Consider the following 576716-nt stretch of genomic DNA (forward strand, 5'->3'; position numbering starts at 1 on the left):
TCAACTCGGAATCAACTGCGGCTAAGTCTCAACTCGGAATCTACTGCGGCTACGTCTCAACTCGGAATCTACAGCGGCTGCGACTCAACTCGGAATCTACTGCGGCTACATCTCAACTCGGAATCAACTGCGGCTACGTCTCAACTCGGAATCTACTGCGCCTACGTCATAACTCAGAATCTACTGCGGCTACGACTCAACTCAGAATCCACTGCGCCTACGTCTTAACTCGGAATCTACTGCGCCTACATCTCAACTCAGAATCTACTGCGCCTACGGCTCAACTCGGAATCTACAGCGGCTACGTCTTAACTTGGAATCTACTGTGGCTACGTCTTAACTCGGAATCTACTGCGGCTACGTCTCAACTCGGAATCTACTGCGGCTACAGCTTAACTAGGAATCTACTGCGGCTACTTCTCAACTCGGAATCTACTGCGGCTACGTCTCAACTCAGAATCTACTGCGCCTATGTCTTTACTCGGAATCTACTGCGGCTACTTCTCAACTTGGAATCTACTGCGGCTACGATTCAACACGGAATCTACTGCGGCTACGTCTCAACTCGGAATCTACTGTGGCTAGGTCTCAACTCGGAATCTACTGCGGCTACGTCTCAATCCGGAATCTACTGCGCCTACGTCTCAACTCAGATTCTTCTGCGCCTACGTCTCAACTCGGAATCTACTGCGCCTACTTCTTTACTCATGTCACGGGTTACTTAGATTTACCTATGCCCGTGACAGGGGAAGCCACCCCACGCCCCCCCCCCGGGGCCCGGAAAGGAGGGGGAAAAGGGGAGTGGGATAAAACAGTGACAATCTAAGGAGGAAAAACTTATTTTACTAAATATGATATCGAAATACAAGATAACACAATATAATATAATTAAGGCTAACAAAATCGAACGAAACAGAGAGAGAGAGTCTCCGAAAACCGAGAGGCCTACTGTGAACTCTAGGCGACACGGCTGGAACGCTTCCCACTCTCCGAGAAGTTCGAGAGAAGAAGGAGGGCACTCCAGCCTGGGAACGAGATTATATAGAGTCCTGGTCCTGTGACTTATTGTTACTCCTGTTGTTCTCTGGGATATGTAGTCTTCTTCTGTGGACTGCACATTCAACAGAAGTATCCATACTTGACATGATGTTATGATGTGGAATACTGATAGCAAAATTACAAAATTACAAAACCATGACAACTCAGAATCTACTGCGGCTACGACTCAACTTGGAATCTACTGCACCTACAGCTAAACTCAGAATCTACTGTGGCTATGTCTCAACTCAGAATCTACTGCGGCTACGTCTTAACTCGGAATCTACTGCGGCTAAGTCTCAACTCGGAAACTACTGCGGCTACGTCTCAACTCGGAATCTACTGCGGCTACGTCTGAACTCAGAATCTACAGCGCCTACGTCTCAACTCGGAATCTACTGCGGCTACGTCGCAACTCGGAATCTACTGCGGCTACGTCTCAACTCAGAATCTACTGCGGCTACGTCTTAACTCGGAATCTACTGCGACTAAGTCTCAACTCGGAAACTACTGCGGCTACGTCTCAACTCGGAATCTACTGCGGCTACGTCTCAACTCAGAATCTACATCGGCTGCGTCTCAACTCGGAATCTACTGCGGCTACGTCGCAACTCGGAATCTACTGCGGCTACGTCTCAACTCGGAACCTACTGCGGCTACGTCTTAACACGGAACCTACTGCGGCTACGTCTCAACTCGGAATCTACTGCGGCTACGTCTCAACTCGGAATCTACAGCGGCTACGTCTCAACTCGGAATCTACATCGGCTGCGACTCAACTCGGAATCTACTGTGGCTACGTCTCAACTCGGAATCTACTGCGGCTACGACTCAACTCGGAATCTACTGCGGCTACGTCTCAACTCAGAATCTACTGCGCCTACGGATCAACTCGGAATCTACTGCGGCTACGTCTTAACTCGGAATCTACTGCGGCTACGTCTCAACTCGGAATCTACTGCGGCTACGTCTCAACTCGGAATCAACTGCGGCTAAGTCTCAACTCGGAATCTACTGCGGCTACGTCTCAACTCGGAATCTACAGCGGCTGCGACTCAACTCGGAATCAACTGCGGCTAAGTCTCAACTCGGAATCTACTGCGGCTACGTCTCAACTCGGAATCTACAGCGGCTGCGACTCAACTCGGAATCTACTGCGGCTACATCTCAACTCGGAATAAACTGCGGCTACGTCTCAACTCGGAATCTACTGCGCCTACGTCTCAACTCGGAATCTACTGCGCCTACGTCATAACTCAGAATCTACTGCGGCTACGACTAAACTCAGAATCCACTGCGCCTACGTCTTAACTCGGAATCTACTGCGCCTACATCTCAACTCAGAATCTACTGCGCCTACGGCTCAACTCGGAATCTACAGCGGCTACGTCTTAACTTGGAATCTACTGTGGCTACGTCTTAACTCGGAATCTACTGCGGCTACGTCTCAACTCGGAATCAACTGCGGCTACGTCTTAACTAGGAATCTACTGCGGCTACTTCTCATCTCGGAATCTACTGCGGCTACGATTCAACTTGGAATCTACTGCGGCTACGTCTCAACTCGGAATCTACTGCGGCTACGTCTCAACTCAGAATCTACTGCGCCTATGTCTTAACTCGGAATCTACTGCGGCTACTTCTCAACTCGGAATCTACTGTGGCTAGGTCTCAACTCGGAATCTACTGCGGCTACGTCTCAATCCGGAATCTACTGCGCCTACGTCTCAACTCAGATTCTACTGCGCCTATGTCTTAACTCGGAATCTACTGCGGCTACTTCTCAACTCGGAATCTACTGCGGCTAAGATTCAACACGGAATCTACTGCGCCTACGTCTCAACTCGGAATCTACTGCGGCTACGTCTCAACTCAGAATCTACTGCGGCTACGTCTTAACTCGGAATCTACTGCGGCTACTACTCAACTCAGAATCTACTGCGGCTACGTCTCAACTCGGAATCTACTGCGGCTAAGTCTAAACTCAGAATCTACTGCGGCTACGTCTCAACTCGGAATTTACTGCGCCTACGTCTCAACTTAGAATCTACTGCGCCTGCGGCTAAACTCAGAATCTACTGTGGCTATGTCTCAACTCAGAATCTACTGCGGCTACGTCTTAACTCGGAATCTACTGCGGCTAAGTCTCAACTCGGAAACTACTGCGGCTACGTCTCAACTCGGAATCTACTGCGGCTACGTCTTAACTCGGAATCTACAGCGCCTACGTCTCAACTCGGAATCTACTGCGGCTACGTCGCAACTCGGAATCTACTGCGGCTACGTCTCAACTCGGAACCTACTGCGGCAACGTCTTAACACGGAACCTACTGCGGCTACGTCTCAACTCGGAATCTACTGCGGCTACGTCTCAACTCGGAATCTACAGCGGCTACGTCTCAACTCGGAATCTACATCGGCTGCGACTCAACTCGGAATCTACTGCGGCTACATCTCAACTCGGAATCAACTGCGGCTACGTCTCAACTCGGAATCTACTGCGGCTACGACTCAATCCGGAATCTACTGCGCCTACGTCTCAACTCAGAATCTACTGCGCCTACGGCTCAACTCGGAATCTACTGCGGCTACGTCTTAACTCGGAATCTACTGCGGCTACGTCTTAACTCGGAATCTACTGCGGCTACGCCTCAACTCGGAATCTACTGCGCCTATGTCTTAACTCTGAATCTACTGCGGCTACTTCTCAACTCGGAATCTACTGCGGCTAAGATTCAACACGGAATCTACTGCGCCTACGTCTCAACTCGGAATCTACTGCGGCTACGTCTCAACTCAGAATCTACTGCGGCAACGTCTGAACTCAGAATCTATTGCGCCTACGGCTCAACTCGGAATCTACTGCGGCTACGACTCAACTCAGAATCTACTGCGCCTATGTCTTAACTCTGAATCTACTGCGGCTACTTCTCAACTCGGAATCTACTGCGGCTAAGATTCAACTCGGAATCTACTGCGGCTACGTCTTAACTCAGAATCTACTGCGGCTACTTCTCAACTCAGAATCTACTGCGGCTACGATTCAACAAGGAATCTACAGCGGCTACGTCTCAACTCGGATTCTACTGCGGCTACGTCTCAACTCGGAACAAACTGCGTCTATGTCTTAACTAGGAACCTACAGCGGCTACGTCTCAACTCGGAATCCACTGCGCCTACGTCTTAACTCGGAATCTACTGCGCCTACGTCTCAACTCAGAATCTATTGCGCCTACGGCTCAACTCGGAATCTACTGCGGCTACGACTCAACTCAGAATCTACTGCGGCTACGTCTTAACTCGGAGTCTACTGCGGCTACGTCTCAACTCGGAATCTACTGCGCCTACGTCTCAACTCGGAATCTATTGCGGCTACGTCTCAACTCGGAATCTACTGCGGCTACGTCTCAACTCAGAATCTACTGCGGCTACGTCTCAACTCGGAATCTACTGCGCCTACGTCTCAACTCAGAATCTACTGCACCTACGTCTCAACTCGGAATCTACTGCGGCTACGACTCAACTCATAATCCACTGCGCCTACGTCTTAAATCGGAATCTACTGCGGCAACGTCTCAACTCGGAATCTACTGCGGCTACGTCTCAACTCAAAATCTACTGCGGCTACGTCTCAACTCGGAATCTACTGCGGCTGCGACTCATCTCGGAATCTATTGCGCCTACGTCTCAACTCAGAATCTACTGCGGCTACGTCTTAACTCGGAATCTACTGCGGCTACGTCTTATCTCGGAATCTACTGCGCCTACGTCTCAACTCGGCAAACTACTGCGGGTACGTCTCAACTCAGAATCTACTGCGGCTACGTCTCAACTCGGAATCCACTGCGGCTACGACTCAACTCGGAATCTACTGCGCCTACGTCTTAACTCAGAATCCACTGCGGCTACGTCTTAACTCGGAATCTACTGCGGCTACGTCTTATCTCGGAATATACTGCGCCTACGTCTCAACTCGGAATCTATTGCAGCTACGTCTCAACTCGGAATCTACTGCGGCTACGTTTCTACTCAGAATCTACTGCGGCTACGTCTCAACACGGAATCTACTGCGCCTAGGTCTCAATTCAGAATCTACTGCGCCTACGGCTCAACTCGGAGTCAACTGTGGCTACGACTCAACTCAGAATCTACTGCGGCTACGTCTTCACTCGGAATCTACTGCGGCTACGACTCAACTCGGAATCTACTGCGCCTACATCTCAACTCGGAATCTACTGCGGCTACGTCTCAACTCGGAATCTACTGCGGCTACGTGTCAACTCGGAATCTACTGCGCCTACGTCTCAACTCAGAATCTACTGCGCCTATGTCTCAACTCGGAATCTACTGCGGCTACTTCATAACTCGGAATCTACTGCGGCTACGATTCAACACGGAATCTACTGCGGCTACGTCTCAACTCGGAATCTACTGCGGCTAAGTCTCATCTCGGAACATACTGCGCCGATGTCTTAACTCGGAACCTACTGCGGCTACGTCTCAACTCGGAATCTACTGCGGCTACGTCTCAACTCAGAATCTACTGCGGCTACGTCTTAACTCGGAATCTACTGCGGCAACGTGTTAACTCGGAATCTACTGCGGCAACGTCTTAACTCGGAATCTACTGCGGCTAAGTCTCAACTCAGAATCTACTGCGCCTACGTCTCAACTCGGAATCTACTGCGGCTGCGACTCAACTCGGAATCTACTGCGGCTACTTCTCATCTCGGAATCTACTGCAGCTACGTCTCAACTCGGAATCTACTGCGCCTACTTCTTTACTCAGAATCTACTGCGGCTACGACTCAACTTGGAATCTACTGAGCCTACGTCTTAACTCGGAATCTACTGCGGCTACTACTCAACTCAGAATCTACTGCGGCTACGTCTCAACTCAGAATCTACTGCGGCTACGTTTTAACTCGGAATCTACTGCGGCTACGATTCAACACGGAATCTACTGCGGCTACGATTCAACACGGAATCTACTGCGGCTACGTCTCAACTCGGAATCTACTGTGGCTACGGCTCAACTCGGAATCAACTGCGGCTAAGTCTCAACTCGGAATCTACTGCGGCTACGTCTCAACTCGGAATCTACAGCGGCTGCGACTCAACTCGGAATCTACTGCGGCTACATCTCAACTCGGAATCAACTGCGGCTACGTCTCAACTCGGAATCTACTGCGCCTACGTCATAACTCAGAATCTACTGCGGCTACGACTCAACTCAGAATCCACTGCGCCTACGTCTTAACTCGGAATCTACTGCGCCTACATCTCAACTCAGAATCTACTGCGCCTACGGCTCAACTCGGAATCTACAGCGGCTACGTCTTAACTTGGAATCTACTGTGGCTACGTCTTAACTCGGAATCTACTGCGGCTACGTCTCAACTCGGAATCTACTGCGGCTACAGCTTAACTAGGAATATACTGCGGCTACTTCTCAACTCGGAATCTACTGCGGCTACGATTCAACTTGGAATCTACTGCGGCTACGTCTCAACTCGGAATCTACTGCGGCTACGTCTCAACTCAGAATCTACTGCGCCTATGTCTTAACTCGGAATCTACTGCGGCTACTTCTCAACTCGGAATCTACTGCGGCTACGATTCAACACGGAATCTACTGCGGCTACGTCTCAACTCGGAATCTACTGTGGCTAGGTCTCAACTCGGAATCTACTGCGGCTACGTCTCAATCCGGAATCTACTGCGCCTACGTCTCAACTCAGATTCTTCTGCGCCTACGTCTCAACTCGGAATCTACTGCGCCTACTTCTTTACTCAGAATCTACTGCGGCTACGACTCAACTTGGAATCTACTGCACCTACAGCTAAACTCAGAATCTACTGTGGCTATGTCTCAACTCAGAATCTACTGCGGCTACGTCTTAACTCGGAATCTACTGCGGCTAAGTCTCAACTCGGAAACTACTGCGGCTACGTCTCAACTCGGAATCTACTGCGGCTACGTCTGAACTCAGAATCTACAGCGCCTACGTCTCAACTCGGAATCTACTGCGGCTACGTCGCAACTCGGAATCTACTGCGGCTACGTCTCAACTCAGAATCTACTGCGGCTACGTCTTAACTCGGAATCTACTGCGACTAAGTCTCAACTCGGAAACTACTGCGGCTACGTCTCAACTCGGAATCTACTGCGGCTACGTCTCAACTCAGAATCTACATCGGCTGCGTCTCAACTCGGAATCTACTGCGGCTACGTCGCAACTCGGAATCTACTGCGGCTACGTCTCAACTCGGAACCTACTGCGGCTACGTCTTAACACGGAACCTACTGCGGCTACGTCTCAACTCGGAATCTACTGCGGCTACGTCTCAAATCGGAATCTACAGCGGCTACGTCTCAACTCGGAATCTACATCGGCTGCGACTCAACTCGGAATCTACTGTGGCTACGTCTCAACTCGGAATCTACTGCGGCTACGACTCAACTCGGAATCTACTGCGGCTACGTCTCAACTCAGAATCTACTGCGCCTACGGATCAACTCGGAATCTACTGCGGCTACGTCTTAACTCGGAATCTACTGCGGCTACGTCTCAACTTGGAATCTACTGCGGCTACGTCTCAACTCGGAATCAACTGCGGCTAAGTCTCAACTCGGAATCTACTGCGGCTACGTCTCAACTCGGAATCTACAGCGGCTGCGACTCAACTCGGAAACTACTGCGGCTAAGTCTCAACTCGGAATCTACTGCGGCTACGTCTCAACTCGGAATCTACAGCGGCTGCGACTCAACTCGGAATCTACTGCGGCTACATCTCAACTCGGAATAAACTGCGGCTACGTCTCAACTCGGAATCTACTGCGCCTACGTCTCAACTCGGAATCTACTGCGCCTACGTCATAACTCAGAATCTACTGCGGCTACGACTAAACTCAGAATCCACTGCGCCTACGTCTTAACTCGGAATCTACTGCGCCTACATCTCAACTCAGAATCTACTGCGCCTACGGCTCAACTCGGAATCTACAGCGGCTACGTCTTAACTTGGAATCTACTGTGGCTACGTCTTAACTCGGAATCTACTGCGGCTACGTCTCAACTCGGAATCAACTGCGGCTACGTCTTAACTAGGAATCTACTGCGGCTACTTCTCATCTCGGAATCTACTGCGGCTACGATTCAACTTGGAATCTACTGCGGCTACGTCTCAACTCGGAATCTACTGCGGCTACGTCTCAACTCAGAATCTACTGCGCCTACGTCTCAACTCGGAATCTACAGCGGCTGCGAGTCAACTCGGAATCTACTGCGGCTACATCTCAACTCGGAATCAACTGCGGCTACGTCTCAACTCGGAATCTACTGCGCCTACGTCATAACTCAGAATCTACTGCGGCTACGACTCAACTCAGAATCTACTGCGGCTACGTCTTGACTCGGAATCTACTGCGGCTACGATTCAACACGGAATCTACTGCGGCTACGTCTCAACTCGGAATCTACTGCGGCTACGTCTCAACTCGGAATCTACTGCGCCTATGTCTTAACTCTGAATCAACTGCGGCTACTTCTCAACTCGGAATCTACTGCGGCTAAGATTCAACACGGAATCTACTGCGCCTACGTCTCAACTCGGAATCTACTGCGGCTACGTCTTAACTAGGAATCTACTGCGGCTACTTCTCAACTCGGAATCTACTGCGCCTATGTCTTAACTCGGAATCTACTGCGGCTACGTCTCAACTCGGAATCAACTGCGGCTACGTCTCAACTCGGAATCTACAGCGGCTACGTCTCAACTCGGAATCTACATCGGCTGCGACTCAACTCGGAATCTACTGCGGCTACATCTCAACTCGGAATCTACAGCGGCTACGTCTCAACTCGGAATCTACTGCGGCTACGACTCAACTAGGAATCTACTGCGGCTACGTCTCACCTAAGAATCTACTGCGCCTACGGCTCAACTCGGAATCTACTGCGCCTACATCTCAACTCAGAATCTACTGCGGCTACGTCTCAACTCAGAATCTACTGCGGCTACGTCTTAACTCGGAATCTACTGCGCCTACGTCATAACTCAGAATCTACTGCGGCTACGACTCAACTCAGAATCCACTGCGCCTACGTCTTAACTCGGAACCTACTGCGCCTACATCTCAACTCAGAATCTACTGCGCCTACGGCTCAACTCGGAATCTACAGCGGCTACGTCTTAACTTGGAATCTACTGTGGCTACGTCTTAACTCGGAATCTACTGCGGCTACGTCTCAACTCGGAATCTACTGCGGCTACAGCTTAACATGGAATCTACTGCGGCTGCTTCTCAACTCGGAATCTACTGCGGCTACGATTCAACTTGGAATCTACTGCGGCTACGTCTCAACTCGGAATCTACTGCGGCTACGTCTCAACTCAGAATCTACTGCGCCTATGTCTTAACTCGGAATCTACTGCGGCTACTTCTCAACTCGGAATCTACTGCGGCTACGATTCAACACGGAATCTACTGCGGCTACGTCTCAACTCGGAATCTACTGTGGCTAGGTCTCAACTCGGAATCTACTGCGGCTACGTCTCAATCCGGAATCTACTGCGCCTACGTCTCAACTCAGATTCTTCTGCGCCTACGTCTCAACTCGGAATCTACTGCGCCTACGTCATAACTCAGAATCTACTGCGGCTACGACTCAACTCAGAATCTACTGCGGCTACGTCTTGACTCGGAATCTACTGCGGCTACGATTCAACACGGAATCTACTGCGGCTACGTCTCAACTCGGAATCTACTGCGGCTACGATTCAACACGGAATCTACTGCGGCTACGTCTCAACTCGGAATCTACTGTGGCTAGGTCTCAACTCGGAATCTACTGCGGCTACGTCTCAATCCGGAATCTACTGCGCCTACGTCTCAACTCAGATTCTTCTGCGCCTACGTCTCAACTCGGAATCTACTGCGCCTACGTCTTAACTCAGAATCTACTGCGGCTACGACTCAACTTGGAATCTACTGAGCCTACGTCTTAACTCGGAATCTACTGCGGCTATGTCTTAACTCGGAACCTACTGCGGCTACGTCTCAACTCGTAATCTACTGCGGCTACGTCTCAACTCAGAATCTACTGCGGCTATGTCTCAACTCGGAATCTACAGCGGCTGCGACTCAACTCGGAATCTACTGCGGCTACGACTCAACTCGGAATCTACTGCGGCTAAGTCTCAACTCGGAATCTACTGCGGCTACGTCTCAACTCGGAATCTATTGTGGCTACGTCTCATCTAAGAACCTACTGCGCCTATGTCTTAACTCGGAATCTACTGCGGCTACGTCTCAACTCGGAATCTACTGCGGCTACGACTCAACTCGGAATCTACTGCGGCTACGTCTCAACTCAGAATCTACTGCGCCTACGGCTCAACTCGGAATCTACTGCGGCTACGTCTTAACTCGGAATCTACTGCGGCTACGTCTTAACTCGGAATCTACTGCGGCTACGTCTCAACTCGGAATCTACTGCGCCTATGTCTTAACTCTGAATCAACTGCGGCTACTTCTCAACTCGGAATCTACTGCGGCTAAGATTCAACACGGAATCTACTGCGCCTACGTCTCAACTCGGAATCTACTGCGGCTACGTCTCAACTCAGAATCTACTGCGGCAACGTCTGAACTCGGAATCTACTGCGCCTATGTCTTAACTCGGAATCTACTGCGGCTACGTCTCAACTCGGAATCAACTGCGGCTACGTCTCAACTCGGAATCTACAGCGGCTACGTCTCAACTCGGAATCTACATCGGCTGCGACTCAACTCGGAATCTACTGCGGCTACATCTCAACTCGGAATCTACAGCGGCTACGTCTCAACTCGGAATCTACTGCGGCTACGACTCAACTAGGAATCTACTGCGGCTACGTCTCACCTCAGAATCTACTGCGCCTACGGCTCAACTCGGAATCTACTGCGCCTACATCTCAACTCGGAATCTACTGCGGCTACGTCTCAACTCAGAATCTACTGCGGCTACGTCTTAACTCGGAATCTACTGCGCCTACGTCATAACTCAGAATCTACTGCGGCTACGACTCAACTCAGAATCCACTGCGCCTACGTCTTAACTCGGAATCTACTGCGCCTACATCTCAACTCAGAATCTACTGCGCCTACGGCTCAACTCGGAATCTACAGCGGCTACGTCTTAACTTGGAATCTACTGTGGCTACGTCTTAACTCGGAATCTACTGCGGCTACGTCTCAACTCGGAATCTACTGCGGCTACAGCTTAACATGGAATCTACTGCGGCTGCTTCTCAACTCGGAATCTACTGCGGCTACGATTCAACTTGGAATCTACTGCGGCTACGTCTCAACTCGGAATCTACTGCGGCTACGTCTCAACTCAGAATCTACTGCGCCTATGTCTTAACTCGGAATCTACTGCGGCTACTTCTCAACTCGGAATCTACTGCGGCTACGATTCAACACGGAATCTACTGCGGCTACGTCTCAGCTCGGAATCTACTGTGGCTAGGTCTCAACTCGGAATCTACTGCGGCTACGTCTCAATCCGGAATCTACTGCGCCTACGTCTCAACTCAGATTCTTCTGCGCCTACGTCTCAACTCGGAATCTACTGCGCCTACTTCTTTACTCAGAATCTACTGCGGCTACGACTCAACTTGGAATCTACTGCGCCTACGGCTAAACTCAGAAACTACTGTGGCTATGTCTCAACTCAGAATCTACTGCGGCTACGTCTTAACTCGGAATCTACTGCGGCTAAGTCTCAACTCGGAAACTACTGCGGCTACGTCTCAACTCGGAATCTACTGCGGCTACGTCTTAACTCAGAATCTACAGTGCCTACGTCTCAAATCGGAATCTACTGCGGCTACGTCGCAACTCGGAATCTACTGCGGCTACGTCTCAACTCAGAATCTACTGCGGCTACGTCTTAACTCGGAATCTACTGCGGCTAAGTCTCAACTCGGAAACTACTGCGGCTACGTCTCAACTCGGAATCTAATGCGGCTAAGTCTCAACTCAGAATCTACATCGGCTGCGACTCAACTCGGAATCTACTGCGGCTACGTCGCAACTCGGAATCTACTGCGGCTACGTCTCAACTCGGAACCTACTGCGGCTACGTCTTAACACGGAACCTACTGCGGCTACGTCTCAACTCGGAATCTACTGCGGCTACGTCTCAACTCGGAATCTACAGCGGCTACGTCTCAACTCGGAATCTACATCGGCTGCGACTCAACTCGGAATCTACTGTGGCTACGTCTCAACTCGGAATCTACTGCGGCTACGACTCAACTCGGAATCTACTGCGGCTACGTCTCAACTCAGAATCTACTGCGCCTACGGATCAACTCGGAATCTACTGCGGCTACGTCTTAACTCGGAATCTACTGCGGCTACGTCTCAACTTGGAATCTACTGCGGCTACGTCTCAACTCGGAATCAACTGCGGCTAAGTCTCAACTCGGAATCTACTGCGGCTACGTCTCAACTCGGAATCTACAGCGGCTGCGACTCAACTCGGAAACTACTGCGGCTAAGTCTCAACTCGGAATCTACTGCGGCTACGTCTCAACTCGGAATCTACAGCGGCTGCGACTCAACTCGGAATCTACTGCGGCTACATCTCAACTCGGAATAAACTGCGGCTACGTCTCAACTCGGAATCTACTGCGCCTACGTCTCAACTCGGAATCTACTGCGCCTACGTCATAACTCAGAATCTACTGCGGCTACGACTAAACTCAGAATCCACTGCGCCTACGTCTTAACTCGGAATCTACTGCGCCTACATCTCAACTCAGAATCTACTGCGCCTACGGCTCAACTCGGAATCTACAGCGGCTACGTCTTAACTTGGAATCTACTGTGGCTACGTCTTAACTCGGAATCTACTGCGGCTACGTCTCAACTCGGAATCAACTGCGGCTACGTCTTAACTAGGAATCTACTGCGGCTACGTCTCAACTCGGAATCAACTGCGGCTAAGTCTCAACTCGGAATCTACTGCGGCTACGTCTCAACTCGGAATCTACAGCGGCTGCGACTCAACTCGGAAACTACTGCGGCTAAGTCTCAACTCGGAATCTACTGCGGCTACGTCTCAACTCGGAATCTACAGCGGCTGCGACTCAACTCGGAATCTACTGCGGCTACATCTCAACTCGGAATAAACTGCGGCTACGTCTCAACTCGGAATCTACTGCGCCTACGTCTCAACTCGGAATCTACTGCGCCTACGTCATAACTCAGAATCTACTGCGGCTACGACTAAACTCAGAATCCACTGCGCCTACGTCTTAACTCGGAATCTACTGCGCCTACATCTCAACTCAGAATCTACTGCGCCTACGGCTCAACTCGGAATCTACAGCGGCTACGTCTTAACTTGGAATCTACTGTGGCTACGTCTTAACTCGGAATCTACTGCGGCTACGTCTCAACTCGGAATCAACTGCGGCTACGTCTTAACTAGGAATCTACTGCGGCTACTTCTCATCTCGGAATCTACTGCGGCTACGATTCAACTTGGAATCTACTGCGGCTACGTCTCAACTCGGAATCTACTGCGGCTACGTCTCAACTCAGAATCTACTGCGCCTACGTCTCAACTCGGAATCTACAGCGGCTGCGAGTCAACTCGGAATCTACTGCGGCTACATCTCAACTCGGAATCAACTGCGGCTACGTCTCAACTCGGAATCTACTGCGCCTACGTCATAACTCAGAATCTACTGCGGCTACGACTCAACTCAGAATCTACTGCGGCTACGTCTTGACTCGGAATCTACTGCGGCTACGATTCAACACGGAATCTACTGCGGCTACGTCTCAACTCGGAATCTACTGCGGCTACGATTCAACACGGAATCTACTGCGGCTACGTCTCAACTCGGAATCTACTGTGGCTAGGTCTCAACTCGGAATCTACTGCGGCTACGTCTCAATCCGGAATCTACTGCGCCTACGTCTCAACTCAGATTCTTCTGCGCCTACGTCTCAACTCGGAATCTACTGCGCCTACTTCTTTACTCAGAATCTACTGCGGCTACGACTCAACTTGGAATCTACTGAGCCTACGTCTTAACTCGGAATCTACTGCGGCTACGTCTCAACTCGTAATCTACTGCGGCTACGTCTCAACTCAGAATCTACTGCGGCTATGTCTCAACTCGGAATCTACAGCGGCTGCGACTCAACTCGAAATCTACTGCGGCTACGACTCAACTCGGAATCTACTGCGGCTAAGTCTCAACTCGGAATCTACTGCGGCTACGTCTCAACTCGGAATCTACTGTGGCTACGTCTCATCTAAGAACCTACTGCGCCTATGTCTTAACTCGGAATCTACTGCGGCTACGTCTTAACTCGGAATCTACTGCGGCTACGACTCAACTCGGAATCTACTGCGGCTACGTCTCAACTCAGAATCTACTGCGCCTACGGCTCAACTCGGAATCTACTGCGGCTACGTCTTAACTCGGAATCTACTGCGGCTACGTCTTAACTCGGAATCTACTGCGGCTACGTCTCAACTCGGAATCTACTGCGCCTATGTCTTAACTCTGAATCAACTGCGGCTACTTCTCAACTCGGAATCTACTGCGGCTAAGATTCAACACGGAATCTACTGCGCCTACGTCTCAACTCGGAATCTACTGCGGCTACGTCTCAACTCAGAATCTACTGCGGCAACGTCTGAACTCGGAATCTACTGCGCCTATGTCTTAACTCGGAATCTACTGCGGCTACGTCTCAACTCGGAATCAACTGCGGCTACGTCTCAACTCGGAATCTACAGCGGCTACGTCTCAACTCGGAATCTACATCGGCTGCGACTCAACTCGGAATCTACTGCGGCTACATCTCAACTCGGAATCTACAGCGGCTACGTCTCAACTCGGAATCTACTGCGGCTACGACTCAACTAGGAATCTACTGCGGCTACGTCTCACCTCAGAATCTACTGCGCCTACGGCTCAACTCGGAATCTACTGCGCCTACATCTCAACTCAGAATCTACTGCGGCTACGTCTCAACTCAGAATCTACTGCGGCTACGTCTTAACTCGGAATCTACTGCGCCTACGTCATAACTCAGAATCTACTGCGGCTACGACTCAACTCAGAATCCACTGCGCCTACGTCTTAACTCGGAATCTACTGCGCCTACATCTCAACTCAGAATCTACTGCGCCTACGGCTCAACTCGGAATCTACAGCGGCTACGTCTTAACTTGGAATCTACTGTGGCTACGTCTTAACTCGGAATCTACTGCGGCTACGTCTCAACTCGGAATCTACTGCGGCTACAGCTTAACATGGAATCTACTGCGGCTGCTTCTCAACTCGGAATCTACTGCGGCTACGATTCAACTTGGAATCTACTGCGGCTACGTCTCAACTCGGAATCTACTGCGGCTACGTCTCAACTCAGAATCTACTGCGCCTATGTCTTAACTCGGAATCTACTGCGGCTACTTCTCAACTCGGAATCTACTGCGGCTACGATTCAACACGGAATCTACTGCGGCTACGTCTCAACTCGGAATCTACTGTGGCTAGGTCTCAACTCGGAATCTACTGCGGCTACGTCTCAATCCGGAATCTACTGCGCCTACGTCTCAACTCAGATTCTTCTGCGCCTACGTCTAAACTCGGAATCTACTGCGCCTACGTCATAACTCAGAATCTACTGCGGCTACGACTCAACTCAGAATCTACTGCGGCTACGTCTTGACTCGGAATCTACTGCGGCTACGATTCAACACGGAATCTACTGCGGCTACGTCTCAACTCGGAATCTACTGCGGCTACGATTCAACACGGAATCTACTGCGGCTACGTCTCAACTCGGAATCTACTGTGGCTAGGTCTCAACTCGGAATCTACTGCGGCTACGTCTCAATCCGGAATCTACTGCGCCTACGTCTCAACTCAGATTCTTCTGCGCCTACGTCTCAACTCGGAATCTACTGCGCCTACTTCTTTACTCAGAATCTACTGCGGCTACGACTCAACTTGGAATCTACTGAGCCTACGTCTTAACTCGGAATCTACTGCGGCTATGTCTTAACTCGGAACCTACTGCGGCTACGTCTCAACTCGTAATCTACTGCGGCTACGTCTCAACTCAGAATCTACTGCGGCTATGTCTCAACTCGGAATCTACAGCGGCTGCGACTCAACTCGGAATCTACTGCGGCTACGACTCAACTCGGAATCTACTGCGGCTAAGTCTCAACTCGGAATCTACTGCGGCTACGTCTCAACTCGGAATCTACTGTGGCTACGTCTCATCTAAGAACCTACTGCGCCTATGTCTTAACTCGGAATCTACTGCGGCTACGTCTCAACTCGGAATCTACTGCGGCTACGACTCAACTCGGAATCTACTGCGGCTACGTCTCAACTCAGAATCTACTGCGCCTACGGCTCAACTCGGAATCTACTGCGGCTACGTCTTAACTCGGAATCTACTGCGGCTACGTCTTAACTCGGAATCTACTGCGGCTACGTCTCAACTCGGAATCTACTGCGCCTATGTCTTAACTCTGAATCAACTGCGGCTACTTCTCAACTCGGAATCTACTGCGGCTAAGATTCAACACGGAATCTACTGCGCCTACGTCTCAACTCGGAATCTACTGCGGCTACGTCTCAACTCAGAATCTACTGCGGCAACGTCTGAACTCGGAATCTACTGCGCCTATGTCTTAACTCGGAATCTACTGCGGCTACGTCTCAACTCGGAATCAACTGCGGCTACGTCTCAACTCGGAATCTACAGCGGCTACGTCTCAACTCGGAATCTACATCGGCTGCGACTCAACTCGGAATCTACTGCGGCTACATCTCAACTCGGAATCTACAGCGGCTACGTCTCAACTCGGAATCTACTGCGGCTACGACTCAACTAGGAATCTACTGCGGCTACGTCTCACCTCAGAATCTACTGCGCCTACGGCTCAACTCGGAATCTACTGCGCCTACATCTCAACTCAGAATCTACTGCGGCTACGTCTCAACTCAGAATCTACTGCGGCTACGTCTTAACTCGGAATCTACTGCGCCTACGTCATAACTCAGAATCTACTGCGGCTACGACTCAACTCAGAATCCACTGCGCCTACGTCTTAACTCGGAATCTACTGCGCCTACATCTCAACTCAGAATCTACTGCGCCTACGGCTCAACTCGGAATCTACAGCGGCTACGTCTTAACTTGGAATCTACTGTGGCTACGTCTTAACTCGGAATCTACTGCGGCTACGTCTCAACTCGGAATCTACTGCGGCTACAGCTTAACATGGAATCTACTGCGGCTGCTTCTCAACTCGGAATCTACTGCGGCTACGATTCAACTTGGAATCTACTGCGGCTACGTCTCAACTCGGAATCTACTGCGGCTACGTCTCAACTCAGAATCTACTGCGCCTATGTCTTAACTCGGAATCTACTGCGGCTACTTCTCAACTCGGAATCTACTGCGGCTACGATTCAACACGGAATCTACTGCGGCTACGTCTCAACTCGGAATCTACTGTGGCTAGGTCTCAACTCGGAATCTACTGCGGCTACGTCTCAATCCGGAATCTACTGCGCCTACGTCTCAACTCAGATTCTTCTGCGCCTACGTCTCAACTCGGAATCTACTGCGCCTACTTCTTTACTCAGAATCTACTGCGGCTACGACTCAACTTGGAATCTACTGCGCCTACGGCTAAACTCAGAAACTACTGTGGCTATGTCTCAACTCAGAATCTACTGCGGCTACGTCTTAACTCGGAATCTACTGCGGCTAAGTCTCAACTCGGAAACTACTGCGGCTACGTCTCAACTCGGAATCTACTGCGGCTACGTCTTAACTCAGAATCTACAGTGCCTACGTCTCAAATCGGAATCTACTGCGGCTACGTCGCAACTCGGAATCTACTGCGGCTACGTCTCAACTCAGAATCTACTGCGGCTACGTCTTAACTCGGAATCTACTGCGGCTAAGTCTCAACTCGGAAACTACTGCGGCTACGTCTCAACTCGGAATCTAATGCGGCTAAGTCTCAACTCAGAATCTACATCGGCTGCGACTCAACTCGGAATCTACTGCGGCTACGTCGCCACTCGGAATCTACTGCGGCTACGTCTCAACTCAGAACCTACTGCGGCTACGTCTTAACACGGAACCTACTGCGGCTACGTCTCAACTCGGAATCTACTGCGGCTACGTCTCAACTCGGAATCTACATCGGCTGCGACTCAACTCGGAATCTACTGCGGCTACATCTCAACTCGGAATCTACTGCGGCTATGACTCAACTCGGAATCTACTGCGGCTACGTCTCAACTCAGAATCTACTGCGGCTACGTCACAATTCGGAATCTACGGCGGCTACGTCTCAACTCGGAATCTACTGCGGCTACATCTTAACTCGGAATCTACTGCGGCTACGTCTCAACTCGGAATCTACTGCGCCTATGTCTTAACTCGGAATCTACTGCGGCTACGTCTCAACTCGGAATCAACTGCGGCTAAGTCTCAACTCGGAATCTACTGCGGCTACGTCTCAACTCGGAATCTACAGCGGCTGCGACTCAACTCGGAATCTACTGCGGCTACATCTCAACTCGGAATCAACTGCGGCTACGTCTCAAGTCGGAATCTACTGCGCCTACGTCTCAACTCGGAATCTACTGCGCCTACGTCATAACTCAGAATCTACTGCGGCTACGACTCAACTCAGAATCCACTGCGCCTACGTCTTAACTCGGAATCTACTGCGCCTACATCTCAACTCAGAATCTACTGCGCCTACGGCTCAACTCGGAATCTACAGCGACTACGTCTTAACTTGGAATCTACTGTGGCTACGTCTTAACTCGGAATCTACTGCGGCTACGTCTCAACTCGGAATCTACTGCGGCTACGTCTTAACTAGGAATCTACTGCGGCTACGATTCAACTTGGAATCTACTGCGGCTACGTCTCAACTCGGAATCTACTGCGGCTACGTCTCAACTCAGAATCTACTGCGCCTATGTCTTAACTCGGAATCTACTGCGGCTACTTCTCAACTCGGAATCTACTGCGGCTACGATTCAACACGGAATCTACTGCGCCTACGTCTCAACTCGGAATCTACTGTGGCTAGGTCTCAACTCGGAATCTACTGCGGCTACGTCTCAATCCGGAATCTACTGCGCCTACGTCTCAACTCAGATTCTTCTGCGCCTATGTCTTAACTCGGAATCTACTGCGGCTACTTCTCAACTCGGAATCTACTGCGGCTACGATTCAACACGGAATCTACTGCGGCTACGTCTCAACTCGGAATCTACTGTGGCTAGGTCTCAGCTCGGAATCAACTGCGGCTACGTCTCAATCCGGAATCTACTGCGCCTACGTCTCAACTCAGATTCTTCTGCGCCTACATCTCAACTCGGAATCTACTGCGCCTACTTCTTTACTCAGAATCTACTGCGGCTACGTCTCAACTCGGAATCTACTGCGCCTATGTCTTAACTCGGAATCTACTGCGGCTACGTCTCAACTCGGAATCTACTGCGGCTACGTCTCAACTCGGAATCAATTGCGGCTAAGTCTCAACTCGGAATCTACTGCGGCTACGTCTCAACTCGGAATCTACAGCGGCTGCGACTCAACTCGGAATCTACTGCGGCTACATCTCAACTCGGAAACAACTGCGGCTACGTCTCAACTCGGAATCTACTGCGCCTACGTCTCAACTCGGAACCTACTGCGCCTACGTCATAACTCAGAATCTACTGCGGCTACGACTCAACTCAGAATCCACTGCGCCTACGTCGTAACTCGGAATCTACTGCGCCTACATCTCAACTCAGAATCTACTGCGCCTACGGCTCAACTCGGAATCTACAGCGGCTACGTCTTAACTAGGAATCTACTGCGGCTACTTCTCAACTCGGAATATACTGCGGCTACGATTCAACTTGGAATCTACTGCGGCTACGTCTCAACTCGGAATCTACTGCGGCTACGTCTTAACTAGGAATCTACTGCGGCTACTTCTCAACTCGGAATCTACTGCGGCTACGATTCAACTTGGAATCTACTGCGGCTACGTCTCAACTCGGAATCTACTGCGGCTACGTCTCAACACAGAATCTACTGCGCCTATGTCTTAACTCGGAATCTACTGCGGCTACTTCTCAACTCGGAATCTACTGCGGCTACGATTCAACACGGAATCTACTGCGGCTACGTCTCAACTCGGAATCTACTGTGGCTAGGTCTCAACTCGGAATCTACTGCGGCTACGTCTCAATCCGGAATCTACTGCGCCTACGTCTCAACTCAGATTCTTCTGCGCCTACGTCTCAACTCGGAATCTACTGCGCCTACTTCTTTACTCAGAATCTACTGCGGCTACAACTCAACTTGGAATCTACTGCGCCTACGTCTTAACTCGGAATCTACTGCGGTTACTACTCAACTCAGAATCTACTGCGGCTACGTCTCAACTCGGAATCTACTGCGGCTACGTCTCAACTCAGAATCTACTGCGGCTAAGTCTAAACTCAGAATCTACTGCGGCTACGTCTCAACTCGGAATTTACTGCGCCTACGTCTCAACTTAGAATCTACTGCGCCTGCGGCTAAACTCAGAATCTACTGTGGCTATGTCTCAACTCAGAATCTACTGCGGCTACGTCTTAACTCGGAATCTACTGCGGCTAAGTCTCAACTCGGAAACTACTGCGGCTACGTCTCAACTCGGAATCTACTGCGGCTACGTCTTAAATCGGAATCTACAGCGCCTACGTCTCAACTCGGAATCTACTGCGGCTACGTCGCAACTCGGAATCTACTGCGGCTACGTCTCAACTCGGAACCTACTGCGGCAACGTCTTAACACGGAACCTACTGCGGCTACGTCTCAACTCGGAATCTACTGCGGCTACGTCTCAACTCGGAATCTACAGCGGCTACGTCTCAACTCGGAATCTACATCGGCTGCGACTCAACTCGGAATCTACTGCGGCTACATCTCAACTCGGAATCAACTGCGGCTACGTCTCAACTCGGAATCTACTGCGGCTACGACTCAATCCGGAATCTACTGCGCCTACGTCTCAACTCAGAATCTACTGCGCCTACGGCTCAACTCGGAATCTACTGCGGCTACGTCTTAACTCGGAATCTACTGCGGCTACGTCTTAACTCGGAATCTACTGCGGCTACGCCTCAACTCGGAATCTACTGCGCCTATGTCTTAACTCTGAATCTACTGCGGCTACTTCTCAACTCGGAATCTACTGCGGCTAAGATTCATCACGGAATCTACTGCGCCTACGTCTCAACTCGGAATCTACTGCGGCTACGTCTCAACTCAGAATCTACTGCGGCAACGTCTGAACTCAGAATCTATTGCGCCTACGGCTCAACTCGGAATCTACTGCGGCTACGACTCAACTCAGAATCTACTGCGCCTATGTCTTAACTCTGAATCTACTGCGGCTACTTCTCAACTCGGAATCTACTGCGGCTAAGATTCAACTCGGAATCTACTGCGGCTACGTCTTAACTCAGAATCTACTGCGGCTACTTCTCAACTCAGAATCTACTGCGGCTACGATTCAACAAGGAATCTACAGCGGCTACGTCTCAACTCGGATTCTACTGCGGCTACGTCTCAACTCGGAACAAACTGCGTCTATGTCTTAACTAGGAACCTACAGCGGCTACGTCTCAACTCGGAATCCACTGCGCCTACGTCTTAACTCGGAATCTACTGCGCCTACGTCTCAACTCAGAATCTATTGCGCCTACGGCTCAACTCGGAATCTACTGCGGCTACGACTCAACTCAGAATCTACTGCGGCTACGTCTTAACTCGGAGTCTACTGCGGCTACGTCTCAACTCGGAATCTACTGCGCCTACGTCTCAACTCGGAATCTACTGCGCCTACATCTCAATACAGAATCTTCTGCGGCTACCTCTCAACTCGGAATCTACTGCGGCTAAGTCTCAACTCGGAATCTACTGCGGCTACGTTTCAAGTCGGAATCTAGAGCGGCTGCGACTCAACTCGGAATCTACTGCGGCTACATCTCAACTCGGAATGTACTGCGGCTACGTCTCAACTCGGAATCTATTAAGGCTACGATTCAACACGGAATCTATTGCGGCTACATCTCAACTCGGAATCTAGTGTGCCTACGTCTTAACTCGGAACCTACTGCGCCTATGTCTTAACTCGGAACCTACTGCGGCTACGTCTCAACTCAGAATCTACTGCGCCTACGTCTTAACTCGGAATCTACTGCGCCTACGTCTCAACTCGGAATCTACTACGGCTGCGACTCAACTCGGAAACTACTGCGGCTACATCTCAACTCGGAATCTACTGCGGCTACGTCTCAACTCGGAATCTACTGCGCCTACTTCTTATCTCGGAATATACTGCGGCTATGACTCAACTTGGAATCTACTGCGCCTACATCTTTACTCGTAATCTACTGCGGCTACTACTCAACTCAGAATATACTGCGGCTACGTCTCAATTCGGAATCTACTGCGGCTACATCTCAACTCGGAATCTACTGTACCTACCTCTCAACTCAGAATCAATTGCGCCTACGTCTCAAATCGGAATCTACTGCGGCTACATCTCAACTCGGAATCTACTGCGCCTACGTCTCAACTCGGAATCTACTGCGGCTACGTCTCAACTCAGAATCTACTGTGCCAATGTCTTAACTCGGAATCTACTGCGGCTACTTCTCAACTCGGAATCTACTGCGGCTACGATTCAACACGGAATCTACTGCGGCTACGTCTCAACTCGGAATCTACTGCGGCTAGGTCTCACTCGGAATCTACTGCGGCTACGTCTCAATCCGGAATCTACTGCGCCTACGTCTCAACTCAGAATCTTCTGCGCCTACGTCTTAACTCGGAATCTACTGCGGGTACGTCTCAACTCGGAATCTACTGCGGGTACATCTCAACTCGGAATCCACTGCGCCTATGTCTTAACTCGGAATCTACTGCGGCTACTAATCAACTCGGAACCTATTACTGCTACCATTCAACACGGAATCTACTGCAGCTACGTCTCAACTCGGAATCTACTGCGGCTACGTCTCAACTCGGAACCTACTCCGCCTATGTCTTAACTCGGAACCTACTGCGGCTGCGACTCAACTCGGAATCTACTGCGGCTGCATCTCAACTCGGAATCTACTGCAGCTACGTCTCAATTCGGAATCTACTGCGCCTACTTCTTTACTCAGAATCTACTGCGGCTACGACTCAACTTGGAATCTACTGCGGCTACGTCTCAACTCAGAATCTACTGCGGCTACGTCTCAACTCAGAATCTACTGCGCCTACGACTCAACTCGGAATCTACTGCGCCTATGTCATAACTCAGAATCTACTGCGGCTACGACTCAACACGGAATCCACTGCGCCTGCGTCTCAACTCGGAATCTACTGCGCCTACATCTCAACTCAGAATCTACTGCGCCTACGGCTCAACTCAGAATCTACTGCGGCTACAACTCAACACGGAATCTACAGCGGCTGCGACTCAACTCGGAATCTACTGCGGCTACATCTCAACTCGGAATCTACTGCGGCTACGTCTCAACTCGGATTCTACTGCGGCTACGACTCAACTCGGAATCTACTGCTGCTACTTCTCAACTCAGAATCTACTGCGGCTACGACTCAACTCGGAATCTACTGCGCATACGTCATAACTCAGAATCTACTGCGGCTACGACTCAACTCAGAATCCACTTTGCCTACGTCTTAACTCGGAATCTACTGCGCCTACATCTTAACTCAGAATCTACTGCGACTACGGCTCAACTCAGAATCTACAGCGCCTACGTCTCAACTCGGAGTCTACTGCGCCTATGTCTTAACTTGGAATCTACTGCGGCTACTTCTCAACTCGGAATCTACTGCGGCTACTATTCAACACGGAATCTACTGCGGCTACTTCTCAACTCGGAATCTACTGCGGCTACGATTCAACACGGAATCTACTGCGGCTACGTCTCAACTCGGAATCTACTGCGCCTACGTCTCAACTCAGAATCTACTGCGCCTACGGCTCAACTCGGAATCTACTGCGGCTACGTCTCAATCCGGAATCTACTGCGCCTACGTCTCAACTCGGAATCTACTGCCGCTAAGTCTCAACTCGGAATCTACTGCGGCTACTTCTCAACTCGGAATGTATTACGGCTACGATTCAAAACGGAATCTACTGCGGCTACGTCTCAACTCGGAATCTACTGCGGCTACGTCTCAACTCGGAACCTACTGCACCTATGTCTTAACTCGGAACCTACTGCGGCTACGTCTCAACTCAGAATCTACTGCGGCTACGTCTTAACTCGGAATCTACTGCGCCTACGTCTCAACTCGGAATCTACTGCGGCTGCGACTCAACTCGGAATCTACTGCGGCTACTTCTCATCTCGGAATCTACTGCAGCTACGTCTCAACTCGGAATCTACTGCGCCTACTTCTTTACTCAGAATCTACTGCGGCTACGACTCAACTTGGAATCTACTGAGCCTACGTCTTAACTCGGAATCTACTGCGGCTACTACTCAACTCAGAATCTACTGCGGCTACGTCTCAACTCGGAATCTACTGCTGCTACGTCTCAACTCGGAATCTACTGCGCCTACGTCTCAGCTCAGAATCTACTGCGCCTACGTCTCAACTCGGAATGTACTGCGGCTAAGTCTCAACTCGGAATCTACTGCGGCTACGTCTCAACTCGGAATCTACTGCGGCTACGTCTCAACTCAGAATCTACTGCGCCTATCTCTTAACTCGGAATCTACTGCGGCAACTTCTCAACTCGGAATCTACTGCGGCTACGATTCAACACGGAATCTACTGCGGCTACGTCACAACTCGGAATCTACTGCGGCTACGTCTCAACTTGGAAACTACTGCGCCTATGTCTTAACTCGGAACCTACTGCGGCTACGTCTCAACTCGGAATCTACTGCGGCTACGTCTCAATTCGGAATCTACTGCGGCTACGTCTCAACTCAGAATCTACATCGGCTGCGACTCAACTCGGAATCTACTGCGGCTACGTCTCAACTCGGAATCTACTGCGGCTACGTCTCAACTCGGAATCTACTGCGGCTACGACTCAACTCGGAATCTACTGCGGCTACGTCTCAACTCAGAATCTACTGCGGCAACGACTCAACACGGAATCTACTGCGCCTGCGTCTTAACACAGAATCTACTGCGGCTACGACTCAACTCGGAATCCACTGCGCTTACGTCTTAACTCTGAATCTACTGCGGCTACTACTCAACTCAGAATCTACTGCGGCTACGACTCAACTCGGAATCTACTGCGGCTACGACTCAACTCGGAATCTACTGTGCCTACGTCTTAACTCGGAATCTACTGCGGCTACGTCTTAACTCAGAATCTACTGCGCCTACGTCACAACTAGGAATCTATTGCGGCTACGTCTCAACTCAGAACCTACTGCGGCTACGTCTCAACTCGGAATCTACTGCACCTGCGTCTCAACTCAGAATCTACTCCGGCTACGTCTTAACTCGGAATCTACTGCGGCTACGTCTCAACTCAGAATCTACTGCGCCTATGTCTTAACTCGGAATCTACTGCGCCTACTTCTCAACTCGGAATCTACTGCGCCTACTTCTTTACTCAGAATCTACTGCGGCTATGACTCAACTTGGAATCTACTGCGCCTACGTCTTAACTCGGAATCTACTGCGGCTACGACTCAACTCAGAATCTACTGCCGCTACGACTCAACTCGGAATCCACTGCGGCTACGACTCAACTCGGAATCTACTGCGCCTACGTCTTAACTCAGAATCTACTGCGGCTACGTCTTATCTCGGAATCTACTGCGCCTACGTCTCAACTCGGAATCTATTGCGGCTACGTCTCAACTCGGAATCTACTGCGGCTACGTCTCAACTCAGAATCTACTGCGGCTACGTCTCAACTCGGAATCTACTGCGCCTACGTCTCAACTCAGAATCTACTGCACCTACGTCTCAACTCGGAATCTACTGCGGCTACGACTCAACTCATAATCCACTGCGCCTACGTCTTAACTCGGAATCTACTGCGGCAACGTCTCAACTCGGAATCTACTGCGGCTACGTCTCAACTCAAAATCTACTGCGGCTACGTCTCAACTCGGAATCTACTGCGGCTGCGACTCATCTCGGAACCTATTGCGCCTACGTCTCAACTCAGAATCTACTGCGGCTACGTCTTAACTCGGAATCTACTGCGGCTACGTCTTATCTCGGAATCTACTGCGCCTACGTCTCAACTCGGCAAACTACTGCGGGTACGTCTCAACTCAGAATCTACTGCGGCTACGTCTCAACTCGGAATCCACTGCGGCTACGACTCAACTCGGAATCTACTGCGCCTACGTCTTAACTCAGAATCCACTGCGGCTACGTCTTAACTCGGAATCTACTGCGGCTACGTCTTATCTCGGAATATACTGCGCCTACGTCTCAACTCGGAATCTATTGCAGCTACGTCTCAACTCGGAATCTACTGCGGCTACGTTTCTACTCAGAATCTACTGCGGCTACGTCTCAACACGGAATCTACTGCGCCTAGGTCTCAACTCAGAATCTTCTGCGCCTACGGCTCAACTCGGAATCAACTGTGGCTACGACTCAACTCAGAATCTACTGCGGCTACGTCTTCACTCGGAATCTACTGCGGCTACGACTCAACTCGGAATCTACTGCGCCTACGTCTAAACTCGGAATCTACTGCGGCTACGTCTCAACTCGGAAACTACTGCGGCTACGTGTCAACTCGGAATCTACTGCGCCTACGTCTCAACTCAGAATCTACTGCGCCTATGTCTCAACTCGGAATCTACTGCGGCTACTTCATAACTCGGAATCTACTGCGGCTACGATTCAACACGGAATCTACTGCGGCTACGTCTCAACTCGGAATCTACTGCGGCTAAGTCTCATCTCGGAACATACTGCGCCGATGTCTTAACTCGGAACCTACTGCGGCTACGTCTCAACTCGGAATCTACTGCTGCTACGTCTCAACTCGGAATCTACTGCGCCTACGTCTCAGCTCAGAATCTACTGCGCCTACGTCTCAACTCGGAATGTACTGCGGCTACGTCTCAACTCGGAATCTACTGCGGCTACGTCTCAACTCAGAATCTACTGCGCCTATCTTATAACTCGGAATCTACTGCGGCAACTTCTCAACTCGGAATCTACTGCGGCTACGTCTCAACTCGGAATCTACTGCCGCTAAGTCTCAACTCGGAATCTACTGCGGCTACGTCTCAACTTGGAAACTACTGCGCCTATGTCTTAACTCGGAACCTACTGCGGCTACGTCTCAACTCGGAATCTACTGCGGCTACGTCTCAATTCGGAATCTACTGCGGCTACGTCTCAACTCAGAATCTACATCGGCTGCGACTCAACTCGGAATCTACTGCGGCTACGTCTCAACTCGGAATCTACTGCGGCTACGTCTCAACTCGGAATCTACTGCGGCTACGACTCAACTCGGAATCTACTGCGGCTACGTCTAAACTCAGAATCTACTGCGGCAACGACTCAACACGGAATCTACTGCGCCTGCGTCTTAACACAGAATCTACTGCGGCTACGACTCAACTCGGAATCCACTGCGCTTACGTCTTAACTCTGAATCTACTGCGGCTACTACTCAACTCAGAATCTACTGCGGCTACGACTCAACTCGGAATCTACTGCGGCTACGACTCAATTCGGAATCTACTGTGCCTACGTCTTAACTCGGAATCTACTGCGGCTACGTCTTAACTCAGAATCTACTGCGGCTACGTCTTAACTCGGAATCTACTGCGGCTACGTCTCAACTCAGAATCTACTGCGCCTATGTCTTAACTCGGAATCTACTGCGCCTACTTCTCAACTCGGAATCTACTGCGCCTACTTCTTTACTCAGAATCTACTGCGGCTACGACTCAACTTGGAATCTACTGCGCCTACGTCTTAACTCGGAATCTACTGCGGCTACGACTCAACTCAGAATCTACTGCCGCTACATCTCAACTCGGAATCCACTGCGGCTACGACTCAACTCGGAATCTACTGCGCCTACGTCTTAACTCAGAATCTACTGCGGCTACGTCTTAATTCAGAATCTACTGCGCCTACGTCTCAACTCGGAATCTATTGCGGCTACGTCTCAACTCGGAATCTACTGCGGCTACGTCTCAACTCAGAATCTACTGCGGCTACGTCTCAACTCGGAATCTACTGCGCCTACGTCTCAACTCAGAATCTACTGCACCTACGTCTCAACTCGGAATCTACTGCGGCTACGACTCAACTCAGAATCCACTGCGGCTACGTCTTAACTCGGAATCTACTGCGGCTACGTCTCAACTCGGAATCTACTGCGGCTACGTCTCAACTCAAAATCTACTGCGGCTACGTCTCAACTCGGAATCTACTGCGGCTGCGACTCATCTCGGAATCTATTGCGCCTGCGTCTCAACTCAGAATCTACTGCGGCTACGTCTTAACTCGGAATCTACTGCGGCTACGTCTCAACTCGGAATCTACTGCGGCTGCGACTCATCTCGGAATCTATTGCGCCTGCGTCTCAACTCAGAATCTACTGCGGCTACGTCTCAACTCGGAATCTACTGCACCTACGTCTCAACTCAGAATCTACTGCGGCTACGTCTCAACTCGGAATCTACTGCACATACGTCTCAACTCAGAATCTACTGCGGCTACGTCTTAACTCGGAATCTACGGCGGCTACGTCTTAACTCGGAATCTACTGCGCCTACGTCTCAACTCAGAATCTACTGCGGCTACAACTCATGGGCTACATCTCAACTCAGAATCTACATAGGTTACGACTCAACTCGGAATCTACTGCGCCTACTTCTTTACTCAGAATCTACTGCGGCTACGACTCAACTTGGAATCTACTGCGCCTACGTCTTAACTCGCAATCTACTGCGGCTACTACTCAACTCAGAATCTACTGAGGCTACGTCTCAACTCGGAATCCACTGCGGCTACGACTCAACGCGGAATCTACTGCGGCTAAGTCTCAACTCAGAATCTACTGCGGCTAAGTCTCAACTCGGAATCTACTGCGCCTACGTCTTAACTCAGAATCTACTGCGGCTACGTCTCAACTCGGAATCTACAGCGGCTACGTCTCAACTCGGAATCTACTGCGGCCACATCTCAACTCGGAATCCACTGCGGCTACGTCTCAACACTGAATCTACTGCGGCGATTCTCAACTCGGAATCTACTGCGGCTACGTCTCAACTCGGAGTCCACTGCGGCTACGTCTCAACTCAGAATCTACTGCGGCTACGTCTCAACTCGGAATCTACTGCGGCTACGTCTCAACTCGGAGTCCACTGCGGCTACGTCTCAACTCGGAATCTACTGCGGCTACGTCTCAACTCGGAATCCACTGCGGCTACGTCTCAACTCGGAATCTACTGCGGCGACGTCTCAACTCGGAATCCACTGCGGCTAAGTCTCAACTCGGAATCTACTGCGGCTACGGCTCAACTCGGAATCTACTGCGGCGACGGCTCAACTCGGAATCTACTGCGGCTAATTCTCAACTCGGAATCTACTGCGGCTACGTCTCAACTCGGAGTCCACTGCGGCTACGTCTCAACTCGGAATCCACTGCGGCTACGTCTCAACTCGGAACCCACTGCGGCTACGTCTCAACTCGGAATCTACTGCGGCTACGTCTCAACTCGGAGTCCACTGCGGCTACGTCTCAACTCGGAATCTACTGCGGCGACGTCTCAACTCGGAATCTACTGCGGCTACGTCTCAACTCGGAATCTACTGCGGCTACGTCTCAACTCGGAATCCACTGCGGCGACGTCTCAACTCGGAATCCACTGCGGCTAAGTCTCAACTCGGAATCCACTGAGGCTACGTCTCAACTCGGAATCCACTGCGGCGACGTCTCAACTCGGAATCCACTGCGGCTACGTCTCAACTTGGAGTCCAGTGCGGCTACGTCTCAACTCGGAATCTACTGCGGCTACGTCTCAACTCGGAATCTACTGCGGCTACGTCTCAACTCGGAGTCCACTGCGGCTACGTCTCAACTCGGAATCTACTGCGGCGACGTCTCAACTCGGAATCTACTGCGGCGACGTCTCAACTCGGAATCTACTGCGGCTACGTCTCAACTTGGAGTCCACTGCGGCTACGTCTCAACTCGGAATCTACTGCGGCTACGTCTCAACTCGGAATCCACTGCGGCTACGTCTCAACTCGGAATCAACTGCGGCGACGTCTCTACTCGGAATCTACTGCGGCTACGTCTCAACTCGGAGTCCACTGCGGCTACGTCTCAACTCGGAATCTACTGCGGCTACGTCTCAACTCGGAATCCACTGCGGCTACGTCTCAACACTGAATCTACTGCGGCGACGTCTCAACTCGGAATCTACTGCGGCGACGTCTCAACTCGGAGTCCACTGCGGCTACGTCTCAACTCGGAATCTACTGCGGCTACGTCTCAACTCGGAATCCACTGCGGCTACGTCTCAACTCGGAATCTACTGCGGCCACGTCTCAACTCGGAATCCACTGCGGCTACGTCTCAACACTGAATCTACTGCGGCGATTCTCAACTCGGAATCTACTGCGGCTACGTCTCAACTCGGAGTCCACTGCGGCTACGTCTCAACTCAGAATCTACTGCGGCTACGTCTCAACTCGGAATCTACTGCGGCTACGTCTCAACTCGGAGTCCACTGCGGCTACGTCTCAACTCGGAATCTACTGCGGCTACGTCTCAACTCGGAATCCACTGCGGCTACGTCTCAACTCGGAATCTACTGCGGCGACGTCTCAACTCGGAATCCACTGCGGCTAAGTCTCAACTCGGAATCTACTGCGGCTACGGCTCAACTCGGAATCTACTGCGGCGACGTCTCAACTCGGAATCTACTGCGGCTAATTCTCAACTCGGAATCTACTGCGGCTACGTCTCAACTCGGAGTCCACTGCGGCTACGTCTCAACTCGGAATCCACTGCGGCTACGTCTCAACTCGGAACCCACTGCGGCTACGTCTCAACTCGGAATCTACTGCGGCTACGTCTCAACTCGGAGTCCACTGCGGCTACGTCTCAACTCGGAATCTACTGCGGCGACGTCTCAACTCGGAATCTACTGCGGCTACGTCTCAACTCGGAATCCACTGCGGCTACGTCTCAACTCGGAATCCACTGCGGCGACGTCTCAACTCGGAATCCACTGCGGCTACGTCTCAACTCGGAATCCACTGCGGCGACGTCTCAACTCGGAATCCACTGCGGCGACGTCTCAACTCGGAATCTACTGCGGCTACGTCTCAACTCGGAGTCCACTGCGGCTACGTCTCAACTCGGAATCTACTGCGGCTACGTCTCAACTCGGAATCCACTGCGGCTACGTCTCAACTCGGAATCAACTGCGGCGACGTCTCAACTCGGAATCTACTGCGGCTACGTCTCAACTCGGAGTCCACTGCGGCTACGTCTCAACTCGGAATATACTGCGGCTACGTCTCAACTCGGAATCCACTGCGGCTACGTCTCAACACTAAATCTACTGCGGCGACGTCTCAACTCGGAATCTACTGCGGCTACGTCTCAACTCGGAATCTACTGCGGCTACGTCTCAACTCGGAGTCCACTGCGGCTACGTCTCAACTCGGAATCTACTGCGGCGACGTCTCAACTCGGAATCTGCTGCGGCGACGTCTCAACTCGGAATCTACTGCGGCTACGTCTCAACTCGGAGTCCACTGCGGCTACGTCTCAACACTGAATCTACTGCGGCGACGTCTCAACTCGGAATCTAATGCGGCTACGTCTCAACTCGGAGTCCACTGCGGCTACGTCTCAACTCGGAATCTACTGCGGCTACGTCTCAACTCGGAATCCACTGCGGCTACGTCTCAACTCGGAATCTACTGCGGCGACGTCTCAACTCGGAATCTACTGCGGCTACGTCTCAACTCGGAATCCACTGCGGCTACGTCTCAACTCAGAATCCACTGCGGCGACGTCTCAACACTGAATCGACTGCGGCGACGTCTCAACTCGGAATCTACTGCGGCGACGTCTCAACTCGGAATCTACTGCGGCTACGTCTCAACTTGGAGTCCACTGCGGCTACGTCTCAACTCGGAATCTACTGCGGCGACGTCTCAACTCGGAATCTACTGCGGCTACGTCTCAACTCGGAATCCACTGCGGCTACGTCTCAACTCAGAATCCACTGCGGCGACGTCTCAACTCGGAATCCACTGCGGCTACGTCTCAACTCGGAATCTACTGCGGCTACGTCTCAACTCGGAGTCCACTGCGGCTACGTCTCAACTCGGAATCTACTGCGGCTACGTCTCAACTCGGAATCTACTGCGGCTACGTCTCAGCTCGGAGTCCACTGAGGCTACGTCTCAACACTGAATCGACTGCGGCGACGTCTCAACTCGGAATCTACTGCGGCGACGTCTCAACTCGGAATCTACTGCGGCTACGTCTCAACTTGGAGTCCAATGCGGCTACGTCTCAACTCGGAATCTACTGCGGCTACGTCTCAACTCGGAATCCACTGCGGCTACGTCTCAACTCGGAATCAACTGCGGCGACGTCTCTACTCGGAATCTACTGCGGCTACGTCTCAACTCGGAGTCCACTGCGGCTACGTCTCAACTCGGAATCTACTGCGGCTACGTCTCAACTCGGAATCCACTGCGGCTACGTCTCAACACTGAATCTACTGCGGCGACGTCTCAACTCGGAATCTACTGCGGCGACGTCTCAACTCGGAGTCCACTGCGGCTACGTCTCAACTCGGAATCTACTGCGGCTACGTCTCAACTCGGAATCCACTGCGGCTACGTCTCAACTCGGAATCTACTGCGGCCACGTCTCAACTCGGAATCCACTGCGGCTACGTCTTAACACTGAATCTACTGCGGCGATTCTCAACTCGGAATCTACTGCGGCTACGTCTCAACTCGGAGTCCACTGCGGCTACGTCTCAACTCAGAATCTACTGCGGCTACGTCTCAACTCGGAATCTACTGCGGCTACGTCTCAACTCGGAGTCCACTGCGGCTACGTCTCAACTCGGAATCTACTGCGGCTACGTCTCAACTCGGAATCCACTGCGGCTACGTCTCAACTCGGAATCTACTGCGGCGACGTCTCAACTCGGAATCCACTGCGGCTAAGTCTCAACTCGGAATCTACTGCGGCTACGGCTCAACTCGGAATCTACTGCGGCGACGGCTCAACTCGGAATCTACTGCGGCTAATTCTCAACTCGGAATCTACTGCGGCTACGTCTCAACTCGGAGTCCACTGCGGCTACGTCTCAACTCGGAATCCACTGCGGCTACGTCTCAACTCGGAACCCACTGCGGCTACGTCTCAACTCGGAATCTACTGCGGCTACGTCTCAACTCGGAGTCCACTGCGGATACGTCTCAACTCGGAATCTACTGCGGCGACGTCTCAACTCGGAATCTACTGCGGCTACGTCTCAACTCGGAATCTACTGCGGCTACGTCTCAACTCGGAATCCACTGCGGCGACGTCTCAACTCGGAATCCACTGCGGCTACGTCTCAACTCGGAATCCACTGAGGCTACGTCTCAACTCGGAATCCACTGCGGCGACGTCTCAACTCGGAATCCACTGCGGCTACGTCTCAACTTGGAGTCCACTGCGGCTACGTCTCAACTCGGAATCTACTGCGGCGACGTCTCAACTCGGAATCTACTGCGGCTACGTCTCAACTCGGAATCTACTGCGGCTACGTCTCAACTCGGAATCTACTGCGGCTACGTCTCAACTCGGAGTCCACTGCGGCTACGTCTCAACTCGGAATCTACTGCGGCGACGTCTCAACTCGGAATCTACTGCGGCGACGTCTCAACTCGGAATCTACTGCGGCTACGTCTCAACTTGGAGTCCAATGCGGCTACGTCTCAACTCGGAATCTACTGCGGCTACGTCTCAACACGGAATCCACTGCGGCTACGTCTCAACTCGGAATCAACTGCGGCGACGTCTCTACTCGGAATCTACTGCGGCTACGTCTCAACTCGGAGTCCACTGCGGCTACGTCTCAACTCGGAATCTACTGCGGCTACGTCTCAACTCGGAATCCACTGCGGCTACGTCTCAACACTGAATCTACTGCGGCGACGTCTCAACTCGGAATCTACTGCGGCGACGTCTCAACTCGGAGTCCACTGCGGCTACGTCTCAACTCGGAATCTACTGCGGCTACGTCTCAACTCGGAATCCACTGCGGCTACGTCTCAACTCGGAATCTACTGCGGCCACGTCTCAACTCGGAATCCACTGCGGCTACGTCTCAACACTGAATCTACTGCGGCGATTCTCAACTCGGAATCTACTGCGGCTACGTCTCAACTCGGAGTCCACTGCGGCTACGTCTCAACTCAGAATCTACTGCGGCTACGTCTCAACTCGGAATCTACTGCGGCTACGTCTCAACTCGGAGTCCACTGCGGCTACGTCTCAACTCGGAATCTACTGCGGCTACGTCTCAACTCGGAATCCACTGCGGCTACGTCTCAACTCGGAATCTACTGCGGCGACGTCTCAACTCGGAATCCACTGCGGCTAAGTCTCAACTCGGAATCTACTGCGGCTACGGCTCAACTCGGAATCTACTGCGGCGACGGCTCAACTCGGAATCTACTGCGGCTAATTCTCAACTCGGAATCTACTGCGGCTACGTCTCAACTCGGAGTCCACTGCGGCTACGTCTCAACTCGGAATCCACTGCGGCTACGTCTCAACTCGGAACCCACTGCGGCTACGTCTCAACTCGGAATCTACTGCGGCTACGTCTCAACTCGGAGTCCACTGCGGCTACGTCTCAACTCGGAATCTACTGCGGCGACGTCTCAACTCGGAATCTACTGCGGCTACGTCTCAACTCGGAATCTACTGCAGCTACGTCTCAACTCGGAATCCACTGCGGCGACGTCTCAACTCGGAATCCACTGCGGCTACGTCTCAACTCGGAATCCACTGAGGCTACGTCTCAACTCGGAATCCACTGCGGCGACGTCTCAACTCGGAATCCACTGCGGCTACGTCTCAACTTGGAGTCCAGTGCGGCTACGTCTCAACTCGGAATCTACTGCGGCTACGTCTCAACTCGGAATCTACTGCGGCTACGTCTCAACTCGGAGTCCACTGCGGCTACGTCTCAACTCGGAATCTACTGCGGCGACGTCTCAACTCGGAATCTACTGCGGCGACGTCTCAACTCGGAATCTACTGCGGCTACGTCTCAACTTGGAGTCCACTGCGGCTACGTCTCAACTCGGAATCTACTGCGGCTACGTCTCAACTCGGAATCCACTGCGGCTACGTCTCAACTCGGAATCAACTGCGGCGACGTCTCTACTCGGAATCTACTGCGGCTACGTCTCAACTCGGAGTCCACTGCGGCTACGTCTCAACTCGGAATCTACTGCGGCTACGTCTCAACTCGGAATCCACTGCGGCTACGTCTCAACACTGAATCTACTGCGGCGACGTCTCAACTCGGAATCTACTGCGGCGACGTCTCAACTCGGAGTCCACTGCGGCTACGTCTCAACTCGGAATCTACTGCGGCTACGTCTCAACTCGGAATCCACTGCGGCTACGTCTCAACTCGGAATCTACTGCGGCCACGTCTCAACTCGGAATCCACTGCGGCTACGTCTCAACACTGAATCTACTGCGGCGATTCTCAACTCGGAATCTACTGCGGCTACGTCTCAACTCGGAGTCCACTGCGGCTACGTCTCAACTCAGAATCTACTGCGGCTACGTCTCAACTCGGAATCTACTGCGGCTACGTCTCAACTCGGAGTCCACTGCGGCTACGTCTCAACTCGGAATCTACTGCGGCTACGTCTCAACTCGGAATCCACTGCGGCTACGTCTCAACTCGGAATCTACTGCGGCGACGTCTCAACTCGGAATCCACTGCGGCTAAGTCTCAACTCGGAATCTACTGCGGCTACGGCTCAACTCGGAATCTACTGCGGCGACGTCTCAACTCGGAATCTACTGCGGCTAATTCTCAACTCGGAATCTACTGCGGCTACGTCTCAACTCGGAGTCCACTGCGGCTACGTCTCAACTCGGAATCCACTGCGGCTACGTCTCAACTCGGAACCCACTGCGGCTACGTCTCAACTCGGAATCTACTGCGGCTACGTCTCAACTCGGAGTCCACTGCGGCTACGTCTCAACTCGGAATCTACTGCGGCGACGTCTCAACTCGGAATCTACTGCGGCTACGTCTCAACTCGGAATCCACTGCGGCTACGTCTCAACTCGGAATCCACTGCGGCGACGTCTCAACTCGGAATCCACTGCGGCTACGTCTCAACTCGGAATCCACTGCGGCTACGTCTCAACTCGGAATCCACTGCGGCGACGTCTCAACTCGGAATCTACTGCGGCTACGTCTCAACTCGGAGTCCACTGCGGCTACGTCTCAACTCGGAATCTACTGCGGCTACGTCTCAACTCGGAATCCACTGCGGCTACGTCTCAACTCGGAATCAACTGCGGCGACGTCTCAACTCGGAATCTACTGCGGCTACGTCTCAACTCGGAGTCCACTGCGGCTACGTCTCAACTCGGAATATACTGCGGCTACGTCTCAACTCGGAATCCACTGCGGCTACGTCTCAACACTAAATCTACTGCGGCGACGTCTCAACTCGGAATCTACTGCGGCTACGTCTCAACTCGGAGTCCACTGCGGCTACGTCTCAACACTGAATCTACTGCGGCTACGTCTCAACTCGGAACCCACTGCGGCTACGTCTCAACTCGGAGTCCACTGCGGCTACGTCTCAACTCGGAATCTACTGCGGCTACGTCTCAACTCGGAGTCCACTGCGGCTACGTCTCAACTCTGAATCCACTGCGGCTACGTCTCAACTCGGAACCCACTGCGGCTACGTCTCAACTCGGAACCCACTGCGGCTACGTCTCAACTCGGAGTCCACTGCGGCTACGTCTCAACTCGGAATCTACTGCGGCGACGTCTCAACTCGGAATCTACTGCGGCTACCTCTCAACTCGGAATCCACTGCGGCTACGTCTCAACTCGGAATCCACTGCGGCGACGTCTCAACTCGGAATCCACTGCGGCTACGTCTCAACTCGGAATCTACTGCGGCTACGTCTCAACTCGGAGTCCACTGCAGCTACGTCTCAACTCGGAATCTACTGCGGCTACGTCTCAACTCGGAATCTACTGCGGCTACGTCTCAACTCGGAATCTACTGCGGCGACGTCTCAACTCGGAATCCACTGCGGCTAAGTCTCAACTCGGAATCTACTGCGGCTACGGCTCAACTCCGAATCTACTGCGGCGACGTCTCAACTCGGAATCCACTGCGGCTACGTCTCAACACTGAATCTACTGCGGCGACGTCTCAACTCGGAATCTACTGCGGCGACGTCTCAACTCGGAATCTACTGCGGCTACGTCTCAACTCGGAGTCCACTGCGGCTACGTCTCAACTCGGAATCTACTGCGGCTACGTCTCAACTCGGAATCCACTGCGGCTACGTCTCAACTCGGAATCTACTGCGGCGACGTCTCAACTCGGAATCCACTGCGGCTACGTCTCAACTCGGAATCTACTGCGGCTACGTCTCAACTCGGAATCCACTGCGGCTACGTCTCAACTCGGAATCTACTGCGGCGACGTCTCAACTCGGAATCTACTGCGGCGACGTCTCAACTCGGAATCTATTGCGGCTACGTCTCAACTCGGAATCTACTGCGGCGACGTTTCAACTCGAAATCCACTGCGGCTACGTCTCAACTCGGAATCTACTGCGGCGACGTCTCAACTCGGAATCTGCTGCGGCGACGTCTCAACTCGGAATCTACTGCGGCTACGTCTCAACTCGGAGTCCACTGCGGCTACGTCTCAACACTGAATCTACTGCGGCGACGTCTCAACTCGGAATCTAATGCGGCTACGTCTCAACTCGGAGTCCACTGCGGCTACGTCTCAACTCGGAATCTACTGCGGCTACGTCTCAACTCGGAATCCACTGCGGCTACGTCTCAACTCGGAATCTACTGCGGCGACGTCTCAACTCGGAATCTACTGCGGCTACGTCTCAACTCGGAATCCACTGCGGCTACGTCTCAACTCAGAATCCACTGCGGCGACGTCTCAACACTGAATCGACTGCGGCGACGTCTCAACTCGGAATCTACTGCGGCGACGTCTCAACTCGGAATCTACTGCGGCTACGTCTCAACTTGGAGTCCACTGCGGCTACGTCTCAACTCGGAATCTACTGCGGCGACGTCTCAACTCGGAATCTACTGCGGCTACGTCTCAACTCGGAATCCACTGCGGCGACGTCTCAACTCAGAATCCACTGCGGCGACGTCTCAACTCGGAATCCACTGCGGCTACGTCTCAACTCGGAATCTACTGCGGCTACGTCTCAACTCGGAGTCCACTGCGGCTACGTCTCAACTCGGAATCTACTGCGGCTACGTCTCAACTCGGAATCTACTGCGGCTACGTCTCAGCTCGGAGTCCACTGCGGCTACGTCTCAACACTGAATCGACTGCGGCGACGTCTCAACTCGGAATCTACTGCGGCGACGTCTCAACTCGGAATCTACTGCGGCTACGTCTCTACTTGGAGTCCACTGCGGCTACGTCTCAACTCGGAATCTACTGCGGCTACGTCTCAACTCGGAATCTACTGCGGCTACGTCTCTACTTGGAGTCCACTGCGGCTACGTCTCAACTCGGAATCTACTGCGGCTACGTCTCAACTCGGAATCTACTGCGGCTACGTCTCAACTCGGAGTCCACTGCGGCTACGTCTCAACTCAGAATCCACTGCGGCGACGTCTCAACTCGGAATCCACTGCGGCTACGTCTCAACTCGGAATCTACTGCGGCTACGTCTCAACTCGGAGTCCACTGCGGCTACGTCTCAACTCGGAATCTACTGCGGCTACGTCTCAACTCGGAATCTACTGCGGCTACGTCTCAGCTCGGAGTCCACTGCGGCTACGTCTCAACACTGAATCGACTGCGGCGACGTCTCAACTCGGAATCTACTGCGGCGACGTCTCAACTCGGAATCTACTGCGGCTACGTCTCTACTTGGAGTCCACTGCGGCTACGTCTCAACTCGGAATCTACTGCGGCTACGTCTCAACTCGGAATCTACTGCGGCTACGTCTCAACTCGGAGTCCACTGCGGCTACGTCTCAACACTGAATCGACTGCGGCGACGTCTCAACTCGGAATCTACTGCGGCGACGTCTCAACTCGGAATCTACTGCGGCTACGTCTCAACTTGGAGTCCACTGCGGCTACGTCTCAACTCGGAATCTACTGCGGCTACTTCTCAACTCGGAATCTACTGCGGCTACGTCTCAACTCGGAATCTACTGCGGCTACGTCTCAACTCGGAATCCACTGCGGCTACGTCTCAACTCGGAATCTACTGCGGCTACGTCTCAACTCGGAATCTACTGCGGCTACGTCTCAGCTCGGAGTCCACTGCGGCTACGTCTCAACACTGAATCGACTGCGGCAACGTCTCAACTCGGAATCTACTGCGGCGACGTCTCAACTCGGAATCTACTGCGGCTACGTCTCAACTTGGAGTCCACTGCGGCTACGTCTCAACTCGAAATCTACTGCGGCTACGTCTCAACTCGGAATCTACTGCGGCTACGTCTCAACTCGGAGTCCACTGCGGCTACGTCTCAACTCGGAATCTACTGCGGCGACGTCTCAACTCGGAATCTACTGCGGCGACGTCTCAACTCGGAATCTACTGCGGCTACGTCTCAACTTGGAGTCCAATGCGGCTACGTCTCAACTCGGAATCTACTGCGGCTACGTCTCAACTCGGAATCCACTGCGGCTACGTCTCAACTCGGAATCAACTGCGGCGACGTCTCTACTCGGAATCTACTGCGGCTACGTCTCAACTCGGAGTCCACTGCGGCTACGTCTCAACTCGGAATCTACTGCGGCTACGTCTCAACTCGGAATCCACTGCGGCTACGTCTCAACACTGAATCTACTGCGGCGACGTCTCAACTCGGAATCTACTGCGGCGACGTCTCAACTCGGAGTCCACTGCGGCTACGTCTCAACTCGGAATCTACTGCGGCTACGTCTCAACTCGGAATCCACTGCGGCTACGTCTCAACTCGGAATCTACTGCGGCCACGTCTCAACTCGGAATCCACTGCGGCTACGTCTCAACACTGAATCTACTGTGGCGATTCTCAACTCGGAATCTACTGCGGCTACGTCTCAACTCGGAGTCCACTGCGGCTACGTCTCAACTCAGAATCTACTGCGGCTACGTCTCAACTCGGAATCTACTGCGGCTACGTCTCAACTCGGAGTCCACTGCGGCTACGTCTCAACTCGGAATCTACTGCGGCTACGTCTCAACTCGGAATCCACTGCGGCTACGTCTCAACTCGGAATCTACTGCGGCGACGTCTCAACTCGGAATCCACTGCGGCTAAGTCTCAACTCGGAATCTACTGCGGCTACGGCTCAACTCGGAATCTACTGCGGCGACGGCTCAACTCGGAATCTACTGCGGCTAATTCTCAACTCGGAATCTACTGCGGCTACGTCTCAACTCGGAGTCCACTGCGGCTACGTCTCAACTCGGAATCCACTGCGGCTACGTCTCAACTCGGAACCCACTGCGGCTACGTCTCAACTCGGAATCTACTGCGGCTACGTCTCAACTCGGAGTCCACTGCGGCTACGTCTCAACTCGGAATCTACTGCGGCGACGTCTCAACTCGGAATCTACTGCGGCTACGTCTCAACTCGGAATCTACTGCGGCTACGTCTCAACTCGGAATCCACTGCGGCGACGTCTCAACTCGGAATCCACTGCGGCTACGTCTCAACTCGGAATCCACTGAGGCTACGTCTCAACTCGGAATCCACTGCGGCGACGTCTCAACTCGGAATCCACTGCGGCTACGTCTCAACTTGGAGTCCACTGCGGCTACGTCTCAACTCGGAATCTACTGCGGCGACGTCTCAACTCGGAATCTACTGCGGCGACGTCTCAACTCGGAATCTACTGCGGCTACGTCTCAACTCGGAATCTACTGCGGCTACGTCTCAACTCGGAGTCCACTGCGGCTACGTCTCAACTCGGAATCTACTGCGGCGACGTCTCAACTCGGAATCTACTGCGGCGACGTCTCAACTCGGAATCTACTGCGGCTACGTCTCAACTTGGAGTCCAATGCGGCTACGTCTCAACTCGGAATCTACTGCGGCTACGTCTCAACTCGGAATCCACTGCGGCTACGTCTCAACTCGGAATCAACTGCGGCGACGTCTCTACTCGGAATCTACTGCGGCTACGTCTCAACTCGGAGTCCACTGCGGCTACGTCTCAACTCGGAATCTACTGCGGCTACGTCTCAACTCGGAATCCACTGCGGCTACGTCTCAACACTGAATCTACTGCGGCGACGTCTCAACTCGGAATCTACTGCGGCGACGTCTCAACTCGGAGTCCACTGCGGCTACGTCTCAACTCGGAATCTACTGCGGCTACGTCTCAACTCGGAATCCACTGCGGCTACGTCTCAACTCGGAATCTACTGCGGCCACGTCTCAACTCGGAATCCACTGCGGCTACGTCTCAACACTGAATCTACTGCGGCGATTCTCAACTCGGAATCTACTGCGGCTACGTCTCAACTCGGAGTCCACTGCGGCTACGTCTCAACTCAGAATCTACTGCGGCTACGTCTCAACTCGGAATCTACTGCGGCTACGTCTCAACTCGGAGTCCACTGCGGCTACGTCTCAACTCGGAATCTACTGCGGCTACGTCTCAACTCGGAATCCACTGCGGCTACGTCTCAACTCGGAATCTACTGCGGCGACGTCTCAACTCGGAATCCACTGCGGCTAAGTCTCAACTCGGAATCTACTGCGGCTACGGCTCAACTCGGAATCTACTGCGGCGACGGCTCAACTCGGAATCTACTGCGGCTAATTCTCAACTCGGAATCTACTGCGGCTACGTCTCAACTCGGAGTCCACTGCGGCTACGTCTCAACTCGGAATCCACTGCGGCTACGTCTCAACTCGGAACCCACTGCGGCTACGTCTCAACTCGGAATCTACTGCGGCTACATCTCAACTCGGAGTCCACTGCGGCTACGTCTCAACTCGGAATCTACTGCGGCGACGTCTCAACTCGGAATCTACTGCGGCTACGTCTCAACTCGGAATCTACTGCGGCTACGTCTCAACTCGGAATCCACTGCGGCGACGTCTCAACTCGGAATCCACTGCGGCTACGTCTCAACTCGGAATCCACTGAGGCTACGTCTCAACTCGGAATCCACTGCGGCGACGTCTCAACTCGGAATCCACTGCGGCTACGTCTCAACTTGGAGTCCACTGCGGCTACGTCTCAACTCGGAATCTACTGCGGCTACGTCTCAACTCGGAATCTACTGCGGCTACGTCTCCACTCGGAGTCCACTGCGGCTACGTCTCAACTCGGAATCTACTGCGGCGACGTCTCAACTCGGAATCTACTGCGGCGACGTCTCAACTCGGAATCTACTGCGGCTACGTCTCAACTTGGAGTCCACTGCGGCTACGTCTCAACTCGGAATCTACTGCGGCTACGTCTCAACTCGGAATCCACTGCGGCTACGTCTCAACTCGGAATCAACTGCGGCGACGTCTCTACTCGGAATCTACTGCGGCTACGTCTCAACTCGGAGTCCACTGCGGCTACGTCTCAACTCGGAATCTACTGCGGCTACGTCTCAACTCGGAATCCACTGCGGCTACGTCTCAACACTGAATCTACTGCGGCGACGTCTCAACTCGGAATCTACTGCGGCGACGTCTCAACTCGGAGTCCACTGCGGCTACGTCTCAACTCGGAATCTACTGCGGCTACGTCTCAACTCGGAATCCACTGCGGCTACGTCTCAACTCGGAATCTACTGCGGCCACGTCTCAACTCGGAATCCACTGCGGCTACGTCTCAACACTGAATCTACTGCGGCGATTCTCAACTCGGAATCTACTGCGGCTACGTCTCAACTCGGAGTCCACTGCGGCTACGTCTCAACTCAGAATCTACTGCGGCTACGTCTCAACTCGGAATCTACTGCGGCTACGTCTCAACTCGGAGTCCACTGCGGCTACGTCTCAACTCGGAATCTACTGCGGCTACGTCTCAACTCGGAATCCACTGCGGCTACGTCTCAACTCGGAATCTACTGCGGCGACGTCTCAACTCGGAATCCACTGCGGCTAAGTCTCAACTCGGAATCCACTGCGGCTACGGCTCAACTCGGAATCTACTGCGGCGACGTCTCAACTCGGAATCTACTGCGGCTAATTCTCAACTCGGAATCTACTGCGGCTACGTCTCAACTCGGAGTCCACTGCGGCTACGTCTCAACTCGGAATCCACTGCGGCTACGTCTCAACTCGGAACCCACTGCGGCTACGTCTCAACTCGGAATCTACTGCGGCTACGTCTCAACTCGGAGTCCACTGCGGCTACGTCTCAACTCGGAATCTACTGCAGCTACGTCTCAACTCGGAAACTACTACGGCTACGTGTCAACTCGGAATCTACTGCGCCTACGTCTCAACTCAGAATCTACTGCGCCTACGTCTCAACTAGGAATCTACTGCGGCTACATCTCAACTCGGAATCTACTGCGGCTACGTCTCAACTCGGAATCTACTGCGGCTACGACTCAACTCGGAATCTACTGCGGCTACGTCTCAACTCGGAATCTACAGCGGCTACGTCTCAACTCGGAATCTACTGCGGCTACGACTCAACTCGGAATCTACTGCGGCTACGTCTCAACTCGGAATCTACTGCGGCTACGTCTCAACTCAGAATCTACTGCGGCTATGTCTCAACTCGGAATCTACTGCGGCTACGACTCAACACGGAATCTACTGCACCTACGTCTTAACACAGAATCTACTGCGGCTACGACTCAACTCGGAATCCACTGCGCCTACGTCTTAACTCTGAATCTAGTGCGGCTACTACTCAACTCAGAATCTACTGCAGCTACGACTCTACTCGGAATCTACTGCGGCTACGACTCAACTCGGAAACTACTGCGCCTACGTCTTAACTCAGAATCTTCTGCGGCTACGTCTTAACTCGGAATCTACTGCGGCTACGTCTTAACTCGGAATCTACTGCGCCTACGTCACAACTAGGAATCTACTGCGGCTACGTCTCAACTCGGAATCTACTGCGGCTACGTCTCAACTCAGAACCTACTGCGCCTATGTCTTAACTCGGAACCTACTGCGGCTACGTCTCAACTCAGAATCTACTGCTCCTACGTCTTAACTCGGAATCTACTGCGCCTACGTCTCAACTCGGAATCAACTGTGGCTGCGACTTAACTCGGAATCTAATGCGGCTACATCTCAACTCGGAATCTACAGCGGCTACGTCTCTACTCGGAATCTACTGCGACTACTTTTTTACTCAGAATCTACTGCGGCTACGACTCAACTCGGAATCTACTGCGCCTACGTCTTAACTCAGAATCTACTGCGGCTACTACTCAACTCAGAATCTACTGTGGCTACGTCTCAACTCGGAATCTACTGCGCCTACGTCTCATCTCGGAATATACTGCGCCTACGTCTCAACTCGGAATCAACTGCGGCTAAGTCTCAACTCGGAATCTACTGCGGCTACTTCTCAACTCGGAATCTACTGCAGCTACGTCTCAACTCGGAATCTACTGCGGCTACGATTCAACACGGAATCTACTGCGGCTACGTCTCAACTCGGAATCTACTGCGGCTACGTCTCAACTCGGAAACTATTGCGCCTATGTCTTAACTCGGAACCTACTGCGGCTACGTCTCAACTCGGAATCTACAGAGGCTGCGACTCAAATCAGAATCTACTGCGGCTACGACTCAACTCGGAATCTACTGCGCCTACGTCTTAACACAGGATCTACTGCGGCTACGACACAACTCGGAATCCACTGCGCCTACGTCTTAACTCTGAATCTAGTGCGGCTACTACTCAACTCAGAATCTACTGCGGCTACGACTCAACTCGGAATCTACTACGGCTACGACTCAACTCGGAATCTACTGCCCCTACGTCTTAACTCAGAATCTACTGCCGCTACGTCTTAACTCGGAATCTACAGCGGCTACGTCTTAACTCGGAATCTACTGCGCCTACGTCACAACTAGGAATCTATTGCAGCTACGTCTCAACTCAGAATCTACTGCGGCTAAGACTCAACTCGGAATCTACTGCGCCTACGTCTCAACTCCGAATCTACTGCGGCTACGTCTCAACTCGGAATCTACAGCGGCTACGTCTTAACTCGGAATCTACTGCGCCTACGTCACAACTAGGAATCTATTGCGGCTACGTCTCAACTCAGAATCTACTGCGGCTACGACTCAACTCGGAATCTACTGCGCCTACGTCTCATCTCCGAATCTACTGCGGCTACGTCTCAACTCGGAATCTACTGCGGCTACGTCTCAACTCAGAATCTACTGCGGCTACGTCTCAACTCGGAATCTACTGCGCCTACGTCTCAACTCAGAATCTACTGCGCTAACGGCTCAACTCGGAATCTACTGTGGCTACGACTCAACTCAGAATCTACTGCGGCTACGTCTTAACTCGGAATCTACTGCGGCTACGTCTCAACTCGGAATCTACTGCGGCTACATCTCAACTCGGAATCTACTGCAGCTACATCTCAACTCGGAATCTACTGCGGCTACCTCTTATCTCGAAATCTACTGCACCTACGTCTCAACTCAGAATCTAATGCGCCTACGTCTCAACTCGGAATCTACTGCGGCTACATCTCAACTCGGAATCTACTGCGGCTACGTCACAACTCGGAATCTACTGCGGCTACGACTCAACTCGGAATCTACTGCGGCTACGTCTCAACTCAGAATCTACTGCGGCTACGACTCAACTCGGAATCTACTTCGCCTAAGTCTTAACTCAGAATCTACTGCGGCTACGACAAAACTCTGAATCCACTGCGCCTACGTTTTAACTCGGAATCTACTGCGCCTACATCTCAACTCAGAATCTACTGTGCCTACGGCTCAACTCGGAAACTACTGCGGCTACGTCTTAACTCGGAATCTACTGCGGCTACGTCTTAACTCGGAATCTACTGCGGCTACGTCTCAACTCGGAATCTACTGCGCCTATGTCTTAACTCGGAATCTACTGCGGCTACTTCTCAACTCGGAATCTACTGCGGCTACGATTCAACACGGAATCTACTGCGGCTACGTCTCAACTCGGAATCTACTGCGGCTACGTCTTATCTCGGAATCTACTGCGGCTACGTCTCAACTCGGAATCTACAGCGGCTACGTCTCAACTCGGAATCTACTGCGGCTACGACTCAACTCGGAATCTACTGCGGCTACGTCTCAACTCGGAATCTACTGCGGCTACGTCTCAACTCAGAATCTACTGCGGCTACGTCTCAACTCGGAATCTACTGCGGCTACGACTCAACACGGAATCTACTGAACCTACGTCTTAACACAGAATCTACTGCGGCTACGACTCAACTCGGAATCCACTGCGCCTACGTCTTAACTCTGAATCTAGTGCGGCTACTACTCAACTCAGAATCTACTGCAGCTACGACTCTACTCGGAATCTACTGCGGCTACGACTCAACTCGGAAACTACTGCGCCTACGTCTTAACTCAGAATCTTCTGCGGCTACGTCTTAACTCGGAATCTACTGCGGCTACGTCTTAACTCGGAATCTACTGCGCCTACGTCACAACTAGGAATCTACTGCGGCTACGTCTCAACTCGGAATCTACTGCGGCTACGTCTCAACTCAGAACCTACTGCGCCTATGTCTTAACTCGGAACCTACTGCGGCTACGTCTCAACTCAGAATCTACTGCTCCTACGTCTTAACTCGGAATCTACTGCGCCTACGTCTCAACTCGGAATCAACTGCGGCTGCGACTTAACTCGGAATCTAATGCGGCTACATCTCAACTCGGAATCTACAGCGGCTACGTCTCTACTCGGAATCTACTGCGACTACTTTTTTACTCAGAATCTACTGCGGCTACGACTCAACTCGGAATCTACTGCGCCTACGTCTTAACTCAGAATCTACTGCGGCTACTACTCAACTCAGAATCTACTGTGGCTACGTCTAAACTCGGAATCTACTGCGCCTACGTCTCATCTCGGAATATACTGCGCCTACGTCTCAACTCGGAATCAACTGCGGCTAAGTCTCAACTCGGAATCTACTGCGGCTACTTCTCAACTCGGAATCTACTGCAGCTACGTCTCAACTCGGAATCTACTGCGGCTACGATTCAACACGGAATCTACTGCGGCTACGTCTCAACTCGGAATCTACTGCGGCTACGTCTCAACTCGGAAACTATTGCGCCTATGTCTTAACTCGGAACCTACTGCGGCTACGTCTCAACTCGGAATCTACAGAGGCTGCGACTCAAATCAGAATCTACTGCGGCTACGACTCAACTCGGAATCTACTGCGCCTACGTCTTAACACAGGATCTACTGCGGCTACGACACAACTCGGAATCCACTGCGCCTACGTCTTAACTCTGAATCTAGTGCGGCTACTACTCAACTCAGAATCTACTGCGGCTACGACTCAACTCGGAATCTACTACGGCTACGACTCAACTCGGAATCTACTGCCCCTACGTCTTAACTCAGAATCTACTGCCGCTACGTCTTAACTCGGAATCTACAGCGGCTACGTCTTAACTCGGAATCTACTGCGCCTACGTCACAACTAGGAATCTATTGCAGCTACGTCTCAACTCAGAATCTACTGCGGCTAAGACTCAACTCGGAATCTACTGCGCCTACGTCTCAACTCCGAATCTACTGCGGCTACGTCTCAACTCGGAATCTACAGCGGCTACGTCTTAACTCGGAATCTACTGCGCCTACGTCACAACTAGGAATCTACTGCGGCTACGTCTCAACTCAGAATCTACTGCGGCTACGTCTCAACTCGGAATCTACTGCGGCTACGTCTCAACTCAGAATCTACTGCGGCTACGTCTCAACTCGGAATCTACTGCGCCTACGTCTCAACTCAGAATCTACTGCGCTAACGGCTCAACTCGGAATCTACTGTGGCTACGACTCAACTCAGAATCTACTGCGGCTACGTCTTAACTCGGAATCTACTGCGGCTACGTCTCAACTCGGAATCTACTGCAGCTACATCTCAACTCGGAATCTACTGCAGCTACGTCTCAACTCGGAATCTACTGCGGCTACCTCTTATCTCGAAATCTACTGCATCTACGTCTCAACTCAGAATCTAATGCGCCTACGTCTCAACTCGGAATCTACTGCGGCTACATCTCAACTCGGAATCTACTGCGGCTACGTCACAACTCGGAATCTACTGCGGCTACGACTCAACTCGGAATCTACTGCGGCTACGTCTCAACTCAGAATCTACTGCGGCTACGACTCAACTCGGAATCTACTTCGCCTAAGTCTTAACTCAGAATCTACTGCGGCTACGACAAAACTCTGAATCCACTGCTCCTACGTTTTAACTCGGAATCTACTGCGCCTACATCTCAACTCAGAATCTACTGTGCCTACGGCTCAACTCGGAATCTACTGCGGCTACGTCTTAACTCGGAATCTACTGCGGCTACGTCTTAACTCGGAATCTACTGCGGCTACGTCTCAACTCGGAATCTACTGCGCCTATGTCTTAACTCGGAATCTACTGCGGCTACTTCTCAACTCGGAATCTACTGCGGCTACGATTCAACACGGAATCTACTGCGGCTACGTCTCAACTCGGAATCTACTGCGGCTACGTCTTATCTCGGAATCTACTGCGCCTATGTCTTAACTCGGAATCTACTGCGGCTACTTCTCAACTCAGAATCTACTGCGCCTCCGTCTTAACTCGGAATCTACTGCGGCTACTTCTTTACTCAGAATCTACTGCGGCTACGTCTCAACTCGGAATCTACTGCGCCTACGTCTCAACTCGGAATCTACTGCGCCTACGTCTCAACTCGGAATCTACTGCGGCTTAGTCTCAACTTGGAATCTACTGCAGCTACGTCTCAACTCGGAATCTACTGCGGCTACGTCTCAACTGAGAATCTACTGCGCCTATGTCTTAACTCGGAATCTACTACGGCTAATTCTCAACTCGGAATCTACTGCGGCTACGATTCAACACGGAATCTACTGCAGCTACGTCTCAACTCGGAATCTACTGCGGCTACGTGTCAACTCGGAATCTACTGCGCCTACGTCTCAACTCAGAATCTACTGCGCCTACGTCTCAACTAGGAATCTACTGCGGCTACATCTCAACTCGGAATCTACTGCGGCTACGTCTCAACTCGGAATCTACTGCGGCTACGACTCAACTCGGAATCTACTGCGGCTACGTCTCAACTCGGAATCTACTGCGGCTACGACTCAACTCGGAATCTACTGCGGCTACGTCTCAACTCGGAATCTACTGCGGCTACGTCTCAACTCAGAATCTACTGCGGCTATGTCTCAACTCGGAATCTACTGCGGCTACGACTCAACACGGAATCTACTGCACCTACGTCTTAACACAGAATCTACTGCGGCTACGACTCAACTCGGAATCCACTGCGCCTACGTCTTAACTCTGAATCTACTGCGGCTACTACTCAACTCAGAATCTACTGCAGCTACGACTCTACTCGGAATCTACTGCGGCTACGACTCAACTCGGAATCTACTGCGCCTACGTCTTAACTCAGAATCTTCTGCGGCTACGTCTTAACTCGGAATCTACTGCGGCTACGTCTTAACTCGGAATCTACTGCGCCTACGTCACAACTAGGAATCTACTGCGGCTACGTCTCAACTCGGAATCTACTGCGGCTACGTCTCAACTCAGAACCTACTGCGCCTATGTCTTAACTCGGAACCTACTGCGGCTACGTCTCAACTCAGAATCTACTACTCCTACGTCTTAACTCGGAATCTACTGCGCCTACGTCTCAACTCGGAATCAACTGCGGCTGCGACTCAACACAGAATCTAATGCGGCTACATCTCAACTCGGAATCTACAGCGGCTACGTCTCTACTCGGAATCTACTGCGACTACTTTTTTACTCAGAATCTACTGCGGCTACGACTCAACTCGGAATCTACTGCGCCTACGTCTTAACTCAGAATCTACTGCGGCTACTACTCAACTCAGAATCTACTGTGGCTACGTCTCAACTCGGAATCTACTGCGCCTATGTCTCATCTCTGAATCTACTGCGCCCACGTCTCAACTCGGAATCAACTGCGGCTAAGTCTCAACTCGGAATCTACTGCGGCTACGTCTCAACTCGGAATCTACTGCAGCTACGTCTCAACTCGGAATCTACTGCGGCTACGATTCAACACGGAATCTACTGCGGCTACGTCTCAACTCGGAATCTACTGCGGCTACGTCTCAACTCGGAAACTATTGCGCCTATGTCTTAAGTCGGAACCTACTGCGGCTACGTCTCAACTCGGAATCTACAGAGGCTGCGACTCAAATCAGAATCTACTTCGCCTAAGTCTTAACTCAGAATCTACTGCGGCTACGACTCAACTCTGAATCCACTGCGCCTACGTTTTAACTCGGAATCTACTGCGCCTACATCTCAACTCAGAATCTACTGCGCCTACGGCTCAACTCGGAATCTACTGCGGCTACGTCTTAACTCGGAATCTACTGCGGCTACGTCTCAACTCGGAATCTACTGCGCCTATGTCTTAACTCGGAATCTACTGCGGCTACTTCTCAACTCGGAATCTACTGCGGCTACGATTCAACACGGAATCTACTGCGGCTACGTCTCAACTCGGAATCTACTGCGGCTACGTCTCAACTCAGAATCTACTGCGCCTATGTCTTAACTCGGAATCTACTGCGGCTACTTCTCAACTCAGAATCTACTGCGCCTCCGTCTTAACTCGGAATCTACTGCGGCTACTTCTTTACTCAGAATCTTCTGCGGCTACGTCTCAACTCGGAATCTACTGCGCCTACGTCTCAACTCGGAATCTACTGCGCCTACGTCTCAACTCGGAATCTACTGCGGCTAAGTCTCAACTTGGAATCTACTGCGGCTACGTCTCAACTCGGAATCTACTGCGGCTACGTCTCAACTGAGAATCTACTGCGCCTATGTCTTAACTCGGAATCTACTACGGCTAATTCTCAACTCGGAATCTACTGCGGCTACGATTCAACACGGAATCTACTGCGGCTACGTCTCAACTCGGAATCTACTGCGGCTACGTCTCAACTCGGAATCTACTGCGCCTATGTCTTAACTCGGAACCTACTGCGGCTACGTCTCAACTCGGAATCTACTGCGGCTATGTCTCAACTCAGAATCTACTGCGGCTACGACTTAACACGGAATCTACTGCACCTACGTCTTAACACAGAATCTACTCCGGCTACGACTCAACTCGGAATCCACTGCGCCTACGTCTTAACTCTGAATCTAGTGCGCCTACTACTCAACTCAGAATCTACTGCAGCTACGTCTTAACTCGGAATCTACTGCGGCTACGACTCAACTCGGAATCTACGGCGCCTACTACTCAACTCAGAATCTACTGCAGCTACGTCTTAACTCGGAATCTACTGCGGCTACGACTCAACTCGGAATCTACGGCGCCTACGTCTTAACTCAGAATCTTCTGCGGCTACGTCTTAACTCGGGATCTACTGCGGCTACGTCTTAACTCGGAATCTACTGCGCCACGTCACAACTAGGAATCTATTGCGGCTACGTCTCAACTCAGAATCTACTGCGGCTACGTCTCAACTCGGAATCTACTGCACCTACGTCTCAACTCAGAATCTACTGCGGCTACGTCTTAACTCGGAATCTACGGCGGCTACGTCTTAACTCGGAATCTACTGCGCCTACGTCTCAACTCGGAATCTACTGCGGCTACGTCTCAACTCAGAATCTACTGCGGCTACAACTCATGGGCTACGTCTCAACTCAGAATCTACTGCGGCTAAGACTCAACTCGGAATCTACTGCGGCTACGACTCAACTCGGAATCTACTGCGGCTACGACTCAACTTGGAATCTACTGCGCCTACGTCTCAACTCGCAATCTACTGCGGCTACTACTCGACTCAGAATCTACTGAGGCTACGTCTCAACTCGGAATCCACTGCGGCTACGACTCAACGCGGAATCTACTGCGGCTAAGTCTCAACTCAGAATCTACTGCGGCTAAGTCTCAACTCGGAATCTACTGCGCCTACGTCTTAACTCAGAATCTACTGCGCCTACGGCTCACCTCGGAATCTACTGTGGCTACGACTCAACTCAGAATGTACTGCGGCTACGTCTTAAATTGGAATCTACTGCGGCTACGTCTTAACTCGGAATCTACTGCACCTACGTCTCAACTCGGAATCTACTGCAGCTACGTCTCAACTCGGAATCTACTGCGGCTTCGTGTCAACTCGGAATCTACTGCGCCTACGTCTCAACTCAGAATCTACTGCGCCTACGTCTCAACTAGGAATCTACTGCGGCTACATCTCAACTCGGAATCTACTGCGGCTACGTCTCAACACGGAAACTATTGCGCCTATGTCTTAACTCGGAATCTACTGCGGCTACGACTCAACTCGGAATCTACGGCGCCTACTACTCAACTCAGAATCTACTGCAGCTACGTCTTAACTCGGAATCTACTGCGGCTACGACTCAACTCGGAATCTACGGCGCCTACGTCTTAACTCAGAATCTTCTGCGGCTACGTCTTAACTCGGGATCTACTGCGGCTACGTCTTAACTCGGAATCTACTGCGCCACGTCACAACTAGGAATCTATTGCGGCTACGTCTCAACTCAGAATCTACTGCGGCTACGTCTCAACTCGGAATCTACTGCACCTACGTCTCAACTCAGAATCTACTGCGGCTACGTCTTAACTCGGAATCTACGGCGGCTACGTCTTAACTCGGAATCTACTGTGCCTACGTCTCAACTCGGAATCTACTGCGGCTACGTCTCAACTCAGAATCTACTGCGGCTACAACTCATGGGCTACGTCTCAACTCAGAATCTACTGCGGCTAAGACTCAACTCGGAATCTACTGCGGCTACGACTCAACTCGGAATCTACTGCGGCTACGACTCAACTTGGAATCTACTGCGCCTACGTCTCAACTCGCAATCTACTGCGGCTACTACTCAACTCAGAATCTACTGAGGCTACGTCTCAACTCGGAATCCACTGCGGCTACGACTCAACGCGGAATCTACTGCGGCTAAGTCTCAACTCAGAATCTACTGCGGCTAAGTCTCAACTCGGAATCTACTGCGCCTACGTCTTAACTCAGAATCTACTGCGCCTACGGCTCAACTCGGAATCTACTGTGGCTACGACTCAACTCAGAATGTACTGCGGCTACGTCTTAAATTGGAATCTACTGCGGCTACGTCTTAACTCGGAATCTACTGCACCTACGTCTCAACTCGGAATCTACTGCAGCTACGTCTCAACTCGGAATCTACTGCGGCTTCGTGTCAACTCGGAATCTACTGCGCCTACGTCTCAACTCAGAATCTACTGCGCCTACGTCTCAACTAGGAATCTACTGCGGCTACATCTCAACTCGGAATCTACTGCGGCTACGTCTCAACACGGAAACTATTGCGCCTATGTCTTAACTCGGAATCTACTGCGGCTACGACTCAACTCGGAATCCACTGCGCCTACGTCTTAACTCTGAATCTAGTGCGGCTACTACTCAACTCAGAATCTACTGCAGCTACGACTCTACTCGGAATCTACTGCGGCTACGTCTCAACTCGGAATCTACTGCGCCTACGTCTTAACTCAGAATCTTCTGCGGCTACGTCTTAACTCGGAATCTACTGCGGCTAATTCTTAACTCGGAATCTACTGCGCCTACGTCACAACTAGGAATCTATTGCGGCTACGTCTCAACTCAGAATCTACTGCGGCTACGTCTCAACTCGGAATCTACTGCGGCTACGTCTCAACTCAGAATCTACTGCGGCTACAACTCATGGGCTACGTCTCAACTCAGAATCTACTGCGGCTACGACTCAACTCGGAATCTACTGCGCCTACTTCTTTACTCAGAATCTACTGCGGCTACGACTCAACTTGGAATCTACTGCGCCTACGTCTTAACTCGCAATCTACTGCGGCTACTACTCAACTCAGAATCTACTGAGGCTACGTCTCAACTCGGAATCCACTGCGGCTACGACTCAACGCGGAATCTACTGCAGCTAAGTCTCAGCTCAGAATCTACTGCGGCTACGTCTCAACTCGGAATCTACTGCGCCTACGTCTCAACTCGGAATCTACTGCGCCTACGGCTACACTCGGAATCTACTGTGACTACGACTCAACTCAGAATGTACTGCGGCTACGTCTTAAATTGGAATCTACTGCGGCTACGTCTTAACTTGGAATCTACTGCACCTACGTCTCAACTCGGAATCTGCTGCAGCTACGTCTCAACTCGGAATCTACTGCGGCTACGTGTCAACTCGGAATCTACTGCGCCTACGTCTCAACTCAGAATCTACTGCGCCTACGTCTCAACTAGGAATCTACTGCGGCTACATCTCAACTCGGAATCTACTGCGGCTACGTCTCAACTCGGAATCTACTGCGGCTACGACTCAACTCGGAATCTACTGCGGCTACGTCTCAACTCGGAATCTACTGCGGCTACGATTCAACACGGAATCTACTGCGGCTACGTCTCAACTCGGAATCTACTGCCGCTACGTCTCAACTCAGAATCTACTGCGCCTATGTCTTAACTCGGAATCTACTGCGGCTACATCTCAACTCGGAATCTACTGCGGCTACGATTCAACACGGAATCTACTGCGGCTACGTATCAACTTGGAATCTACTGCGGCTACGTCTCAACGCGGAATCTACTGTGGCTACGTCTCATCTCGGAATCTACTGCGCCTACGTCTTAACTCGGAATCTACTGCGCCTACATCTCAACTCGGAATCTACTGCGGCTAAGTCTCAACTCGGAATCTACTGCCCCTACATCTCAACTCGGAATCTACTGCGGCTACGTCTCAACTCAGAATCTACTGCGCCTATGTCTTAAATCGGAATCTTCTGCGGCTACTTCTCAACTCGGAATCTGCTACTGCTACGATTCAACACGGAATCTACTGCGGCTACGTCTCAACTCGGAATCTACTGCGGCTACGTCTCAACTCGGAACCTACTGCGCCTATGTCTTAACTCGGAACCTACTGCGGCTACGACTCAACTTGGAATCTACTGCGCCTACATCTTAACTCAGAATCTACTGCGGCTACTTCTTTACTCAGAATCTACTGCGGCTACGTCTCAACTCGGAATCCACTGCGCCTACGTCTTAACTCTGAATCTAGTGCGGCTACTACTCAACTCAGAATCTACTGCAGCTACGACTCTACTCGGAATCTACTGCGGCTACGTCTCAACTCGGAATCTACTGCGCCTACGTCTTAACTCAGAATCTTCTGCGGCTACGTCTTAACTCGGAATCTACTGCGGCTACTTCTTAACTCGGAATCTACTGCGCCTACGTCACAACTAGGAATCTATTGCGGCTACGTCTCAACTCAGAATCTACTGCGGCTACGTCTCAACTCGGAATCTACTGCGGCTACGTCTCAACTCAGAATCTACTGCGGCTACAACTCATGGGCTACGTCTCAACTCAGAATCTACTGCGGCTACGACTCAACTCGGAATCTACTGCGCCTACTTCTTTACTCAGAATCTACTGCGGCTACGACTCAACTTGGAATCTACTGCGCCTACGTCTTAACTCGCAATCTACTGCGGCTACTACTCAACTCAGAATCTACTGAGGCTACGTCTCAACTCGGAATCCACTGCGGCTACGACTCAACGCGGAATCTACTGCAGCTAAGTCTCAGCTCAGAATCTACTGCGGCTACGTCTCAACTCGGAATCTACTGCGCCTACGTCTCAACTCGGAATCTACTGCGCCTACGGCTACACTCGGAATTTACTGTGACTACGACTCAACTCAGAATGTACTGCGGCTACGTCTTAAATTGGAATCTACTGCGGCTACGTCTTAACTTGGAATCTACTGCACCTACGTCTCAACTCGGAATCTGCTGCAGCTACGTCTCAACTCGGAATCTACTGCGGCTACGTGTCAACTCGGAATCTACTGCGCCTACGTCTCAACTCAGAATCTACTGCGCCTACGTCTCAACTAGGAATCTACTGCGGCTACATCTCAACTCGGAATCTACTGCGGCTACGTCTCAACTCGGAATCTACTGCGGCTACGACTCAACTCGGAATCTACTGCGGCTACGTCTCAACTCGGAATCTACTGCGGCTACGATTCAACACGGAATCTACTGCGGCTACGTCTCAACTCGGAATCTACTGCCGCTACGTCTCAACTCAGAATCTACTGCGCCTATGTCTTAACTCGGAATCTACTGCGGCTACATCTCAACTCGGAATCTACTGCGGCTACGATTCAACACGGAATCTACTGCGGCTACGTATCAACTTGGAATCTACTGCGGCTACGTCTCAACGCGGAATCTACTGTGGCTACGTCTCATCTCGGAATCTACTGCGCCTACGTCTTAACTCGGAATCTACTGCGCCTACATCTCAACTCGGAATCTACTGCGGCTAAGTCTCAACTCGGAATCTACTGCCCCTACATCTCAACTCGGAATCTACTGCGGCTACGTCTCAACTCAGAATCTACTGCGCCTATGTCTTAACTCGGAATCTTCTGCGGCTACTTCTCAACTCGGAATCTGCTACTGCTACGATTCAACACGGAATCTACTGCGGCTACGTCTCAACTCGGAATCTACTGCGGCTACGTCTCAACTCGGAACCTACTGCGCCTATGTCTTAACTCGGAACCTACTGCGGCTACGACTCAACTTGGAATCTACTGCGCCTACATCTTAACTCAGAATCTACTGCGGCTACTTCTTTACTCAGAATCTACTGCGGCTACGTCTCAACTCGGAATCTACTGCGGCTACTTCTCAACTCGGAATCAACTGCGGCTACGATTCAACACGGAATCTATTGCGGCTACGTCTCAACTCGGAATCTACTGCGGCTACGTCTCAACTCGGAATCTACAGCAGCTGCGACTCAACTCATAATCTACTGCGGCTACGTCTCATCTCAGAATCTACCTCGGCTACGTCTCAACTCGGAATCTACTGCGACTACGACTCAACTAGGAATCTACTGCGGCTACGTCTCAACTCAGTATCTACTGCGGCTAAGACTCAACAAGGAATCTACTGCGCCTACGTCTTAACACAGAATCTACTGCGGCTACGACTCAACTCGGAATCCACTGCGCCTACGTCTTAACTCTGAATCTAGTGCGGCTACTAACCAACTCAGAATCTACTGCGGCTACGACTCTACTCAGAATCTACTGCGGCTACGACTCAACTCGGAATCTACTGCGCCTACGTCTTAACTCAGAATCTAATGCGGCTACGTCTTAACTCGGAATCTACTGCGGCTACGTCTTAACTCGGAATCTACTGCGCCTACGTCACAACTAGGAATCTATTGCGGCTACGTCTCAACTCAGAATCTACTGCGGCTACGTCTCAACTCGGAATCTACTGCACCTACGTCTTAACTCGGAATCTACTGCGGCTACGTCTTATCTCGGAATCTACTGCGGCTACGTCTCAACTCGGAATCTACTGCAGCTACGTCTCAACTCGGAATCTACTGCGGCTACGTTTCAACTCGGAATCTACTGCGCCTACGTCTCAACTCAGAATCTACTGCGCCTACGTCTCAACTAGGAATCTACTGCGGCTACATCTCAACTCCGAATCTACTGCGGCTACGTCTCAACTCGGAATCTACTGCGGCTACGACTCAACTCGGAATCTACTGCGGCTACGTCTCAACTCAGAATCTACTGCGGCTAAGTCTCAACTCGGAATCTTCTGCGGCTACGTCTTAACTCGGAATCTACTGCGGCTACGTCTTAACTCGGAATCTACTGCGGCTACTTCTCAACTTGGAATCTACTGCGCCTATGTCTTAACTCGGAATCTACTGCGGCTACTTCTCAACTCGGAAACTACTGCGGCTACGATTAAACACGGAATCTACTGCGGCTACGTCTCAACTCGGAATCTGCTGCGGCTACGTCTCAACTCGGAATCTACTGCGGCTACGTCTCAACTCAGAATGTACTGAGCCTATGTCTTAACTCGGAATCTGCTGCGGCTACTTCACAACTCGGAATATACTGCAGCTACGATTCAACACGGAATCAACTGCGGCTACGTCTCAACTCGGAATCTACTGCGGCTACGTCTCAACGCGGAATCTACTACGGCTAGGTCTCATCTCGGAATCTACTGCGCCTACGTCTTAACTCGGAATCTACTGCGCCTACGTCTCAACTCGGAATCTACTGCAGCTAAGTCTCAACTCGGAATCTACTGCCCCTACATCTCAACTCGGAATCTACTGCGTCTACGTCTCAACTCACAATCTACTGCGCCTATGTCTTAACTCGGAATCTACTGCGGCTACTTCTCAACTCGGAATCTACTACGGCTACGATTCAACACGGAATCTACTGCGGCTACGTCTCAACTCGGAATCTACTGTGGCTACGTCTCAACTCGGAACCTACTGCGCCTATGTCTTAACTCGGAACCTACTGCGGCTCCGACTCAACTTGGAATCTACTGTGCCTACGTCTTAACTCGGAATCTACTGCGGCTACTTCTTTACTCAGAATCTACTGCGGCTACGTCTCAACTCGGAATCTACTGCGGCTACGTCTCAACTCGGAATCTACTGCGCCTACGTTTTAACTCGGAATCTACTGCACCTACGTCTCAACTCGGAATCTACTGCGGCTAAGTCTCAACTCGGAATCTACTGCGGCTACGTCTCAACTCGGAATCTACTGCGGCTACGTCTCAACTCAGAATCTACTGCGGCTATGTCTTAACTCGGAACCTACTGCGGCTACTTCTCAACTCGGAAACTACTGCGCCTATGTCTTAACTCGGAACCTACTGCGGCTACGACTCAACTCGGAATCTACTGCGGCTACGACTCAACTCTGAATCCACTGCGCCTACGTTTTAACTCGGAATTCACTGCGCCTACATCTCAACTCAAAATCTACTGCGCATACGGCTCAATTCGGAATCTACTGCGGCTACGTCTTAACACGGAATCTACTGCGGCTACGTCTTAACTCGGAATCTACTGCGGCTACGTCTCAACTCGGAATCTACTGCGCCTATGTCTTAACTCGGAATCTACCTCGGCTACTTCTCAACTCGGAATCTACTGCGGCTACGATTCAACATGGAATCTACTGCGGCTACGTCTCAACTCGGAATCTACTGCGGCTAAGTCTCAACTCAGAATCTACTGCGCCTATGTCTTAACTCGGAATCTACTGCGGCTACTTCTCAACTCGGAATCTACTGCGGCTACGATTCAACACGGAATCTACTGCGGCGATGTCTCAACTCGGAATCTACTGCGGCTACTTCTCAACTCGGAATCTACTGCGGCTACGTCTCAACGCGGAATCTACTGCGGCTACGACTCATCTCGGAATCTATTGCGCCTACGTCTTAACTCGGAATCTACTGCGCCTACGTCTCAACTCGGAATCTACTGCGGCTAAGTCTCAACTCGGAATCTACTGCCCCTACATCTCAACTCGGAATCTACTGCGGCTACATCTCAATTCAGAATCTACTGCGCCTATGTCTTAACTCGGAATCTTCTGCGGCTACTTCTCAACTCGGAATCTACTACGGCTACGATTCAACAAGGAATCTACTGCGGCTACGTCTCAACTCGGAATCTACTGCGGCTACGTCTCAACTCGGAACCTACTGCGCCTATGTCTTAACTCGGAACCTACTGCGGCTACGACTCAACTTGGAATCTACTGCGCCTACATCTTAACTCGGAATCTACTGCGGCTACTTCTTTACTCAGAATCTACTGCGGCTACGTCTCAACTCGGAATCTACTGCGGCTGCGTCTCAACTCGGAATCTACTGCGCCTACGTCTCAACTCAGAATCTACTGCACCTACGTCTCAACTCGGAATCTACTGCGGCTAAGTCTCAACTCGGAATCTACTGCGGCTACGACTCAACACGGAATCTACTGCGCCTACGTCTTAACACAGAATCTACTGCGGCTACGACTCTACTCAGAATCTACTGCGGCTACGACTCAACTCGGAATCCACTGCGCCTACGTCTTAACTCAGAATCTACTGCGGCTACGTCTTAACTCGGAATCTACTGCGGCTACGTCTTAACTCGGAATCTACTGCGCCTACGTCACAACTAGGAATCTATTGCGGCTACGTCTCAACTTAGAATCTACTGCGGCTACGACTCAACTCGGAATCTACTGCACCTACGTCGCAACTCAGAATCTACTGCGGCTACGTCTTAACTCGGAATCTACTGCGGCTACGTCTTAACTCGGAATCTACTGCGCCTACGTCTCAACTCGGAATCTACTGCGGCTACGTCTCAACTCAGAATCTACTGCGGCTACAACTCATGGGCTACGTCTCAACTCGGAATCTACTGCGCCTATGTCTTAACTCGGAATCTACTGCGCCTACTTCTTTACTCAGAATCTACTGCGGCTACGACTCAACTCGGAATCTACTGCGCCTACGTCTTAACTCAGAATCTACTGCTGCTACGTCTTAACTCAGAATCTACTGCGGCTACGTCTCAACTCGGAATCCACTGCGGCTACGACTCAACTCAGAATCTACTGCGCCTACGTCTTAACTCAGAATCTACTGCGGCTACGTCTTAACTCGGAATCTACTGCGGCTACGTCTTATCTCGGAATCTACTGCGCCTACGTCTCAACTCTGAATCTATTGCGGCTGCGTCTCAACTCGGAATCTACTGCGGCTACGTCTCAACTCAGAATCTACTTCGCCTACGGCTCAACTCGGAATCTACTGCGCCTACGTCTCAACTCAGAATCTACTGCGCCTACGGCTCAACTCGGAATCTACTGTGGCTACGACTCAACTCAGAATCTACTGCGGCTACGTCTTAAATCGGAATCTACTGCGGCTACGTCTTAACTCGGAATCTACTGCGGCTACGTCTTAATTCGGAATCTACTGCGCCTAAGTCTCAACTCGGAATCTACTGCGCCTAAGTCTCAACTCGGAATCTACTGCGCCTACGTCTCAACTCAGAATCTACTGCGCCTACGTCTCAACTAGGAATCTACTGCGGCTACGTCTCAACTCAGAATCTACTGCGGCTACGACTCAACTCGGAATCTACTGCGGCTACGTCTCAACTCAGAATCTACTGCGGCTACGACTCAACTCGGAATCTACTTCGCCTAAGTCTTAACTCAGAATCTACTGCGGCTACGACTCAACTCTGAATCCACTGCGCCTACGTTTTAACTCGGAATCTACTGCGCCTAGATCTCAACTCAGAATCTACTGCGCCTACGGCTCAACTCGGAATCTACTGCGGCTACGTCTTAACTCAGAATCTACTGCGGCTACGTCTTAACTCGGAATCTACTGCGGCTACGTCTCAACTCGGAATCTACTGCGCCTATGTCTTAACTCGGAATCTACTGCGGCTACTTCTCAACTCGGAAACTACTGCGGCTACGATTCGACACGGAATCTACTGCGGCTACGTCTCAACTCGGAATCTACTGCGGCTACGTCTCAACTCAGAATCTACTGCGCCTATGTCTTAACTCGGAATCTACTGCGGCTACTTCTCAACTTAGAATCTACTGCGGCTACGACTCAACTCGGAATCTACTTCGCCTAAGTCTTAACTCAGAATCTACTGCGGCTACGTCTTAAATCGGAATCTACTGCGGCTACGTCTTAACTCGGAATCTACTGCGGCTACGTCTTAATTCGGAATCTACTGCGCCTAAGTCTCAACTCGGAATCTACTGCGCCTAAGTCTCAACTCGGAATCTACTGCGCCTACGTCTCAACTCAGAATCTACTGCGCCTACGTCTCAACTAGGAATCTACTGCGGCTACGTCTCAACTCAGAATCTACTGCGGCTACGACTCAACTCGGAATCTACTGTGGCTACGTCTCAACTCAGAATCTACTGCGGCTACGACTCAACTCGGAATCTACTTCGCCTAAGTCTTAACTCAGAATCTACTGCGGCTACGACTCAACTCTGAATCCACTGCGCCTACGTTTTAACTCGGAATCTACTGCGCCTAGATCTCAACTCAGAATCTACTGCGCCTACGGCTCAACTCGGAATCTACTGCGGCTACGTCTTAACTCAGAATCTACTGCGGCTACGTCTTAACTCGGAATCTACTGCGGCTACGTCTCAACTCGGAATCTACTGCGCCTATGTCTTAACTCGGAATCTACTGCGGCTACTTCTCAACTCGGAAACTACTGCGGCTACGATTCGACACGGAATCTACTGCGGCTACGTCTCAACTCGGAATCTACTGCGGCTACGTCTCAACTCAGAATCTACTGCGCCTATGTCTTAACTCGGAATCTACTGCGGCTACTTCTCAACTTAGAATCTACTGCGGCTACGACTCAACTCGGAATCTACTTCGCCTAAGTCTTAACTCAGAATCTACTGCGGCTACGACTCATCTCTGAATCCACTGCGCCTACGTTTTAACTCGGAATCTACTGCGCCTACATCTCAACTCAGAATCTACTGCGCCTACGGCTCAACTCGGAATCTACTGCGGCTACGTCTTAACTCAGAATCTACTGCGGCTACGTCTTAACTCGGAATCTACTGCGGCTACGTCTCAACTCGGAATCTACTGCGCCTATGTCTTAACTCAGAATCTACTGCGGCTACTTCTCAACTCGGAAACTACTGCGGCTACGATTCGACACGGAATCTACTGCGGCTACGTCTCAACTCGGAATCTACTGCGCCTATGTCTTAACTCGGAATCTACTGCGGCTACTTCACAACTCGGAATATACTGCAGCTACGATTCTACACGGAATCTACTGCGGCTACGTATCATCTCGGAATCTACTGCGCCTACGACTGAACTCGGAATCTACTGCGCCTACGTCTCAACTCGGAATCTAGTGCAGCTAAGTCTCAACTCGGAATCTACTGCCCCTACATCTCAACTCGGAATCTACTGCGGCTACGTCTCAACTCAGAATCTACTGCGCCTATGTATAACTCGGAATCTTCTGCGGCTACTTCTCAACTCGGAATCTACTACGGCTACGATTCAACACGGAACCTACTGCGCCTACGTCTTAACTCGGAATCTACTGCGGCTACTTCTATACTCAGAATCTACTGCGGTTAAGTCTCAACTCGGAATCTACTGCGGCTACGTCTCAACTCGGAATCTACTGCGGCTACGTCTCAACTCGGAATCTACTGCGGCTACATCTCAAATCGGAATCTACTGCGGCTGCGTCTCAACTCGGAATCTACTGCGGCTACGTCTCAACTCGGAAACTACTGCGCCTATGTCTTAACACGGAACCTACTGCGGCTACGTCTCAACTCGGAATCCACTGCGGCTACGTCTCAACTCGGAATCTACTGCGGCTACGTCTCAACTCGGAATCTACAGCAGCTGCGACTCAACTCGGAATCTACTGCGGCTACATCTCAAATCGAAAACAACAGCGGCTACGTCTCAACTCGGAATCTACTGCGGCTACGACTCAACTCGGAATCTACTGCGGCTACGTCTCAACACAGAATCTACTGCGGCTACGACTCAACTCGGAATCCACTGCGCCTACGTCTTAACTCTGAATCTAGTGCGGCTACTACTCAACTCAGAATCAACTGCGGCTACGACTCTACTCGGAATCTACTGCGGCTACGACTCAACTCGGAATCTACTGCGCCTATGACTTAACTCAGAATCTTCTGCGGCTACGTCTTAACTCGGAATCTACTGCGGCTACGTCTTAACTCGGAATCTACTGCGCCTACGTCACAACTCGGAATCTACTGCGGCTACGTCTCAACTCGGAATCTACTGCGGCTACGTCTCAACTCGGAATCTACAGCGGCTGCGACTCAACTCGGAGTCTACTGCGGCTACATCTCAACACGGAATCTACTGCGGCTATGTCTCAACTCGGAATCTATTGCGGCTGCGACTCAACTCGGAATCTACTGCGGCTACGTCTCAACTAGGAATCTACTGCTCCTACGTCTCAACTCAGAATCTACTGCACCTACATCTCAACTCGGAATCTACTGCTCCTACGTCTCAACTCGGAATCTACTGCGGCTACGTCTCAACTCGGAACCTACTGCGGCTACGTCTCAACTCAGAATCTACTGCGCCTATGTCTTAACTCGGAATCTACTGCGGCTACGCCTCAACTCGGAATCTATTGCGGCTACAACTCAACTCAGAATCCACTGCGCTTACGTCTTAACTCGGAATCTACTGCGGCTACTACTCAACTCAGAATCTACTGCGGCTACGTCTTAACTCGGAATCTACTGCGGCTACGTCTCAACTCGGAATGTACTGCGGCTACGTCTCAACTCGGAATCTCCTGCGGCTACGTCTCAACTCAGAATCTACTGCGCCTACGTCTCAACTCGGAATCTACTGCGGCTAAGTCTCAACTGGGAATCTACTGCGGATACGTCTCAACTCAGAATCTACTGCACCTATGTCTTAACTCGGAATCTACTGCGGCTACTTCTCAACTCAGAATCTACTGCGGCTACGACTCAACTCGGAATCTACCGCGGCTACGTCTCAACTCGGAATCTACTGCGGCTACGTCTCAACTCGGAATCTACTGCGGCTACGTCTTAACTCGGAATCTACTGCGGCTACGTCTCAACTCAGAATCTACTGCACCTACGTCTCAACTCGGAATCTACTAAGCCTACGTCTTAACACAGAATCTACTGCGGCTACGACTCAACTCGGAATCCACTGCGCCTACGTCTTAACACTGAATCTAGTGCGGCTACTACTCAACTCAGAATCTACTGCGGCTACGACTCTACTCGGAATCTATTGCGGCTACAACTCAACTCGGAATCCACTGCGCTTACGTCTTAACTCGGAATCTACTGCGGCTACTACTCAACTCAGAATCTACTGCGGCTACGTCTTAACTCGGAATTTACTGCGGCTAGGTCTCAACTCGGAATCTACTGCGGCTACGTCTCAACTCGGAATCTACTGCGGCTACGTCTCAACTCAGAATCTAAAGCGCCTACGTCTCAACTCGGAATCTACTGCGGCTAAGTATCAACTCGGAATCTACTGCGGATACGTCTCAACTCAGAATCTACTGCACCTATGTCTTAACTCGGAATCTACTGCGGCTACTTCTCAACTCAGCATCTACTGCGGCTACGACTCAACTCGGAATCTACCGCGGCTACGTCTCAACTCGGAATCTACTGCGGCTACGTCTCAACTCGGAATCTACTGCGGCTACGTCTTAACTCGGAATCTACTGCGGCTACGTCTCAACTCAGAATCTACTGCGGCTACGACTCAACTCGGAATCTACTGCGGCTACGTCTCAACACAGAATCTACTGCGGCTACGACTCAACTCGGAATCCACTGCGCCTACGTCTTAACTCTGAATCTAGTGCGGCTACTACTCAACTCAGAATCTACTGCGGCTACGACTCTACTCGGAATCTACTGCGGCTACGACTCAACTCGGAATCTACTGCGCCTACGTCTTAACTCAGAATCTTCTGCTCCTACGTCTTAACTCGGAATCTACTGCGGCTACGTCTTGACTCGGAATCTACTGCGCCTACGTCACAACTAGGAATCTATTGCGGCTACGTCTCAACTCAGAATCTACTGCGGCTACGTCTCAACTCGGAATCTACTGCACCTACGTCTCAACTCAGAATCTACTGCGGCTACGTCTTAACTCGGAATCTACTGCACCTACGTCTTAACTCGGAATCTACTGCGCCTACGTCTCAACTCGGAATCTACTGCGGCTACGTCTCAACTCAGAATCTACTGCGGCTACGACTCAACTCGGAATCTACTGCGGCTACGTCTTAACTCAGAATCTACTGCGGCTACGTCTTAACTCGGAATCTACTGCGGCTACGTCTCAACTCGGAATCTACTGCGCCTATGTCTTAACTCAGAATCTACTGCGGCTACTTCTCAACTCGGAAACTACTGCGGCTACGATTCGACACGGAATCTACTGCGGCTACGTCTCAACTCGGAATCTACTGCGCCTATGTCTTAACTCGGAATCTACTGCGGCTACTTCACAACTCGGAATATACTGCAGCTACGATTCTACACGGAATCTACTGCGGCTACGTATCATCTCGGAATCTACTGCGCCTACGACTGAACTCGGAATCTACTGCGCCTACGTCTCAACTCGGAATCTAGTGCAGCTAAGTCTCAACTCGGAATCTACTGCCCCTATATCTCAACTCGGAATCTACTGCGGCTACGTCTCAACTCAGAATCTACTGCGCCTATGTATAACTCGGAATCTTCTGCGGCTACTTCTCAACTCGGAATCTACTACGGCTACGATTCAACACGGAACCTACTGCGCCTACGTCTTAACTCGGAATCTACTGCGGCTACTTCTATACTCAGAATCTACTGCGGTTAAGTCTCAACTCGGAATCTACTGCGGCTACGTCTCAACTCGGAATCTACTGCGGCTACGTCTCAACTCGGAATCTACTGCGGCTACATCTCAAATCGGAATCTACTGCGGCTGCGTCTCAACTCGGAATCTACTGCGGCTACGTCTCAACTCGGAAACTACTGCGCCTATGTCTTAACACGGAACCTACTGCGGCTACGTCTCAACTCGGAATCCACTGCGGCTACGTCTCAACTCGGAATCTACTGCGGCTACGTCTCAACTCGGAATCTACAGCAGCTGCGACTCAACTCGGAATCTACTGCGGCTACATCTCAAATCAAAAACAACAGCGGCTACGTCTCAACTCGGAATCTACTGCGGCTACGTCTCAACACAGAATCTACTGCGGCTACGACTCAACTCGGAATCCACTGCGCCTACGTCTTAACTCTGAATCTAGTGCGGCTACTACTCAACTCAGAATCTACTGCGGCTACGACTCTACTCGGAATCTACTGCGGCTACGACTCAACTCGGAATCTACTGCGCCTATGTCTTAACTCAGAATCTTCTGCGGCTACGTCTTAACTCGGAATCTACTGCGGCTACGTCTTAACTCGGAATCTACTGCGCCTACGTCACAACTCGGAATCTACTGCGGCTACGTCTCAACTCGGAATCTACTGCGGCTACGTCTCAACTCGGAATCTACAGCGGCTGCGACTCAACTCGGAGACTACTGCAGCTACATCTCAACACGGAATCTACTGCGGCTATGTCTCAACTCGGAATCTATTGCGGCTACGACTCAACTCGGAATCTACTGCGGCTACGTCTCAACTAGGAATCTACTGCTCCTACGTCTCAACTCAGAATCTACTGCACCTACATCTCAACTCGGAATCTACTGCTCCTACGTCTCAACTCGGAATCTACTGCGGCTACGTCTCAACTCGGAATCTACTGCGGCTACGTCTCAACTCAGAATCTACTGCGCCTATGTCTTAACTCGGAATCTACTGCGGCTACGACTCAACTCGGAATCTATTGCGGCTACAACTCAACTCAGAATCCACTGAGCTTACGTCTTAACTCGGAATCTACTGCGGCTACTACTCAACTCAGAATCTACTGCGGCTACGTCTTAACTCGGAATCTACTGCGGCTACGTCTCAACTCGGAATCTACTGCGGCTACGTCTCAACTCAGAATCTACTGCGCCTACGTCTCAACTCGGAATCTACTGCGGCTAAGTCTCAACTGGGAATCTACTGCGGATACGTCTCAACTCAGAATCTACTGCACCTATGTCTTAACTCGGAATCTACTGCGGCTACTTCTCAACTCAGAATCTACTGCGGCTACGACTCAACTCGGAATCTACCGCGGCTACGTCTCAACTCGGAATCTACTGCGGCTACGTCTCAACTCGGAATCTACTGCGGCTACGTCTTAACTCGGAATCTACTGCGGCTACGTCTCAACTCAGAATCTACTGCACCTACGTCTCAACTCGGAATCTACTAAGCCTACGTCTTAACACAGAATCTACTTCGGCTACGACTCAACTCGGAATCCACTGCGCCTACGTCTTAACACTGAATCTAGTGCGGCTACTACTCAACTCAGAATCTACTGCGGCTACGACTCTACTCGGAATCTATTGCGGCTACAACTCAACTCGGAATCCACTGCGCTTACGTCTTAACTCGGAATCTACTGCGGCTACTACTCAACTCAGAATCTACTGCGGCTACGTCTTAACTCGGAATTTACTGCGGCTAGGTCTCAACTCGGAATCTACTGCGGCTACGTCTCAACTCGGAATCTACTGCGGCTACGTCTCAACTCAGAATCTAAAGCGCCTACGTCTCAACTCGGAATCTACTGCGGCTAAGTATCAACTCGGAATCTACTGCGGATACGTCTCAACTCAGAATCTACTGCACCTATGTCTTAACTCGGAATCTACTGCGGCTACTTCTCAACTCGGAATCTACTGCGGCTACGACTCAACTCGGAATCTACCGCGGCTTCGTCTCAACTCGGAATCTACTGCGGCTACGTCTCAACTCGGAATCTACTGCGGCTACGTCTTAACTCGGAATCTACTGCGGCTACGTCTCAACTCAGAATCTACTGCGGCTACGTCTCAACTCGGAATCTACAGCGGCTGCGACTCAACTCGGAGTCTACTGCGGCTACATCTCAACACGGAATCTACTGCGGCTATGTCTCAACACGGAATCTATTGCGGCTACGACTCAACTCGGAATCTACTGCGGCTACGTCTCAACTAGGAATCTACTGCTCCTACGTCTCAACTCAGAATCTACTGCACCTACATCTCAACTCGGAATCTACTGCTCCTACGTCTCAACTCGGAATCTACTGCGGCTACGTCTCAACTCGGAATCTACTGCGGCTACGTCTCAACTCAGAATCTACTGCGCCTATGTCTTAACTCGGAATCTACTGCGGCTACGACTCAACTCGGAATCTATTGCGGCTACAACTCAACTCGGAATCCACTGCGCTTACGTCTTAACTCGGAATCTACTGCGGCTACTACTCAACTCAGAATCTACTGCGGCTACGTCTTAACTCGGAATCTACTGCGGCTACGTCTCAACTCGGAATCTACAGCGGCTACGTCTCAACTCGGAATCTACTGCGGCTACGTCTCAACTCAGAATCTACTGCGCCTACGTCTCAACTCGGAATCTACTGCGGCTAAGTCTCAACTGGGAATCTACTGCGGATACGTCTCAACTCAGAATCTACTGCACCTATGTCTTAACTCGGAATCTACTGCGGCTACTACTCAACTCAGAATCTACTGCGGCTACGACTCAACTCGGAATCTACCGCGGCTACGTCTCAACTCGGAATCTACTGCGGCTACGTCTCAACTCGGAATCTACTGCGGCTACGTCTTAACTCGGAATCTACTGCGGCTACGTCTCAACTCAGAATCTACTGCACCTACGTCTCAACTCGGAATCTACTAAGCCTACGTCTTAACACAGAATCTACTGCGGCTACGACTCAACTCGGAATCCACTGCGCCTACGTCTTAACACTGAATCTAGTGCGGCTACTACTCAACTCAGAATCTACTGCGGCTACGACTCTACTCGGAATCTATTGCGGCTACAACTCAACTCGGAATCCACTGCGCTTACGTCTTAACTCGGAATCTACTGCGGCTACTACTCAACTCAGAATCTACTGCGGCTACGTCTTAACTCGGAATCTACTGCGGCTACGACTCAACTCGGAATCTACTGCGGCTAAGTCTCAACTCGCAATCTACTGCGGCTACGTCTCAACTCGGAATCTACTGCGCCTACGTCTCAACTCAGAATCTACAGCGGCTACGACTCAACTCAGAATCTACTGCGGCTACGTCTTAACTCGGAATCTACTGCGGCTACGTCTCAACTCAGAATCTACTGCGGCTACTTCACAACTCGGAATATACTGCAGCTACGATTCAACACGGAATCTACTGCGGCTACGTCTCAACTCCGAATCTACTGCGGCTACGTCTCAACGCGGAATCTACTGCAGCTACGTCTCATCTCGGAATCTACTGCGCCTACATCTCATCTCGGCATCTAATGCGCCTACGTCTCAACTCGGAATCTACTGCGGCTACGTCTCAACTCGGAATCTACTGCAGCTACGTCTCAACTCGGAATCTACTGCGGCTACTTCTCAACTCGGAATCTACTGCGGATACGATTCAACACGGAATCTACTGCGGAGACGTCTCAACTCTGAATCTACTGCGGCTACGTCTCAACTCGGAAACTACTGTGCCTATGTCTTAACTCGGAACCTACTGCGGCTACGTCTCAACTCGGAATCTACTGCGCCTACGATTCAACACGGAATCTACTGCGGCTACGTCTCAACTCTGAATCTACAGCGGCTGCGACTCAAATCGGAATCTACTGCGGCTACGACTCAACTCGGAATCAACTGCGGCTACGTCTCAACTCAGAATCTACTGCGGCTAAGACTCAACTTCGGAATCTACTGCGCCTACGTCTCAACTCAGAATCTACTGCGGCTACGACACAACTCGGAATCCACTGCGCCTACGTCTTTACTCTGAATCTAGTGCGGCTACTACTCAACTCAGAATCTACTGCGGCTACGACTCAACTCGGAATCTACTACGGCTACGACTCAACTCGGAATCTACTGCGCCTATGTCTTAACTCAGAATCTACTGCGGCTATGTCTTAACTCGGAATCTACTGCGGCTACGTCTTAACTCGGAATCTACTGCGCCTACGTCACAACTAGGAATCTATTGCGGCTACGTCTCAACTCGGAATCAACTGCGGCTATGTCTCAACTCGGAATCTACTGCACCTACGTCTCAACTCCGAATCTACTGCGGCTACGTCTTAACTCGGAATCAACTGCGGCTACGTCTTAATCGGAATCTACTGCGCCTACGTCTCAACTCGGAATATACTGCGGCTACGTCTCAACTCAGAATCTACTGCGGCTACAAGTCATGGGCTACGTCTCAACTCAGAATCTACTGCGGCTACGACTCAACTCGGTATCTACTGCGCCTAGTTCTTTACTCAGAATCTACTGCGGCTACGACTCAACTTGGAATCTACTGCGCCTACGTCTTAACTCGCAATCTACTGGGGCTACTACTCAACTCAGAATCTACTGAGGCTACGTCTCAACTTGGAATCCACTGCGGCTACGACTCAACTCAGAATCTACTGCGGCTACGTCTTAACTCGGAATATACTGCGGCTACGTCTTAACTCGGAATCTACTGCGGCTACGTCTTATCTCGGAATCTACTGCGGCTACGTCTCAACTCAGAATCTACTGCGGCTACGTCTCAACTCCGAATCTACTGCGCCTACGTCTCAACTCAGAATCTACTGCGCTAACGGCTCAACCCGGAATCTACTGTGGCTACGACTCAACTCAGAATCTACTGTGGCTACGTCTTAACTCGGAATCTACTGCGGCTACGTCTCAACTCGGAATCTACTACGCCTACGTCTCAACTCAGAATCTACTGCAGCTACGTCTCAACTCGGAATCTACTGCGGCTACGTGTCAACTCGGAATCAACTGCGCCTACGTCTCAACTCAGAATCTACTGCGCCTACGTCTCAACTCGGAATCTAATGCGGCAACATCTCAACTCGGAATCTACTGCGGCTACGTCACAACTCGGAATCTACTGCGGCTACGACTCAACTCGGACTCTACTGCGGCTACGTCTCTACTCAGAATCTACTGCGGCTACGACTCAACTCGGAATCTACTTCGCCTAAGTCTTAACTCAGAATCTACTGCGGCTACGACTCAACTCGGAATCCACTGCGCCTACGTTTTAACTCGGAATCTACTGTGCCTACATCTCAACTCAGAATCTACTGCGCCTACGGCTCAACTCGGAATCTACTGCGGCTACGTCTTAACTCGGAATCTACTGCGGCTACGTCTTAACTCGGAATCTACTGCAGCTACGTCTCAACTCGGAATCTACTGCGCCTATGTCTTAACTCGGAATCTACTGCGGCTACTTCTCAACTCGGAATCTACTGCGGCTACGATTCAACGCGGAATCTACTGCGGCTAAGTCTCAACTCGGAATCTACTGCGGCTACGTCTCAACTCCGAATCTACTGCGCCTATGTCTTAACTCGGAATCTACTGCGGCTACTTCTCAATTCGGAATAGACTGCGGCTACGATTCAACACGGAATCTACTGCGGCTACGTCTCAACTCGGAATCTACTGCGGCTACGTCTCAACGCGGAATCTACTGCGGCTACGTCTCATCTCGGAATCTACTGCGCCTACGTCTTAACTCGGAATCTACTGCGCCTACGTCTCAACTCGGAATCTACTGCGGCTAAGTCTCAACTCGGAATCTACTGCCCCTAGATCTCAACTAGGAATCTACTGCGGCTACGTCTCAACTCAGAATCTACTGCACCTATGTCTTAACTCGGAAACTTCTGCGGCTACTTCTCAACTCGGAATCTACTACGGCTACGATTCAACACGGAATCTACTGCGGCTACGTCTCAACTCGGAATCTACTGCGGCTACGTCTCAACTCGGAACCTACTGCGCCTATATCTTACATCGGAACCTACTGCGGCTACGACTCAACTTGGAATCTACTGCGCCTACGTCTTAACTCGGAATCTACTTCGGCTACTTCTTTACTCAGAATCTACTGCGGCTACGTCTCAACTCGGAATCTACTGCGGCTACGTCTCAACTCGGAATCTATTGCGGCTATGTCTCAACTCGGAATCTACTGCGCCTACGTCTCAACTCGGAATCTACTGCGGCTAAGTCTCAACTTGGAATCTACTGCGGCTACGTCTCAACTCGGAATCTATAGCGGCTACGTCTCAACTCAGAATCTACTGCGCCTATGTCTTAACTCGGAACCGACTGCGGCTAATTCTCAACTCGGAATCTACTGCGGCTACGACTCAACTCGGAATCTACTGCGGCTATGTCTCAACTCAGAATCTACTGCGGCTACGACTCAACACGGAATGTACTGCACCTACGTCTTAACACAGAATCTACTGCGGCTACGACTCTACTCGGAATCCACTGCGCCTACGTCTTAACTCTGAATCTAGTGCGGCTACTACACAACTCAGAATCTACTGGAGCTACGACTCTACTCGGAATCTACTGCGGCTACGACTCAACTCGGAATCTACTGCGCCTTTGTCATAACTCAGAATCTTCTGCGGCTACGTCTTAACTCGGAATCTACTGCGGCTACGTCTTAACTCGGAATCTACTGCGCTTACGTCACAACTAGGAATCTATTGCGGCTACGTCTCAACTCAGAATCTACTGCAGCTACGTCTCAACTCGGAATCTACTGCACCTACATCTCAACTCAGAATCTACTGCGGCTACGTCTTAACTCGGAATCTACTGCGGCTACGTCTTAACTCGGAATCTACTGCGCCTACGTCTCAACTCGGAATCTACTGCGGCTACGTCTCAACTCAGAATCTACTGCGGCTACAACTCATGGGCTACGTCTCAACTCAGAATCTACTGCGGCTACGACTCAACTCGGAATCTACTGCGCCTACTTCTTTACTCAGAATCTACTGCGGCTACGACTAAACTCGGAATCTACTGCTTCTACGTCTTAACTCGGAATCTACTGCGCCTATGTCTCAACTCGGAATCTACTGCGGCTGCGACTCAACTCGGAATCTACTGCGGCTACATCTCAACTCGGAATCTACTGCGGCTACGTCTCTACTCGGAATCTACTGCGACTACTTTTTTACTCAGAATCTACTGCGGCTACTACTCAACTCAGAATCTACTGCGGCTACGTCTCAACTCGGAATCTACTGCGCCTACGTCTCATCTCGGAATCTACTGCGCCTACGTCTAAACTCGGAATCTACTGCGGCTAAGTCTCAACTTGGAATCTACTGCGGCTACGTCTCAACTCGGAATCTACTGCGGCTACGTCTCAACTCGGAATCTACTGCGGCTACTTCTCAACTCAGAATCTACTGCGTCTACGATTCAACACGGAATCTACTGCGGCTACGTCTCAACTCGGAATCTACTGCGGCTACGTCTCAACTCGGAAACTACTGCGCCTATGTCTTAACTCGGAACCTACTGCGGCTACGTCTCAACTCGGAATCTACTGCGGCTACGTCTCAACTCGGAATCTACTGCTGCTACGTCTCAACTCGGAATCTACAGCGGCTGCGACTCAAATCGGAATCTACTGCGGCTACGACTCAACTCGGAATCTACTGCAGCTACGTCTCAACTCAGAATCAACTGCGGCTACGACTCAAAACGGAATCTACTGCGCCTACGTCTTAACACAGAATCTACTGCGGCTACGACACAACTCGGAATCCACTGCGCCTACGTCTTAACTCTGAATCTAGTGCGGCTACTACTCAACTCAGAATCTACTGCGGCTACGACTCAACTTGGAATCTACTACGGCTACGACTCAACTCGGAATCTACTGCGCCTACGTCTTAACTCAGAATCTACTGCGGCTACGTCTTAACTCGGAATCTACAGCGGCTACGTCTTAAATCGGAATCTACTGCTCCTACGTCACAACTAGGAATCTATTGCGGCTACGTCTCAACTCAGAATCTACTGGGGCTACGTCTCAACTCGGAATATACTGCGCCTACGTCTCAACTCCGAATCTACTGCGGCTACGTCTTAACTCGGAATCTACTGCGGCTACGTCTTAACTCGGAATCTACTGCGCCTACGTCTCAACTCGGAATATACTGCGGCTACGTCTCAACTCAGAATCTACTGCGGCTACAACTCATGGGCTACGTCTCAACTCAGAATCTACTGCGGCTACGACTCAACTCGGTATCTACTGCGCCTACTTCTTTACTCAGAATCTACTGCGGCTACGACTCAACTTGGAATCTACTGCGCCTACGTTATAACTAGCAATCTACTGGGGCTACTACTCAACTCAGAATCTACTGCGGCTACGTCTCAACTCGGAATCCACTGCGGCTACAACTCAACTCAGAATCTACTGCGCCTACGTCTTAACTCAGAATCTACTGCGGCTACGTCTTAGCTCGGAATCTACTGCGGCTACGTCTTATCTCGGAATCTACTGCGCCTACGTCTCAACTCGGAATCTACTGCGGCTACGTATCAACTCGGAATCTACTGCGGCTACGTCTCAACTCGGAATCTACTGCGCCTTCGTCTCAACTCAGAATCTACTGCGCTAACGGCTCAACTCGGAATCTACTGTGGCTACGACTCAACTCAGAATCTACTGCGGCTACGTCTTAACTCGGAATCTACTGCAGCTACGTCTCAACTCGGAATCTACTGCGCCTACGTCTCAACTCGGAATCTACTGCAGCTATGTCTCAACTCGGAATCTACTGTGGCTACGTGTCAACTCGGAATCTACTGCGGCTAAGTCTCAACTCAGAATCTACTGCGCCTAAGTCTCAACTCAGAATCTACTGCGGCTACATCTAAACTCGGAATCTACTGCGGCTACGTCACAACTCAGAATCAACTGCGGCTACTTCTCAACTCGGAATCTACTGCTGCTACATCTCAACTCGGAATCTACTGCGGCTATGTCTCAACTCGGAATCTACTGCGGCTACGTCTTAACTCGGAATCTACTGTGGCTACTTCTTTACTCAGAATCTACTGCGGCTACGACTCAACTCGGAATCTACTGCGCCTACGTCTTAACTCAGAATCTACTGCGGCTACGACTCAACTCGGAATCCACTGCGCCTACGTCTTAACTCGGAATCTACTGCGCCTATGTCTCAACTCAGAATCTACTGCGGCTACGTCTCAACTCGGAATCTACTGCGGCTACGACTCAACTCGGAATCTACTGCGGCTAAGTCTCAACTCGGAATCTACTGCGGCTACGTCACAACTCGGAATCTACTGTGGCTACGTCTCATCTCAGAATCTACTGCGCCTATGTCTTAACTCGGAATCTACTGCGGCTACTTCACAACTCGGAATCTACTGCGGCTACGAATCAACACGGAATCTACTGCGGCTACGTCTCAACTCGGAATCTACTGCGGCTACGTCTCAACTCAGAACCTACTGCGCCTATGTCTTAACTCAGAACCTACTGCGGCTACGTCTCAACTCAGAATCTACTGCTCCTACGTCTTAACTCGGAATCTACTGCGCCTACGTCTCAACTCGGAATCTATTGCGGCTATGTCTCAACTCGGAATCTACTGCGCCTACGTCTCAACTCGGAATCTACTGCGGCTAAGTCTCAACTTGGAATCTACTGCGGCTACGTCTCAACTCGGAATCTATAGCGGCTACGTCTCAACTCAGAATCTACTGCGCATATGTCTTAACTCGGAACCTACTGCGGCTAATTCTCAACTCGGAATCTACTGCGGCTACGACTCAACTCGGAATCTACTGCGGCTATGTCTCAACTCAGAATCTACTGCAGCTACGACTCAACACGGAATCTACTGCACCTACGTCTTAACACAGAATCTACTGCGGCTACGACTCTACTCGGAATCCACTGCGCCTACGTCTTAACTCTGAATCTAGTGCGGCTACTACACAACTCAGAATCTACTGGAGCTACGACTCTACTCGGAATCTACTGCGGCTACGACTCAACTCGGAATATACTGCGCCTAGGTCTTAACTCAGAATCTTCTGCGGCTACGTCTTAACTCGGAATCTACTGCGGCTACGTCTTAACTCGGAATCTACTGCGCTTACGTCACAACTAGGAATCTATTGCGGCTACGTCTCAACTCAGAATCTACTGCGGCTACGTCTCCACTCGGAATCTACTGCACCTACGTCTCAACTCAGAATCTACTGCGGCTACGTCTTAACTCAGAATCTACTGCGGCTACGTCTCAACTCGGAATCTACTGCACATACGTCTCAACTCAGAATCTACTGCGGCTACGTCTTAACTCGGAATCTACTGCGGCTACGTCTTAACTCGGAATCTACTGCGCCTACGTCTCAACACGGAATCTACTGCGGCTATGTCTCAACTCGGAATCTACTGCGGCTACGTCTTAACTCGGAATCTACTGTGGCTACTTCTTTACTCAGAATCTACTGCGGCTACGACTCAACTCGGAATCTACTGCGCCTACGTCTTAACTCAGAATCTACTGCGGCTACTACTCAACTCGGAATCCACTGCGCCTACGTCTTAACTCGGAATCTACTGCGCCTATGTCTCAACTCAGAATCTACTGCGGCTACGTCTCAACTCGGAATCTACTGCGGCTACGACTCAACTCGGAATCTACTGCGGCTAAGTCTCAACTCGGAATCTACTGCGGCTACGTCTCAACTCGGAATCTACTGCGGCTACGTCTTAACTCGGAATCTACTGCAGCTACGTCTCAACTCGGAATCTACTGCGGCTACGATTCAACGCGGAATCTACTGCGGCTACGTCTCAACTCGGAATCTACTGCGGCTACGTCTCAACTCCGAATCTACTGCGCCTATGTCTTAACTCGGAATCTACTGCGGCTACTTCTCAATTCGGAATAGACTGCGGCTACGATTCAACACGGAATCTACTGCGGCTACGTCTCAACTCGGAATCTACTGCGGCTACGTCTCAACGCGGAATCTACTGCGGCTACGTCTCATCTCGGAATCTACTGCGCCTACGTCTTAACTCGGAATCTACTGCGCCTACGTCTCAACTCGGAATCTACTGCGGCTAAGTCTCAACTCGGAATCTACTGCCCCTAGGTCTCAACTAGGAATCTACTGCGGCTACGTCTCAACTCAGAATCTACTGCACCTATGTCTTAACTCGGAAACTTCTGCGGCTACTTCTCAACTCGGAATCTACTACGGCTACGATTCAACACGGAATCTACTGCGGCTACGTCTCAACTCGGAATCTACTGCGGCTACGTCTCAACTCGGAACCTACTGCGCCTATATCTTAACTCGGAACCTACTGCGGCTACGACTCAACTTGGAATCTACTGCGCCTACGTCTTAACTCGGAATCTACTTCGGCTACTTCTTTACTCAGAATCTACTGCGGCTACGTCTCAACTCGGAATCTACTGCGGCTACGTCTCAACTCGGAATCTATTGCGGCTATGTCTCAACTCGGAATCTACTGCGCCTACGTCTCAACTCGGAATCTACTGCGGCTAAGTCTCAACTTGGAATCTACTGCGGCTACATCTCAACTCGGAATCTATAGCGGCTACGTCTCAACTCAGAATCTACTGCGCCTATGTCTTAACTCGGAACCGACTGCGGCTAATTCTCAACTCGGAATCTACTGCGGCTACGACTCAACTCGGAATCTACTGCGGCTATGTCTCAACTCAGAATCTACTGCGGCTACGACTCAACACGGAATGTACTGCACCTACGTCTTAACACAGAATCTACTGCGGCTACGACTCTACTCGGAATCCACTGCGCCTACGTCTTAACTCTGAATCTAGTGCGGCTACTACAGAACTCAGAATCTACTGGAGCTACGACTCTACTCGGAATCTACTGCGGCTACGACTCAACTCGGAATCTACTGCGCCTACGTCTTAACTCAGAATCTTCTGCGGCTACGTCTTAACTCGGAATCTACTGCGGCTACGTCTTAACTCGGAATCTACTGCGCTTACGTCACAACTAGGAATCTATTGCGGCTACGTCTCAACTCGGAATCTACTGCAGCTACGTCTCAACTCGGAATCTACTGCACCTACGTCTCAACTCAGAATCTACTGCGGCTACGTCTTAACTCGGAATCTACTGCGGCTACGTCTTAACTCGGAATCTACTGCGCCTACGTCTCAACTCGGAATCTACTGCGGCTACGTCTCAACTCAGAATCTACTGCGGCTACAACTCATGGGCTACGTCTCAACTCAGAATCTACTGCGGCTACGACTCAACTCGGAATCTACTGCGCCTACTTCTTTACTCAGAATCTACTGCGGCTACGACTAAACTCGGAATCTACTGCTCCTACGTCTTAACTCGGAATCTACTGCGCCTATGTCTCAACTCGGAATCTACTGCGGCTGCGACTCAACTCGGAATCTACTGCGGCTACATCTCAACTCGGAATCTACTGCGGCTACGTCTCTACTCGGAATCTACTGCGACTACTTTTTTACTCAGAATCTACTGCGGCTACTACTCAACTCAGAATCTACTGCGGCTACGTCTCAACTCGGAATCTACTGCGCCTACGTCTCATCTCGGAATCTACTGCGCCTACGTCTAAACTCGGAATCTACTGCGGCTAAGTCTCAACTCGGAATCTACTGCGGCTACGTCTCAACTCGGAATCTACTGCGGCTACTTCTCAACTCGGAATCTACTGCGTCTACGATTCAACACGGAATCTACTGCGGCTACGTCTCAACTCGGAATCTACTGCGGCTACGTCTCAACTCGGAAACTACTGCGCCTATGTCTTAACTCGGAACCTACTGCGGCTACGTCTCAACTCGGAATCTACTGCGGCTACGTCTCAACTCGGAATCTACTGCTGCTACGTCTCAACTCGGAATCTACAGCGGCTGCGACTCAAATCGGAATCTACTGCGGCTACGACTCAACTCGGAATCTACTGCAGCTACGTCTCAACTCAGAATCAACTGCGGCTACGACTCAACACGGAATCTACTGCGCCTACGTCTTAACACAGAATCTACTGCGGCTACGACACAACTCGGAATCCACTGCGCCTACGTCTTAACTCTGAATCTAGTGCGGCTACTACTCAACTCAGAATCTACTGCGGCTACGACTCAACTTGGAATCTACTACGGCTACGACTCAACTCGGAATCTACTGCGCCTACGTCTTAACTCAGAATCTACTGCGGCTACGTCTTAACTCGGAATCTACAGCGGCTACGTCTTAAATCGGAATCTACTGCTCCTACGTCACAACTAGGAATCTATTGCGGCTACGTCTCAACTCAGAATCTACTGGGGCTACGTCTCAACTCGGAATATACTGCGCCTACGTCTCAACTCAGAATCTACTGCGGCTACGTCTTAACTCGGAATCTACTGCGGCTACGTCTTAACTCGGAATCTACTGCGCCTAAGTCTCAACTCGGAATATACTGCGGCTACGTCTCAACTCAGAATCTACTGCGGCTACAACTCATGGGCTACGTCTCAACTCAGAATCTACTGCGGCTACGACTCAACTCGGTATCTACTGCGCCTACTTCTTTACTCAGAATCTACTGCGGCTACGACTCAACTTGGAATCTACTGCGCCTACGTTATAACTAGCAATCTACTGGGGCTACTACTCAACTCAGAATCTACTGCGGCTACGTCTCAACTCGGAATCCACTGCGGCTACAACTCAACTCAGAATCTACTGCGCCTACGTCTTAACTCAGAATCTACTGCGGCTACGTCTTAGCTCGGAATCTACTGCGGCTACGTCTTATCTCGGAATCTACTGCGCCTACGTCTCAACTCGGAATCTACTGCGGCTACGTATCAACTCGGAATCTACTGCGGCTACGTCTCAACTCGGAATCTACTGCGCCTACGTCTCAACTCAGAATCTACTGCGCTAACGGCTCAACTCGGAATCTACTGTGGCTACGACTCAACTCAGAATCTACTGCGGCTACGTCTTAACTCGGAATCTACTGCGCCTAAGTCTCAACTCAGAATCTACTGCGGCTACATCTCAACTCGGAATCTACTGCGGCTACGTCACAACTCAGAATCAACTGCGGCTACTTCTCAACTCGGAATCTACTGCTGCTACATCTCAACTCGGAATCTACTGCGGCTATGTCTCAACTCGGAATCTACTGCGGCTACGTCTTAACTCGGAATCTACTGTGGCTACTTCTTTACTCAGAATCTACTGCGGCTACGACTCAACTCGGAATCTACTGCGCCTACGTCTTAACTCAGAATCTACTGCGGCTACGACTCAACTCGGAATCCACTGCGCCTACGTCTTAACTCGGAATCTACTGCGGCTATGTCTCAACTCGGAATCTACTGCGCCTATGTCTCAACTCAGAATCTACTGCGGCTACGTCTCAACTCGGAATCTACTGCGGCTACGACTCAACTCGGAATCTACTGCGGCTAAGTCTCAACTCGGAATCTACTGCGGCTACGTCTCAACTCGGAATCTACTGTGGCTACGTCTCATCTCAGAATCTACTGCGCCTATGTCTTAACTCGGAATCTACTGCGGCTACTTCACAACTCGGAATCTACTGCGGCTACGAATCAACACGGAATCTACTGCGGCTACGTCTCAACTCGGAATCTACTGCGGCTACGTCTCAACTCAGAACCTACTGCGCCTATGTCTTAACTCAGAACCTACTGCGGCTACGTCTCAACTCAGAATCTACTGCTCCTACGTCTTAACTCGGAATCTACTGCGCCTACGTCTCAACTCGGAATCTATTGCGGCTATGTCTCAACTCAGAATCTACTGCGCCTACGTCTCAACTCGGAATCTACTGCGGCTAAGTCTCAACTTGGAATCTACTGCGGCTACGTCTCAACTCGGAATCTATAGCGGCTACGTCTCAACTCAGAATCTACTGCGCATATGTCTTAACTCGGAACCTACTGCGGCTAATTCTCAACTCGGAATCTACTGCGGCTACGACTCAACTCGGAATCTACTGCGGCTACGACTCAACTCGGAATCTACTGCGGCTATGTCTCAACTCAGAATCTACTGCGGCTACGACTCAACACGGAATCTACTGCACCTACGTCTTAACACAGAATCTACTGCGGCTACGACTCTACTCGGAATCCACTGCGCCTACGTCTTAACTCTGAATCTAGTGCGGCTACTACACAACTCAGAATCTACTGGAGCTACGACTCTACTCGGAATCTACTGCGGCTACGACTCAACTCGGAATCTACTGCGCCTACGTCTTAACTCAGAATCTTCTGCGGCTACGTCTTAACTCGGAATCTACTGCGGCTACGTCTTAACTCGGAATCTACTGCGCTTACGTCACAACTAGGAATCTATTGCGGCTACGTCTCAACTCAGAATCTACTGCGGCTACGTCTCAACTCGGAATCTACTGCACCTACGTCTCAACTCAGAATCTACTGCGGCTACGTCTTAACTCGGAATCTACTGCGGCTACGTCTTAACTCGGAATCTACTGCACCTACGTCTCAACTCGGAATCTACTGCGGCTACGTCTCAACTCGGAATCTACTGCGGCTACAACTCATGGGCTACGTCTCAACTCAGAATCTACTGCGGCTACGACTCAACTCGGAATCTACTGCACCTACTTCTTTACTCAGAATCTACTGCGGCTACGACTCAACTGGGAATCTACTGCTCCTACCTCTTAACTCGGAATCTACTGCGCCTTTGTCTCAACTCGGAATCTACTGCGGCTGCGACTCAACTTGGAATCTACTGCGGCTACATCTCAACTCGGAATCTACTGCGGCTACGTCTCTACTCGGAATCTACTGCGACTACTTTTTTACTCAGAATCTACTGCGGCTACTACTCAACTCAGAATCTACTGCGGCTACGTCTCAACTCGGAATCTACTGCGCCTACGTCTCATCTCGGAATCTACTGCGCCTACGTCTAAACTCGGAATCTACTGCGGCTAAGTCTCAACTCGGAATCTACTGCGGCTACGTCTCAACTCGGAATCTACTGCGGCTACGTCTCAACTCGGAATCTACTGCGGCTACTTCTCAACTCAGAATCTACTGCATCTACGATTCAACACGGAATCTACTGCGGCTACGTCTCAACTCGGAATCTACTGCGGCTACGTCTCAACTCGGAATCTACTGCTGCTACGTCTCAACTCGGAATCTACAGCGGCTGCGACTCAAATCGGAATCTACTGCGGCTACGACTCAACTCGGAATCTACTGCAGCTACGTCTCAACTCAGAATCAACTGCGGCTACGACTCAGCACGGAATCTACTGCGCCTACGTCTTAACACAGAATCTACTGCGGCTACGACACAACTCGGAATCCACTGCGCCTACGTCTTAACTCTGAATCTAGTGCGACTACTACTCAACTCAGAATCTACTGCGGCTACGACTCAACTTGGAATCTACTACGGCTACGACTCAACTCGGAATCTACTGCGCCTACGTCTTAACTCAGAATCTACTGCGGCTACGTCTTAACTCGGAATCTACAGCGGCTACGTCTTAAATCGGAATCTACTGCTCCTACGTCACAACTAGGAATCTATTGCGGCTACGTCTCAACTCAGAATCTACTGGGGCTACGTCTCAACTCGGAATATACTGCGCCTACGTCTCAACTCCGAATCTACTGCGGCTACGTCTTAGCTCGGAATCTACTGCGGCTACGTCTTATCTCGGAATCTACTGCGCCTACGTCTCAACTCGGAATCTACTGCGGCTACGTATCAACTCGGAATCTACTGCGGCTACGTCTCAACTCGGAATCTACTGCGCCTACGTCTCAACTCAGAATCTACTGCGCTAACGGCTCAACTCGGAATCTACTGTGGCTACGACTCAACTCAGAATCTACTGCGGCTACGTCTTAACTCGGAATCTACTGCGGCTACGTCTCAACTCGGAATCTACTGCGCCTACGTCTCAACTCGGAATCTACTGCAGCTATGTCTCAACTCGGAATCTACTGTGGCTACGTGTCAACTCGGAATCTACTGCGGCTAAGTCTCAACTCAGAATCTACTGCGCCTAAGTCTCAACTCAGAATCTACTGCGGCTACATCTCAACTCGGAATCTACTGCGGCTACGTCACAACTCAGAATCAACTGCGGCTACTTCTCAACTCGGAATCTACTGCGGCTACGTCTCAACTCGGAATCTACTGCGGCTATGTCTCAACTCGGAATCTACTGCGGCTACGTCTTAACTCGGAATCTACTGTGGCTACTTCTTTACTCAGAATCTACTGCGGCTACGACTCAACTCGGAATCTACTGCGCCTACGTCTTAACTCAGAATCTACTGCGGCTACGACTCAACTCGGAATCCACTGCGCCTACGTCTTAACTCGGAATCTACTGCGCCTATGTCTCAACTCAGAATCTACTGCGGCTACGTCTCAACTCAAAATCTACTGCGGCTACGACTCAACTCGGAATCTACTGCGGCTAAGTCTCAACTCAGAATCAACTGCGGCTACTTCTCAACTCGGAATCTACTGTGGCTACGTCTCATCTCAGAATCTACTGCGCCTATGTCTTAACTCGGAATCTACTGCGGCTACTTCACAACTCGGAATCTACTGCGGCTACGAATCAACACGGAATCTACTGCGGCTACGTCTCAACTCGGAATCTACTGCGGCTACGTCTCAACTCAGAACCTACTGCGCCTATGTCTTAACTCAGAACCTACTGCGGCTACGTCTCAACTCAGAATCTACTGCTCCTACGTCTTAACTCGGAATCTACTGCGCCTACGTCTCAACTCGGAATCTATTGCGGCTATGTCTCAACTCGGAATCTACTGCGCCTACGTCTCAACTCGGAATCTACTGCGGCTAAGTCTCAACTTGGAATCTACTGCGGCTACGTCTCAACTCGGAATCTATAGCGGCTACGTCTCAATTCAGAATCTACTGCGCATATGTCTTAACTCGGAACCTACTGCGGCTAATTCTCAACTCGGAATCTACTGCGGCTACGACTCAACTCGGAATCTACTGCGGCTATGTCTCAACTCAGAATCTACTGCGGCTACGACTCAACACGGAATCTACTGCACCTACGTCTTAACACAGAATCTACTGCGGCTACGACTCTACTCGGAATCCACTGCGCCTACGTCTTAACTCTGAATCTAGTGCGGCTACTACACAACTCAGAATCTACTGGAGCTACGACTCTACTCGGAATCTACTGCGGCTACGACTCAACTCGGAATCTACTGCGCCTACGTCTTAACTCAGAATCTTCTGCGGCTACGTCTTAACTCGGAATCTACTGCGGCTGCGTCTTAACTCGGAATCTACTGCGCTTACGTCACAACTAGGAATCTATTGCGGCTACGTCTCAACTCAGAATCTACTGCGGCTACGTCTCAACTCGGAATCTACTGCACCTACGTCTCAACTCAGAATCTACTGCGGCTACGTCTTAACTCGGAATCTACTGCGGCTACGTCTTAACTCGGAATCTACTGCGCCTACGTCTCAACTCGGAATCTACTGCGGCTACGTCTCAACTCGGAATCTACTGCGGCTACAACTCATGGGCTACGTCTCAACTCAGAATCTACTGCGGCTACGACTCAACTCGGAATCTACTGCGCCTACTTCTTTACTCAGAATCTACTGCGGCTACGACTAAACTCGGAATCTACTGCTCCTACGTCTTAACTCGGAATCTACTGCGCCTATGTCTCAACTCGGAATCTACTGCGGCTGCGACTCAACTCGGAATCTACTGCGGCTACATCTCAACTCGGAATCTACTGCGGCTACGTCTCTACTCGGAATCTACTGCGACTACTTTTTTACTCAGAATCTACTGCGGCTACTACTCAACTCAGAATCTACTGCGGCTACGTCTCAACTCGGAATCTACTGCGCCTACGTCTCATCTCGAAATCTACTGCGCCTACGTCTAAACTCGGAATCTACTGCGGCTAAGTGTCAACTCGGAATCTACTGCGGCTACGTCTCAACTCGGAATCTACTGCGGCTACGTCTCAACTCGGAATCTACTGCGGCTACTTCTCAACTCAGAATCTACTGCGTCTACGATTCAACACGGAATCTACTGCGGCTACGTCTCAACTCGGAATCTACTGCGGCTACGTCTCAACTCGGAAACTACTGCGCCTATGTCTTAACTCGGAACCTACTGCGGCTACTTCTCAACTCGGAATCTACTGCGGCTACGTCTCAACTCGGAATCTACTGCGGCTATGTCTCAACTCGGAATCTACTGCGGCTACGTCTTAACTCGGAATCTACTGTGGCTACTTCTTTACTCAGAATCTACTGCGGCTACTACTCAACTCGGAATCTACTGCGCCTACGTCTTAACTCAGAATCTACTGCGGCTACGACTCAACTCGGAATCCACTGCGCCTACGTCTTAACTCGGAATCTACTGCGCCTATGTCTCAACTCAGAATCTACTGCGGCTACGTCTCAACTCAAAATCTACTGCGGCTACGACTCAACTCGGAATCTACTGCGGCTAAGTCTCAACTCAGAATCAACTGCGGCTACTTCTCAACTCGGAATCTACTGTGGCTACGTCTCATCTCAGAATCTACTGCGCCTATGTCTTAACTCGGAATCTACTGCGGCTACTTCACAACTCGGAATCTACTGCGGCTACGAATCAACACGGAATCTACTGCGGCTACGTCTCAACTCGGAATCTACTGCGGCTACGTCTCAACTCAGAACCTACTGCGCCTATGTCTTAACTCAGAACCTACTGCGGCTACGTCTCAACTCAGAATCTACTGCTCCTACGTCTTAACTCGGAATCTACTGCGCCTACGTCTCAACTCGGAATCTATTGCGGCTATGTCTCAACTCGGAATCTACTGCGCCTACGTCTCAACTCGGAATCTACTGCGGCTAAGTCTCAACTTGGAATCTACTGCGGCTACGTCTCAACTCGGAATCTATAGCGGCTACGTCTCAATTCAGAATCTACTGCGCATATGTCTTAACTCGGAACCTACTGCGGCTAATTCTCAACTCGGAATCTACTGCGGCTACGTCTCAACTCAGAATCTACTGCTGCTACGTCTCAACTCGGAATCTACAGCGGCTGCGACTCAAATCGGAATCTACTGCGGCTACGACTCAACTCGGAATCTACTGCAGCTACGTCTCAACTCAGAATCAACTGCGGCTACGACTCAACACGGAATCTACTGCGCCTACGTCTTAACACAGAATCTACTGCGGCTACGACACAACTCGGAATCCACTGCGCCTACGTCTTAACTCTGAATCTAGTGCGACTACTACTCAACTCAGAATCTACTGCGGCTACGACTCAACTTGGAATCTACTACGGCTACGACTCAACTCGGAATCTACTGCGCCTACGTCTTAACTCAGAATCTACTGCGGCTACGTCTTAACTCGGAATCTACAGCGGCTACGTCTTAAATCGGAATCTACTGCTCCTACGTCACAACTAGGAATCTATTGCGGCTACGTCTCAACTCAGAATCTACTGGGGCTACGTCTCAACTCGGAATATACTGCGCCTACGTCTCAACTCCGAATCTACTGCGGCTACGTCTTAACTCGGAATCTACTGCGGCTACGTCTTAACTCGGAATCTACTGCGCCTACGTCTCAACTCGGAATATACTGCGGCTACGTCTCAACTCAGAATCTACTGCGGCTACAACTCATGGGCTACGTCTCAACTCAGAATCTACTGCGGCTACGACTCAACTCGGTATCTACTGCGCCTACTTCTTTACTCAGAATCTACTGCGGCTACGACTCAACTTGGAATCTACTGCGCCTACGTCTTAACTCGCAATCTACTGGGGCTACTACTCAACTCAGAATCTACTGCGGCTACGTCTCAACTCGGAATCCACTGCGGCTACAACTCAACTCAGAATCTACTGCGCCTACGTCTTAACTCAGAATCTACTGCGGCTACGTCTTAGCTCGGAATCTACTGCGGCTACGTCTTATCTCGGAATCTACTGCGCCTGCGTCTCAACTCGGAATCTACTGCGGCTACGTATCAACTCGGAATCTACTGCGGCTACGTCTCAACTCGGAATCTACTGCGCCTACGTCTCAACTCAGAATCTACTGCGCTAACGGCTCAACTCGGAATCTACTGTGGCTACGACTCAACTCAGAATCTACTGCGGCTACGTCTTAACTCGGAATCTACTGCGGCTACGTCTCAACTCGGAATCTACTGCGCCTACGTCTCAACTCGGAATCTACTGCAGCTATGTCTCAACTCGGAATCTACTGTGGCTATGTGTCAACTCGGAATCTACTGCGGCTAAGTCTCAACTCGGAATCTACTGCGCCTACGTCTCAACTCAGAATCTACTGCGGCTACATCTCAACTCGGAATCTACTGCGGCTACGTCACAACTCAGAATCAACTGCGGCTACTTCTCAACTCGGAATCTACTGCGGCTACATCTCAACTCGGAATCTACTGCGGCTACGTCACAACTCGGAATGTACTGCGGCTACGACTCAACTCGGAATCTACTGCGGCTACGTCTCAACTCAGAATCTACTGCGCCTATGTCTGAACTCGGAATCTACTGCGGCTACTTCTCAACTCGGAATCAACTACGGCTAAGATTCAACACGGAATCTTCTGCGGCTACATCTCAACTCGGAATCTACTGCGGCTACGTCTCAACTCGGAACCTACTACGCCTATGTCTTAACTCGGAACCTACTGCGGCTATGTCTCAACTTGGAATCTACTGCGGCTACGTCTTAACTCGGAATCTACTGTGGCTACTTCTTTACTCAGAATCTACTGCGGCTACGACTCAACTCGGAATCTACTGCGCCTACGTCTTAACTCAGAATCTACTGCGGCTACGACTCAACTCGGAATCCACTGCGCCTACGTCTTAACTCGGAATCTACTGCGCCTACGTCTGAACTCAGAATCTACTGCGGCTACGTCTCAACTCGGAATCTACTGCGGCTACGACTCAACTCGGAATCTACTGCGGCTAAGTCTCAACTCGGAATCTACTGCGGCTACGTCTCAACTCGGAATCTACTATGGCTACGTCTCATCTCAGAATCTACTGCGCCTATGTCTTAACTCGGAATCTACTGCGGCTACTTCACAACTCGGAATCTACTGCGGCTACGAATCAACACGGAATCTACTGCGGCTACGTCTCAACTCGGAATCTACTGCGGCTACGTCTCAACTCAGAACCTACTGCGCCTATGTCTTAACTCAGAACCTACTGCGGCTACGTCTCAACTCAGAATCTACTGCTCCTACGTCTTAACTCGGAATCAACTGCGGCTGCGACTCAACTCGGAATCTACTGCGGCTACATCTCAACTCGGAATCTACTGCGGCTACGTCTCAACTCGGAACCTACTACGCCTATGTCTTAACTCGGAACCTACTGCGGCTATGTCTCAACTTGGAATCTACTGCGGCTACGTCTTAACTCGGAATCTACTGTGGCTACTTCTTTACTCAGAATCTACTGCGGCTACGACTCAACTCGGAATCTACTGCGCCTACGTCTTAACTCAGAATCTACTGCGGCTACGACTCAACTCGGAATCCACTGCGCCTACGTCTTAACTCGGAATCTACTGCGCCTACGTCTGAACTCAGAATCTACTGCGGCTATGTCTCAACTCGGAATCTACTGCGGCTACGACTCAACTCGGAATCTACTGCGGCTAAGTCTCAACTCGGAATCTACTGCGGCTACGTCTCAACTCGGAATCTACTATGGCTACGTCTCATCTCAGAATCTACTGCGCCTATGTCTTAACTCGGAATCTACTGCGGCTACTTCACAACTCGGAATCTACTGCGGCTACGAATCAACACGGAATCTACTGCGGCTACGTCTCAACTCGGAATCTACTGCGGCTACGTCTCAACTCAGAACCTACTGCGCCTATGTCTTAACTCAGAACCTACTGCGGCTACGTCTCAACTCAGAATCTACTGCTCCTACGTCTTAACTCGGAATCTACTGCGCCTACGTCTCAACTCGGAATCAACTGCGGCTGCGACTCAACTCGGAATCTACTGCGGCTACATCTCAACTCGGAATCTACAGCGGCTACGTCTCTACTCGGAATCTACTGCGACTACTTTTTTACTCAGAATCTACTGCGGCTACGACTCAACTCGGAATCTACTGCTCCTACGTCTCAACTCAGAATCTACTGCGGCTACTACTCAACTCAGAATCTACTGCGGCTACGTCTCAACTCGGTATCTACTGCGCCTACGTCTCATCTCGGAATCTACTGCGCCTACGTCTCAACTCTGAATCAACTGCGGCTAAGTCTCAACTCGGAATCTACTGCGGCTACGTCTCAACTCGGAATCTACTGCAGCTACGTCTCAACTCGGAATCTACTGCGGCTACGATTCAACACGGAATCTACTGCGGCTACGTCTCAACTCGGAATCTACTGCGGCTACGTCTCAACTCGGAAACTATTGCGCCTATGTCTTAACTCGGAACCTACTGCGGCTACGTCTCAACTCGGAATCTACAGCGGCTGCGACTCAAATCGGAATCTACTGCGGCTACGACTCAACACGGAATCTACTGCGCCTACGTATTAACACAGAATCTACTGCGGCTACGACACAACTCGGAATCCACTGCGCCTACGTCTTAACTCTGAATCTAGTGCGGCTACTACTCAACTCAGAATCTACTGTGGCTACGACTCAACTCGGAATCTACTACGGCTACGACTCAACTCGGAATCTACTGCGCCTACGTCTTAACTCAGAATCTACTGCGGCTACGTCTTAACTCGGAATCTACTGCGCCTACGTCACAACTAGGAATCTATTGCGGCTACGTCTCAACTCAGAATCTACTGCGGCTACGACTCAACTCGGAATCTACTGCGCCTACGTCTCAACTCCGAATCTATTGCGGCTACGTCTCAACTCGGAATCTACTGCGGCTACGTCTCAACTCAGAATCTACTGCGGCTACGTCTCAACTCGGAATCTACTGCGCCTACGTCTCAACTCAGAATCTACTGCGCTAACGGCACAATTCGGAATCTACTGTGGGTACGACTCAACTCAGAATCTACTGCGGCTACGTCTTAACTCGGAATCTACTGCGCCTATGTCTCAACTCGGAATCTACTGCGCCTACGTCTCATCTCGGAATCTACTGCAGCTACGTCTCAACTCGGAATCTACTGCGGATACGTCTTATCTCGAAATCTACTGCGCCAACGTCTCAACTCAGAATCTACTGCGCCTACGTCTCAACTCGGAATCTACTGCGGCTACATCTCAACTCGGAATCTACTGCGGCTATGTCACAACTCGGAATCTCCTGCGGCTACGACTCAACTCGGAATCTACTGCGGCTACGTCTCAACTCAGAATCAACTGCGGCTACGACTCAACTCGGAATCTACTTCGCCTAAGTCTCAACTCAGAATCTACTGCGGCTACGACTCAACTCTGAATCCACTGCGCCTACGTTTTAACTCGGAATCTACTGCGCCTACATCTCAACTCAGAATCTACTGCGCCTACGGCTCAACTCGGAATCTACTGCGTCTACGTCTTAACTCGGAATCTACTGCGGCTACGTCTTAACTCGGAATCTACTGCGGCAACGTCTCAACTCGGAATCTACTGCGCCTATGTCTTAACTCGGAATCTACTGCGGCTACTTCTCAACTCGGAATCTTCTGCGGCTACGATTCAACACGGAATCTACTGCGGCTACGTCTCAACTCGGAATCTACTGCGGCTACGTCTCAACTCAGAATCTACTGCGCCTATGTCTTAACTCCGAATCTACTGCGGCTACTTCTCAACTCGGAATCTACTGCGGCTACGATTCAACACGGAATCTACTGCGGCTACGTCTCAACTCGGAATCTACTGCGGCTACGTCTCAACGCGGAATCTACTGCGGCTACGTCTCATCTCGGAATCTACTGCGCCTACGTCTTAACTCGGAATCTACTGCGCCTACGTCTCAACTCGGAATCTACTGCGGCTACGTCTCAACTCGGAATCTACTGCGGCTACGTCTCAACTCAGAATTTACTGCGCCTATGTCTTAACTCGGAATCTACTGCGGCTACTTCTCAACTCGGAATCTACTACGGCTACGATTCAACACGGAATCTACTGCGGCTACGTCACAACTCAGAATCTACTGCGCCAACGTCTCAACTCAGAATCTACTGCGCCTACGTCTCAACTCGGAATCTACTGCGGCTACATCTCAACTCGGAATCTACTGCGGCTATGTCACAACTCGGAATCTCCTGCGGCTACGACTCAACTCGGAATCTACTGCGGCTACGTCTCAACTCAGAATCAACTGCGGCTACGACTCAACTCGGAATCTACTTCGCCTAAGTCTCAACTCAGAATCTACTGCGGCTACGACTCAACTCTGAATCCACTGCGCCTACGTTTTAACTCGGAATCTACTGCGCCTACATCTCAACTCAGAATCTACTGCGCCTACGGCTCAACTCGGAATCTACTGCGTCTACGTCTTAACTCGGAATCTACTGCGGCTACGTCTTAACTCGGAATCTACTGCGGCAACGTCTCAACTCGGAATCTACTGCGCCTATGTCTTAACTCGGAATCTACTGCGGCTACTTCTCAACTCGGAATCTTCTGCGGCTACGATTCAACACGGAATCTACTGCGGCTACGTCTCAACTCGGAATCTACTGCGGCTACGTCTCAACTCAGAATCTACTGCGCCTATGTCTTAACTCCGAATCTACTGCGGCTACTTCTCAACTCGGAATCTACTGCGGCTACGATTCAACACGGAATCTACTGCGGCTACGTCTCAACTCGGAATCTACTGCGGCTACGTCTCAACGCGGAATCTACTGCGGCTACGTCTCATCTCGGAATCTACTGCGCCTACGTCTTAACTCGGAATCTACTGCGCCTACGTCTCAACTCGGAATCTACTGCGGCTACGTCTCAACTCGGAATCTACTGCGGCTACGTCTCAACTCAGAATTTACTGCGCCTATGTCTTAACTCGGAATCTACTGCGGCTACTTCTCAACTCGGAATCTACTACGGCTACGATTCAACACGGAATCTACTGCGGCTACGTCACAACTCAGAATCTACTGCGGCTACGTCTCAACTCGGAACCTACTGCGCCTATGTCTTAACTCGGAACCTACTGCGGCTACGACTCAACTTGGAATCTACTGCGCCTACGTCTTAACTCGGAATCTACTGCGGCTACGTCTCAACTCGGAATCTACTGTGGCTACGTCTCAACACAGAATCTACTGCGCCTATGTCTTAACTCGGAATCAACTACGGCTAATTCTCAACTCGGAATCTACTGCGTCTACAATTCAACACGGAATCTACTGCAGCTACGTCTCAACTCGGAATCTACTGCGGCTACGTCTCAACTCGGAAACTACTGCGCCTATGTCTTAACTCGGAACCTACTGCGGCTACGTCTCAACTCGGAATCTACTGCGGCTACGTCTCAACTCGGAATCTACAGCAGTTCGATTCAACTCGGTATCTACTGCGGCTACATCTCAAATCGGAATCTACTGCGGCTACGTCTCAACTCGGAATCTACAGCGGCTACGTCTCATCTCGGAATCTACTGCGCCTACGTCTTAACTCGGAATCTACTGCGCCTACGTCTCAACTCGGAATCTACAGCGGCTGCGATTCAACTCGGAATCTACTGCGGCTACATCTCAACTCGGAATCTACTGCGGCTACGTCTCAAAGCGGAATCTACTGCGGCTACGTCTCATCTAGGAATCTACTGCGCCTACGTCTTAACTCGGAATCTACTGCGCCTACGTCTCAACTCGGAATCTACTGCGGCTAAGTCTCAACTCGGAATCTACTGCGGCTACGTCTCAACTCGGAATCTACTGCGGCTACGTCTCAACTCGGAATCTTCTGTGCCTACGTCTCAACTCGGAATCTACTGCGCCTACGTCTCAATTCGGAATCTACTGCGGCTACGTCTCAACTCGGAATCTACTGCGGCTACGTCTCAACTCAGAATCTACTGCGCCTATGTCTTAACTCGGAATCTACTACGGCTAATTCTCAACTCGGAATCTACTGCGGCTACGATTCAACACGGAATCTACTGCAGCTACGTCTCAACTCGGAATCTACTGCGGCTACGTCTCAACTCGGAAACTACTGCGCCTATGTCTTAACTCGGAACCTACTGCGGCTACGTCTCAACTCGGAATCCACTGCGGCTACGTCTCAACTCGGAATCTACTGCGGCTACGTCTCAACTCGGAATCTACAGCAGCTGCGACTCAACTCGGAATCTACTGCGGCTACATCTCAAATCGGAAACTACTGCGGCTACCTCTCAACTCGGAATCTACTGCGGCTACGACTCAACTCGGAATCTACTGCGGCTACGTCTCAACACAGAATCTACTGCGGCTACGACTCAACTCGGAATCTACTGCGGCTACGTCTCAACACGGAATCTACTGCGGCTACGTCTCAACTCGGAATCTACTGCGGCTACGTCTCAACTCGGAACCTACTGCGCCTATGTCTTAACTCGGAACCTACTGCGGCTACGACTCCACTTGTAATCTACTGCGCCGACGTCTTAACTCGGAATCTACTGCGGCTACTTCTGTACTCAGAATCTACTGCGGCTACGTCTCAACTCGGAATCTACTGCGGCTACGTCTCAACTCGGAATCTACTGTGCCTACGTCTCAACTCGGAATCTACTGCGCCTACGTCTCAACTCGGAATCTACTGCGGCTACGTCTCAATTCGGAATCTACAGCAGCTGCGATTCAACTCGGAATCTACTGCGGCTACATCTCAAATCGGAATCTACTGCGGCTACGACTCAACTCGGAATCTACTGCGGCTATGTCTCAACTCAGAATCTACAGCGGCTACGACTCAACACGGAATCTACTGCACCTACGTCTCAACTCGGAATCTACTGCGCCTACGTCTCAACTCGGAATATACTGCAGCTATGTCTCAACTCGGAATCTACTGTGGCTATGTGTCAACTCGGAATCTACTGCGGCTAAGTCTCAACTCGGAATCTACTGCGCCTACGTCTCAACTCAGAATCTACTGCGGCTACATCTCAACTCGGAATCTACTGCGGCTACGTCACAACTCAGAATCAACTGCGGCTACTTCTCAACTCGGAATCTACTGCGGCTACATCTCAACTCGGAATCTACTGCGGCTACGTCACAACTCGGAATGTACTGCGGCTACGACTCAACTCGGAATCTACTGCGGCTACGTCTCAACTCAGAATCTACTGCGCCTATGTCTGAACTCGGAATCTACTGCGGCTACTTCTCAACTCGGAATCAACTACGGCTAAGATTCAACACGGAATCTTCTGCGGCTACATCACAACTCGGAATCTACTGCGGCTACGTCTCAACTCGGAACCTACTACGCCTATGTCTTAACTCGGAACCTACTGCGGCTATGTCTCAACTTGGAATCTACTGCGGCTACGTCTTAACTCGGAATCTACTGTGGCTACTTCTTTACTCAGAATCTACTGCGGCTACGACTCAACTCGGAATCTACTGCGCCTACGTCTTAACTCAGAATCTACTGCGGCTACGACTCAACTCGGAATCCACTGCGCCTACGTCTTAACTCGGAATCTACTGCGCCTACGTCTGAACTCAGAATCTACTGCGGCTACGTCTCAACTCGGAATCTACTGCGGCTACGACTCAACTCGGAATCTACTGCGGCTAAGTCTCAACTCGGAATCTACTGCGGCTACGTCTCAACTCGGAATCTACTATGGCTACGTCTCATCTCAGAATCTACTGCGCCTATGTCTTAACTCGGAATCTACTGCGGCTACTTCACAACTCGGAATCTACTGCGGCTACGAATCAACACGGAATCTACTGCGGCTACGTCTCAACTCGGAATCTACTGCGGCTACGTCTCAACTCAGAACCTACTGCGCCTATGTCTTAACTCAGAACCTACTGCGGCTACGTCTCAACTCAGAATCTACTGCTCCTACGTCTTAACTCGGAATCTACTGCGCCTACGTCTCAACTCGGAATCAACTGCGGCTGCGACTCAACTCGGAATCTACTGCGGCTACATCTCAACTCGGAATCTACAGCGGCTACGTCTCTACTCGGAATCTACTGCGACTACTTTTTTACTCAGAATCTACTGCGGCTACGACTCAACTCGGAATCTACTGCTCCTACGTCTCAACTCAGAATCTACTGCGGCTACTACTCAACTCAGAATCTACTGCGGCTACGTCTCAACTCGGTATCTACTGCGCCTACGTCTCATCTCGGAATCTACTGCGCCTACGTCTCAACTCTGAATCAACTGCGGCTAAGTCTCAACTCGGAATCTACTGCGGCTACGTCTCAACTCGGAATCTACTGCAGCTACGTCTCAACTCGGAATCTACTGCGGCTACGATTCAACACGGAATCTACTGCGGCTACGTCTCAACTCGGAATATACTGCGGCTACGTCTCAACTCGGAAACTATTGCGCCTATGTCTTAACTCGGAACCTACTGCGGCTACGTCTCAACTCGGAATCTACAGCGGCTGCGACTCAAATCGGAATCTACTGCGGCTACGACTCAACACGGAATCTACTGCGCCTACGTATTAACACAGAATCTACTGCGGCTACGACACAACTCGGAATCCACTGCGCCTACGTCTTAACTCTGAATCTAGTGCGGCTACTACTCAACTCAGAATCTACTGTGGCTACGACTCAACTCGGAATCTACTACGGCTACGACTCAACTCGGAATCTACTGCGCCTACGTCTTAACTCAGAATCTACTGCGGCTACGTCTTAACTCGGAATCTACAGCGGCTACGTCTTAACTCGGAATCTACTGCGCCTACGTCACAACTAGGAATCTATTGCGGCTACGTCTCAACTCAGAATCTACTGCGGCTACGACTCAACTCGGAATCTACTGCGCCTACGTCTCAACTCCGAATCTATTGCGGCTACGTCTCAACTCGGAATCTACTGCGGCTACGTCTCAACTCAGAATCTACTGCGGCTACGTCTCAACTCGGAATCTACTGCGCCTACGTCTCAACTCAGAATCTACTGCGCTAACGGCACAATTCGAAATCTACTGTGGGTACGACTCAACTCAGAATCTACTGCGGCTACGTCTTAACTCGGAATCTACTGCGCCTATGTCTCAACTCGGAATCTACTGCGCCTACGTCTCATCTCGGAATCTACTGCAGCTACGTCTCAACTCGAAATCTACTGCGGATACGTCTTATCTCGAAATCTACTGCGCCAACGTCTCAACTCAGAATCTACTGCGCCTACGTCTCAACTCGGAATCTACTGCGGCTACATCTCAACTCGGAATCTACTGCGGCTATGTCACAACTCGGAATCTCCTGCGGCTACGACTCAACTCGGAATCTACTGCGGCTACGTCTCAACTCAGAATCAACTGCGGCTACGACTCAACTCGGAATCTACTTCGCCTAAGTCTCAACTCAGAATCTACTGCGGCTACGACTCAACTCTGAATCCACTGCGCCTACGTTTTAACTCGGAATCTACTGCGCCTACATCTCAACTCAGAATCTACTGCGCCTACGGCTCAACTCGGAATCTACTGCGTCTACGTCTTAACTCGGAATCTACTGCGGCTACGTCTTAACTCGGAATCTACTGCGGCAACGTCTCAACTCGGAATCTACTGCGCCTATGTCTTAACTCGGAATCTACTGCGGCTACTTCTCAACTCGGAATCTTCTGCGGCTACGATTCAACACGGAATCTACTGCGGCTACGTCTCAACTCGGAATCTACTGCGGCTACGTCTCAACTCAGAATCTACTGCGCCTATGTCTTAACTCCGAATCTACTGCGGCTACTTCTCAACTCGGAATCTACTGCGGCTACGATTCAACACGGAATCTACTGCGGCTACGTCTCAACTCGGAATCTACTGCGGCTACGTCTCAACGCGGAATCTACTGCGGCTACGTCTCATCTCGGAATCTACTGCGCCTACGTCTTAACTCGGAATCTACTGCGCCTACGTCTCAACTCGGAATCTACTGCGGCTACGTCTCAACTCGGAATCTACTGCGGCTACGTCTCAACTCAGAATTTACTGCGCCTATGTCTTAACTCGGAATCTACTGCGGCTACTTCTCAACTCGGAATCTACTACGGCTACAATTCAACACGGAATCTACTGCGGCTACGTCACAACTCATAATCTACTGCGGCTACGTCTCAACTCGGAACCTACTGCGCCTATGTCTTAACTCGGAACCTACTGCGGCTACGACTCAACTTGGAATCTACTGCGCCTACGTCTTAACTCGGAATCTACTGCGGCTACGTCTCAACTCGGAATCTACTGTGGCTACGTCTCAACACAGAATCTACTGCGCCTATGTCTTAACTCGGAATCTACTACGGCTAATTCTCAACTCGGAATCTACTGCGTCTACAATTCAACACGGAATCTACTGCAGCTACGTCTCAACTCGGAATCTACTGCGGCTACGTCTCAACTCGGAAACTACTGCGCCTATGTCTTAACTCGGAACCTACTGCGGCTACGTCTCAACTCGGAATCTACTGCGGCTACGTCTCAACTCGGAATCTACAGCAGTTCGATTCAACTCGGTATCTACTGCGGCTACATCTCAAATCGGAATCTACTGCGGCTACGTCTCAACTCGGAATCTACAGCGGCTACGTCTCATCTCGGAATCTACTGCGCCTACGTCTTAACTCGGAATCTACTGCGCCTACGTCTCAACTCGGAATCTACAGCGGCTGCGATTCAACTCGGAATCTACTGCGGCTACATCTCAACTCGGAATCTACTGCGGCTACGTCTCAAAGCGGAATCTACTGCGGCTACGTCTCATCTAGGAATCTACTGCGCCTACGTCTTAACTCGGAATCTACTGCGCCTACGTCTCAACTCGGAATCTACTGCGGCTAAGTCTCAACTCGGAATCTACTGCGGCTACGTCTCAACTCGGAATCTACTGCGGCTACGTCTCAACTCGGAATCTTCTGTGCCTACGTCTCAACTCGGAATCTACTGCGCCTACGTCTCAATTCGGAATCTACTGCGGCTACGTCTCAACTCGGAATCTACTGCGGCTACGTCTCAACTCAGAATCTACTGCGCCTATGTCTTAACTCGGAATCTACTACGGCTAATTCTCAACTCGGAATCTACTGCGGCTACGATTCAACACGGAATCTACTGCAGCTACGTCTCAACTCGGAATCTACTGCGGCTACGTCTCAACTCGGAAACTACTGCGCCTATGTCTTAACTCGGAACCTACTGCGGCTACGTCTCAACTCGGAATCCACTGCGGCTACGTCTCAACTCGGAATCTACTGCGGCTACGTCTCAACTCGGAATCTACAGCAGCTGCGACTCAACTCGGAATCTACTGCGGCTACATCTCAAATCGGAAACTACTGCGGCTACCTCTCAACTCGGAATCTACTGCGGCTACGACTCAACTCGGAATCTACTGCGGCTACGTCTCAACACAGAATCTACTGCGGCTACGACTCAACTCGGAATCTACTGCGGCTACGTCTCAACACGGAATCTACTGCGGCTACGTCTCAACTCGGAATCTACTGCGGCTACGTCTCAACTCGGAACCTACTGCGCCTATGTCTTAACTCGGAACCTACTGCGGCTACGACTCCACTTGTAATCTACTGCGCCTACGTCTTAACTCGGAATCTATTGCGGCTACTTCTGTACTCAGAATCTACTGCGGCTACGTCTCAACTCGGAATCTACTGCGGCTACGTCTCAACTCGGAATCTACTGTGCCTACGTCTCAACTCGGAATCTACTGCGCCTACGTCTCAACTCGGAATCTACTGCGGCTACGTCTCAATTCGGAATCTACAGCAGCTGCGATTCAACTCGGAATCTACTGCGGCTACATCTCAAATCGGAATCTACTGCGGCTACGACTCAACTCGGAATCTACTGCGGCTATGTCTCAACTCAGAATCTACAGCGGCTACGACTCAACACGGAATCTACTGCACCTACGTCTTAACACAGAATCTACTGTGGCTACGACTCAACTCAGAATGTACTGCGCCTACGTCTTAACTCAGAATCTTCTGCGGCTACGTCTTAACTCGGAATCTACTGCAGCTACGTCTTAACTCGGAATCTACTGCGCCTACGATTCAACACGGAATCTACTGCGGCTACGTCTCAACTCGGAATCTACTGCGGCTACGTCTCAACTCAGAATCTACTGCGCCTATGTCTTAACTCGGAATCTACTGCGGCTACGACTCAACACGGAATCTACTGCACCTACGTCTTAACACAGAATCTACTGTGGCTACGACTCAACTCAGAATGTACTGCGCCTACGTCTTAACTCAGAATCTTCTGCGGCTACGTCTTAACTCGGAATCTACTGCGCCTACGATTCAACACGGAATCTACTGCGGCTACGTCTCAACTCGGAATCTACTGCGGCTACGTCTCAACTCAGAATCTACTGCGCCTATGTCTTAACTCGGAATCTACTGCGGCTACTTCTCAACTCGGAATCTACTGCGGCTACGATTCAACACGGAATCTACTGCGGCTACGTCTCAACTCGGAATCTACTGCGGCTACGTCTCAACGCGGAATCTACTGCGGCTACGTCTTATCTCGAAATCTACTGCGCCAACGTCTCAACTCAGAATCAACTGCGCCTACGTCTCAACTCGGAATCTACTGCGGCTACATCTCAACTCGGAATCTACTGCGGCTACGTCTCAACTCTGAATCAACTGCGGCTACGACTCAACTCGGAATCTACTTCGCCTAAGTCTTAACTCAGAATCTACTGCGGCTACGACTCAACTCTGAATCCACTGCGCCTACGTTTTAACTCGGAATCTACTGCGCCTACATCTCAACTCAGAATCTACTGCGCCTACGGCTCAACTCGGAATCTACTGCGTCTACGTCTTAACTCGGAATCTACTGCGGCTACGTCTTAACTCGGAATCTACTGCGGCAACGTCTCAACTCGGAATCTACTGCGCCTATGTCTTAACTCGGAATCTACTGCGGCTACTTCTCAACTCGGAATCTTCTGCGGCTACGATTCAACACGGAATCTACTGCGGCTACGTCTCAACTCGGAATCTACTGCGGCTACGTCTCAACTCAGAATCTACTGCGCCTATGTCTTAACAAGGAATCTACTGCGGCTACTTCTCAACTCGGAATCTACTGCGGCTACGATTCTACACGGAATCTACTGCGGCTACGTCTCAACTCGGAATCTACTGCGGCTACGTCTCAACGCGGAATCTACTGCGGCTACGTCTCATCTCGGAATCTACTGCGCCTACGTCTTAACTCGGAATCTACTGCGCCTACGTCTCAACTCGGAATCTACTGCGGCTACGTCTCAACTCGGAATCTACTGCGGCTACGTCTCAACTCAGAATTTACTGCGCCTATGTCTTAACTCGGAATCTACTGCGGCTACTTCTCAACTCGGAATCTACTACGGCTACGATTCAACACGGAATCTACTGCGGCTACGTCTCAACTCAGAATCTACTGCGGCTACGACTCAACTCGGAATCTACTGCTCCTACGTCTCAACTCAGAATCTACTGCGGCTACTACTCAACTCAGAATCTACTGCGGCTACGTCTCAACTCGGTATCTACTGCGCCTACGTCACATCTCGGAATCTACTGCGCCTACGTCTCAACTCTGAATCAACTGCGGCTAAGTCTCAACTCGGAATCTACTGCGGCTACGTCTCAACTCGGAATCTACTGCAGCTACGTCTCAACTCGGAATCTACTGCGGCTACGATTCAACACGGAATCTACTGCGGCTACGTCTCAACTCGGAATCTACTGCGGCTACGTCTCAACTCGGAAACTATTGCGCCTATGTCTTAACTCGGAACCTACTGCGGCTACGTCTCAACTCGGAATCTACAGCGGCTGCGACTCAAATCGGAATCTACTGCGGCTACGACTCAACACGGAATCTACTGCGCCTACGTATTAACACAGAATCTACTGCGGCTACGACACAACTCGGAATCCACTGCGCCTACGTCTTAACTCTGAATCTAGTGCGGCTACTACTCAACTCAGAATCTACTGTGGCTACGACTCAACTCGGAATCTACTACGGCTACGACTCAACTCGGAATCTACTGCGCCTACGTCTTAACTCAGAATCTACTGCGGCTACTTCTTAACTCGGAATCTACAGCGGCTACGTCTTAACTCGGAATCTACTGCGCCTACGTCACAACTAGGAATCTATTGCGGCTACGTCTCAACTCAGAATCTACTGCGGCTACGACTCAACTCGGAATCTACTGCGCCTACGTCTCAACTCCGAATCTATTGCGGCTACGTCTCAACTCGGAATCTACTGAGGCTACGTCTCAACTCAGAATCTACTGCGGCTACGTCTCAACTCGGAATCTACTGCGCCTACGTCTCAACTCAGAATCTACTGCGCTAAAGGCTCAATTCGGAATCTACTGTGGGTACGACTCAACTCAGAATCTACTGCGGCTACGTCTTAACTCGGAATCTACTGCGCCTATGTCTCAACTCGGAATCTACTGCGCCTACGTCTCATCTCGGAATCTACTGCAGCTACGTCTCAACTCGGAATCTACTGCGGATACGTCTTATCTCGAAATCTACTGCGCCAACGTCTCAACTATGAATCTACTGCGCCTACGTCTCAACTCGGAATCTACTGCGGCTACATCTCAACTCGGAATCTACTGCGGCTATGTCACAACTCGGAATCTCCTGCGGCTACGACTCAACTCGGAATCTACTGCGGCTACGTCTCAACTCAGAATCAACTGCGGCTACGACTCAACTCGGAATCTACTTCGCCTAAGTCTCAACTCAGAATCTACTGCGGCTACGACTCAACTCTGAATCCACTGCGCCTACGTTTTAACTCGGAATCTACTGCGCCTACATCTCAACTCAGAATCTACTGCGCCTACGGCTCAACTCGGAATCTACTGCGTCTACGTCTTAACTCGGAATCTACTGCGGCTACGTCTTAACTCGGAATCTACTGCGGCAATGTCTCAACTCGGAATCTACTGCGCCTATGTCTTAACTCGGAATCTACTGCGGCTACTTCTCAACTCGGAATCTTCTGCGGCTACGATTCAACACGGAATCTACTGCGGCTACGTCTCAACTCGGAATCTACTGCGGCTACGTCTCAACTCAGAATCTACTGCGCCTATGTCTTAACTCCGAATCTACTGCGGCTACTTCTCAACTCGGAATCTACTGCGGCTACGATTCAACACGGAATCTACTGCGGCTACGTCTCAACTCGGAATCTACTGCGGCTACGTCTCAACGCGGAATCTACTGCGGCTACGTCTCATCTCGGAATCTACTGCGCCTACGTCTTAACTCGGAATCTACTGCGCCTACGTCTCAACTCGGAATCTACTGCGGCTACGTCTCAACTCGGAATCTACTGCGGCTACGTCTCAACTCAGAATTTACTGCGCCTATGTCTTAACTCGGAATCTACTGCGGCTACTTCTCAACTCGGAATCTACTACGGCTACGATTCAACACGGAATCTACTGCGGCTACGTCACAACTCAGAATCTACTGCGGCTACGTCTCAACTCGGAACCTACTGCGCCTATGTCTTAACTCGGAACCTACTGCGGCTACGACTCAACTTGGAATCTACTGCGCCTACGTCTTAACTCGGAATCTACTGCGGCTACGTCTCAACTCGGAATCTACTGTGGCTACGTCTCAACACAGAATCTACTGCGCCTATGTCTTAACTCGGAATCTACTACGGCTAATTCTCAACTCGGAATCTACTGCGTCTACGATTCAACACGGAATCTACTGCAGCTACGTCTCAACTCGGAATCTACTGCGGCTACGTCTCAACTCGGAAACTACTGCGCCTATGTCTTAACTCGGAACCTACTGCGGCTACGTCTCAACTCGGAATCTACTGCGGCTACGTCTCATCTCGGAATCTACTGCGCCTACGTCTCAACTCGGAATCTACAGCGGCTGCGATTCAACTTGGAATCTACTGCGGCTACATCTCAACTCGGAATCTACTGCGGCTACGTCTCAAAGCGGAATCTACTGCGGCTACGTCTCATCTAGGAATCTACTGCGCCTACGTCTTAACTCGGAATCTACTGCGCCTACGTCTCAACTCGGAATCTACTGCGGCTACGACTCAACTCGGAATCTACTGCGGCTACGTCTCAACACGGAATCTACTGCGGCTACGTCTCAACTCGGAATCTACTGCGGCTACGTCTCAACTCGGAATCTTCTGTGCCTACGTCTCAACTCGGAATCTACTGCGCCTACGTCTCAACTCGGAATCTACTGCGGCTACGTCTCAACTCGGAATCTACTGCGGCTACGTCTCAACTCAGAATCTACTGCGCCTATGTCTTAACTCGGAATCTACTACGGCTAATTCTCAACTCGGAATCTACTGCGGCTACGATTCAACACGGAATCTACTGCAGCTACGTCTCAACTCGGAATCTACTGCGGCTACGTCTCAACTCGGAAACTACTGAGCCTATGTCTTAACTCGGAACCTACTGCGGCTACGTCTCAACTCGGAATCCACTGCGGCTACGTCTCAACTCGGAATCTACTGCGGCTACGTCTCAACTCGGAATCTACAGCAGCTGCGACTCAACTCGGAATCTACTGCGGCTACATCTCAAATCGGAAACTACTGCGGCTACGTCTCAACTCGGAATCTACTGCGGCTACGACTCAACTCGGAATCTACTGCGGCTACGTCTCAACACAGAATCTACTGCGGCTACGACTCAACTCGGAATCTACTGCGGCTACGTCTCAACACGGAATCTACTGCGGCTACGTCTCAACTCGGAATCTACTGCGGCTACGTCTCAACTCGGAACCTACTGCGCCTATGTCTTAACTCGGAACCTACTGCGGCTACGACTCCACTTGTAATCTACTGCGCCTACGTCTTAACTCGGAATCTACTGCGGCTACTTCTGTACTCAGAATCTACTGCGGCTACGTCTCAACTCGGAATCTACTGCGGCTACGTCTCAACTCGGAATCTACTGTGCCTACGTCTCAACTCGGAATCTACTGCGCCTACGTCTCAACTCGGAATCTACTGCGGCTACGTCTCAATTCGGAATCTACAGCAGCTGCGATTCAACTCGGAATCTACTGCGGCTACATCTCAAATCGGAATCTACTGCGGCTACGTCTCAACTCAGAATCTACTGCGGCTACGACTCAACTCGGAATCTACTGCGGCTATGTCTCAACTCAGAATCTACAGCGGCTACGACTCAACACGGAATCTACTGCACCTACGTCTTAACACAGAATCTACTGTGGCTACGACTCAACTCAGAATGTACTGCGCCTACGTCTTAACTCAGAATCTTCTGCGGCTACGTCTTAACTCGGAATCTACTGCGGCTACGTCTTAACTCGGAATCTACTGCGCCTACGATTCAACACGGAATCTACTGCGGCTACGTCTCAACTCGGAATCTACTGCGGCTACGTCTCAACTCAGAATCTACTGCGCCTATGTCTTAACTCGGAATCTACTGCGGCTACTTCTCAACTCGGAATCTACTGCGGCTACGATTCAACACGGAATCTACTGCAGCTACGTCTCAACTCGGAATCTACTGCGGCTACGTCTCAACGCGGAATCTACTGCGGCTACGTCTTATCTCGAAATCTACTGCGCCAACGTCTCAACTCAGAATCAACTGCGCCTACGTCTCAACTCGGAATCTACTGCGGCTACATCTCAACTCGGAATCTACTGCGGCTACGTCTCAACTCTGAATCAACTGCGGCTACGACTCAACTCGGAATCTACTTCGCCTAAGTCTTAACTCAGAATCTACTGCGGCTACGACTCAACTCTGAATCCACTGCGCCTACGTTTTAACTCGGAATCTACTGCGCCTACGTCTCAACTCAGAATCTACTTCGCCTACGGCTCAACTCGGAATCTACTGCGTCTACGTCTTAACTCGGAATCTACTGCGGCTACGTCTTAACTCGGAATCTACTGCGGCAACGTCTCAACTCGGAATCTACTGCGCCTATGTCTTAACTCGGAATCTACTGCGGCTACTTCTCAACTCGGAATCTTCTGCGGCTACGATTCAACACGGAATCTACTGCGGCTACGTCTCAACTCGGAATCTACTGCGGCTACGTCTCAACTCGGAATCTACTGCGCCTTTGTCTTAACAAGGAATCTACTGCGGCTACTACTCAACTCGGAATCTACTGCGGCTACGATTCAACACGGAATCTACTGCGGCTACGTCTCAACTCGGAATCTACTGCGGCTACGTCTCAACGCGGAATCTACTGCGGCTACGTCTCATCTCGGAATCTACTGCGCCTACGTCTTAACTCGGAATCTACTGCGCCTACGTCTCAACTCGGAATCTACTGCGGCTACGTCTCAACTCGGAATCTACTGCGGCTACGTCTCAACTCAGAATTTACTGCGCCTATGTCTTAACTCGGAATCTACTGCGGCTACTTCTCAACTCGGAATCTACTACGGCTACGATTCAACACGGAATCTACTGCGGCTACGTCTCAACTCAGAATCTACTGCGGCTACGTCTCAACTCGGAACCTACTGCGCCTATGTCTTAACTCGGAACCTACTGCGGCTACGACTCAACTTGGAATCTACTGCGCCTACGTCTTAACTCGGAATCTACTGCGGCTACGTCTCAACTCGGAATCTACTGTGGCTACGTCTCAACACAGAATCTACTGCGCCTATGTCTTAACTCGGAATCTACTACGGCTAATTCTCAACTCGGAATCTACTGCGTCTACGATTCAACACGGAATCTAGTGCAGCTACGTCTCAACTCGGAATCTACTGCGGCTACGTCTCAACTCGGAAACTACTGCGCCTATGTCTTAACTCGGAACCTACTGCGGCTACGTCTCAACTCGGAATCTACTGCGGCTACGTCTCAACTCGGAATCTACAGCAGCTGCGATTCAACTCGGTATCTACTGCGGCTACATCTCAAATCGGAATCTACTGCGGCTACGTCTCAACTCGGAATCTACAGCGGCTACGTCTCATCTCGGAATCTACTGCGCCTACGTCTTAACTCGGAATCTACTGCGCCTACGTCTCAACTCGGAATCTACAGCGGCTGCGATTCAACTCGGAATCTACTGCGGCTACATCTCAACTCGGAATCTACTGCGGCTACGTCTCAAAGCGGAATCTACTGCGGCTACGTCTCATCTAGGAATCTACTGCGCCTACGTCTTAACTCGGAATCTACTGCGCCTACGTCTCAACTCGGAATCTACTGCGGCTAAGTCTCAACTCGGAATCTACTGCGGCTACGTCTCAACTCGGAATCTACTGCGGCTACGTCTCAACTAAGAATTTACTGCGGCTATGTCTTAACTCGGAATCTACTGCGGCTACTTCTCAACTCGGAATCTACTACGGCTACGATTCAACACGGAATCTACTGCGGCTACGTCTCAACTCGGAATCTACTGCGGCTACGTCTCAACTCGGAACCTACTGCGCCTATGTCTTAACTCGGAACCTACTGCGGCTACGACTCAACTTGTAATCTACTGCGCCTACGTCTTAACTCGGAATCTACTGCGGCTACTTCTTTACTCAGAATCTACTGCGGCTACGTCTCAACTCGGAATCTACTGCGGCTACGTCTCAACTCGGAATCTTCTGTGCCTACGTCTCAACTCGGAATCTACTGCGCCTACGTCTCAACTCGGAATCTACTGCGGCTACGTCTCAACTCGGAATCTACTGCGGCTACGTCTCAACTCAGAATCTACTGCGCCTATGTCTTCACTCGGAATCTACTACGGCTAATTCTCAACTCGGAATCTACTGCGGCTACGATTCAACGCGGAATCTACTGCAGCTACGTCTCAACTCGGAATCTACTGCGGCTACGTCTCAACTCGGAAACTACTGCGCCTATGTCTTAACTCGGAACCTACTGCGGCTACGTCTCAACTCGGAATCCACTGCGGCTACGTCTCAACTCGGAATCTACTGCGGCTACGTCTCAACTCGGAATCTACAGCAGCTGCGACTCAACTCGGAATCTACTGCGGCTACATCTAAAATCGGAAACTACTGCGGCTACGTCTCAACTCGGAATCTACTGCGGCTACGACTCAACTCGGAATCTACTGCGGCTACGTCTCAACACAGAATCTACTGCGGCTACGACTCAACTCGGAATCCACTGCGGCTACGTCTCAACACGGAATCTACTGCGGCTACGTCTCAACTCAAAATCTACTGCGGCTACGTCTCAACTCGGAACCTACTGCGCCTATGTCTTAACTCGGAACCTACTGCGGCTACGACTCCACTTGTAATCTACTGCGCCTACGTCTTAACTCGGAATCTACTGCGGCTACTTCTTTACTCAGAATCTACTGCGGCTACGTCTCAACTCGGAATCTACTGCGGCTACGTCTCAACTCGGAATCTACTGTGCCTACGTCTCAACTCGGAATCTACTGCGCCTACGTCTCAACTCGGAATCTACTGCGCCTACGATTCAACACGGCTTCTACTGCGGCTACGTCTCAACTCGGAATCTACTGCGGCTACGACTCAACTCGGAATCTACTGCGGCTACGTCTCAATTCGGAATCTACAGCAGCTGCGATTCAACTCGGAATCTACTGCGGCTACATCTCAAATCGGAATCTACTGCGGCTACGTCTCAACTCAGAATCTACTGCGGCTACGACTCAACTCGGAATCTACTGCGGCTATGTCTCAACTCAGAATCTACAGCGGCTACGACTCAACACGGAATCTACTGCACCTACGTCTTAACACAGAATCTACTGTGGCTACGACTCAACTCAGAATGTACTGCGCCTACGTCTTAACTCAGAATCTTCTGCGGCTACGTCTTAACTCGGAATCTACTGCGGCTACGTCTTAACTCGGAATCTACTGCGCCTACGATTCAACACGGAATCTACTGCGGCTACGTCTCAACTCGGAATCTACTGCGGCTACGTCTCAACTCAGTATCTACTGCGCCTATGTCTTAACTCGGAATCTACTGCGGCTACTTCTCAACTCGGAATCTACTGCGGCTACGATTCAACACGGAATCTACTGCGGCTACGTCTCAACTCGGAATCTACTGCGGCTACGTCTCAACGCGGAATCTACTGCGGCTACGTCTTATCTCGAAATCTACTGCGCCAACGTCTCAACTCAGAATCAACTGCGCCTACGTCTCAACTCGGAATCTACTGCGGCTACATCTCAACTCGGAATCTACTGCGGCTACGTCTCAACTCTGAATCAACTGCGGCTACGACTCAACTCGGAATCTACTTCGCCTAAGTCTTAACTCAGAATCTACTGCGGCTACGACTCAACTCTGAATCCACTGCTCCTACGTTTTAACTCGGAATCTACTGCGCCTACATCTCAACTCAGAATCTACTGCGCCTACGGCTCAACTCGGAATCTACTGCGGCTACGATTCAACACGGAATCTACTGCGGCTACGTCTCAACTCGGAATCTACTGCGGCTACGTCTCAACGCGGAATCTACTGCGGCTACGTCTCATCTCGGAATCTACTGCGGCTACGTCTCAACTCGGAATCTACTGCGGCTACGTCTCAACTCAGAATCTACTGCGCCTATGTCTTAACTCGGAATCTACTGCGGCTACTTCTCAACTCGGAATCTACTACGGCTACGATTCAACACGGAATCTACTGCGGCTACGTCTCAACTCGGAATCTACTGCGGCTACGTCTCAACTCGGAACCTACTGCGCCTATGTCTTAACTCGGAACCTACTGCGGCTACGACTCAACTTGGAATCTACTGCGCCTACGTCTTAACTCGGAATCTACTGCGGCTACTTGTTTACTCAGAATCTACTGCGGCTACGTCTCAACTCGGAATCTACTGCGGCTACGTCTCAACTCGGAATCTACTGCGGCTACGTCTCAACTCAGAATCTACTGCGCCTATGTCTTAACTCGGAATCTATTACGGCTAATTCTCAACTCGGAATCTACTGCGGCTACGATTCAACACGGAATCTACTGCAGCTACGTCTCATCTCGGAATCTACTGCGCCTACGTCTCAACTCTGAATCAACTGCGGCTAAGTCTCAACTCGGAACCTACTGCGGCTACGTCTCAACTCGGAATCTACTGCGGCTACGTCTCAACTCGGAATATACAGCAGCTGCGATTCAACTCGGAATCTACTGCGGCTACATCTCAAATCGGAATCTACTGCGGCTACGTCTCAACTCGGAATCTACAGCGGCTACGTCTCTTCTCGGAATCTACTTCGCCTACGTCTTAACTCGGAATCTACTGCGCCTACGTCTCAACTCGGAATCTACAGCAGCTGCGATTCAACTCGGAATCTACTGCGGCTACATCACAACTCGGAATCTACTGCGGCTACGTCTCAACGCGGAATCTACTGCGGCTACGTCTCATCTCGGAATCTACTGCGCCTACGTCTTAACTCGGAATCTACTGCGCCTACGTCTCAACTCGGAATCTACTGCGGCTAAGTCTCAACTCGGAATCTACTGCGGCTACGATTCAACACGGAATCTACTGCGGCTACGTCTCAACTCGGAATCTACTGCGGCTACGTCTCAACTCGGAAACTATTGCGCCTATGTCTTAACTCGGAACCTACTGCGGCTACGTCTCAACTCGGAATCTACAGCGGCTACGTCTCAACTCAGAATCTACTGCGGCTACGACTCAACTCGGAATCTACTGCGGCAACGTCTCAACTCAGTATCTACTGCGGCTACGACTCAACACGGAATCTACTGCGCCTACGTATTAACACAGAATCTACTGCAGCTACGACACAACTCGGAATCCACTGCGCCTACGTCTTAACTCTGAATCTAGTGCGGCTACTACTCAACTCAGAATCTAGTGTGGCTACGACTCAACTCGGAATCTACTGCGGCTACGTCTCAACTCAGAATCTACTGCGGCTACGTCTCAACTCGGAATCTACTGCGCCTACGACTCAACTCAGAATCTACTGCGCTAACGGCTCAATTCGGAATCTACTGTGGGTACGACTCAACTCAGAATCTACTGCGGCTACGTCTTAACTCGGAATCAACTGCGGCTACGTCTCAACTCGAAATCTACTGCGGCTACATCTCAACTCGGAATCTACTGCGGCTATGTCACAACTCGGAATCTCCTGCGGCTACGACTCAACTCGGAATCTACTGCGGCTACGTCTCAACTCAGAATCAACTGCGGCTACGACTCAACTCGGAATCTACTTCGCCTAAGTCTCAACTCAGAATCTACTGCGGCTACGACTCAACTCTGAATCCACTGCGCCTACGTTTTAACTCGGAATCTACTGCGCCTACATCTCAACTCAGAATCTACTGCGCCTACGGCTCAACTCGGAATCTACTGCGTCTACGTCTTAACTCGGAATCTACTGCGGCTACGTCTTAACTCGGAATCTACTGCGGCAACGTCTCAACTCGGAATCTACTGCGCCTATGTCTTAACTCGGAATCTACTGCGGCTACTTCTCAACTCGGAATCTTCTGCGGCTACGATTCAACACGGAATCTACTGCGGCTACGTCTCAACTCGGAATCTACTGCGGCTACGTCTCAACTCAGAATCTACTGCGCCTATGTCTTAACTCGGAATCTACTGCGGCTACTTCTCAACTCGGAATCTACTGCGGCTACGATTCAACACGGAATCTACTGCGGCTACGTCTCAACTCGGAATCTACTGCGGCTACGTCTCAACGCGGAATCTACTGCGGCTACGTCTCATCTCGGAATCTACTGCGCCTACGTCTTAACTCGGAATCTACTGCGCCTACGTCTCAACTCGGAATCTACTGCGGCTACGTCTCAACTCGGAATCTACTGCGGCTACGTCTCAACTCAGAATTTACTGCGCCTATGTCTTAACTCGGAATCTACTGCGGCTACTTCTCAACTCGGAATCTACTACGGCTACGATTCAACACGGAATCTACTGCGGCTACGTCTCAACTCAGAATCTACTGCGGCTACGTCTCAACTCGGAACCTACTGCGCCTATGTCTTAACTCGGAACCTACTGCGGCTACGACTCAACTTGGAATCTACTGCGCCTACGTCTTAACTCGGAATCTACTGCGGCTACGTCTCAACTCGGAATCTACTGTGGCTACGTCTCAACACAGAATCTACTGCGCCTATGTCTTAACTCGGAATCTACTACGGCTAATTCTCAACTCGGAATCTACTGCGTCTACGATTCAACACGGAATCTACTGCAGCTACGTCTCAACTCGGAATCTACTGCGGCTACGTCTCAACTCGGAAACTACTGCGCCTATGTCTTAACTCGGAACCTACTGCGGCTACGTCTCAACTCGGAATCTACTGCGGCTACGTCTCAACTCGGAATCTACAGCAGCTGCAATTCAACTCGGTATCTACTGCGGCTACATCTCAAATCGGAATCTACTGCGGCTACGTCTCAACTCGGAATCTACAGCGGCTACGTCTCATCTCGGAATCTACTGCGCCTACGTCTTAACTCGGAATCTACTGCGCCTACGTCTCAACTCGGAATCTACAGCGGCTGCGATTCAACTCGGAATCTACTGCGGCTACATCTCAACTCGGAATCTACTGCGGCTACGTCTCAAAGCGGAATCTACTGCGGCTACGTCTCATCTCGGAATCTACTGTGCCTACGTCTTAACTCGGAATCTACTGCGCCTACGTCTCAACTCGGAATCTACTGCGGCTAAGTCTCAACTCGGAATCTACTGCGGCTACGTCTCAACTCGGAATCTACTGCGGCTACGTCTCAACTAAGAATCTACTGCGCCTATGTCTTAACTCGGAATCTACTGCGGCTACTTCTCAACTCGGAATCTACTACGGCTACGATTCAACACGGAATCTACTGCGGCTACGTCTCAACTCGGAATCTACTGCGGCTACGTCTCAACTCGGAACCTACTGCGCCTATGTCTTAACTCGGAACCTACTGCGGCTACGACTCAACTTGTAATCTACTGCGCCTACGTCTTAACTCGGAATCTACTGCGGCTACTTCTTTACTCAGAATCTACTGCGGCTACGTCTCAACTCGGAATCTACTGCGGCTACGTCTCAACTCGGAATCTTCTGTGCCTACGTCTCAACTCGGAATCTACTGCGCCTACGTCTCAACTCGGAATCTACTGCGGCTACGTCTCAACTCGGAATCTACTGCGGCTACGTCTCAACTCAGAATCTACTGCGCCTATGTCTCAACTCGGAATCTACTGCGCCTACGTCTCAACTCAGAATCTACTGCGCTAACGGCTCAATTCGGAATCTACTGTGGGTACGACTCAACTCAGAATCTACTGCGGCTACGTCTCAACTCGGAAACTACTGCGCCTATGTCTTAACTCGGAACCTACTGCGGCTACGTCTCAACTCGGAATCCACTGCGGCTACGTCTCAACTCGGAATCTACTGCGGCTACGTCTCAACTCGGAATATACAGCAGCTGCGATTCAACTCGGAATCTACTGCGGCTACATCTCAAATCGGAATCTACTGCGGCTACGTCTCAACTCGGAATCTACAGCGGCTACGTCTCTTCTCGGAATCTACTTCGCCTACGTCTTAACTCGGAATCTACTGCGCCTACGTCTCAACTCGGAATCTACAGCAGCTGCGATTCAACTCGGAATCTACTGCGGCTACATCACAACTCGGAATCTACTGCGGCTACGTCTCAACGCGGAATCTACTGCGGCTACGTCTCATCTCGGAATCTACTGCGCCTACGTCTTAACTCGGAATCTACTGCGCCTACGTCTCAACTCGGAATCTACTGCGGCTAAGTCTCAACTCGGAATCTACTGCGGCTACGATTCAACACGGAATCTACTGCGGCTACGTCTCAACTCGGAATCTACTGCGGCTACGTCTCAACTCGGAAACTATTGCGCCTATGTCTTAACTCGGAACCTAATGCGGCTACGTCTCAACTCGGAATCTACAGCGGCTACGTCTCAACTCAGAATCTACTGCGGCTACGACTCAACTCGGAATCTACTGCGGCAACGTCTCAAATCAGTATCTACTGCGGCTACGACTCAACACGGAATCTACTGCGCCTACGTATTAACACAGAATCTACTGCGGCTACGACACAACTCGGAATCCACTGCCCCTACGTCTTAACTCTGAATCTAGTGCGGCTACTACTCAACTCAGAATCTACTGTGGCTACGACTCAACTCGGAATCTACTACGGCTACGACTCAACTCGGAATCTACTGCGCCTACGTCTTAACTCAGAATCTACTGCGGCTACGTCTTAACTCGGAATCTACAGCGGCTACGTCTTAACTCGGAATCTACTGCGCCTACGTCACAACTAGGAATCTATTGCGGCTACGTCTCAACTCAGAATCTACTGCGGCTACGACTCAACTCGGAATCTACTGCGCCTACGTCTCAACTCCGAATCTATTGCGGCTACGTCTCAACTCGGAATCTACTGCGGCTACGTCTCAACTCAGAATCTACTGCGGCTACGTCTCAACTCGGAATCTACTGCGCCTACGTCTCAACTCAGAATCTACTGCGCTAACGGCTCAATTCGGAATCTACTGTGGGTACGACTCAACTCAGAATCTACTGCGGCTACGTCTTAACTCGGAATCTACTGCGGCTACGTCTCAACTCGGAATCTACTGCGCCTACGTCTCATCTCGGAATCTACTGCAGCTACGTCTCAACTCGGAATCTACTGCGGCTACGTCTTATCTCGAAATCTACTGCGCCTACGTCTCAACTCGGAATCTACTGCGGCTACATCTCAACTCGGAATCTACTGCGGCTATGTCACAACTCGGAATCTCCTGCGGCTACGACTCAACTCGGAATCTACTGCGGCTACGTCTCAACTCAGAATCAACTGCGGCTACGACTCAACTCGGAATCTACTTCGCCTAAGTCTCAACTCAGAATCTACTGCGGCTACGACTCAACTCTGAATCCACTGCGCCTACGTTTTAACTCGGAATCTACTGCGCCTACATCTCAACTCAGAATCTACTGCGCCTACGGCTCAACTCGGAATCTACTGCGTCTACGTCTTAACTCGGAATCTACTGCGGCTACGTCTTAACTCGGAATCTACTGCGGCAACGTCTCAACTCGGAATCTACTGCGCCTATGTCTTAACTCGGAATCTACTGCGGCTACTTCTCAACTCGGAATCTTCTGCGGCTACGATTCAACACGGAATCTACTGCGGCTACGTCTCAACTCGGAATCTACTGCGGCTACGTCTCAACTCAGAATCTACTGCGCCTATGTCTTAACTCGGAATCTACTGCGGCTACTTCTCAACTCGGAATCTACTGCGGCTACGATTCAACACGGAATCTACTGCGGCTACGTCTCAACTCGGAATCTACTGCGGCTACGTCTCAACGCGGAATCTACTGCGGCTACGTCTCATCTCGGAATCTACTGCGCCTACGTCTTAACTCGGAATCTACTGCGCCTACGTCTCAACTCGGAATCTACTGCGGCTACGTCTCAACTCGGAATCTACTGCGGCTACGTCTCAACTCAGAATTTACTGCGCCTATGTCTTAACTCGGAATCTACTGCGGCTACTTCTCAACTCGGAATCTACTACGGCTACGATTCAACACGGAATCTACTGCGGCTACGTCTCAACTCAGAATCTACTGCGGCTACGTCTCAACTCGGAACCTACTGCGCCTATGTCTTAACTCGGAACCTACTGCGGCTACGACTCAACTTGGAATCTACTGCGCCTACGTCTTAACTCGGAATCTACTGCGGCTACGTCTCAACTCGGAATCTACTGTGGCTACGTCTCAACACAGAATCTACTGCGTCTATGTCTTAACTTGGAATCTACTACGGCTAATTCTCAACTCGGAATCTACTGCGTCTACGATTCAACACGGAATCTACTGCAGCTACGTCTCAACTCGGAATCTACTGCGGCTACGTCTCAACTCGGAAACTACTGCGCCTATGTCTTAACTCGGAACCTACTGCGGCTACGTCTCAACTCGGAATCTACTGCGGCTACGTCTCAACTCGGAATCTACAGCAGCTGCGATTCAACTCGGTATCTACTGCGGCTACATCTCAAATCGGAATCTACTGCGGCTACGTCTCAACTCGGAATCTACAGCGGCTACGTCTCATCTCGGAATCTACTGCGCCTACGTCTTAACTCGGAATCTACTGCGCCTACGTCTCAACTCGGAATCTACTGCGGCTAAGTCTCAACTCGGAATCTACTGCGGCTACGTCTCAACTCGGAATCTACTGCGGCTACGTCTCAACTAAGAATCTACTGCGCCTATGTCTTAACTCGGAATCTACTGCGGCTACTTCTCAACTCGGAATCTACTACGGCTACGATTCAACACGGAATCTACTGCGGCTACGTCTCAACTCGGAATCTACTGCGGCTACGTCTCAACTCGGAACCTACTGCGCCTATGTCTTAACTCGGAACCTACTGCGGCTACGACTCAACTTGTAATCTACTGCGCCTACGTCTTAACTCGGAATCTACTGCGGCTACTTCTTTACTCAGAATCTACTGCACCTACGTCTCAACTCGGAATCTACTGCGGGTACGTCTCAACTCGGAATCTTCTGTGCCTACGTCTCAACTCGGAATCTACTGCGCCTACGTCTCAACTCGGAATCTACTGCGGCTACGTCTCAACTCGGAATCTACTGCAGCTACGTCTCAACTCAGAATCTACTGCGCCTATGTCTTAACTCGGAATCTACTACGGCTAATTCTCAACTCGGAATCTACTGCGGCTACGATTCAACACGGAATCTACTGCAGCTACGTCTCAACTCGGAATCTACTGCGGCTACGTCTCAACTCGGAACCTACTGCGCCTATGTCTTAACTCGGAACCTACTGCGGCTACGTCTCAACTCGGAATCCACTGCGGCTACGTCTCAACTCGGAATCTACTGCGGCTACGTCTCAACTCGGAATTCACAGCAGCTGCGACTCAACTCGGAATCTACTGCGGCTACATCTCAAATCGGAAACTACTGCGACAACGTCTCAACTCGGAATCTACTGCGGCTACGACTCAACTCGGAATCTACTGCGGCTACGTCTCAACACAGAATCTACTGCGGCTACGACTCAACTCGGAATCTACTGCGGCTACGTCTCAACACGGAATCTACTGCGGCTACGTCTCAACTCGGAATCTACTGCGGCTACGTCTCAACTCGGAACCTACTGCGCCTATGTCTTAACTCGGAACCTACTGCGGCTACGACTCCACTTGTAATCTACTGCGCCTACGTCTTAACTCGGAATCTACTGCGGCTACTTCTTTACTCAGAATCTACTGCGGCTACGTCTCAACTCGGAATCTACTGCGGCTACGTCTCAACTCGGAATCTACTGTGCCTACGTCTCAACTCGGAATCTACTGCGCCTACGTCTCAACTCGGAATCTACTGCGGCTACGTCTCAATTCGGAATCTACAGCAGCTGCGATTCAACTCGGAATCTACTGCGGCTACATCTCAAATCGGAATCTACTGCGGCTACGTCTCAACTCAGAATCTACTGCGGCTACGACTCAACTCGGAATCTACTGCGGCTATGTCTCAACTCAGAATCTACAGCGGCTACGACTCAACACGGAATCTACTGCACCTACGTCTTAACACAGAATCTACTGTGGCTACGACTCAACTCAGAATGTACTGCGCCTACGTCTTAACTCAGAATCTTCTGCGGCTACGTCTTAACTCGGAATCTACTGCGGCTACGTCTTAACTCGGAATCTACTGCGCCTACGTCACAACTAGGAATCTACTGCAGCTACGTCTCAACTCGGAATCTACTGCGGCTACGTCTCAACTCAGAATCTACTGCGCCTATGTCTTAACTCGGAATCTACTGCGGCTACTTCTCAACTCGGAATCTACTGCGGCTACGATTCAACACGGAATCTACTGCGGCTACGTCTCAACTCGGAATCTACTGCGGCTACGTCTCAACGCGGAATCTACTGCGGCTACGTCTCATCTCGGAATCTACTACGCCTACGTCTTAACTCGGAATCTACTGCGCCTACGTCTCAACTCGGAATCTACTGCAGCTACGTCTCAACTCGGAATCTACTGCGGCTACGTCTCAACTCAGAACCTACTGCGCCTATGTCTTAACTCGGAACCTACTGCGGCTACGTCTCAACTCAGAATCTACTGCTCCTACGTCTTAACTCGGAATCTACTGCGCCTACGTCTCAACTCGGAATCAACTGCGGCTGCGACTCAACTCGGAATCTACTGCGTCTACATCTAAACTCGGAATCTACAGCGGCTACGTCTCTACTCGGAATCTACAGCGACTACTTTTTTACTCAGAATCTACTGCGGCTACGACTCAACTCGGAATCTACTGCGCCTACGTCTTAACTCAGAATGTACTGCGGCTACTACTCAACTCGGAATCAACTGCGGCTACGTCACAACTCGGAATCTACTGCGCCTACGTCTCATCTCGGAATCTACTGCGCCTACGTCTCAACTCGGAATCAACTGCGGCTAAGTTTCAACTCGGAATCTACTGCGACTACGTCTCAACTCGGAATATACTGCAGCTACGTCTCAACTCGGAATCTACTGCGGCTACGATTCAAAACGGAATCTTCTGCGCCTATGTCTTAACTCGGTACCTACTGCGGCTACGTCTCAACTCGGAATCTACAGCGGCTGCGACTCAAATCGGAATCTACTGCGGCTACGACTCAACTCGGAATCTACTGCGGCTACGTCTCAACTCACAATCTACTGCGGCTACGACTCAACACGGAATCTACGGCGCCTACGTCTTAACACAGAATCTACTGCGGCTACGACACAACTCGGAATCCACTGCCCCTACGTCTTAACTCTGAATCTAGAGCGGCTACTACTCAACTCAGAATCTACTGCGGCTACGACTCAACTCGGAATCTACTACGGCTACGACTCAACTCGAAATCTACTGCGCCTACGTCTTAACTCAGAATCTACTGCGGCTACGTCTTAACTCGGAATCTACAGCGGCTACGTCTTAACTCAGAATCTACTGCGCCTACGTCACAACTAGGAATCTATTGCGGCTACGTCTCAACTCAGAATCTACTGCGACTACGACTCAACTCGGAATCTACTGCGCCTACGTCTCAACTCCGAATCTACTGCGGCTACGTCTCAACTCGGAATCTACTGTGGCTACGTCTCAACTCAGAATCTACTGCGGCTACGTCTCAACTCGGAATCTACTGCGCCTACGTCTCAACTCAGAATCTACTGCGCTAACGGCTCAACTCGGAATCTACTGTGGCTACGACTCAACTCAGAATCTGCTGCGGCTACGTCTTAACTCGGAATCTACTGCGGCTACGTCTCAACTCGGAATCTACTGCGCCTACGTCTCAACTCGGAATCTACTGCAGCTACGTCTCAACTCGGAATCTACTGCGGCTACGTCTTATCTCGAAATCCATAGTGCCTACGTCTCAACTCAGAATCTACTGCGCCTACGTCTCAACTCGGAATCTACTGCGGCTACATCTCAACTCGGAATCTACTGCGGCTACGTCACAACTCGGAATCTACTGCGGCTACGACTCAACTCGGAATCTACAGCGGCTACGTCTCAACTCACAATCTACTGCGGCTACGACTCAACACGGAATCTGCTTCGCCTAAGTCTTAAGTCAGAATCTACTGCGGCTACGACTCAACTCTGAATCCACTGCGCCTACGTTTTAACTCGGAATCTACTGCGCCTACATCTCAACTCAGAATCTACTGCGCCTAAGACTCAACTCGGAATCTACTGCGGCTACGTCTTAACTCGGAATCTACTGCGGCTACGTCTTAACTCGGAATCTACTGCGGCAACGTCTCAACTCGGAATCTACTGCGCCTATGTCTTAACTCGGAATCTACTGCGGCTACGATTCAACACGGAATCTACTGCGGCTACGTCTCAACTCGGAATCTACTGCGGCTACGTCTCAACTCAGAATCTACTGCGCCTATGTCTTAACTCGGAATCTACTGCGGCTACTTCTCAACTCGGAATCTACTGCGGCTACGATTCAACACGGAATCTACTGCGGCTACGTCTCAAATCGGAATCTACTGCGTCTACGATTCAACACGGAATCTACTGCAGCTACGTCTCAACTCGGAATCTACTGCGGCTACGTCTCAACTCGGAAACTACTGCGCCTATGTCTTAACTCGGAACCTACTGCGGCTACGTCTCAACTCGGAATCTACTGCGGCTACGTCTCAACTCGGAATCTACAGCAGCTGCGATTCAACTCGGTATCTACTGCGGCTACTTCTCAAATCGGAATCTACTGCGGCTACGTCTCAACTCGGAATCTACAGCGGCTACGTCTCATCTCGGAATCTACTGCGCCTACGTCTTAACTCGGAATCTACTGCGCCTACGTCTCAACTCGGAATCTACAGCGGCTGCGATTCAACTCGGAATCTACTGCGGCTACATCTCAACTCGGAATCTACTGCGGCTACGTCTCAAAGCGGAATCTACTGCGGCTACGTCTCATCTCGGAATCTACTGCGCCTACGTCTTAACTCGGAATCTACTGCGCCTACGTCTCAACTCGGAATCTACTGCGGCTAAGTCTCAACTCGGAATCTACTGCGGCTACGTCTCAACTCGGAATCTACTGCGGCTACGTCTCAACTAAGAATCTACTGCGCCTATGTCTTAACTCGGAATCTACTGCGGCTACTTCTCAACTCGGAATCTACTACGGCTACGATTCAACACGGAATCTACTGCGGCTACGTCTCAACTCGGAATCTACTGCGGCTACGTCTCAACTCGGAACCTACTGCGCCTATGTCTTAACTCGGAACCTACTGCGGCTACGACTCAACTTGTAATCTACTGCGCCTACGTCTTAACTCGGAATCTACTGCGGCTACTTCTTTACTCAGAATCTACTGCGGCTACGTCTCAACTCGGAATCTACTGCGGCTACGTCTCAACTCGGAATCTTCTGTGCCTACGTCTCAACTCGGAATCTACTGCGCCTACGTCTCAACTCGGAATCTACTGCGGCTACGTCTCAACTCGGAATCTACTGCGGCTACGTCTCAACTCAGAATCTACTGCGCCTATGTCTTAACTCGGAATCTACTACGGCTAATTCTCAACTAGGAATCTACTGCGGCTACGATTCAACACGGAATCTACTGCAGCTACGTCTCAACTCGGAATCTACTGCGGCTACGTCTCAACTCGGAAACTACTGCGCCTATGTCTTAACTCGGAACCTACTGCGGCTACGTCTCAACTCGGAATCCACTGCGGCTACGTCTCAACTAAGAATCTACTGCGCCTATGTCTTAACTCGGAATCTACTGCGGCTACGTCTCAACTCGGAATCTACAGCAGCTGCGATTCAACTCGGTATCTACTGCGGCTACTTCTCAAATCGGAATCTACTGCGGCTACGTCTCAACTCGGAATCTACAGCGGCTACGTCTCATCTCGGAATCTACTGCGCCTACGTCTTAACTCGGAATCTACTGCGCCTACGTCTCAACTCGGAATCTACAGCGGCTGCGATTCAACTCGGAATCTACTGCGGCTACATCTCAACTCGGAATCTACTGCGGCTACGTCTCAAAGCGGAATCTACTGCGGCTACGTCTCATCTCGGAATCTACTGCGCCTACGTCTTAACTCGGAATCTACTGCGCCTACGTCTCAACTCGGAATCTACTGCGGCTAAGTCTCAACTCGGAATCTACTGCGGCTACGTCTCAACTCGGAATCTACTGCGGCTACGTCTCAACTAAGAATCTACTGCGCCTATGTCTTAACTCGGAATCTACTGCGGCTACTTCTCAACTCGGAATCTACTACGGCTACGATTCAACACGGAATCTACTGCGGCTACGTCTCAACTCGGAATCTACTGCGGCTACGTCTCAACTCGGAACCTACTGCGCCTATGTCTTAACTCGGAACCTACTGCGGCTACGACTCAACTTGTAATCTACTGCGCCTACGTCTTAACTCGGAATCTACTGCGGCTACTTCTTTACTCAGAATCTACTGCGGCTACGTCTCAACTCGGAATCTACTGCGGCTACGTCTCAACTCGGAATCTTCTGTGCCTACGTCTCAACTCGGAATCTACTGCGCCTACGTCTCAACTCGGAATCTACTGCGGCTACGTCTCAACTCGGAATCTACTGCGGCTACGTCTCAACTCAGAATCTACTGCGCCTATGTCTTAACTCGGAATCTACTACGGCTAATTCTCAACTAGGAATCTACTGCGGCTACGATTCAACACGGAATCTACTGCAGCTACGTCTCAACTCGGAATCTACTGCGGCTACGTCTCAACTCGGAAACTACTGCGCCTATGTCTTAACTCGGAACCTACTGCGGCTACGTCTCAACTCGGAATCCACTGCGGCTACGTCTCAACTAAGAATCTACTGCGCCTATGTCTTAACTCGGAATCTACTGCGGCTACTTCTCAACTCGGAATCTACTACGGCTACGATTCAACACGGAATCTACTGCGGCTACGTCTCAACTCGGAATCTACTGCGGCTACGACTCAACTCGGAATCTACTGCGGCTACGTCTCAACACAGAATCTACTGCGGCTACGACTCAACTCGGAATCTACTGCGGCTACGTATCAACACGGAATCTACTGCGGCTACGTCTCAACTCGGAATCTACTGCGGCTACGTCTCAACTCGGAACCTACTGCGCCTATGTCTTAACTCGGAACCTACTGCGGCTACGACTCCACTTGTAATCTACTGCGCCTACGTCTTAACTCGGAATCTACTGCGGCTACTTCTTTACTCAGAATCTACTGCGGCTACGTCTCAACTCGGAATCTACTGCGGCTACGTCTCAACTCGGAATCTACTGTGCCTACGTCTCAACTCGGAATCTACTGCGCCTACGTCTCAACTCGGAATCTACTGCGGCTACGTCTCAATTCGGAATCTACAGCAGCTGCGATTCAACTCGGAATCTACTGCGGCTACATCTCAAATCGGAATCTACTGCGGCTACGTCTCAACTCAGAATCTACTGCGGCTACGACTCAACTCGGAATCTACTGCGGCTATGTCTCAACTCAGAATCTACAGCGGCTACGACTCAACACGGAATCTACTGCACCTACGTCTTAACACAGAATCTACTGTGGCTACGACTCAACTCAGAATGTACTGCGCCTACGTCTTAACTCAGAATCTTCTGCGGCTACGTCTTAACTCGGAATCTACTGCGGCTACGTCTTAACTCGGAATCTACTGCGCCTACGTCACAACTAGGAATCTACTGCAGCTACGTCTCAACTCGGAATCTACTGCGGCTACGTCTCAACTCAGAATCTACTGCGCCTATGTCTTAACTCGGAATCTACTGCGGCTACTTCTCAACTCGGAATCTACTGCGGCTACGATTCAACACGGAATCTACTGCGGCTACGTCTCAACTCGGAATCTACTGCGGCTACGTCTCAACGCGGAATCTACTGCGGCTACGTCTCATCTCGGAATCTACTGCGCCTACGTCTTAACTCGGAATCTACTGCGCCTACGTCTCAACTCGGAATCTACTGCAGCTACGTCTCAACTCGGAATCTACTGCGGCTACGTCTCAACTCAGAACCTACTGCGCCTATGTCTTAACTCGGAACCTACTGCGGCTACGTCTCAACTCAGAATCTACTGCTCCTACGTCTTAACTCGGAATCTACTGCGCCTACGTCTCAACTCGGAATCAACTGCGGCTGCGACTCAACTCGGAATCTACTGCGGCTACATCTAAACTCGGAATCTACAGCGGCTACGTCTCTACTCGGAATCTACAGCGACTACTTTTTTACTCAGAATCTACTGCGGCTACGACTCAACTCGGAATCTACTGCGCCTACGTCTTAACTCAGAATGTACTGCGGCTACTACTCAACTCGGAATCAACTGCGGCTACGTCACAACTCGGAATCTACTGCGCCTACGTCTCATCTCGGAATCTACTGCGCCTACGTCTCAACTCGGAATCAACTGCGGCTAAGTTTCAACTCGGAATCTACTGCGACTACGTCTCAACTCGGAATATACTGCAGCTACGTCTCAACTCGGAATCTACTGCGGCTACGATTCAACACGGAATCTACTGCGCCTATGTCTTAACTCGGTACCTACTGCGGCTACGTCTCAACTCGGAATCTACAGCGGCTGCGACTCAAATCGGAATCTACTGCGGCTACGACTCAACTCGGAATCTACTGCGGCTACGTCTCAACTCACAATCTACTGCGACTACGACTCAACACGGAATCTACTGCGCCTACGTCTTAACACAGAATCTACTGCGGCTACGACACAACTCGGAATCCACTGCCCCTACGTCTTAACTCTGAATCTAGAGCGGCTACTACTCAACTCAGAATCTACTGCGGCTACGACTCAACTCGGAATCTACTACGGCTACGACTCAACTCGAAATCTACTGCGCCTACGTCTTAACTCAGAATCTACTGCGGCTACGTCTTAACTCGGAATCTACAGCGGCTACGTCTTAACTCAGAATCTACTGCGCCTACGTCACAACTAGGAATCTATTGCAGCTACGTCTCAACTCAGAATCTACTGCGACTACGACTCAACTCGGAATCTACTGCGCCTACGTCTCAACTCCGAATCTACTGCGGCTACGTCTCAACTCGGAATCTACTGTGGCTACGTCTCAACTCAGAATCTACTGCGGCTACGTCTCAACTCGGAATCTACTGCGCCTACGTCTCAACTCAGAATCTACTGCGCTAACGGCTCAACTCAGAATCTACTGTGGCTACGACTCAACTCAGAATCTGCTGCGGCTACGTCTTAACTCGGAATCTACTGCGGCTACGTCTCAACTCGGAATCTACTGCGCCTACGTCTCAACTCGGAATCTACTGCAGCTACGTCTCAACTCGGAATCTACTGCGGCTACGTCTTATCTCGAAATCCATAGTGCCTACGTCTCAACTCAGAATCTACTGCGCCTACGTCTCAACTCGGAATCTACTGCGGCTACATCTCAACTCGGAATCTACTGCGGCTACGTCACAACTCGGAATCTACTGCGGCTACGACTCAACTCAGAATCTACTGCGGCTACGTCTCAACTCAGAATCTACTGCGGCTACGACTCAACACGGAATCTACTTCGCCTAAGTCTTAAGTCAGAATCTACTGCGGCTACGACTCAACTCTGAATCCACTGCAGCTACGTTTTAACTCGGAATCTACTGCGCCTACATCTCAACTCAGAATCTACTGCGCCTAAGACTCAACTCGGAATCTACTGCGGCTACGTCTTAACTCGGAATCTACTGCGGCTACGTCTTAACTCGGAATCTACTGCGGCAACGTCTCAACTCGGAATCTACTGCGCCTATGTCTTAACTCGGAATCTACTGCGGCTACGATTCAACACGGAATCTACTGCGGCTACGTCTCAACTCGGAATCTACTGCGGCTACGTCTCAACTCAGAATCTACTGCGCCTATGTCTTAACTCGGAATCTACTGCGGCTACTTCTCAACTCGGAATCTACTGCGGCTACAATTCAACACGGAATCTACTGCGGCTACGTCTCAAATCGGAATCTACTGCGTCTACGATTCAACACGGAATCTACTGCAGCTACGTCTCAACTCGGAATCTACTGCGGCTACGTCTCAACTCGGAAACTACTGCGCCTATGTCTTAACTCGGAACCTACTGCGGCTACGTCTCAACTCGGAATCTACTGCGGCTACGTCTCAACTCGGAATCTACAGCAGCTGCGATTCAACTCGGTATCTACTGCGGCTACATCTCAAATCGGAATCTACTGCGGCTACGTCTCAACTCGGAATCTACAGCGGCTACGTCTCATCTCGGAATCTACTGCGCCTACGTCTTAACTCGGAATCTACTGCGCCTACGTCTCAACTCGGAATCTACAGCGGCTGCGATTCAACTCGGAATCTACTGCGGCTACATCTCAACTCGGAATCTACTGCGGCTACGTCTCAAAGCGGAATCTACTGCGGCTACGTCTCATCTCGGAATCTACTGCGCCTACGTCTTAACTCGGAATCTACTGCGCCTACGTCTCAACTCGGAATCTACTGCGGCTAAGTCTCAACTCGGAATCTACTGCGGCTACGTCTCAACTCGGAATCTACTGCGGCTACGTCTCAACTAAGAATCTACTGCGCCTATGTCTTAACTCGGAATCTACTGCGGCTACTTCTCAACTCGGAATCTACTACGGCTACGATTCAACACGGAATCTACTGCGGCTACGTCTCAACTCGGAATCTACTGCGGCTACGTCTCAACTCGGAACCTACTGCGCCTATGTCTTAACTCGGAACCTACTGCGGCTACGACTCAACTTGTAATCTACTGCGCCTAAGTCTTAACTCGGAATCTACTGCGGCTACTTCTTTACTCAGAATCTACTGCGGCTACGTCTCAACTCGGAATCTACTGCGGCTACGTCTCAACTCGGAATCTTCTGTGCCTACGTCTCAACTCGGAATCTACTGCGCCTACGTCTCAACTCGGAATCTACTGCGGCTACGTCTCAACTCGGAATCTACTGCGGCTACGTCTCAACTCAGAATCTACTGCGCCTATGTCTTAACTCGGAATCTACTACGGCTAATTCTCAACTCGGAATCTACTGCGGCTACGATTCAACACGGAATCTACTGCAGCTACGTCTCAACTCGGAATCTACTGCGGCTACGTCTCAACTCGGAAACTACTGCGCCTATGTCTTAACTCGGAACCTACTGCGGCTACGTCTCAACTCGGAATCCACTGCGGCTACGTCTCAACTCGGAATCTACTGCGGCTACGTCTCAACTCGGAATCTACAGCAGCTGCGACTCAACTCGGAATCTACTGCGGCTACATCTCAAATCGGAAACTACTGCGACTACGTCTCAACTCGGAATCTACTGCGGCTACGACTCAACTCGGAATCTACTGCGGCTACGTCTCAACACAGAATCAACTGCGGCTACGACTCAACTCGGAATCTACTGCGGCTACGTCTCAACACGGAATCTACTGCGGCTACGTCTCAACTCGGAATCTACTGCGGCTACGTCTCAACTCGGAACCTACTGCGCCTATGTCTTAACTCGGAACCTACTGCGGCTACGACTCCACTTGTAATCTACTGCGCCTACGTCTTAACTCGGAATCTACTGCGGCTACTTCTTTACTCAGAATCTACTGCGGCTACGTCTCAACTCGGAATCTACTGCGGCTACGTCTCAACTCGGAATCTACTGTGCCTACGTCTCAACTCGGAATCTACTGCGCCTACGTCTCAACTCGGAATCTACTGCGGCTACGTCTCAATTCGGAATCTACAGCAGCTGCGATTCAACTCGGAATCTACTGCGGCTACATCTCAAATCGGAATCTACTGCGGCTACGTCTCAACTCAGAATCTACTGCGGCTACGACTCAACTCGGAATCTACTGCGGCTATGTCTCAACTCAGAATCTACAGCGGCTACGACTCAACACGGAATCTACTGCACCTACGTCTTAACACAGAATCTACTGTGGCTACGACTCAACTCAGAATGTACTGCGCCTACGTCTTAACTCAGAATCTTCTGCGGCTACGTCTTAACTCGGAATCTACTGCGGCTACGTCTTAACTCGGAATCTACTGCGCCTACGTCACAACTAGGAATCTACTGCAGCTACGTCTCAACTCGGAATCTACTGCGGCTACGTCTCAACTCAGAATCTACTGCGCCTATGTCTTAACTCGGAATCTACTGCGGCTACTTCTCAACTCGGAATCTACTGCGGCTACGATTCAACACGGAATCTACTGCGGCTACGTCTCAACTCGGACTCTACTGCGGCTACGTCTCAACGCGGAATCTACTGCGGCTACGTCTCATCTCGGAATCTACTACGCCTACATCTTAACTCGGAATCTACTGCGCCTACGTCTCAACTCGGAATCTACTGCAGCTACGTCTCAACTCGGAATCTACTGCGGCTACGTCTCAACTCAGAACCTACTGCGCCTATGTCATAACTCGGAACCTACTGCGGCTACGTCTCAACTCAGAATCTACTGCTCCTACGTCTTAACTCGGAATCTACTGCGCCTACGTCTCAACTCGGAATCAACTGCGGCTGCGACTCAACTCGGAATCTACTGCGGCTACATCTAAACTCGGAATCTACAGCGGCTACGTCTCTACTCGGAATCTACAGCGACTACTTTTTTACTCAGAATCTACTGCGGCTACGACTCAACTCGGAATCTTCTGCGCCTACGTCTTAACTCAGAATGTACTGCGGCTACTACTCAACTCGGAATCAACTGCGGCTACGTCACAACTCGGAATCTACTGCGCCTACGTCTCATCTCGGAATCTACTGCGCCTACGTCTCAACTCGGAATCAACTGCGGCTAAGTTTCAACTCGGAATCTACTGCGACTACATCTCAACTCGGAATATACTGCAGCTACGTCTCAACTCGGAATCTACTGCGGTTACGATTCAACACGGAATCTACTGCGCCTATGTCTTAACTCGGTACCTACTGCGGCTACGTCTCAACTCGGAATCTACAGCGGCTGCGACTCAAATCGGAATCTACTGCGGCTACGACTCAACTCGGAATCTACTGCGGCTACGTCTCAACTCACAATCTACTGCGGCTACGACTCAACACGGAATATACTGCGCCTACGTCTTAACACAGAATCTACTGCGGCTACGACACAACACGGAATCCACTGCCCCTACGTCTTAACTCTGAATCTAGAGCGGCTACTACTCAACTCAGAATCTACTGCGGCTCCGACTCAACTCGGAATCTACTACGGCTACGACTCAACTCGAAATCTACTGCGCCTACGTCTTAACTCAGAATCTACTGCGGCTACGTCTTAACTCGGAATCTACAGCGGCTACGTCTTAACTAAGAATCTACTGCGCCTACGTCACAACTAGGAATCTATTGCGGCTACGTCTCAACTCAGAATCTACTGCGACTACGTCTCAACTCGGAATCTACTGTGGCTACGTCTCAACTCAGAATCTACTGCGGCTACGTCTCAACTCGGAATCTACTGCGCCTACGTCTCAACTCAGAATCTACTGCGCTAACGGCTCAACTCGGAATCTACTGTGGCTACGACTCAACTCAGAATCTGCTGCGGCTACGTCTTAACTCGGAATCTACTGCGGCTACGTCTCAACTCGGAATCTACTGCGCCTACGTCTCAACTCGGAATCTACTGCAGCTACGTCTCAACTCGGAATCTACTGCGGCTACGTCTTATCTCGAAATCCATAGTGCCTACGTCTCAACTCAGAATCTACTGCGCCTACGTCTCAACTCGGAATCTACTGCGGCTACATCTCAACTCGGAATCTACTGCGGCTACGTCACAACTCGGAATCTACTGCGGCTACGACTCAACTCGGAATCTACTGCGGCTACGTCTCAACTCAGAATCTACTGCGGCTACGACTCAACACGGAATCTACTTCGCCTAAGTCTTAAGTCAGAATCTACTGCGGCTATGACTCAACTCTGAATCCACTGCGCCTACGTTTTAACTCGGAATCTACTGCGCCTACATCTCAACTCAGAATCTACTGCGCCTAAGACTCAACTCGGAATCTACTGCGGCTACGTCTTAACTCGGAATCTACTGCGGCTACGTCTTAACTCGGAATCTACTGCGGCAACGTCTCAACTCGGAATCTACTGCGCCTATGTCTTAACTCGGAATCTACTGCGGCTACTTCTCAACTCGGAATCTACTGCGGCTACGATTCAACACGGAATCTACTGCGGCTATGTCTCAACTCGGAATCTACTGCGGCTGCGTCTCAACTCAGAATCTACTGCGCCTATGTCTTAACTCGGAATCTACTGCGGCTACTTCTCAACTCGGAATCTACTGCGGCTACGATTCAACACGGAATCTACTGCGGCTACGTCTCAACTCGGAATCTACTGCGGCTACGTCTCAACTCGGAATCTACTGCGGCTACATCTCAACTCAGAATCTACTGCGCCTATGTCTTAACTCGGTATCTACTGCGGCTACTTCTCAACTCGGAATCTACTGCGCCTACGTCTCATCTCGGAATCTACTGCGCCTACGTCTCAACTCGGAATCAACTGCGGCTAAGTCTCAACTCGGAATCTACTGCGGCTACGTCTCAACTCGGAACCTACTGCAGCTACGTCTCAACTCGGAATCTACTGCGGCTACGATTCAACACGGAATCTACTGCGGCTACGTCTCAACTCGGAATCTACTGCGGCTACGTCTCAACTCGGAAACTATTGCGCATATGTCTTAACTCGGAACCTACTGCGGCTACGTCTCAACTCGGAATCTACAGCGGCTGCGACTCAAATCGGAATCTACTGCGGCTACGACTCAACTCGGAATCTACTGCGGCTACGTCTCAACTCAGAATCTACTGCGGCTACGACTCAACACGGAATCTACTGCGCCTACGTCTTAACACAGAATCTACTGCGGCTACGACACAACTCGGAATCCACTGCGCCTACGTCTTAACTCTGAATCTAGTGCGGCTACTACTCAACTCAGAATCTACTGCGGCTACGACTCAACTCGGAATCTACTACGGCTACGACTCAACTCGGAATCTACTGCGCCTACGTCTTAACTCAGAATCTACTGCGGCTACGTCTTAACTCGGAATCTACAGCGGCTACGTCTTAACTCAGAATCTACTGCGCCTACGTCACAACTAGGAATCTATTGCGGCTATGTCTCAACTCAGAATCTACTGCGGCTACGACTCAACTCGGAATCTACTGCGCCTACGTCTCAACTCCGAATCTACTGCGGCTACGTCTCAACTCGGAATCTACTGCGGCTACGTCTCAACTCAGAATCTACTGCGGCTACGTCTCAACTCAGAATCTACTGCGCCTACGTCTCTTCTCAGAATCTACTGCGCTAACGGCTCAACTCGGAATCTACTGTGGCTACGACTCAACTCAGAATCTACTGCGGCTACGTCTTAACTCGGAATCTACTGCGCCTACGTCTCAACTCGGAATCTACTGCAGCTACGTCTCAACTCGGAATCTACTGCGGCTACGTCTTATCTCGAAATCTACTGTGCCTACGTCTCAACTCAGAATCTACTGCGCCTACGTCTCAACTCGGAATCAACTGCGGCTGCGACTCAACTCGGAATCAACTGCGGCTGCGACTCAACTCGGAATCTACTGCGGCTACATCTAAACTCGGAATCTACAGCGGCTACGTCTCTACTCGGAATCTACAGCGACTACTTTTTTACTCAGAATCTACTGCGGCTACGACTCAACTCGGAATCTACTGCGCCTACGTCTTAACTCAGAATGTACTGCGGCTACTACTCAACTCGGAATCAACTGCGGCTACGTCACAACTCGGAATCTACTGCGCCTACGTCTCATCTCGGAATCTACTGCGCCTACGTCTCAACTCGGAATCAACTGCGGATAAGTTTCAACTCGGAATCTACTGCGACTACGTCTCAACTCGGAATATACTGCAGCTACGTCTCAACTCGGAATCTACTGCGGCTACGATTCAACACGGAATCTACTGCGCCTATGTCTTAACTCGGTACCTACTGCGGCTACGTCTCAACTCGGAATCTACAGCGGCTGCGACTCAAATCGGAATCTACTGCGGCTACGACTCAACTCGGAATCTACTGCGGCTACGTCTCAACTCACAATCTACTGCGACTACGACTCAACACGGAATCTACTGCGCCTACGTCTTAACACAGAATCTACTGCGGCTACGACACAACTCGGAATCCACTGCCCCTACGTCTTAACTCTGAATCTAGAGCGGCTACTACTCAACTCAGAATCTACTGCGGCTACGACTCAACTCGGAATCTACTACGGCTACGACTCAACTCGAAATCTACTGCGCCTACGTCTTAACTCAGAATCTACTGCGGCTACGTCTTAACTCGGAATCTACAGCGGCTACGTCTTAACTCAGAATCTACTGCGCCTACGTCACAACTAGGAATCTATTGCAGCTACGTCTCAACTCAGAATCTACTGCGACTACGACTCAACTCGGAATCTACTGCGCCTACGTCTCAACTCCGAATCTACTGCGGCTACGTCTCAACTCGGAATCTACTGTGGCTACGTCTCAACTCAGAATCTACTGCGGCTACGTCTCAACTCGGAATCTACTGCGCCTATGTCTCAACTCAGAATCTACTGCGCTAACGGCTCAACTCAGAATCTACTGTGGCTACGACTCAACTCAGAATCTGCTGCGGCTACGTCTTAACTCGGAATCTACTGCGGCTACGTCTCAACTCGGAATCTACTGCGCCTACGTCTCAACTCGGAATCTACTGCAGCTACGTCTCAACTCGGAATCTACTGCGGCTACGTCTTATCTCGAAATCCATAGTGCCTACGTCTCAACTCAGAATCTACTGCGCCTACGTCTCAACTCGGAATCTACTGCGGCTACATCTCAACTCGGAATCTACTGCGGCTACGTCACAACTCGGAATCTACTGCGGCTACGACTCAACTCAGAATCTACTGCGGCTACGTCTCAACTCAGAATCTACTGCGGCTACGACTCAACACGGAATCTACTTCGCCTAAGTCTTAAGTCAGAATCTACTGCGGCTACGACTCAACTCTGAATCCACTGCGCCTACGTTTTAACTCGGAATCTACTGCGCCTACATCTCAACTCAGAATCTACTGCGCCTAAGACTCAACTCGGAATCTACTGCGGCTACGTCTTAACTCGGAATCTACTGCGGCTACGTCTTAACTCGGAATCTACTGCGGCAACGTCTCAACTCGGAATCTACTGCGCCTATGTCTTAACTCGGAATCTACTGCGGCTACGATTCAACACGGAATCTACTGCGGCTACGTCTCAACTCGGAATCTACTGCGGCTACGTCTCAACTCAGAATCTACTGCGCCTATGTCTTAACTCGGAATCTACTGCGGCTACTTCTCAACTCGGAATCTACTGCGGCTACAATTCAACACGGAATCTACTGCGGCTACGTCTCAAATCGGAATCTACTGCGTCTACGATTCAACACGGAATCTACTGCAGCTACGTCTCAACTCGGAATCTACTGCGGCTACGTCTCAACTCGGAAACTACTGCGCCTATGTCTTAACTCGGAACCTACTGCGGCTACGTCTCAACTCGGAATCTACTGCGGCTACGTCTCAACTCGGAATCTACAGCAGCTGCGATTCAACTCGGTATCTACTGCGGCTACATCTCAAATCGGAATCTACTGCGGCTACGTCTCAACTCGGAATCTACAGCGGCTACGTCTCATCTCGGAATCTACTGCGCCTACGTCTTAACTCGGAATCTACTGCGCCTACGTCTCAACTCGGAATCTACAGCGGCTGCGATTCAACTCGGAATCTACTGCGGCTACATCTCAACTCGGAATCTACTGCGGCTACGTCTCAAAGCGGAATCTACTGCGGCTACGTCTCATCTCGGAATCTACTGCGCCTACGTCTTAACTCGGAATCTACTGCGCCTACGTCTCAACTCGGAATCTACTGCGGCTAAGTCTCAACTCGGAATCTACTGCGGCTACGTCTCAACTCGGAATCTACTGCGGCTACGTCTCAACTAAGAATCTACTGCGCCTATGTCTTAACTCGGAATCTACTGCGGCTACTTCTCAACTCGGAATCTACTACGGCTACGATTCAACACGGAATCTACTGCGGCTACGTCTCAACTCGGAATCTACTGCGGCTACGTCTCAACTCGGAACCTACTGCGCCTATGTCTTAACTCGGAACCTACTGCAGCTACGACTCAACTTGTAATCTACTGCGCCTAAGTCTTAACTCGGAATCTACTGCGGCTACTTCTTTACTCAGAATCTACTGCGGCTACGTCTCAACTCGGAATCTACTGCGGCTACGTCTCAACTCGGAATCTTCTGTGCCTACGTCTCAACTCGGAATCTACTGCGCCTACGTCTCAACTCGGAATCTACTGCGGCTACGTCTCAACTCGGAATCTACTGCGGCTACGTCTCAACTCAGAATCTACTGCGCCTATGTCTTAACTCGGAATCTACTACGGCTAATTCTCAACTCGGAATCTACTGCGGCTACGATTCAACACGGAATCTACTGCAGCTACGTCTCAACTCGGAATCTACTGCGGCTACGTCTCAACTCGGAAACTACTGCGCCTATGTCTTAACTCGGAACCTACTGCGGCTACGTCTCAACTCGGAATCCACTGCGGCTACGTCTCAACTCGGAATCTACTGCGGCTACGTCTCAACTCGGAATCTACAGCAGCTGCGACTCAACTCGGAATCTACTGCGGCTACATCTCAAATCGGAAACTACTGCGACTACGTCTCAACTCGGAATCTACTGCGGCTACGACTCAACTCGGAATCTACTGCGGCTACGTCTCAACACAGAATCTACTGCGGCTACGACTCAACTCGGAATCTACTGCGGCTACGTCTCAACACGGAATCTACTGCGGCTACGTCTCAACTCGGAATCTACTGCGGCTACGTCTCAACTCGGAACCTACTGCGCCTATGTCTTAACTCGGAACCTACTGCGGCTACGACTCCACTTGTAATCTACTGCGCCTACGTCTTAACTCGGAATCTACTGCGGCTACTTCTTTACTCAGAATCTACTGCGGCTACGTCTCAACTCGGAATCTACTGCGGCTACGTCTCAACTCGGAATCTACTGTGCCTACGTCTCAACTCGGAATCTACTGCGCCTACGTCTCAACTCGGAATCTACTGCGGCTACGTCTCAATTCGGAATCTACAGCAGCTGCGATTCAACTCGGAATCTACTGCGGCTACATCTCAAATCGGAATCTACTGCGGCTACGTCTCAACTCAGAATCTACTGCGGCTACGACTCAACTCGGAATCTACTGCGGCTATGTCTCAACTCAGAATCTACAGCGGCTACGACTCAACACGGAATCTACTGCACCTACGTCTTAACACAGAATCTACTGTGGCTACGACTCAACTCAGAATGTACTGCGCCTACGTCTTAACTCAGAATCTTCTGCGGCTACGTCTTAACTCGGAATCTACTGCGGCTACGTCTTAACTCGGAATCTACTGCGCCTACGTCACAACTAGGAATCTACTGCAGCTACGTCTCAACTCGGAATCTACTGCGGCTACGTCTCAACTCAGAATCTACTGCGCCTATGTCTTAACTCGGAATCTACTGCGGCTACTTCTCAACTCGGAATCTACTGCGGCTACGATTCAACACGGAATCTACTGCGGCTACGTCTCAACTCGGACTCTACTGCGGCTACGTCTCAACGCGGAATCTACTGCGGCTACGTCTCATCTCGGAATCTACTACGCCTACATCTTAACTCGGAATCTACTGCGCCTACGTCTCAACTCGGAATCTACTGCAGCTACGTCTCAACTCGGAATCTACTGCGGCTACGTCTCAACTCAGAACCTACTGCGCCTATGTCATAACTCGGAACCTACTGCGGCTACGTCTCAACTCAGAATCTACTGCTCCTACGTCTTAACTCGGAATCTACTGCGCCTACGTCTCAACTCGGAATCAACTGCGGCTGCGACTCAACTCGGAATCTACTGCGGCTACATCTAAACTCGGAATCTACAGCGGCTACGTCTCTACTCGGAATCTACAGCGACTACTTTTTTACTCAGAATCTACTGCGGCTACGACTCAACTCGGAATCTTCTGCGCCTACGTCTTAACTCAGAATGTACTGCGGCTACTACTCAACTCGGAATCAACTGCGGCTACGTCACAACTCGGAATCTACTGCGCCTACGTCTCATCTCGGAATCTACTGCGCCTACGTCTCAACTCGGAATCAACTGCGGCTAAGTTTCAACTCGGAATCTACTGCGACTACATCTCAACTCGGAATATACTGCAGCTACGTCTCAACTCGGAATCTACTGCGGTTACGATTCAACACGGAATCTACTGCGCCTATGTCTTAACTCGGTACCTACTGCGGCTACGTCTCAACTCGGAATCTACAGCGGCTGCGACTCAAATCGGAATCTACTGCGGCTACGACTCAACTCGGAATCTACTGCGGCTACGTCTCAACTCACAATCTACTGCGGCTACGACTCAACACGGAATATACTGCGCCTACGTCTTAACACAGAATCTACTGCGGCTACGACACAACACGGAATCCACTGCCCCTACGTCTTAACTCTGAATCTAGAGCGGCTACTACTCAACTCAGAATCTACTGCGGCTCCGACTCAACTCGGAATCTACTACGGCTACGACTCAACTCGAAATCTACTGCGCCTACGTCTTAACTCAGAATCTACTGCGGCTACGTCTTAACTCGGAATCTACAGCGGCTACGTCTTAACTAAGAATCTACTGCGCCTACGTCACAACTAGGAATCTATTGCGGCTACGTCTCAACTCAGAATCTACTGCGACTACGTCTCAACTCGGAATCTACTGTGGCTACGTCTCAACTCAGAATCTACTGCGGCTACGTCTCAACTCGGAATCTACTGCGCCTACGTCTCAACTCAGAATCTACTGCGCTAACGGCTCAACTCGGAATCTACTGTGGCTACGACTCAACTCAGAATCTGCTGCGGCTACGTCTTAACTCGGAATCTACTGCGGCTACGTCTCAACTCGGAATCTACTGCGCCTACGTCTCAACTCGGAATCTACTGCAGCTACGTCTCAACTCGGAATCTACTGCGGCTACGTCTTATCTCGAAATCCATAGTGCCTACGTCTCAACTCAGAATCTACTGCGCCTACGTCTCAACTCGGAATCTACTGCGGCTACATCTCAACTCGGAATCTACTGCGGCTACGTCACAACTCGGAATCTACTGCGGCTACGACTCAACTCGGAATCTACTGCGGCTACGTCTCAACTCAGAATCTACTGCGGCTACGACTCAACACGGAATCTACTTCGCCTAAGTCTTAAGTCAGAATCTACTGCGGCTATGACTCAACTCTGAATCCACTGCGCCTACGTTTTAACTCGGAATCTACTGCGCCTACATCTCAACTCAGAATCTACTGCGCCTAAGACTCAACTCGGAATCTACTGCGGCTACGTCTTAACTCGGAATCTACTGCGGCTACGTCTTAACTCGGAATCTACTGCGGCAACGTCTCAACTCGGAATCTACTGCGCCTATGTCTTAACTCGGAATCTACTGCGGCTACTTCTCAACTCGGAATCTACTGCGGCTACGATTCAACACGGAATCTACTGCGGCTATGTCTCAACTCGGAATCTACTGCGGCTGCGTCTCAACTCAGAATCTACTGCGCCTATGTCTTAACTCGGAATCTACTGCGGCTACTTCTCAACTCGGAATCTACTGCGGCTACGATTCAACACGGAATCTACTGCGGCTACGTCTCAACTCGGAATCTACTGCGGCTACGTCTCAACTCGGAATCTACTGCGGCTACATCTCAACTCAGAATCTACTGCGCCTATGTCTTAACTCGGTATCTACTGCGGCTACTTCTCAACTCGGAATCTACTGCGCCTACGTCTCATCTCGGAATCTACTGCGCCTACGTCTCAACTCGGAATCAACTGCGGCTAAGTCTCAACTCGGAATCTACTGCGGCTACGTCTCAACTCGGAACCTACTGCAGCTACGTCTCAACTCGGAATCTACTGCGGCTACGATTCAACACGGAATCTACTGCGGCTACGTCTCAACTCGGAATCTACTGCGGCTACGTCTCAACTCGGAGACTATTGCGCATATGTCTTAACTCGGAACCTACTGCGGCTACGTCTCAACTCGGAATCTACAGCGGCTGCGACTCAAATCGGAATCTACTGCGGCTACGACTCAACTCGGAATCTACTGCGGCTACGTCTCAACTCAGAATCTACTGCGGCTACGACTCAACACGGAATCTACTGCGCCTACGTCTTAACACAGAATCTACTGCGGCTACGACACAACTCGGAATCCACTGCGCCTACGTCTTAACTCTGAATCTAGTGCGGCTACTACTCAACTCAGAATCTACTGCGGCTACGACTCAACTCGGAATCTACTACGGCTACGACTCAACTCGGAATCTACTGCGCCTACGTCTTAACTCAGAATCTACTGCGGCTACGTCTTAACTCGGAATCTACAGCGGCTACGTCTTAACTCAGAATCTACTGCGCCTACGTCACAACTAGGAATCTATTGCGGCTATGTCTCAACTCAGAATCTACTGCGGCTACGACTCAACTCGGAATCTACTGCGCCTACGTCTCAACTCCGAATCTACTGCGGCTACGTCTCAACTCGGAATCTACTGCGGCTACGTCTCAACTCAGAATCTACTGCGGCTACGTCTCAACTCAGAATCTACTGCGCCTACGTCTCTTCTCAGAATCTACTGCGCTAACGGCTCAACTCGGAATCTACTGTGGCTACGACTCAACTCAGAATCTACTGCGGCTACGTCTTAACTCGGAATCTACTGCGCCTACGTCTCAACTCGGAATCTACTGCAGCTACGTCTCAACTCGGAATCTACTGCGGCTACGTCTTATCTCGAAATCTACTGTGCCTACGTCTCAACTCAGAATCTACTGCGCCTACGTCTCAACTCGGAATCAACTGCGGCTGCGACTCAACTCGGAATCAACTGCGGCTGCGACTCAACTCGGAATCTACTGCGGCTACATCTAAACTCGGAATCTACAGCGGCTACGTCTCTACTCGGAATCTACAGCGACTACTTTTTTACTCAGAATCTACTGCGGCTACGACTCAACTCGGAATCTACTGCGCCTACGTCTTAACTCAGAATGTACTGCGGCTACTACTCAACTCGGAATCAACTGCGGCTACGTCACAACTCGGAATCTACTGCGCCTACGTCTCATCTCGGAATCTACTGCGCCTACGTCTCAACTCGGAATCAACTGCGGATAAGTTTCAACTCGGAATCTACTGCGACTACGTCTCAACTCGGAATATACTGCAGCTACGTCTCAACTCGGAATCTACTGCGGCTACGATTCAACACGGAATCTACTGCGCCTATGTCTTAACTCGGTACCTACTGCGGCTACGTCTCAACTCGGAATCTACAGCGGCTGCGACTCAAATCGGAATCTACTGCGGCTACGACTCAACTCGGAATCTACTGCGGCTACGTCTCAACTCAGAATCTACTGCGGCTACGACTCAACACGGAATCTACTGCGCCTACGTCTTAACACTGAATCTACTGCGGCTACGACACAACTCGGAATCCACTGCCCCTACGTCTTAACTCTGAATCTAGAGCGGCTACTACTCAACTCAGAATCTACTGCGGCTACGACTCAACTCGGAATCTACTACGGCTACGACTCAACTCGAAATCTACTGCGCCTACGTCTTAACTCAGAATCTACTGCGGCTACGTCTTAACTCGGAATCTACAGCGGCTACGTCTTAACTCAGAATCTACTGCGCCTACGTCACAACTAGGAATCTATTGCGGCTACGTCTCAACTCAGAATCTACTGCGACTACGACTCAACTCGGAATCTACTGTGCCTACGTCTCAACTCCGAATCTACTGCAGCTACGTCTCAACTCGGAATCTACTGTGGCTACGTCTCAACTCAGAATCTACTGCGGCTACGTCTCAACTCGGAATCTACTGCGCCTACGTCTCAACTCAGAATCTACTGCGCTAACTGCTCAACTCGGAATCTACTGTGGCTACGACTCAACTCAGAATCTGCTGCGGCTACGTCTTAACTCGGAATCTACTGCGGCTACGTCTCAACTCGGAATCTACTGCACCTACGTCTCAACTCGGAATCTACTGCAGCTACGTCTCAACTCGGAATCTACTGCGGCTACGTCTTATCTCGAAATCCATAGTGCCTACGTCTCAACTCAGAATCTACTGCGCCTACGTCTCAACTCGGAATCTACTGCGGCTACATCTCAACTCGGAATCTACTGCGGCTACGTCACAACTCGGAATCTACTGCGGCTACGACTCAACTCGGAATCTACTGCGGCTACGTCTCAACTCAGAATCTACTGCGGCTACGACTCAACACGGAATCTACTTCGCCTAAGTCTTAACTCAGAATCTACTGCGGCTACGACTCAACTCTGAATCCACTGCGCCTACGTTTTAACTCGGAATCTACTGCGCCTACATCTCAACTCAGAATCTACTGCGCCTAAGACTCAACTCGGAATCTACTGCGGCTACGTCACAACTAGGAATCTACTGCGGCTATGTCTTAACTCGGAATCTACTGCGGCAACGTCTCAACTCGGAATCTACTGCGCCTATGTCTTAACTCGGAATCTACTGCGGCTACTTCTCAACTCGGAATCTACTGCGGCTACGATTCAACACGGAATCTACTGCGGCTACGTCTCAACTCGGAATCTACTGCGGCTACGTCTCAACTCAGAATCTACTGCGTCTATGTCTTAACTCGGAATCTACTGCGGCTACTTCTCAACTCGGAATCTACTGCGGCTACGATTCAACACGGAATCTACTGCGGCTACGTCTCAACTCGGAATCTACTGCGGCTACGTCTCAACGCGGAATCTACTGCGGCTACGTCTCATCTCGGAATCTACTGCGCCTACGTCTTAACTCGGAATCTACTGCACCTACGTCTCAAATCGGAATCTACTGCGGCTAAGTCTCAACTCGGAATCTACTGCGGCTACGTCTCAACTCGGAATCTACTGCGGCTACATCTCAACTCAGAATCTACTGCGCCTATGTCTTAACTCGGAATCTACTGCGGCTACTTCTCAACTCGGAATCTACTGCGCCTACGTCTCATCTCGGAATCTACTGCGCCTACGTCTCAACTCGGAATCAACTGCGGCTAAGTCTCAACTCGGAATCTACTGCGGCTACGTCTCAACTCGGAATCTACTGCAGCTACGTCTCAACTCGGAATCTACTGCGGCTACGATTCAACACGGAATCTACTGCGGCTACGTCTCAACTCGGAATCTACTGCGGCTACGTCTCAACTCGGAAACTATTGCGCCTATGTCTTAACTCGGAACCTACTGCGGCTACGTCTCAACTCGGAATCTACAGCGGCTGCGACTCAAATCGGAATCTACTGCGGCTACGACTCAACTCGGAATCTACTGCGGCTACGTCTCAACTCAGAATCTACTGCGGCTACGACTCAACACGGAATCTACTGCGCCTACGTCTTAACACAGAATCTACTGCGGCTACGACACAACTCGGAATCCACTGCGCCTACGTCTTAACTCTGAATCTAGTGCGGCTACTACTCAACTCAGAATCTACTGCGGCTACGACTCAACTCGGAATCTACTACGGCTACGACTCAACTCGGAATCTACTGCGCCTACGTCTTTACTCAGAATCTACTGCGGCTACGTCTTAACGCGGAATCTACAGCGGCTACGTCTTAACTCAGAATCTACTGCGCCTACGTCACAACTAGGAATCTATTGCGGCTATGTCTCAACTCAGAATCTACTGCGGCTACGACTCAACTCGGAATCTACTGCGCCTACGTCTCAACTCCGAATCTACTGCGGCTACGTCTCAACTCGGAATCTACTGCGGCTACGTCTCAACTCAGAATCTACTGCGGCTACGTCTCAACTCAGAATCTACTGCGCCTACGTCTCTTCTCAGAATCTACTGCGCTAACGGCTCAACTCGGAATCTACTGTGGCTACGACTCAACTCAGAATCTACTGCGGCTACGTCTTAACTCGGAATCTACTGCGGCTACGTCTCAACTCGGAATCTACTGCGCCTACGTCTCAACTCGGAATCTACTGCAGCTACGTCTCAACTCGGAATCTACTGCGGCTACGTCTTATCTCGAAATCTACTGTGCCTACGTCTCAACTCAGAATCTACTGCGCCTACGTCTCAACTCGGAATCTACTGCGGCTACATGTCAACTCGGAATCTACTGCGGCTACGTCACAACTCGGAATCTACTGCGGCTACGACTCAACTCGGAATCTACTGCGGCTACGTCTCAACTCAGAATCTACTGCGGCTACGACTCAACTCGGAATCTACTTCGCCTAATTCTTAACTCAGAATCTACTGCGGCTACGACTCAACTCTGAATCCACTGCGCCTACGTTTTAACTCGGAATCTACTGCGCCTACATCTCAACTCAGAATCTACTGCGCCTAAGACTCAACTCGGAATCTACTGCGGCTACGTCTTAACTCGGAATCTACTGCGGCTACGTCTTAACTCGGAATCTACTGCGGCAACGTCTCAACTCGGAATCTACTGCGCCTATGTCTTAACTCGGAATCTACTGCGGCTACTTCTCAACTCGGAATCTACTGCGGCTACGATTCAACACGGAATCTACTGCGGCTATGTCTCAACTCGGAATCTACTGCGGCTGCGTCTCAACTCAGAATCTACTGCGCCTATGTCTTAACTCGGAATCTACTGCGGCTACTTCTCAACTCGGAATCTACTGCGGCTACGATTCAACACGGAATCTACTGCGGCTACGTCTCAACTCGGAATCTACTGCGGCTACGTCTCAACGCGGAATCTACTGCGGCTACGTCTCATCTCGGAATCTACTGCGCCTACGTCTTAACTCGGAATCTACTGCGCCTACGTCTCAAATCGGAATCTACTGCGGCTAAGTCTCAACTCGGAATCTACTGCGGCTACGTCTCAACTCGGAATCTACTGCGGCTACATCTCAACTCAGAATCTACTGCGCCTATGTCTCAACTCGGTATCTACTGCGGCTACTTCTCAACTCGGAATCTACTGCGCCTACGTCTCATCTCGGAATCTACTGCGCCTACGTCTCAACTCGGAATCAACTGCGGCTAAGTCTCAACTCGGAATCTACTGCGGCTACGTCTCAACTCGGAATCTACTGCAGCTACGTCTCAACTCGGAATCTACTGCGGCTACGATTCAACACGGAATCTACTGCGGCTACGTCTCAACTCGGAATCTACTGCGGCTACGTCTCAACTCGGAAACTATTGCGCATATGTCTTAACTCGGAACCTACTGCGGCTACGTCTCAACTCGGAATCTACAGCGGCTGCGACTCAAATCGGAATCTAGTGCGGCTACGACTCAACTCGGAATCTACTGCGGCTACGTCTCAACTCAGAATCTACTGCGTCTACGACTCAACACGGAATCTACTGCGCCTACGTCTTAACACAGAATCTACTGCGGCTACGACACAACTCGGAATCCACTGCGCCTACGTCTTAACTCTGAATCTAGTGCGGCTACTACTCAACTCAGAATCTACTGCGGCTACGACTCAACTCGGAATCTACTACGGCTACGACTCAACTCGGAATCTACTGCGCCTACGTCTTAACTCAGAATCTACTGCGGCTACGTCTTAACTCGGAATCTACAGCGGCTACGTCTTAACTCAGAATCTACTGCGCCTACGTCACAACTAGGAATCTATTGCGGCTATGTCTCAACTCAGAATCTACTGCGGCTACGACTCAACTCGGAATCTACTGCGCCTACGTCTCAACTCCGAATCTACTGCGGCTACGTCTCAACTCGGAATCTACTGCGGCTACGTCTCAACTCAGAATCTACTGCGGCTACGTCTCAACTCAGAATCTACTGCGCCTACGTCTCTTCTCAGAATCTACTGCGCTAACGGCTCAACTCGGAATCTACTGTGGCTACGACTCAACTCAGAATCTACTGCGGCTACGTCTTAACTCGGAATCTACTGCGCCTACGTCTCAACTCGGAATCTACTGCAGCTACGTCTCAACTCGGAATCTACTGCGGCTACGTCTTATCTCGAAATCTACTGTGCCTACGTCTCAACTCAGAATCTACTGCGCCTACGTCTCAACTCGGAATCAACTGCGGCTGCGACTCAACTCGGAATCTACTGCGGCTACATCTAAACTCGGAATCTACAGCGGCTACGTCTCTACTCGGAATCTACAGCGACTACTTTTTTACTCAGAATCTACTGCGGCTACGACTCAACTCGGAATCTACTGCGCCTACGTCTTAACTCAGAATGTACTGCGGCTACTACTCAACTCGGAATCAACTGCGGCTACGTCACAACTCGGAATCTACTGCGCCTACGTCTCATCTCGGAATCTACTGCGCCTACGTCTCAACTCGGAATCAACTGCGGCTAAGTTTCAACTCGGAATCTACTGCGACTACGTCTCAACTCGGAATATACTGCAGCTACGTCTCAACTCGGAATCTACTGCGGCTACGATTCAACACGGAATCTACTGCGCCTATGTCTTAACTCGGTACCTACTGCGGCTACGTCTCAACTCGGAATCTACAGCGGCTGCGACTCAAATCGGAATCTACTGCGGCTACGACTCAACTCGGAATCTACTGCGGCTACGTCTCAACTCAGAATCTACTGCGGCTACGACTCAACACGGAATCTACTGCGCCTACGTCTTAACACAGAATCTACTGCGGCTACGACACAACTCGGAATCCACTGCCCCTACGTCTTAACTCTGAATCTAGAGCGGCTACTACTCAACTCAGAATCTACTGCGGCTACGACTCAACTCGGAATCTACTACGGCTACGACTCAACTCGAAATCTACTGCGCCTACGTCTTAACTCAGAATCTACTGCGGCTACGTCTTAACTCGGAATCTACAGCGGCTACGTCTTAACTCAGAATCTACTGCGCCTACGTCACAACTAGGAATCTATTGCGGCTACGTCTCAACTCAGAATCTACTGCGACTACGACTCAACTCGGAATCTACTGCGCCTACGTCTCAACTCCGAATCTACTGCAGCTACGTCTCAACTCGGAATCTACTGTGGCTACGTCTCAACTCAGAATCTACTGCGGCTACGTCTCAACTCGGAATCTACTGCGCCTACGTCTCAACTCAGAATCTACTGCGCTAACGGCTCAACTCGGAATCTACTGTGGCTACGACTCAACTCAGAATCTGCTGCGGCTACGTCTTAACTCGGAATCTACTGCGGCTACGTCTCAACTCGGAATCTACTGCACCTACGTCTCAACTCGGAATCTACTGCAGCTACGTCTCAACTCGGAATCTACTGCGGCTACGTCTTATCTCGAAATCCATAGTGCCTACGTCTCAACTCAGAATCTACTGCGCCTACGTCTCAACTCGGAATCTACTGCGGCTACATCTCAACTCGGAATCTACTGCGGCTACGTCACAACTCGGAATCTACTGCGGCTACGACTCAACTCGGAATCTACTGCGGCTACGTCTCAACTCAGAATCTACTGCGGCTACGACTCAACACGGAATCTACTTCGCCTAAGTCTTAACTCAGAATCTACTGCGGCTACGACTCAACTCTGAATCCACTGCGCCTACGTTTTAACTCGGAATCTACTGTGCCTACATCTCAACTCAGAATCTACTGCGCCTAAGACTCAACTCGGAATCTACTGCGGCTACGTCTTAACTCGGAATCTACTGCGGCTATGTCTTAACTCGGAATCTACTGCGGCAACGTCTCAACTCGGAATCTACTGCGCCTATGTCTTAACTCGGAATCTACTGCGGCTACTTCTCAACTCGGAATCTACTGCGGCTACGATTCAACACGGAATCTACTGCGGCTACGTCTCAACTCGGAATCTACTGCGGCTACGTCTCAACTCAGAATCTACTGCGTCTATGTCTTAACTCGGAATCTACTGCGGCTACTTCTCAACTCGGAATCTACTGCGGCTACGATTCAACACGGAATCTACTGCGGCTACGTCTCAACTCGGAATCTACTGCGGCTACGTCTCAACGCGGAATCTACTGCGGCTACGTCTCATCTCGGAATCTACTGCGCCTACGTCTTAACTCGGAATCTACTGCGCCTACGTCTCAAATCGGAATCTACTGCGGCTAAGTCTCAACTCGGAATCTACTGCGGCTACGTCTCAACTCGGAATCTACTGCGGCTACATCTCAACTCAGAATCTACTGCGCCTATGTCTTAACTCGGAATCTACTGCGGCTACTTCTCAACTCGGAATCTACTGCGCCTACGTCTCATCTCGGAATCTACTGCGCCTACGTCTCAACTAGGAATCAACTGCGGCTAAGTCTCAACTCGGAATCTACTGCGGCTACGTCTCAACTCGGAATCTACTGCAGCTACGTCTCAACTCGGAATCTACTGCGGCTACGATTCAACACGGAATCTACTGCGGCTACGTCTCAACTCGGAATCTACTGCGGCTACGTCTCAACTCGGAAACTATTGCGCCTATGTCTTAACTCGGAACCTACTGCGGCTACGTCTCAACTCGGAATCTACAGCGGCTGCGACTCAAATCGGAATCTACTGCGGCTACGACTCAACTCGGAATCTACTGCGGCTACGTCTCAACTCAGAATCTACTGCGGCTACGACTCAACACGGAATCTACTGCGCCTACGTCTTAACACAGAATCTACTGCGGCTACGACACAACTCGGAATCCACTGCGCCTACGTCTTAACTCTGAATCTAGTGCGGCTACTACTCAACTCAGAATCTACTGCGGCTACGACTCAACTCGGAATCTACTACGGCTACGACTCAACTCGGAATCTACTGCGCCTACGTCTTAACTCAGAATCTACTGCGGCTACGTCTTAACGCGGAATCTACAGCGGCTACGTCTTAACTCAGAATCTACTGCGCCTACGTCACAACTAGGAATCTATTGCGGCTATGTCTCAACTCAGAATCTACTGCGGCTACGACTCAACTCGGAATCTACTGCGCCTACGTCTCAACTCCGAATCTACTGCGGCTACGTCTCAACTCGGAATCTACTGCGGCTACGTCTCAACTCAGAATCTACTGCGGCTACGTCTCAACTCAGAATCTACTGCGCCTACGTCTCTTCTTAGAATCTACTGCGCTAACGGCTCAACTCGGAATCTACTGTGGCTACGACTCAACTCAGAATCTACTGCGGCTACGTCTTAACTCGGAATCTACTGCGGCTACGTCTCAACTCGGAATCTACTGCGCCTACGTCTCAACTCGGAATCTACTGCAGCTACGTCTCAACTCGGAATCTACTGCGGCTACGTCTTATCTCGAAATCTACTGTGCCTACTTCTCAACTCAGAATCTACTGCGCCTACGTCTCAACTCGGAATCTACTGCGGCTACATGTCAACTCGGAATCTACTGCGGCTACGTCACAACTCGGAATCTACTGCGGCTACGACTCAACTCGGAATCTACTGCGGCTACGTCTCAACTCAGAATCTACTGCGGCTACGACTCAACTCGGAATCTACTTCGCCTAAGTCTTAACTCAGAATCTACTGCGGCTACGACTCAACTCTGAATCCACTGCGCCTACGTTTTAACTCGGAATCTACTGTGCCTACATCTCAACTCAGAATCTACTGCGCCTACGGCTAAACTCGGAATCTACTGCGGCTACGTCCTAACTCGGAATCTACTGCGGCTACGTCTTAACTCGGAATCTACTGCGGCTACGTCTCAACTCGGAATCTACTGCGGCTACGTCTTAACTCGGAATCTACTGCGGCTACTTCTCAACTCGGAATCTACTGCGGCTACGATTCAACACGGAATCTACTGCGGCTACGTCTCAACTCGGAATCTACTGCGGCTACGTCTCAACTCAGAATCTACTGCGCCTATGTCTTAACTCGGAATCTACTGCGGCTACTTCTCAACTCGGAATCTACTGCGGCTACGATTCAACACGGAATCTACTGCGGCTACGTCTCAACTCGGAATCTACTGCGGCTACGTCTCAACGCGGAATCTACTGCGGCTACGTCTCATCTCGGAATCTACTGCGCCTACGTATTAACTCGGAATCTACTGCGCCTACGTCTCAACTCGGAATCTACTGCGGCTAAGTCTCAACTCGGAATCTACTGCGGCTACGTCTCAACTCGGAATCTACTGCGCCTACGTCTCAACTCAGAATCTACTGCGCCTATGTCTTCACTCGGAATCTACTGCGGCTACTTCTCAACTCGGAATCTACTGCGCCTACGTCTCATCTCGGAATCTACTGCGCCTACGTTTCAACTCGGAATCAACTGCGGCTAAGTCTCAACTCGGAATCTACTGCGGCTACGTCTCAACTCGGAATCTACTGCAGCTACGACTCAACTCGGAATCTACTGCGGCTACGATTCAACACGGAATCTACTGCGGCTACGTCTCAACTCGGAATCTACTGCGGCTACGTCTCAACTCGGAAACTATTGCGCCTATGTCTTAACTCGGAACCTACTGCGGCTACGTCTCAACTCGGAATCTACAGCGGCTGCGACTCAAATCGGAATCTACTGCGGCTACGACTCAACTCGGAATCTACTGCGGCTACGTCTCAACTCAGAATCTACTGCGGCTACGAGTCAACACGGAATCTACTGCGCCTACGTCTTAACACAGAATCTACTGCGGCTACGACACAACTCGGAATCCACTGCGCCTACGTCTTAACTCTGAATCTAGTGCGGCTACTACTCAACTCAGAATCTACTGCGGCTACGAATCAACTCGGACTCTACTACGGCTACGACTCAACTCGGAATTTACTGCGCCTACGTCTCAACTCGGAATCTACTGCAGCTACGTCTCAACTCGGAATCTACTGCGGCTACGTCTTATCTCGAAATCTACTGTGCCTACGTCTCAACTCAGAATCTACTGCGCCTACGTCTCAACTCAGAATCTACTGCGCTAACGGCTCAACTCGGAATCTACTGTGGCTACGACTCAACTCAGAATCTACTGCGGCTACGTCTTAACTCGGAATCTACTGCGGCTACGTCTCAACTCGGAATCTACTGCGCCTACGTCTCAACTCGGAATCTACTGCAGCTACGTCTCAACTCGGAATCTACTGCGGCTACGTCTTATCTCGAAATCTACTGTGCCTACGTCTCAACTCAGAATCTACTGCGCCTACGTCTAAACTCGGAATCTACTGCGGCTACGTCTCAACTCGGAATCTACTGCGGCTACGTCTCAACGCGGAATCTACTGCGGCTAAGTCTCATCTCGGAATCTACTGCGCCTACGACTTAACTCGGAATCTACTGCGCCTACGTCTCAACTCGGAATCTACTGCGGCTAAGTCTCAACTCGGAATCTGCTGCGGCTACGTCTCAACTCGGAATCTACTGCGGCTACGTCTCAACTCAGAATCTACTGCGCCTATGTCTTAACTCGGAATCTACTGCGGCTACTTCTCAACTCGGAATCTACTGCGCCTACGTCTCATCTCGGAATCTACTGCGCCTACGTCTCAACTCGGAATCAACTGCAGCTAAGTCTCAACTCGGAATCTACTGCGGCTACGTCTCAACTCGGAATCTACTGCAGCTACGTCTCAACTCGGAATCTACTGCGGCTACGATTCAACACGGAATCTACTGCGGCTACGTCTCAACTCGGAATCTACTGCGGCTACGTCTCAACTCAGAAACTATTGCACCTATGTCTTAACTCGGAACCTACTGCGGCTACGTCTCAACTCGGAACCTACAGCGGCTGCGACTCAAATCGGAATCTACTGCGGCTACGACTCAACTCGGAATCTACTGCGGCAACATCTCAACTCAGAATCTACTGCGGCTACGACTCAACACGGAATCTACTGCGCCTACGTCTTAACACAGAATCTACTGCGGCTACGACACAACTCGGAATCCACTGCGCCTACGTCTTAACTCTGAATCTAGTGCAGCTACTACTCAACTCAGAATCCACTGCGGCTACGACTCAACTCGGAATCTACTACGGCTACGACTCAACTCAGAATCTACTGCGCCTACGTCTTAACTCAGAATCTACTGCGGCTACGTCTTAACTCGGAATCTACAGCGGCTACGTCTTAACTCGGAATCTACTGCGCCTACGTCACAACTAGGAATCTATTGCGGCTACGTCTCAACTCAGAATCTACTGCGGCTACGACTCAACTCGGAATCTACTGCGCCTACGTCTCAACTCCGAATCCACTGCGGCTACGTCTCAACCCGGAATCTACTGCGGCTACGTCTCAATTCAGAATCTACTGCGGCTACGTCTCAACTCGGAATCTACTGCGCCTACGTCTCAACTCAGAATCTACTGCGCTAACGGCTCAACTCGGAATCTACTGTGGCTACGACTCAACTCAGAATCTACTGCGGCTACGTGTTAACTCGGAATCTACTGCGGCTACGTCTCAACTCGGAATCTACTGCGCCTACGTCTCAACTCGGAATCTACTGCAGCTACGTCTCAACTCGGAATCTACTGCGGCTACGTCTTATCTCGAAATCTACTGTGCCTACGTCTCAACTCAGAATCTACTGCGCCTACGTCTCAACTCTTAATCTACTGCGGCTACATCTCAACTCGGAATCTACTGCGGCTACGTCACAACTCGGAATCTACTGCGGCTACGACTCAACTTGGAATCTACTGCGCCTACGTCTCAACTCAGAATCTACTGCGGCTACGACTCAACTAGGAATCTACTTCGCCTAAGTCTTAACTCAGAATCTACTGCGGCTACGACTCAACTCGGAATCTACTGCGGCTACGTCTTAACTCGGAATCTACTGCGGCTACGTCTTAACTCGGAATCTACTGCGGCTACGTCTCAACTCGGAATCTACTGCGCCTATGTCTTAACTCGGAATCTACTGCGGCTACTTCTCAACTCGGAATCTACTGCGGCTACGATTCAACACGGAATCTACTGCTGCTACGTCTCAACTCGGAATCTACTGCGACTACGTCTCAACTCAGAATGTACTGCGCCTATGTCTAAACTCGGAATCTACTGCGCCTACTTCTCAACTCGGAATCTACTGCGGCTACGATTCAACACGGAATCTACTGCGGCTACGTCTCAACTCGGAATCTACTGCGCCTACGTCTTAACTCGGAATCTACTGCGCCTACGTCTCAACTCGGAATCTACTGCGGCTAAGTCTCAACTCGGAATCTACTGCGGCTACGTCTCAACTCGGAATCTACTGCGGCTACGTCTCAACTCAGAATCTACTGCGCCTATGTCTTAACTCGGAATCTACTGCGGCTACTTCTCAACTCGGAATCTACTACGGCTACGATTCAACACGGAATCTACTGCGGCTACTTCTCAACTCGGAATCTACTGCGGCTACATCTCAACTCGGAACCTACTGCGCCTATGTCTTAACTCGGAACCTACTGCGGCTAATTCTCAACTCAGAATCTACTGCGCCTACGTCTTAACTCGGAATCTACTGCGGCTACTTCTTTACTCAGAATCTACTGCGGCTACGTCTCAACTCGGAATCTACTGCGGCTACGTCTCAACTCGGAATCTACTGCGCCTACGTCTCAACTCGGAATCCACTGCGGCTACGTCTCAACTCGGAATCTACTGCGGCTACGTCTCAACTCAGAATCTACTGCGCCTATGTCTTAAATCGGAATCTACTACGGCTAATTCTCAACTCGGAATCTACTGCGGCTACGATTCAACACGGAATCTACTGCGGCTACGTCTCAACTCGGAACCTACTGCGGCTACGTCTCAACTCGGAATCTACTGCGGCTACGTCTCAACTCGGAATCTACAGCAGCTGCGATTCAACTCGGAATCTACTGCGGCTACATCTCAAATCGGAATCTACTGCGGCTACGTCTCAACTCGGAATCTACTGCGGCTACGAGTCAACACGGAATCTACTGCGCCTACGTCTTAACACAGAATCTACTGCGGCTACGACACAACTCGGAATCCACTGCGCCTACGTCTTAACTCTGAATCTAGTGCGGATACTACTCAACTCAGAATCTACTGCAGCTACGAATCTACTCGGAATCTTCTGCGGCTACGACTCAACTCGGAATCTACTGCGCCTACGTCTTAACTCAGAATCTTCTGCGGCTACGCCTTAACTCGGAATCTACTGCGGCTACGTCTTAACTCGGAATCTACTGCGCCTACGTCACAACTAGGAATCTATTGCGGCTACGACTCAACTAGGAATCTACTTAGCCTAAGTCTTAACTCAGAATCTACTGCGGCTACGACTCAACTCGGAATCTACTGCGGCTACGTCTTAACTCGGAATCTACTGCGGCTACGTCTTAACTCGGAATCTACTGCGGCTACGTCTTAACTCGGAATCTACTGCGGCTACGTCTCAACTCGGAATCTACTGCGCCTATGTCTTAACTCGGAATCTACTGCGGCTACTTCTCAACTCGGAATCTACTGCGGCTACGATTCAACACGGAATCTACTGCTGCTACGTCTCAACTCGGAATCTACTGCGGCTACGTCTCAACTCAGAATGTACTGCGCCTATGTCTAAACTCGGAATCTACTGCGGCTACTTCTCAACTCGGAATCTACTGCGGCTACGATTCAACACGGAATCTACTGCGGCTACGTCTCAACTCAAAATCTACTGCGGCTACGTCTCAACGCGGAATCTACTGCGGCTACGTCTCAACTCGGAATCTACTGCGCCTACGTCTTAACTCGGAATCTACTGCGCCTACGTCTCAACTCGGAATCTACTGCGGCTAAGTCTCATCTCCGAATCTACTGCGGCTACGTCTCAACTCGGAATCTACTGCGGCTACGTCTCAACTCAGAATCTACTGCACCTATGTCTTAACTCGGAATCTACTGCGGCTACTTCTCAACTCGGAATCTACTACGGCTACGATTCAACACGGAATCTACTGCGGCTACTTCTCAACTCGGAATCTACTGCGGCTACATCTCAACTCGGAACCTACTGCGCCTATGTCTTAACTCGGAACCTACTGCGGCTACGACTCAACTTGGAATCTACTGCGCCTACGTCTTAACTCGGAATCTACTGCGGCTACTTCTTTACTCAGAATCTACTGCGGCTACGTCTCAACTCGGAATCTACTGCGGCTACGTCTCAACTCGGAATCTACTGCGCCTACGTCTCAACTCGGAATCCACTGCGGCTACGTCTCAACTCGGAATCTACTGCGGCTACGTCTCAACTCAGAATCTACTGCGCCTATGTCTTAAATCGTAATCTACTACGGCTAATTCTCAACTCGGAATCTACTCCGGCTACGATTCAACACGGAATCTACTGCGGCTACGTCTCAACTCGGAACCTACAGCGGCTACGTCTCAACTCGGAATCTACTGCGGCTACGTCTCAACTCGGAATCTACAGCAGCTGCGATTCAACTCGGAATCTACTGCGGCTACATCTCAAATCGGAATCTACTGCGGCTATGTCTCAACTCGGAATCTACTGCGGCTACGAGACAACACGGAATCTACTGCGCCTACGTCTTAACACAGAATCTACTGCGGCTACGACACAACTCGGAATCCACTGCGCCTACGTCTTAACTCTGAATCTAGTGCGGCTACTACTCAACTCAGAATCTACTGCGGCTACGACTCTACTCGGAATCTACTACGGCTACGACTCAACTCGGAATTTACTGCGCCTACGTCTCAACTCAGAATCTACTGCGGCTACGTCTTAACTCGGAATCTACAGCGGCTACGTCTTAACTCAGAATCTACTGCGGCTACGTCACAACTAGGAATCTATTGCGGCTACGTCTCAACTCAGAATCTACTGCGGCTACGACTCAACTCGGAATCTACTGCGCCTACGTCTCAACTCAGAATCTACTGCGCTAACGGCTCAACTCGGAATCTACTGTGGCTACGACTCAACTCAGAATCTACTGCGGCTACGTCTTAACTCGGAATCTACTGCGGCTACGTCTCAACTCAGAATCTACTGCGCCTACATCTCAACTCGGAATCTACTGCAGCTACGTCTCAACTCGGAATCTACTGCGGCTACGTCTTATCTCGAAATCTACTGTGCCTACGTCTCAACTCAGAATCTACTGCGCCTACGTCTAAACTCGGAATCTACTGCGGCTACGTCTCAACTCGGAATCTACTGCGGCTACGTCTCAACGCGGAATCTACTGCGGCAACGTCTCATCTCGGAATCTACTGCGCCTACGTCTTATCTCGGAATCTACTGCGCCTACGTCTCAACTCGGAATCTACTGCGGCTAAGTCTCAACTCGGAATCTGCTGCGGCTACGTCTCAACTCGGAATATACTGCGGCTACGTCTCAACTCAGAATCTACTGCGCCTATGTCTTAACTCGGAATCTACTGCGGCTACTTCTCAACTCAGAATCTACTGCGCATACGTCTCATCTCGGAATCTACTGCGCCTACGTCTCAACTCGGAATCAACTGCTGCTAAGTCTCAACTCGGAATCTACTGCGGCTACGATTCAACACGGAATCTACTGCGGCTACGTCTCAACTCGGAATCTACTGCGGCTACGTCTCAACTCATTAACTATTGCACCTATGTCTTAACTCGGAACCTACTGCGGCTACGTCTCAACTCGGAATCTACAGCGGCTGCGACTCATATCGGAATCTACTGCGGCTACGACTCAACTCGGAATCCACTGCGGCTACATCTCAACTCAGAATCTACTGCGGCTACGACTCAACACGGAATCTACTGCGCCTACGTCTTAACACAGAATCTACTGCGGCTACGACACAACTCGGAATCCACTGCGCCTACGTCTTAACTCTGAATCTAGTGCAGCTACTACTCAACTCAGAATCCACTGCGGCTACGACTCAACTCGGAATCTACTACGGCTACGACTCAACTTGGAATCTACTGCGCCTACGTCTTAACTCAGAATCTACTGCGGCTACGTCTTAACTCGGAATCTACAGCGGCTACGTCTTAACTCGGAATCTACTGCGCCTACGTCACAACTAGGAATCTATTGCGGCTACGTCTCAACTCAGAATCTACTGCGGCTACGACTCAACTCGGAATCTACTGCGCCTACGTCTCAACTCCGAATCTACTGCGGCTACGTCTCAACTCGGAATCTCCTGCGGCTACGTCTCAATTCAGAATCTACTGCGGCAACGTCTCAACTCGGAATCTACTGCGCCTACGTCTCAACTCCGAATCTACTGCGGCTACGTCTCAACTCGGAATCTACTGCGGCTACGTCTCAACTCAGAATCTACTGCGGCTACGTCTCAACTCGGAATCTACTGCGCCTACGTCTCAACTCAGAATCTACTGCGCTAACGGCTCAACTCGGAATCTACTGTGGCTACGACTCAACTCAGAATCTACTGCGGCTACGTCTTAACTCGGAATCTACTGCGGCTACGTCTCAACTCGGAATCTACTGCGCCTACGTCTCAACTCGGAATCTACTGCAGCTACGTCTCAACTCGGAATCTACTGCGGCTACGTCTTATCTCGAAATCTACTGTGCCTACGTCTCAACTCAGAATCTACTGCGCCTACGTCTCAACTCTTAATCTACTGCGGCTACATCTCAACTCGGAATCTACTGCGGCTACGTCACAACTCGGAATCTACTGCGGCTACGACTCAACTTGGAATCTACTGCGCCTACGTCTCAACTCAGAATCTACTGCGGCTACGACTCAACTAGGAATCTACTTCGCCTAAGTCTTAACTCAGAATCTACTGCGGCTACGACTCAACTCGGAATCTACTGCGGCTACGTCTTAACTCGGAATCTACTGCGGCTACGTCTTAACTCGGAATCTACTGCGGCTACGTCTTAACTCGGAATCTACTGCGGCTACGTCTCAACTCGGAATCTACTGCGCCTATGTCTTAACTCGGAATCTACTGCGGCTACTTCTCAACTCGGAATCTACTGCGGCTACGATTCAACACGGAATCTACTGCTGCTACGTCTCAACTCGGAATCTACTGCGGCTACGTCTCAACTCAGAATGTACTGCGCCTATGTCTAAACTCGGAATCTACTGCGCCTACTTCTCAACTCGGAATCTACTGCGGCTACGATTCAACACGGAATCTACTGCGGCTACGTCTCAACTCGGAATCTACTGCGCCTACGTCTTAACTCGGAATCTACTGCGCCTACGTCTCAACTCGGAATCTACTGCGGCTAAGTCTCAACTCGGAATCTACTGCGGCTACGTCTCAACTCGGAATCTACTGCGGCTACGTCTCAACTCAGAATCTACTGCGCCTATGTCTTAACTCGGAATCTACTGCGGCTACTTCTCAACTCGGAATCTACTACGGCTACGATTCAACACGGAATCTACTGCGGCTACTTCTCAACTCGGAATCTACTGCGGCTACATCTCAACTCGGAACCTACTGCGCCTATGTCTTAACTCGGAACCTACTGCGGCTAATTCTCAACTCAGAATCTACTGCGCTTACGTCTTAACTCGGAATCTACTGCGGCTACTACTCAACTCAGAATCTACTGCGGCTACGTCTTAACTCGGAATCTACTGCGGCTACGTCTCAACTCGGAATCTACTGCGGCTACGTCTTAACTCGGAATCTACTGCGGCTACGTCTCAACTCGGAATCTACTGCGGCTACGTCTTAACTCGGAATCTACTGCGGCTACGTCTTAACTCGGAATCTACTGCGGCTACGTCTCAACTCGGAATCTACTGCGCCTATGTCTTAACTCGGAATCTACTGCGGCTACTTCTCAACTCGGAATCTACTGCGGCTACGATTCAACACGGAATCTACTGCTGCTACGTCTCAACTCGGAATCTACTGCGGCTACGTCACAACTCGGAATCTACTGCGGCTACGACTCAACTTGGAATCTACTGCGCCTACGTCTCAACTCAGAATCTACTGCGGCTACGACTCAACTAGGAATCTACTTCGCCTAAGTCTTAACTCAGAATCTACTGCGGCTACGACTCAACTCGGAATCTACTGCGGCTACGTCTTAACTCGGAATCTACTGCGGCTACGTCTTAACTCGGAATCTACTGCGGCTACGTCTTAACTCGGAATCTACTGCGGCTACGTCTCAACTCGGAATCTACTGCGCCTATGTCTTAACTCGGTGTCACGGTTTGAACTAAAAATCCACCTGCGTCCGTGACAGGGGGCCGTGGGCCCCGGAGGGGCCCTGGGCCGAAAGGAAAAAGTTAATTAGGAAAAGAAAACAGCGGCAACGATCTAAGGAGGCACACTTATTTACTAAATACTATATCGAAATACCGGATAACACAATATAATACAATATAATTGAAAATTGAAAATTGGGCTAACGAATCAAGCAAAATAGGAGAGAGAATGAGTCCCGTAACCGAGAGGCCTACTGTGAAATTTAGGCGAGACGGTGAAGGCTCCCACACACTCCCCTGAACGCCAGAACTCGAAAGACGTCAGTCTGTTCTGCGACAGAGTTAATATAGAGTCCAGGTCCCGTGACCCATCGTGTTGTTCCCTGGGAGATGTAGTCTTCTTCTGTAAGTTGCAGATTCAGTAAAATTATTCATGCTTTATATGATGTTATGATGTGGAATACTGATAGCAAAAATTACAAAATTATTAAACCATGACATTCCACCCCTTATTCTACATCATTACATTATGTTTATACATACATACACACTCATATGTATAATTGTGAATAATCAGCAACCTTATTTTCCTCAACAATTTATATTTATTCCATACAAATCCCTAAGTTGAGAACAAAACTCTATAACCTAACCTACTATTTATTAATTTTGAGAAAATGGCAAAACTGCCAGAAAAGGAAAACACGTCAGCGGTAGAGGGGAAAGGCAGCGCTAGTAGGGCGTCCCCCACATCAAGGTGCACTCATCCTTTCCCAGCCACCACAGCAGCTTTCCTTTTGACTTATACTTCTTTCCATGTGTGCTCTACACATGCATGGCCAGTGCAGGATATAGAGTCCAGATGGAAAACTTGCTTACAGAATGCCTAATTAAGGTATATAGAGAAAAGTATTTCCTTAACATTAATCCACTCTATCTTAAGTCCTATACCTAATTGAACTATTCTGTACCTACTAATTGAAATATTTTCTGAGACTCTACCTATATATCTACAGGAAAAATCATTGGCTGCACTCCCCCAACATCAAATTCCCTTGTGGTACACATTGGACATTCCCATTTTTGTCCATCACCCACCACGTGCACCCAGGTCCCTGGGCAAAGACAGTACCCCGGAGAGGTTTGCCCTTTCCAGACGCTGGAAGGACCCAAACTGTTTTTCCCAACACACTTTTTATGTGTACTACAGGAACCTTATCTCCCTCCACGGTACGTAGGGAGCTGGATTGGTTAGGACCATTACGATTACTAGATCCTCGAGTGTTGACCAACCAGGTGGCTTCTGCTAAATGGTTCTCCCAGTTTTTGTACGTTCCACCACCCATTGCTTTCAACATAGTTTTCAACAACCCATTGAATCGTTCAATCTTACCAGAAGCTGGTGCATGATAGGGAATATGGTAAATCCACTCAATGCCATGATTTTTGGCCCAAGTGGTTACAAGAGAATTTTTGAAATGAGTCCCATTATCTGATTCAATTCTTTCTGGAGTGCCATGCCGCCACAGGATTTGCTTTTCCAACCCTAATATGGTGCTTCGGGCGGTAGCATGGGGTACTGCGTATGTTTCAAGCCACCCAGTGGTTGCTTCCACCATGGTGAGTACATAACGCTTACCATTGCGAGATCGTGGCAAGGTGATATAATCAACCTGCCATGCCTCTCCATATTTATACTTTTGCCATCGCCCTTCCCCCCAAAAAGGTTTCATCCTCTTGGCTTGTTTAATTATGGCGCATGTTTCACAGTCATGAATAACTTGAGCAATAGCGTCCATAGTTAAGTCCACCCCTCGGTCTCTGGCCCACTTGTATGTCGCATCCCTTCCTTGATGACCTGAAGTCTCGTGGGCCCACCGAGCTAGGAATAATTCACCCTTGTTCTGCCAATCCAAGTCTATTTGAGCCACCTCAATTTTGGCAGCTTGATCAACCTGATGGTTATTTTTATGTTCTTCAGTAGCCCTACTTTTAGGCACATGAGCATCTACATGGCGCACCTTTACAACAATGTTCCTTATTCGGGCAGCAATGTCTTTCCACAGTTCAGCAGCCCAAACAGGTTTACCCTTTCGTTGCCAATTATCATCTTCCCACTGTTGCAACCACCCCCATAAGGCATTTGCCACCATCCATGAATCAGTATAAAGATGAAGCATTGGCCATTTCTCCCGTTCAGCCACATCTAAAGCCAGCTGAACAGCCTTTACCTCTGCGAATTGACTTGATTCTCCTTTACCTTCAGTGGCCTCTGCAACTTGTCGTGTGGGGCTCCATACAGCAGCTTTCCATCTGCGATGCTTCCCTACAATACGACATGATCCATCTGTGAATAGGGCAAATTTCTTTTCGTTTTCTGGTAGCTCATTGTATGGTGGTGCCTCTTTAGCACGTGATACCTCTTCTGTAGGTGGTTTTTCAATTTTTTTACTCTCAGGCCAGTCCATGATCACTTCTAGAATTCCAGGACGGCTGAGTTTTCCCATTCGAGCTCGTTGAGTAATTAATGAAATCCACTTACTCCAAGTGGCATCAGTAGCATGATGGGTGGAGGGGACCTGTCCTTTAAACATCCAGTTTATTACTGGCAAGCGAGGTGCTAGAAGAAGCTGAACCTCTGTTCCAACTACTTCAGAAGCAGCCCGAACCCCCTCATACACGGCTAAGATCTCCTTCTCAGTCGGAGTGTAGCGCTCCTCAGACCCTTTATATGCTCGACTCCAGAATCCTAGGGGTCGGCCTCGGGTCTCTCCTGAGGCTCTTTGCCACAAACTCCAAGTGGGACCTTTCTCTCCAGCAGCAGTGTAGAGGATGTTCTTCACATCCTGTCCCGTCCGTACTGGCCCCAAGGCCACGGCACGGGCTATTTCTTGTTTTACCTGCTCAAAAGCCTGCTGCTGCTCAGGACCCCATGAGAAATTATTCTTCTTCCGTGTTACCTGATAGAGAGGGCTCATTATGTGGCTGTAGTTTGGGACATGCATTCTCCAAAAGCCCACTACTCCCAGAAAAGATTGGGTCTCTGTTTTGTTGGTGGGCGGAGACATAGCAGTGATTTTGTCAATCACATCTGCTGGGATGTGACGACGTCCATCTTGCCATTTTATACCTAAGAACTGGATTTCCTGGGCAGGTCCCTTCACCTTGCTGCTCTTAATGGCAAAACCAGCTTGCAAAAGAATTTGGATTATCTGTTTTCCTTTCTGGAAAACCTCTGCTGCTGTATGGCCCCACACTACAATATCATCAATATACTGCAAGTGCTCAGGAGCATTACCCTGTTCCAAAACAGCTTGGATCAATCCATGGCAAATTGTTGGGCTGTGCTTCCACCCCTGGGGTAAACGGTTCCAGGTATACTGAATACCTCTCCAGGTAAAAGCAAACTGTGGCCTACATTTTGCAGCCAATGGGATGGAAAAGAAGGCATTAGCAATGTCAATGGTGGCATACCACCTAGCTTCTTTTGACTCCAATTCATACTGGAGTTCTAGCATGTCTGGTACAGCAGCACTTAATGGAGGTGTGACTTCATTCAGGCCACGGTAATCTACCGTCAGCCTCCATTCCCCACTGGTTTTACGCACTGGCCATATGGGGCTGTTAAAAGGCGAGTGAGTTTTGCTAATCACTCCCTGATTTTCTAATTGGCGAATTAGCTTGTGAATGGGGAGCAATGAGTCCCTATTGGTGCGGTACTGCCGTCTGTGAACCACTTTGGTGGCAATTGGTACCACTTGGTCTTTTACCTGGAGCAACCCCACAGCAGAAGGATCATCTGACAGACCAGGTAAAGTTGACAGCTGCTTAACACCGTTTGTGTTAACAGCAGCTATCCCAAAGGCCCATCGATACCCCTTGGGATCCTTAAAATGTCCCATCCTAAGGTAATCGATTCCCAGTATACATGGAGCCTCTGGACCAGTCACAATAGGGTGTTTTTGCCAGTTTTTACCAGTGAGGCTTATTTCGGCCTCCAACATAGTCAATTCTTGAGAACCCCCAGTCACTCCATGGATATATATTGGTTGTGTCCCTTGGTGACTTGAGGGCATTAGGGTGCACTGTGCACCAGTGTCCACCAAGGCTTTATATTTCTGTGGTTGAGATGTGCCAGGCCACTTAATCCACACAGTCCAGTATACTCTGTTGTCCCTTTCCCCCCCCTGGCTGGGGGCAGGGCCCCTCTATTGTTTACCTCGGTGGCTTGCAGCAACTGGAACTTTCCCCCTTTTGGAAGAGTTCGCCTTGGTGGTTGTTTTGTACTGTAATTCTTTCACTCGTGCCTGAAGTGCAGAAGTGGATGAATTATACCACCTCTTTATATCCTCCCCATGATTACTCAAGAAATACAACAAAGCAAAACGTATGGTCTTATCGTTGTCATTTGCTTGAATATGAGGACCTCTCTTTTTTATGGTTGAGATTTTCGATGATACGGGTCGAGAGGAACTCATGTTGTTTAGCTTTTTCAATAGGCAATCGTGGGAATCCTGGTCCCCATCATCTGGTACCACCATGGATCCATCTACATCAGGCATGTTAGTCAACATGTCAATAATTTCATTTTGTGTTCCCTCCATTCTGTTTAACCTTTCAGCTATTTTGACAATGGCTGAAGTATAACGATTAACTTCTGTAGTGCTTATAAATAATTCAAGCTCCTGAAGTTTAGCAATTAGTTCATTAACAAGGGGTTTCCTTTCCCCTTGGCCATATACTAATGCAAGTGCACTGGCATGCTTTTCTGGAGCAGCCCTCGTAAAGTCACGCCACATTTGTCGTGGTACACGGACTATCTCAGGATCATGTAATTGGTTCGGGTCATTGCGGTTGAAGTGGGAGCTGTATAGCATTTCCACCAGAGCACTTTCTCTCAAAGTTTGGATGCCTTTCTCTATATCAGTCCATTTCCTTTTCTCAGGCTCCAAGTCCCGTTTAAAGGGGAATCTATCTCTTACCGCTATCAACATCCGCTTCCAGAGGGTGTAGGACTGATCTTGGCATGTGCCAATACCTCTGTCCACACGTGCATCTCTGGAAATGCTACCCAGTTGGCGAGCTTCATTGCCATCAAGCCACACACTGCTGGCACCATTGTCCCAGCATCGAAGTAACCAAGTGACCATATGTTCTTTTGGTTGACGTGTGTAATCCTTTCTTAGATCCCGAATTTCACTCAGTTTTAAAGATCTATCAATAATGGTCGTAATACTTTGCTCACCTTTTGCTCTATCAAGAGTCCCAGGTGTTGATGGTGGTAACTGTGTTGATGAGGCTGCCCCATCTATAAGTTTGGACTCGAGAAATTCTCGTAAAGAAAATCTAACTTTTGGCTCCTCTTCATCTGACTCTGACTCTTGTATTATTTCCTCTAGGTAACCCTCCTTCTTTTTCCTCTCTCCTAACTTCCTCTGCTCCTCATACTTCTTCTGTTCCTCTATCATCTTCTTATACCCCTCTAACATCCTCTGCTCCTCCAACTTCTTCTGGTCTTCTGACTCCCCCTGCTCTCCTGAGTCCCCCTGCTCTCCTGAGTCCCCCTGCTCTCCTGAGTCCTGCTCTCCTAACTCCCTCCGCTCTTCTAACTCCTTCTGCATTTTCTCTAACTGAGTTGAAAATTGTTTTACTTTTCGCCCTCTTACAGGGGCAACCAACATTGTATCTGGTGCCCCTGGTAGTTGGTCAAGGTGTGGTACATACGGTTCAGACTTGGGGATGTTCCCCTTGGACTGGAGGGTGCATAGCTTGGATCGGAGGAGATCGCGCTCGAACTCCAGGGTGTCGAACTCAGCCCTGAGGGCGTTGTACTTGGACTGAATTGTGTCGAACCCGGACTCGAGCGCGTCGTGTTTGAACTGGAGAGCGTTGTGCTCGGACTGGAGAGTGTCGTGCTCGGACCGGAGAGCGTTGTGCTCGGACTGGAGAGTGTCGTGCTCGGACCGGAGAGCGTTGTGCTCGAACTGGAGGGTGCCGTGCCCGGACTGGAGAGCGTTGTGCTCGGACTGAAGAGTGTTGAGTTTGGATTGCAGGGATTCTTTCTCATACCAATATGTGTCTCGTTGATGTAGGAGGTCTTCTCTCTCAGCTCTGAGACTCTCTTTCTCATACCAGAATGAGTCTCGTTGTTGTAGGAGGTTATTTCTCTCATCAAGGAGACTCTCATTCTCAGCCCTGAGACTCCCTCTCTCAGCATCAAAAACTTCCCTCTCAGAAATGGTATTAAATAAGGCCCGATACGCATTAGCTAGGCCCCAAGTCATTTGTGCCTCCTGAGATCTGCCTGAGCCACAACATTCCTGTCTCAAATATGCGGTCAAACTCTTGGGATTCTTTAAGTGTTCAGGAGTAAAGCTCCATGACACTAAAGATGTCTGTCTTCTAAAAGTCTCTCCAAAGTCTCTCCACACTCCCTGCCACTCAGTATTCTCTAATTCTAGGGAAGACTTCCTCCTGAGGTTATAAATCCAGATACTGAGTGAGATCACTACAATAACCAACAGTAAATTCAGGGAGATTAATAAGATTGACAGTGTGGTCCACTGGGACAACTGGTCAGTCGAAGACTGCTTAAAGGATGCAAAGAAAAAAGGAAGAGCACGCTCAAAAACCACCATTTCCGTACTATTAGTTGCATTAGTTGCATTAGTTGCATTAGTTGCTCCCTCTGGAGCTGCATGCAGATACCAAGTAAGCGTTGATAACCATGCTTTCAAATCATTATACATGTTTACAATTCCATAGGAAAAAGTGGCTAGCTTAAACATGCTCCAATATGTTTGGAGCATCACAAAAGAGGAACTAATGAAATGCAGTCCCTGGTAGAACAAACTTACTAGAGGGAACATTTTTTTTTCTTTCTTTTTCCTTCAATAGAGAGAAAAAAACTAAAAGAAAACAAAGCTCAGCAGTGTTTATAAAATATACCGGAGTATTGGCAGTCCGCCTGGACTTTCAAGGTCAAGCTCGCAGGCGCAGAATCGCAAACCTAAGATAGCTCCTGTTAAAAGCTAAAAGAGCAACAGAAGAAAACACAGAAAAACAGCAACTCAAATTGCCCGCATTCTCCACCAAAATCTGTCACGGTTTGAACTAAAAATCCACCTGCGTCCGTGACAGGGGGCCGTGGGCCCCGGAGGGGCCCTGGGCCGAAAGGAAAAAGTTAATTAGGAAAAGAAAACAGCGGCAACGATCTAAGGAGGCACACTTATTTACTAAATACTATATCGAAATACCGGATAACACAATATAATACAATATAATTGAAAATTGAAAATTGGGCTAACGAATCAAGCAAAATAGGAGAGAGAATGAGTCCCGTAACCGAGAGGCCTACTGTGAAATTTAGGCGAGACGGTGAAGGCTCCCACACACTCCCCTGAACGCCAGAACTCGAAAGACGTCAGTCTGTTCTGCGACAGAGTTAATATAGAGTCCAGGTCCCGTGACCCATCGTGTTGTTCCCTGGGAGATGTAGTCTTCTTCTGTAAGTTGCAGATTCAGTAAAATTATTCATGCTTTATATGATGTTATGATGTGGAATACTGATAGCAAAAATTACAAAATTATTAAACCATGACACTCGGAATCTACTGCGGCTACTTCTCAACTCGGAATCTACTGCGGCTACGATTCAACACGGAATCTACTGCTGCTACGTCTCAACTCGGAATCTACTGCGGCTACGTCTCAACTCAGAATGTACTGCGCCTATGTCTAAACTCGGAATCTACTGCGCCTACTTCTCAACTCGGAATCTACTGCGGCTACGATTCAACACGGAATCTACTGCGGCTACGTCTCAACTCGGAATCTACTGCGCCTACGTCTTAACTCGGAATCTACTGCGCCTACGTCTCAACTCGGAATCTACTGCGGCTAAGTCTCAACTCGGAATCTACTGCGGCTACGTCTCAACTCGGAATCTACTGCGGCTACGTCTCAACTCAGAATCTACTGCGCCTATGTCTTAACTCGGAATCTACTGCGGCTACTTCTCAACTCGGAATCTACTACGGCTACGATTCAACACGGAATCTACTGCGGCTACTTCTCAACTCGGAATCTACTGCGGCTACATCTCAACTCGGAACCTACTGCGCCTATGTCTTAACTCGGAACCTACTGCGGCTAATTCTCAACTCAGAATCTACTGCGCCTACGTCTTAACTCGGAATCTACTGCGGCTACTTCTTTACTCAGAATCTACTGCGGCTACGTCTCAACTCGGAATCTACTGCGGCTACGTCTTAACTCGGAATCTACTGCGGCTACGTCTCAACTCGGAATCTACTGCGGCTACGTCTTAACTCGGAATCTACTGCGGCTACGTCTTAACTCGGAATCTACTGCGGCTACGTCTCAACTCGGAATCTACTGCGCCTATGTCTTAACTCGGAATCTACTGCGGCTACTTCTCAACTCGGAATCTACTGCGGCTACGATTCAACACGGAATCTACTGCTGCTACGTCTCAACTCGGAATCTACTGCGGCTACGTCTCAACTCAGAATGTACTGCGCCTATGTCTAAACTCGGAATCTACTGCGGCTACTTTTCAACTCGGAATCTACTGCGGCTACGATTCAACACGGAATCTACTGCGGCTACGTCTCAACTCAAAATCTACTGCGGCTACGTCTCAACGCGGAATCTACTGCGGCTACGTCTCAACTCGGAATCTACTGCGCCTACGTCTTAACTCGGAATCTACTGCGCCTACGTCTCAACTCGGAATCTACTGCGGCTAAGTCTCATCTCCGAATCTACTGCGGCTACGTCTCAACTCGGAATCTACTGCGGCTACGTCTCAACTCAGAATCTACTGCACCTATGTCTTAACTCGGAATCTACTGCGGCTACTTCTCAACTCGGAATCTACTACGGCTACGATTCAACACGGAATCTACTGCGGCTACTTCTCAACTCGGAATCTACTGCGGCTACATCTCAACTCGGAACCTACTGCGCCTATGTCTTAACTCGGAACCTACTGCGGCTACGACTCAACTTGGAATCTACTGCGCCTACGTCTTAACTCGGAATCTACTGCGGCTACTTCTTTACTCAGAATCTACTGCGGCTACGTCTCAACTCGGAATCTACTGCGGCTACGTCTCAACTCGGAATCTACTGCGCCTACGTCTCAACTCGGAATCCACTGCGGCTACGTCTCAACTCGGAATCTACTGCGGCTACGTCTCAACTCAGAATCTACTGCGCCTATGTCTTAAATCGTAATCTACTACGGCTAATTCTCAACTCGGAATCTACTCCGGCTACGATTCAACACGGAATCTACTGCGGCTACGTCTCAACTCGGAACCTACAGCGGCTACGTCTCAACTCGGAATCTACTGCGGCTACGTCTCAACTCGGAATCTACAGCAGCTGCGATTCAACTCGGAATCTACTGCGGCTACATCTCAAATCGGAATCTACTGCGGCTATGTCTCAACTCGGAATCTACTGCGGCTACGAGACAACACGGAATCTACTGCGCCTACGTCTTAACACAGAATCTACTGCGGCTACGACACAACTCGGAATCCACTGCGCCTACGTCTTAACTCTGAATCTAGTGCGGCTACTACTCAACTCAGAATCTACTGCGGCTACGACTCTACTCGGAATCTACTACGGCTACGACTCAACTCGGAATTTACTGCGCCTACGTCTCAACTCAGAATCTACTGCGGCTACGTCTTAACTCGGAATCTACAGCGGCTACGTCTTAACTCAGAATCTACTGCGGCTACGTCACAACTAGGAATCTATTGCGGCTACGTCTCAACTCAGAATCTACTGCGGCTACGACTCAACTCGGAATCTACTGCGCCTACGTCTCAACTCAGAATCTACTGCGCTAACGGCTCAACTCGGAATCTACTGTGGCTACGACTCAACTCAGAATCTACTGCGGCTACGTCTTAACTCGGAATCTACTGCGGCTACGTCTCAACTCAGAATCTACTGCGCCTACATCTCAACTCGGAATCTACTGCAGCTACGTCTCAACTCGGAATCTACTGCGGCTACGTCTTATCTCGAAATCTACTGTGCCTACGTCTCAACTCAGAATCTACTGCGCCTACGTCTAAACTCGGAATCTACTGCGGCTACGTCTCAACTCGGAATCTACTGCGGCTACGTCTCAACGCGGAATCTACTGCGGCAACGTCTCATCTCGGAATCTACTGCGCCTACGTCTTATCTCGGAATCTACTGCGCCTACGTCTCAACTCGGAATCTACTGCGGCTAAGTCTCAACTCGGAATCTGCTGCGGCTACGTCTCAACTCGGAATATACTGCGGCAACGTCTCAACTCAGAATCTACTGCGCCTATGTCTTAACTCGGAATCTACTGCGGCTACTTCTCAACTCAGAATCTACTGCGCCTACGTCTCATCTCGGAATCTACTGCGCCTACGTCTCAACTCGGAATCAACTGCTGCTAAGTCTCAACTCGGAATCTACTGCGGCTACGATTCAACACGGAATCTACTGCGGCTACGTCTCAACTCGGAATCTACTGCGGCTACGTCTCAACTCATTAACTATTGCACCTATGTCTTAACTCGGAACCTACTGCGGCTACGTCTCAACTCGGAATCTACAGCGGCTGCGACTCATATCGGAATCTACTGCGGCTACGACTCAACTCGGAATCCACTGCGGCTACATCTCAACTCAGAATCTAATGCGGCTACGACTCAACACGGAATCTACTGCGCCTACGTCTTAACACAGAATCTACTGCGGCTACGACACAACTCGGAATCCACTGCGCCTACGTCTTAACTCTGAATCTAGTGCAGCTACTACTGAACTCATAATCCATTGCGGCTACGACTCAACTCGGAATCTACTACGGCTACGACTCAACTCGGAATCTACTGCGCCTACGTCTTAACTCAGAATCTACTGCGGCTACGTCTTAACTCGGAATCTACAGCGGCTACGTCTTAACTCGGAATCTACTGCGCCTACGTCACAACTAGGAATCTATTGCGGCTACGTCTCAACTCAGAATCTACTGCGGCTACGACTCAACTCGGAATCTACTGCGCCTACGTCTCAACTCCGAATCTACTGCGGCTACGTCTCAACTCGGAATCTACTGCGGCTACGTCTCAACTCAGAATCTACTGCGGCTACGTCTCAACTCGGAATCTACTGCGCCTACGTCTCAACTCAGAATCTACTGCGCTAACGGCTCAACTCGGAATCTACTGTGGCTACGACTCAACTCAGAATCTACTGCGGCTACGTCTTAACTCGGAATCTACTGCGGCTACGTCTCAACTCGGAATCTACTGCGCCTACGTCTCAACTCGGAATCTACTGCAGCTACGTCTCAACTCGGAATCTACTGCGGCTACGTCTTATCTCGAAATCTACTGTGCCTACGTCTCAACTCAGAATCTACTGCGCCTACGTCTCAACTCTTAATCTACTGCGGCTACATCTCAACTCGGAATCTACTGCGGCTACGTCACAACTCGGAATCTACTGCGGCTACATCTCAACTCGGAACCTACTGCGCCTATGTCTTAACTCGGAACCTACTGCGGCTACGACTCAACTTGGAATCTACTGCGCCTACGTCTTAACTCGGAATCTACTGCGGCTACTTCTTTACTCAGAATCTACTGCGGCTACGTCTCAACTCGGAATCTACTGCGGCTACGTCTCAACTCGGAATCTACTGCGCCTACGTCTCAACTCGGAATCCACTGCGGCTACGTCTCAACTCGGAATCTACTGCGGCTACGTCTCAACTCAGAATCTACTGCGCCTATGTCTTAAATCGTAATCTACTACGGCTAATTCTCAACTCGGAATCTACTCCGGCTACGATTCAACACGGAATCTACTGCGGCTACGTCTCAACTCGGAACCTACAGCGGCTACGTCTCAACTCGGAATCTACTGCGGCTACGTCTCAACTCGGAATCTACAGCAGCTGCGATTCAACTCGGAATCTACTGCGGCTACATCTCAAATCGGAATCTACTGCGGCTATGTCTCAACTCGGAATCTACTGCGGCTACGAGACAACACGGAATCTACTGCGCCTACGTCTTAACACAGAATCTACTGCGGCTACGACACAACTCGGAATCCACTGCGCCTACGTCTTAACTCTGAATCTAGTGCGGCTACTACTCAACTCAGAATCTACTGCGGCTACGACTCTACTCGGAATCTACTACGGCTACGACTCAACTCGGAATTTACTGCGCCTACGTCTCAACTCAGAATCTACTGCGGCTACGTCTTAACTCGGAATCTACAGCGGCTACGTCTTAACTCAGAATCTACTGCGGCTACGTCACAACTAGGAATCTATTGCGGCTACGTCTCAACTCAGAATCTACTGCGGCTACGTCTCAACTCGGAATCTACTGCGCCTACGTCTCAACTCAGAATCTACTGCGCTAACGGCTCAACTCGGAATCTACTGTGGCTACGACTCAACTCAGAATCTACTGCGGCTACGTCTTAACTCGGAATCTACTGCGGCTACGTCTCAACTCAGAATCTACTGCGCCTACATCTCAACTCGGAATCTACTGCAGCTACGTCTCAACTCGGAATCTACTGCGGCTACGTCTTATCTCGAAATCTACTGTGCCTACGTCTCAACTCAGAATCTACTGCGCCTACATCTCAACTCGGAATCTACTGCGGCTACGTCTCAACGCGGAATCTACTGCGGCTACGTCTCATCTCGGAATCTACTGCGCCTACGTCTTATCTCGGAATCTACTGCGCCTACGTCTCAACTCGGAATCTACTGCGGCTAAGTCTCAACTCGGAATCTGCTGCGGCTACGTCTCAACTCGGAATCTACTGCGGCAACGTCTCAACTCAGAATCTACTGCGCCTATGTCTTAATACGGAATCTACTGCGGCTACTTCTCAACTCAGAATCTACTGCGCCTACGTCTCATCTCGGAATCTACTGCGCCTACGTCTCAACTCGGAATCAACTGCTGCTAAGTCTCAACTCGGAATCTACTGCGGCTACGATTCAACACGGAATCTACTGCGGCTACGTCTCAACTCGGAATCTACTGCGGCTACGTCTCAACTCATTAACTATTGCACCTATGTCTTAACTCGGAACCTACTGCGGCTACGTCTCAACTCGGAATCTACAGCGGCTGCGACTCATATCGGAATCAACTGCGGCTACGACTCAACTCGGAATCCACTGCGGCTACATCTCAACTCAGAATCTAATGCGGCTACGACTCAACACGGAATCTACTGCGCCTACGTCTTAACACAGAATCTACTGCGGCTACGACACAACTCGGAATCCACTGCGCCTACGTCTTAACTCTGAATCTAGTGCAGCTACTACTGAACTCAGAATCCAATGCGGCTACGACTCAACTCGGAATCTACTACGGCTACGACTCAACTCGGAATCTACTGCGCCTACGTCTTAACTCAGAATCTACTGCGGCTACGTCTTAACTCGGAATCTACAGCGGCTACGTCTTAACTCGGAATCTACTGCGCCTACGTCACAACTAGGAATCTATTGCGGCTACGTCTCAACTCAGAATCTACTGCGGCTACGACTCAACTCGGAATCTACTGCGCCTACGTCTCAACTCCGAATCTACTGCGGCTACGTCTCAACTCGGAATCTACTGCGCCTACGTCTCAACTCAGAATCTACTGCGCTAACGGCTCAACTCGGATTCTACTGTGGCTACGACTCAACTCAGAATCTACTGCGGCTACGTCTTAACTCGGAATCTACTGCGGCTACGTCTCAACTCGGAATCTACTGCGCCTACGTCTCAACTCGGAATCTACTGCAGCTACGTCTCAACTCGGAATCTACTGCGGCTACGTCTTATCTCGAAATCTACTGTGCCTACGTCTCAACTCAGAATCTACTGCGCCTACGTCTCAACTCTTAATCTACTGCGGCTACATCTCAACTCGGAATCTATGCGGCTACGTCACAACTCGGAATCTACTGCGGCTACGACTCAACTCGGAATCTACTGCGCCTACGTCTCAACTCAGAATCTACTGCGGCTACGACTCAACTCGGAATTTACTTCGCCTAAGTCTTAACTCAGAATCTACTGCGGCTACGACTCAACTCGGAATCTACTGCGGCTACGTCTTAACTCGGAATCTACTGCGGCTACGTCTTAACTCGGAATCTACTGCGGCTACGTCTCAACTCGGAATCTACTGCGCCTATGTCTTAACTCGGAATCTACTGCGGCTACTTCTCAACTCGGAATCTACTGCGGCTACGATTCAACACGGAATCTACTGCGGCTACGTCTCAACTCGGAATCTACTGCGGCTACGTCTCAACTCAGAATGTACTGCGCCTATGTCTAAACTCGGAATCTACTGCGGCTACTTCTCAACTCGGAATCTACTGCGGCTACGATTCAACACGGAATCTACTGCGGCTACGTCTCAACTCAAAATCTACTGCGGCTACGTCTCAACGCGGAATCTACTGCGGCTACGTCTCATCTCGGAATCTACTGCGCCTACGTCTTAACTCGGAATCTACTGCGCCTACGTCTCAACTCGGAATCTACTGCGGCTAAGTCTTAACTCGGAATCTACTGCGGCTACGTCTCAACTCGGAATCTACTGCGGCTACGTCTCAACTCAGAATCTACTGCGCCTATGTCTTAACTCGGAATCTACTGCGGCTACTTCTCAACTCGGAATCTACTACGGCTACGATTCAACACGGAATCTACTGCGGCTACTTCTCAACTCGGAATCTACTGCGGCTACATCTCAACTCGGAACCTACTGCGCCTATGTCTTAACTCGGAACCTACTGCGGCTACGACTCAACTTGGAATCTACTGCGCCTACGTCTTAACTCAGAATCTACTGCGGCTACTTCTTTACTCAGAATCTACTGCGGCTACGTCTCAACTCGGAATCTACTGCGGCTACGTCTCAACTCGGAATCTACTGCGCCTACGTCTCAACTCGGAATCCACTGCGGCTACGACTCAACTCGGAATCTACTGCGGCTACGTCTCAACTCAGAATCTACTGCGCCTATGTCTTAAATCGGAATCTACTACGGCTAATTCTCAACTCGGAATCTACTGCGGCTACGATTCAACACGGAATCTACTGCGGCTACGTCTCAACTCGGAACCTACTGCGGCTACGTCTCAACTCGGAATCTACTGCGGCTACGTCTCAACTCGGAATCTACAGCAGCTGCGATTCAACTCGGAATCTACTACGGCTACATCTCAAATCGGAATCTACTGCGGCTACGTCTCAACTCGGAATCTACTGCGGCTACAACTCAACTCGGAATCTACTGCGGCTATGTCTCAACTCAGAATCTACTGCGGCTACGACTCAACACGGAATCTACTGCACCTACGTCTTAACACAGAATCTACTGCGGCTACGACTCAACTCGGAATCCACTGCACCTACGTCTTAACTCTGAATCTAGTGCGGCTTCTACTCAACTCAGAATCTACTGCAGCTACGAATCTACTCGGAATCTACTGCGGCTACGACTCAACTCGGAATCCACTGCGCCTACGTCTTAACTCAGAATCTTCTGCGGCTACGCCTTAACTCGGAATCTACTGCGGCTACGTCTTAACTCGGAATCTACTGCACCTACGTCTCAACTCGGAATCTACTGCAGCTACGTCTCAACTCGGAATCTACTGCTGCTACGTGTCAACTCGGAATCTACTGCGCCTACGTCTCAACTCGGAATCTACTGCGCCTATGTCTTAACTCGGAATCTACTGCGGCTACTTCTCAACTCGGAATCTACTGCGGCTACGATTCAACACGGAATCTACTGCTGCTACGTCTCAACTCGGAATCTACTGCGGCTACGTCTCAACTCAGAATGTACTGCGCCTATGTCTAAACTCGGAATCTACTGCGGCTACTTCTCAACTCGGAATCTACTGCGGCTACGATTCAACACGGAATCTACTGCGGCTACGTCTCAACTCAAAATCTACTGCGGCTACGTCTCAACGCGGAATCTACTGCGGCTACGTCTCAACTCGGAATCTACTGCGCCTACGTCTTAACTCGGAATCTACTGCGCCTACGTCTCAACTCGGAATCAACTGCGGCTGCGACTCAACTCGGAATCTACTGCGGCTACATCTCAACTCGGAATCTACAGCGGCTACGTCTCTACTCGGAATCTACTGCGCCTACGTCTCAACTCGGAATCAACTGCGGCTAAGTCTCAACTCGGAATCTACTGCGGCTACGTCTCAACTCGGAATCTACTGCAGCTACGTCTCAACTCGGAATCTACTGCGGCTACGATTCAACACGGAATCTACTGCGGCTACGTCTCAACTCGGAATCTACTGCGGCTACGTCTCAACTCGGAAACTATTGCGCCTATGTCTTAACTCGGAACCTACTGCGGCTACGTCTCAACTCGGAATCTACAGCGGCTGCGACTCAAATCGGAATCTACTGCGGCTACGACTCAACTCGGAATCTACTGCGGCTACGTCTCAACTCAGAATCTACTGCGGCTACGACTCAACACGGAATCTACTGCGCCTACGTCTTAACACAGAATCTACTGCGGCTACGACACAACTCGGAATCCACTGCGCCTACGTCTTAACTCTGAATCTACTGCGGCGACTACTCAACTCAGAATCTACTGCGGCTACGACTCAACTCGGAATCTACTACGGCTACGACTCTACTCGGAATCTACTGCGCCTACGTCTTAACTCAGAATCTACTGCGGCTACGTCTTAACTCGGAATCTACAGCGGCTACGTCTTAACTCGGAATCTACTGCGCCTACGTCACAACTAGGAATCTATTGCGGCTACGTCTCAACCCAGAATCTACTGCGGCTACGACTCAACTCGGAATCTACTGCGCCTACGTCTCAACTCGGAATCTACTGCGGCTACGTCTCAACTCGGAATCTACAGCGGCTACGTCTTAACTCGGAATCTACTGCGCCTACGTCACAACTAGGAATCTATTGCGGCTACGTCTCAACTCAGAATCTACTGCGGCTACGTCTCAACTCGGAATCTACTGCGGCTACGTCTCAACTCAGAATCTACTGCGGCTACGTCTCAACTCGGAATCTACTGCGCCTACATCTCAACTCAGAATCTACTGCGCTAACGGCTCAACTCGGCATCTACTGTGGCTACAACTCAACTCAGAATCTACTGCGGCTACGTCTTAACTCGGAATCTACTGCGGCTACGTCTCAACTCGGAATCTACTGCGCCTACGACTCAACTCGGAATCTACTGCGGCTACGTCTCAACTCGGAATCTACTGCGGCTACATCTCAACTCGGAATCTACTGCGGCTACGTCTCAACTCGGAATCTACTGCGGATACGTCTCAACTCAGAATCTACTGCGGCTACGTCTCAATTCAGAATCTAATGCGGCTACGACTCAACTCGGAATCTACTTCGCCTAAGTCTTAACTCAGAATCTACTGCGGCTACGTCTTAACTCGGAATCTACTGCGGCTACGTCTCAACTCGGAATCTACTGCGCCTACGTCTCAACTCGGAATCTACTGCAGCTACGTCTCAACTCGGAATCTACTGCGGCTACGTCTTATCTCGAAATCTACTGTGCCTACGTCTCAACTCAGAATCTACTGCGCCTACGTCTCAACTCTTAATCTACTGCGGCTACATCTCAACTCGGAATCTACTGCGGCTACGTCACAACTCGGAATCTACTGCGGCTACATCTCAACTCGGAACCTACTGCGCCTATGTCTTAACTCGGAACCTACTGCGGCTACGACTCAACTTGGAATCTACTGCGCCTACGTCTTAACTCGGAATCTACTGCGGCTACTTCTTTACTCAGAATCTACTGCGGCTACGTCTCAACTCGGAATCTACTGCGGCTACGTCTCAACTCGGAATCTACTGCGCCTACGTCTCAACTCGGAATCCACTGCGGCTACGTCTCAACTCGGAATCTACTGCGGCTACGTCTCAACTCAGAATCTACTGCGCCTATGTCTTAAATCGTAATCTACTACGGCTAATTCTCAACTCGGAATCTACTCCGGCTACGATTCAACACGGAATCTACTGCGGCTACGTCTCAACTCGGAACCTACAGCGGCTACGTCTCAACTCGGAATCTACTGCGGCTACGTCTCAACTCGGAATCTACAGCAGCTGCGATTCAACTCGGAATCTACTGCGGCTACATCTCAAATCGGAATCTACTGCGGCTATGTCTCAACTCGGAATCTACTGCGGCTACGAGACAACACGGAATCTACTGCGCCTACGTCTTAACACAGAATCTACTGCGGCTACGACACAACTCGGAATCCACTGCGCCTACGTCTTAACTCTGAATCTAGTGCGGCTACTACTCAACTCAGAATCTACTGCGGCTACGACTCTACTCGGAATCTACTACGGCTACGACTCAACTCGGAATTTACTGCGCCTACGTCTCAACTCAGAATCTACTGCGGCTACGTCTTAACTCGGAATCTACAGCGGCTACGTCTTAACTCAGAATCTACTGCGGCTACGTCACAACTAGGAATCTATTGCGGCTACGTCTCAACTCAGAATCTACTGCGGCTACGTCTCAACTCGGAATCTACTGCGCCTACGTCTCAACTCAGAATCTACTGCGCTAACGGCTCAACTCGGAATCTACTGTGGCTACGACTCAACTCAGAATCTACTGCGGCTACGTCTTAACTCGGAATCTACTGCGGCTACGTCTCAACTCAGAATCTACTGCGCCTACATCTCAACTCGGAATCTACTGCAGCTACGTCTCAACTCGGAATCTACTGCGGCTACGTCTTATCTCGAAATCTACTGTGCCTACGTCTCAACTCAGAATCTACTGCGCCTACATCTCAACTCGGAATCTACTGCGGCTACGTCTCAACGCGGAATCTACTGCGGCTACGTCTCATCTCGGAATCTACTGCGCCTACGTCTTATCTCGGAATCTACTGCGCCTACGTCTCAACTCGGAATCTACTGCGGCTAAGTCTCAACTCGGAATCTGCTGCGGCTACGTCTCAACTCGGAATCTACTGCGGCAACGTCTCAACTCAGAATCTACTGCGCCTATGTCTTAATACGGAATCTACTGCGGCTACTTCTCAACTCAGAATCTACTGCGCCTACGTCTCATCTCGGAATCTACTGCGCCTACGTCTCAACTCGGAATCAACTGCTGCTAAGTCTCAACTCGGAATCTACTGCGGCTACGATTCAACACGGAATCTACTGCGGCTACGTCTCAACTCGGAATCTACTGCGGCTACGTCTCAACTCATTAACTATTGCACCTATGTCTTAACTCGGAACCTACTGCGGCTACGTCTCAACTCGGAATCTACAGCGGCTGCGACTCATATCGGAATCAACTGCGGCTACGACTCAACTCGGAATCCACTGCGGCTACATCTCAACTCAGAATCTAATGCGGCTACGACTCAACACGGAATCTACTGCGCCTACGTCTTAACACAGAATCTACTGCGGCTACGACACAACTCGGAATCCACTGCGCCTACGTCTTAACTCTGAATCTAGTGCAGCTACTACTGAACTCAGAATCCAATGCGGCTACGACTCAACTCGGAATCTACTACGGCTACGACTCAACTCGGAATCTACTGCGCCTACGTCTTAACTCAGAATCTACTGCGGCTACGTCTTAACTCGGAATCTACAGCGGCTACGTCTTAACTCGGAATCTACTGCGCCTACGTCACAACTAGGAATCTATTGCGGCTACGTCTCAACTCAGAATCTACTGCGGCTACGACTCAACTCGGAATCTACTGCGCCTACGTCTCAACTCCGAATCTACTGCGGCTACGTCTCAACTCGGAATCTACTGCGCCTACGTCTCAACTCAGAATCTACTGCGCTAACGGCTCAACTCGGAATCTACTGTGGCTACGACTCAACTCAGAATCTACTGCGGCTACGTCTTAACTCGGAATCTACTGCGGCTACGTCTCAACTCGGAATCTACTGCGCCTACGTCTCAACTCGGAATCTACTGCAGCTACGTCTCAACTCGGAATCTACTGCGGCTACGTCTTATCTCGAAATCTACTGTGCCTACGTCTCAACTCAGAATCTACTGCGCCTACGTCTCAACTCTTAATCTACTGCGGCTACATCTCAACTCGGAATCTATGCGGCTACGTCACAACTCGGAATCTACTGCGGCTACGACTCAACTCGGAATCTACTGCGCCTACGTCTCAACTCAGAATCTACTGCGGCTACGACTCAACTCGGAATTTACTTCGCCTAAGTCTTAACTCAGAATCTACTGCGGCTACGACTCAACTCGGAATCTACTGCGGCTACGTCTTAACTCGGAATCTACTGCGGCTACGTCTTAACTCGGAATCTACTGCGGCTACGTCTCAACTCGGAATCTACTGCGCCTATGTCTTAACTCGGAATCTACTGCGGCTACTTCTCAACTCGGAATCTACTGCGGCTACGATTCAACACGGAATCTACTGCGGCTACGTCTCAACTCGGAATCTACTGCGGCTACGTCTCAACTCAGAATGTACTGCGCCTATGTCTAAACTCGGAATCTACTGCGGCTACTTCTCAACTCGGAATCTACTGCGGCTACGATTCAACACGGAATCTACTGCGGCTACGTCTCAACTCAAAATCTACTGCGGCTACGTCTCAACGCGGAATCTACTGCGGCTACGTCTCATCTCGGAATCTACTGCGCCTACGTCTTAACTCGGAATCTACTGCGCCTACGTCTCAACTCGGAATCTACTGCGGCTAAGTCTTAACTCGGAATCTACTGCGGCTACGTCTCAACTCGGAATCTACTGCGGCTACGTCTCAACTCAGAATCTACTGCGCCTATGTCTTAACTCGGAATCTACTGCGGCTACTTCTCAACTCGGAATCTACTACGGCTACGATTCAACACGGAATCTACTGCGGCTACTTCTCAACTCGGAATCTACTGCGGCTACATCTCAACTCGGAACCTACTGCGCCTATGTCTTAACTCGGAACCTACTGCGGCTACGACTCAACTTGGAATCTACTGCGCCTACGTCTTAACTCAGAATCTACTGCGGCTACTTCTTTACTCAGAATCTACTGCGGCTACGTCTCAACTCGGAATCTACTGCGGCTACGTCTCAACTCGGAATCTACTGCGCCTACGTCTCAACTCGGAATCCACTGCGGCTACGACTCAACTCGGAATCTACTGCGGCTACGTCTCAACTCAGAATCTACTGCGCCTATGTCTTAAATCGGAATCTACTACGGCTAATTCTCAACTCGGAATCTACTGCGGCTACGATTCAACACGGAATCTACTGCGGCTACGTCTCAACTCGGAACCTACTGCGGCTACGTCTCAACTCGGAATCTACTGCGGCTACGTCTCAACTCGGAATCTACAGCAGCTGCGATTCAACTCGGAATCTACTACGGCTACATCTCAAATCGGAATCTACTGCGGCTACGTCTCAACTCGGAATCTACTGCGGCTACAACTCAACTCGGAATCTACTGCGGCTATGTCTCAACTCAGAATCTACTGCGGCTACGACTCAACACGGAATCTACTGCACCTACGTCTTAACACAGAATCTACTGCGGCTACGACTCAACTCGGAATCCACTGCACCTACGTCTTAACTCTGAATCTAGTGCGGCTTCTACTCAACTCAGAATCTACTGCAGCTACGAATCTACTCGGAATCTACTGCGGCTACGACTCAACTCGGAATCCACTGCGCCTACGTCTTAACTCAGAATCTTCTGCGGCTACGCCTTAACTCGGAATCTACTGCGGCTACGTCTTAACTCGGAATCTACTGCACCTACGTCTCAACTCGGAATCTACTGCAGCTACGTCTCAACTCGGAATCTACTGCTGCTACGTGTCAACTCGGAATCTACTGCGCCTACGTCTCAACTCGGAATCTACTGCGCCTATGTCTTAACTCGGAATCTACTGCGGCTACTTCTCAACTCGGAATCTACTGCGGCTACGATTCAACACGGAATCTACTGCTGCTACGTCTCAACTCGGAATCTACTGCGGCTACGTCTCAACTCAGAATGTACTGCGCCTATGTCTAAACTCGGAATCTACTGCGGCTACTTCTCAACTCGGAATCTACTGCGGCTACGATTCAACACGGAATCTACTGCGGCTACGTCTCAACTCAAAATCTACTGCGGCTACGTCTCAACGCGGAATCTACTGCGGCTACGTCTCAACTCGGAATCTACTGCGCCTACGTCTTAACTCGGAATCTACTGCGCCTACGTCTCAACTCGGAATCAACTGCGGCTGCGACTCAACTCGGAATCTACTGCGGCTACATCTCAACTCGGAATCTACAGCGGCTACGTCTCTACTCGGAATCTACTGCGCCTACGTCTCAACTCGGAATCAACTGCGGCTAAGTCTCAACTCGGAATCTACTGCGGCTACGTCTCAACTCTGAATCTACTGCAGCTACGTCTCAACTCGGAATCTACTGCGGCTACGATTCAACACGGAATCTACTGCGGCTACGTCTCAACTCGGAATCTACAGCGGCTGCGACTCAAATCGGAATCTACTGCGGCTACGACTCAACTCGGAATCTACTGCGGCTACGTCTCAACTCAGAATCTACTGCGGCTACGACTCAACACGGAATCTACTGCGCCTACGTCTTAACACAGAATCTACTGCGGCTACGACACAACTCGGAATCCACTGCGCCTACGTCTTAACTCTGAATCTACTGCGGCGACTACTCAACTCAGAATCTACTGCGGCTACGACTCAACTCGGAATCTACTACGGCTACGACTCTACTCGGAATCTACTGCGCCTACGTCTTAACTCAGAATCTACTGCGGCTACGTCTTAACTCGGAATCTACAGCGGCTACGTCTTAACTCGGAATCTACTGCGCCTACGTCACAACTAGGAATCTATTGCGGCTACGTCTCAACCCAGAATCTACTGCGGCTACGACTCAACTCGGAATCTACTGCGCCTACGTCTCAACTCGGAATCTACTGCGGCTACGTCTCAACTCGGAATCTACAGCGGCTACGGCTTAACTCGGAATCTACTGCGCCTACGTCACAACTAGGAATCTATTGCGGCTACGTCTCAACTCAGAATCTACTGCGGCTACGTCTCAACTCGGAATCTACTGCGGCTACGTCTCAACTCAGAATCTACTGCGGCTACGTCTCAACTCGGAATCTACTGCGCCTACATCTCAACTCAGAATCTACTGCGCTAACGGCTCAACTCGGCATCTACTGTGGCTACAATTCAACTCAGAATCTACTGCGGCTACGTCTTAACTCGGAATCTACTGCGGCTACGTCTCAACTCGGAATCTACTGCGCCTACGACTCAACTCGGAATCTACTGCGGCTACGTCTCAACTCGGAATCTACTGCGGCTACATCTCAACTCGGAATCTACTGCGGCTACGTCTCAACTCGGAATCTACTGCGGATACGTCTCAACTCAGAATCTACTGCGGCTACGTCTCAATTCAGAATCTAATGCGGCTACGACTCAACTCGGAATCTACTTCGCCTAAGTCTTAACTCAGAATCTACTGCGGCTACGACTCAACTCTGAATCCACTGCGCCTACGTTTTAACTCGGAATCTACTGCGCCTACATCTCAACTCAGAATCTACTGCGGCTACGTCTCAACTCAGAATCTACTGCGCCTACGTCTCAACTCGGAATCTACTGTGGCTAAGTCTCACCTCGGAATCTACTGCGGATACATCTCAACTCAGAATCTACTGCGCCTATCTCTTAACTCGGGATCTACTGCGGCTACTTCTCAACTCGGAATCTACTGCGGCTACGATTCAACACGGAATCTACTGCGGCTACGTCTCAACTCGGAATCTACTGCGGCTACGTCTCAACTCAGAATCTACTGCGCCTATGTCTTAACTCGGAATCTACTGCGGCTACTTCTCAACTCAGAATCTACTGCGCCTACGTCTTAACTCGGAATCTACTGCGGCTACTTCTTTACTCAGAGTCTACTGCGGCTACGTCTCAACTCGGAATCTACTGCGCCTACGTCTCAACTCGGAATCTACTGCGCCTACGTCTCAACTCGGAATCTACTGCGGCTAAGTCTCAACTTGGAATCTACTGCGGCTACGTCTCAACTCGGAATCTACTGCGGCTACGTCTCAACTCAGAATCTACTGCGCCTATGTCTTAACTCGGAATCTACTACGGCTAATTCTCAACTCGGAATCTACTGCGGCTACGATTCAACACGGAATCTACTGCGGCTACGTCTCAACTCGGAATCTACTGCGGCTACGTCTCAACTCGGAAACTACTGCGCCTATGTCTTAACTCGGAACCTACTGCGGCTACGTCTCAACTCGGAATCTACTGCGGCTACGTCTCAACTCGGAATCTACAGCAGCTGCGATTCAACTCGGAATCTACTGCGGCTACATCTCAAATCGGAATCTACTGCGGCTACGTCTCAACTCGGAAACTACTGCGGCTACGACTCAACTCGGAATCTTCTGCGGCTATGTCTCAACTCAGAATCTACTGCGGCTACTTCTCAACTCGGAATCTACTACGGCTACGATTCAACACGGAATCTACTGCGGCTACTTCTCAACTCTGAATCTACTGCGGCTACATCTCAACTCGGAACCTACTGCGCCTATGTCTTAACTCGTAACCTACTGCGGCTACGACTCAACTTGGAATCTACTGCGCCTACGTCTTAACTCGGAATCTACTGCGGCTACTTCTTTACTCAGAATCTACTGCGGCTACGTCTCAACTCGGAATCTACTGCGGCTACGTCTCAACTCGGAATCTACTGCGCCTACGTCTCAACTCGGAATCCACTGCAGCTACGTCTCAACACGGAATCTACTGCGGCTACGTCTCAACTCAGAATCTACTGCGCCTATGTCTTAAATCGGAATCTACTGCGGCTAATTCTCAACTCGGAATCTACTGCGGCTACGATTCAACACGGAATCTACTGCGGCTACGTCTCAACTCGGACCTACTGCGGCTACGTCTCAACTCGGAATCTACTGCGGCTACGTCTCAACTCGGAATCTACAGCAGCTGCGATTCAACTCGGAATCTACTGCGGCTACATCTCAAATCGGAATCTACTGCGGCTACGTCTCAACTCGGAATCTACTGCGGCTACGACTCAACTCGGAATCTACTGCGGCTATGTCTCTACTCAGAATCTACTGCGGCTACGACTCAACACGGAATCTACTGCACCTACGTCTTAACACAGAATCTACTGCGGCTACGACTCAACTCGGAATCCACTGCACCTACGTCTTAACTCTGAATCTAGTGCGGCTACTACTCAACTCAGAATCTACTGCAGCTACGAATCTACTCGGAATCTACTGCGGCTACGACTCAACTCGGAATCTACTGCGCCTACGTCTTAACTCAGAATCTTCTGCGGCTACGTCTTAACTCGGAATCTACTGCGGCTACGTCTTAACTCGGAATCTACTGCGCCTACGTCACAACTAGGAATCTATTGCGGCTACGTCTCAACTCAGAATCTACTGCGGCTACGTCTCAACTCGGAATCTACTGCACCTACGTCTCAACTCAGAATCTACTGCGGCTACGTCTTAACTCGGAATCTACGGCGGCTACGTCTTAACTCGGAATCTACTGCGCCTACGTCTCAACTCGGAATCTACTGCGGCTACGTCTCAACTCAGAATCTACTGCGGCTACGTCTCAACTCGGAATCTACTGCGCCTACGTCTTAACTCACAATCTACTGCGCCTACGGCTCAACTCGGAATCTACTGTGGCTACGACTCAACTCAGAATGTACTGCGGCTACGTCTTAAATTGGAATCTACTGCGGCTACAACTCATGGGCTACGTCTCAACTCAGAATCTACTGCGGCTACGACTCAACTCGGAATCTACTGTGCCTACTTCTTTACTCAGGATCTACTGCGGCTACGACTCAACTTGGAATCTACTGCGCCTACGTCTTAACTCGCAATCTACTGCGGCTACTACTCAACTCAGAATCTACTGAGGCTACGTCTCAACTCGGAATCCACTGCGGCTACGACTCAACGCGGAATCTACTGCGGCTACGTCTCAACTCAGAATCTACTGCGGCTACGTCTCAACTCGGAATCTACTGCGCCTACGTCTTAACTCACAATCTACTGCGCCTACGGCACAACTCGGAATCTACTGTGGCTACGACTCAACTCAGAATGTTCTGCGGCTACGTCTTAAATTGGAATCTACTGCGGCTACGTCTTAACTCGGAATCTACTGCACCTACGTCTCAACTCGGAATCTACTGCAGCTACGTCTCAACTCGGAATCTACTGCGGCTACGTGTCAACTCGGAATCTACTGCGCCTACGTCTCAACTCAGAATCTACTGCGCCTACGTCTCAACTAGGAATCTACTGCGGCTACATCTCAACTCGGAATCTACTGCGGCTACGTCTCAACACGGAATCTACTGCGGCTACGACTCAACTCGGAATCTACTGCGGCTACGTCTCAACTCAGAATCTACTGCGGCTACGACTCAACTCGGAATCTACTGCGGCTACGTCTTAACAGAGAATCTACTGCGGCTACGTCTCAACTCGGAATCTACTGCGGCTATGTCTCAACTCAGAATCTACTGCGGCTACGACTCAACACGGAATCTACTGCACCTACGTTCTAACACAGAATCTACTGCGGCTACGACTCAACTCGGAATCCACTGCGCCTACGTCTTAACTCTGAATCTAGTGCGGCTACTACTCAACTCAGAATCTACTGCAGCTACGACTCTACTCGGAATCTACTGCGGCTACGACTCAACTCGGAATCTACTGCGCCTACGTCTTAACTCAGAATCTTCTGCGGCTACGTCTTAACTCGGAATCTACTGCGGCTATGTCTTAACTCGGAATCTACTGCGCCTACGTCACAACTAGGAATCTACTGCGGCTACGTCTCAACTCGGAATCTACTGCGGCTACGTCTCAACTCAGAACCTACTGCGCCTATGTCTTAACTCGGAACCTACTGCGGCTACGTCTCAACTCAGAATCTACTGCTCCTACGTCTTAACTCGGAATCTACTGCGCCTACGTCTCAACTCGGAATCAACTGCGGCTGCGACTCAACTCGGAATCTACTGCGGCTACATCTCAACTCGGAATCTACAGCGGCTACGTCTCTACTCGGAATCTACTGCGCCTACGTCTCAACTCGGAATCAACTGCGGCTAAGTCTCAACTCGGAATCTACTGTGGCTACGTCTCAACTCGGAATCTACTGCAGCTACGTCTCAACTCGGAATCTACTGCAGCTACGTCTCAACTCGGAATCTACTGTGGCTACAATTCAACACGGAATCTACTGCGGCTACGTCTCAACTCGGAATCTACTGCGGCTACGTCTCAACTCGGAAACTATTGCGCCTATGTCGTAACTCGGAACCTACTGCGGCTACGTCTCAACTCGGAATCTACAGCGGCTGCGACTCAAATCGGAATCTACTGCGGCTACGACTCAACTCGGAATCTACTGCGGCTACGTCTCAACTCAGAATCTACTGCGGCTACGACTCAACACGGAATCTACTGCGCCTACGTCTTAACACAGAATCTACTGCGGCTACGACACAACTCGGAATCCACTGCGCCTACGTCTTAACTCTGAATCTACTGCGGCTACTACTCAACTCAGAATCTACTGCGGCTACTACTCAACTCGGAATCTACTACGGCTACGACTCAACTCGGAATCTACTGCGCCTACGTCTTAACTCAGAATCTACTGCGGCTACGTCTTAACTCGGAATCTACAGCGGCTACGTCTTAACTCGGAATCTACTGCGCCTACGTCACAACTAGGAATCTATTGCGGCTACGTCTCAACTCAGAATCTACTGCGGCTACGACTCAACTCGGAATCTACTGCGCCTACGTCTCAACTCCGAATCTACTGCGGCTACGTCTCAACTCGGAATCTACAGCGGCTACGTCTTAACTCGGAATCTACTGCGCCTACGTCACAACTAGGAATCTATTGCGGCTACGTCTCAACTCAGAATCTACTGCGGCTACGTCTCAACTCGGAATCTACTGCGGCTACGTCTCAACTCAGAATCTACTGCGGCTACGTCTCAACTCGGAATCTACTGCGCCTACGTCTCAACTCAGAATCTACTGCGCTAACGGCTCAACTCGGCATCTACTGTGGCTACAACTCAACTCAGAATCTACTGCGGCTACGTCTTAACTCGGAATCTACTGCGGCTACGTCTCAACTCGGAATCTACTGCGCCTACGTCTCAACTCGGAATCTACTGCAGCTACGTCTCAACTCGGAATCTACTGCGGCTACCTCTTATCTCGAAATCTACTGCGCCTACGTCTCAACTCAGAATCTACTGCGCCTACGTCTCAACTCGGAATCTACTGCGGCTACATCTCAACTCGGAATCTACTGCGGCTACGTCTCAACTCGGAATCTACTGCGGATACGTCTCAACTCAGAATCTACTGCGGCTACGTCTCAACTCAGTATCTACTGCGGCTACGACTCAACTCGGAATCTACTGCGGCTACGTCTCAACTCGGAAACTACTGCGCCTATGTCTTAACTCGGAACCTACTGCGGCTACGTCTCAACTCGGAATATACTGCGGCTACGTCTCAACTCGGAATCTACAGCAGCTGCGATTCAACTCGGAATCTACTGCGGCTACATCTCAAATCGGAATCTACTGCGGCTACGTCTCAACTCGGAAACTACTGCGGCTACGACTCAACTCGGAATCTTCTGCGGCTATGTCTCAACTCAGAATCTACTGCGGCTACTTCTCAACTCGGAATCTACTACGGCTACGATTCAACACGGAATCTACTGCGGCTACTTCTCAACTCTGAATCTACTGCGGCTACGTCTCAACTCAGAATCTACTGCGCCTATGTCTTAACTCGGAATCTACTGCGGCTACTTCTCAACTCAGAATCTACTGCGCCTACGTCTTAACTCGGAATCTACTGCGGCTACTTCTTTACTCATAGTCTACTGCGGCTACGTCTCAACTCGGAATCTACTGCGCCTACGTCTCAACTCGGAATCTACTGCGCCTACGTCTCAACTCGGAATCTACTGCGGCTAAGTCTCAACTTGGAATCTACTGCGGCTACGTCTCAACTCGGAATCTACTGCGGCTACGTCTCAACTCAGAATCTACTGCGCCTATGTCTTAACTCGGAACCTACTACGGCTAATTCTCAACTCGGAATCTACTGCGGCTACGATTCAACACGGAATCTACTGCGGCTACGTCTCAACTCGGAATCTACTGCGGCTACGTCTCAACTCGGAAACTACTGCGCCTATGTCTTAACTCGGAACCTACTGCGGCTACGTCTCAACTCGGAATCTACTGCGGCTACGTCTCAACTCGGAATCTACAGCAGCTGCGATTCAACTCGGAATCTACTGCGGCTACATCTCAAATCGGAATCTACTGCGATCACGTCTCAACTCGGAAACTACTGCGGCTACGACTCAACTCGGAATCTACTGCGGCTACGTGTCAACTCGGAATCTACTGCGCCTACGTCTCAACTCAGAATCTACTGCGCCTACGTCTCAACTAGGAATCTACTGCGGCTACATCTCAACTCGGAATCTACTGCGGCTACGTCTCAACACGGAATCTACTGCGGCTACGACTCAACTCGGAATCTACTGCGGCTACGTCTCAACTCAGAATCTACTGCGGCTACGACTCAACTCGGAATCTACTGCGGCTACGTCTTAACTCGGAATCTACTGTGGCTACGTCTCAACTCGGAATCTACTGCGGCTATGTCTCAACTCAGAATCTACTGCGGCTACGACTCAACACTGAATCTACTGCACCTACGTTCTAACACAGAATCTACTGCGGCTACGACTCAACTCGGAATCCACTGCGCCTACGTCTTAACTCTGAATCTAGTGCGGCTACTACTCAACTCAGAATCTACTGCAGCTACGACTCTACTCGGAATCTACTGCGGCTACGACTCAACTCGGAATCTACTGCGGCTACGTCTCAACACGGAATCTACTGCGGCTACGACTCAACTCGGAATCTACTGCGCCTACGTCTCAACTCGGAATCTACTGCAGCTACGTCTCAACTCGGAATCTACTGCGGCTACCTCTTATCTCGAAATCTACTGCGCCTACATCTCAACTCAGAATCTACTGCGCCTACGTCTCAACTCGGAATCTACTGCGGCTACATCTCAACTCGGAATCTACTGCGGCTACGTCTCAACTCGGAATCTACTGCGGATACGTCTCAACTCAGAATCTACTGCGGCTACGTCTCAACTCAGTATCTACTGCGGCTACGACTCAACTCGGAATCTACTTCGCCTAAGTCTTATCTCAGAATCTACTGCGGCTACGACTCAACTCTGAATCCACTGCGCCTACGTTTTAACTCGGAATCTTCTGCGCCTATATCTCAACTCGGAATCTACTGCGGCTACGTCTCAACTCAGAATCTACTGCAGCTACGTCTCAACTCGGAATCTACTGTGGCTAAGTCTCACCTCGGAATCTACTGCGGATACGTCTCAACTCAGAATCTACTGCGCCTATGTCTTATCTCGGGATCTACTGCGGCTACTTCTCAACTCGGAATCTACTGCGGCTACGATTCAACACGGAATCTACTGCGGCTACGTCTCAACTAGGAATCTACTGCGGCTACGTCTCAACTCAGAATCTACTGCGCCTATGTCTTAACTCGGAATCTACTGCGGCTACTTCTCAACTCAGAATCTACTGCGCCTACGTCTTAACTCGGAATCTACTGCGGCTACTTCTTTACTCATAGTCTACTGCGGCTACGTCTCAACTCGGAATCTACTGCGCCTACGTCTCAACTCGGAATCTACTGCGCCTACGTCTCAACTCGGAATCTACTGCGGCTAAGTCTCAACTTGGAATCTACTGCGGCTACGTCTCAACTCGGAATCTACTGCGGCTACGTCTCAACTCAGAATCTACTGCGCCTATGTCTTAACTCGGAACCTACTACGGCTAATTCTCAACTCGGAATCTACTGCGGCTACGATTCAACACGGAATCTACTGCGGCTACGTCTCAACTCGGAATCTACTGCGGCTACGTCTCAACTCGGAAACTACTGCGCCTATGTCTTAACTCGGAACCTACTGCGGCTACGTCTCAACTCGGAATCTACTGCGGCTACGTCTCAACTCGGAATCTACAGCAGCTGCGATTCAACTCGGAATCTACTGCGGCTACATCTCAAATCGGAATCTACTGCGATCACGTCTCAACTCGGAAACTACTGCGGCTACGACTCAACTCGGAATCTACTGCGGCTACGTGTCAACTCGGAATCTACTGCGCCTACGTCTCAACTCAGAATCTACTGCGCCTACGTCTCAACTAGGAATCTACTGCGGCTACATCTCAACTCGGAATCTACTGCGGCTACGTCTCAACACGGAATCTACTGCGGCTACGACTCAACTCGGAATCTACTGCGGCTACGTCTCAACTCAGAATCTACTGCGGCTACGACTCAACTCGGAATCTACTGCGGCTACGTCTTAACACAGAATCTACTGCGGCTACGTCTCAACTCGGAATCTACTGCGGCTATGTCTCAACTCAGAATCTACTGCGGCTACGACTCAACACTGAATCTACTGCACCTACGTTCTAACACAGAATCTACTGCGGCTACGACTCAACTCGGAATCCACTGCGCCTGTGTCTTAACTCTGAATCTAGTGCGGCTACTACTCAACTCAGAATCTACTGCAGCTACGACTCTACTCGGAATCTACTGCGGCTACGACTCAACTCGGAATCTACAGCGCCTACGTCTTAACTCAGAATCTTCTGCGGCTACGTCTTAACTCGGAATCTACTGCGGCTATGTCTTAACTCGGAATCTACTGCGCCTACGTCACAACTAGGAATCTACTGCGGCTACGTCTCAACTCGGAATCTACTGCGGCTACGTCTCAACTCAGAACCTACTGCGCCTATGTCTTAACTCGGAACCTACTGCGGCTACGTCTCAACTCAGAATCTACTGCTCCTACGTCTTAACTCGGAATCTACTGCGCCTACGTCTCAACTCGGAATCAACTGCGGCTGCGACTCAACTCGGAATCTACTGCGGCTACATCTCAACTCGGAATCTACAGCGGCTACGTCTCTACTCGGAATCTACTGCGCCTACGTCTCAACTCGGAATCAACTGCGGCTAAGTCTCAACTCGGAATCTACTGTGGCTACGTCTCAACTCGGAATCTACTGCAGCTACGTCTCAACTCGGAATCTACTGCAGCTACGTCTCAACTCGGAATCTACTGTGGCTACAATTCAACACGGAATCTACTGCGGCTACGTCTCAACTCGGAATCTACTGCAGCTACGTCTCAACTCGGAAACTATTGCGCCTATGTCTTAACTCGGAACCTACTGCGGCTACGTCTCAACTCGGAATCTACTGCAGCTACGTCTCAACTCGGAATCTACTGCAGCTACGTCTCAACTCGGAATCTACTGTGGCTACAATTCAACACGGAATCTACTGCGGCTACGTCTCAACTCGGAATCTACTGCGGCTACGTCTCAACTCGGAAACTATTGCGCCTATGTCTTAACTCGGAACCTACTGCGGCTACGTCTCAACTCGGAATCTACAGCGGCTACGTCTCAACTCGGAATCTACTGCGGCTACGTCTCAACTCGGAAACTACTGCGCCTATGTCTTAACTCGGAACCTACTGCGGCTACGTCTCAACTCGGAATCTACTGCGGCTACGTCTCAACTCGGAATCTACAGCAGCTGCGATTCAACTCGGAATCTACTGCGGCTACATCTCAAATCGGAATCTACTGCGATCACGTCTCAACTCGGAAACTACTGCGGCTACGACTCAACTCGGAATCTACTGCGGCTACGTGTCAACTCGGAATCTACTGCGCCTACGTCTCAACTCAGAATCTACTGCGCCTACGTCTCAACTAGGAATCTACTGCGGCTACATCTCAACTCGGAATCTACTGCGGCTACGTCTCAACACGGAATCTACTGCGGCTACGACTCAACTCGGAATCTACTGCGGCTACGTCTCAACTCAGAATCTACTGCGGCTACGACTCAACTCGGAATCTACTGCGGCTACGTCTTAACACAGAATCTACTGCGGCTACGTCTCAACTCGGAATCTACTGCGGCTATGTCTCAACTCAGAATCTACTGCGGCTACGACTCAACACTGAATCTACTGCACCTACGTTCTAACACAGAATCTACTGCGGCTACGACTCAACTCGGAATCCACTGCGCCTACGTCTTAACTCTGAATCTAGTGCGGCTACTACTCAACTCAGAATCTACTGCAGCTACGACTCTACTCGGAATCTACTGCGGCTACGACTCAACTCGGAATCTACTGCGCCTACGTCTTAACTCAGAATCTTCTGCGGCTACGTCTTAACTCGGAATCTACTGCGGCTATGTCTTAACTCGGAATCTACTGCGCCTACGTCACAACTAGGAATCTACTGCGGCTACGTCTCAACTCGGAATCTACTGCGGCTACGTCTCAACTCAGAACCTACTGCGCCTATGTCTTAACTCGGAACCTACTGCGGCTACGTCTCAACTCAGAATCTACTGCTCCTACGTCTTAACTCGGAATCTACTGCGCCTACGTCTCAACTCGGAATCAACTGCGGCTGCGACTCAACTCGGAATCTACTGCGGCTACATCTCAACTCGGAATCTACAGCGGCTACGTCTCTACTCGGAATCTACTGCGCCTACGTCTCAACTCGGAATCAACTGCGGCTAAGTCTCAACTCGGAATCTACTGTGGCTACGTCTCAACTCGGAATCTACTGCAGCTACGTCTCAACTCGGAATCTACTGCAGCTACGTCTCAACTCGGAATCTACTGTGGCTACAATTCAACACGGAATCCACTGCGGCTACGTCTCAACTCGGAATCTACTGCAGCTACGTCTCAACTCGGAAACTATTGCGCCTATGTCTTAACTCGGAACCTACTGCGGCTACGTCTCAACTCGGAATCTACTGCAGCTACGTCTCAACTCGGAATCTACTGCAGCTACGTCTCAACTCGGAATCTACTGTGGCTACAATTCAACACGGAATCTACTGCGGCTACGTCTCAACTCGGAATCTACTGCGGCTACGTCTCAACTCGGAAACTATTGCGCCTATGTCTTAACTCGGAACCTACTGCGGCTACGTCTCAACTCGGAATCTACAGCGGCTGCGACTCAAATCGGAATCTACTGCGGCTACGACTCAACTCGGAATCTACTGCGGCTACGTCTCAACTCAGAATCTACTGCGGCTACGACTCAACACGGAATCTACTGCGCCTACGTCTTAACACAGAATCTACTGCGGCTACGACACAACTCGGAATCCACTGCGCCTACGTCTTAACTCTGAATCTACTGCGGCTACTACTCAACTCAGAATCTACTGCGGCTACTACTCAACTCGGAATCTACTACGGCTACGACTCAACTCGGAATCTACTGCGCCTACGTCTTAACTCAGAATCTACTGCGGCTACGTCTTAACTCGGAATCTACAGCGGCTACGTCTTAACTCGGAATCTACTGCGCCTACGTCACAACTAGGAATCTATTGCGGCTACGTCTCAACTCAGAATCTACTGCGGCTACGACTCAACTCAGAATCTACTGCGCCTACGTCTCAACTCCGAATCTACTGCGGCTACGTCTCAACTCGGAATCTACAGCGGCTACGTCTTAACTCGGAATCTACTGCGCCTACGTCACAACTAGGAATCTATTGCGGCTACGTCTCAACTCAGAATCTACTGCGGCTACGTCTCAACTCGGAATCTACTGCGGCTACGTCTCAACTCAGAATCTACTGCGGCTACGTCTCAACTCGGAATCTACTGCGCCTACGTCTCAACTCAGAATCTACTGCGCTAACGGCTCAACTCGGCATCTACTGTGGCTACAACTCAACTCAGAATCTACTGCGGCTACGTCTTAACTCGGAATCTACTGCGGCTACGTCTCAACTCGGAATCTACTGCGCCTACGTCTCAACTCGGAATCTACTGCAGCTACGTCTCAACTCGGAATCTACTGCGGCTACCTCTTATCTCGAAATCTACTGCGCCTACGTCTCAACTCAGAATCTACTGCGCCTACGTCTCAACTCGGAATCTACTGCGGCTACATCTCAACTCGGAATCTACTGCGGCTACGTCTCAACTCGGAATCTACTGCGGATACGTCTCAACTCAGAATCTACTGCGGCTACGTCTCAACTCAGAATCTACTGCGGCTACGACTCAACTCGGAATCTACTTCGCCTAAGTCTTAACTCAGAATCTACTGCGGCTACGACTCAACTCTGAATCCACTGCGCCTACGTTTTAACTCGGAATCTACTGCGCCTATATCTCAACTCAGAATCTACTGCGGCTACGTCTCAACTCAGAATCTACTGCGCCTACGTCTCAACTCGGAATCTACTGTGGCTAAGTCTCACCTCGGAATCTACTGCGGATACGTCTCAACTCAGAATCTACTGCGCCTATGTCTTAACTCGGGATCTACTGCGGCTACTTCTCAACTCGGAATCTACTGCGGCTACGATTCAACACGGAATCTACTGCGGCTACGTCTCAACTAGGAATCTACTGCGGCTACGTCTCAACTCAGAATCTACTGCGCCTATGTCTTAACTCGGAATCTACTGCGGCTACTTCTCAACTCAGAATCTACTGCGCCTACGTCTTAACTCGGAATCTACTGCGGCTACTTCTTTACTCATAGTCTACTGCGGCTACGTCTCAACTCGGAATCTACTGCGCCTACGTCTCAACTCGGAATCTACTGCGCCTACGTCTCAACTCGGAATCTACTGCGGCTAAGTCTCAACTTGGAATCTACTGCGGCTACGTCTCAACTCGGAATCTACTGCGGCTACGTCTCAACTCAGAATCTACTGCGCCTATGTCTTAACTCGGAACCTACTACGGCTAATTCTCAACTCGGAATCTACTGCGGCTACGATTCAACACGGAATCTACTGCGGCTACGTCTCAACTCGGAATCTACTGCGGCTACGTCTCAACTCGGAAACTACTGCGCCTATGTCTTAACTCGGAACCTACTGCGGCTACGTCTCAACTCGGAATCTACTGCGGCTACGTCTCAACTCGGAATCTACAGCAGCTGCGATTCAACTCGGAATCTACTGCGGCTACATCTCAAATCGGAATCTACTGCGATCACGTCTCAACTCGGAAACTACTGCGGCTACGACTCAACTCGGAATCTACTGCGGCTACGTGTCAACTCGGAATCTACTGCGCCTACGTCTCAACTCAGAATCTACTGCGCCTACGTCTCAACTAGGAATCTACTGCGGCTACATCTCAACTCGGAATCTACTGCGGCTACGTCTCAACACGGAATCTACTGCGGCTACGACTCAACTCGGAATCTACTGCGGCTACGTCTCAACTCAGAATCTACTGCGGCTACGACTCAACTCGGAATCTACTGCGGCTACGTCTTAACACAGAATCTACTGCGGCTACGTCTCAACTCGGAATCTACTGCGGCTATGTCTCAACTCAGAATCTACTGCGGCTACGACTCAACACTGAATCTACTGCACCTACGTTCTAACACAGAATCTACTGCGGCTACGACTCAACTCGGAATCCACTGCGCCTACGTCTTAACTCTGAATCTAGTGCGGCTACTACTCAACTCAGAATCTACTGCAGCTACGACTCTACTCGGAATCTACTGCGGCTACGACTCAACTCGGAATCTACTGCGCCTACGTCTTAACTCAGAATCTTCTGCGGCTACGTCTTAACTCGGAATCTACTGCGGCTATGTCTTAACTCGGAATCTACTGCGCCTACGTCACAACTAGGAATCTACTGCGGCTACGTCTCAACTCGGAATCTACTGCGGCTACGTCTCAACTCAGAACCTACTGCGCCTATGTCTTAACTCGGAACCTACTGCGGCTACGTCTCAACTCAGAATCTACTGCTCCTACGTCTTAACTCGGAATCTACTGCGCCTACGTCTCAACTTGGAATCAACTGCGGCTGCGACTCAACTCGGAATCTACTGCGGCTACATCTCAACTCGGAATCTACAGCGGCTACGTCTCTACTCGGAATCTACTGCGCCTGCGTCTCAACTCGGAATCAACTGCGGCTAAGTCTCAACTCGGAATCTACTGTGGCTACGTCTCAACTCGGAATCTACTGCAGCTACGTCTCAACTCGGAATCTACTGTGGCTACAATTCAACACGGAATCTACTGCGGCTACGTCTCAACTCGGAATCTACTGCGGCTACGTCTCAACTCGGAAACTATTGCGCCTATGTCTTAACTCGGAACCTACTGCGGCTACGTCTCAACTCGGAATCTACTGCAGCTACGTCTCAACTCGGAATCTACTGCAGCTACGTCTCAACTCGGAATCTACTGTGGCTGCAATTCAACACGGAATCTACTGCGGCTACGTCTCAACTCGGAATCTACTGCGGCTACGTCTCAACTCGGAAACTATTGCGCCTATGTCTTAACTCGGAACCTACTGCGGCTACGTCTCAACTCGGAATCTACAGCGGCTGCGACTCAAATCGGAATCTACTGCGGCTACGACTCAACTCGGAATCTACTGCGGCTACGTCTCAACTCAGAATCTACTGCGGCTACGACTCAACACGGAATCTACTGCGCCTACGTCTTAACACAGAATCTACTGCGGCTACGACACAACTCGGAATCCACTGCGCCTACGTCTTAACTCTGAATCTACTGCGGCGACTACTCAACTCAGAATCTACTGCGGCTACGACTCAACTCGGAATCTACTACGGCTACGACTCTACTCGAAATCTACTGCGCCTACGTCTTAACTCAGAATCTACTGCGGCTACGTCTTAACTCGGAATCTACAGCGGCTACGTCTTAACTCGGAATCTACTGCGCCTACGTCACAACTAGGAATCTATTGCGGCTACGTCTCAACCCAGAATCTACTGCGGCTACGACTCAACTCGGAATCTACTGCGCCTACGTCTCAACTCGGAATCTACTGCGGCTACGTCTCAACTCGGAATCTACAGCGGCTACGTCTTAACTCGGAATCTACTGCGCCTACGTCACAACAAGGAATCTATTGCGGCTACGTCTCAACTCAGAATCTACTGCGGCTACGTCTCAACTCGGAATCTACTGCGGCTACGTCTCAACTCAGAATCTACTGCGGCTACGTCTCAACTCGGAATCTACTGCGCCTACATCTCAACTCAGAATCTACTGCGCTAACGGCTCAACTCGGCATCTACTGTGGCTACAACTCAACTCAGAATCTACTGCGGATACGTCTTAACTCGGAATCTACTGCGGCTACGTCTCAACTCGGAATCTACTGCGCCTACGTCTCAACTCGGAATCTACTGCGGCTACGTCTCAACTCGGAATCTACTGCGGCTACATCTCAACTCGGAATCTACTGCGGCTACGTCTCAACTCGGAATCTACTGCGGATACGTCTCAACTCAGAATCTACTGCGGCTACGTCTCAATTCAGAATCTAATGCGGCTACGACTCAACTCGGAATCTACTTCGCCTAAGTCTTAACTCAGAATCTACTGCGGCTACGACTCAACTCTGAATCCACTGCGCCTACGTTTTAACTCGGAATCTACTGCGCCTACATCTCAACTCAGAATCTACTGCGGCTACGACTCAACTCGGAATCTACTGCGCCTACGTCTCAACTCGGAATCTACTGCGGCTACGTCTCAACTCGGAATCTACAGCGGCTACGTCTTAACTCGGAATCTACTGCGCCTACGTCACAACAAGGAATCTATTGCGGCTACGTCTCAACTCAGAATCTACTGCGGCTACGTCTCAACTCGGAATCTACTGCGGCTACGTCTCAACTCAGAATCTACTGCGGCTACGTCTCAACTCAGAATCTACTGCGCCTACGTCTCAACTCAGAATCTACTGCGCCTATGTCTTAACTCGGAATCTACTGCGGCTACTTCTCAACTCAGAATCTACTGCGCCTACGTCTTAACTCGGAATCTACTGCGTCTACTTCTTTACTCAGAGTCTACTGCGGCTACGTCTCAACTCGGAATCTACTGCGCCTACGTCTCAACTCGGAATCTACTGCGCCTACGTCTCAACTCGGAATCTACTGCGGCTAAGTCTCAACTTGGAATCTACTGCGGCTACGTCTCAACTCGGAATCTACTGCGGCTACGTCTCAACTCAGAATCTACTGCGCCTATGTCTTAACTCGGAATCTACTACGGCTAATTCTCAACTCGGAATCTACTGCGGCTACGATTCAACACGGAATCTACTGCGGCTACGTCTCAACTCGGAATCTACTGCGGCTACGTCTCAACTCGGAAACTACTGCGCCTATGTCTTAACTCGGAACCTACTGCGGCTACGTCTCAACTCGGAATATACTGCGGCTACGTCTCAACTCGGAATCTACAGCAGCTGCGATTCAACTCGGAATCTACTGCGGCTACATCTCAAATCGGAATCTACTGCGGCTACGTCTCAACTCGGAAACTACTGCGGCTACGACTCAACTCGGAATCTTCTGCGGCTATGTCTCAACTCAGAATCTACTGCGGCTACTTCTCAACTCGGAATCTACTACGGCTACGATTCAACACGGAATCTACTGCGGCTACTTCTCAACTCTGAATCTACTGCGGCTACATCTCAACTCGGAACCTACTGCGCCTATGTCTTAACTCGTAACCTACTGCGGCTACGACTCAACTTGGAATCTACTGCGCCTACGTCTTAACTCGGAATCTACTGCGGCTACTTCTTTACTCAGAATCTACTGCGGCTACGTCTCAACTCGGAATCTACTGCGGCTACGTCTCAACTCGGAATCTACTGCGCCTACGTCTCAACTCGGAATCCACTGCAGCTACGTCTCAACACGGAATCTACTGCGGCTACGTCTCAACTCAGAATCTACTGCGCCTATGTCTTAAATCGGAATCTACTGCGGCTAATTCTCAACTCGGAATCTACTGCGGCTACGATTCAACACGGAATCTACTGCGGCTACGTCTCAACTCGGACCTACTGCGGCTACGTCTCAACTCGGAATCTACTGCGGCTACGTCTCAACTCGGAATCTACAGCAGCTGCGATTCAACTCGGAATCTACTGCGGCTACATCTCAAATCGGAATCTACTGCGGCTACGTCTCAACTCGGAATCTACTGCGGCTACGACTCAACTCGGAATCTACTGCGGCTATGTCTCAACTCAGAATCTACTGCGGCTACGACTCAACACGGAATCTACTGCACCTACGTCTTAACACAGAATCTACTGCGGCTACGACTCAACTCGGAATCCACTGCACCTACGTCTTAACTCTGAATCTAGTGCGGCTACTACTCAACTCAGAATCTACTGCAGCTACGAATCTACTCGGAATCTACTGCGGCTACGACTCAACTCGGAATCTACTGCGCCTACGTCTTAACTCAGAATCTTCTGCGGCTACGTCTTAACTCGGAATCTACTGCGGCTACGTCTTAACTCGGAATCTACTGCGCCTACGTCACAACTAGGAATCTATTGCGGCTACGTCTCAACTCAGAATCTACTGCGGCTACGTCTCAACTCGGAATCTACTGCACCTACGTCTCAATTCAGAATCTACTGCGGCTACGTCTTAACTCGGAATCTACGGCGGCTACGTCTTAACTCGGAATCTACTGCGCCTACGTCTCAACTCGGAATCTACTGCGGCTACGTCTCAACTCAGAATCTACTGCGCCTACGTCTTAACTCGGAATCTACTGCGGCTACTTCTTTACTCAGAGTCTACTGCGGCTACGTCTCAACTCGGAATCTACTGCGCCTACGTCTCAACTCGGAATCTACTGCGCCTACGTCTCAACTCGGAATCTACTGCGGCTAAGTCTCAACTTGGAATCTACTGCGGCTACGTCTCAACTCGGAATCTACTGCGGCTACGTCTCAACTCAGAATCTACTGCGCCTATGTCTTAACTCGGAATCTACTACGGCTAATTCTCAACTCGGAATCTACTGCGGCTACGATTCAACACGGAATCTACTGCGGCTACGTCTCAACTCGGAATCTACTGCGGCTACGTCTCAACTCGGAAACTACTGCGCCTATGTCTTAACTCGGAACCTACTGCGGCTACGTCTCAACTCGGAATCTACTGCGGCTACGTCTCAACTCGGAATCTACAGCAGCTGCGATTCAACTCGGAATCTACTGCGGCTACATCTCAAATCGGAATCTACTGCGGCTACGTCTCAACTCGGAAACTACTGCAGCTACGACTCAACTCGGAATCTTCTGCGGCTATGTCTCAACTCAGAATCTACTGCGGCTACTTCTCAACTCGGAATCTACTACGGCTACGATTCAACACGGAATCTACTGCGGCTACTTCTCAACTCTGAATCTACTGCGGCTACATCTCAACTCGGAACCTACTGCGCCTATGTCTTAACTCGTAACCTACTGCGGCTACGACTCAACTTGGAATCTACTGCGCCTACGTCTTAACTCGGAATCTACTGCGGCTACTTCTTTACTCAGAATCTACTGCGGCTACGTCTCAACTCGGAATCTACTGCGGCTACGTCTCAACTCGGAATCTACTGCGCCTACGTCTCAACTCGGAATCCACTGCAGCTACGTCTCAACACGGAATCTACTGCGGCTACGTCTCAACTCAGAATCTACTGCGCCTATGTCTTAAATCGGAATCTACTGCGGCTAATTCTCAACTCGGAATCTACTGCGGCTACGATTCAACACGGAATCTACTGCGGCTACGTCTCAACTCGGACCTACTGCGGCTACGTCTCAACTCGGAATCTACTGCGGCTACGTCTCAACTCGGAATCTACAGCAGCTGCGATTCAACTCGGAATCTACTGCGGCTACATCTCAAATCGGAATCTACTGCGGCTACGTCTCAACTCGGAATCTACTGCGGCTACGACTCAACTCGGAATCTACTGCGGCTATGTCTCAACTCAGAATCTACTGCGGCTACGACTCAACACGGAATCTACTGCACCTACGTCTTAACACAGAATCTACTGCGGCTACGACTCAACTCGGAATCCACTGCACCTACGTCTTAACTCTGAATCTAGTGCGGCTACTACTCAACTCAGAATCTACTGCAGCTACGAATCTACTCGGAATCTACTGCGGCTACGACTCAACTCGGAATCTACTGCGCCTACGTCTTAACTCAGAATCTTCTGCGGCTACGTCTTAACTCGGAATCTACTGCGGCTACGTCTTAACTCGGAATCTACTGCGCCTACGTCACAACTAGGAATCTATTGCGGCTACGTCTCAACTCAGAATCTACTGCGGCTACGTCTCAACTCGGAATCTACTGCACCTACGTCTCAACTCAGAATCTACTGCGGCTACGTCTTAACTCGGAATCTACTGCTCCTACGTCTTAACTCGGAATCTACTGCGCCTACGTCTCAACTCGGAATCTACTGCGGCTACGTCTCAACTCAGAATCTACTGCGGCTACGTCTCAACTCGGAATCTACTGCGCCTACGTCTTAACTCACAATCTACTGCGCCTACGGCTCAACTCGGAATCTACTGTGGCTACGACTCAACTCAGAATGTACTGCGGCTACGTCTTAAATTGGAATCTACTGCGGCTACAACTCATGGGCTACGTCTCAACTCAGAATCTACTGCGGCTACGACTCAACTCGGAATCTACTGTGCCTACTTCTTTACTCAGGATCTACTGCGGCTACGACTCAACTTGGAATCTACTGCGCCTACGTCTTAACTCGCAATCTACTGCGGCTACTACTCAACTCAGAATCTACTGAGGCTACGTCTCAACTCGGAATCCACTGCGGCTACGACTCAACGCGGAATCTACTGCGGCTACGTCTCAACTCAGAATCTACTGCGGCTACGTCTCAACTCGGAATCTACTGCGCCTACGTCTTAACTCACAATCTACTGCGCCTACGGCTCAACTCGGAATCTACTGTGGCTACGACTCAACTCAGAATGTACTGCGGCTACGTCTTAAATTGGAATCTACTGCGGCTACGTCTTAACTCGGAATCTACTGCACCTACGTCTCAACTCGGAATCTACTGCAGCTACGTCTCAACTCGGAATCTACTGCGGCTACGTGTCAACTCGGAATCTACTGCGCCAACGTCTCAACTCAGAATCTACTGCGCCTACGTCTCAACTAGGAATCTACTGCGGCTACATCTCAACTCGGAATCTACTGCGGCTACGTCTCAACACGGAATCTACTGCGGCTACGACTCAACTCGGAATCTACTGCGGCTACGTCTCAACTCAGAATCTACTGCGGCTACGACTCAACTCGGAATCTACTGCGGCTACGTCTTAACAGAGAATCTACTGCGGCTACGTCTCAACTCGGAATCTACTGCGGCTATGTCTCAACTCAGAATCTACTGCGGCTACGACTCAACACGGAATCTACTGCACCTACGTTCTAACACAGAATCTACTGCGGCTACGACTCAACTCGGAATCCACTGTGCCTACGTCTTAACTCTGAATCTAGTGCGGCTACTACTCAACTCAGAATCTACTGCAGCTACGACTCTACTCGGAATCTACTGCGGCTACGACTCAACTCGGAATCTACTGCGCCTACGTCTTAACTCAGAATCTTCTGCGGCTACGTCTTAACTCGGAATCTACTGCGGCTATGTCTTAACTCGGAATCTACTGCGCCTACGTCACAACTAGGAATCTACTGCGGCTACGTCTCAACTCGGAATCTACTGCGGCTACGTCTCAACTCAGAACCTACTGCGCCTATGTCTTAACTCGGAACCTACTGCGGCTACGTCTCAACTCAGAATCTACTGCTCCTACGTCTTAACTCGGAATCTACTGCGCCTACGTCTCAACTCGGAATCAACTGCGGCTGCGACTCAACTCGGAATCTACTGCTGCTACATCTCAACTAGGAATCTACAGCGGCTACGTCTCTACTCGGAATCTACTGCGCCTACGTCTCAACTCGGAATCAACTGCGGCTAAGTCTCAACTCGGAATCTACTGTGGCTACGTCTCAACTCGGAATCTACTGCAGCTACGTCTCAACTCGGAATCTACTGCAGCTACGTCTCAACTCGGAATCTACTGTGGCTACAATTCAACACGGAATCTACTGCGGCTACGTCTCAACTCGGAATCTACTGCGGCTACGTCTCAACTCGGAAACTATTGCGCCTATGTCATAACTCGGAACCTACTGCGGCTACGTCTCAACTCGGAATCTACAGCGGCTGCGACTCAAATCGGAATCTACTGCGGCTACGACTCAACTCGGAATCTACTGCGGCTACGTCTCAACTCAGAATCTACTGCGGCTACGACTCAACACGGAATCTACTGCGCCTACGTCTTAACACAGAATCTACTGCGGCTACGACACAACTCGGAATCCACTGCGCCTACGTCTTAACTCTGAATCTAGTGCGGCTACTACTCAACTCAGAATCTACTGCGGCTACTACTCAACTCGGAATCTACTACGGCTACGACTCAACTCGGAATCTACTGCGCCTACGTCTTAACTCAGAATCTACTGCGGCTACGTCTTAACTCGGAATCTACAGCGGCTACGTCTTAACTCGGAATCTACTGCGCCTACGTCACAACTAGGAATCTATTGCGGCTACGTCTCAACTCAGAATCTACTGCGGCTACGACTCAACTCGGAATCTACTGCGCCTACGTCTCAACTCCGAATCTACTGCGGCTACGTCTCAACTCGGAATCTACAGCGGCTACGTCTTAACTCGGAATCTACTGCGCCTACGTCACAACTAGGAATCTATTGCGGCTACGTCTCAACTCAGAATCTACTGCGGCTACGTCTCAACTCGGAATCTACTGCGGCTACGTCTCAACTCAGAATCTACTGCGGCTACGTCTCAACTCGGAATCTACTGCGCCTACGTCTCAACTCAGAATCTACTGCGCTAACGGCTCAACTCGGCATCTACTGTGGCTACAACTCAACTCAGAATCTACTGCGGCTACGTCTTAACTCGGAATCTACTGCGGCTACGTCTCAACTCGGAATCTACTGCGCCTACGTCTCAACTCGGAATCTACTGCAGCTACGTCTCAACTCGGAATCTACTGCGGCTACCTCTTATCTCGAAATCTACTGCGCCTACGTCTCAACTCAGAATCTACTACGCCTACGTCTCAACTCGGAATCTACTGCGGCTACATCTCAACTCGGAATCTACTGCGGCTACGTCTCAACTCGGAATCTACTGCGGATACGTCTCAACTCAGAATCTACTGCGGCTACGTCTCAACTCAGTATCTACTGCGGCTACGACTCAACTCGGAATCTACTTCGCCTAAGTCTTAACTCAGAATCTACTGCGGCTACGACTCAACTCTGAATCCACTGCGCCTACGTTTTAACTCGGAATCTTCTGCGCCTATATCTCAACTCGGAATCTACTGCGGCTACGTCTCAACTCAGAATCTACTGCAGCTACGTCTCAACTCGGAATCTACTGTGGCTAAGTCTCACCTCGGAATCTACTGCGGATACGTCTCAACTCAGAATCTACTGCGCCTATGTCTTATCTCGGGATCTACTGCGGCTACTTCTCAACTCGGAATCTACTGCGGCTACGATTCAACACGGAATCTACTGCGGCTACGTCTCAACTAGGAATCTACTGCGGCTACGTCTCAACTCAGAATCTACTGCGCCTATGTCTTAACTCGGAATCTACTGCGGCTACTTCTCAACTCAGAATCTACTGCGCCTACGTCTTAACTCGGAATCTACTGCGGCTACTTCTTTACTCATAGTCTACTGCGGCTACGTCTCAACTCGGAATCTACTGCGCCTACGTCTCAACTCGGAATCTACTGCGCCTACGTCTCAACTCGGAATCTACTGCGGCTAAGTCTCAACTTGGAATCTACTGCGGCTACGTCTCAACTCGGAATCTACTGCGGCTACGTCTCAACTCAGAATCTACTGCGCCTATGTCTTAACTCGGAACCTACTACGGCTAATTCTCAACTCGGAATCTACTGCGGCTACGATTCAACACGGAATCTACTGCGGCTACGTCTCAACTCGGAATCTACTGCGGCTACGTCTCAACTCGGAAACTACTGCGCCTATGTCTTAACTCGGAACCTACTGCGGCTACGTCTCAACTCGGAATCTACTGCGGCTACGTCTCAACTCGGAATCTACAGCAGCTGCGATTCAACTCGGAATCTACTGCGGCTACATCTCAAATCGGAATCTACTGCGATCACGTCTCAACTCGGAAACTACTGCGGCTACGACTCAACTCGGAATCTACTGCGGCTACGTGTCAACTCGGAATCTACTGCGCCTACGTCTCAACTCAGAATCTACTGCGCCTACGTCTCAACTAGGAATCTACTGCGGCTACATCTCAACTCGGAATCTACTGCGGCTACGTCTCAACACGGAATCTACTGCGGCTACGACTCAACTCGGAATCTACTGCGGCTACGTCTCAACTCAGAATCTACTGCGGCTACGACTCAACTCGGAATCTACTGCGGCTACGTCTTAACACAGAATCTACTGCGGCTACGTCTCAACTCGGAATCTACTGCGGCTATGTCTCAACTCAGAATCTACTGCGGCTACGACTCAACACTGAATCTACTGCACCTACGTTCTAACACAGAATCTACTGCGGCTACGACTCAACTCGGAATCCACTGCGCCTACGTCTTAACTCTGAATCTAGTGCGGCTACTACTCAACTCAGAATCTACTGCAGCTACGACTCTACTCGGAATCTACTGCGGCTACGACTCAACTCGGAATCTACTGCGCCTACGTCTTAACTCAGAATCTTCTGCGGCTACGTCTTAACTCGGAATCTACTGCGGCTATGTCTTAACTCGGAATCTACTGCGCCTACGTCACAACTAGGAATCTACTGCGGCTACGTCTCAACTCGGAATCTACTGCGGCTACGTCTCAACTCAGAACCTACTGCGCCTATGTCTTAACTCGGAACCTACTGCGGCTACGTCTCAACTCAGAATCTACTGCTCCTACGTCTTAACTCGGAATCTACTGCGCCTACGTCTCAACTCGGAATCAACTGCGGCTGCGACTCAACTCGGAATCTACTGCGGCTACATCTCAACTCGGAATCTACAGCGGCTACGTCTCTACTCGGAATCTACTGCGCCTACGTCTCAACTCGGAATCAACTGCGGCTAAGTCTCAACTCGGAATCTACTGTGGCTACGTCTCAACTCGGAATCTACTGCAGCTACGTCTCAACTCGGAATCTACTGCAGCTACGTCTCAACTCGGAATCTACTGTGGCTACAATTCAACACGGAATCTACTGCGGCTACGTCTCAACTCGGAATCTACTGCGGCTACGTCTCAACTCGGAAACTATTGCGCCTATGTCTTAACTCGGAACCTACTGCGGCTACGTCTCAACTCGGAATCTACTGCAGCTACGTCTCAACTCGGAATCTACTGCAGCTACGTCTCAACTCGGAATCTACTGTGTCTGCAATTCAACACGGAATCTACTGCGGCTACGTCTCAACTCGGAATCTACTGCGGCTAAGTCTCAACTCGGAAACTATTGCGCCTATGTCTTAACTCGGAACCTACTGCGGCTACGTCTCAACTCGGAATCTACAGCGGCTGCGACTCAAATCGGAATCTACTGCGGCTACGACTCAACTCGGAATCTACTGCGGCTACGTCTCAACTCAGAATCTACTGCGGCTACGACTCAACACGGAATCTACTGCGCCTACGTCTTAACACAGAATCTACTGCGGCTACGACACAACTCGGAATCCACTGCGCCTACGTCTTAACTCTGAATCTACTGCGGCTACTACTCAACTCAGAATCTACTGCGGCTACTACTCAACTCGGAATCTACTACGGCTACGACTCAACTCGGAATCTACTGCGCCTACGTCTTAACTCAGAATCTACTGCGGCTACGTCTTAACTCGGAATCTACAGCGGCTACGTCTTAACTCGGAATCTACTGCGCCTACGTCACAACTAGGAATCTATTGCGGCTACGTCTCAACTCAGAATCTACTGCGGCTACGACTCAACTCAGAATCTACTGCGCCTACGTCTCAACTCCGAATCTACTGCGGCTACGTCTCAACTCGGAATCTACAGCGGCTACGTCTTAACTCGGAATCTACTGCGCCTACGTCACAACTAGGAATCTATTGCGGCTACGTCTCAACTCAGAATCTACTGCGGCTACGTCTCAACTCGGAATCTACTGCGGCTACGTCTCAACTCAGAATCTACTGCGGCTACGTCTCAACTCGGAATCTACTGCGCCTACGTCTCAACTCAGAATCTACTGCGCTAACGGCTCAACTCGGCATCTACTGTGGCTACAACTCAACTCAGAATCTACTGCGGCTACGTCTTAACTCGGAATCTACTGCGGCTACGTCTCAACTCGGAATCTACTGCGCCTACGTCTCAACTCGGAATCTACTGCAGCTACGTCTCAACTCGGAATCTACTGTGGCTACGTCTCAACTCGGAATCTACTGTGGCTACCTCTTATCTCGAAATCTACTGCGCCTACGTCTCAACTCAGAATCTACTGCGCCTACGTCTCAACTCGGAATCTACTGCGGCTACATCTCAACTCGGAATCTACTGCGGCTACGTCTCAACTCGGAATCTACTGCGGATACGTCTCAACTCAGAATCTACTGCGGCTACGTCTCAACTCAGAATCTACTGCGGCTACGACTCAACTCGGAATCTACTTCGCCTAAGTCTTAACTCAGAATCTACTGCGGCTACGACTCAACTCTGAATCCACTGCGCCTACGTTTTAACTCGGAATCTACTGCGCCTATATCTCAACTCAGAATCTACTGCTGCTACGTCTCAACTCAGAATCTACTGCGCCTACGTCTCAACTCGGAATCTACTGTGGCTAAGTCTCACCTCGGAATCTACTGCGGATACGTCTCAACTCAGAATCTACTGCGCCTATGTCTTAACTCGGGATCTACTGCGGCTACTTCTCAACTCGGAATCTACTGCGGCTACGATTCAACACGGAATCTACTGCGGCTACGTCTCAACTAGGAATCTACTGCGGCTACGTCTCAACTCAGAATCTACTGCGCCTATGTCTTAACTCGGAATCTACTGCGGCTACTTCTCAACTCAGAATCTACTGCGCCTACGTCTTAACTCGGAATCTACTGCGGCTACTTCTTTACTCAGAGTCTACTGCGGCTACGTCTCAACTCGGAATCTACTGCGCCTACGTCTCAACTCGGAATCTACTGCGCCTACGTCTCAACTCGGAATCTACTGCGGCTAAGTCTCAACTTGGAATCTACTGCGGCTACGTCTCAACTCGGAATCTACTGCGGCTACGTCTCAACTCAGAATCTACTGCGCCTATGTCTTAACTCGGAACCTACTACGGCTAATTCTCAACTCGGAATCTACTGCGGCTACGATTCAACACGGAATCTACTGCGGCTACGTCTCAACTCGGAATCTACTGCGGCTACGTCTCAACTCGGAAACTACTGCGCCTATGTCTTAACTCGGAACCTACTGCGGCTACGTCTCAACTCGGAATCTACTGTGGCTACGTCTCAACTCGGAATCTACAGCAGCTGCGATTCAACTCGGAATCTACTGCGGCTACATCTCAAATCGGAATCTACTGCGATCACGTCTCAACTCGGAAACTACTGCGGCTACGACTCAACTCGGAATCTACTGCGGCTATGTCTCAACTCAGAATCTACTGCGGCTACGACTCAACACGGAATCTACTGCACCCAGGTCTTAACACAGAATCTACTGCGGCTACGACACAACTCGGAATCCACTGTGCCTACGTCTTAACTCTGAATCTAGTGCGGCTACTACTCAACTCAGAATCTACTGCAGCTACGACTCTACTCGGAATCTACTGCGGCTACGACTCAACTCGGAATCTACTGCGCCTACGTCTTAACTCAGAATCTTCTGCGGCTACGTCTTAACTCGGAATCTACTGCGGCTACGTCTTTACTCGGAATCTACTGCGCCTACATCACAACTAGGAATCTATTGCGGCTACGTCTCAACTCAGAATCTACTGCGGCTACGTCTCAACTCGGAATCTACTGCGGCTACGTCTCAACTCGGAATCTACTGCGGCTACGACTCAACTCGGAATCTACTGCGGCTATGTCTCAACTCAGAATCTACTGCGGCTACGACTCAACTCGGAATCTACTTCGCCTAAGTCTTAACTCAGAATCTACTGCGGCTACGACTCAACTCTGAATCCACTGCGCCTACGTTTTAACTCGGAATCTACTGCGCCTACATCTCAACTCAGAATCTACTGCGCCTACGGCTCAACTCGGAATCTACTGCGGCGACGTCTTAACTCGGAATCTACTGCGGCTACGTCTCAACTTGGAAACTACTGCGCCGATGTCTTAACTCGGAATCTACTGCGGCTACTTCTCAACTCGGAATCTACTGCGGCTACGATTCAACACGGAATCTACTGCGGCTACGTCTCAACTCGGAAACTACTGCGGCTACGTCTCAACTCAGAATCTACTGCGCCTATGTCTTAACTCGGAATCTACTGCGGCTACTTCTCAACTCGGAATCTACTGCGGCTACGATTCAACACGGAATCTACTGCGGCTACTTCTCAACTCGGAATCTACTGCGGCTACGTCTCAACGCGGAATCTACTGCGGCTACGTCTCATCTCGGAATCTACTGCGCCTACGTCTTAACTCGGAATCTACTGCGCCTACATCTCAACTCGGAATCTACTGCGGCTAAGTCTCAACTCGGAATCTACTGCCCCTACATCTCAACTCGGAATCTACTGCGGCTACGTCTGAACTCAGAATCTACTGCGCCTATGTCTTATCTCGGAATCTTTTGCGGCTACTTCTCAACTCGGAATCTACTACTGCTACGATTCAACACGGAATCTACTGCGGCTACGTCTCAACTCGGAATCTACTGCGGCTACGTCTCAACTCGGAACCTACTGCGCCTATGTCTTAACTCGGAACCTACTGCGGCTACGACTCAACTTGGAATCTACTGCGCCTACGTCTTAACTCGGAATCTACTGCGGCTACTTCTTTACTCAGAATCTACTGCGGCTACGTCTCAACTCGGAATCTACTGCGGCTACGTCTCAACTCGTAATCTACTGCGGCTACATCTCAACTCGGAATCTACTGCGCCTGCGTCTCAACTCAGAATCTACTGCGCCTATGTCTTAACTCAGAATCTACTGCGGCTACTTCCCAACTCGGAATCTACTGCGGGTACGATTCAACACGGAATCTACTGCGGCTACGTCTCAACTCGGAATCTACTGCGCCTATGTCTTAACTCGGAATCTACTGCCGCTACGTCTCAACTCGGAATCTACTGCGGCTACGTCTCAACTCAGAATCTACTGCGCCTATGTCTCAACTCGGAATCTACTGCGGCTACTTCTCAACTCGGAATCTACAGCGGCTACGATTCAACATGGAATCTACTGCGGCTACGTCTCAACTCGGAATCTACTGCGGCTACGTCTCAACTCGGAAACTACTGCGCCTATGTCTTAACTCGGAACCTACTGCGGCTACGTCTCAACTCGGAATCTACTGCGGCTACGTCTCAACTCGGAATCTACAGCAGCTGCGACTCAACTCATAATCTACTGCGGCTACATCTCATCTCAGAATCTACTGCGGCTACGTCTCAACTCGGAATCTACTGCGGCTACGACTCAACTCGGAATCTACTGCGGCTACGTCTCAACTCAGAATCTACTGCGGCTAAGACTCAACACGGAATCTACTGCGCCTACGTCTTAACTCTCAATCTAGTGCGGCTACTACTCAACTCAGAATCTACTGCGGCTACGAATCTACTCAGAATCTACTGCGGCTACGACTCAACTCGGAATCTACTGCGCCTACGTCTCAACTCAGAATCTACAGCGGCTACGTCTCAACTCGGAATCTACTGCGGCTACGTCTCAAATTGGGAATCTACTGTGGCTACGACTCAACTCGGAATCTACTGCGGCTATGTCTCAACTCAGAATCTACTGCGGCTACGACTCAACTCGGAATCTACTTCGCCTAAGTCTTAACTCAGAATCTACTGCGGCTACGACTCAACTCTGAATCCACTGCGCCTACGTTTTAACTCGGAATCTACTGCGCCTACATCTCAACTCAGAATCTACTGCGCCTACGGCTCAACTCGGAATCTACTGCGGCGACGTCTTAACTCGGAATCTACTGCGGCTACGTCTCAACTTGGAAACTACTGCGCCGATGTCTTAACTCGGAATCTACTGCGGCTACTTCTCAACTCGGAATCTACTGCGGCTACGATTCAACACGGAATCTACTGCGGCTACGTCTCAACTCGGAAACTACTGCGGCTACGTCTCAACTCAGAATCTACTGCGCCTATGTCTTAACTCGGAATCTACTGCGGCTACTTCTCAACTCGGAATCTACTGCGGCTACGATTCAACACGGAATCTACTGCGGCTACTTCTCAACTCGGAATCTACTGCGGCTACGTCTCAACGCGGAATCTACTGCGGCTACGTCTCATCTCGGAATCTACTGCGCCTACGTCTTAACTCGGAATCTACTGCGCCTACATCTCAACTCGGAATCTACTGCGGCTAAGTCTCAACTCGGAATCTACTGCCCCTACATCTCAACTCGGAATCTACTGCGGCTACGTCTGAACTCAGAATCTACTGCGCCTATGTCTTATCTCGGAATCTTTTGCGGCTACTTCTCAACTCGGAATCTACTACTGCTACGATTCAACACGGAATCTACTGCGGCTACGTCTCAACTCGGAATCTACTGCGGCTACGTCTCAACTCGGAACCTACTGCGCCTATGTCTTAACTCGGAACCTACTGCGGCTACGACTCAACTTGGAATCTACTGCGCCTACGTCTTAACTCGGAATCTACTGCGGCTACTTCTTTACTCAGAATCTACTGCGGCTACGTCTCAACTCGGAATCTACTGCGGCTACGTCTCAACTCGTAATCTACTGCGGCTACATCTCAACTCGGAATCTACTGCGCCTGCGTCTCAACTCAGAATCTACTGCGCCTATGTCTTAACTCAGAATCTACTGCGGCTACTTCCCAACTCGGAATCTACTGCGGGTACGATTCAACACGGAATCTACTGCGGCTACGTCTCAACTCGGAATCTACTGCGCCTATGTCTTAACTCGGAATCTACTGCCGCTACGTCTCAACTCGGAATCTACTGCGGCTACGTCTCAACTCAGAATCTACTGCGCCTATGTCTCAACTCGGAATCTACTGCGGCTACTTCTCAACTCGGAATCTACAGCGGCTACGATTCAACATGGAATCTACTGCGGCTACGTCTCAACTCGGAATCTACTGCGGCTACGTCTCAACTCGGAAACTACTGCGCCTATGTCTTAACTCGGAACCTACTGCGGCTACGTCTCAACTCGGAATCTACTGCGGCTACGTCTCAACTCGGAATCTACAGCAGCTGCGACTCAACTCATAATCTACTGCGGCTACATCTCATCTCAGAATCTACTGCGGCTACGTCTCAACTCGGAATCTACTGCGGCTACGACTCAACTCGGAATCTACTGCGGCTACGTCTCAACTCAGAATCTACTGCGGCTAAGACTCAACACGGAATCTACTGCGCCTACGTCTTAACTCTCAATCTAGTGCGGCTACTACTCAACTCAGAATCTACTGCGGCTACGAATCTACTCAGAATCTACTGCGGCTACGACTCAACTCGGAATCTACTGCGCCTACGTCTCAACTCAGAATCTACAGCGGCTACGTCTCAACTCGGAATCTACTGCGGCTACGTCTCAAATTGGGAATCTACTGTGGCTACGACTAAACTCGGAATCTACTGCGGCTATGTCTCAACTCAGAATCTACTGCGGCTACGACTCAACTCGGAATCTACTTCGCCTAAGTCTTAACTCAGAATCTACTGCGGCTACGACTCAACTCTGAATCCACTGCGCCTACGTTTTAACTCGGAATCTACTGCGCCTACATCTCAACTCAGAATCTACTGCGCCTACGGCTCAACTCGGAATCTACTGCGGCGACGTCTTAACTCGGAATCTACTGCGGCTACGTCTTAACTCGGAATCTACTGCGGCTACGTCTCAACTTGGAATCTACTGCGCCTATGTCTTAACTCGGAATCTACAGCGGCTACTTCTCAACTCGGAATCTACTGCGGCTACGATTCAACACGGAATCTACTGCGGCTACGTCTCAACTCGGAAACTACTGCGGCTACGTCTCAACTCAGAATCTACTGCGCCTATGTCTTAACTCGGAATCTACTGCGGCTACTTCTCAACTCGGAATCTACTGCGGCTACGATTCAACACGGAATCTACTGCGGCTACTTCTCAACTCGGAATCTACTGCGGCTACGTCTCAACGCGGAATCTACTGCGGCTACGTCTCATCTCGGAATCTACTGCGCCTACGTCTTAACTCGGAATCTACTGCGCCTACATCTCAACTCGGAATCTACTGCGGCTAAGTCTCAACTCGGAATCTACTGCCCCTACATCTCAACTCGGAATCTACTGCGGCTACGTCTGAACTCAGAATCTACTGCGCCTATGTCTTATCTCGGAATCTTTTGCGGCTACTTCTCAACTCGGAATCTACTACTGCTATGATTCAACACGGAATCTACTGCGGCTACGTCTCAACTCGGAATCTACTGCGGCTACGTCTCAACTCGGAACCTACTGCGCCTATGTCTTAACTCGGAACCTACTGCGGCTACGACTCAACTTGAATCTACTGCGCCTACGTCTTAACTCGGAATCTACTGCGGCTACTACTTTACTCAGAATCTACTGCGGCTACGTCTCAACTCGGAATCTACTGCGGCTACATCTCAACTCGGAATCTACTGCGCCTGCGTCTCAACTCAGAATCTACTGCGCCTATGTCTTAACTCAGAATCTACTGCGGCTACTTCCCAACTCGGAATCTACTGCGGCTACGATTCAACACGGAATCTACTGCGGCTACGTCTCAACTCGGAATCTACTGCGGCTACGTCTCAACTCGGAATCTACAGCAGCTGCGACTCAACTCATAATCTACTGCGGCTACGTCTCATCTCAGAATCTACTGCGGCTACGTCTCAACTCGGAATCTACTGCAGCTACGACTCAACTCGGAATCTACTGCGGCTACGTCTCAACTCAGAATCTACTGCGGCTAAGACTCAACACGGAATCTACTGCGCCTACGTCTTAACACAGAATCTACTGCGGCTACGACTTAACTCGGAATCCACTGCGCCTACGTCTTAACTCTCAATCTAATGCGGCTACTACTCAACTCAGAATCTACTGCGGCTACGACTCTACTCAGAATCTACTGCGGCTACGACTCAACTCGGAATCTACTGCGCCTACGTCTTAACTCAGAATCTACTGCGGCTACGTCTTAACTCGGAATCTACTGCGGCTACGTCTTAACTCGGAATCTACTGCGCCTACGTCACAACTAGGAATCTATTGCGGCTACGTCTCAACTCAGAATCTACTGCGGCTACGACTCAACTCGGAATCTACTGCACCTACGTCTTAACTCGGAATCTACTGCGGCTACGTCTTATCTCGGAATCTACTGCGCCTACGTCTTAACTCGGAATCTACTGCGCCTACGTCTCAACTCGGAATCTACTGCGGCTACGTCTCAACTCAGAATCTACTGCGGCTAAGTCTCAACTCGGAATCTACTGCGCCTACGTCTCAACTCAGAATCTACTGCGCCTACGGCTCAACTTGAAAACTACTGTGGCTACGACTCAACTCAGAATCTACTGCGGCTACGTCTTAAATCGGAATCTACTGCGGCTACGTCTTAACTCGGAATCTACTGCGCCTACGTCTCAACTCGGAATCTACTGCAGCTACGTCTCAACTCGGAATCTACTGCGGCTACGTGTCAACTCGGAATCTACTGCGCCTACGTCTCAACTCAGAATCTACTGCGCCTACGTCTCAACTAGGAATCTACTGCGGCTACATCTCAACTCGGAATCTAATGCGGCTACGTCTCAACTCGGAATCTACTGCGGCTACGACTCAACTCGGAATCTACTGCGGCTACGTCTCAACTCAGAATCTACTGCGGCTACGACTCAACTCTGAATCCACTGCGCCTACGTTTTAACTCGGAATCTACTGCGCCTACATCTCAACTCAGAATCTACTGCGCCTACGGCTCAACCCGGAATCTTCTGCGGCTACGTTATAACTCGCAATCTACTGCGGCTACGTCTTAACTCGGAATCTACTGCTGCTACTTCTCAACTCGGAATCTACTGCGCCTATGTCTTCACTCGGAATCTGCTGCGGCTACTTCACAACTCGGAATATACTGCAGCTACGATTCAACACGGAATCTACTGCGGCTACGTCTCAACTCGGAGTCTAATGCGGCTACGTCTCAACTCGGAAACTACTGCGGCTACGATTCAACACGGAATCTACTGCGGCTACGTCTCAACTCGGAATCTACTGCGGCTACGTCTCAACTCGGAATCTACTGCGGCTACGTCTCAACTCGGAACCTACTGCGCCTATGTCTTAACTCGGAACCTACTGCGGCTACGACTCAACTTGGAATCTACTGCGCCTACGTCTTAACTCGGAATCTACTGCGGCTACTACTTTACTCAGAATCTACTGCGGCTACGTCTCAACTCGGAATCTACTGCGGCTACATCTCAACTCGGAATCTACTGCGCCTGCGTCTCAACTCAGAATCTACTGCGCCTATGTCTTAACTCAGAATCTACTGCGGCTACTTCCCAACTCGGAATCTACTGCGGCTACGATTCAACACGGAATCTACTGCGGCTACGTCTCAACTCGGAATCTACTGCGGCTACGTCTCAACTCGGAATCTACAGCAGCTGCGACTCAACTCATAATCTACTGCGGCTACGTCTCATCTCAGAATCTACTGCGGCTACGTCTCAACTCGGAATCTACTGCAGCTACGACTCAACTCGGAATCTACTGCGGCTACGTCTCAACTCAGAATCTACTGCGGCTAAGACTCAACACGGAATCTACTGCGCCTACGTCTTAACACAGAATCTACTGCGGCTACGACTCAACTCGGAATCCACTGCGCCTACGTCTTAACTCTCAATCTAGTGCGGCTACTACTCAACTCAGAATCTGCTGCGGCTACGACTCTACTCAGAATCTACTGCGGCTACGACTCAACTCGGAATCTACTGCGCCTACGTCTTAACTCAGAATCTACTGCGGCTACGTCTCAACTCAGAATCTACTGCGGCTACGTCTCAACTCGGAATCTACTGCGGCTACGTCTTAACTCGGAGTCTACTGCGCCTACGTCACAACTAGGAATCTATTGCGGCTACGTCTCAACTCAGAATCTACTGCGGCTACGACTCAACTCGGAATCTACTGCACCTACGTCTTAACTCGGAATCTACTGCGGCTACGTCTTATCTCGGAATCTACTGCGCCTACGTCTTAACTCGGAATCTACTGCGCCTACGTCTCAACTCGGAATCTACTGCGGCTACGTCTCAACTCAGAATCTACTGCGGCTACGTCTCAACTCGGAATCTACTGCGCCTACGTCTCAACTCAGAATCTACTGCGCCTACGGCTCAACTTGGAAACTACTGTGGCTACGACTCAACTCAGAATCTACTGCGGCTACGTCTTAAATCGGAATCTACTGCGGCTACGTCTTAACTCGGAATCTACTGCGCCTACGTCTCAACTCGGAATCTACTGCAGCTACGTCTCAACTCGGAATCTACTGCGGCTACGACTCAACTTGGAATCTACTGCGCCTACGTCTTAACTCGGAATCTACTGCGGCTACTACTTTACTCAGAATCTACTGCGGCTACGTCTCAACTCGGAATCTACTGCGGCTACATCTCAACTCGGAATCTACTGCGCCTGCGTCTCAACTCAGAATCTACTGCGCCTATGTCTTAACTCAGAATCTACTGCGGCTACTTCCCAACTCGGAATCTACTGCGGCTACGATTCAACACGGAATCTACTGCGGCTACGTCTCAACTCGGAATCTACTGCGGCTACGTCTCAACTCGGAATCTACAGCAGCTGCGACTCAACTCATAATCTACTGCGGCTACGTCTCATCTCAGAATCTACTGCGGCTACGTCTCAACTCGGAATCTACTGCAGCTACGACTCAACTCGGAATCTACTGCGGCTACGTCTCAACTCAGAATCTACTGCGGCTAAGACTCAACACGGAATCTACTGCGCCTACGTCTTAACACAGAATCTACTGCGGCTACGACTCAACTCGGAATCCACTGCGCCTACGTCTTAACTCTCAATCTAGTGCGGCTACTACTCAACTCAGAATCTACTGCGGCTACGACTCTACTCAGAATCTACTGCGGCTACGACTCAACTCGGAATCTACTGCGCCTACGTCTTAACTCAGAATCTACTGCGGCTACGTCTTAACTCGGAATCTACTGCGGCTACGTCTTAACTCGGAATCTACTGCGCCTACGTCACAACTAGGAATCTATTGCGGCTACGTCTCAACTCAGAATCTACTGCGGCTACGACTCAACTCGGAATCTACTGCACCTACGTCTTAACTCGGAATCTACTGCGGCTACGTCTTATCTCGGAATCTACTGCGCCTACGTCTTAACTCGGAATCTACTGCGCCTACGTCTCAACTCGGAATCTACTGCGGCTACGTCTCAACTCAGAATCTACTGCGGCTACGTCTCAACTCGGAATCTACTGCGCCTACGTCTCAACTCAGAATCTACTGCGCCTACGGCTCAACTTGGAAACTACTGTGGCTACGACTCAACTCAGAATCTACTGCGGCTACGTTTTAAATCGGAATCTACTGCGGCTACGTCTTAACTCGGAATCTACTGCGCCTACGTCTCAACTCGGAATCTACTGCAGCTACGTCTCAACTCGGAATCTACTGCGCCTACGTCTCAACTCAGAATCTACTGCGCCTACGTCTCAACTAGGAATCTACTGCGGCTACATCTCAACTCGGAATCTAATGCGGCTACGTCTCAACTCGGAATCTACTGCGGCTACGACTCAACTCGGAATCTACTGCGGCTACGTCTCAACTCAGAATCTACTGCGGCTACGACTCAACTCTGAATCCACTGCGCCTACGTTTTAACTCGGAATCTACTGCGCCTACATCTCAACTCAGAATCTACTGCGCCTACGGCTCAACTCGGAATCTTCTGCGGCTACGTCTTAACTCGCAATCTACTGCGGCTACGTCTTAACTCGGAATCTACTGCTGCTACTTCTCAACTCGGAATCTACTGCGCCTATGTCTTAACTCGGAATCTGCTGCGGCTACTTCACAACTCGGAATATACTGCAGCTACGATTCAACACGGAATCTACTGCGGCTACGTCTCAACTCGGAGTCTAATGCGGCTACGTCTCAACTCGGAAACTACTGCGGCTACGATTCAACACGGAATCTACTGCGGCTACGTCTCAACTCGGAATCTACTGCGGCTACGTCTCAACTCAGAATCTACTGCGCCTATGTCTTAACTCGGAATCTGCTGCGGCTACTTCACAACTCGGAATATACTGCAGCTACGATTCAACACGGAATCTACTGCGGCTACGTCTCAACTCGGAATCTACTGCGGCTACGTCTCAACACGGAATCTACTACGGCTACGTCTCATCTCGGGATCTACTGCGCCTACGTCTTAACTCGGAATCTACTGCGCCTACGTCACAACTCGGAATCTACTGCAGCTAAGTCTCAACTCGGAATCTACTGCGGCTACATCTCAACTCGGAATCTACTGCACCTACGTCTTAACTCGGAATCTACTGCGGCTACGTCTTATCTCGGAATCTACTGCGCCTACGTCTTAACTCGGAATCTACTGCGCCTACGTCTCAACTCGGAATCTACTGCGGCTACGTCTCAACTCAGAATCTACTGCGGCTACGTCTCAACTCGGAATCTACTGCGCCTACGTCTCAACTCAGAATCTACTGCGCCTACGGCTCAACTTGGAAACTACTGTGGCTACGACTCAACTCAGAATCTACTGCGGCTACGTCTTAAATCGGAATCTACTGCGGCTACGTCTTAACTCGGAATCTACTGCGCCTACGTCTCAACTCGGAATCTACTGCAGCTACGTCTCAACTCGGAATCTACTGCGGCTACGTGTCAACTCGGAATCTACTGCGTCTACGTCTCAACTCAGAATCTACTGCGCCTACGTCTCAACTAGGAATCTACTGAGGATACATCTCAACTCGGAAACTACTGCGGCTACGTCTCAACTCGGAATCTACTGCGGCTACGACAACTCGGAATCTACTGCGGCTACGTCTCAACTCAGAATCTACTGCGGCTACGACTCAACTCTGAATCCACTGCGCCTACGTTTTAACTCGGAATCTACTGCGCCTACATCTCAACTCAGAATCTACTGCGCCTACGGCTCAACTCGGAATCTTCTGCGGCTACGTCTTAACTCGGAATCTACTGCGGCTACGTCTTAACTCGGAATCTACTGCTGCTACTTCTCAACTCGGAATCTACAGCGCCTATGTCTTAACTCGGAATCTACTGCGGCTACTTCTCAACTCGGAAACTACTGCGGCTACGATTCAACACGGAATCTACTGCGGCTACGTCTCAACTCTGAATCTACTGCGGCTACGTCTCAACTCAGAATCTACTGCGCCTATGTCTTAACTCGGAATCTACCGCGGCTACGACTCAACTCGGAATCTACTGCGGCTACGTCTCAACGCGGAATCTACTACGGCTACGTCTCAACTCGGAATCTACTGCGCCTACGTCTTAACTCGGAATCTACTGCGCCTACATCTCAACTCGGAATCTACTGCGGCTACGTCTCAACTCGGAATCTACTGCCCCTACATCTCAACTCGGAATCTACTGCGGCTACGTCTCAACTCAGAATCTACTGCGCCTACATCTCAACACGGAATCTACTGCAGCTATGTCTCAACTCGGAATCTACTGCCCCTACATCTCAACTCGGAATCTACTGCGGCTACGTCTCAAGTCAGAATCTACTGCGCCTATGTCTTAACTCGGAATGTTCTGCGGCTACTTCTCAACTCGGAATCTACTACGGCTACGATTCAACACGGAATCTACTGCGGCTACGTCTCAACTCGGAATCTACTGCGGCTACGTCTCAACTCGGAACCTACTGCGCCTATGTCTTAACTCAGAACCTACTGCGGCTACGACTCAACTTGGAATCTACTGTGCCTACGTCTTAACTCGGAATCTACTGCGGCTACTTCTTTACTCAGAATCTACTGCGGCTACGTCTCAACTCGGAATCTACTGCGGCTACGTCTCAACTCGGAATCTACTGCGCCTACGTCTCAACTCAGAATCTACTGCACCTACGTCTCAACTCGGAATCTACTGCGGCTAAGTCTCAACTCGGAATCTACTGCGGCTACGTCTCAACTCGGAATCTACTGCGCCTACGTCTCAACTCAGAATCTACTGCGCTAACGGCTCAACTCGGAATCTACTGTGGCTACAACTCAACTCAGAATCTACTGCGGCTAAGTCTTAACTCGGAATCTACTGCGGCTACGTCTCAACTTGGAATCTACTGCGCCTACGTCTCAACTCGGAATCTACTGCAGCTACGTCTCAACTCGGAATCTACTGCGGCTACCTCTTATCTCGAAATCTACTGCGCCTACGTCTCAACTCAGAATCTACTGCGCCTACGTCTCAACTCGGAATCTACTGCGGCTACATCTCAACTCGGAATCTACTGCGACTATGTCTCAACTCGGAATCTACTGCACCTACGTCTCAACTCAGAATCTACTGCGGCTACGTCTCAACTCAGAATCTACTGCGCCTACATCTCAACACGGAATCTACTGCAGCTATGTCTCAACTCGGAATCTACTGCCCCTACATCTCAACTCGGAATCTACTGCGGCTACGTCTCAAGTCAGAATCTACTGCGCCTATGTCTTAACTCGGAATGTTCTGCGGCTACTTCTCAACTCGGAATCTACTACGGCTACGATTCAACACGGAATCTACTGCGGCTACGTCTCAACTCGGAATCTACTGCGGCTACGTCTCAACTCGGAACCTACTGCGCCTATGTCTTAACTCAGAACCTACTGCGGCTACGACTCAACTTGGAATCTACTGTGCCTACGTCTTAACTCGGAATCTACTGCGGCTACTTCTTTACTCAGAATCTACTGCGGCTACGTCTCAACTCGGAATCTACTGCGGCTACGTCTCAACTCGGAATCTACTGCACCTACGTCTCAACTCAGAATCTACTGCACCTACGTCTCAACTCGGAATCTACTGCGGCTAAGTCTCAACTCGGAATCTACTGCGGCTACGTCTCAACTCGGAATCTACTGCGCCTACGTCTCAACTCAGAATCTACTGCGCTAACGGCTCAACTCGGAATCTACTGTGGCTACAACTCAACTCAGAATCTACTGCGGCTAAGTCTTAACTCGGAATCTACTGCGGCTACGTCTCAACTTGGAATCTACTGCGCCTACGTCTCAACTCGGAATCTACTGCAGCTACGTCTCAACTCGGAATCTACTGCGGCTACCTCTTATCTCGAAATCTACTGCGCCTACGTCTCAACTCAGAATCTACTGCGCCTACGTCTCAACTCGGAATCTACTGCGGCTACATCTCAACTCGGAATCTACTGCGACTATGTCTCAACTCGGAATCTACTGCACCTATGTCTCAACTCAGAATCTACTGCGGCTACGTCTCAACTCGGAATCTACTGCACCTACGTCTCAACTCAGAATCTACTGCGGCTACGTCTTAACTCGGAATCTACGGCAGCTACTTCTTAACTCGGAATCTACTGCGCCTACGTCTCAACTCGGAATCTACTGCGGCTACGTCTCAACTCAGAATCTACTGCGGCTACAACTCATGGGCTACGTCTCAACTCAGAACCTACTGCGGCTACGACTCAACTCGGAATCTACTGCGCCTACTTCTTTACTCAGAATCTACTGCGGCTACGTCTCAACTCGGAATCTACTGCGGCTACGTCTCAACGCGGAATCTACTACGGCTACGTCTCTTCTCGGAATCTACTGCGCCTACGTCTTAACTCGGAATCTACTGCGCCTACATCTCAACTCGGAATCTACTGCGGCTACGTCTCAACTCGGAATCTACTGCCCCTAAATCTCAACTCGGAATCTACTGCCCCTACATCTCAACTCGGAATCTACTGCGGCTACGTCTCAACTCAGAATCTACTGCGCCTACATCTCAACACGGAATCTACTGCAGCTAAGTCTCAACTCGGAATCTACTGCCCCTACATCTCAACTCGGAATCTACTGCGGCTACGTCTCAACTCAGAATCTACTGCGCCTATGTCTTAACTCGGAATGTTCTGCGGCTACTTCTCAACTCGGAATCTACTACGGCTACGATTCAACACGGAATCTACTGCGGCTACGTCTCAACTCGGAATCTACTGCGGCTACGTCTCAACTCGGAACCTACTGCACCTATGTCTTAACTCGGAACCTACTGCGGCTACGACTCAACTTGGAATCTACTGTGCCTACGTCTTAACTCCGAATCTACTGCGGCTACTTCTTTACTCAGAATCTACTGCGGCTACGTCTCAACTCGGAATCTACTGCGGCTACGTCTCAACTCGGAATCTACTGCGCCTACGTCTCAACTCAGAATCTACTGCACCTACGTCTCAACTCGGAATCTACTGCGGCTAAGTCTCAACTCGGAATCTACTGCGGCTACGTCTCAACTCGGAATCTACTGCGCCTACGTCTCAACTCAGAATCTACTGCGCTAACGGCTCAACTCGGAATCTACTGTGGCTACAACTCAACTCAGAATCTACTGCGGCTAAGTCTTAACTCGGAATCTACTGCGGCTACGTCTCAACTTGGAATCTACTGCGCCTACGTCTCAACTCGGAATCTACTGCAGCTACGTCTCAACTCGGAATCTACTGCGGCTACCTCTTATCTCGAAATCTACTGCGCCTACGTCTCAACTCAGAATCTACTGCGCCTACGTCTCAACTCGGAATCTACTGCGGCTACATCTCAACTCGGAATCTACTGCGACTACGTCTCAACTCGGAATCTACTGCACCTACGTCTCAACTCAGAATCTACTGCGGCTACGTCTCAACTCGGAATCTACTGCACCTACGTCTCAACTCAGAATCTACTGCGGCTACGTCTTAACTCGTAATCTACGACGGCTACGTCTTAACTCGGAATCTACTGCGCCTACGTCTCAACTCGGAATCTACTGCGGCTACGTCTCAACTCAGAATCTACTGCGGCTACAACTCATGGGCTACGTCTCAACTCAGAATCTACTGCGGCTACGACTCAACTCGGAATCTACTGCGCCTACTTCTTTACTCAGAATCTACTGCGGCTACGACTCAACTTGGAATCTACTGCGCCTACGTCTTAACTCGCAATCTACTGCGGCTACTACTCAACTCAGAATCTACTGAGGCTACGTCTCAACTCGGAATCCACTGCGGCTACGACTCAACGCGGAATCTACTGCTGCTAAGTCTCAACTCAGAATCTTCTGCGGCTACGTCTCAACTCGGAATCTACTGCGCCTACGTCTTAACTCAGAATCTACTGCGCCTACGGCTCAACTCGGAATCTACTGTGGCTACGACTCAACTCAGAATGTACTGCGGCTACGTCTTAAATTGGAATCTACTGCCGCTACATCTTAACTCGGAATCTACTGCACCTACGTCTCAACTCGGAATCTACTGCAGCTACGTCTCAACTCGGAATCTACTGCGGCTCCGTGTCAACTCGGAATCTACTGCGCCTACGTTTCAACTCAGAATCTACTGCGCCTACGTCTCAACTCGGAATCTACTGCGCCTACGTCTCAACTCAGAATCTACAGCGGCTACGTCTCAACTCGGAATCTACTGCGGCTACGTCTCAACTCGGAATCTACTGCGGCTACGACTCAACTCGGAATCTACTGCGGCTATGTCTCAACTCAGAATCTACTGCGGCTACGACTCAACTCGGAATCTACTTCGCCTAAGTCTTAACTCAGAATCTACTGCGGCTACGACTCAACTCTGAATCCACTGCGCCTACGTTTTAACTCGGAATCTACTGCGCCTACATCTCAACTCAGAATCTACTGCGCCTACGGCTCAACTCGGAATCTACTGCGGCGACGTCTTAACTCGGAATCTACTGCGGCTACGTCTTAACTCGGAATCTACTGCGGCTACGTCTCAACTTGGAATCTACTGCGCCGATGTCTTAACTCGGAATCTACTGCGGCTACTTCTCAACTAGGAATCTACTGCGGCTACATCTCAACTCGGAATCTACTGCGGCTACGTCTCAACTCAGAATCTACTGCGGCTACGACTCAACTCTGAATCCACTGCGCCTACGTTTTAACTCGGAATCTACTGCGCCTACATCTCAACTCAGAATCTACTGCGCCTACGGCTCAACTCGGAATCTTCTGCGGCTACGTCTTAACTCGGAATCTACTGCGGCTACGTCTTAACTCGGAATCTACTGCTGCTACTTCTCAACTCGGAATCTACTGCGCCTATGTCTTAACTCGGAATCTACTGCGGCTACTTCTCAACTCGGAATCTACTGCGGCTACGATTCAACACGGAATCTACTGCGGCTACGTCTCAACTCGGAATCTACTGCGGCTACGTCTCAACTCAGAATCTACTGCGCCTATGTCTTAACTCGGAATCTGCTGCGGCTACTTGACAACTCGGAATATACTGCAGCTACGATTCAACACGGAATCTACTGCGGCTACGTCTCAACTCGGAATCTACTGCGGCTACGTCTCAACGCGGAATCTACTACGGCTACGTCTCAACTCGGAATCTACAGCGGCTACATCTCAACTCGGAAACTACTACAGCTACGTCTCAGCTCAGAATCTACTGCGGCTACGACTCAACTCGGAATCTACTGCACCTACGTCTTAACTCGGAATCTACTGCGGCTACGTCTTATCTCGTAATCTACTGCGCCTACGTCTTAACTCGGAATCTACTGCGCCTACGTCTCAACTCGGAATCTACTGCGGCTACGTCTCAACTCAGAATCTACTGCGGCTACGTCTCAACTCGGAATCTACTGCGCCTACGTCTCAACTCAGAATCTACTGCGCCTACGGCTCAACTTGGAAACTACTGTGGCTACGACTCAACTCAGAATCTACTGCGGCTACGTCTTAAATCGGAATCTACTGCGGCTACGTCTTAACTCGGAATCTACTGCGCCTACGTCTCAACTCGGAATCTACTGCAGCTACGTCTCAACTCGGAATCTACTGCGGCTACGTGTCAACTCGGAATCTACTGCGCCTACGTCTCAACTCAGAATCTACTGCGCCTACGTCTCAACTAGGAATCTACTGCGGCTACATCTCAACTCGGAATCTACTGCGGCTACGTCTCAACTCGGAATCTACTGCGGCTACGACTCAACTCGGAATCTACTGCGGCTACGTCTCAACTCAGAATCTACTGCGGCTACGACTCAACTCTGAATCCACTGCGCCTACGTTTTAACTCGGAATCTACTGCGCCTACATCTCAACTCAGAATCTACTGCGCCTACGGCTCAACTCGGAATCTTCTGCGGCTACGTCTTAACTCGGAATCTACTGCTGCTACTTCTCAACTCGGAATCTACTGCGCCTATGTCTTAACTCGGAATCTACTGCGGCTACTTCTCAACTCGGAAACTACTGCGGCTACGATTCAACACGGAATCTACTGCGGCTACGTCTCAAACTCGGAATCTACTGCGGCTACGTCTCAACTCAGAATCTACTGCGCCTATGTCTTAACTCGGAATCTGCTGCTGCTACTTCACAACTCGGAATATACTGCAGCTACGATTCAACACGGAATCTACTGCGGCTACGTCTCAACTCGGAATCTACTGCGGCTACGTCTCAACGCGGAATCTACTACGGCTACGTCTCATCTCGGAATCTACTGCGCCTACGTCTTAACTCGGAATCTACTGCGCCTACGTCACAACTCGGAATCTACTGCAGCTAAGTCTCAACTCGGAATCTACTGCGGCTACATCTCAACTCGGAAACTACTGCGGCTACGTCCCAACTCAGAATCTACTGCGGCTACGACTCAACTCGGAATCTACTGCACCTACGTCTTAACTCGGAATCTACTGCGGCTACGTCTTATCTCGGAATCTACAGCGCCTACGTCTTAACTCGGAATCTACTGCGCCTACGTCTCAACTCGGAATCTACTGCGGCTACGTCTCAACTCAGAATCTACTGCGGCTACGTCTCAACTCGGAATCTACTGCGCCTACGTCTCAACTCAGAATCTACTGCGCCTACGGCTCAACTTGGAAACTACTGTGGCTACGACTCAACTCAGAATCTACTGCGGCTACGTCTTAAATCGGAATCTACTGCGGCTACGTCTTAACTCGGAATCTACTGCGCCTACGTCTCAACTCGGAATCTACTGCAGCTACGTCTCAACTCGGAATCTACTGCGGCTACGTGTCAACTCGGAATCTACTGCGCCTACGTCTCAACTCAGAATCTACTGCGCCTACGTCTCAACTAGGAATCTACTGAGGCTACATCTCAACTCGGAAACTACTGCGGCTACGTCTCAACTCGGAATCTACTGCGGCTACGACAACTCGGAATCTACTGCGGCTACGTCTCAACTCAGAATCTACTGCGGCTACGACTCAACTCTGAATCCACTGCGCCTAAGTTTTAACTCGGAATCTACTGCGCCTACATCTCAACTCAGAATCTACTGCGCCCACGGCTCAACTCGGAATCTTCTGCGGCTACGTCTTAACTCGGAATCTACTGCTGCTACTTCTCAACTCGGAATCTACTGCGCCTATGTCTTAACTCGGAATCTACTGCGGCTACTTCTCAACTCGGAAACTACTGCGGCTACGATTCAACACGGAATCTACTGCGGCTACGTCTCAACTCGGAATCTACTGCGGCTACGTCTCAACTCAGAATCTACTGCGCCTATGTCTTAACTCGGAATCTGCTGCGGCTACTTCACAACTCGGAATATACTGCAGCTGCGATTCAACACGGAATCTACTGCGGCTACGTCTCAACTCGGAATCTACTGCGGCTACGTCTCAACTCAGAATCTACTGCGGCTACGTCTCATCTCGGAATCTACTGCGCCTACGTCTTAACTCGGAATCTACTGCGCCTACATCTCAACTCGGAATCTACTGCGGCTACGTCTCAACTCGGAATCTACTGCCCCTACATCTCAACTCGGAATCTACTGCGGCTACGTCTCAACTCAGAATCTACTGTGCCTACATCTCAACACGGAATCTACTGCAGCTAAGTCTCAACTCGGAATCTACTGCCCCTACATCTCAACTCGGAATCTACTGCGGCTACGTCTCAACTCAGAATCTACTGCGCCTATGTCTTAACTCGGAATGTTCTGCGGCTACTTCTCAACTCGGAATCTACTACGGCTACGATTCAACACGGAATCTACTGCGGCTACGTCTCAACTCGGAATCTACTGCGGCTACGTCTCAACTCGGAACCTACTGCGCCTATGTCTTAACTCGGAACCTACTGCGGCTACGACTCAACTTGGAATCTACTGTGCCTACGTCTTAACTCGGAAGCTACTGCGGCTACTTCTTTACTCAGAATCTACTGCGGCTACGTCTCAACTCGGAATCTACTGCGGCTACGACTCAACTCGGAATCTACTTCGCCTAAGTCTTAACTCAGAATCTACTGCGGCTACGACTCAACTCTGAATCCACTGCGCCTACGTTTTAACTCGGAATCTACTGCGCCTACATCTCAACTCAGAATCTACTGCGCCTACGGCTCAACTCGGAATCTACTGCGGCGACGTCTTAACTCGGAATCTACTGCGGCTACGTCTTAACTCGGAATCTACTGCGGCTACGTCTCAACTTGGAATCTACTGCGCCGATGTCTTAACTCGGAATCTACTGCGGCTACTTCTCAACTAGGAATCTACTGCGGCTACATCTCAACTCGGAATCTACTGCGGCTACGTCTCAACTCAGAATCTACTGCGGCTACGACTCAACTCTGAATCCACTGCGCCTACGTTTTAACTCGGAATCTACTGCGCCTACATCTCAACTCAGAATCTACTGCGCCTACGGCTCAACTCGGAATCTTCTGCGGCTACGTCTTAACTCGGAATCTACTGCGGCTACGTCTTAACTCGGAATCTACTGCTGCTACTTCTCAACTCGGAATCTACTGCGCCTATGTCTTAACTCGGAATCTACTGCGGCTACTTCTCAACTCGGAATCTACTGCGGCTACGATTCAACACGGAATCTACTGCGGCTACGTCTCAACTCGGAATCTACTGCGGCTACGTCTCAACTCAGAATCTACTGCGCCTATGTCTTAACTCGGAATCTGCTGCGGCTACTTGACAACTCGGAATATACTGCAGCTACGATTCAACACGGAATCTACTGCGGCTACGTCTCAACTCGGAATCTACTGCGGCTACGTCTCAACGCGGAATCTACTACGGCTACGTCTCAACTCGGAATCTACAGCGGCTACATCTCAACTCGGAAACTACTACAGCTACGTCTCAGCTCAGAATCTACTGCGGCTACGACTCAACTCGGAATCTACTGCACCTACGTCTTAACTCGGAATCTACTGCGGCTACGTCTTATCTCGTAATCTACTGCGCCTACGTCTTAACTCGGAATCTACTGCGCCTACGTCTCAACTCGGAATCTACTGCGGCTACGTCTCAACTCAGAATCTACTGCGGCTACGTCTCAACTCGGAATCTACTGCGCCTACGTCTCAACTCAGAATCTACTGCGCCTACGGCTCAACTTGGAAACTACTGTGGCTACGACTCAACTCAGAATCTACTGCGGCTACGTCTTAAATCGGAATCTACTGCGGCTACGTCTTAACTCGGAATCTACTGCGCCTACGTCTCAACTCGGAATCTACTGCAGCTACGTCTCAACTCGGAATCTACTGCGGCTACGTGTCAACTCGGAATCTACTGCGCCTACGTCTCAACTCAGAATCTACTGCGCCTACGTCTCAACTAGGAATCTACTGCGGCTACATCTCAACTCGGAATCTACTGCGGCTACGTCTCAACTCGGAATCTACTGCGGCTACGACTCAACTCGGAATCTACTGCGGCTACGTCTCAACTCAGAATCTACTGCGGCTACGACTCAACTCTGAATCCACTGCGCCTACGTTTTAACTCGGAATCTACTGCGCCTACATCTCAACTCAGAATCTACTGCGCCTACGGCTCAACTCGGAATCTTCTGCGGCTACGTCTTAACTCGGAATCTACTGCTGCTACTTCTCAACTCGGAATCTACTGCGCCTATGTCTTAACTCGGAATCTACTGCGGCTACTTCTCAACTCGGAAACTACTGCGGCTACGATTCAACACGGAATCTACTGCGGCTACGTCTCAAACTCGGAATCTACTGCGGCTACGTCTCAACTCAGAATCTACTGCGCCTATGTCTTAACTCGGAATCTGCTGCTGCTACTTCACAACTCGGAATATACTGCAGCTACGATTCAACACGGAATCTACTGCGGCTACGTCTCAACTCGGAATCTACTGCGGCTACGTCTCAACGCGGAATCTACTACGGCTACGTCTCATCTCGGAATCTACTGCGCCTACGTCTTAACTCGGAATCTACTGCGCCTACGTCACAACTCGGAATCTACTGCAGCTAAGTCTCAACTCGGAATCTACTGCGGCTACATCTCAACTCGGAAACTACTGCGGCTACGTCCCAACTCAGAATCTACTGCGGCTACGACTCAACTCGGAATCTACTGCACCTACGTCTTAACTCGGAATCTACTGCGGCTACGTCTTATCTCGGAATCTACAGCGCCTACGTCTTAACTCGGAATCTACTGCGCCTACGTCTCAACTCGGAATCTACTGCGGCTACGTCTCAACTCAGAATCTACTGCGGCTACGTCTCAACTCGGAATCTACTGCGCCTACGTCTCAACTCAGAATCTACTGCGCCTACGGCTCAACTTGGAAACTACTGTGGCTACGACTCAACTCAGAATCTACTGCGGCTACGTCTTAAATCGGAATCTACTGCGGCTACGTCTTAACTCGGAATCTACTGCGCCTACGTCTCAACTCGGAATCTACTGCAGCTACGTCTCAACTCGGAATCTACTGCGGCTACGTGTCAACTCGGAATCTACTGCGCCTACGTCTCAACTCAGAATCTACTGCGCCTACGTCTCAACTAGGAATCTACTGAGGCTACATCTCAACTCGGAAACTACTGCGGCTACGTCTCAACTCGGAATCTACTGCGGCTACGACAACTCGGAATCTACTGCGGCTACGTCTCAACTCAGAATCTACTGCGGCTACGACTCAACTCTGAATCCACTGCGCCTAAGTTTTAACTCGGAATCTACTGCGCCTACATCTCAACTCAGAATCTACTGCGCCCACGGCTCAACTCGGAATCTTCTGCGGCTACGTCTTAACTCGGAATCTACTGCTGCTACTTCTCAACTCGGAATCTACTGCGCCTATGTCTTAACTCGGAATCTACTGCGGCTACTTCTCAACTCGGAAACTACTGCGGCTACGATTCAACACGGAATCTACTGCGGCTACGTCTCAACTCGGAATCTACTGCGGCTACGTCTCAACTCAGAATCTACTGCGCCTATGTCTTAACTCGGAATCTGCTGCGGCTACTTCACAACTCGGCATATACTGCAGCTGCGATTCAACACGGAATCTACTGCGGCTACGTCTCAACTCGGAATCTACTGCGGCTACGTCTCAACTCAGAATCTACTGCGGCTACGTCTCATCTCGGAATCTACTGCGCCTACGTCTTAACTCGGAATCTACTGCGCCTACATCTCAACTCGGAATCTACTGCGGCTACGTCTCAACTCGGAATCTACTGCCCCTACATCTCAACTCGGAATCTACTGCGGCTACGTCTCAACTCAGAATCTACTGTGCCTACATCTCAACACGGAATCTACTGCAGCTAAGTCTCAACTCGGAATCTACTGCCCCTACATCTCAACTCGGAATCTACTGCGGCTACGTCTCAACTCAGAATCTACTGCGCCTATGTCTTAACTCGGAATGTTCTGCGGCTACTTCTCAACTCGGAATCTACTACGGCTACGATTCAACACGGAATCTACTGCGGCTACGTCTCAACTCGGAATCTACTGCGGCTACGTCTCAACTCGGAACCTACTGCGCCTATGTCTTAACTCGGAACCTACTGCGGCTACGACTCAACTTGGAATCTACTGTGCCTACGTCTTAACTCGGAAGCTACTGCGGCTACTTCTTTACTCAGAATCTACTGCGGCTACGTCTCAACTCGGAATCTACTGCGGCTACGTCTCAACTCGGAATCTACTGCGCCTACGTCTCAACTCAGAATCTACTGCACCTACGTCTCAACTCGGAATCTACTGCGGCTAAGTCTCAACTCGGAATCTACTGCGCCTACGTCTCAACTCAGAATCTACTGCGCTAACGGCTCAACTCGGAATCTACTGTGGCTACAACTCAACTCAGAATCTACTGCGGCTAAGTCTTAACTCGGAATCTACTGCGGCTACGTCTTAACTCGGAATCTACTGCGCCTACGTCTCAACTCAGAATCTACTGCAGCTACGTCTCAACTCGGAATCTACTGCGGCTACGTGTCAACTCGGAATCTACTGCGCCTACGTCTCAACTCAGAATCTACTGCGCCTACGTCTCAACTAGGAATCTACTGAGGCTACATCTCAACTCGGAAACTACTGCGGCTACGTCTCAACTCGGAATCTACTGCGGCTACGTGTCAACTCGGAATCTACTGCGCCTACGTCTCAACTCAGAATCTACTGCGCCTATGTCTTAACTCGGAATCTACTGCGGCTACTTCTCAACTCGGAAACTACTGCGGCTACGATTCAACACGGAATCTACTGCGGCTACGTCTCAACTCGGAATCTACTGCGGCTACGTCTCAACTCAGAATCTACTGCGCCTATGTCTTAACTCGGAATCTGCTGCGGCTACTTCACAACTCGGAATATACTGCAGCTACGATTCAACACGGAATCTACTGCGGCTACGTCTCAACTCGGAATCTACTGCGGCTACGTCTCAACGCGGAATCTACTACGGCTACGTCTCATCTCGGAATCTACTGCGCCTACGTCTTAACTCGGAATCTACTGCGCCTACATCTCAACTCGGAATCTACTGCGGCTACGTCTCAACTCGGAATCTACTGCCCCTACATCTCAACTCAGAATCTACTGCGGCTACGTCTCAACTCAGAATCTACTGCGCCTACATCTCAACACGGAATCTACTGCAGCTAAGTCTCAACTCGGAATCTACTGCCCCTACATCTCAACTCGGAATCTACTGCGGCTACGTCTCAACTCAGAATCTACTGCGCCTATGTCTTAACTCGGAATGTTCTGCGGCTACTTCTCAACTCGGAATCTACTACGGCTACGATTCAACACGGAATCTACTGCGGCTACGTCTCAACTCGGAATCTACTGCGGCTACGTCTCAACTCGGAACCTACTGCGCCTATGTCTTAACTCGGAACCTACTGCGGCTACGACTCAAATTGGAATCTACTGTGCCTACGTCTTAACTCGGAATCTACTGCGGCTACTTCTTTACTCAGAATCTACTGCGGCTACGTCTCAACTCGGAATCTACTACGGCTACGTCTCATCTCGGAATCTACTGCGCCTACGTCTTAACTCGGAATCTACTGCGCCTACATCTCAACTCGGAATCTACTGCGGCTAAGTCTCAACTCGGAATCTACTGCGGCTACGTCTCAACTCGGAATCTACTGCGCCTACGTCTCAACTCAGAATCTACTGCGCTAACGGCTCAACTCGGAATCTACTGTGGCTACAACTCAACTCAGAATCTACTGCGGCTAAGTCTTAACTCGGAATCTACTGCGGCTACGTCTCAACTCGGAATCTACTGCGCCTACGTCTCAACTCGGAATCTACTGCAGCTACGTCTCAACTCGGAATCTACTGCGGCTACCTCTTATCTCGAAATCTACTGCGCCTACGTCTCAACTCAGAATCTACTGCGCCTACGTCTCAACTCGGAATCTACTGCGGCTACATCTCAACTCGGAATCTACTGCGGCTACGTCTCAACTCGGGATCTACTGCGCCTACGTCTCAACTCAGAATCTACTGCGGCTACGTCTCAACTCGGAATCTACTGCACCTACGTCTCAACTCAGAATCTACTGCGGCTACGTCTTAACTCGGAATCTACGGCGGCTACGTCTTAACTCGGAATCTACTGCGCCTATGTCTCAACTCGGAATCTACTGCGGCTACGTCTCAACTCAGAATCTACTGCGGCTACAACTCATGGGCTACGTCTCAACTCAGAATCTACTGCGGCTACGACTCAACTCGGAATCTACTGCGCCTACTTCTTTACTCAGAATCTACTGCGGCTACGACTCAACTTGGAATCTACTGCGCCTACGTCTTAACTCGCAATCTACTGCGGCTACTACTCAACTCAGAATCTACTGAGGCTACGTCTCAACTCGGAATCCACTGCGGCTACGACTCAACGCGGAATCTACTGCGGCTAAGTCTCAACTCAGAATCTACTGCGGCTACGTCTCAGCTCGGAATCTACTGCGCCTACGGCTCAACTCGGAATCTACTGTGGCTACGACTCAACTCAGAATGTACTGCGGCTACGTCTTAAATTGGAATCTACTGCGGCTACATCTTAACTCGGAATCTACTGCACCTACGTCTCAACTCGGAATCTACTGCAGCTACGTCTCAACTCGGAATCTACTGCGGCTACGTGTCAACTCGGAATCTACTGCGCCTACATCTCAACTCAGAATCTACTGCGCCTACGGCTCAACTCGGAATCTACTGCGGCGACGTCTTAACTCGGAATCTACTGCGGCTACGTCTTAACTCGGAATCTACTGCGGCTACTTCTCAACTCGGAATCTACTGCGGCTACGATTCAACACGGAATCTACTGCGCCTACGTCTCAACTCAGAATCTACTGCGCTAACGGCTCAACTCGGAATCTACTGCGCCTACGTCTCAACTCGGAATCTACTGCGGCTACGTCTCAACTCAGAATCTACTGCGGCTACAACTCATGGGCTACGTCTCAACTCAGAATCTACTGCGGCTACGACTCAACTCGGAATCTACTGGGCCTACTTCTTTACTCAGAATCTACTGCGGCTACGACTCAACTTGGAATCTACTGCGCCTACGTCTTAACTCGCAATCTACTGCGGCTACTACTCAACTCAGAATCTACTGAGGCTACGTCTCAACTCGGAATCCACTGCGGCTACGACTCAACGCGGAATCTACTGCGGCTAAGTCTCAACTCAGAATCTACTGCGGCTACGTCTCAACTCGGAATCTACTGCGCCTACGTCTTAACTCAGAATCTACTGCGCCTACGGCACAACTCGGAATCTACTGTGGCTACGACTCAACTCAGAATGTACTGCGGCTACGTCTTAAATTGGAATCTACTGCCGCTACATCTTAACTCGGAATCTACTGCACCTACGTCTCAACTCGGAATCTACTGCAGCTACGTCTCAACTCGGAATCTACTGCGGCTACGTGTCAACTCGGAATCTACTGCGCCTACGTTTCAACTCAGAATCTACTGCGCCTACGTCTCAACTAGGAATCTACTGCGGCTACATCTCAACTCGGAATCTACTGCGGCTACGTCTCAACTCGGAATCTACTGCGGCTACGACTCAACACGGAATCTACTGCGGCTATGTCTCAACTCAGAATCTACTGCGGCTACGAATCAACTCGGAATCTACTTCGCCTAAGTCTTAACTCAGAATCTACTGCGGCTACGACTCAACTCTGAATCCACTGCGCCTACGTTTTAACTCGGAATCTACTGCGCCTAAATCTCAACTCAGAATCTACTGCGCCTACGGCTCAACTCGGAATCTACTGCGGCGACGTCTTAACTCGGAATCTACTGCGGCTACGTCTTAACTCGGAATCTACTGCGGCTACGTCTCAACTTGGAATCTACTGCGCCTATGTCTTAACTCGGAATCTACTGCGGCTACTTCTCAACTCAGAATCTACTGCGGCTACGATTCAACACGGAATCTACTGCGGCTACGTCTCAACTCGGAATCTACTGCGGCTACTTCTCAACTCAGAATCTACTGCGCCTATGTCTTAACTCGGAATCTACTGCGGCTACTTCTCAACTCGGAATCTACTGCGGCTACGATTGAACACGGAATCTACTGCGGCTACGTCTCAACTCGGAATCTACTGCGGCTACGTCTCAACACGGAATCTACTGCTGCTACGTCTCATCTCGGAATCTACTGCGCCTACGTCTTAACTCGGAATCTACTGCGCCTACATCTCAAATCGGAATCTACTGCGGCTAAGTCTCAACTCGGAATCTACTGCCCCTACATCTCAACTCGGAATCTATTGCGGCTACGTCTGAACTCAGAATTTACTACGCCTATGTCTTATCTCGGAATCTTTTGCGGCTACTTCTCAACTCGGAATCTACTACTGCTACGATTCAACACGGAATCTACTGCGGCTACGTCTCAACTCGGAACCTACTGCGCCTATGTCTTAACTCGGAATCTACTGTGCCTACGTCTCAACTCAGAATCTACTGCGCCTATGTCTTAACTCGGAATCTACTGTGGCTACTTCTAAACTCGGAATCTACTGCGGCTACGATTCAACACGGAATCTACTGCGGCTACGTCTCAACTCGGAATCTACTGCGGCTACGTCTCAACTCTGAAACTACTGCGCCTATGTCTTAACTCGGAACCTTCTGCGGCTACGTCTCAACTCGGAATCTACTGCGGCTACGTCTCAACTCGGAATCTACAGCAGCTGCGACTCAACTCATAATCTACTGCGGCTACGTCTCATATCAGAATCTACTGCGGCTACGTCTCAACTCGGAATCTACTGCGGCTACGACTCAACTCGGAATCTACTGCGGCTATGTCTCAACTCAGAATCTACTGCGGCTACGAATCAACTCGGAATCTACTTCGCCTAAGTCTTAACTCAGAATCTACTGCGGCTACGACTCAACTCTGAATCCACTGCGCCTACGTTTTAACTCGGAATCTACTGCGCCTACATCTCAACTCAGAATCTACTGCGCCTACGGCTCAACTCGGAATCTACTGCGGCGACGTCTTAACTCGGAATCTACTGCGGCTACGTCTTAACTCGGAATCTACTGCGGCTACGTCTCAACTTGGAATCTACTGCGCCTATGTCTTAACTCGGAATCTACTGCGGCTACTTCTCAACTCGGAATCTACTGCGGCTACGATTCAACACGGAATCTACTGCGCCTACGTCTCAACTCAGAATCTACTGCGCTAACGGCTCAACTCGGAATCTACTGAGCCTACGTCTCAACTCGGAATCTACTGCGGCTACGTCTCAACTCAGAATCTACTGCGGCTACAACTCATGGGCTACGTCTCAACTCAGAATCTACTGCGGCTACGACTCAACTCGGAATCTACTGGGCCTACTTCTTTACTCAGAATCTACTGCGGCTACGACTCAACTTGGAATCTACTGCGCCTACGTCTTAACTCGCAATCTACTGCGGCTACTACTCAACTCAGAATCTACTGAGGCTACGTCTCAACTCGGAATCCACTGCGGCTACGACTCAACGCGGAATCTACTGCGGCTAAGTCTCAACTCAGAATCTACTGCGGCTACGTCTCAACTCGGAATCTACTGCGCCTACGTCTTAACTCAGAATCTACTGCGCCTACGGCACAACTCGGAATCTACTGTGGCTACGACTCAACTCAGAATGTACTGCGGCTACGTCTTAAATTGGAATCTACTGCCGCTACATCTTAACTCGGAATCTACTGCACCTACGTCTCAACTCGGAATCTACTGCAGCTACGTCTCAACTCGGAATCTACTGCGGCTACGTGTCAACTCGGAATCTACTGCGCCTACGTTTCAACTCAGAATCTACTGCGCCTACGTCTCAACTAGGAATCTACTGCGGCTACATCTCAACTCGGAATCTACTGCGGCTACGTCTCAACTCGGAATCTACTGCGGCTACGACTCAACACGGAATCTACTGCGGCTATGTCTCAACTCAGAATCTACTGCGGCTACGAATCAACTCGGAATCTACTTCGCCTAAGTCTTAACTCAGAATCTACTGCGGCTACGACTCAACTCTGAATCCACTGCGCCTACGTTTTAACTCGGAATCTACTGCGCCTAAATCTCAACTCAGAATCTACTGCGCCTACGGCTCAACTCGGAATCTACTGCGGCGACGTCTTAACTCGGAATCTACTGCGGCTACGTCTTAACTCGGAATCTACTGCGGCTACGTCTCAACTTGGAATCTACTGCGCCTATGTCTTAACTCGGAATCTACTGCGGCTACTTCTCAACTCAGAATCTACTGCGGCTACGATTCAACACGGAATCTACTGCGGCTACGTCTCAACTCGGAAACTACTGCGGCTACTTCTCAACTCAGAATCTACTGCGCCTATGTCTTAACTCGGAATCTACTGCGGCTACTTCTCAACTCGGAATCTACTGCGGCTACGATTGAACACGGAATCTACTGCGGCTACGTCTCAACTCGGAATCTACTGCGGCTACGTCTCAACACGGAATCTACTGCTGCTACGTCTCATCTCGGAATCTACTGCGCCTACGTCTTAACTCGGAATCTACTGCCCCTACATCTCAACTCGGAATCTATTGCGGCTACGTCTGAACTCAGAATTTACTACGCCTATGTCTTACCTCGGAATCTTTTGCGGCTACTTCTCAACTCGGAATCTACTACTGCTACGATTCAACACGGAATCTACTGCGGCTACGTCTCAACTCGGAACCTACTGCGCCTATGTCTTAACTCGGAATCTACTGTGCCTACGTCTCAACTCAGAATCTACTGCGCCTATGTCTTAACTCGGAATCTACTGTGGCTACTTCTAAACTCGGAATCTACTGCGGCTACGATTCAACACGGAATCTACTGCGGCTACGTCTCAACTCGGAATCTACTGCGGCTACGTCTCAACTCTGAAACTACTGCGCCTATGTCTTAACTCGGAACCTTCTGCGGCTACGTCTCAACTCGGAATCTACTGCGGCTACGTCTCAACTCGGAATCTACAGCAGCTGCGACTCAACTCATAATCTACTGCGGCTACGTCTCATATCAGAATCTACTGCGGCTACGTCTCAACTCGGAATCTACTGCGGCTACGACTCAACTCGGAATCTACTGCGGCTACGTCTCAACTCGGAATCTACTACGGCTACGATTCAACACGGAATCTACTGCGCCTACGTCTTAACACAGAATCTACTGCGGCTACGACTCAACTCGGAATCCACTGCGCTTACGTCTCAACTCAGAATCTACTGCGGCTAAGACTCAACTCGGAATCTACTGCGGCTACTACTCAACTCAGAATCTACTGCGGCTACGATTGAACACGGAATCTACTGCGGCTACGTCTCAACTCGGAATCTACTGCGGCTACGTCTCAACACGGAATCTACTGCTGCTACGTCTCATCTCGGAATCTACTGCGCCTACGTCTTAACTCGGAATCTACTGCGCCTACATCTCAAATTGGTATCTACTGCGGCTAAGTCTCAACTCGGAATCTACTGCCCCTACATCTCAACTCGGAATCTACTGCGGCTACGTCTGAACTCAGAATTTACTACGCCTATGTCTTATCTCGGAATCTTTTGCGGCTACTTCTCAACTCGGAATCTACTACTGCTACGATTCAACACGGAATCTACTGCGGCTACGTCTCAACTCGGAACCTACTGCGCCTATGTCTTAACTCGGAACCTACTGCGGCTACGACTCAACTTGGAATCTACTGCGCCTACGTCTTAACTCGGAATCTACTGCGGCTACTTCTTTACTCAGAATCTACTGCGGCTACGTCTCAACTCGGAATCTACTGCGGCTACGTCTCAACTCGGAATCTACTGTGCCTACATCTCAACAAAGAATCTACTGCGCCTATGTCTTAACTCAGAATCTACTGTGGCTACTTCTCAACTCGGAAACTACTGCGGCTACGATTCAACACGGAATCTACTGCGGCTACGTCTCAACTCGGAATCTACTGCGGCTACGTCTCAACTCGGAAACAACTGCGCCTATGTCTTAACTCGGAATCTACAGCAGCTGCGACTCAACTCATAATCTACTGCGGCTACGTCTCATCTCAGAATCTACTGCGGCTACGTCTCAACTCGGAATCTACTGCGGCTACGACTCAACTCGGAATCTACTGCGGCTACGTCTCAACTCAGAATCTACTGCGGCTAAGACTCAACACGGAATCTACTGCGCCTACGTCTTAACACAGAATATACTGCGGCTACGACTCAACTCGGAATCCACTGCGCTTACGTCTCAACTCAGAATCTACTGCGGCTAAGACTCAACTCGGAATCTACTGCGGCTACTACTCAACTCAGAATCTACTGCGGCTACGACTCTACTCAGAATCTACTGCGGCTACGACTCAACTCGGAATCTACTGCGCCTACGTCTTAACTCAGAATCTACTGCGGCTACGTCTTAACTCGGAATCTACTGCGGCTACGTCTTAACTCGCAATCTACTGCGGTTACGTCACAACTAGGTATCTATTGCGACTACGTCTCAACTCAGAATCTACTGCGGCTACGACTCAACTCGGAATCTACTGCACCTACGTCTTAACTCGGAATCTACTGCGGCTACATCTTATCTCGGAATCTACTGCGGCTACGTCTCAACTCGGAATCTACTGCGCCTACGTCTCAACTCGGAATCTACTGCGGCTACGTCTCAACTCAGAATCTACTGCGGCTACGTCTCAACTCGGAATCCACTGCGCCTACGTCTCTACTCAGAATCTCCTGCTCCTACGGCTCAACTTGGAATCTACTGTGGCTACGACTCAGCTCAGAATCTACTGCGGCTACGTCTTAAATCGGAATCTACTGCGGCTACGTCTCAACTCGGAATCTACTGCGGCTACGTGTCAACTCGGAATCTACTGAGCCTACGTCTCAACTCAGAATCTACTGCGCCTACGTCTCAACTAGGAATCTACTGCGGCTACATCTCAACTCGGAATCTACTGCGGCTACGTCTCAACTCGGAATCTACTGCGGCTACGACTCAACTCTGAATCCACTGCGCCTACGTTTTAACTCGGAATCTACTGCGCCTACATCTCAACTCAGAATCTACTGCGCCTACGGCTCAACTCGGAATCTTCTGCGGCTACGTCTTAACTCGGAATCTACTGCGGCTACGTCTTAACTCGGAATCTACTGCGGCTACTTCTCAACTCGGAATCTACTGCGCCTATGTCTTAACTCGGAATCTACTGCGGCTACTTCTCAACTCGGAAACTACTGCGGCTACGATTCAACACGGAATCTACTGCGGCTACGTCTCAACTCGGAATCTACTGCGGCTACGTCTCAACTCAGAATCTACTGCGCCTATGTCTTAACTCGGAATCTGCTGCGGCTACTTCACAACTCGGAATATACTGCAGCTACGATTCAACACGGAATCTACTGCGGCTACGTCTCAACTCGGAATCTACTGCAGCTACGTCTCAACGCGGAATCTACTATGGCTACGTCTCATCTCGGAATCTACTGCGCCTACGTCTTAACTCGGAATCTACTGCGCCTACGTCACAACTCGGAATCTACTGCAGCTAAGTCTCAACTCGGAATCTACTGCGCCTACATCTCAACTCGGAATCTACTGCGGCTAAGTCTCAACTCAGAATTTACTGCGCCTATGTCTTAACTCGGAATGTTCTGCGGCTACTTCTCAACTCGGAATCTACTGCGGCTACGATTCAACACGGAATCTACTGTGGCTACGTCTCAACTCGGAATCTACTGCGGCTACGTCTCAACTCGGAACCTACTGCGCCTATGTCTTAACTCGGAACCTACTGCGGCTACGACTCAACTTGGAATCTACTGTGCCTACGTCTTAACTCGGAATCTACTGCGGCTACTTCTTTACTCAGAATCTACTGCGGCTACGTCTCAACTCGGAATCTACTGCGGCTACGTCTCAACTCGGAATCTACTGCGCCTACGTCTCAACTCGGAAACTACTGCGCCTATGTCTTAACTTGGAACCTACGGCGGCTACGTCTCAACTCGGAATCTACTGTGGCTACGTCTCAACTCGGAATCTACTGCGGCTACGACTCAACTCTGAATCCACTGCGCCTACGTTTTAACTCCGAATTCACTGCGCCTACATCTCAACTCAGAATGTACTGCGCCTACGTCTCATCTCGGAATCTACTGCGGCTACGTCTTATCTCGGAATCTACTGCGGCTACGTCTTAACTCGGAATCTACTGCGGCTATGTCTCAACTCGGAATCTACTGCGCCTATGTCTTAACTCGGAATCTACTGCGGCTACTTCTCAACTCGCAATCTACTGCGGCTACGTCTCAACTCGGAATCTACTGCGGCTACGTCTCAACTCAGAATCTACTGCGGCTACGTCTTAACTCGGAATCTATTGCGGCTACTTCTCAACTCGGAATCTACTGCGGCTACGATTCAACACGGAATCTACTGCCGCTATGTCTCAACTCGGAATCTACTGCGGCTATGTCTCAACGCGGAATCTACTGCGGCTACGTCTCATCTCGGAATCTACTGCGCCTAAGTCTTAACTCGGAATCTACTGCGCCTACGTCTCAACTCAGAATATACTGCGGCTAAGTCTCAACTCGGAATCTACTGCCCCTACATCTCAACTCGGAATCTACTGCGGCTACATCTCAACTCAGAATCTACTGCGCCTATGTCTTAACTCGGAATCTTCTGCGGCTACTTCTCAACTCGGAATCTACTACGGCTACGATTCAACACGGAATCTACTGCAGCTACGTCTCAACTCGGAATCTACTGCGGCTACGTCTCAACTCGGAACCTACTGCGCCTATGTCTTAACTCAGAACCTACTGCGGCTACGACTCAACTTGGAATCTACTACGCCTACGTCTTAACTCGGAATCTACACCGGCTACTTCTTTACTCAGAATCTACTGTGGCTACGTCTCAACTCGGAATCTACTGCGGCTGCGTCTCAACTCAGAATCTACTGCGCCTACATCTCAACTCAGAATCTACTGCACCTACGTCTCAACTCGGAATCTACTGCGGCTACGTCTCAACTCAGAATCTACTGCGCCTATGTCTTAACTCGGAATCTACTGCGGCTACTTCTCAACTCGGAATCTACAGCGGCTACGATTCAACACGGAATCTACTGCGGCTACGTCTCAACTCGGAATCTACTGCGGCTACTTCTCAACTCGGAAACTACTGCGCCTATGTCTTAACTCGGAACCTACTGCGGCTACGTCTCAACTCGGAATCTACTGCGGCTACATCTCAAATCGGAATCTACTGCTGCTTCGTCTCAACTCGGAATCTACTGCGGCTACGACTCAACTCGGAACCTACTGCGGCTACGTCTCATCTCAGAATCTACTGCGGCTACGACTCAACACGGAATCTACTGCGCCTACATCTTAACACAGAATCTACTGCGGCTACGACTCAACTCGGAATCCACTGCGCCTACGTCTTAACTCAGAATCTACTGCGGCTACGTCTTAACAAGGAATCTACTGCGCCTACGTCACAACTAGGAATCTATTGCGCCTACGTCTCAACTCAGAATCTACTGCGGCTACGTCTTAACTCGGAATCTACTGCGGCTACGTCTTAACTCGGAATCTACTGCGCCTACGTCTCAACTCGGAATCTACTGCGGCTACGTCTCAACTCAGAATCTACTGCGGCTACAACTCATGGGCTACGTCTCAACTCGGAATCTACTGCGCCTATGTCTTAACTCGGAATATACTGCGCCTACTTCTTTACTCAGAATCTACTGCGGCTACGACTCAACTCATAATCTACTGCGCCTACGTCTTAACTCAGAATCTACTGCTGCTACGTCTTAACTCAGAATCTACTGCGGCTACGTCTCAACTCGGAATCCACTGCGGCTACGACTCAACTCAGAATCTACTGCGCCTACGTCTTAACTCAGAATCTACTGCGGCTACGTCTTAACTCGGAATCTACTGCGGCTACGTCTCAACTACGAATCTACTGCGGATACAACTCATGGGCTACGTCTCAACTCGGAACCTATTGCACCTATGTCTTAACTCGGAACTTACTGCGGCTACGACTCAATTTGGAATCTACTGCGCCTACGTCTTAACTCGGAATCTACTGCGGCTACTTCTTTACTCAGAATCTACTGCGGCTACATCTCAACTCGGAATCTACTGCGGCTGCAACTCAACTCGGAATCTACTGCGGCTACTTCTGAACTCGGAAACTACTGCGGCTACGTCTCTACTCGGAATCTACTGCGGCTAAGTCTCAACTCGGAAACTACTGCCGCTACGTCTCAACTCGGAATCTACCGCGGCTACGTCTCAACTCAGAATCTACTGCGCCTATGTCTTAACTCGGAATCTACTGCGGCTACTTCTCAACTCGGAATCTACAGCGGCTACGATTCAACACGGAATCTACTGCGGCTACGTCTCAACTCGGAATCTACTGCGGCTACGTCTCAACTCGGAAACTACTGCGCCTATGTCTTAACTCGGAACCTACTGCGGCTACGTCTCAACTCGGAATCTACTGCGGCTACATCTCAAATCGGAATCTACTGCTGCTTCGTCTCAACTAGGAATCTACTGCGGCTACGACTCAACTCAGAATCTACTGCGGCTACGTCTCATCTCAGAATCTACTGCGGCTACGACTCAACACGGAATCTACTGCGCCTACGTCTTCACACAGAATCTGCTGCTGCTACGTCTTAACTCAGAATCTACTGCGGCTACGTCTCAACTCGGAATCCACTGCGCTTACGTCTTAACTCGGAATCTACTGCGGCTACTACTCAACTCAGAATCTACTGCGGCTACGTCTTTACTCGGAATCTACTGCGGCTACGTCTCAACTCGGAATCTACTGCGGCTACGTCTCAACTCGGAATCTACTGCGGCTACGTCTCAACTCAGAATCTACTGCTGCTACGTCTTAACTCAGAATCTACTGCGGCTACGTCTCAACTCGGAATCCACTGCGCTTACGTCTTAACTCGGAATCTACTGCGGCTACTACTCAACTCAGAATCTACTGCGGCTACGTCTTAACTCGGAATCTACTGCGGCTACGTCTCAACTCGGAATCTACTGCGGCTACAACTCATGGGCTACGTCTCAACTCGGAACCTACTGCGCCTATGTCTTAACTCGGAACCTACTGCGGCTACGACTCAATTTGGAATCTACTGCGCCTACGTCTTAACTCGGAATCTACTGCGGCTACTTCTTTACTCAGAATCTACTGCGGCTACATCTCAACTCGGAATCTACTGCGGCTGCGTCTCAACTCGGAATCTACTGCGCCTACGTCTCAACTCAGAATCTACTGCACCAACGTCTCAACTCGGAATCTACTGCGGCTACGTCTCAACTCGGAATCTACTGCGGCTACGTCTCAACTCAGAATCTACTGCGCCTATGTCTTAACTCGGAATCTACTGCGGCTACTTCTCAACTCAGAATCTACAGCGGCTACGATTCAACACGGAATCTACTGCGGCTACGTCTCAACTCGGAATCTACTGCGGCTACGTCTCAACTCGGAAACTACTGCGCCTATGTCTTAACTCGGAACCTACTGCGGCTACGTCTCAACTCGGAATCTACTGCGGCTACATCTCAAATCGGAATCTACTGCTGCTTCGTCTCAACTAGGAATCTACTGCGGCTACGACTAAACTCAGAATCTACTGCGGCTACGTCTCATCTCAGAATCTACTGCGGCTACGACTCAACACGGAATCTACTGCGCCTACGTCTTAACACAGAATCTACTGCGGCTACGACTCAACTCGGAATCCACTGCGCCTACGTCTTAACTCTGAATCCAGTGCGGCTACTACTCAACTCAGAATCTACTGCGGCTACGACTCTACTCAGAATCTACTGCGGCTACGACTCAACTCGGAATCTACTGCGCCTACGGCTCAACTCGGAATCTACTGCGGCGACGTCTTAACTCGGAATCTACTGCGGCTACGTCTTAACTCGGAATCTACTGCGGCTACATCTCAACTTGGAATCTACTGCGCCTATGTCTTAACTCGGAATCTACTGCGGCTACTTCTCAACTCGGAATCTACTGCGGCTACGATTCAACACGGAATCTACTGCGGCTACGTCTCAACTCGGAATCTACTGCGGCTACGTCTCAACTCAGAATCTACTGCGCCTATGTCTTAACTCGGAATCTACTGCGGCTACTTCTCAACTCGGAATCTACTGCGGCTACGATTGAACACGGAATCTACTGCGGCTATGTCTCAACTCGGAATCTACTGCGGCTACGTCTCAACACGGAATCTACTGCTGCTACGTCTCATCTCGGAATCTACTGCGCCTACGTCTTAACTCGGAATCTACTGCGCCTACATCTCAAATCGGAATCTACTGCGGCTAAGTCTCAACTCGGAATCTACTGCCCCTACATCTCAACTCGGAATCTACTGCGGCTACGTCTGAACTCAGAATTTACTACGCCTATGTCTTATCTCGGAATCTTTTGCGGCTACTTCTCAACTCGGAATCTACTACTGCTACGATTCAACACGGAATCTACTGCGGCTACGACTCTACTCGGAACCTACTGCGCCTATGTCTTAACTCGGAATCTACTGCGGCTACTTCTTTACTCAGAATCTACTGCGGCTACGTCTCAACTCGGAATCTACTGCGGCTACGTCTCAACTCGGAATCTACTGTGCCTACGTCTCAACTCAGAATCTACTGCGCCTATGTCTTAACTCAGAATCTACTGTGGCTACTTCTCAACTCGGAATCTACTGCGGCTACGATTCAACACGGAATCTACTGCGGCTACGTCTCAACTCGGAATCTACTGCGGCTACGTCTCAACTCGGAAACTACTGCGCCTATGTCTTAACTCGGAACCTTCTGCGGCTACGTCTCAACGCGGAATCTACTGCGGCTACGTCTCAACTCGGAATCTACAGCAGCTGCGACTCAACTCATAATCTACTGCGGCTACGTCTCATCTCAGAATCTACTGCGGCTACGTCTCAACTCGGAATCTACTGCGGCTACGACTCAACTCGGAATCTACTGCGGCTACGTCTCAACTCAGAATCTACTGCGGCTACGTCTCAACTCGGAATCTACTGCGGCTACGTCTCAACTCGGAATCCACTGCGCTTACGTCTTAACTCGGAATCTACTGCGGCTACTACTCAACTCAGAATCTACTGCGGCTACGTCTTTACTCGGAATCTACTGCGGCTACGTCTCAACTCGGAATCTACTGCGGCTACGTCTCAACTCGGAATCTACTGCGGCTACGTCTCAACTCAGAATCTACTGCTGCTACGTCTTAACTCAGAATCTACTGCGGCTACGTCTCAACTCGGAATCCACTGCGCTTACGTCTTAACTCGGAATCTACTGCGGCTACTACTCAACTCAGAATCTACTGCGGCTACGTCTTAACTCGGAATCTACTGCGGCTACGTCTCAACTCGGAATCTACTGCGGCTACAACTCATGGGCTACGTCTCAACTCGGAACCTACTGCGCCTATGTCTTAACTCGGAACCTACTGCGGCTACGACTCAATTTGGAATCTACTGCGCCTACGTCTTAACTCGGAATCTACTGCGGCTACTTCTTTACTCAGAATCTACTGCGGCTACATCTCAACTCGGAATCTACTGCGGCTGCGTCTCAACTCGGAATCTACTGCGCCTACGTCTCAACTCAGAATCTACTGCACCAACGTCTCAACTCGGAATCTACTGCGGCTACGTCTCAACTCGGAATCTACTGCGGCTACGTCTCAACTCAGAATCTACTGCGCCTATGTCTTAACTCGGAATCTACTGCGGCTACTTCTCAACTCAGAATCTACAGCGGCTACGATTCAACACGGAATCTACTGCGGCTACGTCTCAACTCGGAATCTACTGCGGCTACGTCTCAACTCGGAAACTACTGCGCCTATGTCTTAACTCGGAACCTACTGCGGCTACGTCTCAACTCGGAATCTACTGCGGCTACATCTCAAATCGGAATCTACTGCTGCTTCGTCTCAACTAGGAATCTACTGCGGCTACGACTAAACTCAGAATCTACTGCGGCTACGTCTCATCTCAGAATCTACTGCGGCTACGACTCAACACGGAATCTACTGCGCCTACGTCTTAACACAGAATCTACTGCGGCTACGACTCAACTCGGAATCCACTGCGCCTACGTCTTAACTCTGAATCTAGTGCGGCTACTACTCAACTCAGAATCTACTGCGGCTACGACTCTACTCAGAATCTACTGCGGCTACGACTCAACTCGGAATCTACTGCGCCTACGGCTCAACTCGGAATCTACTGCGGCGACGTCTTAACTCGGAATCTACTGCGGCTACGTCTTAACTCGGAATCTACTGCGGCTACGTCTCAACTTGGAATCTACTGCGCCTATGTCTTAACTCGGAATCTACTGCGGCTACTTCTCAACTCGGAATCTACTGCGGCTACGATTCAACACGGAATCTACTGCGGCTACGTCTCAACTCGGAATCTACTGCGGCTACGTCTCAACTCAGAATCTACTGCGCCTATGTCTTAACTCGGAATCTACTGCGGCTACTTCTCAACTCGGAATCTACTGCGGCTACGATTGAACACGGAATCTACTGCGGCTATGTCTCAACTCGGAATCTACTGCGGCTACGTCTCAACACGGAATCTACTGCTGCTACGTCTCATCTCGGAATCTACTGCGCCTACGTCTTAACTCGGAATCTACTGCGCCTACATCTCAACACGGAATCTACTGCGGCTAAGTCTCAACTCGGAATCTACTGCCCCTACATCTCAACTCGGAATCTACTGCGGCTACGTCTGAACTCAGAATTTACTACGCCTATGTCTTATCTCGGAATCTTTTGCGGCTACTTCTCAACTCGGAATCTACTACTGCTACGATTCAACACGGAATCTACTGCGGCTACGACTCTACTCGGAACCTACTGCGCCTATGTCTTAACTCGGAATCTACTGCGGCTACTTCTTTACTCAGAATCTACTGCGGCTACGTCTCAACTCGGAATCTACTGCGGCTACGTCTCAACTCGGAATCTACTGTGCCTACGTCTCAACTCAGAATCTACTGCGCCTATGTCTTAACTCAGAATCTACTGTGGCTACTTCTCAACTCGGAATCTACTGCGGCTACGATTCAACACGGAATCTACTGCGGCTACGTCTCAACTCGGAATCTACTGCGGCTACGTCTCAACTCGGAAACTACTGCGCCTATGTCTTAACTCGGAACCTTCTGCGGCTACGTCTCAACGCGGAATCTACTGCGGCTACGTCTCAACTCGGAATCTACAGCAGCTGCGACTCAACTCATAATCTACTGCGGCTACGTCTCATCTCAGAATCTACTGCGGCTACGTCTCAACTCGGAATCTACTGCGGCTACGACTCAACTCGGAATCTACTGCGGCTACGTCTCAACTCAGAATCTACTGCGGCTAAGACTCAACACGGAATCTACTGCGCCTACGTCTTAACACAGAATCTACTGCGGCTACGACTCAACTCAGAATCCACTGCGCTTACGTCTCAACTCAGAATCTACTGCGGCTAAGACTCAACTCGGAATCTACTGCGGCTACTACTCAACTCAGAATCTACTGCGGCTACGACTCTACTCAGAATCTACTGCGGCTACGACTCAACTCGGAATCTACTGCGCCTACGTCTTAACTCAGAATCTACTGCGGCTACGTCTTAACTCGGAATCTACTGCGGCTACGTCTTAACTCGCAATCTACTGCGCCTACGTCACAACTAGGAATCTATTGCGACTACGTCTCAACTCAGAATCTACTGCGGCTACGACTCAACTCGGAATCTACTGCACCTACGTCTTAACTCGGAATCTACTGCGGCTACATCTTATCTCGGAATCTACTGCGGCTACGTCTTAACTCGGAATCTACTGCGGCTACGTCTCAACTCGGAATCTACTGCGGCTACGTCTCAACTCAGAATCTACTGCGGCTACGTCTCAACTCGGAATCCACTGCGCCTACGTCTCTACTCAGAATCTACTGCTCCTACGGCTCAACTTGGAATCTACTGTGGCTACGACTCAACTCAGAATCTACTGCGGCTACGTCTTAAATCGGAATCTACTGCGGCTACGTCTCAGCTCGAAATCTACTGCGGCTACGTGTCAACTCGGAATCTACTGCGGCTACTTCTCAACTCAGAATCTACTGCGCCTACGTCTCAACTAGGAATCTACTGCGGCTACATCTCAACTCGGAATCTACTGCGGCTACGTCTCAACTCGGAATCTACTGCGGCTACGACTCAACTCTGAATCCACTGCGCCTATGTTTTAACTCGGAATCTACTGCGCCTACATCTCAACTCAGAATCTACTGCGCCTACGGCTCAACTCGGAATCTTCTGCGGCTACGTCTTAACTCGGAATCTACTGCGGCTACGTCTTAACTCGGAATCTACTGCGGCTACTTCTCAACTCGGAATCTACTGCGCCTATGTCTTAACTCGGAATCTACTGCGGCTACTTCTCAACTCGGAAACTACTGCGGCTACGATTCAACACGGAATCTACTGCGGCTACGTCTCAACTCGGAATCTACTGCGGCTACGTCTCAACTCGGAATCTACTGCAGCTACGTCTCAACGCGGAATCTACTACGGCTACGTCTCATCTCGGAATCTACTGCGCCTACGTCTTAACTCGGAATCTACTGCGCCTACGTCACAACTCGGAATCTACTGCAGCTAAGTCTCAACTCGGAATCTACTGCCCCTACATCTCAACTCGGAATCTACTGCGGCTAAGTCTCAACTCAGAATTTACTGCGCCTATGTCTTAACTCGGAATGTTCTGCGGCTACTTCTCAACTCGGAATCTACTGCGGCTACGATTCAACACGGAATCTACTGTGGCTACGTCTCAACTCGGAATCTACTGCGGCTACGTCTCAACTCGGAACCTACTGCGCCTATGTCTTAACTCGGAACCTACTGCGGCTACGACTCAACTTGGAATCTGCTGTGCCTACGTCTTAACTCGGAATCTACTGCGGCTACTTCTTTACTCAGAATCTACTGCGGCTACGTCTCAACTCGGAACCTACTGCGGCTACTTCTCAACTCGGAATCTACTGCGGCTACGTCTCAACTCGGAAACTACTGCGCCTATGTCTTAACTCGGAACCTACGGCGGCTACGTCTCAACTCGGAATCTACTGCGGCTACGACTCAACTCTGAATCCACTGCGCCTACGTTTTAACTCCGAATTCACTGCGCCTACATCTCAACTCAGAATCTACTGCGCCTACGGCTCATCTCGGAATCTACTGCGGCTACGTCTTATCTCGGAATCTACTGCGGCTACGTCTTAACTCGGAATCTACTGCGGCTACGTCTCAACTCGGAATCTACTGCGCCTATGTCTTAACTCGGAATCTACTGCGGCTACTTCTCAACTCGCAATCTACTGCGGCTACGTCTCAACTCGGAATCTACTGCGGCTACGTCTCAACTCAGAATCTACTGCGGCTACGTCTTAACTCGGAATCTATTGCGGCTACTTCTCAACTCGGAATCTACTGCGGCTACGATTCAACACGGAATCTACTGCCGCTATGTCTCAACTCGGAATCTACTGTGGCTACGTCTCAACGCGGAATCTACTGCGGCTACGTCTCATCTCGGAATCTACTGCGCCTAAGTCTTAACTCGGAATCTACTGCGCCTACGTCTCAACTCAGAATATACTGCGGCTAAGTCTCAACTCGGAATCTACTGCCCCTACATCTCAACTCGGAATCTACTGCGGCTACATCTCAACTCAGAATCTACTGCGCCTATGTCTTAACTCGGAATCTTCTGCGGCTACTTCTCAACTCGGAATCTACTGCGGCTACGTCTCAACTCGGAACCTACTGCGCCTATGTCTTAACTCAGAACCTACTGCGGCTACGACTCAACTTGGAATCTACTACGCCTACGTCTTAACTCGGAATCTACACCGGCTACTTCTTTACTCAGAATCTACTGCGGCTACGTCTCAACTCGGAATCTACTGCGGCTGCGTCTCAACTCAGAATCTATTGCGCCTACATCTCAACTCAGAATCTACTGCACCTACGTCTCAACTCGGAATCTACTGCGGCTAAGTCTCAACTCGGAATCTACTGCGGCTACGTCTCAACTCGGAATCTACTGCGGCTACGTCTCAACTCAGAATCTACTGCGCCTATGTCTTAACTCGGAATCTACTGCGGCTACTTCTCAACTCGGAATCTACAGCGGCTACGATTCAACACGGAATCTACTGCGGCTACGTCTCAACTCGGAATCTACTGCGGCTACGTCTCAACTCGGAAACTACTGCGCCTATGTCTTAACTCGGGACCTACTGCGGCTACGTCTCAACTCGGAATCTACTGCGGCTACATCTCAAATCGGAATCTACTGCTGCTTCGTCTCAACTCGGAATCTACTGCGGCTACGACTCAACTCGGAACCTACTGCGGCTACGTCTCATCTCAGAATCTACTGCGGCTACGACTCAACACGGAATCTACTGCGCCTACATCTTAACACAGAATCTACTGCGGCTACGACTCAACTCGGAATCCACTGCGCCTACGTCTTAACTCTGAATCTAGTGCAGCTACTAGTCAACTCAGAATCTACTGCGGCTAAGACTCTACTCAGAATCTACTGCGGCTACGACTCAACTCGGAATCTACTGCGCCTACGTCTTAACTCAGAATCTACTGCGGCTACGTCTTAACAAGGAATCTACTGCGGCTACGTCTTAACTCGGAATCTACTGCGCCTACGTCACAACTAGGAATCTATTGCGCCTCCGTCTCAACTCAGAATCTACTGCGGCTACGTCTTAACTCGGAATCTACTGCGGCTACGTCTTAACTCGGAATCTACTGCGCCTACGTCTCAACTCGGAATCTACTGCGGCTACGTCTCAACTCAGAATCTACTGCGGCTACAACTCATGGGCTACGTCTCAACTCGGAATCTACTGCGCCTATGTCTTAACTCGGAATATACTGCGCCTACTTCTTTACTCAGAATCTACTGCGGCTACGACTCAACTCATAATCTACTGCGCCTACGTCTTAACTCAGAATCTACTGCTGCTACGTCTTAACTCAGAATCTACTGCGGCTACGTCTCAACTCGGAATCCACTGCGGCTACGACTCAACTCAGAATCTACTGCGCCTACGTCTTAACTCAGAATCTACTGCGGCTACGTCTTAACTCGGAATCTACTGCGGCTACGTCTCAACTACGAATCTACTGCGGATACAACTCATGGGCTACGTCTCAACTCGGAACCTACTGCACCTATGTCTTAACTCGGAACTTACTGCGGCTACGACTCAATTTGGAATCTACTGCGCCTACGTCTTAACTCGGAATCTACTGCGGCTACTTCTTTACTCAGAATCTACTGCGGCTACATCTCAACTCGGAATCTACTGCGGCTGCAACTCAACTCGGAATCTACTGCGGCTACTTCTGAACTCGGAAACTACTGCGGCTACGTCTCTACTCGGAATCTACTGCGGCTAAGTCTCAACTCGGAAACTACTGCCGCTACGTCTCAACTCGGAATCTACTGCGGCTACGTCTCAACTCAGAATCTACTGCGCCTACGGCTCAACTCGGAATCTTCTGCGGCTACGTCTTAACTCGGAATCTACTGCGGCTACGTCTTAACTCGGAATCTACTGCGGCTACTTCTCAACTCGGAATCTACTGCGCCTATGTCTTAACTCGGAATCTACTGCGGCTACTTCTCAACTCGGAAACTACTGCGGCTACGATTCAACACGGAATCTACTGCGGCTACGTCTCAACTCGGAATCTACTGCGGCTACGTCTCAACTCGGAATCTACTGCAGCTACGTCTCAACGCGGAATCTACTACGGCTACGTCTCATCTCGGAATCTACTGCGCCTACGTCTTAACTCGGAATCTACTGCGCCTACGTCACAACTCGGAATCTACTGCAGCTAAGTCTCAACTCGGAATCTACTGCCCCTACATCTCAACTCGGAATCTACTGCGGCTAAGTCTCAACTCAGAATTTACTGCGCCTATGTCTTAACTCGGAATGTTCTGCGGCTACTTCTCAACTCGGAATCTACTGCGGCTACGATTCAACACGGAATCTACTGTGGCTACGTCTCAACTCGGAATCTACTGCGGCTACGTCTCAACTCGGAACCTACTGCGCCTATGTCTTAACTCGGAACCTACTGCGGCTACGACTCAACTTGGAATCTGCTGTGCCTACGTCTTAACTCGGAATCTACTGCGGCTACTTCTTTACTCAGAATCTACTGCGGCTACGTCTCAACTCGGAACCTACTGCGGCTACTTCTCAACTCGGAATCTACTGCGGCTACGTCTCAACTCGGAAACTACTGCGCCTATGTCTTAACTCGGAACCTACGGCGGCTACGTCTCAACTCGGAATCTACTGCGGCTACGACTCAACTCTGAATCCACTGCGCCTACGTTTTAACTCCGAATTCACTGCGCCTACATCTCAACTCAGAATCTACTGCGCCTACGGCTCATCTCGGAATCTACTGCGGCTACGTCTTATCTCGGAATCTACTGCGGCTACGTCTTAACTCGGAATCTACTGCGGCTACGTCTCAACTCGGAATCTACTGCGCCTATGTCTTAACTCGGAATCTACTGCGGCTACTTCTCAACTCGCAATCTACTGCGGCTACGTCTCAACTCGGAATCTACTGCGGCTACGTCTCAACTCAGAATCTACTGCGGCTACGTCTTAACTCGGAATCTATTGCGGCTACTTCTCAACTCGGAATCTACTGCGGCTACGATTCAACACGGAATCTACTGCCGCTATGTCTCAACTCGGAATCTACTGTGGCTACGTCTCAACGCGGAATCTACTGCGGCTACGTCTCATCTCGGAATCTACTGCGCCTAAGTCTTAACTCGGAATCTACTGCGCCTACGTCTCAACTCAGAATATACTGCGGCTAAGTCTCAACTCGGAATCTACTGCCCCTACATCTCAACTCGGAATCTACTGCGGCTACATCTCAACTCAGAATCTACTGCGCCTATGTCTTAACTCGGAATCTTCTGCGGCTACTTCTCAACTCGGAATCTACTGCGGCTACGTCTCAACTCGGAACCTACTGCGCCTATGTCTTAACTCAGAACCTACTGCGGCTACGACTCAACTTGGAATCTACTACGCCTACGTCTTAACTCGGAATCTACACCGGCTACTTCTTTACTCAGAATCTACTGCGGCTACGTCTCAACTCGGAATCTACTGCGGCTGCGTCTCAACTCAGAATCTATTGCGCCTACATCTCAACTCAGAATCTACTGCACCTACGTCTCAACTCGGAATCTACTGCGGCTAAGTCTCAACTCGGAATCTACTGCGGCTACGTCTCAACTCGGAATCTACTGCGGCTACGTCTCAACTCAGAATCTACTGCGCCTATGTCTTAACTCGGAATCTACTGCGGCTACTTCTCAACTCGGAATCTACAGCGGCTACGATTCAACACGGAATCTACTGCGGCTACGTCTCAACTCGGAATCTACTGCGGCTACGTCTCAACTCGGAAACTACTGCGCCTATGTCTTAACTCGGGACCTACTGCGGCTACGTCTCAACTCGGAATCTACTGCGGCTACATCTCAAATCGGAATCTACTGCTGCTTCGTCTCAACTCGGAATCTACTGCGGCTACGACTCAACTCGGAACCTACTGCGGCTACGTCTCATCTCAGAATCTACTGCGGCTACGACTCAACACGGAATCTACTGCGCCTACATCTTAACACAGAATCTACTGCGGCTACGACTCAACTCGGAATCCACTGCGCCTACGTCTTAACTCTGAATCTAGTGCGGCTACTAGTCAACTCAGAATCTACTGCGGCTAAGACTCTACTCAGAATCTACTGCGGCTACGACTCAACTCGGAATCTACTGCGCCTACGTCTTAACTCAGAATCTACTGCGGCTACGTCTTAACAAGGAATCTACTGCGGCTACGTCTTAACTCGGAATCTACTGCGCCTACGTCACAACTAGGAATCTATTGCGCCTCCGTCTCAACTCAGAATCTACTGCGGCTACGTCTTAACTCGGAATCTACTGCGGCTACGTCTTAACTCGGAATCTACTGCGCCTACGTCTCAACTCGGAATCTACTGCGGCTACGTCTCAACTCAGAATCTACTGCGGCTACAACTCATGGGCTACGTCTCAACTCGGAATCTACTGCGCCTATGTCTTAACTCGGAATATACTGCGCCTACTTCTTTACTCAGAATCTACTGCGGCTACGACTCAACTCATAATCTACTGCGCCTACGTCTTAACTCAGAATCTACTGCTGCTACGTCTTAACTCAGAATCTACTGCGGCTACGTCTCAACTCGGAATCCACTGCGGCTACGACTCAACTCAGAATCTACTGCGCCTACGTCTTAACTCAGAATCTACTGCGGCTACGTCTTAACTCGGAATCTACTGCGGCTACGTCTCAACTACGAATCTACTGCGGATACAACTCATGGGCTACGTCTCAACTCGGAACCTACTGCACCTATGTCTTAACTCGGAACTTACTGCGGCTACGACTCAATTTGGAATCTACTGCGCCTACGTCTTAACTCGGAATCTACTGCGGCTACTTCTTTACTCAGAATCTACTGCGGCTACATCTCAACTCGGAATCTACTGCGGCTGCAACTCAACTCGGAATCTACTGCGGCTACTTCTGAACTCGGAAACTACTGCGGCTACGTCTCTACTCGGAATCTACTGCGGCTAAGTCTCAACTCGGAAACTACTGCCGCTACGTCTCAACTCGGAATCTACTGCGGCTACGTCTCAACTCAGAATCTACTGCGCCTATGTCTTAACTCGGAATCTACTGCGGCTACTTCTCAACTCGGAATCTACAGCGGCTACGATTCAACACGGAATCTACTGCGGCTACGTCTCAACTCGGAATCTACTGCGGCTACGTCTCAACTCGGAAACTACTGCGCCTATGTCTTAACTCGGAACCTACTGTGGCTACGTCTCAACTCGGAATCTACTGCGGCTACATCTCAAATCGGAATCGACTGCTGCTTCGTCTCAACTAGGAATCTACTGCGGCTACGACTCAACTCAGAATCTACTGCGGCTACGTCTCATCTCAGAATCTACTGCGGCTACGACTCAACACGAAATCTACTGCGCCTACGTCTTCACACAGAATCTACTGCTGCTACGTCTTAACTCAGAATCTACTGCGGCTACGTCTCAACTCGGAATCCACTGCGCTTACGTCTTAACTCGGAATCTACTGCGGCTACTACTCAACTCAGAATCTACTGCGGCTACGTCTTTACTCGGAATCTACTGCGGCTACGTCTCAACTCGGAATCTACTGCGGCTACGTCTCAACTCGGAATCTACTTCGGCTACGTCTCAACTCAGAATCTACTGCTGGTACGTCTTAACTCAGAATCTACTGCGGCTACGTCTCAACTCGGAATCCACTGCGCTTACGTCTTAACTCGGAATCTACTGCGGCTACTACTCAACTCAGAATCTACTGCGGCTACGTCTTAACTCGGAATCTACTGCGGCTACGTCTCAACTCGGAATCTACTGCGGCTACAACTCATGGGCTACGTCTCAACTCGGAACCTACTGCGCCTATGTCTTAACTCGGAACCTACTGCGGCTACGACTCAATTTGGAATCTACTGCGCCTACGTCTTAACTCGGAATCTACTGCGGCTACTTCTTTACTCAGAATCTACTGCGGCTACATCTCAACTCGGAATCTACTGCGGCTGCGTCTCAACTCGGAATCTACTGCGCCTACGTCTCAACTCAGAATCTACTGCACCTACGTCTCAACTCGGAATCTACTGCAGCTACGTCTCAACTCGGAATCTACTGCGGCTACGTCTCAACTCGGAATCTACTGCGGCTACGTCTCAACTCAGAATCTACTGCGCCTATGTCTTAACTCGGAATCTACTGCGGCTACTTCTCAACTCAGAATCTACAGCGGCTACGATTCAACACGGAATCTACTGCGGCTACGTCTCAACTCGGAATCTACTGCGGCTACGTCTCAACTCGGAAACTACTGCGCCTATGTCTTAACTCGGAACCTACTGCGGCTACGTCTCAACTCGGAATCTACTGCGGCTACATCTCAAATCGGAATCTACTGCTGCTTCGTCTCAACTAGGAATCTACTGCGGCTACGACTAAACTCAGAATCTACTGCGGCTACGTCTCATCTCAGAATCTACTGCGGCTACGACTCAACACGGAATCTACTGCGCCTACGTCTTAACACAGAATCTACTGCGGCTACGACTCAACTCGGAATCCACTGTGCCTACGTCTTAACTCTGAATCTAGTGCGGCTACTACTCAACTCAGAATCTACTGCGGCTACGACTCTACTCAGAATCTACTGCGGCTACGACTCAACTCGGAATCTACTGCGCCTACGTCTTAACTCAGAATCTACTGCGGCTACGTCTTAACTCGGAATCTACTGCGGCTACGTCTTAACTCGGAATCTACTGCGCCTACGTCACAACTAGGAATCTATTGCGCCTACGTCTCAACTCAGAATCTACTGCGGCTACGTCTTAACTCGGAATCTACTGCGGCTACGTCTTAACTCGGAATCTACTGCGCCTACGTCTCAACTCGGAATCTACTGCGGCTATGTCTCAACTCAGAATCTACTGCGGCTACAACTCATGGGCTACGTCTCAACTGGGAATCTACTGCGCATATGTCTTAACTCGGAATCTACTGCTCCTACATCTTTACTCAGAATCTACTGCGGCTACGTCTCAACTCAGAATCTACTGCGCCTATGTCTTAACTCGGAATCTACTGCGGCTACTTCTCAACTCAGAATCTACAGCGGCTACGATTCAACACGGAATCTACTGCGGCTACGTCTCAACTCGGAATCTACTGCGGCTACGTCTCAACTCGGAAACTACTGCGCCTATGTCTTAACTCGGAACCTACTGCGGCTACGTCTCAACTCGGAATCTACTGCGGCTACATCTCAACTCGGAATCTACTGCTGCTTCGTCTCAACTAGGAATCTACTGCGGCTACGACTAAACTCAGAATCTACTGCGGCTACGTCTCATCTCAGAATCTACTGCGGCTACGACTCAACACGGAATCTACTGCGCCTACGTCTTAACACAGAATCTACTGCGGCTACTTCTGAACTCGGAATCCACTGCGCCTACGTCTTAACTCTGAATCTAGTGCGGCTACTACTCAACTCAGAATCTACTGCGGCTACGACTCTACTCAGAATCTACTGCGGCTACGACTCAACTCGGAATCTACTGCGCCTACGTCTTAACTCAGAATCTACTGCGGCTACGTCTTAACTCGGAATCTACTGCGGCTACGTCTTAACTCGGAATCTACTGCGCCTACGTCACAACTAGGAATCTATTGCGCCTACGTCTCAACTCAGAATCTACTGCGGCTACGTCTTAACTCGGAATCTACTGCGGCTACGTCTTAACTCGGAATCTACTGCGCCTACGTCTCAACTCGGAATCTACTGCGGCTATGTCTCAACTCAGAATCTACTGCGGCTACAACTCATGGGCTACGTCTCAACTCGGAATCTACTGCGCATATGTCTTAACTCGGAATCTACTGCTCCTACATCTTTACTCAGAATCTACTGCGGCTACGACTCAACTCGGAATCTACTGCGCCTACGTCTTAACTCAGAATCTACTGCTGCTACGTCTTAACTCAGAATCTACTGCGGCTACGTCTCAACTCGGAATCCACTGCGGCTACGACTCAACTCGGAATCTACTGCGCCTACGTCTTAACTCAGAATCTACTGCGGCTACGTCTTAACTCGGAATCTACTGCGGCTACGTCTTATCTCGGAATCTACTGCGGCTACGTCTCAACTCAGAATCTACTGCGCCTATGTCTTAACTCGGAATCTACTGCGGCTACTTCTCAACTCGGAATCTACAGCGGCTACGATTCAACACGGAATCTACTGCGGCTACGTCTCAACTCGGAATCTACTGCGGCCACGTCTCAACTCGGAAACTACTGCGCCTACGTCTTAACTCAGAATCTACTGCTGCTACGTCTTAACTCAGAATCTACTGCGGCTACGTCTCAACTCGGAATCCACTGCGGCTACGACTCAACTCGGAATCTACTGCGCCTACGTCTTAACTCAGAATCTACTGCGGCTACGTCTTAACTCGGAATCTACTGCGGCTACGTCTTATCTCGGAATCTACTGCGGCTACGTCTCAACTCAGAATCTACTGCGCCTATGTCTTAACTCGGAATCTACTGCGGCTACTTCTCAACTCGGAATCTACAGCGGCTACGATTCAACACGGAATCTACTGCGGCTACGTCTCAACTCGGAATCTACTGCGGCCACGTCTCAACTCGGAAACTACTGCGCCTATGTCTTAACTCGGAACCTACTGCGGCTACGTCTCAACTCGGAATCTACTGCGGCTACATCTCAAATCGGAATCTACTGCTGCTTCGTCTCAACTAGGAATCTACTGCGGCTACGACTCAACTCAGAATCTACTGCGGCTACGTCTCATCTCAGAATCTACTGCGGCTACGACTCAACACGGAATCTACTGCGCCTACGTCTTCACACAGAATCTACTGCTGCTACGTCTTAACTCAGAATCTACTGCGGCTACGTCTCAACTCGGAATCCACTGCGCTTACGTCTTAACTCGGAATCTACTGCGGCTACTACTCAACTCAGAATCTACTGCGGCTACGTCTTTACTCGGAATCTACTGCGGCTACGTCTCAACTCGGAATCTACTGCGGCTACGTCTCAACTCGGAATCTACTTCGGCTACGTCTCAACTCAGAATCTACTGCTGCTACGTCTTAACTCAGAATCTACTGCGGCTACGTCTCAACTCGGAATCCACTGCGCTTACGTCTTAACTCGGAATCTACTGCGGCTACTACTCAACTCAGAATCTACTGCGGCTACGTCTTAACTCGGAATCTACTGCGGCTACGTCTCAACTCGGAATCTACTGCGGATACAACTCATGGGCTACGTCTCAACTCGGAACCTACTGCGCCTATGTCTTAACTCGGAACCTACTGCGGCTACGACTCAATTTGGAATCTACTGCGCCTACGTCTTAACTCGGAATCTACTGCGGCTACTTCTTTACTCAGAATCTACTGCGGCTACATCTCAACTCGGAATCTACTGCGGCTGCGTCTCAACTCGGAATCTACTGCGCCTACGTCTCAACTCAGAATCTACTGCACCTACGTCTCAACTCGGAATCTACTGCGGCTACGTCTCAACTCGGAATCTACTGCGGCTACGTCTCAACTCGGAATCTACTGCGGCTACGTCTCAACTCAGAATCTACTGCGCCTATGTCTTAACTCGGAATCTACTGCGGCTACTTCTCAACTCAGAATCTACAGCGGCTACGATTCAACACGGAATCTACTGCGGCTACGTCTCAACTCGGAATCTACTGCGGCTACGTCTCAACTCGGAAACTACTGCGCCTATGTCTTAACTCGGAACCTACTGCGGCTACGTCTCAACTCGGAATCTACTGCGGCTACATCTCAAATCGGAATCTACTGCTGCTTCGTCTCAACTAGGAATCTACTGCGGCTACGACTAAACTCAGAATCTACTGCGGCTACGTCTCATCTCAGAATCTACTGCGGCTACGACTCAACACGGAATCTACTGCGCCTACGTCTTAACACAGAATCTACTGCGGCTACGACTCAACTCGGAATCCACTGTGCCTACGTCTTAACTCTGAATCTAGTGCGGCTACTACTCAACTCAGAATCTACTGCGGCTACGACTCTACTCAGAATCTACTGCGGCTACGACTCAACTCGGAATCTACTGCGCCTACGTCTTAACTCAGAATCTACTGCGGCTACGTCTTAACTCGGAATCTACTGCGGCTACGTCTTAACTCGGAATCTACTGCGCCTACGTCACAACTAGGAATCTATTGCGCCTACGTCTCAACTCAGAATCTACTGCGGCTACGTCTTAACTCGGAATCTACTGCGGCTACGTCTTAACTCGGAATCTACTGCGCCTACGTCTCAACTCGGAATCTACTGCGGCTATGTCTCAACTCAGAATCTACTGCGGCTACAACTCATGGGCTACGTCTCAACTGGGAATCTACTGCGCATATGTCTTAACTCGGAATCTACTGCTCCTACATCTTTACTCAGAATCTACTGCGGCTACGTCTCAACTCAGAATCTACTGCGCCTATGTCTTAACTCGGAATCTACTGCGGCTACTTCTCAACTCAGAATCTACAGCGGCTACGATTCAACACGGAATCTACTGCGGCTACGTCTCAACTCGGAATCTACTGCGGCTACGTCTCAACTCGGAAACTACTGCGCCTATGTCTTAACTCGGAACCTACTGCGGCTACGTCTCAACTCGGAATCTACTGCGGCTACATCTCAACTCGGAATCTACTGCTGCTTCGTCTCAACTAGGAATCTACTGCGGCTACGACTAAACTCAGAATCTACTGCGGCTACGTCTCATCTCAGAATCTACTGCGGCTACGACTCAACACGGAATCTACTGCGCCTACGTCTTAACACAGAATCTACTGCGGCTACTTCTGAACTCGGAATCCACTGCGCCTACGTCTTAACTCTGAATCTAGTGCGGCTACTACTCAACTCAGAATCTACTGCGGCTACGACTCTACTCAGAATCTACTGCGGCTACGACTCAACTCGGAATCTACTGCGCCTACGTCTTAACTCAGAATCTACTGCGGCTACGTCTTAACTCGGAATCTACTGCGGCTACGTCTTAACTCGGAATCTACTGCGCCTACGTCACAACTAGGAATCTATTGCGCCTACGTCTCTACTCAGAATCTACTGCGGCTACGTCTTAACTCGGAATCTACTGCGGCTACGTCTTAACTCGGAATCTACTGCGCCTACGTCTCAACTCGGAATCTACTGCGGCTATGTCTCAACTCAGAATCTACTGCGGCTACAACTCATGGGCTACGTCTCAACTCGGAATCTACTGCGCATATGTCTTAACTCGGAATCTACTGCTCCTACATCTTTACTCAGAATCTACTGCGGCTACGACTCAACTCGGAATCTACTGCGCCTACGTCTTAACTCAGAATCTACTGCTGCTACGTCTTAACTCAGAATCCACTGCGGCTACGTCTCAACTCGGAATCCACTGCGGCTACGACTCAACTCGGAATCTACTGCGCCTACGTCTTAACTCAGAATCTACTGCGGCTACGTCTTAACTCGGAATCTACTGCGGCTACGTCTTATCTCGGAATCTACTGCGCCTACGTCTCAACTCGGAATCTACTGCGGCTACGTCTCTACTCGGAATCTACTGCGCCTACGTCTCAACTCAGAATCTACTGCGCCTATGTCTTAACTCGGAATCTACTGCGGCTACGACTCAACTCGGAATCTATTGCGGCTACGACTCAACTCGGAATCCACTGCGCTTACGTCTTAACTCGGAATCTACTGCGGCTACTACTCAACTCAGAATCTACTGCGGCTACGTCTTAACTCGGAATCTACTGCGGCTACGTCTCAACTCGGAATCTACTGCGGCTACGTCTCAACTCAGAATCTACTGCGGCTACGTCTCAACTCAGAATCTACTACGCCTACGTCTCAACTCGGAATCTACTGCGGCTAAGTCTCAACTCGGAATCTACTGCGGGTACGTCTCAACTCAGAATCTACTGCACCTATGTCTTAACTCGGAATCTACTGCGGCTACTTCTCAACTCAGAATCTACTGCGGCTACCACTCAACTCGGAATCTACCGCGGCTACGACTCAACTTGGAATCTACTGCGCCTACGACTTAACTCAGAATCTACTGCGGCTACGTCTTAACACGGAATCTACTGCGGCTACGTCTTAACTCGTAATCTACTGCGGCTACGTCTTAACTCAGAATCTACTGCGGCTACGTCTTAACTCGGAATCTACTGCGGCTACGACTCAACTCAGAATCTACTGCGGCTACGTCTTAACTCGGAATCTACTGCGGCTACGTCTCAACTCGGAATCTACTGCGGCTACGTCTCAACTCAGAATCTACTGCGGCTACGTCTTAACTCGGAATCTACTGCGGCTACGTCTCAACTCGGAATCTACTGCGCCTACGTCTCAACTCAGAATCTACTGCGGCTACGACTCAACTCAGAATCTACTGCGGCTACGTCTTACCTCGGAATCTACTGCGCCTACGTCTTAACTCAGAATCTACTGCGGCTGCGTCTTAACAAGGAATCTACTGCGGCTATGTCTTAACTCGGAATCTACTGCGCCTACGTCACAACTAGGAATCTATTGCGCCTACGTCTCAACTCGGAATCTACTGCGGCTACGTCTTAACTCGGAATCTACTGAGCCTACGTCTCAACTCGGAATCTACTGCGGCTACGTCTCAACTCAGAATCTACTGCGGCTACAACTCATGGGCTACGTCTCAACTCGGAATCTACTGCGCCTATGTCTTAACTCGGAATATACTGCGCCTACTTCTTTACTCAGAATCTACTGCGGCTACGACTCAACTCATAATCTACTGCGCCTACGTCTTAACTCAGAATCTACTGCTGCTACGTCTTAACTCAGAATCTACTGCGGCTACGTCTCAACTCGGAATCCACTGCGGCTACGACTCAACTCAGAATCTACTGCGCCTACGTCTTAACTCAGAATCTACTGCGGCTACGTCTTAACTCGGAATCTACTGCGGCTACGTCTCAACTACGAATCTACTGCGGATACAACTCATGGGCTACGTCTCAACTCGGAACCTACTGCACCTATGTCTTAACTCGGAACTTACTGCGGCTACGACTCAATTTGGAATCTACTGCGCCTACGTCTTAACTCGGAATCTACTGCGGCTACTTCTTTACTCAGAATCTACTGCGGCTACATCTCAACTCGGAATCTACTGCGGCTGCAACTCAACTCGGAATCTACTGCGGCTACTTCTGAACTCGGAAACTACTGCGGCTACGTCTCTACTCGGAATCTACTGCGGCTAAGTCTCAACTCGGAAACTACTGCCGCTACGTCTCAACTCGGAATCTACTGCGGCTACGTCTCAACTCAGAATCTACTGCGCCTATGTCTTAACTCGGAATCTACTGCGGCTACTTCTCAACTCGGAATCTACAGCGGCTACGATTCAACACGGAATCTACTGCGGCTACGTCTCAACTCGGAATCTACTGCGGCTACGTCTCAACTCGGAAACTACTGCGCCTATGTCTTAACTCGGAACCTACTGCGGCTACGTCTCAACTCGGAATCTACTGCGGCTACATCTCAAATCGGAATCTACTGCTGCTTCGTCTCAACTAGGAATCTACTGCGGCTACGACTCAACTCAGAATCTACTGCGGCTACGTCTCATCTCAGAATCTACTGCGGCTACGACTCAACACGGAATCTACTGCGCCTACGTCTTCACACAGAATCTACTGCTGCTACGTCTTAACTCAGAATCTACTGCGGCTACGTCTCAACTCGGAATCTACTGCTGCTACGTCTTAACTCAGAATCTACTGCGGCTACTACTCAACTCAGAATCTACTGCGGCTACGTCTTTACTCGGAATCTACTGCGGCTACGTCTCAACTCGGAATCTACTGCGGCTACGTCTCAACTCGGAATCTACTGCGGCTACGTCTCAACTCAGAATCTACTGCTGCTACGTCTTAACTCAGAATCTACTGCGGCTACGTCTCAACTCGGAATCCACTGCGCTTACGTCTTAACTCGGAATCTACTGCGGCTACTACTCAACTCAGAATCTACTGCGGCTACGTCTTAACTCGGAATCTACTGCGGCTACGTCTCAACTCGGAATCTACTGCGGCTACAACTCATGGGCTACGTCTCAACTCGGAACCTACTGCGCCTATGTCTTAACTCGGAACCTACTGCGGCTACGACTCAATTTGGAATCTACTGCGCCTACGTCTTAACTCGGAATCTACTGCGGCTACTTCTTTACTCAGAATCTACTGCGGCTACATCTCAACTCGGAATCTACTGCGGCTGCGTCTCAACTCGGAATCTACTGCGCCTACGTCTCAACTCAGAATCTACTGCACCTACGTCTCAACTCGGAATCTACTGCACCTACGTCTCAACTCGGAATCTACTGCGGCTACGTCTCAACTCGGAATCTACTGCGGCTACGTCTCAACTCAGAATCTACTGCGCCTATGTCTTAACTCGGAATCTACTGCGGCTACTTCTCAACTCAGAATCTACAGCGGCTACGATTCAACACGGAATCTACTGCGGCTACGTCTCAACTCGGAATCTACTGCGGCTACGTCTCAACTCGGAAACTACTGCGCCTATGTCTTAACTCGGAACCTACTGCGGCTACGTCTCAACTCGGAATCTACTGCGGCTACATCTCAAATCGGAATCTACTGCTGCTTCGTCTCAACTAGGAATCTACTGCGGCTACGACTAAACTCAGAATCTACTGCGGCTACGTCTCATCTCAGAATCTACTGCGGCTACGACTCAACACGGAATCTACTGCGCCTACGTCTTAACACAGAATCTACTGCGGCTACGACTCAACTCGGAATCCACTGCGCCTACGTCTTAACTCTGAATCTAGTGCGGCTACTACTCAACTCAGAATCTACTGCGGCTACGACTCTACTCAGAATCTACTGCAGCTACGACTCAACTCGGAATCTACTGCGCCTACGTCTTAACTCAGAATCTACTGCGGCTACGTCTTAACTCGGAATCTACTGCGGCTACGTCTTAACTCGGAATCTACTGCGCCTACGTCACAACTCGGAATCTTTTGCGCCTACGTCTCAACTCAGAATCTACTGCGGCTACGTCTTAACTCGGAATCTACTGCGGCTACGTCTTAACTCGGAATCTACTGCGCCTACGTCTCAACTCGGAATCTACTGCGGCTATGTCTCAACTCGGAATCTACTGCGGCTACAACTCATGGGCTACGTCTCAACTCGGAACCTACTGCGCCTATGTCTTAACTCGGAACCTACTGCGGCTACGACTCAATTTGGAATCTACTGCGCCTACGTCTTAACTCGGAATCTACTGCGGCTACTTCTTTACTCAGAATCTACTGCGGCTACATCTCAACTCGGAATCTACTGCGGCTGCGTCTCAACTCGGAATCTACTGCGCCTACGTCTCAACTCAGAATCTACTGCACCTACGTCTCAACTCGGAATCTACTGCAGCTACGTCTCAACTCGGAATCTACTGCGGCTACGTCTCAACTCGGAATCTACTGCGGCTACGTCTCAACTCAGAATCTACTGCGCCTATGTCTTAACTCGGAATCTACTGCGGCTACTTCTCAACTCAGAATCTACAGCGGCTACGATTCAACACGGAATCTACTGCGGCTACGTCTCAACTCGGAATCTACTGCGGCTACGTCTCAACTCGGAAACTACTGCGCCTATGTCTTAACTCGGAACCTACTGCGGCTACGTCTCAACTCGGAATCTACTGCGGCTACATCTCAAATCGGAATCTACTGCTGCTTCGTCTCAACTAGGAATCTACTGCGGCTACGACTAAACTCAGAATCTACTGCGGCTACGTCTCATCTCAGAATCTACTGCGGCTACGACTCAACACGGAATCTACTGCGCCTACGTCTTAACACAGAATCTACTGCGGCTACGACTCAACTCGGAATCCACTGTGCCTACGTCTTAACTCTGAATCTAGTGCGGCTACTACTCAACTCAGAATCTACTGCGGCTACGACTCTACTCAGAATCTACTGCGGCTACGACTCAACTCGGAATCTACTGCGCCTACGTCTTAACTCAGAATCTACTGCGGCTACGTCTTAACTCGGAATCTACTGCGGCTACGTCTTAACTCGGAATCTACTGCGCCTACGTCACAACTAGGAATCTATTGCGCCTACGTCTCAACTCAGAATCTACTGCGGCTACGTCTTAACTCGGAATCTACTGCGGCTACGTCTTAACTCGGAATCTACTGCGCCTACGTCTCAACTCGGAATCTACTGCGGCTATGTCTCAACTCAGAATCTACTGCGGCTACAACTCATGGGCTACGTCTCAACTGGGAATCTACTGCGCATATGTCTTAACTCGGAATCTACTGCTCCTACATCTTTACTCAGAATCTACTGCGGCTACGTCTCAACTCAGAATCTACTGCGCCTATGTCTTAACTCGGAATCTACTGCGGCTACTTCTCAACTCAGAATCTACAGCGGCTACGATTCAACACGGAATCTACTGCGGCTACGTCTCAACTCGGAATCTACTGCGGCTACGTCTCAACTCGGAAACTACTGCGCCTATGTCTTAACTCGGAACCTACTGCGGCTACGTCTCAACTCGGAATCTACTGCGGCTACATCTCAACTCGGAATCTACTGCTGCTTCGTCTCAACTAGGAATCTACTGCGGCTACGACTAAACTCAGAATCTACTGCGGCTACGTCTCATCTCAGAATCTACTGCGGCTACGACTCAACACGGAATCTACTGCGCCTACGTCTTAACACAGAATCTACTGCGGCTACTTCTGAACTCGGAATCCACTGCGCCTACGTCTTAACTCTGAATCTAGTGCGGCTACTACTCAACTCAGAATCTACTGCGGCTACGACTCTACTCAGAATCTACTGCGGCTACGACTCAACTCGGAATCTACTGCGCCTACGTCTTAACTCAGAATCTACTGCGGCTACGTCTTAACTCGGAATCTACTGCGGCTACGTCTTAACTCGGAATCTACTGCGCCTACGTCACAACTAGGAATCTATTGCGCCTACGTCTCAACTCAGAATCTACTGCGGCTACGTCTTAACTCGGAATCTACTGCGGCTACGTCTTAACTCGGAATCTACTGCGCCTACGTCTCAACTCGGAATCTACTGCGGCTATGTCTCAACTCAGAATCTACTGCGGCTACAACTCATGGGCTACGTCTCAACTCGGAATCTACTGCGCATATGTCTTAACTCGGAATCTACTGCTCCTACATCTTTACTCAGAATCTACTGCGGCTACGACTCAACTCGGAATCTACTGCGCCTACGTCTTAACTCAGAATCTACTGCTGCTACGTCTTAACTCAGAATCTACTGCGGCTACGTCTCAACTCGGAATCCACTGCGGCTACGACTCAACTCGGAATCTACTGCGCCTACGTCTTAACTCAGAATCTACTGCGGCTACGTCTTAACTCGGAATCTACTGCGGCTACGTCTTATCTCGGAATCTACTGCGGCTACGTCTCAACTCAGAATCTACTGCGCCTATGTCTTAACTCGGAATCTACTGCGGCTACTTCTCAACTCGGAATCTACAGCGGCTACGATTCAACACGGAATCTACTGCGGCTACGTCTCAACTCGGAATCTACTGCGGCCACGTCTCAACTCGGAAACTACTGCGCCTACGTCTTAACTCAGAATCTACTGCTGCTACGTCTTAACTCAGAATCTACTGCGGCTACGTCTCAACTCGGAATCCACTGCGGCTACGACTCAACTCGGAATCTACTGCGCCTACGTCTTAACTCAGAATCTACTGCGGCTACGTCTTAACTCGGAATCTACTGCGGCTACGTCTTATCTCGGAATCTACTGCGGCTACGTCTCAACTCAGAATCTACTGCGCCTATGTCTTAACTCGGAATCTACTGCGGCTACTTCTCAACTCGGAATCTACAGCGGCTACGATTCAACACGGAATCTACTGCGGCTACGTCTCAACTCGGAATCTACTGCGGCCACGTCTCAACTCGGAAACTACTGCGCCTATGTCTTAACTCGGAACCTACTGCGGCTACGTCTCAACTCGGAATCTACTGCGGCTACATCTCAAATCGGAATCTACTGCTGCTTCGTCTCAACTAGGAATCTACTGCGGCTACGACTCAACTCAGAATCTACTGCGGCTACGTCTCATCTCAGAATCTACTGCGGCTACGACTCAACACGGAATCTACTGCGCCTACGTCTTCACACAGAATCTACTGCTGCTACGTCTTAACTCAGAATCTACTGCGGCTACGTCTCAACTCGGAATCCACTGCGCTTACGTCTTAACTCGGAATCTACTGCGGCTACTACTCAACTCAGAATCTACTGCGGCTACGTCTTTACTCGGAATCTACTGCGGCTACGTCTCAACTCGGAATCTACTGCGGCTACGTCTCAACTCGGAATCTACTTCGGCTACGTCTCAACTCAGAATCTACTGCTGCTACGTCTTAACTCAGAATCTACTGCGGCTACGTCTCAACTCGGAATCCACTGCGCTTACGTCTTAACTCGGAATCTACTGCGGCTACTACTCAACTCAGAATCTACTGCGGCTACGTCTTAACTCGGAATCTACTGCGGCTACGTCTCAACTCGGAATCTACTGCGGATACAACTCATGGGCTACGTCTCAACTCGGAACCTACTGCGCCTATGTCTTAACTCGGAACCTACTGCGGCTACGACTCAATTTGGAATCTACTGCGCCTACGTCTTAACTCGGAATCTACTGCGGCTACTTCTTTACTCAGAATCTACTGCGGCTACATCTCAACTCGGAATCTACTGCGGCTGCGTCTCAACTCGGAATCTACTGCGCCTACGTCTCAACTCAGAATCTACTGCACCTACGTCTCAACTCGGAATCTACTGCGGCTACGTCTCAACTCGGAATCTACTGCGGCTACGTCTCAACTCGGAATCTACTGCGGCTACGTCTCAACTCAGAATCTACTGCGCCTATGTCTTAACTCGGAATCTACTGCGGCTACTTCTCAACTCAGAATCTACAGCGGCTACGATTCAACACGGAATCTACTGCGGCTACGTCTCAACTCGGAATCTACTGCGGCTACGTCTCAACTCGGAAACTACTGCGCCTATGTCTTAACTCGGAACCTACTGCGGCTACGTCTCAACTCGGAATCTACTGCGGCTACATCTCAAATCGGAATCTACTGCTGCTTCGTCTCAACTAGGAATCTACTGCGGCTACGACTAAACTCAGAATCTACTGCGGCTACGTCTCATCTCAGAATCTACTGCGGCTACGACTCAACACGGAATCTACTGCGCCTACGTCTTAACACAGAATCTACTGCGGCTACGACTCAACTCGGAATCCACTGTGCCTACGTCTTAACTCTGAATCTAGTGCGGCTACTACTCAACTCAGAATCTACTGCGGCTACGACTCTACTCAGAATCTACTGCGGCTACGACTCAACTCGGAATCTACTGCGCCTACGTCTTAACTCAGAATCTACTGCGGCTACGTCTTAACTCGGAATCTACTGCGGCTACGTCTTAACTCGGAATCTACTGCGCCTACGTCACAACTAGGAATCTATTGCGCCTACGTCTCAACTCAGAATCTACTGCGGCTACGTCTTAACTCGGAATCTACTGCGGCTACGTCTTAACTCGGAATCTACTGCGCCTACGTCTCAACTCGGAATCTACTGCGGCTATGTCTCAACTCAGAATCTACTGCGGCTACAACTCATGGGCTACGTCTCAACTGGGAATCTACTGCGCATATGTCTTAACTCGGAATCTACTGCTCCTACATCTTTACTCAGAATCTACTGCGGCTACGTCTCAACTCAGAATCTACTGCGCCTATGTCTTAACTCGGAATCTACTGCGGCTACTTCTCAACTCAGAATCTACAGCGGCTACGATTCAACACGGAATCTACTGCGGCTACGTCTCAACTCGGAATCTACTGCGGCTACGTCTCAACTCGGAAACTACTGCGCCTATGTCTTAACTCGGAACCTACTGCGGCTACGTCTCAACTCGGAATCTACTGCGGCTACATCTCAACTCGGAATCTACTGCTGCTTCGTCTCAACTAGGAATCTACTGCGGCTACGACTAAACTCAGAATCTACTGCGGCTACGTCTCATCTCAGAATCTACTGCGGCTACGACTCAACACGGAATCTACTGCGCCTACGTCTTAACACAGAATCTACTGCGGCTACTTCTGAACTCGGAATCCACTGCGCCTACGTCTTAACTCTGAATCTAGTGCGGCTACTACTCAACTCAGAATCTACTGCGGCTACGACTCTACTCAGAATCTACTGCGGCTACGACTCAACTCGGAATCTACTGCGCCTACGTCTTAACTCAGAATCTACTGCGGCTACGTCTTAACTCGGAATCTACTGCGGCTACGTCTTAACTCGGAATCTACTGCGCCTACGTCACAACTAGGAATCTATTGCGCCTACGTCTCTACTCAGAATCTACTGCGGCTACGTCTTAACTCGGAATCTACTGCGGCTACGTCTTAACTCGGAATCTACTGCGCCTACGTCTCAACTCGGAATCTACTGCGGCTATGTCTCAACTCAGAATCTACTGCGGCTACAACTCATGGGCTACGTCTCAACTCGGAATCTACTGCGCATATGTCTTAACTCGGAATCTACTGCTCCTACATCTTTACTCAGAATCTACTGCGGCTACGACTCAACTCGGAATCTACTGCGCCTACGTCTTAACTCAGAATCTACTGCTGCTACGTCTTAACTCAGAATCCACTGCGGCTACGTCTCAACTCGGAATCCACTGCGGCTACGACTCAACTCGGAATCTACTGCGCCTACGTCTTAACTCAGAATCTACTGCGGCTACGTCTTAACTCGGAATCTACTGCGGCTACGTCTTATCTCGGAATCTACTGCGCCTACGTCTCAACTCGGAATCTACTGCGGCTACGTCTCTACTCGGAATCTACTGCGCCTACGTCTCAACTCAGAATCTACTGCGCCTATGTCTTAACTCGGAATCTACTGCGGCTACGACTCAACTCGGAATCTATTGCGGCTACGACTCAACTCGGAATCCACTGCGCTTACGTCTTAACTCGGAATCTACTGCGGCTACTACTCAACTCAGAATCTACTGCGGCTACGTCTTAACTCGGAATCTACTGCGGCTACGTCTCAACTCGGAATCTACTGCGGCTACGTCTCAACTCAGAATCTACTGCGGCTACGTCTCAACTCAGAATCTACTACGCCTACGTCTCAACTCGGAATCTACTGCGGCTAAGTCTCAACTCGGAATCTACTGCGGGTACGTCTCAACTCAGAATCTACTGCACCTATGTCTTAACTCGGAATCTACTGCGGCTACTTCTCAACTCAGAATCTACTGCGGCTACCACTCAACTCGGAATCTACCGCGGCTACGACTCAACTTGGAATCTACTGCGCCTACGACTTAACTCAGAATCTACTGCGGCTACGTCTTAACACGGAATCTACTGCGGCTACGTCTTAACTCGTAATCTACTGCGGCTACGTCTTAACTCAGAATCTACTGCGGCTACGTCTTAACTCGGAATCTACTGCGGCTACGACTCAACTCAGAATCTACTGCGGCTACGTCTTAACTCGGAATCTACTGCGGCTACGTCTCAACTCGGAATCTACTGCGGCTACGTCTCAACTCAGAATCTACTGCGGCTACGTCTTAACTCGGAATCTACTGCGGCTACGTCTCAACTCGGAATCTACTGCGCCTACGTCTCAACTCAGAATCTACTGCGGCTACGACTCAACTCAGAATCTACTGCGGCTACGTCTTACCTCGGAATCTACTGCGCCTACGTCTTAACTCAGAATCTACTGCGGCTGCGTCTTAACAAGGAATCTACTGCGGCTATGTCTTAACTCGGAATCTACTGCGCCTACGTCACAACTAGGAATCTATTGCGCCTACGTCTCAACTCGGAATCTACTGCGGCTACGTCTTAACTCGGAATCTACTGAGCCTACGTCTCAACTCGGAATCTACTGCGGCTACGTCTCAACTCAGAATCTACTGCGGCTACAACTCATGGGCTACGTCTCAACTCGGAATCTACTGCGCCTATGTCTTAACTCGGAATATACTGCGCCTACTTCTTTACTCAGAATCTACTGCGGCTACGACTCAACTCATAATCTACTGCGCCTACGTCTTAACTCAGAATCTACTGCTGCTACGTCTTAACTCAGAATCTACTGCGGCTACGTCTCAACTCGGAATCCACTGCGGCTACGACTCAACTCAGAATCTACTGCGCCTACGTCTTAACTCAGAATCTACTGCGGCTACGTCTTAACTCGGAATCTACTGCGGCTACGTCTCAACTACGAATCTACTGCGGATACAACTCATGGGCTACGTCTCAACTCGGAACCTACTGCACCTATGTCTTAACTCGGAACTTACTGCGGCTACGACTCAATTTGGAATCTACTGCGCCTACGTCTTAACTCGGAATCTACTGCGGCTACTTCTTTACTCAGAATCTACTGCGGCTACATCTCAACTCGGAATCTACTGCGGCTGCAACTCAACTCGGAATCTACTGCGGCTACTTCTGAACTCGGAAACTACTGCGGCTACGTCTCTACTCGGAATCTACTGCGGCTAAGTCTCAACTCGGAAACTACTGCCGCTACGTCTCAACTCGGAATCTACTGCGGCTACGTCTCAACTCAGAATCTACTGCGCCTATGTCTTAACTCGGAATCTACTGCGGCTACTTCTCAACTCGGAATCTACAGCGGCTACGATTCAACACGGAATCTACTGCGGCTACGTCTCAACTCGGAATCTACTGCGGCTACGTCTCAACTCGGAAACTACTGCGCCTATGTCTTAACTCGGAACCTACTGCGGCTACGTCTCAACTCGGAATCTACTGCGGCTACATCTCAAATCGGAATCTACTGCTGCTTCGTCTCAACTAGGAATCTACTGCGGCTACGACTCAACTCAGAATCTACTGCGGCTACGTCTCATCTCAGAATCTACTGCGGCTACGACTCAACACGGAATCTACTGCGCCTACGTCTTCACACAGAATCTACTGCTGCTACGTCTTAACTCAGAATCTACTGCGGCTACGTCTCAACTCGGAATCTACTGCTGCTACGTCTTAACTCAGAATCTACTGCGGCTACTACTCAACTCAGAATCTACTGCGGCTACGTCTTTACTCGGAATCTACTGCGGCTACGTCTCAACTCGGAATCTACTGCGGCTACGTCTCAACTCGGAATCTACTGCGGCTACGTCTCAACTCAGAATCTACTGCTGCTACGTCTTAACTCAGAATCTACTGCGGCTACGTCTCAACTCGGAATCCACTGCGCTTACGTCTTAACTCGGAATCTACTGCGGCTACTACTCAACTCAGAATCTACTGCGGCTACGTCTTAACTCGGAATCTACTGCGGCTACGTCTCAACTCGGAATCTACTGCGGCTACAACTCATGGGCTACGTCTCAACTCGGAACCTACTGCGCCTATGTCTTAACTCGGAACCTACTGCGGCTACGACTCAATTTGGAATCTACTGCGCCTACGTCTTAACTCGGAATCTACTGCGGCTACTTCTTTACTCAGAATCTACTGCGGCTACATCTCAACTCGGAATCTACTGCGGCTGCGTCTCAACTCGGAATCTACTGCGCCTACGTCTCAACTCAGAATCTACTGCACCTACGTCTCAACTCGGAATCTACTGCACCTACGTCTCAACTCGGAATCTACTGCGGCTACGTCTCAACTCGGAATCTACTGCGGCTACGTCTCAACTCAGAATCTACTGCGCCTATGTCTTAACTCGGAATCTACTGCGGCTACTTCTCAACTCAGAATCTACAGCGGCTACGATTCAACACGGAATCTACTGCGGCTACGTCTCAACTCGGAATCTACTGCGGCTACGTCTCAACTCGGAAACTACTGCGCCTATGTCTTAACTCGGAACCTACTGCGGCTACGTCTCAACTCGGAATCTACTGCGGCTACATCTCAAATCGGAATCTACTGCTGCTTCGTCTCAACTAGGAATCTACTGCGGCTACGACTAAACTCAGAATCTACTGCGGCTACGTCTCATCTCAGAATCTACTGCGGCTACGACTCAACACGGAATCTACTGCGCCTACGTCTTAACACAGAATCTACTGCGGCTACGACTCAACTCGGAATCCACTGCGCCTACGTCTTAACTCTGAATCTAGTGCGGCTACTACTCAACTCAGAATCTACTGCGGCTACGACTCTACTCAGAATCTACTGCAGCTACGACTCAACTCGGAATCTACTGCGCCTACGTCTTAACTCAGAATCTACTGCGGCTACGTCTTAACTCGGAATCTACTGCGGCTACGTCTTAACTCGGAATCTACTGCGCCTACGTCACAACTCGGAATCTTTTGCGCCTACGTCTCAACTCAGAATCTACTGCGGCTACGTCTTAACTCGGAATCTACTGCGGCTACGTCTTAACTCGGAATCTACTGCGCCTACGTCTCAACTCGGAATCTACTGCGGCTATGTCTCAACTCAGAATCTACTGCGGCTACAACTCATGGGCTACGTCTCTACTCGGAATCTACTGCGCATATGTCTTAACTCGGAATCTACTGCTCCTACATCTTTACTCAGAATCTACTGCGGCTACGACTCAACTCGGAATCTACTGCGCCTACGTCTTAACTCAGAATCTACTGCTGCTACGTCTTAACTCAGAATCTACTGCGGCTACGTCTCAACTCGGAATCCACTGCGGCTACGACTCAACTCGGAATCTACTGCGCCTACGTCTTAACTCAGAATCTACTGCGGCTACGTCTTAACTCAGAATCTACTGCGGCTACGTCTTATCTCGGAATCTACTGCGCCTACGTCTCAACTCGGAATCTACTGCGGCTACGTCTCTACTCGGAATCTACTGCGCCTACGTCTCAACTCAGAATCTACTGCGCCTATGTCTTAACTCGGAATCTACTGCGGCTACGACTCAACTCGGAATCCACTGCGCTTACGTCTTAACTCGGAATCTACTGCGGCTACTACTCAACTCAGAATCTACTGCGGCTACGTCTTAACTCGGAATCTACTGCGGCTACGTCTCAACTCGGAATCTACTGCGGCTACGTCTCAACTCGGAATCTACTGCGGCTACGTCTCAACTCAGAATCTACTACGCCTACGTCTCAACTCAGAATCTACTGCGGCTACAACTCATGGGCTACGTCTCAACTCGGAATCTACTGCGCCTATGTCTTAACTCGGAATATACTGCGCCTACTTCTTTACTCAGAATCTACTGCGGCTACGACTCAACTCATAATCTACTGCGCCTACGTCTTAACTCAGAATCTACTGCTGCTACGTCTTAACTCAGAATCTACTGCGGCTACGTCTCAACTCGGAATCCACTGCGGCTACGACTCAACTCAGAATCTACTGCGCCTACGTCTTAACTCAGAATCTACTGCGGCTACGTCTTAACTCGGAATCTACTGCGGCTACGTCTCAACTACGAATCTACTGCGGATACAACTCATGGGCTACGTCTCAACTCGGAACCTACTGCACATATGTCTTAACTCGGAACTTACTGCGGCTACGACTCAATTTGGAATCTACTGCGCCTACGTCTTAACTCGGAATCTACTGCGGCTACTTCTTTACTCAGAATCTACTGCGGCTACATCTCAACTCGGAATCTACTGCGGCTGCAACTCAACTCGGAATCTACTGCGGCTACTTCTGAACTCGGAAACTACTGCGGCTACGTCTCTACTCGGAATCTACTGCGGCTAAGTCTCAACTCGGAAACTACTGCCGCTACGTCTCAACTCGGAATCTACTGCGGCTACGTCTCAACTCAGAATCTACTGCGCCTATGTCTTAACTCGGAATCTACTGCGGCTACTTCTCAACTCGGAATCTACAGCGGCTACGATTCAACACGGAATCTACTGCGGCTACGTCTCAACTCGGAATCTACTGCGGCTACGTCTCAACTCGGAAACTACTGCGCCTATGTCTTAACTCGGAACCTACTGCGGCTACGTCTCAACTCGGAATCTACTGCGGCTACATCTCAAATCGGAATCTACTGCTGCTTCGTCTCAACTAGGAATCTACTGCGGCTACGACTCAACTCAGAATCTACTGCGGCTACGTCTCATCTCAGAATCTACTGCGGTTATGACTCAACACGGAATCTACTGCGCCTACGTCTTCACACAGAATCTACTGCTGCTACGTCTTAACTCAGAATCTACTGCGGCTACGTCTCAACTCGGAATCTACTGCTGCTACGTCTTAACTCAGAATCTACTGCGGCTACTACTCAACTCAGAATCTACTGCGGCTACGTCTTTACTCGGAATCTACTGCGGCTACGTCTCAACTCGGAATCTACTGCGGCTACGTCTCAACTCGGAATCTACTGCGGCTACGTCTCAACTCAGAATCTACTGCTGCTACGTCTTAACTCAGAATCTACTGCGGCTACGTCTCAACTCGGAATCCACTGCGCTTACGTCTTAACTCGGAATCTACTGCGGCTACTACTCAACTCAGAATCTACTGCGGCTACGTCTTAACTCGGAATCTACTGCGGCTACGTCTCAACTCGGAATCTACTGCGGCTACAACTCATGGGCTACGTCTCAACTCGGAACCTACTGCGCCTATGTCTTAACTCGGAACCTACTGCGGCTACGACTCAATTTGGAATCTACTGCGCCTACGTCTTAACTCGGAATCTACTGCGGCTACTTCTTTACTCAGAATCTACTGCGGCTACATCTCAACTCGGAATCTACTGCGGCTGAGTCTCAACTCGGAATCTACTGCGCCTACGTCTCAACTCAGAATCTACTGCACCTACGTCTCAACTCGGAATCTACTGCACCTACGTCTCAACTCGGAATCTACTGCGGCTACGTCTCAACTCGGAATCTACTGCGGCTACGTCTCAACTCAGAATCTACTGCGCCTATGTCTTAACTCGGAATCTACTGCGGCTACTTCTCAACTCAGAATCTACAGCGGCTACGATTCAACACGGAATCTACTGCGGCTACGTCTCAACTCGGAATCTACTGCGGCTACGTCTCAACTCGGAAACTACTGCGCCTATGTCTTAACTCGGAACCTACTGCGGCTACGTCTCAACTCGGAATCTACTGCGGCTACATCTCAAATCGGAATCTACTGCTGCTTCGTCTCAACTAGGAATCTACTGCGGCTACGACTAAACTCAGAATCTACTGCGGCTACGTCTCATCTCAGAATCTACTGCGGCTACGACTCAACACGGAATCTACTGCGCCTACGTCTTAACACAGAATCTACTGCGGCTACGACTCAACTCGGAATCCACTGCGCCTACGTCTTAACTCTGAATCTAGTGCGGCTACTACTCAACTCAGAATCTACTGCGGCTACGACTCTACTCAGAATCTACTGCAGCTACGACTCAACTCGGAATCTACTGCGCCTACGTCTTAACTCAGAATCTACTGCGGCTACGTCTTAACTCGGAATCTACTGCGGCTACGTCTTAACTCGGAATCTACTGCGCCTACGTCACAACTAGGAATCTATTGCGCCTACGTCTCAACTCAGAATCTACTGCGGCTACGTCTTAACTCGGAATCTACTGCGGCTACGTCTTAACTCGGAATCTACTGCGCCTACGTCTCAACTCGGAATCTACTGCGGCTATGTCTCAACTCAGAATCTACTGCGGCTACAACTCACGGGCTACGTCTCTACTCGGAATCTACTGCGCATATGTCTTAACTCGGAATCTACTGCTCCTACATCTTTACTCAGAATCTACTGCGGCTACGACTCAACTCGGAATCTACTGCGCCTACGTCTTAACTCAGAATCTACTGCTGCTACGTCTTAACTCAGAATCTACTGCGGCTACGTCTCAACTCGGAATCCACTGCGGCTACGACTCAACTCGGAATCCACTGCGCCTACGTCTTAACTCTGAATCTAGTGCGGCTACTACTCAACTCAGAATCTACTGCGGCTACGACTCTACTCAGAATCTACTGCAGCTACGACTCAACTCGGAATCTACTGCGCCTACGTCTTAACTCAGAATCTACTGCGGCTACGTCTTAACTCGGAATCTACTGCGGCTACGTCTTAACTCGGAATCTACTGCGCCTACGTCACAACTCGGAATCTTTTGCGCCTACGTCTCAACTCAGAATCTACTGCGGCTACGTCTTAACTCGGAATCTACTGCGGCTACGTCTTAACTCGGAATCTACTGCGCCTACGTCTCTACTCGGAATCTACTGCGGCTATGTCTCAACTCAGAATCTACTGCGGCTACAACTCATGGGCTACGTCTCTACTCGGAATCTACTGCGCATATGTCTTAACTCGGAATCTACTGCTCCTACATCTTTACTCAGAATCTACTGCGGCTACGACTCAACTCGGAATCTACTGCGCCTACGTCTTAACTCAGAATCTACTGCTGCTACGTCTTAACTCAGAATCTACTGCGGCTACGTCTCAACTCGGAATCCACTGCGGCTACGACTCAACTCGGAATCTACTGCGCCTACGTCTTAACTCAGAATCTACTGTGGCTACGTCTTAACTCAGAATCTACTGCGGCTACGTCTTATCTCGGAATCTACTGCGCCTACGTCTCAACTCGGAATCTACTGCGGCTACGTCTCTACTCGGAATCTACTGCGCCTACGTCTCAACTCAGAATCTACTGCGCCTATGTCTTAACTCGGAATCTACTGCGGCTACGACTCAACTCGGAATCCACTGCGCTTACGTCTTAACTCGGAATCTACTGCGGCTACTACTCAACTCAGAATCTACTGCGGCTACGTCTTAACTCGGAATCTACTGCGGCTACGTCTCAACTCGGAATCTACTGCGGCTACGTCTCAACTCGGAATCTACTGCGGCTACGTCTCAACTCAGAATCTACTACGCCTACGTCTCAACTCAGAATCTACTGCGGCTACAACTCATGGGCTACGTCTCAACTCGGAATCTACTGCGCCTATGTCTTAACTCGGAATATACTGCGCCTACTTCTTTACTCAGAATCTACTGCGGCTACGACTCAACTCATAATCTACTGCGCCTACGTCTTAACTCAGAATCTACTGCTGCTACGTCTTAACTCAGAATCTACTGCGGCTACGTCTCAACTCGGAATCCACTGCGGCTACGACTCAACTCAGAATCTACTGCGCCTACGTCTTAACTCAGAATCTACTGCGGCTACGTCTTAACTCGGAATCTACTGCGGCTACGTCTCAACTACGAATCTACTGCGGATCAACTCATGGGCTACGTCTCAAATCGGAACCTACTGCACCTATGTCTTAACTCGGAACTTACTGCGGCTACGACTCAATTTGGAATCTACTGCGCCTACGTCTTAACTCGGAATCTACTGCGGCTACTTCTTTACTCAGAATTTACTGCGGCTACATCTCAACTCGGAATCTACTGCGGCTGCAACTCAACTCGGAATCTACTGCGGCTACTTCTGAACTCGGAAACTACTGCGGCTACGTCTCTACTCGGAATCTACTGCGGCTAAGTCTCAACTCGGAAACTACTGCCGCTACGTCTCAACTCGGAATCTACTGCGGCTACGTCTCAACTCAGAATCTACTGCACCTATGTCTTAACTCGGAATCTACTGCGGCTACTTCTCAACTCGGAATCTACAGCGGCTACGATTCAACACGGAATCTACTGCGGCTACGTCTCAACTCGGAATCTACTGCGGCTACGTCTCAACTCGGAAACTACTGCGCCTATGTCTTAACTCGGAACCTACTGCGGCTACGTCTCAACTCGGAATCTACTGCGGCTACATCTCAAATCGGAATCTACTGCTGCTTCGTCTCAACTAGGAATCTACTGCGGCTACGACTCAACTCAGAATCTACTGCGGCTACGTCTCATCTCAGAATCTACTGCGGCTATGACTCAACACGGAATCTACTGCGCCTACGTCTTCACACAGAATCTACTGCTGCTACGTCTTAACTCAGAATCTACTGCGGCTACGTCTCAACTCGGAATCTACTGCTGCTACGTCTTAACTCAGAATCTACTGCGGCTACTACTCAACTCAGAATCTACTGCGGCTACGTCTTTACTCGGAATCTACTGCGGCTACGTCTCAACTCGGAATCTACTGCGGCTACGTCTCAACTCGGAATCTACTGCGGCTACGTCTCAACTCAGAATCTACTGCTGCTACGTCTTAACTCAGAATCTACTGCGGCTACGTCTCAACTCGGAATCCACTGCGCTTACGTCTTAACTCGGAATCTACTGCGGCTACTACTCAACTCAGAATCTACTGCGGCTACGTCTTAACTCGGAATCTACTGCGGCTACGTCTCAACTCGGAATCTACTGCGGCTACAACTCATGGGCTACGTCTCAACTCGGAACCTACTGCGCCTATGTCTTAACTCGGAACCTACTGCGGCTACGACTCAATTTGGAATCTACTGCGCCTACGTCTTAACTCGGAATCTACTGCGGCTACTTCTTTACTCAGAATCTACTGCGGCTACATCTCAACTCGGAATCTACTGCGGCTGCGTCTCAACTCGGAATCTACTGCGCCTACGTCTCAACTCAGAATCTACTGCACCTACGTCTCAACTCGGAATCTACTGCACCTACGTCTCAACTCGGAATCTACTGCGGCTACGTCTCAACTCGGAATCTACTGCGGCTACGTCTCAACTCAGAATCTACTGCGCCTATGTCTTAACTCGGAATCTACTGCGGCTACTTCTCAACTCAGAATCTACAGCGGCTACGATTCAACACGGAATCTACTGCGGCTACGTCTCAACTCGGAATCTACTGCGGCTACGTCTCAACTCGGAAACTACTGCGCCTATGTCTTAACTCGGAACCTACTGCGGCTACGTCTCAACTCGGAATCTACTGCGGCTACATCTCAAATCGGAATCTACTGCTGCTTCGTCTCAACTAGGAATCTACTGCGGCTACGACTAAACTCAGAATCTACTGCGGCTACGTCTCATCTCAGAATCTACTGCGGCTACGACTCAACACGGAATCTACTGCGCCTACGTCTTAACACAGAATCTACTGCGGCTACGACTCAACTCGGAATCCACTGCGCCTACGTCTTAACTCTGAATCTATTGCGGCTACTACTCAACTCAGAATCTACTGCGGCTACGACTCTACTCAGAATCTACTGCAGCTACGACTCAACTCGGAATCTACTGCGCCTACGTCTTAACTCAGAATCTACTGCGGCTACGTCTTAACTCGGAATCTACTGCGGCTACGTCTTAACTCGGAATCTACTGCGCCTACGTCACAACTAGGAATCTATTGCGCCTACGTCTCAACTCAGAATCTACTGCGGCTACGTCTTAACTGGGAATCTACTGCGGCTACGTCTTAACTCGGAATCTACTGCGCCTACGTCTCAAATCGGAATCTACTGCGGCTATGTCTCAACTCAGAATCTACTGCGGCTACAACTCATGGGCTACGTCTCTAATCGGAATCTACTGCGCATATGTCTTAACTCGGAATCTACTGCTCCTACATCTTTACTCAGAATCTACTGCGGCTACGACTCAACTCGGAATCTACTGCGCCTACGTCTTAACTCAGAATCTACTGCTGCTACGTCTTAACTCAGAATCTACTGCGGCTACGTCTCAACTCGGAATCCACTGCGGCTACGACTCAACTCGGAATCTACTGCGCCTACGTCTTAACTCAGAATCTACTGCGGCTACGTCTTAACTCAGAATCTACTGCGGCTACGTCTTATCTCGGAATCTACTGCGCCTACGTCTCAACTCGGAATCTACTGCGGCTACGTCTCTACTCGGAATCTACTGCGCCTACGTCTCAACTCAGAATCTACTGCGCCTATGTCTTAACTCGGAATCTACTGCGGCTACGACTCAACTCGGAATCCACTGCGCTTACGTCTTAACTCGGAATCTACTGCGGCTACTACTCAACTCAGAATCTACTGCGGCTACGTCTTAACTCGGAATCTACTGCGGCTACGTCTCAACTCGGAATCTACTGCGGCTACGTCTCAACTCGGAATCTACTGCGGCTACGTCTCAACTCAGAATCTACTACGCCTACGTCTCAACTCGGAATCTACTGCGGCTAAGTCTCAACTCGGAATCTACTGCGGGTACGTCTCAACTCAGAATCTACTGCACCTATGTCTTAACTCGGAATCTACTGCGGCTACTTGTCAACTCAGAATCTACTGCGGCTACGACTCAACTCGGAATCTACCGCGGCTACGACTCAACTTGGAATCTACTGCGCCTACGACTTAACTCAGAATCTACTGCGGCTACGTCTTAACACGGAATCTACTGCGGCTACGTCTTAACTCGTAATCTACTGCGGCTACGTCTTAACTCAGAATCTACTGTGGCTACGTCTTAACTCGGAATCTACTGCGGCTACGACTCAACTCAGAATCTACTGCGGCTACGTCTTAACTCGGAATCTACTGCGGCTACGTCTCAACTCGGAATCTACTGCGGCTACGTCTCAACTCAGAATCTACTGCGGCTACGTCTTAACTCGGAATCTACTGCGGCTACGTCTCAACTCGGAATCTACTGCGCCTACGTCTCAACTCAGAATCTACTGCGGCTACGACTCAACTCAGAATCTACTGCGGCTACGTCTTAACTCGGAATCTACTGCGGCTACGTCTCAACTCGGAATCTACTGCGGCTACTTCACAACTCGGAATATACTGCAGCTACGATTCAACACGGAATCTACTGCGGCTACGTCTCAACTCGGAATCTACTGCGGCTACGTCTCAACGCGGAATCTACTGCAGCTACGTCTCATCTCGGAATCTACTGCGCCTACGTCTTAACTCGGAATCTACTGCGCCTACATCTCAACTCGGAATCTACTGCAGCTAAGTCTCAACTCGGAATCTACTGCCCCTACATCTCAACTCGGAATCTACTGCGGCTACGTCTCAACTCAGAATCTACTGCGCCTATGTCTTAATTCGGAATCTTCTGCGGCTACTTCTCAACTCGGAATCTACTACGGCTACGATTCAACACGGAATCTACTGCGGCTACGTCTCAACTCGGAATCTAGTGCGGCTACGTCTCAACTCGGAACCTACTGCGCCTATGTCTTAACTCGAAACCTACTGCGGCTACAACTCAACTTGGAATCTACTGTGCCTACGTCATAACTCGGAATCTACTGCGGCTACTTCTTTACTCAGAATCTACTGCACCTACGTCTCAACTCGGAATGTACTGCGGCTAAGTCTCAACTCGGAATCTACTGCGGCTACGTCTCAACTCGGAATCTACTGCGGCTACGTCTCAACTCAGAATCTACTGCGCCTATGTCTTAACTCGGAATCTACTGCGGCTACTTCTCAACTCGGAATCTACTGCGGCTACATCTCAACTCGGAAACTACTGCGCCTATGTCTTAACTCGGAACCTACTGCGGCTACGTCTCAACTCGGAATCTACTGCGGCTACGTCTCAACTCGGAATCTACTGCGGCTACGTCTCAACTCAAAATCTACAGCAGCTGCGACTCAACTCGCAATCTACTGCGGCTACATCTCAAATCGGAATCTACTGCGGCTACGTCTCAACTTGGAATCTACTGCGGCTACGACTCAACTCGGAATCTACTGCGGCTACGTCTCAACTCAGAATCTACTGCGGCTACATCTTAACTCGGAATCTACTGCGGCTACATCTTAACTCGGAATCTACTGCGCCTACGTCACATCTAGGTATCTATTGCGGCTACGTCTCAACTCAGAATCTACTGCGGCTACGTCTTAAACTGGGAATCTACTGCGGCTACGTCTTTACTCAGAATCTACTGCGCCTACGTCTCAACTCAGAATCTACTGCGGCTACGTATTAACTCGGAATCTACGGCGGCTACGTCTTATTTCGGAATCTACTGCGCCTACGTCTAACTCGGAATCTAATGCAGCTACGTCTCAACCCGGAATCTACTGCGGCTACGTCTCAACTCAGAATCTACTGCGGCTACGTCTCAACTCGGAATCTACTGCGCCTACGTCTCAACTCATAATCTACTGCGGCTACGTCTCAGCTCGGAATCTACTGCGGCTACGACTCAACTCGGAATCTACTGCGCCTACGTCTCAACTCAGAATCTACTGCAGCTACGTCTTAACTCGGAATCTACTGCGGCTACGTCTTATCTCGGAATCTACTGCGCCTACGTCTCAACTCGGAATCTATTGCGGCTACGTCTCAACTCGGAATCTACTGCGGCTACGTCTCAGCTCAGAATCTACTGCGGCTACGTCTCAACTCGGAATCTACTGCGCCTAAGTCTCAACTCAGAATCTACTGCGCCTACGGCTCAACTCGGAATCTACTGCGGCTACGACTCAACTCAGAATCTACTGCGGCTACGTCTTAACTCGGAATCTACTGCGGCTACGTCTTAACTCGGAATCTTCTACGCCTAAGTCTCAACTCGGAATCTACTGCGCCTACGTCTCAACTCGGAATCTACTGCGCCTACGTCTCAACTCAGAATCTACTGCGCCTACGTCTCAACTCGGAATCTACTGCGGCTACGACTGAACTCGGAATCTACTGCGGCTACGACTCAACTCTGAATCCACTGCGCCTACGTCTTAACTCGGAATCTACTGCGGCTACTACTCAACTCAGAATCTACTGCGGCTACGTCTTAACTCGGAATCTACTGCGGCTACGTCTCAACTCGGAATCTACTGCGGCTACGTCTCAACTCGGAATCTACTGCGGCTACGTCTCAACTCAGAATCTACTACGCCTACGTCTCAACTCGGAATCTACTGCGGCTAAGTCTCAACTCGGAATCTACTGCGGGTACGTCTCAACTCAGAATCTACTGCACCTATGTCTTAACTCGGAATCTACTGCGGCTACTTGTCAACTCAGAATCTACTGCGGCTACGACTCAACTCGGAATCTACCGCGGCTACGACTCAACTTGGAATCTACTGCGCCTACGACTTAACTCAGAATCTACTGCGGCTACGTCTTAACACGGAATCTACTGCGGCTACGTCTTAACTCGTAATCTACTGCGGCTACGTCTTAACTCAGAATCTACTGTGGCTACGTCTTAACTCGGAATCTACTGCGGCTACGACTCAACTCAGAATCTACTGCGGCTACGTCTTAACTCGGAATCTACTGCGGCTACGTCTCAACTCGGAATCTACTGCGGCTACGTCTCAACTCAGAATCTACTGCGGCTACGTCTTAACTCGGAATCTACTGCGGCTACGTCTCAACTCGGAATCTACTGCGCCTACGTCTCAACTCAGAATCTACTGCGGCTACGACTCAACTCAGAATCTACTGCGGCTACGTCTTAACTCGGAATCTACTGCGGCTACGTCTCAACTCGGAATCTACTGCGGCTACTTCACAACTCGGAATATACTGCAGCTACGATTCAACACGGAATCTACTGCGGCTACGTCTCAACTCGGAATCTACTGCGGCTACGTTTCAACGCGGAATCTACTGCAGCTACGTCTCATCTCGGAATCTACTGCGCCTACGTCTTAACTCGGAATCTACTGCGCCTACATCTCAACTCGGAATCTACTGCAGCTAAGTCTCAACTCGGAATCTACTGCCCCTACATCTCAACTCGGAATCTACTGCGGCTACGTCTCAACTCAGAATCTACTGCGCCTATGTCTTAATTCGGAATCTTCTGCGGCTACTTCTCAACTCGGAATCTACTACGGCTACGATTCAACACGGAATCTACTGCGGCTACGTCTCAACTCGGAATCTAGTGCGGCTACGTCTCAACTCGGAACCTACTGCGCCTATGTCTTAACTCGAAACCTACTGCGGCTACAACTCAACTTGGAATCTACTGTGCCTACGTCATAACTCGGAATCTACTGCGGCTACTTCTTTACTCAGAATCTACTGCACCTACGTCTCAACTCGGAATGTACTGCGGCTAAGTCTCAACTCGGAATCTACTGCGGCTACGTCTCAACTCGGAATCTACTGCGGCTACGTCTCAACTCAGAATCTACTGCGCCTATGTCTTAACTCGGAATCTACTGCGGCTACTTCTCAACTCGGAATCTACTGCGGCTACATCTCAACTCGGAAACTACTGCGCCTATGTCTTAACTCGGAACCTACTGCGGCTACGTCTCAACTCGGAATCTACTGCGGCTACGTCTCAACTCGGAATCTACTGCGGCTACGTCTCAACTCAAAATCTACAGCAGCTGCGACTCAACTCGCAATCTACTGCGGCTACATCTCAAATCGGAATCTACTGCGGCTACGTCTCAACTTGGAATCTACTGCGGCTACGACTCAACTCGGAATCTACTGCGGCTACGTCTCAACTCAGAATCTACTGCGGCTACGTCTTAACTCGGAATCTACTGCGGCTACATCTTAACTCGGAATCTACTGCGCCTACGTCACATCTAGGTATCTATTGCGGCTACGTCTCAACTCAGAATCTACTGCGGCTACGTCTTAAACTGGGAATCTACTGCGGCTACGTCTCATCTCGGAATCTACTGCGCCTACGTCTTAACTCGGAATCTACTGCGCCTACATCTCAACTCGGAATCTACTGCAGCTAAGTCTCAACTCGGAATCTACTGCCCCTACATCTCAACTCGGAATCTACTGCGGCTACGTCTCAACTCAGAATCTACTGCGCCTATGTCTTAATTCGGAATCTTCTGCGGCTACTTCTCAACTCGGAATCTACTACGGCTACGATTCAACACGGAATCTACTGCGGCTACGTCTCAACTCGGAATCTAGTGCGGCTACGTCTCAACTCGGAACCTACTGCGCCTATGTCTTAACTCGAAACCTACTGCGGCTACAACTCAACTTGGAATCTACTGTGCCTACGTCATAACTCGGAATCTACTGCGGCTACTTCTTTACTCAGAATCTACTGCACCTACGTCTCAACTCGGAATGTACTGCGGCTAAGTCTCAACTCGGAATCTACTGCGGCTACGTCTCAACTCGGAATCTACTGCGGCTACGTCTCAACTCAGAATCTACTGCGCCTATGTCTTAACTCGGAATCTACTGCGGCTACTTCTCAACTCGGAATCTACTGCGGCTACATCTCAACTCGGAAACTACTGCGCCTATGTCTTAACTCGGAACCTACTGCGGCTACGTCTCAACTCGGAATCTACTGCGGCTACGTCTCAACTCGGAATCTACTGCGGCTACGTCTCAACTCAAAATCTACAGCAGCTGCGACTCAACTCGCAATCTACTGCGGCTACATCTCAAATCGGAATCTACTGCGGCTACGTCTCAACTTGGAATCTACTGCGGCTACGACTCAACTCGGAATCTACTGCGGCTACGTCTCAACTCAGAATCTACTGCGGCTACATCTTAACTCGGAATCTACTGCGGCTACATCTTAACTCGGAATCTACTGCGCCTACGTCACATCTAGGTATCTATTGCGGCTACGTCTCAACTCAGAATCTACTGCGGCTACGTCTTAAACTGGGAATCTACTGCGGCTACGTCTTTACTCAGAATCTACTGCGCCTACGTCTCAACTCAGAATCTACTGCGGCTACGTATTAACTCGGAATCTACGGCGGCTACGTCTTATTTCGGAATCTACTGCGCCTACGTCTAACTCGGAATCTAATGCAGCTACGTCTCAACCCGGAATCTACTGCGGCTACGTCTCAACTCAGAATCTACTGCGGCTACGTCTCAACTCGGAATCTACTGCGCCTACGTCTCAACTCATAATCTACTGCGGCTACGTCTCAGCTCGGAATCTACTGCGGCTACGACTCAACTCGGAATCTACTGCGCCTACGTCTCAACTCAGAATCTACTGCAGCTACGTCTTAACTCGGAATCTACTGCGGCTACGTCTTATCTCGGAATCTACTGCGCCTACGTCTCAACTCGGAATCTATTGCGGCTACGTCTCAACTCGGAATCTACTGCGGCTACGTCTCAGCTCAGAATCTACTGCGGCTACGTCTCAACTCGGAATCTACTGCGCCTAAGTCTCAACTCAGAATCTACTGCGCCTACGGCTCAACTCGGAATCTACTGCGGCTACGACTCAACTCAGAATCTACTGCGGCTACGTCTTAACTCGGAATCTACTGCGGCTACGTCTTAACTCGGAATCTTCTACGCCTAAGTCTCAACTCGGAATCTACTGCGCCTACGTCTCAACTCGGAATCTACTGCGCCTACGTCTCAACTCAGAATCTACTGCGCCTACGTCTCAACTCGGAATCTACTGCGGCTACGACTGAACTCGGAATCTACTGCGGCTACGACTCAACTCTGAATCTACTGCGGCTACTACTCAACTCAGAATCTACTGCGGCTACGTCTTAACTCGGAATCTACTGCGGCTACGTCTCAACTCGGAATCTACTGCGGCTAAGTCTCAACTCGGAATCTACTGCGGCTACGTCTCAACTCGGAATCTACTGCGGCTACGTCTCAACTCAGAATCTACTGCGCCTATGTCTTAACTCGGAATCTACTGCGGCTACTTCTCAACTCGGAATCTACTGCGGCTACATCTCAACTCGGAAACTACTGCGCCTATGTCTTAACTCGGAACCTACTGCGGCTACGTCTCAACTCGGAATCTACTGCGGCTACGTCTCAACTCGGAATCTACTGCGGCTACGTCTCAACTCAAAATCTACAGCAGCTGCGACTCAACTCGCAATCTACTGCGGCTACATCTCAAATCGGAATCTACTGCGGCTACGTCTCAACTTGGAATCTACTGCGGCTACGACTCAACTCGGAATCTACTGCGGCTACGTCTCAACTCAGAATCTACTGCGGCTACGTCTTAACTCGGAATCTACTGCGGCTACATCTTAACTCGGAATCTACTGCGCCTACGTCACATCTAGGTATCTATTGCGGCTACGTCTCAACTCAGAATCTACTGCGGCTACGTCTTAAACTGGGAATCTACTGCGGCTACGTCTCATCTCGGAATCTACTGCGCCTACGTCTTAACTCGGAATCTACTGCGCCTACAGCTCAACTCGGAATCTACTGCAGCTAAGTCTCAACTCGGAATCTACTGCCCCTACATCTCAACTCGGAATCTACTGCGGCTACGTCTCAACTCAGAATCTACTGCGCCTATGTCTTAATTCGGAATCTTCTGCGGCTACTTCTCAACTCGGAATCTACTACGGCTACGATTCAACACGGAATCTACTGCGGCTACGTCTCAACTCGGAATCTAGTGCGGCTACGTCTCAACTCGGAACCTACTGCGCCTATGTCTTAACTTGAAACCTACTGCGGCTACAACTCAACTTGGAATCTACTGTGCCTACGTCATAACTCGGAATCTACTGCGGCTACTTCTTTACTCAGAATCTACTGCACCTACGTCTCAACTCGGAATGTACTGCGGCTAAGTCTCAACTCGGAATCTACTGCGGCTACGTCTCAACTCGGAATCTACTGCGGCTACGTCTCAACTCAGAATCTACTGCGCCTATGTCTTAACTCGGAATCTACTGCGGCTACTTCTCAACTCGGAATCTACTGCGGCTACATCTCAACTCGGAAACTACTGCGCCTATGTCTTAACTCGGAACCTACTGCGGCTACGTCTCAACTCGGAATCTACTGCGGCTACGTCTCAACTCGGAATCTACTGCGGCTACGTCTCAACTCAAAATCTACAGCAGCTGCGACTCAACTCGCAATCTACTGCGGCTACATCTCAAATCGGAATCTACTGCGGCTACGTCTCAACTTGGAATCTACTGCGGCTACGACTCAACTCGGAATCTACTGCGGCTACGTCTCAACTCAGAATCTACTGCGGCTACATCTTAACTCGGAATCTACTGCGGCTACATCTTAACTCGGAATCTACTGCGCCTACGTCACATCTAGGTATCTATTGCGGCTACGTCTCAACTCAGAATCTACTGCGGCTACGTCTTAAACTGGGAATCTACTGCGGCTACGTCTTTACTCAGAATCTACTGCGCCTACGTCTCAACTCAGAATCTACTGCGGCTACGTATTAACTCGGAATCTACGGCGGCTACGTCTTATTTCGGAATCTACTGCGCCTACGTCTAACTCGGAATCTAATGCAGCTACGTCTCAACCCGGAATCTACTGCGGCTACGTCTCAACTCAGAATCTACTGCGGCTACGTCTCAACTCGGAATCTACTGCGCCTACGTCTCAACTCATAATCTACTGCGGCTACGTCTCAGCTCGGAATCTACTGCGGCTACGACTCAACTCGGAATCTACTGCGCCTACGTCTCAACTCAGAATCTACTGCAGCTACGTCTTAACTCGGAATCTACTGCGGCTACGTCTTATCTCGGAATCTACTGCGCCTACGTCTCAACTCGGAATCTACTGCGCCTACGTCTCAACTCGGAATCTACTGCGCCTACGTCTCAACTCAGAATCTACTGCGCCTACGTCTCAACTCGGAATCTACTGCGGCTACGACTGAACTCGGAATCTACTGCGGCTACGACTCAACTCTGAATCTACTGCGGCTACTACTCAACTCAGAATCTACTGCGGCTACGTCTTAACTCGGAATCTACTGCGGCTACGTCTCAACTCGGAATCTACTGCGCCTACGTCTCAACTCGGAATCTACTGCGCCTACGTCTCAACTCAGAATCTACTGCGCCTACGTCTCAACTCGGAATCTACTGCGGCTACGACTGAACTCGGAATCTACTGCGGCTACGACTCAACTCTGAATCTACTGCGGCTACTACTCAACTCAGAATCTACTGCGGCTACGTCTTAACTCGGAATCTACTGCGGCTACGTCTCAACTCGGAATCTACTGCGGCTAAGTCTCAACTCGGAATCTACTGCGGCTACGTCTCAACTCGGAATCTACTGCGGCTACGTCTCAACTCAGAATCTACTGCGCCTATGTCTTAACTCGGAATCTACTGCGGCTACTTCTCAACTCGGAATCTACTGCGGCTACATCTCAACTCGGAAACTACTGCGCCTATGTCTTAACTCGGAACCTACTGCGGCTACGTCTCAACTCGGAATCTACTGCGGCTACGTCTCAACTCGGAATCTACTGCGGCTACGTCTCAACTCAAAATCTACAGCAGCTGCGACTCAACTCGCAATCTACTGCGGCTACATCTCAAATCGGAATCTACTGCGGCTACGTCTCAACTTGGAATCTACTGCGGCTACGACTCAACTCGGAATCTACTGCGGCTACGTCTCAACTCAGAATCTACTGCGGCTACGTCTTAACTCGGAATCTACTGCGGCTACATCTTAACTCGGAATCTACTGCGCCTACGTCACATCTAGGTATCTATTGCGGCTACGTCTCAACTCAGAATCTACTGCGGCTACGTCTTAAACTGGGAATCTACTGCGGCTACGTCTCATCTCGGAATCTACTGCGCCTACGTCTTAACTCGGAATCTACTGCGCCTACAGCTCAACTCGGAATCTACTGCAGCTAAGTCTCAACTCGGAATCTACTGCCCCTACATCTCAACTCGGAATCTACTGCGGCTACGTCTCAACTCAGAATCTACTGCGCCTATGTCTTAATTCGGAATCTTCTGCGGCTACTTCTCAACTCGGAATCTACTACGGCTACGATTCAACACGGAATCTACTGCGGCTACGTCTCAACTCGGAATCTAGTGCGGCTACGTCTCAACTCGGAACCTACTGCGCCTATGTCTTAACTCGAAACCTACTGCGGCTACAACTCAACTTGGAATCTACTGTGCCTACGTCATAACTCGGAATCTACTGCGGCTACTTCTTTACTCAGAATCTACTGCACCTACGTCTCAACTCGGAATGTACTGCGGCTAAGTCTCAACTCGGAATCTACTGCGGCTACGTCTCAACTCGGAATCTACTGCGGCTACGTCTCAACTCAGAATCTACTGCGCCTATGTCTTAACTCGGAATCTACTGCGGCTACTTCTCAACTCGGAATCTACTGCGGCTACATCTCAACTCGGAAACTACTGCGCCTATGTCTTAACTCGGAACCTACTGCGGCTACGTCTCAACTCGGAATCTACTGCGGCTACGTCTCAACTCGGAATCTACTGCGGCTACGTCTCAACTCAAAATCTACAGCAGCTGCGACTCAACTCGCAATCTACTGCGGCTACATCTCAAATCGGAATCTACTGCGGCTACGTCTCAACTTGGAATCTACTGCGGCTACGACTCAACTCGGAATCTACTGCGGCTACGTCTCAACTCAGAATCTACTGCGGCTACATCTTAACTCGGAATCTACTGCGGCTACATCTTAACTCGGAATCTACTGCGCCTACGTCACATCTAGGTATCTATTGCGGCTACGTCTCAACTCAGAATCTACTGCGGCTACGTCTTAAACTGGGAATCTACTGCGGCTACGTCTTTACTCAGAATCTACTGCGCCTACGTCTCAACTCAGAATCTACTGCGGCTACGTATTAACTCGGAATCTACGGCGGCTACGTCTTATTTCGGAATCTACTGCGCCTACGTCTAACTCGGAATCTAATGCAGCTACGTCTCAACCCGGAATCTACTGCGGCTACGTCTCAACTCAGAATCTACTGCGGCTACGTCTCAACTCGGAATCTACTGCGCCTACGTCTCAACTCATAATCTACTGCGGCTACGTCTCAGCTCGGAATCTACTGCGGCTACGACTCAACTCGGAATCTACTGCGCCTACGTCTCAACTCAGAATCTACTGCAGCTACGTCTTAACTCGGAATCTACTGCGGCTACGTCTTATCTCGGAATCTACTGCGCCTACGTCTCAACTCGGAATCTATTGCGGCTACGTCTCAACTCGGAATCTACTGCGGCTACGTCTCAGCTCAGAATCTACTGCGGCTACGTCTCAACTCGGAATCTACTGCGCCTAAGTCTCAACTCAGAATCTACTGCGCCTACGGCTCAACTCGGAATCTACTGCGGCTACGACTCAACTCAGAATCTACTGCGGCTACGTCTTAACTCGGAATCTACTGCGGCTACGTCTTAACTCGGAATCTTCTACGCCTAAGTCTCAACTCGGAATCTACTGCGCCTACGTCTCAACTCGGAATCTACTGCGCCTACGTCTCAACTCAGAATCTACTGCGCCTACGTCTCAACTCGGAATCTACTGCGGCTACGACTGAACTCGGAATCTACTGCGGCTACGACTCAACTCTGAATCCACTGCGCCTACGTCTTAACTCGGAATCTACTGCGGCTACTACTCAACTCAGAATCTACTGCGGCTACGTCTTAACTCGGAATCTACTGCGGCTACGTCTCAACTCGGAATCTACTGCGGCTACGTCTCAACTCGGAATCTACTGCGGCTACGTCTCAACTCAGAATCTACTACGCCTACGTCTCAACTCGGAATCTACTGCGGCTAAGTCTCAACTCGGAATCTACTGCGGGTACGTCTCAACTCAGAATCTACTGCACCTATGTCTTAACTCGGAATCTACTGCGGCTACTTGTCAACTCAGAATCTACTGCGGCTACGACTCAACTCGGAATCTACCGCGGCTACGACTCAACTTGGAATCTACTGCGCCTACGACTTAACTCAGAATCTACTGCGGCTACGTCTTAACACGGAATCTACTGCGGCTACGTCTTAACTCGTAATCTACTGCGGCTACGTCTTAACTCAGAATCTACTGTGGCTACGTCTTAACTCGGAATCTACTGCGGCTACGACTCAACTCAGAATCTACTGCGGCTACGTCTTAACTCGGAATCTACTGCGGCTACGTCTCAACTCGGAATCTACTGCGGCTACGTCTCAACTCAGAATCTACTGCGGCTACGTCTTAACTCGGAATCTACTGCGGCTACGTCTCAACTCGGAATCTACTGCGCCTACGTCTCAACTCAGAATCTACTGCGGCTACGACTCAACTCAGAATCTACTGCGGCTACGTCTTAACTCGGAATCTACTGCGGCTACGTCTCAACTCGGAATCTACTGCGGCTACTTCACAACTCGGAATATACTGCAGCTACGATTCAACACGGAATCTACTGCGGCTACGTCTCAACTCGGAATCTACTGCGGCTACGTTTCAACGCGGAATCTACTGCAGCTACGTCTCATCTCGGAATCTACTGCGCCTACGTCTTAACTCGGAATCTACTGCGCCTACATCTCAACTCGGAATCTACTGCAGCTAAGTCTCAACTCGGAATCTACTGCCCCTACATCTCAACTCGGAATCTACTGCGGCTACGTCTCAACTCAGAATCTACTGCGCCTATGTCTTAATTCGGAATCTTCTGCGGCTACTTCTCAACTCGGAATCTACTACGGCTACGATTCAACACGGAATCTACTGCGGCTACGTCTCAACTCGGAATCTAGTGCGGCTACGTCTCAACTCGGAACCTACTGCGCCTATGTCTTAACTCGAAACCTACTGCGGCTACAACTCAACTTGGAATCTACTGTGCCTACGTCATAACTCGGAATCTACTGCGGCTACTTCTTTACTCAGAATCTACTGCACCTACGTCTCAACTCGGAATGTACTGCGGCTAAGTCTCAACTCGGAATCTACTGCGGCTACGTCTCAACTCGGAATCTACTGCGGCTACGTCTCAACTCAGAATCTACTGCGCCTATGTCTTAACTCGGAATCTACTGCGGCTACTTCTCAACTCGGAATCTACTGCGGCTACATCTCAACTCGGAAACTACTGCGCCTATGTCTTAACTCGGAACCTACTGCGGCTACGTCTCAACTCGGAATCTACTGCGGCTACGTCTCAACTCGGAATCTACTGCGGCTACGTCTCAACTCAAAATCTACAGCAGCTGCGACTCAACTCGCAATCTACTGCGGCTACATCTCAAATCGGAATCTACTGCGGCTACGTCTCAACTTGGAATCTACTGCGGCTACGACTCAACTCGGAATCTACTGCGGCTACGTCTCAACTCAGAATCTACTGCGGCTACGTCTTAACTCGGAATCTACTGCGGCTACATCTTAACTCGGAATCTACTGCGCCTACGTCACATCTAGGTATCTATTGCGGCTACGTCTCAACTCAGAATCTACTGCGGCTACGTCTTAAACTGGGAATCTACTGCGGCTACGTCTTTACTCAGAATCTACTGCGCCTACGTCTCAACTCAGAATCTACTGCGGCTACGTATTAACTCGGAATCTACGGCGGCTACGTCTTATTTCGGAATCTACTGCGCCTACGTCTAACTCGGAATCTAATGCAGCTACGTCTCAACCCGGAATCTACTGCGGCTACGTCTCAACTCAGAATCTACTGCGGCTACGTCTCAACTCGGAATCTACTGCGCCTACGTCTCAACTCATAATCTACTGCGGCTACGTCTCAGCTCGGAATCTACTGCGGCTACGACTCAACTCGGAATCTACTGCGCCTACGTCTCAACTCAGAATCTACTGCAGCTACGTCTTAACTCGGAATCTACTGCGGCTACGTCTTATCTCGGAATCTACTGCGCCTACGTCTCAACTCGGAATCTATTGCGGCTACGTCTCAACTCGGAATCTACTGCGGCTACGTCTCAGCTCAGAATCTACTGCGGCTACGTCTCAACTCGGAATCTACTGCGCCTAAGTCTCAACTCAGAATCTACTGCGCCTACGGCTCAACTCGGAATCTACTGCGGCTACGACTCAACTCAGAATCTACTGCGGCTACGTCTTAACTCGGAATCTACTGCGGCTACGTCTTAACTCGGAATCTTCTACGCCTAAGTCTCAACTCGGAATCTACTGCGCCTACGTCTCAACTCGGAATCTACTGCGCCTACGTCTCAACTCAGAATCTACTGCGCCTACGTCTCAACTCGGAATCTACTGCGGCTACGACTGAACTCGGAATCTACTGCGGCTACGACTCAACTCTGAATCCACTGCGCCTACGTCTTAACTCGGAATCTACTGCGGCTACTACTCAACTCAGAATCTACTGCGGCTACGTCTTAACTCGGAATCTACTGCGGCTACGTCTCAACTCGGAATCTACTGCGCTTACGTCTTAACTCGGAATCTACTGCGGCTACTACTCAACTCAGAATCTACTGCGGCTACGTCGTAACTCGGAATCTACTGCGGCTACGTCTCAACTCGGAATCTACTGCGGCTACGTCTCAACTCGGAATCTACTGCGGCTACGTCTCAACTCAGAATCTACTGCGCCTACGTCTCAACTCGGAATCTACTGCGGCTAAGTCTCAACTCGGAATCTACTGAGGATACGTCTCAACTCAGAATCTACTGCACCTATGTCTTAACTCGGAATCTACTGCGGCTACTTCTCAACTCAGAATCTACTGCGGCTACGACTCAACTCGGAATCTACCGCGGCTACGACTCAACTTGGAATCTACTGCGCCTACGACTTAACTCAGAATCTACTGCAGCTACGTCTTAACTCGGAATCTACTGCGGCTACGTCTTAACTCGGAATCTACTGCGGCTACGTCTTAACTCGGAATCTACTGCGGCTACGACTCAACTCAGAATCTGCTGCGGCTACGTCTTAACTCGGAATCTACTGCGGCTACGTCTCAACTCGGAATCTACTGCGGCTACGTCTCAACTCAGAATCTACTGCGGCTACGTCTTAACTCGGAATCTACTGCGGCTACGACTCAACTCGGAATCTACTGCGGCTACGTCTCAACTCAGAATCTACTGCGCCTATGTCTTAACTCGGAATCTACTGCGGCTACTTCTCAACTCAGAATCTACAGCGGCTACGATTCAACACGGAATCTACTGCGGCTACGTCTCAACTCGGAATCTACTGCGGCTACGTCTCAACTCGGAAACTACTGCGCCTATGTCTTAACTCGGAACCTACTGCGGCTACGTCTCAACTCGGAATCTACTGCGGCTACATCTCAAATCAGAATCTACTGCTGCTTCGTCTCAACTAGGAATCTACTGCGGCTACGACTAAACTCAGAATTTACTGCGGCTACGTCTCATCTCAGAATCTACTGCGGCTACGACTCAACACGGAATCTACTGCGCCTACGTCTTAACACAGAATCTACTGCGGCTACGACTCAACTCGGAATCCACTGCGCCTACGTCTTAACTCTGAATCTAGTGCGGCTACTACTCAACTCAGAATCTACTGCGGCTACGACTCTACTCAGAATCTACTGCAGCTACGACTCAACTCGGAATCTACTGCGCCTACGTCTTAACTCAGAATCTACTGCGGCTACGTCTTAACTCGGAATCTACTGCGGCTACGTCTTAACTCGGAATCTACTGCGCCTACGTCACAACTAGGAATCTATTGCGCCTACGTCTCAACTCAGAATCTACTGCGGCTACGTCTTAACTCGGAATCTACTGCGGCTACGTCTTAACTCGGAATCTACTGCGCCTACGTCTCAACTCGGAATCTACTGCGGCTGCAACTCAACTCGGAATCTACTGCGGCTACAACTCATGGGCTACGTCTCAACTCGGAATCTACTGCGCATATGTCTTAACTCGGAATCTACTGCTCCTACATCTTTACTCAGAATCTACTGCGGCTACGACTCAACTCGGAATCTACTGCGCCTACGTCTTAACTCAGAATCTACTGCTGCTACGTCTTAACTCAGAATCTACTGCGGCTACGTCTCAACTCGGAATCCACTGCGGCTACGACTCAACTCGGAATCTACTGCGCCTACGTCTTAACTCAGAATCTACTGCGGCTACGTCTTAACTCGGAATCTACTGCGGCTACGTCTTATCTCGGAATCTACTGCGCCTACGTCTCAACTCGGAATCTACTGCGGCTACGTCTCTACTCGGAATCTACTGCGCCTACGTCTCAACTCAGAATCTACTGCGCCTATGTCTTAACTCGGAATCTACTGCGGCTACGACTCAACTCGGAATCCACTGCGCTTACGTCTTAACTCGGAATCTACTGCGGCTACTACTCAACTCAGAATCTACTGCGGCTACGTCTTAACTCGGAATCTACTGCGGCTACGTCTCAACTCGGAATCTACTGCGGCTACGTCTCAACTCGGAATCTACTGCGGCTACGTCTCAACTCAGAATCTACTACGCCTACGTCTCAACTCGGAATCTACTGCGGCTAAGTCTCAACTCGGAATCTACTGCGGGTACGTCTCAACTCAGAATCTACTGCACCTATGTCTTAACTCGGAATCTACTGCGGCTACTTCTCAACTCAGAATCTACTGCGGCTACGACTCAACTCGGAATCTACCGCGGCTACGACTCAACTTGGAATCTACTGCGCCTACGACTTAACTCAGAATCTACTGCGGCTACGTCTTAACACGGAATCTACTGCGGCTACGTCTTAACTCGTAATCTACTGCGGCTACGTCTTAACTCAGAATCTACTGCGGCTACGTCTTAACTCGGAATCTACTGCGGCTACGACTCAACTCAGAATCTACTGCGGCTACTTCTGAACTCGGAATCTACTGCGGCTACGTCTCAACTCGGAATCTACTGCGGCTACGTCTCAACTCAGAATCTACTGCGGCTACGTCTTAACTCGGAATCTACTGCGGCTACGTCTCAACTCGGAATCTACTGCGCCTACGTCTCAACTCAGAATCTACTGCGGCTACGACTCAACTCAGAATCTACTGCGGCTACGTCTTAACTCGGAATCTACTGCGGCTACGTCTCAACTCGGAATCTACTGCGGCTACTTCACAACTCGGAATATACTGCAGCTACGATCCAACACGGAATCTACTGCGGCTACGTCTCAACTCGGAATCTACTGCGGCTACGTCTCAACGCGGAATCTACTGCAGCTACGTCTCATCTCGGAATCTACTGCGCCTACGTCTTAACTCGGAATCTACTGCGCCTACGTCTCAACTCGGAATCTACTGCAGCTAAGTCTCAACTCGGAATCTACTGCCCCTACATCTCAACTCGGAATCTACTGCGGCTACGTCTCAACTCAGAATCTACTGCGCCTATGTCTTAACTCGGAATCTTCTGCGGCTACTTCTCAACTCGGAATCTACTACGGCTACGATTCAACATGGAATCTACTGCGGCTACGTCTCAACTCGGAATCTAGTGCGGCTACGTCTCAACTCGGAACCTACTGCGCCTATGTCTTAACTCGGAACCTACTGCGGCTACAACTCAACTTGGAATCTACTGTGCCTACATCTTAACTCGGAATCTACTGCGGCTACTTCTTTACTCAGAATCTACTGCACCTACTTCTCAACTCGGAATGTACTGCGGCTAAGTCTCAACTCGGAATCTACTGCGGCTACGTCTCAACTCGGAATCTACTGCGGCTACGTCTCAACTCAGAATCTACTGCGCCTATGTCTTAACTCGGAATCTACTGCGGCTACTTCTCAACTCGGAATCTACTGCGGCTACGTCTCAACTCGGAAACTACTGCGCCTATGTCTTAACTCGGAACCTACTGCGGCTACGTCTCAACTCGGAATCTACTGCGGCTACGTCTCAACTCGGAATCTACTGCGGCTACGTCTCAACTCAAAATCTACAGCAGCTGCGACTCAACTCGCAATCTACTGCGGCTACATCTCAAATCGGAATCTACTGCGGCTACGTCTCAACTTGGAATCTACTGCGGCTACGACTCAACTCGGAATCTACTGCGGCTACGTCTCAACTCAGAATCTACTGCGGCTATGACTCAACACGGAATCTACTAAGCCTACGTCTTAACACAGAATCTACTGCGGCTACGACTCAACTCGGAATCCACTGCGCCCACGTCTTAACTCTGAATCTAGTGCGGCTACTACTCAACTCAGAATCTACTGCGGCTACGACTCTACTCGGAATCTACTGCGGCTACGACTCAACTCGGAATCTAGTGCGCCTACGTCTTAACACAGAATCTACTGCGGCTACGTCCTAACTCGGAATCTACTGCGCCTACGTCTTAACTCGGAATCTACTGCGCCTACGTCACAACTAGGAATCTATTGCGGCTACATCTCAACTCAGAATCTACTGCGGCTACGTCTCAACTCGGAATCTACTGCACCGACGTCTCAACTCAGAATCTACTGCGGCTACGTTTTAACTCGGAATCTACTGCGGCTACGTTTTAACTCGGAATCTACTGCGCCTACGTCTCAACTCGGAATCTACTGCGGCTACGTCTCAACTCAGAATCTACTGCGGCTACAACTCATGGGCTACGTCTCAACTCAGAATCTACTGCGGCTACGACTCAACTTGGAATCTACTGCGCCTACGTCTCAACTCGGTATCTACTGCGGCTACATCTCAACTCGGAATCTACTGCGGCTACGTCTTCACTCAGAATCTACTGCGCCTACGTCTCAACTCGGAATCTACTGCGGCTAAGTCTCAACTCGGAATCTACTGCGGATACCTCTCAACTCAGAATCTACTGCGCCTATGTCTTAACTCGGAATCTACTGCGGCTACTTCTCAACTCAGAATCTACTGCAGCTAGGACTCAACTCGGAATCTACTGCGGCTACGACTCAACTTGGAATCTACGGCGCCTTCGACTTAACTCAGAATCTACTGCGGCTACGTCTCAACTCGGAATCTATTGCAGCTACGTTTCAACTCGGAATCTACTGCGGCTACGTCTCAACTCAGAATCTACTGCGGCTACAAATCATGGGCTACGTCTCAACTCAGAATCTACTGCGGCTACGACTCAACTCGGAATCTACTGCGGCTACGACTCAACTCGGAATCCACTGCGCCTACGTCTTAACTCGGAATCTACTGCGGCTAGTACTCAACTCAGAATCTACTGCGGCTACGTCTTAACTCGGAATCTACTGCGGCTACGTCTCAACTCGGTATCTACTGCGGCTACATCTCAACTCGGAATCTACTGCGGCTACGTCTTCACTCAGAATCTACTGCGCCTACGTCTCAAATCGGAATCTACTGCGGCTACGTCTCAACTCGGAATCTACTGCGGATACGTCTCAACTCAGAATCTACTGCGCCTATGTCTTAACTCGGAATCTACTGCGGCTACTTCTCAACTCAGAATCTACTGCGGCTAGGACTCAACTCGGAATCTACTGCGGCTACGACTCAACTTGGAATCTACTGCGCCTACGACTTAACTCAGAATCTACTGCGGCTACGTCTTAACTCGGAATCTACTGCGGCTACATCTTAACTCGGAATCTACTGCGCCTACGTCACATCTAGGTATCTATTGCGGCTACGTCTCAACTCAGAATCTACTGCGGCTACGTCTTAAACTGGGAATCTACTGCGGCTACGTCTTAACTCAGAATCTACTGCGGCTACGTCTTAACGTGGAATCTACTGCGGCTACGACTCAACTCGGAATCTACTGCGGCTACGTCTTAACTCGGAATCTACTGCGGCTACGTCTCAACTCGGAATCTACTGCGGCTACGTCTCAAATCGGAATCTACTGCGGCTACGACTCAACTCGGAATCTACTGCGCCTACGTCTCAACTCAGAATCTACTGCGGCTACGTATTAACTCGGAATCTACGGCGGCTACGTCTTATTTCGGAATCTACTGCGCCTACGTCTAACTCGGAATCTATTGCAGCTACGTCTCAACCCGGAATCTACTGCGGCTACGTCTCAACTCAGAATCTACTGCGGCTACGTCTCAACTCGGAATCTACTGCGGCTACGTCTCAACTCGGAATCTACTGCGGCTACGTCTCAACTCAGAATTTACTGCGGCTACGTCTTAACTCGGAATCTACTGCGGCTACGACTCAACTCGGAACCTACTGCGGCTACGACTGAACTCGGAATCTACTGCGGCTAAGTCTCAACTCTGAATCCACTGCGCCTACGTCTTAACTCGGAATCTACTGCGGCTACTACTCAACTCAGAATCTACTGCGGCTACGTCTTAACTCGGAATCTACTGCGGCTACGTCTCAACTCGGAATCTACTGCGCTTACGTCTTAACTCGGAATCTACTGCGGCTACTACTCAACTCAGAATCTACTGCGGCTACGTCGTAACTCGGAATCTACTGCGGCTACGTCTCAACTCGGAATCTACTGCGGCTACGTCTCAACTCGGAATCTACTGCGGCTACGTCTCAACTCAGAATCTAATGCGCCTACGTCTCAACTCGGAATCTACTGCGGCTAAGTCTCAACTCGGAATCTACTGAGGATACGTCTCAACTCAGAATCTACTGCACCTATGTCTTAACTCGGAATCTACTGCGGCTACTTCTCAACTCAGAATCTACTGCGGCTACGACTCAACTCGGAATCTACCGCGGCTACGACTCAACTTGGAATCTACTGCGCCTACGACTTAACTCAGAATCTACTGCAGCTACGTCTTAACTCGGAATCTACTGCGGCTACGTCTTAACTCGGAATCTACTGCGGCTACGTCTTAACTCAGAATCTACTGCGGCTACGTCTTAACTCGGAATCTACTGCGGCTACGACTCAACTCAGAATCTGCTGCGGCTACGTCTTAACTCGGAATCTACTGCGGCTACGTCTCAACTCGGAATCTACTGCGGCTACGTCTCAACTCAGAATCTACTGCGGCTACGTCTTAACTCGGAATCTACTGCGGCTACGACTCAACTCGGAATCTACTGCGGCTAAGTCTCAACTCGGAATCTACTGCGGCTACGTCTCAACTCGGAATCTACTGCGGCTATGTCTCAACTCAGAATCTACTGCGGCTACGTCTTAACTCGGAATATACTGCGGCTACGTCTTAACTCAGAATCTACTGCGGCTACGTCTTAACTCGGAATCTACTGCGGCTACGACTCAACTCAGAATCTACTGCGGCTACGTCTCAACTCGGAATTTACTGCGGCTACGTCTCAACTCGGAATCTACTGCGGCTACGACTCAACTCGGAATCTACTGCGGCGACGTCTTAACTCGGAATCTACTTCGGCTACGTCTTAACTCGGAATCTACTGCGGCTACGTCTTATCTCGGAATCTACTGCGCCTACGTCTCAACTCGGAATCTATTGCGGCTACGTCTCAACTCGGAATCTACTGCGGCTACGTCTCAGCTCAGAATCTACTGCGGCTACGTCTCAACTCGCAATCTACTGCGCCCACGTCTCAACTCAGAATCTACTGCGCCTACGGCTCAACTCGGAATCTACTGCGGCTACGACTCAACTCAGAATCTACTGCGGCTACGTCTTAACTCGGAATCTACTGCGGCTACGTCTTAACTCGGAATCTTCTGCGCCTATGTCTCAACTCGGAATCTACTGCGGCTACGTCTCAACTCGGAATCTACTGCGCCTACGTCTCAACTCAGAATCTACTGCGCCTACGTCTCAACTCGGAATCTACTGCGGCTACGACTCAACTCGGAATCTACTGCGGCTACGACTCAACTCTGAATCCACTGCGCCTACGTCTTAACTCGGAATATACTGCGGCTACTACTCAACTAAGAATCTACTGCGGCTACGTCTTAACTCGGAATCTACTGCGGCTACGTCTCAACTCGGAATCTACTGCGGCTACGTCTCAACTCGGAATCTACTGCGGCTACGTCTCAACTCAGAATCTACTGCGCCTACGTCTCAACTCGGAATCTACTGCGGCTAAGTCTCAACTCGGAATCTACTGCGGATACGTCTCAACTCAGAATCTACTGCGGCTACGACTCAACTCGGAATCCACTGCGCCTACGTCTCAACTCGGAATCTACTGCGCCTACGTCTCAACTCAGAATCAACTACGCCTACGGCTCAACTCGGAATCTACTGCGCCTACGTCTTAACTCAGAATCTACTGCGGCTACGTCTTATCTCGGAATCTACTGCGCCTACGTCTTAACTCGGAATCTATTGCAGCTACGTCTCAACTCGGAATCTACAGCGGCTACGTCTCAACTCAGAATCTACTGCGGCTACAACTCATGGGCTACGTCTCAACTCAGAATCTACTGCGGCTACGACTCAACTCGGAATCTACTGCGGCTACGACTCAACTCGTAATCCACTGCGCCTACGTCTTAACTCGGAATCTACTGCGGCTAGTACTCAACTCAGAATCTACTGCGGCTACGTCTTAACTCGGAATCTACTGCGGCTACGTCTCAACTCGGTATCTACTGCGGCTACATCTCAACTCGGAATCTACTGCGGCTACGTCTTCACTCAGAATCTACTGCGCCTACGTCTCAACTCGGAATCTACTGCGGCTAAGTCTCAACTCGGAATCTACTGCGGATACGTCTCAACTCAGAATCTACTGCGCCTATGTCTTAACTCGGAATCTACTGCGGCTACTTCTCAACTCAGAATCTACTGCGGCTAGGACTCAACTCGGAATCTACTGCGGCTACGACTCAACTTGGAATCTACTGCGCCTACGAGTTAACTCAGAATCTACTGCGGCTACGTCTCAACTCGGAATCTATTGCAGCTACGTCTCAACTCGGAATCTACTGCGGCTACGTCTCAACTCAGAATCTACTGCGGCTACAACTCATGGGCTACGTCTCAACTCAGAATCTACTGCGGCTACGACTCAACTCGGAATCTACTGCGGCTACATCTTAACTCGGAATCTACTGCGGCTACGTCTCAACTCGGAGTCCACTGCGGCTACGTCTCAACTCGGAATCTACTGCGGCGACGTCTCAACTCGGAATCTACTGCGGCGACGTCACAACTAGGTATCTATTGCGGATACGTTTAAACTCAGAATCTACTGCGGCTACCTCTTAACTCGGAATCTACTGCGGCTACGTCTTAATTCAGAATCTACTGCGGCTACGTCTTAAGTCGGAATCTACAGCGGCTACGACTCAACTCGGAATCTACTGCGGCTACGTCTTAACTCGGAATCTACTGCGGCTACGTCTCAACTCGGAATCTACTGCGGCTACGTCTCAACTCGGAATCTACTGCGGCTACGACTCAACTCGGAATCTACTGCGCCTACGTCTCAACTCAGAATCTACTGCGGCTACGTCTTAACTCGGAATCTACGGCGGCTACGTCTTATCTCGGAATCTACTGCGCCTACGTCTCAACTCGGAATCTATTGCAGCTACGTCTCAACCCGGAATCTACTGCGGCTACGTCTCAACTCAGAATCTACTGCGGCTACGTCTCAACTCGGAATCTACTGCGCCAACGTCTCAACTCATAATCTACTGCGCCTACGTCTCAACTCGGAATCTACTGCGGCTACGACTCAACACAGAATCTACTTCGGCTACGTCTTAGCTCGGAATCTACTGCGGCTACGTCTCAACTCGGAATCTACTGCGGCTACGTCTCAACTCGGAATCTACTGCGGCTGCGACTCAACTCGGAATCTACTGCGGCTATATCTCAACTCGGAATCTACTGCGGCTACGTCTCAGCTCGGAATCTACTGCGGCTACGACTCAACTTGGAATCTACTGCGCCTACGTCTCAACTCAGAATCTACTGCAGCTACGTCTTAACTCGGAATCTACTGCGGGTACGTCTTATCTCGGAATCTACTGCGCCTACGTCTCAACTCGGAATCTATTGCGGCTACGTCTCAACTCGGAATCTACTGCGGCTACGTCTCAGCTCAGAATCTACTGCGGCTACGTCTCAACTCGCAATCTACTGCGGCTACGTCTCAGCTCAGAATCTACTGCGGCTACGTCTCAACTCGGAATCTACTGCGCCTACGTCTCAACTCAGAATCTACTGCGCCTACGGCTCAACTCGGAATCTACTGCGGCTACGTCTCAACTCAGAATCTACTGTGGCTACATCTTAACTCGGAATCTACTGCGGCTACGTCTTAACTCGGAATCTTCTGCGCCTAAGTCTCAACTCGGAATCTACTGCGGCTACGTCTCAACTCGGAATCTACTGCGCCTACGTCTCAACTCAGAATCTACTGCGCCTACGTCTCAACTTGGAATCTACTGCGGCTACGACTCAACTCGGAATCTACTGCGGCTACGACTCAACTCTGAATCCACTGCGCCTACGTCTTAACTCGGAATCTACTGCGGCTACTACTCAACTCAGAATCTACTGCGGCTACGTCTTAACTCGGAATCTACTGCGGCTACGTCTCAACTCGGACTCTACTGCGCTTACGTCTTAACTCGGAATCTACTGCGGCTACTACTCAACTCAGAATCTACTGCGGCTACGTCTTAACTCGGAATCTACTGCGGCTACGTCTCAACTCGGAATCTACTGCGGCTACGTCTCAACTCGGAATCTACTGCGGCTACGTCTCAACTCAGAATCTACTGCGCCTACGTCTCAACTCGGAATCTACTGCGGCTAAGTCTCAACTCGGAATCTACTGCGGATACGTCTCAACTCAGAATCTACTACACCTATGTCTTAACTCGGAATCTACTGCGGCTACTTCTCAACTCAGAATCTACTGCGGCTACGACTCAACTCGGAATCTACCGCGGCAAGACTCAACTTGGAATCTACTGCGCCTACGATTTAACTCAGAATCTACTGCGGCTACGTCTTAACTCGGAATCTACTGCGGCTACGTCTCAACTCGGAATCTACTGCGCTTACGTCTTAACTCGGAATCTACTGCGGCTACTACTCAACTCAGAATCTACTGCGGCTACGTCTTAACTCGGAATCTACTGCGGCTACGTCTCAACTCGGAATCTACTGCGGCTACGTCTCAACTGGGAATCTACTGCGGCTACGTCTCAACTCAGAATCTACTGCGCCTACGACTCAACTCGGAATCTACTGTGGCTAAGTCTCAACTCGGAATCTACTGCGGATACGTCTCAACTCAGAATCTACTGCACCTATGTCTTAACTCGGAATCTACTGCGGCTACTTCTCAACTCAGAATCTACTGCGGCTACGTCTTAACTCGGAATCTACTGCGGCTACGTCTCAACTCGGAATCTACTGCGGCTACGTCTCAACTCGGAATCTACTGCGGCTACGTCTCAACTCAGAATCTACTGCGCCTACGTCTCAACTCGGAATCTACTGCGGCTAAGTCTCAACTCGGAATCTACTGCGGATACGTCTCAACTCAGAATCTACTGCGGCTACGACTCAACTCGGAATCCACTGCGCCTACGTCTCAACTCGAAATCTACTGCGCCTACGTCTCAACTCAGAATCAACTACGCCTACGGCTCAACTCGGAATCTACTGCGCCTACGTCTTAACTCAGAATCTACTGCGGCTACGTCTTATCTCGGAATCTACTGCGCCTACGTCTTAACTCGGAATCTATTGCAGCTACGTCTCAACTCGGAATCTACAGCGGCTACGTCTCAACTCAGAATCTACTGCGGCTACAACTCATGGGCTACGTCTCAACTCAGAATCTACTGCGGCTACGACTCAACTCGGAATCTACTGCGGCTACGACTCAACTCGTAATCCACTGCGCCTACGTCTTAACTCGGAATCTACTGCGGCTAGTACTCAACTCAGAATCTACTGCGGCTACGTCTTAACTCGGAATGTACTGCGGCTACGTCTCAACTCGGTATCTACTGCGGCTACATCTCAACTCGGAATCTACTGCGGCTACGTCTTCACTCAGAATCTACTGCGCCTACGTCTCAACTCGGAATCTACTGCGGCTAAGTCTCAACTCGGAATCTACTGCGGATACGTCTCAACTCAGAATCTACTGCGCCTATGTCTTAACTCGGAATCTACTGCGGCTACTTCTCAACTCAGAATCTACTGCGGCTAGGACTCAACTCGGAATCTACTGCGGCTACGACTCAACTTGGAATCTACTGCGCCTACGACTTAACTCAGAATCTACTGCGGCTACGTCTCAACTCGGAATCTATTGCAGCTACGTCTCAACTCGGAATCTACTGCGGCTACGTCTCAACTCAGAATCTACTGCGGCTACAACTCATGGGCTACGTCTCAACTCAGAATCTACTGCGGCTACGACTCAACTCGGAATCTACTGCGGCTACATCTTAACTCGGAATCTACTGCGGCTACGTCTCAACTCGGAGTCCACTGCGGCTACGTCTCAACTCGGAATCTACTGCGGCGACGTCTCAACTCGGAATCTACTGCGGCTACGTCACAACTAGGTATCTATTGCGGATACGTCTCAACTCAGAATCTACTGCGGCTACGTCTTAACTCGGAATCTACTGCGGCTACGTCTTAATTCAGAATCTACTGCGGCTACGTCTTAACTCGGAATCTACAGCGGCTACGACTCAACTCGGAATCTACTGCGGCTACGTCTTAACTCGGAATCTACTGCGGCTACGTCTCAACTCGGAATCTACTGCGGCTACGTCTCAACTCGGAATCTACTGCGGCTACGACTCAACTCGGAATCTACTGCGCCTACGTCTCAACTCAGAATCTACTGCGGCTACGTCTTAACTCGGAATCTACGGCGGCTACGTCTTATCTCGGAATCTACTGCGCCTACGTCTCAACTCGGAATCTATTGCAGCTACGTCTCAACCCGGAATCTACTGCGGCTACGTCTCAACTCAGAATCTACTGCGGCTACGTCTCAACTCGGAATCTACTGCGCCAACGTCTCAACTCATAATCTACTGCGCCTACGTCTCAACTCGGAATCTACTGCGGCTACGACTCAACACAGAATCTACTTCGGCTACGTCTTAGCTCGGAATCTACTGCGGCTACGTCTCAACTCGGAATCTACTGCGGCTACGTCTCAACTCGGAATCTACTGCGGCTGCGACTCAACTCGGAATCTACTGCGGCTATATCTCAACTCGGAATCTACTGCGGCTACGTCTCAGCTCGGAATCTACTGCGGCTACGTCTCAACTTGGAATCTACTGCGCCTACGTCTCAACTCAGAATCTACTGCAGCTACGTCTTAACTCGGAATCTACTGCGGGTACGTCTTATCTCGGAATCTACTGCGCCTACGTCTCAACTCGGAATCTATTGCGGCTACGTCTCAACTCGGAATCTACTGCGGCTACGTCTCAGCTCAGAATCTACTGCGGCTACGTCTCAACTCGCAATCTACTGCGGCTACGTCTCAGCTCAGAATCTACTGCGGCTTCGTCTCAACTCGGAATCTACTGCGCCTACGTCTCAACTCAGAATCTACTGCGCCTACGGCTCAACTCGGAATCTACTGCGGCTACGTCTCAACTCAGAATCTACTGTGGCTACATCTTAACTCGGAATCTACTGCGGCTACGTCTTAACTCGGAATCTTCTGCGCCTAAGTCTCAACTCGGAATCTACTGCGGCTACGTCTCAACTCGGAATCTACTGCGCCTACGTCTCAACTCAGAATCTACTGCGCCTACGTCTCAACTTGGAATCTACTGCGGCTACGACTCAACTCGGAATCTACTGCGGCTACGACTCAACTCTGAATCCACTGCGCCTACGTCTTAACTCGGAATCTACTGCGGCTACTACTCAACTCAGAATCTACTGCGGCTACGTCTTAACTCGGAATCTACTGCGGCTACGTCTCAACTCGGACTCTACTGCGCTTACGTCTTAACTCGGAATCTACTGCGGCTACTACTCAACTCAGAATCTACTGCGGCTACGTCTTAACTCGGAGTCTACTGCGGCTACGTCTCAACTCGGAATCTACTGCGGCTACGTCTCAACACGGAATCTACTGCGGCTACGTCTCAACTCAGAATCTACTGCGCCTACGTCTCAACTCGGAATCTACTGCGGCTAAGTCTCAACTCGGAATCTACTGCGGATACGTCTCAACTCAGAATCTACTGCACCTATGTCTTAACTCGGAATCTACTGCGGCTACTTCTCAACTCAGAATCTACTGCGGCTACGACTCAACTCGGAATCTACCGCGGCAAGACTCAACTTGGAATCTACTGCGGCTAAGTCTCAACTCGGAATCTACTGCGGCTACGTCTTAACTCGGAATCTACTGCGGCTACGTCTCAACTCGGAATCTACTGCGCTTACGTCTTAACTCGGAATCTACTGCGGCTACTACTCAACTCAGAATCTACTGCGGCTACGTCTTAACTCGGAATCTACTGCGGCTACGTCTCAACTCGGAATCTACTGCGGCTACGTCTCAACTGGGAATCTACTGCGGCTACGTCTCAACTCAGAATCTACTGCGCCTACGACTCAACTCGGAATCTACTGTGGCTAAGTCTCAACTCGGAATCTACTGCGGATACGTCTCAACTCAGAATCTACTGCACCTATGTCTTAACTCGGAATCTACTGCGGCTACTTCTCAACTCAGAATCTACTGCGGCTACGACTCAACTCGGAATCTACCGCGGCTACGACTCAACTTGGAATCTACTGCGCCTACGACTTAACTCAGAATCTACTGCGGCTACGTCTTAACTCGGAATCTACTGCGGCTACGTCTTAACTCGGAATCTACTGCGGCTACGTCTTAACTCAGAATCTACTGCGGCTACGTCTTAACTCGGAATCCACTGCGCCTACGTCTTAACTCGGAATCTACTGCGGCTACGTCTTAACTCGGAATCTACTGCGGCTACGTTTCAACTCGGAATCTACTGCGGCTACGTCTCAACTCAGAATCTACTGCGGCTACGTCTTAACTCGGAATCTACTGCGGCTACGACTCAACTCGGAATCTACTGCGGCTAAGTCTCAACTCGGAATCTACTGCGGCTACGTCTCAACTCGGAATCTACTGCGGCTATGTCTCAACTCAGAATCTACTGCGGCTACGTCTTAACTCGGAATCTACTGCGGCTACGACTCAACTCGGAATCTACTGCGGCTACGTCTTAACTCGGAATCTACTGCGGCTACGACTCAACTCAGAATCTACTGCGGCTACGTCTCAACTCGGAATCTACTGCGGCTACGTCTCAACTCGGAATCTACTGCGGCTACGACTCAACTCAGAATCTACTGCGCCTACGTCTCAACTCAGAATCTACTGCGGCTACGTCTTAACTCGGAATCTACTGCGGCTACGTCTTATCTCGGAATCTACTGCGCCTACGTCTCAACTCGGAATCTACTGCGGCTACGTCTCAACTCGGAATCTACTGCGGCTACGTCTCAGCTCAGAATCTACTGCGGCTACGTCTTAACTCGGAATCTACTGCGCCTACGTCTCAACTCAGAATCTACTGCGCCTACGTCTCAACTCAGAATCTACTGCGCCTACGGCTCAACTCGGAATCTACTGCGGCTACGACTCAACTCAGAATCTACTGCGGCTACGTCTTAACTCGGAATCTACTGCGGCTACGTCTTAACTCGGAATCTTCTGCGCCTAAGTCTCAACTCGGAATCTACTGCGGCTACGTCTCAACTCGGAATCTACTGCGCCTACGTCTCAACTCGGAATCTACTGCGGCTACGACTCAACTCGGAATCTACTGCGGCTACGACTCAACTCTGAATCCACTGCGCCTACGTCTTAACTCGGAATCTACTGCGCCTACTACTACACTCAGAATCTACTGCGGCTACGTCTTAACTCGGAATCTACTGCGGCTACGTCTCAACTCGGAATCTACTGCGGCTACGTCTCAACTCGGAATCTACTGCGGCTACGTCACAACTCAGAATCTACTGCGCCTACGTCTCAACTCGGAATCAACTGCGGCTAAGTCTCAACTCGGAATCTACTGCGGATACGTCTCAACTCAGAATCTACTGCGGCTACGTCTTAACTCGGAATCTACTGCGGCTACGTCTTAACTCGGAATCTATTGCACCTAAGTCTCAACTCGGAATCGACTGCGGCTACGTCTCAACTCGGAATCGACTGCGGCTACGTCTCAACTCGGAATCTACTGCGCCTACGTCTTAACTCGGAATCTTCTGCGCCTAAGTCTCAACTCGGAATCTGCTGCGGCTACGTCTCAATTCGGAATCTTCTGTGCCTACGTCTCAACTCAGAATCTACTGCACCTACGTCTCAACTCGGAATCTACTGCGGCTACATCTCAACTCAGAATCTACTGCGGCTACGACTCAACTCTGAATCCACTGCGCCTACGTCTTAACTCGGAATCTACTGCGGCTACTAATCAACTCAGAATCTACTGCGGCTACGTCTTAACTCGGAATCTACTGCGGCTACGTCTCAACTCGGAATCTACTGCGGCTACGTCTCAACTCGGAATCCACTGCGGCTACGTCTCAACTCAGAATCTACTGCGCCTACGTCTCAACTCGGAATCGACTGCGGCTACGTCTCAACTCGGAATCTACTGCGCCTACGTCTTAACTCGGAATCTTCTGCGCCTAAGTCTCAACTCGGAATCAGCTGCGGCTACGTCTCAATTCGGAATCTTCTGTGCCTACGTCTCAACTCAGAATCTACTGCACCTACGTCTCAACTCGGAATCTACTGCGGCTACATCTCAACTCAGAATCTACTGCGGCTACGACTCAACTCTGAATCCACTGCGCCTACGTCTTAACTCGGAATCTACTGCGGCTACTAATCAACTCAGAATCTACTGCGGCTACGTCTTAACTCGGAATCTACTGCGGCTACGTCTCAACTCGGAATCTACTGCGGCTACGTCTCAACTCGGAATCCACTGCGGCTACGTCTCAACTCAGAATCTACTGCGCCTACGTCTCAACTCGGAATCTACTGCGGCTAAGTCTCAACTCGGAATCTACTGCAAATATGTCTCAACTCAGAATCTACTGCGGCTACGTCTTAACTCGGAATCTACTGCGGCTACGTCTTAACTCGGAATCTACTGCGCATAAGTCTCAACTCGGAATCTACTGCGGCTACGTCTCAACTCGGAATCTACTGCGCCTACGTCTCAACTCGGAATCTACTGCGGCTACGTCTCAACTCGGAATCCACTGCGCCTACGTCTTAACTCGGAATCTACTGCGGCTAAGTCTCAACTCGGAATCTACTGCACCTACGACTTAACTCAGTATCTACTGCGGCTACGTCTTAACTCGGAATCTACTGCGGCTACGTCTTAACTCGGAATCTACTGCGCCTACGTCACAACTAGGAATCTATTGCGGCTACGTCTCAACACAGAATCTACTGCGGCTACGTCTTAACTCGGAATCTACTGCGGCTACGTCTTAACTCGGAATCTACTGCGGCTACGTCTCAACTCGGAATCTACAGCAGCTACGACTCAACTCAGAATCTACTGCGCCTATGTCTTAACTCAGAATCTACTGCGGCTACGTCTCAACTCGGAATCTACTGCGGCTACAACACAACTCAGAATCTACTGCGGCTACGACTCAACTCGGAATCTACTGCGGCTACGTCTCAACTCGGAATCTACTGCGGCTACGTCTCAACTCGGAATCTACTGCGGCTACGACTCAACTCGGAATCTACTGCGCCTACGTCTCAACTCAGAATCTACTGCAGCTACCACTCAACTCAGAATCTACTGCGCCTATGTCTTAACTCAGAATCTACTGCGGCTACGTCTCAACTCGGAATCTACTGCGGCTACAACTCAACTCAGAATCTACTGCGGCTACGACTCAACTCGGAATCTACTGCGGCTACGTCTCAACTCGGAATCTACTGCGGCTACGACTCAACTCGGAATCTACTGCGCCTACGTCTCAACTCAGAATCTACTGCGGCTACGTCTTAACTCGGAATCTACTGCGGCTATGTCTTATCTCGGAATCTACTGCGCCTACGTCTCAACTCGGAATCTATTGCGGCTACGTCTCAACTCGGAATCTACTGCGGCTACGTCTCAACTCAGAATCTACTGCGGCTACGTCTCAACTCGCAATCTACTGCGCCTACGTCTCAACTCAGAATCTACTGCGCCTACGTCTCAACTCGGAATCTACTGCGGCTAGTACTCAATTCAGAATCTACTGCGGCTACATCTTAACTCGGAATCTACTGCGGCTACGTCTCAACTCGGAATCTACTGCGGCTACGTCTCTACTCGGAATCTACTGTGGCTAAGTCTCAACTCGGAATCTACTGCGGATACGTCTCAACTCAGAATCTACTGCGTCTATGTCTTAACTCGGAATCTACTGCGGCTACTTCTCTACTCAGAATCTACTGCGGCTACGACTCAACTCGGAATCTACTGCGCCTACGACTTAACTCAGAATCTACTGCGGCTACGTCTTAACTCGGAGTCTACTGCGGCTACATTTTAACTCAGAATCTACTGCGGCTACGTCTTAACTCGGAATCTACTGCGGCTACGACTCAACTCAGAATCTACTGCGGCTACGTATTAACTCGGAATCTACTGCGGCTACGACTCAACTCGGAATCTACTGCGCCTACGTCTCAACTCAGAATCTACTGCGGCTACGTCTTAACTCGGAATCTACTGCGGCTACGTCTTATCTCGGAATCTACTGCGCCTACGTCTCAACTCGGAATCTATTGCGGCTACGTCTTATCTCGGAATCTACTGTGCCTACGTCTCAACTCGGAATCTATTGCGGCTACGGCTCAACTCAGAATCTACTGCGCCTACGGCTCAACTCGGAATCTAATGCGGCTACGTCTCAACTCGGAATCTACTGCGGCTACGACTCAACTCAGAATCTACTGCGCCTACGTCTCAACTCAGAATCTACTGCGGCTACGTCTTAACTCGGAATCTACTGCGGCTACGTCTTATCTCGGAATCTACTGCGCCTACGTCTCAACTCGGAATCTACTGCGGCTACGTCTCAACTCGGAATCTACTGCGGCTACGTCTCAGCTCAGAATCTACTGCGGCTACGTCTTAACTCGGAATCTACTGCGCGTACGTCTCAACTCAGAATCTACTGCGCCTACGTCTCAACTCAGAATCTACTGCGCCTACGGCTCAACTCGGAATCTACTGCGGCTACGACTCAACTCAGAATCTACTGCGGCTACGTCTTAACTCGGAATCTACTGCGGCTACGTCTTAACTCGGAATCTTCTGCGCCTAAGTCTCAACTCGGAATCTACTGCGGCTACGTCTCAACTCGGAATCTACTGCGCCTACGTCTCAACTCGGAATCTACTGCGGCTACGACTCAACTCGGAATCTACTGCGGCTACGACTCAACTCTGAATCCACTGCGCCTACGTCTTAACTCGGAATCTACTGCGCCTACTACTACACTCAGAATCTACTGCGGCTACGTCTTAACTCGGAATCTACTGCGGCTACGTCTCAACTCGGAATCTACTGCGGCTACGTCTCAACTCGGAATCTACTGCGGCTACGTCACAACTCAGAATCTACTGCGCCTACGTCTCAACTCGGAATCAACTGCGGCTAAGTCTCAACTCGGAATCTACTGCGGATACGTCTCAACTCAGAATCTACTGCGGCTACGTCTTAACTCGGAATCTACTGCGGCTACGTCTTAACTCGGAATCTATTGCACCTAAGTCTCAACTCGGAATCTACTGCGGCTACGTCTCAACTCGGAATCTACTGCGCCTACGTCTTAACTCGGAATCTTCTGCGCCTAAGTCTCAACTCGGAATCTGCTGCGGCTACGTCTCAATTCGGAATCTTCTGTGCCTACGTCTCAACTCAGAATCTACTGCACCTACGTCTCAACTCGGAATCTACTGCGGCTACATCTCAACTCAGAATCTACTGCGGCTACGACTCAACTCTGAATCCACTGCGCCTACGTCTTAACTCGGAATCTACTGCGGCTACTAATCAACTCAGAATCTACTGCGGCTACGTCTTAACTCGGAATCTACTGCGGCTACGTCTCAACTCGGAATCTACTGCGGCTACGTCTCAACTCGGAATCCACTGCGGCTACGTCTCAACTCAGAATCTACTGCGCCTACGTCTCAACTCGGAATCGACTGCGGCTACGTCTCAACTCGGAATCTACTGCGCCTACGTCTTAACTCGGAATCTTCTGCGCCTAAGTCTCAACTCGGAATCAGCTGCGGCTACGTCTCAATTCGGAATCTTCTGTGCCTACGTCTCAACTCAGAATCTACTGCACCTACGTCTCAACTCGGAATCTACTGCGGCTACATCTCAACTCAGAATCTACTGCGGCTACGACTCAACTCTGAATCCACTGCGCCTACGTCTTAACTCGGAATCTACTGCGGCTACTAATCAACTCAGAATCTACTGCGGCTACGTCTTAACTCGGAATCTACTGCGGCTACGTCTCAACTCGGAATCTACTGCGGCTACGTCTCAACTCGGAATCCACTGCGGCTACGTCTCAACTCAGAATCTACTGCGCCTACGTCTCAACTCGGAATCTACTGCGGCTAAGTCTCAACTCGGAATCTACTGCAAATATGTCTCAACTCAGAATCTACTGCGGCTACGTCTTAACTCGGAATCTACTGCGGCTACGTCTTAACTCGGAATCTACTGCGCATAAGTCTCAACTCGGAATCTACTGCGGCTACGTCTCAACTCGGAATCTACTGCGCCTACGTCTCAACTCGGAATCTACTGCGGCTACGTCTCAACTCGGAATCCACTGCGCCTACGTCTTAACTCGGAATCTACTGCGGCTAAGTCTCAACTCGGAATCTACTGCACCTACGACTTAACTCAGTATCTACTGCGGCTACGTCTTAACTCGGAATCTACTGCGGCTACGTCTTAACTCGGAATCTACTGCGCCTACGTCACAACTAGGAATCTATTGCGGCTACGTCTCAACACAGAATCTACTGCGGCTACGTCTTAACTCGGAATCTACTGCGGCTACGTCTTAACTCGGAATCTACTGCGGCTACGTCTCAACTCGGAATCTACAGCAGCTACGACTCAACTCAGAATCTACTGCGCCTATGTCTTAACTCAGAATCTACTGCGGCTACGTCTCAACTCGGAATCTACTGCGGCTACAACACAACTCAGAATCTACTGCGGCTACGACTCAACTCGGAATCTACTGCGGCTACGTCTCAACTCGGAATCTACTGCGGCTACGTCTCAACTCGGAATCTACTGCGGCTACGACTCAACTCGGAATCTACTGCGCCTATGTCTTAACTCAGAATCTACTGCGGCTACGTCTCAACTCGGAATCTACTGCGGCTACAACTCAACTCAGAATCTACTGCGGCTACGACTCAACTCGGAATCTACTGCGGCTACGTCTCAACTCGGAATCTACTGCGGCTACGACTCAACTCGGAATCTACTGCGCCTACGTCTCAACTCAGAATCTACTGCGGCTACGTCTTAACTCGGAATCTACTGCGGCTATGTCTTATCTCGGAATCTACTGCGCCTACGTCTCAACTCGGAATCTATTGCGGCTACGTCTCAACTCGGAATCTACTGCGGCTACGTCTCAACTCAGAATCTACTGCGGCTACGTCTCAACTCGCAATCTACTGCGCCTACGTCTCAACTCAGAATCTACTGCGCCTACGTCTCAACTCGGAATCTACTGCGGCTAGTACTCAATTCAGAATCTACTGCGGCTACATCTTAACTCGGAATCTACTGCGGCTACGTCTCAACTCGGAATCTACTGCGGCTACGTCTCTACTCGGAATCTACTGTGGCTAAGTCTCAACTCGGAATCTACTGCGGATACGTCTCAACTCAGAATCTACTGCGTCTATGTCTTAACTCGGAATCTACTGCGGCTACTTCTCTACTCAGAATCTACTGCGGCTACGACTCAACTCGGAATCTACTGCGCCTACGACTTAACTCAGAATCTACTGCGGCTACGTCTTAACTCGGAGTCTACTGCGGCTACATTTTAACTCAGAATCTACTGCGGCTACGTCTTAACTCGGAATCTACTGCGGCTACGACTCAACTCAGAATCTACTGCGGCTACGTATTAACTCGGAATCTACTGCGGCTACGACTCAACTCGGAATCTACTGCGCCTACGTCTCAACTCAGAATCTACTGCGGCTACGTCTTAACTCGGAATCTACTGCGGCTACGTCTTATCTCGGAATCTACTGCGCCTACGTCTCAACTCGGAATCTATTGCGGCTACGTCTTATCTCGGAATCTACTGTGCCTACGTCTCAACTCGGAATCTATTGCGGCTACGGCTCAACTCAGAATCTACTGCGCCTACGGCTCAACTCGGAATCTACTGCGGCTACGTCTCAACTCGGAATCTACTGCGGCTACGACTCAACTCAGAATCTACTGCGCCTACGTCTCAACTCAGAATCTACTGCGGCTACGTCTTAACTCGGAATCTACTGCGGCTACGTCTTATCTCGGAATCTACTGCGCCTACGTCTCAACTCGGAATCTACTGCGGCTACGTCTCAACTCGGAATCTACTGCGGCTACGTCTCAGCTCAGAATCTACTGCGGCTACGTCTTAACTCGGAATCTACTGCGCGTACGTCTCAACTCAGAATCTACTGCGCCTACGTCTCAACTCAGAATCTACTGCGCCTACGGCTCAACTCGGAATCTACTGCGGCTACGACTCAACTCAGAATCTACTGCGGCTACGTCTTAACTCGGAATCTACTGCGGCTACGTCTTAACTCGGAATCTTCTGCGCCTAAGTCTCAACTCGGAATCTACTGCGGCTACGTCTCAACTCGGAATCTACTGCGCCTACGTCTCAACTCGGAATCTACTGCGGCTACGACTCAACTCGGAATCTACTGCGGCTACGACTCAACTCTGAATCCACTGCGCCTACGTCTTAACTCGGAATCTACTGCGCCTACTACTACACTCAGAATCTACTGCGGCTACGTCTTAACTCGGAATCTACTGCGGCTACGTCTCAACTCGGAATCTACTGCGGCTACGTCTCAACTCGGAATCTACTGCGGCTACGTCACAACTCAGAATCTACTGCGCCTACGTCTCAACTCGGAATCAACTGCGGCTAAGTCTCAACTCGGAATCTACTGCGGATACGTCTCAACTCAGAATCTACTGCGGCTACGTCTTAACTCGGAATCTACTGCGGCTACGTCTTAACTCGGAATCTATTGCACCTAAGTCTCAACTCGGAATCGACTGCGGCTACGTCTCAACTCGGAATCGACTGCGGCTACGTCTCAACTCGGAATCTACTGCGCCTACGTCTTAACTCGGAATCTTCTGCGCCTAAGTCTCAACTCGGAATCTGCTGCGGCTACGTCTCAATTCGGAATCTTCTGTGCCTACGTCTCAACTCAGAATCTACTGCACCTACGTCTCAACTCGGAATCTACTGCGGCTACATCTCAACTCAGAATCTACTGCGGCTACGACTCAACTCTGAATCCACTGCGCCTACGTCTTAACTCGGAATCTACTGCGGCTACTAATCAACTCAGAATCTACTGCGGCTACGTCTTAACTCGGAATCTACTGCGGCTACGTCTCAACTCGGAATCTACTGCGGCTACGTCTCAACTCGGAATCCACTGCGGCTACGTCTCAACTCAGAATCTACTGCGCCTACGTCTCAACTCGGAATCGACTGCGGCTACGTCTCAACTCGGAATCTACTGCGCCTACGTCTTAACTCGGAATCTTCTGCGCCTAAGTCTCAACTCGGAATCAGCTGCGGCTACGTCTCAATTCGGAATCTTCTGTGCCTACGTCTCAACTCAGAATCTACTGCACCTACGTCTCAACTCGGAATCTACTGCGGCTACATCTCAACTCAGAATCTACTGCGGCTACGACTCAACTCTGAATCCACTGCGCCTACGTCTTAACTCGGAATCTACTGCGGCTACTAATCAACTCAGAATCTACTGCGGCTACGTCTTAACTCGGAATCTACTGCGGCTACGTCTCAACTCGGCATCTACTGCGGCTACGTCTCAACTCGGAATCCACTGCGGCTACGTCTCAACTCAGAATCTACTGCGCCTACGTCTCAACTCGGAATCTACTGCGGCTAAGTCTCAACTCGGAATCTACTGCAAATACGTCTCAACTCAGAATCTACTGCGGCTACGTCTTAACTCGGAATCTACTGCGGCTACGTCTTAACTCGGAATCTACTGCGCATAAGTCTCAACTCGGAATCTACTGCGGCTACGTCTCAACTCGGAATCTACTGCGGCTACGTCTCAACTCGGAATCCACTGCGCCTACGTCTTAACTCGGAATCTACTGCGGCTAAGTCTCAACTCGGAATCTACTGCACCTACGACTTAACTCAGTATCTACTGCGGCTACGTCTCAACTCGGAATCTACAGCAGCTACGACTCAACTCAGAATCTACTGCGCCTATGTCTTAACTCAGAATCTACTGCGGCTACGTCTCAACTCGGAATCTACTGCGGCTACAACACAACTCAGAATCTACTGCGGCTACGACTCAACTCGGAATCTACTGCACCTACGACTTAACTCAGTATCTACTGCGGCTACGTCTCAACTCGGAATCTACAGCAGCTACGACTCAACTCAGAATCTACTGCGCCTATGTCTTAACTCAGAATCTACTGCGGCTACGTCTCAACTCGGAATCTACTGCGGCTACAACACAACTCAGAATCTACTGCGGCTACGACTCAACTCGGAATCTACTGCGGCTACGACTCAACTCGGAATCTACTGCGCCTACGTCTCAACTCAGAATCTACTGCAGCTACCACTCAACTCAGAATCTACTGCGCCTATGTCTTAACTCAGAATCTACTGCGGCTACGTCTCAACTCGGAATCTACTGCGGCTACAACTCAACTCAGAATCTACTGCGGCTACGACTCAACTCGGAATCTACTGCGGCTACGTCTCAACTCGGAATCTACTGCGGCTACGACTCAACTCGGAATCTACTGCGCCTACGTCTCAACTCAGAATCTACTGCGGCTACGTCTTAACTCGGAATCTACTGCGGCTATGTCTTATCTCGGAATCTACTGCGCCTACGTCTCAACTCGGAATCTATTGCGGCTACGTCTCAACTCGGAATCTACTGCGGCTACGTCTCAACTCAGAATCTACTGCGGCTACGTCTCAACTCGCAATCTACTGCGCCTACGTCTCAACTCAGAATCTACTGCGCCTACGTCTCAACTCGGAATCTACTGCGGCTAGTACTCAATTCAGAATCTACTGCGGCTACATCTTAACTCGGAATCTACTGCGGCTACGTCTCAACTCGGAATCTACTGCGGCTACGTCTCTACTCGGAATCTACTGTGGCTAAGTCTCAACTCGGAATCTACTGCGGATACGTCTCAACTCAGAATCTACTGCGCCTATGTCTTAACTCGGAATCTACTGCGGCTACTTCTCTACTCAGAATCTACTGCGGCTACGACTCAACTCGGAATCTACTGCGCCTACGACTTAACTCAGAATCTACTGCGGCTACGTCTTAACTCGGAGTCTACTGCGGCTACATTTTAACTCAGAATCTACTGCGGCTACGTCTTAACTCGGAATCTACTGCGGCTACGACTCAACTCAGAATCTACTGCGGCTACGTATTAACTCGGAATCTACTGCGGCTACGACTCAACTCGGAATCTACTGCGCCTACGTCTCAACTCAGAATCTACTGCGGCTACGTCTTAACTCGGAATCTACTGCGGCTACGTCTTATCTCGGAATCTACTGCGCCTACGTCTCAACTCGGAATCTATTGCGGCTACGTCTTATCTCGGAATCTACTGTGCCTACGTCTCAACTCGGAATCTATTGCGGCTACGGCTCAACTCAGAATCTACTGCGCCTACGGCTCAACTCGGAATCTACTGCGGCTACGTCTCAACTCGGAATCTACTGCGCCTACGGCTCAACTCAGAATCTACTGCGCCTACGGCTCAACTCGGAATCTACTGCGGCTACGACTCAACTCAGAATCTACTACAGCTACGTCTTAACTCGGAATCTACTGCGGCTACGACTCAATTCGGAATCTATTGCGGCTACGACTCAACTCGGAATCCACTGCGCTTACGTCTTAACTCGGAATCTACTGCGGCTACTACTCAACTCAGAATCAACTGAGGCTACGTCTTAACTCGGAATCTACTGCGGCTACGTCTCAACTCGGAATCTACTGCGGCTACGTCTCAACTCAGAATCTACTGCGCCTACGTCTCAACTCGGAATCTACTGCGGCTAAGTCTCAACTCGGAATCTACTGCGGATACGTCTCAACTCAGAATCTACTGCACCTATGTCTTAACTCGGAATCTACTGCGGCTACTTCTCAACTCAGAATCTACTACGGCTACGACTCAACTCGGAATCTACCGCGGCTACGACTCAACTTGGAATCTACTGCGCCTACGACTTAACTCAGAATCTACTGCGGCTACGTCTTAACTCGGAATCTACTGCGGCTACGTCTTAACTCGGAATCTACTGCGGCTACGTCTTAACTCAGAATCTACTGCGGCTACGTCTTAACTCGGAATCTACTGCGGCTACGACTCAACTCAGAATCTACTGCGGCTACGTCTTAACTCGGAATCTACTGCGGCTACGTCTCAACTCGGAATCTACTGCGGCTACGTCTCATTTCAGAATCTACTGCGGCTACGTCTTAACTCGGAATCTACTGCGGCTACGACTCAACTCGGAATCTACTGCGGCTAAGTCTCAACTCGGAATCTACTGCGGCTACGTCTCAACTCGGAATCTACTGCGGCTATGTCTCAACTCAGAATCTACTGCGGCTACGTCTTAACTCGGAATCTACTGCGGCTACGTCTTAACTCAGAATGTACTGCGGCTACGTCTTAACTCGGAATCTACTGCGGCTACGACTCAACTCAGAATCTACTGAGGCTACGTCTCAACTCGGAATCTACTGCGGCTACGACTCAACTCGGAATCTACTGCGCCTACGACTCAACTCGGAATCTACTGCGCCTACGGCTCAACTCGGAATCTACTGCGGCTACGACTCAACTCTGAATCCACTGCGCCTACGTCTTAACTCGGAATCTACTGCGGCTACGTCTTAACTCGGAATCTACTGCGCCTAAGTCTCAACTCAGAATCTACTGCGCCTACGTCTCAACTCGGAATCTACTGCGCCTACGTCTCAAATCACAATCTACTGCACCTACGACTCAACTCGGAATCTACTGCGCCTACGGCTCAACTCGGAATCTACTGCGGCTACGACTCAACTCTGAATCCACTGCGCCTACGTCTTAACTCGGAATCTACTGCAGCTACGTCTCAACTCGGAATCTACTGCGGCTACGTCTCAACTCAGAATCTACTGCGCCTACGTCTCAACTCGGAATCTACTGCGGCTAAGTCTCAACTCGGAATCTACTGCGGATATGTCTCAACTCAGAATCTACTGCACCTATGTCTTAACTCGGAATCTACTGCGGCTACTTCTCAACTCAGAATCTACTGCGGCTACGACTCAACTCGGAATCTTTTGCGGCTACGTCTCAACTCGGAATCTACTGCGGCTACGACTTAACTCGGAATCTACTGCGGCTACGTCTTAACTCGGAATCTACTGCGGCTACGTCTTAACTCAGAATCTACTGCGGCTACGTCTTAACTCGGAATCTACTGCGGCTACGACTCAACTCAGAATCTACTGCGGCTACGTCTTAACTCGGAATCTACTGCGGCTACGTCTCAACTCGGAATCTACTGCGGCTACGTCTCATTTCAGAATCTTCTGCGGCTACGTCTTAACTCGGAATCTACTGCGGCTACGGCTCAACTCGGAATCTACTGCGGCTAAGTCTCAACTCGGAATCTACTGCGCTTACGTCTTAACTCGGAATCTACTGCGGCTACTACTCAACTCAGAATCTACTGCGGCTACGTCTTAACTCGGAATCTACTGCGGCTACGACTCAACTCGGAATCTACTGCGGCTAAGTCTCAACTCGGAATCTACTGCGCTTACGTCTTAACTCGGAATCTACTGCGGCTACTACTCAACTCAGAATCTACTGCGGCTACGTCTTAACTCGGAATCTACTGCGGCTACGTCTCAACTCGGAATCTACTGCGGCTATGTCTCAACTCGGAATCTACTGCGGCTACGTCTCAACTCAGAATCTACTGCGCCTACGTCTCAACTCGGAATCTACTGCGGCTAAGTCTCAACTCGGAATCTACTGCGGATACGTCTCAACTCAGAATCTACTGCACCTATGTCTTAACTCGGGATCTACTGCGGCTACTTCTCAACTCAGAATCTACTGCGGCTACGACTCAACTCGGAATCTACCGCGGCTACGACTCAACTTGGAATCTACTGCGCCTACGACTTAACTCAGAATCTACTGCGGCTACGTCTTAACTCGGAATCTACTGCGGCTACGTCTTAACTCGGAATCTACTGCGGCTACGTCTTAACTCAGAATCTACTGCGGCTACGTCTTAACTCGGAATCCACTGCGCCTACGTCTTAACTCGGAATCTACTGCGGCTACGTCTCAACTCGGAATCTACTGCGGCTACGTCTCAACTCGGAATCCACTGCGCCTACGTCTTAACTCGGAATCTACTGCGGCTAAGTCTCAACTCGGAATCTACTGCACCTACGACTTAACTCAGTATCTACTGCGGCTACGTCTTAACTCGGAATCTACTGCGGCTACGTCTTAACTCGGAATCTACTGCGCCTACGTCACAACTAGGAATCTATTGCGGCTACGTCTCAACACAGAATCTACTGCGGCTACGTCTTAACTCGGAATCTACTGCGGCTACGTCTTAACTCGGAATCTACTGCGGCTACGTCTCAACTCGGAATCTACAGCAGCTACGACTCAACTCAGAATCTACTGCGCCTATGTCTTAACTCAGAATCTACTGCGGCTACGTCTCAACTCGGAATCTACTGCGGCTACAACACAACTCAGAATCTACTGCGGCTACGACTCAACTCGGAATCTACTGCGGCTACGTCTCAACTCGGAATCTACTGCGGCTACGTCTCAACTCGGAATCTACTGCGGCTACGACTCAACTCGGAATCTACTGCGCCTACGTCTCAACTCAGAATCTACTGCAGCTACCACTCAACTCAGAATCTACTGCGCCTATGTCTTAACTCAGAATCTACTGCGGCTACGTCTCAACTCGGAATCTACTGCGGCTACAACTCAACTCTGAATCTACTGCGGCTACGACTCAACTCGGAATCTACTGCGGCTACGTCTCAACTCGGAATCTACTGCGGCTACGACTCAACTCGGAATCTACTGCGCCTACGTCTCAACTCAGAATCTACTGCGGCTACGTCTTAACTCGGAATCTACTGCGGCTATGTCTTATCTCGGAATCTACTGCGCCTACGTCTCAACTCGGAATCTATTGCGGCTACGTCTCAACTCGGAATCTACTGCGGCTACGTCTCAACTCAGAATCTACTGCGGCTACGTCTCAACTCGCAATCTACTGCCCCTACGTCTCAACTCAGAATCTACTGCGCCTACGTCTCAACTCGGAATCTACTGCGGCTAGTACTCAACTCAGAATCTACTGCGGCTACGTCTTAACTCGGAATCTACTGCGGCTACGTCTCAACTCGGAATCTACTGCGGCTACGTCTCTACTCGGAATCTACTGTGGCTAAGTCTCAACTCGGAATCTACTGCGGATACGTCTCAACTCAGAATCTACTGCGCCTATGTCTTAACTCGGAATCTACTGCGGCTACGACTCAACTCGGAATCTATTGCGGCTACGACTCAACTCGGAATCCACTGCGCTTACGTCTTAACTCGGAATCTACTGCGGCTACTACTCAACTCAGAATCAACTGCGGCTACGTCTTAACTCGGAATCTACTGCAGCTACGTCTCAACTCGGAATCTACTGCGGCTACGTCTCAACTCAGAATCTACTGCGCCTACGTCTCAACTCGGAATCTACTGCGGCTAAGTCTCAACTCGGAATCTACTGCGGATATGTCTCAACTCAGAATCTACTGCACCTATGTCTTAACTCGGAATCTACTGCGGCTACTTCTCAACTCAGAATCTACTGCGGCTACGACTCAACTCGGAATCTTTTGCGGCTACGTCTCAACTCGGAATCTACTGCGGCTACGACTTAACTCAGAATCTACTGCGGCTACGTCTTAACTCGGAATCTACTGCGGCTACGTCTTAACTCAGAATCTACTGCGGCTACGTCTTAACTCGGAATCTACTGCGGCTACGTCTCAACTCGGAATCTACTGCGGCTACGTCTCATTTCAGAATCTACTGCGGCTACGTCTTAACTCGGAATCTACTGCGGCTACGGCTCAACTCGGAATCTACTGCGGCTAAGTCTCAACTCGGAATCTACTGCGCTTACGTCTTAACGCGGAATCTACTGCGGCTACTACTCAACTCAGAATCTACTGCGGCTACGTCTTAACTCGGAATCTACTGCGGCTACGACTCAACTCGGAATCTACTGCGGCTAAGTCTCAACTCGGAATCTACTGCGCTTACGTCTTAACTCGGAATCTACTGCGGCTACTACTCAACTCAGAATCTACTGCGGCTACGTCTTAACTCGGAATCTACTGCGGCTACGTCTCAACTCGGAATCTACTGCGGCTATGTCTCAACTCGGAATCTACTGCGGCTACGTCTCAACTCAGAATCTACTGCGCCTACGTCTCAACTCGGAATCTACTGCGGCTAAGTCTCAACTCGGAATCTACTGCGGATACGTCTCAACTCAGAATCTACTGCACCTATGTCTTAACTCGGGATCTACTGCGGCTACTTCTCAACTCAGAATCTACTGCGGCTACGACTCAACTCGGAATCTACCGCGGCTACGACTCAACTTGGAATCTACTGCGCCTACGACTTAACTCAGAATCTACTGCGGCTACGTCTTAACTCGGAATCTACTGCGGCTACGTCTTAACTCGGAATCTACTGCGGCTACGTCTTAACTCGGAATCCACTGCGCCTACGTCTTAACTCGGAATCTACTGCGGCTACGTCTCAACTCGGAATCTACTGCGGCTACGTCTCAACTCGGAATCCACTGCGCCTACGTCTTAACTCGGAATCTACTGCGGCTAAGTCTCAACTCGGAATCTACTGCACCTACGACTTAACTCAGTATCTACTGCGGCTACGTCTTAACTCGGAATCTACTGCGGCTACGTCTTAACTCGGAATCTACTGCGCCTACGTCACAACTAGGAATCTATTGCGGCTACGTCTCAACACAGAATCTACTGCGGCTACGTCTTAACTCGGAATCTACTGCGGCTACGTCTTAACTCGGAATCTACTGCGGCTACGTCTCAACTCGGAATCTACAGCAGCTACGACTCAACTCAGAATCTACTGCGCCTATGTCTTAACTCAGAATCTACTGCGGCTACGTCTCAACTCGGAATCTACTGCGGCTACAACACAACTCAGAATCTACTGCGGCTACGACTCAACTCGGAATCTACTGCGGCTACGTCTCAACTCGGAATCTACTGCGGCTACGTCTCAACTCGGAATCTACTGCGGCTACGACTCAACTCGGAATCTACTGCGCCTACGTCTCAACTCAGAATCTACTGCAGCTACCACTCAACTCAGAATCTACTGCGCCTATGTCTTAACTCAGAATCTACTGCGGCTACGTCTCAACTCGGAATCTACTGCGGCTACAACTCAACTCAGAATCTACTGCGGCTACGACTCAACTCGGAATCTACTGCGGCTACGTCTCAACTCGGAATCTACTGCGGCTACGACTCAACTCGGAATCTACTGCGCCTACGTCTCAACTCAGAATCTACTGCGGCTACGTCTTAACTCGGAATCTACTGCGGCTATGTCTTATCTCGGAATCTACTGCGCCTACGTCTCAACTCGGAATCTATTGCGGCTACGTCTCAACTCGGAATCTACTGCGGCTACGTCTCAACTCAGAATCTACTGCGGCTACGTCTCAACTCGGAATCCACTGCGCCTACGTCTCAACTCAGAATCTACTGCGCCTACGTCTCAACTCGGAATCTACTGCGGCTAGTACTCAACTCAGAATCTACTGCGGCTACGTCTTAACTCGGAATCTACTGCGGCTACGTCTCAACTCGGAATCTACTGCGGCTACGTCTCTACTCGGAATCTACTGTGGCTAAGTCTCAACTCGGAATCTACTGCGGATACGTCTCAACTCAGAATCTACTGCGCCTATGTCTTAACTCGGAATCTACTGCGGCTACTTCTCTACTCAGAATCTACTGCGGCTACGACTCAACTTGGAATCTACTGCGCCTACGACTTAACTCAGAATCTACTGCGGCTACGTCTTAACTCGGAGTCTACTGCGGCTACATTTTAACTCAGAATCTACTGCGGCTACGTCTTAACTCGGAATCTACTGCGGCTACGACTCAACTCAGAATCTACTGCGGCTACGTATTAACTCGGAATCTACTGCGGCTACGACTCAACTCGGAATCTACTGCGCCTACGTCTCAACTTAGAATCTACTGCGGCTACGTCTTAACTCGGAATCTACTGCGGCTACGTCTTATCTCGGAATCTACTGCGCCTACGTCTCAACTCGGAATCTATTGCGGCTACGTCTTATCTCGGAATCTACTGTGCCTACGTCTCAACTCGGAATCTATTGCGGCTACGTCTCAACTCGGAATCTACTGCGGCTACGTCTCAGCTCAGAATCTACTGCGGCTACGTCTCAACTCGGAATCTACTGCGCCTACGGCTCAACTCAGAATCTACTGCGCCTACGGCTCAACTCGGAATCTACTGCGGCTACGACTCAACTCAGAATCTACTACAGCTACGTCTTAACTCGGAATCTACTGCGGCTACGTCTCAACTCGGAATCTATTGCGGCTACGTCTCAACTCGGAATCTACTGCGGCTACGTCTCAGCTCAGAATCTACTGCGGCTACGTCTCAACTCGGAATCTACTGCGCCTACGGCTCAACTCAGAATCTACTGCGCCTACGGCTCAATTCGGAATCTACTGCGGATACGTCTCAACTCAGAATCTACTGCACCTATGTCTTAACTCGGAATCTACTGCGGCTACTTCTCAACTCAGAATCTACTACGGCTACGACTCAACTCGGAATCTACCGCGGCTACGACTCAACTTGGAATCTACTGCGCCTACGACTTAACTCAGAATCTACTGCGGCTACGTCTTAACTCGGAATCTACTGCGGCTACGTCTTAACTCGGAATCTACTGCGGCTACGTCTTAACTCAGAATCTACTGCGCCTACGTCTCAACTCGGAATCTACTGCGGCTACGACTCAACTCAGAATCTACTGCGGCTACGTCTTAACTCGGAATCTACTGCGGCTACGTCTCAACTCGGAATCTACTGCGGCTACGTCTCATTTCAGAATCTACTGCGGCTACGTCTTAACTCGGAATCTACTGCGGCTACGACTCAACTCGGAATCTACTGCGGCTAAGTCTCAACTCGGAATCTACTGCGGCTACGTCTCAACTCGGAATCTACTGCGGCTATGTCTCAACTCAGAATCTACTGCGGCTACGTCTTAACTCGGAATCTACTGCGGCTACGTCTTAACTCAGAATGAACTGCGGCTACGTCTTAACTCGGAATCTACTGCGGCTACGACTCAACTCAGAATCTACTGAGGCTACGTCTCAACTCGGAATCTACTGCGGCTACGTCTCAACTCGGAATCTACTGCGGCTACGACTCAACTCGGAATCTACTGCGCCTACGACTCAACTCGGAATCTACTGCGCCTACGGCTCAACTCGGAATCTACTGCGGCTACGACTCAACTCTGAATCCACTGCGCCTACGTCTTAACTCGGAATCTACTGCGGCTACGTCTTAACTCGGAATCTACTGCGCCTAAGTCTCAACTCAGAATCTACTGCGCCTACGTCTCAACTCGGAATCTACTGCGCCTACGTCTCAAATCACAATCTACTGCACCTACGTCTCAACTCGGAATCTACTGCGCCTACGTCTCAACTCGGAATCTACTGCGGCTACGTCTCAACTCGGAATCTACTGCGCCTACGTCTCAACTCAGAAACTACTGCGCCTATGTCTTAACTCGGAATCTACTGCGGCTACGACTCAACTCGGAAACTATTGCGGCTACGACTCAACTTGGAATCCACTGCGCTTACGTCTTAACTCGGAATCTACTGCGGCTACTACTCAACTCAGAATCAACTGCGGCTACGTCTTAACTCGGAATCTACTGCGGCTACGTCTCAACTCGGAATCTACTGCGGCTACGTCTCAACTCAGAATCTACTGCGCCTACGTCTCAACTCGGAATCTACTGCGGCTAAGTCTCAACTCGGAATCTACTGCGGATATGTCTCAACTCAGAATCTACTGCACCTATGTCTTAACTCGGAATCTACTGCGGCTACTTCTCATCTCAGAATCTACTGCGGCTACGACTCAACTCGGAATCTTTTGCGGCTACGTCTCAACTCGGAATCTACTGCGGCTACGACTTAACTCAGAATCTACTGCGGCTACGTCTTAACTCGGAATCTACTGCGGCTACGTCTTAACTCAGAATCTACTGCGGCTACGTCTTAACTCGGAATCTACTGCGGCTACGTCTCAACTCGGAATCTACTGCGGCTACGTCTCATTTCAGAATCTACTGCGGCTACGTCTTAACTCGGAATCTACTGCGGCTACGGCTCAACTCGGAATCTACTGCGGCTAAGTCTCAACTCGGAATCTACTGCGCTTACGTCTTAACTCGGAATCTACTGCGGCTACTACTCAACTCAGAATCTACTGCGGCTACGTCTTAACTCGGAATCTACTGCGGCTACGACTCAACTCGGAATCTACTGCGGCTAAGTCTCAACTCGGAATCTACTGCGCTTACGTCTTAATTCGGAATCTACTGCGGCTACTACTCAACTCAGAATCTACTGCGGCTACGTCTTAACTCGGAATCTACTGCGGCTACGTCTCAACTCGGAATCTACTGCGGCTATGTCTCAACTCGGAATCTACTGCGGCTACGTCTCAACTCAGAATCTACTGCGCCTACGTCTCAACTCGGAATCTACTGCGGCTAAGTCTCAACTCGGAATCTACTGCGGATACGTCTCTACTCAGAATCTACTGCACCTATGTCTTAACTCGGAATCTACTGCGGCTACTTCTCAACTCAGAATCTACTGCGGCTACGACTCAACTCGGAATCTACCGCGGCTACGACTCAACTTGGAATCTACTGCGCCTACGACTTAACTCAGAATCTACTGCGGCTACGTCTTAACTCGGAATCTACTGCGGCTACGTCTTAACTCGGAATCTACTGCGGCTACGTCTTAACTCAGAATCTACTGCGGCTACGTCTTAACTCGGAATCCACTGCGCCTACGTCTTAACTCGGAATCTACTGCGGCTATGTCTTAACTCGGAATCTACTGCGGCTACGTTTCAACTCGGAATCTACTGCGGCTACGTCTCAACTCATAATCTACTGCGGCTACGTCTTAACTTGGAATCTACTGCGGCTACGACTCAACTCGGAATCTACTGCGGCTAAGTCTCAACTCGGAATCTACTGCGGCTACGTCTCAACTCGGAATCTACTGCGGCTATGTCTCAACTCAGAATCTACTGCGGCTACGTCTTAACTCGGAATCTACTGCGGCTACGACTCAACTCGGAATCTACTGCGGCTACGTCTTAACTCGGAATCTACTGCGGCTACGACTCAACTCAGAATCTACTGCGGCTACGTCTCAACTCGGAATCTACTGCGGCTACGTCTCAACTCGGAATCTACTGCGGCTACAACTCAACTCGGAATCTACTGCGCCTACGTCTCAACTCAGAATCTACTGCGGCTACGTCTTAACTCGGAATCTACTGCGGCTACGTCTTATCTCGGAATCTACTGCGCCTACGTCTCAACTCGGAATCTACTGCGGCTACGTCTCAACTCGGAATCTACTGCGGCTACGTCTCAGCTCAGAATCTACTGCGGCTACGTCTTAACTCGGAATCTACTGCGCCTACGTCTCAACTCAGAATCTACTGCGCCTACGGCTCAACTCAGAATCTACTGCGCCTACGGCTCAACTCGGAATCTACTGCGGCTACGACGCAACTCAGAATCTACTGCGGCTACGTCTTAACTCGGAATCTACTGCGGCTACGTCTTAACTCGGAATCTTCTGCGCCTAAGTCTCAACTCGGAATCTACTGCGGCTACGTCTCAACTCGGAATCTACTGCGCCTACGTCTCAACTCAGAATCTACTGCGCCTACGTCTCAACTCGGAATCTACTGCGGCTACGACTCAACTCGGAATCTACTGCGGCTACGACTCAACTCTGAATCCACTGCGCCTACGTCTTAACTCGGAATCTACTGCGCCTGCTACTACACTCAGAATCTACTGCGGCTACGTCTTAACTCGAAATCTACTGCGGCTACGTCTCAACTCGGAATCTACTGCGGCTACGTCTCAACTCGGAATCTACTGCGGCTACGTCACAACTCAGAATCTACTGCGCCTACGTCTCAACTCGGAATCAACTGCACCTAAGTCTCAACTCGGAATCGACTGCGGCTACGTCTCAACTCGGAATCTACTGCGCCTACGTCTTAACTCGGAATCTTCTGCGCCTAAGTCTCAACTCGGAATCTGCTGCGGCTACGTCTCAATTCGGAATCTTCTGTGCCTACGTCTCAACTCAGAATCTACTGCGCCTACGTCTCAACTCGGAATCTACTGCGGCTACATCTCAACTCAGAATCTACTGCGGCTACGACTCAACTCTGAATCCACTGCGCCTACGTCTTAACTCGGAATCTACTGCGGCTACTAATCAACTCAGAATCTACTGCGGCTACGTCTTAACTCGGAATCTACTGCGGCTACGTCTCAACTCGGAATCTACTGCGGCTACGTCTCAACTCGGAATCCACTGCGGCTACGTCTCAACTCAGAATCTACTGCGCCTACGTCTCAACTCGGAATCTACTGCGGCTAAGTCTCAACTCGGAATCTACTGCAAATACGTCTCAACTCAGAATCTACTGCGGCTACGTCTTAACTCGGAATCTACTGCGGCTACGTCTTAACTCGGAATCTACTGCGCATAAGTCTCAACTCGGAATCTACTGCGGCTACGTCTCAACTCGGAATCTACTGCGCCTACGTCTCAACTCGGAATCTACTGCGGCTACGTCTCAACTCGGAATCCACTGCGCCTACGTCTTAACTCGGAATCTACTGCGGCTAAGTCTCAACTCGGAATCTACTGCACCTACGACTTAACTCAGAATCTACTGCGGCTACGTCTTAACTCGGAATCTACTGCGGCTACGTCTTAACTCGGAATCTACTGCGCCTACGTCACAACTAGGAATCTTTTGCGGCTACGTCTCAACACAGAATCTACTGCGGCTACGTCTTAACTCGGAATCTACTGCGGCTACGTCTTAACTCGGAATCTACTGCGGCTACGTCTCAACTCGGAATCTACAGCAGCTACGACTCAACTCAGAATCTACTGCGCCTATGTCTTAACTCAGAATCTACTGCGGCTACGTCTCAACTCGGAATCTACTGCGGCTACAACACAACTCAGAATCTACTGCGGCTACGACTCAACTCGGAATCTACTGCGGCTACGTCTCAACTCGGAATCTACTGCGGCTACGACTCAACTCGGAATCTACTGCGCCTACGTCTCAACTCAGAATCTACTGCAGCTACCACTCAACTCAGAATCTACTGCGCCTATGTCTTAACTCAGAATCTACTGCGGCTACGTCTCAACTCGGAATCTACTGCGGCTACAACTCAACTCAGAATCTACTGCGGCTACGACTCAACTCGGAATCTACTGCGGCTACGTCTCAACTCGGAATCTACTGCGGCTACGACTCAACTCGGAATCTACTGCGCCTACATCTCAACTCAGAATCTACTGCGGCTACGTCTTAACTCGGAATCTACTGCGGCTATGTCTTATCTCGGAATCTACTGCGCCTACGTCTCAACTCGGAATCTATTGCGGCTACGTCTCAACTCGGAATCTACTGCGGCTACGTCTCAACTCAGAATCTACTGCGGCTACGTCTCAACTCGCAATCTACTGCGCCTACGTCTCAACTCAGAATCTACTGCGCCTACGTCTCAACTCGGAATCTACTGCGGCTAGTACTCAACTCAGAATCTACTGCGGCTACGTCTTAACTCGGAATCTACTGCGGCTACGTCTCAACTCGGAATCTACTGCGGCTACGTCTCTACTCGGAATCTACTGTGGCTAAGTCTCAACTCGGAATCTACTGCGGATACGTCTCAACTCAGAATCTACTGCGCCTATGTCTTAACTCGGAATCTACTGCGGCTACTTCTCTACTCAGAATCTACTGCGGCTACGTCTTAACTCGGAGTCTACTGCGGCTACATTTTAACTCAGAATCTACTGCGGCTACGTCTTAACTCGGAATCTACTGCGGCTACGACTCAACTCAGAATCTACTGCGGCTACGTATTAACTCAGAATCTACTGCGGCTACGACTCAACTCGGAATCTACTGCGCCTACGTCTCAACTCAGAATCTACTGCGGCTACGTCTTAACTCGGAATCTACTGCGGCTACGTCTTATCTCGGAATCTACTGCGCCTACGTCTCAACTCGGAATCTATTGCGGCTACGTCTTATCTCGGAATCTACTGCGCCTACGTCTCAACTCGGAATCTATTGCGGCTACGTCTCAACTCGGAATCTACTGCGGCTACGTCTCAGCTCAGAATCTACTGCGGCTACGTCTCAACTCGGAATCTACTGCGCCTACGGCTCAACTCAGAATCTACTGCGCCTACGGCTCAACTCGGAATCTACTGCGGCTACGACTCAACTCAGAATCTACTACGGCTACGTCTTAACTCGGAATCTACTGCGGCTACGACTCAATTCGGAATCTATTGCGGCTACGACTCAACTCGGAATCCACTGCGCTTACGTCTTAACTCGGAATCTACTGCGGCTACTACTCAACTCAGAATCAACTGCGGCTACGTCTTAACTCGGAATCTACTGCGGCTACGTCTCAACTCGGAATCTACTGCGGCTACGTCTCAACTCGGAATCTACTGCGGCTACGTCTCAACTCAGAATCTACTGCGCCTACGTCTCAACTCGGAATCTACTGCGGCTAAGTCTCAACTCGGAATCTACTGCGGATACGTCTCAACTCAGAATCTACTGCACCTATGTCTTAACTCGGAATCTACTGCGGCTGCTTCCCAACTCAGAATCTACTACGGCTACGACTCAACTCGGAATCTACCGCGGCTACGACTCAACTTGGAATCTACTGCGCCTACGACTTAACTCAGAATCTACTGCGGCTACGTCTTAACTCGGAATCTACTGCGGCTACGTCTTAACTCGGAATCTACTGCGGCTACGTCTTAACTCAGAATCTACTGCGGCTACGTCTTAACTCGGAATCTACTGCGGCTACGTCTCATTTCAGAATCTACTGCGGCTACGTCTTAACTCGGAATCTACTGCGGCTACGACTCAACTCGGAATCTACTGCGGCTAAGTCTCAACTCGGAATCTACTGCGGCTACGTCTCAACTCGGAATCTACTGCGGCTATGTCTCAACTCAGAATCTACTGCGGCTACGTCTTAACTCGGAATCTACTGCGGCTACGTCTTAACTCAGAATCTACTGCGGCTACGTCTTAACTCGGAATCTACTGCGGCTACGACTCAACTCAGAATCTACTGAGGCTACGTCTCAACTCGGAATCTACTGCGGCTCCGTCTCAACTCGGAATCTACTGCGGCTACGACTCAACTCGGAATCTACTGCGCCTACGACTCAACTCGGAATCTACTGCGGCTACGACTCAACTCGGAATCTACTGCGGCTACGACTCAACTCTGAATCCACTGCGCCTACGTCTTAACTCGGAATCTACTGCGGCTACGTCTCAACTCAGAATCTACTGCGGCTACGTCTTAACTCGGAATCTACTGCGGCTACGTCTCAACTCGGAATGTACTGCGGCTACGTCTCAACTCAGAATCTACTGCGCCTACGTCTCAACTCGGAATCTACTGCGGCTAAGTCTCAACTCGGAATCTACTGCGGATACGTCTCAACTCAGAATCTACTGCGGCTACGTCTTAACTCGGAATCTACTGCGGCTACGTCTTAACTCGGAATCTTCTGCGCCTAAGTCTCAACTCGGAATCTACTGCGGCTACGTCTCAACTCGGAATCTACTGTGCCTACGTCTTAACTCGGAATCTTCTGCGCCTAAGTCTCAACTCGGAATCTGCTGCGGCTACGTCTCAACTCGGAATCTACTGTGCCTACATCTCAACTCAGAATCTACTGCGCCTACGTCTCATCTCTGAATCTACTGCGGCTACGTCTCAACTCAGAATCTACTGCGGCTACGACTCAACTCTGAATCCACTGCGCCTACGTCTCAACTCGGAATCTACTGTGGCTACGACTCAACTCGGAATCTACTGCGCCTACGTCTCAACTCGGAATCTACTGCGGCTACGTCTTATCTTGGAATCTACTGCGCCTACGTCTCAACTCGGAATCTATTGCGGCTACGTCTCAACTCGGAATCTACTGCGGCTACGTCTCAGCTCAGAATCTACTGCGGCTACGTCTCAACTCGGAATCTACTGCGCCTACGGCTCAACTCAGAATCTACTGCGCCTACGGCTCAACTAGGAATCTACTGCGGCTACGACTCAACTCAGAATCTACTGCGGCTACGTCTTAACTCGGAATCTACTGCGGCTACGTCTTAACTCGGAATCTACTGCGCCTAAGTCTCAACTCAGAATCTACTGCGCCTACGTCTCCACTCGGAATCTACTGCGCCTACGTCTCAAATCACAATCTACTGCACCTACGTCTCAACTCGGAATCTACTGCGCCTACGTCTCAACTCAAAATCTACTGCGGCTACTTCTCAACTCGGAATCTACTGCGGCTACGTCTCAACTCAGAAACTACTGCGCCTATGTCTTAACTCGGAATCTACTGCGGCTACGACTCAACTCGGAATCTATTGCGGCTACGACTCAACTCGGAATCCACTGCGCTTACGTCTTAACTCGGAATCTACTGCGGCTACTACTCAACTCAGAATCAACTGCGGCTACGTCTTAACTCGGAATCTACTGCGGCTACGTCTCAACTCGGAATCTACTGCGGCTACGTCTCAACTCAGAATCTACTGCACCTACGTCTCAACTCGGAATCTACTGCGGCTAAGTCTCAACTCGGAATCTACTGCGGATACGTCTCAACTCAGAATCTACTGCACCTATGTCTTAACTCGGAATCTACTGCGGCTACTTCTCAACTCAGAATCTACTGCGGCTACGACTCAACTCGGAATCTACCGCGGCTACGACTCAACTTGGAATCTACTGTGCCTACGTCTTAACTCGGAATCTTCTGCGCCTAAGTCTCAACTCGGAATCTGCTGCGGCTACGTCTCAACTCGGAATCTACTGTGCCTACATCTCAACTCAGAATCTACTGCGCCTACGTCTCATCTCTGAATCTACTGCGGCTACGTCTCAACTCAGAATCTACTGCGGCTACGACTCAACTCTGAATCCACTGCGCCTACGTCTCAACTCGGAATCTACTGTGGCTACGACTCAACTCGGAATCTACTGCGCCTACGTCTCAACTCGGAATCTACTGCGGCTACGTCTTATCTCGGAATCTACTGCGCCTACGTCTCAACTCGGAATCTACTGCGGCTACGTCTCAGCTCAGAATCTACTGCGGCTACGTCTCAACTCGGAATCTACTGCGCCTACGGCTCAACTCAGAATCTACTGCGCCTACGGCTCAACTAGGAATCTACTGCGGCTACGACTCAACTCAGAATCTACTGCGGCTACGTCTTAACTCGGAATCTACTGCGGCTACGTCTTAACTCGGAATCTACTGCGCCTAAGTCTCAACTCAGAATCTACTGCGCCTACGTCTCCACTCGGAATCTACTGCGCCTACGTCTCAAATCACAATCTACTGCACCTACGTCTCAACTCGGAATCTACTGCGCCTACGTCTCAACTCGGAATCTACTGCGGCTACTTCTCAACTCGGAATCTACTGCGGCTACGTCTCAACTCAGAAACTACTGCGCCTATGTCTTAACTCGGAATCTACTGCGGCTACGACTCAACTCGGAATCTATTGCGGCTACGACTCAACTCGGAATCCACTGCGCTTACGTCTTAACTCGGAATCTACTGCGGCTACTACTCAACTCAGAATCAACTGCGGCTACGTCTTAACTAGGAATCTACTGCAGCTACGTCTCAACTCGGAATCTACTGCGGCTACGTCTCAACTCGGAATCTACTGCGGCTAAGTCTCAACTCGGAATCTACTGCAGATACGTCTCAACTCAGAATCTACTGCACCTATGTCTTAACTCGGAATCTACTGCGGCTACTTCTCAACTCAGAATCTACTGCGGCTACGACTCAACTCGGAATCTACCGCGGCTACGACTCAACTTGGAATCTACTGCGCCTACGACTTAACTCAGAATCTACTGCGGCTACGTCTTAACTCGGAATCTACTGCGGCTACGACTCAACTCGGAATCTACTGCGGCTACGACTCAACTCGGAATCTACTGCGGCTAAGTCTCAACTCGGAATCTACTGCGGCTACGTCTCAACTCGGAATCTACTGCGGCTATGTCTAAACTCAGAATCTACTGCGGCTACGTCTTAACTCGGAATCTACTGCGGCTACGACTCAACTCGGAATCTACTGCGGCTACGTCTTAACTTGGAATCTACTGCGGCTACGACTCAACTCAGAATCTACTGCGGCTACGTCTCAACTCGGAATCTACTGCGGCTACGTCTCAACTCGGAATCTACTGCGGCTACGACTCAACTCGGAATCTACTGCGCCTACGTCTCAACTCAGAATCTACTGCGGCTACGTCTTAACTCGGAATCTACTGCGGCTACGTCTTATCTCGGAATCTACTGCGCCTACGTCTCAACTCGGAATCTACTGCGGCTACGTCTCAACTCGGAATCTACTGCGGCTACGTCTCAGCTCAGAATCTACTGCGGCTACGTCTTAACTCGGAATCTACTGCGCCTACGTCTCAACTCAGAATCTACTGCGCCTACGTCTCAACTCAGAATCTACTGCGCCTACGGCTCAACTCGGAATCTACTGCGGCTACGACTCAACTCAGAATCTACTGCGGCTACGTCTTAACTCGGAATCTACTGCGGCTACGTCTTAACTCGGAATCTTCTGCGCCTAAGTCTCAACTCGGAATCTACTGCGGCTACGTCTCAACTCGGAATCTACTGCGCCTACGTCTCAACTCAGAATCTACTGCGCCTACGTCTCAACTCGGAATCTACTGCGGCTACGACTCAACTCGGAATCTACTGCGGCTACGACTCAACTCTGAATCCACTGCGCCTACGTCTTAACTCGGAATCTACTGCGCCTGCTACTACACTCAGAATCTACTGCGGCTACGTCTTAACTCGGAATCTACTGCGGCTATGTCTCAACTCGGAATCTACTGCGGCTACGTCTCAACTCGGAATCTACTGCGGCTACGTCTCAACTCAGAATCTACTGCGCCTACGTCTCAACTCGGAATCTACTGCGGCTAAGTCTCAACTCGGAATCTACTGCGGATACGTCTCAACTCAGAATCTACTGCACCTATGTCTTAACTCGGAATCTACTGCGGCTACTTCTCAACTCAGAATCTACTGCGGCTACGACTCAACTCGGAATCTACCGCGGCTACGACTCAACTTGGAATCTACTGCGCCTACGACTTAACTCAGAATCTACTGCGGCTACGTCTTAACTCGGAATCTACTGCGGCTACGACTCAACTCGGAATCTACTGCGGCTAAGTCTCAACTCGGAATCTACTGCGGCTACGTCTCAACTCGGAATCTACTGCGGCTATGTCTCAACTCAGAATCTACTGCGGCTACGTCTTAACTCGGAATCTACTGCGGCTACGACTCAACTCGGAATCTACTGCGGCTACGTCTTAACTCGGAATCTACTGCGGCTACGACTCAACTCAGAATCTACTGCGGCTACGTCTCAACTCGGAATCTACTGCGGCTACGTCTCAACTCGGAATCTACTGCGGCTACGACTCAACTCGGAATCTACTGCGCCTACGTCTCAACTCAGAATCTACTGCGGCTACGTCTTAACTCGGAATCTACTGCGGCTACGTCTTAACTCGGAATCTTCTGCGCCTAAGTCTCAACTCGGAATCTACTGCGGCTACGTCTCAACTCGGAATCTACTGCGGCTACGTCTCAACTCGGAATCTACTGCGCCTACGTCTCAACTCGGAATCTACTGCGGCTACGACTCAACTCGGAATCTACTGCGGCTACGACTCAACTCTGAATCCACTGCGCCTACGTCTTAACTCGGAATCTACTGCGCCTGCTACTACACTCAGAATCTACTGCGGCTACGTCTTAACTCGGAATCTACTGCGGCTACGTCTCAACTCGGAATCTACTGCAGCTACGTCTCAACTTGGAATCTACTGCGGCTTCGTCTCAACTCAGAATCTACTGCGCCTACGTCTCAACTCGGAATCTACTGCGGCTAAGTCTCAACTCGGAATCTACTGCGGATACGTCTCAACTCAGAATCTACTGCACCTATGTCTTAACTCGGAATCTACTGCGGCTACTTCTCAACTCAGAATCTACTGCGGCTACGACTCAACTCGGAATCTACCGCGGCTACGACTCAACTTGGAATCTACTGCGCCTACGACTTAACTCAGAATCTACTGCGGCTACGTCTTAACTCGGAATCTATTGCGGCTACGACTCAACTCGGAATCTACTGCGGCTAAGTCTCAACTCGGAATCTACTGCGGCTACGTCTCAACTCGGAATCTACTGCGGCTATGTCTCAACTCAGAATCTACTGCGGCTACGTCTTAACTCGGAATCTACTGCGGCTACGACTCAACTCGGAATCTACTGCGGCTACGTCTTAACTCGGAATCTACTGCGGCTACGACTCAACTCAGAATCTACTGCGGCTACGTCTCAACTCGGAATCTACTGCGGCTACGTCTCAACTCGGAATCTACTGCGGCTACGACTCAACTCGGAATCTACTGCGCCTACGTCTCAACTCAGAATCTACTGCGGCTACGTCTTAACTCGGAATCTACTGCGGCTACGTCTTATCTCGGAATCTACTGCGCCTACGTCTCAACTCGGAATCTACTGCGGCTACGTCTCAACTCGGAATCTACTGCGGCTACGTCTCAGCTCAGAATCTACTGCGGCTACGTCTTAACTCGGAATCTACTGCGCCTACGTCTCAACTCAGAATCTACTGCGCCTACGTCTCAACTCAGAATCTACTGCGCCTACGGCTCAACTCGGAATCTACTGCGGCTACGACTCAACTCAGAATCTACTGCGGCTACGTCTTAACTCGGAATCTACTGCGGCTACGTCTTAACTCGGAATCTTCTGCGCCTAAGTCTCAACTCGGAATCTACTGCGGCTACGTCTCAACTCGGAATCTACTGCGCCTACGTCTCAACTCAGAATCTACTGCGCCTACGTCTCAACTCGGAATCTACTGCGGCTACGACTCAACTCGGAATCTACTGCGGCTACGACTCAACTCTGAATCCACTGCGCCTACGTCTTAACTCGGAATCTACTGCGCCTGCTACTACACTCAGAATCTACTGCGGCTACGTCTTAACTCGGAATCTACTGCGGCTACGTCTCAACTCGGAATCTACTGCGGCTACGTCTCAACTCGGAATCTACTGCGGCTACGTCACAACTCAGAATCTACTGCGCCTACATCTCAACTCGGAATCAACTGCGGATACGTCTCAACTCAGAATCTACTGCGGCTACGTCTTAACTCGGAATCTACTGCGGCTACGTCTTAACTCGGAATCTACTGCACCTAAGTCTCAACTCGGAATCGACTGCGGCTACGTCTCAACTCGGAATCTACTGCGCCTACGTCTTAACTCGGAATCTTCTGCGCCTAAGTCTCAACTCGGAATCTGCTGCATCTACGTCTCAATTCGGAATCTTCTGTGCCTACGTCTCAACTCAGAATCTACTGCGCCTACGTCTCAACTCGGAATCTACTGCGGCTACATCTCAACTCAGAATCTACTGCGGCTACGACTCAACTCGGAATCCACTGCGCCTACGTCTTAACTCGGAATCTACTGCGGCTACTAATCAACTCAGAATCTACTGCGGCTACGTCTTAACTCGGAATCTACTGCGGCTACGTCTCAACTCGGAATCCACTGCGGCTACGTCTCAACTCAGAATCTACTGCGCCTACGTCTCAACTCGGAATCTACTGCGGCTAAGTCTCAACTCGGAATCTACTGCACCTACGACTTAACTCAGAATCTACTGCGGCTACGTCTTAACTCGGAATCTACTGCGGCTACGTCTTAACTCGGAATCTACTGCGCCTACGTCACAACTAGGAATCTATTGCGGCTACGTCTCAACACAGAATCTACTGCGGCTACGTCTTAACTCGGAATCTACTGCGGCTACGTCTTAACTCGGAATCTACTGCGGCTACGTCTCAACTCGGAATCTACAGCAGCTACGACTCAACTCAGAATCTACTGCGCCTTTGTCTTAACTCAGAATCTACTGCGGCTACGTCTCAACTCGGAATCTACTGCGGCTACAACACAACTCAGAATCTACTGCGGCTACGACTCAACTCGGAATCTACTGCGGCTACGTCTCAACTCGGAATCTACTGCGGCTACGTCTCAACTCGGAATCTACTGCGGCTACGACTCAACTCGGAATCTACTGCGCCTACGTCTCAACTCAGAATCTACTGCAGCTACCACTCAACTCAGAATCTACTGCGCCTATGTCTTAACTCAGAATCTACTGCGGCTACGTCTCAACTCGGAATCTACTGCGGCTACAACTCAACTCAGAATCTACTGCGGCTACGACTCAACTCGGAATCTACTGCGGCTACGTCTCAACTCGGAATCTACTGCGGCTACGACTCAACTCGGAATCTACTGCGCCTACGTCTCAACTCAGAATCTACTGCGGCTACGTCTTAACTCGGAATCTACTGCGGCTATGTCTTATCTCGGAATCTACTGCGCCTACGTCTCAACTCGGAATCTATTGCGGCTACGTCTCAACTCGGAATCTACTGCGGCTACGTCTCAACTCAGAATCTACTGCGGCTACGTCTCAACTCGCAATCTACTGCGCCTACGTCTCAACTCAGAATCTACTGCGCCTACGTCTCAACTCGGAATCTACTGCGGCTAGTACTCAACTCAGAATCTACTGCGGCTACGTCTTAACTCGGAATCTACTTCGGCTACGTCTCAACTCGGAATCTACTGCGGCTACGTCTTAACTCGGAATCTACTGTGGCTAAGTCTCAACTCGGAATCTACTGCGGATACGTCTCAACTCAGAATCTACTGCGCCTATGTCTTAACTCGGAATCTACTGCGGCTACTTCTCTACTCAGAATCTACTGCGGCTACGTCTTAACTCGGAGTCTACTGCGGCTACATTTTAACTCAGAATCTACTGCGGCTACGTCTTAACTCGGAATCTACTGCGGCTACGACTCAACTGAGAATCTACTGCGGCTACGTATTAACTCAGAATCTACTGCGGCTACGACTCAACTCGGAATCTACTGCGCCTACGTCTCAACTCGGAATCTACTGCGGCTACGTCTTAACTCGGAATCTACTGCGGCTACGTCTTATCTCGGAATCTACTGCGCCTACGTCTCAACTCGGAAAATATTGCGGCTACGTCTTATCTCGGAATCTACTGCGCCTACGTCTCAACTCGGAATCTATTGCGGCTACGTCTCAACTCGAAATCTACTGCGGCTACGTCTCAGCTCAGAATCTACTGCGGCTACGTCTCAACTCGGAATCTACTGCGCCTACGGCTCAACTCAGAATCTACTGCGCCTACGGCTCAACTCGGAATCTACTGCGGCTACGACTCAACTCAGAATCTACTACGGCTACGTCTTAACTCGGAATCTACTGCGGCTACGACTCAATTCGGAATCTATTGCGGCTACGACTCAACTCGGAATCCACTGCGCTTACGTCTTAACTCGGAATCTACTGCGGCTACTACTCAACTCAGCATCAACTGCGGCTACGTCTTAACTCGGAATCTACTGCGGCTACGTCTCAACTCGGAATCTACTGCGGCTACGTCTCAACTCGGAATCTACTGCGGCTACGTCTCAACTCAGAATCTACTGCGCCTACGTCTCAACTCGGAATCTACTGCGGCTAAGTCTCAACTCGGAATCTACTGCGGATACGTCTCAACTCAGAATCTACTGCACCTATGTCTTAACTCGGAATCTACTGCGGCTACTTCTCAACTCAAAATCTACTACGGCTACGACTCAACTCGGAATCTACCGCGGCTACGACTCAACTTGGAATCTACTGCGCCTACGTCTTAACTCGGAATCTACTGCGGCTACGTCTCAACTCGGAATCTACTGCGGCTACGTCTTAACTTGGAATCTACTGCGGCTACGACTCAACTCAGAATCTACTGCGGCTACGTCTTAACTCGGAATCTACTGCGGCTACGTCTCAACTCGGAATCTACTGCGGCTACGTCTCATTTCAGAATCTACTGCGGCTACGTCTTAACTCGGAATCTACTGCGGCTACGACTCAACTCGGAATCTACTGCGGCTAAGTCTCAACTCGGAATCTACTGCGGCTACGTCTCAACTCGGAATCTACTGCGGCTATGTCTCAACTCAGAATCTACTGCGGCTACGTCTTAACTCGGAATCTACTGCGGCTACGTCTTAACTCAGAATCTACTGCGGCTACGTCTTAACTCGGAATGTACTGCGGCTACGACTCAACTCAGAATCTACTGAGGCTACGTCTCAACTCGGAATCTACTGCGGCTACGTCTCAACTCGGAATCTACTGCGGCTACGACTCAACTCGGAATCTACTGCGCCTACGACTCAACTCGGAATCTACTGCGGCTACGACTCAACTCGGAATCTACTGCGGCTACGACTCAACTCTGAATCCACTGCGCCTACGTCTTAACTCGGAATCTACTGCGGCTACTACTCAACTCAGAATCTACTGCGGCTACGTCTTAACTCGGAATCTACTGCGGCTACGTCTCAACTCGGAATGTACTGCGGCTACGTCTCAACTCAGAATCTACTGCGCCTACGTCTCAACTCGGAATCTACTGCGGCTAAGTCTCAACACGGAATCTACTGCGGATACGTCTCAACTCAGAATCTACTGCGGCTACGTCTTAACTCGGAATCTACTGCGGCTACGTCTTAACTCGGAATCTACTGCACCTAAGTCTCAACTCGGAATCTACTGCGGCTACGTCTCAACTCGGAATCTACTGTGCCTACGTCTTAACTCGGAATCTTCTGCGCCTAAGTCTCAACTCGGAATCTGCTGCGGCTACGTCTCAACTCGGAATCTACTGTGCCTACATCTCAACTCAGAATCTACTGCGCCTACGTCTCATCTCGGAATCTACTGCGGCTACGTCTCAACTCAGAATCTACTGCGGCTACGACTCAACTCTGAATCCACTGCGCCTACGTCTCAACTCGGAATCTACTGTGGCTACGACTCAACTCGGAATCTACAGCGCCTACGTCTCAACTCGGAATCTATTGCGGCTACGTCTTATCTCGGAATCTACTGCGCCTACGTCTCAACTCGGAATCTATTGCGGCTACGTCTCATCTCGGAATCTACTGCGGCTATGTCTCAGCTCAGAATCTACTGCGGCTACGTCTCAACTCGGAATCTACTGCACCTACGGCTCAACTCAGAATCTACTGCGCCTACGGCTCAACTAGGAATCTTCTGCGGCTACGACTCAACTCAGAATCTACTGCGCCTAAGTCTCAACTCAGAATCTACTGCGCCTACGTCTCAACTCGGAATCTACTGCGCCTACGTCTCAAATCACAATCTACTGCACCTACGTCTCAACTCGGAATCTACTGCGCCTACGTCTCAACTCGGAATCTACTGCGGCTACTTCTCAACTCGGAATCTACTGCGGCTACGACTCAACTCGGAATCTATTGCGGCTACGACTCAACTCGGAATCCACTGCGCTTACGTCTTAACTCGGAATCTACTGCGGCTACTACTCAACTCAGAATCAACTGCGGCTACGTCTTAACTCGGAATCTACTGCGGCTACGTCTCAACTCGGAATCTACTGCGGCTACGTCTCAACTCAGAATCTACTGCGCCTACGTCTCAACTCGGAATCTACTGCGGCTAAGTCTCAACTCGGAATCTACTGCGGATACGTCTCAACTCAGAATCTACTGCACCTATGTCTTAACTCGGAATCTACTGCGGCTACTTCTCAACTCAGAATCTACTGCGGCTACGACTCAACTCGGAATCTACCGCGGCTACGACTCAACTTGGAATCTACTGCGCCTACGACTTAACTCAGAATCTACTGCGGCTACGTCTTAACTCGGAATCTACTGCGGCTACGACTCAACTCAGAATCTACTGCGGCTACGTCTTAACTCGGAATCTACTGCAGCTACGTCTCAACTCGGAATCTACTGCGGCTACGTCTCATTTCAGAATCTATTGCGGCTACGTCTTAACTCGGAATCTACTGCGGCTACGACTCAACTCGGAATCTACTGCGGCTAAGTCTCAACTCGGAATCTACTGCGGCTACGTCTCAACTCGGAATCTACTGCGGCTATGTCTCAACTCAGAATCTACTGCGGTTACGTCTTAACTCGGAATCTACTGCGGCTACGTCTTAACTCAGAATCTACTGCGGCTACGTCTTAACTCGGAATCTACTGCGGCTACGACTCAACTCAGAATCTACTGCGGCTACGTCTCAACTCGGAATCTACTGCGGCTACGTCTCAACTCGGAATCTACTGCGGCTACGACTCAACTCGGAATCTACTGCGCCTACGTCTCAACTCAGAATCTACTGCGGCTACGTCTCAACTCGGAATCTACTGCGGCTACGTCTTAACTCGGAATCTACTGCGGCTACGTCTTAACTCGGAATCTACTGCGGCTACGACTCAACTCTGAATCCACTGCGCCTACGTCTTAACTCGGAATCTACTGCGGCTACTACTCAACTCAGAATCTACTGCGGCTACGTCTTAACTCGGAATCTACTGCGGCTACGTCTTAACTCGGAATCTACTGCACCTAAGTCTCAACTCGGAATCTACTGCGGCTACGTCTCAACTCGGAATCTACTGTGCCTACGTCTTAACTCGGAATCTTCTGCGCCTAAGTCTCAACTCGGAATCTGCTGCGGCTACGTCTCAACTCGGAATCTACTGTGCCTACATCTCAACTCAGAATCTACTGCGCCTACGTCTCATCTCGGAATCTACTGCGGCTACGTCTCAACTCAGAATCTACTGCGGCTACGACTCAACTCTGAATCCACTGCGCCTACGTCTCAACTCGGAATCTACTGTGGCTACGACTCAACTCGGAATCTACAGCGCCTACGTCTCAACTCGGAATCTATTGCGGCTACGTCTTATCTCGGAATCTACTGCGCCTACGTCTCAACTCGGAATCTATTGCGGCTACGTCTCATCTCGGAATCTACTGCGGCTATGTCTCAGCTCAGAATCTACTGCGGCTACGTCTCAACTCGGAATCTACTGCACCTACGGCTCAACTCAGAATCTACTGCGCCTACGGCTCAACTAGGAATCTTCTGCGGCTACGACTCAACTCAGAATCTACTGCGCCTAAGTCTCAACTCAGAATCTACTGCGCCTACGTCTCAACTCGGAGTCTACTGCGCCTACGTCTCAAATCACAATCTACTGCACCTACGTCTCAACTCGGAATCTACTGCGCCTACGTCTCAACTCGGAATCTACTGCGGCTACTTCTCAACTCGGAATCTACTGCGGCTACGACTCAACTCGGAATCTATTGCGGCTACGACTCAACTCGGAATCCACTGCGCTTACGTCTTAACTCGGAATCTACTGCGGCTACTACTCAACTCAGAATCAACTGCGGCTACGTCTTAACTCGGAATCTACTGCGGCTACGTCTCAACTCGGAATCTACTGCGGCTACGTCTCAACTCAGAATCTACTGCGCCTACGTCTCAACTCGGAATCTACTGCGGCTAAGTCTCAACTCGGAATCTACTGCGGATACGTCTCAACTCAGAATCTACTGCACCTATGTCTTAACTCGGAATCTACTGCGGCTACTTCTCAACTCAGAATCTACTGCGGCTACGACTCAACTCGGAATCTACCGCGGCTACGACTCAACTTGGAATCTACTGCGCCTACGACTTAACTCAGAATCTACTGCGGCTACGTCTTAACTCGGAATCTACTGCGGCTACGACTCAACTCAGAATCTACTGCGGCTACGTCTTAACTCGGAATCTACTGCAGCTACGTCTCAACTCGGAATCTACTGCGGCTACGTCTCATTTCAGAATCTATTGCGGCTACGTCTTAACTCGGAATCTACTGCGGCTACGACTCAACTCGGAATCTACTGCGGCTAAGTCTCAACTCGGAATCTACTGCGGCTACGTCTCAACTCGGAATCTACTGCGGCTATGTCTCAACTCAGAATCTACTGCGGTTACGTCTTAACTCGGAATCTACTGCGGCTACGTCTTAACTCAGAATCTACTGCGGCTACGTCTTAACTCGGAATCTACTGCGGCTACGACTCAACTCAGAATCTACTGCGGCTACGTCTCAACTCGGAATCTACTGCGGCTACGTCTCAACTCGGAATCTACTGCGGCTACGACTCAACTCGGAATCTACTGCGCCTACGTCTCAACTCAGAATCTACTGCGGCTACGTCTCAACTCGGAATCTACTGCGGCTACGTCTTAACTCGGAATCTACTGCGGCTACGTCTTAACTCGGAATCTACTGCGGCTACGACTCAACTCTGAATCCACTGCGCCTACGTCTTAACTCGGAATCTACTGCGGCTACTACTCAACTCAGAATCTACTGCGGCTACGTCTTAACTCGGAATCTACTGCGGCTACGTCTCAACTCGGAATGTACTGCGCCTCCGTCTCAACTCAGAATCTACTGCGCCTACGTCTCAACTCGGAATCTACTGCGGCTAAGTCTCAACTCGGATTCTACTGCAAATACGTCTCAACTCAGAATCTACTGCGGCTACGTCTTAACTCGGAATCTACTGCGCCTACGTCTCAACTCAGAATCTACTGCGCCTACGTCTCAACTCGGAATCTACTGCGGCTACGACTCAACTCGGAATCTACTGCGGCTACGACTCAACTCTGAATCCACTGCGCCTACGTCTTAACTCGGAATCTACTGCGGCTACTACTCAACTCAGAATCTACTGCGGCTACGTCTTAACTCGGAATCTACTGCTGCTACGTCTCAACTCGGAATGTACTGCGGCTACGTCTCAACTCAGAATCTACTGCGCCTACGTCTCAACTCGGAATCTACTGCGGCTAAGTCTCAACTCGGATTCTACTGCAAATACGTCTCAACTCAGAATCTACTGCGGCTAAGTCTTAACTCGGAATCTACTGCGGCTACGTCTCAACTCGGAGTCCACTGCGGATACGTCTCAACTCAGAATCTACTGCACCTATGTCTTAACTCGGAATCTACTGCGGCTACTTCTCAACTCAGAATCTACTGCGGCTACGACTCAACTCGGAATCTACCGCGGCTACGACTCAACTTGGAATCTACTGCGCCTACGACTTAACTCAGAATCTACTGCGGCTACGTCTTAACTCGGAATCTACTGCGGCTACGACTCAACTCAGAATCTACTGCGGCTACGTCTTAACTCGGAATCTACTGCGGCTACGTCTCAACTCGGAATCTACTGCGGCTACGTCTCATTTCAGAATCTATTGCGGCTACGTCTTAACTCGGAATCTACTGCGGCTACGACTCAACTCGGAATCTACTGCGGCTAAGTCTCAACTCGGAATCTACTGCGGCTACGTCTCAACTCGGAATCTACTGCGGCTATGTCTCAACTCAGAATCTACTGCGGTTACGTCTTAACTCGGAATCTACTGCGGCTACGTCTTAACTCAGAATCTACTGCGGCTACGTCTTAACTCGGAATCTACTGCGGCTACGACTCAACTCAGAATCTACTGCGGCTACGTCTCAACTCGGAATCTACTGCGGCTACGTCTCAACTCCGAATCTACTGCGGCTACGACTCAACTCGGAATCTACTGCGCCTACGTCTCAACTCAGAATCTACTGCGGCTACGTCTCAACTCGGAATCTACTGCGGCTACGTCTTAACTCGGAATCTACTGCGGCTACGTCTTAACTCGGAATCTACTGCGGCTACGACTCAACTCTGAATCCACTGCGCCTACGTCTTAACTCGGAATCTACTGCGGCTACTACTCAACTCAGAATCTACTGCGGCTACGTCTTAACTCGGAATCTACTGCGCCTACGTCTCAACTCGGAATGTACTGCGGCTCCGTCTCAACTCAGAATCTACTGCGCCTACGTCTCAACTCGGAATCTACTGCGGCTAAGTCTCAACTCGGATTCTACTGCAAATACGTCTCAACTCAGAATCTACTGCGGCTACGTCTTAACTCGGAATCTACTGCGCCTACGTCTCAACTCAGAATCTACTGCGCCTACGTCTCAACTCGGAATCTACTGCGGCTACGACTCAACTCGGAATCTACTGCGGCTACGACTCAACTCTGAATCCACTGCGCCTACGTCTTAACTCGGAATCTACTGCGGCTACTACTCAACTCAGAATCTACTGCGGCTACGTCTTAACTCGGAATCTACTGCGGCTACGTCTCAACTCGGAATGTACTGCGGCTACGTCTCAACTCAGAATCTACTGCGCCTACGTCTCAACTCGGAATCTACTGCGGCTAAGTCTCAACTCGGATTCTACTGCAAATACGTCTCAACTCAGAATCTACTGCGGCTACGTCTTAACTCGGAATCTACTGCGGCTACGTCTTAACTCGGAATCTACTGCGCATAAGTCTCAACTTGGAATCTACTGCGGCTACGTCTCAACTCGGAATCTACTGCGGCTACGTCTCAACTCGGAATCTACTGCGGCTACGTCTCAACTCGGAATCCACTGCGCCTACGTCTTAACTCGGAATCTACTGCGGCTAAGTCTCAACTCGGAATCTACTGCGCCTACGACTTAACTCAGAATTTACTGCGGCTACGTCTTAACTCGGAATCTACTGCGGCTACGTCACAACTAGGAATCTATTGCGGCTACATCTCAACACAGAATCTACTGCGGCTACGTCTTAACTCGGAATCTACTGCGGCTACGTCTTAACTCGGAATCTACTGCGGCTACGTCTCAACTCGGAATCTACTGCAGCTACGACTCAACTCAGGATCTACTGCGCCTACGTCTTATCTCGGAATCTACTGCGGCTACGTCTCAACTCGGAATCTACTGCGGCTACGTCTCAACTCGGAATCTACTGCGGCTACGACTCAACTCGGAATCTACTGCGCCTACGACTCAACTCAGAATCTACTGCAGCTACCACTCAACTCAGAATCTACTGCGCCTATGTCTTAACTCAGAATCTACTGCGGCTACGTCTCAACTCGGAATCTACTGCGGCTACAACTCAACTCAGAATCTACTGCAGCTACGACTCAACACGGAATCTACTGCTGCTACGTCTCCATTCGGAATCTACTGCGGCTACGACTCAACTCGGAATCTACTGCGCCTACGTCTCAACTCAGAATCTACTGCGGCTACGTCTTAACTCGGAATCTACTGCGGCTACGTCTTATCTCGGAATCTACTGCGCCTACGTCTCAACTCAGAATCTATTGCGGCTACGTCTCAACTCGGAATCTACTGCGGCTACGTCTCAACTCAGAATCTACTGCGGCTACATCTCAACTCGCAATCTACTGCGCCTACGTCTCAACTCAGAATCTACTGCGCCTACGTCTCAACTCTGAATCTAATGCGGCTACGACTCAACTCAGAATCTACTGCGGCTACGTCTTAACTCGGAATCTACTGCGGCTACGTCTCAACTCGGAATCTACTGCGCCTACGTCTCAACTCGGAATCTACTGCGGCTGCGACTCAACTCGGAATCTACTGCGGCTACATCTCAACTCGGAATCTACTGCGGCTACGTCTCAACTCGGAATCTACTGCGGCTACGACTCAACTCAGAATCTACTGCGCCTACGTCTCAACTCGGAATCTACTGCTGCTAAGTGTCAACTCGGAATCTACTGCGGATACGTCTCAACTCAGAATCTACTGCGCCTATGTCTTAACTCGGAATCTACTGCGGCTACTTCTCAACTCAGAATCTACTGCGGCTACGACTCAACTCGGAATCTACTGCGGCTAAGACTCAACTCGGAATGTACTGCGCCTACGACTTAACTCAGAATCTACTGCGGCTACGTCTTAACTCGGAATCTACTGCGGCTACATCTTAACTCGGAATCTACTGCGGCTACGTCTCAACTCGGAATCTACTGCGCCTACGTCTCAACTCGGAATCTACTGCGGCTACTTCTCAACTCAGAATCTACTGCGGCTACGACTCAACTCGGAATCTACTGCGGCTAAGACTCAACTCGGAATCTACTGCGCCTACGACTTAACTCAGAATCTACTGCGGCTACGTCTTAACTCGGAATCTACTGCGGCTACGTCTCAACTCGGAATCTACTGCGGCTACGTCTTATCTCGGAATCTACTGCGCCTACGTCTCAACTCGGTATCTATTGCGGCTACGTCTCAACTCGGAATCTACTGCGGCTACGTCTCAACTCAGAATCTACTGCGGATACGTCTCAACTCGGAATCTACTGCGCCTACGTCTCAACTCAGAATCTACTGCGGCTACGACTCAACTCAGAATCTACTGCGGCTACGTCTTAACTCGGAATCTACTGCGGCTACGTCTCAACTCAGAATCTACTGCGCCTACGTCTCAACTCGGAATCTACTGTGGCTAAGTCTCAACTCGGAATCTACTGCGGATACGTCTCAACTCAGAATCTACTGCGCCTATGTCTTAACTCGGAATCTACTGCGGCTACTTCTCAACTCAGAATCTACTGCGGCTACGACTCAACTTGGAATCTACTGCGCCTACGACTCAACTCGGAATCTACTGCGGCTACGTCTTAACTCGGAGTCTACTGCGGCTACGTTTTAACTCAGAATCTACTGCGGCTACGTCTTAACTCGGAATCTACTGCGGCTACGACTCAACTCAGAATCTACTGCGGCTACGTATTAACTCGGAATCTACTGCGGCTACGTCTTAACTCGGAATCTACTGCGCATAAGTCTCAACTTGGAATCTACTGCGGCTACGTCTCAACTCGGAATCTACTGCGCCTACGACTCAACTCAGAATCTACTGCGCCTACGTCTCAACTCGGAATCTACTGCGGCTAAGTGTCAACTCGGAATCTACTGCGGATACGTCTCAACTCAGAATCTACTGCGCCTATGTCTTAACTCGGAATCTACTGCGGCTACTTCTCAACTCAGAATCTACTGCGGCTACGACTCAACTCGGAATCTACTGCGGCTAAGACTCAACTCGGAATCTACTGCGCCTACGACTTAACTCAGAATCTACTGCGGCTACGTCTTAACTCGGAATCTACCGCGGCTACATCTTAAGTCGGAATCTACTGCGGCTACGTCTCAACTCGGAATCTACTGCGGCTACGTCTTATCTCGGAATCTACTGCGCCTACGTCTCAACTCGGTATCTATTACGGCTACGTCTCAACTCGGAATCTACTGCGGCTACGTCTCAACTCAGAATCTACTGCGGCTACGTCTCAACTCGGAATCTACTGCGCCTACGTCTCAACTCAGAATCTACTGCGCCTACGTCTCAACTCGGAATCTAATGCGGCTACGACTCAACTCAGAATCTACTGCGGCTACGTCTTAACTCGGAATCTACTGCGGCTACGTCTCAACTCAGAATCTACTGCGCCTACGTCTCAACTCGGAATCTACTGCGGCTACGTCTTAACTCGGAATCTACTGCGCATAAGTCTCAACTTGGAATCTACTGCGGCTACGTCTCAACTCGAAATCTACTGCGCCTACGTCTCAACTCGGAATCTACTGCGGCTACGTCTCAACTCGGAATCCACTGCGCCTACGTCTTAACTTGGAATCTACTGCGGCTAAGTCTCAACTCGGAATCTACTGCGCCTACGACTTAACTCAGAATCTACTGCGGCTACGTCTTAACTCGGAATCTACTGCGGCTACGTCACAACTAGGAATCTATTGCGGCTACGTCTCAACACAGAATCTACTGCGGCTACGTCTTAACTCGGAATCTACTGCGGCTACGTCTTATCTCGGAATCTACTGCGGCTACGTCTCAACTCGGAATCTACTGCAGCTACGACTCAACTCAGAATCTACTGCGCCTATGTCTTAACTCAGAATCTACTGCGGCTACGTCTCAACTCGGAATCTTCTGCGGCTACAACACAATTCAGAATCTACTGCGGCTACGACTCAACTCGGAATCTACTGCGGCTACGTCTCAACTCGGAATCTACTGCGGCTACGTCTCAACTCGGAATCTACTGCGGCTACGACTCAACTCGGAAACTACTGCGCCTACGTCTCAACTCAGAATCTACTGCAGCTACCACTCAACTCAGAATCTACTGCGCCTATGTCTTAACTCAGAATCTACTGCGGCTACGTCTCAACTCGGAATCTACTGCGACTACAACTCAACTCAGAATCTACTGCGGCTACGACTCAACTCGGAATCTACTGCGGCTACGTCTCAATTCGGAATCTACTGCGGCTACGACTCAACTCGGAATCTACTGCGCCTACGTCTCAACTCAGAATCTACTGCGGCTACGTCTTAACTCGGAATCTACTGCGGCTACGTCTTATCTCGGAATCTACTGCGCCTAAGTCTCAACTCAGAATCTATTGCGGCTACGTCTCAACTCGGAATCTACTGCGGCTACGTCTCAACTCAGAATCTACTGCGGCTACATCTCAAATCGCAATCTACTGCGCCTACGTCTCAACTCAGAATCTACTGCGCCTACGTCTCAACTCGGAATCTACTGCGGCTACGACTCAACTCAGAATCTACTGCGGCTTCGTCTTAACTCAGAATCTACTGCAGCTACCACTCAACTCAGAATCTACTCCGCCTATGTCTTAACTCAGAATCTACTGCGGCTACGTCTCAACTCAGAATCTACTGCGGCTACAACTCAACTCAGAATCTACTGCGGCTACGACTCAACTCGGAATCTACTGCGGCTACGTCTCAATTCGGAATCTACTGCGGCTACGACTCAACTCGGAATCTACTGCGCCTACGTCTCAACTCAGAATCTACTGCGGCTACGTCTTAACTCGGAATCTACTGCGGCTACGTCTTATCTCGGAATCTACTGCGCCTACGTCTCAACTCGGAATCTACTGCGCCTACGTCTCAACTCGTAATCTGCTGCGGATGCGACTCAACTCGGAATCTAATGCGGCTATATCTCAACTCGGAATCTACTGCGGCTACATCTCAACTCGGAATCTACTGCGGCTACGACTCAACTCAGAATCTACTGCGCCTACGTCTCAACTCGGAATCTACTGCGGCTAAGTGTCAACTCAGAATCTACTGCGGATACGTCTCAACTCAGAATCTACTGCGCCTATGTCTTAACTCGGAATCTACTGCGGCTACTTCTCAACTCAGAATCTACTGCGGCTACGAATCAACTCGGAATCTACTGCGGCTAAGACTCAACTCGGAATCTACTGCGCCTACGACTTAACTCAGAATCTACTGCGGCTACGTCTTAACTCGGAATCTACTGCGGCTACATCTTAACTCGGAATCTACTGCGGCTACGTCTCAACTCGGAATCTACTGCGGCTATGTCTTATCTCGGAATCTACTGCGCCTACGTCTCAACTCGGTATCTATTGCGGCTACGTCTCAACTCGGAATCTACTGCGGCTACGTCTCAACTCAGAATCTACTGCGGCTACGTCTCAACTCGGAATCTACTGCGCCTACGTCTCAACTCAGAATCTACTGCGCCTAAGTCTCAACTCGAAATCTACTGCGGCTACGACTCAACTCAGAATCTACTGCGGCTACGTCTTAACTCGGAATCTACTGCGGCTACGTCTCAACTCAGAATCTACTGCGCCTACGTCTCAACTCGGAATCTACTGTGGCTAAGTCTCAACTCGGAATCTACTGCGGATACGTCTCAACTCAGAATCTACTGCGCCTATGTCTTAACTCGGAATCTACTGCGGCTACTTCTCAACTCAGAATCTACTGCGGCTACGACTCAACTTGGAATCTACTGCGTCTACGACTCAACTCGGAATCTACTGCGGCTACGTCTTAACTCGGAGTCTACTGCGGCTACGTTTTAACTCAGAATCTACTGCGGCTACGTCTTAACTCGGAATCTACTGCGGTTACGACTCAACTCAGAATCTACTGCGGCTACGTATTAACTCGGAATCTACTGCGGCTACGTCTTAACTCGGAATCTACTGCGCATAAGTCTCAACTTGGAATCTACTGCGGCTACGTCTCAACTCGGAATCTACTGCGCCTACGACTCAACTCAGAATCTACTGCGCCTACGTCTCAACTCGGAATCTACTGCGGCTAAGTGTCAACTCGGAATCTACTGCGGATACGTCTCAACTCAGAATCTACTGCGCCTATGTCTTAACTCGGAATCTACTGCGGCTACTTCTCAACTCAGAATCTACTGCGGCTACGACTCAACTCGGAATCTACTGCGGCTAAGACTCAACTCGGAATCTACTGCGCCTACGACTTAACTCAGAATCTACTGCGGCTACGTCTTAACTCGGAATCTACTGCGGCTACATCTTAAGTCGGAATCTACTGCGGCTACGTCTCAACTCGGAATCTACTGCGGCTACGTCTTATCTCGGAATCTACTGCGCCTACGTCTCAACTCGGTATCTATTACGGCTACGTCTCAACTCGGAATCTACTGCGGCTACGTCTCAACTCAGAATCTACTGCGGCTACGTCTCAACTCGGAATCTACTGCGCCTACGTCTCAACTCAGAATCTACTGCGCCTACGTCTCAACTCGGAATCTAATGCGGCTACGACTCAACTCGGAATCTACTGCGGCTACGTCTTAACTCGGAATCTACTGCGGCTACATCTTAAGTCGGAATCTACTGCGGCTACGTCTCAACTCGGAATCTACTGCGGCTACGTCTTATCTCGGAATCTACTGCGCCTACGTCTCAACTCGGTATCTATTACGGCTACGTCTCAACTCGGAATCTACTGCGGCTACGTCTCAACTCAGAATCTACTGCGGCTACGTCTCAACTCGGAATCTACTGCGCCTACGTCTCAACTCAGAATCTACTGCGCCTACGTCTCAACTCGGAATCTAATGCGGCTACGACTCAACTCGGAATCTACTGCGGCTACGTCTTAACTCGGAATCTACTGCGGCTACGTCTCAACTCAGAATCTACTGCGCCTACGTCTCAACTCGGAATCTACTGCGGCTACGTCTTAACTCGGAATCTACTGCGCATAAGTCTCAACTTGGAATCTACTGCGGCTACGTCTCAACTCGAAATCTACTGCGCCTACGTCTCAACTCGGAATCTACTGCGGCTACGTCTCAACTCGGAATCCACTGCGCCTACGTCTTAACTTGGAATCTACTGCGGCTACGTCTTAACTCGGAATCTACTGCGGCTACGTCACAACTAGGAATCTATTGCGGCTACGTCTCAACACAGAATCTACTGCGGCTACGTCTTAACTCGGAATCTACTGCGGCTACGTCTTAACTCGGAATCTACTGCGGCTACGTCTCAACTCGGAATCTACTGCAGCTACGACTCAACTCAGAATCTACTGCGCCTATGTCTTAACTCAGAATCTACTGCGGCTACGTCTCAACTCGGAATCTTCTGCGGCTACAACACAATTCAGAATCTACTGCGGCTACGACTCAACTCGGAATCTACTGCGGCTACGTCTCAACTCAGAATCTACTGCGGCTACGTCTCAACTCGGAATCTACTGCGCCTACGTCTCAACTCAGAATCTACTGCGCCTAAGTCTCAACTCGAAATCTACTGCGGCTACGACTCAACTCAGAATCTACTGCGGCTACGTCTTAACTCGGAATCTACTGCGGCTACGTCTCAACTCAGAATCTACTGCGCCTACGTCTCAACTCGGAATCTACTGTGGCTAAGTCTCAACTCGGAATCTACTGCGGATACGTCTCAACTCAGAATCTACTGCGCCTATGTCTTAACTCGGAATCTACTGCGGCTACTTCTCAACTCAGAATCTACTGCGGCTACGACTCAACTTGGAATCTACTGCGCCTACGACTCAACTCGGAATCTACTGCGGCTACGTCTTAACTCGGAGTCTACTGCGGCTACGTTTTAACTCAGAATCTACTGCGGCTACGTCTTAACTCGGAATCTACTGCGGCTACGACTCAACTCAGAATCTACTGCGGCTACGTATTAACTCGGAATCTACTGCGGCTACGTCTTAACTCGGAATCTACTGCGCATAAGTCTCAACTTGGAATCTACTGCGGCTACGTCTCAACTTGGAATCTACTGCGCCTACGACTCAACTCAGAATCTACTGCGCCTACGTCTCAACTCGGAATCTACTGCGGCTAAGTGTCAACTCGGAATCTACTGCGGATACGTCTCAACTCAGAATCTACTGCGCCTATGTCTTAACTCGGAATCTACTGCGGCTACTTCTCAACTCAGAATCTACTGCGGCTACGACTCAACTCGGAATCTACTGCGGCTAAGACTCAACTCGGAATCTACTGCGCCTACGACTTAACTCAGAATCTACTGCGGCTACGTCTTAACTCGGAATCTACTGCGGCTACATCTTAAGTCGGAATCTACTGCGGCTACGTCTCAACTCGGAATCTACTGCGGCTACGTCTTATCTCGGAATCTACTGCGCCTACGTCTCAACTCGGTATCTATTACGGCTACGTCTCAACTCGGAATCTACTGCGCCTACGTCTCAACTCAGAATCTACTGCGCCTACGTCTCAACTCGGAATCTAATGCGGCTACGACTCAACTCGGAATCTACTGCGGCTACGTCTTAACTCGGAATCTACTGCGGCTACGTCTCAACTCAGAATCTACTGCGCCTACGTCTCAACTCGGAATCTACTGCGGCTACGTCTTAACTCGGAATCTACTGCGCATAAGTCTCAACTTGGAATCTACTGCGGCTACGTCTCAACTCGAAATCTACTGCGCCTACGTCTCAACTCGGAATCTACTGCGGCTACGTCTCAACTCGGAATCCACTGCGCCTACGTCTTAACTTGGAATCTACTGCGGCTACGTCTTAACTCGGAATCTACTGCGGCTACGTCACAACTAGGAATCTATTGCGGCTACGTCTCAACACAGAATCTACTGCGGCTACGTCTTAACTCGGAATCTACTGCGGCTACGTCTTAACTCGGAATCTACTGCGGCTACGTCTCAACTCGGAATCTACTGCAGCTACGACTCAACTCAGAATCTACTGCGCCTATGTCTTAACTCAGAATCTACTGCGGCTACGTCTCAACTCGGAATCTTCTGCGGCTACAACACAATTCAGAATCTACTGCGGCTACGACTCAACTCGGAATCTACTGCGGCTACGTCTCAACTCGGAATCTACTGCGGCTACGTCTCAACTCGGAATCTACTGCGGCTACGACTCAACTCGGAAACTACTGCGCCTACGTCTCAACTCAGAATCTACTGCAGCTACCACTCAACTCAGAATCTACTGCGCCTATGTCTTAACTCAGAATCTACTGCGGCTACGTCTCAACTCGGAATCTACTGCGACTACAACTCAACTCAGAATCTACTGCGGCTACGACTCAACTCGGAATCTACTGCGGCTACGTCTCAATTCGGAATCTACTGCAGCTACGACTCAACTCGGAATCTACTGCGCCTACGTCTCAACTCAGAATCTACTGCGGCTACGTCTTAACTCGGAATCTACTGCGGCTACGTCTTATCTCGGAATCTACTGCGCCTAAGTCTCAACTCAGAATCTATTGCGGCTACGTCTCAACTCGGAATCTACTGCGGCTACGTCTCAACTCAGAATCTACTGCGGCTACATCTCAAATCGCAATCTACTGCGCCTACGTCTCAACTCAGAATCTACTGCGCCTACGTCTCAACTCGGAATCTACTGCGGCTACGACTCAACTCAGAATCTACTGCGGCTTCGTCTTAACTCGGAATCTACTGCGGCTACATCTCAACTCGGAATCTACTGCGGCTACGTCTCAACTCGGAATCAACTGCGGCTACGACTCAACTCAGAATCTACTGCGCCTACGTCTCAACTCGGAATCTACTGCGGCTAAGTGTCAACTCGGAATCTACTGCGGATACGTCTCAACTCAGAATCTACTGCGCCTATGTCTTAACTCGGAATCTACTGCGGCTACTTCTCAACTCAGAATCTACTGCGGCTACGACTCAACTCGGAATCTACTGCGCCTACGACTTAACTCAGAATCTACTGCGGCTACGTCTTAACTCGGAATCTACTGCGGCTACGTCTTAACCCGGAATCTACTGCGGCTACGTCTCAACTCGGAATCTACTGCGGCTACGTCTTATCTCGGAATCTACTGCGCCTACGTCTCAACTCGGTATCTATTGCGGCTACGTCTCAACTCGGAATCTACTGCGGCTACGTCTCAACTCAGAATCTACTGCGGCTACGTCTCAACTCGGAATCTACTGCGCCTACGTCTCAACTCAGAATCTACTGCGCCTACGTCTCAACTCGGAATCTACTGCGGCTACGACTCAACTCAGAATCTGCTGCGGCTACGTCTTAACTCGGAATCTACTGCGGCTACGTCTCAACTCAGAATCTACTGCGCCTACGTCTCATCTCGGAATCTACTGTGGATAGGTCTCAACTCGGAATCTACTGCGGATACTTCTCAACTCAGAATCTACTGCGCCTATGTTTTAACTCGGAATCTACTGCGGCTACTTCTCAACTCAGAATCTACTGCGGCTACGACTCAACTTGGAATCTACTGCGCCTACGACTTAACTCAGAATCTACTGCGGCTACGTCTTAACTCGGAGTCTACTGCGGCTACGTTTTAACTCAGAATCTACTGCGGCTACGTCTTAACTCGGAATCTACTGCGGCTACGACTCAACTCAGAATCTACTGCGGCTACGTATTAACTCGGAATCTACTGCGGCTACGTCTCAACTCGGAATCTACTGCGGCTACGTCTCAACTCGGAATCTACTGCGGGTACGACTCAACTCGGAATCTACTGCGCCTACGTCTCAACTCAGAATCTACTGCGGCTACGTCTTAACTCGGAATCTACTGCGGCTACGTCTTATCTTGGAATCTTCTGCGCCTACGTCTCAACTCGGAATCTATTGCGGCTACGTCTCAACTCGGAATCTACTGAGGCTATGTCTCAACTCGGAATCTACTGCGCCTACGTCTCAACTCAGAATCTACTGCGCCTACGGCTCAACTCGGAATCTACTGCGGCTACGACTCAACTCGGAATCTACTGCGCCTACGTCTCAACTCAGAATCTACTGCGGCTACGTCTTAACTCGGAATCTACTGCGGCTACGTCTTATCTCGGAATCTACTGCGCCTACGTCTCAACTCGGAATCTATTGCGGCTACGTCTCAACTCGGAATCTACTGCGGCTACGTCTCAACTCAGAATCTACTGCGGCTACGTCTCAACTCGGAATCTACTGCGCCTACGTCTCAACTCAGAATCTACTGCGCCTACGTCTCAACTCGGAATCTACTGCGGCTATGACTCAACTCAGAATCTACTGCAGCTACGTCTTAACTCAGAATCTACTGCGGCTACGTCTCAACTCGGAATCTACTGCGGCTACGTCTCAACTCGGAATCTACTGCGGCTACGTCTCAACTCGGAATCTTCTGCGGCTACATCTCAACTCGGAATCTACTGCGGCTACGTCTCAACTCGGAATCTACTGCGGCTACGTCTCAACTCGGAATCCACTGCGGCTACGTCTCAACTCAGAATCTACTGCGCCTACGTCTCAACTCGGAATCTACTGCGGATACGTCTCAACTCGGAATCTACTGCAAATACGTCTCAACTCGGAATCTACTGCGGCTACGTCTTAACTCGGAATCTACTGCGCATAAGTCTCAACTTGGAATCTACTGCGGCTACGTCTCAACTCGGAATCTACTGCGCCTACGTCTCAACTCGGAATCTACTGCGGCTACGTCTCAACTCGGAATCCACTGCGCCTACGTCTTAACTCGGAATCTACTGCGGCTAAGTCTCAACTCGGAATCTACTGCGCCTACGACTTAACTCAGAATCTACTGCGGCTACGTCTTAACTCGGAATCTACTGCGGCTACGTCACAACTAGGAATCTATTGCGGCTACGTCTCAACACAGAATCTACTGCGGCTACGTCTTAACTCGGAATCTACTGCGGCTACGTCTTAACTCGGAATCTACTGCGGCTAAGTCTCAACTCGGAATCTACTGCAGCTACGACTCAACTCAGAATCTACTGCGCCTATGTCTTAACTCAGAATCTACTGCGGCTACGTCTCAACTCGGAATCTACTGCGGCTACAACACAATTCAGAATCTACTGCGGCTACGACTCAACTCGGAATCTACTGCGGCTACGTCTCAACTCGGAATCTACTGCGGCTACGTCTCAACTCGGAATCTACTGCGGCTACGACTCAACTCGGAATCTACTGCGCCTACGTCTCAACTCAGAATCTACTGCAGCTACCACTCAACTCAGAATCTACTGCGCCTATGTCTTAACTCAGAATCTACTGCGGCTACGTCTCAACTCGGAATCTACTGCGGCTACAACTCAACTCAGAATCTACTGCGGCTAAGACTCAACTCGGAATCTACTGCGGCTACGTCTCAATTCGGAATCTACTGCGGCTACGACTCAACTCGGAATCTACTGCGCATACGTCTCAACTCAGAATCTACTGCGGCTACGTCTAAACTCGGAATCTACTGCGGCTCCGTCTTATCTCGGAATCTACTGCGCCTACGACTCAACTGGGAGTCTATTGCGGCTACGTCTCAACTCGGAATCTACTGCGGCTACGTCTCAACTCAGAATCTACTGCGGCTACGTCTCAACTCGCAATCTACTGCGCCTACGTCTCAACTCAGAATCTACTGCGCCTACGTCTCAACTCGGAATCTACTGCAGCTACGAATCAACTCAGAATCTACTGCGGCTACGTCTCAACTCGGAATCTACTGCGGCTACGTCTCAACTCGGAATCTACTGCGGCTACGTCTCAACTCGGAATCTACTGCGGCTGCGACTCAACTCGGAATCTACTGCGGCTACATCTCAACTCGGAATCTACTGCGGCTACGTCTCAACTCGGAATCTACTGCGGCTACGACTCAACTCAGAATCTACTGCGCCTACGTCTCAACTCGGAATCTACTGCGGCTAAGTGTCAACTCGGAATCTACTGCGGATACGTCTCAACTCAGAATCTACTGCGCCTATGTCTTAATTCGGAATCTACTGCGGCTACTTCTCAACTCAGAATCTACTGCGGCTACGACTCAACTCGGAATCTACTGCGGCTAAGACTCAACTCGGAATCTACTGCGCCTACGACTTAACTCAGAATCTACTGCGGCTGCGTCTTAACTCGGAATCTACTGCGGCTACGTCTTAACTCGGAATCTACTGCGGCTACGTCTCAACTCGGAATCTACTGCGGCTACGTCTTATCTCGGAATCTACTGCGCCTACGTCTCAACACGATATCTATTGCGGCTACGTCTCAACTCGGAATCTACTGCGGCTACGTCTCAACTCGGAATCTACTGCGCCTTCGTCTCAACTCAGAATCTACTGCGCCTACGTCTCAACTCGGAATCTACTGCGGCTACGACTCAACTCAGAATCTACTGCGGCTACGTCTTATCTCGGAATCTACTGCGGCTACGTCTCAACTCAGAATCTACTGCGCCTACGTCTCAACTCGGAATCTACTGTGGCTAAGTCTCAACTCGGAATCTACTGCGGATACGTCTCAACTCAGAATCAACTGCGGCTACGTCTTAACTCGGAATCTACTGCGGCTACTTCTCAACTCAGAATCTACTGCGGCTACGACTCAACTTGGAATCTACTGCGCCTACGACTTAACTCAGAATCTACTGCGGCTACGTCTTAACTCGGAGTCTACTGCGGCTACGTTTTAACTCAGAATCTACTGCGGCTACGTCTTAACTCGGAATCTACTGCGGCTACGACTCAACTCAGAATCTACTGCGGCTACGTATTAACTCGGAATCTACTGCGGCTACGTCTCAACTCGGAATCTACTGCGGCTACGTCTCAACTCGGAATCTACTGAGGGTACGACTCAACTCGGAATCTACTGCGCCTACGTCTCAACTCAGAATCTACTGCGGCTACGTCTTAACTCGGATTCTACTGCGGCTACGTCTTATCTCGGAATCTTCTGCGCCTACGTCTCAACTCGGAATCTATTGCGGCTACGTCTCAACTCGGAATCTACTGCGGCTATGTCTCAACTCGGAATCTACTGCGCCTACGTCTCAACTCAGAATCTACTGCGCCTACGGCTCAACTCGGAATCTACTGCGGCTACGACTCAACTCGAAATCTACTGCGCCTACGTCTCAACTCAGAATCTACTGCGGCTACGTCTTAACTCGGAATCTACTGCGGCTACGTCTTATCTCGGAATCTACTGCGCCTACGTCTTAACTCAGAATCTACTGCGGCTACGTCTTAACTCGGAATCTACTGCGGCTACGACTCCACTCAGAATCTACTGTGGATACGTCTTAACTCAGAATCTACGGCGGCTACGTCTCAACTCGGAATCTACTGCGGCTACGTCTCAACTCGGAATCTACTGCGGCTACGACACAACTCGGAATCTACTGCAGCTACGTCTTAACTCAGAATCTACTGCGGCTACGTCTCAACTCGGAATCTACTGCGGCTGCGTCTTATCTCGGAATCTACTGCGCCTACGTCTAAACTCGGTATCTATTGCGGCTACGTTTCAACTCGGAATCTACTGCAGCTACGTCTCAACTCAGAATCTACTGCGGCTACGTCTCAACTCGGAATCTACTGCGTCTACGTCTCAACTCGGAATCTACTGCGCCTACGTCTCAACCCAGAATCTACTGCGCCTACGTCTCAGCTCGGAATCTACTGCGGCTACGTCTTAACTCAGAATCTACTGCGGCTACGTCTCAACTCGGAATCTACTGCGGCTACGTCTCAACTAGGAATCTACTGCGGCTACGTCTCAACTCGGAATCTACTGCGGCTACGTCTCAACTCGGAATCTACTGCGGCTACGACTCCACTCAGAATCTACTGTGGATACGTCTTAACTCGGAATCTACGGCGGCTACGTCTCAACTCGGAATCTACTGCGCCTACGTCTCAACTCGGAATCTACTGCGGCTACGACTCAACTCAGAATCTACTGCGCCTACGTCTCAACTCGGAATCTACTGCGGCTAAGTGTCAACTCGGAATCTACTGCGGATACGTCTCAACTCAGAATCTACTGCGCCTATGTCTTAACTCGGAATCTACTGCGGCTACTTCTCAACTCAGAATCTACTGCGGCTACGACTCAACTCGGAATCTACTGCGGCTAAGACTCAACTCGGAATCTACTGCGCCTACGACTTAACTCAGAATCTACCGCGGCTACGTCTTAACTCGGAATCTACTGCGGCTACGTATTAACTCGGAATCTACTGCGGCTACGTCTCAACTCGGAATCTACTGCTGCTACGTCTTATCTCGGAATCTACTGCGCCTACGTCTCAACTCGGTATCTATTGCGGCTACGTCTCAACTCGGAATCTACTGCGGCTACGTCTCAACTCAGAATCTACTGCGGCTACGTCTCAACTCGGAATCTACTGCGCCTACGTCTCAACTCAGAATCTACTGCGCCTACGTCTCAACTCGGAATCTACTGCGGCTACGACTCAACTCAGAATCTACTGCGGCTACGTCTTATCTCGGAATCTACTGCGGCTACGTCTCAACTCAGAATCTACTGCGCCTACGTCTCAACTCGGAATCTACTGTGGCTAAGTCTCAACTCGGAATCTACTGCGGATACGTCTCAGCTCAGAATCAACTGCGGCTACGTCTTAACTCGGAATCTACTGCGGCTACTTCTCAACTCAGAATCTACTGCGGCTACGACTCAACTTGGAATCTACTGCGCCTACGACTTAACTCAGAATCTACTGCGGCTACGTCTTAACTCGGAGTCTACTGCGGCTACGTTTTAACTCAGAATCTACTGCGGCTACGTCTCAACTCGGAATCTACTGCGGCTACGACTCAACTCAGAATCTACTGCGGCTACGTATTAACTCGGAATCTACTGCGGCTACGTCTCAACTCGGAATCTACTGCGGCTACGTCTCAACTCGGAATCTACTGAGGGTACGACTCAATTCGGAATCTACTGCGCCTACGTCTCAACTCAGAATCTACTGCGGCTACGTCTTAACTCGGAATCTACTGCGGCTACGTCTTATCTCGGAATCTTCTGCGCCTACGTCTCAACTCGGAATCTATTGCGGCTACGTCTCAACTCGGAATCTACTGCGGCTATGTCTCAACTCGGAATCTACTGCGCCTACGTCTCAACTCGGAATCTACTGCGCCTACGTCTCAACTCAGAATCTACTGCGGCTACGTCTTAACTCGGAATCTACTGCGGCTACGTCTTATCTCGGAATATACTGCGCCTACGTCTTAACTCAGAATCTACTGCGGCTACGTCTTAACTCGGAATCTACTGCGGCTACGACTCCACTCAGTATCTACTGTGGATACGTCTTAACTCGGAATCTACGGCGGCTACGTCTCAACTCGGAATCTACTGCGGCTACGTCACAACTCGGAATCTACTGCGGCTACGACACAACTCGGAATCTACTGCAGCTACGTCTTAACTCAGAATCTACTGCGGCTACGTCTCAACTCGGAATCTACTGCGGCTACGTCTTATCTCGGAATCTACTGCGCCTACGTCTCAACTCGGTATCTATTGCGGCTACGTCTCAACTCGGAATCTACTGCGGCTACGTCTCAACTCAGAATCTACTGCGGCTACGTCTCAACTCGGAATCTACTGCGGCTACGTCTCAACTCGGAATCTACTGCGCCTACGTATCAACTCAGAATCTACTGCGCCTACGTCTCAACTCGGAATCTACTGCGCCTACGTCTTAACTCAGAATCTACTGCGGCTACGTCTCAACTCGGAATCTACTGCGGCTACGTCTCAACTCGGAATCTACTGCGGCTACGTCTCAACTCGGAATCTACTGCGGCTACATCTCAACTCGGAATCTACTGCGGCTACGTCTCAACTCGGAATCTACTGCGGCTACGACTCAACTCAGAATCTACTGCGCCTACGTCTCAACTCGGAATCTACTGCGGCTAAGTGTCAACTCGGAATCTACTGCGGCTACGTCTTAACTCAGAATCTACTGCGGCTACGTCTTAACTCGGAATCTACTGCGGCTACGACTCCACTCAGAATCTACTGTGGATACGTCTTAACTCAGAATCTACGGCGGCTACGTCTCAACTCGGAATCTACTGCAGCTACGTATTAACTCGGAATCTACTGCGGCTACGTCTCAACTCGGAATCTACTGCGGCTACGTCTCAACTCGGAATCTACTGAGGGTACGACTCAACTCGGAATCTACTGCGCCTACGTCTCAACTCAGAATCTACTGCGGCTACGTCTTAACTCGGATTCTACTGCGGCTACGTCTTATCTCGGAATCTTCTGCGCCTACGTCTCAACTCGGAATCTATTGCGGCTACGTCTCAACTCGGAATCTACTGCGGCTATGTCTCAACTCGGAATCTACTGCGCCTACGTCTCAACTCAGAATCTACTGCGGCTACGACTCAACTTGGAATCTACTGCGCCTACGACTTAACTCAGAATCTACTGCGGCTACGTCTTAACTCGGAGTCTACTGCGGCTACGTTTTAACTCAGAATCTACTGCGGCTACGTCTTAACTCGGAATCTACTGCGGCTACGACTCAACTCAGAATCTACTGCGGCTACGTATTAACTCGGAATCTACTGCGGCTACGTCTCAACTCGGAATCTACTGCGGCTACGTCTCAACTCGGAATCTACTGAGGGTACGACTCAACTCGGAATCTACTGCGCCTATGTCTCAACTCAGAATCTACTGCGGCTACGTCTTAACTCGGATTCTACTGCGGCTACGTCTTATCTCGGAATCTTCTGCGCCTACGTCTCAACTCGGAATCTATTGCGGCTACGTCTCAACTCGGAATCTACTGCGGCTATGTCTCAACTCGGAATCTACTGCGCCTACGTCTCAACTCAGAATCTACTGCGCCTACGGCTCAACTCGGAATCTACTGCGGCTACGACTCAACTCGAAATCTACTGCGCCTACGTCTCAACTCAGAATCTACTGCGGCTACGTCGTAACTCGGAATCTACTGCGGCTACGTCTTATCTCGGAATCTACTGCGCCTACGTCTTAACTCAGAATCTACTGCGGCTACGTCTTAACTCGGAATCTACTGCGGCTACGACTCCACTCAGAATCTACTGTGGATACGTCTTAACTCAGAATCTACGGCGGCTATGTCTCAACTCGGAATCTACTGCGGCTACGTCTCAACTCGGAATCTACTGCGGCTACGACACAACTCGGAATCTACTGCAGCTACGTCTTAACTCAGAATCTACTGCGGCTACGTCTCAACTCGGAATCTACTGCGGCTACGTCTTATCTCGGAATCTACTGCGCCTACGTCTAAACTCGGTATCTATTGCGGCTACGTTTCAACTCGGAATCTACTGCAGCTACGTCTCAACTCAGAATCTACTGCGGCTACGTCTCAACTCGGAATCTACTGCGTCTACGTCTCAACTCGGAATCTACTGCGCCTACGTCTCAACCCAGAATCTACTGCGCCTACGTCTCAGCTCGGAATCTACTGCGGCTACGTCTTAATTCAGAATCTACTGCGGCTACGTCTCAACTCGGAATCTACTGCGGCTACGTCTCAACTAGGAATCTACTGCGGCTACGTCTCAACTCGGAATCTACTGCGGCTACGTCTCAACTCGGAATCTACTGCGGCTACGACTCCACTCAGAATCTACTGTGGATACGTCTTAACTCGGAATCTACGGCGGCTACGTCTCAACTCGGAATCTACTTCGCCTACGTCTCAACTCGGAATCTACTGCGGCTACGACTCATCTCAGAATCTACTGCGCCTACGTCTCAACTCGGAATCTACTGCGGCTAAGTGTCAACTCGGAATCTACTGCGGATACGTCTCAACTCAGAATCTACTGCGCCTATGTCTTAACTCGGAATCTACTGCGGCTACTTCTCAACTCAGAATCTACTGCGGCTACGACTCAACTCGGAATCTACTGCGGCTAAGACTCAACTCGGAATCTACTGCGCCTACGACTTAACTCAGAATCTACCGCGGCTACGTCTTAACTCGGAATCTACTGCGGCTACGTATTAACTCGGAATCTACTGCGGCTACGTCTCAACTCGGAATCTACTGCTGCTACGTCTTATCTCGGAATCTACTGCGCCTACGTCTCTACTCGGTATCTATTGCGGCTACGTCTCAACTCGGAATCTACTGCGGCTACGTCTCAACTCAGAATCTACTGCGGCTACGTCTCAACTCGGAATCTACTGCGCCTACGTCTCAACTCAGAATCTACTGCGCCTACGTCTCAACTCGGAATCTACTGCGGCTACGACTCAACTCAGAATCTACTGCGGCTACGTCTTATCTCGGAATCTACTGCGGCTACGTCTCAACTCAGAATCTACTGCGCCTACGTCTCAACTAGGAATCTACTGTGGCTAAGTCTCAACTCGGAATCTACTGCGGATACGTCTCAGCTCAGAATCAACTGCGGCTACGTCTTAACTCGGAATCTACTGCGGCTACTTCTCAACTCAGAATCTACTGCGGCTACGACTCAACTTGGAATCTACTGCGCCTACGACTTAACTCAGAATCTACTGCGGCTACGTCTTAACTCGGAGTCTACTGCGGCTACGTTTTAACTCAGAATCTACTGCGGCTACGTCTCAACTCAGAATCTACTGCGGCTACGTATTAACTCGGAATCTACTGCGGCTACGTCTCAACTCGGAATCTACTGCGGCTACGTCTCAACTCGGAATCTACTGAGGGTACGACTCAATTCGGAATCTACTGCGCCTACGTCTCAACTCAGAATCTACTGCGGCTACGTCTTAACTCGGAATCTACTGCGGCTACGTCTTATCTCGGAATCTTCTGCGCCTACGTCTCAACTCGGAATCTATTGCGGCTACGTCTCAACTCGGAATCTACTGCGGCTATGTCTCAACTCGGAATCTACTGCGCCTACGTCTCAACTCGGAATCTACTGCGCCTACGTCTCAACTCAGAATCTACTGCGGCTACGTCTTAACTCGGAATCTACTGCGGCTACGTCTTATCTCGGAATCTTCTGCGCCTACGTCTCAACTCGGAATCTATTGCGGCTACGTCTCAACTCGGAATCTACTGCGGCTATGTCTCAACTCGGAATCTACTGCGCCTACGTCTTAACTCGGAATCTACTGCGGCTACGTCTTATCTCGGAATATACTGCGCCTACGTCTTAACTCGGAATCTACTGCGCCTACGTCTCAACTCAGAATCTACTGCGCCTACGTCTCAACTCGGAATCTACTGCGGCTACGTCTCAACTCGGAATATACTGCGCCTACGTCTCAACTCGGAATCTACTGCGCCTACGTCTCAACTCAGAATCTACTGCGCCTACGTCTCAACTCGGAATCTACTGCGCCTACGTCTTAACTCAGAATCTACTGCGGCTACGTCTCAACTCGGAATCTACTGCGGCTACGTCTCAACTCGGAATCTACTGCGGCTACGTCTCAACTCGGAATCTACTGCGGCTACGACTCCACTCAGAATCTACTGTGGATACGTCTTAACTCGGAATCTACGGCGGCTACGTCTCAACTCGGAATCTACTGCAGCTACGTCTCAACTCGGAATCTACTGCGGCTACGACACAACTCGGAATCTACTGTGCCTACGTATCAACTCAGAATCTACTGCGGCTACGTCTTTACTCGGAATCTACTGCGGCTACGTCTTATCTCGGAATCTACTGCGCCTACGTCTCAACTCGGTATCTATTGCGGCTACGTCTCAACTCGGAATCTACTGCGGCTACGTCTCAACTCAGAATCTACTGCGGCTACGTCTCAACTCGGAATCTACTGCGGCTACGTCTCAACTCGGAATCTACTGCGCCTACGTCTCAACTCAAAATCTACTGCGCCTACGTCTCAAATCGGAATCTACTGCGGCTACGTCTCAACTCGGAATCTACTGCGGCTACGTCTCAACTCGGAATCTACTGCGGCTACGTCTCAACTCGGAATCTACTGCGGCTACATCTCAACTCGGAATCTACTGCGGCTACGTCTCAACTCGGAATCTACTGCGGCTACGACTCAACTCAGAATCTACTGCGCCTACGTCTCAACTCGGAATCTACTGCGGCTAAGTGTCAACTCGGAATCTACTGCGGATACGTCTCAACTCAGAATCTACTGCGCCTATGTCTTAACTCGGAATCTACTGCGGCTACTTCTCAACTCAGAATCTACTGCGGCTACGACTCAACTCGGAATCTACTGCGGCTAAGACTCAACTCGGAATCTACTGCGCCTACGACTTAACTCAGAATCTACTGCGGCTACGTCTTAACTCGGAATCTACTGCGGCTACGTCTTAACTCGGAATCTACGGCGGCTACGTCTCAACTCGGAATCTACTGCGGCTACGTCTCAACTCGGAATCTACTGCGGCTACGACTCAACTCGGAATCTACTGCGCCTACGTATCAACTCAGAATCTACTGCGGCTACGTCTCAACTCGGAATCTACTGCGCCTACGTCTCAACTCAGAATCTACTGCGCCTACGTCTCATCTCGGAATCTACTGCGGCTACGACTAAACTCAGAATCTACTGTGGCTAAGTCTCAACTCGGAATCTACTGCGGCTATGTCTTAACTCGGAATCTACTGCGGCTATGTCTCAACTCGGAATCTACTGCGCCTACGTCTCAACTCAGAATCTACTGCGCCTACGGCTCAACTCGGAGTCTACTGCGCCTACGACTCAACTCAGAATCTACTGCGGCTACGTCTTAACTCGGAATCTACTGAGCCTACGTCTCAACTCGGAATCTACTGTGGCTAAGTCTCAACTCGGAATCTACTGCGGCTACGTCTCAACACAGAATCTACTGCGCCTATGTCTTAACTCGGAATCTACTGCGGCTACTTCTCAACTAAGAATCTACTTCGGCTACGACTCAACTTGGAATCTACTGCGCCTACGACTTAACTCAGAATCTACTGCGGCTACGTCTTAACTCGGAGTCTACTGCGGCTACGTTTTAACTCAGAATCTACTGCGGCTACGTCTTAACTCGGAATCTACTGCGGCTACGACTCAACTCAGAATCTACTGCGGCTACGTATTAACTCGGAATCTACTGCGGCTACGTCTCAACTCGGAATCTACTGCGGCTACGTCTCAACTCGGAATCTACTGCGGGTACGACTCAACTCGGAATCTACTGCGCCTACGTCTCAACTCAGAATCTACTGCGGCTACGGCTTAACTCGGAATCTACTGCGGCTATGTCTTATCTCGGAATCTTCTGCGCCTACGTCTCAACTCGGAATCTATTGCGGCTACGTCTCAACTCGGAATCTACTGCGGCTACGTCTTAACTCGGAATCTACTGCGGCTACGTCTCAACTCGGAATCTACTGCGCCTACGTCTCAACTCAGAATCTACTGCGCCTACGGCTCAACTCGGAATCTACTGCGGCTACGACTCAACTCAGAATCTACTGCGGCTACGACTCAACTCAGAATCTACTGTGGCTACGTCTTAACTCGGAATCTACTGCGGCTACGTCTTAACTCGGAATCTACTGCGCCTAAGTCTCAACTCGGAATCTACTGCGCCTAAGTCTCAACTCGGAATCTTCTGCGGCTACGTCTCAACTCAGAATCTACTGCGCCTACGTCTCAGCTCGGAATCTACTGCGCCTAAGTCTCAACTCGGAATCTACTGCGCCTAAGTCTCAACTCGGAATCTACTGCGGCTACGTCTCAACTCGGAATCTACTGCGGCTACGTCTCAACTCAGAATCTACTGCGGCTATGTCTCAACTCGGAATCTACTGCGGCTATGTCTCAACTCGGAATCTACTGCGCCTACGTCTTAACTCGGAATCTACTGCGGCTACGTCTTATCTCGGAATATACTGCGCCTACGTCTTAACTCAGAATCTACTGCGGCTACGTCTTAACTCGGAATCTACTGCGGCTACGACTCCACTCAGAATCTACTGTCGATACGTCTTAACTCGGAATCTACGGCGGCTACGTCTCAACTCGGAATCTACTGCGGCTACGTCTCAACTCGGAATCTACTGCGGCTACGACACAACTCGGAATCTACTGCAGCTACGTCTTAACTCAGAATCTACTGCGGTTACGTCTCAACTCAGAATCTACTGCGCCTACGTCTCAACTCGGAATCTACTGCGCCTACGTCTTAACTCAGAATCTACTGCGGCTACGTCTCAACTCGGAATCTACTGCGGCTACGTCTCAACTCGGAATCTACTGCGGCTACGTCTCAACTCGGAATCTACTGCGGCTACGACTCCACTCAGAATCTACTGTGGATACGTCTTAACTCGGAATCTACGGCGGCTACGTCTCAACTCGGAATCTACTGCAGCTACGTCTCAACTCGGAATCTACTGCGGCTACGACACAACTCGGAATCTACTGTGCCTACGTATCAACTCAGAATCTACTGCGGCTACGTCTTTACTCGGAATCTACTGCGGCTACGTCTTATCTCGGAATCTACTGCGCCTACGTCTCAACTCGGTATCTATTGCGGCTACGTCTCAACTCGGAATCTACTGCGGCTACGTCTCAACTCAGAATCTACTGCGGCTACGTCTCAACTCGGAATCTACTGCGGCTACGTCTCAACTCTAAATCTACTGCGCCTACGTCTCAACTCAAAATCTACTGCGCCTACGTCTCAAATCGGAATCTACTGCGGCTACGTCTCAACTCGGAATCTACTGCGGCTACGTCTCAACTCGGAATCTACTGCGGCTACGTCTCAACTCGGAATCTACTGCGGCTACATCTCAACTCGGAATCTACTGCGGCTACGTCTCAACTCGGAATCTACTGCGGCTACGACTCAACTCAGAATCTACTGCGCCTACGTCTCAACTCGGAATCTACTGCGGCTAAGTGTCAACTCGGAATCTACTGCGGATACGTCTCAACTCAGAATCTACTGCGCCTATGTCTTAACTCGGAATCTACTGCGGCTACTTCTCAACTCAGAATCTACTGCGGCTACGACTCAACTCGGAATCTACTGCGGCTAAGACTCAACTCGGAATCTACTGCGCCTACGACTTAACTCAGAATCTACTGCGGCTACGTCTTAACTCGGAATCTACTGCGGCTACGTCTTAACTCGGAATCTACGGCGGCTACGTCTCAACTCGGAATCTACTGCGGCTACGTCTCAACTCGGAATCTACTGCGGCTACGACTCAACTCGGAATCTACTGCGCCTACGTATCAACTCAGAATCTACTGCGACTACGTCTCAACTCGGAATCTACTGCGCCTACGTCTCAACTCAGAATCTACTGCGCCTACGTCTCATCTCGGAATCTACTGCGGCTACGACTAAACTCAGAATCTACTGTGGCTAAGTCTCAACTCGGAATCTACTGCGGCTATGTCTTAACTCGGAATCTACTGCGGCTATGTCTCAACTCGGAATCTACTGCGCCTACGTCTCAACTCAGAATCTACTGCGCCTACGGCTCAACTCGGAATCTACTGCGCCTACGACTCAACTCAGAATCTACTGCGGCTACGTCTTAACTCGGAATCTACTGTGCCTACGTCTCAACTCGGAATCTACTGTGGCTAAGTCTCAACTCGGAATCTACTGCGGCTACGTCTCAACACAGAATCTACTGCGCCTATGTCTTAACTCGGAATCTACTGCGGCTACTTCTCAACTAAGAATCTACTTCGGCTACGACTCAACTTGGAATCTACTGCGCCTACGACTTAACTCAGAATCTACTGCGGCTACGTCTTAACTCGGAGTCTACTGCGGCTACGTTTTAACTCAGAATCTACTGCGGCTACGTCTTAACTCGGAATCTACTGCGGCTACGACTCAACTCAGAATCTACTGCGGCTACGTATTAACTCGGAATCTACTGCGGCTACGTCTCAACTCGGAATCTACTGCGGCTACGTCTCAACTCGGAATCTACTGCGGGTACGACTCAACTCGGAATCTACTGCGCCTACGTCTCAACTCAGAATCTACTGCGGCTACGGCTTAACTCGGAATCTACTGCGGCTATGTCTTATCTCGGAATCTTCTGCGCCTACGTCTCAACTCGGAATCTATTGCGGCTACGTCTCAACTCGGAATCTACTGCGGCTACGTCTTAACTCGGAATCTACTGCGGCTATGTCTCAACTCGGAATCTACTGCGCCTACGTCTCAACTCAGAATCTACTGCGCCTACGGCTCAACTCGGAATCTACTGCGGCTACGACTCAACTCAGAATCTACTGCGGCTACGACTCAACTCAGAATCTACTGTGGCTACGTCTTAACTCGGAATCTACTGCGGCTACGTCTTAACTCGGAATCTACTGCGCCTAAGTCTCAACTCGGAATCTACTGCGCCTAAGTCTCAACTCGGAATCTACTGCGGCTACGTCTCAACTCGGAATCTACTGCGGCTACGTCTCAACTCAGAATCTACTGCGCCTACGTCTCAGCTCGGAATCTACTGCGCCTAAGTCTCAACTCGGAATCTACTGCGGCTACGTCTCAACTCGGAATCTACTGCGGCTACGTCTCAACTCAGAATCTACTGCGCCTACGTCTCAGCTCGGAATCTACTGTGGCTAAGTCTCAACTCGGAATCTACTGCGGATACGTCTCAACTCAGAATCTACTGCGCCTATGTCTTAACTCGGAATCTACTGCGGCTACTTCTCAACTCAGAATCTATTGCGGCTACGTCTCAACTCAGAATCTACTGCGGCTACGACTCAACTCGGAATCTACTGCGCCTACGTCTTAACTCAGAATCTACTGCGGCTACGACTCAACTCAAAATCCACTGCGGCTACGTCTTAATTCGGAATCTACTGCGCCTACGTCTCAACTCAGAATCTACTGCGCCTACGGCTCAACTCGGAATCTACTGCGGCTACGTCTTAACTCGGAATCTACTGCGCCTACGTCACAACTAGGAATCTATTGCGGCTACGTCTCAACTCAGAACCTACTGCGGCTACGTCTTAACTCGGAATCTACTGCGGCTACGTTTTAACTCAGAATCTACTGCGGCTACGTCTTAACTCGGAATCTACTGCGGCTACAACTCAACTCAGAATCTATTGCGGCTACGTCTAAACTCGGAATCTACTGCGGCTACGTCTCAACTCGGAATCTACTGCGGGTACGACTCAACTCGGAATCTACTGCGCCTTCGTCTCAACTCAGAATCTACTGCGGCTACGTCTTAACTCGGAATCTACTGCGGCTACGTCTTATCTCAGAATCTACTGCGCCTATGTCTCAACTCGGAATCTATTGCGGCTACGTCTCAACTCGGAATCTACTGCGGCTACGTCTCAACTCAGAATCTACTGCGGCTACGTCTCAACTCGGAATCTACTGCGCCTACGTCTCAACTCAGAATCTACTGCGCCTACGTCTCAACTCGGAATCTACTGCGGCTACGACTCAACTCAGAATCTACTGCGGCTACGTCTTAACTCGGAATCTACTGCGGCTACGTCTCAACTCGGAATCTACTGCGGCTACGTCTCAACTCGGAATCTACTGCAGCTACGTCTTAACTCAGAATCTACTGCGGCTACGTCTTAACTCAGAATCTACGGCGGCTACGTCTCAACTCGGAATCTACTGCGGCTACGTCTCAACTCGGAATCTACTGCGGTTACGACACAACTCGGAATCTACTGCGCCTACGTATCAACTCAGAATCTACTGCGGCTACGTCTTAACTCGGAATCTACTGCGGCTACGTCTTATCTCGGAATCTACTGCGCCTACGTCTCAACTCGGTATCTATTGCGGCTACGTCTCAACTCGGAATCTACTGCGGCTACGTCTCAACTCAGAATCTACTGCGGCTACGTCTCAACTCGGAATCTACTGCGCCTACGTCTCAACTCAGAATCTACTGCGCCTACGTCTCATCTCGGAATCTACTGCGGCTACGACTAAACTCAGAATCTACTGTGGCTAAGTCTCAACTCGGAATCTACTGCGGCTATGTCTTAACTCGGAATCTACTGCGGCTATGTCTCAACTCGGAATCTACTGCGCCTACGTCTCAACTCAGAATCTACTGCGCCTACGGCTCAACTCGGAATCTACTGCGGCTACGTCTCAACTCGGAATCTACTGCGCCTACGTCTCAACTCAGAATCTACTGCGCCTACGTCTCAACTCGGAATCTACTGCGGCTACGACTCAACTCAGAATCTACTGCGGCTACGTCTTAACTCGGAATCTACTGCGGCTACGTCTCAACTCGGAATCTACTGCGGCTACGTCTCAACTCGGAATCTACTGCAGCTACGTCTTAACTCAGAATCTACTGCGGCTACGTCTTAACTCAGAATCTACGGCGGCTACGTCTCAACTCGGAATCTACTGCGGCTACGTCTCAACTCGGAATCTACTGCGGTTACGACACAACTCGGAATCTACTGCGCCTACGTATCAACTCAGAATCTACTGCGGCTACGTCTTAACTCGGAATCTACTGCGGCTACGTCTTATCTCGGAATCTACTGCGCCTACGTCTCAACTCGGTATCTATTGCGGCTACGTCTCAACTCGGAATCTACTGCGGCTACGTCTCAACTCAGAATCTACTGCGACTACGTCTCAACTCGGAATCTACTGCGCCTACGTCTCAACTCAGAATCTACTGCGCCTACGTCTCATCTCGGAATCTACTGCGGCTACGACTAAACTCAGAATCTACTGTGGCTAAGTCTCAACTCGGAATCTACTGCGGCTATGTCTTAACTCGGAATCTACTGCGGCTATGTCTCAACTCGGAATCTACTGCGCCTACGTCTCAACTCAGAATCTACTGCGCCTACGGCTCAACTCGGAATCTACTGCGCCTACGACTCAACTCAGAATCTACTGCGGCTACGTCTTAACTCGGAATCTACTGTGCCTACGTCTCAACTCGGAATCTACTGTGGCTAAGTCTCAACTCGGAATCTACTGCGGCTACGTCTCAACACAGAATCTACTGCGCCTATGTCTTAACTCGGAATCTACTGCGGCTACTTCTCAACTAAGAATCTACTTCGGCTACGACTCAACTTGGAATCTACTGCGCCTACGACTTAACTCAGAATCTACTGCGGCTACGTCTTAACTCGGAGTCTACTGCGGCTACGTTTTAACTCAGAATCTACTGCGGCTACGTCTTAACTCGGAATCTACTGCGGCTACGACTCAACTCAGAATCTACTGCGGCTACGTATTAACTCGGAATCTACTGCGGCTACGTCTCAACTCGGAATCTACTGCGGCTACGTTTCAACTCGGAATCTACTGCGGGTACGACTCAACTCGGAATCTACTGCGCCTACGTCTCAACTCAGAATCTACTGCGGCTACGGCTTAACTCGGAATCTACTGCGGCTATGTCTTATCTCGGAATCTTCTGCGCCTACGTCTCAACTCGGAATCTATTGCGGCTACGTCTCAACTCGGAATCTACTGCGGCTACGTCTTAACTCGGAATCTACTGCGGCTATGTCTCAACTCGGAATCTACTGCGCCTACGTCTCAACTCAGAATCTACTGCGCCTACGGCTCAACTCGGAATCTACTGCGGCTACGACTCAACTCAGAATCTACTGTGGCTACGTCTTAACTCGGAATCTACTGCGGCTACGTCTTAACTCGGAATCTACTGCGCCTAAGTCTCAACTCGGAATCTACTGCGCCTAAGTCTCAACTCGGAATCTACTGCGGCTACGTCTCAACTCGGAATCTACTGCGGCTACGTCTCAACTCAGAATCTACTGCGCCTACGTCTCAGCTCGGAATCTACTGCGCCTAAGTCTCAACTCGGAATCTACTGCGCCTAAGTCTCAACTCGGAATCTACTGCGGCTACGTCTCAACTCGGAATTTACTGCGGCTACGTCTCAACTCAGAATCTACTGCGCCTACGTCTCAGCTCGGAATCTACTGTGGCTAAGTCTCAACTCGGAATCTACTGCGGATACGTCTCAACTCAGAATCTACTGCGCCTATGTCTTAACTCGGAATCTACTGCGGCTACTTCTCAACTCAGAATCTATTGCGGCTACGTCTCAACTCAGAATCTACTGCGGCTACGACTCAACTCGGAATCTACTGCGCCTACGTCTTAACTCAGAATCTACTGCGGCTACGACTCAACTCAAAATCCACTGCGGCTACGTCTTAATTCGGAATCTACTGCGCCTACGTCTCAACTCAGAATCTACTGCGCCTACGGCTCAACTCGGAATCTACTGCGGCTACGTCTTAACTCGGAATCTACTGCACCTACGTCACAACTAGGAATCTATTGCGGCTACGTCTCAACTCAGAACCTACTGCGGCTACGTCTTAACTCGGAATCTACTGCGGCTACGTTTTAACTCAGAATCTACTGCGGCTACGTCTTAACTCGGAATCTACTGCGGCTACAACTCAACTCAGAATCTACTGCGGCTACGTCTAAACTCGGAATCTACTGCGGCTACGTCTCAACTCGGAATCTACTGCGGGTACGACTCAACTCGGAATCTACTGCGCCTTCGTCTCAACTCAGAATCTACTGCGGCTACGTCTTAACTCGGAATCTACTGCGGCTACGTCTTATCTCGGAATCTACTGCGCCTACGTCTCAACTCGGAATCTATTGCGGCTACGTCTCAACTCGGAATCTACTGCGGCTACGTCTCAACTCAGAATCTACTGCGGCTACGTCTCAACTCGGAATCTACTGCGCCTACGTCTCAACTCAGAATCTACTGCGCCTACGTCTCAACTCGGAATCTACTGCGGCTACGACTCAACTCAGAATCTACTGCGGCTACGTCTTAACTCGGAATCTACTGCGGCTACGTCTCAACTCGGAATCTACTGCGGCTACGTCTCAACTCGGAATCTACTGCAGCTACGTCTTAACTCAGAATCTACTGCGGCTACGTCTTAACTCAGAATCTACGGCGGCTACGTCTCAACTCGGAATCTACTGCGGCTAAGTCTCAACTCGGAATCTAATGCGGTTACGACACAACTCGGAATCTACTGCGCCTACGTATCAACTCAGAATCTACTGCGGCTACGTCTTAACTCGGAATCTACTGCGGCTACGTCTTATCTCAGAATCTACTGCGCCTACGTCTCAACTCGGTATCTATTGCGGCTACGTCTCAACTCGGAATCTACTGCGGCTACGTCTCAACTCAGAATCTACTGCGGCTACGTCTCAACTCGGAATCTACTGCGCCTACGTCTCAACTCAGAATCTACTGCGCCTACGTCTCATCTCGGAATCTACTGCGGCTACGACTCAACTCAGAATCTACTGTGGCTAAGTCTCAACTCGGAATCTACTGCGGCTATGTCTTAACTCGGAATCTACTGCGGCTATGTCTCAACTCGGAATCTACTGCGCCTACGTCTCAACTCAGAATCTACTGCGCCTACGGCTCAACTCGGAATCTTCTGCGCCTACGACTCAACTCAGAATCTACTGCGGCTACGTCTTAACTCGGAATCTACTGTGCCTACGTCTTAACTCGGAATCTACTGCGCCTAAGTCTCAACTCAGAATCTACTGCGCCTAAGTCTCAACTCAGAATCTACTGCGGCTACGTCTCAACACGGAATCTACTGCGGCTACGTCTCAACTCAGAATCTACTGCGCCTACGTTTCAACTCGGAATCTACTGTGGCTAAGTCTCAACTCGGAATCTACTGCGGATACTTCTCAACTCAGAATCTACTGCGGCTACTTCTCAACTCAGAATCTACTGCGGCTACGACTCAACTCGGAATCTACTGCGCCTACGTCTTAACTCAGAATCTACTGCGGCTACTTCTCAACTCAGAATCTACTGCGGCTACGTCTCAACTCGGAATCTACTGCGGCTACGTCTCAGCTCGGAATCTACTGCGGCTACGACACAACTCGGAATCTACTGCGCCTACGTATCAACTCAGAATCTACTGCGGCTACGTCTTAACTCGGAATCTACTGCGGCTATGTCTTATCTCGGAATCTACTGCGCCTACGTCTCAAATCGGTATCTATTGCGGCTACATCTCAACTCAGAATCTACTGTGCCTAAGTCTCAACTCGGAATCTACTGCGGCTATGTCTCAACTCGGAATCTACTGCGGCTACGACTCAACTCAGAATCTACTGTGGCTAAGTCTCAACTCGGAATCTTCTGCGGCTATGTCTTAACTCGGAATCTACTGCGGCTATGTCTCAACTCGGAATCTACTGCGCCTACGTCTCAACTCAGAATCTACTGCGCCTACGGCTCAACTCGGAATCTACTGCGGCTACGACTCAACTCGGAATCTACTGCGGCTACGTCTCAACTCGGAATCTACTGCGGGTACGTCTTAACTCGGAATCTACTGCGCCTAAGTCTCAACTCGGAATCTACTGCGCCTAAGTCTCAACTCGGAATCTACTGCGCCTACGGCTCAACTCGGAATCTACTGCGGCTACGTCTCAACTCGGAATCTACTGCGGCTACGTCTCAACTCAGAATCTACTGCGCCTACGTCTCAACTCGGAATCTACTGTGGCTAAGTCTCAACTCGGAATCTACTGCGGATACGTCTCAACTCAGAATCTACTGCGCCTATGTCTTAACTCGGAATCTACTGCGGCTACTTCTCAACTCAGAATCTACTGCGTCTACGACTCAACTCGGAATCTACTGCGGCTAAGACTCAACTCGGAATCTACTGCGCCTACGACTTAACTCAGAATCTACTGCGGCTACGTCTTAACTCGGAATCTACTGCGGCTACGTCTTAACTCGGAATCTACTGCGGCTACGTCTCAACTCGGAATCTACTGCGGCTACGTCTCAACTCGGAATCTACTGCGACTATGTCTTAACTCGGAATCTACTGCGGCTACGTCTTAACTCAGAATCTACTGCGGCTACGTCTTAACTCGGAATCTACTGCGGCTACGACTCCACTCAGAATCTACTGTGGATAAGTCTTAACTCGGAATCTACGGCGGCTACGTCTCAACTCGGAATATACTGCGGCTACGTCTCAACTCGGAATCTACTGCGGCTACGACACAACTCGGAACCTACTGCGCCTACGTATCAACTCAGAATCTACTGCGGCTACGTCTTAACTCGGAATCTACTGCGGCTACGTCTTATCACGGAATCTACTGCGCCTACGTCTCAACTCGGTATCTACTGCGGCTACGTCTCAACTCGGAATCTACTGCGGCTACGTCTCAACTCAGAATCTACTGCGGCTACGTCTCAACTCGGAATCTACTGCGCCTACGTCTCAACTCAGAATCTACTGCGCCTACGTCTCAACTCGGAATCTACTGCGGCTACGTCTCAACTCGGAATCTACTGCGGCTACGTCTCAACTCGGAATCTACTGCAGCTACGTCTCAACTCAGAATCTACTGCGGCTACGTCTCAACTCGGAATCTACTGCGGCTACGTCTCAACTCAGAATCTACTGCGGCTACGTCTCAACTCGGAATCTCCTGCGCCTACGTCTCAACTCAGAATCTACTGCGCCTACGTCTCAACTCGGAATCTACTGCGGCTACGTCTCAACTCGGAATCTACTGCGGCTACGTCTCAACTCGGAATCTACTGCAGCTACGTCTTAACTCAGAATCTACTGCGGCTACGTCTTAACTCAGAATCTACGGCGGCTACGTCTCAACTCGGAATCTACTGCGGCTACGTCTCAACTCGGAATCTACTGCGGTTACGACACAACTCGGAATCTACTGCGCCTACGTATCAACTCAGAATCTACTGCGGCTACGTCTTAACTCGGAATCTACTGCGGCTACGTCTTATCTCGGAATCTACTGCGCCTACGTCTCAACTCGGAATCTACTGCGGCTACGACTCAACTCAGAATCTACTGTGGCTAAGTCTCAACTCGGAATCTACTGCGGCTATGTCTTAACTCGGAATCTACTGCGGCTATGTCTCAACTCGGAATCTACTGCGCCTACGTCTCAACTCAGAATCTACTGCGCCTACGGCTCAACTCGGAATCTACTGCGGCTACGACTCAACTCAGAATCTACTGCGGCTACGTCTTAACTCGGAATCTACTGTGCCTACATCTTAACTCGGAATCTACTGCGCCTAAGTCTCAACTCAGAATCTACTGCGCCTAAGTCTCAACTCAGAATCTACTGCGGCTACGTCTCAACACGGAATCTACTGCGGCTACGTCTCAACTCAGAATCTACTGCGCCTTCGTCTCAACTCGGAATCTACTGTGGCTAAGTCTCAACTCGGAATCTACTGCGGATACTTCTCAACTCAGAATCTACTGCGCCTATGTCTTAACTCGGAATCTACTGCGGCTACTTCTCAACTCAGAATCTACTGCGGCTACTTCTCAACTCAGAATCTACTGCGGCTACGTCTCAACTCGGAATCCACTGCGGCTACGTCTCAACTCGGAATCTACTGCGGCGACGTCTCAACTCGGAATCCAGTGCGTCTACGTCTTAACTCTGAATCTACTGCGGCGACGTCTCAACTCGGAATCCAATGCGGCTACGTCTCAACTCGGAGTCCACTGCGGCTACGTCTCAACTCGGAATCCACTGCGGCTACGTCTCAACTCGGAATCTACTGTGGCTACGTCTCAACTCGGAATCCACTGCGGCTACGTCTCAACTCGGAATCTACTGCAGCTACGTCTCAACTCGGAATCCACTGCGGCTACGTCTCAACTCGGAATCCACTGCGGCTACGTCTCAACTCGGAATCTACTGCGGCGACGTCTCAACTCAGAATCCACTGCGGCTACGTCTCAACTCGGAATCTACTGCGGCGACGTCTCAACTCGGAATCCACTGCGGCTACGTCTCAACTCGGAATCTACTGCGGCGACGTCTCAACTCGGAATCTACTGCGGCTACGTCTCAACTCGGAGTCCACTGCGGCTACGTCTCAACTCGGAATCTACTGCGGCTACGTCTCAACTCGGAATCTACTGCGGCTACGTCTCAACTCGGAGTCAACTGCGGCTACGTCTCAACTCGGAATCTACTGCGGCTACGTCTCAACTCGGAATCCACTGCGGCTACGTCTCAACTCGGAATCTACTGCGGCGACGTCTCAACTCGGAATCTACTGCGGCTACGTCTCAACTCGGAGTCCACTGCGGCTACGTCTCAACTCGGAATCTACTGCGGCTACGTCTCAACTCGGAATCCACTGCGGCTACGTCTCAACTCGGAATCTACTGCGGCTACGTCTAACTCGGAATCCACTGCGGCTACGTCTCAACTCGGAGTCTACTGCGGCGACGTCTCAACTCGGAATCCACTGCGGCTACGTCTCAACTCGGAATGTACTGCGGCGACGTCTCAACTCGGAATCTACTGCGGCGACGTCTCAACTCGGAGTCCACTGCGGCTACGTCTCAATACTGAATCTACTGCGGCGACGTCTCAACTCGGAATCTACTGCGGCTACGTCTCAACTCGGAATCCACTGCGGCTACGTCTCAACTCGGAATCTACTGCGGCGACGTCTCAACTCGGAATCCACTGCGGCTACGTCTCAACTCGGAATCTACTGCGGCGACGTCTCAACTCGGAATCCACTGCGGCTACGTCTCAACTCGGAATCTACTGCGGCGACGTCTCAACTCGGAATCTACTGCGGCTACGTCTCAACTCGGAATCTACTGCGGCGACGTCTCAACTCGGAATCCACTGCGGCTACGTCTCAACTCGGAATCTACTGCGGCGACGTCTCAACTCGGAATCCAGTGCGTCTACGTCTTAACTCTGAATCTACTGCGGCGACGTCTCAACTCGGAATCCAATGCGGCTACGTCTCAACTCGGAGTCCACTGCGGCTACGTCTCAACTCGGAATCCACTGCGGCTACGTCTCAACTCGGAATCTACTGCGGCTACGTCTCAACTCGGAATCCACTGCGGCTACGTCTCAACTCGGAATCTACTGCGGCTACGTCTCAACTCGGAATCCACTGCGGCTACGTCTCAACTCGGAATCTACTGCGGCTACGTCTCAACTCGGAATCCACTGCGGCTACGTCTCAACTCGGATTCTACTGCGGCTACGTCTCAACTCAGAATCCACTGCGGCTTCGTCTCAACTCGGAATCTACTGCGGCGACGTCTCAACTCGGAATCTACTGCGGCTACGTCTCAACTCAGAATCCACTGCGGCTTCGTCTCAACTCGGAATCTACTGCGGCGACGTCTCAACTCGGAATCCACTGCGGCTACGTCTCAACTCGGAATCTACTGCGGCGACGTCTCAACTCGGAATCTACTGCGGCTACGTCTCAACTCGGAGTCCACTGCGGCTACGTCTCAACTCGGAATCTACTGCGGCTACGTCTCAACTCGGAATCTACTGCGGCTACGTCTCAACTCGGAGTCCACTGCGGCTGCGTCTCAACTCGGAATCTACTGCGGCTACGTCTCAACTCGGAATCCACTGCGGCTACGTCTCAACTCGGAATCTACTGCGGCGACGTCTCAACTCGGAATCTACTGCGGCTACGTCTCAACTCGGAATCTACTGCGGCGACGTCTCAACTCGGAATCCACTGCGGCTACGTCTCAACTCGGAATCTACTGCGGCGACGTCTCAACTCGGAATCTACTGCGGCTACGTCTCAACTCGGAGTCCACTGCGGCTACGTCTCAACACTGAATCTACTGCGGCGACGTCTCAACTCGGAATCTACTGCGGCTACGTCTCAACTCGGAGTCCACTGCGGCTACGTCTCAACGCGGAATCTACTGCAGCTACGTCTCAACTCGGAATCCACTGCGGCTACGTCTCAACTCGGAATCTACTGCGGCGACGTCTCAACTCGGAATCCACTGCGGCTACGTCTCAACTCGGAATCTACTGCGGCGACGTCTCAACTCGGAATCCACTGCGGCTACGTCTCAACGCGGAATCTACTGCAGCTACGTCTCAACTCGGAATCTACTGCGGCGACGTCTCAACTCGGAATCCACTGCGGCTACGTCTCAACTCGGAATCTACTGCGGCGACGTCTCAACTCGGAATCAACTGCGGCTACGTCTCAACTCGGAATCCACTGCGGCTACGTCTCAACTCGGAATCCACTGCGGCTACGTCTCAACTCGGAGTCCACTGCGGCTACGTCTCAACTCGGAATCTACTGCGGCGACGTCTCAACTCGGAATCTACTGCGGCGACGTCTCAACTCGGAATCTACTGCGGCTACGTCTCAACTCGGAGTCCACTGCGGCTACGTCTCAACTCGGAATCTACTGCGGCTACGTCTCAACTCGGAATCCACTGCGGCTACGTCTCAACTCGGAATCTACTGCGGCGACGTCTCAACTCGGAATCCACTGCGGCGACGTCTCAACTCGGAATCTACTGCGGCGACGTCTCAACTCGGAATCCACTGCGGCTACGTCTCAACTCGGAATCTACTGCGGCGACGTCTCAACTCGGAATCCACTGCGGCTACGTCTCAACTCGGAGTCCACTGCGGCTACGTCTCAACTCGGAATCCACTGCGGCTACGTCTCAACTCGGAATCTACTGCGGCTAAGTCTCAACTCGGAATCCACTGCGGCTACGTCTCAACTCGGAATCTTCTGCGGCTACGTCTCAACTCGGAATCCACTGCGGCTACGTCTCAACTCGGAATCTACTGCGGCTACGTCTCAACACGGAATCTACTGCGGCGACGTCTCAACTCGGAATCTACTGCGGCGACGTCTCAACTCGGAATCCACTGCGGCTACGTCTCAACTCGGAGTCCACTGCGGCTACGTCTCAACTCGGAATCCACTGCGGCTACGTCTCAACTCGGAATCTACTGCGGCTACGTCTCAACTCGGAATCCACTGCGGCTACGTCTCAACTCGGAATCTACTGCGGCTACGTCTCAACTCAGAATCCACTGCGGCTACGTCTCAACTCGGAATCTACTGCGGCTACGTCTCAACTCGGAATCCACTGCGGCTACGTCTCAACTCGGAATCTACTGCGGCTACGTCTCAACTGGGAATCCACTGCGGCTACGTCTCAACTCGGAATCTACTGCGGCGACGTCTCAACTCGGAATCCACTGCGGCTACGTCTCAACTCGGAATCTACTGCGGCTACGTCTCAACTCGGAATCCACTGCGGCTACGTCTCAACTCGGAGTCCTCTGCGGCTACGTCTCAACACGGAATCTACTGCGGCGACGTCTCAACTCGGAATCTACTGCGGCGACGTCTCAACTCGGAATCTACTGCGGCTACGTCTCAACTCGGAGTCCACTGCGGCTACGTCTCAACTCGGAATCTACTGCGGCTACGTCTCAACTCGGAATCCACTGCGGCTACGTCTCAACTCGGAATCTACTGCGGCTACGTCTCAACTCGGAATCCACTGCGGCTACGTCTCAACTCGGAATCTACTGCGGCGACGTCTCAACTCGGAATCCACTGCGGCTACGTCTGAACTCGGAATCTACTGCGGCGACGTCTCAACTCGGAATCTACTGCGGCGACGTCTCAACTCGGAATCTACTGCGGCTACGTCTCAACTTGGAATCTACTGCGGCGACGTCTCAACTCGGAATCTACTGCAGCTACGTCTCAACTCGGAGTCCACTGCGGCTACGTCTCAACACTGAATCTACTGCGGCGACGTCTCAACTCGGAATCTATTGCGGCTACGTCTCAACTCGGAGTCCACTGCGGCTACGTCTCAACTCGGAATCTACTGCGGCTACGTCTCAACTCGGAATCCACTGCGGCTACGTCTCAACTCGGAATCTACTGCGGCGACGTCTCAACTCGGAATCTACTGCGGCTACGTCTCAACTCGGAATCCACTGCGGAGACGTCTCAACTCGGAATCTACTGCGGCTACGTCTCATTTCGGAATCTACTGCGGCTACGTCTCAACTCGGAATCCACTGCGGCTACGTCTCAACTCGGAATCTACTGCGGCTACGTCTCAACTCGGAGTCCACTGCGGCTACGTCTCAACTCGGAATCTACTGCGGCGACGTCTCAACTCGGAATCTACTGCGGCTACGTCTCAACTCAGAATCCACTGCGGCGACGTCTCAACTCAGAATCCACTGCGGCGACGTCTCAACTCGGAATCCACTGCGGCTACGTCTCAACTCGGAATCTACTGCAACTACGTCTCAACTCGGAGTCCACTGCGGCTACGTCTCAACTCGGAATCTACTGCGGCTACGACTCCACTCAGAATCCACTGCGGCTACGTCCCAACACTGAATCTACTGCGGCGATGTCTCAACTCGGAATCTACTGCGGCGACGTCTCAACTCGGAATCTACTGCGGCTACGTCTCAACTCGGAGTCCTCTGCGGCTACGTCTCAACACTGAATCTACTGCGGCGACGTCTCAACTCGGAATCTACTGCGGCGACGTCTCAACTCGGAATCTACTGCGGCTACGTCTCAACTCGGAGTCCACTGCGGCTACGTCTCAACTCGGAATCTACTGCGGCTACGTCTCAACTCGGAGTCCACTGCGGCTACGTCTCAACTCGGAATCTACTGCGGCTACGTCTCAACTCGGAATCCACTGCGGCTACGTCTCAACACTGAATCTACTGCGGCGACGTCTCAACTCGGTATCTACTGCGGCAACGTCTCAACTCGGAGTCCACTGCGGCTACGTCTCAACTCGGAATCTACTGCGGCTACGTCTCAACTCGGAATCCACTGCGTCTACGTCTCAACTCGGAATCTACTGCGGCCACGTCTCAACTCGGAATCCACTGCGTCTACGTTACAACACTGAATCTACTGCGGCGATTCTCAACTCGGAATCTACTGCGGCTACGTCTCAACTCGGAGTCCACTGCGGCTACGTCTCAACTCGGAATCTATTGCGGCTACGTCTCAACTCGGAATCCACTGCGGCTAAGTCTCAACTCGGAGTCCACTGCGGCTACGTCTCAACTCGGAATCTACTGCGGCTACGTCTCAACTCGGAATCCACTGCGGCTACGTCTCAACTCGGAATCTACTGCGGCGACGTCTCAACTCGGAATCCACTGCGGCTACGTCTCAACTCGGAATCTACTGCGGCGACGTCTCAACTCGGAATCTACTGCGGCTACGTCTCAGCTCGGAGTCCACTGCGGCTACGTCTCAACACTGAATCGACTGCGGCGACGTCTCAACTCGGAATCTACTGAGGCTACGTCTCAACTCGGAGTCCACTGCGGCTACGTCTCAACTCGGAATCTACTGCGGCTACGTCTCAACTCGGAATCCACTGCGGCTACGTCTCAACTCGGAATCTACTGCGGCGACGTCTCAACTCGGAATCCACTGCGGCTTCGTCTCAACTCGGAATCTACTGCGGCGACGTCTCAACTCGGAATCCACTGCGGCTACGTCTCAACTCGGAATCTACTGCGGCTACGTCTCAACTCGGAATCCACTGCGGCTACGTCTCAACTCGGAATCTACTGCGGCGACGTCTCAACTCGGAATCTACTGCGGCGACGTCTCAACTCGGAATCCACTGCGGCTTCGTCTCAACTCGGAATCTACTGCGGCGACGTCTCAACTCGGAATCCACTGCGGCTACGTCTCAACTCGGAATCTACTGCGGCTACGTCTCAACTCGGAATCCACTGCGGCTACGTCTCAACTCGGAATCTACTGCGGCTACGTCTCAACTCGGAATCCACTGCGGCTACGTCTCAACTCGGAGTCCTCTGCGGCTACGTCTCAACACTGAATCTACTGCGGCGACGTCTCAACTCGGAATCTACTGCGGCGACGTCTCAACTCGGAATCTACTGCGGCTACGTCTCAACTCGGAGTCCACTGCGGCTACGTCTCAACTCGGAATCTACTGCGGCTACGTCTCAACTCGGAATCCACTGCGGCTACGTCTCAACTCGGAATCTACTGCGGCGACGTCTAAACTCGGAATCCACTGCGGCGACGTCTCAACTCGGAATCTACTGTGGCGACGTCTCAACTCGGAATCCACTGCGGCTACGTCTCAACTCGGAATCTACTGCGGCGACGTCTCAACTCGGAATCTACTGCGGCGACGTCTCAACTCGGAATCTACTGCGGCTACGTCTCAACTCGGAATCTACTGCGGCGACGTTTCAACTCGAAATCCACTGCAGCGACGTCTCAACTCGGAATCTACTGCGGCGACGTCTCAACTCGGAATCTGCTGCGGTGACGTCTCAACTCGGAATCTACTGCGGCTACGTCTCAACTCGGAGTCCACTGCGGCTACGTCTCAACTCGGAATCTACTGCGGCTACGTCTCAACTCGGAATCCACTGCGGCTACGTCTCAACTCGGAATCTACTGCGGCGACGTCTCAACTCGGAATCCACTGCGGCTACGTCTCAACTCGGAATCTACTGCGGCGACGTCTCAACTCGGAATCTACTGCGACTACGTCTCATTTCGGAATCTACTGCGGCTACGTCTCAACTCGGAATCCACAGCGGCTACGTCTCAACTCGGAATCCACTGCGGCTACGTCTCAACTCGGAATCTACTGCGGCTACGTCTCAACTCGGAATCCACTGCGGCTACGTCTCAACTCGGAATCTACTGTGGCTACGTCTCAACTCGGAATCCACTGCGGCTACGTCTCAACTCGGAATCTACTGCGGCGACGTCTAAACTCGGAATCTACTGCGGCTACGTCTCAACTCAGAATCTACTGCGGCTACGTCTCAACTCGGAATCCTCTGCGGCTACGTCTCAACTCGGAATCTACTGCGGCGACGTCTCAACTCGGAATCTACTGTGGCTAAGTCTCAACTCGGAATCTACTGCGGCGACGTCTCAACTCGGAATCCACTGCGGCTACGTCTCAACTCGGAATCTACTGCGGCGACGTCTCAACTCGGAATCTACTGCGGCTACGTCTCAGCTCGGAGTCCACTGCGGCTACGTCTCAACACTGAATCGACTGCGGCGACGTCTCAACTCGGAATCTACTGCGGCTACGTCTCAACTCGGAGTCCACTGCGGCTACGTCTCAACTCGGAATCTACTGCGGCTACGTCTCAACTCGGAATCCACTGCGGCTACGTCTCAACACGGAATCTACTGCGGCGACGTCTCAACTCGGAATCCACTGCGGCTTCGTCTCAACTCGGAATCTACTGCGGCTACGTCTCAACTCGGAATCCACTGCGGCTACGTCTCAACTCGGAATCTACTGCGGCTACGTCTCAACTCGGAATCCACTGCGGCTACGTCTCAACTCAGAATCTACTGCGGCTACGTCTCAACTCGGAATCTACTGCGGCTACGTCTCAACTCGGAGTCCACTGCGGCTACGTCTCAACACTGAATCTACTGCGGCAACGTCTCAACTCGGAATCTAATGCGGCTACGTCTCAAATCGGAGTCCACTGCGGCTACGTCTCAACTCGGAATCTACTGCGGCTACGTCTCAACTCGGAATCCACTGCGGCTACGTCTCAACTCGGAATCTACTGCGGCGACGTCTCAACTCTGAATCCACTGCGGCGACGTCTCAACTCAGAATCTACTGCGGCGACGTCTCAACTCGGAATCCACTGCGGCTACGTCTCAACTCGGAATCTACTGCGGCGACGTCTCAACTCGTAATCCACTGCGGCTACGTCTCAACTCGGAGTCCACTGCGGCTACGTCTCAACTCGGAATCCACTGCGGCTACGTCTCAACTCTGAATCTACTGCGGCTAAGTCTCAACTCGGAATCCACTGCGGCTACGTCTCAACTCGGAATCTTCTGCGGCTACGTCTCAACTCGGAATCCACTGCGGCTACGTCTCAACTCAGAATCTACTGCGGCTACGTCTCAACTCGGAATCTACTGCGGCGACGTCTCAACTCGGAATCTACTGCGGCGACGTCTCAACTCGGAATCCACTGCGGCTACGTCTCAACTCGGAGTCCACTGCGGCTACGTCTCAACTCGGAATCCACTGCGGCTACGTCTCAACTCGGAATCTACTGCGGCTACGTCTCAACTCGGAATCCACTGCGGCTACGTCTCAACTCGGAATCTACTGCGGCTACGTCTCAACTCGGAATCCACTGCGGCTACGTCTCAACACGGAATCTACTGCGGCTACGTCTCAACTCGGAATCCACTGCGGCTACGTCTCAACTCGGAATCTACTGCGGCTACGTCTCAACTTGGAATCCACTGCGGCTACGTCTCAACTCGGAATCTACTGCGGCGACGTCTCAACTCGGAATCCACTGCGGCTACGTCTCAACTCGGAGTCCACTGCGGCTACGTCCCAACTCGGAATCTACTGCGGCTACGTCTATACTCGGAATCCACTGCGGCTACGTCTCAACTCGGAATCTACTGCGGCGACGTCTCAACTCGGAATCCACTGCGGCTACGTCTCAACTCGGAATCTACTGCGGCGACGTCTCAACTCGGAATCTACTGCGGATACGTCTCAACTCGGAATCTACTGCGGCTACGTCTCAACTCGGAATCCACTGCGGCTACGTCTCAACTCGGAATCTACTGTGGCTACGTCTCAACTCGGAATCCACTGCGGCAACGTCTCAGCTCGGAGTCCACTGCGGCGACGTCTCAACTCGGAATCTACTGCGGCGACGTCTCAACTCGAAATCTACTGCGGCGACGTCTCAACTCGGAATCTACTGCGGCTACGTCTCAACTCGGAGTCCACTGCGTCTACGTCTCAACTCGGAATCTACTGCGGCTACGTCTCAACTCGGAATCCACTGCGGCTACGTCTCAACTCGGAATCTACTGCGGCGACGTCTCAACTCGGAATCCACTGCGGCTACGTCTCAACTCGGAATCTACTGCGGCGACACCTCAACTCGGAATCCACTGCGGCTACGTCTCAACTCGGAATCTACTGCGGCGACGTCTCAACTCGGAATCTACTGCGGCTACGTCTCAACTCGGAATCTACTGCGGCGACGTCTCAACTCGGAATCCACTGCGGCTACGTCTCAACTCGGAATCTACTGCGGCGACGTCTCAACTCGGAATCCACTGTGGCTACGTCTCAACTCGGAGTCCACTGCGGCTACGTCTCAACTCGGAATCCACTGCGGCTACGTCTCAACACGGAATCTACTGCGGCTACATCTCAACTCGGAATCCACTGCGGCTACGTCTCAACTCGGAATCTACTGCGGCTACGTCTCAACTCGGAATCCACTGCGGCTACTTCTCAACTCGGAATCTACTGCGGCTACGTCTCAACTCGGAATCCACTGCGGCTACGTCTCAACTCGGAATCTACTGCGGCTACGTCTCAACTCGGAATCCACTGCGGCTACGTCTCAACTCGGAATCTACTGCGGCTACGTCTCAACTCGGAATCCACTGCGGCTATGTCTCAACTCGGAATCTACTGCGGCGACGTCTAAACTCGGAATCTACTGCGGCTACGTCTCAACTCAGAATCTACTGCGGCTACGTCTCAACTCGGAATCCTCTGCGGCTACGTCTCAACTCGGAATCTACTGCGGCGACGTCTCAACTCGGAATCTACTGTGGCTACGTCTCAACTCGGAATCTACTGCGGCGACGTCTCAACTCGGAATCCACTGCGGCTACGTCTCAACTCAGAATCTACTGCGGCGACGTCTCAACTCGGAATCTACTGCGGCTACGTCTCAGCTCGGAGTCCACTGCGGCTACGTCTCAACACTGAATCGACTGCGGCGACGTCTCAACTCGGAATCTACTGCGGCTACGTCTCAACTCGGAGTCCACTACGGCTACGTCTCAACTCGGAATCTACTGCGGCTACGTCTCAACTCGTAATCCATTGCGGCTACGTCTCAACTCGGAATCTACTGCGGCGACGTCTCAACTCGGAATCCACTGCGGCTTCGTCTCAACTCGGAATCTACTGCGGCTACGTCTCAACTCGGAATCCACTGCGGCTACGTCTCAACTCGGAATCTACTGCGGCTACGTCTCAACTCGGAATCCACTGCGGCTACGTCTCAACTCGGAATCTACTGCGGCTACGTCTCAACTCGGAATCCACTGCGGCTACGTCTCAACTCGGAGTCCTCTGCGGCTACGTCTCAACACTGAATCTACTGCGGCGACGTCTCAACTCGGAATCTACTGCGGCGACGTCTCAACTCGGAATCTACTGCGGCTACGTCTCAACTCGGAGTCCACTGCGGCTACGTCTCAACTCGGAATCTACTGCGGCTACGTCTCAACTCGGAATCCACTGCGGCTACGTCTCAACTCAGAATCTACTGCGGCGACGTCTCAACTCGGAATCCACTGCGGCTACGTCTCAACTCGGAATCTACTGCGGCGACATCTCAACTCGGAATCCACTGCGGCTACGTCTGAACTCGGAATCTACTGCGGCGACGTCTCAACTCGGAATCTACTGCGGCGACGTCTCAACTCGGAATCTACTGCGGCTACGTCTCAACTTGGAATCTACTGCGGCGACGTCTCAACTCGGAATCTACTGCGGCTACGTCTCAACTCGGAGTCCACTGCGGCTACGTCTAAAAACACAGAATCTACTGCGGCGACGTCTCAACTCGCAATCTAATGCGGCTACGTCTCAACTCGGAGTCCACTGCGGCTACGTCTCAACTCGGAATCTACTGCGGCTACGTCTCAACTCGGAATCCACTGCGGCTACGTCTCAACTCGGAATCTACTGCGGCGACGTCTCAACTCGGAATCTACTGCGGCTACGTCTCAACTCGGAATCTACTGCGGAGACGTCTCAACTCGGAATCTACTGCGGCTACGTCTCATTTCGGAATCTACTGCGGCTACGTCTTAACTCGGAATCCACTGCGGCTACGTCTCAACTCGGAATCCACTGCGGCTACGTCTCAACTCGGAATCTACTGCGGCTACGTCTCAACTCGGAGTCCACTGCGGCTACGTCTCAACTCGGAATCTACTGCGGCGACGTCTCAACTCGGAATCTACTGCGGCTACGTCTCAACTCAGAATCCACTGCGGCGACGTCTCAACTCAGAATCCACTGCGGTGACGTCTCAACTCGGAATCCACTGCGGCTACGTCTCAACTCGGAATCTACTGCGGCTACGTCTCAACTCGGAGTCCACTGCGGCTACGTCTCAACTCGGAATCTACTGCGGCTACGTCTCAACTCGGAGTCCACTGCGGCTACGTCTCAACTCGGAATCCACTGCGGCTACGTCCCAACACTGAATCTACTGCGGCGACGTCTCAACTCGGAATCTACTGCGGCGACGTCTCAACTCGGAATCTACTGCGGCTACGTCTCAACTCGGAGTCCTCTGCGGCTACGTCTCAACACTGAATCTACTGCGGCGACGTCTCAACTCGGAATCTACTGCGGCGACGTCTCAACTCGGAATCTACTGCGGCTACGTCTCAACTCGGAGTCCACTGCGGCTACGTCTCAACTCGGAATCTACTGCGGCTACGTCTCAACTCGGAGTCCACTGCGGCTACGTCTCAACTCGGAGTCCACTGCGGCTACGTCTCAACTCGGAATCTACTGCGGCTACGTCTCAACTCGGAATCCACTGCGGCTACGTCTCAACACTGAATCTACTGCGGCGACGTCTCAACTCGGAATCTACTGCGGCAACGTCTCAACTCGGAGTCCACTGCGGCTACGTCTCAACTCGGAATCTACTGCGGCTACGTCTCAACTCGGAATCCACTGCGTCTACGTCTCAACTCGGAATCCACTGCGGCTACGTCTCAACACTGAATCTACTGCGGCGATTCTCAACTCGGAATCTACTGCGGCTACGTCTCAACTCGGAGTCCACTACGGCTACGACTCAACTCGGAATCTATTGCGGCTACGTCTCAACTCGGAATCCACTGCGGCTAAGTCTCAACTCGGAGTCCACTGCGGCTACTTCTCAACTCGGAATCTACTGCGGCTACGTCTCAACTCGGAATCCACTGCGGCTACGTCTCAACTCGGAATCTACTGCGGCGACGTCTCAACTCGGAATCCACTGCGGCTACGTCTCAACTCGGAATCTACTGCGGCGACGTCTCAACTCGGAATCTACTGCGGCTACGTCTCAGCTCGGAGTCCACTGCGGCTACGATTCAACACTGAATCGACTGCGGCGACGTCTCAACTCGGAATCTACTGCGGCTACGTCTCAACTCGGAGTCCACTGCGGCTACGTCTCAACTCGGAATCTACTGCGGCTACGTCTCAACTCGGAATCCACTGCGGCTACGTCTCAACTCGGAATCTACTGCGGCGACGTCTCAACTCGGAATCCACTGCGGCTTCGTCTCAACTCGGAATCTACTGCGGCGACGTCTCAACTCGGAATCCACTGCGGCTACGTCTCAACTCGGAATCTACTGCGGCTACGTCTCAACTCGGAATCCACTGCGGCTACGTCTCAACTCGGAATCTACTGCGGCTACGTCTCAACTCGGAATCTACTGTGGCGACGTCTCAACTCGGAATCTGCTGCGGCGACGTCTCAACTCGGAATCTACTGCGGCTACGTCTCAACTCGGAGTCCACTGCGGCTACGTCTCAACTCGGAATCTACTGCGGCTACGTTTCAACTCGGAATCCACTGCGGCTACGTCTCAACTCGGAATCTACTGCGGCGACGTCTCAACTCGGAATCCACTGCGGCTACGTCTCAACTCGGAATCCACTGCGGCTACGTCTCAACTCGGAATCTACTGCGGCGACGTCTCAACTCGGAATCTACTGCGGCTACGTCTCATTTCGGAATCTACTGCGGCTACGTCTCAACTCGGAATCCACAGCGGCTACGTCTCAACTCGGAATCCACTGCGGCTACGTCTGTACTCGGAATCTACTGCGGCGACGTCTAAACTCGGAATCTACTGCGGCTACGTCTCAACTCAGAATCTACTGCGGCTACGTCTCAACTCGGAATCCTCTGCGGCTACGTCTCAACTCGGAATCTACTGCGGCGACGTCTCAACTCGGAATCTACTGTGGCTACGTCTCAACTCGGAATCTACTGCGGCGACGTCTCAACTCGGAATCCACTGCGGCTACGTCTCAACTCGGAATCTACTGCGGCGACGTCTCAACTCGGAATCTACTGCGGCTACGTCTCAGCTCGGAGTCCACTGCGGCTACGTCTCAACTCGGAATCGACTGCGGCGACGTCTCAACTCGGAATCTACTGCGGCTACGTCTCAACTCGGAGTCCACTGCGGCTACGTCTCAACTCGGAATCTACTGCGGCTACGTCTCAACTCGGAATCCACTGCGGCTATGTCTCAACACGGAATCTACTGCGGCGACGTCTCAACTCGGAATCCACTGCGGCTTCGTCTCAACTCGGAATCTACTGCGGCTACGTCTCAACTCGGAATCCACTGCGGCTACGTCTCAACTCGGAATCTACTGCGGCTACGTCTCAACTCGGAATCCACTGCGGCTACGTCTCAACTCAGAATCTACTGCGGCTACGTCTCAACTCGGAATCTACTGCGGCTACGTCTCAACTCGGAGTCCACTGCGGCTACGTCTCAACACTGAATCTACTGCGGCGACGTCTCAACTCGGAATCTAATGCGGCTACGTCTCAAATCGGAGTCCACTGCGGCTACGTCTCAACTCGGAATCTACTGCGGCTACGTCTCAACTCGGAATCCACTGCGGCTACGTCTCAACTCGGAATCTACTGCGGCGACGTCTCAACTCGGAATCCACTGCGGCTACGTCTCAACTCGGAATCTACTGCGGCGACGTCTCAACTCGGAATCTACTGCGGCTACTTCTCATTTCGGAGTCTACTGCGGCTACGTCTCAACTCGGAATCCACTGCGGCTACGTCTCAACTCGGAATCTACTGCGGCTACGTCTCAACTCGGAATCCACTGCGGCTACGTCTCAATTCGGAATCTACTGCGGCTACGTCTCAACTCGGAATCCACTGCGGCTACGTCTCAACTCGGAATCTACTGCGGCGACGTCTCAACTCGGAATCCACTGCGGCTACGTCTCAACTCGGAATCTACTGCGGCTACGTCTCAACTCGGAATCCACTGCGGCTACGTCTCAACTCGGAATCTACTGCGGCTACGTCTCAACTCGGAATCCACTGCGGCTACGTCTCAACTCGGAATCTACTGCGGCTACGTCTCAACTCGGAATCCACTGCGGCTACGTCTCAACTCGGAATCTACTGCGGCGACGTCTAAACTCGGAATCTACTGCGGCTACGTCTCAACTCAGAATCTACTGCGGCTACGTCTCAACTCGGAATCCTCTGCGGCTACGTCTCAACTCGGAATCTACTGCGGCGACGTCTCAACTCGGAATCTACTGTGGCTACGTCTCAACTCGGAATCTACTGCGGCGACGTCTCAACTCGGAATCCACTGCGGCTACGTCTCAACTCAGAATCTACTGCGGCGACGTCTCAACTCGGAATCTACTGCGGCTACGTCTCAGCTCGGAGTCCACTGCGGCTACGTCTCAACACTGAATCGACTGCGGCGACGTCTCAACTCCGAATCTACTGCGGCTACGTCTCAACTCGGAGTCCACTGCGGCTACGTCTCAACTCGGAATCTACTGCGGCTACGTCTCAACTCGGAATCCACTGCGGCTACGTCTCAACACGGAATCTACTGCGGCGACGTCTCAACTCGGAATCCACTGCGGCTTCGTCTCAACTCGGAATCTACTGCGGCTACGTCTCAACTCGGAATCCACTGCGGCTACGTCTCAACTCGGAATCTACTGCGGCTACGTCTCAACTCGGAATCCACTGCGGCTACGTCTCAACTCGGAATCTACTGCGGCTACGTCTCAACTCGGAATCTACTGCGGCTACGTCTCAACTCGGAGTCCACTGCGGCTACGTCTCAACACTGAATCTACTGCGGCGACGTCTCAACTCGGAATCTAATGCGGCTACGTCTCAAATCGGAGTCCACTGCGGCTACGTCTCAACTCGGAATCTACTGCGGCTACGTCTCAACTCGGAATCCACTGCGGCTATGTCTCAACTCGGAATCTACTGCGGCGACGTCTCAACTCGGAATCCACTGCGGCTACGTCTCAACTCGGAATCTACTGCGGCGACGTCTCAACTCGGAATCTACTGCGGCTACGTCTCATTTCGGAATCTACTGCGGCTACGTCTCAACTCGGAATCCACTGCGGCTACGTCTCAACTCGGAATCTACTGCGGCTACGTCTCATCTCGGAATCCACTGCGGCTACGTCTCAACTCGGAATCTACTGCGGCTACGTCTCAACTCGGAATCCACTGCGGCTACGTCTCAACTCGGAATCTACTGCGGCTACGTCTCAACTCGGAATCCACTGCGGCTACGTCTCAACTCGGAATCTACTGCGGCGACGTCTAAACTCGGAATCTACTGCGGCTACGTCTCAACTCAGAATCTACTGCGGCTACGTCTCAACTCGGAATCCTCTGCGGCTACGTCTCAACTCGGAATCTACTGCGGCGACGTCTCAACTCGGAATCTACTGTGGCTACGTCTCAACTCGGAATCTACTGCGGCGACGTCTCAACTCGGAATCCACTGCGGCTACGTCTCAACTCGGAATCTACTGCGGCGACGTCTCAACTCGGAATCTACTGCGGCTACGTCTCAGCTCGGAGTCCACTGCGGCTACGTCTCAACACTGAATCGACTGCGGCGACGTCTCAACTCGGAATCTACTGCGGCTACGTCTCAACTCGGAGTCCACTGCGGCTACGTCTCAACTCGGAATCTACTGCGGCTACGTCTCAACTCGGAATCCACTGCGGCTACGTCTCAACACGGAATCTACTGCGGCGACGTCTCAACTCGGAATCCACTGCGGCTTCGTCTCAACTCGGAATCTACTGCGGCTACGTCTCAACACTGAATCGACTGCGGCGACGTCTCAACTCGGAATCTACTGCGGCTACGTCTCAACTCGGAGTCCACTGCGGCTACGTCTCAACTCGGAATCTACTGCGGCTACGTCTCAACTCGGAATCCACTGCGGCTACGTCTCAACACGGAATCTACTGCGGCGACGTCTCAACTCGGAATCCACTGCGGCTTCGTCTCAACTCGGAATCTACTGCGGCTACGTCTCAACTCGGAATCCACTGCGGCTACGTCTCAACTCGGAATCTACTGCGGCTACGTCTCAACTCGGAATCCACTGCGGCTACGTCTCAACTCAGAATCTACTGCGGCTACGTCTCAACTCGGAATCTACTGCAGCTACGTCTCAACTCGGAGTCCACTGCGGCTACGTCTCAACACTGAATCTACTGCGGCGACGTCTCAACTCGGAATCTAATGCGGCTACGTCTCAAATCGGAGTCCACTGCGGCTACGTCTCAACTCGGAATCTACTGCGGCTACGTCTCAACTCGGAATCCACTGCGGCTACGTCTCAACTCGGAATCTACTGCGGCGACGTCTCAACTCGGAATCCACTGCGGCTACGTCTCAACTCGGAATCTACTGCGGCGACGTCTCAACTCGGAATCTACTGCGGCTACGTCTCATTTCGGAATCTACTGCGGCTACGTCTCAACTCGGAATCTACTGCGGCTACGTCTCAACTCGGAATCTACTGCGGCTACGTCTCAACTCGGAATCCACTGCGGCTACGTCTCAATTCGGAATCTACTGCGGCTACGTCTCAACTCGGAATCCACTGCGGCTACGTTTCAACTCGGAATCTACTGCGGCGACGTCTCAACTCGGAATCCACTGCGGCTACGTCTCAACTCGGAATCTACTGCGGCTACGTCTCAACTCGGAATCCACTGCGGCTACGTCTCAACTCGGAATCTACTGCGGCTACGTCTCAACTCGGAATCCACTGCGGCTACGTCTCAACTCGGAATCTACTGCGGCTACGTCTCAACTCGGAATCCACTGCGGCTACGTCTCAACACGGAATCTACTGCGGCGACGTCTCAACTCGGAATCTACTGCGGATACGTCTCAACTCGGAATCCACTGCGGCTACGTCTCAACTCGGAATCTACTGCGGCGACGTCTCAACTCGGAATCCACTGCGGCTACGTCTCAACTCGGAATCTACTGCGGCGACGTCTCAACTCGGAATCTACTGTGGCTACGTCTCAACTCGGAATCTACTGCGGCGACGTCTCAACTCGGAATCCACTGCGGCTACGTCTCAACTCGGAATCTACTGCGGCGACGTCTCAACTCGGAATCTACTGCGGCTACGTCTCAGCTCGGAGTCCACTGCGGCTACGTCTCAACACTGAATCGACTGCGGCGACGTCTCAACTCGGAATCTACTGCGGCTACGTCTCAACTCGGAGTCCACTGCGGCTACGTCTCAACTCGGAATCTACTGCGGCTACGTCTCAACTCGGAATCCACTGCGGCTACGTCTCAACATGGAATCTACTGCGGCTACGTCTCAACTCGGAATCCACTGCGGCTTCGTCTCAACTCGGAATCTACTGCGGCTACGTCTCAACTCGGAATCCACTGCGGCTACGTCTCAACTCGGAATCTACTGCGGCTACGTCTCAACTCGGAATCTACTGCGGCTACGTCTCAACTCGGAGTCCACTGCGGCTACGTCTCAACACTGAATCTACTGCGGCGACGTCTCAACTCGGAATCTAATGCGGCTACGTCTCAACTCGGAGTCCACTGCGGCTACGTCTCAACTCGGAATCTACTGCGGCTACGTCTCAACTCGGAATCCACTGCGGCTACGTCTCAACTCGGAATCTACTGCGGCGACGTCTCAACTCGGAATCCACTGCGGCTACGTCTCAACTCGGAATCTACTGCGGCGACGTCTCAACTCGGAATCTACTGCGGCTACGTCTCATTTCGGAATCTACTGCGGCTACGTCTCAACTCGGAATCCACTGCGGCTACGTCTAAACTCGGAATCTACTGCGGCTACGTCTCAACTCGGAATCCACTGCGGCTACGTCTCAACTCGGAATCTACTGCGGCTACGTCTCAACTCGGAATCCACTGCGGCTTCGTCTCAACTCGGAATCTACTGCGGCGACGTCTCAACTCGGAATCCACTGCGGCTACGTCCCAACACTGAATCTACTGCGGCGACGTCTCAACTCGGAATCTACTGCGGCGACGTCTCAACTCGGAATCTACTGCGGCTACGTCTCAACTCGGAGTCCTCTGCGGCTACGTCTCAACACTGAATCTACTGCGGCGACGTCTCAACTCGGAATCTACTGCGGCTACGTCTCAACTCGGAATCCACTGCGGCTACGTCTCAACACTGAATCTACTGCGGCGACGTCTCAACTCGGAATCTACTGCGGCAACGTCTCAACTCGGAGTCCACTGCGGCTACGTCTCAACTCGGAATCTACTGCGGCTACGTCTCAACTCGGAATCCACTGCGGCTACGTCTCAACTCGGAATCTACTGCGGCGACGTCTCAACTCGGAATACACTGCGGCTTCGTCTCAACTCGGAATCTACTGCGGCGACGTCTCAACTCGGAATCCACTGCGGCTACGTCTCAACTCGGAATCTACTGCGGCTACGTCTCAACTCGGAATCCACTGCGGCTACGTCTCAACTCGGAATCTACTGCGGCTACGTCTCAACTCGGAATCCACTGCGGCTACGTCTCAACTCGGAGTCCTCTGCGGCTACGTCTCAACACTGAATCTACTGCGGCGACGTCTCAACTCGGAATCTACTGCGGCGACGTCTCAACTCGGAATCTACTGCGGCTACGTCTCAACTCGGAGTCCACTGCGGCTACGTCTCAACTCGGAATCTACTGCGGCTACGTCTCAACGCGGAATCCACTGCGGCTACGTCTCAACTCGGAATCTACTGCGGCGACGTCTCAACTCGGAATCCACTGCGGCGACGTCTCAACTCGGAATCTACTGTGGCGACGTCTCAACTCGGAATCCACTGCGGCTACGTCTGTACTCGGAATCTACTGCGGCGACGTCTCAACTCGGAATCTACTGCGGCGACGTCTCAACTCGGAATCTACTGCGGCTACGTCTCAACTCGGAATCTACTGCGGCGACGTTTCAACTCGAAATCCACTGCGGCTACGTCTCAACTCGGAATCTACTGCGGCGACGTCTCAACTCGGAATCTGCTGCGGCGACGTCTCAACTCGGAATCTACTGCGGCTACGTCTCAACTCGGAGTCCACTGCGGCTACGTCTCAACTCTGAATCTACTGCGGCTACGTCTCAACTCGGAATCCACTGCGGCTACGTCTCAACTCGGAATCTACTGCGGCGACGTCTCAACTCGGAATCCACTGCGGCTACGTCTCAACTCGGAATCTACTGCGGCGACGTCTCAACTCGGAATCTACTGCGGCTACGTCTCATTTCGGAATCTACTGCGGCTACGTCTCAACTCGGAATCCACTGCGGCTACGTCTCAACTCGGAATCCACTGCGGCTACGTCTCAACTCGGAATCTACTGCGGCTACGTCTCAACTCGGAATCCACTGCGGCTACGTCTCAACTCGGAATCTACTGTGGCTACGTCTCAACTTGGAATCCACTGCGGCTACGTCTCAACTCGGAATCTACTGCGGCGACGTCTAAACTCGGAATCTACTGCGGCTACGTCTCAAATCAGAATCTACTGCGGCTACGTCTCAACTCGGAATCCTCTGCGGCTACGTCTCAACTCGGAATCTACTGCGGCGACGTCTCAACTCGGAATCTACTGTGGCTACGTCTCAACTCGGAATCTACTGCGGCGACGTCTCAACTCGGAATCCACTGCGGCTACGTCTCAACTCGGAATCTACTGCGGCGACGTCTCAACTCGGAATCTACTGCGGCTACGTCTCAGCTCGGAGTCCACTGCGGCTACGTCTCAACACTGAATCGACTGCGGCGACGTCTCAACTCGGAATCTACAGCGGCTACGTCTCAACTCGGAGTCCACTGCGGCTACGTCTCAACTCGGAATCTACTGCGGCTACGTCTCAACTCGGAATCCACTGCGGCTACGTCTCAACACGGAATCTACTGCGGCGACGTCTCAACTCGGAATCCACTGCGGCTTCGTCTCAACTCGGAATCTACTGCGGCTACGTCTCAACTCGGAATCCACTGCGGCTACGTCTCAACTCGGAATCTACTGCGGCTACGTCTCAACTCGGAGTCCACTGCGGCTACGTCTCAACACTGAATCTACTGCGGCGACGTCTCAACTCAGAATCTAATGCGGCTACGTCTCAAATCGGAGTCCACTGCGGCTACGTCTCAACTCGGAATCTACTGCGGCTACGTCTCAACTCGGAATCCACTGCGGCTACGTCTCAACTCGGAATCTACTGCGGCGACGTCTCAACTCGGAATCCACTGCGGCTACGTCTCAACTCGGAATCTACTGCGGCGACGTCTCAACTCGGAATCTACTGCGGCTACGTCTCATTTCGGAATCTACTGCGGCTACGTCTCAACTCGGAATCCACTGCGGCTACGTCTCAACTCGGAATCTACTGCGGCTACGTCTCAACTCGGAATCCACTGCGGCTACGTCTCAATTCGGAATCTACTGCGGCTACGTCTCAACTCGGAATCCACTGCGGCTACGTCTCAACTCGGAATCTACTGCGGCGACGTCTCAACTCGGAATCCACTGCGGCTACGTCTCAACTCGGAATCTACTGCGGCTACGTCTCAACTCGGAATCCACTGCGGCTACGTCTCAACTCGGAATCTACTGCGGCTACGTCTCAACTCGGAATCCACTGCGGCTACGTCTCAACTCGGAATCTACTGCGGCTACGTCTCAACTCGGAATCCACTGCGGCTACGTCTCAACTCGGAATCTACTGCGGCGACGTCTAAACTCGGAATCTACTGCAGCTACGTCTCAACTCAGAATCTACTGCGGCTACGTCTCAACTCGGAATCCTCTGCGGCTACGTCTCAACTCGGAATCTACTGCGGCGACGTCTCAACTCGGAATCTACTGCTACTACGTCTCAGCTCGGAGTCCACTGCGGCTACGTCTCAACACTGAATCGACTGCGGCGACGTCTCAACTCGGAATCTACTGCGGCTACGTCTCAACTCGGAGTCCACTGCGGCTACGTCTCAACTCGGAATCTACTGCGGCTACGTCTCAACTCGGAATCCACTGCGTCTACGTCTCAACTCGGAATCTACTGCGGCTACGTCTCAACTCGGAATCCACTGCGGCTACGTCTCAACTCGGAATCTACTGCTGCTACGTCTCAACTCGGAATCCACTGCGGCTACGTCTCAACTCGGAATCTACTGCGGCTACGTCTCAACTCGGAATCTACTGCGGCTACGTCTCAACTCGGAGTCCACTGCGGCTACGTCTCAACACTGAATCTACTGCGGCGACGTCTCAACTCGGAATCTAATGCGGCTACGTCTCAAATCGGAGTCCACTGCGGCTACGTCTCAACTCGGAATCTACTGCGGCTACGTCTCAACTCGGAATCCACTGCGGCTACGTCTCAACTCGGAATCTACTGCGGCGACGTCTCAACTCGGAATCCACTGCGGCTACGTCTCAACTCGGAATCTACTGCGGCGACGTCTCAACTCGGAATCTACTGCGGCTACGTCTCATTTCGGAATCTACTGTGGCTACGTCTCAACTCGGAATCCACTGCGGCTACGTCTCAACTCGGAATCTACTGCAACTACGTCTCAACTCGGAATCCACTGCGGCTACGTATCAACTCGGAATCTACTGCGGCTACGTCTCAACTCGGAATCAACTGCGGCTACGTCTCAACTCGGAATCTACTGCGGCGACGTCTCAACTCGGAATCCACTGCGGCTACGTCTCAACTCGGAATCTACTGCGGCTACGTCTCAACTCGGAATCCACTGCGGCTACGTCTCAACTCGGAATCTACTGCGGCTACGTCTCAACTCGGAATCCACTGCGGCTACGTCTCAACTCGGAATCTACTGCGGCTACGTCTCAACTCGGAATCCACTGCGGCTACGTCTCAACTCGGAATCTACTGCGGCGTTGTCTAAACTCGGAATCTACTGCGGCTACGTCTCAACTCAGAATCTACTGCGGCTACGTCTCAACTCGGAATCCTCTGCGGCTACGTCTCAACTCGGAATCTACTGCGGCGACGTCTCAACTCGGAATCTACTGTGGCTACGTCTCAACTCGGAATCTACTGCGGCGACGTCTCAACTCGGAATCCACTGCGGCTACGTCTCAACTCGGAATCTACTGCGGCGACGTCTCAACTCGGAATCTACTGCGGCTACGTCTCAGCTCGGAGTCCACTGCGGCTACGTCTCAACACTGAATCGACTGCGGCGACGTCTCAACTCGGAATCTACTGCGGCTACGTCTCAACTCGGAGTCCACTGCGGCTACGTCTCAACTCGGAATCTACTGCGGCTACGTCTCAACTCGGAATTCACTGCGGCTACGTCTCAACATGGAATCTACTGCGGCTACGTCTCAACTCGGAATCCACTGCGGCTACGTCTCAACTCGGAATCTACTGCGGCTACGTCTCAACTCGGAATCCACTGCGGCTACGTCTCAACTCGGAATCTACTGCGGCTACGTCTCAACTCGGAATCTACTGCGGCTACGTCTCAACTCGGAGTCCACTGCGGCTACGTCTCAACACTGAATCTACTGCGGCGACGTCTCAACTCGGAATCTAATGCGGCTACGTCTCAAATCGGAGTCCACTGCGGCTACGTCTCAACTCGGAATCTACTGCGGCTACGTCTCAACTCGGAATCCACTGCGGCTACGTCTCAACTCGGAATCTACTGCGGCGACGTCTCAACTCGGAATCCACTGCGGCTACGTCTCAACTCGGAATCTACTGCGGCGACGTCTCAACTCGGAATCTACTGCGGCTACGTCTCATTTCGGAATCTACTGTGGCTACGTCTCAACTCGGAATCCACTGCGGCTACGTCTCAACTCGGAATCTACTGCAACTACGTCTCAACTCGGAATCCACTGCGGCTACGTATCAACTCGGAATCTACTGCGGCTACGTCTCAACTCGGAATCAACTGCGGCTACGTCTCAACTCGGAATCTACTGCGGCGACGTCTCAACTCGGAATCCACTGCGGCTACGTCTCAACTCGGAATCTACTGCGGCTACGTCTCAACTCGGAATCCACTGCGGCTACGTCTCAACTCGGAATCTACTGCGGCTACGTCTCAACTCGGAATCCACTGCGGCTACGTCTCAACTCGGAATCTACTGCGGCTACGTCTCAACTCGGAATCCACTGCGGCTACGTCTCAACTCGGAATCTACTGCGGCGTTGTCTAAACTCGGAATCTACTGCGGCTACGTCTCAACTCAGAATCTACTGCGGCTACGTCTCAACTCGGAATCCTCTGCGGCTACGTCTCAACTCGGAATCTACTGCGGCGACGTCTCAACTCGGAATCTACTGTGGCTACGTCTCAACTCGGAATCTACTGCGGCGACGTCTCAACTCGGAATCCACTGCGGCTACGTCTCAACTCGGAATCTACTGCGGCGACGTCTCAACTCGGAATCTACTGCGGCTACGTCTCAGCTCGGAGTCCACTGCGGCTACGTCTCAACACTGAATCGACTGCGGCGACGTCTCAACTCGGAATCTACTGCGGCTACGTCTCAACTCGGAGTCCACTGCGGCTACGTCTCAACTCGGAATCTACTGCGGCTACGTCTCAACTCGGAATTCACTGCGGCTACGTCTCAACATGGAATCTACTGCGGCTACGTCTCAACTCGGAATCCACTGCGGCTTCGTCTCAACTCGGAATCTACTGCGGCTACGTCTCAACTCGGAATCCACTGCGGCTACGTCTCAACTCGGAATCTACTGCGGCTACGTCTCAACTCGGAATCCACTGCGGCTACGTCTCAACTCGGAATCTACTGCGGCTACGTCTCAACACTGAATCTACTGCGGCGACGTCTCAACTCGGAATCTACTGCGGCTACGTCTCATTTCGGAATCTACTGTGGCTACGTCTCAACTCGGAATCCACTGCGGCTACGTCTCAACTCGGAATCTACTGCAACTACGTCTCAACTCGGAATCCACTGCGGCTACGTATCAACTCGGAATCTACTGCGGCTACGTCTCAACTCGGAATCAACTGCGGCTACGTCTCAACAAGGAATCTACTGCGGCGACGTCTCAACTCGGAATCCACTGCGGCTACGTCTCAACTCGGAATCTACTGCGGCTACGTCTCAACTCGGAATCCACTGCGGCTACGTCTCAACTCGGAATCTACTGCGGCTACGTCTCAACTCGGAATCCACTGCGGCTACGTCTCAACTCGGAATCTACTGCGGCTACGTCTCAACTCGGAATCCACTGCGGCTACGTCTCAACTCGGAATCTACTGCGGCGTTGTCTAAACTCGGAATCTACTGCGGCTACGTCTCAACTCAGAATCTACTGCGGCTACGTCTCAACTCGGAATCCTCTGCGGCTACGTCTCAACTCGGAATCTACTGCGGCGACGTCTCAACTCGGAATCTACTGTGGCTACGTCTCAACTCGGAATCTACTGCGGCGACGTCTCAACTCGGAATCCACTGCGGCTACGTCTCAACTCGGAATCTACTGCGGCGACGTCTCAACTCGGAATCTACTGCGGCTACGTCTCAGCTCGGAGTCCACTGCGGCAAGGTCTCAACACTGAATCGACTGCGGCGACGTCTCAACTCGGAATCTACTGCGGCTACGTCTCAAATCGGAGTCCACTGCGGCTACGTCTCAACTCGGAATCTACTGCGGCTACGTCTCAACTCGGAATCCACTGCGGCTACGTCTCAACATGGAATCTACTGCGGCTACGTCTCAACTCGGAATCCACAGCGGCTTCGTCTCAACTCGGAATCTACTGCGGCTACGTCTCAACTCGGAATCCACTGCGGCTACGTCTCAACTCGGAATCTACTGCGGCTACGTCTCAACTCGGAATCCACTGCGGCTACGTCTCAACTCGGAATCTACTGCGGCTACGTCTCAACTCGGAATCTACTGCGGCTACGTCTCAACTCGGAGTCCACTGCGGCTACGTCTCAACACTGAATCTACTGCGGCGACATCTCAACTCGGAATCTAATGCGGCTACGTCTCAACTCGGAGTCCACTGCGGCTACGTCTCAACTCGGAATCTACTGCGGCTACGTCTCAACTCGGAATCCACTGCGGCTACGTCTCAACTCGGAATCTACTGCGGCTACGTCTCAACTCGGAATCTACTGCGGCGACGTCTCAACTCGGAATCTACTGCGGCTACGTCTCATTTCGGAATCTACTGTGGCTACGTCTCAACTCGGAATCCACTGCGGCTACGTCTCAACTCGGAATCTACTGCAACTACGTCTCAACTCGGAATCCACTGCGGCTACGTATCAACTCGGAATCTACTGCGGCTACGTCTCAACTCGGAATCAACTGCGGCTACGTCTCAACTCGGAATCTACTGCGGCGACGTCTCAACTCGGAATCCACTGCGGCTACGTCTCAACTCGGAATCTACTGCGGCTACGTCTCAACTCGGAATCCACTGCGGCTACGTCTCAACTCGGAATCTACTGCGGCTACGTCTCAACTCGGAATCCACTGCGGCTACGTCTCAACTCGGAATCTACTGCGGCTACGTCTCAACTCGGAATCCACTGCGGCTACGTCTCAACTCGGAATCTACTGCGGCGTTGTCTAAACTCGGAATCTACTGCGGCTACGTCTCAACTCAGAATCTACTGCGGCTACGTCTCAACTCGGAATCCTCTGCGGCTACGTCTCAACTCGGAATCTACTGCGGTGACGTCTCAACTCGGAATCTACTGTGGCTACGTCTCAACTCGGAATCTACTGCGGCGACGTCTCAACTCGGAATCCACTGCGGCTACGTCTCAACTCGGAATCTACTGCGGCGACGTCTCAACTCGGAATCTACTGCGGCTACGTCTCAGCTCGGAGTCCACTGCGGCTACGTCTCAACACTGAATCGACTGCGGCGACGTCTCAACTCGGAATCTACTGCGGCTACGTCTCAACTCGGAGTCCACTGCGGCTACGTCTCAACTCGGAATCTACTGCGGCTACGTCTCAACTCGGAATCCACTGCGGCTACGTCTCAACATGGAATCTACTGCGGCTACGTCTCAACTCGGAATCCACAGCGGCTTCGTCTCAACTCGGAATCTACTGCGGCTACGTCTCAACTCGGAATCCACTGCGGCTACGTCTCAACTCGGAATCTACTGCGGCTACGTCTCAACTCGGAATCCACTGCGGCTACGTCTCAACTCGGAATCTACTGCGGCTACGTCTCAACTCGGAATCTACTGCGGCTACGTCTCAACTCGGAGTCCACTGCGGCTACGTCTCAACACTGAATCTACTGCGGCGACGTCTCAACTCGGAATCTAATGCGGCTACGTCTCAACTCGGAGTCCACTGCGGCTACGTCTCAACTCGGTATCTACTGCGGCTACGTCTCAACTCGGAATCCACTGCGGCTACGTCTCAACTCGGAATCTACTGCGGCTACGTCTCAACTCGGAATCTACTGCGGCGACGTCTCAACTCGGAATCTACTGCGGCTACGTCTCATTTCGGAATCTACTGTGGCTACGTCTCAACTCGGAATCCACTGCGGCTACGTCTCAACTCGGAATCTACTGCAACTACGTCTCAACTCGGAATCCACTGCGGCTACGTATCAACTCGGAATCTACTGCGGCTACGTCTCAACTCGGAATCAACTGCGGCTACGTCTCAACTCGGAATCTACTGCGGCGACGTCTCAACTCGGAATCCACTGCGGCTACGTCTCAACTCGGAATCTACTGCGGCTACGTCTCAACTCGGAATCCACTGCGGCTACGTCTCAACTCGGAATCTACTGCGGCTACGTCTCAACTCGGAATCCACTGCGGCTACGTCTCAACTCGGAATCTACTGCGGCTACGTCTCAACTCGGAATCCACTGCGGCTACGTCTCAACTCGGAATCTACTGCGGCGTTGTCTAAACTCGGAATCTACTGCGGCTACGTCTCAACTCAGAATCTACTGCGGCTACGTCTCAACTCGGAATCCTCTGCGGCTACGTCTCAACTCGGAATCTACTGCGGCGACGTCTCAACTCGGAATCTACTGTGGCTACGTCTCAACTCGGAATCTACTGCGGCGACGTCTCAACTCGGAATCCACTGCGGCTACGTCTCAACTCGGAATCTACTGCGGCGACGTCTCAACTCGGAATCTACTGCGGCTACGTCTCAGCTCGGAGTCCACTGCGGCTACGTCTCAACACTGAATCGACTGCGGCGACGTCTCAACTCGGAATCTACTGCGGCTACGTCTCAACTCGGAGTCCACTGCGGCTACGTCTCAACTCGGAATCTACTGCGGCTACGTCTCAACTCGGAATCCACTGCGGCTACGTCTCAACATGGAATCTACTGCGGCTACGTCTCAACTCGGAATCCACTGCGGCTTCGTCTCAACTCGGAATCTACTGCGGCTACGTCTCAACTCGGAATCCACTGCGGCTACGTCTCAACTCGGAATCTACTGCGGCTACGTCTCAACTCGGAATCCACTGCTGCTACGTCTCAACTCGGAATCTACTGCGGCTACGTCTCAACTCGGAATCTACTGCGGCTACGTCTCAACTCGGAGTCCACTGCGGCTACGTCTCAACACTGAATCTACTGCGGCGACGTCTCAACTCGGAATCTAATGCGGCTACGTCTCAACTCGGAGTCCACTGCGGCTACGTCTCAACTCGGAATCTACTGCGGCTACGTCTCAACTCGGAATCCACTGCGGCTACGTCTCAACTCGGAATCTACTTCGGCGACGTCTCAACTCGGAATCCACTGCGGCTACGTCTCAACTCGGAATCTACTGCGGCGACGTCTCAACTCGGAATCTCCTGCGGCTACGTCTCATTTCGGAATCTACTGCGGCTACGTCTCAACTCGGAATCCACTGCGGCTACGTCTCAACTCGGAATCTACTGCGGCTACGTCTCAACTTGGAATCCACTGCGGCTACGTCTCAACTCGGAATCTACTGCGGCTACGTCTCAACTCGGAATCCACTGCGGCTTCGTATCAACTCGGAATCTACTGCGGCGACGTCTCAACTCGGAATCCACTGCGGCTACGTCTCAACTCGGAATCTACTGCGGCTACGTCTCAACTCGGAATCCACTGCGGCTACGTCTCAACTCGGAATCCACTGCGGCTACGTCTCAACTCGGAGTCCTCTGCGGCTACGTCTCAACACTGAATCTACTGCGGCGACGTCTCAACTCGGAATCTACTGCGGCGACATCTCAACTCGGAATCTACTGCGGCTACGTCTCAACTCGGAGTCCACTGCGGCTACGTCTCAACTCGGAATCTACTGCGGCTACGTCTCAACTCGGAATCCACTGCGGCTCCGTCTCAACACTGAATCTACTGCGGCGACGTCTCAACTCGGAATCTACTGCGGCGACGTCTCAACTCGATGTCCACTGCGGCTACGTCTCAACTCGGAATCTACTGCGGCTACGTCTCAACTCGGAATCCACTGCGTCTACGTCTCAACTCGGAATCTACTGCGGCCACGTCTCAACTCGGAATCCACTGCGGCTACGTCTCAACACTGAATCTACTGCGGCGATTCTCAACTCGGAATCTACTGCGGCTACGTCTCCACTCGGAGTCCACTGCGGCTACGTCTCAACTCGGAATCTATTGCGGCTACGTCTCAACTCGGAATCCACTGCGGCTACGTCTCAACTCGGAGTCCACTGCGGCTACGTCTCAACTCGGAATCTACTGCGGCTACGTCTCAACTCGGAATCCACTGCGGCTACGTCTCAACTCGGAATCTACTGCGGCGACGTCTCAACTCGGAATCCACTGCGGCTACGTCTCAACTCGGAATCGACTGCGGCGACGTCTCAACTCGGAATCTACTGCGGCTACGTCTCAACTCGGAGTCCACTGCGGCTACGTCTCAACTCGGAATCTACTGCGGCTACGTCTCAACTCGGAATCCACTGCGGCTACGTCTCAACTCGGAATCTACTGCGGCGACGTCTCAACTCGGAATCCACTGCGGCTTCGTCTCAACTCGGAATCTACTGCGGCGACGTCTCAACTCGGAATCCACTGCGGCTACGTCTCAACTCGGAATCTACTGCGGCTACGTCTCAACTCGGAATCCACTGCGGCTACGTCTCAACTCGGAATCTACTGCGGCTACGTCTCAACTCGGAATCCACTGAGGCTACGTCTCAACTCGGAGTCCTCTGCGGCTACGTCTCTACACTGAATCTACTGCGGCGACGTCTCAACTCGGAATCTACTGCGGCGACGTCTCAACTCGGAATCTACTGCGGCTACGTCTCAACTCGGAGTCCACTGCGGCTACGTCTCAACTCGGAATCCACTGCGGCTACGTCTCAACTCGGAATCCACTGCGGCTACGTCTCAACTCGGAATCTACTGCGGCGACGTCTCAACTCGGAATCCACTGCGGCTACGTCTCAACTCGGAATCTACTGCGGCGACGTCTCAACTCGGAATCCACTGCGGCTACGTCTGAACTCGGAATCTACTGCGGCGACGTCTCAACTCGGAATCTACTGCGGCTACGTCTCAACTCGGAATCTACTGCGGCGACGTTTCAACTCGAAATCCACTGCGGCTACGTCTCAACTCGGAATCTACTGCGGCGACGTCTCAACTCGGAATCTGCTGCGGCGACGTCTCAACTCGGAATCTACTGCGGCTACGTCTCAACTCGGAGTCCCCTGCGGCTACGTCTCAACACTGAATCTACTGCGGCGACGTCTCAACTCGGAATCTAATGTGGCTACGTCTCAACTCGGAGTCCACTGCGGCTACGTCTCAACTCGGAATCTACTGCGGCTACGTCTCAACTCGGAATCCACTGCGGCTACGTCTCAACTCGGAATCTACTGCGGCGACGTCTCAACTCGGAATCCACTGCGGCTACGTCTCAACTCGGAATCCACTGCGGCTACGTCTCAACTCGGAATCTACTGCGGCTACGTCTCAAATCGGAATCCACTGCGGCTACGTCTCAACTCGGAGTCCACTGCGGCTACGTCTCAACTCGGAATCTACTGCGGCTACGTCTAAACTCGGAGTCCTCTGCGGCTACGTCTCAACACTGAATCTACTGCGGCGACGTCTCAACTCGGAATCTACTGCGGCGACGTCTCAACTCGGAATCTACTGCGGCTACGTCTCAACTCGGAGTCCACTGCGGCTACGTCTCAACTCGGAATCTACTGCGGCTACGTCTCAACTCGGAGTCCACTGCGGCTACGTCTCAACTCGGAATCTACTGCGGCTACGTCTCAACTCGGAATCCACTGCGGCTACGTCTCAACACTGAATCTACTGCGGCGACGTCTCAACTCGGAATCTACTGCGGCGACGTCTCAACTCGGAGTCCACTGCGGCTACGTCTCAACTCGGAATCTACTGCGGCTACGTCTCAACTCGGAATCCACTGCGTCTACGTCTCAACTCGGAATCTACTGCGGCCACGTCTCAACTCGGAATCCACTGCGGCTACGTCTCAACACTGAATCTACTGCGGCGATTCTCAACTCGGAATCTACTGCGGCTACGTCTCAACTCGGAGTCCACTGCGGCTACGTCTCAACTCGGAATCTATTGCGGCTACGTCTAAACTCGGAATCCACTACGGCTACGTCTCAACTCGGAGTCCACTGCGGCTAAGTCTCAACTCGGAATCTACTGCGGCTACGTCTCAACTCGGAATCCACTGCGGCTACGTCTCAACTCGGAATCTACTGCGGCGACGTCTCAACTCGGAATCCACTGCGGCTACGTCTCAACTCGGAATCCACTGCGGCTACGTCTCAACTCGGAATCTACTGCGGCGACGTCTCAACTCGGAATCTACTGCGGCTACGTCTCAGCTCGGAGTCCACTGCGTCTACGTCTCAACACTGAATCGACTGCGGCGACGTCTCAACTCGGAATCTACTGCGGCTACGTCTCAACTCGGAGTCCACTGCGGCTACGTCTCAACTCGGAATCTACTGCGGCTACGTCTCAACTCGGAATCCACTGCGGCTACGTCTCAACTCGGAATCTACTGCGGCGACGTCTCAACTCGGAATCCACTGCGGCTTCGTCTCAACTCGGAATCTACTGCGGCGACGTCTCAACTCGGAATCCACTGCGGCTACGTCTCAACTCGGAATCTACTGCGGCTACGTCTCAACTCGGAATCCACTGCGGCTACGTCTCAACTCGGAATCTACTGCGGGTACGTCTCAACTCGGAATCCACTGAGGCTACGTCTCAACTCGGAGTCCTCTGCGGCTACGTCTCAACACTGAATCTACTGCGGCGACGTCTCAACTCGGAATCTACTGCGGCGACGTCTCAACTCGGAATCTACTGCGGCTACGTCTCAACTCGGAGTCCACTGCGGCTACGTCTCAACTCGGAATCCACTGCGGCTACGTCTCAACTCGGAATCTACTGCGGCGACGTCTCAACTCGGAATCCACTGCGGCTACGTCTCAACTCGGAATCTACTGCGGCGACGTCTCAACTCGGAATCCACTGCGGCTACGTCTGAACTCGGAATCTACTGCGGCGACGTCTCAACTCGGAATCTACTGCGGCTACGTCTCAACTCGGAATCTACTGCGGCGACGTTTCAACTCGAAATCCACTGCGGCTACGTCTCAACTCGGAATCTACTGCGGCGACGTCTCAACTCGGAATCTGCTGCGGCAACGTCTCAACTCGGAATCTACTGCGGCTACGTCTCAACTCGGAGTCCCCTGCGGCTACGTCTCAACACTGAATCTACTGCGGCGACGTCTCAACTCGGAATCTAATGCGGCTACGTCTCAACTCGGAGTCCACTGCGGCTACGTCTCAACTCGGAATCTACTGCGGCTACGTCTCAACTCGGAATCCACTGCGGCTACGTCTCAACTCGGAATCTACTGCGGCGACGTCTCAACTCGGAATCCACTGCGGCTACGTCTCAACTCGGAATCTACTGAGGCTACGTCTCAACTCGGAATCTACTTCGGCTACGTCTCATTTCGGAATCTACTGCGGCTACGTCTCAACTCGGAATCCACTGCGGCTACGTCTCAACTCGGAATCTACTGCGGCTACGTCTCAACTCGGAATCCACTGCGGCTACGTCTCAACTCGGAATCTACTGCGGCTACGTCTCAAATCGGAATCCACTGCGGCTACGTCTCAACTCGGAGTCCACTGCGGCTACGTCTCAACTCGGAATCTACTGCGGCTACGTCTAAACTCGGAGTCCTCTGCGGCTACGTCTCAACACTGAATCTACTGCGGCGACGTCTCAACTCGGAATCTACTGCGGCGACGTCTCAACTCGGAATCTACTGCGGCTACGTCTCAACTCGGAGTCCACTGCGGCTACGTCTCAACTCGGAATCTACTGCGGCTACGTCTCAACTCGGAGTCCACTGCGGCTACGTCTCAACTCGGAATCTACTGCGGCTACGTCTCAACTCGGAATCCACTGCGGCTACGTCTCAACACTGAATCTACTGCGGCGACGTCTCAACTCGGAATCTACTGCGGCGACGTCTCAACTCGGAGTCCACTGCGGCTACGTCTCAACTCGGAATCTACTGCGGCTACGTCTCAACTCGGAATCCACTGCGTCTACGTCTCAACTCGGAATCTACTGCGGCCACGTCTCAACTCGGAATCCACTGCGGCTACGTCTCAACACTGAATCTACTGCGGCGATTCTCAACTCGGAATCTACTGCGGCTACGTCTCAACTCGGAGTCCACTACGGCTACGTCTCAACTCGGAATCTATTGCGGCTACGTCTCAACTCGGAATCCACTATGGCTACGTCTCAACTCGGAGTCCACTGCGGCTAAGTCTCAACTCGGAATCTACTGCGGCTACGTCTCAACTCGGAATCCACTGCGGCTACGTCTCAACTCGGAATCTACTGCGGCGACGTCTCAACTCGGAATCCACTGCGGCTACGTCTCAACTCGGAATCCACTGCGGCTACGTCTCAACACTGAATCTACTGCGGCGACGTCTCAACTCGGAATCTACTGCGGCGACGTCTCAACTCGGAGTCCACTGCGGCTACGTCTCAACTCGGAATCTACTGCGGCTACGTCTCAACTCGGAATCCACTGCGTCTACGTCTCAACTCGGAATCTACTGCGGCCACGTCTCAACTCGGAATCCACTGCGGCTACGTCTCAACACTGAATCTACTGCGGCGATTCTCAACTCGGAATCTACTGCGGCTACGTCTCAACTCGGAGTCCACTGCGGCTACGTCTCAACTCGGAATCTATTGCGGCTACGTCTCAACTCGGAATCCACTGCGGCTACGTCTCAACTCGGAGTCCACTGCGGCTACGTCTCAACTCGGAATCTACTGCGGCTACGTCTCAACTCGGAATCCACTGCGGCTACGTCTCAACTCGGAATCTACTGCGGCGACGTCTCAACTCGGAATCCACTGCGGCTACGTCTCAACTCGGAATCTACTGCGGCGACGTCTCAACTCGGAATCTACTGCGGCTACGTCTCAACTCGGAATCTACTGCGGCTACGTCTCAACTCGGAATCCACTGCGGCTACGTCTCAACTCGGAATCTACTGTGGCGACGTCTCAACTCGGAATCCACTGCGGCTTCGTCTCAACTCGGAATCTACTGCGGCGACGTCTCAACTCGGAATCCACTGCGGCTACGTCTCAACTCGGAATCTACTGCGGCTACGTCTCAACTCGGAATCCACTGCGGCTACGTCTCAACTCGGAATCTACTGCGGCTACGTCTCAACTCGGAATCCACTTTGGCTATGTCTCAACTCGGAGTCCTCTGCGGCTACGTCTCAACACTGAATCTACTGCGGCGACGTCTCAACTCGGAATCTACTGCGGCGACGTCTCAACTCGGAATCTACTGCGGCTACGTCTCAACTCGGAGTCCACTGCAGCTACGTCTCAACTCGGAATCTACTGCGGCTACGTCTCAACTCGGAATCCACTGCGGCTACGTCTCAACTCGGAATCTACTGCGGCGACGTCTCAACTCGGAATCCACTGCGGCTACGTCTCAACTCGGAATCTACTGCGGCGACGTCTCAACTCGGAATCCACTGCGGCTACGTCTGAACTCGGAATCTACTGCGGCGACGTCTCAACTCGGAATCTACTGCGGCGACGTCTCAACTCGGAATCTACTGCGGCTACGTCTCAACTCGGAATCTACTGCGGCGACGTTTCAACTCGAAATACACTGCGGCTACGTCTCAACTCGGAATCTACTGCGGCGACGTCTCAACTCGGAATCTGCTGCGGCGACGTCTCAACTCGGAATCTACTGCGGCTACGTCTCAACTCGGAGTCCCCTGCGGCTACGTCTCAACACTGAATCTACTGCGGCGACGTCTCAACTCGGAATCTAATGCGGCTACGTCTCAACTCGGAGTCCACTGCGGCTACGTCTCAACTCGGAATCTACTGCGGCTACGTCTCAACTCGGAATCCACTGCGGCTACGTCTCAACTCGGAATCTACTGCGGCGACGTCTCAACTCGGAATCCACTGCGGCTACGTCTCAACTCGGAATCTACTGCGGCTACGTCTCAACTCGGAATCTACTGCGGCTACGTCTCATTTCGGAATCTACTGCGGCTACGTCTCAACTCGGAATCCACTGCGGCTACGTCTCAACTCGGAATCCACTGCGGCTACGTCTCAACTCGGAATCTACTGCGGCTACGTCTCAAATCGGAATCCACTGCGGCTACGTCTCAACTCGGAGTCCACTGCGGCTACGTCTCAACTCGGAATCTACTGCGGCTACGTCTAAACTCGGAGTCCTCTGCGGCTACGTCTCAACACTGAATCTACTGCGGCGACGTCTCAACTCGGAATCTACTGCGGCGACGTCTCAACTCGGAATCTACTGCGGCTACGTCTCAACTCGGAGTCCACTGCGGCTACGTCTCAACTCGGAATCTACTGCGGCTACGTCTCAACTCGGAGTCCACTGCGGCTACGTCTCAACTCGGAATCTACTGCGGCTACGTCTCAACTCGGAATCCACTGCGGCTACGTCTCAACACTGAATCTACTGCGGCGACGTCTCAACTCGGAATCTACTGCGGCGACGTCTCAACTCGGAGTCCACTGCGGCTACGTCTCAACTCGGAATCTACTGCGGCTACGTCTCAACTCGGAATCCACTGCGTCTACGTCTCAACTCGGAATCTACTGCGGCCACGTCTCAACTCGGAATCCACTGCGGCTACGTCTCAACACTGAATCTACTGCGGCGATTCCAAACTCGGAATCTACTGCGGCTACGTCTCAACTCGGAGTCCACTGCGGCTACGTCTCAACTCGGAATCTATTGCGGCTACGTCTCAACTCAGAATCCACTGCGGCTACGTCTCAACTCGGAATCTACTGCGGCGACGTCTCAACTCGGAATCCACTGCGGCTACGTCTCAACTCGGAATCTACTGCGGCGACGTCTCAACTCGGAATCTACTGCGGCGACGTCTCAGCTCGGAGTCCACTGCGGCTACGTCTCAACACTGAATCGACTGCGGCGACGTCTCAACTCGGAATCCACTGCGGCTACGTCTCAACTCGGAATCTACTGCGGCTACGTCTCAACTCGAAATCCACTGCGGCTACGTCTCGACTCGGAGTCCTCTGCGGCTACGTCTCAACACTGAATCTACTGCGGCGACGTCTCAACTCGGAATCTACTGCGGCTACGTCTCAACTCGGAGTCCACTGCGGCTACGTCTCAACTCGGAATCTACTGCGGCTACGTCTCAACTCGGAATCCACTGCGGCTACGTCTCAACTCGGAATCTACTGCGGCGACGTCTCAACTCGGAATCTACTGCGGCGACGTCTCAACTCGGAATCTACTGCGGCTACGTCTCAACTCGGAATCTACTGCGGCGACGTTTCAACTCGAAATCCACTGCGGCTACGTCTCAACTCGGAATCTACTGCGGCGACGTCTCAACTCGGAATCTGCTGCGGCGACTTCTCAACTCGGAATCTACTGCGGCTACGTCTCAACTCGGAGTCTACTGCGGCTACGTCTCAACTCGGAATCTACTGCGGCTACGTCTCAACTCGGAATCCACTGCGGCTACGTCTCAACTCGGAATCTACTGCGGCGACGTCTCAACTCGGAATCCACTGCGGCTACGTCTCAACTCGGAATCTACTGCGGCGACGTCTCAACTCGGAATCTACTGCGGCTACGTCTCATTTCGGAATCTACTGCGGCTACGTCTCAACTCGGAATCCACTGCGGCTACGTCTCAACTCGGAATCTACTGCGGCGACGTCTCAACTCGGAATCCACTGCGGCTACGTCTCAACTCGGAATCTACTGCGGCTACGTCTCAACTCGGAATCCACTGCGGCTACGTCTCAACTCGGAATCTACTGCGGCTACGTCTCAACTCGGAATCCACTGCGGCTACGTCTCAACTCGGAATCTACTGCGGCGACGTCTAAACTCGGAATCTACTGCGGCTACGTCTCAACTCAGAATCTACTGCGGCTACGTCTCAACTCGGAATCCTCTGCGGCTACGTCTCAACTCGGAATCTACTGCGGCGACGTCTCAACTCGGAATCTACTGTGGCTATGTCTCAACTCGGAATCTACTGCGGCGACGTCTCAACTCGGAATCCACTGCGGCTACGTCTCAACTCGGAATCTACTGCGGCGACGTCTCAACTCGGAATCTACTGCGGCTACGTCTCAGCTCGGAGTCCACTGCGGCTACGTCTCAACACTGAATCGACTGCGGCGCCGTCTCAACTCGGAATATACTGCGGCTAAGTCTCAACTCGGAGTCCACTGCGGCTACGTCTCAACTCGGAATCTACTGCGGCTACGTCTCAACTCGGAATCCACTGCGGCTACGTCTCAACACGGAATCTACTGCGGCGATGTCTCAACTCGGAATCCACTGCGGCTTCGTCTCAACTCGGAATCTACAGCGGCTACGTCTCAACTCGGAATCCACTGCGGCTACGTCTCAACTCGGAATCTACTGCGGCTACGTCTCAACTCGGAATCCACGGCGGCTACGTCTCAACTCGGAATCTACTGCGGCTACGTCTCAACTCGGAATCTACTGCGGCTACGTCTCAACTCGGAGTCCACTGCGGCTACGTCTCAACACTGAATCTACTGCGGCGACGTCTCAACTCGGAATCTAATGCGGCTACGTCTCAAATCGGAGTCCACTGCGGCTACGTCTCAACTCGGAATCTACTGCGGCTACGTCTCAACTCGGAATCTACTGCGGCTACGTCTCAACTCGGAATCTACTGCGGCGACGTCTCAACTCGGAATCCACTGCGGCTACGTCTCAACTCGGAATCTACTGCGGCTACGTCTCAACTCGGAATCCACTGCGGCTACGTCTCAACTCGGAATCTACTGCGGCTACGTCTCAACTCGGAATCCACTGCGGCTACGTCTCAACTCGGAATCTACTGCGGCGACGTCTCAACTCGGAATCCACTGCGGCTACGTCTCAACTCGGAATCTACTGCGGCTACGTCTCAACTCGGAATCCACTGCGGCTACGTCTCAACTCGGAATCTACTGCGGCTACGTCTCAACTCGGAATCCACTGCGGCTACGTCTCAACTCGGAATCTACTGCGGCTACGTCTCAACTCGGAATCTACTGCGGCTACGACTCAACTCGGAATCTACTGCGGCGACGTCTAAACTCGGAATCTACTGCGGCTACGTCTCAACTCAGAATCTACTGCGGCTACGTCTCAACTCGGAATCCTCTGCGGCTACGTCTCAACTCGGAATCTACTGCGGCGACGTCTCAACTCGGAATCTACTGTGGCTACGTCTCAACTCGGAATCTACTGCGGCGACGTCTCAACTCGGAATCCACTGCGGCTACGTCTCAACTCGGAATCTACTGCGGCGACGTCTCAACTCGGAATCTACTGCGGCTACGTCTCAGCTCGGAGTCCTCTGCGGCTACGTCTCAACACTGAATCGACTGCGGCGACGTCTCAACTCGGAATCTACTGCGGCTACGTCTCAACTCGGAGTCCACTGCGGCTACGTCTCAACTCGGAATCTACTGCGGCTACGTCTCAACTCGGAATCCACTGCGGCTACGTCTCAACACGGAATCTACTGCGGCGACGTCTCAACTCGGAATCCACTGCGGCTACGTCTCAACTCGGAATCTACTGCGGCTACGTCTCAACTCGGAATCCACTGCGGCTACGTCTCAACTCGGAATCTACTGCGGCTACGTCTCAACTCGGAATCCACTGCGGCTACGTCTCAACTCGGAATCTACTGCGGCTACGTCTCAACTCGGAATCTACTGCGGCGACGTCTCAACTCGGAATCTAATGCGGCTACGTCTCAACTCGGAGTCCACTGCGGCTACGTCTCAACTCGGAATCTACTGCGGCTACGTCTCAACTCGGAATCCACTGCGGCTACGTCTCAACTCGGAATCTACTGCGGCGACGTCTCAACTCGGAATCCACTGCGGCTACGTCTCAACTCGGAATCTACTGCGGCGACATCTCAACTCGGAATCTACTGCGGCTACGTCTCATTTCGGAATCTACTGCGGCTACGTCTCAACTCGGAATCCACTGCGGCTACGTCTCAACTCGGAATCTACTGCGGCTACTTCTCAACTCGGAATCCACTGCGGCTACGTCTCAACTCGGAATCTACTGCGGCTACGTCTCAACTCGGAATCCACTGCTGCTTCGTCTCAACTAGGAATCTACTGCGGCGACGTCTCAACTCGGAATCCACTGCGGCTACGTCTCAACTCGGAATCTACTGCGGCTACGTCTCAACTCGGAATCCACTGCGGCTACGTCTCAACTCGGAGTCCTCTGCGGCTACGTCTCAACACTGAATCTACTGCGGCGACGTCTCAACTCGGAATCTACTGCGGCGACGTCTCAACTCGGAATCTACTGCGGCTACGTCTCAACTCGGAGTCCACTGCGGCTACGTCTCAACTCGGAATCTACTGCGGCTACGTCTCAACTCGGAATCCACTGCGGCTACGTCTCAACACTGAATCTACTGCGGCGACGTCTCAACTCGGAATCTACTGCGACGACGTCTCAACTCGGAGTCCACTGCGGCTACGTCTCAACTCGGAATCTACTGCGGCTACGTCTCAACTCGGAATCCACTGCGTCTACGTCTCAACTCGGAATCTACTGCGGCCACGTCTCAACTCGGAATCCACTGCGGCTACGTCTCAACACTGAATCTACTGCGGCGATTCTCAACTCGGAATCTACTGCGGCTACGTCTCAACTCGGAGTCCACTGCGGCTACGTCTCAACTCGGAATCTATTGCGGCTACGTCTCAACTCGGAATCCACTGCGGCTACGTCTCAACTCGGAGTCCACTGCGGCTACGTCTCAACTCGGAATCTACTGCGGCTACGTCTCAACTCGGAATCCACTGCGGCTACGTCTCAACTCGGAATCTACTGCGGCGACGTCTCAACTCGGAATCCACTGCGGCTTCGTCTCAACTCGGAATCTACTGCGGCGACGTCTCAACTCGGAATCCACTGCGGCTACGTCTCAACTCGGAATCTACTGCGGCTACGTCTCAACTCGGAATCCACTGCGGCTACGTCTCAACTCGGAATCTACTGCGGCTACGTCACAACTCGGAATCCACTGAGGCTACGTCTCAACTCGGAGTCCTCTGCGGCTACGTCTCAACACTGAATCTACTGCGGCGACGTCTCAACTCGGAATCTACTGCGGCGACGTCTCAACTCGGAATCTACTGCGGCGACGTCTCAACTCGGAATCTACTGCGGCTACGTCTCAACTCGGAGTCCACTGCGGCTACGTCTCAACTCGGAATCTACTGCGGCTACGTCTCAACTCGGAATCCACTGCGGCTACGTCTCAACTCGGAATCTACTGCGGCGACGTCTCAACTCGGAATCCACTGCGGCTACGTCTCAACTCGGAATCTACTGCGGCGACGTCTCAACTCGGAATCCACTGCGGCTACGTCTGAACTCGGAATCTACTGCGGCGACGTCTCAACTCGGAATCTACTGCGGCGACGTCTCAACTCGGAATCCACTGCGGCTTCGTCTCAACTCGGAATCTACTGCGGCGACGTCTCAACTCGGAATCCACTGCGACTACGTCTCAACTCGGAATCTAATGCGGCTACGTCTCAACTCGGAATCCACTGCGGCTACGTCTCAACTCGGAATCCACTGCGGCTACGTCTCAACTCGGAATCTACTGCGGCTACGTCTCAACTCGGAATCCACTGCGGCTACGTCTCAACACTGAATCTACTGCGGCGACGTCTCAACTCGGAATCTACTGCGGCGACGTCTCAACTCGGAGTCCACTGCGGCTACGTCTCAACTCGGAATCTACTGCGGCTACGTCTCAACTCGGAATCCACTGCGTCTACGTCTCAACTCGGAATCTACTGCGGCCACGTCTCAACTCGGAATCCACTGCGGCTACGTCTCAACACTGAATCTACTGCGGCGATTCTCAACTCGGAATCTACTGCGGCTACGTCTCAACTCGGAGTCCACTGCGGCTACGTCTCAACTCGGAATCTATTGCGGCTACGTCTCAACTCGGAATCCACTGCGGCTACGTCTCAACTCGGAGTCCACTGCGGCTACGTCTCAACTCGGAATCTACTGCGGCTACGTCTCAACTCGGAATCCACTGCGGCTACGTCTCAACTCGGAATCTACTGCGGCGACGTCTCAACTCGGAATCCACTGCGGCTACGTCTCAACTCGGAATCTACTGCGGCGACGTCTCAACTCGGAATCTACTGCGGCTACGTCTCAGCTCGGAGTCCACTGCGGCTACGTCTCAACACTGAATCTACTGCGGCGACGTCTCAACTCAGAATCTACTGCGGCGACGTCTCAACTCGGAATCTACTGCGGCTACGTCTCAACTCGGTGTCCACTGCGGCTACGTCTCAACTCGGAATCAACTGCGGCTACGTCTCAACTCGGAATCCACTGCGGCTACGTCTCAACTCGGAATCTACTGCGGCGACGTCTCAACTCGGAATCCACTGCGGCTACGTCTCAACTCGGAATCTACTGCGGCGACGTCTCAACTCGGAATCCACTGCGGCTACGTCTGAACTCGGAATCTACTGCGGCGACGTCTCAACTCGGAATCTACTGCGGCGACGTCTCAACTCGGAATCTACTGCGGCTACGTCTCAACTCGGAATCTACTGCGGCGACGTTTCAACTCGAAATCCACTGCGGCTACGTCTCAACTCGGAATCTACTGCGGCGACGTCTCAACTCGGAATCTGCTGCGGCGACGTCTCAACTCGGAATCTACTGCGGCTACGTCTCAACTCGGAGTCCACTGCGGCTACGTCTCAACACTGAATCTACTGCGGCGACGTCTCAACTCGGAATCTAATGCGGCTACGTCTCAACTCGGAGTCCACTGCGGCTACGTCTCAACTCGGAATCTACTGCGGCTACGTCTCAACTCGGAATCCACTGCGGCTACGTCTCAACACTGAATCTACTGCGGCGACGTCTCAACTCGGAATCTACTGCGGCTACGTCTCAACTCGGAGTCCACTGCGGCTACGTCTCAACTCGGAATCTACTGCGGCTACGTCTCAACTCGGAATCCACTGCGGCTACGTCTCAACTCGGAATCTACTGCGGCGACGTCTCAACTCGGAATCCACTGCGGCTACGTCTCAACTCGGAATCTACTGCGGCGACGTCTCAACTCGGAATCCACTGCGGCTACGTCTGAACTCGGAATCTACTGCGGCGACGGCTCAACTCGGAATCTACTGCGGCGACGTCTCAACTCGGAATCCACTGCGGCTTCGTCTCAACTCGGAATCTACTGCGGCGACGTCCCAACTCGGAATCCACTGCGGCTACGTCTCAACTCGGAATCCACTGCGGCTACGTCTCAACTCGGAATCCACTGCGGCTACGTCTCAACTCGGAGTCTTCTGCGGCTACGTCTCAACACTGAATCTACTGCGGCGACGTCTCAACTCGGAATCTACTGCGGCGACGTCTCAACTCGGAATCTACTGCGGCTACGTCTCAACTCGGAGTCCACTGCGGCTACGTCTCAACTCGGAATCTACTGCGGCTACGTCTCAACTCGGAATCCACTGCGGCTACGTCTCAACACTGAATCTACTGCGGCGACGTCTCAACTCGGAATCTACTGCGGCGACGTCTCAACTCGGAGTCCACTGCGGCTACGTCTCAACTCGGAATCTACTGCGGCTACGTCTCAACTCGGAATCCACTGCGTCTACGTCTCAACTCGGAATCTACTGCGGCCACGTCTCAACTCGGAATCCACTGCGGCTACGTTTCAACACTGAATCCACTGCGGCGATTCTCAACTCGGAATCTACTGCGGCGACGTCTCAACTCGGAATCCACTGCGGCTACGTCTCAACTCGGAATCTACTGCGGCTACGTCTCAACTCGGAATCCACTGCGGCTACGTCTCAACTCGGAATCTACTGCGGCTACGTCTCAACTCGGAATCCACTGCGGCTACGTCTCAACTCGGAATCTACTGCGGCTACGTCTCAACTCGGAATCCACTGCGGCTACGTCTCAACTCGGAATCTACTGCGGCGACGTCTAAACTCGGAATCTACTGCGGCTACGTCTCAACTCAGAATCTACTGCGGCTACGTCTCAACTCGGAATCCTCTGCGGCTACGTCTCAACTCGGAATCTACTGCGGCGACGTCTCAACTCGGAATCTACTGTGGCTACGTCTCAACTCGGAATCTACTGCGGCTACGTCTCAACTCGGAGTCCACTGCGGCTACGTCTCAACACTGAATCTACTGCGGCGACGTCTCAACTCGGAATCTAATGCGGCTACGTCTCAAATCGGAGTCCACTGCGGCTACGTCTCAACTCGGAATCTACTGCGGCTACGTCTCAACTCGGAATCTACTGCGGCTACGTCTCAACTCGGAATCTACTGCGGCGACGTCTCAACTCGGAATCCACTGCGGCTACGTCTCAACTCGGAATCTACTGCGGCTACGTCTCAACTCGGAATCCACTGCGGCTACGTCTCAACTCGGAATCTACTGCGGCTACGTCTCAACTCGGAATCCACTGCGGCTACGTCTCAACTCGGAATCTACTGCGGCGACGTCTCAACTCGGAATCCACTGCGGCTACGTCTCAACTCGGAATCTACTGCGGCTACGTCTCAACTCGGAATCCACTGCGGCTACGTCTCAACTCGGAATCTACTGCGGCTACGTCTCAACTCGGAATCCACTGCGGCTACGTCTCAACTCGGAATCTACTGCGGCTACGTCTCAACTCGGAATCTACTGCGGCTACGACTCAACTCGGAATCTACTGCGGCGACGTCTAAACTCGGAATCTACTGCGGCTACGTCTCAACTCAGAATCTACTGCGGCTACGTCTCAACTCGGAATCCTCTGCGGCTACGTCTCAACTCGGAATCTACTGCGGCGACGTCTCAACTCGGAATCTACTGTGGCTACGTCTCAACTCGGAATCTACTGCGGCGACGTCTCAACTCGGAATCCACTGCGGCTACGTCTCAACTCGGAATCTACTGCGGCGACGTCTCAACTCGGAATCTACTGCGGCTACGTCTCAGCTCGGAGTCCTCTGCGGCTACGTCTCAACACTGAATCGACTGCGGCGACGTCTCAACTCGGAATCTACTGCGGCTACGTCTCAACTCGGAGTCCACTGCGGCTACGTCTCAACTCGGAATCTACTGCGGCTACGTCTCAACTCGGAATCCACTGCGGCTACGTCTCAACACGGAATCTACTGCGGCGACGTCTCAACTCGGAATCCACTGCGGCTACGTCTCAACTCGGAATCTACTGCGGCTACGTCTCAACTCGGAATCCACTGCGGCTACGTCTCAACTCGGAATCTACTGCGGCTACGTCTCAACTCGGAATCCACTGCGGCTACGTCTCAACTCGGAATCTACTGCGGCTACGTCTCAACTCGGAATCTACTGCGGCGACGTCTCAACTCGGAATCTAATGCGGCTACGTCTCAACTCGGAGTCCACTGCGGCTACGTCTCAACTCGGAATCTACTGCGGCTACGTCTCAACTCGGAATCCACTGCGGCTACGTCTCAACTCGGAATCTACTGCGGCGACGTCTCAACTCGGAATCCACTGCGGCTACGTCTCAACTCGGAATCTACTGCGGCGACATCTCAACTCGGAATCTACTGCGGCTACGTCTCATTTCGGAATCTACTGCGGCTACGTCTCAACTCGGAATCCACTGCGGCTACGTCTCAACTCGGAATCTACTGCGGCTACTTCTCAACTCGGAATCCACTGCGGCTACGTCTCAACTCGGAATCTACTGCGGCTACGTCTCAACTCGGAATCCACTGCTGCTTCGTCTCAACTAGGAATCTACTGCGGCGACGTCTCAACTCGGAATCCACTGCGGCTACGTCTCAACTCGGAATCTACTGCGGCTACGTCTCAACTCGGAATCCACTGCGGCTACGTCTCAACTCGGAGTCCTCTGCGGCTACGTCTCAACACTGAATCTACTGCGGCGACGTCTCAACTCGGAATCTACTGCGGCGACGTCTCAACTCGGAATCTACTGCGGCTACGTCTCAACTCGGAGTCCACTGCGGCTACGTCTCAACTCGGAATCTACTGCGGCTACGTCTCAACTCGGAATCCACTGCGGCTACGTCTCAACACTGAATCTACTGCGGCGACGTCTCAACTCGGAATCTACTGCGACGACGTCTCAACTCGGAGTCCACTGCGGCTACGTCTCAACTCGGAATCTACTGCGGCTACGTCTCAACTCGGAATCCACTGCGTCTACGTCTCAACTCGGAATCTACTGCGGCCACGTCTCAACTCGGAATCCACTGCGGCTACGTCTCAACACTGAATCTACTGCGGCGATTCTCAACTCGGAATCTACTGCGGCTACGTCTCAACTCGGAGTCCACTGCGGCTACGTCTCAACTCGGAATCTATTGCGGCTACGTCTCAACTCGGAATCCACTGCGGCTACGTCTCAACTCGGAGTCCACTGCGGCTACGTCTCAACTCGGAATCTACTGCGGCTACGTCTCAACTCGGAATCCACTGCGGCTACGTCTCAACTCGGAATCTACTGCGGCGACGTCTCAACTCGGAATCCACTGCGGCTTCGTCTCAACTCGGAATCTACTGCGGCGACGTCTCAACTCGGAATCCACTGCGGCTACGTCTCAACTCGGAATCTACTGCGGCTACGTCTCAACTCGGAATCCACTGCGGCTACGTCTCAACTCGGAATCTACTGCGGCTACGTCACAACTCGGAATCCACTGAGGCTACGTCTCAACTCGGAGTCCTCTGCGGCTACGTCTCAACACTGAATCTACTGCGGCGACGTCTCAACTCGGAATCTACTGCGGCGACGTCTCAACTCGGAATCTACTGCGGCGACGTCTCAACTCGGAATCTACTGCGGCTACGTCTCAACTCGGAGTCCACTGCGGCTACGTCTCAACTCGGAATCTACTGCGGCTACGTCTCAACTCGGAATCCACTGCGGCTACGTCTCAACTCGGAATCTACTGCGGCGACGTCTCAACTCGGAATCCACTGCGGCTACGTCTCAACTCGGAATCTACTGCGGCGACGTCTCAACTCGGAATCCACTGCGGCTACGTCTGAACTCGGAATCTACTGCGGCGACGTCTCAACTCGGAATCTACTGCGGCGACGTCTCAACTCGGAATCCACTGCGGCTTCGTCTCAACTCGGAATCTACTGCGGCGACGTCTCAACTCGGAATCCACTGCGACTACGTCTCAACTCGGAATCTAATGCGGCTACGTCTCAACTCGGAATCCACTGCGGCTACGTCTCAACTCGGAATCCACTGCGGCTACGTCTCAACTCGGAATCTACTGCGGCTACGTCTCAACTCGGAATCCACTGCGGCTACGTCTCAACACTGAATCTACTGCGGCGACGTCTCAACTCGGAATCTACTGCGGCGACGTCTCAACTCGGAGTCCACTGCGGCTACGTCTCAACTCGGAATCTACTGCGGCTACGTCTCAACTCGGAATCCACTGCGTCTACGTCTCAACTCGGAATCTACTGCGGCCACGTCTCAACTCGGAATCCACTGCGGCTACGTCTCAACACTGAATCTACTGCGGCGATTCTCAACTCGGAATCTACTGCGGCTACGTCTCAACTCGGAGTCCACTGCGGCTACGTCTCAACTCGGAATCTATTGCGGCTACGTCTCAACTCGGAATCCACTGCGGCTACGTCTCAACTCGGAGTCCACTGCGGCTACGTCTCAACTCGGAATCTACTGCGGCTACGTCTCAACTCGGAATCCACTGCGGCTACGTCTCAACTCGGAATCTACTGCGGCGACGTCTCAACTCGGAATCCACTGCGGCTACGTCTCAACTCGGAATCTACTGCGGCGACGTCTCAACTCGGAATCTACTGCGGCTACGTCTCAGCTCGGAGTCCACTGCGGCTACGTCTCAACACTGAATCTACTGCGGCGACGTCTCAACTCAGAATCTACTGCGGCGACGTCTCAACTCGGAATCTACTGCGGCTACGTCTCAACTCGGTGTCCACTGCGGCTACGTCTCAACTCGGAATCAACTGCGGCTACGTCTCAACTCGGAATCCACTGCGGCTACGTCTCAACTCGGAATCTACTGCGGCGACGTCTCAACTCGGAATCCACTGCGGCTACGTCTCAACTCGGAATCTACTGCGGCGACGTCTCAACTCGGAATCCACTGCGGCTACGTCTGAACTCGGAATCTACTGCGGCGACGTCTCAACTCGGAATCTACTGCGGCGACGTCTCAACTCGGAATCTACTGCGGCTACGTCTCAACTCGGAATCTACTGCGGCGACGTTTCAACTCGAAATCCACTGCGGCTACGTCTCAACTCGGAATCTACTGCGGCGACGTCTCAACTCGGAATCTGCTGCGGCGACGTCTCAACTCGGAATCTACTGCGGCTACGTCTCAACTCGGAGTCCACTGCGGCTACGTCTCAACACTGAATCTACTGCGGCGACGTCTCAACTCGGAATCTAATGCGGCTACGTCTCAACTCGGAGTCCACTGCGGCTACGTCTCAACTCGGAATCTACTGCGGCTACGTCTCAACTCGGAATCCACTGCGGCTACGTCTCAACACTGAATCTACTGCGGCGACGTCTCAACTCGGAATCTACTGCGGCTACGTCTCAACTCGGAGTCCACTGCGGCTACGTCTCAACTCGGAATCTACTGCGGCTACGTCTCAACTCGGAATCCACTGCGGCTACGTCTCAACTCGGAATCTACTGCGGCGACGTCTCAACTCGGAATCCACTGCGGCTACGTCTCAACTCGGAATCTACTGCGGCGACGTCTCAACTCGGAATCCACTGCGGCTACGTCTGAACTCGGAATCTACTGCGGCGACGGCTCAACTCGGAATCTACTGCGGCGACGTCTCAACTCGGAATCCACTGCGGCTTCGTCTCAACTCGGAATCTACTGCGGCGACGTCCCAACTCGGAATCCACTGCGGCTACGTCTCAACTCGGAATCCACTGCGGCTACGTCTCAACTCGGAATCCACTGCGGCTACGTCTCAACTCGGAGTCTTCTGCGGCTACGTCTCAACACTGAATCTACTGCGGCGACGTCTCAACTCGGAATCTACTGCGGCGACGTCTCAACTCGGAATCTACTGCGGCTACGTCTCAACTCGGAGTCCACTGCGGCTACGTCTCAACTCGGAATCTACTGCGGCTACGTCTCAACTCGGAATCCACTGCGGCTACGTCTCAACACTGAATCTACTGCGGCGACGTCTCAACTCGGAATCTACTGCGGCGACGTCTCAACTCGGAGTCCACTGCGGCTACGTCTCAACTCGGAATCTACTGCGGCTACGTCTCAACTCGGAATCCACTGCGTCTACGTCTCAACTCGGAATCTACTGCGGCCACGTCTCAACTCGGAATCCACTGCGGCTACGTTTCAACACTGAATCCACTGCGGCGATTCTCAACTCGGAATCTACTGCGGCGACGTCTCAACTCGGAATCCACTGCGGCTACGTCTCAACTCGGAATCTACTGCGGCTACGTCTCAACTCGGAATCCACTGCGGCTACGTCTCAACTCGGAATCTACTGCGGCTACGTCTCAACTCGGAATCCACTGCGGCTACGTCTCAACTCGGAATCTACTGCGGCTACGTCTCAACTCGGAATCCACTGCGGCTACGTCTCAACTCGGAATCTACTGCGGCGACGTCTAAACTCGGAATCTACTGCGGCTACGTCTCAACTCAGAATCTACTGCGGCTACGTCTCAACTCGGAATCCTCTGCGGCTACGTCTCAACTCGGAATCTACTGCGGCGACGTCTCAACTCGGAATCTACTGTGGCTACGTCTCAACTCGGAATCTACTGCGGCGACGTCTCAACTCGGAATCCACTGCGGCTACGTCTCAACTCGGAATCTACTGCGGCGACGTCTCAACTCGGAATCTACTGCGGCTACGTCTCAGCTCGGAGTCCTCTGCGGCTACGTCTCAACACTGAATCGACTGCGGCGACGTCTCAACTCGGAATCTACTGCGGCTACGTCTCAACTCGGAGTCCACTGCGGCTACGTCTCAACTCGGAATCTACTGCGGCTACGTCTCAACTCGGAATCCACTGCGGCTACGTCTCAACTCGGAATCTACTGCGGCGACGTCTCAACTCGGAATCCACTGCGGCTACGTCTCAACTCGGAATCTACTGCGGCGACGTCTCAACTCGGAATCCACTGCGGCTACGTCTGAACTCGGAATCTACTGCGGCGACGTCTCAACTCGGAATCTACTGCGGCGACGTCTCAACTCGGAATCCACTGCGGCTTCGTCTCAACTCGGAATCTACTGCGGCGACGTCTCAACTCGGAATCCACTGCGACTACGTCTCAATTCGGAATCTAATGCGGCTACGTCTCAACTCGGAATCCACTGCGGCTACGTCTCAACTCGGAATCCACTGCGGCTACGTCTCAACTCGGAATCTACTGCGGCTACGTCTCAACTCGGAATCCACTGCGGCTACGTCTCAACACTGAATCTACTGCGGCTACGTCTCATTTCGGAATCTACTGCGGCTACGTCTCAACTCGGAATCCACTGCGGCTACGTCTCAACTCGGAATCTACTGCGGCTACTTCTCAACTCGGAATCCACTGCGGCTACGTCTCAACTCGGAATCTACTGCGGCTACGTCTCAACTCGGAATCCACTGCGGCTTCGTCTCAACTAGGAATCTACTGCGGCGACGTCTCAACTCGGAATCCACTGCGGCTACGTCTCAACTCGGAATCTACTGCGGCTACGTCTCAACTCGGAATCCACTGCGGCTACGTCTCAACTCGGAGTCCTCTGCGGCTACGTCTCAACACTGAATCTACTGCGGCGACGTCTCAACTCGGAATCTACTGCGGCGACGTCTCAACTCGGAATCTACTGCGGCTACGTCTCAACTCGGAGTCCACTGCGGCTACGTCTCAACTCGGAATCTACTGCGGCTACGTCTCAACTCGGAATCCACTGCGGCTACGTCTCAACACTGAATCTACTGCGGCGACGTCTCAACTCGGAATCTACTGCGGCGACGTCTCAACTCGGAGTCCACTGCGGCTACGTCTCAACTCGGAATCTACTGCGGCTACGTCTCAACTCGGAATCCACTGCGTCTACGTCTCAACTCGGAATCTACTGCGGCCACGTCTCAACTCGGAATCCACTGCGGCTACGTCTCAACACTGAATCTACAGCGGCGATTCTCAACTCGGAATCTACTGCGGCTACGTCTCAACTCGGAGTCCACTGCGGCTACGTCTCAACTCGGAATCTATTGCGGCTACGTCTCAACTCGGAATCCACTGCGGCTACGTCTCAACTCGGAGTCCACTGCGGCTACGTCTCAACTCGGAATCTACTGCGGCTACGTCTCAACTCGGAATCCACTGCGGCTACGTCTCAACTCGGAATCTACTGCGGCGACGTCTCAACTCGGAATCCACTGCGGCTTCGTCTCAACTCGGAATCTACTGCGGCGACGTCTCAACTCGGAATCCACTGCGGCTACGTCTCAACTCGGAATCTACTGCGGCTACGTCTCAACTCGGAATCCACTGCGTCTACGTCTCAACTCGGAATCTACTGCGGCTACGTCACAACTCGGAATCCACTGAGGCTACGTCTCAACTCGGAGTCCTCTGCGGCTACGTCTCAACACTGAATCTACTGCGGCGACGTCTCAACTCGGAATCTACTGCGGCGACGTCTCAACTCGGAATCTACTGCGGCTACGTCTCAACTCGGAGTCCACTGCGGCTACGTCTCAACTCGGAATCTACTGCGGCTACGTCTCAACTCGGAATCCACTGCGGCTACGTCTCAACTCGGAATCTACTGCGGTGACGTCTAAACTCGGAATCCACTGCGGCTACGTCTCAACTCGGAATCTACTGCGGCGACGTCTCAACTCGGAATCCACTGCGGCTACGTCTGAACTCGGAATCTACTGCGGCGACGTCTCAACTCGGAATCTACTGCGGCGACGTCTCAACTCGGAATCCACTGCGGCTTCGTCTCAACTCGGAATCTACTGCGGCGACGTCTCAACTCGGAATCCACTGCGACTACGTCTCAACTCGGAATCTAATGCGGCTACGTCTCAACTCGGAATCCACTGCGGCTACGTCTCAACTCGGAGTCCTCTGCGGCTACGTCTCAACACTGAATCTACTGCGGCGACGTCTCAACTCGGAATCTACTGCGGCTACGTCTCAACTCGGAGTCCACTGCGGCTACGTCTCAACTCGGAATCTACTGCGGCTACGTCTCAACTCGGAATCCACTGCGGCTACGTCTCAACACTGAATCTACTGCGGCGACGTCTCAACTCGGAATCTACTGCGGCGACGTCTCAACTCGGAGTCCACTGCGGCTACGTCTCAACTCGGAATCTACTGCGGCTACGTCTCAACTCGGAATCCACTGCGTCTACGTCTCAACTCGGAATCTACTGCGGCCACGTCTCAACTCGGAATCCACTGCGGCTACGTCTCAACACTGAATCTACTGCGGCGATTCTCAACTCGGAATCTACTGCGGCTACGTCTCAACTCGGAGTCCACTGCGGCTACGTCTCAACTCGGAATCTATTGCGGCTACGTCTCAACTCGGAATCCACTGCGGCTACGTCTCAACTCGGAGTCCACTGCGGCTACGTCTCAACTCGGAATCTACTGCGGCTACGTCTCAACTCGGAATCCACTGCGGCTACGTCTCAACTCGGAATCTACTGCGGCGACGTCTCAACTCGGAATCCACTGCGGCTACGTCTCAACTCGGAATCTACTGCGGCGACGTCTCAACTCGGAATCTACTGCGGCTACGTCTCAGCTCGGAGTCCACTGCGGCTACGTCTCAACACTGAATCGACTGCGGCGACGTCTCAACTCGGAATCTACTGCGGCTACGTCTCAACTCGGAGTCCACTGCGGCTACGTCTCAACTCGGAGTCCACTGCGGCTACGTCTCAACTCGGAATCCACTGCGGCTACGTCTCAACTCGGAATCTACTGCGGCGACGTCTCAACTCGGAATCCACTGCGGCTTCGTCTCAACTCGGAATCTACTGCGGCGACGTCTCAACTCGGAATCCACTGCGGCTACGTCTCAACTCGGAATCCACTGCGGCTACGTCTCAACTCGGAATCTACTGCGGCTACGTCTCAACTCGGAATCCACTGAGGCTACGTCTCAACTCGGAGTCCTCTGCGGCTACGTCTCAACACTGAATCTACTGCGGCGACGTCTCAACTCAGAATCTACTGCGGCGACGTCTCAACTCGGAATCTACTGCGGCTACGTCTCAACTCGGAGTCCACTGCGGCTACGTCTCAACTCGGAATCTACTGCGGCTACGTCTCAACTCGGAATCCACTGCGGCTACGTCTCAACTCGGAATCTACTGCGGCGACGTCTCAACTCGGAATCCACTGCGGCTACGTCTCAACTCGGAATCTACTGCGGCGACGTCTCAACTCGGAATCCACTGCGGCTACGTCTGACCTCGGAATCTACTGCGGCGACGTCTCAACTCGGAATCTACTGCGGCGACGTCTCAACTCGGAATCTACTGCGGCTACGTCTCAACTCGGAATCTACTGCGGCGACGTTTCAACTCGAAATCCACTGCGGCTACGTCTCAACTCGGAATCTACTGCGGCGACGTCTCAACTCGGAATCTGCTGCGGCGACGTCTCAACTCGGAATCTACTGCGGCTACGTCTCAACTCAGAGTCCACTGCGGCTACGTCTCAACACTGAATCTACTGCGGCGACGTCTCAACTCGGAATCTAATGCGGCTACGTCTCAACTCGGAGTCCACTGCGGCTACGTCTCAACTCGGAATCTACTGCGGCTACGTCTCAACTCGGAATCCACTGCGGCTACGTCTCAACACTGAATCTACTGCGGCGACGTCTCAACTCGGAATCTACTGCGGCTACGTCTCAACTCGGAGTCCACTGCGGCTACGTCTCAACTCGGAATCTACTGCGGCTACGTCTCAACTCGGAATCCACTGCGGCTACGTCTCAACTCGGAATCTACTGCGGCGACGTCTCAACTCGGAATCCACTGCGGCTACGTCTCAACTCGGAATCTACTGCGGCGACGTCTCAACTCGGAATCCACTGCGGCTACGTCTGAACTCGGAATCTACTGCGGCGACGGCTCAACTCGGAATCTACTGCGGCGACGTCTCAACTCGGAATCCACTGCGGCTTCGTCTCAACTCGGAATCTACTGCGGCGACGTCTCAACTCGGAATCCACTGCGGCTACGTCTCAACTCGGAATCTACTGCGGCTACGTCTCAACTCGGAATCCACTGCGGCTATGTCTCAACTCGGAATCCACTGCGGCTACGTCTCAACTCGGAGTCTTCTGCGGCTACGTCTCAACACTGAATCTACTGCGGCGACGTCTCAACTCGGAATCTACTGCGGCGACGTCTCAACTCGGAATCTACTGCGGCTACGTCTCAACTCGGAGTCCACTGCGGCTACGTCTCAACTCGGAATCTACTGCGGCTACGTCTCAACTCGGAATCCACTGCGGCTACGTCTCAACACTGAATCTACTGCGGCGACGTCTCAACTCGGAATCTACTGCGGCGACGTCTCAACTCGGAGTCCACTGCGGCTACGTCTCAACTCGGAATCTACTGCGGCTACGTCTCAACTCGGAATCCACTGCGTCTACGTCTCAACTCGGAATCTACTGCGGCCACGTCTCAACTCGGAATCCACTGCGGCTACGTTTCAACACTGAATCTACTGCGGCGATTCTCAACTCGGAATCTACTGCGGCTACGTCTCAACTCGGAGTCCACTGCGGCTACGTCTCAACTCGGAATCTATTGCGGCTACGTCTCAACTCGGAATCCACTGCGGCTACGTCTCAACTCGGAGTCCACTGCGGCTACGTCTCAACTCGGAATCTACTGCGGCTACGTCTCAACTCGGAATCCACTGCGGCTACGTCTCAACTCGGAATCTACTGCGGCGACGTCTCAACTCGGAATCCACTGCGGCTACGTCTCAACTCGGAATCTACTGCGGCGACGTCTCAACTCGGAATCTACTGCGGCTACGTCTCAGCTCGGAGTCCACTGCGGCTACGTCTCAACACTGAATCGACTGCGGTGACGTCTCAACTCGGAATCTACTGCGGCTACGTCTGAACTCGGAATCTACTGCGGCGACGTCTCAACTCGGAATCTACTGCGGCGACGTCTCAACTCGGAATCCACTGCGGCTACGTCTCAACTCGGAATCTACTGCGGCGACGTCTCAACTCGGAATCCACTGCGGCTACGTCTGAACTCGGAATCTACTGCGGCGACGTCTCAACTCGGAATCTACTGCGGCGACGTCTCAACTCGGAATCTACTGCGGCTACGTCTCAACTCGGAATCTACTGCGGCGACGTTTCAACTCGAAATCCACTGCGGCTACGTCTCAACTCGGAGTCCACTGCGGCGACGTCTCAACTCGGAATCTGCTGCGGCGACGTCTCAACTCGGAATCTACTGCGGCTACGTCTCAACTCGGAGTCCACTGCGGCTACGTCTCAACTCGGAATCTACTGCGGCTACGTCTCAACTCGGAATCCACTGCGGCTACGTCTCAACTCGGAATCTACTGCGGCGACGTCTCAACTCGGAATCCACTGCGGCTACGTCTCAACTCGGAATCTACTGCGGCGACGTCTCAACTCGGAATCCACTGCGGCTACGTCTGACCTCGGAATCTACTGCGGCGACGTCTCAACTCGGAATCTACTGCGGCGACGTCTCAACTCGGAATCTACTGCGGCTACGTCTCAACTCGGAATCTACTGCGGCGACGTTTCAACTCGAAATCCACTGCGGCTACGTCTCAACTCGGAATCTACTGCGGCGACGTCTCAACTCGGAATCTGCTGCGGCGACGTCTCAACTCGGAATCTACTGCGGCTACGTCTCAACTCAGAGTCCACTGCGGCTACGTCTCAACACTGAATCTACTGCGGCGACGTCTCAACTCGGAATCTAATGCGGCTACGTCTCAACTCGGAGTCCACTGCGGCTACGTCTCAACTCGGAATCTACTGCGGCTACGTCTCAACTCGGAATCCACTGCGGCTACGTCTCAACACTGAATCTACTGCGGCGACGTCTCAACTCGGAATCTACTGCGGCTACGTCTCAACTCGGAGTCCACTGCGGCTACGTCTCAACTCGGAATCTACTGCGGCTACGTCTCAACTCGGAATCCACTGCGGCTACGTCTCAACTCGGAATCTACTGCGGCGACGTCTCAACTCGGAATCCACTGCGGCTACGTCTCAACTCGGAATCTACTGCGGCGACGTCTCAACTCGGAATCCACTGCGGCTACGTCTGAACTCGGAATCTACTGCGGCGACGGCTCAACTCGGAATCTACTGCGGCGACGTCTCAACTCGGAATCCACTGCGGCTTCGTCTCAACTCGGAATCTACTGCGGCGACGTCTCAACTCGGAATCCACTGCGGCTACGTCTCAACTCGGAATCTACTGCGGCTACGTCTCAACTCGGAATCCACTGCGGCTATGTCTCAACTCGGAATCCACTGCGGCTACGTCTCAACTCGGAGTCTTCTGCGGCTACGTCTCAACACTGAATCTACTGCGGCGACGTCTCAACTCGGAATCTACTGCGGCGACGTCTCAACTCGGAATCTACTGCGGCTACGTCTCAACTCGGAGTCCACTGCGGCTACGTCTCAACTCGGAATCTACTGCGGCTACGTCTCAACTCGGAATCCACTGCGGCTACGTCTCAACACTGAATCTACTGCGGCGACGTCTCAACTCGGAATCTACTGCGGCGACGTCTCAACTCGGAGTCCACTGCGGCTACGTCTCAACTCGGAATCTACTGCGGCTACGTCTCAACTCGGAATCCACTGCGTCTACGTCTCAACTCGGAATCTACTGCGGCCACGTCTCAACTCGGAATCCACTGCGGCTACGTTTCAACACTGAATCTACTGCGGCGATTCTCAACTCGGAATCTACTGCGGCTACGTCTCAACTCGGAGTCCACTGCGGCTACGTCTCAACTCGGAATCTATTGCGGCTACGTCTCAACTCGGAATCCACTGCGGCTACGTCTCAACTCGGAGTCCACTGCGGCTACGTCTCAACTCGGAATCTACTGCGGCTACGTCTCAACTCGGAATCCACTGCGGCTACGTCTCAACTCGGAATCTACTGCGGCGACGTCTCAACTCGGAATCCACTGCGGCTACGTCTCAACTCGGAATCTACTGCGGCGACGTCTCAACTCGGAATCTACTGCGGCTACGTCTCAGCTCGGAGTCCACTGCGGCTACGTCTCAACACTGAATCGACTGCGGTGACGTCTCAACTCGGAATCTACTGCGGCTACGTCTGAACTCGGAATCTACTGCGGCGACGTCTCAACTCGGAATCTACTGCGGCGACGTCTCAACTCGGAATCCACTGCGGCTACGTCTCAACTCGGAATCTACTGCGGCGACGTCTCAACTCGGAATCCACTGCGGCTACGTCTGAACTCGGAATCTACTGCGGCGACGTCTCAACTCGGAATCTACTGCGGCGACGTCTCAACTCGGAATCTACTGCGGCTACGTCTCAACTCGGAATCTACTGCGGCGACGTTTCAACTCGAAATCCACTGCGGCTACGTCTCAACTCGGAGTCCACTGCGGCGACGTCTCAACTCGGAATCTGCTGCGGCGACGTCTCAACTCGGAATCTACTGCGGCTACGTCTCAACTCGGAGTCCACTGCGGCTACGTCTCAACTCAGAGTCCACTGCGGCTACGTCTCAACTCGGAATCTGCTGCGGCGACGTCTCAACTCGGAATCTACTGCGGCTACGTCTCAACTCGGAGTCCACTGCGGCTACGTCTCAACACTGAATCTACTGCGGCGACGTCTCAACTCGGAATCTAATGCGGCTACGTCTCAACTCGGAGTCCACTGCGGCTACGTCTCAACTCGGAATCTACTGCGGCTACGTCTCAACTCGGAATCCACTGCGGCTACGTCTCAACTCGGAATCTACTGCGGCGACGTCTCAACTCGGAATCCACTGCGGCTACGTCTCAACTCGGAATCTACTGCGGCGACGTCTCAACTCGGAATCCACTGCGGCTTCGTCTCAACTCGGAATCTACTGCGGCGACGTCTCAACTCGGAATCAACTGCGGCTTCGTCTCAACTCGGAATCTACTGCGGCGACGTCTCAACTCGGAATCCACTGCGGCTACGTCTCAACTCGGAATCTACTGCGGCTACGTCTCAACTCGGAATCCACTGCGGCTACGTCTCAACTCGGAATCCACTGCGGCTACGTCTCAACTCGGAGTCCTCTGCGGATACGTCTCAACACTGAATCTACTGCGGCGACGTCTCAACTCGGAATCTACTGCGGCGACGTCTCAACTCGGAATCTACTGCGGCTACGTCTCAACTCGGAGTCCACTGCGGCTACGTCTCAACTCGGAATCTACTGCGGCTACGTCTCAACTCGGAATCCACTGCGGCTACGTCTCAACACTGAATCTACTGCGGCGACGTCTCAACTCGGAATCTACTGCGGCGACGTCTCAACTCGGAATCCACTGCGGCTTCGTCTCAACTCGGAATCTACTGCTGCGACGTCTCAACTCGGAATCCACTGCGGCTACGTCTCAACTCGGAATCTACTGCGGCTACGTCTCAACTCGGAATCTACTGCGGCGACGTCTCAACTCGGAATCCACTGCGGCTACGTCTCAACTCGGAGTCCACTGCGGCTACGTCTCAACTCGGAATCTACTGCGGCTACGTCTCAACTCGGAATCCACTGCGGCTACATCTCAACTCGGAATCTACTGCGGCGACGTCTCAACTCGGAATCCACTGCGGCTACGTCTCAACTCGGAATCTACTGCGGCGACGTCTCAACTCGGAATCCACTGCGGCTACGTCTCAACTCGGAATCTACTGCGGCGACGTCTCAACTCGGAATCTACTGCGGCGACGTCTCAACTCGGAATCTACTGCGGCTACGTCTCAACTCGGAATCTACTGCGGCGACGTTTCAACTCGAAATCCACTGCGGCTACGTCTCAACTCGGAATCTACTGCGGCGACGTCTCAACTCGGAATCTGCTGCGGCGACGTCTCAACTCGGAATCTACTGCGGCTACGTCTCAACTCGGAGTCCACTGCGGCTACGTCTCAACACTGAATCTACTGCGGCGACGTCTCAACTCGGAATCTAATGCGGCTACGTCTCAACTCGGAGTCCACTGCGGCTACGTCTCAACTCGGAATCTACTGCGGCTACGTCTCAACTCGGAATCCACTGCGGCTACGTCTCAACTCGGAATCTACTGCGGCGACGTCTCAACTCGGAATCCACTGCGGCTACGTCTCAACTCGGAATCTACTGCGGCGACGTCTCAACTCGGAGTCCACTGCGGCTACGTCTCAACTCGGAATCTACTGCGGCTACGTCTCAACTCGGAATCCACTGCGGCTACGTCTCAACACTGAATCTACTGCGGCGACGTCTCAACTCGGAATCTACTGCGGCTACGTCTCAACTCGGAGTCCACTGCGGCTACGTCTCAACTCGGAATCTACTGCGGCTACGTCTCAACTCGGAATCCACTGCGGCTACGTCTCAACTCGGAATCTACTGCGGCGACGTCTCAACTCGGAATCCACTGCGGCTACGTCTCAACTCGGAATCTACTGCGGCGACGTCTCAACTCGGAATCTACTGCGGCTACGTCTCAACTCGGAATCCACTGCGGCGACGTCTCAACTCGGAATCCACTGCGGCTACGTCTCAACTCGGAATCTAATGCGGCTACGTCTCAACTCGGAGTCCACTGCGGCTACGTCTCAACTCGGAATCTACTGCGGCTACGTCTCAACTCGGAATCCACTGCGGCTACGTCTCAACACTGAATCTACAGCGGCGACGTCTCAACTCGGAATCTACTGCGGCTACGTCTCAACTCGGAGTCCACTGCGGCTACATCTCAACTCGGAATCTACTGCGGCTACGTCTCAACTCGGAATCCACTGCGGCTACGTCTCAACTCGGAATCTACTGCGGCGACGTCTCAACTCGGAATCCACTGCGGCTACGTCTCAACTCGGAATCTACTGCGGCGACGTCTCAACTCGGAATCCACTGCGGCTTCGTCTCAACTCGGAATCTACTGCGGCGACGTCTCAACTCGGAATCAACTGCGGCTTCGTCTCAACTCGGAATCTACTGCGGCGACGTCTCAACTCGGAATCCACTGCGGCTACGTCTCAACTCGGAATCTACTGCGGCTACGTCTCAACTCGGAATCCACTGCGGCTACGTCTCAACTCGGAATCCACTGCGGCTACGTCTCAACTCGGAGTCCTCTGCGGATACGTCTCAACACTGAATCTACTGCGGCGACGTCTCAACTCGGAATCTACTGCGGCGACGTCTCAACTCGGAATCTACTGCGGCTACGTCTCAACTCGGAGTCCACTGCGGCTACGTCTCAACTCGGAATCTACTGCGGCGACGTCTCAACTCGGAATCCACTGCGGCTACGTCTCAACACTGAATCTACTGCGGCGACGTCTCAACTCGGAATCTACTGCGGCGACGTCTCAACTCGGAATCCACTGCGGCTTCGTCTCAACTCGGAATCTACTGCGGCGACGTCTCAACTCGGAATCCACTGCGGCTACGTCTCAACTCGGAATCTACTGCGGCTACGTCTCAACTCGGAATCTACTGCGGCGACGTCTCAACTCGGAATCCACTGCGGCTACGTCTCAACTCGGAGTCCACTGCGGCTACGTCTCAACTCGGAATCTACTGCGGCTACGTCTCAACTCGGAATCCACTGCGGCTACATCTCAACTCGGAATCCACTGCGGCGACGTCTCAACTCGGAATCCACTGCGGCTACGTCTCAACTCGGAATCTACTGCGGCGACGTCTCAACTCGGAATCCACTGCGGCGACGTCTCAACTCGGAATCTACTGCGGCGACGTCTCAACTCGGAATCCACTGCGGCTACGTCTCAACTCGGAATCCACTGCGGCTACGTCTCAACTCGGAATCTACTGCGGCTACGTCTCAACTCGGAATCCACTGAGGCTACGTCTCAACTCGGAGTCCTCTGCGGCTACGTCTCAACACTGAATCTACTGCGGCGACGTCTCAACTCAGAATCTACTGCGGCGACGTCTCAACTCGGAATCTACTGCGGCTACGTCTCAACTCGGAGTCCACTGCGGCTACGTCTCAACTCGGAATCTACTGCGGCTACGTCTCAACTCGGAATCCACTGCGGCTACGTCTCAACTCGGAATCTACTGCGGCGACGTCTCAACTCGGAATCCACTGCGGCTACGTCTCAACTCGGAATCTACTGCGGCGACGTCTCAACTCGGAATCCACTGCGGCTACGTCTCAACTCGGAATCTACTGCGGCGACGTCTCAACTCGGAATCTACTGCGGCGACGTCTCAACTCGGAATCTACTGCGGCTACGTCTCAACTCGGAATCTACTGCGGCGACGTTTCAACTCGAAATCCACTGCGGCTACGTCTCAACTCGGAATCTACTGCGGCGACGTCTCAACTCGGAATCTGCTGCGGCGACGTCTCAACTCGGAATCTACTGCGGCTACGTCTCAACTCGGAGTCCACTGCGGCTACGTCTCAACACTGAATCTACTGCGGCGACGTCTCAACTCGGAATCTAATGCGGCTACGTCTCAACTCGGAGTCCACTGCGGCTACGTCTCAACTCGGAATCTACTGCGGCGACGTCTCAACTCGGAATCCACTGCGGCTACGTCTCAACACTGAATCTACTGCGGCGACGTCTCAACTCGGAATCTACTGCGGCTACGTCTCAACTCGGAGTCCACTGCGGCTACGTCTCAACTCGGAATCTACTGCGGCTACGTCTCAACTCGGAATCCACTGCGGCTACGTCTCAACTCGGAATCTACTGCGGCGACGTCTCAACTCGGAATCCACTGCGGCTACGTCTCAACTCGGAATCTACTGCGGCGACGTCTCAACTCGGAATCCACTGCGGCTACGTCTGAACTCGGAATCTACTGCGGCGACGGCTCAACTCGGAATCTACTGCGGCGACGTCTCAACTCGGAATCCACTGCGGCTTCGTCTCAACTCGGAATCTACTGCGGCGACGTCTCAACTCGGAATCCACTGCGGCTACGTCTCAACTCGGAATCTACTGCGGCTACGTCTCAACTCGGAATCCACTGCGGCGACGTCTCAACTCGGAATCCACTGCGGCTACGTCTCAACTCGGAGTCCTCTGCGGCTACGTCTCAACACTGAATCTACTGCGGCGACGTCTCAACTCGGAATCTACTGCGGCGACGTCTCAACTCGGAATCTACTGCGGCTACGTCTCAACTCGGAGTCCACTGCGGCTACGTCTCAACTCGGAATCTACTGCGGCTACGTCTCAACTCGGAATCCACTGCGGCTACGTCTCAACACTGAATCTACTGCGGCGACGTCTCAACTCGGAATCTACTGCGGCGACGTCTCAACTCGGAGTCCACTGCGGCTACGTCTCAACTCGGAATCCACTGCGTCTACGTCTCAACTCGGAATCTACTGCGGCCACGTCTCAACTCGGAATCCACTGCGGCTACGTTTCAACACTGAATCTACTGCGGCGATTCTCAACTCGGAATCTACTGCGGCTACGTCTCAACTCGGAGTCCACTGCGGCTACGTCTCAACTCGGAATCTATTGCGGCTACGTCTCAACTCGGAATCCACTGCGGCTACGTCTCAACTCGGAGTCCACTGCGGCTACGTCTCAACTCGGAATCTACTGCGGCTACGTCTCAACTCGGAATCCACTGCGGCGACGTCTCAACTCGGAATCCACTGCGGCTACGTCTCAACTCGGAGTCCTCTGCGGCTACGTCTCAACACTGAATCTACTGCGGCGACGTCTCAACTCGGAATCTACTGCGGCGACGTCTCAACTCGGAATCTACTGCGGCTACGTCTCAACTCGGAGTCCACTGCGGCTACGTCTCAACTCGGAATCTACTGCGGCTACGTCTCAACTCGGAATCCACTGCGGCTACGTCTCAACACTGAATCTACTGCGGCGACGTCTCAACTCGGAATCTACTGCGGCGACGTCTCAACTCGGAATCTACTGCGGCTACGTCTCAACTCGGAATCCACTGCGTCTACGTCTCAACTCGGAATCTACTGCGGCCACGTCTCAACTCGGAATCCACTGCGGCTACGTTTCAACACTGAATCTACTGCGGCGATTCTCAACTCGGAATCTACTGCGGCTACGTCTCAACTCGGAGTCCACTGCGGCTACGTCTCAACTCGGAATCTATTGCGGCTACGTCTCAACTCGGAATCCACTGCGGCTACGTCTCAACTCGGAGTCCACTGCGGCTACGTCTCAACTCGGAATCTACTGCGGCTACGTCTCAACTCGGAATCCACTGCGGCTACGTCTCAACTCGGAATCTACTGCGGCGACGTCTCAACTCGGAATCAACTGCGGCTACGTCTCAACTCGGAATCTACTGCGGCGACGTCTCAACTCGGAATCTACTGCGGCTACGTCTCAGCTCGGAGTCCACTGCGGCTACGTCTCAACACTGAATCGACTGCGGTGACGTCTCAACTCGGAATCTACTGCGGCTACGTCTCAACTCGGAGTCCACTGCGGCTACGTCTCAACTCGGAATCTACTGCGGCTACGTCTCAACTCGGAATCCACTGCGGCTACGTCTCAACTCGGAATCTACTGCGGCGACGTCTCAACTAAGAATCCACTGCGGCTTCGTCTCAACTCGGAATCTACTGCGGCTACATCTCAACTCGGAATCCACTGCGGCTACGTCTCAACTCGGAATCTACTGCGGCTACGTCTCAACTCGGAATCCACTGCGGCTACGTCTCAACTCGGAATCTACTGCGGCGACGTCTCAACTCGGAATCCACTGCGGCTACGTCTCAACTCGGAATCTACTGCGGCTACGTCTCAACTCGGAATCCACTGCGGCTACGTCTCAACTCGGAATCTACTGCGGCTACGTCTCAACTCGGAATCCACTGCGGCTACGTCTCAACTCGGAATCTACTGCGGCTACGTCTCAACTCGGAATCTACTGCGGCTACGACTCAACTCGGAATCTACTGCGGCGACGTCTAAACTCGGAATCTACTGCGGCTACGTCTCAACTCAGAATCTACTGCGGCTACGTCTCAACTCGGAATCCTCTGCGGCTACGTCTCAACTCGGAATCTACTGCGGCGACGTCTCAACTCGGAATCTACTGTGGCTACGTCTCAACTCGGAATCTACTGCGGCGACGTCTCAACTCGGAATCCACTGCGGCTACGTCTCAACTCGGAATCTACTGCGGCGACGTCTCAACTCGGAATCTACTGCGGCTACGTCTCAGCTCGGAGTCCTCTGCGGCTACGTCTCAACACTGAATCGACTGCGGCGACGTCTCAACTCGGAATCTACTGCGGCTACGTCTCAACTCGGAGTCCACTGCGGCTACGTCTCAACTCGGAATCTACTGCGGCTACGTCTCAACTCGGAATCCACTGCGGCTACGTCTCAACACGGAATCTACTGCGGCGACGTCTCAACTCGGAATCCACTGCGGCTACGTCTCAACTCGGAATCTACTGCGGCTACGTCTCAACTCGGAATCCACTGCGGCTACGTCTCAACTCGGAATCTACTGCGGCTACGTCTCAACTCGGAATCCACTGCGGCTACGTCTCAACTCGGAATCTACTGCGGCTACGTCTCAACTCGGAATCTACTGCGGCGACGTCTCAACTCGGAATCTAATGCGGCTACGTCTCAACTCGGAGTCCACTGCGGCTACGTCTCAACTCGGAATCTACTGCGGCTACGTCTCAACTCGGAATCCACTGCGGCTACGTCTCAACTCGGAATCTACTGCGGCGACGTCTCAACTCGGAATCCACTGCGGCTACGTCTCAACTCGGAATCTACTGCGGCGACATCTCAACTCGGAATCTACTGCGGCTACGTCTCATTTCGGAATCTACTGCGGCTACGTCTCAACTCGGAATCCACTGCGGCTACGTCTCAACTCGGAATCTACTGCGGCTACTTCTCAACTCGGAATCCACTGCGGCTACGTCTCAACTCGGAATCTACTGCGGCTACGTCTCAACTCGGAATCCACTGCGGCTTCGTCTCAACTAGGAATCTACTGCGGCGACGTCTCAACTCGGAATCCACTGCGGCTACGTCTCAACTCGGAATCTACTGCGGCTACGTCTCAACTCGGAATCCACTGCGGCTACGTCTCAACTCGGAGTCCTCTGCGGCTACGTCTCAACACTGAATCTACTGCGGCGACGTCTCAACTCGGAATCTACTGCGGCGACGTCTCAACTCGGAATCTACTGCGGCTACGTCTCAACTCGGAGTCCACTGCGGCTACGTCTCAACTCGGAATCTACTGCGGCTACGTCTCAACTCGGAATCCACTGCGGCTACGTCTCAACACTGAATCTACTGCGGCGACGTCTCAACTCGGAATCTACTGCGACGACGTCTCAACTCGGAGTCCACTGCGGCTACGTCTCAACTCGGAATCTACTGCGGCTACGTCTCAACTCGGAATCCACTGCGTCTACGTCTCAACTCGGAATCTACTGCGGCCACGTCTCAACTCGGAATCCACTGCGGCTACGTCTCAACACTGAATCTACTGCGGCGATTCTCAACTCGGAATCTACTGCGGCTACGTCTCAACTCGGAGTCCACTGCGGCTACGTCTCAACTCGGAATCTATTGCGGCTACGTCTCAACTCGGAATCCACTGCGGCTACGTCTCAACTCGGAGTCCACTGCGGCTACGTCTCAACTCGGAATCTACTGCGGCTACGTCTCAACTCGGAATCCACTGCGGCTACGTCTCAACTCGGAATCTACTGCGGCGACGTCTCAACTCGGAATCCACTGCGGCTTCGTCTCAACTCGGAATCTACTGCGGCGACGTCTCAACTCGGAATCCACTGCGGCTACGTCTCAACTCGGAATCTACTGCGGCTACGTCTCAACTCGGAATCCACTGCGGCTACGTCTCAACTCGGAATCTACTGCGGCTACTTCACAACTCGGAATCCACTGAGGCTACGTCTCAACTCGGAGTCCTCTGCGGCTATGTCTCAACACTGAATCTACTGCGGCGACGTCTCAACTCGGAATCTACTGCGGCGACGTCTCAACTCGGAATCTACTGCGGCGACGTCTCAACTCGGAATCTACTGCGGCTACGTCTCAACTCGGAGTCCACTGCGGCTACGTCTCAACTCGGAATCTACTGCGGCTACGTCTCAACTCGGAATCCACTGCGGCTACGTCTCAACTCGGAATCTACTGCGGCGACGTCTCAACTCGGAATCCACTGCGGCTACGTCTCAACTCGGAATCTACTGCGGCGACGTCTCAACTCGGAATCCACTGCGGCTACGTCTGAACTCGGAATCTACTGCGGCGACGTCTCAACTCGGAATCTACTGCGGCGACGTCTCAACTCGGAATCCACTGCGGCTTCGTCTCAACTCGGAATCTACTGCGGCGACGTCTCAACTCGGAATCCACTGCGACTACGTCTCAACTCGGAATCTAATGCGGCTACGTCTCAACTCGGAATCCACTGCGGCTACGTCTCAACTCGGAATCCACTGCGGCTACGTCTCAACTCGGAATCTACTGCGGCTACGTCTCAACTCGGAATCCACTGCGGCTACGTCTCAACACTGAATCTACTGCGGCGACGTCTCAACTCGGAATCTACTGCGGCGACGTCTCAACTCGGAGTCCACTGCGGCTACGTCTCAACTCGGAATCTACTGCGGCTACGTCTCAACTCGGAATCCACTGCGTCTACGTCTCAACTCGGAATCTACTGCGGCCACGTCTCAACTCGGAATCCACTGCGGCTACGTCTCAACACTGAATCTACTGCGGCGATTCTCAACTCGGAATCTACTGCGGCTACGTCTCAACTCGGAGTCCACTGCGGCTACGTCTCAACTCGGAATCTATTGCGGCTACGTCTCAACTCGGAATCCACTGCGGCTACGTCTCAACTCGGAGTCCACTGCGGCTACGTCTCAACTCGGAATCTACTGCGGCTACGTCTCAACTCGGAATCCACTGCGGCTACGTCTCAACTCGGAATCTACTGCGGCGACGTCTCAACTCGGAATCCACTGCGGCTACGTCTCAACTCGGAATCTACTGCGGCGACGTCTCAACTCGGAATCTACTGCGGCTACGTCTCAGCTCGGAGTCCACTGCGGCTACGTCTCAACACTGAATCGACTGCGGCGACGTCTCAACTCGGAATCTACTGCGGCTACGTCTCAACTCGGAGTCCACTGCGGCTACGTCTCAACTCGGAATCTACTGCGGCTACGTCTCAACTCGGAATCCACTGCGGCTACGTCTCAACTCGGAATCTACTGCGGCGACGTCTCAACTCGGAATCCACTGCGGCTTCGTCTCAACTCGGAATCTACTGCGGCGACGTCTCAACTCGGAATCCACTGCGGCTACGTCTCAACTCGGAATCCACTGCGGCTACGTCTCAACTCGGAATCTACTGCGGCTACGTCTCAACTCGGAATCCACTGAGGCTACGTCTCAACTCGGAGTCCTCTGCGGCTACGTCTCAACACTGAATCTACTGCGGCGACGTCTCAACTCAGAATCTACTGCGGCGACGTCTCAACTCGGAATCTACTGCGGCTACGTCTCAACTCGGTGTCCACTGCGGCTACGTCTCAACTCGGAATCAACTGCGGCTACGTCTCAACTCGGAATCCACTGCGGCTACGTCTCAACTCGGAATCTACTGCGGCGACGTCTCAACTCGGAATCCACTGCGGCTACGTCTCAACTCGGAATCTACTGCGGCGACGTCTCAACTCGGAATCCACTGCGGCTACGTCTGAACTCGGAATCTACTGCGGCGACGTCTCAACTCGGAATCTACTGCGGCGACGTCTCAACTCGGAATCTACTGCGGCTACGTCTCAACTCGGAATCTACTGCGGCGACGTTTCAACTCGAAATCCACTGCGGCTACGTCTCAACTCGGAATCTACTGCGGCGACGTCTCAACTCGGAATCTGCTGCGGCGACGTCTCAACTCGGAATCTACTGCGGCTACGTCTCAACTCGGAGTCCACTGCGGCTACGTCTCAACACTGAATCTACTGCGGCGACGTCTCAACTCGGAATCTAATGCGGCTACGTCTCAACTCGGAGTCCACTGCGGCTACGTCTCAACTCGGAATCTACTGCGGCTACGTCTCAACTCGGAATCCACTGCGGCTACGTCTCAACACTGAATCTACTGCGGCGACGTCTCAACTCGGAATCTACTGCGGCTACGTCTCAACTCGGAGTCCACTGCGGCTACGTCTCAACTCGGAATCTACTGCGGCTACGTCTCAACTCGGAATCCACTGCGGCTACGTCTCAACTCGGAATCTACTGCGGCGACGTCTCAACTCGGAATCCACTGCGGCTACGTCTCAACTCGGAATCTACTGCGGCGACGTCTCAACTCGGAATCCACTGCGGCTACGTCTGAACTCGGAATCTACTGCGGCGACGGCTCAACTCGGAATCTACTGCGGCGACGTCTCAACTCGGAATCCACTGCGGCTTCGTCTCAACTCGGAATCTACTGCGGCGACGTCCCAACTCGGAATCCACTGCGGCTACGTCTCAACTCGGAATCCACTGCGGCTACGTCTCAACTCGGAATCCACTGCGGCTACGTCTCAACTCGGAGTCTTCTGCGGCTACGTCTCAACACTGAATCTACTGCGGCGACGTCTCAACTCGGAATCTACTGCGGCGACGTCTCAACTCGGAATCTACTGCGGCTACGTCTCAACTCGGAGTCCACTGCGGCTACGTCTCAACTCGGAATCTACTGCGGCTACGTCTCAACTCGGAATCCACTGCGGCTACGTCTCAACACTGAATCTACTGCGGCGACGTCTCAACTCGGAATCTACTGCGGCGACGTCTCAACTCGGAGTCCACTGCGGCTACGTCTCAACTCGGAATCTACTGCGGCTACGTCTCAACTCGGAATCCACTGCGTCTACGTCTCAACTCGGAATCTACTGCGGCCACGTCTCAACTCGGAATCCACTGCGGCTACGTTTCAACACTGAATCTACTGCGGCGATTCTCAACTCGGAATCTACTGCGGCGACGTCTCAACTCGGAATCCACTGCGGCTACGTCTCAACTCGGAATCTACTGCGGCTACGTCTCAACTCGGAATCCACTGCGGCTACGTCTCAACTCGGAATCTACTGCGGCTACGTCTCAACTCGGAATCCACTGCGGCTACGTCTCAACTCGGAATCTACTGCGGCTACGTCTCAACTCGGAATCCACTGCGGCTACGTCTCAACTCGGAATCTACTGCGGCGACGTCTAAACTCGGAATCTACTGCGGCTACGTCTCAACTCAGAATCTACTGCGGCTACGTCTCAACTCGGAATCCTCTGCGGCTACGTCTCAACTCGGAATCTACTGCGGCGACGTCTCAACTCGGAATCTACTGTGGCTACGTCTCAACTCGGAATCTACTGCGGCGACGTCTCAACTCGGAATCCACTGCGGCTACGTCTCAACTCGGAATCTACTGCGGCGACGTCTCAACTCGGAATCTACTGCGGCTACGTCTCAGCTCGGAGTCCTCTGCGGCTACGTCTCAACACTGAATCGACTGCGGCGACGTCTCAACTCGGAATCTACTGCGGCTACGTCTCAACTCGGAGTCCACTGCGGCTACGTCTCAACTCGGAATCTACTGCGGCTACGTCTCAACACGGAATCTACTGCGGCGACGTCTCAACTCGGAATCCACTGCGGCTACGTCTCAACTCGGAATCTACTGCGGCTACGTCTCAACTCGGAATCCACTGCGGCTACGTCTCAACTCGGAATCTACTGCGGCTACGTCTCAACTCGGAATCCACTGCGGCTACGTCTCAACTCGGAATCTACTGCGGCTACGTCTCAACTCGGAATCTACTGCGGCGACGTCTCAACTCGGAATCTAATGCGGCTACGTCTCAACTCGGAGTCCACTGCGGCTACGTCTCAACTCGGAATCTACTGCGGCTACGTCTCAACTCGGAATCCACTGCGGCTACGTCTCAACACTGAATCTACTGCGGCGACGTCTCAACTCGGAATCTACTGCGGCGACGTCTCAACTCGGAATCTACTGCGGCTACGTCTCAACTCGGAGTCCACTGCGGCTACGTCTCAACTCGGAATCTACTGCGGCGACGTCTCAACTCGGAGTCCACTGCGGCTACGTCTCAACTCGGAATCTACTGCGGCTACGTCTCAACTCGGAATCCACTGCGGCTACGTCTCAACTCGGAATCTACTGCGGCGACGTCTCAACTCGGAATCCACTGCGGCTTCGTCTCAACTCGGAATCTACTGCGGCGACGTCTCAACTCGGAATCCACTGCGGCTACGTCTCAACTCGGAATCTACTGCGGCTACGTCTCAACTCGGAATCCACTGCGTCTACGTCTCAACTCGGAATCTACTGCGGCTACGTCACAACTCGGAATCCACTGAGGCTATGTCTCAACTCGGAGTCCTCTGCGGCTACGTCTCAACACTGAATCTACTGCGGCGACGTCTCAACTCGGAATCTACTGCGGCGACGTCTCAACTCGGAATCTACTGCGGCTACGTCTCAACTCGGAGTCCACTGCGGCTACGTCTCAACTCGGAATCTACTGCGGCTACGTCTCAACTCGGAATCCACTGCGGCTACGTCTCAACTCGGAATCTACTGCGGTGACGTCTCAACTCGGAATCCACTGCGGCTACGTCTCAACTCGGAATCTACTGCGGCGACGTCTCAACTCGGAATCCACTGCGGCTACGTCTGAACTCGGAATCTACTGCGGCGACGTCTCAACTCGGAATCTACTGCGGCGACGTCTCAACTCGGAATCCACTGCGGCTTCGTCTCAACTCGGAATCTACTGCGGCGACGTCTCAACTCGGAATCCACTGCGACTACGTCTCAACTCGGAATCTAATGCGGCTACGTCTCAACTCGGAATCCACTGCGGCTACGTCTCAACTCGGAGTCCTCTGCGGCTACGTCTCAACACTGAATCTACTGCGGCGACGTCTCAACTCGGAATCTACTGCGGCGACGTCTCAACTCGGAATCTACTGCGGCTACGTCTCAACTCGGAGTCCACTGCGGCTACGTCTCAACTCGGAATCTACTGCGGCTACGTCTCAACTCGGAATCCACTGCGGCTACGTCTCAACACTGAATCTACTGCGGCGACGTCTCAACTCGGAATCTACTGCGGCGACGTCTCAACTCGGAGTCCACTGCGGCTACGTCTCAACTCGGAATCTACTGCGGCTACGTCTCAACTCGGAATCCACTGCGTCTACGTCTCAACTCGGAATCTACTGCGGCCACGTCTCAACTCGGAATCCACTGCGGCTACGTCTCAACACTGAATCTACTGCGGCGATTCTCAACTCGGAATCTACTGCGGCTACGTCTCAACTCGGAGTCCACTGCGGCTACGTCTCAACTCGGAATCTATTGCGGCTACGTCTCAACTCGGAATCCACTGCGGCTACGTCTCAACTCGGAGTCCACTGCGGCTACGTCTCAACTCGGAATCTACTGCGGCTACGTCTCAACTCGGAATCCACTGCGGCTACGTCTCAACTCGGAATCTACTGCGGCGACGTCTCAACTCGGAATCCACTGCGGCTACGTCTCAACTCGGAATCTACTGCGGCGACGTCTCAACTCGGAATCTACTGCGGCTACGTCTCAGCTCGGAGTCCACTGCGGCTACGTCTCAACACTGAATCGACTGCGGCGACGTCTCAACTCGGAATCTACTGCGGCTACGTCTCAACTCGGAGTCCACTGCGGCTACGTCTCAACTCGGAGTCCACTGCGGCTACCTCTCAACTCGGAATCCACTGCGGCTACGTCTCAACTCGGAATCTACTGCGGCGACGTCTCAACTCGGAATCCACTGCGGCTTCGTCTCAACTCGGAATCTACTGCGGCGACGTCTCAACTCGGAATCCACTGCGGCTACGTCTCAACTCGGAATCCACTGCGGCTACGTCTCAACTCGGAATCTACTGCGGCTACGTCTCAACTCGGAATCCACTGAGGCTACGTCTCAACTCGGAGTCCTCTGCGGCTACGTCTCAACACTGAATCTACTGCGGCGACGTCTCAACTCAGAATCTACTGCGGCGACGTCTCAACTCGGAATCTACTGCGGCTACGTCTCAACTCGGAGTCCACTGCGGCTACGTCTCAACTCGGAATCTACTGCGGCTACGTCTCAACTCGGAATCCACTGCGGCTACGTCTCAACTCGGAATCTACTGCGGCGACGTCTCAACTCGGAATCCACTGCGGCTACGTCTCAACTCGGAATCTACTGCGGCGACGTCTCAACTCGGAATCCACTGCGGCTACGTCTGACCTCGGAATCTACTGCGGCGACGTCTCAACTCGGAATCTACTGCGGCGACGTCTCAACTCGGAATCTACTGCGGCTACGTCTCAACTCGGAATCTACTGCGGCGACGTTTCAACTCGAAATCCACTGCGGCTACGTCTCAACTCGGAATCCACTGCGGCTACGTCTCAACACTGAATCTACTGCGGCGACGTCTCAACACTGAATCTACTGCGGCGACGTCTCAACTCGGAATCTACTGCGGCTACGTCTCAACTCGGAATCTACTGCGGCGACGTTTCAACTCGAAATCCACTGCGGCTACGTCTCAACTCGGAATCCACTGCGGCTTCGTCTCAACTCGGAATCTACTGCGGCGACGTCTCAACTCGGAATCCACTGCGGCTACGTCTCAACTCGGAATCCACTGCGGCTACGTCTCAACTCGGAATCTACTGCGGCTACGTCTCAACTCGGAATCCACTGAGGCTACGTCTCAACTCGGAGTCCTCTGCGGCTACGTCTCAACACTGAATCTACTGCGGCGACGTCTCAACTCAGAATCTACTGCGGCGACGTCTCAACTCGGAATCTACTGCGGCTACGTCTCAACTCGGAGTCCACTGCGGCTACGTCTCAACTCGGAATCTACTGCGGCTACGTCTCAACTCGGAATCCACTGCGGCTACGTCTCAACTCGGAATCTACTGCGGCGACGTCTCAACTCGGAATCCACTGCGGCTACGTCTCAACTCGGAATCTACTGCGGCGACGTCTCAACTCGGAATCCACTGCGGCTACGTCTGACCTCGGAATCTACTGCGGCGACGTCTCAACTCGGAATCTACTGCGGCGACGTCTCAACTCGGAATCTACTGCGGCTACGTCTCAACTCGGAATCTACTGCGGCGACGTTTCAACTCGAAATCCACTGCGGCTACGTCTCAACTCGGAATCTACTGCGGCGACGTCTCAACTCGGAATCTGCTGCGGCGACGTCTCAACTCGGAATCTACTGCGGCTACGTCTCAACTCAGAGTCCACTGCGGCTACGTCTCAACACTGAATCTACTGCGGCGACGTCTCAACTCGGAATCTAATGCGGCTACGTCTCAACTCGGAGTCCACTGCGGCTACGTCTCAACTCGGAATCTACTGCGGCTACGTCTCAACTCGGAATCCACTGCGGCTACGTCTCAACACTGAATCTACTGCGGCGACGTCTCAACTCGGAATCTACTGCGGCTACGTCTCAACTCGGAGTCCACTGCGGCTACGTCTCAACTCGGAATCTACTGCGGCTACGTCTCAACTCGGAATCCACTGCGGCTACGTCTCAACTCGGAATCTACTGCGGCGACGTCTCAACTCGGAATCCACTGCGGCTACGTCTCAACTCGGAATCTACTGCGGCGACGTCTCAACTCGGAATCCACTGCGGCTACGTCTGAACTCGGAATCTACTGCGGCGACGGCTCAACTCGGAATCTACTGCGGCGACGTCTCAACTCGGAATCCACTGCGGCTTCGTCTCAACTCGGAATCTACTGCGGCGACGTCTCAACTCGGAATCCACTGCGGCTACGTCTCAACTCGGAATCTACTGCGGCTACGTCTCAACTCGGAATCCACTGCGGCTATGTCTCAACTCGGAATCCACTGCGGCTACGTCTCAACTCGGAGTCTTCTGCGGCTACGTCTCAACACTGAATCTACTGCGGCGACGTCTCAACTCGGAATCTACTGCGGCGACGTCTCAACTCGGAATCTACTGCGGCTACGTCTCAACTCGGAGTCCACTGCGGCTACGTCTCAACTCGGAATCTACTGCGGCTACGTCTCAACTCGGAATCCACTGCGGCTACGTCTCAACACTGAATCTACTGCGGCGACGTCTCAACTCGGAATCTACTGCGGCGACGTCTCAACTCGGAGTCCACTGCGGCTACGTCTCAACTCGGAATCTACTGCGGCTACGTCTCAACTCGGAATCCACTGCGTCTACGTCTCAACTCGGAATCTACTGCGGCCACGTCTCAACTCGGAATCCACTGCGGCTACGTTTCAACACTGAATCTACTGCGGCGATTCTCAACTCGGAATCTACTGCGGCTACGTCTCAACTCGGAGTCCACTGCGGCTACGTCTCAACTCGGAATCTATTGCGGCTACGTCTCAACTCGGAATCCACTGCGGCTACGTCTCAACTCGGAGTCCACTGCGGCTACGTCTCAACTCGGAATCTACTGCGGCTACGTCTCAACTCGGAATCCACTGCGGCTACGTCTCAACTCGGAATCTACTGCGGCGACGTCTCAACTCGGAATCCACTGCGGCTACGTCTCAACTCGGAATCTACTGCGGCGACGTCTCAACTCGGAATCTACTGCGGCTACGTCTCAGCTCGGAGTCCACTGCGGCTACGTCTCAACACTGAATCGACTGCGGTGACGTCTCAACTCGGAATCTACTGCGGCTACGTCTGAACTCGGAATCTACTGCGGCGACGTCTCAACTCGGAATCTACTGCGGCGACGTCTCAACTCGGAATCCACTGCGGCTACGTCTCAACTCGGAATCTACTGCGGCGACGTCTCAACTCGGAATCCACTGCGGCTACGTCTGAACTCGGAATCTACTGCGGCGACGTCTCAACTCGGAATCTACTGCGGCGACGTCTCAACTCGGAATCTACTGCGGCTACGTCTCAACTCGGAATCTACTGCGGCGACGTTTCAACTCGAAATCCACTGCGGCTACGTCTCAACTCGGAGTCCACTGCGGCGACGTCTCAACTCGGAATCTGCTGCGGCGACGTCTCAACTCGGAATCTACTGCGGCTACGTCTCAACTCGGAGTCCACTGCGGCTACGTCTCAACTCGGAGTCCACTGCGGCTACGTCTCAACTCGGAATCTGCTGCGGCGACGTCTCAACTCGGAATCTACTGCGGCTACGTCTCAACTCGGAGTCCACTGCGGCTACGTCTCAACACTGAATCTACTGCGGCGACGTCTCAACTCGGAATCTAATGCGGCTACGTCTCAACTCGGAGTCCACTGCGGCTACGTCTCAACTCGGAATCTACTGCGGCTACGTCTCAACTCGGAATCCACTGCGGCTACGTCTCAACTCGGAATCTACTGCGGCGACGTCTCAACTCGGAATCCACTGCGGCTACGTCTCAACTCGGAATCTACTGCGGCGACGTCTCAACTCGGAATCCACTGCGGCTTCGTCTCAACTCGGAATCTACTGCGGCGACGTCTCAACTCGGAATCAACTGCGGCTTCGTCTCAACTCGGAATCTACTGCGGCGACGTCTCAACTCGGAATCCACTGCGGCTACGTCTCAACTCGGAATCTACTGCGGCTACGTCTCAACTCGGAATCCACTGCGGCTACGTCTCAACTCGGAATCCACTGCGGCTACGTCTCAACTCGGAGTCCTCTGCGGATACGTCTCAACACTGAATCTACTGCGGCGACGTCTCAACTCGGAATCTACTGCGGCGACGTCTCAACTCGGAATCTACTGCGGCTACGTCTCAACTCGGAGTCCACTGCGGCTACGTCTCAACTCGGAATCTACTGCGGCTACGTCTCAACTCGGAATCCACTGCGGCTACGTCTCAACACTGAATCTACTGCGGCGACGTCTCAACTCGGAATCTACTGCGGCGACGTCTCAACTCGGAATCCACTGCGGCTTCGTCTCAACTCGGAATCTACTGCGGCGACGTCTCAACTCGGAATCCACTGCGGCTACGTCTCAACTCGGAATCTACTGCGGCTACGTCTCAACTCGGAATCTACTGCGGCGACGTCTCAACTCGGAATCCACTGCGGCTACGTCTCAACTCGGAGTCCACTGCGGCTACGTCTCAACTCGGAATCTACTGCGGCTACGTCTCAACTCGGAATCCACTGCGGCTACATCTCAACTCGGAATCTACTGCGGCGACGTCTCAACTCGGAATCCACTGCGGCTACGTCTCAACTCGGAATCTACTGCGGCGACGTCTCAACTCGGAATCCACTGCGGCTACGTCTCAACTCGGAATCTACTGCGGCGACGTCTCAACTCGGAATCTACTGCGGCGACGTCTCAACTCGGAATCTACTGCGGCTACGTCTCAACTCGGAATCTACTGCGGCGACGTTTCAACTCGAAATCCACTGCGGCTACGTCTCAACTCGGAATCTACTGCGGCGACGTCTCAACTCGGAATCTGCTGCGGCGACGTCTCAACTCGGAATCTACTGCGGCTACGTCTCAACTCGGAGTCCACTGCGGCTACGTCTCAACACTGAATCTACTGCGGCGACGTCTCAACTCGGAATCTAATGCGGCTACGTCTCAACTCGGAGTCCACTGCGGCTACGTCTCAACTCGGAATCTACTGCGGCTACGTCTCAACTCGGAATCCACTGCGGCTACGTCTCAACTCGGAATCTACTGCGGCGACGTCTCAACTCGGAATCCACTGCGGCTACGTCTCAACTCGGAATCTACTGCGGCGACGTCTCAACTCGGAGTCCACTGCGGCTACGTCTCAACTCGGAATCTACTGCGGCTACGTCTCAACTCGGAATCCACTGCGGCTACGTCTCAACACTGAATCTACTGCGGCGACGTCTCAACTCGGAATCTACTGCGGCTACGTCTCAACTCGGAGTCCACTGCGGCTACGTCTCAACTCGGAATCTACTGCGGCTACGTCTCAACTCGGAATCCACTGCGGCTACGTCTCAACTCGGAATCTACTGCGGCGACGTCTCAACTCGGAATCCACTGCGGCTACGTCTCAACTCGGAATCTACTGCGGCGACGTCTCAACTCGGAATCTACTGCGGCTACGTCTCAACTCGGAATCCACTGCGGCGACGTCTCAACTCGGAATCCACTGCGGCTACGTCTCAACTCGGAATCTAATGCGGCTACGTCTCAACTCGGAGTCCACTGCGGCTACGTCTCAACTCGGAATCTACTGCGGCTACGTCTCAACTCGGAATCCACTGCGGCTACGTCTCAACACTGAATCTACTGCGGCGACGTCTCAACTCGGAATCTACTGCGGCTACGTCTCAACTCGGAGTCCACTGCGGCTACGTCTCAACTCGGAATCTACTGCGGCTACGTCTCAACTCGGAATCCACTGCGGCTACGTCTCAACTCGGAATCTACTGCGGCGACGTCTCAACTCGGAATCCACTGCGGCTACGTCTCAACTCGGAATCTACTGCGGCGACGTCTCAACTCGGAATCCACTGCGGCTTCGTCTCAACTCGGAATCTACTGCGGCGACGTCTCAACTCGGAATCAACTGCGGCTTCGTCTCAACTCGGAATCTACTGCGGCGACGTCTCAACTCGGAATCCACTGCGGCTACGTCTCAACTCGGAATCTACTGCGGCTACGTCTCAACTCGGAATCCACTGCGGCTACGTCTCAACTCGGAATCCACTGCGGCTACGTCTCAACTCGGAGTCCTCTGCGGATACGTCTCAACACTGAATCTACTGCGGCGACGTCTCAACTCGGAATCTACTGCGGCGACGTCTCAACTCGGAATCTACTGCGGCTACGTCTCAACTCGGAGTCCACTGCGGCTACGTCTCAACTCGGAATCTACTGCGGCGACGTCTCAACTCGGAATCCACTGCGGCTACGTCTCAACACTGAATCTACTGCGGCGACGTCTCAACTCGGAATCTACTGCGGCGACGTCTCAACTCGGAATCCACTGCGGCTTCGTCTCAACTCGGAATCTACTGCGGCGACGTCTCAACTCGGAATCCACTGCGGCTACGTCTCAACTCGGAATCTACTGCGGCTACGTCTCAACTCGGAATCTACTGCGGCGACGTCTCAACTCGGAATCCACTGCGGCTACGTCTCAACTCGGAGTCCACTGCGGCTACGTCTCAACTCGGAATCTACTGCGGCTACGTCTCAACTCGGAATCCACTGCGGCTACATCTCAACTCGGAATCCACTGCGGCGACGTCTCAACTCGGAATCCACTGCGGCTACGTCTCAACTCGGAATCTACTGCGGCGACGTCTCAACTCGGAATCCACTGCGGCGACGTCTCAACTCGGAATCTACTGCGGCGACGTCTCAACTCGGAATCCACTGCGGCTACGTCTCAACTCGGAATCCACTGCGGCTACGTCTCAACTCGGAATCTACTGCGGCTACGTCTCAACTCGGAATCCACTGAGGCTACGTCTCAACTCGGAGTCCTCTGCGGCTACGTCTCAACACTGAATCTACTGCGGCGACGTCTCAACTCAGAATCTACTGCGGCGACGTCTCAACTCGGAATCTACTGCGGCTACGTCTCAACTCGGAGTCCACTGCGGCTACGTCTCAACTCGGAATCTACTGCGGCTACGTCTCAACTCGGAATCCACTGCGGCTACGTCTCAACTCGGAATCTACTGCGGCGACGTCTCAACTCGGAATCCACTGCGGCTACGTCTCAACTCGGAATCTACTGCGGCGACGTCTCAACTCGGAATCCACTGCGGCTACGTCTCAACTCGGAATCTACTGCGGCGACGTCTCAACTCGGAATCTACTGCGGCGACGTCTCAACTCGGAATCTACTGCGGCTACGTCTCAACTCGGAATCTACTGCGGCGACGTTTCAACTCGAAATCCACTGCGGCTACGTCTCAACTCGGAATCTACTGCGGCGACGTCTCAACTCGGAATCTGCTGCGGCGACGTCTCAACTCGGAATCTACTGCGGCTACGTCTCAACTCGGAGTCCACTGCGGCTACGTCTCAACACTGAATCTACTGCGGCGACGTCTCAACTCGGAATCTAATGCGGCTACGTCTCAACTCGGAGTCCACTGCGGCTACGTCTCAACTCGGAATCTACTGCGGCGACGTCTCAACTCGGAATCCACTGCGGCTACGTCTCAACACTGAATCTACTGCGGCGACGTCTCAACTCGGAATCTACTGCGGCTACGTCTCAACTCGGAGTCCACTGCGGCTACGTCTCAACTCGGAATCTACTGCGGCTACGTCTCAACTCGGAATCCACTGCGGCTACGTCTCAACTCGGAATCTACTGCGGCGACGTCTCAACTCGGAATCCACTGCGGCTACGTCTCAACTCGGAATCTACTGCGGCGACGTCTCAACTCGGAATCCACTGCGGCTACGTCTGAACTCGGAATCTACTGCGGCGACGGCTCAACTCGGAATCTACTGCGGCGACGTCTCAACTCGGAATCCACTGCGGCTTCGTCTCAACTCGGAATCTACTGCGGCGACGTCTCAACTCGGAATCCACTGCGGCTACGTCTCAACTCGGAATCTACTGCGGCTACGTCTCAACTCGGAATCCACTGCGGCGACGTCTCAACTCGGAATCCACTGCGGCTACGTCTCAACTCGGAGTCCTCTGCGGCTACGTCTCAACACTGAATCTACTGCGGCGACGTCTCAACTCGGAATCTACTGCGGCGACGTCTCAACTCGGAATCTACTGCGGCTACGTCTCAACTCGGAGTCCACTGCGGCTAAGTCTCAACTCGGAATCTACTGCGGCGACGTCTCAACTCGGAATCTACTGCGGCGACGTCTCAACTCGGAATCTACTGCGGCTACGTCTCAACTCGGAGTCCACTGCGGCTACGTCTCAACTCGGAATCTACTGCGGCTACGTCTCAACTCGGAATCCACTGCGGCTACGTCTCAACACTGAATCTACTGCGGCGACGTCTCAACTCGGAATCTACTGCGGCGACGTCTCAACTCGGAGTCCACTGCGGCTACGTCTCAACTCGGAATCTACTGCGGCTACGTCTCAACTCGGAATCCACTGCGTCTACGTCTCAACTCGGAATCTACTGCGGCCACGTCTCAACTCGGAATCCACTGCGGCTACGTTTCAACACTGAATCTACTGCGGCGATTCTCAACTCGGAATCTACTGCGGCTACGTCTCAACTCGGAGTCCACTGCGGCTACGTCTCAACTCGGAATCTATTGCGGCTACGTCTCAACTCGGAATCCACTGCGGCTACGTCTCAACTCGGAGTCCACTGCGGCTACGTCTCAACTCGGAATCTACTGCGGCTACGTCTCAACTCGGAATCCACTGCGGCTACGTCTCAACTCGGAATCTACTGCGGCGACGTCTCAACTCGGAATCAACTGCGGCTACGTCTCAACTCGGAATCTACTGCGGCGACGTCTCAACTCGGAATCTACTGCGGCTACGTCTCAGCTCGGAGTCCACTGCGGCTACGTCTCAACACTGAATCGACTGCGGTGACGTCTCAACTCGGAATCTACTGCGGCTACGTCTCAACTCGGAGTCCACTGCGGCTACGTCTCAACTCGGAATCTACTGCGGCTACGTCTCAACTCGGAATCCACTGCGGCTACGTCTCAACTCGGAATCTACTGCGGCGACGTCTCAACTAAGAATCCACTGCGGCTTCGTCTCAACTCGGAATCTACTGCGGCGACGTCTCAACTCGGAATCCACTGCGGCTACGTCTCAACTCGGAATCTACTGCGGCTACGTCTCAACTCGGAATCCACTGCGGCTACGTCTCAACTCGGAATCTACTGCGGCTACGTCTCAACTCGGAATCCACTGAGGCTACGTCTCAACTCGGAGTCCTCTGCGGCTACGTCTCAACACTGAATCTACTGCGGCGACGTCTCAACTCGGAATCTACTGCGGCGACGTCTCAACTCGGAATCTACTGCGGCGACGTCTCAACTCGGAGTCCACTGCGGCTACGTCTCAACTCGGAATCTACTGCGGCTACGTCTCAACTCGGAATCCACTGCGGCTACGTCTCAACTCGGAATCTACTGCGGCGACGTCTCAACTCGGAATCCACTGCGGCTACGTCTCAACTCGGAATCTACTGCGGCTACGTCTCAACTCGTAATCTACTGCGGCTACGTCTCAACTCGGAATCCACTGCGGCTACGTCTCAACTCGGAATCTACTGCGGCGACGTCTCAACTCGGAATCTACTGCGGCTACGTCTCAACTCGGAATCCACTGCGGCTACGTCTCAACTCGGAATCTACTGCGGCGACGTCTCAACTCGGAATCCACTGCGGCTACGTCTCAACTCGGAATCTAATGCGGCTACGTCTCAACTCGGAATCTACTGCGGCTACGTCTCATTTCGGAATCTACTGCGGCTACGTCTCAACTCGGAATCCACTGCGGCTACGTCTCAACTCGGAATCTACTGCGGCTACTTCTCAACTCGGAATCCACTGCGGCTACGTCTCAACTCGGAATCTACTGCGGCTACGTCTCAACTCGGAATCCACTGCGGCTTCGTCTCAACTAGGAATCTACTGCGGCGACGTCTCAACTCGGAATCCACTGCGGCTACGTCTCAACTCGGAATCTACTGCGGCTACGTCTCAACTCGGAATCTACTGCGGCTACGTCTCAACTCGGAGTCCACTGCGGCTACGTCTCAACTCGGAATCTACTGCGGCTACGTCTCAACTCGGAATCCACTGCGGCTACGTCTCAACTCGGAATCTACTGCGGCGACGTCTCAACTAAGAATCCACTGCGGCTTCGTCTCAACTCGGAATCTACTGCGGCGACGTCTCAACTCGGAATCCACTGCGGCTACGTCTCAACTCGGAATCTACTGCGGCTACGTCTCAACTCGGAATCCACTGCGGCTACGTCTCAACTCGGAATCTACTGCGGCTACGTCTCAACTCGGAATCCACTGCGGCTACGTCTCAACTCGGAATCTACTGCGGCGACGTCTCAACTAAGAATCCACTGCGGCTTCGTCTCAACTCGGAATCTACTGCGGCGACGTCTCAACTCGGAATCCACTGCGGCTACGTCTCAACTCGGAATCTACTGCGGCGACGTCTCAACTCGGAATCCACTGCGGCTACGTCTCAACTCGGAATCTACTGCGGCGACATCTCAACTCGGAATCTACTGCGGCTACGTCTCATTTCGGAATCTACTGCGGCTACGTGTCAACTCGGAATCCACTGCGGCTACGTCTCAACTCGGAATCTACTGCGGCTACTTCTCAACTCGGAATCCACTGCGGCTACGTCTCAACTCGGAATCTACTGCGGCTACGTCTCAACTCGGAATCCACTGCGGCTTCGTCTCAACTAGGAATCTACTGCGGCGACGTCTCAACTCGGAATCCACTGCGGCTACGTCTCAACTCGGAATCTACTGCGGCTACGTCTCAACTCGGAATCCACTGCGGCTACGTCTCAACTCGGAGTCCTCTGCGGCTACGTCTCAACACTGAATCTACTGCGGCGACGTCTCAACTCGGAATCTACTGCGGCGACGTCTCAACTCGGAATCTACTGCGGCTACGTCTCAACTCGGAGTCCACTGCGGCTACGTCTCAACTCGGAATCTACTGCGGCTACGTCTCAACTCGGAATCCACTGCGGCTACGTCTCAACACTGAATCTACTGCGGCGACGTCTCAACTCGGAATCTACTGCGGCGACGTCTCAACTCGGAGTCCACTGCGGCTACGTCTCAACTCGGAATCTACTGCGGCTACGTCTCAACTCGGAATCCACTGCGTCTACGTCTCAACTCGGAATCTACTGCGGCCACGTCTCAACTCGGAATCCACTGCGGCTACGTCTCAACACTGAATCTACTGCGGCGATTCTCAACTCGGAATCTACTGCGGCTACGTCTCAACTCGGAGTCCACTGCGGCTACGTCTCAACTCAGAATCTATTGCGGCTACGTCTCAACTCGGAATCCACTGCGGCTACGTCTCAACTCGGAGTCCACTGCGGCTACGTCTCAACTCGGAATCTACTGCGGCTACGTCTCAACTCGGAATCCACTGCGGCTACGTCTCAACTCGGAATCTACTGCGGCGACGTCTCAACTCGGAATCCACTGCGGCTTCGTCTCAACTCGGAATCTACTGCGGCGACGTCTCAACTCGGAATCCACTGCGGCTACGTCTCAACTCGGAATCTACTGCGGCTACGTCTCAACTCGGAATCCACTGCGGCTACGTCTCGACTCGGAATCTACTGCGGCTACGTCACAACTCGGAATCCACTGAGGCTACGTCTCAACTCGGAGTCCTCTGCGGCTACGTCTCAACACTGAATCTACTGCGGCGACGTCTCAACTCGGAATCTACTGCGGCGACGTCTCAACTCGGAATCTACTGCGGCGACGTCTCAACTCGGAATCTACTGCGGCTACGTCTCAACTCGGAGTCCACTGCGGCTACGTCTCAACTCGGAATCTACTGCGGCTACGTCTCAACTCGGAATCCACTGCGGCTACGTCTCAACTCGGAATCTACTGCGGTGACGTCTCAACTCGGAATCCACTGCGGCTACGTCTCAACTCGGAATCTACTGCGGCGACGTCTCAACTCGGAATCCACTGCGGCTACGTCTGAACTCGGAATCTACTGCGGCGACGTCTCAACTCGGAATCTACTGCGGCGACGTCTCAACTCGGAATCCACTGCGGCTTCGTCTCAACTCGGAATCTACTGCGGCGACGTCTCAACTCGGAATCCACTGCGACTACGTCTCAACTCGGAATCTAATGCGGCTATGTCTCAACTCGGAATCCACTGCGGCTACGTCTCAACTCGGAATCCACTGCGGCTACGTCTCAACTCGGAGTCCTCTGCGGCTACGTCTCAACACTGAATCTACTGCGGCGACGTCTCAACTCGGAATCTACTGCGGCGACGTCTCAACTCGGAATCTACTGCGGCTACGTCTCAACTCGGAGTCCACTGCGGCTACGTCTCAACTCGGAATCTACTGCGGCTACGTCTCAACTCGGAATCCACTGCGGCTACGTCTCAACACTGAATCTACTGCGGCGACGTCTCAACTCGGAATCTACTGCGGCGACGTCTCAACTCGGAGTCCACTGCGGCTACGTCTCAACTCGGAATCTACTGCGGCTACGTCTCAACTCGGAATCCACTGCGTCTACGTCTCAACTCGGAATCTACTGCGGCCACGTCTCAACTCGGAATCCACTGCGGCTACGTCTCAACACTGAATCTACTGCGGCGATTCTCAACTCGGAATCTACTGCGGCTACGTCTCAACTAGGAGTCCACTGCGGCTACGTCTCAACTCGGAATCTATTGCGGCTACGTCTCAACTCGGAATCCACTGCGGCTACGTCTCAACTCGGAGTCCACTGCGGCTACGTCTCAACTCGGAATCTACTGCGGCTACGTCTCAACTCGGAATCCACTGCGGCTACGTCTCAACTCGGAATCTACTGCGGCGACGTCTCAACTCGGAATCCACTGCGGCTACGTCTCAACTCGGAATCTACTGCGGCGACGTCTCAACTCGGAATCTACTGCGGCTACGTCTCAGCTCGGAGTCCACTGCGGCTACGTCTCAACACTGAATCGACTGCGGCGACGTCTCAACTCGGAATCTACTGCGGCTACGTCTCAACTCGGAGTCCACTGCGGCTACGTCTCAACTCGGAAACTACTGCGGCTACGTCTCAACTCGGAATCCACTGCGGCTACGTCTCAACTCGGAATCTACTGCGGCGACGTCTCAACTCGGAATCCACTGCGGCTTCGTCTCAACTCGGAATCTACTGCGGCGACGTCTCAACTCGGAATCCACTGCGGCTACGTCTCAACTCGGAATCCACTGCGGCTACGTCTCAACTCGGAATCTACTGCGGCTACGTCTCAACTCGGAATCCACTGAGGCTACGTCTCAACTCGGAGTCCTCTGCGGCTACGTCTCAACACTGAATCTACTGCGGCGACGTCTCAACTCAGAATCTACTGCGGCGACGTCTCAACTCGGAATCTACTGCGGCTACGTCTCAACTCGGAGTCCACTGCGGCTACGTCTCAACTCGGAATCTACTGCGGCTACGTCTCAACTCGGAATCCACTGCGGCTACGTCTCAACTCGGAATCTACTGCGGCGACGTCTCAACTCGGAATCCACTGCGGCTACGTCTCAACTCGGAATCTACTGCGGCGACGTCTCAACTCGGAATCCACTGCGGCTACGTCTGAACTCGGAATCTACTGCGGCGACGTCTCAACTCGGAATCTACTGCGGCGACGTCTCAACTCGGAATCTACTGCGGCTACGTCTCAACTCGGAATCTACTGCGGCGACGTTTCAACTCGAAATCCACTGCGGCTACGTCTCAACTCGGAATCTACTGCGGCGACGTCTCAACTCGGAATCTGCTGCGGCGACGTCTCAACTCGGAATCTACTGCGGCTACGTCTCAACTCAGAGTCCACTGCGGCTACGTCTCAACACTGAATCTACTGCGGCGACGTCTCAACTCGGAATCTAATGCGGCTACGTCTCAACTCGGAGTCCACTGCGGCTACGTCTCAACTCGGAATCTACTGCGGCTACGTCTCAACTCGGAATCCACTGCGGCTACGTCTCAACACTGAATCTACTGCGGCGACGTCTCAACTCGGAATCTACTGCGGCTACGTCTCAACTCGGAGTCCACTGCGGCTACGTCTCAACTCGGAATCTACTGCGGCTACGTCTCAACTCGGAATCCACTGCGGCTACGTCTCAACTCGGAATCTACTGCGGCGACGTCTCAACTCGGAATCCACTGCGGCTACGTCTCAACTCGGAATCTACTGCGGCGACGTCTCAACTCGGAATCCACTGCGGCTACGTCTGAACTCGGAATCTACTGCGGCGACGGCTCAACTCGGAATCTACTGCGGCGACGTCTCAACTCGGAATCCACTGCGGATTCGTCTCAACTCGGAATCTACTGCGGCGACGTCTCAACTCGGAATCCACTGCGGCTACGTCTCAACTCGGAATCTACTGCGGCTACGTCTCAACTCGGAATCCACTGCGGCTACGTCTCAACTCGGTATCCACTGCGGCTACGTCTCAACTCGGAGTCTTCTGCGGCTACGTCTCAACACTGAATCTACTGCGGCGACGTCTCAACTCGGAATCTACTGCGGCGACGTCTCAACTCGGAATCTACTGCGGCTACGTCTCAACTCAGAGTCCACTGCGGCTACGTCTCAACTCGGAATCTACTGCGGCTACGTCTCAACTCGGAATCCACTGCGGCTACGTCTCAACACTGAATCTACTGCGGCGACGTCTCAACTCGGAATCTACTGCGGCGACGTCTCAACTCGGAGTCCACTGCGGCTACGTCTCAACTCGGAATCTACTGCGGCTACGTCTCAACTCGGAATCCACTGCGTCTACGTCTCAACTCGGAATCTACTGCGGCCACGTCTCAACTCGGAATCCACTGCGGCTACGTTTCAACACTGAATCTACTGCGGCGATTCTCAACTCGGAATCTACTGCGGCTACGTCTCAACTCGGAGTCCACTGCGGCTACGTCTCAACTCGGAATCTATTGCGGCTACGTCTCAACTCGGAATCCACTGCGGCTACGTCTCAACTCGGAGTCCACTGCGGCTACGTCTCAACTCGGAATCTACTGCGGCTACGTCTCAACTCGGAATCCACTGCGGCTACGTCTCAACTCGGAATCTACTGCGGCGACGTCTCAACTCGGAATCCACTGCGGCTACGTCTCAACTCGGAATCTACTGCGGCGACGTCTCAACTCGGAATCTACTGCGGCTACGTCTCAGCTCGGAGTCCTCTGCGGCTACGTCTCAACACTGAATCGACTGCGGTGACGTCTCAACTCGGAATCTACTGCGGCTACGTCTCAACTCGGAGTCCACTGCGGCTACGTCTCAACTCGGAATCTACTGCGGCTACGTCTCAACTCGGAATCTACTGCGGCGACGTCTCAACTCAGAATCCACTGCGGCTTCGTCTCAACTCGGAATCTACTGCGGCGACGTCTCAACTCGGAATCCACTGCGGCTACGTCTCAACTCGGAATCTACTGCGGCTACGTCTCAACTCGGAATCCACTGCGGCTACCTCTCAACTCGGAATCTACTGCGGCGACGTCTCAACTCGGAATCCACTGCGGCTACGTCTCAACTCGGAATCTACTGCGGCGACGTCTCAACTCGGAATCCACTGCGGCTACGTCTGAACTCGGAATCTACTGCGGCGACGGCTCAACTCGGAATCTACTGCGGCGACGTCTCAACTCGGAATCCACTGCGGATTCGTCTCAACTCGGAATCTACTGCGGCGACGTCTCAACTCGGAATCCACTGCGGCTACGTCTCAACTCGGAATCTACTGCGGCTACGTCTCAACTCGGAATCCACTGCGGCTACGTCTCAACTCGGTATCCACTGCGGCTACGTCTCAACTCGGAGTCTTCTGCGGCTACGTCTCAACACTGAATCTACTGCGGCGACGTCTCAACTCGGAATCTACTGCGGCGACGTCTCAACTCGGAATCTACTGCGGCTACGTCTCAACTCAGAGTCCACTGCGGCTACGTCTCAACTCGGAATCTACTGCGGCTACGTCTCAACTCGGAATCCACTGCGGCTACGTCTCAACACTGAATCTACTGCGGCGACGTCTCAACTCGGAATCTACTGCGGCGACGTCTCAACTCGGAGTCCACTGCGGCTACGTCTCAACTCGGAATCTACTGCGGCTACGTCTCAACTCGGAATCCACTGCGTCTACGTCTCAACTCGGAATCTACTGCGGCCACGTCTCAACTCGGAATCCACTGCGGCTACGTTTCAACACTGAATCTACTGCGGCGATTCTCAACTCGGAATCTACTGCGGCTACGTCTCAACTCGGAGTCCACTGCGGCTACGTCTCAACTCGGAATCTATTGCGGCTACGTCTCAACTCGGAATCCACTGCGGCTACGTCTCAACTCGGAGTCCACTGCGGCTACGTCTCAACTCGGAATCTACTGCGGCTACGTCTCAACTCGGAATCCACTGCGGCTACGTCTCAACTCGGAATCTACTGCGGCGACGTCTCAACTCGGAATCCACTGCGGCTACGTCTCAACTCGGAATCTACTGCGGCGACGTCTCAACTCGGAATCTACTGCGGCTACGTCTCAGCTCGGAGTCCTCTGCGGCTACGTCTCAACACTGAATCGACTGCGGTGACGTCTCAACTCGGAATCTACTGCGGCTACGTCTCAACTCGGAGTCCACTGCGGCTACGTCTCAACTCGGAATCTACTGCGGCTACGTCTCAACTCGGAATCTACTGCGGCGACGTCTCAACTCAGAATCCACTGCGGCTTCGTCTCAACTCGGAATCTACTGCGGCGACGTCTCAACTCGGAATCCACTGCGGCTACGTCTCAACTCGGAATCTACTGCGGCTACGTCTCAACTCGGAATCCACTGCGGCTACCTCTCAACTCGGAATCTACTGCGGCGACGTCTCAACTCGGAATCCACTGCGGCTACGTCTCAACTCGGAATCTACTGCGGCTACGTCTCAACTCGGAATCCACTGCGGCTACGTCTCAACTCGGAATCTACTGCGGCTACGTCTCAACTCGGAATCCACTGAGGCTACGTCTCAACTCGGAGTCCTCTGCGGCTACGTCTCAACACTGAATCTACTGCGGCGACGTCTCAACTCGGAATCTACTGCGGCGACGTCTCAACTCGGAATCTACTGCGGCGACGTCTCAACTCGGAGTCCACTGCGGCTACGTCTCAACTCGGAATCTACTGCGGCTACGTCTCAACTCGGAATCCACTGCGGCTACGTCTCAACTCGGAATCTACTGCGGCGACGTCTCAACTCGGAATCCACTGCGGCTACGTCTCAACTCGGAATCTACTGCGGCTACGTCTCAACTCGTAATCTACTGCGGCTACGTCTCAACTCGGAATCCACTGCGGCTACGTCTCAACTCGGAATCTACTGCGGCGACGTCTCAACTCGGAATCTACTGCGGCTACGTCTCAACTCGGAATCTACTGCGGCTACGTCTCAACTCGGAATCTACTGCGGCGACGTCTCAACTCGGAATCTAATGCGGCTACGTCTCAACTCGGAGTCCACTGCGGCTACGTCTCAACTCGGAATCTACTGCGGCTACGTCTCAACTCGGAATCCACTGCGGCTACGTCTCAACTCGGAATCTACTGCGGCGACGTCTCAACTCGGAATCCACTGCGGCTACGTCTCAACTCGGAATCTACTGCGGCGACATCTCAACTCGGAATCTACTGCGGCTACGTCTCATTTCGGAATCTACTGCGGCTACGTCTCAACTCGGAATCCACTGCGGCTACGTCTCAACTCGGAATCTACTGCGGCTACTTCTCAACTCGGAATCCACTGCGGCTACGTCTCAACTCGGAATCTACTGCGGCTACGTCTCAACTCGGAATCCACTGCGGCTTCGTCTCAACTAGGAATCTACTGCGGCGACGTCTCAACTCGGAATCCACTGCGGCTACGTCTCAACTCGGAATCTACTGCGGCTACGTCTCAACTCGGAATCCACTGCGGCTACGTCTCAACTCGGAGTCCTCTGCGGCTACGTCTCAACACTGAATCTACTGCGGCGACGTCTCAACTCGGAATCTACTGCGGCGACGTCTCAACTCGGAATCTACTGCGGCTACGTCTCAACTCGGAGTCCACTGCGGCTACGTCTCAACTCGGAATCTACTGCGGCTACGTCTCAACTCGGAATCCACTGCGGCTACGTCTCAACACTGAATCTACTGCGGCGACGTCTCAACTCGGAATCTACTGCGGCGACGTCTCAACTCGGAGTCCACTGCGGCTACGTCTCAACTCGGAATCTACTGCGGCTACGTCTCAACTCGGAATCCACTGCGTCTACGTCTCAACTCGGAATCTACTGCGGCCACGTCTCAACTCGGAATCCACTGCGGCTACGTCTCAACACTGAATCTACTGCGGCGATTCTCAACTCGGAATCTACTGCGGCTACGTCTCAACTCGGAGTCCACTGCGGCTACGTCTCAACTCAGAATCTATTGCGGCTACGTCTCAACTCGGAATCCACTGCGGCTACGTCTCAACTCGGAGTCCACTGCGGCTACGTCTCAACTCGGAATCTACTGCGGCTACGTCTCAACTCGGAATCCACTGCGGCTACGTCTCAACTCGGAATCTACTGCGGCGACGTCTCAACTCGGAATCCACTGCGGCTTCGTCTCAACTCGGAATCTACTGCGGCGACGTCTCAACTCGGAATCCACTGCGGCTACGTCTCAACTCGGAATCTACTGCGGCTACGTCTCAACTCGGAATCCACTGCGGCTACGTCTCGACTCGGAATCTACTGCGGCTACGTCACAACTCGGAATCCACTGAGGCTACGTCTCAACTCGGAGTCCTCTGCGGCTACGTCTCAACACTGAATCTACTGCGGCGACGTCTCAACTCGGAATCTACTGCGGCGACGTCTCAACTCGGAATCTACTGCGGCGACGTCTCAACTCGGAATCTACTGCGGCTACGTCTCAACTCGGAGTCCACTGCGGCTACGTCTCAACTCGGAATCTACTGCGGCTACGTCTCAACTCGGAATCCACTGCGGCTACGTCTCAACTCGGAATCTACTGCGGTGACGTCTCAACTCGGAATCCACTGCGGCTACGTCTCAACTCGGAATCTACTGCGGCGACGTCTCAACTCGGAATCCACTGCGGCTACGTCTGAACTCGGAATCTACTGCGGCGACGTCTCAACTCGGAATCTACTGCGGCGACGTCTCAACTCGGAATCCACTGCGGCTTCGTCTCAACTCGGAATCTACTGCGGCGACGTCTCAACTCGGAATCCACTGCGACTACGTCTCAACTCGGAATCTAATGCGGCTATGTCTCAACTCGGAATCCACTGCGGCTACGTCTCAACTCGGAATCCACTGCGGCTACGTCTCAACTCGGAGTCCTCTGCGGCTACGTCTCAACACTGAATCTACTGCGGCGACGTCTCAACTCGGAATCTACTGCGGCGACGTCTCAACTCGGAATCTACTGCGGCTACGTCTCAACTCGGAGTCCACTGCGGCTACGTCTCAACTCGGAATCTACTGCGGCTACGTCTCAACTCGGAATCCACTGCGGCTACGTCTCAACACTGAATCTACTGCGGCGACGTCTCAACTCGGAATCTACTGCGGCGACGTCTCAACTCGGAGTCCACTGCGGCTACGTCTCAACTCGGAATCTACTGCGGCTACGTCTCAACTCGGAATCCACTGCGTCTACGTCTCAACTCGGAATCTACTGCGGCCACGTCTCAACTCGGAATCCACTGCGGCTACGTCTCAACACTGAATCTACTGCGGCGATTCTCAACTCGGAATCTACTGCGGCTACGTCTCAACTAGGAGTCCACTGCGGCTACGTCTCAACTCGGAATCTATTGCGGCTACGTCTCAACTCGGAATCCACTGCGGCTACGTCTCAACTCGGAGTCCACTGCGGCTACGTCTCAACTCGGAATCTACTGCGGCTACGTCTCAACTCGGAATCCACTGCGGCTACGTCTCAACTCGGAATCTACTGCGGCGACGTCTCAACTCGGAATCCACTGCGGCTACGTCTCAACTCGGAATCTACTGCGGCGACGTCTCAACTCGGAATCTACTGCGGCTACGTCTCAGCTCGGAGTCCACTGCGGCTACGTCTCAACACTGAATCGACTGCGGCGACGTCTCAACTCGGAATCTACTGCGGCTACGTCTCAACTCGGAGTCCACTGCGGCTACGTCTCAACTCGGAATCTACTGCGGCTACGTCTCAACTCGGAATCCACTGCGGCTACGTCTCAACTCGGAATCTACTGCGGCGACGTCTCAACTCGGAATCCACTGCGGCTTCGTCTCAACTCGGAATCTACTGCGGCGACGTCTCAACTCGGAATCCACTGCGGCTACGTCTCAACTCGGAATCCACTGCGGCTACGTCTCAACTCGGAATCTACTGCGGCTACGTCTCAACTCGGAATCCACTGAGGCTACGTCTCAACTCGGAGTCCTCTGCGGCTACGTCTCAACACTGAATCTACTGCGGCGACGTCTCAACTCAGAATCTACTGCGGCGACGTCTCAACTCGGAATCTACTGCGGCTACGTCTCAACTCGGAGTCCACTGCGGCTACGTCTCAACTCGGAATCTACTGCGGCTACGTCTCAACTCGGAATCCACTGCGGCTACGTCTCAACTCGGAATCTACTGCGGCGACGTTTCAACTCGAAATCCACTGCGGCTACGTCTCAACTCGGAATCTACTGCGGCGACGTCTCAACTCGGAATCTGCTGCGGCGACGTCTCAACTCGGAATCTACTGCGGCTACGTCTCAACTCAGAGTCCACTGCGGCTACGTCTCAACTCGGAATCTACTGCGGCGACGTCTCAACTCGGAATCTACTGCGGCTACGTCTCAACTCGGAATCTACTGCGGCGACGTTTCAACTCGAAATCCACTGCGGCTACGTCTCAACTCGGAATCTACTGCGGCGACGTCTCAACTCGGAATCTGCTGCGGCGACGTCTCAACTCGGAATCTACTGCGGCTACGTCTCAACTCAGAGTCCACTGCGGCTACGTCTCAACACTGAATCTACTGCGGCGACGTCTCAACTCGGAATCTAATGCGGCTACGTCTCAACTCGGAGTCCACTGCGGCTACGTCTCAACTCGGAATCTACTGCGGCTACGTCTCAACTCGGAATCCACTGCGGCTACGTCTCAACACTGAATCTACTGCGGCGACGTCTCAACTCGGAATCTACTGCGGCTACGTCTCAACTCGGAGTCCACTGCGGCTACGTCTCAACTCGGAATCTACTGCGGCTACGTCTCAACTCGGAATCCACTGCGGCTACGTCTCAACTCGGAATCTACTGCGGCGACGTCTCAACTCGGAATCCACTGCGGCTACGTCTCAACTCGGAATCTACTGCGGCGACGTCTCAACTCGGAATCCACTGCGGCTACGTCTGAACTCGGAATCTACTGCGGCGACGGCTCAACTCGGAATCTACTGCGGCGACGTCTCAACTCGGAATCCACTGCGGATTCGTCTCAACTCGGAATCTACTGCGGCGACGTCTCAACTCGGAATCCACTGCGGCTACGTCTCAACTCGGAATCTACTGCGGCTACGTCTCAACTCGGAATCCACTGCGGCTACGTCTCAACTCGGTATCCACTGCGGCTACGTCTCAACTCGGAGTCTTCTGCGGCTACGTCTCAACACTGAATCTACTGCGGCGACGTCTCAACTCGGAATCTACTGCGGCGACGTCTCAACTCGGAATCTACTGCGGCTACGTCTCAACTCAGAGTCCACTGCGGCTACGTCTCAACTCGGAATCTACTGCGGCTACGTCTCAACTCGGAATCCACTGCGGCTACGTCTCAACACTGAATCTACTGCGGCGACGTCTCAACTCGGAATCTACTGCGGCGACGTCTCAACTCGGAGTCCACTGCGGCTACGTCTCAACTCGGAATCTACTGCGGCTACGTCTCAACTCGGAATCCACTGCGTCTACGTCTCAACTCGGAATCTACTGCGGCCACGTCTCAACTCGGAATCCACTGCGGCTACGTTTCAACACTGAATCTACTGCGGCGATTCTCAACTCGGAATCTACTGCGGCTACGTCTCAACTCGGAGTCCACTGCGGCTACGTCTCAACTCGGAATCTATTGCGGCTACGTCTCAACTCGGAATCCACTGCGGCTACGTCTCAACTCGGAGTCCACTGCGGCTACGTCTCAACTCGGAATCTACTGCGGCTACGTCTCAACTCGGAATCCACTGCGGCTACGTCTCAACTCGGAATCTACTGCGGCGACGTCTCAACTCGGAATCCACTGCGGCTACGTCTCAACTCGGAATCTACTGCGGCGACGTCTCAACTCGGAATCTACTGCGGCTACGTCTCAGCTCGGAGTCCTCTGCGGCTACGTCTCAACACTGAATCGACTGCGGTGACGTCTCAACTCGGAATCTACTGCGGCTACGTCTCAACTCGGAGTCCACTGCGGCTACGTCTCAACTCGGAATCTACTGCGGCTACGTCTCAACTCGGAATCTACTGCGGCGACGTCTCAACTCAGAATCCACTGCGGCTTCGTCTCAACTCGGAATCTACTGCGGCGACGTCTCAACTCGGAATCCACTGCGGCTACGTCTCAACTCGGAATCTACTGCGGCTACGTCTCAACTCGGAATCCACTGCGGCTACGTCTCAACTTGGAATCTACTGCGGCTACGTCTCAACTCGGAATCCACTGAGGCTACGTCTCAACTCGGAGTCCTCTGCGGCTACGTCTCAACACTGAATCTACTGCGGCGACGTCTCAACTCGGAATCTACTGCGGCGACGTCTCAACTCGGAATCTACTGCGGCTACGTCTCAACTCGGAGTCCACTGCGGCTACGTCTCAACTCGGAATCTACTGCGGCTACGTCTCAACTCGGAATCCACTGCGGCTACGTCTCAACTCGGAATCTACTGCGGCGACGTCTCAACTCGGAATCCACTGCGGCTACGTCTCAACTCGGAATCTACTGCGGCGACGTCTCAACTCGGAATCCACTGAGGCTACGTCTCAACTCGGAGTCCTCTGCGGCTACGTCTCAACACTGAATCTACTGCGGCGACGTCTCAACTCGGAATCTACTGCGGCGACGTCTCAACTCGGAATCTACTGCGGCTACGTCTCAACTCGGAGTCCACTGCGGCTACGTCTCAACTCGGAATCTACTGCGGCTACGTCTCAACTCGGAATCCACTGCGGCTACGTCTCAACTCGGAATCTACTGCGGCGACGTCTCAACTCGGAATCCACTGCGGCTACGTCTCAACTCGGAATCTACTGCGGCGACGTCTCAACTCGGAATCCACTGCGGCTACGTCTGAACTCGGAATCTACTGCGGCGACGTCTCAACTCGGAATCTACTGCGGCGACGTCTCAACTCGGAATCCACTGCGGCTACGTCTCAACTCGGAATCTACTGCGGCGACGTCTCAACTCGGAATCCACTGCGGCTACGTCTGAACTCGGAATCTACTGCGGCGACGTCTCAACTCGGAATCTACTACGGCGACGTCTCAACTCGGAATCTACTGCGGCTACGTCTCAACTCGGAATCTACTGCGGCGACGTTTCAACTCGAAATCCACTGCGGCTACGTCTCAACTCGGAGTCCACTGCGGCGACGTCTCAACTCGGAATCTGCTGCGGCGACGTCTCAACTCGGAATCTACTGCGGCTACGTCTCAACTCGGAGTCCACTGCGGCTACGTCTCAACACTGAATCTACTGCGGCGACGTCTCAACTCGGAATCTAATGCGGCTACGTCTCAACTCGGAGTCCACTGCGGCTACGTCTCAACTCGGAATCTACTGCGGCTACGTCTCAACTCGGAATCCACTGCGGCTACGTCTCAACACTGAATCTACTGCGGCGACGTCTCAACTCGGAATCTACTGCGGCTACGTCTCAACTCGGAGTCCACTGCGGCTACGTCTCAACTCGGAATCTACTGCGGCTACGTCTCAACTCGGAATCCACTGCGGCTACGTCTCAACTCGGAATCTACTGCGGCGACGTCTCAACTCGGAATCCACTGCGGCTACGTCTCAACTCGGAATCTACTGCGGCGACGTCTCAACTCGGAATCCACTGCGGCTTCGTCTCAACTCGGAATCTACTGCGGCGACGTCTCAACTCGGAATCAACTGCGGCTTCGTCTCAACTTGGAATCTACTGCGGCGACGTCTCAACTCGGAATCCACTGCGGCTACGTCTCAACTCGGAATCTACTGCGGCTACGTCTCAACTCGGAATCCACTGCGGCTACGTCTCAACTCGGAGTCCTCTGCGGATACGCCTCAACACTGAATCTACTGCGGCGACGTCTCAACTCGGAATCTACTGCGGCGACGTCTCAACTCGGAATCTACTGCGGCTACGTCTCAACTCGGAGTCCACTGCGGCTACGTCTCAACTCGGAATCTACTGCGGCTACGTCTCAACTCGGAATCCACTGCGGCTACGTCTCAACACTGAATCTACTGCGGCGACGTCTCAACTCGGAATCTACTGCGGCGACGTCTCAACTCGGAATCCACTGTGGCTTCGTCTCAACTCGGAATCTACTGCGGCGACGTCTCAACTCGGAATCCACTGCGGCTACGTCTCAACTCGGAATCTACTGCGGCTACGTCTCAACTCGGAATCTACTGCGGCGACGTCTCAACTCGGAATCCACTGCGGCTACGTCTCAACTCGGAGTCCACTGCGGCTACGTCTCAACTCGGAATCTACTGCGGCTACGTCTCAACTCGGAATCCACTGCGGCTACATCTCAACTCGGAATCTACTGCGGCGACGTCTCAACTCGGAATCCACTGCGGCTACGTCTCAACTCGGAATCTACTGCGGCGACGTCTCAACTCGGAATCCACTGCGGCTACGTCTGAACTCGGAATCTACTGCGGCGACGTCTCAACTCGGAATCCACTGCGGCTACGTCTCAACTCGGAATCCACTGCGGCTACGTCTCAACTCGGAATCTACTGCGGCTACGTCTCAACTCGGAATCCACTGAGGCTACGTCTCAACTCGGAGTCCTCTGCGGCTACGTCTCAACACTGAATCTACTGCGGCGACGTCTCAACTCAGAATCTACTGCGGCGACGTCTCAACTCGGAATCTACTGCGGCTACGTCTCAACTCGGAGTCCACTGCGGCTACGTCTCAACTCGGAATCTACTGCGGCTACGTCTCAACTCGGAATCCACTGCGGCTACGTCTCAACTCGGAATCTACTGCGGCGACGTCTCAACTCGGAATCCACTGCGGCTACGTCTCAACTCGGAATCTACTGCGGCGACGTCTCAACTCGGAATCCACTGCGGCTACGTCTCAACTCGGAATCTACTGCGGCGACGTCTCAACTCGGAATCTACTGCGGCGACGTCTCAACTCGGAATCTACTGCGGCTACGTCTCAACTCGGAATCTACTGCGGCGACGTTTCAACTCGAAATCCACTGCGGCTACGTCTCAACTCGGAATCTACTGCGGCGACGTCTCAACTCGGAATCTGCTGCGGCGACGTCTCAACTCGGAATCTACTGCGGCTACGTCTCAACTCGGAGTCCACTGCGGCTACGTCTCAACACTGAATCTACTGCGGCGACGTCTCAACTCGGAATCTAATGCGGCTACGTCTCAACTCGGAGTCCACTGCGGCTACGTCTCAACTCGGAATCTACTGCGGCTACGTCTCAACTCGGAATCCACTGCGGCTACGTCTCAACTCGGAATCTACTGCGGCGACGTCTCAACTCGGAATCCACTGCGGCTACGTCTCAACTCGGAATCTACTGCGGCTACGTCTCAACTCGGAATCTACTGCGGCGACGTCTCAACTCGGAATCCACTGCGGCTACGTCTCAACTCGGAGTCCACTGCGGCTACGTCTCAACTCGGAATCTACTGCGGCTACGTCTCAACTCGGAATCCACTGCGGCTACATCTCAACTCGGAATCTACTGCGGCGACGTCTCAACTCGGAATCCACTGCGGCTACGTCTCAACTCGGAATCTACTGCGGCGACGTCTCAACTCGGAATCCACTGCGGCTACGTCTGAACTCGGAATCTACTGCGGCGACGTCTCAACTCGGAATCCACTGCGGCTACGTCTCAACTCGGAATCCACTGCGGCTACGTCTCAACTCGGAATCTACTGCGGCTACGTCTCAACTCGGAATCCACTGAGGCTACGTCTCAACTCGGAGTCCTCTGCGGCTACGTCTCAACACTGAATCTACTGCGGCGACGTCTCAACTCAGAATCTACTGCGGCGACGTCTCAACTCGGAATCTACTGCGGCTACGTCTCAACTCGGAGTCCACTGCGGCTACGTCTCAACTCGGAATCTACTGCGGCTACGTCTCAACTCGGAATCCACTGCGGCTACGTCTCAACTCGGAATCTACTGCGGCGACGTCTCAACTCGGAATCCACTGCGGCTACGTCTCAACTCGGAATCTACTGCGGCGACGTCTCAACTCGGAATCCACTGCGGCTACGTCTGAACTCGGAATCTACTGCGGCGACGGCTCAACTCGGAATCTACTGCGGCGACGTCTCAACTCGGAATCCACTGCGGCTTCGTCTCAACTCGGAATCTACTGCGGCGACGTCTCAACTCGGAATCTACTGCGGCTACGTCTCAACTCGGAATCTACTGCGGCTACGTCTCAACTCGGAATCCACTGCGGCTACGTCTCAACTCGGAATCCACTGCGGCTACGTCTCAACTCGGAGTCCTCTGCGGCTACGTCTCAACACTGAATCTACTGCGGCGACGTCTCAACTCGGAATCTACTGCGGCGACGTCTCAACTCGGAATCTACTGCGGCTACGTCTCAACTCGGAGTCCACTGCGGCTACGTCTCAACTCGGAATCTACTGCGGCTACGTCTCAACTCGGAATCCACTGCGGCTACGTCTCAACACTGAATCTACTGCGGCGACGTCTCAACTCGGAATCTACTGCGGCGACGTCTCAACTCGGAGTCCACTGCGGCTACGTCTCAACTCGGAATCTACTGCGGCTACGTCTCAACTCGGAATCCACTGCGTCTACGTCTCAACTCGGAATCTACTGCGGCCACGTCTCAACTCGGAATCCACTGCGGCTACGTTTCAACACTGAATCTACTGCGGCGATTCTCAACTCGGAATCTACTGCGGCTACGTCTCAACTCGGAGTCCACTGCGGCTACGTCTCAACTCGGAATCTATTGCGGCTACGTCTCAACTCGGAATCCACTGCGGCTACGTCTCAACTCGGAGTCCACTGCGGCTACGTCTCAACTCGGAATCTACTGCGGCTACGTCTCAACTCGGAATCCACTGCGGCTACGTCTCAACTCGGAATCTACTGCGGCGACGTCTCAACTCGGAATCCACTGCGGCTACGTCTCAACTCGGAATCTACTGCGGCGACGTCTCAACTCGGAATCTACTGCGGCTACGTCTCAGCTCGGAGTCCACTGCGGCTACGTCTCAACACTGAATCGACTGCGGTGACGTCTCAACTCGGAATCTACTGCGGCTACGTCTCAACTCGGAGTCCACTGCGGCTACGTCTCAACTCGGAATCTACTGCGGCTACGTCTCAACTCGGAATCCACTGCGGCTACGTCTCAACTCGGAATCTACTGCGGCGATGTCTCAACTCAGAATCCACTGCGGCTTCGTCTCAACTCGGAATCTACTGCGGCGACGTCTCAACTCGGAATCCACTGCGGCTACGTCTCAACTCGGAATCTACTGCGGCTACGTCTCAACTCGGAATCCACTGCGGCTACGTCTCAACTCGGAATCTACTGCGGCTACGTCTCAACTCGGAATCCACTGAGGCTACGTCTCAACTCGGAGTCCTCTGCGGCTACGTCTCAACACTGAATCTACTGCGGCGACGTCTCAACTCGGAATCTACTGCGGCGACGTCTCAACTCGGAATCTACTGCGGCTACGTCTCAACTCGGAGTCCACTGCGGCTACGTCTCAACTCGGAATCTACTGCGGCTACGTCTCAACTCGGAATCCACTGCGGCTACGTCTCAACTCGGAATCTACTGCGGCGACGTCTCAACTCGGAATCCACTGCGGCTACGTCTCAACTCGGAATCTACTGCGGCGACGTCTCAACTCGGAATCCACTGAGGCTACGTCTCAACTCGGAGTCCTCTGCGGCTACGTCTCAACACTGAATCTACTGCGGCGACGTCTCAACTCGGAATCTACTGCGGCGACGTCTCAACTCGGAATCTACTGCGGCTACGTCTCAACTCGGAGTCCACTGCGGCTACGTCTCAACTCGGAATCTACTGCGGCTACGTCTCAACTCGGAATCCACTGCGGCTACGTCTCAACTCGGAATCTACTGCGGCGACGTCTCAACTCGGAATCCACTGCGGCTACGTCTCAACTCGGAATCTACTGCGGCGACGTCTCAACTCGGAATCCACTGCGGCTACGTCTGAACTCGGAATCTACTGCGGCGACGTCTCAACTCGGAATCTACTGCGGCTACGTCTCAACTCGGAATCCACTGCGGCTACATCTCAACTCGGAATCTACTGCGGCGACGTCTCAACTCGGAATCCACTGCGGCTACGTCTGAACTCGGAATCTACTGCGGCGACGTCTCAACTCGGAATCTACTGCGGCGACGTCTCAACTCGGAATCTACTGCGGCTACGTCTCAACTCGGAATCTACTGCGGCGACGTTTCAACTCGAAATCCACTGCGGCTACGTCTCAACTCAGAATCTACTGCGGCGACGTCTCAACTCGGAATCTGCTGCGGTGACGTCTCAACTCGGAATCTACTGCGGCTACGTCTCAACTCGGAGTCCACTGCGGCTACGTCTCAACACTGAATCTACTGCGGCGACGTCTCAACTCGGAATCTAATGCGGCTACGTCTCAACTCGGAGTCCACTGCGGCTACGTCTCAACTCGGAATCTACTGCGGCTACGTCTCAACTCGGAATCCACTGCGGCTACGTCTCAACACTGAATCTACTGCGGCGACGTCTCAACTCGGAATCTACTGCGGCTACGTCTCAACTCGGAGTCCACTGCGGCTACGTCTCAACTCGGAATCTACTGCGGCTACGTCTCAACTCAGAATCCACTGCGGCTACGTCTCAACTCGGAATCTACTGCGGCGACGTCTCAACTCGGAATCCACTGCGGCTACGTCTCAACTCGGAATCTACTGCGGCGACGTCTCAACTCGGAATCCACTGCGGCTTCGTCTCAACTCGGAATCTACTGCGGCGACGTCTCAACTCGGAATCAACTGCGGCTTCGTCTCAACTCGGAATCTACTGCGGCGACGTCTCAACTCGGAATCCACTGCGGCTACGTCTCAACTCGGAATCTACTGCGGCTATGTCTCAACTCGGAATCCACTGCGGCTACGTCTCAACTCGGAATCTACTGCGGCTACGTCTCAACTCGGAGTCCTCTGCGGCTACGTCTCAACACTGAATCTACTGCGGCGACGTCTCAACTCGGAATCTACTGCGGCGACGTCTCAACTCGGAATCTACTGCGGCTACGTCTCAACTCGGAGTCCACTGCGGCTACGTCTCAACTCGGAATCTACTGCGGCTACGTCTCAACTCGGAATCCACTGCGGCTACGTCTCAACACTGAATCTACTGCGGCGACGTCTCAACTCGGAATCTACTGCGGCGACGTCTCAACTCGGAATCCACTGCGGCTTCGTCTCAACTCGGAATCTACTGCGGCGACGTCTCAACTCGGAATCCACTGCGGCTACGTCTCAACTCGGAATCTACTGCGGCTACGTCTCAACTCGGAATCTACTGCGGCGACGTCTCAACTCGGAATCCACTGCGGCTACGTCTCAACTCGGAGTCCACTGCGGCTACGTCTCAACTCGGAATCTACTGCGGCTACGTCTCAACTCGGAATCCACTGCGGCTACATCTCAACTCGGAATCTACTGCGGCGACGTCTCAACTCGGAATCCACTGCGGCTACGTCTCAACTCGGAATCTACTGCGGCGACGTCTCAACTCGGAATCCACTGCGGCTACGTCTGAACTCGGAATCTACTGCGGCGACGTCTCAACTCGGAATCTACTGCGGCGACGTCTCAACTCGGAATCTACTGCGGCTACGTCTCAACTCGGAATCTACTGCGGCGACGTTTCAACTCGAAATCCACTGCGGCTACGTCTCAACTCGGAATCCACTGCGGCGACGTCTCAACTCGGAATCTGCTGCGGCGACGTCTCAACTCGGATTCTACTGCGGCTACGTCTCAACTCGGAGTCCACTGCGGCTACGACTCAACACTGAATCTACTGCGGCGACGTCTCAACTCGGAATCTAATGCGGCTACGTCTCAACTCGGAGTCCACTGCGGCTACGTCTCAACTCGGAATCTACTGCGGCTACGTCTCAACTCGGAATCCACTGCGGCTACGTCTCAACTCGGAATCTACTGCGGCGACGTCTCAACTCGGAATCCACTGCGGCTTCGTCTCAACTCGGAATCTACTGCGGCGACGTCTCAACTCGGAATCCACTGCGGCTACGTCTCAACTCGGAATCTACTGCGGCTACGTCTCAACTCGGAATCCACTGCGGCTACGTCTCAACTCGGAATCCACTGCGGCTACGTCTCAACTCGGAGTCCTCTGCGGCTACGTCTCAACACTGAATCTACTGCGGCGACGTCTCAACTCGGAATCTACTGCGGCGACGTCTCAACTCGGAATCTACTGCGGCTACGTCTCAACTCGGAGTCCACTGCGGCTACGTCTCAACTCGGAATCTACTGCGGCTACGTCTCAACTCGGAATCCACTGTGGCTACGTCTCAACACTGAATCTACTGCGGCGACGTCTCAACTCGGAATCTACTGCGGCGACGTCTCAACTCGGAGTCCAATGCGGCTACGTCTCAACTCGGAATCTACTGCGGCTACGTCTCAACTCGGAATCCACTGCGTCTACGTCTCAACTCGGAATCTACTGCGGCGACGTCTCAACTCGGAGTCCACTGCAGCTACGTCTCAACACTGAATCTACTGCGGCGATTCTCAACTCGGAATCTACTGCGGCTACGTCTCAACTCGGAGTCCACTGCGGCTACGTCTCAACTCGGAGTCCACTGCGGCTACGTCTCAACTCGGAATCTACTGCGGCTACGTCTCAACTCGGAATCCACTGCGGCTACGTCTCAACACTGAATCTACTGCGGCGACGTCTCAACTCGGAATCTACTGCGGCGACGTCTCAACTCGGAGTCCACTGCGGCTACGTCTCAACTCGGAATCTAATGCGGCTACGTCTCAACTCGGAATCCACTGCGTCTACGTCTCAACTCGGAATCTACTGCGGCCACGTCTCAACTCGGAATCCACTGCGGCTACGTCTCAACACTGAATCTACTGCGGCGATTCTCAACTCTGAATCTACTGCGGCTACGTCTCAACTCGGAGTCCACTGCGGCTACGTCTCAACTCGGAATCTATTGCGGCTACGTCTCAACTCGGAATCCACTGCGGCTACGTCTCAACTCGGAGTCCACTGCGGCTACGTCTCAACTCGGAATCTACTGCGGCTACGTCTCAACTCGGAATCCACTGCGGCTACGTCTCAACTCGGAATCTACTGCGGCGACGTCTCAACTCGGAATCCACTGCGGCTACGTCTCAACTCGGAATCTACTGCGGCGACGTCTCAACTCGGAATCTACTGCGGCTACGTCTCAGCTCGGAGTCCACTGCGGCTACGTCTCAACACTGAATCGACTGCGGCGACGTCTCAACTCGGAATCTACTGCGGCTACGTCTCAACTCGGAGTCCACTGCGGCTACGTCTCAACTCGGAATCTACTGCGGCTACGTCTCAACTCGGAATCCACTGCGGCTACGTCTCAACTCGGAATCTACTGCGGCGACGTCTCAACTCGGAATCTACTGCGGCGACGTCTCAACTCGGAATCTACTGCGGCTACGTCTCAACTCGGAATCCACTGCGGCTACGTCTCAACTCGGAATCTACTGCGGCGACGTCTCAACTCGGAATCCACTGCGGCTACGTCTGAACTCGGAATCTACTGCGGCGACGTCTCAACTCGGAATCTACTGCGGCGACGTCTCAACTCGGAATCTACTGCGGCTACGTCTCAACTCGGAATCTACTGCGGCGACGTTTCAACTCGAAATCCACTGCGGCTACGTCTCAACTCGGAGTCCACTGCGGCGACGTCTCAACTCGGAATCTGCTGCGGCGACGTCTCAACTCGGAATCTACTGCGGCTACGTCTCAACTCGGAGTCCACTGCGGCTACGTCTCAACACTGAATCTACTGCGGCGACGTCTCAACTCGGAATCTAATGCGGCTACGTCTCAACTCGGAGTCCACTGCGGCTACGTCTCAACTCGGAATCTACTGCGGCTACGTCTCAACTCGGAATCCACTGCGGCTACGTCTCAACACTGAATCTACTGCGGCGACGTCTCAACTCGGAATCTACTGCGGCGACGTCTCAACTCGGAATCTACTGCGGCTACGTCTCAACTCGGAATCTACTGCGGCTACGTCTCAACTCGGAGTCCACTGCGGCTACGTCTCAACTCGGAATCTACTGCGGCTACGTCTCAACTCGGAATCCACTGCGGCTACGTCTCAACACTGAATCTACTGCGGCGACGTCTCAACTCGGAATCTACTGCGGCGACATCTCAACTCGGAATCCACTGCGGCTTCGTCTCAACTCGGAATCTACTGCGGCGACGTCTCAACTCGGAATCCACTGCGGCTACGTCTCAACTCGGAATCTACTGCGGCTACGTCTCAACTCGGAATCTACTGCGGCGACGTCTCAACTCGGAATCCACTGCGGCTACGTCTCAACTCGGAGTCCACTGCGGCTACGTCTCAACTCGGAATCTACTGCGGCTACGTCTCAACTCGGAATCCACTGCGGCTACATCTCAACTCGGAATCTACTGCGGCGACGTCTCAACTCGGAATCCACTGCGGCTACGTCTCAACTCGGAATCTACTGCGGCGACGTCTCAACTCGGAATCCACTGCGGCTACGTCTGAACTCGGAATCTACTGCGGCGACGTCTCAACTCGGAATCCACTGCGGCTACGTCTCAACTCGGAATCCACTGCGGCTACGTCTCAACTCGGAATCTACTGCGGCTACGTCTCAACTCGGAATCCACTGAGGCTACGTCTCAACTCGGAGTCCTCTGCGGCTACGTCTCAACACTGAATCTACTGCGGCGACGTCTCAACTCAGGATCTACTGCGGCGACGTCTCAACTCGGAATCTACTGCGGCTACGTCTCAACTCGGAGTCCACTGCGGCTACGTCTCAACTCGGAATCTACTGCGGCTACGTCTCAACTCGGAATCCACTGCGGCTACGTCTCAACTCGGAATCTACTGCGGCGACGTCTCAACTCGGAATCCACTGCGGCTACGTCTCAACTCGGAATCTACTGCGGCGACGTCTCAACTCGGAATCCACTGCGGCTACGTCTCAACTCGGAATCTACTGCGGCGACGTCTCAACTCGGAATCTACTGCGGCGACGTCTCAACTCGGAATCTACTGCGGCTACGTCTCAACTCGGAATCTACTGCGGCGACGTTTCAACTCGAAATCCACTGCGGCTACGTCTCAACTCGGAATCTACTGCGGCGACGTCTCAACTCGGAATCTGCTGCGGCGACGTCTCAACTCGGAATCTACTGCGGCTACGTCTCAACTCGGAGTCCACTGCGGCTACGTCTCAACACTGAATCTACTGCGGCGACGTCTCAACTCGGAATCTAATGCGGCTACGTCTCAACTCGGAGTCCACTGCGGCTACGTCTCAACTCGGAATCTACTGCGGCTACGTCTCAACTCGGAATCCACTGCGGCTACGTCTCAACTCGGAATCTACTGCGGCTACGTCTCAACTCGGAATCTACTGCGGCTACGTCTCAACTCGGAGTCCACTGCGGCTACGTCTCAACTCGGAATCTACTGCGGCTACGTCTCAACTCGGAATCCACTGCGGCGACGTCTCAACTCGGAATCTACTGCGGCGACGTCTCAACTCGGAATCCACTGCGGCTACGTCTCAACTCGGAATCTACTGCGGCGACGTCTCAACTCGGAATCCACTGCGGCTACGTCTGAACTCGGAATCTACTGCGGCGACGGCTCAACTCGGAATCTACTGCGGCGACGTCTCAACTCGGAATCCACTGCGGCTTCGTCTCAACTCGGAATCTACTGCGGCGACGTCTCAACTCGGAATCTACTGCGGCTACGTCTCAACTCGGAATCTACTGCGGCTACGTCTCAACTCGGAATCCACTGCGGCTACGTCTCAACTCGGAATCCACTGCGGCTACGTCTCAACTCGGAGTCCTCTGCGGCTACGTCTCAACACTGAATCTACTGCGGCGACGTCTCAACTCGGAATCTACTGCGGCGACGTCTCAACTCGGAATCTACTGCGGCTACGTCTCAACTCGGAGTCCACTGCGGCTACGTCTCAACTCGGAATCTACTGCGGCTACGTCTCAACTCGGAATCCACTGCGGCTACGTCTCAACACTGAATCTACTGCGGCGACGTCTCAACTCGGAATCTACTGCGGCGACGTCTCAACTCGGAGTCCACTGCGGCTACGTCTCAACTCGGAATCTACTGCGGCTACGTCTCAACTCGGAATCCACTGCGTCTACGTCTCAACTCGGAATCTACTGCGGCCACGTCTCAACTCGGAATCCACTGCGGCTACGTTTCAACACTGAATCTACTGCGGCGATTCTCAACTCGGAATCTACTGCGGCTACGTCTCAACTCGGAGTCCACTGCGGCTACGTCTCAACTCGGAATCTATTGCGGCTACGTCTCAACTCGGAATCCACTGCGGCTACGTCTCAACTCGGAGTCCACTGCGGCTACGTCTCAACTCGGAATCTACTGCGGCTACGTCTCAACTCGGAATCTACTGCGGCTACGTCTCAACTCGGAATCCACTGCGGCGACGTCTCAACTCGGAATCCACTGCGGCTACGTCTCAACTGGGAATCTACTGCGGCGACGTCTCAACTCGGAATCTACTGCGGCTACGTCTCAGCTCGGAGTCCACTGCGGCTACGTCTCAACACTGAATCGACTGCGGTGACGTCTCAACTCGGAATCTACTGCGGCTACGTCTCAACTCGGAGTCCACTGCGGCTACGTCTCAACTCGGAATCTACTGCGGCTACGTCTCAACTCGGAATCCACTGCGGCTACGTCTCAACTCGGAATCTACTGCGGCGACGTCTCAACTCAGAATCCACTGCGGCTTCGTCTCAACTCGGAATCTACTGCGGCGACGTCTCAACTCGGAATCCACTGCGGCTACGTCTCAACTCGGAATCTACTGCGGCTACGTCTCAACTCGGAATCCACTGCGGCTACGTCTCAACTCGGAATCTACTGCGGCTACGTCTCAACTCGGAATCCACTGAGGCTACGTCTCAACTCGGAGTCCTCTGCGGCTACGTCTCAACACTGAATCTACTGCGGCGACGTCTCAACTCGGAATCTACTGCGGCGACGTCTCAACTCGGAATCTACTGCGGCTACGTCTCAACTCGGAGTCCACTGCGGCTACGTCTCAACTCGGAATCTACTGCGGCTACGTCTCAACTCGGAATCCACTGCGGCTACGTCTCAACTCGGAATCTACTGCGGCGACGTCTCAACTCGGAATCCACTGCGGCTACGTCTCAACTCGGAATCTACTGCGGCGACGTCTCAACTCGGAATCCACTGAGGCTACGTCTCAACTCGGAGTCCTCTGCGGCTACGTCTCAACACTGAATCTACTGCGGCGACGTCTCAACTCGGAATCTACTGCGGCGACGTCTCAACTCGGAATCTACTGCGGCTACGTCTCAACTCGGAGTCCACTGCGGCTACGTCTCAACTCGGAATCTACTGCGGCTACGTCTCAACTCGGAATCCACTGCGGCTACGTCTCAACTCGGAATCTACTGCGGCGACGTCTCAACTCGGAATCCACTGCGGCTACGTCTCAACTCGGAATCTACTGCGGCGACGTCTCAACTCGGAATCCACTGCGGCTACGTCTGAACTCGGAATCTACTGCGGCGACGTCTCAACTCGGAATCTACTGCGGCGACGTCTCAACTCGGAATCCACTGCGGCTACATCTCAACTCGGAATCTACTGCGGCGACGTCTCAACTCGGAATCCACTGCGGCTACGTCTGAACTCGGAATCTACTGCGGCGACGTCTCAACTCGGAATCTACTGCGGCGACGTCTCAACTCGGAATCTACTGCGGCTACGTCTCAACTCGGAATCTACTGCGGCGACGTTTCAACTCGAAATCCACTGCGGCTACGTCTCAACTCAGAATCTACTGCGGCGACGTCTCAACTCGGAATCTGCTGCGGCGACGTCTCAACTCGGAATCTACTGCGGCTACGTCTCAACTCGGAGTCCACTGCGGCTACGTCTCAACACTGAATCTACTGCGGCGACGTCTCAACTCGGAATCTAATGCGGCTACGTCTCAACTCGGAGTCCACTGCGGCTACGTCTCAACTCGGAATCTACTGCGGCTACGTCTCAACTCGGAATCCACTGCGGCTACGTCTCAACACTGAATCTACTGCGGCGACGTCTCAACTCGGAATCTACTGCGGCTACGTCTCAACTCGGAGTCCACTGCGGCTACGTCTCAACTCGGAATCTACTGCGGCTACGTCTCAACTCGGAATCCACTGCGGCTACGTCTCAACTCGGAATCTACTGCGGCGACGTCTCAACTCGGAATCCACTGCGGCTACGTCTCAACTCGGAATCTACTGCGGCGACGTCTCAACTCGGAATCCACTGCGGCTTCGTCTCAACTCGGAATCTACTGCGGCGACGTCTCAACTCGGAATCAACTGCGGCTTCGTCTCAACTCGGAATCTACTGCGGCGACGTCTCAACTCGGAATCCACTGCGGCTACGTCTCAACTCGGAATCTACTGCGGCTATGTCTCAACTCGGAATCCACTGCGGCTACGTCTCAACTCGGAATCTACTGCGGCTACGTCTCAACTCGGAGTCCTCTGCGGCTACGTCTCAACACTGAATCTACTGCGGCGACGTCTCAACTCGGAATCTACTGCGGCGACGTCTCAACTCGGAATCTACTGCGGCTACGTCTCAACTCGGAGTCCACTGCGGCTACGTCTCAACTCGGAATCTACTGCGGCTACGTCTCAACTCGGAATCCACTGCGGCTACGTCTCAACACTGAATCTACTGCGGCGACGTCTCAACTCGGAATCTACTGCGGCGACGTCTCAACTCGGAATCCACTGCGGCTTCGTCTCAACTCGGAATCTACTGCGGCGACGTCTCAACTCGGAATCCACTGCGGCTACGTCTCAACTCGGAATCTACTGCGGCTACGTCTCAACTCGGAATCTACTGCGGCGACGTCTCAACTCGGAATCCACTGCGGCTACGTCTCAACTCGGAGTCCACTGCGGCTACGTCTCAACTCGGAATCTACTGCGGCTACGTCTCAACTCGGAATCCACTGCGGCTACATCTCAACTCGGAATCTACTGCGGCGACGTCTCAACTCGGAATCCACTGCGGCTACGTCTCAACTCGGAATCTACTGCGGCGACGTCTCAACTCGGAATCCACTGCGGCTACGTCTGAACTCGGAATCTACTGCGGCGACGTCTCAACTCGGAATCTACTGCGGCGACGTCTCAACTCGGAATCTACTGCGGCTACGTCTCAACTCGGAATCTACTGCGGCGACGTTTCAACTCGAAATCCACTGCGGCTACGTCTCAACTCGGAATCCACTGCGGCGACGTCTCAACTCGGAATCTGCTGCGGCGACGTCTCAACTCGGATTCTACTGCGGCTACGTCTCAACTCGGAGTCCACTGCGGCTACGACTCAACACTGAATCTACTGCGGCGACGTCTCAACTCGGAATCTAATGCGGCTACGTCTCAACTCGGAGTCCACTGCGGCTACGTCTCAACTCGGAATCTACTGCGGCTACGTCTCAACTCGGAATCCACTGCGGCTACGTCTCAACTCGGAATCTACTGCGGCGACGTCTCAACTCGGAATCCACTGCGGCTTCGTCTCAACTCGGAATCTACTGCGGCGACGTCTCAACTCGGAATCCACTGCGGCTACGTCTCAACTCGGAATCTACTGCGGCTACGTCTCAACTCGGAATCCACTGTGGCTACGTCTCAACACTGAATCTACTGCGGCGACGTCTCAACTCGGAATCTACTGCGGCGACGTCTCAACTCGGAGTCCAATGCGGCTACGTCTCAACTCGGAATCTACTGCGGCTACGTCTCAACTCGGAATCCACTGCGTCTACGTCTCAACTCGGAATCTACTGCGGCGACGTCTCAACTCGGAGTCCACTGCAGCTACGTCTCAACACTGAATCTACTGCGGCGATTCTCAACTCGGAATCTACTGCGGCTACGTCTCAACTCGGAGTCCACTGCGGCTACGTCTCAACTCGGAGTCCACTGCGGCTACGTCTCAACTCGGAATCTACTGCGGCTACGTCTCAACTCGGAATCCACTGCGGCTACGTCTCAACACTGAATCTACTGCGGCGACGTCTCAACTCGGAATCTACTGCGGCGACGTCTCAACTCGGAGTCCACTGCGGCTACGTCTCAACTCGGAATCTAATGCGGCTACGTCTCAACTCGGAATCCACTGCGTCTACGTCTCAACTCGGAATCTACTGCGGCCACGTCTCAACTCGGAATCCACTGCGGCTACGTCTCAACACTGAATCTACTGCGGCGATTCTCAACTCTGAATCTACTGCGGCTACGTCTCAACTCGGAGTCCACTGCGGCTACGTCTCAACTCGGAATCTATTGCGGCTACGTCTCAACTCGGAATCCACTGCGGCTACGTCTCAACTCGGAGTCCACTGCGGCTACGTCTGAACTCGGAATCTACTGCGGCTACGTCTCAACTCGGAATCTAATGCGGCTACGTCTCAACTCGGAATCTACTGCGGCGACGTCTCAACTCGGAATCCACTGCGGCTACGTCTCAACTCGGAATCTACTGCGGCGACGTCTCAACTCGGAATCTACTGCGGCTACGTCTCAGCTCGGAGTCCACTGCGGCTACGTCTCAACACTGAATCGACTGCGGCGACGTCTCAACTCGGAATCTACTGCGGCTACGTCTCAACTCGGAGTCCACTGCGGCTACGTCTCAACTCGGAATCTACTGCGGCTACGTCTCAACTCGGAATCCACTGTGGCTACGTCTCAACTCGGAATCTACTGCGGCGACGTCTCAACTCGGAATCCACTGCGGCTTCGTCTCAACTCGGAATCTACTGCGGCGACGTCTCAACTCGGAATCCACTGCGGCTACGTCTCAACTCGGAATCTACTGCGGCAACGTCTCAACTCGGAATCCACTGCGGCTACGTCTCAACTCGGAATCTACTGCGGCTACGTCTCAACTCGGAATCCACTGAGGCTACGTCTCAACTCGGAGTCCTCTGCGGCTACGTCTCAACACTGAATCTACTGCGGCGACGTCTCAACTCGGAATCAACTGCGGCGACGTCTCAACTCGGAATCTACTGCGGCTACGTCTCAACTCGGAGTCCACTGCGGCTACGTCTCAACTCGGAATCTACTGCGGCTACGTCTCAACTCGGAATCCACTGCGGCTACGTCTCAACTCGGAATCTACTGCGGCGACGTCTCAACTCAGAATCCACTGCGGCTACGTCTCAACTCGGAATCTACTGCGGCGACGTCTCAACTCGGAATCCACTGCGGCTACGTCTGAACTCGGAATCTACTGCGGCGACGTCTCAACTCGGAATCTACTGCGGCGACGTCTCAACTCGGAATCTACTGCGGCTACGTCTCAACTCGGAATCTACTGCGGCGACATTTCAACTCGAAATCCACTGCGGCTACGTCTCAACTCGGAATCTACTGCGGCGACGTCTCAACTCGGAATCTGCTGCGGCGACGTCTCAACTCGGATTCTACTGCGGCTACGTCTCAACTCGGAGTCCACTGCGGCTACGACTCAACACTGAATCTACTGCGGCGACGTCTCAACTCGGAATCTAATGCGGCTACGTCTCAACTCGGAGTCCACTGCGGCTACGTCTCAACTCGGAATCTACTGCGGCTACGTCTCAACTCGGAATCCACTGCGGCTACGTCTCAACTCGGAATCTACTGCGGCGACGTCTCAACTCGGAATCCACTGCGGCTACGTCTCAACTCGGAATCTACTGCGGCGACGTCTCAACTCGGAATCTACTGCGGCTACGTCTCATTTCGGAATCTACTGCGGCTACGTCTCAACTCGGAATCCACTGCGGCTACGTCTCAACTCGGAATCTACTGCGGCTACGTCTCAACTCGGAATCCACTGCGGCTACGTCTCAACTCGGAATCTACTGCGGCGACGTCTCAACTCGGAATCCACTGCGGCTACGTCTCAACTCGGAATCTACTGCGGCGACGTCTCAACTCGGAATCCACTGCGGCTACGTCTCAACTCGGAATCTACTGCGGCGACGTCTCAACTCGGAATCTACTGCGGCGACGTCTCAACTCGGAATCCACTGCGGCTTCGTCTCAACTCGGAATCTACTGCGGCGACGTCTCAACTCGGAATCCACTGCGGCTACGTCTCAACTCGGAATCTACTGCGGCTACGTCTCAACTCGGAATCCACTGCGGCTACGTCTCAACTCGGAATCCACTGCGGCTACGTCTCAACTCGGAGTCCTCTGCGGCTACGTCTCAACACTGAATCTACTGCGGCGACGTCTCAACTCGGAATCTACTGCGGCGACGTCTCAACTCGGAATCTACTGCGGCTACGTCTCAACTCGGAGTCCACTGCGGCTACGTCTCAACTCGGAATCTACTGCGGCTACGTCTCAACTCGGAATCCACTGCGGCTACGTCTCAACACTGAATCTACTGCGGCGACGTCTCAACTCGGAATCTACTGCGGCGACGTCTCAACTCGGAGTCCACTGCGGCTACGTCTCAACTCGGAATCTACTGCGGCTACGTCTCAACTCGGAATCCACTGCGTCTACGTCTCAACTCGGAATCTACTGCGGCGACGTCTCAACTCGGAGTCCACTGCGGCTACGTCTCAACACTGAATCTACTGCGGCGATTCTCAACTCGGAATCTACTGCGGCTACGTCTCAACTCGGAGTCCACTGCGGCTACGTCTCAACTCGGAATCTATTGCAGCTACGTCTCAACTCGGAATCCACTGCGGCTACGTCTCAACTCGGAGTCCACTGCGGCTACGTCTCAACTCGGAATCTACTGCGGCTACGTCTCAACTCGGAATCCACTGTGGCTACGTCTCAACTCGGAATCTACTGCGACGACGTCTCAACTCGGAATCCACTGCGGCTACGTCTCAACTCGGAATCTACTGCGGCGACGTCTCAACTCGGAATCTACTGCGGCTACGTCTCAACTCGGAGTCCACTGCGGCTACGTCTCAACTCGGAATCTACTGCGGCTACGTCTCAACTCGGAATCCACTGCGGCTACGTCTCAACTCGGAATCTACTGCGGCGACGTCTCAACTCGGAATCCACTGCGGCTACGTCTCAACTCGGAATCTACTGCGGCGACGTCTCAACTCGGAATCCACTGCGGCTACGTCTGAACTCGGAATCTACTGCGGCGACGTCTCAACTCGGAATCTACTGCGGCGACGTCTCAACTCGGAATCTACTGCGGCTACGTCTCAACTCGGAATCTACTGCGGCGACGTTTCAACTCGAAATCCACTGCGGCTACGTCTCAACTCGGAATCTACTGCGGCGACGTCTCAACTCGGAATCCACTGCGGCTACGTCTGAACTCGGAATCTACTGCGGCGACGTCTCAACTCGGAATCTACTGCGGCGACGTCTCAACTCGGAATCTACTGCGGCTACGTCTCAACTCGGAATCTACTGCGGCGACGTTTCAACTCGAAATCCACTGCGGCTACGTCTCAACTCGGAATCTACTGCGGCGACGTCTCAACTCGGAATCTGCTGCGGCGACGTCTCAACTCGGAATCTACTGCGGCTACGTCTCAACTCGGAGTCCACTGCGGCTACGTCTCAACACTGAATCTACCGCGGCGACGTCTCAACTCGGAATCTAATGCGGCTACGTCTCAACTCGGAGTCCACTGCGGCTACGTCTCAACTCGGAATCTACTGCGGCTACGTCTCAACTCGGAATCCACTGCGGCTACGTCTCAACTCGGAATCTACTGCGGCGACGTCTCAACTCGGAATCCACTGCGGCTACGTCTCAACTCGGAATCTACTGCGGCTACGTCTCAACTCGGAATCCACTGCGGCTACGTCTCAACTCGGAATCCAATGCGGCTACGTCTCAACTCGGAGTCCTCTGCGGCTACGTCTCAACACTGAATCTACTGCGGCGACGTCTCAACTCGGAATCTACTGCGGCGACGTCTCAACTCGGAATCTACTGCGGCTACGTCTCAACTCGGAGTCCACTGCGGCTACGTCTCAACTCGGAATCTACTGCGGCTACGTCTCAACTCGGAATCCACTGCGGCTACGTCTCAACACTGAATCTACTGCGGCGACGTCTCAACTCGGAATCTACTGCGGCGACGTCTCAACTCGGAGTCCACTGCGGCTACGTCTCAACTCGGAATCTACTGCGGCTACGTCTCAACTCGGAATCCACTGCGTCTACGTCTCAACTCGGAATCTACTGCGGCGACGTCTCAACTCGGAGTCCACTGCGGCTACGTCTCAACACTGAATCTACTGCGGCGATTCTCAACTCGGAATCTACTGCGGCTACGTCTCAACTCGGAGTCCACTGCGGCTACGTCTCAACTCGGAATCTATTGCAGCTACGTCTCAACTCGGAATCCACTGCGGCTACGTCTCAACTCGGAGTCCACTGCGGCTACGTCTCAACTCGGAATCTACTGCGGCTACGTCTCAACTCGGAATCCACTGCGGCTACGTCTCAACTCGGAATCTACTGCGGCGACGTCTCAACTCGGAATCCACTGCGGCTACGTCTCAACTCGGAATCTACTGCGGCGACGTCTCAACTCGGAATCTACTGCGGCTACGTCTCAGCTCGGAGTCCACTGCGGCTACGTCTCAACACTGAATCGACTGCGGCGACGTCTCAACTCGGAATCTACTGCGGCTACGTCTCAACTCGGAGTCCACTGCGGCTACGTCTCAACTCGGAATCTACTGCGGCTACGTCTCAACTCGGAATCCACTGCGGCTACGTCTCAACTCGGAATCTACTGCGGCGACGTCTCAACTCGGAATCCACTGCGGCTTCGTCTCAACTCGGAATCTACTGCGGCGACGTCTCAACTCGGAATCCACTGCGGCTACGTCTCAACTCGGAATCTACTGCGGCTACGTCTCAACTCGGAATCCACTGCGGCTACGTCTCAACTCGGAATCTACTGCGGCTACGTCTCAACTCGGAATCCACTAAGGCTACGGCTCAACTCGGAGTCCTCTGCGGCTACGTCTCAACACTGAATCTCCTGCGGCGACGTCTCAACTCGGAATCTACTGCGGCGACGTCTCAACTCGGAATCTACTGCGGCTACGTCTCAACTCGGAGTCCACTGCGGCTACGTCTCAACTCGGAATCTACTGCGGCTACGTCTCAACTCGGAATCCACTGCGGCTACGTCTCAACTCGGAATCTACTGCGGCGACGTCTCAACTCGGAATCCACTGCGGCTACGTCTCAACTCGGAATCTACTGCGGCGACGTCTCAACTCGGAATCCACTGCGGCTACGTCTGAACTCGGAATCTACTGCGGCGACGTCTCAACTCGGAATCTACTGCGGCGACGTCTCAACTCGGAATCTACTGCGGCTACGTCTCAACTCGGAATCTACTGCGGCGACGTTTCAACTCGAAATCCACTGCGGCTACGTCTCAACTCGGAATCTACTGCGGCGACGTCTCAACTCGGAATCTGCTGCGGCGACGTCTCAACTCGGAATCTACTGCGGCTACGTCTCAACTCGGAGTCCACTGCGGCTACGTCTCAACACTGAATCTACCGCGGCGACGTCTCAACTCGGAATCTAATGCGGCTACGTCTCAACTCGGAGTCCACTGCGGCTACGTCTCAACTCGGAATCTACTGCGGCTACGTCTCAACTCGGAATCTAATGCGGCTACGTCTCAACTCGGAGTCCACTGCGGCTACGTCTCAACTCAGAATCTACTGCGGCTACGTCTCAACTCGGAATGTCTGCGGCTACGTCTCAACTCGGAATCTACTGCGGCGACGTCTCAACTCGGAATCCACTGCGGCTACGTCTCAACTCGGAATCTACTGCGGCGACGTCTCAACTCGGAATCCACTGCGGCTACGTCTGAACTCGGAATCTACTGCGGCGACGTCTCAACTCGGAATCTACTGCGGCGACGTCTCAACTCGGAATCCACTGCGGCTACGTCTCAACTCGGAATCTACTGCGGCGACGTCTCAACTCGGAATCCACTGCGGCTACGTCTGAACTCGGAATCTACTGCGGCGACGTTTCAACTCGAAATCCACTGCGGCTACGTCTCAACACTGAATCTACTGCGGCGACGTCTCAACTCGGAATCTGCTGCGGCGACGTCTCAACTCGGAATCTACTGCGGCTACGTCTCAACTCGGAGTCCACTGCGGCTACGTCTCAACACTGAATCTACTGCGGCGACGTCTCAACTCGGAATCTAATGCGGCTACGTCTCAACTCGGAGTCCACTGCGGCTACGTCTCAACTCGGAATCTACTGCGGCGACGTCTCAACTCTGAATCCACTGCGGCTACGTCTCAACTCGGAATCTACTGCGGCGACGTCTCAACTCGGAATCCACTGCGGCTACGTCTGAACTCGGAATCTACTGCGGCGACGTCTCAACTCGGAATCCACTGCGGCTACGTCTCAACTCAGAATCTACTGCGGCGACGTCTCAACTCGGAATCTGCTGCGGCGACGTCTCAACTCGGAATCTACTGCGGCTACGTCTCAACTCGGAGTCCACTGCGGCTACGTCTCAACACTGAATCTACTGCGGCGACGTCTCAACTCGGAATCTAATGCGGCTACGTCTCAACTCGGAGTCCACTGCGGCTACGTCTCAACTCGGAATCTACTGCGGCTACGTCTCAACTCGGAATCCACTGCGGCTACGTCTCAACACTGAATCTACTGCGGCGACGTCTCAACTCGGAATCTACTGCGGCTACGTCTCAACTCGGAGTCCACTGCGGCTACGTCTCAACTCGGAATCTACTGCGGCTACGTCTCAACTCGGAATCCACTGCGGCTACATCTCAACTCGGAATCTACTGCGGCGACGTCTCAACTCGGAATCCACTGCGGCTACGTCTCAACTCGGAATCTTCTGCGGCGACGTCTCAACTCGGAATCCACTGCGGCTTCGTCTCAACTCGGAATCTACTGCGGCGACGTCTCAACTCGGAATCAACTGCGGCTTCGTCTCAACTCGGAATCTACTGCGGCGACGTCTCAACTCGGAATCCACTGCGGCTACGTCTCAACTCGGAATCTACTGCGGCTACGTCTCAACTCGGAATCCACTGCGGCTACGTCTCAACTCGGAGTCCTCTGCGGCTACGTCTCAACACTGAATCTACTGCGGCGACGTCTCAACTCGGAATCTACTGCGGCGACGTCTCAACTCGGAATCTACTGCGGCTACGTCTCAACTCGGAGTCCACTGCGGCTACGTCTCAACTCGGAATCTACTGCGGCTACGTCTCAACTCGGAATCCACTGCGGCTACGTCTCAACACTGAATCTACTGCGGCGACGTCTCAACTCGGAATCTACTGCGGCGACGTCTCAACTCGGAATCCACTGCGGCTTCGTCTCAACTCGGAATCTACTGCGGCGACGTCTCAACTCGGAATCTACTGCGGCTACGTCTCAACTCGGAGTCCACTGCGGCTACGTCTCAACTCGGAATCTACTGCGGCTACGTCTCAACTCGGAATCCACTGCGGCTACGTCTCAACTCGGAATCTACTGCGGCGACGTCTCAACTCGGAATCCACTGCGGCTACGTCTCAACTCGGAATCTACTGCGGCGACGTCTCAACTCGGAATCCACTGCGGCTACGTCTGAACTCGGAATCTACTGCGGCGGCGTCTCAACTCGGAATCTACTGCGGCGACGTCTCAACTCGGAATCTACTGCGGCTACGTCTCAACTCGGAATCTACTGCGGCGACGTTTCAACTCGAAATCCACTGCGGCTACGTCTCAACTCGGAATCTACTGCGGCGACGTCTCAACTCGGAATCTGCTGCGGCGACGTCTCAACTCGGATTCTACTGCGGCTACGTCTCAACTCGGAGTCCACTGCGGCTACGACTCAACACTGAATCTACTGCGGCGACGTCTCAACTCGGAATCTAATGCGGCTACGTCTCAACTCGGAGTCCACTGCGGCTACGTCTCAACTCGGAATCTACTGCGGCTACGTCTCAACTCGGAATCCACTGCGGCTACGTCTCAACTCGGAATCTACTGCGGCGACGTCTCAACTCGGAATCTACTGCGGCGACGTCTCAACTCGGAATCCACTGCGGCTTCGTCTCAACTCGGAATCTACTGCGGCGACGTCTCAACTCGGAATCCACTGCGGCTACGTCTCAACTCGGAATCTACTGCGGCTACGTCTCAACTCGGAATCCACTGCGGCTACGTCTCAACTCGGAATCCACTGCGGCTACGTCTCAACTCGGAGTCCTCTGCGGCTACGTCTCAACACTGAATCTACTGCGGCGACGTCTCAACTCGGAATCTACTGCGGCGACGTCTCAACTCGGAATCTACTGCGGCTACGTCTCAACTCGGAGTCCACTGCGGCTACGTCTCAACTCGGAATCTACTGCGGCTACGTCTCAACTCGGAATCCACTGTGGCTACGTCTCAACACTGAATCTACTGCGGCGACGTCTCAACTCGGAATCTACTGCGGCGACGTCTCAACTCGGAGTCCACTGCGGCTACGTCTCAACTCGGAATCTACTGCGGCTACGTCTCAACTCGGAATCCACTGCGTCTACGTCTCAACTCGGAATCTACTGCGGCGACGTCTCAACTCGGAGTCCACTGCGGCTACGTCTCAACACTGAATCTACTGCGGCGATTCTCAACTCGGAATCTACTGCGGCTACGTCTCAACTCGGAGTCCACTGCGGCTACGTCTCAACTCGGAGTCCAATGCGGCTACGTCTCAACTCGGAATCTACTGCGGCTACGTCTCAACTCGGAATCCACTGCGGCTACGTCTCAACACTGAATCTACTGCGGCGACGTCTCAACTCGGAATCTACTGCGGCGACGTCTCAACTCGGAGTCCACTGCGGCTACGTCTCAACTCGGAATCTACTGCGGCTACGTCTCAACTCGGAATCCACTGCGTCTACGTCTCAACTCGGAATCTACTGCGGCCACGTCTCAACTCGGAATCCACTGCGGCTACGTCTCAACACTGAATCTACTGCGGCGATTCTCAACTCGGAATCTACTGCGGCTACGTCTCAACTCGGAGTCCACTGCGGCTACGTCTCAACTCGGAATCTATTGCGGCTACGTCTCAACTCGGAATCCACTGCGGCTACGTCTCAACTCGGAGTCCACTGCGGCTACGTCTCAACTCGGAATCTACTGCGGCTACGTCTCAACTCGGAATCCACTGCGGCTACGTCTCAACTCGGAATCTACTGCGGCGACGTCTCAACTCGGAATCCACTGCGGCTACGTCTCAACTCGGAATCTACTGCGGCGACGTCTCAACTCGGAATCTACTGCGGCTACGTCTCAGCTCGGAGTCCACTGCGGCTACGTCTCAACACTGAATCGACTGCGGCGACGTCTCAACTCGGAATCTACTGCGGCTACGTCTCAACTCGGAGTCCACTGCGGCTACGTCTCAACTCGGAATCTACTGCGGCTACGTCTCAACTCGGAATCCACTGCGGCTACGTCTCAACTCGGAATCTACTGCGGTGACGTCTCAACTCGGAATCCACTGCGGCTTCGTCTCAACTCGGAATCTACTGCGGCGACGTCTCAACTCGGAATCCACTGCGGCTACGTCTCAACTCGGAATCTACTGCGGCTACGTCTCAACTCGGAATCCACTGCGGCTACGTCTCAACTCGGAATCTACTGCGGCTACGTCTCAACTCGGAATCCACTGAGGCTACGTCTCAACTCGGAGTCCTCTGCGGCTACGTCTCAACACTGAATCTACTGCGGCGACGTCTCAACTCGGAATCCACTGCGGCTACGTCTCAACTCGGAATCTACTGCGGCGACGTCTCAACTCGGAATCCACTGCGGCTACGTCTGAACTCGGAATCTACTGCGGCGACGTCTCAACTCGGAATCTACTGCGGCGACGTCTCAACTCGGAATCTACTGCGGCTACGTCTCAACTCGGAATCTACTGCGGCGAAGTTTCAACTCGAAATCCACTGCGGCTACGTCTCAACTCGGAATCTACTGCGGCGACGTCTCAACTCGGAATCTGCTGTGGCGACGTCTCAACTCGGAATCTACTGCGGCTACGTCTCAACTCGGAGTCCACTGCGGCTACGTCTCAACACTGAATCTACCGCGGCGACGTCTCAACTCGGAATCTAATGCGGCTACGTCTCAACTCGGAGTCCACTGCGGCTACGTCTCAACTCGGAATCTACTGCGGCTACGTCTCAACTCGGAATCCACTGCGGCTACGTCTCAACTCGGAATCTACTGCGGCTACAACTCAACTCGGAATCTACTGCGGCTACGTCTCAACTCAGAATCTAATGCGGCTACGTCTCAACTCGGAATGTCTGCGGCTACGTCTCAACTCGGAATCTACTGCGGCGACGTCTCAACTCGGAATCTACTGTGGCTACGTCTCAGCTCGGAATCTACTGTGGCGACGTCTCAACTCGGAAAACACTGCGGCTACGTCTCAACTCGGAATCTACTGCGGCGACTTCTCAACTCGGAATCTACTGCGGCTACGTCTCAGCTCGGAGTCCACTGCGGCTACGTCTCAACACTGAATCGACTGCGGCGACGTCTCAACTCGGAATCTACTGCGGCTACGTCTCAACTCGGAGTCCACTGCGGCTACGTCTCAACTCGGAATCTACTGCGGCTACGTCTCAACTCGGAATCCACTGCGGCTACGTCTCAACACGGAATCTACTGCGGCGACGTCTCAACTCGGAATCCACTGCGGCTTCGTCTCAACTCGGAATCTACTGCGGCTATGTCTCAACTCGGAATCCACTGCGGCTACGTCTCAACTCGGAATCTACTGCGGCTACGTCTCAACTCGGAATCCACTGCGGCTACGTCTCAACACTGAATCTACTGCGGCTACGTCTCAACTCGGAATCTACTGCGGCTACGTCTCAACTCGGAGTCTACTGCGGCTACGTCTCAACACTGAATCTACTGCGGCGACGTCTCAACTCGGAATCTAATGCGGCTACGTCTCAACTCGGAGTCCACTGCGGCTACGTCTCAACTCGGAATCTACTGCGGCTACGTCTCAACTCGGAATCCACTGCGGCTACGTCTCAACTCGGAATCTACTGCGGCGACGTCTCAACTCGGAATCCACTGCGGCTATGTCTCAACTCGGAATCTACTGCGACGACGTCTCAACTCGGAATCTACTGCGGCTACGTCTCATTTCGGAATCTACTGCGGCTACGTCTCAACTCGGAATCCACTGCGGCTACGTCTCAACTCGGAATCTACTGCGGCTACGTCTCAACTCGGAATCCACTGCGGCTACGTCTCAACTCGGAATCTACTGCGGCTACGTCTCAACTCGGAATCCACTGCGGCTTCGTCTCAACTCGGAATCCACTGCGGCGACGTCTCAACTCGGAATCTACTGCGGCGACGTCTCAACTCGGAATCCACTGCGGCTACGTCTCAACTCGGAATCTACTGCGGCGACGTCTCAACTCGGAATCCACTGCGGCTACGTCTCAACTCGGAATCTACTGCGGCGACGTCTCAACTCGGAATCTACTGCGGCGACGTCTCAACTCGGAATCCACTGCGGCTTCGTCTCAACTCGGAATCTACTGCGGCGACGTCTCAACTCGGAATCCACTGCGGCTACGTCTCAACTCGGAATCTACTGCGGCTACGTCTCAACTCGGAATCCACTGCGGCTACGTCTCAACTCGGAATCCACTGCGGCTACGTCTCAACTCGGAGTCCTCTGCGGCTACGTCTCAACACTGAATCTACTGCGGCGACGTCTCAACTCGGAATCTACTGCGGCGACGTCTCAACTCGGAATCTACTGCGGCTACGTCTCAACTCGGAGTCCACTGCGGCTACGTCTCAACTCGGAATCTACTGCGGCTACGTCTCAACTCGGAATCCACTGCGGCTACGTCTCAACACTGAATCTACTGCGGCGACGTCTCAACTCGGAATCTACTGCGGCGACGTCTCAACTCGGAGTCCACTGCGGCTACGTCTCAACTCGGAATCTACTGCGGCTACGTCTCAACTCGGAATCCACTGCGTCTACGTCTCAACTCGGAATCTACTGCGGCGACGTCTCAACTCGGAGTCCACTGCGGCTACGTCTCAACACTGAATCTACTGCGGCGATTCTCAACTCGGAATCTACTGCGGCTACGTCTCAACTCGGAGTCCACTGCGGCTACGTCTCAACTCGGAATCTATTGCAGCTACGTCTCAACTCGGAATCCACTGCGGCTACGTCTCAACTCGGAGTCCACTGCGGCTACGTCTCAACTCGGAATCTACTGCGGCTACGTCTCAACTCGGAATCCACTGCGGCTACGTCTCAACTCGGAATCTACTGCGGCGACGTCTCAACTCGGAATCCACTGCGGCTACGTCTCAACTCGGAATCTACTGCGGCGACGTCTCAACTCGGAATCTACTGCGGCTACGTCTCAACTCGGAGTCCACTGCGGCTACGTCTCAACTCGGAATCTACTGCGGCTACGTCTCAACTCGGAATCCACTACGGCTACGTCTCAACTCGGAATCTACTGCGGCGACGTCTCAACTCGGAATCCACTGCGGCTACGTCTCAACTCGGAATCTACTGCGGCGACGTCTCAACTCGGAATCCACTGCGGCTACGTCTGAACTCGGAATCTACTGCGGCGACGTCTCAACTCGGAATCTACTGCGGCGACGTCTCAACTCGGAATCTACTGCGGCTACGTCTCAACTCGGAATCTACTGCGGCGACGTTTCAACTCGAAATCCACTGCGGCTACGTCTCAACTCGGAATCTACTGCGGCGACGTCTCAACTCGGAATCCACTGCGGCTACGTCTGAACTCGGAATCTACTGCGGCGACGTCTCAACTCGGAATCTACTGCGGCGACGTCTCAACTCGGAATCTACTGCGGCTACGTCTCAACTCGGAATCTACTGCGGCGACGTTTCAACTCGAAATCCACTGCGGCTACGTCTCAACTCGGAATCTACTGCGGCGACGTCTCAACTCGGAATCTGCTGCGGCGACGTCTCAACTCGGAATCTACTGCGGCTACGTCTCAACTCGGAGTCCACTGCGGCTACGTCTCAACACTGAATCTACCGCGGCGACGTCTCAACTCGGAATCTAATGCGGCTACGTCTCAACTCGGAGTCCACTGCGGCTACGTCTCAACTCGGAATCTACTGCGGCTACGTCTCAACTCGGAATCCACTGCGGCTACGTCTCAACTCGGAATCTACTGCGGCGACGTCTCAACTCGGAATCCACTGCGGCTACGTCTCAACTCGGAATCTACTGCGGCTACGTCTCAACTCGGAATCCACTGCGGCTACGTCTCAACTCGGAATCTACTGCGGCGACGTCTCAACTCGGAATCCACTGCGGCTACGTCTCAACTCGGAGTCCACTGCGGCTACGTCTCAACTCGGAATCTACTGCGGCTACGTCTCAACTCGGAATCCACTGCGGCTACGTCTCAACTCGGAATCTACTGCGGCGACGTCTCAACTCGGAATCCACTGCGGCTACGTCTCAACTCGGAATCTACTGCGGCGACGTCTCAACTCGGAATCTACTGCGGCTACGTCTCAGCTCGGAGTCCACTGCGGCTACGTCTCAACACTGAATCGACTGCGGCGACGTCTCAACTCGGAATCTACTGCGGCTACGTCTCAACTCGGAGTCCACTGCGGCTACGTCTCAACTCGGAATCTACTGCGGCGACGTCTCAACTCGGAATCCACTGCGGCTTCGTCTCAACTCGGAATCTACTGCGGCGACGTCTCAACTCGGAATCCACTGCGGCTACGTCTCAACTCGGAATCTACTGCGGCTACGTCTCAACTCGGAATCCACTGCGGCTACGTCTCAACTCGGAATCTACTGCGGCTACGTCTCAACTCGGAATCCACTAAGGCTACGTCTCAACTCGGAGTCCTCTGCGGCTACGTCTCAACACTGAATCTACTGCGGCGACGTCTCAACTCGGAATCTACTGCGGCGACGTCTCAACTCGGAATCTACTGCGGCTACGTCTCAACTCGGAGTCCACTGCGGCTACGTCTCAACTCGGAATCTACTGCGGCTACGTCTCAACTCGGAATCCACTGCGGCTACGTCTCAACTCGGAATCTACTGCGGCGACGTCTCAACTCGGAATCCACTGCGGCTACGTCTCAACTCGGAATCTACTGCGGCGACGTCTCAACTCGGAATCCACTGCGGCTACGTCTGAACTCGGAATCTACTGCGGCGACGTCTCAACTCGGAATCTACTGCGGCTACGTCTCAACTCGGAATCTACTGCGGCGACGTTTCAACTCGAAATCCACTGCGGCTACGTCTCAACTCGGAATCTACTGCGGCGACGTCTCAACTCGGAATCTGCTGCGGCGACGTCTCAACTCGGAATCTACTGCGGCTACGTCTCAACTCGGAGTCCACTGCGGCTACGTCTCAACACTGAATCTACCGCGGCGACGTCTCAACTCGGAATCTAATGCGGCTACGTCTCAACTCGGAGTCCACTGCGGCTACGTCTCAACTCGGAATCTACTGCGGCTACGTCTCAACTCGGAATCCACTGCGGCTACGTCTCAACTCGGAATCTACTGCGGCTACAACTCAACTCGGAATCTACTGCGGCTACGTCTCAACTCAGAATCTACTGCGGCTACGTCTCAACTCGGAATGTCTGCGGCTACGTCTCAACTCGGAATCTACTGCGGCGACGTCTCAACTCGGAATCCACTGCGGCTACGTCTCAACTCGGAATCTACTGCGGCGACGTCTCAACTCGGAATCCACTGCGGCTACGTCTGAACTCGGAATCTACTGCGGCGACGTCTCAACTCGGAATCTACTGCGGCGACGTCTCAACTCGGAATCTACTGCGGCTACGTCTCAACTCGGAATCTACTGCGGCGACGTTTCAACTCGAAATCCACTGCGGCTACGTCTCAACTCAGAATCTACTGCGGCGACGTCTCAACTCGGAATCTGCTGCGGCGACGTCTCAACTCGGAATCTACTGCGGCTACGTCTCAACTCGGAGTCCACTGCGGCTACGTCTCAACACTGAATCTACTGCGGCGACGTCTCAACTCGGAATCTAATGCGGCTACGTCTCAACTCGGAGTCCACTGCGGCTACGTCTCAACTCGGAATCTACTGCGGCTACGTCTAAACTCGGAATCCACTGCGGCTACGTCTCAACACTGAATCTACTGCGGCGACGTCTCAACTCGGAATCTACTGCGGCTACGTCTCAACTCGGAGTCCACTGCGGCTACGTCTCAACTCGGAATCTACTGCGGCTACGTCTCAACTCGGAATCCACTGCGGCTACGTCTCAACTCGGAATCTACTGCGGCGACGTCTCAACTCGGAATCCACTGCGGCTACGTCTCAACTCGGAATCTACTGCGGCGACGTCTCAACTCGGAATCCACTGCGGCTTCGTCTCAACTCGGAATCTACTGCGGCGACGTCTCAACTCGGAATCAACTGCGGCTTCGTCTCAACTCGGAATCTACTGCGGCGACGTCTCAACTCGGAATCCACTGCGGCTACGTCTCAACTCGGAATCTACTGCGGCTACGTCTCAACTCGGAATCCACTGCGGCTACGTCTCAACTCGGAATCCACTGCGGCTACGTCTCAACTCGGAGTCCTCTGCGGCTACGTCTCAACACTGAATCTACTGCGGCGACGTCTCAACTCGGAATCTACTGCGGCGACGTCTCAACTCGGAATCTACTGCGGCTACGTCTCAACTCGGAGTCCACTGCGGCTACGTCTCAACTCGGAATCTACTGCGGCTACGTCTCAACTCGGAATCCACTGCGGCTACGTCTCAACACTGAATCTACTGCGGCGACGTCTCAACTCGGAATCTACTGCGGCGACGTCTCAACTCGGAATCCACTGCGGCTTCGTCTCAACTCGGAATCTACTGCGGCGACGTCTCAACTCGGAATCCACTGCGGCTACGTCTCAACTCGGAATCTACTGCGGCTACGTCTCAACTCGGAATCTACTGCGGCGACGTCTCAACTCGGAATCCACTGCGGCTACGTCTCAACTCGGAGTCCACTGCGGCTACGTCTCAACTCGGAATCTACTGCGGCTACGTCTCAACTCGGAATCCACTGCGGCTACATCTCAACTCGGAATCTACTGCGGCGACGTCTCAACTCGGAATCCACTGCGGCTACGTCTCAACTCGGAATCTACTGCGGCGACGTCTCAACTCGGAATCCACTGCGGCTACGTCTGAACTCGGAATCTACTGCGGCAACGTCTCAACTCGGAATCTACTGCGGCGACGTCTCAACTCGGAATCTACTGCGGCTACGTCTCAACTCGGAATCTACTGCGGCGACGTTTCAACTCGAAATCCACTGCGGCTACGTCTCAACTCGGAATCTACTGCGGCGACGTCTCAACTCGGAATCTGCTGCGGCGACGTCTCAACTCGGATTCTACTGCGGCTACGTCTCAACTCGGAGTCCACTGCGGCTACGACTCAACACTGAATCTACTGCGGCGACGTCTCAACTCGGAATCTAATGCGGCTACGTCTCAACTCGGAGTCCACTGCGGCTACATCTCAACTCGTAATCTACTGCGGCTACGTCTCAACTCGGAATCCACTGCGGCTACGTCTCAACTCGGAATCTACTGCGGCGACGTCTCAACTCGGAATCTACTGCGGCGACGTCTCAACTCGGAATCCACTGCGGCTTCGTCTCAACTCGGAATCTACTGCGGCGACGTCTCAACTCGGAATCCACTGCGGCTACGTCTCAACTCGGAATCTACTGCGGCTACGTCTCAACTCGGAATCCACTGCGGCTACGTCTCAACTCGGAATCCACTGCGGCTACGTCTCAACTCGGAGTCCTCTGCGGCTACGTCTCAACACTGAATCTACTGCGGCGACGTCTCAACTCGGAATCTACTGCGGCGACGTCTCAACTCGGAATCTACTGCGGCTACGTCTCAACTCGGAGTCCACTGCGGCTACGTCTCAACTCGGAATCTACTGCGGCTACGTCTCAACTCGGAATCCACTGTGGCTACGTCTCAACACTGAATCTACTGCGGCGACGTCTCAACTCGGAATCTACTGCGGCGACGTCTCAACTCGGAGTCCACTGCGGCTACGTCTCAACTCGGAATCTACTGCGGCTACGTCTCAACTCGGAATCCACTGCGTCTACGTCTCAACTCGGAATCTACTGCGGCGACGTCTCAACTCGGAGTCCACTGCGGCTACGTCTCAACACTGAATCTACTGCGGCGATTCTCAACTCGGAATCTACTGCGGCTACGTCTCAACTCGGAGTCCACTGCGGCTACGTCTCAACTCGGAATCTACTGCGGCTACGTCTCAACTCGGAATCCACTGCGGCTACGTCTCAACACTGAATCTACTGCGGCGACGTCTCAACTCGGAATCTACTGCGGCGACGTCTCAACTCGGAGTCCCCTGCGGCTACGTCTCAACTCGGAATCTACTGCGGCTACGTCTCAACTCGGAATCCACTGCGGCTACGTCTCAACTCGGAATCTACTGCGGCGACGTCTCAACTCGGAATCCACTGCGGCTACGTCTCAACTCGGAATCTACTGCGGCGACGTCTCAACTCGGAATCTACTGCGGCTACGTCTCAGCTCGGAGTCCACTGCGGCTACGTCTCAACACTGAATCGACTGCGGCGACGTCTCAACTCGGAATCTACTGCGGCTACGTCTCAACCCGGAGTCCACTGCGGCTACGTCTCAACTCGGAATCTACTGCGGCTACGTCTCAACTCGGAATCCACTGCGGCTACGTCTCAACTCGGAATCTACTGCGGCGACGTCTCAACTCGGAATCCACTGCGGCTACGTCTGAACTCGGAATCTACTGCGGCAACGTCTCAACTCGGAATCTACTGCGGCGACGTCTCAACTCGGAATCTACTGCGGCTACGTCTCAACTCGGAATCTACTGCGGCGACGTTTCAACTCGAAATCCACTGCGGCTACGTCACAACTCGGAATCTACTGCGGCGACGTCTCAACTCGGAATCTGCTGCGGCGACGTCTCAACTCGGATTCTACTGCGGCTACGTCTCAACTCGGAGTCCACTGCGGCTACGACTCAACACTGAATCTACTGCGGCGACGTCTCAACTCGGAATCTAATGCGGCTACGTCTCAACTCGGAGTCCACTGCGGCTACGTCTCAACTCGGAATCTACTGCGGCTACGTCTCAACTCGGAATCCACTGCGGCTACGTCTCAACTCGGAATCTACTGCGGCGACGTCTCAACTCGGAATCTACTGCGGCGACGTCTCAACTCGGAATCCACTGCGGCTTCGTCTCAACTCGGAATCTACTGCGGCGACGTCTCAACTCGGAATCCACTGCGGCTACGTCTCAACTCGGAATCTACTGCGGCTACGTCTCAACTCGGAATCCACTGCGGCTACGTCTCAACTCGGAATCCACTGCGGCTACGTCTCAACTCGGAGTCCTCTGCGGCTACGTCTCAACACTGAATCTACTGCGGCGACGTCTCAACTCGGAATCTACTGCGGCGACGTCTCAACTCGGAATCTACTGCGGCTACGTCTCAACTCGGAGTCCACTGCGGCTACGTCTCAACTCGGAATCTACTGCGGCTACGTCTCAACTCGGAATCCACTGTGGCTACGTCTCAACACTGAATCTACTGCGGCGACGTCTCAACTCGGAATCTACTGCGGCGACGTCTCAACTCGGAGTCCACTGCGGCTACGTCTCAACTCGGAATCTACTGCGGCTACGTCTCAACTCGGAATCCACTGCGTCTACGTCTCAACTCGGAATCTACTGCGGCGACGTCTCAACTCGGAGTCCACTGCGGCTACGTCTCAACACTGAATCTACTGCGGCGATTCTCAACTCGGAATCTACTGCGGCTACGTCTCAACTCGGAGTCCACTGCGGCTACGTCTCAACTCGGAATCTACTGCGGCTACGTCTCAACTCGGAATCCACTGCGGCTACGTCTCAACACTGAATCTACTGCGGCGACGTCTCAACTCGGAATCTACTGCGGCGACGTCTCAACTCGGAGTCCACTGCGGCTACCCCTCAACTCGGAATCTACTGCGGCTACGTCTCAACTCGGAATCCACTGCGGCTACGTCTCAACTCGGAATCTACTGCGGCGACGTCTCAACTCGGAATCCACTGCGGCTACGTCTCAACTCGGAATCTACTGCGGCGACGTCTCAACTCGGAATCTACTGCGGCTACGTCTCAGCTCGGAGTCCACTGCGGCTACGTCTCAACACTGAATCGACTGCGGCGACGTCTCAACTCGGAATCTACTGCGGCTACGTCTCAACTCGGAGTCCACTGCGGCTACGTCTCAACTCGGAATCTACTGCGGCTACGTCTCAACTCGGAATCCACTGCGGCTACGTCTCAACTCGGAATCTACTGCGGCGACGTCTCAACTCGGAATCCACTGCGGCTTCGTCTCAACTCGGAATCTACTGCGGCGACGTCTCAACTCGGAATCCACTGCGGCTACGTCTCAACTCGGAATCTACTGCGGCTACGTCTCAACTCGGAATCCACTGCGGCTACGTCTCAACTCGGAATCTACTGCGGCTACGTCTCAACTCGGAATCCACTAAGGCTACGTCTCAACTCGGAGTCCTCTGCGGCTACGTCTCAACACTGAATCTACTGCGGCGACGTCTCAACTCGGAATCTACTGCGGCGACGTCTCAACTCGGAATCTACTGCGGCTACGTCTCAACTCGGAGTCCACTGCGGCTACGTCTCAACTCGGAATCTACTGCGGCTACGTCTCAACTCGGAATCCACTGCGGCTACGTCTCAACTCGGAATCTACTGCGGCGACGTCTCAACTCGGAATCCACTGCGGCTACGTCTCAACTCGGAATCTACTGCGGCGACGTCTCAACTCGGAATCCACTGCGGCTACGTCTGAACTCGGAATCTACTGCGGCGACGTCTCAACTCGGAATCTACTGCGGCGACGTCTCAACTCGGAATCTACTGCGGCTACGTCTCAACTCGGAATCTACTGCGGCGACGTTTCAACTCGAAATCCACTGCGGCTACGTCTCAACTCGGAATCTACTGCGGCGACGTCTCAACTCGGAATCTGCTGCGGCGACGTCTCAACTCGGAATCTACTGCGGCTACGTCTCAACTCGGAGTCCACTGCGGCTACGTCTCAACACTGAATCTACCGCGGCGACGTCTCAACTCGGAATCTAATGCGGCTACGTCTCAACTCGGAGTCCACTGCGGCTACGTCTCAACTCGGAATCTACTGCGGCTACGTCTCAACTCGGAATCCACTGCGGCTACGTCTCAACTCGGAATCTACTGCGGCTACAACTCAACTCGGAATCTACTGCGGCTACGTCTCAACTCAGAATCTACTGCGGCTACGTCTCAACTCGGAATGTCTGCGGCTACGTCTCTACTCGGAATCTACTGCGGCGACGTCTCAACTCGGAATCCACTGCGGCTACGTCTCAACTCGGAATCTACTGCGGCGACGTCTCAACTCGGAATCCACTGCGGCTACGTCTGAACTCGGAATCTACTGCGGCGACGTCTCAACTCGGAATCTACTGCGGCGACGTCTCAACTCGGAATCCACTGCGGCTACGTCTCAACTCGGAATCTACTGCGGCGACGTCTCAACTCGGAATCCACTGCGGCTACGTCTGAACTCGGAATCTACTGCGGCGACGTCTCAACTCGGAATCTACTGCGGCTACGTCTCAACTCGGAATCTACTGCGGCTACGTCTCAACTCGGAATCTACTGCGGCGACGTTTCAACTCGAAATCCACTGCGGCTACGTCTCAACTCAGAATCTACTGCGGCGACGTCTCAACTCGGAATCTGCTGCGGCGACGTCTCAACTCGGAATCTACTGCGGCTACGTCTCAACTCGGAGTCCACTGCGGCTACGTCTCAACACTGAATCTACTGCGGCGACGTCTCAACTCGGAATCTAATGCGGCTACGTCTCAACTCGGAGTCCACTGCGGCTACGTCTCAACTCGGAATCTACTGCGGCTACGTCTCAACTCGGAATCCACTGCGGCTACGTCTCAACACTGAATCTACTGCGGCGACGTCTCAACTCGGAATCTACTGCGGCTACGTCTCAACTCGGAGTCCACTGCGGCTACGTCTCAACTCGGAATCTACTGCGACTACGTCTCAACTCGGAATCCACTGCGGCTACGTCTCAACTCGGAATCTACTGCGGCGACGTCTCAACTCGGAATCCACTGCGGCTACGTCTCAACTCGGAATCTACTGCGGCGACGTCTCAACTCGGAATCCACTGCGGCTTCGTCTCAACTCGGAATCTACTGCGGCGACGTCTCAACTCGGAATCAACTGCGGCTTCGTCTCAACTCGGAATCTACTGCGGCGACGTCTCAACTCGGAATCCACTGCGGCTACGTCTCAACTCGGAATCTACTGCGGCTACGTCTCAACTCGGAATCCACTGCGGCTACGTCTCAACTCGGAATCCACTGCGGCTACGTCTCAACTCGGAGTCCTCTGCGGCTACGTCTCAACACTGAATCTACTGCGGCGACGTCTCAACTCGGAATCTACTGCGGCGACGTCTCAACTCGGAATCTACTGCGGCTACGTCTCAACTCGGAGTCCACTGCGGCTACGTCTCAACTCGGAATCTACTGCGGCTACGTCTCAACTCGGAATCCACTGCGGCTACGTCTCAACACTGAATCTACTGCGGCGACGTCTCAACTCGGAATCTACTGCGGCGACGTCTCAACTCGGAATCCACTGCGGCTTCGTCTCAACTCGGAATCTACTGCGGCGACGTCTCAACTTGGAATCCACTGCGGCTACGTCTCAACTCGGAATCTACTGCGGCTACGTCTCAACTCGGAATCTACTGCGGCGACGTCTCAACTCGGAATCCACTGCGGCTACGTCTCAACTCGGAGTCCACTGCGGCTACGTCTCAACTCGGAATCTACTGCGGCTACGTCTCAACTCGGAATCCACTGCGGCTACATCTCAACTCGGAATCTACTGCGGCGACGTCTCAACTCGGAATCCACTGCGGCTACGTCTCAACTCGGAATCTACTGCGGCGACGTCTCAACTCGGAATCCACTGCGGCTACGTCTGAACTCGGAATCTACTGCGGCAACGTCTCAACTCGGAATCTACTGCGGCGACGTCTCAACTCGGAATCTACTGCGGCTACGTCTCAACTCGGAATCTACTGCGGCGACGTTTCAACTCGAAATCCACTGCGGCTACGTCTCAACTCGGAATCTACTGCGGCGACGTCTCAACTCGGAATCTGCTGCGGCGACGTCTCAACTCGGATTCTACTGCGGCTACGTCTCAACTCGGAGTCCACTGCGGCTACGACTCAACACTGAATCTACTGCGGCGACGTCTCAACTCGGAATCTAATGCGGCTACGTCTCAACTCGGAGTCCACTGCGGCTACGTCTCCACTCGGAATCTACTGCGGCTACGTCTCAACTCGGAATCCACTGCGGCTACGTCTCAACTCGGAATCTACTGCGGCGACGTCTCAACTCGGAATCTACTGCGGCGACGTCTCAACTCGGAATCCACTGCGGCTTCATCTCAACTCGGAATCTACTGCGGCGACGTCTCAACTCGGAATCCACTGCGGCTACGTCTCAACTCGGAATCTACTGCGGCTACGTCTCAACTCGGAATCCACTGCGGCTACGTCTCAACTCGGAATCCACTGCGGTTACGTCTCAACTCGGAGTCCTCTGCGGCTACGTCTCAACACTGAATCTACTGCGGCGACGTCTCAACTCGGAATCTACTGCGGCGACGTCTCAACTCGGAATCTACTGCGGCTACGTCTCAACTCGGAGTCCACTGCGGCTACGTCTCAACTCGGAATCTACTGCGGCTACGTCTCAACTCGGAATCCACTGTGGCTATGTCTCAACACTGAATCTACTGCGGCGACGTCTCAACTCGGAATCTACTGCGGCGACGTCTCAACTCGGAGTCCACTGCGGCTACGTCTCAACTCGGAATCTACTGCGGCTACGTCTCAACTCGGAATCCACTGCGTCTACGTCTCAACTCGGAATCTACTGCGGCGACGTCTCAACTCGGAGTCCACTGCGGCTACGTCTCAACACTGAATCTACTGCGGCGATTCTCAACTCGGAATCTACTGCGGCTACGTCTCAACTCGGAGTCCACTGCGGCTACGTCTCAACTCGGAATCTACTGCGGCTACGTCTCAACTCGGAATCCACTGCGGCTACGTCTCAACACTGAATCTACTGCGGCGACGTCTCAACTCGGAATCTACTGCGGCGACGTCTCAACTCGGAGTCCACTGCGGCTACGTCTCAACTCGGAATCCACTGCGGCTACGTCTCAACACTGAATCTACTGCGGCGATTCTCAACTCGGAATGTACTGCGGCTACGTCTCAACTCGGAGTCCACTGCGGCTACGTCTCAACTCGGAATCTATTGCGGCTACGTCTCAACTCGGAATCCACTGCGGCTACGTCTCAACTCGGAGTCCACTGCGGCTACGTCTCAACTCGGAATCTACTGCGGCTACGTCTCAACTCGGAATCCACTGCGGCTACGTCTCAACTCGGAATCTACTGCGGCGACGTCTCAACTCGGAATCCACTGCGGCTACGTCTCAACTCGGAATCTACTGCGGCGACGTCTCAACTCGGAATCTACTGCGGCTACGTCTCAGCTCGGAGTCCACTGCGGCTACGTCTCAACACTGAATCGACTGCGGCGACGTCTCAACTCGGAATCTACTGCGGCTACGTCTCAACTCGGAGTCCACTGCGGCTACGTCTCAACTCGGAATCTACTGCGGCTACGTCTCAACTCGGAATCTACTGCGGCGACGTCTCAACTCGGAATCCACTGCGGCTACGTCTGAACTCGGAATCTACTGCGGCAACGTCTCAACTCGGAATCTACTGCGGCGACGTCTCAACTCGGAATCTACTGCGGCTACGTCTCAACTCGGAATCTACTGCGGCGACGTTTCAACTCGAAATCCACTGCGGCTACGTCTCAACTCGGAATCTACTGCGGCGACGTCTCAACTCGGAATCTGCTGCGGCGACGTCTCAACTCGGATTCTACTGCGGCTACGTCTCAACTCGGAGTCCACTGCGGCTACGACTCAACACTGAATCTACTGCGGCGACGTCTCAACTCGGAATCTAATGCGGCTACGTCTCAACTCGGAGTCCACTGCGGCTACGTCTCCACTCGGAATCTACTGCGGCTACGTCTCAACTCGGAATCCACTGCGGCTACGTCTCAACTCGGAATCTACTGCGGCGACGTCTCAACTCGGAATCTACTGCGGCGACGTCTCAACTCGGAATCCACTGCGGCTTCGTCTCAACTCGGAATCTACTGCGGCGACGTCTCAACTCGGAATCCACTGCGGCTACGTCTCAACTCGGAATCTACTGCGGCTACGTCTCAACTCGGAATCCACTGCGGCTACGTCTCAACTCGGAATCCACTGCGGTTACGTCTCAACTCGGAGTCCTCTGCGGCTACGTCTCAACACTGAATCTACTGCGGCGACGTCTCAACTCGGAATCTACTGCGGCGACGTCTCAACTCGGAATCTACTGCGGCTACGTCTCAACTCGGAGTCCACTGCGGCTACGTCTCAACTCGGAATCTACTGCGGCTACGTCTCAACTCGGAATCCACTGTGGCTATGTCTCAACACTGAATCTACTGCGGCGACGTCTCAACTCGGAATCTACTGCGGCGACGTCTCAACTCGGAGTCCACTGCGGCTACGTCTCAACTCGGAATCTACTGCGGCTACGTCTCAACTCGGAATCCACTGCGTCTACGTCTCAACTCGGAATCTACTGCGGCGACGTCTCAACTCGGAGTCCACTGCGGCTACGTCTCAACACTGAATCTACTGCGGCGATTCTCAACTCGGAATCTACTGCGGCTACGTCTCAACTCGGAGTCCACTGCGGCTACGTCTCAACTCGGAATCTACTGCGGCTACGTCTCAACTCGGAATCCACTGCGGCTACGTCTCAACACTGAATCTACTGCGGCGACGTCTCAACTCGGAATCTACTGCGGCGACGTCTCAACTCGGAGTCCACTGCGGCTACGTCTCAACTCGGAATCCACTGCGGCTACGTCTCAACACTGAATCTACTGCGGCGATTCTCAACTCGGAATCTACTGCGGCTACGTCTCAACTCGGAGTCCACTGCGGCTACGTCTCAACTCGGAATCTATTGCGGCTACGTCTCAACTCGGAATCCACTGCGGCTACGTCTCAACTCGGAGTCCACTGCGGCTACGTCTCAACTCGGAATCTACTGCGGCTACGTCTCAACTCGGAATCCACTGCGGCTACGTCTCAACTCGGAATCTACTTCGGCTACGTCTCAACTCGTAATCCACTGCGGCTACGTCTCAACTCGGAATCTACTGCGGCTACGTCTCAACTCGGAATCCACTGCGGCTACGTCTCAACTCGGAATCTACTGCGGCTACGTCTCAACTCGGAATCGACTGCGGCGACGTCTCAACTCGGAATCTACTGCGGCTACGTCTCAACTCGGAGTCCACTGCGGCTACGTCTCAACTCGGAATCTACTGCGGCTACGTCTCAACTCGGAATCCACTGCGGCTACGTCTCAACTCGGAATCTACTGCGGTGACGTCTCAACTCGGAATCCACTGCGGCTTCGTCTCAACTCGGAATCTACTGCGGCGACGTCTCAACTCGGAATCCACTGCGGCTACGTCTCAACTCGGAATCTACTGCGGCTACGTCTCAACTCGGAATCCACTGCGGCTACGTCTCAACTCGGAATCTACTGCGGCTACGTCTCAACTCGGAATCCACTGAGGCTACGTCTCAACTCGGAGTCCTCTGCGGCTACGTCTCAACACTGAATCTACTGCGGCGACGTCTCAACTCGGAATCAACTGCGGCGACGTCTCAACTCGGAATCTACTGCGGCTACGTCTCAACTCGGAGTCCACTGCGGCTACGTCTCAACTCGGAATCTACTGCGGCTACGTCTCAACTCGGAATCCACTGCGGCTACGTCTCAACTCGGAATCTACTGCGGCGACGTCTCAACTCGGAATCCACTGCGGCTACGTCTCAACTCGGAATCTACTGCGGCGACGTCTCAACTCGGAATCCACTGCGGCTACGTCTGAACTCGGAATCTACTGCGGCGACGTCTCAACTCGGAATCTACTGCGGCGACGTCTCAACTCGGAATCTACTGCGGCTACGTCTCAACTCGGAATCTACTGCGGCGACGTTTCAACTCGAAATCCACTGCGGCTACGTCTCAACTCGGAATCTACTGCGGCGACGTCTCAACTCGGAATCTACTGCGGCGACGTCTCAACTCGGATTCTACTGCGGCTACGTCTCAACTCGGAGTCCACTGCGGCTACGACTCAACACTGAATCTACTGCGGCGACGTCTCAACTCGGAATCTAATGCGGCTACGTCTCAACTCGGAGTCCACTGCGGCTACGTCTCAACTCGGAATCTACTGCGGCTACGTCTCAACTCGGAATCCACTGCGGCTACGTCTCAACTCGGAATCTACTGCGGCGACGTCTCAACTCGGAATCCACTGCGGCTACGTCTCAACTCGGAATCTACTGCGGCGACGTCTCAACTCGGAATCTAATGCGGCTACGTCTCATTTCGGAATCTACTGCGGCTACGTCTCAACTCGGAATCCACTGCGGCTACGTCTCAACTCGGAATCTACTGCGGCTACGTCTCAACTCGGAATCCACTGCGGCTACGTCTCAACTCGGAATCTACTGCGGCGACGTCTCAACTCGGAATCCACTGCGGCTACGTCTCAACTCGGAATCTACTGCGGCGACGTCTCAACTCGGAATCCACTGCGGCTACGTCTGAACTCGGAATCTACTGCGGCGACGTCTCAACTCGGAATCTACTGCGGCGACGTCTCAACTCGGAATCCACTGCGGCTTCGTCTCAACTCGGAATCTACTGCGGCGACGTCTCAACTCGGAATCCACTGCGGCTACGTCTCAACTCGGAATCTACTGCGGCTACGTCTCAACTCGGAATCCACTGCGGCTACGTCTCAACTCGGAATCCACTGCGGCTACGTCTCAACTCGGAGTCCTCTGCGGCTACGTCTCAACACAGAATCTACTGCGGCGACGTCTCAACTCGGAATCTACTGCGGCGACGTCTCAACTCGGAATCTACTGCGGCTACGTCTCAACTCGGAATCCACTGCGGCTACGTCTCAACTCGGAATCTACTGCGGCTACGTCTCAACTCGGAATCCACTGCGGCTACGTCTCAACACTGAATCTACTGCGGCGACGTCTCAACTCGGAATCTACTGCGGCGACGTCTCAACTCGGAGTCCACTGCGGCTACGTCTCAACTCGGAATCTACTGCGGCTACGTCTCAACTCGGAATCCACTGCGTCTACGTCTCAACTCGGAATCTACTGCGGCGACGTCTCAACTCGGAGTCCACTGCGGCTACGTCTCAACACTGAATCTACTGCGGCGATTCTCAACTCGGAATCTACTGCGGCTACGTCTCAACTCAAAGTCCACTGCGGCTACGTCTCAACTCGGAATCTATTGCAGCTACGTCTCAACTCGGAATCCACTGCGGCTACGTCTCAACTCGGAGTCCACTGCGGCTACGTCTCAACTCGGAATCTACTGCGGCTACGTCTCAACTCGGAATCCACTGCGGCTACGTCTCAACTCGGAATCTACTGCGGCGACGTCTCAACTCGGAATCCACTGCGGCTACGTCTCAACTCGGAATCTACTGCGGCGACGTCTCAACTCGGAATCTACTGCGGCTACGTCTCAGCTCGGAGTCCACTGCGGCTACGTCTCAACACTGAATCGACTGCGGCGACGTCTCAACTCGGAATCTACTGCGGCTACGTCTCAACTCGGAGTCCACTGCGGCTACGTCTCAACTCGGAATCTACTGCGGCTACGTCTCAACTCGGAATCCACTGCGGCTACGTCTCAACTCGGAATCTACTGCGGCGACGTCTCAACTCGGAATCCACTGCGGCTTCGTCTCAACTCGGAATCTACTGCGGCGACGTCTCAACTCGGAATCCACTGCGGCTACGTCTCAACTCGGAATCTACTGCGGCTACGTCTCAACTCGGAATCCACTGCGGCTACGTCTCAACTCGGAATCTACTGCGGCTACGTCTCAACTCGGAATCCACTAAGGCTACGTCTCAACTCGGAGTCCTCTGCGGCTACGTCTCAACACTGAATCTACTGCGGCGACGTCTCAACTCGGAATCTACTGCGGCTATGTCTCAACTCGGAATCTACTGCGGCTACGTCTCAACTCGGAGTCTACTGCGGCTACGTCTCAACTCGGAATCTACTGCGGCGACGTTTCAACTCGGAATCCACTGCGGCTACGTCTCAACTCGGAATCTACTGCGGCGACGTCTCAACTCGGAATCCACTGCGGCTACGTCTCAACTCGGAATCTACTGCGGCGACGTCTCAACTCGGAATCCACTGCGGCTACGTCTGAACTCGGAATCTACTGCGGCGACGTCTCAACTCGGAATCTACTGCGGCGACGTCTCAACTCGGAATCTACTGCGGCTACGTCTCAACTCGGAATCTACTGCGGCGACGTTTCAACTCGAAATCCACTGCGGCTACGTCTCAACTCGGAATCTACTGCGGCGACGTCTCAACTCGGAATCTGCTGCGGCGACGTCTCAACTCGGAATCTACTGCGGCTACGTCTCAACTCGGAGTCCACTGCGGCTACGTCTCAACACTGAATCTACCGCGGCGACGTCTCAACTCGGAATCTAATGCGGCTACGTCTCAACTCGGAGTCCACTGCGGCTACGTCTCAACTCGGAATCTACTGCGGCTACGTCTCAACTCGGAATCCACTGCGGCTACGTCTCAACTCGGAATCTACTGCGTCTACAACTCAACTCGGAATCTACTGCGGCTACGTCTCAACTCAGAATCTACTGCGGCTACGTCTCAACTCGGAATGTCTGCGGCTACGTCTCAACTCGGAATCTACTGCGGCGACGTCTCAACTCGGAATCTACTCTTGGCTACGTCTCAGCTCGGAATCTACTGTGGCGACGTCTCAACTCGGAATCCACTGCGGCTACGTCTCAACTCGGAATCTACTGCGGCGACGTCTCAACTCGGAATCTACTGTGGCTACGTCTCAGCTCGGAGTCCACTGCGGCTACGTCTCAACACTGAATCGACTGCGGCGACGTCTCAACTCGGAATCTACTGCGGCTACGTCTCAACTCGGAGTCCACTGCGGCTACGTCTCAACTCGGAATCTACTGCGGCTACGTCTCAACTCGGAATCCACTGCGGCTACGTCTCAACACGGAATCTACTGCGGCGACGTCTCAACTCGGAATCCACTGCGGCTTCGTCTCAACTCGGAATCTACTGCGGCTATGTCTCAACTCGGAATCCACTGCGGCTACGTCTCAACTCGGAATCTACTGCGGCTACGTCTCAACTCGGAATCCACTGCGGCTACGTCTCAACTCGGAATCTACTGCGGCTACGTCTCAACTCGGAATCTACTGCGGCTACGTCTCAACTCGGAGTCCACTGCGGCTACGTCTCAACACTGAATCTACTGCGGCGACGTCTCAACTCGGAATCTAATGCGGCTACGTCTCAACTCGGAGTCCACTGCGGCTACGTCTCAACTCGGAATCTACTGCGGCTACGTCTCAACTCGGAATCCACTGCGGCTACGTCTCAACTCGGAATCTACTGCGGCGACGTCTCAACTCGGAATCCACTGCGGCTATGTCTCAACTCGGAATCTACTGCGGCGACGTCTCAACTCGGAATCTACTGCGGCTACGTCTCATTTCGGAATCTACTGCGGCTACGTCTCAACTCGGAATCCACTGCGGCTACGTCTCAACTCGGAATCTACTGCGGCTACGTCTCAACTCGGAATCCACTGCGGCTACGTCTCAACTCGGAATCTACTGCGGCTACGTCTCAACTCGGAATCCACTGCGGCTTCGTCTCAACTCGGAATCCACTGCGGCGACGTCTCAACTCGGAATCCACTGCGGCTACGTCTCAACTCGGAATCTACTGCGGCTACGTCTCAACTCGGAATCCACTGCGGCTACGTCTCAACTCGGAATCCACTGCGGCTACGTCTCAACTCGGAGTCCTCTGCGGCTACGTCTCAACACTGAATCTACTGCGGCGACATCTCAACTCGGAATCTACTGCGGCGACGTCTCAACTCGGAATCTACTGCGGCGACGTCTCAACTCGGAGTCCACTGCGGCTACGTCTCAACTCGGAATCTACTGCGGCTACGTCTCAATTCGGAATCCACTGCGGCTACGTCTCAACACTGAATCTACTGCGGCGACGTCTCAACTCGGAATCTACTGCGGCGACGTCTCAACTCGGAGTCCACTGCGGCTACGTCTCAACTCGGAATCTACTGCGGCTACGTCTCAACTCGGAATCCACTGCATCTACGTCTCAACTCGGAATCTACTGCGGCCACGTCTCAACTCGGAATCCACTGCGGCTACGTCTCAACACTGAATCTACTGCGGCGATTCTCAACTCGGAATCTACTGCGGCGACGTCTCAACTCGGAGTCCACTGCGGCTACGTCTCAACTCGGAATCTATTGCGGCTACGTCTCAACTCGGAATCCACTGCGGCTACGTCTCAACTCAGAGTCCACTGCGGCTACGTCTCAACTCGGAATCTACTGCGGCTACGTCTCATTTCGGAATCTACTGCGGCTACGTCTCAACTCGGAATCCACTGCGGCTACGTCTCAACTCGGAATCTACTGCGGCTACGTCTCAACTCGGAATCCATTGCGGCTACGTCTCAACTCGGAATCTACTGCGGCGACGTCTCAACTCGGAATCTACTGCGGCTACGTCTCAACTCGGAATCCACTGCGGCTACGTCTCAACTCGGAGTCCACTGCGGCTACGTCTCAACTCGGAGTCCACTGCGGCTACGTCTCAACTCGGAATCTACTGCGGCGACGTCTCAACTCGGAATCTACTGCGGCTACGTCTCAACTCGGAATCCACTGCGGCTACGTCTCAACTCAGAATCCACTGCGGCGACGTCTCAACTCGGAATCCACTGCGGCTACGTCTCAACTCGGAATCTACTGCGGCTACGTCTCAACTCGGAGTCCACTGCGGCTACGTCTCAACTCGGAATCTACTGCGGCTACGTCTCAACTCGGAATCTACTGCGGCTACGTCTCAGCTCGGATTCCACTGCGGCTACGTCTCAACACTGAATCGACTGCGGCGACGTCTCAACTCGGAATCTACTGCGGCGATGTCTCAACTCGGAATCTACTGCGGCTACGTCTCAACTTGGAGTCCACTGCGGCTACGTCTCAATTCGGAATCTACTGCGGCTACGTCTCAACTCGGAATCTACTGCGGCTACGTCTCAACTCGGAATCTACTGCGGCTACGTCTCAACTCGGAATCTACTGCGGCTACGTCTCAACTCGGAGTCCACTGCGGCTACGTCTCAACTCGGAATCTACTGCGGCTACGTCTCAACTCGGAATCTACTGCGGCTACGTCTCAGCTCGGATTCCACTGCGGCTACGTCTCAACACTGAATCGACTGCGGCGACGTCTCAACTCGGAATCTACTGCGGCGATGTCTCAACTCGGAATCTACTGCGGCTACGTCTCAACTTGGAGTCCACTGCGGCTACGTCTCAATTCGGAATCTACTGCGGCTACGTCTCAACTCGGAATCTACTGCGGCTACGTCTCAACTCGGAATCTACTGCGGCTACGTCTCAACTCGGTATCTACTGCGGCTACGTCTCAACTCGGAGTCCACTGCGGCTACGTCTCAACACTGAATCGACTGCGGCGACGTCTCAACTCGGAATCTACTGCGGCGACGTCTCAACTCGGAATCTACTGCGGCTACGTCTCAACTTGGAGTCCACTGCGGCTACGTCTCAACTCGGAATCTACTGCGGCTACGTCTCAACTCGGAATCTACTGCGGCTACGTCTCAACTCGGAATCTACTGCGGCTACGTCTCAACTCGGAATCTACTGCGGCTACGTCTCAACTCGGAATCCACTGCGGCTACGTCTCAACTCGGAATCTACTGCGGCTACGTCTCAACTCGGAATCCACTGCGGCTACGTCTCAACTCGGAATCTACTGCGGCTACGTCTCAACTCGGAATCTACTGCGGCTACGTCTCAACTCGGAATCTACTGCGGCTACGTCTCAACTCGGAGTCCACTGCGGCTACGTCTCAACACTGAATCTACTGCGGCGACGTCTCAACTCGGAATCTAATGCGGCTACGTCTCAACTCGGAGTCCACTGCGGATACGTCTCAACTCGGAATCTACTGCGGCTACGTCTCAACTCGGAATCCACTGCGGCTACGTCTCAACTCGGAATCTACTGCGGCTACGTCTCAACTCGGAATCTACTGCGGCTACGTCTCAACTCGGAATCCACTGCGGCTTCGTCTCAACTCGGAATCCACTGCGGCGACGTCTCAACTCGGAATCCACTGCGGCTACGTCTCAACTCGGAATCTACTGCGGCTACGTCTCAACTCGGAATCCACTGCATCTACGTCTCAACTCGGAATCTACTGCGGCCACGTCTCAACTCGGAATCCACTGCGGCTACGTCTCAACACTGAATCTACTGCGGCGATTCTCAACTCGGAATCTACTGCGGCGACGTCTCAACTCGGAGTCCACTGCGGCTACGTCTCAACTCGGAATCTATTGGGGCTACGTCTCAACTCGGAATCCACTGCGGCTACGTCTCAACTCAGAGTCCACTGCGGCTACGTCTCAACTCGGAATCTACTGCGGCTACGTCTCAACTCGGAATCTACTGCGGCTACGTCTCAACTCGGAATCCACTGCGGCTACGTCTCAACTCGGAATCTACTGCGGCGACGTCTCAACTCGGAATCCACTGCGGCTACGTCTCAACTCGGAATCTACTGCGGCGACGTCTCAACACTGAATCTACTGCGGCGACGTCTTAACTCGGAATCTACTGCGGCGACGTCTCAACTCGGAATCTACTGCGGCTACGTCTCAACTCGGAATCTACTGCGGCTACGTCTCAACTCGGAATCTTCTGCGGCTACGTCTCAACTCGGAATCTACTGCGGCTACGTCTCAGCTCGGAGTCCACTGCGGCTACGTCTCAACACTGAATCGACTGCGGCGACGTCTCAACTCGGAATCTTCTGCGGCGACGTCTCAACTCGGAATCTACTGCGGCTACGTCTCAACTTGGAGTCCACTGCGGCTACGTCTCAACTCGGAATCTACTGCGGCTACGTCTCAACTCGGAATCTACTGCGGCTACGTCTCAACTCGGAATCTACTGCGGCTACGTCTCAACTCGGAATCTACTGCGGCTACGTCTCAACTCGGAGTCCACTGCGGCTACGTCTCAACACTGAATCGACTGCGGCGACGTCTCAACTCGGAATCTACTGCGGCGATGTCTCAACTCGGAATCTACTGCGGCTACGTCTCAACTTGGAGTCCACTGCGGCTACGTCTCAACTCGGAATCTACTGCGGCTACGTCTCAACTCGGAATCTACTGCGGCTACGTCTCAACTCGGAGTCCACTGCGGCTACGTCTCAACTCGGAATCTACTGCGGCGACGTCTCAACTCGGAATCTACTGCGGCTACGTCTCAACTTGTAGTCCACTGCGGCTACGTCTCAACTCGGAATCTACTGCGGCGACGTCTCAACTCGGAATCTACTGCGGCGACGTCTCAACTCGGAATCTACTGCGGCTACGTCTCAACTTGGAGTCCACTGCGGCTACGTCTCAACTCGGAATCTACTGCGGCTACGTCTCAACTCGGAATCTACTGCGGCTACGTCTCAACTCGGAGTCCACTGCGGCTACGTCTCAACACTGAATCTACTGCGGCGACGTCTCAACTCGGAATCTAATGCGGCTACGTCTCAACTCGGAGTCCACTGCGGATACGTCTCAACTCGGAATCTACTGCGGCTACGTCTCAACTCGGAATCCACTGCGGCTACGTCTCAACTCGGAATCTACTGCGGCTACGTCTCAACTCGGAATCTACTGCGGCTACGTCTCAACTCGGAATCCACTGCGGCTTCGTCTCAACTCGGAATCCACTGCGGCGACGTCTCAACTCGGAATCCACTGCGGCTACGTCTCAACTCGGAATCTACTGCGGCTACGTCTCAACTCGGAATCCACTGCATCTACGTCTCAACTCGGAATCTACTGCGGCCACGTCTCAACTCGGAATCCACTGCGGCTACGTCTCAACACTGAATCTACTGCGGCGATTCTCAACTCGGAATCTACTGCGGCGACGTCTCAACTCGGAGTCCACTGCGGCTACGTCTCAACTCGGAATCTATTGCGGCTACGTCTCAACTCGGAATCCACTGCGGCTACGTCTCAACTCAGAGTCCACTGCGGCTACGTCTCAACTCGGAATCTACTGCGGCTACGTCTCAACTCGGAATCTACTGCGGCTACGTCTCAACTCGGAATCCACTGCGGCTACGTCTCAACTCGGAATCTACTGCGGCGACGTCTCAACTCGGAATCCACTGCGGCTACGTCTCAACTCGGAATCTACTGCGGCGACGTCTCAACACTGAATCTACTGCGGCGACGTCTTAACTCGGAATCTACTGCGGCGACGTCTCAACTCGGAATCTACTGCGGCTACGTCTCAACTCGGAATCTACTGCGGCTACGTCTCAACTCGGAATCTTCTGCGGCTACGTCTCAACTCGGAATCTACTGCGGCTACGTCTCAGCTCGGAGTCCACTGCGGCTACGTCTCAACACTGAATCGACTGCGGCGACGTCTCAACTCGGAATCTTATGCGGCGACGTCTCAACTCGGAATCTACTGCGGCTACGTCTCAACTTGGAGTCCACTGCGGCTACGTCTCAACTCGGAATCTACTGCGGCTACGTCTCAACTCGGAATCTACTGCGGCTACGTCTCAACTCGGAATCTACTGCGGCTACGTCTCAACTCAGAATCTACTGCGGCTACGTCTCAACTCGGAGTCCACTGCGGCTACGTCTCAACACTGAATCGACTGCGGCGACGTCTCAACTCGGAATCTACTGCGGCGATGTCTCAACTCGGAATCTACTGCGGCTACGTCTCAACTTGGAGTCCACTGCGGCTACGTCTCAACTCGGAATCTACTGCGGCTACGTCTCAACTCGGAATCTACTGCGGCTACGTCTCAACTCGGAGTCCACTGCGGCTACGTCTCAACTCGGAATCTACTGCGGCGACGTCTCAACTCGGAATCTACTGCGGCTACGTCTCAACTCGGAGTCCACTGCGGCTACGTCTCAACTCGGAATCTACTGCGGCGACGTCTCAACTCGGAATCTACTGCGGCGACGTCTCAACTCGGAATCTACTGCGGCTACGTCTCAACTTGGAGTCCACTGCGGCTACGTCTCAACTCGGAATCTACTGCGGCTACGTCTCAACTCGGAATCCACTGCGGCTACGTCTCAACTCGGAATCAACTGCGGCGACGTCTCTACTTGGAATCTACTGCGGCTACGTCTCAACTCGGAGTCCACTGCGGCTACGTCTCAACTCGGAATCTACTGCGGCTACGTCTCAACTCGGAATCCACTGCGGCTACGTCTCAACACTGAATCTACTGCGGCGACGTCTCAACTCGGAATCTACTGCGGCGACGTCTCAACTCGGAGTCCACTGCGGCTACGTCTCAACTCGGAATCTACTGCGGCTACGTCTCAACTCGGAATCCACTGCGGCTACGTCTCAACTCGGAATCTACTGCGGCCACGTCTCAACTCGGAATCCACTGCGGCTACGTCTCAACACTGAATCTACTGCGGCGATTCTCAACTCGGAATCTACTGCGGCTACGTCTCAACTCGGAGTCCACTGCGGCTACGTCTCAACTCAGAATCTACTGCGGCTACGTCTCAACTCGGAATCTACTGCGGCTACGTCTCAACTCGGAGTCCACTGCGGCTACGTCTCAACTCGGAATCTACTGCGGCTACGTCTCAACTCGGAATCCACTGCGGCTACGTCTCAACTCGGAATCTACTGCGGCGACGTCTCAACTCGGAATCCACTGCGGCTAAGTCTCAACTCGGAATCTACTGCGGCTACGGCTCAACTCGGAATCTACTGCGGCGACGTCTCAACTCGGAATCTACTGCGGCTAATTCTCAACTCGGAATCTACTGCGGCTACGTCTCAACTCGGAGTCCACTGCGGCTACGTCTCAACTCGGAATCCACTGCGGCTACGTCTCAACTCGGAACCCACTGCGGCTACGTCTCAACTCGGAATCTACTGCGGCTACGTCTCAACTCGGAGTCCACTGCGGCTACGTCTCAACTCGGAATCTACTGCGGCGACGTCTCAACTCGGAATCTACTGCGGCTACGTCTCAACTCGGAATCCACTGCGGCTACGTCTCAACTCGGAATCCACTGCGGCGACGTCTCAACTCGGAATCCACTGCGGCTACGTCTCAACTCGGAATCCACTGCGGCTACGTCTCAACTCGGAATCCACTGCGGCGACGTCTCAACTTGGAATCCACTGCGGCTACGTCTGAACTCGGAATCTACTGCGGCGACGTCTCAACTCGGAATCTACTGCGGCGACGTCTCAACTCGGAATCTACTGCGGCTACGTCTCAACTCGGAATCTACTGCGGCGACGTTTCAACTCGAAATCCACTGCGGCTACGTCTCAACTCGGAATCTACTGCGACGACGTCTCAACTCGGAATCTGCTGCGGCGACGTCTCAACTCGGAATCCACTGCGGCTAAGTCTCAACTCGGAATCTACTGCGGCTACGGCTCAACTCGGAATCTACTGCGGCGACGTCTCAACTCGGAATCTACTGCGGCTAATTCTCAACTCGGAATCTACTGCGGCTACGTCTCAACTCGGAGTCCACTGCGGCTACGTCTCAACTCGGAATCCACTGCGGCTACGTCTCAACTCGGAACCCACTGCGGCTACGTCTCAACTCGGAATCTACTGCGGCTACGTCTCAACTCGGAGTCCACTGCGGCTACGTCTCAACTCGGAATCTACTGCGGCGACGTCTCAACTCGGAATCTACTGCGGCTACGTCTCAACTCGGAATCCACTGCGGCTACGTCTCAACTCGGAATCCACTGCGGCGACGTCTCAACTCGGAATCCACTGCGGCTACGTCTCAACTCGGAATCCACTGCGGCTACGTCTCAACTCGGAATCCACTGCGGCGACGTCTCAGCTCGGAATCCACTGCGGCTACGTCTGAACTCGGAATCTACTGCGGCGACGTCTCAACTCGGAATCTACTGCGGCGACGTCTCAACTCGGAATCTACTGCGGCTACGTCTCAACTCGGAATCTACTGCGGCGACGTTTCAACTCGAAATCCACTGCGGCTACGTCTCAACTCGGAATCTACTGCGGCGACGTCTCAACTCGGAATCTGCTGCGGCGACGTCTCAACTCGGAATCTACTGCGGCTACGTCTCAACTCGGAGTCCACTGCGGCTACGTCTCAACACTGAATCTACTGCGGCGACGTCTCAACTCGGAATCTAATGCGGCTACGTCTCAACTCGGAGTCCACTGCGGCTACGTCTCAACTCGGAATCTACTGCGGCTACGTCTCAACTCGGAATCCACTGCGGCTACGTCTGAACTCGGAATCTACTGCGGCGACGTCTCAACTCGGAATCCACTGCGGCTACGTCTCAACTCGGAATCTACTGCGGCGACGTCTCAACTCGGAATCTACTGCGGCTACGTCTCATTTCGGAATCTACTGCGGCTACGTCTCAACTCGGAATCCACTGCGGCTACGTCTCAACTCGGAATCTACTGCGGCTACGTCTCAACTCGGAATCCACTGCGGCTACGTCTCAACTCGGAATCTACTGCGGCTGCGTCTCAACTCGGAATCCACTGCGGCTACGTCTCAACTCGGAATCTACTGCGGCTACGTCTCAACTCGGAATCCACTGCGGCTACGTCTCAACTCGGAATCTACTGCGGCGACGTCTAAACTCGGAATCTACTGCGGCTACGTCTCAACTCAGAATCTACTGCGGCTACGTCTCAACTCGGAATGTCTGCGGCTACGTCTCAACTCGGAATCTACTGCGGCGACGTCTCAACTCGGAATCTACTGTGGCTACGTCTCAGCTCGGAATCTACTGCGGCGACGTCTCAACTCGGAATCCACTGCGGCTACGTCTCAACTCGGAATCTACTGCGGCGACGTCTCAACTCGGAATCTACTGCGGCTACGTCTCAGCTCGGAGTCCACTGCGGCTACGTCTCAACACTGAATCGACTGCGGCGACGTCTCAACTCGGAATCTACTGCGGCTACGTCTCAACTCGGAGTCCACTGCGGCTACGTCTCAACTCGGAATCTACTGCGGCTACGTCTCAACTCGGAATCCACCGCGGCTACGTCTCAACACGGAATCTACTGCGGCGACGTCTCAACTCGGAATCCACTGCGGCATCGTCTCAACTCGGAATCTACTGCGGCTATGTCTCAACTCGGAATCCACTGCGGCTTCGTCTCAACTCGGAATCTACTGCGGCTACGTCTCAACTCGGAATCCACTGCGGCTACGTCTCAACTCGGAATCTACTGCGGCTACGTCTCAACTCGGAATCTACTGCGGCTACGTCTCAACTCGGAGTCCACTGCGGCTACGTCTCAACACTGAATCTACTGCGGCGACGTCTCAACTCGGAATCTAATGCGGCTACGTCTCAACTCGGAGTCCACTGCGGCTACGTCTCAACTCGGAATCTACTGCGGCTACGTCTCAACTCGGAATCCACTGCGGCTACGTCTCAACTCGGAATCTACTGCGGCGACGTCTCAACTCGGAATCCACTGCGGCTACGTCTCAACTCGGAATCTACTGCGGCGACGTCTCAACTCGGAACCCACTGCGGCTACGTCTCAACTCGGAATCTACTGCGGCGACGTCTCAACTCGGAGTCCACTGCGGCTACGTCTCAACTCGGAATCTACTGCGGCGACGTCTCAACTCGGAATCTACTGCGGCTACGTCTCAACTCGGAATCTACTGCGGCTACGTCTCAACTCGGAATCCACTGCGGCTACGTCTCAACTCGGAATCTACTGCGGCTACGTCTCAACTCGGAATCCACTGCGGCTACGTCTCAACTCGGAATCTACTGCGGCGACGTCTCAACTCGGAATCCACTGCGGCTACGTCTCAACTCGGAATCTACTGCGGCGACGTCTAAACTCGGAATCTACTGCGGCTACGTCTCAACTCAGAATCTACTGCGGCTACGTCTCAACTCGGAATGTCTGCCGCTACGTCTCAACTCGGAATCTACTGCGGCGACGTCTCAACTCGGAATCTACTGTGGCTACGTCTCAGCTCGGAATCTACTGCGGCGACGTCTCAACTCGGAATCCACTGCGGCTACGTCTCAACTCGGAATCTACTGCGGCGACGTCTCAACTCGGAATCTACTGCGGCTACGTCTCAGCTCGGAGTCCACTGCGGCTACGTCTCAACACTGAATCGACTGCGGCGACGTCTCAACTCGGAATCTACTGCGGCTACGTCTCAACTCGGAGTCCACTGCGGCTACGTCTCAACTCGGAATCTACTGCGGCTACGTCTCAACTCGGAATCCACTGCGGCTACGTCTCAACACGGAATCTACTGCGGCAACGTCTCAACTCGGAATCCACTGCGGCATCGTCTCAACTCGGAATCTACTGCGGCTATGTCTCAACTCGGAATCCACTGCGGCTTCGTCTCAACTCGGAATCTACTGCGGCTACGTCTCAACTCGGAATCCACTGCGGCTACGTCTCAACTCGGAATCTACTGCGGCTACGTCTCAACTCGGAATCTACTGCGGCTACGTCTCAACTCGGAGTCCACTGCGGCTACGTCTCAACACTGAATCTACTGCGGCGACGTCTCAACTCGGAATCTAATGCGGCTACGTCTCAACTCGGAGTCCACTGCGGCTACGTCTCAACTCGGAATCTACTGCGGCTACGTCTCAACTCGGAATCCACTGCGGCTACGTCTCAACTCGGAATCTACTGCGGCGACGTCTCAACTCGGAATCCACTGCGGCTACGTCTCAACTCGGAATCTACTGCGGCGACGTCTCAACTCGGAATCTACTGCGGCTACGTCTCATTTCGGAATCTACTGCGGCTACGTCTCAACTCGGAATCCACTGCGGCTACGTCTCAACTCGGAATCTACTGCGGCTACGTCTCAACTCGGAATCCACTGCGGCTACGTCTCAACTCGGAATCTACTGCGTCTACGTCTCAACTCGGAATCCACTGCGGCTTCGTCTCAACTCGGAATCCACTGCGGCGACGTCTCAACTCGGAATCCACTGCGGCTACGTCTCAACTCGGAATCTACTGCGGCTACGTCTCAACTCGGAATCCACTGCGGCTACGTCTCAACTCGGAATCTACTGCGGCTACGTCTCAACTCGGAATCCACTGCGGCTACGTCTCAACTCGGAGTCCTCTGCGGCTACGTCTCAACACTGAATCTACTGCGGCGACGTCTCAACTCGGAATCTACTGCGGCTACGTCTCAACTCGGAATCTACTGCGGCTACGTCTCAACTCGGAGTCCACTGCGGCTACGTCTCAACTCGGAATCTACTGCGGCTACGTCTCAACTCGGAATCCACTGCGGCTACGTCTCAACACTGAATCTACTGCGGCGACGTCTCAACTCGGAATCTACTGCGGCGACGTCTCAACTCGGAGTCCACTGCGGCTACGTCTCAACTCGGAATCTACTGCGGCTACGTATCAACTCGGAATCCACTGCGGCTACGTCTCAACTCGGAATTTACTGCGGCCACGTCTCAACTCGGAATCCACTGCGGCTACGTCTCAACACTGAATCTACTGCGGCGATTCTCAACTCGGAATCTACTGCGGCGACGTCTCAACTCGGAGTCCACTGCGGCTACGTCTCAACTCGGAATCTATTGCGGCTACGTCTCAACTCGGAATCCACTGCGGCTACGTCTCAACTCAGAGTCCACTGCGGCTACGTCTCAACTCGGAATCTACTGCGGCTATGTCTCAACTCGGAATCCACTGCGGCTACGTCTCAACTCGGAATCCACTGCGGCTACGTCTCAACTCGGAATCTACTGCGGCGACGTCTCAACTCGGAATCTACTGCGGCGACGTCTCAACTCGGAATCTACTGCGGCTACGTCTCATTTCGGAATCTACTGCGGCTACGTCTCAACTCGGAATCCACTGCGGCTACGTCTCAACTCGGAATCTACTGCGGCTACGTCTCAACTCGGAATCCACTGCGGCTACGTCTCAACTCGGAATCGACTGCGGCGACGTCTCAACTCGGAATCCACTGCGGCTACGTCTCAACTCGGAATCTACTGCGGCGACGTCTCAACACTGAATCTACTGCGGCGACGTCTTAACTCGGAATCTACTGCGGCGACGTCTCAACTCGGAATCTACTGCGGCTACGTCTCAACAGGGAATCTACTGCGGCTACGTCTCAACTCGGAATCCACTGCGGCTACGTCTCAACTCGGAGTCCACTGCGGCTACGTCTCAACACTGAATCGACTGCGGCGACGTCTCAACTCGGAATCTACTGCGGCGACGTCTCAACTCGGAATCTACTGCGGCTACGTCTCAACTTGGAGTCCACTGCGGCTACGTCTCAACTCGGAATCTACTGCGGCTACGTCTCAACTCGGAATCTACTGCGGCTACGTCTCAACTCGGAGTCCACTGCGGCTACGTCTCAACTCGGAATCTACTGCGGCGACGTCTCAACTCGGAATCTACTGCGGCTACGTCTCAACTCGGAATCTACTGCGGCTACGTCTCAACTCGGAGTCCACTGCGGCTACGTCTCAACTCGGAATCTACTGCGGCGACGTCTCAACTCGGAATCTACTGCGGCGACGTCTCAACTCGGAATCTACTGCGGCTACGTCTCAACTTGGAGTCCACTGCGGCTACGTCTCAACTCGGAATCTACTGCGGCTACGTCTCAACTCGGAATCCACTGCGGCTACGTCTCAACTCGGAATCAACTGCGGCGACGTCTCTACTCGGAATCTACTGCAGCTACGTCTCAACTCGGAGTCCACTGCGGCTACGTCTCAACTCGGAATCTACTGCGGCTACGTCTCAACTCGGAATCCACTGCGGCTACGTCTCAACACTGAATCTACTGCGGCGACGTCTCAACTCGGAATCTACTGCGGCGACGTCTCAACTCGGAGTCCACTGCGGCTACGTCTCAACTCGGAATCTACTGCGGCTACGTCTCAACTCGGAATCCACTGCGGCTACTTCTCAACTCGGAATCTACTGCGGCCACGTCTCAACTCGGAATCCACTGCGGCTACGTCTCAACACTGAATCTACTGCGGCGATTCTCAACTCGGAATCTACTGCGGCTACGTCTCAACTCGGAGTCCACTGCGGCTACGTCTCAACTCAGAATCTACTGCGGCTACGTCTCAACTCGGAATCTACTGCGGCTACGTCTCAACTCGGAGTCCACTGCGGCTACGTCTCAACTCGGAATCTACTGCGGCTACGTCTCAACTCGGAATCCACTGCGGCTACGTCTCAACTCGGAATCTACTGCGGCGACGTCTCAACTCGGAATCCACTGCGGCTAAGTCTCAACTCGGAATCTACTGCGGCTACGGCTCAACTCGGAATCTACTGCGGCGACGTCTCAACTCGGAATCTACTGCGGCTAATTCTCAACTCGGAATCTACTGCGGCTACGTCTCAACTCGGAGTCCACTGCGGCTACGTCTCAACTCGGAATCCACTGCGGCTACGTCTCAACTCGGAACCCACTGCGGCTACGTCTCAACTCGGAATCTACTGCGGCTACGTCTCAACTCGGAATCCACTGCGGCTACGTCTCAACTCGGAATCTACTGCGGCGACGTCTCAACTCGGAATCTACTGCGGCTACGTCTCAACTCGGAATCCACTGCGGCTACGTCTCAACTCGGAATCCACTGCGGCTACGTCTCAACTCGGAATCTACTGCGGCTACGTCTCAACTCGGAATCCACTGCGGCTACGTCTCAACTCGGAATCTACTGCGGCTACGTCTCAACTCGGAATCCACTGCGGCTACGTCTCAACTCGGAATCTACTGCGGCGACGTCTAAACTCGGAATCTACTGCGGCTACGTCTCAACTCAGAATCTACTGCGGCTACGTCTCAACTCGGAATGTCTGCGGCTACGTCTCAACTCGGAATCTACTGCGGCGACGTCTCAACTCGGAATCTACTGTGGCTACGTCTCAGCTCGGAATCTACTGCGGCGACGTCTCAACTCGGAATCCACTGCGGCTACGTCTCAACTCGGAATCTACTGCGGCGACGTCTCAACTCGGAATCTACTGCGGCTACGTCTCAGCTCGGAGTCCACTGCGGCTACGTCTCAACACTGAATCGACTGCGGCGACGTCTCAACTCGGAATCTACTGCGGCTACGTCTCAACTCGGAGTCCACTGCGGCTACGTCTCAACTCGGAATCTACTGCGGCTACGTCTCAACTCGGAATCCACTGCGGCTACGTCTCAACACGGAATCTACTGCGGCGACGTCTCAACTCGGAATCCACTGCGGCATCGTCTCAACTCGGAATCTACTGCGGCTATGTCTCAACTCGGAATCCACTGCGGCTTCGTCTCAACTCGGAATCTACTGCGGCTACGTCTCAACTCGGAATCCACTGCGGCTACGTCTCAACTCGGAATCTACTGCGGCTACGTCTCAACTCGGAATCTACTGCGGCTACGTCTCAACTCGGAGTCCACTGCGGCTACGTCTCAACACTGAATCTACTGCGGCGACGTCTCAACTCGGAATCTAATGCGGCTACGTCTCAACTCGGAGTCCACTGCGGCTACGTCTCAACTCGGAATCTACTGCGGCTACGTCTCAACTCGGAATCCACTGCGGCTACGTCTCAACTCGGAATCTACTGCGGCGACGTCTCAACTCGGAATCCACTGCGGCTACGTCTCAACTCGGAATCTACTGCGGCGACGTCTCAACTCGGAATCTACTGCGGCTACGTCTCATTTCGGAATCTACTGCGGCTACGTCTCAACTCGGAATCCACTGCGGCTACGTCTCAACTCGGAATCTACTGCGGCTACGTCTCAACTCGGAATCCACTGCGGCTACGTCTCAACTCGGAATCTACTGCGTCTACGTCTCAACTCGGAATCCACTGCGGCTTCGTCTCAACTCGGAATCCACTGCGGCGACGTCTCAACTCGGAATCCACTGCGGCTACGTCTCAACTCGGAATCTACTGCGGCTACGTCTCAACTCGGAATCCACTGCGGCTACGTCTCAACTCGGAATCTACTGCGACTACGTCTCAACTCGGAATCCACTGCGGCTACGTCTCAACTCGGAGTCCTCTGCGGCTACGTCTCAACACTGAATCTACTGCGGCGACGTCTCAACTCGGAATCTACTGCGGCGACGTCTCAACTCGGAATCTACTGCGGCTACGTCTCAACTCGGAGTCCACTGCGGCTACGTCTCAACTCGGAATCTATTGCGGCTACGTCTCAACTCGGAATCCACTGCGGCTACGTCTCAACACTGAATCTACTGCGGCGACGTCTCAACTCGGAATCTACTGCGGCGACGTCTCAACTCGGAGTCCACTGCGGCTACGTCTCAACTCGGAATCTACTGCGGCTACGTATCAACTCGGAATCCACTGCGGCTACGTCTCAACTCGGAATCTACTGCGGCCACGTCTCAACTCGGAATCCACTGCGGCTACGTCTCAACACTGAATCTACTGCGGCGATTCTCAACTCGGAATCTACTGCGGCGACGTCTCAACTCGGAGTCCACTGCGGCTACGTCTCAACTCGGAATCTATTGCGGCTACGTCTCAACTCAGAGTCCACTGCGGCTACGTCTCAACTCGGAATCTACTGCGGCTATGTCTCAACTCGGAATCCACTGCGGCTACGTCTCAACTCAGAGTCCACTGCGGCTACGTCTCAACTCGGAATCTACTGCGGCTATGTCTCAACTCGGAATCCACTGCGGCTACGTCTCAACTCGGAATCCACTGCGGCTACGTCTCAACTCGGAATCTACTGCGGCGACGTCTCAACTCGGAATCTACTGCGGCGACGTCTCAACTCGGAATCTACTGCGGCTACGTCTCATTTCGGAATCTACTGCGGCTACGTCTCAACTCGGAATCCACTGCGGCTACGTCTCAACTCGGAATCTACTGCGGCTACGTCTCAACTCGGAATCCACTGCGGCTACGTCTCAACTCGGAATCGACTGCGGCGACGTCTCAACTCGGAATCCACTGCGGCTACGTCTCAACTCGGAATCTACTGCGGCGACGTCTCAACACTGAATCTACTGCGGCGACGTCTTAACTCGGAATCTACTGCGGCGACGTCTCAACTTGGAGTCCACTGCGGCTACGTCTCAACTCGGAATCTACTGCGGCTACGTCTCAACTCGGAATCTACTGCGGCTACGTCTCAACTCGGAATCTACTGCGGCTACGTCTCAACTCGGAGTCCACTGCGGCTACGTCTCAACACTGAATCGACTGCGGCGACGTCTCAACTCGGAATCTACTGCGGCGACGTCTCAACTCGGAATCTACTGCGGCTACGTCTCAACTTGGAGTCCACTGCGGCTACGTCTCAACTCGGAATCTACTGCGGCTACGTCTCAACTCGGAATCTACTGCGGCTACGTCTCAACTCGGAATCTACTGCGGCTACGTCTCAACTCGGAATCCACTGCGGCTACGTCTCAACTCGGAATCTACTGCGGCTACGTCTCAACTCGGAATCTACTGCGGCTACGTCTCAGCTCGGAGTCCACTGCGGCTACGTCTCAACACTGAATCGACTGCGGCGACGTCTCAACTCGGAATCTACTGCGGCTACGTCTCAACTCGGAATCTACTGCGGCTACGTCTCAACTCGGAGTCCACTGCGGCTACGTCTCAACTCGGAATCTACTGCGGCGACGTCTCAACTCGGAATCTACTGCGGCGACGTCTCAACTCGGAATCTACTGCGGCTACGTCTCAACTTGGAGTCCACTGCGGCTACGTCTCAACTCGGAATCTACTGCGGCTACGTCTCAACTCGGAATCCACTGCGGCTACGTCTCAACTCGGAATCAACTGCGGCGACGTCTCTACTCGGAATCTACTGCGGCTACGTCTCAACTCGGAGTCCACTGCGGCTACGTCTCAACTCGGAATCTACTGCGGCTACGTCTCAACTCGGAATTCATTGCGGCTACGTCTCAACACTGAATCTACTGCGGCGACGTCTCAACTCGGAATCTACTGTGGCGACGTCTCAACTCGGAGTCCACTGCGGCTACGTCTCAACTCGGAATCTACTGCGGCTACGTCTCAACTCGGAATCCACTGCGGCTACGTCTCAACTCGGAATCTACTGCGGCCACGTCTCAACTCGGAATCCACTGCGGCTACGTCTCAACACTGAATCTACTGCGGCGATTCTCAACTCGGAATCTACTGCGGCTACGTCTCAACTCGGAGTCCACTGCGGCTACGTCTCAACTCAGAATCTACTGCGGCTACGTCTCAACTCGGAATCTACTGCGGCTACGTCTCAACTCGGAATCCACTGCGGCTACGTCTCAACTCGGAATCTACTGCGGCGACGTCTCAACTCGGAATCCACTGCGGCTAAGTCTCAACTCGGAATCTACTGCGGCTACGGCTCAACTCGGAATCTACTGCGGCGACGTCTCAACTCGGAATCTACTGCGGCTAATTCTCAACTCGAAATATACTGCGGCTACGTCTAAACTCGGAGTCCACTGCGGCTACGTCTCAACTCGGAATCCACTGCGGCTACGTCTCAACTCGGAACCCACTGCGGCTACGTCTCAACTCGGAATCTACTGCGGCTACGTCTCAACTCGGAGTCCACTGCGGCTACGTCTCAACTCAGAATCTACTGCGGCGACGTCTAAACTCGGAATCTACTGCGGCTACGTCTCAACTCGGAATCCACTGCGGCTACGTCTCAACTCGGAATCCACTGCGGCGACGTCTCAACTCGGAATCCACTGTGGCTACGTCTCAACTCGGAATCCACTGCGGCTACGTCTCAACTCGGAATCCACTGCGGCGATGTCTCAACTCGGAATCCACTGCGGCTACGTCTCAACTCGGAATCTACTGCGGCTACGTCTCAACTCGGAGTCCACTGCGGCTACGTCTCAACTCGGAATCTACTGCGGCTACGTCTCAACTCGGAATCTACTGCGGCTACGTCTCAACTCGGAATCAACTGCGGCGACGTCTCAACTCGGAATCTACTGCGGCTACGTCTCAACTCGGAATCCACTGCGGCTACGTCTCAACACTGAATCTACTGCGGCGACGTCTCAACTCGGAATCTACTCCGGCTACGTCTCAACTCGGAGTCCACTGCGGCTACGTCTCAACACTGAATCTACTGCGGCGACGTCTCAACTCGGAATCCACTGCGGCTACGTCTCAACTCGGAATCTACTGCGGCTACGTCTCAACACTGAATCTACTGCGGCGACGTCTCAACTCGGAATCCACTGCGGCTACGTCTCAACTCGGAATCCACTGCGGCTACGTCTCAACACTGAATCTACTGCGGCGACGTCTCAACTCGGAATCTACTGCGGCTACGTCTCAACTCGGAGTCCACTGCGGCTACGTCTCAACTCGGAATCTACTGCGGCTACGTCTCAACTCGGAATCCACTGCGGCTACGTCTCAACTCGGAATCTACTGCGGCGACGTCTCAACTCGGAATCCACTGCGGCTACGTCTCAACTCGGAGTCCACTGCGGCTACGTCTCAACTCGGAATCCACTGCGGCTACGTCTCAACTCGGAACCCACTGCGGCTACGTCTCAACTCGGAACCCACTGCGGCTACGTCTCAACTCGGAGTCCACTGCGGCTATGTCTCAACTCGGAATCTACTGCGGCGACGTCTCAACTCGGAATCTACTGCGGCTACCTCTCAACTCGGAATCCACTGCGGCTACGTCTCAACTCGGAATCCACTGCGGCGACGTCTCAACTCGGAATCCACTGCGGCTACGTCTCAACTCGGAATCTACTGCGGCTACGTCTCAACTCGGAGTCCACTGCAGCTACGTCTCAACTCGGAATCTACTGCGGCTACGTCTCAACTCGGAATCCACTGCGGCTACGTCTCAACTCGGAATCTACTGCGGCGACGTCTCAAGTCGGAATCTACTGCGGCGACGTCTCAACTCGGAATCTACTGCGGCTACGGCTCAACTCGGAATCTACTGCGGCGACGTCTCAACTCGGAATCCACTGCGGCTACGTCTCAACTCGGAATCTACTGCGGCTACGTCTCAACTCGGAATCCACTGCGGCTACGTCTCAACTCGGAATCTACTGCGGCTACGTCTCAACTCGGAATCCACTGAGGCTACGTCTCAACTCGGAGTCCTCTGCGGCTACGTCTCAACACTGAATCTACTGCGGCGACGTCTCAACTCGGAATCTACTGCGGCGACGTCTCAACTCGGAATCTACTGCGGCTACGTCTCAACTCGGAGTCCACTGCGGCTACGTCTCAACTCGGAATCTACTGCGGCTACGTCTCAACTCGGAATCCACTGCGGCGACGTCTCAACTCGGAATCTACTGCGGCGACGTCTCAACTCGGAATCCACTGCGGCTACGTCTCAACTCAGAATCTACTGCGGCGACGTCTCAACTCGGAATCTACTGCGGCGACGTCTCAACTCGGAATCTACTGCGGCTACGTCTCAACTCGGAATCTACTGCGGCGAAGTTTCAACTCGAAATCCACTGCGGCTACGTCTCAACTCAGAATCTACTGCGGCGACGTCTCAACTCGGAATCTGCTGCGGCGACGTCTCAACTCGGAATCTACTGCGGCTACGTCTCAACTCGGAGTCCACTGCGGCTACGTCTCAACACTGAATCTACTGCGGCGACGTCTCAACTCGGAATCTAATGCGGCTACGTCTCAACTCGGAGTCCACTGCGGCTACGTCTCAACTGGGAATCTACTGCGGCTACGTCTCAACTCGGAATCCACTGCGGCTACGTCTCAACTCGGAATCTACTGCGGCGACGTCTCAACTCGGAATCCACTGCGGCTACGTCTGAACTCGGAATCTACTGCGGCGACGTCTCAACTCGGAATCTACTGCGGCTACGTCTCATTTCGGAATCTACTGCGGCTACGTCTCAACTCGGAATCCACTGCGGCTACGTCTCAACTCGGAATCTACTGCGGCTACGTCTCAACTCGGAATCCACTGCGGCTACGTCTCAACTCGGAATCTACTGCGGCTACGTCTCAACTCGGAATCCACTGCGGCTACGTCTCAACTCGGAATCTACTGCGGCTACGTCTCAACTCGGAATCCACTGCGGCTACGTCTCAACTCGGAATCTACTGCGGCGACGTCTAAACTCGGAATCTACTGCGGCTACGTCTCAACTCAGAATCTACTTCGGCTACGTCTCAACTCGGAATCCTCTGCGGCTACGTCTCAACTCGGAATCTACTGCGGCGACGTCTCAACTCGGAATCAACTGTGGCTACGTCTCAGCTCGGAATCTACTGCGGCGACGTCTCAACTCGGAATCCACTGCGGCTACATCTCAACTCGGAATCTACTGCGGCGACGTCTCAACTCGGAATCTACTGTGGCTACGTCTCAGCTCGGAGTCCACTGCGGCTACGTCTCAACACTGAATCGACTGCGGCGACGTCTCAACTCGGAATCTACTGCGGCTACGTCTCAACTCGGAGTCCACTGCGGCTACGTCTCAACTCGGAATCTACTGCGGCTACGTCTCAACTCGGAATCCACTGCGGCTACGTCTCAACACGGAATCTACTGCGGCGACGTATCAACTCGGAATCCACTGCGGCTTCGTCTCAACTCGGAATCTACTTCGGCTACGTCTCAACTCGTAATCCACTGCGGCTACGTCTCAACTCGGAATCTACTGCGGCTACGTCTCAACTCGGAATCCACTGCGGCTACGTCTCAACTCGGAATCTACTGCGGCTACGTCTCAACTCGGAATCTACTGCGGCTACGTCTCAACTCGGAGTCCACTGCGGCTACGTCTCAACACTGAATCTACTGCGGCGACGTCTCAACTCGGAATCTACTGCGGCTACGTCTCAACTCGGAATCGACTGCGGCGACGTCTCAACTCTGAATCGACTGCGGCGACGTCTCAACTCGGAATCCACTGCGGCTACGTCTCAACTCGGAATCTACTGCGGCTACGTCTCAACTCGGAATCGACTGCGGCGACGTCTCAACTCTGAATCGACTGCGGCGACGTCTCAACTCGGAATCTACTGCGGCGACGTCTCAACTCGGAATCTACTGCGGCTACGTCTCAACTCGGAATCCACTGCGGCTACGTCTCAACTCGGAATCTACTGCGGCGACGTCTCAACTCGGAATCCACTGCGGCTAAGTCTCAACTCGGAATCTACTGCGGCTACGGCTCAACTCGGAATCTACTGCGGCGACGTCTCAACTCGGAATCTACTGCGGCTAATTCTCAACTCGGAATCTACTGCGGCTACGTCTCAACTCGGAGTCCACTGCGGCTACGTCTCAACTCGGAATCCACTGCGGCTACGTCTCAACTCGGAACCCACTGCGGCTACGTCTCAACTCGGAATCTACTGCGGCGACGTCTCAACTCGGAGTCCACTGCGGCTACGTCTCAACTCGGAATCTACTGCGGCGACGTCTCAACTCGGAATCTACTGCGGCTACGTCTCAACTCGGAATCTACTGCGGCTACGTCTCAACTCGGAATCCACTGCGGCTACGTCTCAACTCGGAATCTACTGCGGCTACGTCTCAACTCGGAATCCACTGCGGCTACGTCTCAACTCGGAATCTACTGCGGCGACGTCTCAACTCGGAATCCACTGCGGCTACGTCTCAACTCGGAATCTACTGCGGCGACGTCTAAACTCGGAATCTACTGCGGCTACGTCTCAACTCAGAATCTACTGCGGCTACGTCTCAACTCGGAATGTCTGCGGCTACGTCTCAACTCGGAATCTACTGCGGCGACGTCTCAACTCGGAATCTACTGTGGCTACGTCTCAGCTCGGAATCTACTGCGGCGACGTCTCAACTCGGAATCCACTGCGGCTACGTCTCAACTCGGAATCTACTGCGGCGACGTCTCAACTCGGAATCTACTGCGGCTACGTCTCAGCTCGGAGTCCACTGCGGCTACGTCTCAACACTGAATCGACTGCGGCGACGTCTCAACTCGGAATCTACTGCGGCTACGTCTCAACTCGGAGTCCACTGCGGCTACGTCTCAACTCGGAATCTACTGCGGCTACGTCTCAACTCGGAATCCACTGCGGCTACGTCTCAACACGGAATCTACTGCGGCAACGTCTCAACTCGGAATCCACTGCGGCATCGTCTCAACTCGGAATCTACTGCGGCTATGTCTCAACTCGGAATCCACTGCGGCTTCGTCTCAACTCGGAATCTACTGCGGCTACGTCTCAACTCGGAATCCACTGCGGCTACGTCTCAACTCGGAATCTACTGCGGCTACGTCTCAACTCGGAATCTACTGCGGCTACGTCTCAACTCGGAGTCCACTGCGGCTACGTCTCAACACTGAATCTACTGCGGCGACGTCTCAACTCGGAATCTAATGCGGCTACGTCTCAACTCGGAGTCCACTGCGGCTACGTCTCAACTCGGAATCTACTGCGGCTACGTCTCAACTCGGAATCCACTGCGGCTACGTCTCAACTCGGAATCTACTGCGGCGACGTCTCAACTCGGAATCCACTGCGGCTACGTCTCAACTCGGAATCTACTGCGGCGACGTCTCAACTCGGAATCTACTGCGGCTACGTCTCATTTCGGAATCTACTGCGGCTACGTCTCAACTCGGAATCCACTGCGGCTACGTCTCAACTCGGAATCTACTGCGGCTACGTCTCAACTCGGAATCCACTGCGGCTACGTCTCAACTCGGAATCTACTGCGTCTACGTCTCAACTCGGAATCCACTGCGGCTTCGTCTCAACTCGGAATCCACTGCGGCGACGTCTCAACTCGGAATCCACTGCGGCTACGTCTCAACTCGGAATCTACTGCGGCTACGTCTCAACTCGGAATCCACTGCGGCTACGTCTCAACTCGGAATCTACTGCGGCTACGTCTCAACTCGGAATCCACTGCGGCTACGTCTCAACTCGGAGTCCTCTGCGGCTACGTCTCAACACTGAATCTACTGCGGCGACGTCTCAACTCGGAATCTACTGCGGCGACGTCTCAACTCGGAATCTACTGCGGCTACGTCTCAACTCGGAGTCCACTGCGGCTACGTCTCAACTCGGAATCTACTGCGGCTACGTCTCAACTCGGAATCCACTGCGGCTACGTCTCAACACTGAATCTACTGCGGCGACGTCTCAACTCGGAATCTACTGCGGCGACGTCTCAACTCGGAGTCCACTGCGGCTACGTCTCAACTCGGAATCTACTGCGGCTACGTATCAACTCGGAATCCACTGCGGCTACGTCTCAACTCGGAATCTACTGCGGCCACGTCTCAACTCGGAATCCACTGCGGCTACGTCTCAACACTGAATCTACTGCGGCGATTCTCAACTCGGAATCTACTGCGGCGACGTCTCAACTCGGAGTCCACTGCGGCTACGTCTCAACTCGGAATCTATTGCGGCTACGTCTCAACTCGGAATCCACTGCGGCTACGTCTCAACTCAGAGTCCACTGCGGCTACGTCTCAACTCGGAATCTACTGCGGCTATGTCTCAACTCGGAATCCACTGCGGCTACGTCTCAACTCGGAATCCACTGCGGCTACGTCTCAACTCGGAATCTACTGCGGCGACGTCTCAACTCGGAATCTACTGCGGCGACGTCTCAACTCGGAATCTACTGCGGCTACGTCTCATTTCGGAATCTACTGCGGCTACGTCTCAACTCGGAATCCACTGCGGCTACGTCTCAACTCGGAATCTACTGCGGCTACGTCTCAACTCGGAATCCACTGCGGCTACGTCTCAACTCGGAATCGACTGCGGCGACGTCTCAACTCGGAATCCACTGCGGCTACGTCTCAACTCGGAATCTACTGCGGCGACGTCTCAACACTGAATCTACTGCGGCGACGTCTTAACTCGGAATCTACTGCGGCGACGTCTCAACTCGGAATCTACTGCGGCTACGTCTCAACTCGGAATCTACTGCGGCTACGTCTCAACTCGGAATCCACTGCGGCTACGTCTCAACTCGGAGTCCACTGCGGCTACGTCTCAACACTGAATCGACTGCGGCGACGTCTCAACTCGGAATCTACTGCGGCGACGTCTCAACTCGGAATCTACTGCGGCTACGTCTCAACTTGGAGTCCACTGCGGCTACGTCTCAACTCGGAATCTACTGCGGCTACGTCTCAACTCGGAATCTACTGTGGCTACGTCTCAACTCGGAGTCCACTGCGGCTACGTCTCAACTCGGAATCTACTGCGGCGACGTCTCAACTCGGAATCTACTGCGGCTACGTCTCAACTCGGAATCTACTGCGGCTACGTCTCAACTCGGAGTCCACTGCGGCTACGTCTCAACTCGGAATCTACTGCGGCGACGTCTCAACTCGGAATCTACTGCGGCGACGTCTCAACTCGGAATCTACTGCGGCTACGTCTCAACTTGGAGTCCACTGCGGCTACGTCTCAACTCGGAATCTACTGCGGCTACGTCTCAACTCGGAATCCACTGCGGCTACGTCTCAACTCGGAATCAACTGCGGCGACGTCTCTACTCGGAATCTACTGCAGCTACGTCTCAACTCGGAGTCCACTGCGGCTACGTCTCAACTCGGAATCTACTGCGGCTACGTCTCAACTCGGAATCCACTGCGGCTACGTCTCAACACTGAATCTACTGCGGCGACGTCTCAACTCGGAATCTACTGCGGCGACGTCTCAACTCGGAGTCCACTGCGGCTACGTCTCAACTCGGAATCTACTGCGGCTACGTCTCAACTCGGAATCTACTGCGGCTACTTCTCAACTCGGAATCTACTGCGGCCACGTCTCAACTCGGAATCCACTGCGGCTACGACTCAACACTGAATCTACTGCGGCGATTCTCAACTCGGAATCTACTGCGGCTACGTCTCAACTCGGAGTCCACTGCGGCTACGTCTCAACTCAGAATCTACTGCGGCTACGTCTCAACTCGGAATCTACTGCGGCTACGTCTCAACTCGGAGTCCACTGCGGCTACGTCTCAACTCGGAATCTACTGCGGCTACGTCTCAACTCGGAATCCACTGCGGCTACGTCTCAACTCGGAATCTACTGCGGCGACGTCTCAACTCGGAATCCACTGCGGCTAAGTCTCAACTCGGAATCTACTGCGGCTACGGCTCAACTCGGAATCTACTGCGGCGACGTCTCAACTCGGAATCTACTGCGGCTAATTCTCAACTCGGAATCTACTGCGGCGACGTCTCAACTCGGAGTCCACTGCGGCTACGTCTCAACTCGGAATCCACTGCGGCTACGTCTCAACTCGGAACCCACTGCGGCTACGTCTCAACTCGGAATCTACTGCGGCTACGTCTCAACTCGGAGTCCACTGCGGCTACGTCTCAACTCGGAATCTACTGCGGCGACGTCTCAACTCGGAATCTACTGCGGCTACGTCTCAACTCGGAATCCACTGCGGCTACGTCTCAACTCGGAATCCACTGCGGCTACGTCTCAACTCGGAATCTACTGCGGCTACGTCTCAACTCGGAATCCACTGCGGCTACGTCTCAACTCGGAATCTACTGCGGCTACGTCTCAACTCAGAATCCACTGCGGCTACGTCTCAACTCGGAATCTACTGCGGCGACGTCTAAACTCGGAATCTACTGCGGCTACGTCTCAACTCGGAATCCACTGCGGCTACGTCTCAACTCGGAATCTACTGCGGCTACGTCTCAACTCAGAATCCACTGCGGCTACGTCTCAACTCGGAATCTACTGCGGCGACGTCTAAACTCGGAATCTACTGCGGCTACGTCTCAACTCAGAATCCACTGCGGCTACGTCTCAACTCGGAATCCACTGCGGCTACGTCTCAACTCGGAGTCCACTGCGGCTACGTCTCAACACTGAATCGACTGCGGCGACGTCTCAACTCGGAATCTACTGCGGCGACGTCTCAACTCGGAATCTACTGCGGCTACGTCTCAACTTGGAGTCCACTGCGGCTACGTCTCAACTCGGAATCTACTGCGGCTACGTCTCAACTCGGAATCTACTGTGGCTACGTCTCAACTCGGAGTCCACTGCGGCTACGTCTCAACTCGGAATCTACTGCGGCGACGTCTCAACTCGGAATCTACTGCGGCTACGTCTCAACTCGGAATCTACTGCGGCTACGTCTCAACTCGGAGTCCACTGCGGCTACGTCTCAACTCGGAATCTACTGCGGCGACGTCTCAACTCGGAATCTACTGCGGCGACGTCTCAACTCGGAATCTACTGCGGCTACGTCTCAACTTGGAGTCCACTGCGGCTACGTCTCAACTCGGAATCTACTGCGGCTACGTCTCAACTCGGAATCCACTGCGGCTACGTCTCAACTCGGAATCAACTGCGGCGACGTCTCTACTCGGAATCTACTGCAGCTACGTCTCAACTCGGAGTCCACTGCGGCTACGTCTCAACTCGGAATCTACTGCGGCTACGTCTCAACTCGGAATCCACTGCGGCTACGTCTCAACACTGAATCTACTGCGGCGACGTCTCAACTCGGAATCTACTGCGGCGACGTCTCAACTCGGAGTCCACTGCGGCTACGTCTCAACTCGGAATCTACTGCGGCGACGTCTCAACTCGGAATCTACTGCGGCTACTTCTCAACTCGGAATCTACTGCGGCCACGTCTCAACTCGGAATCCACTGCGGCTACGTCTCAACACTGAATCTACTGCGGCGATTCTCAACTCGGAATCTACTGCGGCTACGTCTCAACTCGGAGTCCACTGCGGCTACGTCTCAACTCAGAATCTACTGCGGCTACGTCTCAACTCGGAATCTACTGCGGCTACGTCTCAACTCGGAGTCCACTGCGGCTACGTCTCAACTCGGAATCTACTGCGGCTACGTCTCAACTCGGAATCCACTGCGGCTACGTCTCAACTCGGAATCTACTGCGGCGACGTCTCAACTCGGAATCCACTGCGGCTAAGTCTCAACTCGGAATCTACTGCGGCTACGGCTCAACTCGGAATCTACTGCGGCGACGTCTCAACTCGGAATCTACTGCGGCTAATTCTCAACTCGGAATCTACTGCGGCTACGTCTCAACTCGGAGTCCACTGCGGCTACGTCTCAACTCGGAATCCACTGCGGCTACGTCTCAACTCGGAACCCACTGCGGCTACGTCTCAACTCGGAATCTACTGCGGCTACGTCTCAACTCGGAGTCCACTGCGGCTACGTCTCAACTCGGAATCTACTGCGGCGACGTCTCAACTCGGAATCTACTGCGGCTACGTCTCAACTCGGAATCCACTGCGGCTACGTCTCAACTCGGAATCCACTGCGGCTACGTCTCAACTCGGAATCTACTGCGGCTACGTCTCAACTCGGAATCCACTGCGGCTACGTCTCAACTCGGAATCTACTGCGGCTACGTCTCAACTCAGAATCCACTGCGGCTACGTCTCAACTCGGAATCTACTGCGGCGACGTCTAAACTCGGAATCTACTGCGGCTACGTCTCAACTCAGAATCTACTGCGGCTACGTCTCAACTCGGAATGTCTGCGGCTACGTCTCAACTCGGAATCTACTGCGGCGACGTCTCAACTCGGAATCTACTGTGGCTACGTCTCAGCTCGGAATCTACTGCGGCGACGTCTCAACTCGGAATCCACTGCGGCTACGTCTCAACTCGGAATCTACTGCGGCGACGTCTCAACTCGGAATCTACTGCGGCTACGTCTCAGCTCGGAGTCCACTGCGGCTACGTCTCAACACTGAATCGACTGCGGCGACGTCTCAACTCGGAATCTACTGCGGCTACGTCTCAACTCGGAGTCCACTGCGGCTACGTCTCAACTCGGAATCTACTGCGGCTACGTCTCAACTCGGAATCCACTGCGGCTACGTCTCAACACGGAATCTACTGCGGCGACGTCTCAACTCGGAATCCACTGCGGCATCGTCTCAACTCGGAATCTACTGCGGCTATGTCTCAACTCGGAATCCACTGCGGCTTCGTCTCAACTCGGAATCTACTGCGGCTACGTCTCAACTCGGAATCCACTGCGGCTACGTCTCAACTCGGAATCTACTGCGGCTACGTCTCAACTCGGAATCTACTGCGGCTACGTCTCAACTCGGAGTCCACTGCGGCTACGTCTCAACACTGAATCTACTGCGGCGACGTCTCAACTCGGAATCTAATGCGGCTACGTCTCAACTCGGAGTCCACTGCGGCTACGTCTCAACTCGGAATCTACTGCGGCTACGTCTCAACTCGGAATCCACTGCGGCTACGTCTCAACTCGGAATCTACTGCGGCGACGTCTCAACTCGGAATCCACTGCGGCTACGTCTCAACTCGGAATCTACTGCGGCGACGTCTCAACTCGGAATCTACTGCGGCTACGTCTCATTTCGGAATCTACTGCGGCTACGTCTCAACTCGGAATCCACTGCGGCTACGTCTCAACTCGGAATCTACTGCGGCTACGTCTCAACTCGGAATCCACTGCGGCTACGTCTCAACTCGGAATCTACTGCGTCTACGTCTCAACTCGGAATCCACTGCGGCTTCGTCTCAACTCGGAATCCACTGCGGCGACGTCTCAACTCGGAATCCACTGCGGCTACGTCTCAACTCGGAATCTACTGCGGCTACGTCTCAACTCGGAATCCACTGCGGCTACGTCTCAACTCGGAATCTACTGCGACTACGTCTCAACTCGGAATCCACTGCGGCTACGTCTCAACTCGGAGTCCTCTGCGGCTACGTCTCAACACTGAATCTACTGCGGCGACGTCTCAACTCGGAATCTACTGCGGCGACGTCTCAACTCGGAATCTACTGCGGCTACGTCTCAACTCGGAATCCACTGCGGCTACGTCTCAACTCGGAATCTACTGCGGCGACGTCTCAACTCGGAATCCACTGCGGCTAAGTCTCAACTCGGAATCTACTGCGGCTACGGCTCAACTCGGAATCTACTGCGGCGACGTCTCAACTCGGAATCTACTGCGGCTAATTCTCAACTCGGAATCTACTGCGGCGACGTCTCAACTCGGAGTCCACTGCGGCTACGTCTCAACTCGGAATCCACTGCGGCTACGTCTCAACTCGGAACCCACTGCGGCTACGTCTCAACTCGGAATCTACTGCGGCTACGTCTCAACTCGGAGTCCACTGCGGCTACGTCTCAACTCGGAATCTACTGCGGCGACGTCTCAACTCGGAATCTACTGCGGCTACGTCTCAACTCGGAATCCACTGCGGCTACGTCTCAACTCGGAATCCACTGCGGCTACGTCTCAACTCGGAATCTACTGCGGCTACGTCTCAACTCGGAATCCACTGCGGCTACGTCTCAACTCGGAATCTACTGCGGCTACGTCTCAACTCAGAATCCACTGCGGCTACGTCTCAACTCGGAATCTACTGCGGCGACGTCTAAACTCGGAATCTACTGCGGCTACGTCTCAACTCGGAATCCACTGCGGCTACGTCTCAACTCGGAATCTACTGCGGCTACGTCTCAACTCAGAATCCACTGCGGCTACGTCTCAACTCGGAATCTACTGCGGCGACGTCTAAACTCGGAATCTACTGCGGCTACGTCTCAACTCAGAATCCACTGCGGCTACGTCTCAACTCGGAATCCACTGCGGCTACGTCTCAACTCGGAGTCCACTGCGGCTACGTCTCAACACTGAATCGACTGCGGCGACGTCTCAACTCGGAATCTACTGCGGCGACGTCTCAACTCGGAATCTACTGCGGCTACGTCTCAACTTGGAGTCCACTGCGGCTACGTCTCAACTCGGAATCTACTGCGGCTACGTCTCAACTCGGAATCTACTGTGGCTACGTCTCAACTCGGAGTCCACTGCGGCTACGTCTCAACTCGGAATCTACTGCGGCGACGTCTCAACTCGGAATCTACTGCGGCTACGTCTCAACTCGGAATCTACTGCGGCTACGTCTCAACTCGGAGTCCACTGCGGCTACGTCTCAACTCGGAATCTACTGCGGCGACGTCTCAACTCGGAATCTACTGCGGCGACGTCTCAACTCGGAATCTACTGCGGCTACGTCTCAACTTGGAGTCCACTGCGGCTACGTCTCAACTCGGAATCTACTGCGGCTACGTCTCAACTCGGAATCCACTGCGGCTACGTCTCAACTCGGAATCAACTGCGGCGACGTCTCTACTCGGAATCTACTGCAGCTACGTCTCAACTCGGAGTCCACTGCGGCTACGTCTCAACTCGGAATCTACTGCGGCTACGTCTCAACTCGGAATCCACTGCGGCTACGTCTCAACACTGAATCTACTGCGGCGACGTCTCAACTCGGAATCTACTGCGGCGACGTCTCAACTCGGAGTCCACTGCGGCTACGTCTCAACTCGGAATCTACTGCGGCGACGTCTCAACTCGGAATCTACTGCGGCTACTTCTCAACTCGGAATCTACTGCGGCCACGTCTCAACTCGGAATCCACTGCGGCTACGTCTCAACACTGAATCTACTGCGGCGATTCTCAACTCGGAATCTACTGCGGCTACGTCTCAACTCGGAGTCCACTGCGGCTACGTCTCAACTCAGAATCTACTGCGGCTACGTCTCAACTCGGAATCTACTGCGGCTACGTCTCAACTCGGAGTCCACTGCGGCTACGTCTCAACTCGGAATCTACTGCGGCTACGTCTCAACTCGGAATCCACTGCGGCTACGTCTCAACTCGGAATCTACTGCGGCGACGTCTCAACTCGGAATCCACTGCGGCTAAGTCTCAACTCGGAATCTACTGCGGCTACGGCTCAACTCGGAATCTACTGCGGCGACGTCTCAACTCGGAATCTACTGCGGCTAATTCTCAACTCGGAATCTACTGCGGCTACGTCTCAACTCGGAGTCCACTGCGGCTACGTCTCAACTCGGAATCCACTGCGGCTACGTCTCAACTCGGAACCCACTGCGGCTACGTCTCAACTCGGAATCTACTGCGGCTACGTCTCAACTCGGAGTCCACTGCGGCTACGTCTCAACTCGGAATCTACTGCGGCGACGTCTCAACTCGGAATCTACTGCGGCTACGTCTCAACTCGGAATCCACTGCGGCTACGTCTCAACTCGGAATCCACTGCGGCTACGTCTCAACTCGGAATCTACTGCGGCTACGTCTCAACTCGGAATCCACTGCGGCTACGTCTCAACTCGGAATCTACTGCGGCTACGTCTCAACTCAGAATCCACTGCGGCTACGTCTCAACTCGGAATCTACTGCGGCGACGTCTAAACTCGGAATCTACTGCGGCTACGTCTCAACTCAGAATCTACTGCGGCTACGTCTCAACTCGGAATGTCTGCGGCTACGTCTCAACTCGGAATCTACTGCGGCGACGTCTCAACTCGGAATCTACTGTGGCTACGTCTCAGCTCGGAATCTACTGCGGCGACGTCTCAACTCGGAATCCACTGCGGCTACGTCTCAACTCGGAATCTACTGCGGCGACGTCTCAACTCGGAATCTACTGCGGCTACGTCTCAGCTCGGAGTCCACTGCGGCTACGTCTCAACACTGAATCGACTGCGGCGACGTCTCAACTCGGAATCTACTGCGGCTACGTCTCAACTCGGAGTCCACTGCGGCTACGTCTCAACTCGGAATCTACTGCGGCTACGTCTCAACTCGGAATCCACTGCGGCTACGTCTCAACACGGAATCTACTGCGGCGACGTCTCAACTCGGAATCCACTGCGGCATCGTCTCAACTCGGAATCTACTGCGGCTATGTCTCAACTCGGAATCCACTGCGGCTTCGTCTCAACTCGGAATCTACTGCGGCTACGTCTCAACTCGGAATCCACTGCGGCTACGTCTCAACTCGGAATCTACTGCGGCTACGTCTCAACTCGGAATCTACTGCGGCTACGTCTCAACTCGGAGTCCACTGCGGCTACGTCTCAACACTGAATCTACTGCGGCGACGTCTCAACTCGGAATCTAATGCGGCTACGTCTCAACTCGGAGTCCACTGCGGCTACGTCTCAACTCGGAATCTACTGCGGCTACGTCTCAACTCGGAATCCACTGCGGCTACGTCTCAACTCGGAATCTACTGCGGCGACGTCTCAACTCGGAATCCACTGCGGCTACGTCTCAACTCGGAATCTACTGCGGCGACGTCTCAACTCGGAATCTACTGCGGCTACGTCTCATTTCGGAATCTACTGCGGCTACGTCTCAACTCGGAATCCACTGCGGCTACGTCTCAACTCGGAATCTACTGCGGCTACGTCTCAACTCGGAATCCACTGCGGCTACGTCTCAACTCGGAATCTACTGCGTCTACGTCTCAACTCGGAATCCACTGCGGCTTCGTCTCAACTCGGAATCCACTGCGGCGACGTCTCAACTCGGAATCCACTGCGGCTACGTCTCAACTCGGAATCTACTGCGGCTACGTCTCAACTCGGAATCCACTGCGGCTACGTCTCAACTCGGAATCTACTGCGACTACGTCTCAACTCGGAATCCACTGCGGCTACGTCTCAACTCGGAGTCCTCTGCGGCTACGTCTCAACACTGAATCTACTGCGGCGACGTCTCAACTCGGAATCTACTGCGGCGACGTCTCAACTCGGAATCTACTGCGGCTACGTCTCAACTCGGAGTCCACTGCGGCTACGTCTCAACTCGGAATCTACTGCGGCTACGTCTCAACTCGGAATCCACTGCGGCTACGTCTCAACACTGAATCTACTGCGGCGACGTCTCAACTCGGAATCTACTGCGGCGACGTCTCAACTCGGAGTCCACTGCGGCTACGTCTCAACTCGGAATCTACTGCGGCTACGTATCAACTCGGAATCCACTGCGGCTACGTCTCAACTCGGAATCTACTGCGGCCACGTCTCAACTCGGAATCCACTGCGGCTACGTCTCAACACTGAATCTACTGCGGCGATTCTCAACTCGGAATCTACTGCGGCGACGTCTCAACTCGGAGTCCACTGCGGCTACGTCTCAACTCGGAATCTATTGCGGCTACGTCTCAACTCAGAGTCCACTGCGGCTACGTCTCAACTCGGAATCTACTGCGGCTACGTCTCAACTCGGAATCCACTGCGGCTACGTCTCAACTCAGAGTCCACTGCGGCTACGTCTCAACTCGGAATCTACTGCGGCTATGTCTCAACTCGGAATCCACTGCGGCTACGTCTCAACTCGGAATCCACTGCGGCTACGTCTCAACTCGGAATCTACTGCGGCGACGTCTCAACTCGGAATCTACTGCGGCGACGTCTCAACTCGGAATCTACTGCGGCTACGTCTCATTTCGGAATCTACTGCGGCTACGTCTCAACTCGGAATCCACTGCGGCTACGTCTCAACTCGGAATCTACTGCGGCTACGTCTCAACTCGGAATCCACTGCGGCTACGTCTCAACTCGGAATCGACTGCGGCGACGTCTCAACTCGGAATCCACTGCGGCTACGTCTCAACTCGGAATCTACTGCGGCTACGTCTCAACACTGAATCTACTGCGGCGACGTCTTAACTCGGAATCTACTGCGGCGACGTCTCAACTTGGAGTCCACTGCGGCTACGTCTCAACTCGGAATCTACTGCGGCTACGTCTCAACTCGGAATCTACTGCGGCTACGTCTCAACTCGGAATCTACTGCGGCTACGTCTCAACTCGGAATCTACTGCGGCTACGTCTCAACTCGGAGTCCACTGCGGCTACGTCTCAACACTGAATCGACTGCGGCGACGTCTCAACTCGGAAACTACTGCGGCGACGTCTCAACTCGGAATCTACTGCGGCTACGTCTCAACTTGGAGTCCACTGCGGCTACGTCTCAACTCGGAATCTACTGCGGCTACGTCTCAACTCGGAATCTACTGCGGCTACGTCTCAACTCGGAATCTACTGCGGCTACGTCTCAACTCGGAATCCACTGCGGCTACGTCTCAACTCGGAATCTACTGCGGCTACGTCTCAACTCGGAATCTACTGCGGCTACGTCTCAGCTCGGAGTCCACTGCGGCTACGTCTCAACACTGAATCGACTGCGGCGACGTCTCAACTCGGAATCTACTGCGGCGACGTCTCAACTCGGAATCTACTGCGGCTACGTCTCAACTTGGAGTCCACTGCGGCTACGTCTCAACTCGGAATCTACTGCGGCTACGTCTCAACTCGGAATCTACTGCGGCTACGTCTCAACTCGGAGTCCACTGCGGCTACATCTCAACTCGGAATCTACTGCGGCGACGTCTCAACTCGGAATCTACTGCGGCTACGTCTCAACTCGGAATCTACTGCGGCTACGTCTCAACTCGGAGTCCACTGCGGCTACGTCTCAACTCGGAATCTACTGCGGCGACGTCTCAACTCGGAATCTACTGCGGCGACGTCTCAACTCGGAATCTACTGCGGCTACGTCTCAACTTGGAGTCCACTGCGGCTACGTCTCAACTCGGAATCTACTGCGGCTACGTCTCAACTCGGAATCCACTGCGGCTACGTCTCAACTCGGAATCAACTGCGGCGACGTCTCTACTCGGAATCTACTGCGGCTACGTCTCAACTCGGAGTCCACTGCGGCTACGTCTCAACTCGGAATCTACTGCGGCTACGTCTCAACTCGGAATTCATTGCGGCTACGTCTCAACACTGAATCTACTGCGGCGACGTCTCAACTCGGAATCTACTGTGGCGATGTCTCAACTCGGAGTCCACTGCGGCTACGTCTCAACTCGGAATCTACTGCGGCTACGTCTCAACTCGGAATCCACTGCGGCTACGTCTCAACTCGGAATCTACTGCGGCCACGTCTCAACTCGGAATCCACTGCGGCTACGTCTCAACACTGAATCTACTGCGGCGATTCTCAACTCGGAATCTACTGCGGCTACGTCTCAACTCGGAGTCCACTGCGGCTACGTCTCAACTCAGAATCTACTGCGGCTACGTCTCAACTCAGAATCTACTGCGGCTACGTCTCAACTCGGAATCCACTGCGGCTACGTCTCAACTCGGAATCTACTGCGGCGACGTCTCAACTCGGAATCCACTGCGGCTAAGTCTCAACTCGGAATCTACTGCGGCTACGGCTCAACTCGGAATCTACTGCGGCGACGTCTCAACTCGGAATCTACTGCGGCTAATTCTCAACTCGAAATATACTGCGGCTACGTCTAAACTCGGAGTCCACTGCGGCTACGTCTCAACTCGGAATCCACTGCGGCTACGTCTCAACTCGGAACCCACTGCGGCTACGTCTCAACTCGGAATCTACTGCGGCTACGTCTCAACTCGGAGTCCACTGCGGCTACGTCTCAACTCAGAATCTACTGCGGCGACGTCTAAACTCGGAATCTACTGCGGCTACGTCTCAACTCGGAATCCACTGCGGCTACGTCTCAACTCGGAATCCACTGCGGCGACGTCTCAACTCGGAATCCACTGCGGCTACGTCTCAACTCGGAATCCACTGCGGCTACGTCTCAACTCGGAATCCACTGCGGCGACGTCTCAACTCGGAATCCACTGCGGCTACGTCTCAACTCGGAATCTACTGCGGCTACGTCTCAACTCGGAGTCCACTGCGGCTACGTCTCAACTCGGAATCTACTGCGGCTACGTCTCAACTCGGAATCCACTGCGGCTACGTCTCAACTCGGAATCAACTGCGGCGACGTCTCAACTCGGAATCTACTGCGGCTACGTCTCAACTCGGAATCCACTGCGGCTACGTCTCAACACTGAATCTACTGCGGCGACGTCTCAACTCGGAATCTACTGCGGCTACGTCTCAACTCGGAGTCCACTGCGGCTACGTCTCAACACTGAATCTACTGCGGCGACGTCTCAACTCGGAATCTACTGCGGGTACGTCTCAACTCGGAGTCCACTGCGGCTACGTCTCAACTCGGAATCTACTGCGGCTACGTCTCAACTCGGAATCCACTGCGGCTACGTCTCAACTCGGAATCTACTGCGGCGACGTCTCAACTCGGAATCCACTGCGGCTACGTCTCAACTCGGAGTCCACTGCGGCTACGTCTCAACTCGGAATCCACTGCGGCTACGTCTCAACTCGGAACCCACTGCGGCTACGTCTCAACTCGGAACCCACTGCGGCTACGTCTCAACTCGGAGTCCACTGCGGCTATGTCTCAACTCGGAATCTACTGCGGCGACGTCTCAACTCGGAATCTACTGCGGCTACCTCTCAACTCGGAATCCACTGCGGCTACGTCTCAACTCGGAATCCACTGCGGCGACGTCTCAACTCGGAATCCACTGCGGCTACGTCTCAACTCGGAATCTACTGCGGCTACGTCTCAACTCGGAGTCCACTGCAGCTACGTCTCAACTCGGAATCTACTGCGGCTACGTCTCAACTCGGAATCCACTGCGGCTACGTCTCAACTCGGAATCTACTGCGGCGACGTCTCAACTCGGAATCTACTGCGGCTAAGTCTCAACTCGGAATCTACTGCGGCTACGGCTCAACTCGGAATCTACTGCGGCGACGTCTCAACTCGGAATCCACTGCGGCTACGTCTCAACTCGGAATCTACTGCGGCTACGTCTCAACTCGGAATCCACTGCGGCTACGTCTCAACTCGGAATCTACTGCGGCTACGTCTCAACTCGGAATCCACTGAGGCTACGTCTCAACTCGGAGTCCTCTGCGGCTACGTCTCAACACTGAATCTACTGCGGCGACGTCTCAACTCGGAATCTACTGCGGCGACGTCTCAACTCGGAATCTACTGCGGCTACGTCTCAACTCGGAGTCCACTGCGGCTACGTCTCAACTCGGAATCTACTGCGGCTACGTCTCAACTCGGAATCCACTGCGGCGACGTCTCAACTCGGAATCTACTGCGGCGACGTCTCAACTCGGAATCCACTGCGGCTACGTCTCAACTCAGAATCTACTGCGGCGACGTCTCAACTCGGAATCTACTGCGGCGACGTCTCAACTCGGAATCTACTGCGGCTACGTCTCAACTCGGAATCTACTGCGGCGAAGTTTCAACTCGAAATCCACTGCGGCTACGTCTCAACTCAGAATCTACTGCGGCGACGTCTCAACTCGGAATCTGCTGCGGCGACGTCTCAACTCGGAATCTACTGCGGCTACGTCTCAACTCGGAGTCCACTGCGGCTACGTCTCAACACTGAATCTACTGCGGCGACGTCTCAACTCGGAATCTAATGCGGCTACGTCTCAACTCGGAGTCCACTGCGGCTACGTCTCAACTTGGAATCTACTGCGGCTACGTCTCAACTCGGAATCCACTGCGGCTACGTCTCAACTCGGAATCTACTGCGGCGACGTCTCAACTCGGAATCCACTGCGGCTACGTCTCAACTCGGAATCTACTGCGGCGACGTCTCAACTCGGAATCTACTGTGGCTACGTCTCATTTCGGAATCTACTGCGGCTACGTCTCAACTCGGAATCCACTGCGGCTACGTCTCAACTCGGAATCTACTGCGGCTACGTCTCAACTCGGAATCCACTGCGGCTACGTCTCAACTCGGAATCTACTGCGGCTACGTCTCAACTCGGAATCCACTGCGGCTACGTCTCAACTCGGAATCTACTGCGGCTACGTCTCAACTCGGAATCCACTGCGGCTACGTCTCAACTCGGAATCTACTGCGGCGACGTCTAAACTCGGAATCTACTGCGGCTACGTCTCAACTCAGAATCTACTTCGGCTACGTCTCAACTCGGAATCCTCTGCGGCTACGTCTCAACTCGGAATCTACTGCGGCGACGTCTCAACTCGGAATCTACTGTGGCTACGTCTCAGCTCGGAATCTACTGCGGCGACGTCTCAACTCGGAATCCACTGCGGCTACATCTCAACTCGGAATCTACTGCGGCGACGTCTCAACTCGGAATCTACTGCGGCTACGTCTCAGCTCGGAGTCCACTGCGGCTACGTCTCAACACTGAATCGACTGCGGCGACGTCTCAACTCGGAATCTACTGCGGCTACGTCTCAACTCGGAGTCCACTGCGGCTACGTCTCAACTCGGAATCTACTGCGGCTACGTCTCAACTCGGAATCCACTGCGGCTACGTCTCAACACGGAATCTACTGCGGCGACGTATCAACTCGGAATCCACTGCGGCTTCGTCTCAACTCGGAATCTACTTCGGCTACGTCTCAACTCGTAATCCACTGCGGCTACGTCTCAACTCGGAATCTACTGCGGCTACGTCTCAACTCGGAATCCACTGCGGCTACGTCTCAACTCGGAATCTACTGCGGCTACGTCTCAACTCGGAATCTACTGCGGCTACGTCTCAACTCGGAGTCCACTGCGGCTACGTCTCAACACTGAATCTACTGCGGCGACGTCTCAACTCGGAATCTACTGCGGCTACGTCTCAACTCGGAGTCCACTGCGGCTACGTCTCAACTCGGAATCTATTGCGGCTACGTCTCAACTCGGAATCCACTGCGGCTACGTCTCAACTCGGAGTCCACTGCGGCTACGTCTCAACTCGGAATCTACTGCGGCTACGTCTCAACTCGGAATCCACTGCGGCTACGTCTCAACTCGGAATCTACTGCGGCGACGTCTCAACTCGGAATCCACTGCGGCTACGTCTCAACTCGGAATCTACTGCGGCTACGTCTCAACTCGGAATCTACTGCGGCGACGTCTCAACTCGGAATCTACTGCGGCTACGTCTCATTTCGGAATCTACTGCGGCTACGTCTCAACTCGGAATCCACTGCGGCTACGTCTCAACTCGGAATCTACTGCGGCTACGTCTCAACTCGGAATCCACTGCGGCGACGTCTCAACTCGGAATCTACTGCGGCGACGTCTCAACTCGGAATCCACTGCGGCTACGTCTCAACTCGGAATCTACTGCGGCGACGTCTCAACACTGAATCTACTGCGGCGACGTCTTAACTCGGAATCTACTGCGGCGACGTCTCAACTCGGAATCTACTGCGGCTACGTCTCAACTCGGAATCTACTGCGGCTACGTCTCAACTCGGAATCCACTGCGGCTACGTCTCAACTCGGAGTCCACTGCGGCTACGTCTCAACTCGGAATCTACTGCGGCGACGTCTCAACTCGGAATCTACTGCGGCTACGTCTCAACTCGGAATCCACTGCGGCTACGTCTCAACTCAGAATCCACTGCGGCGACGTCTCAACTCGGAATCCACTGCGGCTACGTCTCAACTCGGAATCTACTGCGGCTACGTCTCAACTCGGAGTCCACTGCGGCTACGTCTCAACTCGGAATCTACTGCGGCTACGTCTCAACTCGGAATCTACTGCGGCTACGTCTCAGCTCGGAGTCCACTGCGGCTACGTCTCAACACTGAATCGACTGCGGCGACGTCTCAACTCGGAATCTACTGCGGCGACGTCTCAACTCGGAATCTACTGCGGCTACGTCTCAACTTGGAGTCCACTGCGGCTACGTCTCAACTCGGAATCTACTGCGGCTACGTCTCAACTCGGAATCTACTGCGGCTACGTCTCAACTCGGAATCTACTGCGGCTACGTCTCAACTCGGAGTCCACTGCGGCTACGTCTCAACACTGAATCGACTGCGGCGACGTCTCAACTCGGAATCTACTGCGGCGACGTCTCAACTCGGAATCTACTGCGGCTACGTCTCAACTTGGAGTCCACTGCGGCTACGTCTCAACTCGGAATCTACTGCGGCTACGTCTCAACTCGGAATCTACTGCGGCTACGTCTCAACTCGGAATCTACTGCGGCTACGTCTCAACTCGGAATCCACTGCGGCTACGTCTAAACTCGGAATCTACTGCGGCTACGTCTCAACTCGGAATCTACTGCGGCTACGTCTCAGCTCGGAGTCCACTGCGGCTACGTCTCAACACTGAATCGACTGCGGCAACGTCTCAACTCGGAATCTACTGCGGCGACGTCTCAACTCGGAATCTACTGCGGCTACGTCTCAACTTGGAGTCCACTGCGGCTACGTCTCAACTCGGAATCTACTGCGGCTACGTCTCAACTCGGAATCTACTGCGGCTACGTCTCAACTCGGAGTCCACTGCGGCTACGTCTCAACTCGGAATCTACTGCGGCGACGTCTCAACTCGGAATCTACTGCGGCGACGTCTCAACTCAGAATCTACTGCGGCTACGTCTCAACTCGGAATCTACTGCGGCTACGTCTCAACTCGGAGTCCACTGCGGCTACGTCTCAACTCGGAATCTACTGCGGCTACGTCTCAACTCGGAATCCACTGCGGCTACGTCTCAACTCGGAATCTACTGCGGCGACGTCTCAACTCGGAATCCACTGCGGCTAAGTCTCAACTCGGAATCTACTGCGGCTACGGCTCAACTCGGAATCGACTGCGGCGACGTCTCAACTCGGAATCTACTGCGGCTAATTCTCAACTCGGAATCTACTGCGGCTACGTCTCAACTCGGAGTCCACTGCGGCTACGTCTCAACTCGGAGTCCACTGCGGCTACGTCTCAACACTGAATCTACTGCGGCGACGTATCAACTCGGAATCTACTGCGGCTACGTCTCAACTCGGAGTCCACTGCGGCTACGTCTCAACTCGGAATCTACTGCGGCTACGTCTCAACTCGGAATCCACTGCGGCTACGTCTCAACTCGGAATCTACTGCGGCGACGTCTCAACTCGGAATCCACTGCGGCTACGTCTCAACTCGGAGTCCACTGCGGCTACGTCTCAACTCGGAATCCACTGCGGCTACGTCTCAACTCGGAACCCACTGCGGCTACGTCTCAACTCGGAACCCACTGCGGCTACGTCTCAACTCGGAGTCCACTGCGGCTACGTCTCAACTCGGAATCTACTGCGGCGACGTCTCAACTCGGAATCTACTGCGGCTACCTCTCAACTCGGAATCCACTGCGGCTACGTCTCAACTCGGAATCCACTGCGGCGACGTCTCAACTCGGAATCCACTGCGGCTACGTCTCAACTCGGAATCTACTGCGGCTACGTCTCAACTCGGAGTCCACTGCAGCTACGTCTCAACTCGGAATCTACTGCGGCTACGTCTCAACTCGGAATCTACTGCGGCTACGTCTCAACTCGGAATCTACTGCGGCGACGTCTCAACTCGGAATCCACTGCGGCTAAGTCTCAACTCGGAATCTACTGCGGCTACGGCTCAACTCCGAATCTACTGCGGCGACGTCTCAACTCGGAATCCACTGCGGCTACGTCTCAACACTGAATCTACTGCGGCGACGTCTCAACTCGGAATCTACTGCGGCGACGTCTCAACTCGGAATCTACTGCGGCTACGTCTCAACTCGGAGTCCACTGCGGCTACGTCTCAACTCGGAATCTACTGCGGCTACGTCTCAACTCGGAATCCACTGCGGCTACGTCTCAACTCGGAATCTACTGCGGCGACGTCTCAACTCGGAATCCACTGCGGCTACGTCTCAACTCGGAATCTACTGCGGCTACGTCTCAACTCGGAATCCACTGCGGCTACGTCTCAACTCGGAATCTACTGCGGCGACGTCTCAACTCGGAATCTACTGCGGCGACGTCTCAACTCGGAATCTACTGCGGCTACGTCTCAACTCGGAATCTACTGCGGCGACGTTTCAACTCGGAATCTACTGCGGCTACGTCTCAACTCGGAGTCCACTGCGGCTACGTCTCAACTCGGAATCTACTGCGGCTACGTCTCAACTCGGAATCCACTGCGGCTACGTCTCAACTCGGAATCTACTGCGGCGACGTCTCAACTCGGAATCCACTGCGGCTAAGTCTCAACTCGGAATCTACTGCGGCTACGGCTCAACTCGGAATCGACTGCGGCGACGTCTCAACTCGGAATCTACTGCGGCTAATTCTCAACTCGGAATCTACTGCGGCTACGTCTCAACTCGGAGTCCACTGCGGCTACGTCTCAACTCGGAGTCCACTGCGGCTACGTCTCAACACTGAATCTACTGCGGCGACGTATCAACTCGGAATCTACTGCGGCTACGTCTCAACTCGGAGTCCACTGCGGCTACGTCTCAACTCGGAATCTACTGCGGCTACGTCTCAACTCGGAATCCACTGCGGCTACGTCTCAACTCGGAATCTACTGCGGCGACGTCTCAACTCGGAATCCACTGCGGCTACGTCTCAACTCGGAGTCCACTGCGGCTACGTCTCAACTCGGAATCCACTGCGGCTACGTCTCAACTCGGAACCCACTGCGGCTACGTCTCAACTCGGAACCCACTGCGGCTACGTCTCAACTCGGAGTCCACTGCGGCTACGTCTCAACTCGGAATCTACTGCGGCGACGTCTCAACTCGGAATCTACTGCGGCTACCTCTCAACTCGGAATCCACTGCGGCTACGTCTCAACTCGGAATCCACTGCGGCGACGTCTCAACTCGGAATCCACTGCGGCTACGTCTCAACTCGGAATCTACTGCGGCTACGTCTCAACTCGGAGTCCACTGCAGCTACGTCTCAACTCGGAATCTACTGCGGCTACGTCTCAACTCGGAATCTACTGCGGCTACGTCTCAACTCGGAATCTACTGCGGCGACGTCTCAACTCGGAATCCACTGCGGCTAAGTCTCAACTCGGAATCTACTGCGGCTACGGCTCAACTCCGAATCTACTGCGGCGACGTCTCAACTCGGAATCCACTGCGGCTACGTCTCAACACTGAATCTACTGCGGCGACGTCTCAACTCGGAATCTACTGCGGCGACGTCTCAACTCGGAATCTACTGCGGCTACGTCTCAACTCGGAGTCCACTGCGGCTACGTCTCAACTCGGAATCTACTGCGGCTACGTCTCAACTCGGAATCCACTGCGGCTACGTCTCAACTCGGAATCTACTGCGGCGACGTTTCAACTCGAAATCCACTGCGGCTACGTCTCAACTCGGAATCTACTGCGGCGACGTCTCAACTCGGAATCTGCTGCGGCGACGTCTCAACTCGGAATCTACTGCGGCTACGTCTCAACTCGGAGTCCACTGCGGCTACGTCTCAACACTGAATCTACTGCGGCGACGTCTCAACTCGGAATCCACTGCGGCTACGTCTCAACTCGGAATCTACTGCGGCGACGTCTCAACTCGGAATCCACTGCGGCTACGTCTCAACTCGGAATCTACTGCGGCGACGTCTCAACTCGGAATCTACTGCGGCTACGTCTCATTTCGGAATCTACTGCGGCTACGTCTCAACTCGGAATCCACTGCGGCTACGTCTCAACTCGGAATCTACTGCGGCTACGTCTCAACTCGGAATCCACTGCGGCTACGTCTCAACTCGGAATCTACTGCGGCTACGTCTCAACTCGGAATCCACTGCGGCTACGTCTCAACTCGGAATCTACTGCGGCTACGTCTCAACTCGGAATCCACTGCGGCTACGTCTCAACTCGGAATCTACTGCGGCGACGTCTAAACTCGGAATCTACTGCGGCTACGTCTCAACTCAGAATCTACTGCGGCTACATCTCAACTCGGAATCCTCTGCGGCTACGTCTCAACTCGGAATCTACTGCGGCGACGTCTCAACTCGGAATCTACTGTGGCTACGTCTCAGCTCGGAATCTACTGCGGCGACGTCTCAACTCGGAATCCACTGCGGCTACATCTCAACTCGGTATCTACTGCGGCGACGTCTCAACTCGGAATCTACTGCGGCTACGTCTCAGCTCGGAGTCCACTGCGGCTACGTCTCAACACTGAATCGACTGCGGCGACGTCTCAACTCGGAATCTACTGCGGCTACGTCTCAACTCGGAGTCCACTGCGGCTACGTCTCAACTCGGAATCTACTGCGGCTACGTCTCAACTCGGAATCCACTGCGGCTACGTCTCAACACGGAATCTACTGCGGCGACGTATCAACTCGGAATCCACTGCGGCTTCGTCTCAACTCGGAATCTACTGCGGCTACGTCTCAACTCGTAATCCACTGCGGCTACGTCTCAACTCGGAATCTACTGCGGCTACGTCTCAACTCGGAATCCACTGCGGCTACGTCTCAACTCGGAATCTACTGCGGCTACGTCTCAACTCGGAATCTACTGCGGCTACGTCTCAACTCGGAGTCCACTGCGGCTACGTCTCAACACTGAATCTACTGCGGCGACGTCTCAACTCGGAATCTACTGCGGCTACGTCTCAACTCGGAGTCCACTGCGGCTACGTCTCAACTCGGAATCTATTGCGGCTACGTCTCAACTCGGAATCCACTGCGGCTACGTCTCAACTCAGAGTCCACTGCGGCTACGTCTCAACTCGGAATCTACTGCGGCTACGTCTCAACTCGGAATCCACTGCGGCTACGTCTCAACTCGGAATCTACTGCGGCGACGTCTCAACTCGGAATCCACTGCGGCTACGTCTCAACTCGGAATCTACTGCGGAGACGTCTCAACTCGGAATCTACTGCGGCGACGTCTCAACTCGGAATCTACTGCGGCTACGTCTCATTTCGGAATCTACTGCGGCTACGTCTCAACTCGGAATCCACTGCGGCTACGTCTCAACTCGGAATCTACTGCGGCTACGTCTCAACTCGGAATCCACTGCGGCTACGTCTCAACTCGGAATCTACTGCGGCGACGTCTCAACTCGGAATCCACTGCGGCTACGTCTCAACTCGGAATCTACTGCGGCGACGTCTCAACACTGAATCTACTGCGGCGACGTCTTAACTCGGAATCTACTGCGGCGACGTCTCAACTCGGAATCTACTGCGGCTACGTCTCAACTCGGAATCTACTGCGGCTACGTCTCAACTCGGAATCCACTGCGGCTACGTCTCAACTCGGAGTCCACTGCGGCTACGTCTCAACTCGGAGTCCACTGCGGCTACGTCTCAACTCGGAATCTACTGCGGCGACGTCTCAACTCGGAATCTACTGCGGCTACGTCTCAACTCGGAATCCACTGCGGCTACGTCTCAACTCAGAATCCACTGCGGCGACGTCTCAATTCGGAATCCACTGCGGCTACGTCTCAACTCGGAATCTACTGCGGCTACGTCTCAACTCGGAGTCCACTGCGGCTACGTCTCAACTCGGAATCTACTGCGGCTACGTCTCAACTCGGAATCTACTGCGGCTACGTCTCAGCTCGGAGTCCACTGGGCTACGTCTCAACACTGAATCGACTGCGGCGACGTCTCAACTCGGAATCTACTGCGGCGACGTCTCAACTCGGAATCTACTGCGGCTACGTCTCAACTTGGAGTCCACTGCGGCTACGTCTCAACTCGGAATCTACTGCGGCTACGTCTCAACTCGGAATCTACTGCGGCTACGTCTCAACTCGGAATCTACTGCGGCTACGTCTCAACTCGGAATCTACTGCGGCTACGTCTCAACTCGGAGTCCACTGCGGCTACGTCTCAACACTGAATCGACTGCGGCGACGTCTCAACTCGGAATCTACTGCGGCGACGTCTCAACTCGGAATCTACTGCGGCTACGTCTCAACTTGGAGTCCACTGCGGCTACGTCTCAACTCGGAATCTACTGCGGCTACGTCTCAACTCGGAATCTACTGCGGCTACGTCTCAACTCGGAATCTACTGCGGCTACGTCTCAACTCGGAATCCACTGCGGCTACGTCTCAACTCGGAATCTACTGCGGCTACGTCTCAACTCGGAATCTACTGCGGCTACGTCTCAGCTCGGAGTCCACTGCGGCTACGTCTCAACACTGAATCGACTGCGGCTACGTCTCAACTCGGAATCTACTGCGGCTACGTCTCAACTCGGAATCCACTGCGGCTAAGTCTCAACTCGGAATCTACTGCGGCTACGGCTCAACTCGGAATCTACTGCGGCGACGTCTCAACTCGGAATCTACTGCGGCTAATTCTCAACTCGGAATCTACTGCGGCTACGTCTCAACTCGGAGTCCACTGCGGCTACGTCTCAACTCGGAATCCACTGCGGCTACGTCTCAACTCGGAACCCACTGCGGCTACGTCTCAACTCGGAATCTACTGCGGCTACGTCTCAACTCGGAGTCCACTGCGGCTACGTCTCAACTCGGAATCTACTGCGGCTACGTCTCAACTCGGAGTCCACTGCGGCTACGTCTCAACTCGGAATCTACTGCGGCTACGTCTCAACTCGGAATCTACTGCGGCTACGTCTCAGCTCGGAGTCCACTGGGCTACGTCTCAACACTGAATCGACTGCGGCGACGTCTCAACTCGGAATCTACTGCGGCGACGTCTCAACTCGGAATCTACTGCGGCTACGTCTCAACTTGGAGTCCACTGCGGCTACGTCTCAACTCGGAATCTACTGCGGCTACGTCTCAACTCGGAATCTACTGCGGCTACGTCTCAACTCGGAATCTACTGCGGCTACGTCTCAACTCGGAATCTACTGCGGCTACGTCTCAACTCGGAGTCCACTGCGGCTACGTCTCAACTCGGAATCTACTGCGGCTACGTCTCAACTCGGAATCTACTGCGGCTACGTCTCAGCTCGGAGTCCACTGGGCTACGTCTCAACACTGAATCGACTGCGGCGACGTCTCAACTCGGAATCTACTGCGGCGACGTCTCAACTCGGAATCTACTGCGGCTACGTCTCAACTTGGAGTCCACTGCGGCTACGTCTCAACTCGGAATCTACTGCGGCTACGTCTCAACTCGGAATCTACTGCGGCTACGTCTCAACTCGGAATCTACTGCGGCTACGTCTCAACTCGGAATCTACTGCGGCTACGTCTCAACTCGGAGTCCACTGCGGCTACGTCTCAACACTGAATCGACTGCGGCGACGTCTCAACTCGGAATCTACTGCGGCGACGTCTCAACTCGGAATCTACTGCGGCTACGTCTCAACTTGGAGTCCACTGCGGCTACGTCTCAACTCGGAATCTACTGCGGCTACGTCTCAACTCGGAATCTACTGCGGCTACGTCTACACTCGGAATCTACTGCGGCTACGTCTCAACTCGGAATCTACTGCGGCTACGTCTCAACTCGGAATCTACTGCGGCTACGTCTCAGCTCGGAGTCCACTGCGGCTACGTCTCAACACTGAATCGACTGCGGCAACGTCTCAACTCGGAATCTACTGCGGCGACGTCTCAACTCGGAATCTACTGCGGCTACGTCTCAACTTGGAGTCCACTGCGGCTACGTCTCAACTCGGAATCTACTGCGGCTACGTCTCAACTCGGAATCTACTGCGGCTACGTCTCAACTCGGAGTCCACTGCGGCTACGTCTCAACTCGGAATCTACTGCGGCTACGTCTCAACTCGGAATCTACTGCGGCTACGTCTCAACTCGGAATCTACTGCGGCTACGTCTCAACTCGGAATCTACTGCGGCTACGTCTCAACTCGGAGTCCACTGCGGCTACGTCTCAACTCGGAATCTACTGCGGCTACGTCTCAACTCGGAATCTACTGCGGCTACGTCTCAGCTCGGAGTCCACTGGGCTACGTCTCAACACTGAATCGACTGCGGCGACGTCTCAACTCGGAATCTACTGCGGCGACGTCTCAACTCGGAATCTACTGCGGCTACGTCTCAACTTGGAGTCCACTGCGGCTACGTCTCAACTCGGAATCTACTGCGGCTACGTCTCAACTCGGAGTCCACTGCGGCTACGTCTCAACTCGGAATCTACTGCGGCTACGTCTCAACTCGGAATCTACTGCGGCTACGTCTCAGCTCGGAGTCCACTGGGCTACGTCTCAACACTGAATCGACTGCGGCGACGTCTCAACTCGGAATCTACTGCGGCGACGTCTCAACTCGGAATCTACTGCGGCTACGTCTCAACTTGGAGTCCACTGCGGCTACGTCTCAACTCGGAATCTACTGCGGCTACGTCTCAACTCGGAATCTACTGCGGCTACGTCTCAACTCGGAATCTACTGCGGCTACGTCTCAACTCGGAATCTACTGCGGCTACGTCTCAACTCGGAGTCCACTGCGGCTACGTCTCAACACTGAATCGACTGCGGCGACGTCTCAACTCGGAATCTACTGCGGCGACGTCTCAACTCGGAATCTACTGCGGCTACGTCTCAACTTGGAGTCCACTGCGGCTACGTCTCAACTCGGAATCTACTGCGGCTACGTCTCAACTCGGAATCTACTGCGGCTACGTCTACACTCGGAATCTACTGCGGCTACGTCTCAACTCGGAATCCACTGCGGCTACGTCTCAACTCGGAATCTACTGCGGCTACGTCTCAACTCGGAATCTACTGCGGCTACGTCTCAGCTCGGAGTCCACTGCGGCTACGTCTCAACACTGAATCGACTGCGGCAACGTCTCAACTCGGAATCTACTGCGGCGACGTCTCAACTCGGAATCTACTGCGGCTACGTCTCAACTTGGAGTCCACTGCGGCTACGTCTCAACTCGGAATCTACTGCGGCTACGTCTCAACTCGGAATCTACTGCGGCTACGTCTCAACTCGGAGTCCACTGCGGCTACGTCTCAACTCGGAATCTACTGCGGCGACGTCTCAACTCGGAATCTACTGCGGCGACGTCTCAACTCAGAATCTACTGCGGCGACGTCTCAACTCGGAATCTACTGCGGCTACGTCTCAACTCGGAGTCCACTGCGGCTACGTCTCAACTCGGAATCTACTGCGGCTACGTCTCAACTCGGAATCCACTGCGGCTACGTCTCAACTCGGAATCTACTGCGGCGACGTCTCAACTCGGAATCCACTGCGGCTAAGTCTCAACTCGGAATCTACTGCGGCTACGGCTCAACTCGGAATCTACTGCGGCGACGTCTCAACTCGGAATCTACTGCGGCTAATTCTCAACTCGGAATCTACTGCGGCTACGTCTCAACTCGGAGTCCACTGCGGCTACGTCTCAACTCGGAATCCACTGCGGCTACGTCTCAACTCGGAACCCACTGCGGCTACGTCTCAACTCGGAATCTACTGCGGCTACGTCTCAACTCGGAGTCCACTGCGGCTACGTCTCAACTCGGAATCTACTGCGGCGACGTCTCAACTCGGAATCTACTGCGGCTACGTCTCAACTCGGAATCCACTGCGGCTACGTCTCAACTCGGAATCCACTGCGGCGACGTCTCAACTCGGAATCCACTGCGGCTACGTCTCAACTCGGAATCCACTGCGGCTACGTCTCAACTCGGAATCCACTGCGGCGACGTCTCAACTCGGAATCCACTGCGGCTACGTCTCAACTCGGAGTCCACTGCGGCTACGTCTCAACTCGGAATCTACTGCGGCTACGTCTCAACTCGGAATCCACTGCGGCTACGTCTCAACTCGGAATCAACTGCGGCGACGTCTCAACTCGGAATCTACTGCGGCTACGTCTCAACTCGGAGTCCACTGCGGCTACGTCTCAACTCGGAATATACTGCGGCTACGTCTCAACTCGGAATCCACTGCGGCTACGTCTCAACACTAAATCTACTGCGGCGACGTCTCAACTCGGAATCTACTGCGGCTACGTCTCAACTCGGAGTCCACTGCGGCTACGTCTCAACACTGAATCTACTGCGGCGACGTATCAACTCGGAATCTACTGCGGCTACGTCTCAACTCGGAGTCCACTGCGGCTACGTCTCAACTCGGAATCTACTGCGGCTACGTCTCAACTCGGAATCCACTGCGGCTACGTCTCAACTCGGAATCTACTGCGGCGACGTCTCAACTCGGAATCCACTGCGGCTACGTCTCAACTCGGAGTCCACTGCGGCTACGTCTCAACTCGGAATCCACTGCGGCTACGTCTCAACTCGGAACCCACTGCGGCTACGTCTCAACTCGGAACCCACTGCGGCTACGTCTCAACTCGGAGTCCACTGCGGCTACGTCTCAACTCGGAATCTACTGCGGCGACGTCTCAACTCGGAATCTACTGCGGCTACCTCTCAACTCGGAATCCACTGCGGCTACGTCTCAACTCGGAATCCACTGCGGCGACGTCTCAACTCGGAATCCACTGCGGCTACGTCTCAACTCGGAATCTACTGCGGCTACGTCTCAACTCGGAGTCCACTGCAGCTACGTCTCAACTCGGAATCTACTGCGGCTACGTCTCAACTCGGAATCTACTGCGGCTACGTCTCAACTCGGAATCTACTGCGGCGACGTCTCAACTCGGAATCCACTGCGTCTAAGTCTCAACTCGGAATCTACTGCGGCTACGGCTCAACTCCGAATCTACTGCGGCGACGTCTCAACTCGGAATCCACTGCGGCTACGTCTCAACACTGAATCTACTGCGGCGACGTCTCAACTCGGAATCTACTGCGGCGACGTCTCAACTCGGAATCTACTGCGGCTACGTCTCAACTCGGAGTCCACTGCGGCTACGTCTCAACTCGGAATCTACTGCGGCTACGTCTCAACTCGGAATCCACTGCGGCTACGTCTCAACACGGAATCTACTGCGGCGACGTCTCAACTCGGAATCCACTGCGGCTACGTCTCAACTCGGAATCTACTGCGGCTACGTCTCAACTCGGAATCCACTGCGGCTACGTCTCAACTCGGAATCTACTGCGGCGACGTCTCAACTCGGAATCTACTGCGGCGACGTCTCAACTCGGAATCTACTGCGGCTACGTCTCAACTCGGAATCTACTGCGGCGACGTTTCAACTCGAAATCCACTGCGGCTACGTCTCAACTCGGAATCTACTGCGGCGACGTCTCAACTCGGAATCTGCTGCGGCGACGTCTCAACTCGGAATCTACTGCGGCTACGTCTCAACTCGGAGTCCACTGCGGCTACGTCTCAACACTGAATCTACTGCGGCGACGTCTCAACTCGGAATCTAATGCGGCTACGTCTCAACTCGGAGTCCACTGCGGCTACGTCTCAACTCGGAATCTACTGCGGCTACGTCTCAACTCGGAATCCACTGCAGCTACGTCTCAACTCGGAATCTACTGCGGCGACGTCTCAACTCGGAATCCACTGCGGCTACGTCTCAACTCGGAATCTACTGCGGCGACGTCTCAACTCGGAATCTACTGCGGCTACGTCTCATTTCGGAATCTACTGCGGCTACGTCTCAACTCGGAATCCACTGCGGCTACGTGTCAGCTCGGAGTCCACTGCGGCTACGTCTCAACTCGGAATCTACTGCGGCTACGTCTCAACTCGGAATCTACTGCGGCTACGTCTCAGCTCGGAGTCCACTGCGGCTACGTCTCAACACTGAATCGACTGCGGCGACGTCTCAACTCGGAATCTACTGCGGCGACGTCTCAACTCGGAATCTACTGCGGCTACGTCTCAACTTGGAGTCCACTGCGGCTACGTCTCAACTCGGAATCTACTGCGGCTACGTCTCAACTCGGAATCTACTGCGGCTACGTCTCAACTCGGAGTCCACTGCGGCTACGTCTCAACACTGAATCGACTGCGGCGACGTCTCAACTCGGAATCTACTGCGGCGACGTCTCAACTCGGAATCTACTGCGGCTACGTCTCAACTTGGAGTCCACTGCGGCTACGTCTCAACTCGGAATCTACTGCGGCTACGTCTCAACTCGGAATCTACTGCGGCTACGTCTCAACTCGGAATCTACTGCGGCTACGTCTCAACTCGGAATCCACTGCGGCTACGTCTCAACTCGGAATCTACTGCGGCTACGTCTCAACTCGGAATCTACTGCGGCTACGTCTCAGCTCGGAGTCCACTGCGGCTACGTCTCAACACTGAATCGACTGCGGCAACGTCTCAACTCTAAATCTACTGCGGCGACGTCTCAACTCGGAATCTACTGCGGCTACGTCTCAACTTGGAGTCCACTGCGGCTACGTCTCAACTCGGAATCTACTGCGGCTACGTCTCAACTCGGAATCTACTGCGGCTACGTCTCAACTCGGAGTCCACTGCGGCTACGTC

This window comes from Coturnix japonica, unplaced genomic scaffold, assembly GCF_054131305.1.
Source record: "Coturnix japonica strain WE unplaced genomic scaffold, WE-NBRP24 Scf051, whole genome shotgun sequence".
NCBI lineage: Eukaryota > Metazoa > Chordata > Aves > Galliformes > Phasianidae > Coturnix > Coturnix japonica.